This window comes from Bubalus kerabau, chromosome 1 (assembly GCF_029407905.1).
Source record: "Bubalus kerabau isolate K-KA32 ecotype Philippines breed swamp buffalo chromosome 1, PCC_UOA_SB_1v2, whole genome shotgun sequence".
Taxonomy (NCBI): Eukaryota; Metazoa; Chordata; class Mammalia; order Artiodactyla; family Bovidae; genus Bubalus; species Bubalus kerabau.
This window is the reverse complement of record NC_073624.1, coordinates 196,482,018-197,058,733: the sequence shown is the minus strand read 5'-3', so window position 1 is coordinate 197,058,733 and position 576,716 is coordinate 196,482,018. Positions and strand designations below refer to the sequence as shown.

Genomic DNA, 576,716 nt, shown 5'->3' with positions numbered 1-576,716 from the left:
TAGCCTTACCCTATTTTTATTTACTGACCTGATTTCATTGGACAATGGGTTTCTACTCCACAAACAATGGATCAACATATTCGGTTCCCATCAAATTTTAAGACAGCCCAGCTGTTTACTGGATTTGTTAGCAAGATCAAGGTTATCTGTACAATAACAAAAGTTGGACCAGGTGATTTATCAGACCCTTTCTAACACTAATGCTTTGTGGTCATATATGTTTAGCCTCTGAATGGCTTTGTTAGTTTTACTTTGTTTTATGAACACAGATGTACATACCCTTGACCTCATTCATCTATTTCAAAATTGAAAAAGAGAGAGAGGGTACTTAAACCCAAACCATCTCCACTTTTGGCTAAACAACTGCTGAGAAGTCATTTTCTTATGTGAAGCAACAAAATCTCTCCTCTACTTTTGTTCGAAGTAATTTACATATAGTGAAATGCTCAGATTTTAAGAATAAAGTACTAAGAGTTTCAATATACTCATCTCATGCAACCAAACCTCAATTAAGTTGTAAATAATTTCCATCACCCCAGAAAGTTCTCATGTGCTTAAATCTTAAATCTCCTAATTTCCAGTCAATCCCTGCCCTACCTCCTTGCATCACAGGTAACCGCTTTTCTGAGTTTTATTCCTATAGATTAGCTTTCCTGTGAATACACTTGCTTTTAAATTGCCAACCATCATAATATAATACAGTAAATCATAAAAACAAATAGTACTGCTTTTGGAATTGAAGTGTTAAGTCTAATTTATATTGGGTTCATCTGATAGTAAAAACACTTGGCTTAATCTGATAATATAAAATGCAATTTAGTAGTCAAATAATACCATTCTGGTTGCAGCTACTGAAACACTGATTTTAAAATTACCTCTGAGAAAAGGAAAAAAAAAAAAAAGGAGAGAGAGTCTAGTCTGGGGTTTCCAAGGCAGAAACTTCTAGGTTTCTGTAGATTTAGTTTCAAAAGTCATGTGGCATCCCATCACTTTGACCACATGCAGTAGTAATTAAGTCATTTCACCTACCCAGATTCAAGAGCAGGGGAAGAATTAGACTCTACTTCTCAGTGGGAAGAGTAGGGAAGAATTGGCAGCTTCCCTTGAGGCTCAGCTGGTGAAGAACCTGCCAGCAATGTGGGAGACCTGGGTTTGATCCCTGGATTGGGAAGATCCCCTGGACAAGAGAAAGGCTACCCACTCCAGTATTCTGGCCTGGAGAATTCCATGGACTGTATAGTCCATGAGGTCGTAAAGAGTCAAAGGAAAATTTTTCAAAGGAAAGAGTTCCTTCCTTTACTAGCTGACTAAGATAGTCACGACTGAGTGACTTTCACTTTCACTTTAATGCACCTGAGCACCTAAGAAGTGATGCTTTTGAACTGTGGTGTTGAAGACTCTTGAGAGTCCCTTGGACTGCAAGGGGATCCAACCAGTCCATCCTGAAGGAGATCCGTCCTTGGTGTTCATTGGAAGGACTGACGTTGAAGCTGAAACTCCAATACTTTGGCCACCTGATGCAAAGAGCTGACTCATTTGAAAAGACCCTGATGCTGGGAAAAATTGAGGGCAGGAGGAGAAGGGGACGACAGAGGATGAGAGGGTAGGATGACATCACCGACTCAATGGACATGGGTTTGGGTGGACTCCGGGAGTTGGTGGTGAATAGGGAAGCCTGGCTTGCTGAGGTTCATGGGGTCGCAAAGAGTCAGACACGACTGAGCAACTGAACTGAACAGAACTGGATGAGGTTTATATTTTCAGATCTGTAGCCTGAAACTCTTTTATATGTTTCACAAACTTTAACACATGATTTACTACTTAGCAGTTAAGTCATCTGTAAGTCAAAATATCAGATATCTCATAATTTTTACATGTGTCACCCTACCTCTTTGAAACTTTGACTTTTAATCTGTAAAGCCTTCTTATCATTCCTTCAGATTGGATTATATGGATCAATGTGATAACATAAAAGAAAGTGTAACTGAAAAACAATACAAGGTCTTCTCTTAGTTATCATTAAAATGATAATGACTCCATTTCTTCTGCAAACAAGGAAACAAAACAAATGTCTTCTTGAAGGCAGTCAAATTTCCCAAGACAGCTCTATGTACTTCCCCTATCCCCTTTGTCATGAAGTCCAGGGTCACAGAGAGTCCTTCTCTGACTTCTGACTCAGTGTTGAGCCTGCTCTATTTTTTAATAGCACAAGCAGTAATCTCCACCTGAAATCACATTACATATTCTTTCATCTACCTGTTTGTTTTTTCGTCTTTTTTAGAATATGAGTTCCTGTGAGCAGACTTAGTTTTCCCTTGCTCTTAAGTAACACTACAAATGTCAGATATTTAAGGAACATTGCTGAATAAATGGATGACTAAGTGGGTAAATGACCTGTGTTACTAATGCTGACCAACCTGGCACCGCACTTTTGAATTTTCTTTCCCTTTACACCTCTAACAAATTTCACCTGTATTGACTCCTATAATATTTTACAGGGGTCATCTGGGAACTAATCACTCGCTAGAGCAACTCCTTTTCTAAGTCTCCTCTCTCTAAATATGGTCTCTTATAGCTGTGATATGGAGAAGGCAATGGCACCCCACTCCAGTACTCTTGCCTGGAAAATCTCATGGACGGAGGAGCCTGGTAGGCTGCAGTCCATGGGGTCGCTAAGAGTGGGACACGACTGAGCGACTTCACTTTCACATTTCACTTTCATGCATTGGAGAAGGAAATGGCAACCCACTCCAGTGTTCTTACCTGGAGAATCCCAGGGATGGGGGAGCCTGGTGGGCTGCTGTCTATGGATGGGGTCGCACAGAGTCGGACACAACTGAAGTGACTTAGCATAGCATAGCATAGCTGTGATAAAATCATAGCAATTCTTTCGGACACATTTCTCAGTAATATGTCTTATTCTTCCAATTCTTACTACCATTGTCTCAGGCTAAGGATTTATCATGATTTTTTACCTAAATTATTACAAAAATATTCAAACTAGTTTCCTTCTTCATTATTTTCCACAAGCATTAGCATACTAATACTTTGGCTTAGTATTGCTATTCCGCTCTTCAGGAAATCACGGGTGGACTACAGGATGCCTACAAGGTGGATTGCAGGCTCCTGGGTGCTGCAGTCCAGTTGCGTCCCTGTCGTTTCCTCCACCTTTTCCAGTGTGCGGGTGTCCAACACTCCAACAATGCAAGCCTTCTAAACTAGTGTGTTTCAGCCTTTAGTGGGCATACAGATACACCACCCCCCACCCCCTCCACGATGGGGGATTATTTATATTGTTAAAGACAGATATATTTATTAAAATATAAATATTATCTATATTGTTAAAATACAGATTCTGATTCTGAAGTTCAGAGATGGAGCTTGAGAATCTGCATTTTTAGCAAGCTCTCAAATGGTCAAACCTCTCTTGGTGTAGCAAGGCTCCATTATTAAGTGCATATGCCATATGTACTTAATATGGCATATGGTACTTCCATATGTCTGTACCATACCTTTTTTAGTGTATTTTTGGAAATATATATATATATATATATATATATATATATATATATATATACCACATCTTCTTTATCCATTCATCTGTTGATGGACATTTATGTTAGTTTTATGTCTTGGCTATTGTAAATAGTGCTGCTATGAACATTGAGGTGCATGTATCTTTTTGAATTAGAGTTTTTTTCACCTTTTCCAGATACATGCCCAGGAGAAGGATTGCTGGATCATATGGTAGTACTACTTTCAGTTTTTAAGGAGCATCCATACTATTCTTTGGGCTAGTGGTAAAGAACGTGTTTGCCAATGCAGAGACATAAGAGACATGGGTTCAACTCTTGGGTCAGGGAGATCCCCTGGAGGAGGGCATGGAAACCCACTCCAGTCTCCAGTATTCTTGCCTGGAGAACCCCCATGGACAGAGGAGCCTGGTGGGCTACAGTCCATGAGGTTGCAAAGAGCTGGACATGACTGAAGAGACTGAACGTGCACACACATGCTGTTCTTCACAGTGGCTGCACCAGCTTACACGCCCGTCAGTCGTGTATGTGCCCTATCCTTGCCTTCTGTCCAGGACATTCTTTCCTTACCTGTCTAGTGAATTTCTATACTGTGAAGACCTAGATCAAATGCTATTTCCTAAAACCTCTTTGTATCTGCCTCAGGAAGAATTAATTGAATCTTCATGTTTTCTTACAGCACTTTACTGATACTTATTCAGCAGTATTAAGTGCTTTTCTTTCTAAACTGTAAGCTCCTTGCAGGGAGTGACAGTGCCATTGCAATTTAGGTGGGAGTAAAAACTCATACGCAGAGTAGTTATTAAGTGATGTATAAAGTCTATATTATAATATATAAAGTACAGAATATTCACAAAATCTTATAGGAATACAGACGTATATTGAAATAGTTGCTGTATCAATTATGTGCTGGTTTATGATATAATGCCTAGAGTAACAGGTGCAAAATACACATTTGTTGAAGTGATTTTAAAGAATGATTTTAATATCAAAAATTCACTACAGAAAATGCTGCTTTGGTCATCAGACATTTACTTTCAGTGGGGGAATTTGTTAGACCATAAATAACATTCCTGCAAAATGTATAATATTTACTATCTAATTTAATGATCCAAAAATCTGTACTGATTCAGAAGTAGAAATGTTAAAGTAATTACACTGAGAAGTCAATTTAATGAATGCCCAATATGTGAAAGCATTATTTCTGTAATCTTTTTTATTGCCCAATTTATCATTTTTATTGTTCATTTACTTATGTTATATAGTTCTAGAATGAATTATAATATCTATCCCCCACACCTTTTTTCAAGTACGATCTCTTACAAAGCCACCAAAAGCTTTTATTTGAATAGAGTTTTTATACTTGTTAAAAATGAATCTGATTCTTACGTGCTTTGGATAATTTCCCTTGAGTCTTCCCTTAATTATATCATACATGTGTTTAAACAAGCATTTGCTTTCTCACAGCCTACATTCTCTCTACTTGCTCTTCCAGGGTGGCCACAAGACTCAGATGGTGCTGTTTACAATCCCTTAATGGCTGTGGTCTTCTAAGCACAGAATTCTGAGTTAGGAAGGCAAGGTCTCTTGATGGTATAAATGGTATCACACAAATAAAAGAGGGAATATATTACATGGAGAGGCATAGGTCATTATATGACTTTGGTCACCTGTACACCCACCGTAGATGCAAAACAAGAAGGGACATGTATTATTTGTCACCCATCACAAATAAGGTGTTTTTTTTTTCCTGTCAGAGTATACAGAGAAAAATCCTGGTAAGAACAGATCACTAGTTTACAAAATCTTGTTTCAGCTTCAGACTCTGTTAAGAATTCCTTGAATGAGTTTGGCCTAATTTTAGTACATTGCATGTATAAAAATCTGTAATTAAAACTTTGCAAATGCTTTCAAAGCATTTTTAGATTATCTAACAAATCATACATGTTAACAAAATAATACCCTAACTCCAAGTTGACTGTGTCAGAGAACTTTAAGAATCAAGCAAAAGTAAATTTATGAAAAATATTAACAAGTTTTCAACTTTGAGTATGAACCAAACACTTTGAAAAGAAACATACTAGTAATCCAAACTCTGCTCAAGGTGTTCTTAAACTTATAAGAATGATTGATATTTAAGAAAAAGGGGAGGCTTTTAAGCAGTAAGCTGTATAAAAGGGTAGGACATTAAAAGATGAGTCAATTTTTGGATTCCTTGAGTTTGTTTTAGAGCTTAGTTTATCTTAATATAAATTTTATTTCTTCAGAATATTACTGTAACAAAAATAATACATGACACACTATTTTAGAATTTGGATGTGTATGTAGGGGAGACAGCAAAGTAGTTTATCATGTTTTTAATGTGGGGAGAAAAATGTTATGAAGGCTTTAGTGTCCAAATCAATTTTAATGGAAAAGAACTGGTAAGTAGGTCTTGGCTGGTTACTACCTGCTTGCTGATGTAAACTGCTAACATACCAGTTTGGTTGGAATAGCTCTGGACACATCAAAAAAATCTCTACTTGATAAACTTGATAGCTTACTTATGACTTGATGGTAACTGCAAATTGTACATTAGACAGGCTTTTGTTTCCAAAAGCAAAATGGAGATTTTCTTTTGTGAATTTGAACACTGCAGACTAGAGTCATTTCAATCCAGTCTGTGAGTAGGTAGCTCAGCTTAACTGAAATAAGATGCTATAGCAGTGCTATAGTTGGGTCCTATCTGTGGTGTGTGGGTAACTAGCTAACATGGTATTTTTCAAAGCAGCGGGATACTCCATTCCTGAACGACCATTCTAAAACTGCCCACAGTTGTTTTTTGCAAGGAATTAAGAAAGAGAGTTGTAGGCTAATTCCTAGATGTTCCACATTCTCTAGAAATTAGCTAGAGAATTAGTACCTGGAGACTAAAGCACTGTGCCCTAAGTGGTGTGCACATGTGCTAAGTCGCCTCAGTCATGTCCAACTCTTTGCGACCCCATGGACTTCAGCTCACCAGGCTCCTCTGTCCATGGGATTCTCCAGGCAAGAATACTGGAGTGGGTTGCCATGTCCTCCTCCAGGGGATCTTCCCAACCCAGGGATAGAACCCACATCTCTTAGATCTCCTGCATTAGCAGACAGGCTCTTTACCCCTATCACCACCTGGAATGCCCTGTCCTAAGTGATGGTAGATCATAAGTATTGTCTTCGTAACCTATGGAAAAGTGGCAGTAAAAGTTACTAGTATTATACATGGAAATCATTGGAGATTTTGTTTCTCAATTTTAGATCCTTATTTGGATAATACACAGAGGGTAAGTTACCCTCAAGCACAGAAGAATGTGTGTGATCTCCACCCCAGGCAAAGATAGTAGACAGAATTGTTTTATGGCCTGCAACAAAAATGATGCAGTTTCATCAGAGATTGTGTATGGTGACTAATGCATCAGTAGTATCAAAAGAACTGACAAAGAGAAAAATGCTCTGCCTGGGCATTATGTTTGTTTATTTATTTATTTACTAAAATAGCTACAATGTAGGAGTAAAAAAAAAGAGCCATTTTCATTTGCTAAGATGAAAGTTTGAGAGAAAATACTGCTGCTATTTAAGAAACTAAGAGAATAGCATCAAGCAGAAGTTATCAGATGGGCTGCTTCTAAGGCAACAAGGGGGTTGTCCCAAGCCTGAGTGGAGGAGGAGAAAGGGTCACACCGCAGAGAGCAGCCGTGGGGTATAACGGCACAGGACAAGAATGTTCCCTATTACCTCTAGTTACTGAGAGGTAACAAGACACTCAAGAGATTGGGACATCATGAAACACAGAACATGTATGGACTGCATGGTTAGTGATTGTTGCTCTCAAATGTCTTCTCAAAGTATTGCATTCAGTTCAGTTCTGTTACTCAGTCATGTCCGACTGTTTGTGACCCCGTGGACTGCAGCATGCCAGGCTTCCCTGTCCATCACCAACTCTTGGAGCTTGTTCAAACTCATGTCCGTCGAGTCAGTGATGCCAAAGTCAGTATAAATTGTGCTCTTTTAAATAGGAAGCTATGACTAACCCACTAGAAATTGCTTCCCAGTTTCCAGGTCAGGCTTCATGTGAAGTAAAAAAATCAAAGCCTTTTAGAGAAGTAACCTAGTCCTTTGGGCCAAGGTCATCTTAACACTAGAATTAAATTATGCTAATATTAATTGAAATTCAAGGTGATTGCCCTGTATAATCCACTCATCATATCTCTACTTCTCTTTGTCTGTAGAAGCAGTCAGACAGTAAATTTTGTTACAGAACAAACTCAAAAATATGATTCACTATATAGTAATTCAACTAGATTACAGAAGAGATCTCTAATCACTTAGCTCCTGAACTTGTCTCATTATGAATAAAAATGTTGCAGTCAAGTTCCCTTGGGATGGAATTTTGCTGGCTTCATTCCCCTTCCTTTCCCTTTCCTTCTCGTCCCTTCCCTTTTCTCTCTCTCTCTCTTTGTCCTTCTCCCTTTCTCTCTTTTTCTTTTATTCTAATGTCAAGTATCTAGGTAATCGCCAGGGGTACTCCAGACTTTGGTTCTTTTTAAAAATGATTTTTGCTAGTACAGGATATGTGGCCACGTTCCTCACTTGAATACCTCTATCGCTAGCTTGTATTGAAAAGCTAGTTTCACGGCTGCTGCTTTGCACCCACTGGGAGCCTGGTGCCACTGATGCAGGGACCCCGGAACGTGGATTATCGTGAAAACGAACACCAGTAGCCAGTATAATGACTGCACACAAATGAGAAGAGATTCTAGGTTAGACTCCTATTTTTGACGGGGCTGTACTAGAAGGGAGCACAAGGGGATTTCTTTTTATGCCTGTCCTCTTCACAATATGTAATAACTGGTTAAAGCTTTTAACTTTAAAATAATTGCTTAAAGTTATTGAATTAAAAGAACAACATGACACAAAAAACCCCAGCAGCCCATCAGCAGTAGAAATGTTCCTTGTTAGTCACAGGATGCTAAACTTCATCCATTTCAAGAGCATATAACCCTTTAGGGCTTTTTTTTTTTTTTTTTTTGCTTGAGAGAGAGGAGTCAGAGGCAATCTCAGTCCAAAAAACAACCTCAAAACATTGATCCTGCCAGTTTGAATTTTACTAAGGATTTAAAGTCACTACCACCTTCCACAGGATTCATTCATGCTCAGTCGAGACAAATAATGGCTTAGCAGGAAGTGGTTTACAATCCTGGTGGACTCCTGTGGAGCTAATAAGTTCAGAAATACCACTTGGATGGAAATGTATGATAATCATATGATTATCTTTTTTTTATCCATTCCATAGTCTCCCATATAAAAATAAAAATGCACAGGGCTTAGACATCCCTTTATTGTATCAGATTAAATAGGATTTAATGCCTGGTTGTATGTCTTCCAGCTCAGACCCATTTGTACGAGGCTGTGGAGTGACGAGCTGGTTCAGATGAATGAATAGCTTTCTCATTACTTCACCCCATTCTGCTGTCTCTTTTCCTGTCCTTTGTATTATAATGGAGGACAGCTGTGGCAGTGAAGTGAATATTAACTAACCCCAGTGCCTCAGCAGATTGTGACTTTAATCCCTGCAAATACCACTAAAATCAAAATTTAATTACACTCAGAGTAGCTCTGTTAATGCCTGAAAAATATTTAACAATTAGTGGTTGGCTTAATTAAGCAAACTGCCTTTCACAAAGCAACCTGTAAAGTCTTCCCAAACCCTTCCCCCATCCTTTTTTTTTTTAATCCTTTAGACTAATTAGTCTGATGTAAGCTCACAGCACTTCATTTACTGTTACTGAGTCTGCTGCTTAGCTGATCTAGGTTCTGAGCTTAACAGCCTGTAATAGAAGGGGAAGTTGTAAAAAGAAAGAAATTAGGTTCACTACATGCAGCAAATTAATAAAAATAATCCTTTTAATAAAGTGCTAATCAGTTAGTCATTTTCTCATTTATACACACAAACACATATATATCTATTATATACATACATATATGTATATATTCCCATGTCTATATAGATAAAGATACATCAGATATATAACAGATAGATATATAACAAAATGGCTACATCTCAGTTAAAGTATTAGGGGAGATTCAGAAAAAAAACCAATAACAAATAAATTAATGTGCAATAACTGCCATCAAAAGAATTATTCTCTGTCCTTATAAACTGGAAACTATTTACATTTTAATTTGGAAGGGAGGGATGATGTACACTTTTGTTTGTAAACCAAACAAATAAAATAAAAGCAAATGAAGAATGATGGAAAACCTGTTAAAATGTAAATCCTATTTCCTGATTGATACTGATACCTGATACCATCTGACCTACTCAGTTCCGTGTTCATTTCTTCATCCAAGCGTCAAACGTTCAGTATGACTTGCTGGGGTGATAAAAATACATGTTGTTATAAATCTTTGTGTCTACACCTATGGAATGTTTTTAAATGCCACAAACGGGTAACTTACGCAATCTGTTTGTTCAACCTCTTTTTCTGCTTGAATTCTTAGGAAATCTCTTGTCACGAAATAATTGGGAGAGTAAATACAGTAGCACTTTAAAAGAAGGTCATTTATTTAGCAAACTAAGGGGAAAAAAAGAAAGCAGCAATCAGAAAGTAACAACAACTACAAAACTGCCTTGGAGAACCATAAGAAGTCTTAGATCTACCAAGGAGCTTAGAAGTCCAACATCTCATTTTACAGAATAGAACAATGAAATTCAGAGTTTAAGTGACCATTCAGGGCCACATGAGGAACGGTTAGAACATTATTTCAGAGCCCTCTAGGCTCCCCCTCTAGACCTATTCCCTTTCATCTGATACTGGACAGAATTATGCAAAGCCACATTTTATGATTTCCCAAATCGTAGAGGATTAGAAGCCACAAATTAGAGGCTGAAAAAGGGTTTCTAGAGGCTTAGTGCTCAGATGTTGTGAAATACTAGAACACATGATAAAACTTCGAACTTGCTAAGTAAAAATCTGGAAAAGATAGTCTCTTGGTAACACTCAAATCCAGGTTACAAATACAAATTACAAAGCTGTTTATTTGAGAATGCAGATCTGCACTGCTTTAGCTCATCTCATTCATCTGTGTATTTATGCGTGTGTGCATGCATGAGTCTCTCCTCTGGGGCTTTGAAGACAATTCTGAAAAAGACTGATTCTAATTTATTTTGAAGAATATCAAAGGAAAATATTTTTCTCTACTCCTAATATGTACTCAGAGAGTTTTAGCATAAATGATGTTAATGTTTCAATCTAGGGAAAAAAAACTACCTGTAATCTCATTTTTATGGAATATTTTCACATATATGTAGTTCTTCCTCTATCCATTTCTGTTCTTTTTTATTTAGGACTAGTTATTGTTTTAGCTATTGCCTAATTCAATAAATAAGGGGAAATGAAGAGAGCAAATAGTGTTGCGTGTATGTCTGAAATGATGTGTTACATACACCCACACCCAACTCTGCCAGCAGTCTCCAACCCCATAAAATTTTGTACATTTCCACATAATTGGCAGGCTATGTTTCAAGTCTCATGGTTGGCTGAGAATGGAGATGAAATCACAGTTCATAATACAGAAGGAGTACATATGGGTTGTGATTGAGATACTTGTATTTTGACTGAAGAATTGAGCAGCATCTGGCAGGTGTATAAATCCTTCATGGCAGCAATTCAACTTTTTAATAGGAGAGGAAATGGCATATTATATTTCAAAATTGGTATCTTTGAAAAACATGTATTAACATGATGATATGAACCAATGTAAAATCTTCTTATGGGTTTTCCAGGAATAATTGTGTTTTAATGGTATATGCAACTTGTGTTGCAAATTCTTTTGTCTATTAGTCACATACACATATCTTTATTTCTTCCTGAATGTATGCTGTGTAACTATTAACCAAATGTTCATTCACCATCAAATTCTGTTTCTTCAGTGTGTTTTCTCATTCAAAAGCACATAATGATTCTCCTTAATGATACAAATAATCCACTTCTAATGGACTATTATACCTCTTTTCCATTCTTGAGCAGCATTATTGCTTTTAGGTTTTTAGTTAAATGCTATACAGTTTCAACATAGTATAATATACTTAATTGATCTTTAAGTTTCTCTGTGAAAGAGCAGCAAGTATTAAATGCCAAACAGAAAAATTGCCAAAGTCAATTCACCTCAATTCAACTGTCAAAACTTTTCATGTGAAAAAGAATAGAAATGTTTTTTTTCTTTCAAATAAGCATATTTGTGGGTACAGTATTCTCTTTTGACTCTGAAAATCATTTGAAAATAAAAAGCTTGCCCGTGCTTGTTTTCCATTTGCAAAATGTCAGCTGTATCTATGAAATGGTCACTGAGTTTCATCATCTTGCCTAATAGGCAAAGAACTGCTCTCTTGGAAGTTATATTAAATTGTGTTTTCCAAAGGACCGCTTCATGTTTTTCAGTGAGAATTTATCTAATAATGGGCTGGTGACATAAACATATTAACAGCACCACTTCCTTGCATTCTACCTTGCCTACAAACACACACACACACACACACACAGAACCTCTTCTCCCAACCCTTCACTAATAATGCCCTAAGAAAAAGAGAAGAAATAAAGTCTTAACTAAGTTCAGTATTTCTTGTGATTTAAATTTCAAGATAATTTATGTTTGACTATATGGATGTATTTCTTATTTGATCATAGAACAGTGAAAAGATTTGGGGCTCATTAAGGCCCATAGCCTAGAGTAAATAAAACCTCAAATTCTGAATCTTAGAAAAATATATAGAATAATAACTTTGGAAGAACACAAAGAGCTTAACTCCTCTACTTCAGACAGATGAATTTCACTACTCAGAATTTTCAACCTTTAAACATCTCTAGAACTAGAGATTCTACAACTAACTAGCAGTTTATCATCCTGGTACTCAAATAGTGATTCCTTATGTCCATTTGAAACCACTTCCATTTCCTTCTATCAGATTTTCTGTGGTGGTCAAGAACAGCTGTTTAGGACACTCCCCACATAATAGTAATGGAGTTACTCTCTTGTGTAGACTGAATTTTTAGGTTTTCAGTTCAGTTCAGTTCAGTTGCTCAGTCGTGTCTGACTCTTTGCGACCCCATGAATCGCAGCACGCCAGGCCTCCCTGTCCATCACCAACTCCCGGAGTTCACTCAGACTCACGTCCATCGAGTCAGTGATGCCATCCAGCCATCTCATCCTCTGTCGTCCCCTTCTCCTCCTGCCCCCAATCCCTCCCAGCATCAGAGTCTTTTCCAATGAGTCAACTCTTCGCATGAGGTGGCCAAAATACTGGAGTTTCAGCTTTAGCATAATTCCTTCCAAAGAAATCCCAGGGCTGATCTCCTTCAGAATGGACTGGTTGGATCTCCTTGCAGTCCAAGGGACTCTCAAGAGTCTTCTCCAATGCCACAGTTCAAAAGCATCAATTCTTTGGTGCTCAGCCTTCTTCACAGTCCAACTCTCACATCCATACATGACCACAGGAAAAACCATAGCCTTGACTAGACGGACCTTTGTTGGCAAAGTAATGTCTCTGCTTTTCAATATGCTATCTAGGTTGGTCATAACTTTCCTTCCAAGGAGTAAGCGTCTTTTAATTTCATGGCTGCAGTCACCATCTGCAGTGATTTTGGAGCCCCCTAAAAAAAGTCTGACATTGTTTCCACTGTTTCCCCGTCTATTTCCCATGAAGATTTTAGGTTTTGCTTGAACCTTAATTACAGAATTTCAGTTATTTCCAAATCTCAGATGTGCTGACTATTCTATTCTTAAGGGGTCACCCTTCCCTATAATGACCAAACAGTACCTTGAGCTCCCATTCTGTGAAACACAGGAAGTCAGACATTGAGTTTCTGGATCTCTCTGAGGGATGGTTCTGTGAACTCAGTCTAGGTGATCACTCGTCATTTTTAAAAGCTTCCCAGCTTTAGGTCATTATCCCTCTGAGCATATAGTAAGCCAATACTTCCATGCTGCTAGTATCCAATAGCTCTTCACCTTCAAATAGAATTCAGGTGGTATTTCCAAATTTCCGACAGACAACAATTTCAGGATTCTGAAATGAGAAACCAGAATTCCTAGAAATTCTTAGGTAGCCCTAAGGAATCATAGGTTTTCCTCTATTTCCACATTTTTTGTGTGTGATAATAATAAACTGCAAACCACTTAAATAGCAAAATTGCTTTTTAAAACATTTTGGTAGTTCTTTAAAAAGTTAAACATAGTGCTACCAGATTCCAAGGTGGCTCAGTGGTAAAGAATCCGCCTGCAATGCAAGAGACACAGGATATGAGGGTTTGATCCCTGTGTTGGGAAGGTCTCCTGAAGGAGGGCATGGCAACCCACTCCAGTATTCTTGCCTGGAGAATCACATGGACAGAGGAGCCTAGTAGGCTACAGTCCATGGGGTCACAAAGAGTCGGACATGACTGAAGCGATTGAGCACACACTGTAAGATCCAGTAATTCTACTAGGTATATAGCCAAGAGAATTGAAAACTTATGTTCACCCAAAACCTTACACATGAAATGTTCATGGCAATAGTACTCATAAAAGCCAAAATGCAGAAATAACATTCATATCCATGAAGTAATGAATGAATAAACAATATATGATATCATCACATAAAGGCATATTATTATTTATAAAAACAAAGTATCAATACATGCTATAATATAGACAAATCTTCCAAACTTTATGCTAAGTAAAAGAAGGCTTAATAGAAGGCCATATATTATTGATTCTATTTTTATTAAATATCCAGACTAGGCAACTCCACAGAAATATAAAGTAGATCAGTGGTTGCCAGTGGTTGAGAGAGAGGAGTAATTGGAAATAGAAGGTTATTTGAAGAAGGCTGGAAGACAATGGACCCATATCCATCTTCCACTTGGTTCTGTACATCTACAGGAGTAGAAGACAGTGAAAGCATCAACTTCCAATTTCTCTTGGTGATTCCAGCACTATCTGGCATGATTTCAGTGGTGTGAGTACCCACTATGTCAGGCTTCTCAGTGACTGAAATACCAGCTGTGCTTTCTCTCAGTCACTCTACTCCCTGCCTTCCAAACATCTGCTGTGCCCTCACATGCTGTCTCCATAAGACTGAGCATCCCCCATGAGGCATTCTCCATCAGAGGTCCACATCTGAGCTATGGGCACGTCCCTCAGTGGTCTGAGCAGTAGCCATTAATGCCACTCTTAGATTCAAGCCCCTGTCCATAGGACTTCTACTTCACCCTTCTGCTTTCTGGCATCATCACTTCTATTAAGGTCTCTCAGACCAAAAGATACTGCTTTCTACTTTGATGATTTCTTCATATCAGTTTTCTTTTTTGCTCCTTCAGACTTTCAACACCTAAGTAACTAATTCTCTCTATGAAACATCCTCTGTTTGTAATACCTAGTGCGGTGTCTGTCTTTCTACTTTGTGTCTGACCCATATTGCCACAATGTCTATTGCAAATGTTGGCAGTAAATCTGATACTTTACACTGAACTGTAAATTTTCTGTTTTACTTTTCCTTCTGTTCAGTATTTTGAGAAACAGAACACTTTTAGCTCATTATTGGTAATGTAATGAAAAATTTAAAAATCATAAAACCCTTTTCTTTCCCTTTGACCCTAAATTTTATTTATTCCAGATAGCATTATTTTAGCACTATAATCAGGCCAAAAAATAAAGCAAAAACATTTGTTATTAAAAGTATTTTCCTAATTATCAAGTTAATTTTTTAGTCTTGTCTCAGAGTAAGATAATTTAGTAAATAGCTATTTCTTTCTTAAATCATGGTTTAAAAAGCTCTACTATCTAGACCAATTACACACTCACTTATACATATGTATGAGGCAGGCACTTTAAAAGTAAGAAAGCAAGATATCTATATGACTTAATGTGGTCTAAATACCATTAAGAAAAATTGCTTTTAAGTTTAACTGAGAACAGATGGAAGATTCACATGACATTTTTGAACATAATTCTAGTAAAAGCAGAAATAGAAAATAGGCAAAAATACAGACCCAAATGTTATTGAAAAACCATGTATACTTCACAAATCCTAGTAGTTCTACAGGTAAATAAATAATTATAGGATACATAGTACCGTATAATCTATGTATTCCCTCTGTATCCTAACATAGTCGTGTCCAGCTCTTTGTGATTCCTGGACTGCAGACCATCAGGTTCCTTTATCTATGGAATTCTCCATAAGAATTCTTCATAAAGAATGCTGGAGTGGGTTGCCATTCCCTTCTCCAGGGGCTCTTCCGAACCCAGGGATCAAACCCAGGTCTCCTGCATTGCAGGCACATTCTTTACTGTCTGAGTCACCAGGGAATGTATACATATAAATACATACATATATATATATGTATATATATGGCCTCAGATGTGTTAGCAGGTTTTGATGACTTGTGAAATGCATTAAGAAGTAATTAGGAAGGCATCCAAAGCTAGTCAGCACATTAATATGTCTAGAAAGTTCATATTGGATATATTTGCTAGGTACTCTAATTTTCTGGAAATGGATCAGCTCTTCTAACAGTTGCAATTTAGCTTAATGTGTAAAATAATCATAGAGTGTCATGAATCCCTGCAAAGAAACACCTGACTTACTTTTTTACTTCTTCTTTTTAGACTGTTCTGAGTATAATCATTCCATGGCATTTAGTATTTTTCATATATTGATATATTCATAAATAGGTAGTTAACCCTCCCTTTAATTGATTTTTTAAATTTGAGCCCAAAAGAGTCCAAAACGTTGCATTAATGACCAAATCTTTTCTGTGACACTGAATGGAATAAAAGCTTGTGACTTAAACCAAGTGAGTTGATATTTTTTCTATGTTGAATGAAAAAATATTTTCTCTAGGAAAAGGTAGCTCTTATAATAATAGAACTGTAGACTCTCCATTACACATAATTTATACTTGCTCATAGTATAAAACATGACCTCAAATGATTTATGATATTATCATGAAATAGAAGGAACAAGACATGGGAGACCTTTCGGACATAATCAGTATTTCAAAACTCCTGGAAGGGAAACAGAGCAAATCGCAGTTACGGCTATAGCACTAAACTCAGGACAACATTTTAAATTGATTTGACATTCAGTTTTTTGAATTCCTGATTAAAATCTGAACAACGTGAAGTTTCAAAACATGTGACATAGATGCTGTCAAAAATTCCAATGCAAATCTCTGTATTTGGTGGGAATGTTAAAGTCAAAATTGCTTATCAATATTAAAGTGATCGAGCACATTCATATTAAGTGGCATATTCTTAAAAGCAAAGTCAGGTTAATTAGAATAGTTATAATTCAGTTAAAATGCACATTTTCTTGAAGTTTCTTGAAATTGCTGTACTTTACAATGGTAGAGAAGTATCACAGTCTGAGGAACCCAGTGTCTACCAACTGTTTACAATACTGAGGAGTGAATACATGTTGCAGTAAGATGTGGTGATTACATGGCTAATTGTATCAATGTAGTCTGCAGACAGTAATTTAGAAGAGGAAAATACCTTTAGGATTTAATATATTGAGTTTGTCTCTCTATTGATCAAATTAATGGGATGATTTCCAAATCTCCACTTTACTGAGTATTTTATTGATATAACCTTTGACCAAGAAGCATATAGATTTCAGAATGTCTTTTCTTATAGACAGAAAATCAATTTGGTTATTTTAATAAATATAATTGCGCAAAATGGTTGGCTGAGCAGTTAAAGAACATCTGCTGTCATAACTTGGTGGCTATGGGGCAGGAAAGTGATGCAGAACATGGAGGAGAAAAGAAGAAACAAACTTTCAACACTGGTGGTGCTATAAAGAAAAAGTATTAAAGTGAAAAAAAAAAACAGGTAATAATTTTGAGTTTCTGCAGGAGTGTTCTGTCATAAGAACAAAATAGATTTTAGACATTTCTTATAATTTTTTATACAATTCAATAGCAGATAATATAAAACATGAATTTTATACTCTTAATTAAAAAAACATTTTTTTGAAAGGGCAATGAATAAAATGTCATTTAAAGATTATTTCTGGTTGATGCTAAACTTCTTAAAGATGGCATAAGTTAATCATTAACATCCCGACTTCCTAGGTTGAAATCTCAGCTTTAGCTCTTACTAGTCATTTAGCCTCTTTGTGCCTCAGTTTCCTCTTTTGGGAATTAGGGAAATAATACTTCTCTATATGGTTTTGTGATGATTTTATAAAACATACAGAGGAATAAATTAATACACAGAAATAAATATTTAGGGAATTAAATACTTAATAAATTTTAGTGATTATTCTGTTTTCATTTTTAAATATATGCTTCATCCTAATAAATCATTTCCTAGAAAATAATTTTAAAGTGCAAATGTTTATTTGCTGGTTTTGATCATTTTAGTGTTAGTTTCTTTTCATTGATCAGAAGACTATAATAAAAACTACCCCAGTTAACGGTTTGATTGCATGGGAGATAAAAATGCATACATATCTACACATACAACCAGAAGAGCACATGCAAAAGAAATATTTTTAAAACACTTAAATTTAACTTACATTATCAGATCCCTTGAAATTACAGTGCACACAGATAACAACCGCTAAGTATGAACCTAGCCAAAGGTCCAATTTAAATTCAAATCATTAAAGACTATCCAAAAAAAGTTAATGAATTTTCTGACTGCTTCTGCTTTTTCATCAAATGGGATTCAACTATATTCAACTACAGTAAAAAAAAAAAAAAAAAACAACTTTAAAAGTAAAATCTGGAAATATTTGCTTTTGAGCATAATCTGAGCATTCCCAAAATCCATAATTTAAACATTCATATAAATGCAAACATCTATTTGAAAGCTTGGTTAAGAGTAATTAGAGGAGTACTAAGCCTATGATTTAAAATTGCATGTTTCCTCAAAAATACTAAGCATATGTACTGTAATATTTGTTCTCAACACTGATAGTTCATATCGTCATGTAATTCTTTTAAAATGATCATGTGCAGAAATAATACACACTGTTTGCTAGTTAGTAATTTATTTTGCATAATTAAGTTATCATGACTTTATTCTTTCAACAAGTGATGAAAGCATAATCCACTCAATAACAGATGACCAAACTGTATCAAATTGTGTCTCCAAATAGGGACAGAAGCATTGCTATGTGTATGTTTTTATTAGAGGAGAAGTGAATCCAAACTACAATGTCTTGAGTTCATTTATAACCCATATGCTTGAGTGAATGTATGGTAAAAATATGCAATTTCATTACACATTAGAGGCACTACAAATTTCAGCTTTGCTTCAAAAAACACTCAGATTGCTAATGTGACATATACTGCTAAAAGGCTAATATCATTGCTATGTAGAGTAATGGGCAAGTGAAAACATCTGTGTATTCCCGGCCTTTAGAACATAGCCTTTTCATCCAATGGCATATCTGTATGGAGGATAAAGAATGTAATAACAAGGAGTGCTTCTATACAGTGTATGGTATCCAGTGAGGAATGATAGCAAAGGAAAAAAAACACACAAGGCTACTGAAATTAAATAAGCTATAACTTAACCATTACTGGCAATGTAAACTCACTCTTAAAGATCATTGAGAAGTATTCTTGCTCCCGTTTTAGGATAAATTAAGACTAGAGATGAACATCTCTAGATGAGTCATTAGAAAATAAGAATGCATGCTAGATGAGGAGAATAGTCTCAAATATCTGCAAAATAAAACTGAAGCAAAGTCCACTAAATACTTACATTTATAAATCTGAACACCAGAGGTTATATCAAAATATGTGGAAATGAAAATGTATTTTAGTTGTGTGCGAGTAATTATTAGGGGGTTAATTAATTCTCAATAACTACTTTATGTTTTTAAGATGTGTATTGAGTGGTTCTGGTACTTAAAAGCTATTTCAAAGAATGAAAGTTTCAATTTTATAGTGTTTCTAGAGGAAGCTACTATGACTGAAGGATAAACTATATGTTGAAAAACAGAGGTTTAAGCTCTAGCTCAATTACTTGGCTTTGGAAACTAAAAAAGGTAAAAATTTTATTTGTTTCTGTTGAACGCAGATACATATTACCTCTAGAGCCACTCAGACAGTGCTGTATGTAAATTATTTTGAACTTATTTTTTTCTATATGGCAAGTATTGTTTTATATTTTTCTGTATCTATTCTTTAAAACAGACTGTGGTGGGCATATTTTAAGATGGCCTAATCATCCTCACTTCCTGGTATTCATGTCTTTGTGTAACACCCTCTCCTTCGTTAAGGGCAGGACATGCAACTTGCTTCTAACCAATAGAATACAACAAAGGTGATAGAATCAGTGATTACATGTACTCAATTGCATAAGACTATAGCATCTGTCTTGCTAGACTTTCTCTGTCACCTGCTTTGAAGAAGCAGGCTATCATGAATCCTATAGCTGCAAGGGAACTATAGGTGCTTAGAAGTAGATTTTTCCCTACTTGAGCCTCTGATGAGTACCCAGTCCAGTCTGACACTGAACACAGACTTTTGAGGCCCTGAGCAGAGAACCCAGATAGATTGTGGCCAGAGCACTGACCTATGGAAACTGCAAGATAACAAGTATGTATTGTTTTAAGCTGCTTAAGCTTGTACTCAGGAGAAGGCAATGGCACCCCACTCCAGTACTCTTGCCTGGAAAATCCCATGGACGGAGGAGCCTGGTAGGCTGCAGTCCATGGGGTTGCTAAGAGTTGGATACGACTGAGCGACTTCACTTTCACTTTTCACTTTCCTGCATTGGAGAAGGAAATGGCAACCCACTCCAGTGTTCTTGCCTGGAGAATCCCAGGGATGGGGGAGCCTGGTGGGCTGCCATCTCTTGGGTCACACAGAGTCGAACACGACTGAAGCGACTTAGCAGCAGCAAGCCTGTACTCATTTGTTACGCAGCAACAGAAAGCTAATCTACGGATGTTATATATTGGGTTGGCCAAAAAGTTTGTTAAACCCAAACAAACTTTTTGGCCAACCCAATACATTTTTACATTGAACTATAACACATTTATGTATTTATTTATTTTAGATTATGTAACATAAACTTACATAGTTCACAATGTACTGTTGCGTAATGTTGAATTTTGCTAGCCATCCCATTGTAGGAATGGCCTTCAGGAACACCCTGGATGCCTACTATGCTAACTCACTTGGCTGTGTGACTATAAATGAAAGGATTAGAAACCTTATCACAATGTCTGGTGCCATGAATGGAGGAGAAATTGGGTTTGAATGTATGCATTTCCATGTGAACTGTGGAAAGTTCATCCAAGTCTTCTAGCTTGTATTTGCAATAAACCTGATAGATTTGACAACAATGCCAAAAATCACCGATGAGTTATTATGCTGAAAGTAAATTATCTAAGCTAAAAATAATTTTAAAAGATTTTTGATCAACCATTCCAGAGAAAAGCTAAATTATCTTTCTATTCTCAAAACAGAGAATAATATATCAAGATCATTATTATATAAAGAGATAATAAAAGAGTATGCAGCCAAATTTGTAAGCAAATAAATGGAGAGAGAAGTTGTGTTTTGTATATTGGTGGAATTTTTTAGATTTTTTAATATTTTCATTTTTGTGATTTATTTTTAATTTCAAATAAATATGTATTTCCATATCTAATATTATAACTCTGAATTTTTATTTTTAAATAAGGGGTCCAAAATTTCACAAACCTTCAAGTTTCACAAAACTAAAATTCACCTGTACATCCAAAACAACAGAGAGACACTATTTTTAAATGCTGCTAGCAGCTATGGCAAGATGAAGGTAGATTAGGGTCCATTAGAATTGGCAACATAAAATCATTGCTGATTTTAACAAGAATTATTTCAGATGAGTGGTATGGCCAGAAAACAGAGGAGGGGATTAGAGAATGAATGAAAAGTGCTGTAGCATGGTGACAGTGGTTATCAACAAATCCTGGGAAATTTAGCAGTGAGGCTTGGCAAATAGATTAGGTGGCAGATGGAGGGAAATGTGAGGCCATGAGAGTTGTCTTTTTTGATAGAAGCAACTATGTATGCTGATCGGAGCACTCCAACAGGATGAGAGATACTCAGAATCTAAGCTGTACAGGAGTAAGTGCATGCGGCAGCCATTCTCCAAGATCGCTCTCAGTGAGCACACCTCTCATTATTCATACACTTGGGTAGACCCTTCCCAAATGTATGAGGGTTGGGCTATGTGATGGAGAAGGAAAAACCTCAGTTTTCCTTGTCTTTCTTCTTTACTCTCCCACTACTGGCATACTCTCATAACACTTCTGACACCAGATATGTGGGTTTGTCTTCCCACACCAAGTAATTCTCTGAGATACTAGATAGTTTTCCTTCAATTTAACTAAATTCTGATACTATCTACCTGGAGATAGAGTCAGATCCCACAGGTTAAGGTCCTAGTCCCACAATACTGTCCATATCCCTTCACCATTTCAGATGCCAATCACAAGTCCAGATTTCACCTACTTTTCTGACTGATAAGCATATAAATTGGAAGTTACCATGACTCCCTCTCAGGTTCGACTGATTTGCCACAGTGGCTTACAAAACTCAGGAAAATAGTTTATATACTATTTACCAGTTTATTATAAAGGGATATGATAAAAGATACAGATGAACACCTAGATTGAAGATATGTGCAGAGTGAAATGTGGAAAGAAGCTTGGAGTGTCCATGCTTACTCCAGGAGTGACATTCTCTCCGCACCTCCATGTGATCACTGACACAGAAGCTCTCCAAACCCCATACTTCGTGAATTTTTACAAAGGCTCATCACGTCAACATGATCAATCACTGACTTCATTTCTAATCCCTCTTCCCTCTCTGGAGAATGGGAGTTTGGGTTGAATTCCATACTTATAATCATAACTTAGTCTTTCTGGTGACCAGCCTCCATGTGGGAGCCTACCAAGAGGAACCACATTTAGAACAAAAGATACTGCTATCACCCAGGAAATTCTAAGGGATTCAGGAATTCTGTGTCAGGAGTCAGGATCAAATGCCAAACATTAGAACAGAAGGTGCTCCTAGTGTTTTATCACTTATGAAATTACAAGGATTTTAAGAGCTCTGTGCCAAGAACCAGGGCAGAGACCAAATATATATTTGCTATTATGTTGAAATGACCAAGAGCATACATATGGAGTAGTCTCTTTCCAAAATTATTTTATAATAGGCTATAAGTACTCTTGCCTGGAAAATCCCATGGACGGAGGAGCCTGGTAGGCTGCAGTCCATGGGGTCGCAAAGAGTCGGAGACGACTGAGCGACTTCACTTTCACTTTTTACTTTCATGCATTGGAGAAGGAAATGGCAACCCACTCCAGTGTTCTTGCCTGGAGAATCCCAGGGACAGGGGAGCCTGGTGGGCTGCCGTCTATGGGGTCGCACAGAGTCGGACATGACTGAAGCGACTTAGCAGCAGCAGGAGCATGGTTTCTGCTTAGTCTTTCTGTCTCTCACGGTCTCTCTGTGTCTTATCATTTGCTCTGGAGGAACAAGCTGCTGTATTTTGAACAGCCCCAGGGAGAGACCCAAGTGGTGGGGAACTGAAACCTCCCGTTGATACTCAGTGAGAAACTGACCAATGGCCATGCAAATGAGATTCAGAGTAGATTCCCCAGCCCTAATGAAAAAGTTTGATGGCTGTGTTCCCAGACAGCTTGACTGAAAGCATGTAAGAGACCTTGGCCCAGGTTTACCTAGCTAAGCCACTCTTGGATTCCTGATCCTCAGAAACTGTGAGATGATACATGTTCATTGATTTTAGCTGCTATGTTTCAGAAGTTTGTTATGCAACAATAGAAACTAATACACCACAGGAGCAAAGTCCTTGAGAAGACAAAGTTACAAAATTATACACAGCAAAAGTAGATACATTGGCTATTACTAGAGACTGGAATGTGTCAATCCTTTTTTTCACAAGAGATAAAATAGAGCATATACACAAGATTTTGTAGGTACACTTATTGGATCATTTAGGAAATTTAAATTTTATTGATTGTTTTCTCTAAGCATGAGATAAATTTTAAGTAACAACAGATAATTAATGGAGGTGAAAGGGATGGAAATTTTAAAATTGTAGAGAAAAACTATAAAATAGTCATCTAGGAAAGTGGCAAAGAAACTTAGCAGCAAAATAGAATAGAAATGGGGCTACTGTTGAACTTTGTTGATGATTCCTGTCTTGTATTTAAAGTGACATCAAACAACAAACTGTGATTTTTCTCCAGCAATATTTAGTGGCTTGGGTTCAGCCATAAAGGAAACAGATACCTGGGTTTAACTAAAGCCCACATTTGCTAAGTGAATGCAATGGAAAAAGAGAGGCCAGGGATGTGAGGGTATTTACAAGGGAAGGGTTTCTGTCCTGGTGCCAGGAGTCCCTTTGTCCAGGGAAATGAAAGGACAAGAGGATTGCCAGCAGTGAACAAGTGGTAGAGTACAAGTTAGTGAACTGGAGCTCTCGTAAGAATGGTTGCACAAAATAGTACCTAGGTAAAAGAGCAAAGGGCTTCCCACATCAGTGGTAAAGAACCCACCTGCCAAAGTAGGAGACCCGGGTTCAATCCCTGGTTGAGAAGATCCCCTGGAGAAGGGAATGGCAACCCACTCCAGTAGTATTGCCTGGGAAATCCCATGGACAGAGGAGTCTGGTGGGCTACAGTCCATGGGGTCACAAAAGCGTCAGACATGACTGAGTGACTAAACAACAACAAAAGGGCAAAATGAGTTAAGCTAATGAAGAGAAGGTCCATGTGAATACAGAGATGTAGGATGTGGTAACGAAATGTGTAGCTGAGATGGGCTGGGGTGGGAAACTACTGAGGTTTGCAAGGGAAGGATGACTAGCAGAGTTAAGTACATAAGTTGAAGAGGAAAAAAAACAGTTCCTGAGCTGCAAGTACTTGCCCAGAATGTAGACTGATGGACTTTATTCAACCGCAAGAGTAAACGAGCCAAGGATATTGCAGTTCCTCGAGGAAGTAGAGTTAAAGATCTCAATGGAGGGAAAACTGTACATAAAATGATTCTTGTATCTTGGTAGTGGAAACCAAACCTTACTTTAATGACCTTATCCTGAGGAAACTCATGAGCAAATGAGTAAAGGGTCACTGGAGGCCAAATCACATACTGCTTCTCAAGATTTGCTTTGGGCAGGGGCTTACAACGTAGTTGGATACAAAGAGCGAAGTCAGGAAGGAAGAAGGTAAAATAAATTGTCACATTGTGGTATAGAAAAGACATTCTTGTTTCTGTATGAGTTAACTTTAATTCATAATTCATTCTAACTAAAATAGTCTGTTTGTGGCCTATCAAATGTACATTGTATATCTGCTTTAATTATTAAAGAAAATGGCACACTAACCAGAAAAATGTCCATGTTAAAAATAAAAATTAAATGCTCCTCTTCCCGAGATGCCAATGATGGTACTCCTTTGATTATGAGACTCCCTTTCCAGGAACCAAGGCCATATTGTACAGGCTGTTTGTATACAGTCTATTTTTTTGAAACCTTGAAGAAATGTAGCCTTATTTATTGTTCTTTGTTCTGACAAGATATAAAACTGTGCTGAAAACCATGCTTCCCCGGAGCAGTTTCTCAGAGGAAACTGGGAAGCTGGCTTCTGGGCCATAAGCCTCAGTTTGGCTCAAATAAAACTATTTTCTTAGTATTCATTGTTAACTGATTATTTTTATTGACAGAAGGAATCTAAATGACACAACCAAGGATTATCTCAAGCCTGTGACTGTGAGAATTTTAGGTGTTGTTGACTAAACTTTTCCATTGATTTTGAGCAAGTCATGTGGTTCCCCTCAGCAGTGGCTCTGATCTAGGATAAGTTTGTTGGAGTTGGACCAATCTAGTAACAAACTAATTATATTAATCTCCTGGCCTCTGACTTCTATCATTTCCCAAAAAGTTTGGGCTGTCTCCCCTAGAAAGGGCAGTGGAAATGGTGATCAACAACATGAAGTAGTACTTGGTTAGATTCATAGTTGGAACTTTATGTCACATGATCAGATTAATGTGATAATCAGATCAGAGCAACGATTCTCATTCTCATTGGGGACTTATTGGTGAGTATGGAGAAAAATGTGTAAAATTTCAAAAAACATATTGAGTCTCATAATAGTCCACTCTCCATACTCACAGATTCATTTTATATAAGGGGCTTGAGCATTTGTGGAATTTGGCAACCATGTTGGATTCTGAAACCAATCCCCTACAGATACCAAGGGAGACTAGGTAATTTCATATTGAGAACATAAAAAATATATTCACCTACTATTGTACAATCTTTAGGTCATGTAAAAAAGTATAAAAATCATAAAACAAACAGCCAAGTATACATTACTCATTTAAGAATTAGGGACTTTAGAGGAAATGCTTTCAGTTTTTCACTATTGAGAATCTTTGCTGTGGATTCATCAAACATGGCCTTCATTATGTTGAAGTAGGTTCCTTTCTCTGGAGGAGGGCATGGTAACCCACTCAAGCATTCTTGCCTGGAGAATCCCCATGGGTAGAGCAGCCTGGCAGGCTATGGTTCATGGGGTTGCAAAGAATCAGACATGACTGAGCGACTAAGCACAGCACAAAAGAGATTCCTTTCTATGCCCATTTTTGAAGAGTTTTTATCATAAATGGGTGCTAAATTTTGTTGAAAGCTTTTTCTGCATCGATTGAAATGATCATAGGGTTTTTACCTTTCATTAATATTACACTGATTGATTTGCATATATTGAAGAATTCCTGCATCCCTGGGATAAACCCTATTTGATCATGGTGTATGATCTCTTTACTCTGTTGTTGAATTGTGTTTGCTAGAATTTTGTTTAGGATTTTTGCATCTATGTTCATCAGTGATATTGGCCTGTGATTCATGTTGATGTATGGCAGAAACCAATGCAATATTGTAAAGCAATTATCTTTTAATTAAAAATAAATAAGTTAAAAATAAGAGTTAGGGACAACAAATATAATTGAAACTCTAAGCCATATGAACCCAATCACTTTTTTCCTAGAATTAGCGCTTGCCCTAATCTTGTCTGTCATCCCCAAGCCCTTTCAAGTTTTGAAAGAGTAATAAACAAAATAGTCTTTGTTTCATGTTTCAAAACTATCGAAATGATTTCACATACTATGTAGCCTACTGCAAATTTTTACTGTCTTAATTATTAGGTTTTTAGATGTTTTCATATTGTTACACATAGCTATGATTCATTTTGACTGATGAATATTATTTCCAGTATTTGCAAAAAGCACAGTTCATGTATCTGTTCTGCTGATGAGCATTTAAATTATTTAGTTTCTGCATATCACTAGTGATACTACAGTGAACATTTTTAGAATTTATCTAGGTGCACACGTATGATGGTGAAATTGTCACATCCTCAGGTAGGCATATTTTCAAATTTCTTATATTTTTATAAATTGCTCTCTAAAATGGTTGTACAAGTTTCCTTCCCCTCCATGAAGCAACTTATGACAGTGTGTTGATTGACATCCTCTCCAGTACTTTCAAAATGTTAGTCTGATACTTCTGAAATGAGATCTTGTTCTTTTAATTTGGAATTACTACACAAACATAATTTTAATAGTAATAAAAAAACAAACTCCAGAGAGTAAAACTCAACAACCATTTTTGCCTAGTAGGATAACTCAATAGGCTGTCTCTGAGATCCTCAAGTGATGGGTGAAGAAGGCATGGTCCCCTAGAGAAATGTGTGAAATTGTCTGAGGTGGGGCTCTGGTGTTTTATTTATCTTGGCTTGGGAAAATGGTGGGGAAAAGTTCAGCAGAGAGAGCAAAGCCCAGTGAAATTGTATTGGGTCTATTACTATAGGATAAAAGAAAGACAAAGTTGTATACAAAAGAGCAGAGTGATTCAGAACTAAAAGGGGAAAATGAGAATTAAAAGAGCTTCAGTAAATTAAGGAGATTACTGCTGTTTCCTTAGAATTTGCCTGTTTGAATCCTGTTCTCTTAAGTTTACCATTTATGTCACCAGGGCCTCCAGTTATGACCTACTTAGAGCAAATGACTTCTTGATAATAATCACAGAATCATGGAGTTGGTAGGAATCTTAGGCATTATTTTACACAGAAAACTGAAGTATAAAGATAAGTTACACACTCACATGAACAGGTTTTAATGAAACAACTGAAGAGAGAGACAATTATGGTCTTCGACTAATGGGTCCAAGTTTTCTGGAGTACTAACCTGATCCCTAAGATAGAAGAAAGATCCCCATTTTGTGCTTAAATTTGTGATACAGTGTTTGAGAGCACAGATTTGGAAACAGAGAGGCCTGGCCATGATCCCAAGCTCAGCAAATGTTAAAGGTATGATCTTGATCAATCCATTTGACTTCTTCAGCTTCAGTTTCCTTATTTGTAAAATAAGGGAGGTTTTCATTTCTACACACACATTGTTCTTATGTTATGAGAATGAACTGATAAAGCCATTTTAGTCTCTGACAAACATTAAGCAATGATAAGTGGTTGATGTTACATTTTTAGCACCTCAATGTTTGAGATACAAAGTAGTCATTTTGGTGTTCTGACTTGAGCTGCCGGTGGAACAAAGAGGAGAGTTTGGTTAGTTAAACAAGTCAGCAGTAGCTGGTCTAGGTCTCTATCACAACACATCACGCATGCTTTTGACTGTTTAACCTGAATTTGGAGAATTTTTTTGAACTTCAACGATTTAAAATTTTCCTTATTTACTCAGGTATGTGTCTCTATTCCAATGAATCTGTATTTATATACTTTGGAGACTTCACAAAACATGGAAACTGAGTTGTCTCCCTACTTTTCAAATCTTTTATTTCTCTAAAGTGTGTGCAGCTAAAATTCTTTCATTATTTTTGAAGGAGAATCAGTGGCCATTTGAAAAAGAATTATAAGTTTTTACTTGGGTATGGCATCCCTTTTACCTATTTCCCTCGTCACATGAATTTACCATTATTTTCCTCTTGCTTTTATATCTGTTGCCAGCTTCTGCTTCAAGATGGCTGAGTACTTATACGCACATAAGTTTACTTTTACACTCTTCTAAAATTATATTGGAAAAAAACCCCTCAAAAACAAAAAATAGAGTAAATCTAAAGCAGTGCAGGGAAAAATAACCATCAGTAGACAATAATATTGTGAAAGTTGTAAAAGTTCTGAAGATGATAGATAAGACTTTTTTAAACTTAACCCAATAGAACCAAAGAACTGGTCACATAATATAATATAGAATCACTGAAATGGTATGCTTCCCCAGAATGGCTCTGAGTCAGAATCATGACTAGGGTGATGTGAATGAGACAAATGAGGAAATTGCCTTTGGAAAAGTTGCAGAATTTGAGGGGTGCCCAAAACTCAGTAATTAGAAGGAATAATATTTTTAAAAATAAAAACTAATGCCAAAATTCCATTGTTAAAAAAATATCAGTATGACTCATTTTTCCTTTAGCCTCACACTCCAGTGTAGCATGGAACTGTGAATGATCCTGTCTTCATTTAAAGTTTGATATTTTATCCATCCTAGATTTTTGTTTTATTTTTGATCCTTTTAAAAGAGTACACTAAAATATTATTTATCTTGATTACTGTTTTAACATCTACTTAAACTTGTATATCTACAGTAAATCCTCAATCACCTTGTATGCACCCTTAGTCTCAGCTGTACCCTGAGTATTCTTCAGATCAGAAGCAGCAGGAGAGGGCTCTGAGAAAAACTCTGAATATTACTTAAAGGATTGTGAATCACTGGGCTTGACCCAATACATAATGCACTGACTCTGGTGTTTTTCCTCAGGATAAATGGAGAGATAAGTTCTTGAATAAGTATGGCAACTTTTCCTCGGGGAACTTACACGGTTGGCTGTGAGGTTACAGTAAGAAACAGAGCAGGAGTCTAAATAACTTTCACAATAGATAAGAATTACCTGTATACAAAATATAAGCTCCCCATGTATCTTTAAAATAAAACCAAATCAACAATGTGTTCACTGGTCCCACACACTCAGTCCTTTCTTATTTATTTGCTATAGCTGAAAATGACCTGTAGACTGAACACGTATTCCTTTTCTGAAAAACAGTGATATTTACTGGAACTGAGGAAGATCTCTGTAGTCTTTAGTATAGATCAATCACAGGAAGAAGAAAAAAGCCAACACAGTATAAAGATATACCTGAAACATGTAAAGGATAAATTCTCACCTGAGAAAGTAAAGTTGACAACAGAAATAGAAGGGAATTTGAATTGTTTCTATTCCCAGAGAGATTTGACAGGATATTAAATTCATAGTATAACAGGCTACTTTGCCAAAAGGGTAGTGAGAGTGTGGGAAATTTTACTGCAAATTCCTTTTAATTTCAATATAAAATCAGAAGAGTAGTCAAATAGGAAAGTCAGAATCTGAACATGTTTCACTGATTCAAGGATAGTTTTGCTCCTTACAGAATCCCCAGCACCTGGATGAGTTCAGTACGTGCTGATCTCGTCTTATCGGAACAACAGGCAAGAGTTACAGTAGTAAACTGTGACATCATTTTCAATTGTTTTCTACCCTCTCTCTTGGCATGTGACCTGAAGCACTATTTTACCGGAGAAGCATACATCCCAATTCCCTTGATATCAGGGACATGTGACATGTATTGGCCAATGGGAAGTGAGCAGATGTGAAACATACTATGTCTAAGTTTTGAAAGCTTTGAGTGCCTTAGTTCTTTGTATGTATTTATTTATTCTGTTCACCAAAAGAATGGCAGGTCCTAAAAAGGGATTGCTCCTTCAGTCCAGATTCTGAAATGAACAAGATAAATGCAGTAAAGCACATTCAGTCTGCAACCTTCAGAGATAACATGAAACATAAGAAGAGAGAACTGAGCTTTTTGTGGTGAAACACTGAGGTTTGGAGGTTATTTGTCATCAAAACAAGGCTGATTATTACAGTTAACTGATTCACTTTGATGTTGTTTACGCAAATTTATCTCAAAATCCTTGTGTTACTAATACATGGAACTTACTAGTGAAATATTAATAGAGTTAGAATTACCTATTTGAAAAAAAAATTAGGACCAAAAAAATGTGACCAACCAAAAATGTAATCAGGAAAGGTAAATGTTAACCAGCAAAATAATAAGAAGCAAAATAGAATAAGAGAAAAATATAACAGAAGATAGTAGAAATAAATACAAATATTTTAATGATAACAATTTTAATATAGCATATTAAAATTCCTTATTAAAAGACAACTAATTTCAGATTGAGTATTTGCTATTGAGAAATAAAACTTAAAATCTACTAATGTAAGCACTGGACTATTTCATCTGAGATTAAAACTCTTAGTAATCCAAAGTTAAATTTTAGCGAGTACTGAAAATATTTATGAAACATCTAAATGTTTTAAAAAAGTACTCAATATTAGTCATTTCTATTACTCTCACCTATCTTCTTAACAAGAAAAAAATATATGTCCAAATACATATATATACATATATGCACGTATATATATATATATGTCCTAGAAAACCTCTGAAGATAAAAAGTTTTCCCCTTAATTGTTCTTTTATATTGTTTACCTAAATATGGCTGGCTAAGTTGCATAATACTCTCAGAGATACAAAGACATGAAGAGGGAACAAATATTCCATCCTGGTTAAGAAGAAAACTATACTCCTTAATCACCAGTTATCCAGGCAAGAAACAAACAAACATCCACATAGACATAAGAAAGGATTCTCACTCTTGTGGCAAAACAGAACAAACAAAACTGAAAAAACTGTACACAAAATTTGGTTCAAGTTTTGGTTCAAATTTTCTAAACTCTACTCAGAGTGAACACGTAGCATCTCAACATAGTTATTAGCAACATTACCTTTCACCTTCAAAATTTCCCTAGTTTGGTTGATAAATTCATGGTATCCATGTATCAACCTTAATGCGATTTATTACAGTATGTATAATAAATGGAAATAGAACTACAGATATTGCAGTTAGGGAGTTTTACTCTTCTTCATAATAGTGTGCTACAGAATCCTGGGGGATTCAGAGAGGAAAATGGTAGGTACACAAAATGAGTCATTAATTGCCCTGTAATCTAGATCCATTATAGTCATTAACTTTCTGTTTTAGTTTAGTCATCTGTAAACTAGAGATAACATATAATTTTAGTAACTTCATAACCATTCCTCTAAGACTTGGATAATATGACATGGGACCATTTTGCACATCATAATGCTTTAAGCATTTAAAATATATTTTTATTGATAATCTAAACTATTTATTTAGAGTACTTAGCACTGTCTCTTTTTCTCTTTGGCAGCTGTGTGTGTAGATTCAAGATCATAAAGTCTTGAAATAATGACATAATAAACTTTTTGAGTATACATTATCTTTAAATCTAAGTTTTGCGTTTAGTTAATTTTAACAGTAGGAAAACTCATATGGCATTATTTCATTCCTATTACTTACATAGATTTCCTTCTTAAGGTACAACCTGGAGAAAAGTAAAAAAGACCACTTTACTCTCTTGAAGTCAATTTCTCCTAACATGGAAATAGGCCCAAATTTCTCAAAGTTTAGCTGCAAGCAGAAGACATTCACAGAGGTTTCTCTAATTTTCCTGGAAATGAATGGTGTGTGTTACTTGGTGTGTTCTTATTATGATGAAAGAAACCTTCTTCATTAGTGACTTTTAAATTAATGACTTAAAGAAAGATGTAATAAGTAGCAATGAGAATCAGGTTTTAGTTTTTATCTCCCTTCTATGACTAATCTCAAAAGTCTTAAATTAATTGTCAAAATTCTTACAGCCTAGCTTTCCACCTACCAAAATAGCATGAGCCTCTATATTTAATGGATAGCTTGTTTCAACAAAACTTTTAAATTATTTCTTAAACTCAGAACACTCACATTTGACGTGAGAGTTGATTTCACTTGGTTCTGCTGGCAGGGCCATCTCTTTTCCTCTTGAAGAGTACAATTTCTCTAGCTTTGTCTCATCCTGCATAATTCTAGGAGAAATTTCACAGGGAATAAATATTACAGAGATGAAGCATGTTTGCTTTGTTCTCAACCCTGCATAAATCACTGGCTTTAGTAGTTCCAAAACACTATTTGTATTATGTAAATAAAGATGCTACTTTTGCAACATTGTTTTGGAGATTTCTGTATAACAGTGCACTTTAAAAAACGTAGTAATTGCTATCATTGTGTACAATGACCGAGTAAGCTACTGGCATTGATAACACTCTCCAGAAAGCCTGAATTAAACATCTTTATTGTTGAGGAATACACAGAAAGAGAAAAATCCTTCTATGTGGCATGAGGGCAAAGGAGGAAATATTCCCAGAGCCACAGGGAAGTATTGCTATCAAAAATAGTCATTTTTACCATTTAAGATCAGAGAAAAGACAACAAACCTGCCACAACCAACAAGGCGATCTTTCCAAAGTAGCTAGTCTCTCTAAGAATAATGATAATGAGCAAACTCAGAAAATCTCAGATCCTTCCTTGGTAGCTCTCTGGTTGAGAAATAGATCTACAAACTCTTTCTGGTACACTTAAGAACTACTTTGAAATATGGCAGTCTCAACAGGGAAGGATGTTATTCCATCATTATTGCTGCAGTGCAACTGATGAGAGGAAAGTAAAGGCTGTTCCTGAAAGAGTTAATTCTGTGCCTCTCCTTACACCTAATTAACAACAGGAAGGCCTTAGGCAAGAGAGAAAATAGGACTTTAGGGATTATGTAATCTCATCTGATTCCAAGTAAACCCAAGGAATACCTGTCAACCAGACAGACAGCAGTAACAGCTAGGACTTGCAATCTGATTTTTAAAACCTTCAGTGGGGAAATAGATGTGAATGCAGAAAAGGAATTTGCTTCAGTTAAGCTTCAGATTTCCAGAGGGTCATTAAATTAAATTCATAATCACTGAGAACTCTAATCGGTATTTGTTTTTGCATTTAGTAAAATCTCACTAATTTGGACTAAGGAGAAAGAATAAAACTTTTGAATTAAAGAATATCTTTAAAGAAATGATGAGGTCCTGAAACTAGGTAAACAGAATATGGCCTCAGGGGATTTAATAATGATGTAAAGTTAGAATATCAAGGTAAAGTTAATTTATTACTTGTTTATAAGGGCAAGAGGTGATAGCTATCTACAGGAAGGGTTGTCATGCAGCAAAAAAGGCCAACTTGTTTTACACTGCTCCAGAAGGCAGAGTTAAAATTCATGGGTTGAAGTTTCAACGAGCTGATTTTGGCTTTCTACTGAATATGAATTTACTGTTTCCCATGAGGAAATGAACCTCCTGTCATGTAAAGTAGTCCAGCTACCCAATGACCATCTGTAAGGGAGACTGTGAAAAGAATTCTTGTATTTGAGTTAGATCAGTGCTTTAAACTTTTTTTTTTGCAACAGAAATTTTGAAAAATTGAAATCGTACTCAGAATTTTAGAATATAAAACAGATGAAAGAGTTGAAATGATTCCTGGATGAGTTAGAATTTTGAATACTTGAGAATATATCATGGTTCATGTAATTGTGCCAGCTCTTTACTGGAGCCCTTATGCCTCACAAAGAACGGAGAGAAAGCTCTCTCCAGATCACTGGTTTTCTGATAAAGAATAAGAGTTTCCAGGTACTGGGGATGATCATTTAATTGAAAAGAAACAAACAGAAAGGCCAATGTTCCCTGAAAATGTATTCCTTATAACTTACTTATTCTAAGTAAAAAAGCAGTTACCTTGAACTTATAGGTGAACTAAATGAGAATTTCTGAAATGATGACCATGTCACAATCTAGTTTCAGAAATGTGGAAATTTTCTAAGCAGAGGTTTAATAATTGTGGTAGCCAGCCTCCAAGGTGGCTCTCAAAGGTTTTCATCTCCGGCTGTTCACGCCCTAGTGAGGTCCCTTCCCAGAGTGAATCAAGGCTTGTCAGTAGAATACTGCAGATGAGATCATGTGTTTTCTGAGGCTAGGTTATAAAACAAATCATAGATTCTAACCTGGCCCCTTGGGTCATTTGCTCTGGGGGAAACCAGCACTGTGTTGTGAGTTCACTTGAGCTGCTATGTGGAGAATCACAGTGACGGGAGCTGAGGCCTCCCACCAACAGCCATGGGTCTGAGAGAACCTGCAAGCAGATCACATAGCCTTCTTTAACTTTCAGAAGGCTGCAGGCTAGCTGACATCTGACTGGGATCTGTGAGAGATCCTGAAATAGAACAGCTCGGCAAAGCAGCTCTACAACTTCTGACCCAAAGAAACTGTGAGATAATAAGTGATTACTGTTGTTTTTAAGACACTGTTTTGTGGTAATTTGTTATGCAGTCAAAAAATAGTAATAATTAAGCATCCACTTCCTGGAGATTTTTTTTCTAGAGTCATTCCCTTTTCATTATGACTGAGGAGATAGCCTCAAAAATCTATAAGCATCATGAAAACATGGGGCCACTTTTTTTTTTTTTTTTTTTTTGAGCACCAGTATCCTCAGTAACTAGTTCAGTTCCTGGAGAAGGTTTCCATAGAGTCCATACAATTTTACTGAATAGATGAACAAATCAACAAGACTGAAAATCTTTGGAAGTTAAAATTAACAAGGTCAAATTGAGTTATTCAATAGCTGGTTTATGATTTGTTTTATTATAAATCTCAAATTTTCATTTAAAAAATTAAATACTTTTTTGAAGGAGAAGGTAAAGAATTTTCTTAAATTAGTAATTAAATTTCTATGAAATATAAATAACATGTGGACTATAGTCAGGAAAGGCATTCTAATGTGGTATGATTAAGCTCAAAGCAACTGAACAGTATATGCCCTTCCCTTTGCCTGAAATGAATCTTGCTTCCTTTCTCCAGATTTCATTCCCTCGTGCTGCAGCCTCAGCGAGCTGTAGCTCAACCTGCAGAGAAGACTCCCCTGATTCCTTTTGTCTGGACTTGGTGTCATAGAGCATTTGCAGAATGGCACATTCAGTTTTCCAAAACAGCTTTCCTGTTTTTACAAAAAATAGTACATGCGTATTTAAGAAGAGTAAAATAATATAGGATAATGGCTACTAAACTGTTCTCACCCCCAGGCTATTTAAATGAGCGATCTTTAAATTTTAAGTCGTCATAACCAACAAGTCTAAAAGCATAAGATGCAGCTACAAACTCTTGTATAAGTTTATGCAGAAAAGCACACTCTACATAATAGCAAAAAGACATTTTTAAGACTAGAACTCTCCTAACTGCCAAGATTCATTTTCTTTCCCTGTGGCTTATAATCTTCCTTCCTTCCCCTGTCATACTGATTTAACTCCAACAGGTGGATTATTTTAATTGTGTTTTTGAGAAGTCTTCATTTTTGCAATATGAATGACATTTTATTCTCTGAAACTGTGTCTGTGTGTGTGTTAGTCGCTCAGTTGTGCCTGACTCTTTGGGACCCCATGGACTACAGCCCACCAGGCTCCTGTGTCCATGAGATTTTCCAGGCAAGGATACTGGAGTGGATTGCCAAAACTGTGTCTAGGCTCAAGTAAATTCACTAATAGGACATTCTGTATGTAGGAATGAACATTTCCTACACATGTAGCTTATATACACTGATGATTACTTGACTTGTATTTACCACCTTATGGGAACACCAAATGCTCAGGATGCCAAAATTATTTAGGTCAACAGACATTTGCTGCACAGTGACTAAATGTGAGGCCTTAGATTAGAAAGACAAGGAGGGTAAATGCCCTACCTTCAAAGTAATTAGAGGTTAAATAATTAAAAGGAAATATATCAATCAAGGCTGTGTGAACTTTTTCTTAAAAACTTTTTAAGTAGCTGGACATTCTCTAAGATACAGGTCATGGCAAGGGAATTCTGCCTGCTCAGGAATATGGTACAGAATGATTTCCAACTGGATTATATTGGTTACTGGACAATACCAGGAAAGTCTCAACTCAGGGATAATTGACTGTGTATTAGAATATTTGAATTTTTTTAACTCATTCAGCATGATAATGGAATAACTTACTTGAACTCTTTCAGATATTTAGGTGACAATTTATTGCAACAAATATGAACATTTAGTTGATAGAAAAGAATTTGCAGACCAAGTCTGTCTTTGTCTAAATAGCTAAGACCTCAATAGAAACACCTTTCCCTCTTCAATATGTTAAGAAGGCCACAGTAAGCTGCTCTATGAACATACCATTTCCAAGCTGAGTTTATCAATACTCTACAGATTTGGCCTGAAATAAATGGTCCCTTCTTTTAAAAAGGGTATTCCTAGATACTGGCTTATAAAGTGGACAGTTGAAAAGTAAAATTATGACAGCCTGTCATCTGCCTAGACAGGGTCAAAAGTGGGCAAAGAATAGAGTAGAGTGTAATGAAATACCTATTTTTTCTAGGGAGCACTGAATAAAAGGCATGGCAGATAGGAAAGCTAATAAAAAGAGGCATTGCTATTACTTGAATTTGGTCTGACATCTAAATTTTAAAATGAACCAAGTATCAGGATTCAGGACTAACTAAAAATTATACACTTTAAAAATTTCAAAGTATTTTTCTAACTAAAACATGTGTCATTCAAAAATCACCCCATTTCCTCTGTGGATATGCACATAGAACACAGTGATGGTAAGAGAAATGCTACAGGAGCATGCCTATTTCTTATTTAGAAAACTGTGTTTAGCACAGCAAAGAAAAGAGTAAATCCTGTATTTGCCATTATAATAAAGCTGATAATAATAGTTCTTAAATGGGCTTTTTGTACTCAAGTCTTATGTTTCCAATTTGCCATGAATGATAACTTGAATCAATATCTAGAGAAGAATAAGTTCAGATGGTGGAGACTCTTATCTTTATTTTCACAGGTATATATTGATGTGCACATTACTTTCATTCTTTCATCTAAATTGAATATGTAAAATTGAATATCTGAATAAATAGGATGTCAGGAAGAAAAAGGTAGCTTGAATTCTAATCAAAATAGAAGAAATTTTATTAATGAAATTGGAAAGAATATAAGCACAAACTATTTTAGACCTAAAATACATGGCTCATGTGGTTTACTCACAGATAGTATAGGCAATTATGGCTTTGAAGAATGCATACAAAAGAAAATGTACTTATTTTACGTAAGCTCTACGGAGTTTGAAATAACAAGGAAACCACAGATTTCCTTTTTATTGTTCAAAATGGAAATAGAGCCTCATATTTTTATCTAATAAATACCATATATTTTGACTATTGAGTCTCCCTCATATTTAAAATTATGGATGCAGTAAAGCAGTTAGAATCATGTGTCCCAGACATCTTAGAATTTGAGTTTTGGAAGAACAGTAATGATCATGTTATGCTTCCCTTGTGGCTCAGCTGGTAAAGAATCTGCCTGCAGAGGGAGACCTGAGTTTGATTCCTGGGTTGGGAAGATCCCGTGGAGAAGGGAAAGGCTACCCGCTCCAGTATTCTGGCCTGGAGAATAATTCCATGGACTGTCTAGTCTATGGGGCTGCAAAGAGTCGGACACAACTGAATAACTTTCACTCCCACTTACGTTGCCCTACCATGCCATAGAGAAGGCTCACAGAGGTTACAATGAGTATCCAAAGTCACTGAGCTAGTTAGGGACAAATCCAGGGAGAGAACCTGGCACGTGTTCCATTATCCTGGCTTGATCTAAGATCGGTACTACCTAAGGCAATGCCTATAGTTTTGTAGTTCTATCAACATGTTAGGAAAGCATTGTCCTAAACTGCCCACCCTGGCCATGCATAATAACTGCTTGCTGAGTTATCTTACAATGGGAGGTCCCGATAAGGAACATGAAATAACAAGCTACTGCCAGTCAGAAGAATTTGGGAGGGGACAAAAGGAAGGAGGAGATGCCAGCCCATAACCTCCCAGAAACCTTTGAGCTGGTCCTGACTGAGACATGAACATACCACCAGGAAGGACCCTGAGTCAGATCAAATTTGGGCACAAGCAAGATGACTGGTTCAGAGACAACCCAGAATATAATCCCATTACCATAAAAGCTAAGGCTGTGAGCCTTGCTGCAGAGAAGTTCTCCTGCATCACCATATTCCACTGCTCTCTGCCCAGACTTCCCTTTCCAATAAAGTCTTTTGCTTTGTCAGCATGTGTGTCTCCACAGACTATTCATTTCTGAGTGTTAGACAAGAGCCCACTCTTGGGCCCTGGAAGAGGTTCCCCTTCCTGCAACAAATGGAGCTAAACTTACAATGATTGTTCTGGTTCACAATAAGGAGACCATCTGAGGTCATCATATTTTTGTCTATAGTGCTTTGCAGATCAGCACATTACTGGAATGCCATTAAACTGCAAAGGGTGGGGGGAACTTTAAAAACGAATCATTGACTGTTTAGGGAAAAAAAAAGAAGACAAAGCTCTCTGAGCCAGCTGGAACTTTCATTAGGCCCTGGGCAGATGCTTCAAAGTCAAGGCATGCATCCAACGAAAGCACCACATCATTTTCTCTTCAAATTGTCCTTTCTTTGAGGGATAGAGAATGCAAATCACCTAACCAAAATGCAGAGTTGCGAGGCAATGCAGGAATTGAAAAGAGAGAGTTGGGATTAGATACTGCACCAAGTAATCTACTTCCCCATAACGGATGCACCATCTTTCAAGCTATTTGTGTTGCCTGAGCAAGGCACTGAATTTTTGTCAATCTGCTTTAATTAATCTTGCCATAGTCCTATCATGAGGTGGGTGAACTTCTAAACATTAAACAGTAGAATTACTCACCAGGCGGCTTTTCCCAAACACCCCCAGCCCCAATTAAAGAGCTATATTTTGTTTGGGTTTCCTCAAATGGCACTCTTGTTAACACTCATCAAACACAGGAAAAATAAAACAGCAATTTAACTGCACTTGCAGTGTGAAAGGCTTGTGCAAATAATCAGCACATTTCTAACTGGTTAGTAATAGGCAGAGTGCAAAAAACAAATGACCAGATTTATACCACTGTGCAGATCTGAAAGCAACATTATAGCCGAAATATATTCATTTACAATTTAAAGCAAGCCTTTCAGTGAATAATTGTTTACATAATAGTGAAGAGCGCTTGTGCTGCACAACTGGTATCCATTTACAATGTGTTAACCAAATAATGCATGTTTACAAAAGATTTTGGGTTTGTTTTTGGAGAAAAGAGTCATGGTACCCATGCCAACAAAAGCAGAGCAGTATATACAGTTAGTAAATCTTTTCTTAGCTGCAAAATGAGTGTCAAGTTGCTTGAGCTCATAAACTACGTCAGCATAAGTCACTCATTAAAATTGATGTGTGAAGGTAGTATTCTCAAACAGCAGGTTGCTCTGTTTCTTATTTTTTTAATCAGCCAAATAATGAGCTGCGGTAGAGTTGCTTAACCAGGCCAAAGGAAGAAGAAAGCGGAATCATCTTCAAACGGCCATCCCTGGATTTAATAGCCTACAACAAAACCCTAAGCAGGTCAGCTTCATGGTTCAGCAGTTCCTAAAAGCCTTGTCTTCTTCTCCCAAGCTTATCAGTGACGGCTGGTGTATAAGAGCTCCCAATGAGAACTGATTTACAGCACTGAAGGGCTTTGTGGTAACAAAGGCAGGCCAGGGTCCCCGAGAGCTTTCTGTACTTTTCAGATCCCAGAAGATGATGTGGTTCTGTGATAGTAATCTCTTACACTTTACCATTGACATAAACAGGTCACAGTGCCTACAAAAGCTTAAGCAGGAGTCAGGAGCAATCTCTCTCTCTCTCTTTTTTTCTGGGTCAGAGTCAGATTTTATCGAGTCAAGCTATCTAACTGAACACAAACCACGCCATACGACCCAAATGTTGTGCATTAAAAATGAAGCAGAATGGGGCCAGGTTTGTCTCAGGCTAGTGCTGCTACAGGGATAAGTTTCAGACATCACCTGAATACAAAATTATTTTTTTGCTGCATTGACAAAAGTCTCACTTTTCAAGGAGGAAAGAAAAACGTTGAGAATAAAAAATAACAACAACGCACATACAATTCTAGTTTCAAGCTAGATGTATCTGTTGTGAAGCCACATGTTGGCTAAATAGGAAAAGTCAGGTGAGCTAAAGTCTCATGGCAGTCTGGTTTAAACCATGGCTACACAAACCAGAGCCCTGTCCAGATCTCAGGAAAGTGAATTATATATAATAACACTTACAGTTTCCTAGTACTATTAGATTTGCCTTCTTACATAAATGCTTAAGTTATGATAAAAAACAGGGCCACGTCAGTTCCTTTCAGTCTCAGCACATTTGCTATTAGCATAAGAAATGCTGCTTATAGCAGAGCTAGTCGGGCTTGAAATTTCTGAATTAATGGATTTGATTTCCTCTTGAGACAAACCATCAGCCTTGCAGTAATGGAAATAGATATAGTTGGTAAAACAAATAAAAAACTGGCATGCAGATAAAATGGGTTTCAGTTTAAAATAGTAATGTTGTAATTGAAGTGAACAATTACAGGGTTGCTTCTAGGCACAAAAGAAATACCATGAAAATGAAGTAATGTTTTTAAGTGTAGTCATTTCAGGAAAATGCAGATGTCATTGTCTGCCAAGGGGAAAACTATACTTATTCTTCTATACAAAGATCATTTAATAACATTTGGCTAATTTTAATAATAATTGCTAATATTAACCCTATATTTCACCGGGAGTTTGAAGACAAAGGCTCCCCGCCCCTGCCCCATTCTTTCCCTTCAGTTGGTACAGCGCCAACAAGATCAAGTTCCTGTAAAAAGCTATTGGCAATGAACTATCAGAAACCCCCACCCGGAAAGCAGCCTTCTCCTGTCTGACGTCTTATTTCTCTTTCTTTGTCAAGCATCTCGTATCTGAAATGGAGCCCGTTCGCTGGCAACTGAGGTGCAGGAGGAGCTTAGAATAAAGGAGGGATGGAGAGTGGGAAAACCCAGGGCAGGGAAATAGAAGTAGGCCCTGGAATGTGTACATCTGATCCCCTTTACTCTTTTTTTTTTTTTCCATCTGTTTCAACTTGTCTGTGAACCATATGAAATTTAGAACAGAAATTTCCATTTTTAGAACTGGAAATCTTTTCATGTTCATACACACACAAACTGAGGCAGCCAAGGCCACAGGATGTCACAGGAAACATAAGTGTCTCATTGAATGTGAAAAGGCAGTGACACAAAGAGGCTTGAACAAAACGCTCAGCTGGGTCCCAGCCCACTGCTTGGCCCTCCTTCCCGCTCCTCGGTTTTACAGCGTCGCAGGAAGAGACACGCGCTCTGTTTCCTCCTCAGGTTTTAGCAATTAAAACAATATTGAAGCTCTGTGAAATTCTATTTGGAAATACACTGTGCTTTGTTCCCTGGGATGCTGACTGCCGCACGCAGCCCGTTTGGCTCATTTGGCATTTCTTTCTCTGAGGGAAACACTTTTCCTGGGTTGGTTGATTTTTTTTTTCCCCATATCACAACACTGAAGAAGCCACAGAGGAGTGAGAAAATGAAAGTCTCTTCTAACAAAGGACTTAGCTGTGACTTCTTAGGAGAAAAGGTTAAATCGACTGGCTGTGTGTCTTAGAGTGAAGTAGGGAGAAGGGCTGCTTCCCTTTTTACTCAGACAGTTAGAATAATTCATTTCCTAACGCAGCCTACCTGTGACAGTCACAGGTGACCTCCCAGCCTGCTAAGCTCGGCTGATTTCTCCTTCCCATTGTCCAAGCACAACTCCTGCCAGAAGACAAATGTACTGCAAGCCGGAGACATATCTGCAGAGCAGGGGGAAAGCAGCCTGTCTACAGATGTCATTTTAAAGCCTCACAAGGAGATTTTACTGCTTTCTTCACACTCTCACACTTATATAAATACACCCACATAGTACAAGCAAGTTCCTGAGACTCCTGAGCATTTCTCTTCCATTAGGAGACATTTTAAAACAAATTAGCACCCTCCCCCAAAGCCTATTGGCCTAAATGTGTTTATTACTTTGTATGTGGTTTTAGAAGTTCTTCCTATAGGCTTCCAGTAAGACTGTTCCTGGCAAATGATGTTCACCCTTCCTCTGCTGAGGAATACACATATCCAACAAAGACTTAGATCTCTTTTTTTTCCCTCCTCTTGACACAGCGGCTGGTGACACATAAATGTACTTTTTTTCTTTTGACAGAGTAATAAAAATCTCATTATCTCTGAATAGGCAGCAATTTCGTTATCTAATCTTTTTACCAAAAGGTTAGTTAATTAATCAGAAACAAATCCTGATTATTATTTCAATAGAATTAGAAAGACAAATCACCAGAGTACAACTAACTAGGGCAGGCCTGCGGTTTCACCTGCCTCATTGCCATGCGGGCCCCGCGATTGTCAGGGTTCCTCCAGGAAGACAGCCTTCGGAACAGCAGCCAGCAGATGGCTGCTCAGAGGCCAGCCTGCCTCGGCTCTCATGCCTGTGATCCCATTACCTCACCGAATCCGTTACCAGGGTAACTGTTAAATTGCTGTGAAAGGCATGGTAATAAAGTAACCTGTCACATTGGCAATAAAAGGAGCAGAATTTTCCTGTTCACTGAACTTTGCAGCTCATCAATACTCACTTGATGGAGAAATTCCCCACTACTCCTGGGTCAGCCACAGGAATCCTTCCATAAGGCTTCTGAAATGCAAACTAAAGTTCATGTAAACACAGGGAAGATATAATTAAAAGCTGTATTCTTAGCTGCCCAGAGCTAATGCTTCCCTCTATTCTGTGGAAGGTTATGGGAGCTTGAAGAACATCAGCTTGCTCCCTTTGTTGTTGTTGTTGTTTAATTTAAAGCATGCCAGATAAAAATAACCTTTGCTGGTGAAAGACAGCTGTGATTAATTCAAGACTGGGAAAACAAAGACCATGCGGAAAAAAAAAAAATCCCTTGTTCCTAAAATGTCTTGCTTTTGCAGATCCTATCTTACCGGCTGTTTTCATTAAAGGGTCATGGTATGTTAAAAATGACTTGAACTTAAGCATTTAAAAGAAAGAATGGAACTCCTTGGTTTTCACAAGCATGAGGAGCTGGAAACAACAACCCATCTCCGACCTCCCCAACACCAGAGAGAGTTAAGGTCCATCAACTATAACTGCAAAGAGATAAATGAAGGCTGAACACACGCACAGGACTGTGTGTCTCCCTTTCCTTCTGGAAATGTCCTTCAAGGGTTTCTATGTCAAGGATTCTAACAGTGATGCCATTGGGTATAAAACTTGCTATAATTAATTGAGGTTCTTTGAGGTAAGAAAAGAGAATAGCAAACACCCTCTCAGCTTTAAAGAATAAGAAATAAGCAGAAAACCCCATTTACTTCAATTACATTCTGCAGCCAGCCCAATGAACATACATGGAAAGTGGGGTATATCTATCTAGCCTCATTATTAGCCATTTGCAGACTTCACGCTTTTGGCTCCATTTGGTGCTGTCATTAATTAGGCAATGTTAACCTTAGAAGACTTTGGAGCTTGCCTATTGAAATAACACTGGGCACGCTTCCTTTCTCCCTCCTTTCCTTTGACTTGCAAGTGCTCACAGCCTGTTATTAAAAAACTGACACTATGTCTTTGACCAGCCAGCAGCAGACATGAACCATACTTCTAGTGGTAATGGCAACCCACGAAAAGGAATGCCTCCAAGCAGGTGTTGTCTTCATCACAGGGTGCTCAGCAGAGCCCTGCTGGCTGGCCACACCACCCAGGGCCTTCCACTGGTGTCGTAGAAATGACGGGCGGTTTTCAGAATGAGGGGGCAATACGTTACGTGTGGAAGAGTGGATTAGTTCCCAGCTAGAATCACTTTCATGCATTGGAGAAGGAAATGGCAACCCACTCCAGTGTTCTTGCCTGGAGAATCCCAGGGACAGTGGAGCCTGGTGGGCTGCCGTCTATGGGGTCGCACAGAGTCGGACACGACTAAAGCGACTTAGCAGCAGAATCAGGGAAATGAAGGCTATGGCTTCATGATATCCAAAATTGTTTTAAAACAGAAATGTTTTCTGTCCTGTTGAAAGTAATTCTCAAATATGGAGTCACAACACACACACACAGGCACACACATACACACCATAATATACAATGTGTTTTTTACTGCCCATAATGTTTAGGAGAGAAAGAAACAGAATTACAGAAGTAACTACTCATAATCAGCTCTAAACTCACCAATGGTACACTATCATCCCTGTGAACGTTTTCCATGGATATCAGGTTAGGAAAAAGTCTTTCTTTTTTAAATTAATTAATTTATTTTAATTGGAGGCTAATTATTTTACAATAGTGTAGTGGGTTTTGCTATACATTGCCATGAATCAGCCACAGGTGTACATGTGTTCCCCATCCTGAACCCCCCTCCCACATCCCTCCCCCTCCCATCCCTCAGGGTCATCCCAGTGCACCAGCCCTGAGCACCCTGTCTCATACATCGAACATGGACTGGTGATCTATTTCATAGATGGTAATATACATGTTTCAATGCTATTTTCTCAAATCATCCCACCCTTACCTTCTCCCACAGAGTCCAAAAGTCTGTTCTTTACATCTGTGTCTCTTTTGCTGTCTCGCATATAGGGTCATCATTAGCATCTTTCTAAATTCCATATATATGCATTAATATACTGTATTGGTGTTTTTCTTTCTGACTTACCTCACTCTGTATAATGCACTCCAGTTTCGTCCACCTCATTAGAACTGATTCTGATTCAAATGCATTCTTTTTAATAGTTGAGTAATATTCCATTGTGTATATGTACCACAGCTCTCTTATCCATGTATCTGCCGATGGGCATCTAGGTTGCTTCCATGTCCTAGCTATTGTAAATAGTGTTGCAATGAACATTGGGGTACACACGTCTCTTTCAATTCTGGTTTCTCGGTGTGTATGCCCAGCAGTGGGATTGCTGGGTCGTATGGCAGTTCTAGTTCCAGTTTTTTAAGGAATCTCCACACTGTTCTCCATACTGGCTATACTAGTTTGCATTCCCACCAATAGTGTAAAAGGGTTCCCCTTTCTCCGCACCCTCTCCAGCATTTATTGTTTATAGGAGAAAGTCTTTTTCTACACCAGGGATTTATCTAGCTAAATTTGGAAAAATAGAACCAATGTAATAATCACCAAAATCGAACTAGACCTTTAGAAAAAGTGAAAGTGTGTTAGTTGCTCAGTCATGTCTGACTCTTTGCAACCCCATGGACAATAGCCTGCCAAACTGCTCTGTCCATGGAGTTCTTCAGGTAAGAACACTGGAGTGGGTTGCCATTCCCTACTCTTCTGGACACAGGGATTGAACCTGGGTCTCCAGCACTATGGGCAGATTCTTTACCATCTGAGCCACCTGGGAAGCCCAGACCTTTAGGTCTGGTGCCTTAATACCAATGGAGCTAGTGGATTGGATGTGAGAAAATGGGAGATTGGTGGCCTCATGGTCAACTGGATAATCCATTCTCTCTCTAAAAAGCACAGTAAAAAAGAACTCTGTCATTCAACTGCCAGCTTTTGTTTCCATGTAGCTGAAGGAAGTCTACCCTTGTCAGATCTCTTGCCTTTTAAGAGAGCCCACAAACAAGGACTTTTATTAGAAAACTTCAATTTTTAATGTCCATTTGTATGTCTCCTAGGGCTGCCAAACAAAGTGCCTCTGATTTTGTCTGGTGTTCCAAATAAGAGAAATTTATTTTCTCACTATTCTAAAGTTAGAAGTTGGAGATCAAAGTGCTGGTAGGGCTGGTTTCTTCTGAGGTCTCTCGCTCCTTATCTAGTAGATGTCCATCTTCTCCCAATGTCCTCACATGGTCCTCCTTTTGCGTCTGTGCTCTAACCTTTTCTTCTCGAAGGATTTCAGTCATATCGGATTAAAGTCTACCCTAACAACCTCATTCTAGCTCCAAATACAGGCACATTCTGAGGTTCTGAGGGTTAGGACTTCAACACACAAATTTTGTGGGGGTCACAATTCTGTACCACAATGCCAATGTAGGCCTAACCCAGCTTCATTACAAAATAAATCCTCACAATGATAGTAATTACCAGTGCTTGCAATGTGAAAGGCACAGTTGTGGGCCATTTTATCTCATAAACGTATTGAATTCTCACTGCATCCCTATGAGGCAGGTAATATGATCTCTCTTTTCATAGAAGAGACCTGAAGGCAGAGAGAGATTAACTCACTCAGGCAGTAATCTGATGGAGAGGGGATTGGGATCCAAGCAGTATCAGAGAACTCCAGACTGTAGTTTCTGTTTAGAGAGTTCAGAACTTTCATGGTGAGAAAACAACCCTTACTATGACCTCAGATTTAAAGAATAAAAGGCACACTTATCTGATGAGAGAGTCTGGTAATCTCCAGAAATGCAAATCACCCTCATAAAATTAGGCTTATACAGATTTCCTATGGATACACATCTATGCTCACACCAGTAGGTTTTGTCAGGCCTTTATGCTGAACCAATCTGAAATAATGAAATACTCTTTATCATCTAGAGAAATCCAGGGATTGAAGAAAAGCAAAATTGATTAATTTTATGCTCTGGAGCAAAAGATATCAGCAAGACTCTCAGAATATGGGATAATCATCAAGACAAAGTTGGAAAACTTCTGGAACTCTATGATTTGCCCTTGTTTTGGCCATTGTGGCTGCGTGCCCTGTCACCCACTATTAGTATAAAAAATGAAACCAAAAAGAGAAAGATTTAGGTCGATTTGTTTTCCAGATCGCTACAGAAAGGATATCTTGGAGTGATTAAATTCTATTTAAAAGCTAGTCTTCGGAGTCCAGGATCCTAACACACAGTGTTAACATTAAAAAGTAAACACCTGCTCAGATTTTACATAAAAATCAGAATTCTGTGAGAAAGAGTTTGAGATGTCATAACTGGTAGCTGAGAGTAAACCAGGCTGAGACACTGTAAGGCATCTCCCTATTCATCATAGCTTTGTGGAAGGGTACAGCAAGAGAAAAAATTGGGTTTTCACAGTTTGTCTTCCTAGTCCAACGGAATGAAGCAATTTCACCACAGGGCCCATTATGCCTAGTTAATTGATTTTCCTAATCGGGCATTTTGGAAAAACAATTGAGCTGTGTGAACTTTTGGATGTTTTTCTCACTGGAGACTTGAGAGGCACAGACCCACTGTTCTTTGTAGCTTTATACGATGTTAATGAAGCACAGATTAAGGCAATGTTTTTCATACTTTTGATTTATATATAATTTTCTTCCCCTTCTTGTGTGCCTGCAGTAAGACATTGCGGGGAACTGCAGTTTGGGTTGGGACTTCTGAAACTCAGCAATTTGAGGCTATAATGTCTAAAAACCATTATCACAGGTTCAAACAGGACTGCCATAATTGTGATGTAGACCAACCTAGAGTAAGCTCTTTTTCTTAACTTAATAAAAGATTTGCCAAACAGTTATTTGATTATGCTAATTAACTTGGCTGTAATCATGTCTCAGACTGAAGAGGATCAAGCATTAGGAAGGCAGAAGGAATTCAGTGAGACAATTTTGATTTGATGTGTTGACTTAAAATACAGTATTTCTGAATAGGTTTTTCTTTGGATTCAAATCCTCTTTTAAACAAGGTATGCTAAAAAAGACTCATTTACCAGCACTTAATCAGGTGCTCTCCCAGTCTATTAATTATTTTCTCCTAGCTACTATTATTGCAATTTGGTCACAATATGACATGTCAACTCTAGGACTTCATAACAATGTTATGCTAAAATACCTTAGCTGTCTGCTTATAAGTTGGGTAACAGAATACTTATGCATGCAGGTGAATGGATGAAAAACACATTTATGTATGTATATGTGTGTAGTGGAAAGACTGAAGAATGAACTACTTATTATACTATAATAATATTATTTGATTGTTTCTGGATAGCAGGGTTATAGGTAATCATTCTCTTATTCAGTGATCATTTCTTATTTTCAGCAAATACAGAGATAGATATGGGTATAGACGATTCCCACAGCTATTTCCCCAGCCTCAACATTTAAACAATCAGTTGTTTCCATCTCTCATCTAAATATTCTGTCCTGGAGGTTCAGCGAAACTCAAATGATTCAACACTGAACTCATTATGCTGCTAAGTCACTTCAGTCGTGTCTGACTCTGGGTGACCCCGGACATGGCAGCCCACCAGACTCCCCTGTCCCTGGGATTCTCCAGGCAAGAACACTGGAGTGGGTTGCCATTTCCTTCTCCAATGCATGAAATGAAAAGTGAAAGTGAAGTCGCTCAGTCGTGTCCGACCCTCAGCGACCCCATGGACTGCAACCCACCAGGCTCCTCCGTCCATGGGATTTTCCAGGCAAAAGTACTGGAGTGGCTCCCCAAATTTCTATTTCCCATATTTTTGTTCATACAATCATTTTCTGTTTGACTACTCAAATCTAGAGTCTGGCAAGTCTAAAGTCATTCTTGGTTTCTGGTCTCTTGCTTCTCACAAGTGATCAGTCCAGTCTGCTGGATAGCGTCCCCTCAGGGTCCACAATCACAGTCCTCCCCTCTTTTATTGGCAGGACCAATATCCCATTCTCTGTTATTTCTTATGCAGACTCCCACATAAGAAATCAGTCAGTCAACAGGTTTTATATTTTTAAAATATATATTTCCTCTCAAATTAAGATATTTGTAAAGAATTTTATTAAAAGTTCTGTCACAACCTCAAATGGGAGTTCAGTTCAGTTCAGTTCAGTCGCTCAGTCATGTCCGACTCTTTGCAGCCCCATGAATCGCAGCACACCAGGACTCCCTGTCCATCACCAACTCCAGGAGTTCACTCAGACTCACGTCCATCGAGTCAGTCATGCCATCCAGCCATCTCATCCTCTGTCATCCCCTTCTCCTTCTGCCCCCAATCCCTCCCAGCATCAGAGTCTTTTCTAATGAGTCAACTCTTCGCATGAGGTGGCCAAAGTACTGGAGTTTCAGCTTTAGCATCATTCCCTCCAAAGAAATCCCAGGGCTGATCTCCTTCAGAATGGACTGGTTGGATCTCCTTGCAGTCCAAGGGACTCTCAAGAGTCTTCTCCAACACCACAGTTCAAAAGCATCAATTCTTCAGTGCTCAGCTTTCTTCACAGTCCGACCCTCACATCCATACATGACCACAGGAAAAACCATAGCCTTGACTAGACGGACCTTTGTTGGCAAAGTAATGTCTCTGCTTTTCAATATGCTATCTAGGTTGGTCATAACTTTCCTTCCAAGGAGTAAGTGTCTTTTAATTTCATGGCTGCAATCACCATCTGCAGTGATTTTGGAGACCCCAAAAATAAAGTCTGTCACTGCTTCTATTGTTTCCCCATCTATTTGTCATGAAGTGATGGGACTAGATGCCATGATCTTCGTTTTCTGAATGTTGAGCTTTAAGCCAACTTTTTCACTCTCCACTTTCACTTTCATCAAGAGGCTTTATAGTTCCTCTTCACTTTCTGCCATAAGGGTGGTGTCATCTCTATATCTGAGGTTATTGATATTTCTCCCGGCAATCTTGATTCTAGCTTGTGCTTCTTCCAGCCCAGCGTTTCTCATGATGTACTCTGCATAGAAGTTAAATAAGCAGGGTGACAATATACAGCCTTGACGTACTCCTTTTCCTATTTGGAACCAGTCTGTTGTTCCATGTCCAGTTCTAACTGTTGCTTCCTGACCTGCATATAGGTTTCTCAAGAGGCAGGTCAGGTGGTCTGGTATTCCCATCTTTTCTTAGATATACTAAATAATGATGAATAATGTTCCTGATCTGTAAATTGTTTTGAGAGTGTAGGTATTTTGAGGTGTAATCTTCATACAGGATGATTAAGTTCATATAAAATTTAATTCCAGATAGTGCTAGCTTGCCATATGTGGTATTCTAAAGATGTTCTTCTCTAGAGTTTACAGTATTTACTAGAATTTTTTATTAAGATAGGTGAACAAAATATTTTTAAAATAAATTTTGTGAAAATTCATCCATACAGCTCAACCAAGTAACCATTGTAGTTGAAATCATTTTAATTTTCAGTGGGTTTGGTCAAGGAAGACACATTTATTGAGAATCAAGCATAGATGTAAAATGCACTATAACAGGATAAACACTGTGCCCATGAATTGTTAGAGCCACTTCGGTAGCAGAGTATCTGATCAGTATAAGTTTTATTTAAAAAGAACTAAATGGTTCAAGTCGTAAATAGTCTTCCCCCCCTCCCACCTTTAAGTAGTTAATGACAGGCATTTTTATAAATTATTTTATATTGCCCATACTTAAAACTTTTCTAATTAATAAATATTAATCACTGAATTATTAAAAAATGTATGCCTGTATAATAATCAAATATGAGCTATACAGGTCACTTCCTGTGTCTCTGGGAGCTATTAAGCAGGCAAGGAGAAATGTATCTTCCCTACAGGATACACTTCCAACTTTCCCAAGAAAAACATCAAAGGAACATATATCTATTTTCCTGCCTCAGAATCTGCTGACATCATCTGAATGAAATGAAGCCATAAAAAGATCTTCTTCCATGCTGATTAAGACTTAGCTAAAAGGGGACTCTGTAATTACTGAAATTATTACCTTAAATTATCCACACTTTGTATTTAAATTTAAACATAAATGTTATTTACAAAACCACTGAAATATTATTCAAATGCAACTTATTGTTTTCTTTTTCTCAAACATAAAAACAAAAATCTTTAGAATTCTTTGAAATTCAATCTGGTAATGATTATTGGATTAAAACCACACTTGGAATAATTTTTCATTTCGAAATGTTTCCTATTTCTGTTTGACAATCCAGAATGGAGGGGAGGGGAGCGGTGGGGAGTGGGAAAGGTGGGTAAACCAAAACTCCCAAAACATGCTTGGGGCTTTTGAGAAAATTGCCTTGTTATTCTTATTTGCTTGAAAGAAAAAGGTAGGAAATCCTAAATGTTAATTTGCTTTTTGGGCTGTCAGTGAATTCTGCCCAGACTAACTTCCATTTACTTATACTTTTAATTTCACCTCTCAGGGATGCTGATAACAAAAGTTTTTATTTTCAGAAGGAACCTAACTTTAAAACGAATGGAGATCCTGGCTATGTCCAAATGATTCTTTCTCCATGTTAACTTTGGAAAATTATTGGGTGTGAGCTATATTATTTACTATCTTATTTACATGTAATAAAGGAACCAGAAGTCCACAGATGTCTAGGCTTGGAAGTGTCTCTACTTAGATGGAGGATTTCATGTATCCTGTGATTTAAGGTAACTGGTATGGATTGTATATGCTAGCAAAGCAAAGGAAACATTATTTTCTACTTTTGCTACTTATAGAGAGTACTGGAAATAATTAGCAGCAAGATCATAGATGAAAAAAAATTAATAAAGCCTTTAATAGTTTTAAACAAAGTGGTACTAGTTTTGTGTGTATATAAGAATTTACAATTTTAAATAATGTGCATGGAAAAGTACCCAAATTTTATATTCACTACTGTGTTAATTTATCTTTGTGTTTTGCATGCTAGAAATTAAAGTACATATAATGCTTCAGGCTCAAATGAATTTGATTATTAGAGATTCTTAAGATTGTTCATAATATCCAATATTAAATACAAAAAAAAATAAACCTTAGGGTTTCATTGGTTCTGGTGTTTTGTGATATGAACTCAAGTTCCCTAAAGAAATGAGATGTGTCAAGCAGTACTTTAAACACAGCCTTTTAAAAACACAGGGAATGATTATTTCAGCAAGTTTTCGTTTTCAGCAGTAACATATGCAGTGGCAGCTGTGTACTGGAGCTTGGAGACCAGGGATCCTTTGGAACCCAATAAGGAAACTGTGACTTGCATGTAAAGCGCAAAAGAATCGCTTTTCCCTAGTTCTAAATTATGCTGAGACTTCAGGGGGATAAAAGAGACAAAGAAACATATTGCAGTTTCTATCTGATGATCTACAGAAAACCAAGCAAATTAAGATGAAATTAATTATATGGAAAATATCCACCCCCAACCCTGTGATCCTTCAAGTAATATTGAAAAATCTTTCTTTCCTGCAGCAGGCAGTGTAGTGACTAGCTACATTTCTTTGCTCATTAAATAATAACTTTTTTTATTGTGTCTTTTCAACATCATCAAAACATTCAAGGCCAAGGGAAAGACAAAGGAGAAAATTTACTCCTCAGGTGTTGACTCTATTTCAAAGTCACTCAAGCACTGCTCCCTTGCTCTGTGACAGCCTTAGAACACTATTTAATTACAAGCTGTAGCCATGGGGGATCATGTTTTAATCTGTGTATAAACAAAGGGATAAAATAAAAACAGCACATTTGCAGATTCTAAAGATGCTGCTTTTATAATCTGATACCAGGAATTATTACCATCATATTATTTGCTTTCCATAATGGAAAAGAATGGGGCACATCTGCACATAAAGCCAGGCCACCCCATTACAAATGACACACAATTAACATGAAAATCACACCCTCAAGTAGCAAAAGCAAGAAATCTCAGAATGCCATCAGTTCAGTCATTCAGTCGTGTCCGACTCTGTGACCCCCATGGACTGCAGCATGCCAGGCTTCCCCGTCCATCACCACTTCCTGGAGCTTGCTCAAACTCATGTCCATTGAGTCAGTGATGCCATCCAACCATCTCATACTCTGTGCCCCCTTCTCCTCCTGCCTTCAATCTTTCCCAGCACCAGAATGCCATAAGATGAAGTATTTAATGTTAGCTTTCATATATTAAAAGAGGCACATCGGCACATTATTCTTTCCAAAGAACCAGATTCATTTTGTTGTCTTCAAATAGGAAAAGAATCACAAGGTGAGCTCTACTTTGTACCCACAGTCTAGTCCCATTCTAGGTGGGCTTCTGGAATCTAAAGGAGAGGCCATAATTCTGCCTTGTTTGGTTTTCTGAAGGGGAAAATTGCTTTGGAGAAGAAAGGTTGCCACAGTCACCGTGCTAGTATCTAGATGCACACAAGAGCCCATAAAATTCCCCCACAATCTAATGACTTGTGGTAACCAACCTGCCAGCCACCTGAAGCATTTAGCACACCTCAATAAAAACTGTATTACTTTAACATCAGATGTGATTAAAGCTTTATGCTCACATTTAATTAAGGCTATCTGCATTTTTTCTGTTGATGCTTTTCTTTTGAGCATTAGTTTTGCATGTTTAAAAAAGACAAGCTAATTTTAAACAGTCAGGAAGATACTAGATTCTAGAAATTGTATAAAATAGCTTATAAACAATGATATTTTCCAAATCTGTGGGGCAAAGAAAAATCTTCTACTAACCTCTGTCTACCTGCAACATACCAAGTGAAGGAAAATGTTACCGTCAGATTATCAGCCTGCAGTACTGGTATACTGTTCATAGGGTTCTCAAGGCAAGAATACTCTGGGAGATAGTGAAGGACAGGGAAGTTGGTGTGCTGCAGTCCATTGGGTCACAGAGAGTCGGACACAACTTAGTGACTGAACAACGAGGTGCTAGTATACCGGTGTTAGATGATAGAGGACTGAGGAATCTGATTTTCACATGACCTTTTCTCCCTCCAAAAGGAGTGATATATTAATACAAATTTTCATGAAAAAAGTCCATATAGCAAGACAGATGCATAACTGAATGATCTTCTTATTGTTCCCTGCTGCTGCTAAGTCGCTTCAGTCGTGTCCGACTCTGTGTGACCCCATAGACGGCAGCCCATGAGGCTCCCCCATCCCTGGGGATTCTCCAGGCAAGAACACTGGAGTGGGTTGCCATTTCCTTCTCCAATGTAGGAAAGTGAAAAGTGAAAGTGAAGTCGCTCAGTCGTATCCAACTTAGCGACCCCATGGACTGCAGCCTACCAGGTTCCTCTGTCCATGGGATTCTCCAGGCAAGAGTACTGGAGTGGGGTGCCATTGCCTTCTCCTAGAACAGTTCAAAACCAGTAATTCCTATTACTGGGGGAAAAAAAAAACACAAAAAACAAAACACATTCCTTTAGAATAGGACCACTGGTACTATGAACAGAGAAGTGAGAATTTATTCATGTTTGACAAATATCCAATCAATGCTTAGATCAATAACAGCCATATTGGAAGGTGTCAGCAATACTTGGCATAATCTCCCAAACTTTAGTACCCATTTTTTTTTTTTGACCACAAGAACATAAGTACGCTGATTTTGGGTCTCACCTAGGGTCAGTCAGACCTAATAGTTGGGCAATATTTGTTGAAGTCTAACAGGCAATAGAATGAGAGCAATGTAAGTAAAAAATTCACATGGGAAATTATCTCATCCTCACTGAGGTTTGCATTTGGTTCCTTCACAACTGCAGGGCAATGGAACACCTGGGGAGATGATCTGGTAATATATTCTGACATTTTATAGCTGAATACTAAGGGAATGTACTTCAAACTGTGTGTAAAAGAGCGAAAAAAGTTCAATTCTATTCACTGTAAAGAACTGGAAAACATTTCATCTCACTGTCTATTTCATGTGTATGTATACGTGATATGCTAGTATCTATACTTAGACTTCCCAGGTGGTGCAGTGGTAAAGAATCCCAGTGCAAGAGACTCTGGTCCAATCCCTGGGTCAGGAAGATCTCCTGGAGTAGGAAATGGCAACCCGCTCTAGTATTTCTGCCTGGAAACTTCCATGGACATGGAGAAGCTTGGTGGGTTACAGCCCATGGAATTGCAAAGAGTCAGACATGACTGAACAACTGAACGTACACACACTTGATATGAATGACATAAATTAGTATAGGCATAAATGAATACTAATGCCTATACTGGATAGAGAAAATGAATGATTTGACTTGCTTTATTGATTGGTTTACAAATTATGTTTACTGTCACATAGAAATTCTGACGACCATGAACATGGCTAGTTGATTTGCTACATTAATCTGATAGCCTCAGAGCTTAATTTCTCTGAGTTCTATCCAAAGTGATAGGATGCCTGGATTCTCCACCACTATGGTAGTCCTGAAATACTGCCACTTCAGCAAAACTATTAATATCTACTTCCCTAAAACACAATTATTGCAATAACTCCCCACCAGGAAATTTAATTAATATTCCCAGGTAGAGAACATAACTTTAAGTATAACTGAAACCCTTCAACATGGCATAAAAATCTCAAAAATCACTGCTTCAAGAAAATATGTAATTCAAAAGTACCTGTTCAGGATGTTGCTATAAATAAATATTCCTTGTCTGTCTTATCATCAGATGGAGTTAGGACAGAGGCATGACACTGGGGAGGTACGGTATAAAAATGACTCTAGCCTATGAAAGGCAACTTTTATTAAAAGTTGGAGAGAACCTCTGAAAATCTTTACTTATAAGCAATCTGAAAGCTTTGCCTTTCCCATTGAATACTTCTGTCATATACACACCATACAATGGATACAGTGATCAAAAACGGAAGCGTGTGAGCTTTACTCAGGAAGCATAGAAAATGCAATCCAACTTCTTCTAGCTGATGTTTTATTGATAAAAATCAGAAAGTAAACCTTCCATGAACTTGTAATTAGTTTACCATGCAAAGTGTTGACAAAAGCTTTAGTTCAACACCCTGGATTTTCCCCATGCCTGGCTGAATGAGAACAGTTCTTAGTGGCAATCATGCTGGGTCATGAAACTAATTGTGCTTTGTGAGGGTGAAAATTCTCAATTTCTGAGCAGGGGACACTGCCACATGACGGATGAATGTTAGAAATGTGGTGTGCTGTGCTCTTTCATCTCTGTCACTGGATATTTATTCTGACTAGGCCTCTAAATTATTCATTTTCTTTAAGCAATCAATATTAATAATCTGATTTGCTCCCTGGCATTTTTTAGTCACACTTCTGTTTAACTGACTGTAAATAAAGGTCACTCAGAGGCTTCCTGCTGCTGTTCGGAAGGTCCTTGCCTAATTAATTCCCAACACTTTTTTTCCCTATGACTGTGATTAGCAGTTGCAATCAAGTTCGGCAATTAGCTGCCTCCTTGCGCTGTGACTTGCTCAGTGCAAGCCCCCAGGATGAGGCTCCTTTAGGTCATTCAGTCATCATTCTAAAAAGAGACCTGAGGAGGGAGGATTTATTTTTCAATTCAAGGTTTACAAATTTGCAGATAATTATAGAGGAGATTATTAAGCCCATCTGCCAGTTGCTTCAGTAATCTCCTTGTTTAGGGTTCTCAAATCCTGAGCATCTAGGGAAGAAGTATAGCTTGCTAGTACTCTGCAATCAGAAGGGTTGGGGTGGCAATCTAGGGTTCACCATGAATAGGTTCTTTGACCTATGGCCAATTATTCACTATTTCTTTTAATGAAGAGTGGCACTTTCTCAGAGTTTATAGTGAAGATTTAATGACGGTAAGTTCATAAATGGATTCTACAGACGTTTAAGAAATGGAAAAGTTCTAGGTGTAGGCTGTTTTGAATTAAAACAGATCAGGTGGACAAAGAAGATGAATCTGTAAGTAAACCCTTAAGGTGTGAGTATTGCTGTGAGGAGAAAGAAGAGGGTGTTATGAGAGGGGATTGCACTTTAGACTGGGTGGTCCAGGAGAGCCTTACTGACAAAGGAGATTCAGTTTTATGTGTTCCAGGAGCAGCAAAGGAGTCTGTATGTCTGTTGTATAGCTTGATAGGCAGAGGGCACAGTAAGAAATGAACTTGAGGGGGTACTTTCTGCCAGTTTACTCATTTGGGGAACAGGACATCAGAATGATAAGGGACTGGGTTCAAATCCCAATGTCACCACTTATGAAATGCATGACACTGAACAAAACCATTTAACCTCTTCATACCTCTTTTTCTGCCTCATTGGATTGTTGAGGACATTAAATAAGATAATTATACGTAAAGCTTTCAATCAAGACTTAAAACAGTAAGCACCTGCTGATATTAAGTATTATCCCTGGATGTGGATAAAGAATCTGGATTTTATTAATTATGGTTAGACGGGTCAGGAGCATTTTAAAACACTTTTAAAAGTCAGGGAGATTATAGTGTGAATGATAGTATTGGAAGGGAAAAAGGTAAAAACGTGGATTATGACTGAAAGACTATTTTAGAAATTCAAACTCTTGATCTAAGTCAACAAAAGTGGATATGAAAATTGCCATAAAGAGATAAATCAGACAGTGTCCAATATACAGTAAAAGTTCAATAAATGTTAATTATCATGACTCTGATTATTTACTCATCTACTAATCGCCTTTTGATGAACTTGTACCAGTGATGATGGATACTTGCTTAACACAGAAGTATCATTATTCACCTAAAGTATGTTTTCAGTGATCCTCATAGTGCCAAGTATAGAAGAGAAAATGGGTTACATAATCATTCACCTTCTAAAAATATGAAGATGTTGGAAGGCAGCCGAAGAGGAATATTCCTGTGTTACTCCAGGTTGTAGATGGCAATGAGGCAGATTCAAACAGGCAGTGCTGGAAGTACGTACAAACTAGGGAGGAGTCAGGACCTGACTTGTTAAATGTGGGATCTGAAGCAGTGAAGGACAGTCATTTGGGTCAGTAGTGAGGCAAGAATAAGTAAGGCCCAGGAATCAGGAGGACAGCAAGATGAGGAACAATGGGGTCAAAGCAGTGAAGAGATAAGATCCATTCATTCATTCAATAATTGCTTATTGAATGCTTACTATATGTCTGTTACCCTTACAGGAGCTGGGGCTTCAGACATGAGAGGCAAAAATCTGTAGCATCATAGAGATTATATTTTAGAATGGGAAAGCAGACAAGTGATAAGACAGTAAACTATCATGTTAGAAAATAGTAAGGTAAATACAGAAAAAATAAAGCAGGAATGGACTACTGTTTGATGACTTTTACATTGCCTGGTGAGATAGAAAGCACTAGAAGGTCCCAAACAGAGGAGTGACATGATTCATCTTTTAAAAAGATTCCTTTTGTTAAGAATAGGTCACATGAGGCAAAGGAGGTTAGTTAAGAGGCTACTGCAAAAGTTGAAATGATGGTGGCTAGAACATGAATGGTGCAGAGCAGGGGCTGAAAAGAGTTGGAGTCTGGATGTGGCTTGCAAGTAGTGCTAGTTGAATTTACTTCTGAATTGAAGGTGGGATGTGAGAGAAAGAGACAAGAACCTAGTGGTGGACCCAGGCTTGCACCAGGTTAGGAGAGCTGACTGTGCCCTGGCTTCTTACCTTGGACCACAGTAAGGTCACACCAATGGCTTCTAGTCATGGTGAGAATATTTGCACAGTGGAAATCAGCAAACTCAACAAGTAATTTTCTTTTTTTTCCTGGATAGTTGACTGTGGAGCATTTACTGGCACCTCATCAGATAATTCAAAAGTTACCCTAAGACTTTTGGCCTTCAATGGGAAGGAGGAATTGCTGCCAATCAAGATGGAAAATGCTTTGCATGTACCATGTTTATGAGATGGACACGTGGGGTCAAATTTTGGATGTTTAAGGAGTGCAGGTTTGAATTTGGGGTGGCAGCAGCATATATGTGTGGGACTTAAAGTCAGGGGATTGGATGAAATTAAGAACTGGTTTCTGGAGTACTTAGACATTAAGAGAGAGCAGATGAGGAGGGACCAGCAAAGGAGAATGAGGAGTATTAATATGTGTCTAGGAGTGATACACGGAGAAGACAATGGCACCCCACTCCAGTACTCTTGCCTGGAAAATCCATGGACAGAGGAGCCTGGTAGGCTGCTATCCATGGGGTCGCTAAGAGTCAGACACAACTGAGCGACTTCACTTTCACTTTTCACTTTCATGCGTTGGAGAAGGAAATGGCAACCCACTCCAGTGTTCTTGCCTGGAGAATCCCAGGGACGGGGGAGCCTGATGGGCTGCAGTCTATGGGGTGGCACAGAGTCGGACACGACTGAAGCGACTTAGCAGCAGCGGCAGCAAGAGCAGGTTTCAAAGGTGTGCCATATCACCAAAATGAATCTGATCATTCACAAGAAAATCATAGGCTGTCATCCTCTTTCAGACCCCCCAGCTGGGCCTGAGCAGGAAAGTGTTTTTTGGGGGACTTAAGGGTGGCATTTGAAGGTCTTGGTCTGTAGAGTGTATGGAGGGCAATCATATCCCGAAGGAGATATACACATCTACAGATTGGCCCCAACAGTAACTGGAGCAGCTGAAAGGAGGGAAGAATTCCTGGAAAGAATTTATTTGTTTAGAAGGATTGGCATATTATCAGAAGCATTTTGAAGACAAAGAAAATTCCTTTTGGTGAAGTGTCCTCTCCAATGTGTTTAAATGGGAAACTATACTTTTCTAAGACAATCATAACATTGAGGAGTGAAGGAGGAGCCAGTTTTTACTACTGGCACGGGAGATCCCTCTTTTCCTGACAGCTCTGAGTCAAAGCAAGGGTGCCACTGTACCAGCAGATAGGTCTCTTTTTGCCTTTCTGTTCTGTTCCGCTTGTTCATTTAATCTCACAGGGGATCTGACAGCTTCCTCCAGCTCCTAAAGCAATTCTTTAGCACTCATTGAAAAGCACAGTAAGAGAGAAGAAAGATGCTAATGGCGGCTTACCTGCAGAAACCTGCTATGAGCTATGTGGGCAACATTCACCTGCTTTCCAAGTGTCTACGGCATAGAATGAGGACTAGAAGTAACAATTCCAACACTCTGTCTTTATGACAGCTCAGCTAATGAATGCAAATGTTCAGCATAACCCATTTACTGGACAGTGGATGATTCATATCATGGGGATGTGTTACAGAAAATGTCAAGTGCTTTTAACTTATGGACTGCATATACACTTCATGTAGCTCTATTCTTTTCTTCCTGACATACAGAACAGGTGATAGGTATCTCCTCTAGTATATCCTTTGTGGATGGAAAAGACATTTTGACAATCTACATGATTCTGCCTTCAGATAAGCATATTTTTTTGTGCTCACTAGATAATCAAAAGATTCTTTTCACCCAACTGGACATTTTCTCCAGTGACAATCCAAGGCAGAAGACCTGTTAGAGAAGGTATTTACACAGAGGATTCTGTAACTTAAATAACTTGTTACCATCTCCTCATGAACACCACCCACAGAACTGATCTCCAGAAACCCCCAGCCTTCTGTCCTAACGTCTCAGGCACTGACTGCTAAAGGCTGACCATTTCTGCCTTCTCTGGAGGGCAGGTGTCTGTAAGGACTCAATCTTTCCTACCTACTCACTTGGCCTTCCTGATGAAACCCAAAGCTGTCCTGATGACCACAGAAAAAGAAGAGGCTAATTTAGATTCTGGATTCTAGGACTAATAGAAGTTCTTTTTCCAAAAGAATATTTTTTGAAGAAGAAAATGCTCTACATTTGCACTAACTTGTATGATAGCTTCCAAGCATAAGTGGCTATCGAGCAAGTGAAGTGTGGGTAGTCTGACAGCATTTAAATTTTTAACTTTATTTTGTTAGAGTTAATTTAAATGCTTAATAACCACATTCCCAGGAGCTATCCTACTGGGCACCCGAATAGATGCAAAGTCTTCTAAGCCTCTGTTCCAAGGCTTGAAAAGCTTATTTCAGTCCTTAATGGAAACTCTCAACACTGAGGTTTCCCATAAGAATACACCTAGACAGAATCTGCCTTAAAAGATAAATCTGTAGTCTTAGCAGCTAGGCTCTAAGGAATTTGTGTTCATTCCATCTCCAAGATACCAGACCATTCATGCTTCTGAGCTGCTGTCCTAATATTAGGTGTTTAGGACTTGAGAGTATATGACTCCAAGAATCCCTATCCTTATTTTATGTTACCTCCTGGATAAATGGGCTTCCCTGATAGCTCACCTGGTAAAGAATCAGCCTGCAATGCAGGAGACCCCAATTCAATTTCTGGATCAGGAAAATCCCCTGGAGAAGGGATAGGCTACCCACTCCAGTATTCTTGGGCTTCCCTGGTGGCTCAGATGGTAAAGAATGAGACTACAATGTGGGAGACCTGGGTTCAATCCCTGGGTTGGGAAGATCCCTTGGAGGAGGGCATGGCAACCCACTCCAGTATTCTTGCTGGAGAATCCCCATGGACAGAGAAGCCTAGCAGTCTACAGTCCACAGGGTCACAAAGAGTCAGACATGACTGAGCAACTAAACACACACACACACCTGGATAAATAATGCACTCTGGAGTTGTGCATTACTGGTGTTACACAAAATATTTGATGAAATTTTCTGTATTGGAGAGAAAGAACTCTCCTTCTTTTGGGGGCTTCTGTAGTCATAAGTCAGGGAGGGGAAACTGTGAAAGGGAGAGTGAAGGTGGGGGATCCTACCTGAACTGTGCCCCCAGGGCATTTTAGACACATCACTTCCTAGTCACCTTAGCGTATGTGCATCCTGACTGCCTCGTCCCATGTGTCTCTCAAGATAAAAAAGAGCTAGGAGCCAGATATGACTTGCTGTGTGGCTGAATGCCAGTCACTCAGATCTCTTAAGTCAGCACCTTTCCCTCAGTGAGATAGACTTGGTTGGTTCATGGGCTCATGAAAAAGGAACATCCCCTGAGTTTTAGAGTCCTGGATTTTCCATGTATGAGGTAACTCAGCGTACCTGGAGTTAAGTTGAGAGAACCAAATAAAATAATGGATGTACAATATTATTAAGTATGTTATAAAGAGCAAAAAACCATCTTTCAGATGTATAGGCTATGTGTACTCTCTTTAGGAGCTAAAGTTTGCTTTTTCAGGTCAGCAATATGAGATCTAGGACAGGATGAATAAAGCAGGCTGGAGCCAGGCTGAACGGTACCACTCCTGCTCTCTGCACCCCTTTTGGCCTAGAGTTGAGTCAGTAGTGGTTTATCATGTGGCTTTAGTGTCTACTTTCACTTCAGCTTTCATGGGGGACCCTTCACCCCTTTTGGAGAAGGAAATAGAAGCCCACTCCAGTATTCTTCTCAACATTCAAAAAACTAAGATCATGGCATCTAGTCCCATCATTTCATGGCAAATAGAAGGGGAAAAAATGGAATCGGTGACAGATTTTATTTTCCTGCACTCCAAAATCACAGTGACTATAGCCATGAAATTAAAAGGTGCTTTCTCCTTGGGGGAAAAGCTAGAACAAACTTAGACAGTGTATTAAAAAGCAGGGCCATCACTTTGCTGACAAAGGTCCGTCTAGTCAAAGCTATGGTTTTTCCAGTAGTCATGTATAGATATGAATTAGAACATAAAAAAGGCTAAGCGTTGAAGAACTGATGTTTTTAAATTGTGGTGTTGAAGATTTTTGAGAGTCTTGGACTCTTGGACTGCAAGGAGATCAAACCAGTCAATTAACCCTGAATATTCATTGGAAAGACTGATGTTGAAGCTGAAGCTCCAATACTTTGGCCACCTGATGCTGGGAAAGATTGAAGGCAAAAGGAGAAGGGGGCAGCAGAGGATGAGATGGTTAGGTAGCATCACTAACACAATCACTATCAAATTTGTGGACATGAATTGGAGCAAACTCGGGGAGACAGTGGAGAACAGAGGAGCAGAGGAGCCTGGCCTGCTATGGTTCATGGGGTTGCACAGAGTTTGATATGACTCAGCGAATGAACAACAACAACATCAATATTCCCATCCCCAAGGTACCCACCCACTGGTGATAAGTCATCATCCCAAACCCCTTCCTCCTCCAATACATATATACCCAACCAATGCCTGCTCTATTCTATATCCACAGGCCCTGACTACAATTATAAGTGCAAAAAAAAAAAAAAAAAAATCACTGTTTTCAAGAGAAAGTTTCTGTCCATGATCTCCTTCAGAGCTGGGCTGTCATAGAATGAGAGATCTGGCCTCAGCCAGGAATCAATTATCATGATCCAAGGTTTGAATCCAGTTCCCATTTGGTGGCTGGAGAATGACATACATACTACCTGAAGATATACTCCAAGTCTGTAAAGAGTATGTTCTTCTTCCCTTCTTATCTTTGCCAAAGCCTTTCCTCTGTTCCTTGTTTGTTTAGGCCTATCCCACTTCAGGAAGGAAGAGCAGAAAAGAGGAATTGCCTTACCACTACTCCCACCGTGGGTCCATAGTGTCCAGTAGATAGCCATGGTTACTATACGTACATATTCACACTCACACAGAGCTGTATGCATCCTTTCTAGTGTTGAGTCAGAAGAGTGTTGAGATAGTCTACGATAAGAGCCACTGAGCATGCATCGCTTTCATTTAGGTGGGAGATAAACAGGCACACAGGAGCCTATCTGGAAATTCTGGGCTTCTTACTGCGGTAGAGTATGTACATGGGTGAAAGGCAGGGAAGTGGTGTACAGCCATATAAAATTTCATTAAGTCTAAGCTAAGAGGCGGGGAACAGGGCCCATCCCCCAGCTTCATTAGGACAGAGCGGGGCAGCTATTTCCTCCCATGAAGATTCAGGGTTATGGGTTCTTCCCACCTTTCTGAAGTCATGCTGAGTCACTCCCAAACTTCCAGTTTCCACTTTTATGATATGCAAAGCTATTTAGTCTCCTACCTCCTAGAATGTAATTAGGGAATTTCTGGCCCTATTATGTCCAAGTAACTCTACTACCATGCAAAGCTGTTCAAGGAGCAGATCTTGAACCTGCCAGGTCTTGAGATTGCGTCTTTTTTGTTTTCTCACTTTGATAAACCCCTAAAATTCTTTTTATACTAAACTTTCAAAGTAAAATTTTTTGAGGGGGATGACAGTATTCTAAAAACTTAATATTTAAGATATATGATATAATCAATCAGGTGCAAACAGTTCTATGAAGTACATTACTATGAAGTGAAATTTACAAAATTGTAATACAGTAAGTAGATTAAACTTTCATATTAATATTGAAATAAATGAATTGTACATTGTAGGTATCACTGTAACTTGTGCTGCTTGCATAAAATATTTAAATAGGGAACACATTACAATGTTACATCTGAGCATTAAAAAAAAGTCATTCAAATTGAATTGACCCAGTTACACTGACTAGATCTGATTAAATCTGATACACTTATTTATAAAGTAAGTCTGACGTGGATATGAAAAGGCAACAATAGTATCTCACAGAAATTAAATGTTAAAGTGACATGTCTTAGAAATAATAAAGTAGCATTTTATGAAAAATATATTTTATACTGCTTCAGTTTTAAAATTTAAATTAGGTAGAATTTATAATTTCTCAGTCACACTACCACATTTTAAGTGCTCAATAGCCACATGTGAACAGCACAGGTGTAGAAGAAAGCATGGAGAAGAGTCTTGTGAGAGTTTGGCTGTTACTCCGAACTTGATCCAGAATGGCTACTCTGATCTATGTTGATAAGCAAAATGGAGAACCAGGCATCCATGTGGCTCCTAAGGACGGGCTGAAGCTGGAGTCTGTGCTTTCAGTCAAAGCTTTGGATGGGAGATCTTAGGTTTCAACACCATGTGTTGGCAAAATGTTTGATGCTCCACCAGCTTTACCAAAAACTGCGAGAAAGGCTTTGGGAACTGTCAACAGAGCTACAGAAAAATCAGTTAAGACGAATGGACCGCTCAAACAGAAACAGACAACTTCCTCTACCAAAAAGATTACTGAGAAGACTGTTAAAGCAAAAAGTTCGGTTCCTGCCTCAGATGACACCTATCCAGAAATAGAAAAATTCTTTCCCTTCAATCCATTAGATTTTGAGAGTTTTGACCTGCCTGAGGAGCACCAGATCACCCACCTCCCCTTGAATGGAGTTCCTCTCATGATCTTTGATGAGGAGAGGAAGCTTGAGCAGCTGTTACACATGGGCCCCCCTTCGCCTCTGAAAATGCCTCCTCTGCTGTGGGAGTCTAATCTGTTTCAGTCTCCCTCAAGCATTCTGTCGACTCTGGATGTTGAATTGCCACCTGTTTGCTGTGACTTAGATGTTTAAATTTCTTAGCACTTTATAGTTTGGGTATGTATTAATGGTTTGTATTAATAAAGCAATTATTTGTTTAACAGGAAAAAAAAGAAAGAAAGCATGAAGACTAGATTGCCTCATCTATGCCTCCTCTCAGTTGTGTTATGGTGGTAGTCATGGTGGGCAGATGGGAAAGGTAAGATCCCAGAGCTGCTTCTCAAGCTCTAACTCATGATTTCTGATAAATAAGAGACAGGAATCATAGTTTTTTGCCATAAAAGGAATGACTGAGTTAAGATCTTGTTGACTGGATTTCTTTATTCTAAGCACTTTCCAATGCCTAATGTGTTTCTAGACTATTCTTAATGAGAGAAGTGCTGCTGCTGCTGCTGCTAAGTCACTTCAGTCATGTCTGACTCTGTGTGAGCCCATAGACGGCAGTCCACCAGGTTCCCCCGTCCCTGGGATTCTCCAGGCAAGAACACTGGAGTGGGTTGCCATTTCCTTCTCCAATGCATGAAAGTGAAAAGTGAAAGTGAAGTTGCTCAGTCGTGTCCAACCCTCAGTGACCCCATAGACTGCAGCCCACCAGGCTCCTCCATCCATGGGATTTTCCAGGCAGGAGTGCTGGAGTGGGGTGCCATTGCCTTCTCCGGAGACAAGTGCTGTTGTTATGTTATCTTCACGTGATTAGGCAACAGAAACTGGCTTATCAACAACCAGTCACTGCATGGATTTAGCAGGTTACTTACCCTCTCTCAGCATCAGTTTGCTTTTGTGTAAAATTATTAAACACTTGTCTTACTCACTATGCAGGACTGTGTATGTATGAGGTGATAATGCTCTGTAAACATTCAAGTGCTCTAAGTATTACGCTAATTCTGGCAGTAACACTGTACCAAGATAGGTTTTACTCTCATGGTTACTTTTCTCACAAGACATGAAGTCCCTTTCTAACTCATCTTTAAAAAAAAAAAAATTAATTAATTGCACATTTTAACTAACCAGAAAAGTGGGAAAACATTAATATGAGAAACTTGAGATAAAACAAATTTTAATATCATGTCAAATTTCCTATAGGTCTCCTTTCATCTTTCTTTTTAAAGAAAATAATATGCTGTTCATAGAATAAAAGTCTTACCGTGTATTCCGTTCTCCTTCCTCACCCTGAGCGGTAACAATTATTATGAAGTTAGTGACTATTCTGCCAATGAAGAGTGTCAGGCTTTCATGAGGCAACACAGCATGGCCTTGAAGAGCACAGATTCTGGAGTCAGTTCAACACACTTTTCTGTGTTACTTAGGGCAAGTTATTAAACTTCTTGGTTTCCTCATCTGAAAAAATGGATAAGATGATAGAGTCTAATGCATATGGATACTATGAGGATAAAACACATATAAGTGTTTTTAAAGGCCTCTTTGTGACCCCGTGGACTGTAGTCCACCAGGCTCCTCTGTCCATGGGATTTTCCAGGCAAGAATACTGAAGTGGGTTGCCATTTCCTTCTCCAGGGGATCTTCCCGACCCAGGGATTGAACCCAGGTCTCCCGCATTGCAGGCAGACGCTTTAACCTCTGATCCACCAGGGAAGCCCTTATATAAAATCTAGCTATCATTAATATTAGTACATATGTCTGTATATATGTTATATAAAAGGGAACAATACTTATTTCTCAGTCAACATTATGTCTCTGCCATGCACCCATGTAGATCTATTTAAAGAGAAGGATTAAAATTGCCTTTTTTTTTTTAACATTCCTCTGAATGTTTGTATCATAGTTTATTCATTCTCCATTGAGAGAAATTTCTACTGTTTCTACTTTTTTGTTATTACATCCAGATAATTTTTACACACATTTCCTGGTATAAATGTACACATTTATCCATCTTGTACCATAGGGATTCATGCCATCCCAGACATAAAGAGCAAGCCATGGTTAAAGCAAAATAACTTTCTGTATATTTAGATCTTCGGCCCATAACTAGATGATGAGCTCCTTGAGGCAAAAGTGACGGGTAAACAGTAGATCCTTAGTAAGCTAGCAAGACCCTGGTAGAGTGAGTTCAGGCATGTAGCCATGACAACTGTTCTAGAAGCAAAGCACACAACCCTGAAAGGCCATCAGAGAAAGTTAGCAAGGGAGGAGTTTTAAAAATAGAGTCTAGTAGTGAAACTCATACTGATATGCTGTTTATCTTGGCCTTTTAAAATGCAGATTTGATTCTCCATCTCATAAAGAAAGGGATATTACTCAAGCTTTCAGGATGACTTGCAGCTGGCAAGCCTCAGCACTCTAAAGAAAGAGGGGACGGGGGTTGGGGTCTGGGGCAGAAAAAGGAGACTCTCTGTCAAGCCCCAGTGATATCCAGTCTTTCCACATACCCACCGCTTGGACTGATTCCATCTGCCTAAAATGCTCTTTCTCCTTCCTCCCCAGAAAACCTCTAAATATTTTACCATGTTCTCTCAAACAAGAAGCCTTGATTCAGGTGTCTTCATGCCACACTGCACTTTTCGTACTATTAGTTAAATGTGGAAATAATTCCTCATCTAGAGCTGATAGAAGAGCTCCTATTAAGCCAACTTTCCTATCAAGAATCCCTATCAAGAAGAGTCATAAAAACCAACCAAAAAAAAAAAAGGCTTTCAGGGTAAATACCCCAAAGAGAAGGAAACTCCTTAGGTCAACATGACATTTTGCAATGCTTTTCCCTTTAGAGCATTTGCAAATTTATAGGTAATAAAATTTTGCAGAAAAGTAAGGAGATTATAAATACAAAATTTAGGCTATTGGTTACCCTAGAGGGGAAGGCAGGTTATGTTGAGCTAGAGTGCAAAAGGATTTTTTAAGAAGCAGACAGTATTCTATTTCTTAAACTGGATTGTGCTTCCATAGCTAATAAATTTATTACTTTTCTTCAAATTTCTATATATATAAATATAAGTATGGCACACAAACATACACATATGATATATCACATTCTCTTGAATGTGCATTTACCATAAAGAAAAAAAGAAACTCCAATCAAACAGCTCTTATCTACAGAGAGTATATTTCAGCCCCAAGCGTGATTTTGTACTTCAGCAATTTCCTCTGAGAGCTGCTAGAAAGCCTGCTCCTCTCATCCATCTCTAGTAACTTCTGCTATTCCCAGGTGGTAATAACGATCTCCAGGGCTGGGAGCTTCATGTTTCTCACTGTAGAGTTCTCATCCTTAAAAACCTATTATTCAGAAGCAAGAGTATTAAAGCTGAGTGCATGTCCTCACTCCAGGAGAAGTTAAAAAAGACAATGAGGACAGCAATGATTAGGTAAGGGGACAGAAGAAAGTGTGAGAAATCAGTCTGTTTATAGCCTCACCGGTATATACAAATTCTTACACATGTGTACCTTTGTACATGGACACATATAAGAATGTATACACACGTACTGGACTGTAGGTATGACAATCAGGAAGAAGAAAAAAGAATAGAGTAAAATGAGATTAGGACGAGTGTGGAGATGGGAACTGAGTTCATGAAAAGACAGTCTGTGGGTTACAGATAGCAACATGAAGTGTATGGGTGAACAAGAACAGGAGGGGAATAAAAAGTAAAAGAAGAAAGAAATCATGTAATCAGCGAAAGTAATGCCACTTTAGCGAGGAAAAACCATACAGAATGCATTTTGATTGGAAATGAGGATAGGGTGGCTGTGATCTACACTACAAGGTTCAGGTTGCTTTCAGATTTCTAAGTAGAGATTTTCTTTCATGTTTTGCCTTACAAAATCTGTGAAGAATGGCCTTGGGAGAAAAGTCTTATCACAAGGCAACTGACTTTTAACTGGGCACACACGTTTGCAGTCTCCATGCTTCCTTATACTTAGAAATGTCTCTTAATAGCAGGCTTTCCTGGTGGCTGAGATGGTAAAGACTCTCCAGCAATGCAGGGTCCCTGGGTCGGGAAGAGCCCCTGGAGAAGGAAATGGCAACCCACTCCAGTAATCTTGCCTGGAGAATTCCATGGATAGAGGAGCCTCGCAGGCTACAGTCCATGGGGTTGCAAAAAGTCAGGCATGACTGAGCAACTATCAGATGCTTCCTTAAATGCAATATGGCTTAATATGCAATGCCTTTCACTAAAAAGATAAGAAATTTCAAGTGCAAACACATGGCAGAGTCATGGAAATCAACTCGAACAATTGTCAAAAAAGAATAGTTGATCTTAAACAAATGCGTAGAAAGAAACATTATATCTAATATTCCAAATATTTATCAGCAGTCTCTAGGTAATTTGATTGACAATATAGATATTATTCTTGGAGGAAATATTATCATGGATTAAAAAATATAATAAAAACTACACATACTCTTTTTTTTCTCTTAACATAATGGGAGGAGGGAGTCGAAGTGTAAATAATATTGAGGATAATATAAAATACAACATTAAAATAGTATGAGAGGTAGACAGGAAAGCAATGAGATTTTCTGATCATAGTAAAAATATAAGCACCTATAAAGCATATTAAGTATCTACATACACAATAAATAAATGCACATGTGCATACAGAGGAGTTTAACATCTAATTTCTAAATAAAGAGAGGTCCACATCAGAAAATCATTCTCATTATATTTGCCCCATCAGACCTTTCTGGTATTTTCTATCTGCAGAATTTATTATTACACATTATCATATATACTTTCTCCTTGTTTTCTTATATACCTTAGACAAGGTCAAATAACTAGTACTGCCTACTAATTGAGTAGTTCCAGATTTTGTTGGTGATTTCAAGAGATATTATAATTTTTTAGCAATTGAAAACATAATTTACATTTGCTTTCAGTTTTAACAGTGTTTAAAATACTTGCATGTAATTCCTTAGACAGGAAAACAATCATGTCATTAAATTGTAAAGACAAAGAGAGCCTGTGGCATTCACGAAACCATTGTCCCATCCTAATCAAGCAGCAATTCCAACAGCTAGTTCCAAACTATATCCTGCATCCATGTGATCCATCTACTTCTCTTCACATAGACTGCCACTGGGCTAATTCAGGACAGATTTTCTCTAGCCAGATGTGATGCAAAAGCCACTAAAGAGTCTTCCTGTTTTTTTTGTTTTTTCCTGCCGCCTTTCAAAATTCAAATTTGAATACTTTATGTATCTTATAAATTATTTATATTTTCTATAAAATATTTAAAAAACTATAGCATCAAATAAATCTTTTTTTTTTTAATTTTATTTTATTTTTAAACTTAACATAACTGTATTAGATTTGCCAAATATCAAAATGAATCCGCCACAGGTATACATGTGTTCCCCATCCTGAACCCCCCTCCCTCCTCCCTCCCCATTCCATCCCTCTGGGTCGTCCCAGTGCACCAGCCCCAAGCATCCAGCATCGTGCGTCGAACCTGGACTGGCAACTCATTTCATACATGATATTTTACATGTTTCAATGCCATTCTCCCAAATCTTCCCACCCTCTCCCTCTCCCACAGAGTCCATAAGACTGTTCTATACATCAGTGTCTCTTTTGCTGTCTCGTACACAGGGTTATTGTTACCATCTTTCTAAATTCCATATATATGCGTTAGTATACTGTATTGGTGTTTTTCTTTCTGGCTTACTTCACTCTGTATAATAGGCTCCAGTTTCATCCACCTCATTAGAACTGATTCAAATGTATTCTTTTTAATGGCTGAATAATACTCCATTGTGTATATGTACCACGGCTTTCTTATCCATTCATCTGCTGATGGACATCTAGGTTGCTTCCATGTCCTGGCTATTATAAACAGTGCTGCGATGAACATTGGGGTACTTGTGTCTCTTTCCCTTCTGGTTTTCTCAGTGTGTATGCCCAGCAGTGGGATTGCTGGATCATAAGGCAGGTCTATTTCCAGTTTTTTAAGGAATCTCCACACTGTTCTCCATAGTGGCTGTACTAGTTTGCATTCCCACCAACAGTGTAAGAGGGTTCCCTTTTCTCCACACCCTCTCCAGCATTTATTACTTGTAGACTTCTGGATTGCAGCCATTCTGACTGGTGTGAAATGGTACCTCATAGTGGTTTTGATTTGCATTTCTCTGATAATGAGTGATGTTGAGCATCTTTTCATGTGTTTGTTAGCCATCTGTATGTCTTCTTTGGAGAAATGTCTATTTAGTTCTTTGGCCCATTTTTTGATTGGGTCATTTATTTTTCTGGAGTTGAGCTGTAGGAGTTGCTTGTATATTCTCGAGATTAGTTGTTTGTCAGTTGCTTCATTTGCTATTATCTTCTCCCATTCTGAAGGCTGTCTTTTCACCTTGCTAATAGTTTCCTTTGATGTGCAGAAGCTTTTAAGGTTAATTAGGCCCCATTTGTTTATTTTTGCTTTTATTTCCAATATTCTAGGAGGTGGGTCATAGAGGATCCTGCTGTGATGTATGTCAGAGAGTGTTTTGCCTATGTTCTCCTCTAGGAGTTTTATAGTTTCTGGTCTTACGTTTAGATCTTTAATCCATTTTGAGTTTATTTTTGTGTATGGTGTTAGAAAGTGTTCTAGTTTCATTCTTTTACAAGTGGTTGACCAGAGTTCCCAGCACCACTTGTTAAAGAGATTGTCTTTAATCCATTGTATATTCTTGCCTCCTTTGTCGAAGATAAGGTGTCCATATGTGCGTGGATTTATTTCTGGGCTTTCTATTTTGTTCCATTGATCTATATTTCTGTCTTTGTGCCAGTACCATACTGTGTTGATAACTGTGGCTTTGTAGTAGAGCCTGAAGTCAGGTAGGTTGATTCCTCCAGTTCCATTCTTCTTTCTCAAGATCACTTTGGCTATTCGAGGTTTTTTGTTTTTCCATACAAATTGTGAAATTATTTGTTCTAGCTCTGTGAAGAATGCTGTTGGTAGCTTGATAGGGATTGCATTGAATCTATAGATTGCTTTGGGTAGTATACTCATTTTCACTACATTGATTCTTCCAATCCATGAACATGGTATATTTCTCCATCTGTTAGTGTCCTCTTTGATTTCTTTCACCAGTGTTTTATAGTTTTCTATATATAGGTCTTTAGATTCTTTAGGTAGATATATTCCTAAGTATTTTATTCTTTCCGTTGCAATGGTGAATGGAATTGTTTCCTTAATTTCTCTTTCTGTTTTCTCATTATTAGTGTATAGGAATGCAAGGGATTTCTCTGTGTTGATTTTATATCCTGCAACTTTACTATAGTCATTGATTAGTTCTAGTAATTTTCTGGTGGAGTCTTTAGGGTTTTCTATGTAGAGGATCATGTCATCTGCAAACAGTGAGAGCTTTACTTCTTCTTTTCCAATTTGGATTCCTTTTATTTCTTTTTCTGTTCTGATTGCTGTGGCCAAAACTTCCAAAACTATGTTGAATAGTAATGGTGAAAGTGGGCACCCTTGTCTTGTTCCTGACTTTAGAGGGAATGCTTTCAATTTTTCACCATTGAGGATAATGTTTGCTGTGGGTTTGTCATATATAGCTTTGATTATGTTGAGGTATGTTCCTTCTATTCCTGCTTTCTGGAGAGTTTTTATCATAAATGGATGTTGAATTTTGTCAAAGGCTTTCTCTGCATCTATTGAGATAATCATATGGTTTTTATTTTTCAATTTGTTAATGTGGTGTATTACATTGATTGATTTGCGGATATTGAAGAATCCTTGCATCCCTGGGATAAAGCCCACTTGGTCATGGTGTATGATCTTTTTAATGTGTTGTTGGATTCTGATTGCTAGAATTTTGTTAAGGATTTTTGCATCTATGTTCATCAGTGATATTGGCCTGTAGTTTTCTTTTTTTGTGGCATCTTTGTCAGGTTTTGGTATTAGGGTGATGGTGGCCTCATAGAATGAGTTGGGAAGTTTACCATCCTCTGCAATTTTCTGGAAGAGTTTGAGCAGGATAGGTGTTAGCTCTTCTCTAAATTTTTGGTAGAATTCAGCTGTGAAGCCGTCTGGACCTGGGCTTTTGTTTGCTGGAAGATTTTTGATTACAGTTTCAATTTCCGTGCTTGTGATGGGTCTGTTAAGATTTTCTATTTCTTCCTGATCGAGTTTTGGAAAGTTGTACTTTTCTAAGAATTTGTCCATTTCTTCCTCGTTGTCCATTTTATTGGCATATAATTGTTGATAGTAGTCTCTTATGATCCTTTGTATTTCTGTGTTGTCTGTTGTGATCTCTCCATTTTCATTTCTAATTTTATTGATTTGATTTTTCTCCCTTTGTTTCTTGATGAGTCTGGCTAATGGTTTGTCAATTTTATTTATCCTTTCAAAGAACCAGCTTTTGGTTTTGTTGATTTTTGCTATGGGCTCTTTTGTTTCTTTTGCATTTATTTCTGCTCTAATTTTTAAGATTTCTTTCCTTCTACTAACCCTGGGGTTCTTCATTTCTTCCTTTTCTAGTTGCTTTAGGTGTAGAGTTAGGTTATTTATTTGACTTTTTTCTTGTTTCTTGAGGTGTGCCTGTATTGCTATGAACTTTCCCCTTAGGACTGCTTTTACCGTGTCCCACAGGTTTTGGGTTGTTGTGTTTTCCTTTTCATTCGTTTCTATGCAAATTTTGATTTCTTTTTTGATTTCTTCTGTGATTTGTTGGTTATTCAGCAGCGTGTTGTTCAGCCTCCATATGTTGGATTCTTTAATAGTTTTTCTACTGTAATTGAGATCTAATCTTACTGCATTGTGGTCAGAAAAGATGCTTGGAATGATTTCTATTTTTTTGAATTTACCAAGGCTAGCTTTATGGCCCAGGATGTGATCTATCCTGGAGAAGGTTCCATGTGCGCTTGAGAAGAAGGTGAAATTCATTGTTTTGGGATGAAATGTCCTATAGATATCAATTAGGTCTAACTGGTCTATTGTATCGTTTAAAGTTTGTGTTTCCTTGTTAATTTTCTGTTTAGTTGATCTATCCATAGGTGTGAGTGGGGTATTAAAGTCTCCCACTATTATTGTGTTATTGTTAATTTCTTCTTTCATACTTGTTAGCATTTGTCTTACATACTGCGGTGCTCCCGTTGGGTGCATATATATTTATAATTGTTATATCTTCTTCTTGGATTGATCCTTTGATCATTATGTAGTGACCATCTTTGTCTCTTTTCACAGTCTTTGTTTTAAAGTCTATTTTATCTGATATGAGTATTGCTACTCCTGCTTTCTTTTGGTCCCTATTCGCATGGAAAATCTTTTTCCAGCCCTTCACTTTCAGTCTGTATGTGTCCCCTGTTTTGAGGTGAGTCTCTTGTAGACAACATATGCAGGGGTCTTGTTTTTGTATCCATTCAGCCAGTCTTTGTCTTTTGGTTGGGGCATTCAACCCATTTACGTTTAAGGTAATTACTGATAAGTATGACCCCATTGCCATTTACTTTATTGTTTTGGGTTCGAATTTATACACAATTTTTGTGTTTCCTGTCTAGAGAATATCCTTTAGTATTTGTTGGAGAGCTGGTTTGGTGGTGCAGAATTCTCTCAGCTTTTGCTTGTCTGAAAAGCTTTTGATTTCTCCTTCATACTGGAATGAGATCCTTGCTGGGTACAATAATCTGGGCTGTAGGTTATTTTCTTTCATCATTTTAAGTATGTCTTGCCATTCCCTCCTGGCTTGAAGAGTTTCTATTGAAAGATCAGCTGTTATCCTTATGGGAATTCCCTTGTGTGTTATTTGTTGTTTTTCCCTTGCTGCTTTTAATATCTGTTCTTTGTGTTTGATCTTTGTTAATTTGATTACTATGTGTCTTGGGGTGTTTCGCCTTGGGTTTATCCTGTTTGGGACTCTCTGGGTTTCTTGGACTTGGGTGATTATTTCCTTCCCCATTTTAGGGAAGTTTTCAACTATTATCTCCTCAAGTATTTTCTCATGGTCTTTCTTTTTGTCTTCTTCTTCTGGGATCCCTATGATTCGAATGTTGTAGCGTTTAATATTGTCCTGGAGGTCTCTGAGATTGTCCTCATTTCTTTTAATTCGTTTTTCTTTTATCCTCTCTGATTCATTTATTTCTACCATTCTATCTTCTAATTCACTAATCCTATCTTCTGCATCTGTTATTCTACTATTTGTTGCCTCCAGAGTGTTTTTAATTTCACTTATTGCATTATTCATTATATATTGACTCTTTTTTATTTCTTCTAAGTCCTTGTTAAACCTTTCTTGCATCTTCTCAATCCTTGCCTCCAGGCTATTTATCTGTGATTCCATTTTAATTTCAAGATTTTGGATCAATTTCACTATCATTATTCGGAATTCTTTATCAGGTAGATTCCCTATCTCTTCCTCTTTTGTTTGGTTTGGTGGGCATTTATCCTGTTCCTTTATCTGCTGGCTATTCCTCTGTCTCTTCATCTTGTTTAAATTGGTGAGTTTGGGGTGTCCTTTCTGTATTCTGGCAGTCTGTGGAGTTCTCTTTATTGTGGCGTTTCCTCTCTGTGTGTGGGTTTGTACAGGTGGCTTGTCAAGGTTTCCTGGTTAGGGAAGCTTGTGTCGATGTTCTGGTGGATGGAGCTGTATTTCTTCTCTCTGGAGTTTAATGAAATGTCCAGTAATGAGTTATGAGATGTCTATGGTTTTGGGGTGACTTTGGGCAGCCTGTATCTTGAAGCTCAGGGCTGTGTTCCTTTGTTGCTGGAGAATTTGCTTGTTATGTCTTTCCCTGGAACTTGTTGGCCCTTGTGTGGTGCTTGGTTTCAGTGTCGGTATGGAGGCGTTTGATGAGCTCCTGTCAATTAATGTTCCTTGGAGTCAGGAGTTCCCTGGAGTCAGGGTTTGGACTTAAGCCTCCTACTTCCAGTTATCGGTCTTAATTTTACAGTAGTTTCAAAACTTCTCCTTCTATACAGCACCACTGATAAAACATCTACGTTAAAGATGAAAAGTTTCTCTACTGTGAGGGTCACTCAGAGAGGTTCACAGCGTTACATGGAGAAGAGAAGAGGGAGGAGGGAGTTAGAGGTGACCCAAATGAGATGAGGTGGAATCAACAGTGGAGAGAGTGGGCTAGCCAGTAGTCACTTCCTTATGTGCACTCCACAACTGGACCGCTCAGAGATGTTCACGGAGTTATACAGGGAAGAGAAGAAGGAGGCAGGAGACAGAGGTGGCCAGAAGGATAAAAGGGGGAAATGAAAAGGAGGGAGACAGATCCAGCCAGTAATCAGTTCCTTAAGTGTTCTCCACCGTCTGGAACCCACAGAAATTCACAGAGTTGGGCAGAGTAGAGAGGGGTTAGGGAGGAGATACAGGTGACCTGGTGGAGAAAATGGAGAGTCCAAAGGGAGAGAGAGCAGTCAAGCCAGTAATCTCGTACACTAGTGAAAAATGGGTCCTGAAGATTGGGTTCTTAAAGGTATAAAATTGGTAACAAATACATAAAAACAAAAATTAGAAATCTAGAGTAGAGTTTGGAATTTCAAAAATGCGATGTTAATGAAAAGAAGAAGGAAAAGAAAGAGAGAAAAAACGAACAAAGAAAAACAAACAAGGTCGTGAAAGTAATAAAGAAACTACAGGTACAAAATTGATAACTAATACCAAAAAGCAAAAATTAAAAATCTAGAGTAGAGTTTGGAATTTCAAAATTACAACGTTAAAAAAAAAAAAAAAAAGAAGAAGAAGAAGAAAAATAAAGAGAGAAAACAAACAAACCAACAAAAACAATGTCGCAAAAATTATAAAGAAAATACAGGTACAAAATTGATATCAAATACCAAAAAGCATAAATTAAAAATCTTGAGTAGAGTTTGGAATTGCAGATATACGATGTTATATAAAAGAAGAAGAGAAAGAAACAGAGGAAAAAAAAAGTCACAGAAATTATGAAAAAAACTATAGGTACAAAATTGATAACATATATCAAAAGGCTAAAATTAAAAATCTAGAGTAGAGTTTGGAATTTCAAAAATACAATGTTAAAGAAAAGAAGAAAAAGAAAAAAGAAAAAAAAAAAAACACGGTCAAAAAATTATAAAATATATATATGAAGTTTGCTGAAGAATAAAAAAAAATAGGGTCTTTTTTTTTTTTTGGCAAAGTAATAGTTATAAAAGTGAAAATTAAAGGACAATAGAGGACTTAAAAAAATTTTCTTTTTAATTAAAAAAAAAAAAGAAAGAAAGAAAGATTGATCGTAAAAATAGTAAAAATATATCTAGGTCTTTCTCTGGTTTTGTTGTGAGTATTGTGGGTTCAGTTCATTTTTGGCAGTTCCTTGGTCCGACTTATATTTCTCAAGATCTATAGGCTCCTTCCTATGTAATCCGTAGTAACCACAGGGTTTTAATCTATGGCCTGTAGCTTCCAAGGCGTTTCCCTCTGTTATAGCTTCTTCTGTTTGCTGGTCTCTTCAGTGTCTGGTTCCCGCCCTGACACAAAGGGGATGGTTGAGGACACTATTTTTTTTTTTTTTAATTTAGGCTCACTTGTTCAGCCGCGCTGTGGGGAGGGAGGGATGCTGCAAACAGATAACACTGGCGTGCGCTCGCAGTGCCTCAGCCACACTGGGTCTGCCCCCGCTTACGGCACGTGTAGCCTCCCTGCCCACACTGCTCGGGCTCTAGGTTGTTCCGCCCGGAACAATCAGAGGCCGGCCCTGGGCTGAGCTCCCAGGTCCAAGCCGCTCAGGTTCAGGCACTCGGGTAGTCCTCAGAGGCGCAGACTCGTTGGGCCTGCGTTTTGTGTTCTTCCCAGATCCGAGCAGCTCAGGTGATGAGGTGTTTGGCAGGCGCCAATGCTGCGACTTATCGCCTCCCCGCCACTCGGTTATCTGGGTGTAAAACCGGCACACCTTCTCAGGCAGATGTTGACCGTCCAGACCCCCAAGAAGTTTTAGTTAGCAAAGAAGCCTGCTTACAGTTTTATAGATAGTGTCTCTCTGGGGCTGCGATGTCCCCCTTCCGGCTCTGGCTGCCTGTCACCGGAGGGGGAAGGTCTGCAGCCAGCTATCTCTGTTCAGTCCTTTGTTCTGTGCGCGGGCCTGGCGGTGTCTTAGGTTAGGGCTGGCTTTTCGCGTGGTAGATATCCCACAGTCTGGTTTGCTAGCCCAAATTATTTCGCTCAGATAGCGCTCAGGACATTCGGCCCGATTCTTACTCTAAGCGACGCAGCCCGCGCCGCGCTTCCCTGCCCAGCCCCCGCTTGCTAATGCCCTGTGCAGGCGTCTGCGCTGCTTCTCCGCTGGGGGAGTTACCGTAGGGCTCACAATCCGCGATTTTTAATTGTTTATTTTTTTTTTTCCCCTCCCTTTTATGTTGCCCTCTGTGCTTCCAAAGCTCGGCACAGATTCGGCAGTGAGAGGGTTTCCTGGTGTTTGGAAACTTCTCTCTTTTTAAGACTCCCTTCCCGGGACGGAACTCCGTCCCTCCCTCTTTTGTCTCTTTTTTTGTCTTTTATATTTTTTCCTACCTCCTTTCGAAGAGTTGGGCTGCTTTTCTGGGTGCCTGATGTCCTCTGCCGGCATTCAGAAGTTGTTTTGTGGAATTTACTCGACGTTTAAATGCTCTTTTGATGAATTTGTGGGGGAGAAAGTGTTCTCCCCGTCCTACTCCTCCGCCATCTTGGCTCCTCCTCCCAAATAAATCTTAAAATATAAATCAGATCTTAACATTCATCTGTTCCATAAAACTTCCAGTGGTTATTCCCTGCATTTAGAATATTGTCCAAATACCCTTCTACGGTTCATGAGACCTTTTACGATCCAATGTGTGTGTGTGCTTGCTGCTACGGCGGCTGCTGCTGCTGCTAAGTCGCGTTAGTCATGTCCGACTCCGTGCAACCCTATAGACGGCAGCCCACCAGGCTCCCCCGTCCCTGGGCTTCTCCAGGCAAGAACACTGGAGTGGGTTGCCATTTCCTTCTCCAATGCGTGAAAGTGAAAAGTGAAAGTGAAGTCGCTCAGTTGTGTCGGGCTCCTAGCAATCCCATGGACTGCAGCCCACCAGGCTCCTCCATCCATGGGATTCTCCAGGCAAGAGTATTGGAGTGGGGTGCCATTGGGTGTGCTTAGTCGTGTCTAACTCTTTGCGACCACATGGACTATATATAGCCTACCAGATTCCTCTGTCCATGCAGATTCTCCAGGCAAGGATACTGGAGTGGGTTGCCATGCCCTCCTCCAGGGGATCTTTCCAACCAAGGGATAGAACCCTGGTTTCCCGCATTGCAGGTGGATTTTCTACAGTCTGAGACACCTGGGAAGCTCCTGTGTGTTTCTGCAAGCTTATTTCATCCTACCCCTCTGTGCCTGAACCGCTCTGACAATACTAGCTTCTTTTCCGTTCTATCAAATCCTTTCCCACCTGAAGACATTTTCAATGTGTCTGAAGACAATTATCATCTACTTTTCCATGCCTACTGCGTTCTTTCCTAAAGGTATGGACTTGAACTTTATCACCTTCATGCTGTCTTCCCTGACCCCAGGGCAGTTTCTTTCATTCAACCCTGTCCTGTCATTGGGGGAAGCATGCAGACTGAAACCATCCACCCTGACCAGGCACCATAGTAACCATTTGCATGAGGTTTTAGGACAAGAGGTCCTGGTAAGGAACACGGAATTAATAATAAGCCACTATCAACTGGGAGAGTTCAGGAAAGGTCAAAAAGTGACCCCACTTGTCCAACCACCTCCCAGAATCCTTCTTGCTGGCATCCATCTTGGCTGAACAAAGCATGCACCACCAGGAAGGACTCTGAGTCAGAATGCTTGGCTAAAGACAACCCAAACTAATCCCAATCACCACAAAACCCGGGCCTGTGAGCCACGCGGCAGAGCAGTCCTCCTGGGTTCCCTTACCCTACTGCTCTTTGCCCAGGTGCCCCTTCCCAATAAAATCTCTTGTGTTGCCAGCACATGTGTCTCCTCAGAGAATTCATTTCTGAGTGTTAGACAAAAGCCCACCTTCAGGCCCTGGAAGGGGTCCCCCTTCCAGCAACACTATCACATTAATCCTTCTATTACCACTCACACTTCACAATTGGTAACAATCTAAATATATCCATTTTGCCTTTAGTTTGCTATTGCCATGAACAGTGAAATGAAAATTCTATAAAGGAGGCCTTTTATATATTTTGTTCATCATTGTATCACAGGTACCTAGCTCAATATCTGCCATAAACGTGCATTTAACAAATATTTGCTAAATGAATGAACAATTAAATTTGGTTTATTTCTCTTTCTCCTCAGTATGTCAATGCTACACTTAAAACTCTAATGATGTTCAACTGAAGTTTCCTTATCATAGTCTGCAGTTCCATGTATCAGCTACTTCCAAACCTCCCTCTAAATTCATCTATCATCTATGCTTTACTCACAATATTTCAACTGCACTGGCCCTGGTCTTCCTGGAACCATACTAGTAATCTATTGCCAAATAACAAATCAACCCCCAAGAGTGACTTAACAGTAAGCATTTGTTATATCACTGTCTGCTGGTCAGAAACTTGAGGTGACTTCCCTAGGTGATTATGGTCTGAGAACTCGAATGACGGTGTGGCTCCCTGGGGTTGTACTGACTTTACTTCTAAGGCTTGACTGGGCCTGGAAGACCCTCTAGTTGAGCTACTGGCAGCAAACCTCTCAGTTTCTCATTGATTATTACTTTTTAAAATACATTTTATTTATTTATTTTGGGCTGTGCTGGGTCTTTGTTGCTGTGTGGGCTTTTCTCTACATTCAGAAAGTGGAGGCTACTCTTTAGTTGTGGTGTGCAGGCTTGTTTTTCTTTGGTGGCTTCTCTTCTTGGGGAGCACAGGCTCTAGGTCACATAGGCTTCAGGAGTTGTGGCACATGAGCTCAGTAGTTGCAGCTCTCTGGCTTTAGAGCACAGGGTCAATAGTTGTGGTACACAGGCTTAGTTGTTCTGTGGCATGTGGGATCCTCCTGGGTCAGGGATCAACCCCAGGTTTCTTGCACTGGCAGGAAGATTCTTCACCACTGAACCACCAGAAAAGCCCCTCTTGTTGATTATTAGTAGAAGAACACCTCAAGAACAGGGATTTTTGAGGAATTCTCATGTGATGGCAGAGCAAGTGAGGAAAGAGAACCAGATAAACACTACATGGCTTTTACAAACTAGCCTCAGTAAATTATACTCTATCATTTCGAAAATATCCTCGTAATTGGTCAGTGAGTGGTCATGGGGTTATATAGATCATCTGTTTTCAATGAAGGATTCTGTTTCCAAAATGGAGCCACATAAAATGACATTCTTTCAGCTGAGCAGCTTTTGAAAGGCCTCACCTATTTCTACATGAATGAAGGATACATGCTGGAGAATGAAGGCACAGGAGGCATGCTACAAACTAACACAGACTGCACAGGCATAATGACGTGGGCATGGCAAAGAGCCAACACTTTTCAAAAAATCTGAGAAGTCCACCTTGTAGAGTCTTGTTTCTCAAGATGAATGTTAAGCCACCCAGGGATCAAACCCAGGTCTCCCACATTGCAAGCGGTTTCCTTACCATCTGAGCCACCAGGGAAGCCCCAATAGGAAATGCAAAGAAAATCAAAATACTACAAATTAGCACACTGCATAGCTGTGTGCTAATATCAAGGACCTACCAAAGAAGATCAACAGAACCGGATAATACAAGTGTGAGAGAGTTAAAAACCATCTACCTGTTTTGTAACCTGTATTTTTGTCAGATAATTTTATCAACCCAGAGACCAATTTTTTTTTTGTTTTAGTCAGGATGTTTTGAATGTGTCACAGAAATATAACAAAAAACTAGAGAAAGTACATCATACTTTTTTTTTTTTGACTCTTGTAGTTTGGAAAGACCCCATGGAAGCTCCCCACTTTAAAAAAATAAATAAATCATAAAACCTGTCAGGAAATAGAGATTTGGAGATTTCAACTTGAGACTTCAAGTCATACGTTGGTTATATCTATCTGTGTTTCTTCTCCATTTGATTCTGTTTCTTTTTGAGTACTATTGCTCTAACTTTCCCCTTCTTCAAATCCCATTACTTCTTAGAGAATTTTTTCTCAGATTCCCTGTGACTTAGATAATAGGCCAGATGATACTCCCACACACATTTCCTTCCCCGCCTCCCTCCAGTATCAGTTATAACACTCAACCAACTATATTTCATCTTGAAAATTTGAAACTGACACACAAAAGTTCTGTTAATGTCTGTTGAGTATTGAACTTGCAAGTCACAAGGCTCCAGAGAAGCCATTTTCAGCCTAAACTGAGAAAAAGCAAAAAAAAAAAGAGTCAGCATACACTAGAAGAGATAATTAAAGAGAAGAATTCTGCTTCTTCTAGTTATGGTGAATTAGCTTGAAGCACACCAATCTTTATAATAAAAACAACTGCAAAAACTGAGCAGAATATGAGAGCAATCTCTTTGAAATGCTATTGAGCTATTAAAACTGCCAGTGTCTAATGGGTCAACATCTCTGGGAGAAGAGGAACTCATTGAACTAAACACGACATTTCATACTGCTTTTTGCCTCAAACCATTTGCTGATTCATAAGCAGCGTTGCCTGATACACTAATAAATCAAGCAGAAAGAGTTGAATAAGGGGTATGGAAGCTGAATAAGCCTTCAGGAGTCACGTGGACCTGGAGAGAAAAATTTTGATATTCAGGGATAGCAAAGTAGCTCAAGTTTGAGGGAATAATGTTTTGAAGAGAAGGGAAGCACAGAGAAGGAATCCTGGCAGTATGCGCTCCCTTCCCCGGAAGCATTTGTCATTCATAAACCAAACAGACTGAGAGTCTGGGGAACCAAGCAGGAAACAGTTGCTAAAAGGCTGAAATCCTAAGTCTAGTTACTGTGCTGGAAGATAAAATTTGCAGCTAGGAGCCTACCAAAGTCAAAAGACCATAGTAAACAGCCCAACCTTCTGTTGAGACAAATGAACAAGATAGATCAAGCCTTAAAAAGGCTAAAATTCAGTCCCAAATAAATTCAGAGTGAGGTTGGATAAGGTTGGCCTCATCTTGCTCTAACATCCTGCAAGAAACTGAACAAAATTCAGTCTTGGAAGAAGGCCACATTTTCAAAGCTTCTCAACGTTTTTTTAAAAAAATCACTCTTCAGTCAAAATATATAAGGCATACCAACTGATGGGACTATGAGGAAATGCAGACAACAGAAAGAATCACGATGATATAGACAATGGAGATACCTAACATAGATTTTAATACAACTGTGACTAATATGCTTGAAAAATAGACAAGAGAGAGACTTTCTGCTAAGAAAAGGTATCTAGATAAAAGAAATTAAATGAAAATTCTAGATTTAAAAAAATTTAATTAATATACTCAATTTTATCCTGGATACATGCTACTATAATCTAATTTTATATTATCTTAACATCCTACAGTGGTTTTAGTTTACATTTACTTTATTGGACGAGTGTGGAGCAATTGGAGCATCCATACATTGTAGGTATGTCCACTTTGGAAATTAGTCTAGTAGTATCTAGTAAACTTGAACATCAGATCAGATCAGTCACTCAGTTGTGTCTGACTCTTTGTGACCCCATGAATCGCAGCACGCCAGGCCTCCCTGCCCATCACCAACTCCCGGAGTTCACTCAGACTCATGTCCATCGAGTCAGTGATGCCATCCAGCCATCTCATCCTCTGTCATCCCCTTCTCCTCCTGCCCCCAATCCCTCCCAGCATCAGAGTCTTTTCCAATGAGTCAACTCTTTGCATGAGGTGGCCAAAGAACTGGAGTTTCAGCTTTAGCATCATTCCTTCCAAAGAAATCCCAGGGCTGATCTTCAGAATGGACTGAAGGAGATTGCAGTCCAAGGGACTCTCAAGAGTCTTCTCCAACACCACAGTTCAAAAGCATCAATTCTTCGGCACTCAGCCTTCTTCACAGTCCAACTCTCACATCCATACATGACCACAGGAAAAACCATAGCCTTGACTAGATGGACCTTTGTTGGCAAAGTAATGTCTCTGCTTTTGAATATGCTATCTAGGTTGGTCATAACTTTCCTTCCAAGGAGTAAGCATCTTTTAATTTCATGGCTGCAGTCACCATCTGTAGTGATTTTGGAGCCCAGAAAAATACAGTCTGACACTGTTTCCACTGTTTCCCCATCTATTTGCCATGAAGTGATGGGACCAGATGCCATGATCTTCGTTTTCTGAATGTTGAGCTTTAAGCCAACTTTTTCACTCTCCACTTTCACTTTCATCAAGAGGCTTTTGAGTTCCTCTTCACTTTCTGCCATAAGGGTGGTGTCATCATGCTAATAATCTAAGATCAAGGATTTCTACTGCCAGGTGTACATCTAACTGAAAAGCACAAATATGTACACCAGAGACAAGTTAAAGTATGTGTATAGAAGTACTTTCTTTTTGTTTTTTAATTAAAATATAGTTGATATATATTAGTTTCAGGTGTACAACATAATGATTTGCTATTTACATACCCTATGAATTGATCACCATGATAAGTCTAGTAACCATCTGTCACTGTACAGAGTTAAGAAAACATCAATGATTAGGTCAGCGTATGTGGTGGACACCATTTTTGCTAGATTTTAAAAAAACAGTTTCAAAACTTTCAGTTCAGTTCAGTCGCTCAGTCATGTCCGACTCTTTGAGACCCCATGAATTGCAGCACACCAGGCCTCCCTGTCCATCACCAGCTCCCAGAGTTCACCCAAACTCATGTCCATTGAGTCGGTGATGCCATCCAGCCATCTCATCCTCTGTTGTCCTCTTCTCCTCCTGCCCCCAATCCCTCCCAGCATTAGAGTCTTTTCCAATGAGTCAACTCTTTGCATGAGGTGGCCATAGTATTGGAGTTTCAGCTTCAGCATCAGTCCTTCCAATTAACACCCAGGACTGATTTCTTTTAGGATGGACTGGTTGGATCTCCTTGCAGTCCAAGGGACTCTCAAGAGTCTTCTCCAACAACACAGTTCAAAAGCATCAATTCTTCAAAACTTTAAGTGGAGTCAATTCCCAGAAAATATTGAATTCTTCACAGCTGCAATATTTTGTCAATATTTTAATTGACATTATTTTATTATTGGACTTTCCTGGTGGCTCAGACCATAAAGAATCTGCCTGGCAGTGCAAGAACCATAGGAGATCCAGGGTTCGATCCCTGGATCAGGAAGATCCCCTGGAAAAGGGAATGGCAACCCACTCCAGTAGTCTGGCCTGGAGAATCCCATGGCTAGAGGAGCCTGGCTGGCTACAGTCCATGGGATTGCAAAGAATTGGACACAACTGAGTGATTAACACATACACATTTTATCATTGCTACTGAGAGTATGACATTTTGGGGGAGTATCATTGACACATACAACCTTTACTATGTCCCCTCTCAATAGGGTATTCTAAGAGAAGACAACAGAGAATTGAATTTAAGATGAGTGTGGTAATCAGTTTTAATGATGTCAGAAAGGTCCAGGAGAATTACAGTTTAAAAAATGGATCTGTCAATAAAGAAAGATCTACTCATGATCTTCAATAAAATAAGCAATGTGACTAATTTGCCATTGAGTTAGACAAAGACTGTCCAATATTGAAATATCTAATTTCCTAATAATAATGCTAAAGCTGAAACTCCAGTACTTTGGCCACCTCATGAGAAGAGTTGACTCATTGGAAAAGACTCTGATGCTGGGAGGGATTGGGGGCAAGAGGAAAAGGGGACGACAGAGAATGAGATGGCTGGATGGCATCACTGACTTGATGGACGTGAGTCTGAGTGAACTCCGGGAGTTGGTGATGGACAGGGAGGCCTGGCGTGCTGCAATTCATGGGGTCGCAAAGAGTCGGACATGACTGAGTGACTGATCTGATCTGATCTGATCTGAGTGAGTGAACTGAACTGAACTGAATAATAATTTAGATAGGTAGAAATGATTAACTATTGGATTTAGTGTCATTAAACTGTTACAATCTTTTCAGTCATGGGACAAATATTTATTGAGCACTTGTCATGTGCCTATAATGTCTCAGCCTATATTTTAAGCAGGCCATTTGTTATTTTGATATTGAGTTGTACGACTTTGTATATTTTGATTAGTAACTCCTTATCAGACATATCATTTACACATATCTTCTATTCTGTAGGTTGCCTTTTTGTTTTGTTGATGGTATCCTTTGTTGTGCAGAAGTTTTTTTCATTTTGATGCAGTCACATTTATTTACTTTTTATTTTGTTGCCTAGAACCACTTTTAAAAATAGCCAAAAATGAAAAACAAATCACATTTCCAATCACTTATTCATTAAAATAGAATGAATAAATTGTGACATACTTCACAAAAGAATTCTACATAGCAATGAAAATGAATGAAACTACAAATGAATCATTATGGATGACTCCTAGAAAAATTACAGTGGGTGACAGAGGCCAGGCATAAAAGACTACATACTATATGAAAATGAAGGTGAAAGTGTTAGTCACTCAGTAGTATCTGACTCTTTGCAACTCCATGGACTATAGCCTGCTAGGCTTCTCTGTCCGTAGAATTCTCCAGGCAAGCATACTGGAGTGAGTTGCCATTCCCTGCTGCAGGGTATCTTCCAGACCCAGGAGTTAAAACTGGGTCTCCCGCATTGCAGGCAGATTCTTTACTGTGTGAACCACCTGGGAAGCCGACATATTATATAGTTCTAGTTATATGAAGTTAAAGAACAAGTAGAACTAATTTATGATAGTAAGAATTCATCTTTTGGCAGGAGAGAGTTAATGAGTAGGAGAGGCAAAAGAGGTCTTTTGGCTATGGATACTGTTCTAGTTATCAGTCTGGGTGATGATTTCATTGATAAGTTCATTTTGTGAAAATTTATTCTGCTGTTCACTTATGATCTTTATATATCAATAAAGCAATTTATTTAGAGAAGGAGAAGAAGTGAAGAGAGAGGTAAAACTAGAAACTCGTGCAAGTCCAAAATGAGATCTAGAGGGAATCTGCTTCTGCAGGCTCTCCTGTTCTTGCTTTGGCTTCTCTGAAACCTACCTGCTTTCCCTAGATTTGCTATTGTGAGATACCTTTCCAATTATTTCCCTTCCATCCTCCCCACTGCTTTTTCTGGAAAGCTACCTAAACAAATGTTCAAAAAAGTAAAAAAAAAGATTTCCTGAGAATAACCTGAACCCACATACTACTGAAACAGAACTATATATTTTTAATTCTACCTGTTTACAAACAAGATGCTACAAGACATATAATCCTTGAATAACACAATATATAAGAAACTTTAATGAAAAATAGCATCAAAATGGAATTTTTATCGGTACTTTTAAGAGCAATTTAATTGCTTTTTTAGTTAAAGAAAATTTAACTAAAATTTACTTTATTATCTGAGATTTTCTCATTTAAAGAATGTTAAACTACTTCAAAATAAGCAAATGTTCCATTGTCCAGCATCTATAAAGGATCTCTGGAAATTCAACTCCAAAATAAAACAACACTGCTGATTAGAAAACAGACAGATGAGGTAGAGATGAAAGTGTCTAGATTTATGTTTATGATGCAAGACAATTAGCAATGATATTTGAATTGTTTATAAATCAAATGACCAACTACATACAATGGTATTTGGCCCATATATCAGTTTGAAATAATTCAATTCCAAAGAAATTTTCAAAAGGATCAGGTTTAACTTGTATGGCTTCAATATAGATGACTATGTTGAAAACCCCAGTTGTTTTGTCTGCACTAGATATGCCAACAAACTAACTCCAACAAGAAACAAAGGTGTGTAAAAACTCTGTTACCTTGAAATTCTTAAACATCAGGTCTTTCACTTTATAAAAGGATTAGACTGCTGAGTTGTAAAAGGCTTATTTCAGATTGTTATTAATTTAACATTTCAAAACATCTATTCATAAGATTCTATTTAATTGAATATTAATGTGTAAATGTTTAAGGCACCTCGACATAAAATATCTCTATCAGTCTTCAAAAGTTGCTACAAAAAGGAGTTATGGATATTATGCTTAATTTTTCAGACAAAAGTTTTAGAACTTTCTCTAAAAACATGGTGTTTCTAGTGAGCAGAACCAGGACTGGAACATAGATTTTTTTTTTTTTTTAACTTTCTAATAAAGTGTTTTTGTCTGTACAGGGTATTGATAGATATTAACTAGATATTGTACAATTGATTTAGATACAATCTTTTTATAAGAGTGGACTTTCCTCTATAGAACCCACATATGCTATTACTATTTATAAAACAAAACAAGGTATATATTAATACAAATTCATGCAAATTATTCATATGAACCCCCTTATCATTAGAATTTATAAACTCATGCCAATAAGTAATTTATGTCATATACATTTCCACCTAGAAATAGGACAACTTAATATTTTTATACATCAATAGCAAACAGATATTTCATTTGTTTTATTTGGTCCCAATTGAAATTTCTTTGTGTGTGCAGAAGGAAAGGACTCCAGGATTTCCCTACACTGAGGGTCATAAAGTGAGAAATATTAGAAAGTGAGATGTTCATTTTCTTCTTTTTTTGCAGACTACTAGATTTCTGCCCTAAGCTTCTATTTTCAACTGTCAGTTTTCATTGACTTTACTGGATCCCTGAGTTTCACCTTTCCCTGCATCTCACTGATCTCTTTCTTCATCCTCTGGTGTATATTGCACCAGACACATAAGGACAGGGGACAGGGGGAAAGATACTAAACAACAACAACCCCAATCATAAATTAAAACTCTCTCTTTAATGTTAGGAGCCCAATTTTGAAACATATGTCTTGCTAAGCCTTTTTACTAGTTGGATTTCCCAGCGCTTCTAAGAAGTTTTGCCTATCATTAACAGTTTGACACTCTCATGGCTAACCTTGACCTACTCTGTACTTCAGTTATTTACATCAGTCTCATCTCATTCACTTGATGGTCCAGCGTCTGATGGCATGGTTTATTTTTGTTCATTGTAATATCCAGCAAAATAGCGAACTGAGAAGCTTCAATAAAAGCCCCATCTCTAAGCTATTGCTCCAGGCCTGATGAGCCAGTGTTTGCCATCATTGCTCTCTTTCTCCCAACTTCTTTTCAGGCCTCTGGTTCAGTATTTCTCATTGGCCAGTTAGAGTGGCTTGAACTTTTACCATGTAATCCTTTTCAATCAAAGATTTTTATTCTGGGTATTGGGGTTGAGGGTGGATGCTGGCAAGATAGAAGTCATGCATCCAGAAATTTTTAAAGGCTTCGTGTTAACAGGAAATTGTAACTATGCCATATCCAAGTGGATTTTTAGCCTCCTAAAATGTGTTTCTCCTTTTCCTAATCACAAAGCCAATGTAAACTATTTAATTCAGAAATTACAGGATGAAGAACTGAAAACAGCATAGCCTTAGGCAAGAAGTGAGCATCCTCACACGGTATTCTCATTAGTGAGGATAAATGTGCCATCTCTGGGCAACCTATTATGTATCCTATATTTGTGTATTAATTAACAAGAAAGCTTGGTGGTAGCATGAATCTATATGACAGAAAGCCATACAATTCTTTAACTTCAAAAAATAGTGTTAAAAAAGCAGTTTTAGGGTCTAATTAAAAAGGCCTGTATTTTAATACTACATCGTATTGCACATATGTTCACAGCTCTCAGTCTCCCATGCTGCCTCTGAAACACACTTTGTTTCATTCTGGGAACATTACTGCTGTTAAAACACTGGGTTTTGGACGGGAATTGGAGAGCAGAGGGAGGAAGGGAGGTTTTTTACGAAGAGGAGGGATTTCCATTGTTTCCAGGAAACTGCTAAAATATGTGTATGTATATGTGTTTTTTCTGAGCATTTCTCACACATTTTCAAGACTCTAATTCCCACCTCCGATTTTTTTTCTCCATTTTCTGCCTAGCCTGTTCATTGCTAACGTAAACAGATGGGATTTCCTGAATGCGAGGGACCGTGATTAGAAAGTGACTCTATAGGAAAAATGGAGGACATCTTTGCAAATGGAAAATAAAAGTATTCCTAAAGGCATTTCAGAGAGCAAAGGCAGAACTTTTCACTACAATTATTTTTTCAAATGATGGAAATTGATTCAAATGTAAAACTTGGCAATGTTTTGTTGTTACGAAGATGCATAAAAAATTGATGGACTTATATGCTTAACGGAGGCTTGGAAATTATTTTCCTTGAGACAATTAGAAGTGGGCTGAAAGATGATGTGTTAGAAATAGAATATACTGGAGTTAAATTGAGACAGATGGGAAGACACTCAAAATATTGGCTATTGCCCACGGATTCTTTATGCTTTCAGCTCTTCATCATGAATTTCTAAGTTTTTTACTTTTATGTGGTGGATAGTTGGGGTTTGAGATATGCATGATCTAAGAGATAAAGGACATAGGGAGTTCTCTTCCCACAATTTTTATATGAGATACACAATTTCACAATAAGATAATGTGTGATGTATTATTCCCTTATCCTTCTCAGACCCATTATTTAGTTTCATCAGCACAGGCAATTTTGATTGTGTCAAGATATGAAGCATAAATATTTAGGTTTAAATATTTCAATAAATGAATGGAAATCAGGAAGAAGGCATATTTCTCAAGTGGATAAGATCCTTTCTTTTAAAAAATGTTGAACTACTCAGAGCTACAGCCCAATCCATACAACTTAAGCATTTTCAAATTTGTGACATCTTTTGCATCAAATCATTCTGTTTTAATGTGAAGCTTATATAGGTAATTGAAAATTTATTAGTGGGAGAATTGAGGGAGAGAGTTCAATGGTGGCCAAGAAAGATCCTGATGTCATCTCCTCTCATGGACACAACAAATCTATTCTACAACTATATATAGACTAATTCGCTCTGAAAGTTGGATGAACGGACACTCCACAACAAACAGCAAAAGGACAGTATCAAGACAAGTAGCAGAAACAAGGATATAGTCACACCAAGAAGAAAATCACACCTCAGTCACAGTAATCCGTGGCCAGGAAGGATTACGAAGGTATGATTATTTTCCCTGAGGAGTAAGGGATATGAGTTTCATATAGAGTACTCCAACATTTAGATCCTGCACAGGAAAAACAAGTCCCGAAAACACCTGGCTTTAGAAAACCATAAGTTTTGTGTTCAGGAAAAATATAGAATTATAGGGAATGAAAAATCCCCTCCTAAAGGGCTCTTGCACAGACTCACTTGACCCAAAAGCCAGCAATAAAACACCAGATTGAAAAGCACAGGGATCTTGGTGAAGGGGATCCACTTACCGATCTTGAAGTGTCTGCTGGAGAGGCAGGAAGCCGTTGGGATGATCTCTGAGGACTGAGATGCTGGCAGGCATCCTCCTCATGGGTTCATACTGCTTTGCTAATACCGGCAGTGGTGGGTGCCATTTTGGAAATCACAGTCGAATCTGTGAGTACCAGTCGTTGTGCCTCACCAAGAGCACTACCCACTATTGCACCTCAGCCGGGCCTCGTAGCCAGCTGAACCATAACTCTGCCCACCGGTGTCTGGCAGCATCATGGCCTGGCCACAGTAGACACATGCAGCTCACATAAGGCAAGACTGTGCTTCTGGGCCCCATAGCGCATCTCCTACACACAGTCACTTCATGAAGACCGAGATACAGAGCTGATTTACCTAATATGTAGAAACAAGTACAGAGACGGAGGCAAAATGAGGAGCAGGGAAACGTTTCAAGCAAAAGAAAAACAAAACAAAACTGCAGAAAAAGAATTAAACAAAACAGAAATAAGCAATCTACCTGATGAAGAGTTCAAAGTAAAGGTTATAAAGATGCTCACTGAACTCTGGAAAAATAGATGAACACAGTACGAACTTCAACAAAGAGATAAAAAAATATAAGAAAATATCAAGCAGATATAACTAACTGAAAAATATACTAGGGAGGTTCAGTAGTAGATTGAATGAGGTAAAGAGTGAATCAGTGAGCTGAAAGACAAAGCAACAGAACCCACACAAACAGAGCTGCAAAATGAAAAATGAATTAAAAAAAGTGAAGATAACTTAAGAGACCTTTAGGACAATATCAAGCAGAATAACATTAGCATTATAGGCATCCCAGAAGGAAAAGAAAGAAAAGGGGCTATAGAAAGTATTTGAAGAAATAGTGCTGAAAGCCTCTCAAATTTGGGAAAGAAAACAGAAGCCCAGAATTCCAATTTTACTATTAAAGAAATCAAAAGCTCAAAATTGGTAGAAGGAAAGAAAATAAATGAAGTAAGGGACAAAAATAAAACAATAGAGATCAGTAAAACTAAGGGCCATTAGCTAGACTAACCAAGAAAAAAAAATAGGGCTCAAATATGTAAAATCAGAAATGAAAGAAGATATGTTACAACTAATTCCACAGAAATACAAAGGACCAAAAGAGACTACTATGAACAATTATACACCTACAAATTGGACAATCTAGAACAAGTGCATAAATCCCTAGAAGCATACATCTTCTAAGACTGAATCATGAAGAAATAGAAAATCTAAATAGATCAATTACTAATAAGGTGATTGAAATAGTAAATAATAAACTTCCAACAAACAAAAGCCCCTGACATTTAAAACCATTTAAAGAAAATTTAATACCTATTCTTTTTAAACTCTTCCAAAAAATTAAAGAGAAGGATAACTTCCAAAGGTATTTTATAAAGCCAGCCTTACCCTGACAACAAAATGAGACAAAAGACACCAAAAATAAGAAAATTACAGGTCAATACCTTGATGAACATAGACAAAAATCCTCAATAAAATATTAGCAATTCAAATCCAAACTACTTAAAAGTTTACACACCAATATCAAGTGGGATTTATTCCGGGGATGCAAGAATGATTCAACCTCTGCAAACCATTCAGTTTTATATCACATTAACAAAATGAAGGATAAAAATTAGTTGATAATCTCAATAGATGCAAAAAAAATCACTTGCCAAAATTCAACATCCATCTGTGATAAAAACTCTCAACAAAGTGGATATGGAGGGAACATAGCTCAACATAATGAGAGCCATATATGATAAAGCCATCGCTAACATCATACTCAAGATGAACAGCTGAAAATGTTTCTTCTAATATCTGAAAAACTACAAGGATGTCTGTTCTTGCCATGGTTATTAAACATATTAATAGTAATGGAAATCCTAGCCATAGCAATTAGGTAAGGAAAAGGTATAAAAGGCACCCATGTTGGAAAGTAAGAAGTAAAACTGTCAGTATAGAAACATATAGAAAGCATATAGAAACTCTTAAACGATTTCACAAAAAAAGCTCTTAGAAATAATAAATAAATTCAGTAAAGTCACAGGATACAAAATCAATATATAGATATTTGTGGATGAATGGAAGAAGATTCATATATACAATGAAATACTATACATACTTGGTGTGTGTGTGTGTGTATACATATATATGTACAACATATATATATATATACAATAAAATAATAATCAGACTTAGAAAAACAATGAAATCCTGCCATTTTTTGACAACATGGATGGATTTATTGTGTTAAGTGAAATGTCAGTTGGAGAAAGACAAAAACCATATGGTTTCATTCGTATGGAATCTGGAAACAACAACAACAAACAAAATAAACAAAACAAGCATGAAGATATAGAAAACCAATTAGTGGTTAACAGAGCAGGGGGCAGCTTCAGGGTGGGTGAAGTGAGAGAAAGGGGCTAAATGCAACCATGGATAACTGCTGGTGATCACTCTGCAGTGTATACAGATGTTGAATTATAATGCTGTACACCTGTGACATATGTAAAATAATAATATAAAAGACTCATCAATAAAGAAATATTAGTTTGTATCCAAGGAATGGTCTACTCCTCCTATACTGATCCTATCTACCCTAAAGTAGAAGCGAAGCTGACGTTAACAGTCATCTTTGAGGTCCAAAATTTGTGAGAATCAGCTTAACTTCCAGTCTATACTTGCCTCAAGATTTTAGCCAATAAGAAAGGCCTTTCTAATTATGTGGTGCAATTTTTGAAGACCATTCTTCATGACATTTAATCTATATTCCTGGTCTCTCCAGTACAATATTTCTCTCAGACCATGCCTTGTGAATCATCAAAAATAATTTAGGTGTTGGAATATTAAGTTCAAAAATAAACATGAGTCTGAACGGAAAGAGTGTTTTTCCTTCTTGAAATTATACCTATTAGTGATCCTTAACCATACTCAACTACATTTCATGTACCTATCCTTCACCTCTCTTCTGCCTCGGGTCTTTTAATTTGATTTTTGTTGTACATGATGCTGGAAAGATAAAGCTCTCTGGTGATAGCAATAATCAAGATAAAAGAGAGAGCAAACCTGAAGCTAGAGTGGGTCCTTATTGTTCCCACACCTGTGCAAAGAAAAGAAATGCAGTTCAGAGTACTCTATTAATCCTTCATATTTTCCTTTCTTTAAAACACACCCTCATTAACTTTCCAGAATGTCTTTGTAAGAAAAACACCTATGTCTCTGCGGGTACTGTTTTTAGATAAGCTGTTTTAAATCATAGCTATTAAAAAGAATTTTCTCTCCCAAGAAATGCTTTGCTGGAATTGAGTAGTCACATTTGGTCTACTTAAATCAAGCCTTCCTATGATTCACACAATCGCAAATCTCAAAAAAAAGTAAAATTACTTGTGACCATATGCTATAAAATGCTATGCTATAAAATGAAACTTAGCTAATAAAATGACCCTCTTCATTTCAAAGGCAGGCCTTGTAATCATGGAAAAATAACACTTAGTAAGAACTAGACCATTCGGGTATGACCTAAATCAAATCCCTTACATTTATACAATGGAACTGACAAACAGATTCAAGGCATTAGATCTGATAGACAGAGAGCCTGAAGAACTAGGGGTGGAGGTTCGTGACCTTGTACAGGAGGCAGTGATCAAGACCATCCACAAGAAAAAGAAATGCAAAAAGGCAAAATGGTTGTCTGAGGAGGCCTTACAAATAGCAGTGAAAAGAAGAGAAGCTAAAGGCAAAGAAGAAAGGGAAAATTATACCCATTTGAATGCAGAGTTCCAAAGAATAGCAAGCAGAGGTAAGAAAGCCTTCATCAGTGATCAGTGCAAATAAATAGAGGAAAACATAGAATGGGAAAGACTAGAGATCTCTTCAAGAAAATTAGAGATGCCAAGGGAAATTTCATGCAAAGATGGGCACAATAAAGGACAGAAACAGTATGGACCTAACAGAAGCAGAAGATATTAAGAAAAGATGGAAAGAATACACAGAAGAACTATACAAAAAGATCTTTATGACCCAGATAATCATGATGGTGTGATCACTCACCTAGGGCCACACATCCTGGAATGTGAAGTCAAGTGGGCCTTAGGAAGCATCATGATGAACAAAGCTAGTGGAGGTGATGGAATTCCAGTTGAGCTATTTCAAATCCTAAAAGATGATGCTGTGAAAGTGCTGCACTCAATATGCCAGAAAATTTGGAAAGCACAGCAGTAGCCACAGGATGGGAAAAGGTCAGTTTTCATTCCAATCCCAAAGAGAGGCAATACCAAAGAATGTTCAAACTACTGCACAATTGCACTCATCTTACACGCTAGCAAAGTAATGCTGAAAATTCTCCAAGCCAGGCTTCAACAGTATGTGAACCATGAACTTCCAGATGTTCAAGCTGGATTTAGAAAAGGCAAAGAAACCAGAGGTCAAATTGCAAACATCTGTTGGATCATTGAAAAAGCAAGAGAGTTCCAGAGAAACATCTGCTTTATTGACTGTGCCAAAACCTTTGACTGTGTGGATCACAACAAACTGTGGAAAAGTCTTAAAGAGATGGTAATACTAGACCATCTGACCTGCCTCCTGAGAAACCTGTATGCAGGTCAAGAAGCTACAGTTAGAACTGAACATGGAACAACAGACTGGTTGTTGAAGCATAGGCTGGAAGCAAGATTGCCGGGAGAAATATCGATAACTTCAGATGTGCAGACGACACCACCCTTATGGTAGAAAGTGAAGAACTAAAGAGCCTCTTGATGAAAGTGAAAGAGGAGAGTGAAAAAGTTGGCTTAAACTCAACATTCAGAAAACTAAGATCATGGCATCTGGTCCCATCACTTCATGGCAAATAGATGGGGAAACAATGGAAACAGTGAGAGGCTATTTTCTTGGTTTCCAACATCACTGCAGATGGTGACTGCAGCCATGAAATTAAAAGACACCTGCTCCTTGGAAGAAAAGCTATGACCAACCTAGACAGCATATTAAAAAGCAGAGACATTACTTTGCCAACAATGGTCTGTCTAGTCAAAGCTTTGGTTTTTCCAGTAGTCATGTATGGATTGTGAGAGTTTGACTATAAAGAATGCTGAGTGCTGAAAAATTGATTCTTTTGAACTGTGGTGTTGGAGAAGACTCTTGAGAGTCCCTTGGACTGCAAGATCAAACCAGTCCATCTTAAAGGAAATCACTCCTGAATATTCATTGGAAGGACTGATGCTGAAGCTGAAACTCCAATACTCTGGCCACCTGATGCGAAGAACTGACTCATTGGAAAAGACCTTGATGCTGTTAAAGGTTGAAGGCGAGAGGAGAAGGGGACAATAGAGGATAAGATGATTGGATGTTATCACTGACTCAATGGTCATGAGTTTGAGTAAATTCTGGGGGTTGGTGAGGGACAGGGAGACCTGGCGTGCTGCAGTCCTTGGGGTCCCAAAGAGTCAGACACAACTGAGCGACTGAACTAAACTGAACTGAAAGAAGTAAAACACTGCCAAATTGAAAAGCATGAAAATAATCATGTCATTTTACCATTTATCTTTACTAAAGACTCAAGCAACAGGCAGGTCTGATGTGCTTTTGTATCTATTACCACTGAACTATGGGAAAGAACTAAACTTAGTCACATGGTCTGTCCTTTTTTTTTTTTTTTTTTGGTAAGCTGTTTTATTTCCATCATAATCACTGATAGTGACCCTCTCTCCCATCTGCTGATTTTTTTTTTTTTCTTTGCTGAAACAGTGCTTAGGTTTCAAAAATAGTGCTCTCAAAATCATTAACCTAGAAAGAACCTGGCCTTCATCCACTTCATTTATGGGATGTTAAAGCAGTCTCAAGTGTTTGCTAAAATAAACTAACGGACTATAGATGAAAGGAATACACCATCTGGCCAAGCCAGTGAGGCTTTGAATATATAGTTTAGGTAATCACTTTAGGTGAATCTACTACAACACATGAAATGACAAAGTTTGGATTTTTTTCTTTACCCTCTGAATCTTATAGTCTAAAAAATGAAATGCTAAACTGAAAGAGGAATCCAGGGCTAATGTAAATAAATGGAGATGTGAGTAATGTGAGCAGTGATAAGACATTAGCAATTTATGATTTCTAGACATTGCTTCGCCAACAAAGGTTCGTCTAGTCAAGGCTATGGTTTTTCCAGTGGTCATGTATGGATGTGAGAGTTGGACTGTGAAGAAGGCTGAGTGCCGAAGAATTGATGCTTTTGAACTGTGGTGTTGGAGAAGACTCTTGAGAGTCCCTTGGACTGTAAGGAGATCCAACCAGTCCATTGTGAAGGAGATCAGCCCTGGGATTTCTTTGGAAGGAATGATGCTAAAGCTGAAACTCCAGTACTTTGGCTACCTCATGTGAAGAGTTGACTCATTGGAAAAGACTCTGATGCTGGGAGGAATTGGGGGCAGGAGGAGAAGGGGATGACAAAGGATGAGATGGCTGGATGGCATCACTGACTCCATGGATGTGAGTCTGAGTGAACTCCGGGAGTTGGTGAAGGACAGGGAGGCCTGGTGTGCTGCGATTCATGGGGTCGCAGAGAGTCGGACACAACTGAGCAACTGATCTGATCTGATCGATCTACTGCTCAGCGACTTCCCTGGTGGCTCAGGCGGTAAAGCATCTTGCTTACAATGTGGGAGACCTGGGTTTGATCCCTGGGTCGGGAAGATCCTCTGGAGAAGGAAATGGTAACCCACTCCAGTACTCTTGCCTGGAAAATTCCATGGATGGAGGAGCGTGGTAGACTACAGTCCATGGCATCGCAAAGAGTCGGACATGACTGAGCCACTTCACTTCACTTCACTTCACTTCACTGCTCAGGGAAGATGGAAATTCTCATGGACATGACAGACTTGTCAAAAGAATTTTGTGTAAATACCTTTTCATATGTTGAATCACTTAGTACACTAAGGATTCCAGAATATAAAAGGAGCCTGTGTGTAAATCTATCTATTCCTTTATAATTTGCATTTTGTAAGCATGGATGCCTTAGTCTCTCAGATTTCTTCACGAAGAAACTAGCCCTGACTGAGATCTAGATTTTATCAATTAAGAAATAACTTATTGAGGCAAAACAGATATAAATGACCACTTTATTTCTGCTTTCAGAATCAAGATATATCTCTATTCACACTGTCTACATTTTCTCATCTCCTGGGTACTTACCTACCTGCTCTGACTGCATTCTAATCCTATCATTCCACTTCAAGAATTGCTTCCTTTTTCCCAAATATAAATTCTCACATTTTCACATTGTATTGTTTAACTTCTTGGGACAATCCAATGCAACTGTCTTCTCCTTCTTATAATATTTTCTTATACTTGCTTTCAGGTTTCCTCTCTAGTAGCCTTGTCTGGTCTTTCCCCTCTTTTCTATACCTAAATATCTATTTTCATAGGAGTTAGGTTTTCTATACCTAAATATCTATCTTCATAGGATTCAGGTTTGGGGCCCTCCCCATGCTCTTTTCTGAAACCCTCACTATACTAGACTGAAGCAGTTAAGCAAAAAGCCCAGTAATTCTGAATTTAAAAGAAAGATATCAATATGAACGTGTGATATCTCATGTGTGTGTGTGTGTGTGTGTGTGTGTGTGTGTGTGTTAGTCACTTAGTTGTGTCCTATTCTTTGCAACCCTATGGAATATAGCTGGCCAGGCTCCTCTGTCCATGGAATTTCCCAGGCAAGAATACTAGAGTGGGTTGCCATTCCCTTCTCCAGGGGATCTTCCTAACCTAGGGATCCAACCCAGGTCTTCTGCACTGCAGGCAATTTCTTTTTCATCTGAGCCACCAGGGAAGCCCTGATATGTCTCCTAGCTGTATCCAAAATAAGCAAGCCAATAACAAGCACCCAGACTATGTTCCCGAAATACCATTTTCAACTAAAAGGAACTTCAGTTCCTGAGAGAATTGGTTGATTCCAAGTATAAGGTAGGAAATGTGTCCAAATTATTCAGAAACAAGACGGAAGAGGCTTTTTACAACATTAAATGAAATAATGGATCTGGCAATGATCATCAGTGGCTGCTAACACCAAACGAAGCAGGCAATCAGATATTATGTGCTTCATGATGAAAGCACATACCACCATCTATGATATATTCTTGACCAAAAAACAATCAAATCTGTGTCACGTAAAAAACTATAGATCTAATTTCTAATTTATAAGACATAAGGGGAAAAGAGAAAATAATGGGAGAAATGACAATGGGGAAAAATAATGGAGATGCAATCCAGAATATACAGATTTTAAGAATCTCTGGAAGACTATAACTTCAGTTCAATAAATAAATTGCAAGTGAAAAAGGAGATAAAATAAAAACAAACATAAAAGAAAAGTCAGTGAATTATCACGTATAAACCTTATTCAGATCTTTAACAATCAGTAGTAAATAATTTATGGATGGTCAAAGAAATTGGAACACTGATTGAATATATGAAAATATAAAGAAATTACTGTTATTTTAGTTGTAAAAATGATATTGTGATTATATTTCTATAAAGAGCCCTCAGCTTTACAAATCCATACTGAATAATTCATGATGGAAATTACATTCCACTTGGGATTTTCTTCAAAATAATCCAGTAGCGTTAGTAGTAGTAGTAGAAGGAGGGGAACAGTAAATAGCTGGATGTAGTTGAAACAAGATTTGTTATGAGTTGGTTTTTGAAGTTGGGTGAAAGGCACGTGGGTATTCAGTATTCCAGTTTACTTCTAGAATACATTTTAATTCGCAATACAAAAGTTTAAAAAAATCCACATGCAGACGTTGACTGAATCTAGATTAGTCCTGCCTCTCCTTTGTATATGGAGTTACATACCACTATATATCTAAGTGTGTGTGTGTATGTATATATATATATATGTGTGTATATATATATAAGCTAACTGGCTCAGATCATCAGCTTCTCAAGCAAAATTCAGGCTTAAACTAAAGAAAGCAGGGAAAACCACTAGGCCAGGCAGGTATGACTTAAATCAAATCCCCTATGAATATGCAGTGGAGGTAATGAATAGATTCAAGGGATTAGCACTTATAAACAGTGTACCTGAAGAACTATAGATGGAGGACCATAATGTTTTACAGGAGGCAGGGCACAAAATCATCCTAAAGAAAAAAAAAAAGCAAGAAGGCAAAGTCGTTATTTGAGGAGGCTAAAGAAAGAAGGGAAGCAAAAAAATAAGGGAGACAAGGGAAAATTATATCTAACTAAATGCAGATTTCCAAAGAACAACACAGAGAGACAATAAGGTCTTCTTCAATGAACGGTGTATAAAACTAGAAGAAAACAACAGAAGGGGAAAGACTAGCGATCTCTTCAGAAAAATTGGAGATATCAAGGGAAAATTTTGCCCAAAGATGGGCACAATAAAGGACATAAACAGTAGAGGCCTAGTAGTTGCTGAAGAGATCAAAAAGAGGTGGAAAGAACACGTGGAAGAACTGTACAAAAAAGATCCAAATGAACTGGATTACTATGATGGTGTGGTCAGCCAACCAGAGCCAGACATTCTGGAGTGTGAAGTGGGATGGGCCTTAGGAAACACTGCTGTAAATAAAGCTAGTGAATGTGATGGAATTCCAGGAGAGCTATTCAAAACCATCAAGGATGATTCAATCAAGGTGTTGCATTCAATATGTCAGCAAATCTGGAAGACCAGCATTGGTCACAGGACTGGAAAGGTCAATCCTCATCCCAATTCCCAAGAAGAGTAGTACTAAAGAATGTGCTAACCATCAGACAATTACACTCTTCACCCATGCTAGTAAGGTCATGATTAAATTCTTGCATGCTAGGTTTCAGGATTTTGTGAATCAAGAACTTCCAGATGTCCAAGTTGGGTTTAGAAAAAGAAGGGGAACCAGAGATCAAATTGCCAACATTCGCTGGATCATAGAGAAAGCTGAGGAATTCCAGAAAAACAATGACCTCTATTTCATTGACTATGCCAAAGCCTTTGACTGTGTGGATCATAATAAAGTGTGGAAAGCTCTTAAAGACATGGGAATACCAGACCATCTTAACTGTCTCTTGAGAAACTTGTATGTGGATCAAAAAGCAATAGTTAGAATCCTGTATGGAACAACTGGTCGGTTCAAGATTGAAAAAGAAGTATGACAGGGCTGTCTGCTGTCACCCTGTTTATTTAATTTATATTCTGAGCACATCACGAGAAATGCTGGGCTGGATGAATTACAACCTAGAATCAACATAGGTGGGAGAAACATCAAAACCTGAGATATGCAGATGATACTACTCTAATGGCAGAAACTGAAGAGGAACTAAAGAGCCCCTTGTTAAGGGGAAGGGGAGAGTGAAAGAGCTGGATTAAACTAAATATTAAAAAAAAAAAAATTAAGATCATGACATCCGGCCCCAATGCTTCATGGCAAATAGAAGGGGCAAAGGTGGAAGCAGTGACAGATTTCCTCTTCTTGGGCTCTAAAATCACTGCAGATGGTGACTGCAACCATAATCAGATGGTGTTTCTTCTTGGCAGGAAAGCTATGACAAACCTAGACAGTGTAAGAAAAGCAGAGACATAACTCTGCTGACAAAGATCGTATAGTCAAGGTCTTCCTAGTGATCAAGTATGGTTGTGAGAGCTGGACCATAAAGGACATGGAGCATGGAATAATTGATACCTTCGAACTGCGGTGCTGGAGAAGACTCCTGAGAGTCCCTTGGACAGCAAGGAGATCAAACCAGTAAATCTTAAGGGAAATCAACCCTGAATACTCGTGGGAGGGACTGATAGATGCTGAAACAAACTCCAGTATTTTTTGGAGTCATCTGATGCAATCAGCTGACTCACTGGAAAAGTCACTGATGCTGGAAAAATTGAGGGCAGAAGATGAGGGCATCAGAGGATGAGATGGCTGGATGGCATTAACAATGAAATGGACATGAACTTGGGCAAACTTCAGGAGATGGTAAGTGACAGAGAGGCCTGGTGTGCTGCAGTCCATCGGGTTGCAGAGAGTCAGACACAACTGGGTGACTGAAGAGCAATATATATATATATATTTTGTATACATTAGGTCTGAGACCTAATGTATACAAAATGCAATTCAAATGCCACAATTCCACTAAAATAATAATAACAAGAGCAATAAAACTTTTCTAATGGTCTTTCCACCTCAGTAATTGTTGCAGCAAACACTCAATTCTTCAACCTAGAAATCTTCAGTCCAGTTCAGTTGCTCAGTCGTGTCTGACTCTTTGCAACCCCATGGACTGCAGCATGCCAGGCTTCCCTGCCCACACCAACTCCCGGAGTTTACTCAAACTCACGTCCATTGATTCAGTGATGCCATCCAACCATCTCATCCTCTGTCATCCCTTTCTCTTCCTGCCTTCAATCTTTCCCAACATGAGGGTCTTTTCCAATGAGTCAGTTCCTTGCATCAGGTGGCCAAAGTATTGGAGTTTCAGCTTCAGCATCTGCCCTTCCAGTGAATATTCAGGACTAATTTCCTTTAGGACGGACTGGTTGGATCTCCTTGCTGTCCAAGGGACTTTCAAGAGTCTTGTCCAACATCACAGTTCAAAAGCATCAATTCTTCAGCACTCAGCTTTCTTTATAGTCCAATTCTCACATCCATACGTGACTACTGGAAAAACTATAGCTTTGAATAGATGGACCTTTGTTGGCAAAGTAATGTCTCTGCTTTTTTACATGCTGTCTAAGTTGGTCATAGCTTTTCATCCAAGGAGCAAGCATCTTTTAATTTCATGGCTTCAGTCACCATCTGCAGTGATTTTGGAGATCAAGAAACTAAAGTCTCTCACTGTTTTCATTGTTTCTCCATCTATTTGCCATGAAGTGATGAGACCAGATTCTATGACCTCATTTTCTGAAAGTTAAGTTTAAAGTCAACTTTGTCACTCTCCTCTTTCACTTTCATCTAGAGGCTCTTTAGTTCTTCTTGCCTTTCTGCCATAAGGGTGGTGTCATCTGCATATCTGAGGTTATTGATATTTTTCCTGGCAATCTTGATTCCAGCCTGTGCTTCATCCAGCTCGGCATTCTCATGATATACTCTGCATATAAGTTAAATAAACAGGGTGACAATATACAGCCTTGATGTACTCCTGTCCTGATTTGGAACCAGTCTGTTGTTCCATGCCCAGTTCTAACTGTTGCTTCCTGACCTGCATACAGATTTCTCAGGAGGCAGGTCAGATGGTCTAGTATTCCCACCTCTTTAAGAATTTTCCACAGTTTGTTGTGATCCACACAGTCAAAGGCTTTGGCACAGTCAATAAAGAAGAAGTAGATGTTTTTCTGGAAGTCTTTTGCTTTTTTGATGATCCAATGGATGTTTGCAATTTGATTTCTGGTTTCTTTGCATTTTCTAAATCCAGCTTGAACATCTGGAAGTTCACAGTTCACATACTGTTGAAGCCTGGCTTGGAGAATTTTCAGCATTACTTTGCTAGAGTGTGAGAAGAGTGCAATTGTGCGGTAGTTTGAGCATTCTTTGGCATTGCCTTTCTCTGGGATTGGAATGAAAACTGACCTTTTCCAGTCCCGTGGCCACTGCTGAGTTTTCCAAATTTCTGTCATATTGAGTGCAGCACTTTCACAGCATCATCTTTTAGGATTTGAAATAGCTCAACTGGAATTCCATCACCTCCACTAGCTTTTTTCGTCATGATGCTTCCTAAGGCCCACTTGACTTCACATTCCAGGATGTCTGGCTCTACGTGGGTGATCACACCATCATGGTTATTTGGGTCATGAAGATCTTTTTTTGTATAGTTCTGTGTATTCTTTCAATCTCTTCTTAATATCTTCTGCTTCTGTTAGGTCCATACTGTTTCTGTCCTTTATTATGCCCATCTTTGCATGAAATGTTCCCTTGGCATCTCTAATTTTCTTGAAGAGATCTCTAGTCTTTCCCATTCTATGTTTTCCTCTATTTATTTGCACTGATCACTGAGGAAGGCTTTCTTACCTCTGCTTGCTATTCTTTGGAACTCTGCATTCAGATGCTTATATCTTTCCTTTTCTCCTTTACTTTTCACTTCTCTTCTTTTCACTGCTATTTGTAAGGCCTCCTCAGACAACTGTTTTGCCTTTTTGCATTTCTTTTTCTTGGGGATGGTCTTCATCACTGCCTCCTATACAATGTCATGAACTTCCGTCCATGGTTCTTCATGTGCTCTGTCTATCAGATCTAGTCCCTTGAATCTATTTGTCACTTCCACTCTATTGGAGTTTCTAGTTTCAACTAGAAACTTTATGAAATTTTATCTATGCTTTGAGATAAGATTTATACATATTCACTATAAGAAGAGGCATAGTTTTGAGAATATAAATACAGCAGATAGCAGTACAGTTCGTAATAAAATTGTTAACCTAATGATGCTTACTTCCATTCCTCTTGTGTTATAAAGCTATAAGCAGAGTTTCTCAGAGGCATTTGAAGTTCCCTTTATAGGCCATGAGAATCAGGGATGCATATGAGAAGCAAAAATTGGTGAATGGAGGGGTAGAACCAGAGAACCTTGTAGAAGCTCTATCTCAGACATTAGTATTGGGAGAGGATAGAAAAACAAGGCACAACAGTAATTAATTTGTAGAGTTTAAGTTCCAAGTACATTGCTTACAGTTACGACACACTGGTCTGGAATGTGCACAGAACACATTGCGGACTCTAACCAGGTTCTCTGGAGTGAAATGCAGGAGGCAAATTTTTTAAAAAACGCTCAGCTGATTCTAAAGTGAGTGCAGCTAAGATACACTATTCCAGGGTCTTCTCGGATACAGCAGGGAACAAGCAAGAGGACTATAAATTAAAAACACACAGAAACATTTGAACATACAGTTATATTTGGGGAATACATTCATATAGCCAGATGCACAATTGCATTAGCTTATTCTTTGGTCATAATGCACCAGAAGTCCTCAAGATTTCTGAAAGAGTTGATTCTATGTCCCTCAACATACCCTTGTAAGCAAATGGGAGACAAGTAGGACAACTTGTACTAAACACTTTTAAACATGCATGGTTAGTGTATGTTTCCAAATTAACATCCAACCATGTAGATACATAAATCCAACATGTCTCTCTAAGCAATAGGGAAAACTCCTTGCTTTGAAGCTTCTGTCCTCCCCTTTGCTATGGCTCCTGGAATTCATGGACTCAGCTACACAGCTGATAGGGGGATAGGAAAGGGAGGTTGAGGTTTGGATTCCACTGTGTAGTAACAGAAGAAAGAATAATCACCCTGTGGTTTAGCCTCAATGCTGTGTGATTTCAGGACAATAAGAACCTCAGATCTTAACAAGAATTATTCCCTTTAGCATCTCTATGTGTCCTTGATTCAATCTGTGCCAGATCTCAAGAGTAAAAGAGTGTGAAGGGTAAAAGTAGCTCACTACCCTTAGATGTGTAATAAAGAGTGTATTCAGTTTCTGCCTTTTTCACTAGTTTGTGAGCTCATGAAAGGAAAGACTATTATTTGTTTTACTACTGGACCCTTAGGTTGTGAAAAACATTGGCAGATACTAGATCCTCAACAAATAATTGCTGAATGAATAGATGAAGAAATGATACCGAATGGTTGGGTTTCATTTAAAGATGTACATATTAGAAAGTACCAGCAAACCATGTGATAATTCAAACCAAATATATGTTGTTTGATCTGTACATTGACACAAAAACTGCACTTTCAACTTTTTTAACCTATACTATCAATTTGATGATCTTTTAATACAAATCCAATTTTTCTACATTTTCAGCACACATTTAAAATATTTGGTTAATTTTTGCTTCTGGTACATCAGAGTATGACTCTTATAAATAAATATATGTTATAGCAAAATAAACAGCAATAGAATATACATCAAAATTCTAAAAATAAGATAATTTTAAAATTTTCATATTTAAATCACTCTTCCCAAAAAGGAGTTCTTAATAACAAGGGGAAAAATAAACTATTATTTTAAAAGGTGTTGTTGGTACTATAGCTAATAAGCTAATATAGCTAATAAGCTACCATGTTATAAGAAATAGGATGCCAAAATCAGTCATTTTAAATAAGCTAATAACATATCTAAATGACATCAGGCAGTTAAAATATCAGATAAAAGGATATTCTGAAAATAACTATGTTGAAAATGAAGTCTGCTCTGCAAACCATTTGACAATAATGGATTGTGTGCCTGATGGAAATGCAGTTAAAAATAACAAAAGGAAAAGGAAAAAATAATTCATTTGCTAAGATATAAGCAGATTTTTTCCCTACAGACATTCCTGGATGCAAATAATTATGTGACTTCTCTCATATTAAGTAGACTAAAGACCATTGGCTTCTAAGAAGACATGAAAATAAGAGGTTAGAAAATTACAAAATCTCTACTGCTGGAAACATTTTCACAAGTTAAAAAAATTTATTTAAAAACCCACATATTCTTAGGAAAGGTAGGTAGAATGACCAAAAAGGAAACAAACAAACAGACTTTCTCTCAGTATTTCCTGGATAGCAAAAATACCTCTTGAAATATTCATGAAACACATTTTACCCCATCAACCATCAATTGGAAGAAATTATAATAAAAGTTTTAGCACAGGAATTCTTTCAGAACAAATCTGTACAGAATGAGGATTGGCAACTTGCAGCATAATATTGCAAAATTAATACCCACTGATTTTCTTGGTCTGGCTACAGTCCCCATGTTCCTCACTTAAACAGACCACAAACTACCTACCATATTGTCAACTGGTACACTCACTGAGTTGGAGTAATTCCTTATATCCAAACTTCTGGGAATCATGGATCATTATTTTCTTAACATCCCTGTGCCTGATCCACAAAGAAAAACAAAGCCCTTGATACACCTCCCTGGAAAAATGACCATCCCTTGACAATGATACTTTTCTTTTACAGACCCAGCCAAAATTACTTTACATGAATGAATATAATAATTGATGCTATGTCTGTCTCTCCCTCTAGACTGTAAACTGCATGAAGGTAAGTGTTGTGTTCAATATTGCATACTACTACATACAAGTGTCTTGTGCAGTGCTTAACTTAAAGTAGTCACTCCATTAGTGATGGTTGAATAAGCAAAAGAATGAAAAAGGGGAACACTGTGGTCCCACAAGGAATGGTGCCAGGGTACATTACATGTAGGATATTTGTAACTGCCATGAAAGAAGGGATGTCCAGAGAAACTCACATTTTTGACAGAACGATCTGGGTAGTGAGTTGTTTTATCATACAAAACAAATTATGAGAAAATAGTGTAACTTTATGAGAGGGGTCTAAATAAATGGCATTATGGCTTTGAAGTGGGTAAGGGAGAGGAAAGGCATCTATAGGGAAACAATAATAGGCTGCTGCTGCTGCTGCTAAGTCACTTCAGTTGTGTCCAACTCTGTGCGACCCCAGAGACGGCAGCCCACCAGGCTCCCCCGTCCCTGGGATTCTCCAGGTAAGAACACTGGAGTGGGTTGCCATTTCCTTCTCCAATGCATGAAAGTGAAAAGTGAAAGTGAAGTCACTCAGTTGTGTCTAACTCCTCGTGACCCCATGGACTGCGGCCTACCAGGCTCCTCCGTCCATGGGATTTTCCAGGCAAGAGTACTGGAGTGGGGTGCCATTGTACACATTCTCAATTAAACCAGCAAATGAACTATTTATTAAGGACTGTTGCATAAAGACATCAGAGCAATACGACATGGGCAGTAATCAGGTCAAAGGATGTTGGGCTAATTCATAAATTTTACTTCATTAAGAGCTTCTCTTAAAGAAGAGATACTATTAACAAAGTGAAAAGCCAATACAAGAAACAGGAAAATGTATTTTCAGTACATGTAATTGATAAAAGACTCATATTCAGAACATATAACTCTGACTAATCAATATAAAAATGGCAGAAAATGAAATTAAAAAGTGGACAGGAGACCCAAACAGACAGTTCACACATACACAAATAGATCTCCCCGTGGTCAATAAACATTAGCCATCTGGGGAATACATCCATTAGGGTGGATACAATTTAAAAGACTGACATTGCCAAGTATTGACAAGAATGTAGAGCAATTTGCACTGTCATGTTTTTTAGAATCTTATCTGAACTTATGCATAACCCATGCCTCTGCGCACACGCTAAGTCTATTCCGCCATGTCTGACTCTTTACAACGCAATGGACTGCAGCCCACCAGGCTCCTCTGTCTAAGGGATTCTCCAGGCAAGAACACTGGAGTGGTTTGCCATGCCCTTCTCCAAACCTATGACTCTACTCCAAGGTATTTATCCAACAACAAAAACTACATATATACAGTGGGAAAATGTACAATAAGCTTCAGAGTAGCATTATTTGTATTATCTCCCAACTGATAACAACCCAAATGCCCATCAACAGAATGGATACAAAATTATGGTATAGATATACAATGGAATACTATGCAAACATAAAAAGGAAGTTGCTTCTGCTGTATTTAATAATATGGAGAAATTCCACAAATAGAGTATTAAAGCTAAACACACAGAGCACATACTAAATGATTCCATTTATACAAAGCTAAAAAACAGTTGAAACTAATCTCTGTGCTAGAAATCAGGATGGTTGTTAGCTGTATGGGCATGGTGCTCAAAGAGCTGGGTAATACAGAGTTTCTGGTATAATACTGGTGCTATTTTGTTTTTTTTTCTTGATCTGAGTGGTGGTTACACAAGAATGTCTACTTTACAAAAATCTCTTGAGCTGTAAACTCATAATTCTGCAACTTTCTTTGAGTTTATTATAGTTTACTTATTATAGTTCATTAAAAAGTTGGCTCAAATGGTAAAGAATCTGCCTGCAATGCAGATTCAATCCAAGTTCAGTCTCTGATTTGAGAAGATCCCTGGAGAAGGGAATGACTACCCACTCCAGTATTCTTTCCTTAGACTATTCCATGGACAGAGGAGCCTGATGGGCTATAGTCCATAGTGTCAAAAAGAGTCAGGTACAACTGAGTGACTAACGCTTTCACTTCAAAAAGTTTATATAAACAAAATCCTAGACTCTACAAGGATGCCATAAAATAGTATTTCGTTTCTTTAGGAAAGTGCCACAGATACCCTTCACGAAAAATATATGAACAAAAAAGTTAGGAAGATCATTTTACTAAATCTCTCATTTCACAGCTTTTTCATAATGAGTTGATTATCTATTCCTCATAGCAACTGTTTACATTGCTTAGAAATATTATTCTCTGGAATATCTTGAGAAAATATTTTAAGCTGAAAGTGTTTTCTGCAGAAGCAGGGAAGTCATTCTGACCTTCTTCCCACTCACCCCTCTTTCCTGAAGCAGGTTATAAAGTCTTCATGTGAGAGGTACCCTCCTCATACCCAGAGGGAAGGAACATAATTATAATCAAAGACAAAGGGACACTAAGAAGGATCCTAAAAGGCAAGCCTTGCTAAATGTTCCCTGCTGCTGCTAAGTAGCTTCAGTCGTGTCTGACTCTGTGCGACCCCATAGACAGCAGCCCACCAGGCTCCCCCGTCCCTGGGATTCTCCAGGCAAGACCACTGGAGTGGGTTGCCATTTCCTTCTGCAATGCATGAAAGTGAAAAGTGAAAGTGAAGATGCTCAGTCGTGTCCGACTCCTAGCGACCCCAAGGACTGCAGCCTACCAGGCTCCTCCATCCATGGGATTTTCCCTGCTGCTGCTGCTGCTAAGTCGCTTCAGTCGTGTCCGACTCTGTGTGACCCCATAGATGGCAGCCCACCAGGCTCCCCCGTCCCTGGGATTCTCCAGGCAAGAACACTGGAGTGGGTTGCCATTTCCTTCTCCAATGCATGAAAGTGAAAAGTGAAAGTGAAGTCGCTCAGTTGTGTCCGACTCCTAGTGACCCCATGGACTGCAGCCCACCAGGCTCCCCCGTCCATGGGATTTTCCCTAGCTCACTACAATCACTTCATATTCCTTAACCTGTTCTATTCATTCATTGACTATCCACCCTTCCTCAAGCTAGCCTTAAAAAACACAGGCCTGTTTCTTTGGGTCTTCATTTCCTTCTGAAAGCTCCAGTGTCATACAAAACTTGCATTAAATAAACTTGTGTACTTTTCTCCAGTTAATCTGTCTTTGTCAGTTTACTTTTTAGACACAGCCAGGTCCCTTTGAGGACTGAGGAAAACTTTGTCCTCCCCTACAGAGCCTAAAGTAGTTATTGATATCCATTTTCTTGTCCTAACAAAAGTTTACAACAGAAATGCAAAAGGTCAGAGAAGAACAAGAGATTATATTGTTGTTCTATATTATAATAAAAGAAAACCTATGTCTTTAGCACCTTAGGGGTACATTTCTCTATGATTAGGGTATTCATTATTTTATACTTAGACCTCTCAGCAACAAAGGATTTGGCTTTTGGTATACAAATGCACATTTTTTACCCACCAGAAGTCTAGGCTCAAAAGCAAGAGAAGTTTGCATTAAATTGTTGAATAGGTGAAGAGTATGTATGAGTATCCTGTTTAAGATTATGATGCCCACGTGGCCTCTTTCAGACCAAAAGCAGCACCAATGACAGGGTCTTTGTTACCATGCTGAAATGGGTTTATTATAAGGAAACACTCTGAAGTATGGAGGCACAGAAAATGGATTTGCCTGGTGCACACAGATTTTGGGGGAATCCCAGAACACGAGCCCAGGTACTCCAGCTCCAGAGTACCAACAACAGACATTTCCAGGAGCCAGCTTCCCTGGCCTCTGCCTCTTGGAGTTTTTGACCTCCTCCTAAGTGTGGCTACAACTTTTGCTCTCCACTTCATGTGTTTACCCTCTAGTTGCTTCTATTTGTGCTTACTGCTTTCTCTCTGGCCTCATTTTCTATGCTGCTCTATTACCAGCCTTTCTTTTTCTGTGTTTCACATTCCAACACTCCACAAGAGATTGGATTGGGCCAGTTCTTTCCTCTCCAGGAAAGGATTTATCTATTAACCAAGTTTTACAGCCAGGTCACCTCTCAGAAGTCAATCCAGCTTGAATATGAGAGGGGGACAGTTGCCCAAGGGCAAGGCGTAATGACAGCCGCTCAAGGAAGCAGTCATGCCTTCGGAAGGGGCAGGGACATGCTCAAGGAAGCAGGCATGCCTTCGGAAGGGGCAGGGACATGCTCAAGGAAGCAGTCATGCCTTCGGAAGGGGCAGGGACATGGCAAACAGTCAGAGCCGTGAGGCCAGGGAAGTATCACTTTGCCAACTGCACAGAAGAAGCTTAATGTCTGTTACCATAGCTGCGGGTCTGGAGAATCCTCAGTAGGATCAAGAAGAGGTGGACTGCAGATGAACACGGCAAATAAGCCCCTGTGACCCCTTCGGTGTGACTGTTTCAGTGACACTGGGGAAAATGGGGCTGCTTGTCAAAAAACAAAACTTGTACTTGTCTGGATTAAAGGTTAAGTATATTAAATGTATTATATAAATCTGTAACATTTATGCTAGGAGATAAGATAGTGACGTATCAAAAAAAAAATCACAAAAGATGATAAAATGAGTAGAGACAAAGACTATGAGTGGAAGTTACACTTGCTCATGATAGGTTCAGGCAAATATCAAGGCCTCCCTCTGCAGTGAATAGTAGAAAAATGTGGATTTCCTGGAGGTAGCAAAATTTGCACAGATAAGTAAATTTAAAAAGAGCATTACAATGAATTTTTAAATTAGCCAAAGGAATTAGGTTAAGAGCTTAGGATCATCCTGACCTGTTCATGAAGTTTTATTTACAAAAAGAGAAGTAACCACATACTGGTTGTAGTAGACAGGGAAGTAGATGAATAAAAATGATAAAAAAAAAACAAAACCCAACTTTCTTATTTTCCACCCATTGCCCAAACACAGGATAAACTCAATGTCCTAGCATTCTTCATGATGGAGATGGCTGGCATCTGGTGGATGACAGTCATTATTCTCTAATTTGTCTAGTGCTAGGCCCATATTGCTAATTGCTTGCAGACAAAGACACTGAATTAGGCCTCAAATGCAAGTCTGAGAAAACAAGATGGGTACTTTGTGTTTCTATAACTTGACTAAGCCCAGGGTTATTACAGCGTCCAGTCTCTGCATCAGAAGAGATTTGCACCAGTCCCTTCCCCTGGGGTTTTATATTCCAAGAAACAAACATTCTAATATCATTAGTTCCACACTTTTATCTTGCTTAAAGAAAATTGTACTTTAATACTTGGGTGCCAAAAATATATATGATCAGATGCTGTGATCCAGTAAAAAAAAAAAAAAAATGATCAAATTCTTTATTCAAAAGAACATAGGGATACTCAAATCCATTCAATATTTTAACACACACATATTTAGCATGACTATAATTTTGCCTTTCCTCAAGAGAAATAATCACAACTATTCAATAGAAAATTTCTAGTACAAAGAACTAGATACAATTTTGAGCCATGAATCCACAAAGTCATGGTATATTGGAAAGACTTATATTAGGTCTCGTAGGAAGATTCAAATCCAGTTTTGCCAGTCACTAGTTCAATGCATTTAGACAAGTTATGTAAATGTTCTTTGCCTCCATTTCCTCATTTGTCAAACGGAGATAATAATAAAACTGATTCACAGGTTTATAGCAAGGATTAAATTAATTCAAGTAGAGCACTTACAGTACTGCCTATCATCTCGTAAGCACTCAATAGATGCTAGTTGTTATTAGTTGGAGCCCAACCAAAATTCTGAAAGAGATGGGCATACCAGACCACTGGACCTGCCTCTCGAGAAACCTATATGCAGGTCAGGAAGCAACAGTTAGAACTGGACATGGAACAACAGACTGGTTCCAAATAGGAAAAGGAGCTTGTCAAGGCTGTATAGTGTCACCCTGCTTATTTAACTTATATGCAGAGTACATCATGAGAAACGCTGGACTGGAAGAAGCACAAGCTGGAATAAAGATTGCTGGGAGAAATATCAATAACCTCAGATATGCAGATGACACCACCCTTATGGAAGAAAGTGAAGAGGAACTAAAAAGCCTCTTGATGAAAGTGAAAGTGGAGAGTGAAAAAGTTGGCTTAAAGCTCAACATTCAGAAAACGAAGATCATGGCATCTGGTCCCATCACTTCATGGGAAATAGATGGGGAGACAGTGGAAACAGGGTCAGACTTTATTTTTTTGGGCTCCAAAATCACTGCAGATGGTGACTGCAGCCATGAAATTAAAAGATGCTTACTCCTTGGAAGGAAAGTTATGACCAACCTAGATAGCATATTGAAAAGCAGAGACATTTCTTTGCTAACAAAGGTCCGTCTAGTCAAGGCTATGGTTTTTCCAGTGGTCATGATTGGATGCAAAAGTTGGACTGTGAAGAAAGCTGAGTGCTGAAGAATTGATGCTTTTCAACTGTAGTGTTGGAGAAGACTCTTGAGAGTCCCTTGGACTGCAAGAAGATCCAACCAGTCCATCTTAAAGGAGATCAGTCCTTAGTGTTCATTGGAAGGACTGATGCTGAAGCTGAAACTCTAATACTTTGGCCACCTCATGCGAAGAGTTGACTCATTGGAAAAGACTGATGCTGGGAGGGATTGGGGGCAGGAGGAGAAGGGGACAACAGAGGATGAGATGGCTGGATGGCATAACCCACTCAATGGACATGAGTTTGAGTGAACTCTGGGAGTTGGTGATGGACAGGGAGGCCTGGCATGCTGCGATTCATGGGGTTGCAAAAAGTTGGACACGACTGAGTGACTGAACTGAACTGAACTGAACATACATTTAATGTAAATTTTCAGAATATATGCATACCTATTATCTAGCTTCCATAATTATAATCAATAAAGCAGTTTCTTTATTCATGGGGTCACAAAGGGTCGGACATGACTGAGCGACTAAACTGAACTGAACCTTAAAAGTAGTTAAGAATTTTATTTGAGAACAAATATGACAGTCTTTGAATCATCTGAGTTATTCTCAGAGAAAAAATAATTGACTGGACCCAAGACCTGATATGGTACAGTATGCCTCATGTGTTATTAAGTTTCTAGATGGGAACCTTTACATAATTGGAGTTGTTTGGGCTCCTTGTCAAACAAAAACTTGTTATTGTCAACCTACCTCAACAGCAGATATTAATACAAAGGACCCGCTACAGAGAGCTAGGAATTTCAGAGGGAAAAAAAGATATCATAGCTTATAACCCTCAGTTCAGTCACTCAGTTGTGGCCGACTCTTTGCGAACCCAAAGATGGCAGCCCACCAGGCTCCCCTGTCCCTGGGATTCTCCAGGCAAGAACACTGGAGTGGGTTGTCATTTCCTTCTCCAATGCATGAAAGTGAAAGTGAAGTTGCTCAGTTGTGTCCGACTCTTAGCAACCCCATGGACTGCAGCCTACCAGACTCCTCCATCCATGGGATTTTCCAGGCAAGAGTACTGGAGTGGGGTAGAAAGTGCATTAGGAGTCTGCAAAGCCATCTCACAATAGTTTTTCAAAATATATTCTGAGGAAACTGTCTCTTCTACCCACCTTCCAACCTCCACTTTGACCTTTACCCCTGATAAAGATTTCAAAGTTTACTGCTTGGGAAAAAATTGTATCAGTAAGTGTAGAAAACAGTTTGCAATGCTCAGAAGCATATTAAAAGAAGTGCAGAAGAAAATAAACTATTTTGACGTGTTTACGTTATCTGATTATCTTCTGGCTCCCAGCTTCCTTCCCTGCCTTTCCCTGCTGCTAAGTCGCTTCAGTTGTGTCCGACTCTGTGCGACCCCATAGACGGCAGCCCACAAGGCTCCCTGTCCAGGTAAGGATGCTCCAGGCAAGAACACTGGAGTGGGTTGCCATTTCCTTCTCCAATGCATGAAAGTGGAAACTGAAAGTGAAGTCACTCAGTCATGTCCGACTTTTTGCAACCCCATGGACTGCAGCCTTCCAGGCTTCTCCATCCATGGGGTTTTCCAGGCAAGAGTACTGGAGTGGGTTGCCATCGCCTTTCCCTAGGATCTGTATTACTGGGAACTGCATTTACAAGGCATCCTTCCAAGGGGAGGACTGCTGGAAACTGAAGGATAGGAAGAGGGGAGAATTAAGTATTTTCTCACTTCCCTCCAGTGGTATCTCCTCCAAGTGCTGTATCTTCACAGTGATTCCAGGTCCATTGGAAAACCCCTCCTTTTCATGGTCTCAGCTCCCACAGACAGCCTTAGAATGGGTCTAGTTCCAGCTAGATGGCCCCAGTCTGGAAATACCACTTTCTACTGGTGTTCATCTCTAGGATGTTCCACATCTCTTGTGTATCTCTGAAGCTCCTCTACAAACTGTCCCCATGTCGAAGCCCCTCTATTTTTCTATTAGAACTCTGATAATGACAAGCATATTTCCTAATGTATACAACAGTAAAATATATATATATCATGAAAATTGTTTGTGTCCTTACTGGGGACACTTTGAGCTACTGAGAAGGGTCCAATTCAGAAGATACTTAGAAAATACTCAGACAACAAAGCATATTCGGATAGGTCAGACACTTTGAAAAATATATATATATATACATTTAGATTTTTTTTCTGGCTATTTTCCTTGATGAAATTAAGCAGCTGCTCAATAAATCCCATCCCCTTTTGTCCTATGTAGTCAGAGCCTTCATCTCATTTCAAATAATAGCTTTTCCCAAAGGAAGTGTCTCCTTTCAGGATATCATAATAAGATAATGGACTGAGTGATCAATGTTGTGTGCGGTGGAACATTAAAAATGTGCCATAAAATATGGAAAACAATTTAGCCACTCTCTAATGCAAGCAATTCTTGTAAAAACTATACATGAAAAACATGTACCCAACTATTTTTTTCATGCCTTATGACAAGATTAGATGCAATAAAAATCTTGTCTTAGTGAACCAGCATGTTAGAAGATGCTGTCAGCAATAACTTTGCAAAGACATGTCCATTACCAAAGAGGGGCATTATCCTAAATTTACTCTCATTGAAGATTGATGTCTGCTGTAAGCTACCATCTGTCTCTAGATTCTGTGGTATTACAATACTGTCACTCTGCACAGCGGAAGTGGTTTGTGGCTTCTTGTTTTATTTCCACGTCTTTATCTTTTCAATTTTGAATTACGGGCAGGCGATTTTTGGAACAAACAACCAAATATGACTGACCATGTGAAGTGTATGGATCAAGTCCAAACAAAATTATTGTTTTCCTAAGTAAGATGACGAATGCATCAAATAAATTGTTTGAAGGTCATTACCCCACAGGGATTTACCCTAGTGTATTATCAGCTATTCTGTGATAAGAAAGTTATTTCAGCATATCTGGTCAGTTTTAAAAATTCTCAGTGCTAATGCTCTATTGAGCAGAACAGTAGTTTCCAACTTTTTTGATTCTTCTTATCAGGAATAAAGGTTTTGATACTCAGGTACAAAAATTTATATATATATAAATTCTAGTTGCTGTCTAGTGGACAGCAACTAGAATTGTTAGATGTAGCCAATAAATAAAAATATAAATCAACTAAAACTTTGGATGCCAATTTAGTTTGTATTTCAGAAAAATAAGTAATTTTCAGTATAAATATGTCCCATCAACATGTAACTGGGTGTTCAGTATTTTACATAATTTATTATACATATAATTTATATATATATATTTTATGCAAATATACAGTTTTTATGCTATTATATTAATATATATTATATAATATATAGAACAAGATAAAAATAAAATTATGGGATAAAAATAAGTGTAGGTAGAGGCTTGATTATTTTGACTTGTTCCATGAATCATCTCAATCAGACTGCTTAGGTGAGAACTTAGAGCAGTCAGGACATGTTGCGAATTCAATTTTGACACTGAGGTTCCATTTAACTCTTGTATATTGGAGGTAGGGGGCTTCCCTTGTAGCTCGGCTGGTAAAGAATCCGCCTGCAACATGGAAGACCTGGGTTCGATCCCTGGGTTGGGAAGATCCCCTGGAGAAGGGAAAGGCTACCCACTCCATTATTCTGGCCTGGAGAATCCCATGGACTGTATAGTTCATGGGTTCGCAAAGGGTCGGACACGACTGAGCGACTTTCACGTTCACATTCATTGGAGGTAGGCTTGCCTCCAGTAAATTACATAAAGTACTGAACACCCAGTTACATGTTGATGGGACATATTTATACTAAAAATTACTTATTTATCTGAAATACAAACCTAACTTGGCATCCAGAGTTTTAGTTGATTTATATTTTTATTTATTGGCTACATCTAACAATTCTAGTTGCTGTCCAACTGCCTGAAGCTTCCCCTAACACTTCATTCTGCCTACACCTCTCCCCAGTTTCCTCAGTGAGTTATAATTATTGTCTATTAACACACAATTGACAGGTTTAAAGCCATATATTCTGCTCTGATTTCTTTAAATGATATTATCTGCAATGGGTTCTATGTTTATCTGAATAGAACAGAATACACATTCTATGTGTATCTGTCTAAACAGGACATCAAAAAGCCAGTTTTTGTATGTCATTTAATTGCTTGTGTGCATGTCTTGTTGATTGAACTGGTTTGTTCATCATTTATTCAATGCCTAATATATTTTAGACATGGGGCCCAGTACCTGTGGTATTAAGAATCATAAGACATGATTCCGTTTCCTTCAGAGTAAAAGTGAATATCCTAAAAATGATCTATGTAGCCTACATATCTGGCCCAGCAGTAGTCATAAAAATGTCCCTTTCCAGCCTAAGGATATAACTCTGCTGTGTGCTTAGTTGCTCAGTCATATCCCCATGGACTGTAGGCCACCAGGCTCCTCTGTCCAGGGGGATTCTCCAGGCAAGAATACTGGAGTGGGTTGCCATGCCCTCCTCCAGGGGATCTTCCCAACACAGGGATTGAACCCAGGTCTCCCACATGGCAGGTGGGTTCTTTACCAGCTAAGCCACCAGGGAAGCCCAAGAATAGTGGAGTGGGTACCCTATCTCTTCTCCAGGGGATCTTCCCAACCTAGGAATTGAACCGGGGTCAACTGCATTGCAGGCAGATTCTTTACTAGCTGAGCTACCAGGGAAGCCCATCATCCCCTAAATATGGCTCATTTCCTCATTTCTTCCAGATCTTTTTCTTAAATGTGTGCGTGTGTGTGACTTTATGTGACCACTTTCCTAAATTTATATTCCTTGCCATACTTATTATCCTCCTTTATTACTTGCTTTTCCTCTTAGACATTTACCATTAACAAATTCTATGGGTCACTTGTTTACAGTACTGTCTTTCTATCCTGTGGGAATACAGAGTCCATGAGGGCAGGCGTTTTGTTTGTTTTATTCACAACTGAAGAATAACACCTGGAATGGTTCACTTAGAGCAGGGCCTGCAATAGGGCAAATGACCAATAATTTTTGAATAAATGAACCTATGTCCTCAAAGAGTTAAAGGTCAGTGAGATAGCTTAGTCTACCATCTTGGGGATGGGAGGGCAAAAATATAAGTCAATGGTGAAACTTGTGCTGAGTCCCAATAATTCCATGGGCTCAGGCATCCCTGTGCAGGCAGAGCAGGGTACAAACAGATAACCAGGGAGCTAAAGGCAGAGGCGGGCCACCACGAAGAGTGGAAGAGAAAGAAAGGAGGCAGGGGGCAAAGACAAAGGGGAGAGTTTTCTGAAAAAGAAGATGAAAACGTTTCTAAGAACAAATTGCCAAATGAGTAAATTGATAAATTTAGTCTGGTTAGTCTAGGTTTCATGGCTTCTGAAATATTAACAGATAGTCTTAATGATGCTACACATCGAAACTTCTTTGGTTTGTGCCATATTTTCTGTTTATTGCTTTCTGTATGTTATTTCTTTTATTTCTCCCCAAATCATGTACAGCAGGTAATTTATAGGTAACAAAATTGAGACTTTGAGAATCTCACTAGAAAAATTTTCAAATACTGTAAATGTTAATAGGTGACAGAAGTGGGACTCAGATCCAGAGAACTTTCAGAGTATTTTCTTTACCCTAAGCCTTTTTTCTCAGAGAAGGCAATGGTACCCCACTCCAGTACTCTTGCCTGGAAAATCCCATGGACGGAGGAGCCTGGTAGGCTGCAGTCCATGGGGTTGCTAAGAGTCGGACATGACTGAGCGACTTCACTTTCACTTTTTACTTTCATGCATCGGAGAAGGAAATGGCAACCCACTCCAGTGTTCTTGCCTGGAGAATCCCAGGGACGGGGGAGCCTGATGGGCTGCCGTCTATGGGGTCGCACAGAGTCGGACACAACTGAAGTGACTTAGTAGCAGCAGCAGCAGCAAGCCTTTTTTCTAGATTCCAATGCACCTTACATGTACCTTTTTCATAGAACTGAGCACAGAGTGTAACTTCTTCTTGCTTGTCCTCTATTATCCAATGATGAAGACACAGACATCTGTATTTGTATATCTGATTATATACAGTGGCCCTTAGGAAGGCCTCAGACCATTGTAATATCTAATGGCTAAGAATTTTTTTATCTCCAGAAACCTCTTTGGGGGTGATATAGCCCTTGTTTGAGAATGCATGGTCTAGTGGAATATAGGCTTTTTGTAGTTGACTTTCCATGAAGTGAAGTGGAAGTCACTCAGTCGTGTCTGACTCTGTATAGTCCATGGAATTCTCCAGGCCAGAATACTGGAGTGGGTAGCTGTTCCCATCTCCAGGGGATCTTCCCAACCCAGGGATTGAACCCAGTTCTCCCGCATTGCAGGCAGATTCTTTACCAGCTGAGCCACCGGGGAAGCCTTAAAGACATCTTATGAATAAAAAGTTGTCTTAGCAACCACTTGTTGGTAAAGCAGGCTGGACTGAAGTCAGAAGACAGCTCTTGGTCTGGCTCTGCCTCTAACAAGCTGTGCCATCTTGCATAACTTAAATGTTCTGGTCTTTTGTTACCTTAATTCTGAAACAAGGGACTATGCGGAATTAACTTCAAAATCTTTTCCAGTTGAGAAACGTCATGATCTTACATAATGAAACCTGATTGTTGGCTACTTTTCATTTGCTTTGGTAAACTACATAGTTCATGGAGTTAAGACATTTATTAGTGGCTTCATTTGCTGGTAATAAATACGTGGTACTTTTCCTTTTCTTGTGATCTGCATTCATACTTCAGGACTTCAGGATGTTTTTGGTGAATATTGTAAACTCTTATCTCGTTAAGGGCCTCTGTGACTTCATTGATGCAGGCCAGAATGACTTGGCAACATCAGAGAGATGAATTTCCTTCACAGTTCTGGGTCAGAGGTACAGATGTTCATGGGATCTTAGCTGTGTCACTACAGCTAATGAATTTGTGCTGTGTTCCACGGCATTAAGTTAGACCTGACCTTCAAATCACATTTAAGAGAGAGCAATCATAGGTCACAAATCACAAAGGTTTAAGTAATGGTCTCTTCTATCACAAGAAACTGATTTAAGCAGATTTGATTTTATAAATAATGCTCAGAATTTAGGGAACTTTAGAATAGTAATGCCTGTTATAGAGCTCAATTAAAATATATGAATGTTTGGATTATTTCAGAGAATTTTAATGTACATGAATACAAATGAACTTTATTTGTATATGTTGAGAGAATTGAATCATCAGAGAATGAATCATTTTGGAAGTGCCTGGGGACTTTTTTATTTAAGAGAACTCTATTAGACATTCTGCATAATGAAGAATTATTTTTATATTATGAGTAATTCTCTTTACTGCACTTGTTTCAGAAATTTGGTCTCTTGGGCATTTGTTTTTGGAGAATGGGGTTTATTCTCATATTTTCCCAGGTCTTTTCTAACTCTTCTGCTCTCTTTTTCATTTTCTGTTTTATCAGGGAGGGCCAGGAGCTTTTTACAACATTCTTTGGATTGAGTGTATATTTTTTAGGTTATTCAGAGTAACAGATTCCAAAACAAACAAACTTTTATTTTAAAAATGCTGACTACTAAATATTTTCATAGAAAATGTTGATGCTTTCATGGTAACAGTCTCTGTCTTTTTACTTTGTCTTATCAAAGATTCCCATTTCTCAAGGGAGAAAAGGAAGGAAAATAAGTGTGCAAACGGCATCAGATAATCCATTCTGCCACACACATATTGAGTGATGTTCACACTGTCTGTAGTAACTGGGATTTTCCTTTTAAATTTCAGTAGATTATTAATATGTTCTACTCATCACAAAAAACTAACAGATTACAACATCTTCAATAGTATATGACTTCACTCTCATTTTGCAGGATTGAATTTCAGAAGGAGAGTTATGTGATATTTAAATATGAAATGCAAAAATCTTCTTAGAAGATTATTTGTAAATATAAAGAGATTAGACCAGAGGTATGAATTCATCCATTAGACACCATCAACTTGTTTGTTTCAATCTGATAAACTAGTTCCTATCAAAATGTAACCACTGCCTACTTTTGGAACTCTGTCAACTACTAGGTTTATTTCAAATCCATAAAGTCGGATACTGAATAGCAACTTTGCAGCCTATAAAAATTAATGTAAAACATAGACTGTTTATACAAATCTAATAAAACAGCTTGACAGAAAAAGAAAGGCCCAAGATTGTGCGGTTGTTTGGGAAGTAGCAGGGCTAAGAGGGGCTTTATTTAGTTTTATGTGGTGCAAGGTAAACCTGAGCAAATTCATAAAAAGAGTAATAAAGTAGAAGGAAGGTATTTAGGGATTCAAGGGAGACAACAACTAATCACTGGATCAAGTTCCTTTACTAATTGAGGTACAGATGAGAGGGCCCTGGAGGAGGGTTAGTTTTAGAAGGAATTCTGAAATGGGGAGGACATTGAGTGGTGAAGAAAGGGATTTGGAGATAGAAAGGCAGTCTGGTTCCAGCACAGTTCTTCCCAGGAATGGGCTGAGGGCTGCGTTTAAAGGCTCATATTTCTCATGATGCCCTGAATGGAGAAGTAGGATCTATTGGTAGAAGCTACAGGACACATATTTCACTGTACTCCAAGGAAGCTCTTTCTAGCAATGTGATCTGTCCATAATTATAAAGAGTGACCCTTGGAAGTACTGGGTTCCAGTCTTTGCTCTGTGTGCCAGAGAAACCTATTTGGCAGATTGCTACAGAGAAGATACAAACATGAAATGAATATTCTGAAGGAATAACTGATAGCTCTTTCAGAGGAATCCAGTCATTACCCTGTTCAACTCCTTTGTTTCTTCTCTTCTACTCTAAAAGTCCATTGCTAATCCCGTAAAAATCTACTTCTCTGATCAATTCAGTAACAGGAAACTTTCTGTCTCCTTAGATGAAGAAGTAGAAAGGAAAGGGACAGTGGATCTAGGTAGCTTTTATTATGACCATATTTATCAGACATCACCAAGTATCCATCTTAGCAAATTTCCTTTATATCCAGTCACTATCACAGTTATTTAAAGGAAGATATTTCCTGCAATAAGAATGGACTCTGATAATTTGTCCATTTATTCAGCTTTAAGACTGTATACTCTTTAAGTTTAAACATTTACTTATGGATTTCCTTCTATAGGTTAATAGAGTCTCATTCATAAAAATAAAATTGCTTGAAATACACTTTTAAACTAGTTTGGAGAATCTGCCAAACCAATCTGTTCATTTCGATCACTGCTGTTTCTTTGGTGTTATATTATTTTTAAGTGAAAGTAAAACAAATAGTCAGCCTTTTATTCTGAATAATTCAAATTAATTTTTGAGTTTCTCATTAGGGATGCTTCATTAAGTTCACACCAACCTCATGGACCAAAACTTTAAACATCTGGCATTCTACTAGTATGCTTTCTCTCCTACTGAGTATGACCATCACAATTGAGAAACATCATTAGATCAATATCTTTGACAGTGAAGAAATGTACACTTACCACTGCTGAGAATGCTCTTTCCAGCATCTCTTCATGCTGTACTTTCAAGACCAACTCTTTGCAGTCTACTAGGAAATGTGGCTCCAGAAATCTTGGTGCTTACCTTGCAGGTATGAGAGCTTACAGGTACAGGATCGGGGAGACCAGTGTACAAGTAACTCAAATTGATGATTTAATATATGTGTGATAATTTTGCCCAGTGTAGACATTTTTGACTTTAGAATGAATTATTTTCAAAATTCTCTCACATTTTTTTTTTTTCTGGAAAGGACAGGCAGCATTGCAGAGCCTAATATTCCTGGATGTAGGCAACCAGGTCATCTGAATTGGCCAACCATGAGAGCACTCCAATATGCTGTGTATAATAATCTTTATACTTTTGTCCTAATTTACAGATTATCACCCTATGATTAACTTAAAATACATCACACATAATTTTGAGGTGATAAAATGTTTCAAACTTGGATTTTGGTGAGGTCTGTACCATTTTGTAGAATTTTATTAAAAATCATGGAATTGTACCATTTAATTACATTGAATCATTGAATTCACCACTTAAATGGTGAATTTCATGGTATGTAAAGTATATCTCTGCAAAGATTTTTTTAAAAAAAGAAATTTGGAATTATTTCCTATTCCTACTTAGGTTTGACATGGATGAGATCTTTCCCAGCAGATATTATGCTGGGCTAATATCCATGCCTGTTCATGTTTGAAATATAGGTGGATGATCAGTAAGTGCCTCTTAGGACTGAGTTTCCTTTTGTATATGATATCTCATCCAATTTTAAGAATTATACTAAACAGCTCCCAGAGAACAAGTATAAGTTCATGAGTTAATATGAAGCAACTCAGGTACCATGGAGAATAGTGTAAAAGTTTTCAAATCAACTCTAAATAGTTATGAGCAATCGTTTTATACTTAAACTGATAACCCCACAAAAGGAAATGAAAAAAACAAATCATGGTTTTAAAAGAAGGACTAAATATCATGCTATAATTAAGAGGTATAATCATCTATATAAGGGTGAGCCCAGTTTAATGGGACAGACTACACTGAGTTGGTAGATCCAGCTGGAGCACATCTGGACAGTATGTGATCATCAGTGGAGTCCACACCAGGCAACAGACAGTTAGTATCAGATACGTTCCAAATTTGGGCTCAAAGCTGTATGTTGGATATTTTGGAGAGGAATCAGAAGACAAATAAGATCGTCTACAGAGACAGAGATGTGGGTTCAAGAATGAAAAATAGGAAGCCATTCTAAGTAGATTAAACTTCACTTACAGGCTGGCTACAAAGAACAATGGCAGTATTCAACCTCTAACACTGAGGCAAAAGATAAAGAGAGCTTAGCCACAAGCTGGACTGAAGTTGAATTGCTTGAGAAATTTACCTAGACTTCCCTAAATTCTCTGAATTTCTGAATTAAAAGCAAACTTTCTATGACTTAGTGTTCACATTTATATCTAAAATCCAAATTTTATTTACTTATCTATTTTTAACTTTTTATTTTATATTCGACTATAACTGATTAACAACATTGTGTTCATTTCAAGTGTATAGCAAAGTGCTTCAATTATACATACTATCTATTCTTTTTCAAATTCTTTTCCCATTTAGGTAGTTTTATAACATTGAGCAGAGTTTCCTGTGCTATATGCTGCTGCTGCTGCTGCTGCTGCTAAGTCACTTCAGTCGTGCCGACTCTGTGCGACCCCATAGACGGCAGCCCACCAGGCTCCCCTGTCCCTGGGATTCTCCAGGCAAGAACACTGGAGTGGGTTGCCATTTCCTTCTCCAATGCATGAAAGTGAAAAGTGAAAGTCAAGTCGCTCAGTCATGTCTGACTCTTCGCGACCCCATGGACTGCAGCCTACCAGGCTCTTCTGCCCATGGGATTTTCCAGGCAAGGGTACTGGAGTGGGGTGCCATTGCCTTCTCCTGTGCTATATAGTAGGTCCTAATTAGTTATCCATTTTAAATAAAGCAGCATGTGTAATTAGCCTCCAATTAAAATAAATAAATTTAAAAAATAAAAAAAATAAAACATCCCATGAGAAAAAATAAATAAATATAGCAGCATGTAAAAATTTTAAAATTTAGAAAGCCATAATAACACAGAACAAATAATTGATCAATTTATAGACTAAATTAAAGGGAAAAAACTTGTAGATCCCTCAATCTCTCCTTTTACAAATGTAGGTGGGATAATAATAATGAATTTCAACCATACACTACTTTTCAAGCAGCCCTGATCATACACACAAATGCACAAACCTCCTGCTTTCAAATAGTTACATTTTTAACAAGATGAATTCAACAGTTCACCATCCTACCAAAATAAGAAAAATACAGAGAAATATAAAAATCAGCAGACTTAAAACGCTACATATTTATAGGCTGTGAGTTCCTAAACCAGAATGAAAAATAACATAGAATGAGTGTCCAAAAACAATTCTGCAAGTCAATACGATAAATCAGGCCCAGAAGTCACAAACACAATAAATCAATTGAAACTGCCAAACCACTCTTCTCAACCTACTGGATTTAATTAAAACCACCACTCAGTTCATGAGAGGCCTTCTTATAGAGCAGATAATATCATTCAGTCTCAACCATCCACCCAAACCTGCTGTGGGAGACACAGCATGTTAAATTTTAATCAAGGGGCCTGTTAAGAGCGGCAGGGTTTAGTCCACATCTACAGCAAGGCACTGTCATCTGTTCCATGTCCTCTTCTCATCCTCCCAAAGCACTCATTGAGAATGCCTTCCGTCAGCCCTCAACACCATTAGAAGAGTAAGTGCCAGATAAATGCAGGAGAAATGTTGCCTTGCTGGCCCTTGCTTTTGTGTTGAAAATACAGCACAGCCATTGAAATGACTAGGATATTTAATCAAACGTGTAAAACAAGAGGTGCCATGGGTGCTCTATGGTTTTAGGTTCTTTAGTGAATCTACTAAGACTTCTCAACCCTAGCTCAGACTCTATAAAGATCTGTTACCAAACAACATATAATGCCACATGGTAGAATGATAAAAAGAATGAAGCCAAAAAAAAAAAAGCACTCACAAGCAATGATGAATTCCCAAGGCTGGCAAAGGGCACAGGTTTGGCCTTTGCCACAGCTTCCAGGCATTTTCTAGGACTGGAGGTTGGGAATCTCACTGGCCCTTAAAAAGAAAAGATCCCTTGGGTTTAGTGCAGAAAAGACATAGAGATACCCACCCATGAGGTTGTTTTAACTTGAAGGATCACATTATTCATCATGAACAGTCTCTAAACTCAGTCAGCAGAAGCCTTTCTGGCACTTTTCTTGTGTATACTTGGCTCCATTTTATGAAGACAGAACAGACTATGTTTGGCATTTTTGCCTTGAGTTATTGACATGTTTTAAATTATGCTGTTTTATGTCCATTCTTAATAGAACAGAAATCTGCTACAAACGATCTTTATTAACAGACTGCCTCAGGTGCTGAGACTCTCGATTTAACAACGTCTCCAAACAGACAGACAGGGAGCTTGTTAATAGGCTTTTCCAACCCTTTGGCTTCTGTGAGACATAAGTGGATTATGGAGGTTTGTTTGTCAGGCTATCCTTTTTACATCACTGTCTGAATAATTGCCACAAAGGCCTATTGCTTTGGCCTAATTAACAAAATGTACAAAATCCCGAACATAGAACTTTTATTGACTAACCATCTCCATGGGAAGCAGATGAACCCCCATGACTCCTGGCCCCAGACAGATGCTCTTAGTGATGTTACACACTGAACTACATCTTGTTACTATACCAAGAACTTGTCTTAGGATTTTTGAGCCACTCAGAAAGTGTCACAAAAAACACATTTATTGGTTTTAGTTTAAAACCCAGTATCCTTGGGATGAGACCAATTCTTATGCAAATTTCACCCTATGTTTACTGTAAAACTTTATACTATCAGTTCTGCTTTGTTTTTTAGTCACAGAAACTGATCCTTGAGGAGGTGGTTTCATAGTATAAAAGACTTGATGGAAAAGTTAGAAATATGGAGAAAAAGTAAGGGTTAGTAAGCTTCCCTGATGGCTCAGAGGGCAAAGTGTCTGCCTACCATGCGGGAGACACAGGTTCGATCCCTGGGTCGGGAAGATCCCCTGGAGAAGGAAATGGCACCCCACTCCAGTACTCTTGCCTGGAAAATCCCATGGACAGAGGAGCCTGGTAGGCTACAGTCCATGGGGTCACAAAGAGTCGGACATGACTGAGCGACTTCACTTTTTCACTTTACTGGTCAAACACTTCTCATTAACTAGAAAACTACTTGAACAAAGACTTCAGGGCTTGTGTGTCAGAGGACTGTTCCAGGCTCTGAGACTAAACTAGTGAGAAGACAGCCAGCATCCCTGCTCTTTGGAGCTTTTACTATCAAGGACAGCAGATTTTTGAAAAGCCCAGGTGATGAGGCCTATAACTATTTCTGCATTTGATATGCTTACAGGAGTCCCCCTTATCCACAGTTTGACTTTCAGCGGTTTTGATTTCAGTTACCCACCATGATCCAGAAAAATGTTAAATGAAAATTCCAGAAATAAACAATTCTTAAGTTTTGGACCTGGACTTGAACTTTGGACTTGGGCTGCAAAGAGATCAAACTAGTCAATCCTAAAGGAAATCAACCCTGAAGGAAGGACTGATGACGAAGCTGAAGCTCCAATACTTTGGCTACCTGATGCAAAGAAACAATTCATTGGAAAAGACATGGATACTGGGAAAGATTGAAGGCAAAAGGAGAAGGAGGCAGCAGCAGATTAGATGGTTAGATAGCATCACTGACACAATGAACATGAATTTAAGCAAACTCTGGGAGATAGTGGAGGACAGAGGAGCCTGATGTGTTATGGTCCATGGAGTTGCAAGGAGTTGGATATGACTTAGTGACTAAACAATAAAAACATTTTAAATCTTGGGAGGTTCTGAGTAGCATGCTGAAACCTCACATGGTTCCCCTCCATCATGCTCAGGACATGAATCATCCCCTTGTCCAGTGTACCCTTTCTGTAGCAGGCTTGTGTTATCAGATCAACAAGTATTATCATAGAGCTTCTGTTCAAATAATCCTTATTTTACTTACCAAAGGGCACAAAGCCCAACAGTAGTGATTCTGGCAATTCCGATCTGCTAAAGAGAAGCCAGGCAGTGCCTCCTTTAAATGAAAAGGTGAAAGATACTTTCTTAATAAGGAAGAGAAAAGCTGTATGCTGAGGCTGTTAAGATCTATGTAAGAATAAATCTTTTTGCCTATGAAATGGTGAACAAGGAAAAAGAAATCTGTGCTAATTTTGCTGTCACACCTCAAACTACGGAAAGTTATGGCAACAGTGCATGATAAGTGCTTAGTTAAAATAAAAGAGGCATTGAATTCGTACAATAAGCTATTTGAGAGCGAGACCACATTCATATAACTTTTATTACAATACAATGCTGCTGCTGCTGCTAAGTCGCTTCAGTCGTGTCCGACTCTGTGTGACCCCATAGACTGCAGCCCACTAGGCTCCTCTGTCCCTGGGATTCCCAGGCAAGAACACTGGGGTGGGTTGCCATTTCCTTCTCCAATGCATGAAAGAGAAAAGTGAAGTCGCTCAGTCGTGTCTGACTCTTAGCGACCCCATGGACTGCAGCCCACCAGGCTCCTCCGCCCATGGATTTTCCAGGCAAGAGCACTGGAGTGGGGTGCCATTGCTATATCTGTCTTATTATTACTTATTGTTGTTAATCTCTAACTCTGCCTAATTTATAAATTAAACTTAATCATAGGTATGTATGTATAGAAAAAAAAAACAATATATATAGAGCTCTGTACAATCCAAGTTTTCAGGCATTCATGTTGGGGGTGGGGTTGGGGGGCTGTCTTTGAACATATTCCCTGCAGAAAAGTGAAGATTACTGTAACTTTCCTTAGGAACTCAGTAAAAAGCCCATAGGATGAAAAATTCTGTTTGATGACTTAGGAAGTTAGATTGGTCCTGAGACAATAAGCTGTGTACATCATTTTATGTAATATTCAGAAGGTACATATTGAAAAAGTTACTACAGACATTTTTTTTTTGAATTTGAGAAGACCTACAATCTGCTACAATTAAAATGATAATCCAACAAAAAATGAAAAGCAAGACAAATAATTTCTTAATGTACTTACACACAGAGATAGGTTAGAAAGTTTTGACTATTTTTGGCAAAACTAATACAATTATGTAAAGTTTAAAAATAAAATTAAAAAAAAAGAAAAAAAGAAAAAGAAAGTTTTGACTAAATTTACGTTTTTGCTTTTTAAATCAGTCAAGTAACTTGATAATGACTGCAGAGAAAGCAAAAGATTCAATTCAAACAACTGAATGAGCTTCAGTTGGGAACTCAGCTATAGCAACATTCATAGCACTGAATTAATTCAGAAAGCTTAAAAGCTCTAGGAATAGACTGCAATTTTTCTTTTTTTTTTCTCCAGTGCAAAAGGGGGCAACAGCAATTTTTTTTTAATCTCAGAAAGATATCTTGTCTAATCTTGGGAATTTATGCTGAATTGTGGAGAAAATTTCCCCCTGAAGCAGTCTGTGCATATAAGCACACACACATTGGCATCTGTCAACATGGAACTGAATTCACCAAAAATGTGAAGAGCACCTGTCGTGTTCTCACATTAAGATGAGTGTCATAGCGGCTGTCCTAAAGCTTAAAAAGCAACATGGGGGAGTAAAGGAAGGGCAAAAGTTAGATAGGCTGAGGTCAGAAGCTGAGCAGAATAGGATACTGGAATATTCTTCAGGTGAAGACAGATTACGGCAGGAAAAGGCAATGTCTCCCATGCTAGTAGGCCTTCCAAAAGCCCTGGGGAATGGAAATAAAAGCAGAGACTTTCTTTTTTCAGATCAGCAGCAATAATAACAGCAGTAATTAACAGAAACTATCATTTGTTGAGAGTTTACCTTGTACCCCATTTACTTGATGGTTTACATTTATGAATTTCATTACTGTTGCTGCTGCTGCTGCTAAGTCACTTCAGTCGTGTCCGACTCTGTGCAACCCCATAGACGGCAGCCCACCAGGCTCCCCCGTCCCTGGGATTCTCCAGGCAAGAACACTGGAGTGGGTCGCCATTTCCTTCTCCAATGCATCAAAGTGAAAAGTGAAAGTGAAGTCGCTCAGTCGTGTCCGATCCTCAGCGACCCCATGGACTGCAGCCTTCCAGGCTCCTCCATCCATGGGATTTTCCAGGCAAGAGTACTGGAGTGGGGTGCCATCGCCTTCTCCGTCATTACTGTTAACACTCTGCAAAAGTAGGTTTTACTATTGTCTCTATTTTACATGTGAAGACACAGAGAGTAGCACTTTGCTCAAGATCACAAATCCAATGAGAGGTAGAATCAGTATTTAAACCTACTCCAAAGCCCATGCCCTTATCCACTGCATGAAATTTGCCGAGCCTGGACTGATGCACAGGCCTTTTTGGTGGTTGTGAAGGAGGGGAGGTAGTGATTCATCACTCTTTGCCCAGAGAGTTGTTTGCCCTAGATTTTGCAAGAGATCATGTTTAAGGTAAACCGGTTATCACCTGCCAAGACAGCAATGATTTACAATTATTTATTAAGAAAATGTTCTGTGTGCAAGTGGTCTCTCTCTGAAAAAATGCCAACAAAGAGGCCTTGTCAGTTTTTTGGCAGAAATACATCTAAACACATAAAAACAAGTTTAAACACTATTATTTATGCATAATTCTTTCTTGGCATCATCTCTCACTTGCCACAATTTGCAGCCAGAAAACACTTATTTCTACTTTTCTTACTCTAGAAATAATCCAGCCTTAAGTGGATCTAATTCCTTCCCAGAAGACAAACAGCCCTGTCAGGACTTGGTGGTGTGTGCTGTGTTTGAGGCATCAAGGTTTCCATTCACTGCACAGCTGCATGGACTCCGGAAGCTGGTGCTAAGCCAGAGTTCTGTACCCACTGAGATCTGCAGTCTGGAATGATAAACACACAGCTGCCCGTGGTGAGGGCCACAGACATAATAGATGGCCATGTCTCCACTGGAGTCAGGCAAAGCCAACACAAATCATTAATCCAGCTGCTGATATGTTAAATATAACAAAACACGTACAAAATGGTGACCTGTCTCCATAGAAGACAGCGATGGGGTGGTATGAGGCGGAAGCAATTTAAAGCAACAGGACAGAGTCAGGGGCTGTGCGTCCTTTGTAAAGTTCTGCAGGAGAGCTGATTTACTGCCACAAGGCCTCTTGCTGCAAATAGTTCATAAAGCCTACGACCTGAGGACTTGCCCACGGGACCACAATAACATTTATCTAGCATAAATTAATGTGTTTCAACCACTAATTCAATTTGGCCAGCCTCATTCTTCTGGTTTTGGCAAAGCCTCGCTTTGCTGTAAAGTCACTTGGTGACTCAAACGAATGGCTGGGTTTGTTAAGGAGTCACACACCGCTAGGCACAAAGAGTGCTCTTAGTTGAGTAGTCATAAAAATATACCTCCAGAGCACATTTGGAGCTGTGCTAATTGAAACTTCCTCTTTAGAGGAACCTGATCAAAACCAGCTGTAGGAGTCAAGCAGGAGCAGATTTCAACATCACATTAAAAGCTCAGCAGATTCAGAAAGAGCAGCAATGTTTGAAAGAAGAGGGCATTGAGGCCCCAACATGTGGTCTAATTGGCTCCCAACACTCTGCTGAGAGCTGGTGACCTAAACCTGGAGAGCAGCAGGAAAAAACTTCTCTGCAAGCTTGATTTGAAAAAAAAAAAAAAACCGGAGTGCAGTTCCCCTCATAAAATTCCAAATCTGCCAAGCTTCTCAAGGAACACATGGGGAAAAACCACAAAGGCCTAGTGAATTTAGGAAAATGAAGTGAGATGAAGTGGGATATTGTTCTTAAAAGGTAGAAACAAGAGCTTCAGTAATTCTGTTGGTAGGATAGCCTCTTAAGAACATACCATTCGTATTAAAAAAGAGAAACACAACATCCAGCGCACAGAGGATAAAACAAGCAAAATGCTAATAAAAAGCAAAAACATGGAAGAAACATGACAACACAGACTGTACTTAAAGATGAAAATGTGAACTATCTCCTCTCTGGCTGCATGTGGAATTCCAAGACATAAGGAACGCATTCTGTCAGCGTGTGTAGTAGCAACCTGCATCCACAGGTTTGCTGAAAATGTGGAATAATCATGCATTTTCTGTGTTTGCTTTACTGGAGTGGGGTTTGCCACTTGTAAAGGAAGCAGTCACTGATACATAAATATAAATAGCATGTTCTACCCATCAAATATGTGAATTTTATTTAATTTAGATGAGTGGGGTGCCTGGAAATGTTAAAAGGAAGTTATGTTTTATAGCACCTTTAAGTAGCATATAAATTAGGAAGGATGGCTACTTCTTTTAATTTATTTACTCATCAATTTAATGGAGTGTCTAGTTTGGGAGCTATGTCACAGTGATTCGTAAAGATACAGGTTGGGGAGGTTTATTTATGTAGATGTGGAAAGGATCATTATGTTTTATGCCACAAAAGGATGAGAGCAACTATATATATGAATTATAATGAGTATTCTGGTGGATATAATTGCTAAGTCACTTCAGTCGTGTCCGACTCTGTGTGACCCCATAGACGGCAACCCACCAGGCTCCCCCATCCCTGGGATTCTCCAGGCAAGAACGCTGGAGTGGGTCGCCATTTCCTTCTCCAATGCATGAAAGTGAAAAGTAAAAGCAAAGTCGCTCAGTCGTGTCCGACCCTCAGCGACCCCATGGACTGCAGCCTTCCAGGCTCCTCCATCCATGGGATTCTCCAGGCAAGAGTACTGGAGTGGGGTGCCATTAGCGCCACAAATAATAACTATGAAAGTTGAAAATTTGCTTCATTTTCACCCTCTTTTTGGAATGCATTAAGTGGTTAACCTTTTCTTGTGTTTTTTCTTTTTGTCACAAATAAAACACATTAAATTGATCTGCTGGGTTTAAAAACAAAACAACTTCACCAGAGTAAGTTTCATAGTCATATAATCCTATATTCCCTTTTTATGCTTAAAATTTTGCATCCAGAGTTTAACTGTCACTGACACAAAATGTGGCCTCTGGTATATGTGATACAGCTTTTAAATTTGTGCAGATTTGAGTAGCAAGTATTTCTAATGCTTCTTTGTTATCCTTATGGCTTGCCAGATAGTGAATCATCCTCAATGCATAATGTAATTCACAGTTGCAATGCTATGCCTTTGATTTTATTTATCTTGTTTGTCCAAGTTCTACAGACATTAGGCTTAAATTTAGTGTTCTTAAACATGAAAGAGGCTGAAGAATTTGGAATTTTTTCGAAAGATAATTCAAAACTAAGGGTGAAAAAAAAATTGTAAAATAATCCAAACACGATATCTTGATTTAAAATGTTTTGTGGAAAGCAGTCATCTGACCCAGCTTCTCCCAATTTTCCCACTAAAATGTCTTCTTTAAAATTCAGAGCAGATGAATACACACAGGTTGTCACCAAACCTGGATCTGAAGTTAAAAATATCAGAATCTACAAGTTTCCAATTATCTAAGATTTAAAAGGATAAGGAATAAAATCACTTTCAGGTTCTGTACAATTAGAAACAATAGAAATCAGTCCACTAAAAGTGAGTAAAGTCCCCACATTTCTTTCCTACTGCTTTACCCCTGACTCAGAAAATTGTCTGTACTGAAAACAAGGCCTGATAGCTGTTCTAGGGACCCAGGAAGCTACATTCTGGAGTAGCACAATGCTGTCTCCACCTTCCTTCCACACTAGCTGTACTTTCTGAGTTTGAACACTAAGAGATGGTCCACTGAAACTTGCAGAAATCTAGGCAGAGTCAGTGGGTTGCTTTGGAAGGTGGTGGTGTATGTTCAGGAATTAAAACACAAATGCAGGTGAGGAATTCACCTTGGGTCAGCGGAACTGTAGCAGCCAAAATCCTGCTAACTCTGAGAATTAGACTAGGAGTTGAGCACGATCTTCTCTCTAAGAGGAAGAATAGGTCAGAAGCCATGAGAGTATTCAAAGGTTGAGACCAGATAAATATCTCTTTATTATAGGATATATTTTAAAGATTCATCATGAAACATATGAAAAAAATACTGCATAAAAAGAAAAAACATTTATCATCCTACAGATTAAAATGAAGAGCAGATCTCTGAGTTGATGAGCTACAAAGAATTAACTTAGAATATTATTTGGTGACCTCACATGTCAGAGGTGGTTGGTTGGTCTCTCATTCTTCCCGGGCTGTCATTTACAGCTGCATTTCAAACTCCCTTAGAGATGTTGGTCAAGACTAAAGTTTCTACAGGGGAAGGTAAGCATGGATGTCAATAGATCAAAAAGAAATAAAACAAAACAAAAACAAAAAGCCCTTACTCTAAACATCCACATTTTCCCTATCAATTAGAAATAGGAATAAGACAGCCTTGGAAGATGAATGTTGAAAATGGCAGAGCTCCCCTGCACTGTGATGAGATAGGTAGATTAAATCAACACACACACAAGAATGACTAGACAATCTGGATAATTACTTTATTTATTATTTACTTTATTATTTATTATATTTATAATTTCCTATAATTTATTATATTATAATTTACTTTATTATTATTAAAACAGCCTAAAGATAAAGATAACTATCAAAGAGCAAATAATTATGGGAATAAGATCAATAAAAAGATAAAACATTTAGAGAAATGAACCCCAGCATTTGGGGACAGTTTCTCCTAAGGATAGCTGCCAGTTCTGGAGAAGGCAAGTGAGAGGCTAAGAAATCAGAATTTGTGACCACATTGCAAAGCTATAGGGACCACTAAGGATTAGTAGACCTATGTACGAATGCTAGGATCCTCAAGGCTGCTTACCTACTCCATGAGTAAGGTTGATTTGGTTATAGAACAGTTGTTGCAAAGACTGATACCAGTCTCTTTAGTTCAATTTAAGATATTGAAATGATCCCAGATTCTCATTTGTCTACTAAAAACAAATGTAAAAATTGTATCATATTCATCCTTAATTGACTTTTTCCAAGTTTACTGAGGTAAATTTATATTTAGTTAAATTCTCTCTTTTTAGTATACGGTTTTATGAATTTTGACAAACACTCATGTAACTGCCTCCATGATAAAGACATAAAAAACTGGTTTCTGTCATTCCCAAAAGTTCCCTCATATGTCTTTGTGATCGATTCATTTCCCTGCTTTTTGCCATGGCAATCACTGATTTGATCTTTGCCATTGTGGTTTTAGTCTTTTCCACAGTATCCTATGAATGGAATGATGCAGAATGTTGCCTCTGAATCTGGATATTTTCACTTAGCATAATGCATCTGAAATTCATCTCTGTGTTTAAATAAATCCATCATTTTTTCCCACTTTATTAGTAACTAGCATTCCACTGTTTGAGTGTACCATAATTTATCAGTCATAAGTTCATGGGCATTGAAGTAGTTTCTAGTTTTGAATATTTGGAATAAAGTACTTTGCCTCTTGAATGTTTGTGCATACACACACACACACACACACACACATGTATTTATTTCTCCTGGATAAGGTCCTGGGAGGGGGAATTCATATGGTAAGAATATAGCTAACTTTTAAAGAAACTGTTCATTAAACTTCCAAAATGATTGTACCATTTTTCATTCCCCACTACAATTCATAAGAGTTTCAGAGAGTTCCAGTTGCTTCACATACTTGACAGCATTTGATGTGGTCACGTTGTTATTTTTTCTTTAATTAAAAAAAAAAGTTTACCATTATAAATGCATATTTGTATTTTTTAATAGTTTTAAATTTTATTTTATTTTTAAAATTTACAATATTGTATTAGTTTTGCCAAATATCGAAATGAATCTGCCACAGGTATACATGTGTTCCCCATCCTGAACCCTCCTCTCTCCTCCCTCCCCATACCATCCCTCTGGGTCGTCCCAGTGCACCAGCCCCAAGCATCCAGTATCGTGCATCGAACCTGGACTGGCAACTCGTTTCATACATGATATTTTACATGTTTCAATGCCATTCTCCTAAATCTTCCCACCCTCTCCCTCTCCCACAGAGTCCATAAGACTGATCTATACATCAGCGTCTCTTTTGCTGTCTCGTACACAGGGTTATTGTTAGCATCTTTCTAAATTCCATATATATGCATTAGTATACTGTATTGGTGTTTTTCTTTCTGGCTTACTTCACTCTGTATAATAGGCTCCAGTTTCATCCACCTCATTAGAACTATAATTTTCAATTTCCTCATGACTAATGATGTGAGGAGCTGACTCATTTGAAAAGACAGTGATGCTGGGAAAGATTGAGGGCAGGAGGAGAAGGGGACGACACAGGATGAGATGGTTGGATGGCATCACCAACTTGATGGACATGAGTTTGGGTAGACTCTGGGAGTTGATGATGGACAGGAAAGGCCTGGTGTGCTGCGGTTCATGGGATTGCAGAGTCAGACATGACTGAGCAACTGAACTGAACTGAACTGAATGATGTTGAATTTCTTTTCATATGCTTATTCCTATCAGTTTATCTTCTTTGGTGTTCAAATCTTCTTTTCCATATTTTAATGGGTATTTTTGTTTTTCTATTCAGTTGTGAGAATTCTTTATATTTTCTGCTTATGAGTCCTTTATCTATATCTGTTTTTGCAATTACTTTAATCTTATCCTCTCATTTGTCTTTTCAGTGTCTTCCAAAGAGTAGACATTTTTAATTTTGATAAGGTAATATTGAAGTTCTATTTATCACTTTCTTCTTTTACAGTTTGTGTTTTGCCATAAGAAGTTTTCACCTAACTTAAGGTCACTAAGATTCCTCCTATGCTTTTTTAAGAACTGTTATAATATTAAGTTTTATATTAAGGTTTTTGATTCTACAATTCAAGTTAACTTTGCTTAAGGCATAAAGATGGGTTGACATTTATCTATTTGCATATGGCTCCATCCTTCCAACAATAATTATTGAAAATACTAATTTTTCCATTAAATTGCCTTGGAAATTTTGTTGATAATCAATTGAACATATATATATATATATGTGTGTGTGTGTATACACATGGGTGTATTTCAGGACTGTTTTTCAGAATCTTTTCCTATATAGGTTATTACAAGATGTAGAGTATCTGTGTTATACAGTAGGTTCTTATTGCTTATCTATTTTATATATGGCATTGTGTATATGTTAATGTGAAACTCCTAATATATCCACCACCATCACCACTATCCCCTTTGGTAACCATAAGTTTGTTTTCTATGTCTGTCAGTCTGTTTCTGCTTAGTGAATAAGTTCACTTGTATCATTTTTTTAAAAAAAGTTTCATATATAACATTTTGTTGGTATTTAAATTTGGATTACATTAAATCTAACGAACATTTTTGAAAATTAACTTATTAATATTAGCTCCTCCAAACTATGATCTTTATTTTATAGTTCTCAAATATAAATCTTGCACATATTTTGTTAAATTTATCAAAAACTATTTCATATTTTGGTGTTATTGGAAAATGCATTGTGTTATTTAAACTTGGTTTCTAATTTTTCATTGCTAGTATATTGGAAGCAATTGATTTTCATGTATTGATATTGTCCCCAATGGTCTTGCTAAATTTACCCATTAGTTCTAATGGCTGTGTAACAGATTCTTTTTCATTTTTAATGCATATCATCATTTTATTTGCCAATAGAGACTGTTTTACTACTTCCTTTCTAATTTAGAAGTCTTTTATTTCTTTTTCTTACTTATTGTACTGGCTGGGACCTCCAGTGAACTGAAATGGTAAGAGCAGTCATTCTGGCCATGCTACCCATCTTAAGAGAAAAGCATTCATTTTCTCACCATTAAGAATGATGTTAGTTGCAAGTGGTTTTGTTTAGTTTTGTTTTAAATCAATGTCCTTTATCTGGCTGAGGAAATTTCTTTAAAAATTTATGACATTCAGTAAAAAGTAAGTAGACCCATAAAGGAATAATTCAATTTGAATGAAAACTAAGAAAATGAGAAACAATGGGGAAAACATCAAAAGGATTTGATTATAGCATTAGCAGAGGCATCATTTTAAAAATCTATACATTATGCATTTAATGTAAATGAAAGGATTCAGAACTTTAGAGAGATCTCAAGGTGGTGGATCTGAGTTAATTCTTTCTATAAGCTCTTTACCCAGTAGGACTTTTGTGCTATCCTATTAATGTCTCTCTAATGCAAGCAAAGCTAGCCTGATTTATATTGGGGTAAGACAGTCAGACTGTTCCAAGGTAACATGGGTAAGAGGCAAGAGTGGAACTTAAAATATTTAATCTCTAACATACATATCTCCTTCTACTTCTGGTACTTCTATCCAGGCTGCTCTAATTTACCCTGTATATATATATATATATATATGCACACACACATATATGATTATTTATATATATAAATATATGAGTGTGTGTATTAGTTGCTCAGCTGTATCTGACTCATTACAATCTCATGGACTGAAGCCTGCCTGGCTCCTCTGTCTGTGGGGTTCTCCAGGCAAGAATACTGGAGTGGGTTGCCATTTCCTACTCCCAAAACATAAGATTATTTATATATAAATATATGATTATTTATATATATATAATCAGTTCACAAATAGACTTCAGTCTCTTAAGGGAAAGTCTCAAGATTTTCAGATTTGATGTATCATTTAGTTTCTACTTTATTTCCAACCAGAACTAGTTTTAGTGGAAATAAACAGAGACTGTTATTAATTCATATCTCATTAATACACATACTTTGTACATATATGGACAGGAATATTTGTTGTGTGCTATCTCTCAAACACAATGAGAGATAATGGGTAGTTTATTTTCACTATGATTCCTCCTCCCTGCATCAATATCTTTCATAATTGCAAATTACTTGCTGAAAATTACCTTTCCATTTTATGAAATTCAGATTGAATATACATGATTATAAGAACTCTGCTATTTAAATGTTTGTTTATTTTTTAATTTATTTTACATCCTTGATAATGAGAAAAAGTCTAGTATTTACTTGTGAGGAAGAGATGCTATATTTATAAAATTCCAGGAAACTGATATTGTACAAGGTGTAGTAGTATAACAACAACAATAAAAAGAATATAAGACAGAAAGAAATAATGAGAGAAATAGCATACATATAACCAAATAAAAATTCATTAAATAAGCTAATCAATAACCTAACAACCAGACAAGTAGTAATCATTGAAATAGCAGTTACATCAAGTGTAATATCAGATAGGGCATGTGTGATGTTCTATGTGGATATAGATGTTCCATCACTAGTATTAGACAAAATGGAATCTGGGGTCTCTGGCAGTCAAGGAGCTATACGTCCCAGATTTCTCTTCGAGAGGACTGGTTGCCAGGGCAAGCCGAGAGATAATTGAACTAACAGCCTGCAGCTGCCTCACGTTGTCAGATGCCTCCTGGATTCATGTTAATGCCATGTATCCCCTGAACTGTTCCCAGTCAATGCCTTAGCCCAGGAGAGGTACTAGAGGAGGGCTATTTCTGCCCAGTATGGGACTTCTCTAAAGGATACTCTGAAGAGCATCACATTGTTATCTCATCAGTGGCATCATGTTCATCAATAGGATGATTCCAATCTATCTGGCTAGTGGACTGGAGGCCAACTGAAGACACAGCAGCCATAGTCCTACCACTATGGCTCTGAATTTCTCAGATGTCTTTACAATTCTATTGTTACTTCATACTTTGAGACCCTGTGGCTTTATTACTGATTATCTAAGTAATCTTCTAAGTGGATTATTTCTTTGCCTAGATGACAGTGCTTCCCTTTCTCATTTTTAATGCCTTGACTCCATGTTAGTACAGGTTGTCTAAGAAGCATATACCTAAAGAAATTAAACACGGAAGAAAGTTATTGAGGGAATTCTTGTGAAGGAATAAAGGAGGGGAAAATGAATAAGTAGGGAAATGGTTTCAGCATGTGATGTTGGTCTGTCTCCCCTGAAAGGGGAGAATGAAAAAGAAGAATTGGGTAGAAAGAGATTTAGACAGCAGTAAAGTTCTGAGAAAGTCTTAGCCAAACCAAATAGGAGTTCTTGAGCAATGGTTGACAGCATAGTCCCCTAATGGGCAGAAATGACTTATCTCTAGCACTCTCATCATGTCCCATCACTGGCTAGTATTAGTTTGATATAAATGCTTCCTTGACATGACTAAAAAGCCTCTTGATGAAAGTGAAAGAGAAGAATGAAAAAGTTGGCTTAAAGCTCAACATTCAGAAAACTAAGATCATGGCATCTGGTCCCATCACTTCATGGGAAATGGTTGGGGAAACAGTGGAAACAGTGTCAGACTTTATTTTTTGGGGCTCCAAAATCACTGAAGATGGTGATTGCAGCCATGAAATTAAGAGATGCTTACTCCTTGGAAGAAAAGTTATGACCAACCTAGACAGCATATTCAAAAGCATAGACATCACTTTTCCAACAAAGGTCTGTCTAGTCAAGGCTATGGTTTTTCCAGTGGTCATGTATGGATCTGAGTGTTGGACTGTGAATAAAGCTGAGTGCCGAAGAATTGATGCTTTTGAACTGTGGTGTTGGAGAAGACTCTTGAGAGTCCCTTGGACTGCAAGGAGATCCATCTAGTTCATCCTAAAGGATATTAGTCCTGGGTGTTCTTTGGAAGGACTGATGCTAAAGCTGAAACTTCAATACTTTGGCCACCTCATGTGAAGAGTTGACTCATTGGAAAAAACTCTGATGCTGGGAGGGATTGGGTGCAGGAGGAGAGGGGGACGACAGAGGATGAGATGGCTGGATGGCATCACTGATTCAATCGACGTGACTTTGGGTGAACTCCAGGAGTTGGTGATGGACAGGGAGGCCTGGCGTGCTGCGATTCATGGGGTCCCAAAGAGTCAGACACGACTGAGCGACTGAACTGAACTGAACTGAACTGACATGAACACTGTTGCTGTTGCTGCTGCTGCTGCTAAGTCGCTTCAGTCGTGTCTGACTCTGTGCAGCCCCATAGACAGCAGCCCACCAGGCTCCCCCATCCCTGGGACTCTCCAGGCAAGAGCACTGGAATGGGATGCCATTGCCTTCTCCACATGAACACTGTAGGGGATCCAAAAATGTGGCATCTTAAGGCTGTCAGTCAGCTACATTTTCCCTGGAAGGCTCTTTTGAAGGAAGGCATGAGCAGTATACTTCCTTGTGTGTCACAGTCCACCCCTGGACCATGTAGACTTACTTCATGGACTGTATCAGCTCCATGGTTACCAGGAGCCTCCTCTCCTGAGAAGAAAACTCTCAAGGGAGAGTTAGTGAGACAATCTACAAACTTAAGCCCAGAGGATTAGCACAATACTGTTAACAAAACTGTAGAGGCAGATAATTCTTATTATAAACAACTTATTTCAGTGACTAAAATAAAAGTAATAAGAATACTACCAGTACAATAAGAAATAGGTATTACTGAAAACTTTAACATAATAGGCACTTAAACAAGAGAGAACTTAATCACACACACACACACACACACACACACACACATTTTTCATAGCTGAGGTGCCAGGACAACTTCATAGCATCTTCAGGAATCCAGGTTCTAATCTTTCTCAACCATTATTTTCAATATGTGGGCTTTGATTTTCAAAGTCATATTATGATTCAGTATGACTGAAAGAGCTCTAACAATCCTGTCCAATGTGCCAGATAGAAGAAGGAAAGCAGAAGAATAAGAGCACATATCTTCCCTTTTAAGAAACCTTCCTGAAAAATCTCATGTAACAATTCTGTTTATACCTCTCCGTGTAGATGCAGAGCCGTCATTTTGATATTTGGCAAAACTAACACAATTATGTAAAGTTTAAAAATAAAATAAAATTAAAAAAAAAAAACACTTCAATATTGTATGTGCATAATTCCAGGAGAAACATTTCACATAGAAATATGACATTCATACCAGAATTTATTACATGGTCATGATCTATATAAAGTGAACAAGATTATCACCAGATTATTTATCAGAAAAGAAAGGGAAAATAGAGATTGAGAAAGATAATTAAGGAGGTAAGTAGATGTCTCTGCTGTACTAATCAAATGATTTCCTGAAACTAATGGAACTTTGATATGAGATCAAAACTGGACAGGAGAATACTGAAAAGAAAATTAAAGACATTATGCTGACAAAATGCAGGTAAACAAAATATTAAAAAACAATAAAGAACAATAAATAATACAGCTTGACCAAGATTTGTCCCAGGAATTAAAGTACTATGAATGAAATTCACATTGTCACTAAATGAGATGAACCAAGTGATAATTTCAATTTTTGGTAAATATCAAAACAGATTAATATTTTTAAAATATTTGCAAACAATAAGTTAGGTATTGCTAAACAACTAAAGAGCCTCTTGATGAAAGTGAAAGAGGAGAGTGAAAAAGTTGGCTTAAAACTCAACATTCAGAAAACTAAGATCATGGCATCTGGTCCCATCACTTCATGGCAAATAGATGGGGAAACAGTGGAAACAGTGAAAGACTTTATTTTCTTGATCTCCAAAATCACTGCAGATGGTGACTGCAGCCATGAAATTAAAAGATGCTAGCTCCTTGGAAGAAAAGCCATGATCAATTTAGCATATTCAAAAGCAGAGACATTACTTTGCCAACAAAGCTCCATCTATGCAAAGCTATGGTTTTTCCAGTAGTCATGTATGGATGTGAGAGTTGGACTATAAAGAGAGCTGAGCACCGAAGAATTGATGCTTTTGAACTGTGGTGTTGGAGGAGACTCTTGAGAGTCCCTTGGACTGCAAGGAAAGCAAACCAGTCCATCCTAAAGGAAATCAGTCCTGAATCTTCATTGCAAGGACTGATGCTGAAGCGGAAACTCCAGTACTTTGGCCACCTGATGAAAAGAGCTGACTCATTTGAAAAGACCTTGATGCTGGGAAAGATTGAAGGTGCGAGGAGAAGGTGACGACAGAGGATCAGATGGTTGGATGGCATCACCAACTCAATGGACATGAGTTTGAGTAAACTCTGGGAGTTGGTGATGGACAGGAAGGCCTGGCATGCTGCAGTCCATGGAGTTGCAAAGAGACAGACACAACTGAGTGACTGAACTGAACTGAAAGAGTATGTAGGGCTTCCCTGATAGCTCAGTTGGTAAAGAATCCTCCTGCAATGCAGGAGACCCTGGTTCGATTCCTGGGTTGGGAAGATCCTCTGGAGAAGGGATAGGCTACCCACTCCAGTATTCTTGGGCTTCCCTTGTGGGTCAGCTGGTAAAGAATCTGCCTGCAATGCAGGAGACCTGGATTTGATCACTGGGTTGGGAAGATCCCCTGGAGAAGGAAAAGGCTACCCACTCCAGTATTGTGGCCTGGAGAATTCAATGGACTGTATAGTCCATGGGGTCACAACGAGAAGAGCGGCTCTCACTTTCTCTTTCAAAGAGTATCTATAAAGAACCTACAACACAGATTGCACTTAATGGTTAAACTTGAAAATCATTCTCATTAAAAGACATTTTGTTGTTGTTTAGTCAGTAAGTCATGTCCAACTCTTTTGAGACCCCATGGACTACGTCCTCACAGGCTCCTCTGTCCATGGAATTCTCCAGGCAAGAATATTGGAGTGGGTTGCCATTTACTTCTCCAGGGAATCTTCCCAATCCAGTCTCTCACTCAGGAGATTCTTTACCACTGAGCCACCAGAAAAGCCCAAGAAACATTTTAAGACATAGATAAATCTAATTAAAGATACATAATACGTGAAGAAATTATAATATATTACTAAAAGATATAATTTTTGAAAGCCTGAATTAATGAGATATAATATGCTCATGATAGAAAGCCTTAATATTTAAAGATGAATTATTTTTCCCACATTCATCTATAAGTTTAACTGATTTTCAAAGAAAATGAACTTATTTCTCTTTTTCACTAACATGGCAAGCTAATTCAGATGGAAGAGTTAAGTCCAAGGAAAGTAAAGTAATTTTGAAAAACAATAAGGAACAATTTTCCTAGGAGATATCAACACTTTGCACAAAGTTATAGCAGTTAGGTGGTAGCATAGCCACATAGACAAATGTGTCAAAATAGAGGACCCAGAAAGAGAACCATACTTAACTGGAAAGTTGTTATTTGAGAGAAGTAGAGAAATGATTATCCATTTACCAAATGGTGAATAGCCAATTGGCTCCTCATCTTGAAAAACTAAATAAACTACCTTGTATAATAACAAAAATAAATTTTAGATAAAGACCTAAATTTCAAAGGCAAAACTTTACATTCTTTATAAAGATATGCAAGGGACTATCTTTATGACCTTTGGGTAGGGAAGGCTTATATGTTTCAAACACCACTCTGCTGCTGCTGTTGCTGTTGCTAAGTCACTTCAGTCGTGTCCGACTCTGTGCGACCCCATAGAAGGCAGCCCACCAGGCTCCCCCGTCCCTGGGATTCTCCAGGCAAGAATACTGGAGTGGGTTGCCATTTCCTTCTCCAATGCATGAAAGTGAAGAGTGAAAGTGAAGTCGCTCAGTCGTGTCTGACTCTTAGCAACCCCATGGACTGCAGTCTACCAGGCTCCTCCATCCATGGGATTTTCCAGGCAAGAGTACTGGAGTGGGGTGCCGTTGCCTTCTCCACAACACTCTAACAAAGGAAAATTCTGAAATTTGATTCTATTAAACTGTTTTTCAGAGTGCTGCCAGAAACAAAAGTAAAGTTGCCTCCTGGGAGAAGATATTTATAAAAATATAGAAATAATAAAAAGATAGTATCCAGAATACATAAAAAAATGAGTAAATATGAGAAATAACAGAGTAGGTAACTTAAAGTGTGCATATACACCTTTGTATATACTTCAACCTCAGAATATGACTTTATTTAGAGATAGGGTCTTTAAAGAGATAATTAAGTTACAATAAAATCATTTGGCTGAACTCTAATCAAGTATGACTAGTGTCCTTTTAAGAAGTGAAAATTTGGACACAGGCATTTACAGAGGGAAGACCATATGAAGACACAGAGAAATGACTATCTACAAGCCGAGGAGAGAGGCCTCAGAAGAAACCAGCCCTGGCAACACCTTGATCTTGGATATCCAGAATTGTGAGAAGATAAATTTCTGTTGTTGAAGTCACAGAGTCTGTTGTACTTTGATATGGAAGTCCTAGAAAAGGAATAGATTGTGATATAAAGAAGCTCCCTTCCATTTCCAAAAGCCCTTGGGAGTGGCATCATGCCCACTTGAGAACCTCTGCTATGAAGGATTCCTTTCCCAGCACATGTGCATAGGAAGCATGGACAAGATTGCAGCTATTAACAGGAGCCAATTCAACTACATGTATATCACAATGGAGAAGTCAGCCAGATATACTGTTGAGTGAAGAAAACTAAGTTGCAGCAGCATAATATATGTTGTGCTGTGCTTAGTCACTCAGTTGTGTGTGACTCTTTATGACCCCATGGACTGTAGCCTATCAGGCTTCTCTGTCCATAGGGATTCTCCAGGTAAAAATACTGGAGTGGGTTGCCATGCCCTCCCCCAGGGGATCATCATTTATAAAAGGTTCAAACATGAAAAAAACACTGGATATGTTGTAAATTGACAAACAGCTGGCAAAAGTATAAAAATCAAGATAGACATTGTCCTTACCAACTTCAGAATTTTGGCTTCATCTTGGGAGGGAGAGCAAAGAATGAGGGAGGGTATGAGGAAGGCTAGAAAGGCAACCAAACCTGCCTCTGCAAAGTTCCTTGATCTGTAGGAAAGTGTACAGCAAATATGGCAACACTATGATATTTGTTAAATTTGAGTGGTAGGTAAAAGTCTGTTAATTTATTCTCTTTAATTTTCCAAATGTGTTAATTTTTTTTAAAAGAAAAGAAGGTAGTTCTATATTTTATTATTATATTATAAAACAAACCACATACAGAAACAGAGTTTCCTTCTCAACAAGGAATTCACTTTAAAATTATAGGTAATAGCTGGTAAATTTTAGGAAACATTTGGAGGATACGGTTTGGTGCATCTCCCTCATTTACTCTTTCCCCTTTGTATGGACTCCAGCTAATCCAGCAATTCATGCGCTTGCATTCTCTGCAGCTGTGTGCTAATTCTAGACTAAACCCCTCAAATTAGCAATGGATAATAATACACTAATTAAAACTGGAACACAAAGCAGTTTTTCCAGAAGCAATGTGAAAAACCTCACTGATTATTATCTGTGTATACTACAACAATTTTAGACGTTCATTACAGAAGCTTAAAAGAAAATACACTAAGATAGACATGCTCAAGTTGCTTCTTGAGTAGTATTGATTTTACTTCTCAGCTTTGGCATATACACAGATGTCCCTATTTCTGGATCTCCCTCCTCTCTCCCCCTAAAGGCGCCAGAACAAATATATCAAAGCAACAACAATGACAACAACACAGTCAAAGAGCTGATACATTTAGAAAGAACTTTGTTATGTTTGCAATACAAAATTACCTCCCCTACTTGTTTACTCTTTCTTTGTAAACCTATTTGGCATTTGTTGATCCCAGGTAGGTGAAATAACATGAGCTTTCTTTTAAAACTTAAGTAATTCTAAGTTGCATTATTCATAAATTACCTAACAATAAAGATAATTGAGAGGACATTGTACGTAGTCTTAACTAGATGTAGAATGCTGAAGTGAAGTAAAAGCATTAGTCACTCAGTCATGTCTGACTCTTTGCAACCCCTGTAGCCTGCCAGCTTCCTCTGTCCATGGAATTTTCCATGCAAGAATACTGGAGTGGGCAGCCATTCCCTTCTCCAGGGGATCTTTCCAACCCAGGGATCAAAGCCAGGTCTCCTGCATTGCAGGCAGACTCTATTACCGGAGCCATCAGGGAGTACTTAAATATTTAGAACTATTTAGGGCTTCTATCTTTACTAAGCCAATATAAAATGATACATGGTTTAGCAATATAAATATTATAATTAGCTATTTAATCATTATAACACAACAGACTTAAAATAATTAGAATGAACAGAGTTTATGCTAGAGATTATGTTACATGGAAGTGTTTTCAGAGTCACTGAACTGTACATCAAGAAACCTATTGGTGTATTACCTATTGGTGTATTCCCTGAGTCTGCATTTAAATCAATCAGTAAGACTCTTCATTCTCTGAGCTTGAAAATCTCTGTAAGATAGCAATATTAATATGCCATTTCCACTATTTTTATTTTTGGTTTGAAAGCACTTTTGGAAACTCTGACGTTATTGTAAAATGATATACAGAAAGTGTTTATTGAGGAAAGAAAGGAAAGGAGAATGAAGGGTGGAGTGCAGTGGGGAGGGGAGGGAGGAAAGAGTAGGCAGAAAAAGGAGGTATTGAAGGAGGCCAGGTCAAAACACTGCAGTTGGTACCACAGAGTTCGTAAGGAAAAAAGAGGTGAACAGAGGGATACAAGCCGGGATATTGGAGGTAGAATCAATGGATGTGGTTTACCGATGCCTACATGTGGGTGTTGGAAGGGCACAAAGAACAGAGAGGAATCTAAGATTAGTCTGAGATTTTTGCCTTGAGTAAGCAAGTGGATAGTGATGTGATATACTGAATGAGAGGGATGAGGCAGGAGAATTTCTAGTAGGCTGTAAAGAGCTCTGTTCTGAGACGTCTTTTAAGCATTCAGAGAGCAATGTCAACTAAGCAGTAGGATATATGAACTCGGAGTTATAGGGACATGTAAGACTGGAACTCTAGCTTTGGGAGTCTTTGGTTTAAGGTGGTATTTAAGACATACTACTCATCAGGTGACCCAAAAGAGCTGGTGGATAATGAAAAGCTCTTCTTCTACTGCCTATATGAGAACTGCTAAATCAGAAAGGAATGAGAAAGTATGGTTTATATAGTGCAGTCCGCCCACTGAGCCATAGAGTCAGAATCTAAACAATGTGCTAATATACTGTTGGCAATTAGAAAAATGAACAAAAATGATATTGGTAAAAGTCACACTGCACTTGCAAACATGTGGATTATTTTCAGGTACCTCTTGATACTGATTTTTAACATCATACCACAGTGATATGAGAACAGACTCTGTATGGTTTCAATACCAGAAATTTCAAGACCAGATATTTTTGCATCTTTTTTTAATATCTGTAGATATGTTTCAGTATCTCTTAAGTTTATAGTCTATGGGAACCTGAATACAATTTGTATCCTACTGTTGTCTGAAAATTGTATAAATCTTAATTATGTTGAATTGGTTCATAGTATTTTTTAGGTCTATGATATCCTTCTCAGTTCAGTTCCGTTCAGTTCAGTCACTCAGTCGTGTCCAACTCTTTGCAACCCTACGTACTATAGCACACCAGGCTTCCCTGTCCATCACCAACCCCCAGAGTTTACTCAAACTCATATCCATTGAGTCGGTGATGCCATCCAACCATCTCATCCTCTGTCGTCCCCTTCTCCACCCACCTTCAATCTTTCCCAGCATCCGGGTCTCTTCAAATGAGTCAGTTCTTCACATCAAGTGATCAAAATATTGGAGTTTCTGCTTCAGCATCAGTCCTACCAATGAATATTCAGGACTGATTTCCTCTAGGATGGACTGGTTGGATCTCCTTGCAGTCCAAGGGACTCTCAAGAGTCTTCTCCAACACCACAGTTCAAAAGCATCAACTCTTCTGTGCTCAACTTTCTTTATAGTCCAACTCTCACATCCATACATGACTACTGGAAAAACCATAGCTTTGAATAGACAGACCTTTGTTGGTAAAGTAATGTTTCTGCTTTTTAATATGCTGTCTAGGTTGGTCATAACTTTCCTTCCAAGGAGTAAGCATCTTTTAATTTCATGGCTGCAATCACCATCTACAGTGATTTTAGAGCCCAAGAAAATAAAGTCTGACACTGTTTCCACATCTATTTCCCATGAAGTGATGGGACCAGATGCCATGATCTTAGTTATCTGAATGTTGAGCTTTAAGCCAACTTTTCACTCTTCTCTGTCACTTTCATCAAGAGGCTTTTTAGTTCCTCTTTGCTTTCTGCCATAAGTGTGGTGTCATCTGCATATCTGAGGTTATTGATATTTCTCCTGAAAATCTTGATTCCAGCTTGTGCTTCATCCAGCCCAGCATTTCTCATGATGTACTCTGCATATAAGTTAAATAAGCAGGGTGACAATATACAGCCTTGACATACTCCTTTCTCTATTTGGAACCAGTCTGTTGTTCCATGTCCAGTTCTAACTGTTGCTTCCTGACCCGCATACAGATTTCTCAGGAGGCAGGTCAGGTGGTCTGGTATTCCCATCTCTTTAAGAATTTTCCACAGTTTGTTGTGATCCACACAGTCAAAGGCTTTGGCATAGTCAATAAAGCAGAAATAGATGTTTTTCTGGAACTCTCTTGCTTTCTTGATGATCCAACGAATATTGGATATCCTTCTACTTGTCTGTATATTCATTCTATCATTTTTGAGAGTTGGATATTGAAACTCCAAGTAAAAATCTTAATTTATCTTCTTAAAAAATTGTAATATATAGTGGAACTATATGTAATCTTGTTTTGTATTTTCCAAGCCTCCTATAAATGTTTTATCATATTTTCATAATATAAAAATTATAAAGAGAAAAATTATATTTATATCTTCTCAATATAGATGGCAGCCTTTTCTCAGTGGATTTTTAATATCAGTGAATTACATAAAACCAGAGAGTATGTTCTTTATTTTCAATCAGTGTTGCTAGTAATTTAGACAGAACTTGTGCAATTCCTTTTTTAGCTTACAGGAGACTTTGATGCTTTTGAAGTCACACAGTTATTATTCCTCTCTTTTCAAGTGTGCAATAGTTACCACCAAGCATTAGTGACCCACTAGACCTAACCCATGTATCTTTTTATCATGTTAGCACTAGCGGCAAATATGAGCAAGAATCATAAGGAAGATAGACTTTGGGGACTGTTTAGATTAATATGCTGAACTGTCTAAAGAAATAGACTCCATGAGTAATTTTCAGTTCCTAAGCTATGCAACAATTATAGTTATTCCACTCAAATGTCTGCAGCAATGAGATCAGTGACAAAAATAGCGCCTGAAAAACAAGAGAAGAAATGGCAAACATGTTATTTATTTGCTTAAATGGCTTATAATGGGACTGGCAGTGTTAGTCTCATTAACAGAGAGACCTTTCATTCCACAAGCCAGCTGGAATAATAAAGGCAGCTATGTGACATTTAAAATGCAATTGCTTTGCAAACTGTAGATTCTGTTTGTGATGCTTAGTGATCACAGAGGAAAGTGATCTGAGAAAAGTGCAAACCATCTTGCTCATCATCTGCATTCCCAACAAAGACAGCATTGGGGTTAAATGCTATAACATGGCAACAAGGATACGCTGAAAAATGATTCATGTCGAAGTGCTTGAACATTTATTTGAAGCGTTTATTCAATTGTTCTTTTGCTATGTGACAGTCCAAGAGTTGGTAGAAATACATCTGTTGTGTTTTTCCTTGAATAGGCAAAAAGAAATTATAATTAGGGAGATACTGCTTTATGCTTATAAATACACAGCATCATTTGAAACAAGTTGTTCCAAACAAGTGAGAAGCATGCAGATTTCCCTCTTTCAATGAATGGAAAATGCAGACTAGCTTTGGTGCCTTTGTTTTAATGACAAAATCATGATCTTCAATGGAAACATGCCTTTAGAGTTTAGGCATCATATGACAAAGTGAGCTTCAAGATAAATGTAAAAATATGAATTAAAAAAATTTTTGTACTAGGATTTGTTTAAACCTTGCTGCTGCTGCAGCTGCTGCTGCTGCTAAGTCACGTCAGTGATGTCCGACTCTGTGCAACCCCATAGACGGCAGCCCACCAGGCTCCTCTGTCCCTGGGATTCTCCAGGCAAGAATACTGGAGTGGGTTGCCATTTCCTTCTCCAATGCATGAAAGTGAAAAGTGAAAGTGAAGTCGCTCAGTCGTGTCCAACTCTCAGCGACCCCATGGACTGCAGCCAAGAGTACTGGAGTGGGTTGCCATTGCCTTCTCCGTGTTCAAACCTTAAACAGGCAAATATCACTCAGTGATTTTTCATCTCTTCTTAAGTATTCCAACATGGATTCCAAAATGAATTTGGATCGAGGGGAGGATTTTTTGATCCCTCCATTTCCTTGGCCAGATGAAAAAGGAAACCCAGAAGCAAATAATGGGCTATATAATATATCACTTGGGTGTCCAAGCTTCTTTATACCTCATAGGTTTGGGCTGGAATTTTAATGGGTTCCAATTTTACTTGACCTAATTCATCTATTTCTGTTAGATGTGCTTATCCTTTACACACTATAGAAACACTAAAAGTATAGAATGAACTGTAAATCATCAGATTATAAAATTTTACCCTGACATTTTTAGGAACTACATTCATTTCACTTTCTACCTATGTAATGAGGTCTTGCTACTTTCTTTTTTATTTTAGAGGTGAAGAGCTATGCAATTTTGACTCATTTGCATAGTACCTAAGTGAGAATATAAGTCTAGTTTTCTACTTTAAAATATTCAAGTCTAATATCTTTAGGATTGTGGGCACTATGTAGTTTCTCATTCCCTGTCTCTCTCATTCCCCCCACCCTCCCCACACACACACCTATTATAGTCTGCACTGCTAAAACACAGAATTAGACAAATATCTCAAAGACAGGATAAAAACAGAAAAGGAAGTAATATTATTAAGAAATGTCAGAAAGACTATCTAAAGAATAAATGGAATATCTAAATAATATATCTCTTATCTTTTCCCATGTCAACAGGAAGTGTAACTCTCAGAGATCTTTAGGAAGCCTAGTATATCTCATTACCTTTTCATAGACCAGTTTCACTAGCCCCCCAAATCCCACATACATAACATTTAGATTAAAAAGCTGGAGATGTATAGTGCCAGAGAGAAACAGAAAGAAAAGAGAAACACTTTTGGATGGCATGATGAAAGAAGTCTTTATGAACAAGTGACAGACTGAGCCTGATTTTAGCAGACTAAGCTAAGCTGGAAGGTCTTCTAGGCCCAGAGACTATATGAGAGCATAGTGGACTGAGTCTTGTTTAGAATGATGGTAGACACAAGAAAAGGCTTCCCCTGTGGCTCAGCAGGAAAGAATCCACTTCCAATACAGGAGCGACAGGAGATGTGGATTCAGTCCCTGGGTCAGGAAGATCCCCTGGAGGAGGGCATGGCAACACACTCCAGTGTTCTTGCCTGGGGAATCCCATGAATAGAGGAGCCTGGTGGGCTATAGTCCATAGGGTCTCAGAGTCAGACTAGACTGAAGCGACTTAGCACACAGGCACACAGACATGAGAGATGTCTGAAAAGGAGTTTGATGGTAGTCAGATTGTGAGAGGGGGGTAATTCTTTCTGGAGTATTGGCTAGACAGTGCAGATTTGGCAGATGATGGCATTTAAGTCTCTATTGAGGTCAATTTGACTAGTGAATTTAAACACAAAGAGTCATGAGAACTGTGAGGAGCATTCTGAATACAGAGGAGACAGTTAAACCATGTGCTGTTCCTGATGATTATAAAGAACAAGCTGAGGAAAAGTTAAGATACTATTATTTTTCTATTCAGGTTTAAACTGTAAGACTATGGATGAGACAACCTCTTGAGAATCTTTCCATCTCAGTGATCTGTGAATAGCTACCTTTTTGATCTGGTGCTTTTTGACTGTATGAACTGTTTCTGATAGAGCAGAGATTAAAAGCCCTATGAACATTTCTCTATTAAAAATTTGAATATATATAAAAAAAGGATGTAACTCTTCATCTCCTGGGATTCAAGATCTGTACTTTAGTGGCCATGAAATGTTACAGTCTGTTGTGTTTTAGCTTTAGGAATAGACTTTTTAATGCACTGAATTCTTCTACTGCCCAAAAACAAAATTTAGTGAAACACACAAAGCTCTAATTCTGAGACCAAGATAGAGCAGAAATACAAACGATAATAAAACTTGGTAGGAAAACAAACATAGCTAGTTACATAAGTGAAGGCAGAGTAATAGATAATCAAATGCAAAGTTTAGTAACAAATTTAGCTGACAGTACCAAAAATTGAGAGTTGATTAAAGTAAACAATTACAAATACACTGATCTTATTTTTGCAAATAAGACATGAAAGTTACTAAGTTACAAATTCATTTCTTGGATATTAGCATACATATATTCTAGATACAAAAAACACACAATTTATGTCCTGGTAAAAGAGCTAATAATGTTATTAAAATAACACCTATCACTGTAACTCAAACTAAATGGCCAAGAGACTTTAGCTCTTGTGTTGTCTACTGCGGAGAAATTGATTAGGTAGTTGCTGAATAGATCTAATTCAATTGCTGATTGAAATAATACAAGCGTTTCCTGAACTGGTCATTCTAGTCATCTTTTAACCAAATTGGTTGAGATGTGCATTAATTACAGAGTACTTTTCACTCTAACCCTCCACCCTGGCCACACACACATAATGGAATAGCTGATCTTATTGACACCATTCTGACACCTAGAAAACACGCTCACCTTGAAGGAAACTATGGCATACTATCTGGAAATACGGAGGACCTTCGAAGTTATGCACAGCAAACAGACCTGAGGTGAGTGAGTGAATGTGAAGCATTTAGCTCATCAGCTGCCACCAACTAAGGGCCATCACTATTAGCTATTATTATTAATATTTTCTTTTAAGAAAAAGAAAGTTATATAACTAGACAAACCTTTTGATTTAAAACCAGAACATTTGATTTTCAGGGTCTTTCTGGTTAGAGTCGACTCGTTGGAAAAGACCCTGATGCTAGGAAAGATTGAAGCCCAAAGGAGAAGCAGGCGGCAGAGGCTGAGGTGGTTAGATAGCATCACTGACTCCATGGACATGAATCTGAACAAACTTCAGGAAATAGTGAAGGACAGGGAAGCCTGGTGTGCTTTAGTCCATGGGGTGGCAAAGAGTTGGACACCACTTAACGATTGAACAACTGGTTAGAGGCTATAAAACTACTTTAGGAATACTGATTGGCTTATTTACATCTACTTTCCTTCCAACTCCTTTGTGGGATACAAATATGAAAAACCAATATGGGTCAAGATCAAACAGTTTTGCTAACATGTCCAATCAGTGCAACAATACATACCCAGCAAACACTTCTCCCTTTGTGGTCACTTGGAGAGCTTCCCCTTGCGTACATGCAGTAAGGCAGTAGAGTCCAAAAGGCTGAGGTATGGGCTCTGGAAGTACACTGGATTTGAACCCTGGCTTATTTGTTTATCAGAAAATCACCTAATTCTTCTGAGCTTCTATTTCTGTTTATTTCTTTTAATTAATTAATTAAAAAAAATGTTGCCCACACTGAGCTGTTTGCAGGACCTTAGTTCCCCAACCCGGTATTGAACTTGCACCCTCATTAATGAAAGTACAGAGTCCTAACCACTGGATTGCCAGGGAATTCCCAATTGTTGCTTTGTTTTTTTTTTTGAATAGAGACAGCAAGAGTACCTTGCAGGGTGATAGTTGTGAGGGTTAAATAAAATAAGGCAATTAAAACAATCACAGGGCTGCTTTGTACATCAATATCACTCATAAAATGTTAACTTATTTTTATCATTATTATCTTTTCTCTTTAAAAAATGTTTGTTTGGAATGTGATGAGGTCATGAATCCATGATATTCATGAAGGTTCTCTTACTCTATCAATTAGATTGTTATCCAGGGAAAGGAGTGCTGGGAAAGAAGTAAAAGCTGAGCAATTTCTGTTCTTATAATTTATTATCATTGTTGATGCCAAAGGAATATTAAAAATTAGAGCATGAAATGAAAGTATTTTGATAAGTCTTTATGTGAAGTATTTGTTAAAATCTCATGAAGGACAGAAAAAAGCAAAAACGTGAAATAAACTACATCAAATACTTATAATTTCCATGACTAAATTTTTTTTTAATTGGCTTTTATTTGTAATTTGAGTTGTAGAAACAAAAACGTGTACTTTGCAACAGATTTTTCTAATTTTCCTTTGACCAGTGTGGTTCCTAGGGCAGTTGCTTTGCTATATAGATGTCTATGAACACCCTGATGCTGGGTGGGATTGGGGGAAGGAGGAGAAGGGGATGACAGAGGATGAGATGGCTGGATGGCATCACCTACTCAATGGACATGAGTTTGGGTAAACTCTGGGAGTTGGTATTGGACCATGAAGCCTGGTGCACTGCGATTCATGGGGTCGCAAAAAGTCAGACACAACAGCGACTGAACTGAACTGACGAATACTCTTTTGTAAAGGGATGTGTTTATTTCAAGTAGAATTTCAATATCATTGCTCTTCTCCTTTAAATTACTTTGATGAACATATTTAAAAAAGAAATCTATAATTTTTCCCTAAAGGGGGCAGAAAAAAAATCTATGTTGCTGACTTGCTTTAAAATTTCTCAAATTATTTTCTAATTTGACAACTAAATCAAACAACCAGTGCTCTTACCTTCTCTGATCTAAACAATTTTACAGAGACTACCTTGCAAATGTCCCAAGAGAAGAACTTGCTCACAGTGAAAAATGTACTCAGAGGGAAATTCACTTAATGATAATGATTATTCTTCTATGTAATGGACATTTCATTGTCAGTAAAGTGTAATATTATTCTGTTGAAAGCTTTACATATACAGCCAGCTCCAAAGACATCTTGGCTTAACTTGCATATCTCACTTTCCAGTTTTATCATTTGTCTTTTTGCATATTCAATGAAATTTTTTCATGCTTGGTATGTAGAATGCTTTATGCTGGTGTCATTTGCTTCTATTGGGCAAAAAAATCTTTCATAGTTTGTATGGGCATGGATTCATGAATATATTTTATATGATATCCTGGCAGAGAAGATGGCATCCATCCTACCATGCATAAGTGTATAGCTAGAGATTATTTTTATCCTTTCAATAAAGTGAAAGCTTGCTATATTTCCACATTTTGCAATAGCAAGCATTTAACTTGGTCAGGATTTGCAGTAACCAGAGGTCAAAGACAAGAAACTGATCATGTATTTGGATGGCTGACTAAAAGGTCTCCTTAACACTAATGCTAATAGCTGAGCTATTTCAAATCTTGAAAGATGAGGTTGTCAAAGTGCTGTACTCAATATGCCAACAAATTTGGAAAACTCAGCCAGTGGCCACAGGACTGGAAAAGATCAATTTTCATTCCAATCCCCAAGAAAGGCAATGCCAAAGAATATTCAAACTACAGCAGAATTGCACTCATCTCACATGCTAGCAAAGTAATGCTCAAATTTCTCCAAGCCAGTCTTCAACTGTACATGAACCGAGAACTTCCAAATGTACAAACTGGATTTAGAAAAGGCAGAGGAACGAGAGATCAAATCGCAAACATCCGTCGGATCATAGAAAAAGCAAGAGAATTCAAGAAAAATTTCTACTTCTGTTTCATTGACTATGCTAAGGACTTTGACTGTGTGGATCACAACAAACCGTGGGAAATTCTTAAAGACATGGGAATACCAGACCACCTGACCTGCCTCCTGAGAAATCTGTGAGGTTAAGAAGCAACAGTTAGAACCAGACATGGAACAATGGACTGGCTAAAAATTGGAAAAGGAGTCTGTCAAGGCTGTATATTGTCACCCTGCTTATTTAATTTACATCCAGAGTACATCATGCAAAATGCCAGGCTGGATGAAGCACAGGCTGGAATCAAGAATGGTGGGAGAAATATCAATAACCTCAATATGCAGATGATGCCACCATTATGGAAGAAAGCGAAGAGGAACTAAAGAGCCTCTTGATGAAAATGAAACAGGAGAGTGAAGAAAACTGGCTTAAAGCTCATCATTAAAAAACTAAAATCATGGTATCTTGTCCCATCACTTCATGGCAAATAGATGGGGAAACAATGGAAACAGTGACAGACTTTATTTTCTTGGGCTCCACAATCACTGCGGATGATGACTGTTGCCATGAAATTAAAAGACAATTGCTCCTTGGAATAAAAGCTAAGACAAACCTAGACAGCATATTAAACAGCAGAGACACTACTTTGCCAACAGTCAGTCTCGTCAAAGCTGTGGTTTTTCCAGTGGTCAGGTATGGATGTGAGAGTTGGACTATAAAGAAAGCTGAGCACTGAAGAATTGATGCTTTTGAACTGTGATGTTGGAGAAGACTCTTGAGAGTCCCTTGGACTGCAAGGAGATCCAACCAGTCCATCCTAAAGGAAATCAGTCCTGAATATTCATTGGAAGGACTGATTCTGAAGCTGATGCTGCAATACTTTGGCCACCTGATGTGAAGAACTGACTCATTTGAAAAGATTCTGATGCTGGGAAAGATTGAAGGTGAGAGGAGAAGGGGATGACAGAGGATGAGATGCTTGGATGGCATCAGCAACTCAACGGACATGAGTTCAAGCAAGCTCGAACTCTGGGAGTTGGTGATGGACAGGGAAGCCTGGCGTGCTGCAGTCCATGGGGTTGCAAAGAGCCTGACAAGACTGAGCGACTGAACTGCACTGAACACTAACACAGAATCTCTGCTCAGGTTTCAAAGGGTCTGCTGTGCCACCAACGTATGGCTTGTGGCTTTAGCGTTAAACCCTGTTTTCTCTTCAAAATGCAAATAATTATGGAGCTTAAAATGATGTCACTTCTACTTTCAGATAATGTTTTTCCAAAGTAGGGATTTACCACTTTATTAGAGTCAAGGACACTAAAATGGAGCAAGATGCCAAAAAAAGATGAAGATAAGTATGGAACCCCTGAATGCCAAAAACAAACTTTTCACGTAACTTTTCAGAAGAGGTACACTTAAAATCAGATTAATAAAGAATATTGTATCCCTGTGTATAAAGACCAAGGAAATATATACAATCTACTTATATAAATATGCCACACAAATCACTATTTTTATTTCCAATCACATCTAACCTCATGGGAATACTTACATACAAATCATATATATGTGGTATGTCTTAAAGTACATGTTTTGTTCTTAGGTAAACCTACATCTCATTTTCATGTAATTGTATTTCAAATCTCTTTAACATTTAGTGTACCTCTCATGCTCCCTCGGTTGGGAAGATCCCCTAGAGAAGGGAATGGCTACCCACTCCAAGATTCTTGCCTGGAGAATTCCATGCACAGAAGAGTCTGGCAGGCTACAGTCCATGGGATCACAAAGAGTTAGACATGACTGAGTGACTAACACTTTCACTTTCACCTCTTATGACAAGTAGGTATAATAGGTGTTCACTTCAGTTCAGTCGCTCAGTCGTGTCTGACTCTTTGCAACCCCATGATCACAGCACGCCAGGGCTCCCTGTCCATTACCAACTCCCGGAGTTCACCCAAACTCATGTCCATCGAGTCGGTGATGCCATCCAGCCATCTCATCCTCTGTCGTCCCCTCTCCTCCTGCCCCCAATCCCTCCCAGCATCAGGGTCTTTTCCAATGAGTCAGCTCTTCGCCTGAGAGAGAGGTGTAAGGGCCACCATAGTCATAATACTGATTAGACTTTTTTACCCAGAAAAAGTTCTGTCATGCCCTTTCACTATCAGTTCCACCCACTGGCCACAACTGATCTGTTTTCTGCCACCAATTTTGCCTCTGATAGAAATTCACAAGAAAAAAATGCAGCATGCTGGCTTTCTCTCTGGGTGTTTCGCTTGGCATAATGCATGCGATTACCACCCATATCGTTGTGTGAATAATTCATTCCTTTGTATTGTTTGTCGTTGTTCCATGGCACAGATGTACCACAGCTCCATACGTCTGTACAGCAGTTGATGGACAGTATGTTTTCAATTGTTGCAGTCTTTTTTTCAGTTTGGGATTATTATAAATAAAGCTGCATTTGAGAAGACTTTGTGTATAAATTCTTCGTGTTGGTAAATACAAATGAGTAACATTGCTGAGTTACATTTTATAGGTATATTTACTCCTATAAGACGATATCACATTGTTTCTTGGAGAGGCTGTAAAATTTGGCATTCTAACCAGCTATGTGTGGAATTCTATTAGTGCCACATCTTTGCTAATACTTAAATTTTTATTATTCTAGTGAGCATATGATGGTTTCTCAAGGTGGCTTAAATTCTTTTCCCCAATGACTGAGTTTTATCATCTTCTCACATTTATTTGCCATTTGTATATTTCTTTGGCCATAGCCATTTTGTTGTTGTCATTTGGGTTGTATATTCGTTTCTGAGGACTGCCATAGCAAAGTGCCGTTCACTGGGGAGCTGAAAATAACAGACGTCTATTGTTTCACAATTTGGAGGATAGAAGTCCAAAATCAAGTAGCTGACAAAGCCACAGTCCCTCTGAAACATATAAGGGAGAATCCTTTCTTTCCTCTGACTAGCTGGTGGCTTGCTGGTAATCCCTGTCATTGCTCAGTTTGCAGCTGTAACACTTCAGTCTCTGCCTCTATCATCACGCGGCACTGTCCCTTCAACATCTATCTCCTCCTCCTCTTTTAATAAGGACAGCATGCATATTGCATTAAAGTTCCACCTTACTCTGGTATATGACCTCATCTCAACTGTAATAATCCTATTTCCCTTAATGACTGCTGAATTTCATATATGTTTCCTTGTTTATAAAATGAGGATATCAAAATTCACTGTAGATGTTAAAATAAGATAATATATGTAAAAGAGACTAATATTTTTGTGAGGTAAATAGACACAAATTCTACCAAGTGCCATATAGTATAAGGCATAGTCATATTTGTTAGAAAAATGTATACACAGAGATGGCAAAGCACACATTTTTTCCCTAAGCCCTTATCCTAAATAAAGTATTATTTCAGTGAGCATATAAGGGCTGGCCTCACCATATAAAAGGCTCAAAGAGAGACACCCTGCCCTGATATATGATGTAATATAGAAGGATGAGTGAGAAGTACAGAGCAAGGGATACCTAGATAACTAACAAGGTTACCCCTTTTGAGAAGGACACATGTCTTTAGTTCAATGGTCATTATCATTCTCTCACCAAGAGGCTAAGCCAGGCCCTCCTGAGCTACCAAAGAAGATATTAAAAAATAAACGCTTACTCTGAGGTTACTTTCCCTAATATTTATAGCATGCACTCCACACATATTAGTCCGTTTTCCTCTCCACACCACTCCAACTCTCAGAAGACCAGAATCTCAAAATTTATCATACTCTTTCTTCATTTTTCCAGGATGATTGCAGGAACACATAGTCAAGCAGCAGTGAATATATACATAATTGCCTTCATATTACTATGGCTATGACCATATTAAAGCTGAGTAAATAAGGTATCTAGAAAACAAAGTTATTTGTTTTATTGGCACATTTTATGCAACAGCAAATGGATATGTCAATTTATAGCAATTACTAAAAGTGACCTTGTCTCTACTCTTTGTTTTTTTGGTAATGTTACATATAGAGCTTATTATCACATGTTCACAGTAAAAAGAGTGCAGTAATGAAGGCCAAGATTTTATGGAGTTATTAACTTGAGTTTAAGTTAATTAGCCTTTTGGTGTTTATTTATTATTTGACAGATTTCCTTTATCCTCAGTCCCCTAACTTTACCTCTTACAGTTTCTTTTTCCATGAAACACTGCTTTCAAATGAAAACATCTAATCAGAGAAGTAATAAGCAGAGTGGGAAATGGAAATCTTTTTCAGTGTCTTCAGATGCCAATGCTGTTTGCAGCTGTTGAGAGTGAAAGTTCATATAGACTGTGATTGTTAACTCTATCTGCTAACTTGACTGGGCTAAGTGATACCCGGATAACTGGTAGAGCATTTTTTCTAAGTGTCTCTGTAAGGGTCATCTCAGAAGATATTAGCATTTAAATCAGTAGACTGAATAAAGAAGATCTCCCTCACCAATCAATCCATTGAAGGCCCCAATAAAACAAAGGCTGAGGAAAGGCAAATTCGTCCACTGTTTAAGCTAGGACATAAATCTTCTCCTGCCCTTGGACATCAAATTTCCTGGTTCTTGGGCCTTCAAACTCAGATTGTCCCCTATACCATTGGTCCCCTCAATTCTTAGGGACTTAGACTTGGGCTGGGACTTGGACCCTTGGTTTTCATGGTTCTTAGGGCTTTGGACTAGGACTGAATCATATCACCAGCTTTCCTGGATTACCGGATTTTCTGCTCCTCCAGCTTGTGGAGGGCAATCACAGAACTTCTCAGTTTTCATAATTGTGTGATTCAGTTCCTTACAGTAGATCTCCTCATATATGTGAAGCTTACAAAAACCTTTCATCATATACTAAATTTTCATAAACAAATGTATTTCTAGACTTTGTCTATTAATGAGCCAATTCCAAACTGTTTTAACTATAATGGCTTTATGTTTACTATCGGGGGTAAGTTTTTCTTTCCTCCAACATGGGCATCGCTCTCTATATTATTAGAGTTTGACTAGATATTCTTCTTTTAAAACTATTTATTTAGTTGAAGCATGTAGGATCTTTGATCTTCACTGAGGCATGCAAACCCTTAGTTGAGGCATATGGAATCTAGTTCCTTGCTGCTAAGTCACTTCAGTCGTGTCTGACTCTGTGCGACCCCATAGACGGCAGCCCACCAGGCTCCCCCGTCCCTGGGATTCTCAAGGCAGGAACACTGGAGTGGGTTACCATTTCCTTCTCCACTAGTTCCCTGACCAGGTATCAAACCTAGGTCCCCTGTATTGGGAGCATGGAGTCTTAGCCACTAGACCACCAGGGAAGAACTTTACTGGATACTCTTGATTGACTTTTTCAATATGAATATTTAAAACAATTTGTTCAGTACCAGAGGGAAAAGATTTGTTGATCTTTTTATAAGCTGATGTTAAATTTATAAATTAACATATAGAACATCAATGTCATTATGAGGTGATCCTTCTAAACAACATTTCATTTTACATATTTAATCATATAAAAATATCTCTTAGAAAAATAACAATAACCAAATTTCTGGAATCTCTTCACATGCCAGAATAAAGGTTCTTGCCTGTGCATAGGACTTTATATATATATATATATATATATATATATATATATATATATAGCTCATGTGATCATAATCATTATGGTATAGCCATGCCTTCCAACAATATGTCATACTTCTCTGACAGCTTAGTATAAAACAATTTTCTGTATTTGGAGAATCATTTTCTATAGACTGTCTTGAACCATCCTTGTGAAACCAAATTTCATCATCTTAATGCAATTAAATAATAATTGAGAGCACAATTTGAATTTCAAAAGTCTTTTATGGTGAATATAATTAATGGCATTTAAAGGTCCTTAGACTTATATTTCGGAGAAGGCAATGGCAAGCCACTCCGGTACTCTTGCCTAGAAAATCCCATGGATGGAGAAGCCTGGTAGGCTGCGGTCCATGGAGTGGCTACGAGTCGGACACGACTGAACGACTTCACTTTCACTTTTCACTTTCACACAATGGAGAAGGCAATGGCAACCCACTCCAGTGTTCTTGCCTGGAGAATCCCAGGGATGGCAGAGCCTGGTGGGCTGCCGTCTATGGGGTCCCACAGAGTCGGACACAACTGAAGCAACTTAGCAGCAGCAGCAGCAGACTTATATTTTGCTTTTATTATTGCAGTACTCCCGCAGAGCAATAGTAAGCCCAAAGTCTTTGAAATATGATGGAGAATTCCACTGACCTCAAAGTGCCTTAACATTTGTAATTTTATATCAAAGGCAATTGCTTTAATGCTCTTTGCTAGTACTTTTGCTATCATTTACATGCTGTGTAGATATGTTTGTTCTCTGATATCAGACAAGTCACAATGCCTTGGGAAAAAGAAGACAGTAAGGCTAAGGATTAAAATGCAGGCCTACCAGAGACTAATGATAGAAGGAGGCAGAGCTACGTGTTCTGGGTACTAGGATCATGCTGAAGAACTATTCAGTGGTGGCAGAGGAAGTAGAAGAGAAAAGTTCTGTACAAAAAAGGCAGAACATGTTTTCCTCCTCTGTCATACCACCACCAATTGTAGGCCTCCTGAAATAGCTCTGTTAGTCCAGCTCTAGTTTTGCCAGTAGTCCTTATCAGTCATCAGGAGGAATCTAGGAATAGCTCAGTATAAAATTGGAAGTGGCTCACTGCAGAAAACTTCAGGAAAACCCTCCGTGACATTGTTTTCATATTGTGGTTTTAAGTAACACGTTTGTTGTTGCTGTTTAATCACTAAGTTGTATCTGTTCTTTAAAGACCCCATGGATGGTAGCCTGCCAGGATCCTCTGTCCATGGGATTTCCCAGGCAAGAATACTGGGGTGGCTTGCCATTTCTTTCTCCAGTGAATCTTCTTGACCCAGGGATCAAACCCAAGTCTACTGCATTGGCAGGCAGATTCTTTACCACTGACCCAATAGGGAAGCACATCAAGTAACATACAGCAGAACATATTCTCCAAAAGCACGTAGCAGAACATATTCCTAAGGGAAGTGTCATAAAGGAAGTTGTTTAGAGTTGCCAAATGTATTTGAGAAACATAACATGTTGTGAAATCATAGAATTATATCTATATTGGGCTCTGTTCACCACTTCTGACCCAGAGCTCTTAAAACCCTCACAAATAGGATGCTAGGAGAATCTTCTGTTATAACATTTAGTCTTTGGCCTTGGTTACTGACATGGAAACTCAAAAACCTCTGTAATTTCCTGAGTGATAGGAGCATCTAACTTTGAGCTCCTAAATCCCTTGGATTTTCCTAGGTGATGGAAACATCTCGTGTTCTGATGAGCCGACTCTTGGTGGATATGGACTGCTCACCAGAAAGACCAATACCTGATTAGAAGCTTGAAACTTTCAGTCCCATCCCCTATTTTCCCTAGAGGAGCTGGAAATGGAGATAAAAATTGATCATGCCTATATAATGTAACTGCCATAAAATCCCAAATTAAAGAGTTAGGTGAGTTTAACATATTGATGTGTCCAGGAGGGTGGCCCACCCAAACTCCATGAGGGTAGAAGCTGCTGTACTTGGGACCCTTCTAGACTGCACTCTCTGTATCTTGATCCATCTGTTCATCTCTATTCTTTATTATATAATACATTGGTAAATATAAGTGTCTCTCTGTGTTGAGTGAGCTTTTCTAGCAAGTGGTTAAATCTAAGGAGTAAGGTCATTAGAACCTCCAATTTGTGGCCAAAATGGACAGAAGTTGTAGATAACCTGAGGACCTCTTACTTGCAATTGTTATTTAAAGTGGGGAGTAGTCTTGTAAGGGAGAAGGCAAAGGCACCCCACTCCAGTACTCTTGCCTGGAAAATCCCATGGACGGAGGAGCCTGGTAGGCTGCAGTCCATGGGGTCGCTAAGAGTCAGACACGACTGAGCGACTTCACTTTCACTTTTATGTATTGGAGAAGGAAATGGCAACCCACTCCAGTGTTCTTGCTTGGAGAATCCCAGGGACGGGGGAGCCTGGTGGGCTGCCGTCTCTGGGGTCGCACAGAGTCGAACACGACTGAAGCGACTTAGCAGCAGCAGCAGTCTTGTAAGAGTAAGACCGTAACCTGTGTGATCTGCACAAACTCCAATTAGTATCAGAACTGAATTGAATTACAGGACACCGAGTTGATGTTGCAGAGAGCAGCTTGGTATGGAGGAAAACCCACACATCAAATATGTGAATAAAGGAGAAATGGAGAATTTTTCTGATGCACATGTCATGCCCCCACTGTGGATTCACAGTGTACATTTCTTCATAAAGACCCATCTATGCAGTGTTGCCAACTAAAGCTACTAATCAGTTTTCCATTTATTTAATTACACAACTTGGTTTTTTCCCCTTTGCTACACTTTCAACCTTCCATGGAGCTAATATTATGCAGAACATATTATGTAAAATGCTGGTCTGAAGAGTTTCTTAATTTATAACTTACTAAAGTTTGTAGCTGCATCAGTTCCCTTTGGAGGTGCGGTGGTATAAATTAAGTCTATAAACCTTTGAAGTTGGTTTTTGAGTGCCTCAAGGAGTGTTTCTGCAAGTATCAGCTTAATGAACAAACAGCAACATTTATTTTTCATTACTATAAAGTCCATAAAGTAGATCTTAGCTGCACATATGGTTAATTACCAGTATCATAAAGCTTTATTGAAAAGCATAATATTTACATCAAAGTTAGCATTTGAGTTATGGTGGATTTGGCTACTGTGAAGGCTAAATTTAATGATAATAATGAACACATAGAAGAAATTATTACAAATACTTGTAGTCAAATTATATCAGAAAATCCTTTCAACAACTCAATTAATGAAACAGGATAGCAGTAGCAATGGCACCCCACTCCAGTACTCTTGCCTGGAAAATCCCATGGACGGAGGAGTCTGGTGGGCTGCAGTCCATGGGGTCGCTAGAGTCGGACACGACTGAGCGACTTCACTTTCACTTTTCACTCTCATGCATTGGAGAAGGAAATGGCAACCCACTCCAGTGTTCTTGCCTGGAGAATCCCAGGGACAGGGGAGCCTGGTGGGCTGCCGTCTGTGGGGTCGCACACAGTCGGACACGACTGAAGCGACTTAGCAGCAGCAGCAGCAGTATTATTCTTCCTGTTTAAAAACTGATCCTGCATTTTTTGACCCTAAAGGACCCCATGCGTGTTTTATGTATGTGATACAATACTTATGTATTTGAAGGACCAGAGACATCAGTGTTTTTACCGAGCGTGCTCCCAACTTTTCATGAATTACAGGTAATCAAGTACCCTGATGTCATTTTCTAAGATACAAAGTTGAAATTATGTTGCTGTCATTATTTGTTCCTTTGGGAGTACATTCAATCCCATTCAAATATACCATTGCTTTTTGCTGCGTTTTTGTACACTATTAATAATTGTTTAATACACATCATTTTTTGTTCTGTCTCTCAAAAAAATTGTTAATATCTTTGGAATAAAGTCAGTTTGTGCAGGTTTTTTTGCTTTAATGTTTTCCCCCGGAAGATGATGTAGCGCTAGGTACAAAAAAGGTATCATGAAAAGCTACGAAAGCTATGACTTTTTGAGGGTCCTTGGACTTCACAGATCTGCAGAATTATATAAGAAAGAGTTGGGTGATTGAATGAACATTATTCTTTATCCAGTTGTTTCATTTTTTAAATAAACTTTATACTGAAGTATAAAGAGGTAAATACTTAGATATAAGTGTAAACCTCAGCTAATTTTTATAACATGGACATATCAGATAACCAATACCCCAAACGACAGCACAAATCCCTACACGCTGCTAGCACTTTCACCACCAAGCAAACACTTATCCTCACTTCCAGTGCATTAGATACACATTAAGGCATCATCTGGTATAATCTCATTTGTGTTTGTCTTCTTTCACTCAACATTCAGATCAGATCAGATCTGTCGCTCAGTCGTGTCCGACTCTTTGCGACCCCATGAATCGCAGCACGCCAGGCCTCCCTGTCCATCACCAACTCCCAGAGTTCACTCAGACTCACGTCCATCGAGTCCGTGATGCCATCCAGCCATCTCATCCTCTGTCGTCCCCTTCTCCTCCTGCCCCCAATCCCTCCCAGCATCAGAGTCTTTTCCAAGGAGTCAACTCTTCGCATGAGGTGGCCAAAGTACTGGAGTTTCAGCTTTCGCATCATTCCTTCCAAAGAAATCCCAGGGCTGATCTCCTTCAGAATGGACTGGTTGGATCTCCTTGCAGTCCAAGGGACTCCCAAGCGTCTTCTGCAACACCACAGTTCAAAAGCATCAATTCTTCGGCGCTCAGCCTTCTTCACAGTCCAACTCTCACATCCATACATGACCACAGGAAAAACCATAGCCTTGACTAGACGGACCTTTGTTGGCAAAGTAATGTCTCTGCTTTTGAATATGCTATCTAGGTTGGTCATAACTTTCCTTCCAAGGAGTAAGTGTCTTTTAATTTCATGGCTGCAGTCACCATCTGCAGTGCTTTTGGAGCCCAGAAAAATAAAGTCTGACACTGTTTCCACTGTTTCCACATCTATTTCCCATGAAGTGATGGGACCGGATGCCATGATCTTTGTTTTCTGAATGTTGAGCTTTAAGACAACTTTTTCACTCTCCACTTTCAGTTTCATCAAGAGGCTTTTTAGTTCTTCTTCACTTTCTGCCATAAGGGTGGTATCATCTGCATATCTGAGGTTATTGATATTTCTCCCAGCAATCTTGATTCCAGCTTGTGCTTCTTCCAGCCCAGTGTTTCTCATGATGTACTCTGCATATAATTTTAACAAGCAGGGTGACAATATACAGCCTTGACGTACTCCTTTTCTTATTTGGAACAAGTCTGTTGTTCCATGTCCAGTTCTGTTGCCTCCTGACCTGCATATAGGTTTCTCAAGAGGCACATCAGGTGGTCTGGTATTCCCATCTCTCTCAGAATTTCCCACAGTTTATTGTGATCCACACAGTCAAAGGCTTTGGCATAGTCAATAAAGCAGCAGTGGATGTTTTTTGTGGAACTCTCTTGCTTTTTCAATGATCCAGCAGATGTTGGCAACTTGATCTCTGGTTCCTCTGCCTTTTCTAAAACCAACTTGAACATCTGGAAGTTCACCGTTCACGTATTGCTGAAGCCTGGCTTGGAGAATTTTGAGCATTACTTTACTAGCGTGTGAGATGAGTGCAGTTGTGTGGTAGTTTGAGCGTTCTGTGGCATTGCCTTTCTTTGGGATTGGAATGAAAACTGATCTTTTCCGGTCCTGTGGCCACCGCTGAGTTTCCCCAATTTGCTGGCATATTGAGTGCGGCACTTTCACAGCATCAGCTTCCAGGATTTGGAATAGCTCACCTGGAATTCCATCACCTCCACTAGCTTTGTTCGTAGTGATGCTTTTGAAGTCAATACCCTCCTCACCAAGCAAAGACAACGTGATTTCTGCTAGTACTGTCAGTTGGTGTTGAACGTCATATGGCTTCAGTCATACAATATGTACTGTCTTCTTTATTAAAAATCATGTTTTTGTCAGCCTATATTTCTATTTGTATCATTAATTCCTTTATTTTTATTGCGGAGTATTATTCCATTAGATAGATAGATACCACACTTTGTTTATCATTCATCTTGTGATGAGTGTCTAAGCCGTTTTCAGTTTTAGTGTGCCAGGAATAAAGCCGCCATGAATATTCATATCCAAGACACCATTGGTCACCTTCACTAAGAGTATCATATGACAAGTGTACCTTTAATTTTGTAAGAAGACGCTGCTAGTGTCTTTTCCAACATGATTATACCATTTTAGACGCCTGCCAGCAATATATGCGTCTCAAGAATCTCACGTCCTTCCCTACACTTGATATCGTCAGTCCTTTAGAGTTAGTCTTTCCGGCCATTGAGCAAGTTGGTATTTCATTGTGGTTTTAATTTGCATTTCCCCATAATTAATAATGGTGATCATTTTTTAAAAATCTATTTATTAGTGATTTGTACACCTTCTTTTCTGAGGTATCCCTTCAAGTCTTTCATCTACTTCTTATTGGATCATTTGCCTTTATGTTGCTGGGCTGTGAGAGATCTTAAAATACTCTCTAAATAGAAGCCCCTCCCCTGAGGAGGGCCATGGAAATCCACTCCAGTACTCTTGCCTGGAGAATCCCATGGACAGAGGAGCCTGGTGGGCTACAGTCCATGGGGTTGCGCAGTCGGACACGACTGAAGTGACTCAGCACAGCACAGCACAGAAGCCTCTATCTGACACAGGCACACAGAGAGTAAATATATCCTCTCAATTTGTGGACTGCTTTCTCATTTTCTTTAATAATGTTTAAATAAACAGAAAACTTTAATTTTGAAGAAGTGCAATTTACATTTTCTTTTATACTTGATGCTTTGTTTTTCTTATCTAAAAAAAATCTTTGCTAACTTCAATGCATGAAGATAGTCTGTGTTTTCTTCTAGAAGTTTTACATTTTTACTTTTTATTTTTAGGTTAATGATCCATTTCAAATTAATATTTGCATATGGTGTGAGATAAGTATGGAAGTTCTATTTTTTTTTACATTGATATCCAGTTTTTCCTACATCAATTATGGAAAAGAATACGTTTTCCTCATTAACTTGGTATTTTTTAAAAATGTAATTGATCATATATTTGTGGATTTATTTCCGGACTGCATCCTATTCCACTGATACTATTATCTATCCTTATTAACTTACTTGCTCCTTTGTTAAAAAATAACTGATCATATAGTTGTGGGTTTATTTTTGGACTCTATCCTATTCCACTGATACTGTAAATCTATCTATCCACTAACACCACTTGTCTAGATTAGATTAGCTTTGTTTAAGTCTTCAAAGTAGGTAGTGTAATACCTTTACCTTTGTTTCCATCTTTCACAAAACTTTCGCTATTCTATGTCCTTTGCTTTTCCAAGTAAATTTTATAGTTTGCCAAACTCTACAAAAATGTCTGCTCTCATTTTGATTGAGACTGGGTTGAATCTACAGATTAATTGTTGGCGAATGAACAACTTAAAACTTAATTGATCCTTGAACAAACTATATCTACATTTAAGTATTATGAAATTCTCTTGGATACATTTTTAGTTTTCATTATAAAAGCTCTGAAAATTTTTGTTAAACTTATTTCAAAATATTTTAGATTTTTTTGTCATTAGAAACAATCTTGCTTTTTAAATTTTAATTTTATAACTTCATCATAATTATTTGGAGAAGGCAATGGCAACCCACTCCAGTGTTGTTGCCTGGAGAATCCCAGGGACGGGGAAGCCTGGTGGGCTGCCATCTATGGGGTTGCACAGAGTCGGACATGACTGGAGTGACTTAGTAGCAGCAGCAGCATAATTATTTGTTTATATAAATATAATTAATTTATTGTACGCTGGTATTTGTTCTGTGATTTTTCTTAAATTTCCTTTTTAATTCTAGTAGGAATTTTTTTATTAGTTCCCTAGGATTTTATTCAATTACAATCATATCATTTGGGAGTAGATAAAGCTTCATTTCTTCTTTACAATTATTGTTATTTTTTTTTTTACCATTTTTTATTCTTTTATGGCACTGGTTAGGCCCTCTAGTACAATTTTGAATAGAAGTGGCAATAATGAACATCCTTTCCTTTTTCTCAAATATAAGAAAATATCAAAACAAACAACTCAATCATAAAAATGGGCAGAAGATCTAAATAGACATTTCTTCAAATAGACAGATGATAATGGACACAAGAAAAGATGCTCATCATTGCTATTTATTAAAAAAATCCAAATCCAAACCACAATGAGGTATAATCTCACACCTGTAAGAATGGTTATCATTAAAGTCTATAAATAATAAATGCTGGTGAGGGTGTGGAGAAAAAGGAACCCTCCTATACTGGGTTGAAACGTAAATTAGTGCAGCCACTATGGAAAACTGTATGGAGGTTCCTTAAAAAACTAAAAATAGAGATACCATATGATCCAGCAATCTCAATTTTGGATTTATATCTAGAAAAAATGAAACTCTACTTCAAAAGATATATGCACCTCAATGTTCATAAGTGAGTGAGTGAAAGTTTCTCACTCATATCCAACTATTTGCAACCCCATAGATGGCAGCCCACCAGGCTCCTCTGTCCATGGAATTCTCCAGGCCAGATACTGGAGTGGTTTGCCATTACCTTCTGCAGGGGATCTTCCAACCCAGAGTTCAGGCCTGGATCTCCTGCACTGCAGGCTGATTGTTTACCATCTGAGCCACCAAGGAAGCCGTATCAATGTTTACAGCAGCACGGTTTACAATAGAAGACATGGAAACAATCCAGGCGCCCAGCAACAGCTGATCAGCTTAAGAAGATATGATGCATATATACAATGGAATATCACTCAGCCATAAAAAGAATGAAATATTGGCCTTTGTAGCAGCATGGATGCTCAGTGAAATAAGTCAAAGACAAATATCATATGATATCACTTATGTGTGGAATCTAAAAAAGTATACAAATGAATCTATATATAAAAGAGAAACAAACTCACAGACAGAAAAAACTTATGGTTTCTAAAGGGAAGGTGAGAGAGGGACAAATTAGGATTATGGTATTAAAAGACATAAACTGCTACATATGAAACAAATAAGCAACAAGAATTAACTGTATGCAACAGGGAATTGTATCCAATATTTTGCAATAACCTGTAATGGAATATATTCTGCAAAATATATAGAAAATCACTAAGCTGTACACCTGAAACTAATATAATATTGTGAGATAAAATATACTTCAGTTTTTAAAAAGTATCATGTGATAGACTGAAGTATTAATATATCTCTTAAATAAAACAGTAGAAAACAAACATGAAAATGACTATGGAGAAAAATACAGCTATAGCAAAGGGTGCTGAACTATATATAACTTATTTTCATAAAAACAGAACAAGTACCACAAAATTCAAGTACACAATTAACCTTCCCTGAAATACATAAGGCTTGAATCTACCTATTGAATCTCAAATGTGTTTCAGGAAAAATGGATACAGAGGGATTGATATAAGTACACACATGCATTCTGGCAAATTCCTCAGTCTTTAAGGATAAAGAAAGAATCATATGGGGATTCATGAATGAATGAAAGAGTAAGTCACATTCAAAGTGGAACATCAGGTGGTCTTTCGCGGTCTTCAATTAATACTCAGTTCTAGAAAAAGTGTAGAAATGCTTATACATTTCTAAGAAAAAGTGCTACCCCAAATTTATACATGGTAAATATATTTTATATTTAAAGTAAAAGACAGGATGTCTCATTTTTACATAATGATATTTAGCCAAACAAGAGATAACTAAAATTAAAAAGCTTAAAAAATAGAAACTGTAGAAATGCATGCCTAATGAAAGTTAAATCCATTTATGCCAACATTGAAGATTAAAGAACTAAAGTAATTCCAGTTACATAATCTAATGTGAATGCTATACTTCTTGGAAATGTTAAAATGATAGTATAATTAAAAATGAAAGCTAAAAGATCAAATGTGGGAGGAAGTATGAGTGATATTTTCTCATATTTCTTAGAAGGGAGTAAAATATTTTTCAAGCTTGAAATGTATAGTTAAAAATAGCTCAAAATATTACCTCCCATGTATAATTTCTCAGTAACTCCTGAATGTGCTCCATGAAAAGAGGGAAGTAAATGAAAAAAGATCAGGAAGTGAGATAGTAACAGATAACCGTCATTGTGACATCCCATCTTTCAAAATCACCAATATATGATAAATTCCCATTCTGTGAGTCCCGTCGTCCCTGAGTTCAAACTATTGTTCAATTGTGCTCATTTCACATGCTAGCCATGTAAGGCTCGAAATCCTTTAAGCTAGGCTTCAATAGTACGTGAACCAAAAACTTCCAGATGTACAAGCTGGATTTAGAAAAGGCAGAGGAACCAGAGATCAAATTGCCAACATCCATTGGATCATAGAAAAAGCAAGAGAGTTCCAGAAAAACATCTACTTCTGCTTCATTGACTATGCCAAAGCCTTTGACTGTATGGATCACCACAAACTCTGGAAAATTCTTAAAGAGTTGCGAATACCAGACCACCTGACCTGCCTCCTGAGAAGTCTGTATGCAGGTCAAGAAACAACAGTTAAACCAGACATGGAACCATGGACTGGTTCCAAATTGAGAAAGTAGTATGTCAAGGCTGTATACATCATGCAAAGCGCCAGGCTACGTATCAATAACTTCATATATGCAGATGATATTACCCTAATGACAGAAAGCAAAGAGGAACTAAAGAGCCTCTTGATAAAGGTGAAAGAGGAGAGTGAAAAAGATGGCTTAAAACTCAACATTCAAAAAACAAAGATCATGGCATCCGGCCCCATCAGGTCATGGCAAATAGATGGGGAAAAATGAAAACAGTGGCAGATATTATTTTCTTGGGCTCCAAAATCATTGCAGGTGGTGACTGTAGCCATGAAATTAAAAGACATTTGCTCCTTAGAAGAAAAGCTATGACAAACCTAAATAGCATATTAAAAATCAGAAACATTACATTGCTGACAAAGGTCCATCCAATCAAAGCTATAGTTTTGCTAGTAGTCATGTATGAATGTGAGAGTTGGGCCATAAAGAAAGCTGAGCACTGAAGAATTGATGCTTTCAAATTGTGGTGTTGTAGAAGACTCTTGAGAGTCCCTTGGACAGCATAGAGATAAAAACCAGTCAATCCTAAAGGAAATCAACCCTGAATATTTATTAGAAGGACTGATGCTGAAGCTGAAGATCCAATACTTTGGCCTCCTGATGCAAAAAGCCAACTCATTGGAAAAGACCCTGATGTTGGGAAAGATGGAAGGCAGGAGGAGAAGGGAGTGACAGAGGGCGAGATGGTCGGATGGCATCACTGACTCAATGGACATGAGTTTGAGCAAACTCCAGGAGATGGCAAGGACAGGGAAGCCTGTTGTGTAAGAGCTGGACACAACTTAGCGATTGCACAACAACCACAGTTGTCTGGTACAGAATTGTCTGGTTCTGGTACAATCCAGAACCCTTGCTCCTCTAGCTGCCGTGGAGCTACAGTACAGGCACACAGCCCAGGATTTGCAAGACAGAAGCTTTCTTAGGAGGCTTCAATTCCAAAATATGGACGCAAGAAATGGAACAAACTCAACTGTGTTTAGTTTTGTTATTTCTGTTTGCTTGCTTTCTGGGATAGATGGCCAACTATGTTCATACTTTGGTAATACATGTCATATAGCAATTTTAGTATCTCAGATGTGAATAATGGAAGTGGGCTTAGTGTACTCTTAGATACATTTGATTTTTGATACTATTTTTCATTTTCTTCATTGTATATTAGTCACGAACCTGGTCCCTTAGTTCTCTCCCAACTATTCTGTAAGCTGCATAATACCTTTTAATAAACTGGAAATTTTGCTAAAGATAGAAGAGACTAAATTCTGTTAATCACATTTTATAAACTCTCTTTAACAGGTATGTCTTGCATACATGGATGTGTGCTACGCGTGCATGTACGTGCATGCATACACACACACACACACACACGCACACACGAGCTTCAGTAATTGTGTTATGTGTCTTCAGTTTCTTTTTCTTCAATTAAAGTCACATATAATTAAGCTTGATTTTAAGTTTAAAATAGTCTGCATGCTACCATTTTAATGTCTAAACTATTCCTATCTTTTAGAAGTCTTGTGTGTGGATAAAGAAAGACAAGGTTGATGGCCACTAAAACTAATTGTTGAGTGATGAATGGTAAGAATTGTAATAAATTTTTGTTTTCTTTTCTGGAAATTTTTACTTTGCTTTAATTTTTTTCTTTTTAAATATACAAGTAGGAATTTTTATGGGGCAGTAAAATGGTTATACTAAAAATTGGTATAAATAAACAATTTCCCTCTAAATATTTATTATACATTTAAGAAATACTTTTCTCTGCATAGACAATTTATCAATGTGAGTGCACATTTCTATGTGTATCAATGTGTTTGTATGCATTTTTTTAAAGATTACTGGAAACAAGTTCACTATTTAACAAAATGTTTTTCTATTTTTTATTTTGTATTCATACTGCATTTATGTATCTGAATAGAAATTGAGAAATAATATAGAGGTCAGAATTTCATATAACTATTTCTCATCACAACAAAACTTAACACCTGTGTAAACATAAGTATTTTTATATGATATATATGACATCTTAAAAAGAAAATAAGACAATTTTACATTCATTGTTCTAACGTGTGAAAGCTTTCCTCTTCACAGAGAAGTCAGAAATAAGAGAGAAAACACATACATTTATTTTCTTTTCAGATCCAAAGTCATGTGTATCTACAGAAGCTTATCTCCTATACTAATATGCATTACTAAGTACTCCACACCCAAGAACAACCTGAGAGACTGCACTCTACATAATTATGCAAATGGATTTTTTAAGAAAAAGGAAAAAAGCAGAAATGACAATATGCTAATATGGCAGCAGCATTGAATATGATGAGGATTATTAAAAAAAAAAAAATGAAGTGTTTGTTCATGCCCAGAGCCTTTTTCTACTTAATATTTTTTTCATGGCACCTCCAAAGGAAGTATTCAAGAAAAAAGCCCTCAAATCATAATTACCATAATTAGACATTCTCATCTTAAAATCCTTTACACGCCACTAGAATAAATATTATATGTAGTACATAGTATCATAATTAAAGTAAATGTTCAAAGAAATGATGCTTTGATTGCTGTTTGCCACATAGTCTATCTAATGAGCCAGAACTACACAGTGTATATGTTGTGCTATGTGTCTATTTGTTATTATTATTAGCATGGTGGCTTTGACTAATCTTAATTAAAAATCTGCATAAAATATTTCTATCCCATTGTATAGAATACACTAGAAATAAATAATGAAAATTAATATTGGAAGCGGTGAGTAATTTAGACTATTGCCAAATAAATGCTTTAAAAGGAAGCTTTCAAATGGAGATAAGCCTTGTAAAAGAACATCAGAGATTAGTAAGAGCTGCAAGCTCTTTTCTAGGTCATGTGAATGTATTGTTTAATTATGGATCAAGTTTAGTCTTTAGTTCCTTGACCACTGTGGATTATTCTTTCCATTTTCTTCTATGATATCATGCTAAGCTGGATGATATATACATAAAACATACATAAAACTTGAATATTATAATTATTCACCTCCCTATATTCTCTAGAAAACATCAAAACTGAGTAAGAGATTTGTGGGAATGGGAGGGGGTGTGGAGTGCAGAAAGGCCTTTAGAAGTCTTTGATCATAAGTAAAAAGAGAAATTCAATTCTTACTATTCTAAAACAAAATATATAAAACTCATTCTGAGCAAAATATTTAAGAACCAAAGATAATATACTTTTGTGGGCTTAAGTCCATGAGAAAAAAGTGACCAAAATACAAAAATCAAATTGCCTTTTTGTTGCTAATACTTATAGTCCAAAGAGTAGTTGAATATGATATCTGCATAAAAGAAGTGAGGTGAAAGTTGCTCAGTTGTGTTCAACTCTTTGTGACCCCATGCAACATAGTCCATGGAATTCTCCAGGCCAGAATACTGGAGTGGGTAGCCTTTCCCTTCTTCAGAGGATCTTCCAAACCCAGGGATTGAACCCAGGTCTCTGACATTGCAGGCAGATTCTTTACCAGCTGAGCCACAGCGGAAGCTCCTATAAAGGAAACTCAGGAACAAAGCATCTGCTGTCTCTGAAAAGCAGAGCAGAAATAAAGAAGAGAAAGAAGAAACAATTTCTGTACTTTGCCTTTTTCAGAATGTCATAACCAAAATAATGACTGGCTTCTTATTGGACCAAGCAAAAATATGTTATTTCTGAAGTCCACAACCTGTTTGTAACTAATAATAAAGTAACTGACCTTTTCCTTTTTTTCAGAAGGAGGAAATCTTGTGTGACTGAAGGATATTTAAAATGAGAGTGAAGTTTAAAAATAAAATAAAATTAAAAAAAATAAAATAAAATGAGAGTGAGAAAGTGTGGGTGTGAGTGCTAGCTCCTTGTTTGCTAACAAGTTAAATGTTTTGTGGTCAAATTCCATACCTACAAAATGAAGTGGCTAATTAAAGTACCAGAAAGACCAAAATATGATGATTCCAAGATTGTACTTGTTTGCAATTCCTTTCTCGCTCCCCTTTAACCTCTCTCCAATCAGGCTTTTGCCGTTCTTATTTCATTCCACATTGCTAACTACAATGATCCCTTCTCAATCCTCTTACTGTGTGATGTATCTATGTTCTCTTTCCACCAGTAAATTCTATTTTCATTTCAGCAGTCTAGATAATCTTTCTCCTTCTTCTTCCATTTCTTCTTGTCCTTCTTCAACACTTCCCGTTCAACTAATTTTTCTAAACTTTTTTTCAAGGAACACTATATGGATAAGGCCTTTTCCAGTGAATGAGTTCTGAGTCAGGTCAAATAAAGACAAATCCTTTAAAATGAGCTTTTATAGAGAGCTGTCATATAAATCAATGAGTCACAATTCTTCAGTGATATGGACTTTAGGGCAGATTCAGAGAGATTTTGTCTGTAAAGTGGCTGCTAGACCATGTTTTTCACAGCTGGTTTTCACAGCTATTATGACCATAAGGCTAATTATTTTCAAGGATTCCACTAAGCTGGGAAGAAAAGCACAACTATAACACAAGTCTATATAGCATTATCAGCTACTCATACCGAGATTCAACCATTTTTATTGAATAAGTGTTCCTTGACTGTTGTTCCTTAACTTGGATTAATTTGAAGAGTTCAGAAAAATGTTGATTTTGACCATTTTGCACTGTTAATGGTGCTTATATGGATCAAAGGGTTTTCAGAGTTTCTTACTCTGCCATTTGGAAGTGCTTTCCTATGACTAAGTGAAAGACTTCTTCCCCAAAACATAATTTTAGCTCATTTTTTCAAGATTGCTGAAATGGTGCAGAAAACCTCAAGTAGAAAAAAAGAACTAGACCTAGATGCATCACATTCAAGCATTTGAAAAATCAAAGAAAAAGAGAAAGTCCTAAAGAAAGTCAGTGAGAAAAAAGAAACCCGTACCTACATACGTACAACGTTTTTCATCAAAAACTATACAAGCTAGGAGCCAACAGGGTGACATCTTTAGAGAAAAAACAAACAAACAAAAATCATCCCAATATCCTATTCACAATGAATATATCTATCAAAAACAAAGAAGAAATAAAAACTTTTTATGACAAATAACAGCTGAGTATTCTATTACCTATGAAATGTGTTTCTGGTTGTTTTTCATGAGGTCTTTTTTTTTTTTTTTTTAATTAAACTCTTCATTTTGAGATAGATTCACTTGCAGTTGTAAGAAGTAATACAGAGATAGCTATCCTGTGTGCCCTTTAACAAGCTTCTCCTAATGGTAACATCTTGCAAAACTATACTATAAGCAAGATATAAGCATTGATATAGTCAACCTAAGACACAACATGACATAAGACAACTCCATCGTCGAAGCATTCCTTATAATTCCATTTCATAGTCACACCCCTCTCCTCTCACCACCCCTAACCCCTGACAATAATTACCCTATTCCCCGTTTCTATAATTGTACCTGTTTAACACTTTTCAAGATCGGCTTTTGTAACAGCATAATTATCTAAAAAATCATTCAAATTGTTCCATGCATGAAAAGTCTATATGTTTTAATTATTAGGTAATAGTCCATGCTATAGACATATCACTGATAATTTAACCAGTCATCTATTAAAAGATGCCTTTGTTTCCAGTTGGGGCTATTTTGAAAGAAACTGTAATGGATATTTATTTCCAGATTTCTGTTTTAGCCTAGATTTTATTTCTCTGTGATAAATGCCCAAGAGATCAATCATTGCATCATATGTGAGTTGCCTGTATAGTATTACAGGAAAGTGTCAAACTTTTCCAGAATAGATTACCATTTTACATTCCCAGCAACGTTGTATGACTGACACAGTTTCACCAACATTTAGAGTTGTCATAAGATTTTATTTTCGCTAGCATCCTGTTTAATCAAGGGGAGGAATGAGCCTAACTGGGCTGCTGGGCTACAAGGTAAAGGTTGAAATACATATGAGTCATCTTGTTCTGTTGGATGGCACAGGGGAGATGGTGAAACATCCTGCCATTATGTTTTTTACCCAGTTCTAGGGTTCCTAACAGAGAAGGCAATGGCACCCCACTCCAGTGCTCTTGCCTGGAAAATTCCATGGATAGAGGAGCCTGCTGGGCTGCAGTCCATGGGGTCGCTAGAGTCGGACACGACTGAGTGACTTCACTTTCACTTTTCACTCTCATGCATTGGAGAAGGAAATGGCAACCCACTCCAGTCTTCTTGCCTGGAGAATCCCAGGGACGGGGGAGCCTGGTGGGCTGCCGTCTATGGGGTCGCACAGAGTTGGACACGACTGAAGCGACTTAGCAGCAGCAGCAGCAGCAGTGGCTAGCTGCATTCCTTGACTTTTGGTCCTTTCCTCCACATTCAAAGCTAGCAGCATTGTATCTTCAAACTCTCTCTGCTTCCTTCATGACATAGCCTTCCCTTTCTACCTCTGATCCTCCTGGCTAATCCCCACCCCTTTAAATTTTTTTTTTTCCTCTATCACAAATTTTTAAAATTTATTTTTAATCAGAGGATGCTTGTTTTAAGGTGTTGTGTTGGTTTCTGCTGTACAACAATGTGAATCAGCCATATACTTATACTATACTATATATATATCTATCTCCTCCCTCTTGAGCCTCCATCCCACTCCCCCATATCACCCCTCTAGGTTGTTACAGAGTGCTGGGTTGAGCTCCTTGAGTTATACAGCAACCAGCAACTTCCCACTAGCTATCTGTTTTACATATGATAATGTATATATTTCAATGCTACTCTCTCAATTCATCCTACCCTCTCATCCACCCACTGTGTCCACAACTCTGTTCTCTATTTTGGTGTCTCTATTCCGGCCTTGCAAATAGGTTCATCAGTACCATTTTTCTAGATTCCATATATATGCATTAATATATGACATTATTCTCTTTCTGACTTCACTCTGTATATCAGGCTCTAGTTTTACCCACCTCAGTTCAACTTAATCAAATTTATTCCTTTTTATGACTAAGTAATATTACATTGTATACATGTACCACAACTTCTTTATCCATTCATCTGTCAGTGGACATCTACATTGCTTCCATGCCCTGGCTATTATAAATAATGCCACAGTGAACATTGGGATACATGGATATTTTTGAATTATGAAGTACAGTGGATTTACACTTCAGACAGACAGCCAAATGATTATGTGTTTCAGATTCTGGTCCATTATAGGTTATTAAAAGATATTGAATATAGTTTACTGTGCTATACAGTAGGTCCTTGTTATCTACTTTATATATGGTGGTGTGTATCTGTTAATACCAAGCCCCTAATATGTCTCTCTTCACCTGTCCTCTTTGTTAACCATAAGTTTGTTTTCTTTGTCCATGAGTCTATTTGGTTTATAAATAAGTTTATCTATATATTTTTTTAGATTCCACATATAAATGATATCACATGATAGCTGTCTTTCTGACTTACTTCATGTAATATAATAATCTCTAGACCCATTCATGTTGCAGCAAATGGCATCGTTTCATTCTTTCTTATGGCTAATATTCCATTGTATATATAGCACATTTTCTTTATCCAGTCATCTGTGGATGGTCATCTAGGTTGTCTCCATGTCTTGGCCATTGTAAATATTGCTGCTGTGAACATTGGGCTGTATATATTTTTTCCAAGTATACTTTTTATCCAGATATATGCCCAGGAGTGGGATTGCTGGATCATATGATAGCTCTATTTTTAGTGTTTTAAGGAACCTTCGTACTGTTCTCCAATTACATGGATGTTACAATTTAACATTCCCACCAACAGTGTAGGAGCGTTCCCTTTTCTTCACATCCTCTCCAGCATTTATTATTTATAGACTTCTTGATGATAGCCATTTTGACTAGTGTGAGGTGATACCTCACTGTATCTTTGACTTACATTTCTCTAATAATTAATGATGTTGAGCATTTTTACATGTGCTTTTGGCCATCTGTATGTCATTTTTGGAGAAATGTCTATTTAGGTCTTCTGCCCATTTAAAAAAAAAAATGTTTTAATGGAGCTGTATTAGCTGTTCCTAAGAAATCTGCATGCAGGTCAAGGAGCAAGAGTTAGACCCAGACATGGAACAACAGACTGGTTCCAAATTGGGAAAGGAGTATGTAAAGGCTGTATATTGTCACCTTGCTTATTTAACTTATATGCGGAGTACATCATGCAAAATGCCAGGCTGGATGAAGCACAAGCTGGAATCAAGATTGCCAGGAGAAATATCAATAACTTCAGATATGCAGATGACACCACCCTTATGGCAGAAAATGAAGAAGAACTAAAGAGCCTCTTGATGAAAGTGAAAAAGCTGGCTTAAAACTCAAAATTCAAAAAATTAAGATCATGGCATCTGGTCCCATAACTTCATGGCAAATAGATGGGGAAACAAAGACTTTATTTTCTTGATCTCCAAAATCACTGCAGATGGTGACTGCAGCCATGAAATTAAAAGACGCTTGCTCATTGGAAGAAAAGCTATGACCAACCTAGACAGCATATTAAAAAGCAGAAACATTACTTTACCAACTAAGGTCCATATAATCAAAGCTATGGTTTTTCTAGTAGCCATGTATGGATGTGAGAGTTGGACCATAAAGAAACCTGAGTGCCAAAGAATTGATGCTTTTGAACTGTGGTGTTGAAGACTCTTGAGAGTCCCTTGGACTGCAAGGAGATAAAGCCAGTCCATCTTAAAGGAAATCAGTCCTGAGTATTCATTGGAAGGACTGATGCTGAAGCTGAAGTTCCAATTCTTTGGCCACCTGATGAGAAGAGTCAACTCATTAGAAAAGACCCTGATTTTGGGAAGGATTGAAGGTGGGAGGAGAAGGGGACGACAGAGGATGAGATGGCTGGATGGCATCACTGACTCAATGGACATAAGTTTGAGCAAGCTCCAGGAGATGGGGATGGACAGGGAAGCCCGGTGTGCTGCAGTCCATGGGGTCGCAAAGAGTCGGACACAACTGAGCAATTGAACTGAACTGAAGTTGTTGGTGCATTTTGGAAATTAATCTAGATTAAAAAAAAGGCTTTGATAAAATTCAACATTTATTTATGTTAAAAAGTCTTCAGAAAGCAGGCAGAGAGGGAACAACCCTAACATAATAAAGGCCATATATGATGATTCCACAGTTAACATCATACTCCATGGTGAAACCTGAAAACTTTTCCTCTAAGTTCAAAAAGGCAAGGATTCTCACTCACATTACTCGTATTCAATATAGTTTTGAAAGTCCTAGCCACAGCAATCAGAGAAAAAACAGATGTAAAAAGGATACAAATTGGAAATGAAGAATTAAAACTGTTGCTGTTTGCAAATGACATGATTCTATACATGAAAACCTTAAAAACTCTACTAGAAAACAGTTAGAGCTCATCAATGAATTTGGTAAGTTTGCAGGATACAAAATTAGTATACAGAAATCTGTTGCCTTTCTGTACATTAATAACAAACTGTTAGAAAGATAAAGAAGCAATCACATTTACCCTTGCATCAAAAACAGTAAAATACCTAGGAATAAACCTATCAGAGGTAAAAGAACTATACTTGGAAAGTATAAGATGCTGATGAAAGAAACTGAAGACAACACAAATATATGGAAAGATATGCCATATTCTTGGATTGGAAGAATCAATATTATTAAAATGACCTTACTACCCAAGGCAATCTACAGATTCAATGTAATCCTTATCTAATTATCAACAGCATTTTTCACAGAACTAGAATAAAAAGACGCTTAAATTTATATGGGAATACAAAAACCCCGAATAGCCCCAGCAATCTTGGAACAGAACAGAGATGGAGGAATCAGGCTCCCCGACTTCAGACTATACAACAAACCTGCTTCGCTCTTGTAAGAACCCTTGTAGTCACACTGAGCCCTGTAAAATAATCCTGGATAATCTCATCTCCAGATTCTTAATTTAATCACATCTGCAAAGCCCCTTTTGTTATACCACATGAGGTAACATATTTGCATACCCTGGGTATTAGAATGTAGACATCTTTGGGGGGACATTATTCAACCTACCACACACCTCCAGAAATCTCCTCTAGTTGAGTCTTGTGTTATTTCTAGGGTACGTAGTTGCACTTAGTGGAGAAGAGAACAAAGAGATGTCTTACAGACTGCATGTTTATCTCTATCCCAAAGGCATATATTGAAATCCAATTTCCGATGATACTATTAGGAGCCAAGGACTTTGGGAGATGATTAGATTGTAAGGGCTTTGCCCCCATGAATGGGATTAGTACCCATATAAAAGACACCACAAAGAGGCTCCCTAACCTTTTCAGCTTGTGTGGACACAATGAGAAATGGTAATCTGCAACCTGGAAGAGGGTCCTCACGAGACCTCATACTTCTAATGTCGGGAACTGTGAGAAATAGATTCCAGTCTGTGGTACTTTGTTATAGCAGCCTGAACTAAGACATGAGTATATATCATTTTTCTTGGACAAGAGTAAACTATTATTTTTGTCTCTAGCATTGTGTCAAATTTAAATTTTATATGTACTTGTTCTGTTTGTATGTGTTTAATTTAAATCACTGATCAAAATATTGAATAAGGCCAAACACAGAGTCAAATAGCACAGCTATTCCATTTTTATTTTATTGCAGTATGTTTGAGTAGTATGAATCCATTTGTTCGTATCATCACCAAGTTAATCTTTCATTGTTTCTCTACATGTAAAAGTAAAATTTTGTAGGATGTCTTACTGAAATCACAATGATGATAGCATTTTCTTCATAAATAGATCAGGGATCCCATACAAAATACATTCTACTACTTGTGAATACACTTTTCTTTTTTAGTAGAAACTAAACATCACTGCAGATGGTGACTGCAGCCATGAAATTGAAAGACACTTACTCCTTGGAAGAAAAGTTATGACCAGCCTAGATAGCATGTTGAAAAGCAGAGACATTACTTTGCAAACAAAGGTCCGTCTAGTCAAGGCTATGGTTTTTCCAGTGGTCATGCATGGATGTGAGAGTCGGACTGTGAAGAAAGCTGAGCGCCGAAGAATTGATGCTTTTGAACTGTGGTGTTGGAGAAGACTCTTGAGAGTCCCTTGGACTGCAAGGAGATCCAACAAGTCCATTCTGAAGGAGATCAGTCCTGGGTGTTCATTGGAAGGACTGATGTTGAAGCTGAAACTCCAATACTTTGGCCACTTGATGCAAAGAGCTGACTTATTAGAAAAGACCCTGATGCTGGGAAAGATTGAAGGCAGGAGGAGAAGAGGATGACAGAGGATGAGATGGTTGAATGGCATCACCGTTCAATGGACATTGAGCAACCTCTGGGAGATGGTGATGGACAGGGAAGCCTGGAGTGCTGCAGTCCATGGGTCACAAAGAGACAGATACGACTGAGCCACTGAACAACAAGTCCCAGGTGTGGTCATGGCCAACATTTACTTCCATTAACCACTTCTTATCATGAAAAATTTCTTGCTTTTTTGATCAATATTAGATTATCAGAGCAGCATCTTAATTTCTTCATTTGTCTTTAGAAAAGTAAAAAGAATATCTTAGACCCTATTTTTTCAGCACAATTAGATCCCCAGATGGCTTAAACTTATCATGACTTTATCTTAATAGTGTTTGTATTTTTTCTGTTGCTTATAGTAAAAATCATGTTTAATAAGTTGAGTTATTTTCTCAAGATGCCTTTTCTAAACACAGACATCGAAACTATTCATCCAATAGTTCCATTTCCTGAATATGATAAATTTTTCACAAATACAAAGAACTATGACTTTTTTTGGCTCTACTTAGAGCAAACCAGCTGTCTGCTGAGCTATCAGCAGGGTTTATTTTTCTTGGCTTAAATACAAACCTCTAGTTATTAATATGGGTGTGAGTTTTTCTTGCTGACAATTTAAGATAAAGCAAATTAGAAGTGACATAAAGGAGCATGTGTGTGTTAATGTGCATCACCAAGGTTCTTTCCTGACATCCTGAAAGGTCTTGTCTAGATGGCCCACTCCAGAGACCATGGCAAGTAACCCCATGCTATTAAAGGATGGGCATTCTCACTGCTTTGTAAAAGTGACAGATGCAGCATGTGATTGTAAATTAGCAATATGAAGTTAGTCCCGAGAGATCTCCACGCAGACTCCTCCAACCTCCCACCCTCAGCAATTATTTGGCGGCTTCTTAAGCTTTTAACATTTCCTCTGACTTACTGTACCGAGTCCTTTGGGCTTTGGTATAACTCTTTCTTCCCTCTTTCTCCTCAATTTACAGTCATTCAAACCAAGAAAATAGTTTAAATATTGAAAATGATCTTATCATTACAAGTATTCTTTTATCTTCACCTTTTGCAGCCCTAAGGAAAATTTTTGGACCCTGTCCATGTCATAGTGCTTCACAAACTTTAGTGTGTATAAAGTCACCCAGGGTACTTGTTAAAAATGCAGATTTCTAAGCCTCCTGTCCAGAGAATGTGATCCAGCACGCCTGGCAGGCAGCCTGTGACTGTCTGTACATTTCGTGGACTCCCCATGTGATCTTTACGCAGGTGGTCTGTAGACTGCCTTTGAGAAGCATCCTATTCAATCCTTAATCTCTTTTCAAGTTTAAATTATGTGTTTCTTTCTATTTTTAGCTAGGCTACATTCCTCAGGCAACAATTTTAATAGTGAATGTTGTCATCCTCACTTTCTGTGGTTTGACCATGTTTAAATGAGCGCTCCTGAGAACTGAAGCATTCCACAGAGTAATGGGGAGGAAACAAAAATACATGAGGCACAGATACTGATCACAAGCTCTGCCACTTCATGCTCTCCCACTTTATGTCTATGGTGGAGCATGTTTAGAATACATCTCAGCCCACCCTTGATAATAGCAACACTTCACTCTTGAGAGATTCCTCATTTAAATATTTTATATCAAATTAGATAGTACCTTTACATGCTCACATTTTTTAAAAAGAGCATGTTCATATAAAATATTTAAATACTATTAAATTTATAAGGTAACAAATGCCATAGCACCTTAATCAAAAGCAAAATACCACATGATGAAATGTCATGACTTCAAAATGCGTAGGGACAAACTTTGGCCCAGACTAAATGTCAACAGTAAAATACTTGGTAATGAAATGAGCAAGACCAAAGGTCAGGCTTCCATAAAAATCCCATTCTAGCTCAAGCTTCATTTTAAATCATTTCAGATTATGTATGGTAAGTTGTCTATATTTTCAAGTAAGACATCCTTCCATGAACTTCAGACTGGGTAACTGCTTATGAGAGTGAAAGATCCAGACTGGGAAGCAACATTTTGCAGTGCTTTTCCTCCTCTTCTTCTTTTCAATCTGCAAAAGCCTGCTTTGTGACTAGATCTCTTTATAGAACAAGAGCCTATAGTATCTTATAGGAAAAATGAGTGACTTATGGCTTCACATGTCCTGGTTTGTCCCAGAAAATTGCAACTTACAACCTATTACAGATAAATCATAACTGTTCATTATTTTCAGTTCCCTCTTTACTCTCAAGAGGGCTTCCCAGGTGGTAGAGGTGGTAAAGAACCCTCCTACCCATGTAGGAGACCTGGATTTGATCCAGTATTCTTGCCAGGAGAATCCCCACAGACAGAGGAACATGTTGGGCTACAGTCAATGGGATCACAAAGAATCAGACACAACTGAAGCACCTTAGCTACTCTAAAAAATGCTCAAAGTTAGAGTATAATTCATGTGGCCATCCTATTTATGTATGGATGTGAGAGTTGGACTGTGAAGAAGGCTGAGCACTGAAGAATTGATGCTTTTGAACTGTGGTGTTGGAGAAGAGTCCCTTGGACTGCAAGGAGATCCAACCAGTCCATTCTGAAGGAGATCAGCCCTGGGATTTCTTTGGAAGGAATGATGCTAAAGCTGAAACTCCAGTACTTTGGCCACCTCATGCGAAGAGTTGACTCATTGGAAAAGACTCTGATGCTGGGAGGGATTGGGGGCAAGAGGAGAAGGGGACAACAGAGGATGAGATGGCTGGATGGCATCACTGACTCCATGGACGTGAGTCTGAGTGAACTCCTGGAGTTGGTGATGGACAGGGAGGCCTGGCGTGCTGCGATTCATGGGGTCGCAAAGAGTCAGACAGGACTGAGCGACTGATCTGATCTGATCTGATCCTATTTATGGACAATCTAAAGGAGTTCGTCAAGGCTGTATATTGTCACCCTGTTTATTTAACTTATATGCAGAGTACATCATGATAAACGCTGGACTGGAAGAAACACAAGCTGGAATCAAGATTGCTGGGAGAAATATCAATAATCTCAGGTATGCAGATGACACCACCCTTATGGCAGAAAGTGAAGAGGAACTAAAAAGCCTCTTGATGAAAGTGAAAGTGGAGAGTGAAAAAGTTGGCTTAAAGCCCAACATTCAGAAAACGAAGATCATGGCATCTGGTCCCATCACTTCATGGGAAATAGATGGGGAAACAGTGGAAACAGTGTCAGACTTTATTTTCTGGGCTCCAAAAGCACTGCAGATGGTGACTGCAGCCATGAAATTAAAAGACGCTTACTCCTTGGAAGGAAATTATGACCAACCTAGATAGCATATTCAAAAGCAGAGACATTACTTTGCCAACAAAGGTCCGTCTAGTCAAGGCTATGGTTTTTCCTGTGGTCATGTATGGATGTGAGAGTTGGACTGTGAAGAAGGCTGAGCGCCGAAGAATTGATGCTTTTGAACTGTGGTGTTGGAGAAGACGCTTGGGAGTCCCTTGGACTGCAAGGAGATCCGACCAGTCCATTCTGAAGGAGATCAGCCCTGGGATTTCTTTGGAAGGAATGATGCTAAAGCTGAAACTCCAGTACTTTGGCCACCTCATGCGAAGAGTTGACTCATTGGAAAAGACTCTGATGCTGGGAGGGATTGGGGGCAAGAGGAGAAGGGGACAACAGAGGATGAGATGGCTGGATGGCATCACTGACTCGATGGACGTGAGTCTGGGTGAACTCCGGGAGTTGGTGATGGACAGGGAGGCCTCGCGTGCTGCGATTCAAGGAGTCGGACACGACTGAGCTACTGATCTGATCTGATCTGATCTGATAGAAGTCTTAAGATAAATGATCAAGTTATATGATAGCTTTCTTTGGCTTAGAATCATCTAGTGTAGTGTTTCTCCCACTTGAACACACATCTGAATCACTTGGAGCACTTATTAACACAAAGTCTGCTGGGCTCTATCCCCTAGCCATTTTGGTCTGGAGTAGGCCTGAGAACTCATATTTCTAACAGTTTCCCAGATAAGACTTGTGCTGCTGGTCTGGTGATTTTACTTTGAGAACCAATGACCTGCTCACTTCCTATTTTATTCAGAATAAAAGCCAAAATCCTTAGAATGGCATAAAACTTAAACGATCTGACTGGCAGCTACATTTCTGAACCCAACCTTCCAACCTGCTTTTTCCTCTCCAGCCATACTGATCTCCTTGCTATAGCAGAAATAAGCAAGTGGTCTTCTGCCTTGGTGCTGTCCCTTTTATCTGCAGAGATCTTGTCCAGGTATTTTGGTGGTTTACTTCCTCGATTCCTTCAAGTCTTTACTTATGCTCTCAATAAGTCCTCTCTTGGCCATTCTTATCAAAATTACAACTCACATCCCAACTCGCTTATCCCAGCTCTCTCGTACCCCTAGGTTTTCTTTTTTTGAGAGAAAAGAACGATTTATACTATTTTTACTCCACTCACTACACCTCCCACCCCAACGTAAGCTTTGCAAAGGGAGGATCTTTTCTGCTTTATTGACTGATATATCCCAAAGGCCTTGATGAGAATCTAGCATACAGTAGGCATTTTACATATGTTTATTGAATGAAGAAATGCATCATCATTTTTAATTCTGCTTTATAAATGAGTAAGGCAAGTGAAGGCTAGAGGATTACCATAGAATCCTAAGACACTATAACACACATGTAAATAGATGCATATTTTTAAGATCAGAATGTAATGCCCAGACTTTGACTCACAACTTTATCATGTACAGTCTATAATTACTCATGTTGCACCTACGAAAGTTCTGTGCTTTTCATTTAGCACTAAAATGTCACACATCCTTAATTTTATTTTAACACACCTGCTGGTCATTCATTCCCAAACTATCTCCGTTGCTCTTCTACCCTTACCACTAGTTTCAAAAGTCCAATTTTAACTATTTCTATGGAAACTATTAGAGACATAACACCTATAATGTACAAGAAAAGAAAAATTAGTACATTATGCACTATTTCATAGCTCTGAAAAACCAATCCTACAAATAACACTCTTTCTGAAGGTTAGATAGATCATTGTCTCATTAGAGGAAGTGATTCACATATTGGTAATGAGTTATACTCAGTTCTTTTGTAAGATTCTTTTAATCACCATATTTCAAAAACCCATCTTTTGATATGATTTTTAAAAGCATTTTCTTTTTATCTCAAAGTCTTTGCTGTGGTGGACACTCTCACAATCCCACTCTCACTCCCAACAACCCTGAGCAAAAAGGGAATTTTCAATTTCTGATTCTCCTGTTGTGTACATACATGAATAGCAGAATTAATGGCATGATTTTTGAAGTAAGTTTAGTTAATTCAGCAGCCTTTTAAAAATATATAATTTTTCTATCACACCCATCAAAAATATGTCACTGGAGTGCCTCTTCATGATTCAGAGGAAAGAAAATATTCCTGGGAGAACCTACATCCAATCAGAGAGAAAATAAGCTTAGCAATTATAGGCATATAGACTTAGAGGAAAGAGACTTTTTTTTTCTCTAATAGTTCAGCTGCTGTCATCAATTATTCAAAGCCCAATTTAGATGTTGTTGTTCTTTAAACTCTAGTTAACCGATTTGGGATTAATGTGTTAGCATTGGCCATGAGCTCCCTAACCCTGCATTCACTATAAACTGCTCTCTGCTCTACGGAACTCAGTTCCCCTGGCTCTTAATTAACTACTCTGACCACCCTGTAAGGCTAAGCGGACTGATTAGCCCCACAAGTGAAGCAGCAAACCTGATAGCTCTTTGTTATTTGACACAAAGGTTTAGGGGGTCTCAGTGGATACTTTTCTCCCAAATCCCTTTTGCAACAGTTAGAATGCTTTCTAAATGACTATTTCTCCTAGAAACATATTAATACAAATACGTCAAAGCAGTCAAAATTATTGACTCCTAAGGTAATTATTCAATGGAAAGAAAATACATAAAAGGAAAAATTTTAATTTGATCTTTTTTGAGGAGATCCATGAAATTCAGCAGCCCATAGTATCTATACTATTTTGTGGGATATTATGACTTCAGACCTGAAAAGACCTATCTGTAATATTTGAGATGCATTGTGTCTGTCTCAATGGAAAAGACTCTAATGCTGGGAGGGATCGGGGGCAGGAGGAGAAGGGGACAACAGAGGATGAGATGGCTGGATGCATCACCGACTCGATGGACATGAGTTTGAGTGAACTCCGGGAGTTGGTGATGGACAGGGAGACCTGGCGTGTTGCGATTCATGGGGTCGCAAGGAGTCAGAAACGACTGAGTGACTGAACTAACTGACTGACTGACTGACTGCAAACTTTCTTATTGTTTTAGAGCCTGTTGTTTGTACTCAGCTTGGAAGCTGGCTATTATCGTAGCCTTTCCATATAGGTGCTTTGCTACATCCCAAGCAGTAAACAAATTATTTAACTATAGTAATGGTTTTAACTCATCCATCCATTATTGTAAAGGATTATTTTAACACATTCCAGTGGCCAGCCCAGTGCCTAAAACAACATAATGCACAATAAACTTTCAGTGAATAGAGAATTCTTCATGTCTTTTTTCTTTCTCTGAAACTCCTTGTGACAATACAGCAAACTGAGTATGACTTTGGGGAGTAAACTAGAGAAAATAATTAGGTTACTTCGATATCAGTTATAGTGTAAGTCTATGTAATGCTAGCATGTCATGGTATGAAATTATTTATTTCAGTGATCCTTCTGATCAAAAAATCCTTTCAAAGAAATCATGAATAAAACAAACCACAGGGAATTAAGTCAAGTCCCTCCTGTCCAGATGTTTTCTGTCATATGTTCAGAGAAATGCTCCCTATTTTCTAAAGCAATTTGGGACTTACAGCCCTTCATAGAAAAGGCCTGCCCTTCTCTGGGTTTTCGGTTGCCAAGTGCTTTGGTTCGCTGGCCAGTTTCATGATAACTTTATTCCTTGAGACTTTCCTAGTTGAATACTACTTCTTGACTACCTTGGAAGTTGGGGGTGGGGGGCGGGGAGTTGGTACTGATAAAGAGATATTCACTATGCAGGAGATATGGGTGATTTGCTCAAAATTAAAGTATCTTTGAAAGCTTTAGGAGACAAAGAATGGTGCAACTCTTTTTCTCTTTTTTTCCTTCTCTCACCAACCAAGATGATATATTATCCTGGAAACAAAGAATCACTTTGTGCTTGTTTTTTTTTTTTTATCATATCTCCATTTTTGAGATTCATAAAGAACTGTAAAGTAGATTTGTTCAAATGATTGGTTGTCATTACTGCATCTCCAACTCAGGACTCTGAAAGTTTTCTTCAAAACATGACTATAATAAACTTCAGTTTTACTTAGTATTCATCTTTCTCAAGCCCACACCATAAGAACATCTGATAACATGTTAAGAAACCACATGTTTTCTGTAAATGAACTTTCCAAAGAGGCACCTGAAGGTAAAAAAGTTCTTCTGCCCTCATTGCCTCAAATACTTTTACTCTTTCCCTCCTTAAATCAATAAATGGCATTAAGGCCAAGGGTTATTATTTTGTAATGATACTTTGTCTAAGACAAAAGAGTTTGGTAAAATGAATTAAAACCCAGTATATGTAAGTATTAATAAACTGTACAGAATCCCTGGATGGATATCTTATTTTAGTTGGTGAGTTAGAACTCAGAAGCCAAATGACTCCTCCGTACAGCTAAAGAACTAAGCAGGGGTAGATAGTAATCTTAGCACAATTATGGACAGAGAATCAAAATCGATAGGAAACTGAAACATATACTAATATAGTATCTACTACATCCTTCATGATAAATGGGGATCAATTAGATTAACTTCAAATTCCTTTCATGAAGCATTACATGAGTCAAAGTTCCCGTAATATATGCACCAGTTAACTCTTGTTATTATTTCCTCAAATAATTAACATTAATTGACCACTTACTCTATAGTGGATCAGTTATATTCTCAGCTCTGTGTATGAACTAATTAATGTTTATAACACTCAATGCTACATATGTATACTCATTTTAAAGATAAGGAAACTAAGTCACAGAGAATGTAAATAACTTGCCAAGGCCACAGAACTGATAAATGGCTGAGCCAAGACTCCAACTCAGACAAGTCAGATCCAGAGTACGTGACCCTAATCACTACACTTCCTTTAACTTACATCATTAATGAATGTATTAGTTTCTCACTGCTATTGTAAACTACCCACAAATTAGGAGGCTCAAACAACACAGGGTTATAATCTTTTAGTGCTAGAGGTCAGAAGTCTAAAAAGGCTTTCAGGGGCTGAAATCAAAGTGTTGGCAAGGCTCTATTTCTTCTAGAGTTTCTGGGAGAGAAGTTGTTCCCTGGACTTTTCAAGCTTCTGATGGTCATCTGCATTCTTTGGCTCATGGCTCCTTCCTCCATCTTCAAAGCCAACAGGGTTGTATCTTTAAAAGTCTCTTTCTCTTTGTTTCAGTTTATTGCATCACCTTCTGTTCATAATTTTGATTCTCTGTCTCACAAGAGGGAGGACTCTTTTAACTACATGGGACTCACCCACAGATTCCAGGATAACGTCCCCATTACAAAATATTTAATTTAACTCCACTTGAAAATACCCTTGTACTATGTTAGGTAAAACACTTACAGGTCTTGGAGATTAGGACAGGAACATCTCTGAGTGAGTGGGCAGATAGCATTACTCACCCTGCCAGAGTCAGTCACAATTAACTTGAAAGAGAAGTACCTGAATTAAAACTAGGAATTAGAAGTGATTACTGTGACTTTTCATTTTACTCTCTCACACTTTTTCACATATGAATTACACATTGTTTCTCAAATGAGATAACTCAATCCTCTGTTTTATAGGAAGAAATTGCTCTGAGGTCTTCTTAGCTTGTATATACTTCATGATTATGGCTGTAATTTTCAATAGACTATCTTTACTTGCTTCTAGTTACACGGAGACCCTAAACCAAAGGCTATACAGCCAAAAGGCCTGACTTTTTGGAACACTTTCAATATGAAAACCAGACCTGACTGCCTTGATATGTATACAGGGTGGCAGTAAACCTGCAAACGCAGTTGGAGATGGCAGGTGGATGGCGTTGAAGATGGCTCAAGACGGAAGTGTCCTGTTTATTTCCTTACCATTTTCTTCTATCAGATGTAGAGGATTTGAAATATAAGTGTAAAAGATGGGGTAGTATGCCAAGTACTTAACAAACCTTCACTGGAATAAAAAACTAAATTCAAGTTTAATCCCAACAATTATGTGTTATTAGAAATTTCTTCATATATAAATGTAATAATTACTTCCTTTTTGTTTCTCTCTGCAGGGAATGGAACTGTGACAGGTATTCAGATTGGGGGAGGGGATGGGAGTGATGAAGAGTCACATTGAGATATTATCAGAAACATTTCTTGTCTATAGCTTCTGTTTAGAGTTCTGACAGTATTCTGAGCATGAAGAACAAGAGAATTATGGCCAGCTCAATAGTACCAGACATGCTTCTTGACAAACATTTAAAAACATGTACTGTACTCTAAAAGACTAACTTTATTTTTACATATTTAATGTATGAACTGATCTCTTTGTTGTACTTCAGGGGCATACATATGCTTTTCTCACACACTTAGCATTTCAAAACAGTATTTTTTAAAAATTTTTGGGGGAGACCAATCAGTTTAAGTAATAGCCAATTTGAAATTCCTCCTGATATTTTAATATGCCTCTTTAGAAAACTGTACACAATTGCAATCAGAGCAAACAAAGACAATTTGCTTTTACAATGAAATAGTTTAATGGTTTCCTTAAAGGTATAACTTGATTAATTTCTTTTATGAGGCTAAGCAGGATGGTCCAAGAAGAAAGATGTCATGTAGCTACAGAGTATTAGTATTCATTACAATAAAGGCCAGGATAATAACAACCCAATAAGAGAATATGAATAGACTTCAGTGCAATGACACAATGGAATTTACAGAAGGCAGCAAGTAGCTTTAAAGGAAACAAGATAGGCACCTCTCATGATAAAAAAAAGAATAAATGTTTATCCCAGTGAAAATGAAATTAAAAAGTTTTTATGTGGATATTTGGAAAATAGAAACCCAATATCCTTGGGTCTCTATTCTAGCTTTACATTGGCATTGTCAGAAGCAGCTCAGACCTATGGAGAAACACCCATACCTTTTCCCAATAGACGCAGGAAGAAGTTCATCCTATTGGCTTGTGTTTAATGTTGTGCATCTAATTTCCTTGTCAACATTATGATTCATGACAGCAAACAGAGAGAGTGTCAAGCCTGCATTTTGGTGAGTTGGGAATAGATTAGAGTATTTAGACAGCTTTCATGTCCACTCTCAGCCAGTCTTGCTGGACATAAAGAAAACTTCAGAAAATTCTCCAGATCTACTACAGACTCAGAGTGAGATCCAGGGAGATGATTCATCACACATTGAAGGTACATGTCATGAATATATCATCGAAGCCTACACTAGCAACCTGAGGGGAAAATCACGTTCTTGTGTGAATAAAAATATGCACACTGATCCTAAATAAAATTAGCAATGTTTGTTGAGGAAATTTTCTGTTTCTATCCTAACGGGCTAGTGAAAAACTACCCAAGGGAGAGAGCACATATGTACCATGTGTATTATGTTTGCCATTCGATTTAGGTGGGAATTTTTCTCTATGCAACAACAAACATCTTCAGTGGTGGTTTGAATTCCACTCTTAGTGACTGTATTTCATGACTTTACACTCGGTTTGCTCCCTCTTTGGTTATTTAACACCTATAGGGAAGCTATTATGTACAAAGTACTGTTCTATGTTATAGAGTTTAAATGAAAAAAGCTCAGTCAAAAAATATTTAGACATCCTCCCTCAAAAATGTTATCATAGAGTTGTATACAGGGGGCTTAGGAAAAAAGGAGAGTACGTCTAAGGAGGTCTGATGGTAAGAGTCAGGCACTGTTTCTTGAGGACATAACATATGAGTTTGATTTCGTGGGATTATTATGTGCTTGACACTTGGAGAAAATGGGGAAGGAAGAAGTATTGTGGTTAGAAGAAATAACGTGCACAAAATCATGGATCAAAAAGTAATGAATATGTGATAATAGAAGAAAAGCTTCTCTATCAAAGTATTGGAATATAGGGCTTATCACTGCGGCCAGGGAGGTAAGGGTAGATAAAACTAATAGGGTTGGTGACACTTGCTAAAAATATGCTGCATAGAAATTTCAAACTTTACTATATACTTTATTTTCTATTGCATTCAAGTTGATTCGTGAATTAGAAATACAGTGCTGATGAAAAGTGACTTGAGGAGGTGGTAACAGGCAGGAAGAATCAACTGGGTGAGAGGAGTAAGGGCAATATGGGAGCGAAATGCAGAGTAAGAAATGAAATTGGGAAATATATTAGAGATGAAATGGAAAGAATTTATAAACATATGCAAACACATACAATAAAAGAGCTTATGTTTATCTTCCACTACTGTGTAAATATCAATGTTTCTAGGAAGGAAGGTGGTGGAGTAGTGGAGAGCAGCAGACTGAGAAGGTGTGTTCAGGAGGAGATGTGCAGGATCAAGTTGAGCCTGGATTGAACACATACTCTGAACTGAGTGTAAGGATTGGGAGTTAGCATGATGGTGGTGATTTTTCAAACACAGGCTCAGTGGTAAAGAATCTGCCTGCCAATACAAGAGTTCTATCCCTGATCCAGGAAGATCCCATATGCCATGGAACAACTAGGCCTGTGCACACGACTTTTGAGCCTGTGTTATAGAGCCCTAGAATGGCAACTTTCAAGCCCACATGCTGCAACTGCTAAAGCCTACGTACCCTAAAGTCCATGCTCTGCAACCCGAGAAGCCACTGCAATGAGAAGTCCATGGAGAACAGCCCCCACTCTCCACAACTAGAGAAAAGCCCATGCAGCAATGAAGACCCAGCACAGCCAAAAATAAATATAAAAAATGAATAAAATAAAAATTAGAAAAAAAAAACAGACCACCTAGAAACTCATGCTGGCAGAAGAGAGAGTGTGACACAAAAACGAAGGCAACGCTAATAAGACATGCATTCATTTTGTTCCACTTATTAAGTTGCACCTCCAGTGAATGTATCTGGAAAGAGGGAGGGCACAGATTTGACCCATAGACAACGAGGAGTCCTCAAACTCTCTTAGGTTCCTCCAAGTGTCTTTCACATTACGCAAGTCATAACACATGGACCCAGGCTTTACCAAGTCATCTCCCAATACAACAAGATCATAATATATGAAGAAAAGATTGTGAGCCTCTTCTAGGTCAAGGGAAAAGCAGTCTAGAGCCTAAATCTTTCATGATGTGTGTTCCCATGGCTGCACCTCCTTTCCTAACTTTGCTTGTCATCTGTTCCAAAAGATCCTCCCCTCCATCTGCTGTATGAATTGACAGTCATGTTTCATGATACATACCTACTTTCCAAAGGGTTTGATAATCTCCCAGTTTTCCTCACTCTCTAGCAAAACACATCTGCACATTTATGTTATAATCAATGGGGCTTTTATAAAGAATCCAGGATGACCATAAGGATTTAAGATCTAGCCTCTTTAAGTTCTCCCTGTGAATTAAGTATGCAAATATATGTGTTTTATCTTTTAAGTGTCCAGTGGATAACCACTGGAGTATATTTCATTCTCTAGTATGCACACAATACCTGTGAGAAACTGATCTTGATTAAATACACCTGGGGTCCACTGGGGGTGATTCAGGCTAGGCTATCTGATGTTGGATCTGGGGGTTCAGTTAAGCTCCCAAAAGTTCTAATATGACCCTCCCTCATCCACAGACAAGATCATTAACAACTGTGTTCCACTCAATATGGAGCTAGAGGCTTAACCTGTGTCTACCCTGGTAAATGTTTCTGGTCTTGTTACAAATCCCAGTAGAACTGACTACCTTCTGTTTCTTTAGAACAGATTTGCCCATGTGGAGTCTGCGCCAGATCCATTTCTTTCATCTAACCTCATGCTGACAGCTGTTGATCCAGTGAAAGCCCGATTATAATGCAGGTGAGGAATGACGGAAACATGTAAAAGTGGACAAAGAGGTTGGCACTGATGGGAAAAGGAGTGAAGGATTGACTGAGGGGAAGGATTTTGGGGATGAGAAAGATTTGAGAACATTCGTTCTCAAATGTTTGAGAATATTCTGAGAGAAAAGCATAAGTGGGGAGGAAGAGATTAAAGATGCTTAAGAGATGGTGTAACGGATGGTTCAGGAGCTCAGAGAGGGTAGGAGAATTTGAAATAAAGGATTCAAGAAGTGGAAGCATCTGAAAGTGCTGGCTCATCTTTTTCGAGAATGGAAGAAATGGATGAGAACAATGAGGACATTTTCATGTGTGTCTATCATCGGTCCCAGGCTGAGAGAAAAGCCATTTAAGGACACAAGCTTATTTTATCCCGGCCAGGGTCTGTTAGTCTGTCCCCTTGCTTACCTAAGAGCAAACCGTAGTTTTGGGGAAACAGAAAATAAGGGGAAGTGCTTGCCCATAAGAAGCCAGTGCTTCGGTGGGGAAGACAGAAGAGTACACAATTATTATAAATGAATACACATAATGTTGTCCGTTGTTACAGCAATTTTGTAATAATTTTCTAAATACAGTCATCTTTCTTTTGTACTAAAATAGGAAGGGACTGAGGAGTCAGTTACTAATGTGATAGCTTTTTACAAGAAAGAAGAAATGTTTAATGTAAGGAGATGGAAACTAATCTACAATCATCATAGAACACAAAACTTAATTTTTCAGTATTATAGAGTTTAAATATATATATATATATTTTAAACTTCTGCTCTTATTTTGATTATTGCATATCAATTTTGTGGCTTTGAGAGTTGTAGAAACCCCCCAAAAAACACAACAATGCTAGAATGATTTTGGATTACACTAACCAACTTCAGAAAGTCTAATTAAAATTGATAGTAGAATTAAATATAGTGTAAATGTGGCCATTATACAAAAATCACAGGCACAAATCCATGAAACACCAACAGCAATCAGAGGATAGAAAAAGAGGAAAGGACTGTGGTTGACACTAAAACTCAATAGGTGAGTTTAATTACAAGAGAGAATATATGTGGCCTATTTGTTCTCTGTCTCTTTCTATCACTTATACACACACACACACACACAGCAGGAGGATCTGATACAATTCTTCCCACAGAAGGAAACTAGGGGTTGTTTCCCAGTTCAGGCTGGAGAATCTGGGTTTCATTCCCCCACCCCAACAGGACTCTGACTCCAAATTATCAAGCTGAGAAGTTGCCAAAGTAAAAATTATCTTTTAAAACTTTTAAAGCTCTATAAAGAAGTGTCTTATAACTACTTAATGATATGTTACTCAAATTGGCAAACCAAAACAGTAACAATGTCATGAGGTATACCGTAGCAAAGTAACAAATATTGGCCAAGAATGACATTGACATTTATGAGCATGAAATGCTAGATTGTAGAACTTACTTGGTAGGCAACCACACAATAGTTTTAAGACAAAATAAAGTATATATGTGCTTCCTATTCTGGGAAATGTATATATTTCTCATTTGTTTTTCAGATGAAAACAATCTCTATTCCTTCCTAAAAAATTATGACTTTGTTCAGAAGAGCAAATTGCCCAGCCCTGGTGATTCATAATCTATTCATGGCAATTAGGGGTGACCCTGTGACCTGTTTAGCCAGTAAGATTCTGAGTAGAACTTTGCTGAGAAAGATAGCACCATAGAAAGTTTTCTTTGTAAAGGAGAATAGAGGAGGAAGGTTTTATTCTTCATTGCTTCTTTCTGTTACCCACGCAGATGTAATGGCTGGATCTGTAGCAGATATCTCGTGACCATGAGATAACCATGGAGATGAAAACCAACATTCTGAGATGTCCAAGCAGAAAGGAAGAAAGATCCTAATTGAAAATAAACCAACACTACCAACAGTGAATATCTTGTGGATATCTTGTCATGCAAGAAAAAAAAATATATCCCAATGTTTCAGTTATTTTTTTGTTAACATATTGTTGATTTCAATCAACTATATCTCTAACTGATACCATTGGTTTCCCTGGTTGATAAGACTTTTCTCACTTTCTGGCCACATTCTTTTCTTGCTTTTCTCTGGCACTTAGTTTGGCAGAGAAGTCCAGTCTAAAGTCCTCAAAATATTCTGTCTCTAATATTTTTTTATCCATTTCCCTACCAATTGTTATTATATTCTATTGTCTAGTACTTGCCTAGTAACCATTCTCTTCCCCCTTACCCTCTCTCTGTCTACTTCACAAGTTGAAGTGTAAACTAGTTCGTGTTACCCTATAACTCCCACACAGATCTCATCACGTAAAAGGTACATCTTATCCACATCTACCACCACAGTCCCACCTCAGAGCCCTGTTCAGATCCTAGGTCATGACTAATTCCATTTCTATTTGTCATTCATCAATATTTACTGAGCCCGTGTTATATGTACATGTTGTGAGCATAGCAGAAAAGATATTTATTAAGTGTTCAGACTCCAAAAACTGAATACCTGGATTCAAATCTTGTGATTTTGGACAGTTTATTAAATTCTCAGTGCATCAATTTTCTCATCTATAAAATGGAGTTAATACTATCACATACACTTATGATTTTATGAGTATTAAATGAGTTCATACATGTAAAATACTTAGCACTTGTGTTCAGTTCCTCTTAAGAACTCAGCACACAATAGTTACGAACCATAGCACTTACAAAGTTGTTTAACTTACCCTTATACAATCAGAAACTTAAAATCACTATGGGAGAGGTGGGGTGGCTAGGAAATCTCAATATAAATTACAATTTAAAATGAAATATTTGTGCCAATAAAGGAAAGTTAAGACAAAGAAAAAACTATTTCTAGGTCAGGTGATTAAGACTTCAGGAATGGGAGATTTTGAGCTTAGTCTTGAACAAATGTATGCAGGACTCCTCTGTTCCCTACTCAGGCAGCTTTCTTCAAGTCTTCTTTGGTCATAAATCCCCAGAACTGACTTCCTTTACTTGATAATTGAATGAATTCTAAATAGTTTGGGAATGGAGAGATGATGTGAGCCAACAAAGCTAACAGTGAAGATTGTACGCAAAGCACTGGGGAGGAGTTATGTTCTCTACTCCAGCTGATTCTATGGGCCCCTGCTGTAACCAGCTCTCTGCAGCCCTTCAGGAGAAGGCTCTTTTAATTCTTCTCTCAGTCACTTCCTTGTAGACCAGGCTAACCTCTTTGATGGTAGAGATGGGATAGTTTTGGTGTGAGTCCTACCAAGGGGGTGGGCAGGGAAGAGTGTTCCCGGTGCTGCTTGAGCACCAGGTGACCAGGAGCTGGGCAAAGCCTGAGTCTGTCTGGGGAGGGTTCACACTACAGGGAGGGGCCTTGATGCTCCTGCTTATTCAGGAGGGCTGGATCCACAGCTCCATTAATCTAACATGGTACTCTGGCTCAGGGTCCATGTTATAGCAAATCTCTCTCTGATGGTGTTCCGAGAGAAGGAAATCCCTCTGTACTGTTTTAATGTCTTGCTCCAGGGTTAAAGTTCTGGCATTGTAATATATGGCCTCAAGCCGGGGAGCACAGCAGATCATGACTTGCTCCATGGTCCATTAGAGTTTCCCTCTGTCTTCTAGTCATTAATTCCCCCATTATGGCTTGTTGTTGTTGCTTTTCAGATACTAAGTCATGTCCGCCTCTTTGTGGACATTATGGCTAATTCCCTCATTTTGGAAATTTACATTAAATAACTATTTAATATGTAATACATTTTAATTTTGTATTTTATATATTAAATAATATATTTGATATTGAATAACAGAAGCAGAAGATATTAAGAAGAGGTGGCAAGAATACACAAAAGAACTGTACAAAAAAGATCTTCACAACCAAGATAATCACGATGGTGTGATCATTCACCTAGAGCCAGACATCCTGGAATGTGAAGTCAAGTGGGCCTTAGAAAGCATCACTACAAACAAACCTAGTTGAGGTGATGGAATTCCAGTTGAGCTATTTCAAATCCTAAAAGATGATGCTGTGAAAGTGCTGCACTCAATATGCCAGCAAATTTGGAAAACTCAGCAGTGGCCACAGGACTGGAAATGGTCAGTTTTCATTCCAATCCCAAAGAAAGGCAAGGCCAAAGAATGCTCAAACTACCACACAATTGCACTCATCTCACATGCTAGTAAAGTAATGCTCAAAATTCTCCAAGCCAGGCTTCAGCAGTATGTGAACCATGAACTTCCAGATGTTCATGCTGGTTTTAGAAAAGGCAGAGGAACCAGAGATCAAATTGCCAACATCTGCAGGATCATGGAAAAAGCAAGAGAGTTCCAGAAAAATATCTACTGCTGCTTTATTGACTATGCCAAAGCCTTTAACTGTGTGGATCACAATAAACTGTGGAAAATTCTGAAAGAGATGGGAATACCAGACTCTCTGACCTGCCTCTTGAGAAACCTATATGCAGGTCAGGAAGCAACAGTTAGAACTGGACATGGAACAATAGACTGGTTCCAAATAGGAAAAGGAGTACATCAAGGTTGTATATTGTCACCCTGCTTATTTAACTTATATGCAGAGTACATCATGAGAAACACTGGGCTGGAAGAAGCACAAGCTGGAATCAAGATTTCCAGGAGAAATATCAATAAACTCAGATATGCAGATGACACCACCCTTATGGCAGAAAGTGAAGAGGAGCTGAAGAGACTCTTTATGAAAGGGAAAGAGGAGAGTGAAAAGGTTGGCTTAAAGCTCAACATTCAGAAAACTAAGATCATGGCATCTGGTCCAATCACTTCATGGAAAATAGATAGGGAAACAGTGGAAACAGTGTCAGACTTTATTTTTTTGGGCTCCAAAATCACTGCAGATGGTGACTGCAGCCATGAAATTAAAAGACGCTTACTCCTTGGAAGGAAAGTTATGACCAACCTAGATAACATATTCTAAAGCAGAGACATTACTTTGCCAACAAAGGTCCATCTAGTCAAGGCTATGGTTTTTCCTGTGGTCATGTATGGATGTGAGAATTGGACTGTGAAGAAAGCTGAGCACCAAAGAATTGATGCTTTTGAACTGTGGTGTTGGAGAAGACTCTTGAGAGTCCCGTGGACTGCATGGAGATCCAACCAGTCCATTCTAAAGAAGATCGGTCCTTGGTGCTCATTGGAAGGACTGATGCTGAATCTGAAACTCCAATACTTTGGCCACCTCATGTGAAGAGTTGACTCATTAGAAAAGACTCCGATGCTGGGAGGGATTGGGGGCAGGAGGAGAAGGGGACGACAGAGGATGAGATGGCTGGATGGCATCACCTACTCGATGGACACAAGTTTGAGTGAACTCCAGGAGTTGGTGATGGACAACAATGCCAAGGAGGCCTGGCATGCTGCAATTCATGGGGTTGCAAAGAGTTGGACATGACTGAGTAACTGAACTGAACTCAACATATATTTAATGTAAATTTTCAGAATATATGCATACCTATTATCTAGCTTCTATAATTATAATCAGTAAAGCAGTTTCTTAAAATGTCACTCAAAATGCATACATCTTGTTAGGCTACTGACCCAGGGCAACTTTCTATGTAAATTCATGTAACTATCTAAATATATATATATAATAAATACTTATGAATATTATAAATGTTCAAATATTTATATAAATACTTGCTCTATATTTACATAAATAAGTACCCTAGTGGCCTTTCACAGAACAAGGAATGTTTGTCTTAAGGTATTCTCTGCCTTTGTATCACCCAGAATCAGATAGCAACCTCTCTAGTTAAAGGAAACACAAACACACACTAGTATCATCTCTGGCAATACATCTGGTTATTTTTCCATTCTTGTTTGATCACATAGCTTTAGCAATCTGTCCATATCCATGGATTTATCTCATACTTAAAACTCCTAACCTTCTCCATCACGCTGCTCTCCTCCCATCTCTACCCATGCTGCTTGTAGGACCTGGAACTGAGAAATTGTGCTTCAGCCCATATCAGAGCCCTAGGACTGTACTAACTACGAAGGCTATTCTTTGCAACAACGCTCACCCTCCCTCTGCTCTTTCCTCTGCCCTCTGTCACTTTTGTGTTAGTTCAGTCCATATCTTTCATCCTCACAAGACTGAATGTTGGGTCATGATCTGCGCATCAACAAATCACCTGGAATAAAATGCATAGATAGAGCAGCTAGCTGTGTCTCAAAAAGCTTGGTTCAAACATTCACAATCTCTGCTGCCCACGCTCCTACAGCATACTCTCATAGACAGGCCACCCTTGCAGGCCATATCGTAATTGCTTCCAGTTGCTTAGCGTATCAACTAGACACTGTTCAACTTGGTTATGGAGAACTTCTGCCCAAACTCCTGCCTGTCTCGTAGTTGGCAATGCTCTCACAGAGAATCTGTGATCAAATAACACTAGGCCTCTCCCTCTCCTCATCTAGAGCACATCCCTTCTTCTGGGCCTCAGCACATCAGATTCCCTGTCTCCTTTTGTCAACCCACCGTCTTTCAGCTCCTCCAAATATCCCTGCATAAAGAAGAAACCACTTCCCCAAACTCTTATTCTCTGTTCTGGAAGGCTTTGGGCCTCACACATTTCCTTTATTAATAACTTCCATCTCTCTTTAGCAAAGACTGCACCCAGGAGGGACTCACCTTCCTTTCCTGGGCTGTCCGTTCTCCTAACTAGACACAGACCCTTGAATTATGCTTTTGCATTGTGCCAGCTGAGCCTAGCGCACAATTTGCCATCAGGAACACAATAAATGTCACTGATCAATATGCAGCGATTAAGATTTTGCTTTGTTTTTATGACAGCAACTTCTTCCACAGAAAGAAGATGGACTTCTTGACCTCCAAACTGTTGTTATTGTTGTTTTTAAACATGCAGCACAATAACATATCCCTAGGCATGTTTTCCCTGCATGTTTCACACCACTTAGACTAATGAAAGAAATTCATCATTTAATGTGATTGTTTCAATTGCGATGAACTAGAAAGTGCTACAGGGAAAAAAAAAATAATCTATGGCTACAGACTGCTTCTTGAAATAAAAATATCTGCCCTTTCTTTACGATGGAAAAAGAAAAGAAAAGTACTTTGTGCTGGCAAGGGGCAAGTTCAGGCATATAATGGATCCTTTTGTCAGCTGTCATTTGTTTCTACCAAGTGCTACATACCCTTTACTGGAGATGAATACCGCTCATGTCTACAGACAGACCCAGGGTGGCTTGGGGTGGATTGTAGGCATTTCAAAGTCATTCTCCTACATCTCTGCCTGTGTTTTTCAAGTGCCTATTTTCAATTTGCAGTTGTGCTGGGAAAACGTTTTGATTCTTGATTTAAAATGTGCACTCCCAGAAGGTTCCAAGAGGTTTTCAGGCAGAGAGATAAAGCCTGTCTCTTTATGCTCCTATGCAGCATGTGCTCTGTGGCAATAATACATACCCCACACTGTGCTCAAATCCCTGGTTATGAAAGTCAGTCCAATTCCTATTTGGTGGATCTTTTGACATGCAAGTGCTGTTCCCTGAGGAAGCAAGCCTCTTGCAGCGCTGGCTCTCTCATCCTTTCTTTGTTTCCCATACTCCACACGCTTCTCAGGAAAATTGTAGCGTGAAAGACACAGGAGAAACTCAAACTGTAATAAAAAAGTCAGCTGTAAACAGCATACCTGACACAACTGACTACAGTTAAAAAGCCTTGTTTTATGAAGATAATAAGGTTCGGGTTCAGTGCTCTGACTAGGGCTGAAACAAACATTCGGGCACCAACCAGATGAGTCGCAAATCAGTACCTAGGCCAACTAAGGACCCACAAACACTCTTTCCCAGGTGATATAATCTGCAACTAAATCACGTCCAAGAAAGCTGAGTGAAAGTTTAAATACATTATGAGTTAAGACTTTTAAGCCAAGAACATACAATCAGACTCTGTCTGTAGCCAGAGGGGTTTGATCTCACCTCAGAAACAGCCTTCCATGTAACAAAATACTAAAGAGGCTTCCAAAAATTTTACCACTGGAGCCAAACTGTATCTTTCATCACATTAACAAAGTGCTACAAACTCCTTGAAGAGGAGATTCTATATTTATTCAAAATGTTGTCATCTAGATGCTGGTATTTACTAGATTTTATTTCACAACATTTTTTTTTCCCAAGCAAACTAGCTGAATTGAATTTCAAAACCGAGCTTTCTTTTTGGTGGTAGTTGTGGGGAATGGGGAGGTTGAAGAGCATCAAATCAAAATCTAATGAAGTTTCTAATGATCAAATAAATAATCACTTGACATTTATTGCTATGCTTGGCAATCTGCAGAAATGGAATAGAGCAGAGATGCCGAAAGCCCCATTTCCCATAGATTTACATTATGCTACCACACAGAATTAAGCTGACATAAGCTCTTTAAGACCCACTAAAGCAGCAGATTTTACACAACTTGTTTAGATTTTTTTCCCTTCTCCATGATCCCATATTCCCTGAGTAACTCTTTCTATCTATTTTTGATTCCTTATTCTTTTGAGAGGCCTACTGGAGCCTTCTCTTCATGTCATTTCAGGCTATAACCCTGCAGTTTGAGTTTATCTTAGCTGTAAAATGCAACAGTAATTTATATGCTCCCTTACTCCAGCCTCCTCCGAGGCACTGGCTGCCAGCTGTCTACCCAGCAGTTTAAAGAAAGAGCTGTAATGAGCGAGAGTGCAGCAGGAGAGGGGGCGGCAACACATCAGAGTGCTTTATTTCTGCTTCCTTAGTGAGCACTAAAGCCACATAAATGGCATTTTCTGGTGCTGACTGACAGCGCCATAACCTCCTTCCTCCCCTCCCGCCCCCTCTCCCGCTCCCGCCTCACACCAGCCTTATGGGGACAGGTTTTCTTGTTTCTTCCTTTCATTTCTGAGGCAAGGAGAACAGAGTGAAAAGATGAGAGGAACCTGGGGCAGCTGTGATGTGGTGTGGGATGTGAGTTTCCAGTGCACACCTTGCCCCTCTGTATCAAGAATATGTTCTTGAAGCTGCTGCAAGACAAAGATTCCAGTAGCTTAATGCACTCCACACTGTTAGATTTTAGCTGGACTATTGTGGGTATATTTTTTGATGTGATTCAATTGAGGTTTCTTTTCTTTTTAAAAATATTTCAGCAGTAGGCTTATTTGCCACATTTTTTTTTAAATAGGGCACAGTCACTTTTGTCTCAAATCTAAAATCTATCCCCTTGGCACATTATTTCTTCAATTTGGGGGGATAAAATATGTCTCCTTTCATGCACAGTGGTATATACAACAAGTTCAGAGAGTACGATTCAGCACAAAGCAGTCACAAAGCATTTTCTCCTTACACTGCTAAAAATCATATGGTTCTTTTTTGCCAGTTCATTGAAAAAAATTCCCATTGGACAAAAGGGAATTATATGTATATATGTCACTGTGCAGGATATAAAGACATGCCCTGTTAAGGGATCTGATTTCTTTCCCATGATATTTCTGAATGTGTTGACTATTAACATCTCCAAAGAAGACCTTATCAGTTGAGGATTCATCTCTCCCACATCTCCCTTTAGCTTTGTGTAATCTCAGTTTCTTTCCCAAACTGATATATCTCGGCAGACTTTGGCAGAGCAAAAGCAATGAGCTGTGTTGAACAAGGCTGAGCTCCAGATCAGTGGAATGCTGTCTGAAGGAAGGTGGAGTGGTAGTTAACTCTTGCAGGTACTGGTCCTTGATTCAGACACAACAGAAAGGTCTTTTTGTATTATCTGTCTTACCTTAGTCGACTCCATTGGCCACAACTGTACTTTCAACTGAGAAATGATCCCCCATTATGACAAAGACTTGACGTATCTTTTGTGTGTGTGTGGTGCCCACTAATTTTTCTTCTAAAGCTGAAAAATATATGAAAGATTATCATATTTAGGGAATGTAAATTTACCTGAAGTTTCACAGTACATAGGGGAATAAAAACTTCTCTCTGATTAACATGATAGCTTTGTGATGTTTCATTATAAGTATAATTTGGGGGGAATTAACAGAGGGAAAACAGGAAAAAACTAATAGACGTACTTTTTCTATTAATCCTTCTCTGCTTTCAGTAAAAGATAAGTTAGTCTCTCCAACCTTTCTTCTAATTCCCTTCCAAATGGTACTAGATTTATGAAGAAGAAAAGGAGATCAGAAAGGCTTGTGCATTTCTGGTGTTTTAAAAATAAAACACATGGTTGTTTTACTTTTGAGGAGTCACAGTACAAATGTACTTCAGTGGTTCTAACGTCTTTGGAGGGTAAGGAAGCAAAACTTGCCACCACAAAATGTCTCTTTGGCATGTGGATTATTTTAAGCTGAAAAAAATCAAGACCCAAAAGACTCAAAAAAACTTCAACCTTTCTTTAACTACCTGAAGAATTTAGATAGAGGGCCTGTCTCCAGAATGGACCTATCACCAGAGGTATCTGCAAAGAACAGGAGCTAGATGTAGAGGGGGAAACTACACAGTGCCTGGAGATAAGAGTTCAATGTGCATCCTACTGTTTCTGCATGACCCAGCAAACATTTATTTACCGAACATTTGATTTTCCGTCTCCATGTCAGCTACCTTCCCCCCAGCCCCATAAGTTCCAACCCATTATCCCCAACATCCTTTTTTGCTTTTAGCTGAAGACAGTGTTTAAAGATGTCTTTGGCCATTTTGGTGAGTTACTCAGTTTTTCCAGGTCTCTTCCATGTATATGTGTATTCAACTTTAATTTGATTTGCTCCTGTTAATCTGTCTAATGTCAATTTAATTCTTAAATTAGTCAGAAGAACCTAGAAGGGTAGAAAAAAAATGTATTCCTTCCCAACAGAAGAATGAAGGTCCCAGAAGTTCTCTAAGAAATAAAGAAACACTTTGGAAAATCCAAAGACATAAACCTTATCGTACTTAATAAAAGCCTGAAACAGGAGCAGGTTTCCAGACCCAAAGCAATATGAAATACAGTTGACCCTTGAATAATGTGAGTTTGAACTATGTGGGTCCACTTGTAGGCAGATATTTTTCAATAGTAAATATTACAGTACACGTGGTCCATGGCTGAATGAATCCAAGGATGTGAAGGAGGTGCAGATACAGAGGACTAACTATGAACTATACATCACAGATGAACTCCTGAGTTATTCAAGGGTCAACCATACAGTGACTAGAAAAAGCGTATGGCAAAGAACAAGCAGACTTGCCAGATCTACCAGCTTTTGGAAAATTCTGAGCATAAGCCATAAATCATGGAGCAATCACTCTTCCTATTGTTTTTGGTGTTGGTGGAGGTTTGGGAAAGGATAACAGTGGATAACAGTGTTAACAGTGGATAACAGAGGATAACAGTGATAAGTAATCATTTTTCTTTTAAATGAAGGAAGCAGATGGATCAATGAAATCTACGTATATGATGATATATTGCAAGGAGCATTTTAAAAATACGATGTCTTAAAACATGGAATTGATTGTTGATCCTTTTAAGTCAGCATTTGCTTTTCAATGATATTCAAACAGAGCTGATTTACTTTAAAGAAATTATCTTTATGCTGAATTGATTGTGCCTTTCAGTATGTAAAAAAGTTTAATTCACTTTTATATTATAGACTTTGATACACTATAAAATCTCCCAATTAAACAAAACCAAAACAAATAGAAAATAGTCAACCACCTCCAAAGGCGGAGATTAGCACAATCACTGCTTTCTAGCAGGAAGAACTTGTGATAACAGCAGAAGTTTAAAAAAACAAAAACAAAAACAGGATAAATGATGCAGGGTCAAAGAGTATAAATGATTTTAAAAGATGTCAGGTATAGATTCCACTGCAGAGTAGCTAGCAGAATATAAGACTTTAACATCTCTGAGGCATGTTCCCCCTGGGTCCTGAGCAGGATCCCTAGAGAAACTGAATAAATGAATCAAAGTAAGTGGCATCAACCCTAGAAAATAATACATAAAGAATAATGGCATAGAGTCTGAGCAATCATAAAGATGACTCGCTTATGTTTCTTTTTTTATTTTTTTTAAGTTAACATCCTTTGCACTAACTGTGAATCAAGGCTTCTTAGGTTTATAAAGCAATATGTAACAGTATGAGCAAATACTTTGTCCGTTCCCAATCAGAAATCCCCCTATAGATTAACAAGTCACTTTTAGCACATTCTCACTATATTTAGTAGTGAATTACCATTGCAATTTCTGGCATAGTAAATGCTAGCATCTAGACCCCAAGTTTCACATCACAGGGGTTGTTATCACCCTTTCCTAAATTACTAAGTACTAATTTGACCTGATGATGTGACATTCATTACAAGCTCCTTAAAAAAAAAAAATCTACATTTTTAAGTTTTCTTAACCTAAATACATATGCTCAGAATATTTACACATACACACACACACACACACACACACACAGAGTCTAAATTTGACTGCAAGTATTCTTCTTTAAGATGAAAATTTCATTTTGCACCTGAGTTTCATTTTGTGCCTAACTGAACAGCCACATGGAGCAAATGTTTTTCCTCCACACAGAAATGTAGCAGGTAATAAAGCTGTCTTTGTAGTAAACTGAAAACTCACTATGTAAAAAAGCACTAATTTGGCAACTATGTTAAATACACATTTATATAAAATAGTTCCGGCCCTAGCAGAGTTTATAACTAGTGAGAAGGGGAAAAAGAAATCTTACAAATTTTGGAAAATTGCCAGCAACAGTCAGCAGTAAGTGCCATGTGAGTGGTATAAAGAATAAGAGCTCTCAAATTTCAGAGGAGGGAAGCATTGTTTGGTATTTGGGGGTGGCCCTGGAAGCATAGTTAACTGAAAGTTATGGGTTTAGACTTGGGAAAAAAGAGGTCTAGATATATAAGAATAATGAGAAAGAAATGCTAAGCAGGAGACAGGGGTACGAGAATAGAGAATGCTATATAAAAAAGCAGGAACATGAAAATGGGGGAAAAAATACTTGAAGTGAAGGAGTGAAAAACTGTTTATAAAGACACTACAGGTACCAAGTACTGTCTTAGTTAATGAATATATAAAAGTGATACCATCTTTGACATCTAAAGATGCTTAATAACTAACCACCATCCAAAGACCAACCCTACTGGGCAACATGATGTAGTGGTCCTAGGTCCACTCTGGTTCTGTATAAAATAGAACTGTGGTTTTAACCCTGTGTGTCTCACAAAACAATAAATACACATCCACATACATTCAATTCAGCTCAGTTCAGTTGCTCAGTCGTGCCCAACTCTTTGCATACATTAAATGGATCAAAAAAATTCAACATAAATTTATTGAAGGTTTACTTCAATGTCCCAGGCACGATGCTACTTTACAGAATTGAGAACATGCACAGTGATTAGAACAAAGAGGTAGACTGGAATAGTGGCTAAGAGGATAAGCTTTAAAAACTTTTAACCTGGGTTCCAGCTCTTTGAGTTAGTTTGCAACCCATGGACAATTTAACCTCCCTCAACCTCAGTTTCCTCATCATTAACATAAATAATAACCCTGCTTCCTGGAGTACTTGTGAGAAGTCTACCATAAAGTTCATGAAAAGCATATGTAAGTGCTCAAAAAATGTTACCTGTTTTTAAGAACGGACCATGCATGCAATCAGCTACAGGGAGGAGGAACAGTCTTCATGAGGCTGCTAATTAGATTGAATTAGCAATAGCTCATTTTTGTTCTAGGGGCTTCCCAGGTGGCTTAGTGGTAAAGAATCTGCCTGCCAACACAGGAGGCCCAGGAGATACAGGTTCAATTCCTGGGTCAGGAAAAACCCCTGGAGAAGGAAATGGCAACCTGCTCCAGTTTCTTGCCTGGGAAATCCCATGAACAGAGGAGCCTTGCAGGCTACAGTCCATGGGGTTGCAAAGAGTCAGTTGCAACTAGGCACATATGCATTTTTTGTTTTAACCAAGCCATAAGATTTGCTAACATTCTATCTGAAGTACCTTCTTCAAAGATAGCCCTCTTTGCCCTGTGTGTTGAATCATTATTCAATGAAAAAGTAAAAGTGTTAGTCACTCAGCCGACTTCTTGTAACGCCATGGACTATAGCCCGTCAGGACTCCTCTATCCATGGAATTCTTCAGGCAAGAATACTGGAGTAGGTAGCCATCCCCTTCTCCAGGGAATCCTCCTGACTCAGGGATCAGGTGAACATATTCAACTAAAGCATCATCGGTGGATTTTGTAAAGGTAATAAAATGCCACAGCAATCTTGCTGTTAAGTCATAGTCTCCTTAAAAAAAAAAAAAAAAAAAAAGAATGCCCATGAACCTAAACTCACTCTTTGCAACCCATACCATCCTTTCTTCTCTCCCTTATGGGTTAGGCAGGCTGACTGCCAACTTGCTTTCCTCTTTGAAGTGAGTAGAGTTTGGGGAAGTAGAGAAAGTAACAAGAATAACTCACATGCTGTGAGAGTATATTGTGTGCCAGGCCCTATCCTGAGTACTTAGATGAATGAATACATAATGGACATATTATTTCAGTAGAATATTTATTTGGACAGACTGTAATTCTAATAAGTTGCTATATGTCACTCAAAAAAACCCCACATTAACCCCAACTAATAATGACATAGAAAAAAATGTGGCTATGGGCAGAAAGGGCAGGGCAAGAAAATGAAAAGTAGAATCTACCTGTTTTATTGGACTTCCCATGTGGCGCTAGTGGTAAAGAACCTGCCTGCCAATGCAGGAGACATAAGAGACACAGGCTCGATCCCTGAGTTAGGAGGATTCCCCTGGAGGAGGACTTGGCAACCTAATCCAGTATTCTTGCCTGGAGAATCCCAGGGACAGAGGAGTCTGGCGGGCTACAGTTCATAGGGTTGCAAAGAGTCAAACATGACTGAAGCAACCTAGCACACACGTACCTGTTTTATGAAGTGGGGAAAAATAAGATTGTCGTACACATCCTTATTTTGAGACAAACAAACTGTATAACAATCTCAGCCAGGAGTTTACACACAACAAATGGCACAAACATATAAACGGATAGACATTCCCATGGTCCTAGCTTTAACACGTGGGCATTCTCTACATTGTCAGATATAATGAACTATAAGTTAAACAACAGAGAGGAGGGACATTTTGAAGCAACTGTGACATCTTTGAGGTTTATGTGTTTGATGTGCTATGTAACGTTTATCTTCCTTAACAAATAACCAGAAATAAAAGTAAACTTCTTCCAGTAAACTGCATGACTGCTGTTCAAAACTGAATGCTTTAAAATTGAGGGATATTTTGCAAAACGAAAATAAACACATAATGAAAATATTCCATTGCATTGGTAACTATCTGGTTTTGAGGAAGTTTTCTGGATGACCCTCATAATATTGCTTAGAAATACTGTAGCATGTTGAACATTTGGAATTACTCTCTTTTTAAAAAAAATTATAAATTTAGACTCAGAATCCATACTGATTATACAAATATTGTCCAAAAATGCACGGTACAATTTTATACTTCTTGAACCAGGATTCATGAAACTATCTGAAATATTTCTGGACTTCAAAAAAGAAAACAATCATATACGAAAATAAGAGTAAATAAATAGGATATATATAAAGATATATTATAAACTTGTAAAAGTAGTTCTTTTTAACAGTATGGAAAGTTTTAAAAGAAGGGCCAATCTGTCTGGCAAAATAAGATTTGGTCCACACCAACACCCTAAATTACAAAAGCCTGTTTTTCAAGAATTTTGAGACTCAGAGGGTAATTCTAATTCAATGCTTACCTCACTGTAGAATGGCTTTTGGAAAATACACTCATTGAATGATTTAAGTCTCACAGGCTTCAACACATTCTGTGTTTAACCAGTTACTTCTGGCCACAAAGAAATGTGGTCTCCATCCTCAGCTGGGAATTTTCATTCTTGGCCACAATTTAGAATTCAGGGGCCAAACCAGAGGTAAATCAATAAAAATCTGTGCACTAGAATTTCCTTATTAAAGGAAAAAGAAAATGGAGACAAGTGAAGTTTGGGATTTTTATTTCTTTTCTCCTTACAATTATCTTTTGGTTTTTTTCTAAACTGTCCCTTGCTTCTCTTCTTTTCCCTTTTCCCCCAAGTTTCCATGTTCAACACCATGCCTAAAGTCTCTCCAATTTCATTAATTTCTGTTTCATCATATTCTTCAAATTTCCCTTTGAATCCTCTCCCTTTCCATATTCCCAGATTCATTTGGGGGCCTAACGGATATATGTAAGTATGTGTATATTTACACATATATGCACAGATTTGTAATTAAGATAACTTCAAATGGCAAAAGTTGTGGGTAACCAGGGATAGGGAGGTCATGGTTATAGAGTCTATGAGACATAGTCTATTGATGAAAGACCCAGAGGATTTGATTGGCCTTAAGTAATCTGGGGGCTTCCCAGGGACAGAGGAGCCTGGAGGGCTACGGTCCACAGAATCATAGAGAGTCAGACATGACTGAAGCGATTTAGCATGCATGCACACACACACACACACACACACACACACACACACACAAGTAATCGGGGGCTAATCTCAAAGTCAGAATCTGACCCCAGACTTGACTCCAAGGACCTGTCTGCTAAGTGATGCTACAGTCTTTTCAAAAATATCCCAAGAAGCATTAGCAGAAAGTTCAAGATTAGTTTTCAATGCTATACTTCTTCCAACACCAACTCACATGTAGTGTGAATGTCTAAAGATAAATGAGTTAATGAAGTTTGATGCTCAAAAGAAAAACAAAGAAAGGAAATGAGTATTTCAGAAAGGAGTCGGATATGTTACCCAGACTCTTAGCCTTAGGTTGAAGAAGTGAAGTCAGGCAACACAGAGGAATCACTTAGTTTAGAATTCCTCTGAATTCCTTTAGTCCCTAAGGCCAGTTAAGGGGAAATGATCTGACGGTTCTGCATCTGCTAGTGTTCGAAGGCAAATGGGAAGCATTGCACCAGGTCCCCTTCAAGAAATATATAGTGCACACGGCTATTGTGAAAGTAAACACTGCAAATCACAACCAACCCAGTCTGACTAATAAATGTGGAAACACCTCCAACATATGGGGAACTGATGCTTGAACAGACACAGAAGGAGTTGCCAAAAATGTGCAAAAGAGAAAAAACAGAAATAATTTATTGCAGAGATGTGTGTGTGCTAGTTCCCATGTTAGCCTCAACATTTAGTCTGTTATAGAGGGTTGTATTCACAATGAAATGCTCTTGAGAACTTGCCTACCCTTCTTCCCGCTTCAGTTCTCTAAACAGTCTTCCCAGGAAGTCTATGTGATGACATAATAGAAGTCTGATTAGCTAGGGAAACTTTACAGGCATTTAAACCAACATTACTGGCATGTAGCATTGAAAGACTCCCATATGGACTTCTAATGGACTGTGATTAAGTAAAAATAAAATTTGTGTTTATCAAAGGGTGCTATTCATAACAAAAAGAGGTAAAGTAAGGCCAAGCTACTTGCACTTACCCTGCTAGATTAAATCATAAATTACTGCAAAATGGATATTTACCCCTTTCCAGCATGGCCATTTTAATAATGCTTGCTCTTGACCTTTGTGAACTAGAAAGACAGGCCCCTAAGAGAGGAACATAAGTGTGTAGGCAGCAGTGGTATTTATTTTGGTCCAGCAGTATTTCTATGATCCAAAGCCTGAATGGGAATATTCTTTCTGAGCCAAATGTGTTTTAAACCAGAAATTTCTCAGACTCGACTCAAGCCTAACTTCAAACTTGAGTTTGCAAGAGGAGTTAGAAAGAACCAGAAAGCGGGAGAGGAGAGAGAGTGAGTGTGAGAGAGACCTCCTTTAAGAAAAACAGATTTAATCTAATAAGAATGAAGACATAAATTTCACTTTTTGCATTTCCCACATGCTTGGCAAAAATAGCAGCTTTACTTACAATTTACTTTGGTCTCCTCTCATTCACATACTCTTCCCAAACCACCAAGTATCCATCATACTCATACTGCCCTCCTAATGTCCAAAGACAAAAAAAGCCTGATTTTCACTCTAATAGTCTATTGGTATCATCAATATCTTCTCTGTGTTTAATCCTGAAAAGCTTTTTTATTGTGTGGGGAAAAAAAAAATTATTTCACCTTCAACTCTGAAATTAGGAACCTCTGAGAAATGACTTGCTGCTACTGCTGCTAAGTTGCTTCAGTCGTGTCCGACTCTGTGCGACCCCAGAGATGACAGCCCACCAGGCTCCCCCGTCCCTGGGATTCTCCAAGCAAGAACACTGGAGTGGGTTGCCATTTCCTTCTTCAATAAAAGAAATGACTTACTTCACACAATTCTGTTACGGGATGGTATTTTAGATTGTTAAATGAATAATGACAAAATCACTTTTTTATCTGAAAGAATGCTTATACTCTAATGTAAATTCAAAACAATAATAATATTTGAATATTAACCATTGCAAAATAGAGTTTTAAAAATGGATAAAGTGGCATCAACCTTAGAGTGCAAAACTTTTACAGCATTCTGGAATGTTATTTTTCTTAAACAATTTGAAAAGCCAAGCCAAGTAACTGATAATAAAGGGATTTGTCACGTTCATGTTCATGTCACATTCAAGAGCCTGTGAAATTATTTTGCATGGGAGTCTAAAATGCTAGATCAGTTCTTGGCATAACTCAGAAACAAGCACTTACTTATTCACACTCCTTGCTCTCTTCCAGATATAAAAAGAGCAGCTTTGGAAATGCTTCTGCAAGCAAAGTATCTTTGAGAGAAAAAATTCCTCAATTTAATTCTAGTTATAGGACTTAGATCAACTTGGAGATGTCTGCATCTATTAATAACATTATATTCTTATATCTGAAATAGAAGTTTCATTTTGGGAAAAACATCTCAAAGAGAAGTTTTGTATTGCTTTTAAGAGAAAACATAACTGAACAACACTCTTCACAGTTCAGATTCTGCAATGTGTGAGCAATGAAAAGAACCTCTGTAGTCAAGAAGTACCTAGGTGATGTGACCAAATCTTTCTTCCCTGTGACTTTAAGTTCCCCTTGGGGCTTTCCACCTTATTCACCCCTAAGAAGTCTGTTCTCTAAGGTTCAACCATTTGTTTTACTGTTCTGAACACAGTTGAGGAATTTTAGAAATTTCCAGTACAATATATTGAATATTGTGTTTAAAACAGTTAACTTAACAATTAATAATTAATCATAGCTAATTAGTAGCTATTGAGTAATAGGAAGATTGATAGGGCTTTGGTCACAGTGGCCAAGGAAGCTGGGAGAGACAGTTGAACTTCAGACTTTGGCAGATGGTACTTATAGGGCAGGAAGGATATCACACACAGGAAGGGTAGTCAGATGGTTCTGGGCAACTATACAGTCCATGCTTTGGCTTTGTCAGCATTCCCTTTTCTAGTCTTAACCATCCCAATAGCAACAACATGCTGCTGCTTAACACAAATATGTTCTTCCTTTTCCCACAAAGGAACAATTGAAATTCTTATCAGTTGATGTACCCAGCATTCTTCCTCTAGTTCTAACACTATATAATGATGGACTATAAGCTGGGAGGTAAATTGTGATATTGAGTGAGTGAGTGAGTGAAAGTCACTCAGCCGTGTGCGACTCTTTGCGACCACATGGACTATACAGTCCATGAAATTCTCCAGGCCAGAATACTGGAGTAGGTAGCCTTTTCCTTCTCCAGGGGATCTTCCCAACCCAGGGATCGAACTCAGATCTCCCACATTGCAGGAGGATTCTTTTCCAGCTGAGCCACAAGGGAAGCCCTTGTGATAATAATCATCTCTAATATACCCTATATAAGACAGCAAGGAAACAAGAGAAGATGGGGAGAAAACCACATCAGTAAAGAAAACAGTGTTTGTTTCTAAAAATGTTATGAGCTTGTAGCTGGAACTCATAAGTTCCTTCTTCCACTATCCATTCCATGCTCCATTTACCTTCCTTCAGTAGCACCTCAGCTGATCAGCTTCCTTGCCTGGTGGTGTCAAAACTTCACTCAAAAGGAGTATGCCTGAGTAGACATTATATAATCTTATAAAGAGGCAGTCCCTGTCCCAAGAGGACATTCCTCTCTGTTACCATTGCTTAACTGCAATTTTATTTCCCTTGATAACTAGTAAGCATAAGAACCCTCTTTTTTGTTGATTTATTCAGGGCATGAGGTACCTAAAATGGCCAAGAGCAGTTTCAACTTCTAATTCAATGGAACCATTGCTGTGTCCCTTGGTAAAAGCATTCATGCAATGAATCCTAATACCTCTAAATTTGTAGAGTTTAGGGAAAAGGTCAATATGGGAGTAAAAATTGGGAGAATAGATCATGAACTGCAAAAGTAAATAAGCCACTCTCGCTTCTGTCTACTTATTGCCCAGACCCATGTTTTGCAGCCATGGGAGAATGATCACAAAATATTAGGCATTGGCTTATTCTATATCAGATTCTATGAGACATAATCCAGTCTCACAAGGTCCTCCAGAAATTGCAGAAATTAAGACTTCAACTGACCTATCATCTTTTCATAACGCCAGATACTTCACATATGATGATGAACGAGGCATTTAGTAAATTCACAGGTGGGGTTCTTGGCAGAAAATCAAGGAAAGGGAATCTAAATCCAAATAGTTATCTATTATAAAATAAGAATGAATATATTTGAACTATCTTTATAGAGCTGGTTGATTCATAAGGTATGGTAATGTTCCATATTTGTCACTGTTGCTAGGTTAGCCTTAGTGACTATAAATATCTATTGGTATTTAAATTTTAAGTCCATTGGTTTTAGAAGAACAGAAGTAGCCCTCATAGTAAACAAAAGAGTCCAAAATGCAGTACTTGGGTGGAATCTCAAAAACAACAGAATGATTGTGGTACATTTCTGCTCTTGGCCATTATAGGAACCTCATGCCCTGAATAAATCAACCAAAAGAGGGCCCTTATGTTTACTAGTTTCAAGAGAACTAAGATTGCTGTTAAAAAATATCATTCTATATCACAGTAAAACCATTCAATATCATGGTAATCCAAGTCTATGCCCCAACCACTAATGCTGAAGAAGCTGTTCTATGAATACTTGGAGTACAAAATGAAGCAGGACAAAAGCTAACAGAGTTTTGTCAAGAGAACGTCCTGGTCATAGCAAACGCCCTCCTACAAAAACACAAGAGATGACTGCACATGGATATCACCAGATGGGTAATACTGAAATCAGATTGATTATATTCTTTGCAGCCAAGGATGGAGAGCTCTATATAGTCAGCAAAATCAAGAACAGAGGCTGGCTGTGGCTCAATCAAGAACTCCTTATTGAAAAATTCAGACTTAAATTGAAAAATGTAGGGGAAGCCACTAGGCCATTCAAGTATGACCTAAATCAAATCCCTTATGACTAAACAGTGGAAGTGACAAATAGATTCAAGGGATCAGATCTGATAGACAGAGTACCTGAAAACATTGGACAGATGTAACTTTGTACAGGAGGTGGTGATCAAAACCAACCCCAAGAAGAAGAAATGCAAGACAGCAAAAAGGTTGATTGAGGAGGCCTTACAAATAGCTGAAAAAAGAAGAGAAATGAAAGGCAAAGGAGAAAAGAAAAGATATATCCATCTGACATGCAGAGCTCCAGAAAATAGCAAGGAGAGGAAAGAAAGGCTTTTTAAGTGAACAATGCAAAGAAATAGAGGAAAACAATAGAATGAGAGAGACCAGAGATCTCTTCAAGAAAATTAGAGATACCAAGGGAACATTTATGCAAAGATTGGCAGAATAAAGGATAGAAATGGTATGGACCTAACAGAAGCGGAAAATATTACAAGAGGTGGCAAGAATACAGAGAAGAACTGTAGAAAAAAGATCTTCATGACCCAGATAACCATGATGGTGTGATCACTCACCTAGAGACAGATATCCTGGAATGTGAAGTCAAGTGGGCCTTAGGAAGCATCACTACAAACAAAGTTAGTGGAGGTGATAGAATTCCAGTTGAGCTATTTCAAATTCTAAAAGATGATGCTGTGAAAGTGCAACACTCCATATGCCAGCAAATTTGGAAAACTCAGCAGTGGCCACAGGACTGGAAAAGGTCAGTTTTCATTCCATCCCAAAGAAAGGTAATGCCAAAGAATGTTCAAACACAATTACACTAATTTCACATGCTAACAAAATAATCCTTAAAGCTAGGCTTCAACTGTATGTGAACTGAGAACTTCCAGATGTACAAGGTGGATTTAGAAAATGCAGAGGAACCAGAGATCAAATTGCCAACATCTGTGGTATCATAGAAAAAGCAAGAGAATTCCAGAAAGACATCTGTTTCTGCTTCATTGACTACTCCAAAGCTTTTGACTATGTGGATCACAACAAACTGTGGAAAATTCTTAAAGAAATGGGAATACCAAGCCACCTGACCTGCCTCTTGAGAAATCTGTATGCAGGACAGGAAGCAACAGTTAGAACCAGACATGGAACAATGAACTGGTTCCAAATTGGGAAAGGGGTACATCAAGGCTGTATTTTGTCACCTTGCTTATTTAATTTATATGCAGAGAACATCGTGTGAAATGCCTTGCTGGATGAAGCACAAGCTGGAATCAGGATTGCTGGGAGAAATAACAATAACCTCAGATACGCAGATGATACCACTTTACTGGCAGAAAGCAAAGAGGAATTAAAGAGCCTCTTGATGAAAGTGAAAGAGGAGAGTGATAAAGTCGGCTTAAAACTCAACAATCAAAAAACTAAGAGCATTGCATCCAGTCCCATCACTTCATGCCAAGTAGATGGGGAAACAATGGAAGCAGTGACAGACGTTGTTTTCTTGGGCTCCAAAATCATTTTGGATGGTGACTGCAGCCACGATATTAAGCAACGCTTGCTCCTTGGAAGAAAAGCGCTGACAAACCTAGACAACATATTAAAAAGCAGAGGTATTACTTTGCCTACAAAGGTCTATATAGTCAAAGCTATGGTTTTTCCAGTAATCATGTATGCATAACCTTTGCTGAGCACCAAAGAATTGATGCCTTGGAAATGTGGTGCTGTAGAAGACTCATTAGAGTCCCTTGGACTGCAGGGAGATGCAATCAGACAACCCTAAAAGAAATCAACTGAATTTTCATTGGTAGCACTGATGCTAAAGCTGAAGCTCCAATACTATGGCCACCTGACATGAAGAGCCGATTCACTGGAAAATACCCTGATTCTGGGAAAGATTGAAGACAGGAGGAGAAGATGATGACAGAGGATGAGATGGTTGGATGGCATCATTGACTCAATGGATATGAGTTGAGCAAACTCCAGGAGATAGTGAAAGACAGGGAAACCTGGTGCGCTATGGTCCATGGGGTCGCAAAGAGTCAGACATGCCTGAATGATGAACAATGACGATTTAAATTTTATTCCTCATGCAATGACCACACTATTCATGACCTCTTTGAAAGTGCACTGAAGTGATTTCCTTGCCAGGGAAGGTGGCTGTCTGACACCATATGTAGGTCATATATCTAACTGAGTGTTGAAAGTCTGATCCACACCAGAGATTCACGATCACTCTCATGGAAAACATACATTTTCAAACTCTTAGAAGCTCATCTAAGCCACTCTTACTGAATGTTCTCTGTTACAAATCATCAGTACCTCTCTCACCCAAAATTTTATTCCTTGCTCAGTTACATGATTAACTGCTGCTTCTATATCAGTGGAGATTGACAGCTTTAGACATCTGTTTACCAAAGTGTACAGTGAGATATACCACTTAGAATTATGACCACAGGGAGCAGACGCTCTCCAGTGTTTTTCAGGCCTTCATAGCTACAAAGGTCACAATAACCTACCTCTGGTTGATAGCATATATTACAACATATTCTGTTATCCAGGTTTAAGTGACATCCCCAACATTCTCTTCAGGTCACTGAAACTGCCTTGAAGCCATAGGTGTGGACTGAAGCAGGACTGGTAATATGAGAGAGCTGGGGCTAGTGGGAGTGCTCACATTACCTATTTCTGCTGTCTATATCTATCTATCATCTATCTATCTACATATCATCTATAATTAATAATATAGTGATGCCAGGCTCCTGACTTTGTAACTTCTTGGGAAGTTCAAAATGGACATCTCAGGTTCCATGGTCAGCTGTTGCCCAATGATTAGGCATTAGATCTATATGTGTGTCCAGGGTAAAAGCAAAAGCCTTTCTCAAATGAAAAGTACTATTAGGTGAATACGCGTGGCTTTGCTCCAAAATCCTAAGGTCTTCCTCACAATTCTACTGATGTGTCTTTCCATCAGTTTAGACAGTTTCCTAACTGGCTCCCAACACTCCTGCACCACTGAGTACCCTGATTCAGAGAAGATGGTACCCTTGTGGCTGCCTTGCTGCCCCAACCAGCTGGAAGTATTTTCAAACTCTGATCATCTATCAAGTTTCAGTTGTTCCCAAACATCAAAGAGGTCTACCAGGCATTCTTTCGTGTGTTTGTTTTAGTGGTAGGAGACGTAATATATAGCAACTAACATTTAGTTTGAAAAGGCTATGTTGACATAAATAAGAGTCTGGAAACATCACTGATACCTTAGAACTCCATATTTTTAATAGAGTTCATTTTCTGGTCTCTGGCAGTCATGTTATCTTTTATGGTTTCTAGAATACTACTGTCTAAGTCTTCTAAGCATACCAGTATATTGCTGCATTGATGCAAGTTGATGAGGGTAAATGGTTGTCTGTCTGTCAGGTAAAATCAAATGGCTTCTGATGGGTTTGCTTATTGATATAATAAAGCTAAAAAAAAGCACTTGTCAGCTCAATAGCTGCATAACAGTTACCAGGACCTGAGCTGATTTGCATGTTTATGCAATAACAGCTGCTATAGAAGATATCACCTAATTAAACCTGTAATAATCACTGTCCTTGTTCCAGACCCACAAGTCTTCTTCTGAACCTTCTGCATAGGTTCACCACATGAGTTAAATGTGTTGTTATGAAAATCTTTATTCACGCATCTTCCATGCAAACCAATTCCACACACTCAAGCTAGGCCACTGATTCCATAATATATTTTATGTGTACTTTCCAAAAACTGCAGACATAGGGATCATCTTCTTTTCCTCACCTGACCCCCTTAGCAAAACTTTGCACATACTTTTTCCAAATTTTTACTGATACACAGAAAAGAAACCTCATAATTGTTTCGACGTGCAAGCTGTCTTCTCCCAAGCTTGACACTGTAATTGGTATTAAAATTACAATCTCTTTCGAGCCTTCTGTGTGATCTGACTTTTGATATAGGTTTGGAGGCAATAAGGACTGGTGGAAGCGTGACCTGAGAAGCATTGTTGTCCTCTTCAAAGATGATGACCAAGGGTAAGGTCAGCTTAAGGGCTCCAGGCACACAAAAAAGACAGCCTAAACAATGTGGGGGAAGGGTGGAGCATAGAGGTTGTGGCTGCTTCTATCAGGGATCATCAGTGGGATATAGGGGCCGTGGGATATGTTGAGATATCCAATAGCTCCTCATGTGCTTTCATTTCATTATTACGGTTATATTTTAGTTCATTCATCAACCAAAAGTAACATTTTAGAGAGAAGGGAAGAGCCAGCCAATTGATCAATTATATGTTTATCTTTGTGGGGAGGAATAACAAAGAGTAATCAAATGCTGTTTATTGGTAACAGAAAATTCAGTTCTACTGAATGGAAAAGACTCCTCTACACATCAGACAAGTTTTCTAAAAACATGTATATAGTAGACAAAGCCCTTCTTTACTGTTCTGTTTGTACTTATGTAGCAAGTTTAAGCATATATAATACATTCACAACAGGGAGGCTAAATGGTCCTGCTGATTTTTCACCCCTCATATGGCAAATTAATTTGAAAATTCTAACTGGGAAGAAAGTATTTCATACAGGAGAAGAATGGAGAGTATAAATTCATTGGAAAATAAGGCTTAAAAATAAAATTCCAAATTAAATAACCATTTTATAATGACACCAGGTGACTCTGGGGCATGCTTTACTGGGTTATTAATACATGTCTCCAGCAGCTGAAGGCACCCAAGGCGTGCATTAATAGACACTAAAACACACCCTGTCATGCTTTAATGCTAAATTAATTAAGCAATAGCATGACCTGTGTGAAGGTCTTTCTTGGTCCAGTAATTACTGAATGGAAGACATAAAGGTATTTTCAGACACTGCTTGACCAAACAATCATGAGTTTATATAAACAAACAAAAAATGTGTATGAACTACAGTTTGATTTTCCTTTGTCCCAAAGTTAATTTCACAGTTAAGTTTAGGACAAAGAAAACTAATTTTTTAGCACTTTTAGGCCAAAGCTTTATCATTGTTTAAAATATATCCCCCTTTTAGCTTACAAATATAAACACAAATCTGATGACTTTGATTTCACACATTTTTCATTTGAATATAATTAGGCTGATCAGTGGGTCATAAAAGTTGACACTTGCTATAGGAAGCAAGTTTACACTCAACTGAGTTTCTCAATATCCTTACAATTTCTCTCTATTAACTCTTGTGTTTATATACTTCTTTTAATGCTGAATTTTTCTAAATTTAACCTCAGAGTGTAGAAAAGCTCTTAAAACACTGTCAATGTTAATTGCTTTGTAACTGTAGACACCACTCTTCATATGTGAATAAGATAGGAAAATTATACATTTAGCATATGGTATAGATCATATGATTCAGCTTTTCCCAATTGTGAACCAGAATTTTTGTCTATTTTGTACACTGATGTATCTCAAGTGCATAGAAAAATATTTGGTACAGAGATCTCAGTAAATATTTGTTGTGTGAATGGATAAATGAAAGAATGCTTCTGTGCACTCTGTACTATGTTAAGAAAACCAAAGCCAAAATGTGTGGTTCTTGCTCTCAAGTTCACAACCTCCCAATGAAAGAAATAAAGAGCTTTGTAGCTAGCTATGATACAATTTTTTATTTATTTTTATGCTTTTACTTTAAAATTAATTTTGAAGACTCTTGGGTAGGATTCATTCTGGCCACTTTGAAAGTGTGTTTTCCCTAAGCTGGATGGGAAATGCCATTTCAGACAAAGAAAAAAAAATCACAAAGGAACAAATGAACAAAGGACATTTGAACAGCGGTGTTAGGGTGCCAGAGAAGACAGGAGACGAACACAGACCAGAAGCTTGGACACTGATAGTAGAGGGCCTTGAACACCCGTCAAGAGTTTTTTAAAAAAGAAGAGAGCAGTTAACTTGCATTCAATGTTGTCTAGGAACACATTTTAAAAGATGTAAGGAGCATCTACGTTACCTATTAGGAGTGTCTTGATGATCTTTGTAAAAATATGACTAATAAAATGGTAGCCAAAGAAGCCAGATCAGAGAGAATCAAAGAGTAAATGTAATGGAAAAAGTAAGGTTTAAGAAGGAAAAGCATGGAGGACCACTCCCTCATAATGAAAATCATAAATCTATACCAGTCAACTCAATGGGATATGGAAAATTGAGATGGAAATGAATGAAGAGCCAAGAAACTGACATACATGTATCACGTATCAAAAAGTTATATATGAAGGGAGTGGCATCACAAATCACTTTGGACATTTAAGTCCAAAGAATGGACAATTAAGTCAGTGATGCTGGAATAATATAAAGCCATAACCATATCTCACTCTACAAAACACATATACAGAAATCTCAGAGGGGTTAAAAGCTTAACACTAACAAAAACTTTTAGAGAAAAATATATTTATTATATCATAAAGAAAAATATTACTTAAACAAGATGCACAAAGCACAAATTCATAGAAAAGACTGTCATTTGACATTAAAAATTAAAATTAAAAAGTTATTCATGACAAAAGACACTATGTAAATCAAGTTTAAAGAGAAGTCATAGACTGGAAAAAGTTATTTTCAACCTAATTGACTCAGAGCTAGCATACAGAATATATATATAAATCCTATAAATCACTGTAAAGAATCCAATAGAAAAGCAGGAATTTTATGAAAAGGTAATTATAAAAGAAACCTGCATATGCCAATAATCACATGAAAAGTTTCTCATCCTTACTGATTCTCAGCACAAATTAAAACAAGGAAATACAATTTCATATTGATCCAATTGGCAAAACTGAATGTGTCTGGTTGCTAACTAGAAAGTACAGCTATATCTGAGAGAAATTTAACAAAAATCTAATGAAGTAAAGATGTACAAACTATAATACTCAGCAATTCCACTTGTATATATATTCAATATGGAAAATCCAACAAAAGTACACAATGAATCAAAAGCAAGAAGGATCATTTTAGCACATGTTCTCAGTAAAAACTGGAAAGACACAGTTGTTACTGAGAGGAGTAAGTGAATAAACTACTGCTGATTCATTAAGGGAAATGCGTTAAAGTAATGAAAACATTGCAGATGGTGACTCCAGCCATGAAATTAAAAGACCCTTACTCCTTGGAAAGAAAGTTATGACCAACCTAGATAGCATATTCAAAAGCAGAGACATTACTTTGCCAACAAAGGTCCGTCTAGTCAAGGGTATGGTTTTCCAGTGGTCATGTATGGATGTGAGAGTTGGACTGTGAAGAAGGCTGAGCGCCAAAGAATTGATGCTTTTGAACTGTGGTGTTGGAGAAGACACTTGAGAGTCCCTTGGACTGCAAGGAGATCCAACCAGTCCATTCTGAAGGAGATCAGCCCTGGGATTTCTTTGGAAGGAATGATGCTAAAGCTGAAACTCCAGGACTTTGGCCATCTCATGCGAAGAGTTGACTCATTGGAAAAGACTCTGATGTTGGGAGGGATTGGGGGCAGGAGGAGAAGGGGACGACAGAGGATGAGATGGCTGGATGGCATCACTGACTCGATGGACATGAGTCTGGGTGAACTCCAGGAGTTGGTGATGGACAGGGAGGCCTGGCGTGCTGAGATTCATGGGGTCGCAAAGAGTCAGACACGACTGAGCAACTGAACTGAACTGAATGAAAACATATCAAATGTAGATAAACCCAAAACACAACACTGAGAAAACAGAGTAATTCATCAGAAACTAGGTACAGTATGATAGTATTTAAGAAAAATTATAACTGTTAATAAATATTAACATTTTTATGGCTACATATATGGAGTATAGAATCCTACTTGAGTATGCTCAGTGGCTTCAGTTGTGTCCAACTCATTGTGACCCCATGGACTATAGTCCACCAGGCTCCTCTGTCCCTGGGATTTTCCCAGCAAGAATACTGGACTCCGGTTGCCATTTTTTCCTCCAGGAGATCTTCCCCATCTAGTTATCAAATCAGTATATCCTGTGTCTCCTGCACTGCAGGAGGATTTTTTACCTCCGAGTCTCTGGGGAAGCCCCCTGTTTGAGTATAAATCTCTAACTTTAGGACAGTGGTTATCCCTAGGGAAAGAGGGCATAGAAATGGGAATGTAAAAATACATATAAGACTACCAGTTCAGGAAGCAAAAGAATGTCAAAATACTATTATTTCCTAAACCTGTGGGAAGAATACATGAGAATTTGTCGAAACATTTTTAGGCTAAATAATTCAGAAATAAAAATTAAAAATTCAATATACATGATTACAGTTTAATAAGTGCTATATCAGATGTCTACAAAACATTCATAAGTAAACATTTTATGATGCATTTTATATTATAGATATTTTAAAACCAACAAGAGAAAGGGCCACTCTCTCGGATCACTGAGTAGATAGGAGTCTTGTATAGTTGTGTGAATACCCAAGGGAACTGGCAAGATAAGCACACTTGATCAATAGATATTTGTGGGCAAGAGTCTGGATCTCATTAATTAGTTCATTTAACAACCACTTGTTGAGTGTGCACCATGCTCTAGGCAACAGTCTAGTTCTAAAGATCTAAACAGACAAAAATATTTACTTTCATGGAACTTACCTATTAACAGGTAGAGATAGAATATAGACATAATAAATAAGTAAAATAGAAGATCATATGCATATGCAGAAGAAAGAAGAGTTGGTCAAGGTTACCAATGCTGAGGAGTAGTGGTGGAAGAAGCTTGAGGTATTACAGAGGGAGTGGTCAGGGTAGTCGCATTGTGAAGACTCTTGAGCAAAAATCTAAAGAGCCAAGGGAGAAAGTAGCCTGAGGAAACAGTCAGTGCAAAGGTCCTATAGCAGGAAGATACCTAGTTTATTCAAGGAACAGTAAGGAGGCCAATGCAACTGAAGAAAAGCAGAACCAAGGACAAAAACTAGGAGATAAGATCAGAGAGGAAACAGACTGAGATCATGTAGGGCTTCATAGGCTGTTGTAGGAATTTGGGGTTTAGTTTGGATGGTTCAGAGCAGAAGAATAATTGACTTTCTCTTTAAAGGACATACTGCCCACTGTGTTGAGAAAAGACAGTGTGGAGAGCAGGATGGAAGCAGGGAAATCCGGTAGGAGGCAGATATTATAAGACAGGCAAGAGGTGATGATGGTTCAGATCAATAGAAAGACAGATTTGGAGTATATTTTAAAGTCAGAAGCAATGGGATTTGCTAAGGAAACACATGCAGGGTTGAGGGGAAGCAAGATAGGAGTTAAGGCTGACTGAAGATTTTTCACCTGAGCAACCAAAAGGAAAAAGTGGCAATTTACTGAGTTGAACTGGAGCAGGTAGAGCATATTTGTGAAGAAAGAAAATATTTTCAGTGTGCATAACAAAAACGTTCAAAATGATACCAGGAGAAAGTTGCTAGTGGAAGAGAAGGAAATGCAAGAGCATGGGTTGCCTAGAATCCAAAACAAAGTCTGTCAAGGAGGACAAGTTGATAACTGTCAAATGCAAGAGCATTTCTGTTCAATAGATGTGGAGAAATGCCTGACCAGACTGGCTTTAAAAGATAAGTGGAAAAGAGAATTAGAAAGACTCAGCATAGTTAATTATTTCAATGAGTTTTTAAAATTAATTTTTATAAAGAGAAGCAGAGAAATGGAGTGATAGGTGAAGTTGGGGGTCCCACCCTTAAGTGAAATCTACTTGTCAAGTGGGGTCAAGAAAAAAAGATTTTAAAGACAAGGTAAATAATGGTTTGTTTTTAAGTGGACAAGAATGTTGAGTGTAGAGAGACAGAGAGAGGAAAAAGAGAAAGAGGTAAATGTGAATCCAAGAGGAGCCCTGGTATTCAATGAGAGCAAAGTTGTTCAATCTACTGTAGTATGAGGAAAGGCAGACTATGTAGATGCAGATTATGCAGGAAAGTGGTAGATGTGAGGATGGACTTTATGGCTTCCTTGGAGGCTCAGTTGGTAAAGAATTCGCCTACAATGCAGGAGACCTGGATTCGATCCCTGGGTTGGGAAGATCCCCTGGAAGAGGGCATGGCAATCAACTCCAGGATTCTTGCCTGGAGAATTCTATGGACAGAGGAACCAGGAGGACTACAGTCCATGGGGTTGCAAAGAGTTGGACACAACTGAGAGACTAACACTTTCTTTCAACAGATTCCTTCTTAATGAAATACAAAATGAGACCCTCAACTGTGAGTAAGAATAGAGGAGAAAGTGTGAGAGATTTGAGGTGAGAGGAAATTATAAGAATTATTAGAAGAAAGTAGGTAAGTGAATGGACTATGGAAATTATTATTATTTTTTAGACATTATTAAGGATTAACTTTTGAGTTAGTAATCATGAATTTAAAGTGAAACCAGGCAACAAGGTTCTCCAGTCATGCCTAGGTATACAAGGGTAGTTTATTTATTTAGGGCTGATGTTTGCTAAGAGATTATGATGAAACAAAGTACAGAAAATGGAATTGTGATGTTTGGAAGGAAGTACTTAAAATGATTAAATTCAGGTTGGCTATGTAAAAAAGAGAGAAAATGAGACAGGCATGGGGTACAGAAAAGATGATAGCATCATGGTTTGTTGGGATTGGTGAGGTAGAAGGATTGTTAGAGTCAGGGTACCAGAGAAAGAGAGCGAATGAGAGAAAGATGGATGATGTTCATGAGGGAGTAGGTATTTGAAATTGAGACTGTGAAGAGGTATCAATAACAATAACATGGCTGAGATATTGACTTGAGAATCACAAGCATGCTGGTTGAAAATGAAACTATTACAATAAGGTTTCCAATAATAGCACAGAGAAAGAGAATGGTAGAAAGGTGTTTGTTTCTTTTGACATTTCCCTCTGGGGAAATGGAAGTGCCTCTATCTATCCCAATACTGTTTTTAATATCTCACAATTCACATTTTCTCCTCTTTTGGATGGAGGTAGCAAAACAGATGTAATGAAAAGGATGTTTTGATACCCAAAAGAATAACAGTTAAAGGATGAAAGAGAAGTAAAAAGACTAGCACTGCCTTGTTTGTATTTCTGCCTGCCCCTTCACTTTAAATCCTACAATTTTAGAAGACTGCTTTCAGAATCATTATCTAGCTTTACACTTAGAAAGAGTCAGTACAATTGGATTTGATATATAAAATTTCCCTTTACAGGTGTCTTTTTAACCACACTTATCAAAATGGCATTTAAAATACTTTGGAATTTTTAATATTGAGAAGAGATGACTGCTGTATACTTTGAGCAATATTTGCTTCAGGAACTTCAGACAAGCTTGTTTGAAACTATACAGAAATAACATTTCATTCTAGCTGATTAATCCAAAGCCAGAACTGTGTTTGAGTGTCTCCTGCAAAGGTATGTGTCAGCAGTGGCCTGCCGCAGAGGCAGGGGCTCTGGGTGCAGCAGACTTGGGTATGGCATAAGCCCTCTTGGAGGAGGTTGCCATTAACCCCACCATAGAGCTGCCAGAGCTTACACAGGACTTGACAAACAGACTCTTGGAGGGCACAAACAGAACCTTGTGTGCACCGGGATCCAGGAGAAAGAAGTGACCACAGAAGAAACTGACCCAGACTTGCCCATTAATGTCCAAGAGTCTCCAGTGGAGGCATGGGTTGATGGTGGCCTGCTGCAGGGTCGGGGGTATTGAGTTTAGCAGTGCCTGCATGGGACCTTTTGAAGGAGGTGCCATTATATTCTGGAGAAGGAAATGGCAACCCACTCCAGTATTGAGGCCTGGAAAATCTCATGGACCGAGGAGCCTAGTAGGCTACAGTCCATGGGGTTGCCATTATATTCATTACCTCCACCATAGTTGGGCCTCAGGTCAAACAACAGGGAGGGAACACAGCCCTGCCCATCAACAGAAAATTGTATTAAAGATTTATTGAGCAGGGCCCCACCTATCAGAACAAGACCCAGTTTCCCCCTCAGTCAGTTTCTCCCATCAGGAAGCTTCCTTATGCTTATCCATCAGAGTGCAGACAGAATGAAAACTACAATCACAGAAAGTTAACCAAACTGATCACATGGACCACAGTCTTGTCTAACTCAATGAAACTATGAGCCATGCCATGTAGGGCCACCCAAGATGGACGGGTCATGGTGGAGAGTTCTGACAAGATGTGGTCCACTGGAGAAGGAAATGGCAAACCACTTCAGTATTCTTGCTTTGAGAAACCCATGAACAGCACAAAAAGGCAAAAAGATAGGACACTGAAAGATGAACTCTCCAGGTCGGCAGGTGCCTAATACGCTACAGGAGATAGGTGGAGAAATAACTCCAGAAAGAATGAAGAGATGAAGCCAAAGCAAAAACAACACCTAGTTGCAGATGTGACTGGTGATGTAAGTAAAGCCCAAAGCTGTAAAGAGCAATATTGCATAGGAATCTGGAATGTTATGGCCATGAATCAAGGCAAATTGGAAGTGGTCAAACAGGAGATGGCAAGAGTGAACATCAACATTTCAGGAATCAGTAAACTAAAATGGACGGGAATGGGTGAATTTAACTCAGATACACATTATATCTACTACTGTGGGCAAGAATTCCTTAGAAGAAATGAAGTAGCCATCATAGTCAACAAAGAGTCCAAAAGGCAGTACTTGGACACAATCTCAAAAATGACAGAATGATCTCTGTTTGTTTCCAAGGCAAACTATTCAATATTACAGTAATCCAAGTCTATGCCCTGACCAGTAGTGCTGAAGAAGCTGAAGTTGAATGGTTCTATGAAGACCAACAAAACCTTCTAGAACCAAAACCCAAAAAAGTTGTCCTTTTCATTATACAGGACTGGAATGCAAAAGTAGGAAGTCAAGAGATACCTGGAGTAACAGGCAAATTTGGTCTTGGAGTACAAAATGAAGCAGGTCAAAAGCTAACAGAAATTTGCCAAGAGAATGCACTGGTCATAGCAAACACCCTCTTCCAACAACACAAGAGAAAACTCACATGGTCATCTCCAGATGGTCAATACCAAAATCAGATTGATAATATTCTTTGCAGTCAAAGATGGAGAAGCTCTATACAGTCAGCAAAAACAAGTTGGCTTAAAATTCAACATTCAGAAAACTAAGATTATGGCATCCAGTCCCATCACTTCATGGCAAACAGATGGGGAAACAATGGAAACAATGAGAGACTTTATTTTCTTGGGCTCCAAAATCACTGCAGATGGTGACTACAGCCATGAAATTAAAAGACACTTTTCCTTGGAAGAAAAGCTATGACCAACCTAGACAGCATATTAAAAGCAGAGACATTACTTTGCCCACAAAGGTCCATCTAGTCAAAGCTATGGTTTTTCAGTAGTCATGTATGTATGTGAGTTGGACTATAAAGAAAGTTGAGCGCCAAAGAATTGATGCTTTTGGACTGTGGCATTGGAGAAGACTCTTGAGAGACTCTTGGACTGCAAGGAGATCAAACCAGTCCATCCTAAAGGAAATCAGTCCTGAATATTCATTGGAAAGACTGATGCTGAAGCGGAAACTCCAATACTTTGGCCACCTGATGCAAAGAACTGACTCATTTGAAAAGACCCTTCTGCTGGGAAAGATTGAAGGCAGGAGCAGTAGGGGATGACAGAGGGTGACATGGTTAGATGGTATCACTGACTCAACGGACATGAGTTAGAGTAAGCTCTGGGAGCTGATAATGGACTGGGAAGCCTGGTGTGCTACAGTCCATGGGGTTGCAAAGAGTCAGACAATGACTGAGCCACTGAAATGAACTGAATCCTATTTTATACAGATATTGAGTAGCCTAAAGCTTATAAAAAGGAAGATTGTAGTCTTATCTGATATGACCACTACATTGGTGAACAAGCTTTGCCCTTCCAAATAAACTTTAGTTATAACTCTTTCTGTAAGCACAGAAATGTCAAGGGCTAGGGTTTTGTTCACCTGTCTAGCATGATCATTGAAGAGACACTTGGATATGTTTTGTTCAGAGTCAATAGGACTTCCGTCAGTGAAAGATTTCAGCAGTGTCTACAAACTGAACATTTGTTCTGATGTAGCATGCTGTGACCCACAACCGTGACAACCAGCTGAGTCTGCTCAAACTTCATCAAGCAGCCCCATTTTGTAACGGAATCTTGGTCATAGAATGCCTACATAGCAATGGGCTTCACGAGGTCATTTTAAACGAGAAATTGGTTTGTGTGAACAGTCCTCTAAAGTTGTAAGGAATTTTAAGTATAACTAAACCAAGAGATATTACTGAGGTTTTACACAGATTGACTGCAGATGAAGCATGATAAAGTAACCTTACCTTATAGTTAAATCAAATATTAAATTTAATACATAAATTATTAAGTAGAAAAGGGAATCACTAGTGACCCAAAGAATAAAGATTAAGAATACACAAAACGCTGGTACTCACATAGACTTTATTTTTTTATTATTATTTTTTTTATCTTCAACATTTTATTTTTTTTAATTTAATTTTATTTTTAAACTTTACATAATTGTATTACATAGACTTTATTGGTTGGAAAATTTCACAAAGTAGATGAGATTTGTCACCCAAGGAAACTTCCAAGGCTGTCACCAGTGAAGCCAATATTTGGAAATATGTTGGAAGGGAAGATTGTTTTCATATTAGAAAACATGATTATGGTATCACTAAATGTTAAACATATAGTCATTTTATTTACAGCTTATAAAAAGTATACAGTAATTATGCTAATACAACATAAAAAGGTTCTCATGTCTAATGGGTAAACTTTTAAAAGCACTAAACAGTACAAATTAATCAATATTCAAAGGAAAGAGGCTTCCCCAATGCTACAGCAGGTAAAGAATCTGCCTGGAATGCAGGAGACACAGGAGACCCAGGTTCAATCGCTGGGTCAGGAAGATCCCCTGGAGAAGGAAATGGCAACCCTCCAGTATTCTTGCCTGAAAAATCCCATGGACAGAGGAACCTGGTGGGCTACAGTCCAATGGATCACAAAGAGTCGGACACGACTGAGCAACGAAGCACGCACAGAGTGCTCTGATTCTAAATTACCAGCCTTGATTTTTGTGAAAACTATTCTAGAATTAGAGATACAATTTCTCATTGAAGTAGCAACACCCAGCCAGCCTAGATATAAATGGCTTGTTGAGATCTGATCAAAGCCAATTTGTTCACATTTTGGCAGACACTAAATTCTTCAGAGCAAGAGATAAGTAAATGTTATAAGGCCTCCTCTCCTAGAAACAACTTGATGCCAAGGGGAAGAATACAAGGAAAGGAAGTCTGAGGGCAAATTTGGCATTCATGTAAAAATTCCTTAGTAAAAAGACAATGACATTTTTTAAGACTCTCTGATAGTAACTCTTAAGAAAGATTCACTGGAGGCAGATTTATCATGTTTACCATAGATGTATTAGATCAGTGTCCTCTGCAGGATATCCAGATGGTTCTGATCTGTTTGGATTGTGTCATAGGAGAGAGCAGGCAAGTTAACATGGCACTGGAGCAAATCATGGCCTCTTCCATGTGAACACAAATTGTTGTACTTTCTAATTGGAACAGATAAAAGTATTGACCAAATTATTAGCCTCAGACTTTAGGCCGAAGACTCAATGTGGAGGTTGATCCAACTGTGACATGTGTCACCCCAATCCGACTGAACATTCAAGGACCAGAGAATTGACCCCTGGATAGGTTACCACATCCAGTGGACCCACTGTAAGAAAGATGTTGGTCAAAACTCCTTTAATTACTTGTTCCTTCAATGGGCTCCACTCTAAGAGGGGAGCCATGACACTTTGCTTCTGAGGGTATTAATGTCAACTTGGACTCTAAACCCAACCACTCTTAGACAGGCTGGGGTATTTCCCTTTCTTCAATGTACAGCTACTCAAGTAAATTAATGTAGATCTTTATAAAGAGATCACCACAATGTGTACTTGCTTTAATGTTGCAGCATCCTGTCTCAGGTTTCCTGTCTAAAAACCAGCTTGATTCAGAACCTGGGTACAGGATCATGATTCTTTATTAGGGCAAAAGCACTCAGCCTCTGCACAGTGCATCTTTGCTGTCTTCTGATGGCTCAGGGTGAGTAGTACCCATGTTGATGACAGAAATATTTTACATCTAGGAATACTTTATTACATCTCCATATTCTCTATAAGTCTCATCCTTTTGTCTGTCACTCCAATCCTGCAACTCATTATGATAACTGTATCCGTGTGGCTTCCTGCATGTAAGAATGGCCATTTGGCCATTATTGTTTCAGGGTCCTATCTGTTCTGTAAGGCATTTTCTTACTATCAGTCCTGACTAACAGAAGAGAGCCACAATCTAGCTTTCTACTGATATCTGTGCTCCTCTCACAAGTGCATTTCTTACGGCCTTTCCATGAGACACAATGACCCAGTGGGGGGTCTTCTAGCTTTATATATCACATATATTCTAATATGCCCATCTTCTTGAGTGTCTCCATTTCTTTCTCCACCATCTATCAAGACAATTCTGACATTTCAGTGTTACTGTGTGAGCCATCATTTCTCTGTGCTTTTAAGAACCATCCTACTCACCAATTCACCCATTTCCTTGGATCATTCCCAGGATATTCAATCTTGTGTATCTCAGCAAAGTGCACCAATTTAAACTCTTCTCTGTACAGTCTTATCGCCCGCTCTCCTTAACCAAGGACTCTCAGATTTTGGTCCTTTCCAATACAAGCTGGCTACTTCTTACAGCCTCTTTGAGGAATTGTCCCTTTCTTTCCTTACCAGACTCACTTGACCATAGCTGGATTATGCAATGACTCAACCCAAGTTGCAAGGCTATTAGCCAAGAGGCAGTAGAGGGACAGATTCCGAGGCTGGTATTGTCCTCAAGTAAGGGGGAGAGTGCTAGGAGTTGCTCTCGCGCAAAGAGAACTCCCTTGCCCAAAGAGAACTCCCTTGCCCAGAGGAATGCACTCTTGCTGCATTTGATGGCTGGTTAAGTAAGGTACATGTGTAAAGTGTCAGTACAGTGCCTGAGCTCTCTGTGGATCATCTAAACTCTCAGCTGAAATTGTATTGCAGCTTAAGTTCTCCCTCTAATCTTACTTCCTTTGTGTTCTCAAAGATACTGTTCTCTAGGGTATTCTCCAATATCCTTCCTGCATGCACTTTTTTTCTCAGGGGGTCTATTTTCCAGGGAAATGTGAGTTAAGAAAATATATACATTTTATTTGTGCTTTCATGTCCCATTATGTACCCCTTCATATAATCTACCCAAATTATAGGCAAAATGCTGAAATTCATTTGCAAGTAGTAATATCAAAGACCAAATAGAATAACAAATTAATGCATATGTAAAATACTAAAAATGTGAAGAAGAGCTATATACTGCTTCTAAGGAGAATAACTAGCAGGATGTATTTGTTTGCAAATGATGGAGTGATTTGTAGGCAGATAGTGAAGCAACTAAAAAAGAGAGAGGAGGAAATTTGACATCATAAAGGTATATGTGAAAGAATAATATTTAAGGCGGTGCAAATGCAACTGGAAGCCTGATTATGGGCATAGCACCCTATTAGAGGTCACTCAGGTACAACATGTGAAGAGACTGCCGGTCAGGAAAGCTTACGGGTGCTGCCCTGCAGTATATCCAGCCCATGTCAGAACTGATAGAACACATGGTGCTTTATACTCTTAGCTAAGCTACATCACACCTCATTAATGGTATATCTATTCCCTTTTTTCCCTCAGCAAAACATTAAAAACTTGAGATGAAAGCATGTCATTCTAAAACATATTTGGCTCAAAGAAAAAGATGCTTCCCAGAGCTACGAAAGAAATTTCTGTAATGAAACTTTAATTAAACTTTGCTTTAATTTGGATCACAATGCAGAAAATAAGGGGCTTTTCATCTTGCCCCAAGTGGAAAGTGTCAGTGTGTGTCGTGAATAAAACGCTGGCATGGAAATCTCTTACAATCTTTTAGTGTTGTGAGCCTTGTTGATAACTAACTATGACAACAAACCAATTGTTTGCAATTTCATCTACAAATAGATATATCTTTAGGATGAATGAACTACCAGAAATATATTTTTGCCTGCCCTCTAACATGCTAATAAGAACAATGGTAATTAGAAGGAACAAAGGCTGGGAAATATAATTTGGAGGAGATCGCAGTTCCATCCCTTAGAGTTAATGAAACAATAGTTGACATCATTTAGTCCCACTCAAAAGGAGCAGTCAAATGGCAACAGACAATTAGCAAGCAACAAGGCTATTCAGAACAATTCTTAGGTGCTCAACATTTAAAATTATCTATAAAGAACACATATTTGAAAAATGTCAACTTTAGAAAAGACTCAAGCTCAGCAGTTGAATGGATCATGTTTAGAATCTGGTCTGGTTCATAGAGAATGTTCTTGCTCTCAATAGTAGTGTCTGCTACTTTTTTACTGAGAAGTACTCCATATGTCTCCGATTCGCCCTGGACCACAGACACTTGCCAAGAATAGGGAGGAAATGCATCCTCATTTGTGCAAAGTAGGAGTAGAAAGTTTATCTTTTTTTTTTTAAGGAACTGAAATGCCTCCTGTATACTGAACATCATGTCAGACATGGGTTACAGAGTGGAACAAATGAGATGCAGACTGGCCTTGAGAATTGAGAGATGTTTTTAATGGGTGTCTTTTCCCCCAAACACATCTTTCTTAATCATTTTGCTCCAGTAAGACAAAGATTGGGAAAGGACTGCTTTCAAAACTAGAGAACGGTCTGCAAATGACCAAAGTCACCCCTGTTTTTGGAAATAAAAGTTTTACTGAAACAGATTCATGCTCAATTTTTTATGTATTTTCTATGGTTGTTTTTATGCTTTTATGCTACAAAGACAGTTGAATTGATGTGACAGAGACAGTATGTTTTACAAAGCCTAAAGTATTTACTGTCTGGCCTTTTACAAAACAAGCTTGCAAACCGTTGATCTAGGGAAAGAAAAGTACATTTGAAATCAGATTCTTTCTTTTAGGTGGCCAGTACCAACAGCAAAGCAAGGTAATAGGCAGACCAGTAACTAAAAGACCTAGGCACATGTTGCTTATAATATAGTTTAAATTTATGAATGCTTCTGCTATGGAGTAATTCCCATAAACACATGTCCCATTCTTTTTGGTTTGGTTGTTACATATATATGCTGAATAAATAATTATAACTTGCCACGAGATTAGCAAACAATCACTATACTGTCACCATGCTATTCATTTTCCATATATTCTATTAACTCTAATGGTAGCCACAGTTAGTATTCTCCTATGCACTAAGTAATGTGTTGAGTATCAATGGAGAAAAAGAACTTTCTAATATAAGAGCACAAGGTCAGGCAAGGTTAGAGTGCTTTCACTCAGAATTCAGGAGCTGTTCTTTATACTCCAGCCTGAGTTTCCAGAATACCCTAACAACGGTCTTCGCTTAGAATGCTTTCTACTCTTTCACAATCTTAAAGGTAGGAGCAGTAGATTCCTGGCCTACATACCTATAGTTTCTGGGTATGGCAAAGAGAGGGCATTGAAACATCAGAGGTGTAGTCAGGAATGAACGTCTCACGCCTTGTGGGTGATGCCTCTCAAGATGCCTAGAGCTCATAAAGGAGTGAGAGGGGATCCCTAAAACAAAGGGTTCTCACAATGGCAAGTTAATTTATGTTTATATTCCTTTTTAATAGGATATTATTTTGAGATATTTATAAGAAAAATGCAGAATGTGTGGACCTGAGACTTGAGAAGTGGGAATTATAGCATGAAAATGAGGACCAAAAAAGTAGAATTACATCTCAATGATGTCCAGGGCTTCAGAGAGTGACCTGGAGCAGACTCTCACCTGGAGGCAGTGATACACATGAGCACTGTCTACTCTCCCCTATGAACCTAGTGATGATCACAGACAGAAGGAAGGGAGGGGGAAGAATGACAATGTTGCTGAATGTAAGCCCTGAAAAGCTTTTTAAAATTCTGAATTAACAACATTTAAATGCGGGCTTAACTGAGCTCGAATGAGTTTAAGCTTACTCTGACAATTAGCTGAAATGACCTCAGAGCTAAATTCAAGACATTTCAAAAGGTGCAATGTTGCACTTATATTTGTGACTAGAAATTCAGGCCAGCCCGTAGACAATATTTCTAAAATTCTCCCTTCACTTTTTTGCCTCTTATCATACTCTGTGAGTTTCTCTAACACATGTCGGATTTAGAGCAGGTTAAATTTGAGAACAGATCTCAAGGTAACTTGGCTGTGGGGGGGAAATGTTGGCTGCGATGGGGAAGTGCTGGCTAAAGAATATTAATCACAGTCTCCATTGTAGCCTCCTCAACTATTAACAGCTAAAGTTCTGGGCTGCTGTACTCAAGGGCTCTTCATTGTGTACATACAGTAAACATCCTCAAAGGTGCCAAGCCTTATCTTTTTTTAAGCTTTCAGGACCCCAAAGTCCATGATGAGAAATAGAACCCAGAGTAACTTTTTAAAGGTATGTAATCTGGAAAAGACCCTGATGCTGGGAAAGATTGAAGGCAAACGAAGAGAGTGACAGAGGATGAAATGGTTAGATGGCATCACCGACTCAATGGACATGAATCTGAACAAACTCTGGGAGATAGTGAAGGACAGGGAAGCCTGACGTGCTTCAGTCCATGGGATCGCAAAGAGTTGGACACGAATTAGTGACTGAATAGCAAGTTAATCTGGTTGGCCTGCCGTTATCTGTGGGCTATGAATCTGAGGATTCAACAGACTGGACCACAGATCTGATTTCCATTGGTTGAATGGTGAACCCAGGGATGTGGAGGGCCAGGCTTACTACACCATTTTATGGCCTTGAATAATCCTGGATTTTGATATCTGCAGGAGGTCCTGTAACTAATATCCCACGGATACTAAGGAAGAATATTACTTTAGATAAGGGAAATACAATGTCTTTTCTCCCATCCAACAGTTCTGTGCTTACTACTATAATAACACAGAGTAAACTTCATTCTAATTGTCTCTGCCTGTCCCTTGCCTCTAGTGGAATGTGAACTCCTTAAAGACAGAAATGGAGCAATTTCTTTCATTTCTGTAGCTCAGTACTAAACCTGCCCCCCACAAATAAATGATTCTTCATTACCCTTCACAAATCCCCCAGAGTCAGTCAGTTTCTCTCTCTGTAAATCTCTCTTTCTCTCTCTTGTTCATTCTGTGTAATTTTTCCAGGGGACTGGGTATTTCCAAAATGGAACCTGCTACTTTAAGCAGCATAATAATAGAAAAATATCATTTTCCAATGGGGAAAAATGAAATTCATACCTCTACTTCCTTGTGTGAGAAAGGTAGGATGGTTTAGCTAAGAAAGGTCATAGTTCTCAGAGTAAATGAGCAGGTTTTCCTCACAGGGTTGGAGTTAACATGCCAAAGAATTGGAAAGCAAGAACTCCCAATGGCAGATGTTCAACATACAGATCCTCTCAGCCTTTGGATGCCTGGGTAGGGCCTGAGGCACCTGGAACACTTGGACTGGTCTCCTTTAGCTAACAGTGTCCTTTTCTGTTCATTGTGTTATATTCTATGTGAGTTACAACATAAGAAAGGACAGGAAGCACTGAAAAGTGAGGAAGTTTCCACAGCTTTGAAGCTGCTACATGAGTATTGATAGGCATCTGTGGCATTTGAGAAATATGCCTCCTAGTTCATGCAAAAGGTTATAGACTCCAGCCTAGGTGGAGGCAATGACCCCAGAGAACACACTTCTCTTTGCTGCTTCTTCTCAGCACAGACTTCCTCTGTGGGTATTTGGCTCCAATGAAGAGAGTTCTTACTACAGTGCGTCCTGACCCAGTCACAGCATGTTGTGAACTTGCATCTCATCGTTCTTAATATAACCTAGTGGGCTTTATAACCCAAGGGTTCTGATTTAAAAAAAAAAATGTTTCTTGTACAGGAAAGAGTCAACAGGCTTGGTTGATCAAACTTTGTACATTCTCCAAATTAACCTGTTTTCAGGTCAGCCCTTGGCCAGCTTCTGGGATATGAGCTCTGAGCCTTGGAATATTCTGCTTTATGATAGTCATTTTGTATGCCTGAGACTTAGGCCACAATTTACCAGTTTGATACTTTATGCTAATAGTGGGGTTTTGTGTGAATGCCTGCCTTTGCTGTGTGACACTGGAGTCTGAATAGCTGAGCAAAGTCAAGTCTGTGTGACTGACCTCCAGTAAAAATCCTGAACACCAAGGTAAGCATTTCAGGACAGCATCCTTAGCAGCATTTTGTTTTGTTACATTTTAACACAGAATGAACATCTAACTTGACATGATTTGAATTTTCTCTAAGTATCTCCTTTATTACTGTCAGTTTGGGAGTTATAAATCTAATTTCCTAGATTTTAATTTTTATCCCTAAATTTTATGTTGAAAATCTTCACTCCAACATCCTTTAATCAGACTGAGAGGTCTCCTTTTTCTTTGGTTCTGCCCAGTCCCTCTTCATCAGCCTTCCTTTCCCTCAAGCCTTTCACCTGCCAAGGTATTGTATGCAAGCCTGTGAGTCTTTCCTGATTAACTGGACTCTGACCTGTTAATATGCTCAGCCAGACCTGAAGCAAGTTCCATTGTCAAACCAGTACATCAAATGTGTTCTTTTCTTTTAATTTCTACCCACCCACGCCCACCCCATCCCCTGATATAATGTACTTATTATCAACCTTTGGCATGGTATTTGTTCTCAAGATAATCTGTTTTTCTAACATTAGGAAATAAACAAAAACTAACCACAACATTCTAAGACATCAAGTATATTTCAGAACAAATTTTCTGTATTTTTCCCCAAGACTATGGCTATTTTATACTTAAAAGAAAATTCATTTTTTCCAATATTGCAGTATATTTGTGAACAAAAACAGTAATACATTCTAGACATTTTTGTTAAGAAAACCCCCAAATCCTCCTTAGTAACTATATTAGCTTTTCTATTGTTGCTATAGCTAGTTACCACATATTTAGCAGCTTAAAACAACACATGCTTATTGTCTCACATTTCTGTAAGTCAAAAAGTATCTCTGTTCTAGGTCTTATAACGTCAAGCAGTTCACTGGAAGGATCGAGTCAAACTGTTAGCAGAATATTCCCTGTGCTTTGATTGTAAGACTGCTGCTGCTGCTGCTGCTGCTGCTGCTAAGTCGCTTCAGTCGTGTCCAACTCTGTGCAACCCCATAGATGGCAGCCCATCAGGCTCCCCCGTCCCTGGGATTCTCCAGGCAAGAACACTGGAGTGGGTTGCCATTTCCTCCTCCAATGCATGAAAGTGAAAAGTGAAAGTGAAGTCGCTCAGTCGTGTAGGACTCTTAGCAACCCCATGGACTGCAGCTCCTCCGTCCATGGGATTTTCCAGGCAAGAGTACTGGAGTGGGTTGTCATTGCCTTCTCTGGATTGTAAGACTGAGGTCCTTAATTTTTTTGTTAGCTTTCAGCTAGGAGCTATCTGTAAGTCCCCAAAGCCTCTCTGATTCTTGCATGTGGGCCTACTTCAGAAATTCAATTCTTCTCACTTTGGGATCTCTCCAACTTTGCTCTGTTTCATGAATCTTCTAATTCTAGCCAGAGAAGGTTCTTGGCTTTTAAGGGCTCAAGTGATTAGATCAGGTCTACATTTAAATTCAGAATACATTTTTATTTTAAGATCTGTTCTCTTAATTACGTCTGCAAAGTCTCTTTTGCTATATAAAGTAATGTGTTCACAGAGAATTAAGGACATGGGCATCTTGCCATTATTCTGCCTACCATGGTAATTGTAACGCAAACAATGAGACTGAAAAAATCTAGTGAGTAGACTGAGCTTTAGAGATATTGAATATCTCTAAAGGAGATATCCAAAGGAGATACTTTAGAGAGAGCTGAATCTATGGATTAAAAAACATCCACTGGACTCTGTGACTCTCTATCTTGGTAACATTTTTTTCTGATTTAGCTGCATTCTTAGCATCCCCTACCCAATATAATGGAGACGAAGGCCATCACAAGACCTCAGTCTATACAGGTTCAGTTAAGAGGTACAAGTGTTGAATGTTTGTGAGATGAACATGGCGGTCATATTTTTAGGTCTATTCCCAGCAGGATGTGATTGCTTATCACAGGAGCTGAAACACCCATCTCATCACCACAAGCCTAGAAACAACAGACTTGGATATGTGATATTAGAGCTATATTTCTTTAAGAGGACATGAACTGGAAGAGTATAGAAAGTGGTACATTTGTTGTTAGAAATAGAACACAGGTATGATATAGAAAGTGATCTATCTTGTCATTTTCCATCATCACAATGTAGGAAGTAAAAGCTTAGGACAATCAACTAATCTCAGTTCTTACAGTGACACCAATTGATGAAGTAAAAATGTATTTCCTTCAGGTTCAAAATTGGGCTGATGTAATCTTTGTCTTGACACCATTATATTTTGAAACCTTAAATATCTTTAAAGAAAGATATGTGAGTTAGAAGATAGTTTGTCTACACATCACAGAAAACACAGCAAGCAAAGTAAAGAGTACGTATATGTATTATCCAGCTGGTAAAATAATCAACCTTCAATGCAGAAGACCCTGGTTCGATTCCTGGATCGGGAAGATCCCCTGGAGAAGGGATAGGCTACCCACTCCAGTATTCTTGGGCTTGCCTGTTGGCTCAGATGGTAAAGAATCTGCCTGCAATGCAGGAGACCTGGGTTGGGAAGATCCCCTGGAGGAGGTCATGGCAATCCAATCTAGTATTCTTGTCTGGAGAATCCCCATGGAGAGAGGAGCCTGGCAGGCTATAGTCCATGGGGGTGACAATGAGCTAGACACAACTGAATGACTAAGCACAACACACACGTATGTATTATCTCACTTAACAAAATGCCATGGGAAGAGGGTAATTTCAGGACTGGGAAAGCAAACATATCTTCAAAGACAAATTCTTTCTGTTTTATTTACTTCCCCAGAGTTTTGACTTGTTGTTTTAAGTTTTATCTGTTCCAGATCCTCATATGGCTATCTCAGCTCCAGGAATCACATCCAGAAACAACGTTACAATGAAGAAAAGGAAATATTCCTTTATTTGTCTTTTTGACAAGTGAGGAATCTTTCTGGAATTGCCTAAACATCTCATTGGCCAGAATCTGTCACATGATCACAACCTGATCAATTAATTATCATGGGACATTAAGGCACTAAGTGGCTTCAAGATTCTCCCTTAGCGATTCTCTTCTAGAAGTACTTGAACACTCTTTAATGAGGAAAAAAAGGCAGGGTATTGACAATGAGGAATAAGATGGAAATGACTACTGGTTAGATGAGAACTTGTGTCTTTCACAGAGTGTGAGGAATATTTTTGCTTTCAAAAACTTCATGGATCATAAAGTATTGAAAAAACACTGGGTTAGAGACTCAGAGCAGACAATATTTACCTGTCAGTAGTCATGGAGAAGGCAATGGCACCCCACTCCAGTACTCTTGCCTGGAGAATCCCATGGATGGAGGAGCCTAGTAGGCTGCAGTCCATGGGGTCGCTGGGAGTTGGACACGACTGAGCAACTTCACTTTCACTTTTCAGCTTCATGCATTGGAGAAGGAAATGGCAACTCACTCCAATGTTCTTGCCTGGAGAATCCCAGGGACGGGGGAGCCTGGTAGGCTGCCGTCTATGGGGTCGCACAGAGTTGGACACGACTGAAACGACTTAGCAGCAGCAGCAGCAGCAGTCATGTAACCTTTTTGTATTTAGAAGAATTAATGTCTTTCTTTATAATCAAATGACAAAGTCTTAGTTTTTTGAACAAAGACAAAGAAGGCCTTGGAGCAAAAAGTGACCATCCTAAGAAAATGCAATGAGATAAAAGGTATGGACACATAAGATCCAAATAGCAAAGATATTATTGCCATATATGTCCTCCTAAGGGTTTATCATCAGGGCTAGAGGGAGAATAAACTGCATATTAGTATTAGGGTGCATGTGTGGGGGTCTTTATGAAAGGAAAAGTACTAAAATTTACATATTATTCTCATGGCAGAGTCTGGTTCAGTCATGGTCTACATATTTTTAGAGTCCACATAACCTTGTTGGTTAAAGAATCCTTTTAAGTAAGGATTTTTGTATGTATAACCACTTTCATTGTTGGTAAAAACTTAGAAAATATGAGGTGAAAAACTCAAAAAGCACTGAGATGCTATCTGTTTCATTTACTATTCAAATCCAGAATTAATACAATATAGACAGGTAGATTGGAGAAGGAAATGGCAACCCACTCCAGTATTCTTGCCTGGAGAATCCCAGGGACAGAGGAGCTTGGTGGGCAGACACCTGTGGAGTTGCACAGAGTTAGACATGACTGAAGTGACTTAGCAGCAGAAGCAGCAGATACATAGATAGATGATAGATATATAGGCAGAAAGATATTCTGCTGCTTAGGACAAAAATCAGGAAGCACACCAATTCATAGCTGACTTAACAAGTATATTTGTGATAGAAAATATTTTAATTTGTCCTTACAACAAACTGGTGAGGTAAACATTTTCTTTTTTTTTTTTTTACTTGCTTTTATGTTTTTTTTTATTTTATTTTTAAACTTTACATAATTGTATTAGTTTTGCCAAATATCAAAATGAATCCGCCACAGGTAAACATTTTCAAGACTAAGATCTATTTTGCATAACTGATAAATGAGTTATCTGGTTTCAGATAGTTTTAGAATAAAGTTAAAGCACTATTTTCATTACAATGGCACAATTCTTCGATTTATATCCTTCCATAAATCCCTGACTCAAGTTTTGTTAAACTAAAAGTTATTTGACATAGAATAAAAAACAATACTTTCAGTGTTCTACTTTCCTCAGTCGTTGTCTACTATTATTTTCCATATTATGCCTGGATTTTATTAAATAATAGTTGAGATTACAAAACCCATAAAGCATACGTAAGTTCCAACCAATGTAATAAAATCAATGAAATTCCAAGCATGTCTGTGGCCGCATCCAGAATTCATCTCGGATCCCAAGTGATACAGTACAAATGAAATGGAACACTTCCTCCCATTCTACAAATTCCCTCTGAAGCCTTTACAGCAGGATGAGTTATGGACCAGCCGAAAGAGTCAGAAGCTCGGTGCTTTGTACTGCGCTTGTTTTGTTCCATGTGACATGTTGGGTCTGGGAGAGTCTGGACTAAATCACGGTTTGCTCTAGGTTTGAAATAGCAAGCGTTTACATGGATCTGTTCTTCCTTAGGGAGTGGGGGTGGGCAGACTGAATCCTTTCAGAAGCAGTATCATCAGGACCCAGGCTGAGGCCACACTGTGCCTGTTGACACGCTGGGCACACTGCCTGCATCTATTTCATAAATTTTCTCTTGGCCCCCTTTTCTCACAAGCTGAATGCTCAAAAGTGACAGGTGCATGGGTAGACCAGGCTGGCTCCGTGTCTGACTGTTTGAATGGCTGAGACTTTCCATCTGACAGGATTTACCTAGTCGTGATGGATGGCAGCTAAAGCACAGGAAAGAGAAAGGGAAGGGAGAAAGGAAACTAACTGCATTATACCATGGGGGTCTGTAAAATGCCCACCTACAAAATGATATGAGGAGCTCAATATCTGACAAGAGTTGAGGGAATTAAGAGTAATTTGATTACAGGTGCTCAACTGGCATTCATTTTCCTCTTATTATCTGAGAATCCTCCCTCGAGAGAGAGCACTAACCTTCAAAAGGAGCAGATGAATGGCTCTATTAAAAGCACTGTAGTTTGTTCATGGCTCTGTAGCATCTGACCATTTTATGAACCCAGTGGAATTGTAAATAGGATACAGAAGAGAGGAAATGTCTTCCTCAAACAGTGTACAGATGACTCTATCTGTCTTTAGTGATTTGTAATCCTGAAAGAGAGTTTGCACATGGACAGAATAACGTGAAATAGTGATATCTGCTCCCACTCCTCAGAGCCCCCAACCCTGAGTATATCTCTTAAAGGTCAAGTATTTCAATACCGTATTACATAAAATTGTGATAGTTTCTTATAAAAAAACAAATGAACAAAATGCCTGTTAGATGGGCTTGATTTTAAATAATTTTTGTTAATACTTTATATATTTGGTTCATTTTAATCTCAGTTAAAAATAAATCTCTAGGTATATTTTGCTATCTACTTTCAAATACACTTTTTGCAATAGTGACAACTATGAATGGAAAATATCTTACCTAAATGATTCATAAATAAACTTCACTGGTTTATCTATAGTGAAACCATATGACAATACTAACTTTCCCTCCTCTAGTAAAAAGCAGGACTAATAAAACTTATTTAAAACTGTGTCTCCACTATTGGTATTACTCTTAGTTTATGTTACCTTAATTTAGAAAAAAAAGTAAAAATTCCATTGGTGTTACAACTTGTTTAACAGCTCCCTTCTGATGTGTCACTGAAGAAGGTAAACTAATATGCATATGTTATCAATAAGAATAAGAACTCAGATACTAATCTACATCATATGGAAGAGTGCTCCAGGATTCAAGAAAGTCAGAACTAAAAATTTATGTGAGATATAAATAACTATGTAAGCTCATTTATTCTCTTAAACAAACCCAGAATTGGGATGAAATCTAATATCTTAAAATCCTGGTAATAGAAGTACAGAATCAAAGTTTCCATCTTTAATCAAAGTACATTAAGTGTATATAAACTATAATTATTATTTAAATACATTAACCATAAAACCTACTATAAATGTGTACATTTATACACACTGAAATTAATGTATCCAAAGGTGGTAACTGTATCAAAAAGATTCAGCTTAAGATTATTCAATACTTTTACTACCCAAAGACTAGTTCTGAAACTTTCTGGATGTCTTCAAAATTTGTAATATTTTATTCAAAACATTACAGATATAGTCAAAAGCTAAAAATTAATATTTTGCCCAAAGAATGAGATGGGTAGCACAGAAAGATGATTTGAGTTTCATTTTGAAACAATGATACTACCTTTTATTAAGCATAATCTGTGTTAACATGAGTCCAAAAATATTTTAATTATTTAAGAACATCACATACTGTGTACTAACCTTATAAATAGTCATTACTTATGGTACTTGTATGATACACATACACTAATTTTCAAGAGATCACACATAGGTAATTATTTAATTCAATTGGTTATATCATCTAAAGAGTGTAAATATTAGATTATTTTTCCAAGCTACTTAAAAAGTTACTGCCTACTGTAAAAATTTAGTTTAAACCAGATGGTAGTATTGGTGGTGTATTTTTTTTTACTACAGCTTACTTCTAATAAATGTTTAATATTTAGTGATTATCTACTGTAAGAGCTTTCCTCTTATTATCATATTTATTTCCCACAATGTACTATCATTGTCTTCACTTTACAAATGAGAAAACTGAGGCATAAAAAGATTAAGAAACTTGCCCCAGGGTTTAGGAGCCTCTTTAACACCCATAAAGGCCTTTATCTTCACTGTACAACTGATGCTACTTCATTTCTCATGGGAAACAAATGAAATTAATACAGTATGATTAGTCTTTTGTTCAAAGGTCACACTAAAATCTCTATCTTTCTTAGAAGGGAGAGGTTTCATTTTCAGTATTGTGAGTAGAATGTCTAAAGTCTGTGAGTTTTCTGTAGAGGGAAAAATCTCTTTTCAGAAAAGGTAAAAAAAAAAATGTGGTTTTAAGATTATTACTGTAAATTATAGAGACTTGTCCATTAAACTTGCCTCAAATGAGAAAAATGGAATGATTTGTTGTCATCGCTGCCATTTATTTATACCCCAAGAGAGGTTACAAAAGCAAATGACACCTTCTTCTTCAAAAGCATGTAACCTGTTATAGTCACAATTCTTCACATCTCCAATATCTAAAAGATCGTGGCACATATAAAAGTTAGATGACTTCTCATAAGTTCAGGGCTGAAACTAGAGTAAAAATATCAGATGTTTCATTATTTTTTTTTTTTTTTAGTTTTGGTGTTCTGAATTGTCCACTTTGTTGCTCACGTAAAGAACATAAAGTTCAACTTTGCCCTATAAATGAAATCATTCCCACCTTTGTCCAGGACCTAAAAATTCAAAGTCATCAACAAGTTGAATGGGATAGCTGGATGTGAATTTTCTGACTCCAGAAACATACTTTCCATTCCTGTGTTACACTGACTGACTCTTCTATGGCAGTATAATCAGGTAGTCATCATTGGTTCAATTTCAGGGTAATAAATGACATCTAGAAATAGCAAATAACTTGCCATTTTTATCCACTAATTAAGTGATGATACATGGATTCCAGCCTTGTTCTTCAGGACTTTTACTACTATGCCACTGTTTCTGATTAGCAATCTCATTATTAGGGAATTAATTCCCCTGGAGACAGGAATGGCAACACACTCCTAGTTCTTGCCTGGAAAATTTGATGGACAAAGTTGCCTGGAGAGTTACAGTCATGGGGCCAAAAGAGTCGGACACAACTGAGCAACTAACACTATTAGGGAATTAACGTTCATTTAGTGTCTATTATAAGCCAAGCTTGTGTTATATATTTTATTCAAAATACTGTATCTGTAAAATAACAGAACAAAACAAAACTCCTTGGGGAAGTTATTTTCAAGGAGGAAGAAAATTTTCTCTACTATTCTATTTTCTTTTGACTGGACTAAGAATTAAATTGTCATGAGACAGATTGACAGTGGTAAATCAAACAAAAGCTTAATAACATATATACATTGGAGATTACAGGAAAGCTGTGTAACTCCTCAAAACAGCTAAAACACTCACCTTATGCACCATCTCCATCTAAAGACAAAAGGACACTGGGGTATGGATTTGAGACTTCAAAAATGAGTAAGGCAATTCACAGATGTTTGGTAACAAATGTGTGCTAGGCTATGCAAAGACAATGAGACACAGAGAGGAATTTTAACAAACTTTGGTAAGTTCCTCCCTGTCTTCAGACCTAGTTTATACCTCATAGCATAATTATCTATCATGATAGCTCCCTTGCTGGAACAGGTTCTCTATCTGCATTCTTTTAGGCAGTTAGTTCAGTTCAGTCGCTCAGTTGTGTCCAACTCTTTGTGACCCCATGGACTGCAGCACGCCAGGCCTCCCTGTCCATCACCAACTCCCAGAGTTTACTCAAACTCATATCCATTGAGTCGGTGATGCCATCCGACCATCTCATCCTCTATCAGTTAAGAGGAAGGTAAAACTGAGTCCTTTGGGCCTTGACCTCAGTGTGAAACGATACACATGTCAAGAGGCATTTTGAGCTGTGCTACATTATTATAAACCTCATTTTATTTTTTTTCTATTTTATTTTATTTTTAAACTTTACAATATTGTATTAGTTTTGCCAAATATCGAAATGAATCCTCCACAGGAATACCTGTGTTCCACATCCTGAACCCTCCTCCCTCCTCCCTCCCCATACCCTCCCTCTGGGTCATCCCAGTGCACCAGCCCCAAGCATCCAGTATCGTGCATCGAACCTGGAATGGCGACTCGTTTCATATATGATATTATACATGTTTCAATGCCATTCTCCCAAATCTCCCCATCCTCTCCCTCTCCCACAGAGTCCATAAGACTGATCTATACATCAGTGTCTCTTTTGCTGTCTCGTACACAGGGTTATTGTTACCATCTTTCTAAATTCCATATATATGCGTTAGTATACTGTATTGGTGTTTTTCTTTCTGGCTTACTTCACTCTGTATAATAGGTTCCAGTTTCATCCACCTCATTAGAAGTGATTCAAATGTATTCTTTTTAATGGCTGAGTAATACTCCATTGTGTATATGTACCACAGCTTTCTTATCCATTCATCTGCTGATGGGCATCTAGGTTGCTTCCATGTCCTGGCTATTATAAACAGTGCTGCGATGAACATTGGGGTACACATGTCTCTTTCCCTTCTGGTTTCCTCAGTGTGTATGCCCAGCAGTGGGATTGCTGGATCATAAGGCAGTTCTATTTCCAGTTTTTTAAGGAATCTCCACACTGTTCTCCATAGTGGCTGTACTAGTTTGCATTCCCACCAACAGTGGAAGAGGGTTCCCTTTTCTCCACACCCTGTCCAGCATTTATTGCTTGTAGACTTCTGGATTGCAGCCATTCTGACTGGTGTGAAATGGTACCTCATAGTGGTTTTGATTTGCATTTCTCTAATAATGAGTGATGTTGAGCATCTTTTCATGTGTTTGTTAGCCATCTGTATGTCTTTGGAGAAATGTCTATTTAGTTCTTTGGCCCATTTTTTGATTGGGTCATTTATTTTTCTGGAGTTGAGCTGTAGGAGTTGCTTGTATATTCTCGAGATTAGTTGTTTGTCAGTTGCTTCATTTGCTATTATTTTCTCCCATTCTGAAGGCTGCCTTTTCACCTTGCTAATAATTTCCTTTGATGTGCAGAAGCTTTTAAGTTTAATTAGGTCCCATTTGTTTATTTTTGCTTTTATTTCCAATATTCTGGGAGGTGGGTCATAGAGGATCCTGCTGTGATGTATGTCAGAGAGTGTTTTGCGTACGTTCTCCTCTAGGAGTTTTATAGTTTCTGGTCTTACATTTAGATCTTTAATCCATTTTGAGTTTGTTTTTGTGTATGGTGTTAGAAAGTGTTCTAGTTTCATTCTTTTACAAGTGGTTGACCAGTTTTCCCAGCACCACTTGTTAAAGAGATTGTCTTTAATCCATTGTATGTTCTTGCCTCCTTTGTCAAAGATAAGGTGTCCATATGTGCATGGATTTATCTCTGGGCTTTCTGTTTTGTTCCATTGATCAATATTTCTGTCTTTGTGCCAGTACCATACTGTCTTCATAACTGTGGCTTTGTAATAGAGCCTGAAGTCAGGTAGGTTGATTCCTCCAGTTCCTTTCTTCTTTCTCAAGATAGCTTTGGCTATTCGAGGTTTTTTGTATTTCCATACAAATTGTGAAATTATTTGTTCTAGCTCTGTGAAGAATGCTGTTGGTAGCTTGATAGGGATTGCATTGAATCTATAAATTGCTTTGGATAGTATACTCATTTTCACTATATTGATTCTTCCAATCCATGAACATGGTATATTTCTCCATCTATTAGTGTCCTCTTTGATTTCTTTCACCAGTGTTTTATAGTTTTCTATATATAGGTCTTTAGTTTCTTTAGGTAGATATATTCCTAAGTATTTTATTCTTTCTGTTGCAATGGTGAATGGAATTGTTTCTTTAATTTCTCTTTCTGTTTTCTCATTATTAGTGTATAGGAATGCAAGGGATTTCTGTGTGTTGATTTTATATCCTGCAACTTTACTATAGTCATTGATTAGTTCTAGTAATTTTCTGGTGGAGTCTTTAGGGTTTTCTATGTAGAGGATCATGTCATCTGCAAATAGTGAGAGTTTTACTTCTTCTTTTCCAATTTGGATTCCTTTTATTTCTTTTTCTGCTCTGATTGCTGTGGCCAAAACTTCCAAAACTATGTTGAATAGTAATGGTGAAAGTGGGCACCCTTGTCTTGTTCCTGACTTTAGAGGAAATGCTTTTATTTTTCACCATTGAGGATAATGTTTGCAGTGGGTTTGTCATATATAGCTTTTATTATGTTGAGGTATGTTCCTTCTATTCCTGCTTTCTGGAGAGTTTTTATCATAAATGGATGTTGAATTTTGTCAAAGGCTTTCTCTGCATCTATTGAGATAATCATATGGTTTTTATTTTTCAGTTTGTTAATGTGGTGTATTACATTGATTGATTTGCGGATATTGGAGAATCCTTGCATCCCTGGGATAAAGCCCTCTTGGTCATGGTGTATGATCTTTTTAATGTGTTGTTGGATTCTGATTGCTAGAATTTTGTTAAGGGTTTTTGCATCTATGTTCATCAGTGATATTGGCCTGTAGTTTTCTTTTTTTGTGGGATCTTTGTCAGGTTTTGGTATTAGGGTGATGGTGGCCTCATAGAATGAGTTTGGAAGTTTACCTTCCTCTGCAATTTTCTGGAAGCGTTTGAGTAGGATAGGTGTTAGCTCTTCTCTAAATTTTTGGTAGAATTCAGCTGTGAAGCCGTCTGGACCTGGGCTTTTGTTTGCTGGAAGATTTTTGATTAGAGTTTCAATTTCCGTGCTTGTGATGGGTCTGTTAAGATTTTCTATTTCTTCCTGGTCGAGTTTTGGAAAGTTGTACTTTTCTAAGAATTTGTCCATTTCTTCCATGTTGTCCATTTTATTGGCATATAATTGTTGATAGTAGTCTCTTATGATCCTTTGTATTTCTGTGTTGTCTGTTGTGATCTCTCCATTTTCATTTCTAATTTTATTGATTTGATTTTTCTCCCTTTGTTTCTTGATGAGTCTGGCTAATGGTTTGTCAATTTTATTTATCCTTTCAAAGAACCAGCTTTTGGCTTTGTTGATTTTTGCTATGGTCTCTTTTGTTTCTTTTGCATTTATTTCTGCCCTAATTTTTAAGATTTCTTTCCTTCTACTAACCCTGGGGTTCTTCATTTCTTCCTTTTCTAGTTGCTTTAGGTGTAGGGTTAGGTTATTTATTTGACTTTTTTCTTGTTTCTTGAAGTATGCCTGTATTGCTATGAACTTTCCCCTTAGGACTGCTTTTAAAGTGTCTCATAGGTATAAACCTCATTTTAAATGAAAGGAAACTGAGGATCAAAGGTAAGTTAAGAAATCTTTCAAGGTCATTGAGCCTAAATAATGAAGTCATAGTACAAAAACAACTCAGAGGACAAAACATGCTAACTACCCCAAATTTCTGCTTTGCCTTACAACTTACTACAACTCCTAGTGCAATACTTTCAAAATGAAAATAAAAATTAAATAAAATTAAGCAAAATTTATACAAAATTAAAAGCTAAAATAGAAGTCACAAAACAATAAAACACTCATGAGTAAGGAAGTATAAATAAGAAAATAAAAATCTATAGAATTTTTAAGAAAGTCCCAATAAAAAAACTTCAGGGAAATATAACAAGATATCAAACTATAGATAACATTATGATTACTCTGGTATGTCCCTTGGAAAATCTCAGTCAAAACATAAGAAACTTAAGCTTGGGACTTAGTTTTATCTATGCTTTAGTCACTTGCTCTGGAAGGTAAATGAATATGTAGAGAATTAGTCCAGGCCATTTCACACACAAATACAGAGTAGATATGCACACAAATTCCTGCATACATTTGGTTATATTCTGCATAATATTTACTAGAAACACCTACATGTAATGGATCAGTGAATAATTTACTTAAAGAATGGCTACTATGGCAGAGACATTTTTGATTCAACAACTACCATTTGTTTCTTAAGATTTCCTAAAACTCAAGCAGTTGTAAGGGCTTACATGACTGGATTCAGACAATGAACTACAAGCAGAATTAATGAGTGTCATTTCTAAGTCAAAGCATGGAAGAGCAGGTACAATAGCTCCATGCACCCTCTTCTTTTTGCTATAGGCAGTGGAAAGGTTCCAGATGGCAGAGCCTCAGTCAGTCTGAGTTCCTTAGTAACTATGTGCAGCAGAGTCTCCTCCATCAAACAGCATTAGAAATATAGCATAAATGATAAATAAAGATTTTAGTGTTAGACCATTGACTTTCTGGGGTCAATATGTTACTTCAGCATACTTGGCTTGTTTTGACTAGTGCAAATACCTTCCTATTTATAGACCTAGAGATTTAAGAGCTGCCAACAAACACAAAACTTCTTACTTATGCTGATGCCAAATAAATTCCAAAAATGTCCATGTTGTAGTGAAAATGTAAAATGAGTTCTATGCCAAAATTAAACCTTGTCTTTTCAGCACATTTTGAATTGCCAAATGATCTCATAGGTACTTCCTCTTTGAGATCATAAAAATAGAGATTATTAGTTCAGTATGAGGTATATTGAATGAGACACAGGACTATTAAGGAATCCATTTATTTAAAAAGTATTGATTGAATACCTACGATATGGCAAGCACTCATTTCAGTGTTGTACATCATACTCAACTGAGAAAAGTTGAAAGCTTTTTCTCTAAAGTCAGGAACAAGACAAATGATGTCCAATCTCAACATTTCTACTTAACACAGTGTTAACAGTTCTAGCCACAACAATTAGATAAGAAAAAGAAACAAAAGGCAGACAAACTGAAAGAGAAGTACAACTGTCACTATTTACAAATGACATGATATTCTACATACAAAACTCGAAAGTCTCCACTCCAAAACTATTAGAACCAGTAAATGAATTCAACAGAGTTGCAGGATACACGGTTAATATACAGAAACCTGTTGCTTTTTCATGTACTAGGAATGGAATACCAGAAAGAGAAAGTAGAAAACAATCCCACTTTAAATCACATGAAAAAGAATAAAAGACAAAATAATAAACCTAACTAAGAGAGTGAAAACTCCCAATGAAAACTATAAAACATTAATGAAGGAAACTGGAGATGGTACAAAGAAATGGAAAGATATCTCCAGAAGAACAATTAGAAAAGGACTGTTTGTATGACTAAGGAATATCATTTGTGCTTTCCTGTATATTTTCTTAAGTGGCTGCTCCATTTGACATACCTACCAGCAATGAATGAGGGTTTCAACTTCTCCATATCCTTACCAGTATTTATTTCTTGTCATTTTTATTTGAGCCATTCTGGTGAGTAAGAAATGGTGCATCATTGTGGGTTAGATTTTCATTTCCCTGATGAGTAATGATTCTGATCCTCTTTTCAGGTACTTATTGACTATTTGTATATTTATTTAGTAAAATGTCTATTCAAATATTTTACCCACATTAAGAGGGATTGGGGGCAAGAGGAGAAGGGGACGACAGAGGATGAGATGGATGGATGGCATCACTGACTCGATGGATGTGAGTCTGAGTGAACTCCGGGAGTTGGTGATGGACAGGGAGGCCTGGCGTGCTGTGATTCATGGGGTCGCAAAGAGTCAGACACGACTGAGCAACTGAACTGAACTGAACTGAAATGAGATTATTTGTTTTCCAAATAAGTTACAAGAGCTCTTTATTCTCATATAAGTATTTATCAGATATACTATTTGCAAATATTTTTTCCTAATCCATGGCATGTCTTCACTCTCCTTATAGATCTTTGAAAGGCAATTAAGCATACCAACATATGTGTAGTGGTAGCTTCAAAGGAGACAAGAAAGAAAAAGAGACAGAAAAAATATTTGAAAAAATAATAATAAAAATTTCCCACATAACATTAAAAATATTAAGTAACACATTAAAACAGCTAATGAATTTCAGGTAAAATAAAAACAGAGAGATCACACATAGGTAAATCAAAGTTAAAATGTTGAAAGCCAAAGATAAAAAGAAAAACTTGGAGGTAACAAGAGAAAAACAAATTGACTCATATAAAGGAAGACAGTAGGCTTAAACAGTGCATTCTCATTAGAAGCAATGGATGGTAGGAAGTAGGATGACATATACAAAGTGTGAATAATAATTTTTTAAAACCTATCAACCAAAAGTTCTATATGCAGCAAAATCACACTTCAAAAATAAAGTTGATATAAAGAAATTCCCACATAAACAAAGATGAGATAATGTGTTGCTTACAGATCTGCATTACTGAAAGTACTAAAGCAAGTCCATCAGGCTGAAGGAAAATGACAGCATGTGGTTATCTGAATCCACATAAAAAAATACAGAAAAACATAAAATATAATTATGTAGGTAAATAAATGTAGAATACTACATAACTTCTTTATCTTCTTCCCTTAGCTATTTAAAATATCTGTATTAAAAATTATAAATCTGTATTTTATAAATAATAAATCAGAACAAGAATAGATATAGCTATATTGGGCTAAAGTTTCTAATTTTATTAGAGTATGCTAATTTTAATCTGAGGAAATCACATACTGTAATTCCTAGGAAAATCAATAAGAAGATAACTCAAACACAGTATAAAAAGAAGGGACTAAAGAGTACATTACTTAACACAAAAAAAGCAGTAAAGGAGATACAGAGAAACTAAATGGACAAGAGCACATTTAAAATAAATACTAATTAAAAAGCTATGATATATATATATATACACACACACACACACATACACACACACACACACACACAATGGACTATTACTCAGCCATTGAAAAAAATGAAATAATGCCATTTACAGTAACATGGATATACCTAGATATTGTCATACTGAGTGAAGTAAGTCTGCTTATAGGCAGGATCTAAAAAGAAATTATACAAATGTACATATTTACAAAACAGACACACAGTCTTAGAGAACAAACTTCTGGTTACCAGGAGAGAAAGGTGGGGAGAAGAGATAATTAGGGAGTTTAAGATTGAAATGTGTACACTAATATATTTAAAATGGATAGCCAGCAAGTTCCTACGGTATAGCATGGAGAACTCTAGCTCAATATTACAAAATAACCTAAATGGGAAAATAATTTGAAAAAGAATAGTTACTTGTGTATATATATCTGAATTAATTTATGTAAACATGGAACTATCACAACATAGTTAATCAACTATACTCCAGTATTAAATAAAAAGTTAAGAAATAAAGTAAAAAAAAAAAAAAAATAAATACCAAAGCCACACACATAAACCCAAACATGTCATTAACTGCATTAGATATAAACATATTAAACACTCCAACCAAAAAGTCAGGATTGACACACTGAATAAAAATTAAGATACAACTGTCCTGCACATACAAGAGACACAATTTAGATTCAAATACACAAACAAGATGAAAGGGAAATAATGGGAAGATGTATAGTGTACAAACAGTAACCATATTAAACAGATAGGCAAAATGGTTACATTAATTTCAGAAAAGGTAGAATACAAAAATATTACTACAGACAATGAGGGTGACTTTAGAGTGACAAAATGATTAAGTAATCAGGAAGTTACAATTATAAATATATACAGCTAAACCAATGACCAGAATACACATATACAAATTGATTGAATTTATGAGATAGCCAATTGAAAACAATAAGTTGGAGAATTCAATGTTTCATCTCAATAATTGATAGAACTGAAGAAAATCAGCAAGAATACATAAGACTTGAATTATACTACCAACCAATTCATCCTGACATTTACAGAACAGTACAGAAATAACAGCAGAATAAATATTATTTTTGTGTGTACATTACACAGCCTCAATGAATTAAAATAACTGAAATATTAAGTGTATTCTTCAGCTCCAATGGAACTTTTAAAAGTATAAAATTATCACTAATCATCAGGGGAATTCAAATCAAATCACAATGAAATATCACCTTCCACCTATAAGAATTGCTGTTATCAAAAAGGCAACAAGTAACATGTTGATAAGGATATGGAGCAAAGGGAATCCTTGTGCTCTGCTGATGGGCATGTAAACTGGTGCAGCCACTATAGAAAATAGTGTAGAGTTTCTTCAAAAAATTAAAAACAGAACTCCCATATGACACAGTAATTCCATTCCTGGATATTTTCCAAAGAAAATGAAAACATTAATTTAAAAAGATATATGCTCTCCTATCTTCACTGCAGCATTTTTTATAATAGCCAAGATATGGTGGTAACCTAAGTGCCCACCAATAGATGAATGGAAAAAGAAGATATGAGTTATATATCAGGGAAATTAAAGGATATAACTTTGTTACAAAGTAAATGAGTCACAAGGATGCAATATGCAGCCTGGAGGAATAAAGCCAGCAATAATATAATATCTTTGTATGGTGACCAATGGTAAATAGCCCTAGTTGTGGTGAATATTTTATGATGTATGCTGCTGCTGCTACTGCTAAGTTGTTTCAGTCGTGTCCGACTCTGTGCGACCCCATAGACAGCAGCCCACCAGGCTCCCCCATCCCTGGGATTCTCCAGGCAAGAACACTGGAGTAGGTTGCCATTTCCTTCTCCAATCCATGAAAGTGAAAAGTGAAAGTGAAGTCGCTCAGTCGTGTCCGACCCTCAGCGACCCCATGGACTGCAGCCTACCAGGCTCCTCCGTCCATGGGATTTTCCAGCAAGAGTACTGGAGTGGGGTGTATAGATATATCCAATCACTGTGACCAGGAACTAACATAGTGTTATATGTGAATTGTACTTCAACAAACAAACATATAGAAAAAGAAATCAGATTTGAGTTTATCACAGGTAGGAGGTAGAGGAGGAAGAACTGGATGAAGATGGTCAAAAGGTAAAAGCTTCTAGTTACAAGAAAAAGAAGTATTAGAGATGTAATGTACAACATGATAAATAAAATTAACACTATTTTATGTATACCCTTACCATAGAAGTTGTTAAGAGAGTAAATCCTAAGAATTCTCATCACAAGGAAAAATTATTTTTCTTTTTGCATCTATATGACATAATAGATGCTCACTAAACTTATTGTGGTAATCATTTTATGATCTACATAGGTCAAATCATTATGCTTTTCTCCTTATACTTATTCAGTGCCATATTAATGATACAAATGTGAATTGTGTTTCAATAAAACTGGAAGAAAAAGACAAAAACAAAACTAAATAAATTAGAGATTATACAAAGCATTTTCACAGACCATAATAGATTAAATTAGTAATAACAGAAAGACATTTGGATAATCCTTAATATTTGAAGATTAATCAATATACTTTTAAATGATCCATGATGTATCAAACATAAAGTCTCAAGGAAAAGAAAAAAAAAATCTTAAATGGAATGAAAATGAAAATATCTCATTAAAATGTGTAAGACACAGCTAAAGCACTGATCACAGGACAATTAACAGCACTGAATGCCTATATTTGAAAAAAAAAAAATCTCAATAAACTTGCACCTTAAGAATATAAGAACTGAATAGCAAACTAAACCAAAAGGTAGCAGAAGGAAACATTTGGAGAATCCTCTGAGGTGAGCCTGGAAAATTAGCTTAAACTTAGATTCTAACCATAAAAAACGTAGGCTTTATTAAAAAGCATAAAGTTCTAAATACTATTCTTTTTTATTTATTTTCTTTAAGTGTGTAGTTGACTCTAAAGTATTTTTATCTAGGCTGTCATTTTCATCAGTTGTTTTCTACTAGAAATAACTGCTTAAAAGAGAGATGCTTGGGCTGATGAGATTTGATGAATTGGTAATGGTACAGGAAGTAGGGCCATGATTTTGGATTCATGAAGATGGAAATACATCTCTGGTACCCTACTTGGCTATTCAATGAAAAAATTTTACATTAATTTAATAATGCTAATACTGCTTGTTTTCTCCAGCTTTCAGAATATATAGCCCAAACTCATAATATACATTTCAGTCCAGTTCAGTCGCTTAGTCGTGTCTGACTCTTTGTGACTCCATGAATCGCAGCACGCCAGGCCTCCCTGTCCATCACCAACTCCCAGAGTTCACTCAGACTCACATCCATCAAGTCAGTGATGCCATCCAGCCATCTCATCCTCTGTCGTCCCCTTCTCCTCCTGCCCCCAAACCCTCCCAGCATCAGAGTCTTTTCCAATGAGCCAACTCTTTGCATGAAGTGGCCAAAGTACTGGAGTTTCAACTTCAGCATCATTCCTTCCAAAGAAATCCCAGGGCTCATCTCCTTCAGAATGGACTGGTTGGATCTCCTTGCAGTCCAAGGGACTCTCAAGAGTCTTCTCCAACACCACAGTTCAAAACCATCAGTTCTTCGGTGCTCAGCTTTCTTCACAGTCCAACTCTCACATCCATACATGACCACTGGAAAAACCATAGCCTTGACTAGATGGACCTTTGTTGGCAAAGTAATGTCTCTGTTTTTCAATATGCTGTCTAGGTTGGTCATAACTTTTCTTCCAAAGAGTAAGCATCTTTTAATTTTATAGCTGCAGTCACCATCTGCAGTGATTTTGGAGCCCCCCAAAAATAAAGTCTGACACTGTTTCCACTGTTTCCCCATCTATTTCCCATAAAGTGATGGGACCAGATGCCATGATCTTCGTTTTCTGAATGTTGAGCTTTAAGCCAACTTTTTCACTCTTCTCTTTCATTTTCATCAAAAGGCTTTTTAGTTCCTCTTCACTTTCTGCCATAAGGGTGGTGTCTGATATCAATTTTGGTAATATAGAAAATAGAGGATACTAAGTGGGAAGAGGAGGTAGAAGGGAGGGTAATAAACTCATGGTACAGTAAGGAGAGTAGGAAATAATACAAGAATTTGTAGATTTCTTAGAGTACATTATACATAAAGGCATAAATGGGATCATGAAAAACGTATTTATGAAAATACAGAGGGCTTAGATATAGAGTACTTTACCGGGATGAAATTCTACCATTCCATTCTGGAATGTAATCTTTTAAACATTCTACATTTTATTTCAAATTATAGAGATGACCTGAAACATTACAAACAGAAGTGATTAAGATTATTTATGGGAAATAGAGCAGGGAAGTGGCAGGACAGGGATTGCTATTTTTCATTCATGGTCCTTTCATATCATTTGGTTTCTGTCATGTGCACCATATTTATTTTGATTAAGTAACAAATAAAACAACAAATATAAAACCCACCAGTTCTGACTTTCACTTCATGGTTAAGGGATGTTTCACATCCCAAAAGAGAATAAATCAAACCCTATGCAATAGATATGAGTGTATTCTACTATTTCATGGCCTATACTTGTACCCATGGTCCCTTAAGTGCAGTGAGGCTAATTCTATGATATTATAGTTGAAGAAATTGTGGCCCAGATAAGGTAATGCTTCTAGCCAGGGAAACAGTGAGGAGTATAGCACCAGTATCCTAAGCTCCCAACTTGACCCCATGCTATATATGAAGACACATAAATCTCACAGATTCTCACAGCACATATTAAGGAAGAAAACCATACTACTGGAATTGTGTTGATCTAGGTTCCCCAGATGCAGAGCTCAGGATAGTTAGTTTATCCTTGAAGCAAGGGTAAGGTGGGGGGAGGGTAGAGAAAAGAGGAGAAGTTACCATTAGCATGCACCACCGAGATTAACCGTGTGGGCAATGAAGGCTCAGTTCTAGCAGCTCTTCCCTGAAAGCAAACCACATACTTTTCAGAATTGTCAGTCCAAAGTGTAGGGACTCGAGGCTTTGTCTTCAGCTGACCTTTCCCTTGGTAGAGGGCTGTCATGGAGGAACTAACTCCCTGCACCTCAGGGCTATGCTAGGACACTTGGACAACTACAGAGAAGCTCATAGTCAGAAATCAGAGGACAGAGGATAAATACTTGGTGGGACTCTGTCAGAGCACCGACGAATTCAGCAGAGATCTGCCTAAAACCAGAGGTTCAAGAGGGGTTATGATGTGATATGGAGCAACAGAGGCATCTGCTAGAGGATCTTAGTAAAGAAAGGAACCTGACTTTGCCATGTTTCAAAATGATTTATAGCCTATTCTGCCTCATCTCTATTCCAGTATATATTTCACAAAATAAATAGACATTTAAAATGCTTTTATATATAAGTATTCTATTACATAAAAGGGGGGCATCAATCTTATGTTTGTTTACTAGTGATCTGAAATATTCTTTAGATATTACAATTTGAATATATATTGTGAATTGAGTTTTGCTTGCATGCCATTATAAACATATGGCCATCTTCAAGACAAGCACAAAAATTTCATATGCCCATATTTCTTTTTTGACATTCTGCTCCTCCCACAGGCTATGTTAGTCTAGTAACAAATCAACAGTTCTTTACTAAGTTTTATTCACATTGATTATATTGCTACCCACCTAGTGACCTTTGACACATGATTTTCATATATTTCATATTCATTGCATAGAAGGTAATACACACAACATGACATTTTATGAGATAGTTTAGTACACTTATATAAATGGATGCTTATATGGAAGTTAAGCCTATCTGTAGATACACCACAAAGATACGACAAATATAGTACCACACAAAGTTTAGGAGTGAATATGCTTTTCTTTATTACACGTGAATTCCTAATAAAGAAAATATTATTTTAACAAATATTTCTGTATTTAAAAAGTTAGTTTTGTCCCTGTAGCAGGAGTCAGAGGGAAACTACAATTGCTATGCTGTAGAAATGTAATTAAAAAAATAAAACCTGCTCTCCTATATACCTGAAGCCATCAGTCATCACAGGTATTGCCATGTTTTCTTTTTTCCTTTCTCACTAGTGCTGACAGATTGGCCAGATTTATCCAACTCAGCTTACTTTCCTGTGATCAATGGCAAAGCCATTGTTAAGTGAGTTGAACCCTAAGCTCCTTTCCAGGTCTAAAATTCTACTCTTCTTCTAGTTTAGATTTATGAGGTGTTGGCTACAGCTGGAGGCATAATCTATCCTCACCGAATAGAGAAATATCAGTAGCCTAGACTGTCACTGTATTTACCACATCACTAGTATCATATCACCAACAAAATAGATATCAAAATAAAAGTTTTTAGTGACTTTCCTGATTAAAACGATGTACTATGTACAAAAGAAGAAAATTCAGCGTTTATCGATAGATCATTTGTTCTGCCACAAATCCATCAAGATTCTTTATCCAGCATTGTTTGAGCAAATATAAATTTCAAGTAAAGCAATATCTAATGTTCACGTATTCTACTTAACTGTAAAATTCCTCTGTATTGGACTATATAGTTATAGCTACTTTTCTTAGTTCTGTTTTAAAATTATCATGTATATTTTACATTACGTTATTAAATGCAGTCTAACTATAAGCTGTCACAGGTCAATTGTGGACTTATTTGAAAATAAATAAGTGAGAAAAAGAAATCTAGCGGGAAGAAAGAGGAAGGGAGAGAGGAAGAAAGGAAGAAAGGCACTTCACCAAAATTGCACCAAAATTACTGCAAATTGTCTAAGAGTTTAGGAAATATTATAACTTTCCATTAATGTGAGAAAAGATAGAGACAGGGAAGAAACAGACAAAAAACCAGAAAGATGGATGTTGAAGAAAGATTTTAGAACTACGAAAAGGGAGTCTTTCTGCCCTTGTAGACTGGAATGGTGGGTCTTTCCTAGAGGAAAATGTGTACAATGAACAAATTCCACTTTAACAAAACATCATGTCTCTGTGAAGGCCATTATTATGAGATTGACATATTTTACCAAAACTAACCTAAAGACATGATGCTCCTTTTTAAACTCAGTCCCCTTTAAAAGGGGGACAAAAAAAGGCTAGAAGAAACAGACCAGGGATGACTTTCACCTCATGGGAAATGGCCACATAGGGCACTGATTTCCTACACAATTCAGAAAGGTTTCATGTAATCCTGAGGTTTCAGATGGTCTTTTGTCATTTCAGGGAACATACTTCCCCACACTCTGTTTAGACATTACTTGCTTGGATGCTTCCAACCAGAGCTCCTTGAAGTGCTGTGAGGGAGCACTGGCCCACCTATCTCTGCATCGTATTTGGGAGTGCATGGCTGCCTTACAGGTGTCTACACAGCTGCATATTCTTTTAAAACTACTCTTCTATCTGCTGCCAAAGCTGTACATTTAATGAGAGCACCTGCTGCCCCCTTGCTTAGTTAATTCACAGTGATCTGCGTGAACTAAAGAAAATTTCAGAAAAGCCTCTGTTCTCCAGTAATAAATTACCCACCTCTACTTTGGCCTGAAGGGTCTTTGATTCATGTCATATTACACTTACACTAAGCACTGATGACAGTGGACACGTTTAGTTTCTCTAAGCAGTGTTGGAGCTGGGGAAAGGAAATGGCTACTAAGATTAAATGAAATGAGAAGATCAATTGTCTGCTTGAATATTGACAGCTGGAGAACCAGTCATCCTTGACCTCACATTGGAGGCATTTATTCACTGAAGAGTAAAAGCACTAGCTAACAAATTTTTTGCAATGGTGATTGGCAAAGTGCAAAAGAAACAATTTAACATCATTTATTTTTTTAAAAATAATTTAAGGCTATACTATGGAGCAAAGATAGTCTTTTTTGCAAATGGTGCTGAAACAACTAGATATTCAGATGCAAAAAAAAAAAGTGAATCTAGACACAGCCCTTATACTGTTACAAAAATGAACTGAAAATGGATCATAGACCTAAACGCAAAACATAAAACTATAAAACTCCTAGAGAATAATAATAGAAGAAATCCTAGATGACCTTGGGTTTGGTAATGACTTTCTAGACACAACACCAAAGGCATAATCCATGAAAAAAATTATTGATGAACCGAGATGGCAAAGAAAACAGGACAAAATCTTAAGGATCAAGCAATTGATTTGATGAAACAAGAACAAAAATGGCTTAAAAATAATAGTAGCTTAATATGAAAGTGAAAGTGAAAGTCACTCAGTCGTGTCCATCTCTTTGTGACCTCATAGACTATACAGTCCATGGAATTCTCCAGGGCAGAATACTGGAGTGGGAGCCGTTCCCTTCTCCAGGGGATCTTCCCAACCAAGGGATCGAACCCAGGTCTCCCACATGGCAGGTGGATTCTTTACCAGCTGAGCCACCAGGGAAACCTTTAATATACACTGAAATAATTAGGAAGAATGAAATTTTCATAGAAAAGTGACCCTGGATACTATGAATTTGATGAGCTCTAGGTGCCAATGAAGTAACCATGTGAGTATTGCTTAAAATGAAAGTGAAAGTGAAGTCGCTCAGTAGTGTCCAACTCTTTGCGACCCCATGGACTGTAGCCTACCAGGATTCTCGGTCCGTGGGATTTTACAGGCAAGGGTACTGCAGTGGGTTGTCATTTCCTTCTCCAGGGGAACTTCCCGACCCAGGAATCAAACCCAGGTCTCCCGTATTGCAGGCAGACGTTTTACCGTCTGAGCCACCAGGGAAGCCCGAGTATTGCTTAAGCGTAGTTAAATATGCAGGAGTGAATTGGAGATAGTTGGGGTTTTGTATATAATTTTCCCTAGAGATCTGTACAGAGATGACAGCTGAAGCTGTTTGCTGGGATGAGACAGTAAACAGAATGTAAGAAGACGAACTTGGGGGATGATAACTTTAGGATACAAACAAGAACAGAAAGAGCAGACTGAGATTTGTGAGAAATTATTAAGGTGGGAAGATATCCAAGACAGCAATTTTCAAGGAAATTTTTCAAAAGAAGTTAAAAGAATCATCAACCATAATGTGAAGTCAAAAGAACGTGAATTAAGGAAAAAAAAAAATCCTTGATTTGGAGCTCTAGAGGCTTATTTGTGCATATGAGAGAAATTTCAGGTAGAGTATTTGAAGTAAAATTGCAGGTTTAGAAAATGAGACAACCTCTACTTGTAGAACTTTGGCTGAATAGTCTAGAAAGCAAAAAACAAAGATGCAAAAAAAATAAGACTTTTAGCTTAGCCTGCATATGTAACCAGGCAAAGAAAAAAAAATGTTAAGTAAAGGGAAAGAGAGGGTAAATGAGAGCCAAGATTCCAAAAGAAGATAATAGAAGCAGAAGAAGGAATTTCAGACTGGAAACATAGCATTATTCTATGATAGGAGAGAATAAGAATGAGTAAAGATAAAAGACAATTAATGTGACAAGAGAGAAAGGGGATAGAATTCTCTGCTGTGGTCTATCTATTCCTAAGGCAAAAAAGTTAAGAGTGAAGATGGCATAAAAAGAGCAGCAGAGTAGTTTTCACAGCTGTGAGGATAGGAACCTGCAGACAGATCTGAGTGTTACCTAACCTGAGGTTAGATAGCATAAAAACAACTGGAATTCCATTTGGAGTGAAGATTTTTAAGATATATACTGCATAACATATATTCTACTTGTTTGAAGCTTGCCAAGTATGATGTTAACTCTTGCTTTGTTAATAAATATATTTGAATATTCTTTACCAAAGAAAACTAAATAACAAAGTGCTCATTTTATTAAAATCATTTTAAAACTTCCAGGATTTTTAAAACCCAACCTCATTTAAAATAAACATTTTCCTATTTTCTGAATATTGTTTTTCCCTCATGCACATGAAATAATCTTGAATATAGAAAAGAAATAACTACAGTGAAGAAGCTGAATTTACAGTGATAAGGTTGTTTTTCTGCTTTTAGAACATCTTAAGTTCATGGATTATTTCAAATCTTCATTGTGCAAGACTCAGAATTTTATTTCCAGTAAAATTTATATTTTATAAGGAATCAAAAAATATGTAGTAAGCCTTTGGAACAAAATGCTCATGAGAGATAGTTAACCTGTCGAACCTGTGAATAAATATTTCTTTGGTAGCACATGGTGGTATTCACACAACAATTGGGTTCCAAAATATGTTTCTTCAATGTTACATAAAAACATGCAGTTTGTGTAATGAACAACAATAGTGCCAGTAATCAAAGAAAATCAGGATTGTCAACAAGGAGAAATAATGTCTCCTAGCAACCAAGTTTCAATTACTCTTTGTTTGCTAACAAGCACTGAGATATTTTGTGCTGGTAGCTTTATTTCAGAGAGTAATGTATTATCAAAGACCATAAGAGAGAGCTCCTGTTTTAACCGGCCCTGGTTTCCAATCAAACATCTTGCAATTAATTTTATTAGTGTTTTAGAACTAATTTACTTTGAATAAGCCATAACTATGATTTGTTATTTTCATGTTCTAAAAGAACTTGTAAGATAGGATAATTATTTGTTTAAATAATGGAATCATTGGCATACAGATGATACTCCAAAGAAGTAAAAATTTATTATCATTAATAATAAGATTAAACAAAACCGTATCCCAGAATAGATCCCAAGAGGACCCTTTAGCTATTTTAGTTGAACTAGAAATAATACTAATTAAGATATAGTACTGACATAGCAATAGTCACAAAGGCCATTTGCTAGTGCCTAATAAAAACTGACTATTGCCAACATGGATACAGTATGAAAGAACACCCTGAGCTGAAATCAGCCTACATTTTGAACATTACATATCAAACTTTAGATTCCAGACACCTGTACAAATCCCTTTACGCCATTCAAATTTTGGAAAATGACTAGAGAAACTGAGCTGTTTCAGCTGTACCTCCTCTGCAATTGGTGGGTTAGGTTTTTACCTCTTCTTTACCTAGAGGCACTTTAGGAGACCTGAGCACCCCAGGAGCGCGCTGTGTGAGTAGAACTATGGCTGCATTGCTGCTGCTACAACAATTATTTCTCTCATTGGATTTTTGTAATCTGTCTCATCTGAACCTATTGAAGAGAAAAGACTCATGGAAAATAGCTGCACAAACACACATACACAAAATACTAGAGGCGAAGATGATAATTAGCAAAAGTCCATATCAAAGTGGTCAAAGCCAGAGTTGCGCAGCCACCGGAAGTAACGTTTTCAGACTGGTCATTTGGAGATACGTTTCTGTTACTTGACATCTCACTCTTTGTTTAGTGACACTGGAAGGACATTCTATGTTTCAGATTTGATTCTGTAGCAGCTGAGAGCTATTCAAATTAGTGTTTGTAAATATTTTAGTTAATTTGTCTATTATTTATACTATTGCCTAGTTAATAGGGAAAAATGAGTGCTCTGACATAAATTTACCTCAATAAATAAAAGTATTGATGTAAATGAACAAAATCATCAAACTGAAATACAATAATTTCTCATTAAATGTTTCTTATATTTCTTATCATAATTACAGTATAAGAAATATTAAAGACTTTTTCTTTGTTTCCTTCCCTGATTGCTTTCTTCAGCTACAATGGCAAATCCTCTACCTTTTTTGGACTTCTGAATATAAATGTGTTTATTCATGTCTTAACAACATCTATGTTCTAAAATCTATGTCTTATTACTTCCTAAGCAGGAACAATAAATCTTATGACACTTTTTTAGCCTACTTCTAGCCCTAAACTGCATAGTTGACCTTGGCAAGATAGAACTATTGCATATAAAGAGTCATATAAGCATATATACGAGGTTAACTATAGAAAATGATTAGATTTTCTATGTACCAGAAAGTCCAAGGATTGTGCTATTTAAAATTATTATTATGGAGCAAAATGAGCAGTGGTATATAGGATACATGATTTCAAAATAAACACATTTCCTGGCCAACAAATTATTTTTCTATGTGCAAGAAAGAAGATTTAACCAATCTAAGAGGAAGGATTTCAATAAAATGCCATTTTCAGAAGAAAGCTATAATTTTACCATGTTTGCCCACATGCTGTTTTTACAGGAGATACTAAAAAATGATCAAGCACAGTTTGCTTTTAAGTAGAGTTAGAGCAAGAGTCTGAGTGTGCAAATGCATCATCTTTCAGAGGTACTTTCATAGCCATCATTTTTACGGTTTTAATATGAACCTTTGCAAAAATACTTGCCAGCTGACTGTGACGAATATAAAATGATTTGTCTCCCTACCCTTGAGACAGTAAACAAATGTAAAAAGAATTTTTTAAAATACACAAAACAAAAAAACATGAGTCATGAGCCGAGGCTTACTTTAAACCCAGTAGAACTAGGTCTTAGGTAAATTGTGTAATTTCTTTGGGTCTTAATTGTCACATATGTAAAACTTTGGTGTGTGTGTGTGTGTGTGTGCACGCACGCATGCATTTGCATTTATATAGAATGAGATTAATTTTCAAAAAATGCCTTTTAATTTAGCACAGACATGGAAATGTTCTCTAGGGGTAAGATGAGGAGGGAAGGAAAACTGTGACAGTGAATTCTGCGTTTCTTACTTGCAGAAGCAGGGTGTGAATCAACATGTCTGTGAGGAAGACAGAAATACTTCCTTGACAATCTCTTTCCACGGGGAATTCTGATGAGTCTGGAAGCCACTGATTGGCCTGAAAATTCTTTTACTCTCAGTGTAAACTAACAGGTTCCTAGTTGTACACATTTATACATAAATATGTGCCTAGGCCAGAGTGCCAAATGAGTTTTTACTGGGGCACAAGTCACACAATGGAGACTTGAGCACACCAGGCTTCTTTGCAGACTGCCACAGCTTTGTTTTTGAACCATTACCAGTGCCTTTCAGTGGTGCTGTCAACAGAGCTCAGACAGGGTCTTGAACTCCAGAGAATGAATGAGATATGCCAAATGAAGCATAATTACCTTATTGACGTCATTCAGCTTTCAACTCACATTTAACGGGGGAGCTTCAAATGTTTCAAACAGTGGGCCGTTTGTAGCACATTATGCAAATGATAAGACTAATCTTTTGCATTATACATAAGAGCTGCTTATTGTGCATTAACTAATTTATCTGACTATGCAGGGGCTATGAATGCTGATTTTTATTAAGCTTTTCATTAAGTGAAAACTTAGGCATAGCAAGTGCATATATATTAGCATGTGCCCATCTTGCGTGGATAAACACATACTTGCCTCTAGTTACCAAGTGACATTCTTTTGGTGGTAGAAATCATCAAGTATGTTTTTTTTTCCAGTCATATCAGTAAGATGGGAAAATGAGAATTAAATAAGCAGAGGAAAAGACTCCTGTATTGTTAATACTCATCACACATATTTTATCACGGTCACAAAATTTCTCTTTAAAATCACAGAATGTGTAGTCTAAAGTCAATAATTTGAGTCTTACGTTAAGTACCCTTTAATATAGTGGTGACTATTTTTGTGATAATCATAAAAAGCAGATGAAGAACCACTGATCACAAAGTCTAATTAAAGCACTTTAGTTTTAAGATAAGATTAATTCATTTGAGGAGAATAAAGGGAGAAAAGAGCAAAATAATATTTTTATTAAATACTCTCTAATTAACTTGGTTCAAATCTAGGCATACTCTCGTCTAGACAGACATATGAATAATGCTTCATATAACGCTCACATAATTAGCACATTTCATTAAGGTACACATTTGAAGCCAATACAGACTCTCAACATAGTTCTATTCTTCTCAGTGAGCTGTTTTCAGTTTGACCACCAAATTTCACAAGAGAAGATATAGCAAAACAACCACATATTTTATCTGCTTTATTATACTGATACAGATTTATTTTAATCAGTGGATATATATTAAGAATTCTCTATGTGCAAAATTATTATGAATACTTTGAATGCATTAGTGTAAAAGCATATTTTAACTATGCAGTTAACAGCCCACTAATAGGAGGTGAGTCAGTAATTACTTTTATAACAGATTTTTGAGGTGAAAGGGCTAGCAGAAGTAATGCAACTATCTTCAAATACACATTGAAGTTTACAGTATCTTCAAATAAACTGAAGATACTAAATAGCAAGTGATTAGTAAAACTGACTGAAGAGGGGCAGAGAAACCTAGTATACCCTCTTAACTTCAGATTTGAGTTCCCAGTTTTAGCTCATTAAAATTAATGACCAATCAATGATTATCATGCATGAGAACAATTCGTTCTTTTAACAGTCAGGTAAACTAAAACACACATTACTATATCCACAACACAAACCTAGCCTTGGGATTTGGCCATGAGCCCAACTTAACTGCAAAATGTTTATTAAATTATTAAAATTTATGGGTTGATAGCACTCTCGAGCAATTTATTATAGCTGTAAACCATTTTTAAGTTTTGAAAACACAATAAAGTTGATTTAATAATCCCCCTAATCTTATACATAACTTCCTCCAGAATTGTCTTCAATTACGCCTCATAAATAACCGTTTATTGTGTATTAGAGAAACACTAAAAAACAAATACTTCATGAGAATTTCATCAGATTCATTTATTCTGAAACATTTGCCAGGAAGCATAACAAATTCACATGTGACCCCTGCACTCAGAAGAGCTGAAGTTCAAATCAAAGCCACAATGGAGAGTTCCTTTGCCAAGGATAATAACTAAAATCTTCCCTTAACTTGAGCCAGGAACTCAGCTTTAATGAATGCAAGGGCGAAGGGGTCGGGGAAGGGGGAGAGAAAAAATTCTAGTGAAATTCTCTCCACTTTAAAAACAGCTTGAATTGCAAAGCACAGATAGTCACATCACCTCTTTGTAGGACTTTGTTAAGGAACAAGCAGCTAAAAAGAGGGAACACAAAGACAGTATTTGTAAGCACACACGGTGTTTTCCTCAGGTTCAGTAAGTCATCCGATTAGGCAAATTCACTTATATTTAATGACATTTACATGAACATTCCATACTTAAAAAAATAAAATTGACAGTTGTATAGGAAGAATAATCACTATTGGCAGAATAATTTAGAATCTGCTTCATATTTCTTAGTGACTCAGTTGGGGCAGAATTATTTAAGAGACCTAGTGGGTTTCACAGCTTATAGGACTTTGTTTTCCAAACTGAAACAGATTGTTTTTTAAGTATTCTTTTAGTACAACAAAAAGAAAATGCATATATAGTAGATAGCTTCCCTAGCTAGAAGGAAGAGGAGGGGCATAACTGTGTCCTGAGGAAAGGCTGTATGCCAGTGGTAGGAAATGCCACATCTTCATTCCTCAAACATTTCAGTTTTGTGCCCTAATACTCATTTTAGGAGGCTGGAGGCTGAAACCTCTATTCAAGCAAATCTACCATTAACTCCATTTATGCTAAATGTACAGCTGGTGATTTCCTGGTCTTCCAGAACCAGATACTGGTATGAAGTTGGCTCTGAGAGAACCTCTCAGAAGCAGAGAATTTCTTCTAAAATGGTATCTCTTTTTACTTGAGATAAACGCAGGATGTATCGTTTTCAAAATGAGCATGATCGCACCATAAAACTTGAGAGTAATCAAGAAAAAGCAATGACAGCTTCATTGCTTAGTCACACCATGATTAAGGCCATAGTGGCCCATTAGTGTCAGTTTAAAGTAGAACTCCAGGATGAGATGGCTGGATGGCATCACTGACTCGATGGACATGAGTCTGAGTGAACTCCGGGAGTTGGTGATGGACGGGGAGGCCTGGCATGCTGCGATTCATGGGGTCGCAAAGAGTTGGACAGGACTGAGCGACTGATCTGATCCAATCTGAAAGTAGAACTCCATAGAAGGCAAAGTTGGGCTTTCATTTCCCTCTCTCCCTCTTATTCATTCTTCCCTTGGTGCCTGGTGCCCTAAATACTTGAATCGACTATGATAAATGTTATTAGAGGATCCTGTCTATTTTCTTTCTCATGCTTGTGCCTGGGTGTCATCCCTATACCAAATGACTCTGCCCTCTCATCTTGGCCATAGTAACATCTGGTAGACACACCCAGTCTAGGTTGGGCCAATCAAATTCCTCTCCCTGAAATACTGTGCCAATTAAGTATATAAGGATAGTCCACAGGGGAGGGAACATGGAAGGGAGTTATAGAGAGAAGAAGAGGTAGAAAAATATGATGCCATAGAGAGAGAGTTAAAGAAAATAGTTGCTGCATTAAAAAGAATAAAATACCTAGGAATAAACCTACCTAAGGAGACAAAAGTTCTGCATTCCAAAAACTATAAGATGCAGATGAAAGAAAATGAAGACAACACAAATAGATGGAAAGATATACTGTCTTCTTGGATTGGAAGAATCAATATTATTAAAATGATCGTATATCCAAGGCAGTCTACAGATTCAATGCACTCTTGATCAAAATACTAATGGCATTTTTTCACAGAACCAGAACAATAATTTTAGAATTTGTATGGAAACACAAAAAACTCTGAATAGCCAAAACAATCTTGAGAAAGAAGAATAGAGCTGAAGGAATCATGTTCCCTGACTTCAGACTATACTATAATGCTACAGTCATCAAAATATTATGGCAATGGCACTACAACAGACATAGATAATGGCAGAAAATAGAGAGCCCCAAAGTAAAGCACTTTGGCCAATTAATCAAGCACCATGCAATTAATTTTCAACAAAGGAGACAAGAATACACAACGGAGAAAAGACACTCTCTTCACTAAGTGCTGCTGGGAAAACTGGACAGCCACATGTAAAAAATGAAATTAAAACATTCTTTAAAACCATATATGAAAATAAACTGAAAATGGATTAAAGGCCTAATTATAAGACTAGACACTATAAAACTCCTAGAGGAAAATAGAACATTCTGACAAAAATTAGACCAAACATTTTTAGCAGTATCTCCTAAAGTAAAGAAAATTAAAACAAAATGAATAAATGGGACTTAATTAAACTTATATTTTAAAAAATTACACAGCAAAGGAAATGATTGACAAAATGAGGTGACAACCTATTGAAAGGGAGGAAATATTTGCAAATAGTACAACTGGTAAGAAATTAATATCCAACATATACAAACAGTTTATATAATTCAACATCAAAATATCAAACAACCAATTCCAAAAATGGGCAGAAGACCTGAATGGACATTTTTCCAAAGAGGAAATGTAAATGGCCAATAGGTACATAAAGAGATAGTCAAGACTGCTAATAATTAGGGAAATGCAAATCCAAACCACAATGAGGTACCACCTCACATCAGTCAGAATGGCTGTCATCAAAACGAAGACAAACAGTAATAGCAAATATTGGTAATGATTCAGAGAAGGGAACTTTGTGCATGATGGGAATGTAAACTAGCACAGTCCACTGAAAAACAGTATGGAGGCTACTCAAAACTAAAAACTACAATTGCCATAAGATCTGGCAATTCCATAAAAACAGCAATTCGAAAAGATACATTCAATTCTAGTGTTCAGAGTAGCATCACCTACTATTGCTGAGATATGGAAGCAACTTAAGTGTCCATCAACAGATGAATGGATAAAGAAGATGTGGGAAATATACATATACATACATACACACACACACACACACACGTGTGTGTGTCTATATGGACTACTACTCTGCCAATTGTACGAACACGAATGGACACGGAGGGCACTACGCTAAATGAAATAAGTCAGATGGGAAAGACAAATATTGTGTGGTATCACTTATATGTGGAATCTAAAAAATACAACTATTGAATAAAGCAAAAAAAAGAAGCAGTCTTGCAGATGCTGGTGGTGGAATTGGGGGTGGGGGGTGGGGGGGTAGAACACAGTAATGGAAGAATGAGAAGTATTAACTATCATGTATAACATAGCCTTAAGGATGTATTGTATAACATGAGACATGCAGCCAATATTTTGTAATAACTGTAAGTGGAAAGTAACCTTTAAAAATTATAAAATAAAATGAGTTGCCCTCTTTTTCTCCTATGCCTTATCAGTTTCTATGGGGTCTACATATATTTCTAATTCTTGGATCCTTTATATTCTTCTGCTCTATAAACTGAATTTTAATTTGAGCCAGTGTACCTAGGCTCTGTTCCTTAAAAACCAATGACACTGTGTCCATGAATGGGGAGATGGAGTGTAGTCTGTCCTCATTTTACTGGTAACAGAGCAAACTCTATGCACAACCAACATGAGGAGGAAACAGGTAATACTACTTTGCCAGGTACCAGAGACTTTCTGGACTCTTGATGGCTATGTTCTCTCCAAATTAACCCCTACTTGACAGCCATAAATAACAGTTTTACAGCTTCCACCTCCAAGTTCTTCTTTTATGTGGAGCTAGGTCAGAAGTTTTATGTGGTCTACCTGGAAGTATTATACCATCTGTACTTTATCCAAGAGATCAAATCTGTGGATTGTCCCCAAAACTTCTGCAGTAAGTTGTGGCACATATACCAGAAGTTTCAGAAGTGACCATAAAGTATTTTCAAATGAAAAGACCTACCATAAATGAGACAGTAATAATCACCAGTTTGAATTTGGATCACTTCATCTATGGCTAAAAGATTTTGTATATACTCCAGCTATGGAGGAATGACAAAAGCCAAATTTATCTTTTCATATAAACAACTAAAATAACAGACCAAATATACAAACTAGTAAATTTTGTATAATGAATCCTAGGACACACAAAATAGAGATCTTTGAGAAAAAGAAAACAAATGGTGATCCCTGCAATTGCTTCAGCTTAAAGTGCCTCAAGTGACTAAAGAAAGTGTCTCAGTCCTGGTGAAGGAAGCTATAATCCAAACAGAGCCCCATGATCTTCATGAGTAGAAAAACAGAGTTGAATATCTCAGGAGTCCACATGGGCTAGAATTTGCAAAACAGAACAACAGAATTTGTGAGGGGATATCTCATTTTTTTCTTTTAAAAGAAAAAAAAGCTACAAAAATTTGTAGAAGTTTTATCTTGAGTCCTTAATTGAGGTCTGATAACTTCATTAATATAAAGAAATTACCAAAGGCCAGGGAAAGAATCACTGGAAAAAAAGAGATAGAAAAGCCTTACAGATCAAACAAGGCCAGTAATAGTGCATGATCCTACAGTAGAAGTCCTTAGTAATACTGGGGACTTTAGGGAAAGAACCCTGTAGATTATAGTCTCAGTGCTAGGGAAAATTAGTCCTTGCATAAAAGCCACCTAACAAAGCTTAAAAGCAACCCTAAAAAGAACAAAACCATTTCCCAGTACCTTAACTGCATCCCAGAATAAAGTTCAGGAACATTTAAAGAAATTTAAAAGGAGTCAACACCTGATACAGTAAAATTTTTAGAACTTGCCATCAAATAAAAATTACTGAGCATGCAAAACAAGAAAGAAAAGAAAGATAAAAATAAATCAATACACACAAAAATGACATAATACAACCATCAGACAAGGATATTAAAACAGTTATTACAAATATGTCAAAAATAAAGTCAGAAAGAAAATACATGTTAAGGACATAATAATAAACAATCATATTTTTAAAAAGCTATACATTTTAAAATCCAACTTCCAGAGATAAGTAATATGTCATATACAATTAACAGATGATTAGACTCTACAGAGAACTTGATTAATGAACTTAAAGACACAGAGAAACTAATAAAATACAACACAAAGAGGAAGAAAAGAATGGAAAAAATGATTATAATATCAGTGAGCTCTGAGACAAGTTCCAGCAGCCTATTACTGATGCAATTTAAATTATTTGGAGTAGTGCCTAAAATTTTCTTAATTTGATTAAAACTATAAACCATCCAATTCAGGTAACTCATTGAAGAATACAGGCAAGATATATGAAGACAACTATATCAAAGCTGAGAATAATCAAAATGTTTAAATCAATAAAGGCAAAATCTTTTTTTTATTTTATTTAACTTTACAATATTGTATTGGTTTTGCCATATATCAAAATGAATCTGCCACAGGTATACAAAAGCAGCCAAAGAACACAATGCTTACAGAGAAACAAAAGTAAGAATGATAGAAGACTCATCACTGAGAAGAAAACAAATCAGAAAATTCTGGAGAACCATTCAGAATAAAGACGTCCTTAAATAAAGATGGAAAGAAAAAATGGGTAGCAAAGATTCTAAATCTAGTGATAATGCCTTTTAAAAACAAAGGTGAAATAAAAACTTTGTCAGACATAAAAATGGTGGCAAAACTGATCACACACAGATGTACATTACAATAAATATTGACGAAAATCCATTAGGCAGGAGGAACAACAAGCAGTTGGAAAGCAGAATTTATATAAAGATGGAGACGACCAGAAACAGTAATGAGTGGGTATAAAATATTTTTCTTGGTTTCAAAATATCCTTTAAAGATAGTTGTTTAAAACAAAATTATGAAAATGTAAGTTTTTCATGTATATAGAAGCGAAATGAATGACAGCAAGAACATAAAGACAAAAAGAAGGGAAGGGAATATATACTGCTTTAATATTTTATACAGAAAATTCGGCTACATTTTATGTCAGCATTTCTAGAGCAATGCAAATTATATCTTAAAACTATGGCTGAATTTTGCACAATTTTCAGGAGACTGGCAACAAATTTCTAAATGTCCGATGATTTTTCAAAAAACACTATCAGATGGAAATATAACAATTTACCTTGCTTAATCTTGATATTAAAACTTGAGAAAGCATATATAACAAAACTATGAACTAATCTTATTTATAAATAAAAATATATAAATACTAATAGACTTAAGCAGTGCTTTATCAAGTATTTTACCAATTTTATCAGATACTTATCAAATAGTGTTTATTGATAAATGCTTGTCACTTCTCTTTCCATATGTATATATAAAATATAAAAGCATTCTTTTGTGACCTATGCATTTTTTCTACTACTAAAATGTAATAACATCGAGTAGGAATAAATATTCTATTTACAAAGAAATCTACTTAAGTGCTGTTTAAACAGACTCATAAACTTATGGCTGCAGAAATAGAGAGTTGGGGATGGACATGTACACACTGCTATACTTAAAATGGACATGACTGAGTGACTGATCTGATCTGATATGTACGGCTGAGTCCCTTCCCTGATCACCTGAAACTATCACAACATTGTTAGTTCAGTTCAGTCGCTCAGTTGTGTCCAACTCCTTGCGACCCCATGAACCGCAGCATGCCAATGCCTTCAATCTTTCCCAACATCAGGGTCTTTTCAAATGAATCAGCTCTTCTCATCAGGCAGCCAAAGTACTGGAGTTTCAGCTTCAACATCAGTCCTTCCAGTGAACACCCAGGACTGATCTCCTTTAGGATGGACTGGTTGGATCTCCTTGCTGTCCAAGGGACTCTCAAGACTCTTCTCCAACACCACAGTTCAAAAGCATCAATTCTTCAGTGCTCAGCTTTCTTTATAGTCCAATTCTCACATCCATACATGACCACTGGAAAAACCATAACCTTGACTAGATGGACCTTTGTTGATAAAGTAATGTCTCTGCCTTCTAATATGCTGTCTAGGTTGATCATAACTTCCAAGGAGTAAACGTCTTTTAATTTCATGGCTGCAGTCACCATCTGCAGTGATTTTGGAGCCCCCAAAAATAAAGTCAGCCACTGTTTACTGTTTCCCCATCTATTTGCCATGAAGTGATGGGACCAGATGCTATGATCTTAGTTTTCTGAATGTTGAGCTTTAACCCAACTTTTTCACTCTCCTCTTTCACTTTCATCAGGAAAATGCAAATCTCTTTGTATCTGTGAGCTCAAACAGTATTTCTCTTTCTCTATTCAACTTATTTCATTTAGCATAATGCTCTAAAGGTCTATATTGTCACAAATGACAAGATTTTACTTTTATAGCTAAATAATATTTGCTTGTATAATATCTATCTATCTACATCTATATCTATCTATCTATCTATCTATATATCCCACATCTTCTTTATCTTCTGTTTATCATTCAATAGATACTTAGGTTATTTCCATAAGTTGAATATTAAAACAATGTTGCAGTGATTATAGGGTGGTGTCAATAAATCTTTTTCAGTAAATGTTTTAATTTTCTACAGATAAATACCCAGAAGTGGAATGACTGAATCATATGATAGTTCTATTTTCTAATTTTTTGAAGACCCTCCACACTGTCTTCCTAATGGCTGCACCAGTTTACAATCTGCTCTTCAGTGCACAAGCGTTCCCTTTTCTCCACATCCTTGCAACATGTGTTGTTGTTGTTGTTGTTCAGTCGCTAAGTCGTGGCCAACTCTTTGTGACCCCATTGGCTTCCTGTGGCACACCAGGCTTCCCTGTCCTTCACTATCTCTCAGAGTTTGCTCAAATTCATGTCCATTGAGTCACATGCTATTTAATCATATTATCCTCTGCTGCCCTCTTCTTTTCCCTTGAAGCTTACCCAGCATCAGGTCTTTTCTAATGAGTCAGCTCATCCCATCAGGTGGCCAAGGTGATTCAGTTTTAGCACCAGTCCTTCCAATGAATATTCAGGGTTGATTTCCTTTAGAAATGACTGGTTTTATCTCCTTGCTGTCCAAGGGGCTCACAAGAGTTTTCTCCAGCACTGCAATTCAAAAGCATCAGTTCTTCAGCATTCAACCTTCTTTTTGGTTCACCTCTCACATGACTACGGGAAAAACCATAGCTTTGACTATATGGATATTTGTTGGCAATGAGATTTCTTTGTTTTTTTAATACACTGTCTAGGTTTGTCATGGCTTTCCTTCCAAGGAGCAAGTGTCTTTTAATTTCATGGCTGCAGTCATGGTCAGCAGTGATCTTGGAGCCCAAGAAAATAAAATCTGTCATTGCTTCTACTTTTTCCCTTTCTATTTGTAACAAAATGATGGGACCAGATGCCACAATCTTAGTTTTAAATGTTTAGTTTCAAGCCAGCTTTTTCACTCTCCTCTTTTACTCTCATCAATAGGCTCTTTAGTTCCTCTTCAGTTTCTGCCATTAGAGTGGTATTATCCACATATCTGTGGTTGTTGATATTTCTCCTAGCAATCATGATTTCAACTTGTGATTCATCCAGCCCAGCATTTCACATGATATACTCTGCATTTAAGTTAAATAAACAGGGTTACAATACACAGCCTTGTTTCTTTCTTTCCCAATTCTGAACTATTTATTTGTTTGTAAGGTCTAACCAATGCTTCTTGACTTGCATACAAGTTTCTCAGAAGGCAGATGAGGTGGTCTGGTATTCCCATCTCTTTTCAAAATCTTTCAGTTTGTTGTGTTCCATACAGTCAAAGTCTTTCACATAGTGAATGAAGCAGAAGTAGATGTTTTTCTGGAATTCCCTTGCTTTCTCTATGATCCCATGGATGTTGGCAATTTGATCTCTGATTCCTCTACCTTTTCTAAATCCAGCTTGTACATCTGGAAGTTCTCAGTTTATGTACTTCTGAAGTCTAGCTTGAAGGATTTTGAGCATAACCTTACTAGCATGAAAAATGAGCACAACTGTTGGGTATTTTGAACATTCTTTGGCACTGCCATTCTTTAGGACTGAAATGAAAACTGACCTTTTCCAGTCCTATGACCACTACTGAGTTTTCCAAATTTGATGACATATTGAGTGCAGCACTTTCACAGCATCATCTTTTAGGATTTGAAATAGCTCAGCTGTAATTCAATCACCTTCACTAGCCTTGTTCATAGTAATGCTTCCTAAAGCCTGCTTAACTTCACACTCCAGGATGTCTGGCTCTAGATGAGTGACCATTCCATCATGGCTATCTGGGTCATTAAGACCTTTTTTATATAGTTCCTCTGTGTATTCTTGCCACCTCTTCTTAATCTTTTCTGCCTTTGTTAGGTCCCTATTGTTTCTGTCCTTTTTCATGCCCATCCTTGCTGAAATCTTCCCTTGATATCTCCAATTTTCTTAAAGAGATTTCTAGTCTTTCCCATTCTATTGCTTTCCTCTATTTATTTGCATTGCTCATTGAAGAAGGCCTTCTTATCACTCCTTGCTATTCTCTGGAACTCTCCATTCAGTTGGGTATATCTTTTCCTTTCTCCCTTGCTTTTCACTTCTCTTTTTTCCTCATCTATTTGTAAAGCCACCTCAGACAACCACTTAGCCTTCTTGCATTTCTTCTTGCAGTTAACAGAATTAAAATGGAAATAAGTACATATCTATCAATAATTACTCCAAATTTCAAGGGACAAAATGCTCCAATACAAAGTCATAAAGTGTCAGATTGGATTTATTTTTTTTTTTCAGATTGGATTTAAAAACAAACAAACAAAAAAATTATAGAGAGAAACTACAATATGCTGCCTACAAGAAATTCACTTCTGGGTGAAATATAGATAAACACTGAAAGTAGGGAGATGGAAGAAATATTTGGGGTAGTTTTGGTCACTGCATCTTGTACAATGTTATGAACCTCTGTCCATAATTCTTCAGATACTCTGTCTACCAGATCTAATCCCTCGATCAGCAATATGTGTTACCTGTATATATTTTTTACAATAGCCATTATGACAGATGTGAGGTGATACATCATTGTGGTCTTAATTAAATTTAATTAAAAGGAATTAATTTAATTCAACCTAATTTAATAGAAATAACAGCAAACTATAAATCAACTGAAAAACAGGACTAAAATGGCAATAAGTATATGCCTATCAATAATTACTCTAAATGTCAAGGGACAAAACGCTCCAATTAAAAGACATAGAGTGTCAGATTTGATTAAAAAAAAAAAAAAATGACCTACAATATGTTGCCTACAAGAAACTCACTTCAAACCTGGACTGGCAACTAGTTTCATACATGATATTTTTTTTTCTTTTTTTTTTTGAATTTTATTTTATTTTTAAACTTTACATAATTGTATTAGTTTTGCCAAATATCAAAATGATTCCGCCACAGGAATACATGTGTTCCCCATCCTGAACCCTCCTCCCTCCTCCCTCCGATTCCATCCCTCTGGGTCGTCCCAGTGCACCAGCCCCCAGCATCCAGTATCGTGCATCGAACCTGGACTGGCAACTCGTTTCATACATGATATTTTACAAGTTTCAATGCCATTCTCCCAAATCTTCCCACCCTCTCCCTCTCCCACAGAGTCCATAAGACTGTTCTATACATCAGTGTCTCTTTTGCTGTCTCGTACACAGGGTTATTGTTACCATCTTTCTAAATTCCATATATATGTGTTAGTATACTGTATTGGTGTTTTTCTTTCTGGCTTACTTCACTCTGTATAATAGGCTCCAGTTTCATCCACCTCATTAGAACTGATTCAAATGTATTCTTTTTATGGCCGAGTAATACTCCATTGTGTATATGTACCACAGCTTTCTTATCCGTTCATCTGCTGATGGACATCTAGGTTGCTTCCATGTCCTGGCTATTATAAACAGTGCTGCGATGAACATTGGGGTACACGTGTCTCTTTCCCTTCTGGTTTCCTCAGTGTGTATGCCCAGCAGTTACACTTCATGTATCTTACCAATTTTACTTTAGTTTTTAATATAGTGGTTCAGTTCAGTTTAGTCGCTTAGTCGTGTCCGACTCTTTGCAACCCCATGAATCGCAGCACACCAGGCCTCCCTGTCCATCACCAACTCCAGGTGTTCACCCAGACTCACGTCCATCGAGTCAGTGATGCCATCCAGCCATCTCATCCTCTGTCGTCCCCTTCTCCTCCTGCCCCCAAACCCTCCCAACATCAGAGTCTGTTCCAATGAGTCAACTCTTCGCATGAGGTGGCCAAAGTACTGGAGTTTCAGCTTCAGCATCATTCCTTCCAAAGAAATCCCAGGGCTGATCTCCTTCAGAATGGACTGGTTGGATCTCCTTGCAGTCCAAGGGACTCTCAAGAGTCTTCTCCAACACCACAGTTCAAAAGCATCAATTCTTCATCACTCAGCCTTCTTCACAGTCCAACTCTCACATCCATACATGACCACAGGAAAAACCACAGCCTTGACTAGATGAACTTTTGTTGGCAAAGTAATGCCTCTGCTTTTGAATATGCTGTCTAGGTTGGTCATAACTTTCCTTCCAAGTAGTAAGCGTCTTTTAATTTCTTGGCTGCAGTCACCATCTGCAGTGATTTTGGAGCCCAGAAAAATAAAGTCTGACACTGTTTCCACTGTTTCCCCATCTATTTGCCATGAAGTGGTGGGACCAGATGCCATGATCTTCGTTTTCTGAATGTTGAGCTTTAAGCCAACTTTTCACTCTCCACTTTCACTTTCATCAAGAGGTTTTTGAGTTCCTCTTCACTTTCTGCCATAAGGGTGGTGTCATCTGCATATCTGAGGTTATTGATATTTCTCCTGGCAATCTTGATTCCAGCTTGTGCTTCATTCAGCCCAGCGTTTCTCATAATGTACTCTGCATATAAGTTAAATAAACAGGGTGACAATATACAGCCTTGATGAACTCCTTTTCCTATTTGGAACCAGTCTCTTGTTCCATGTCCAGTTCTAACTGTTGCTTCCTGACCTGCATACAGATTTCTCAAGAGGCAGATCAGGTGGTCTGCTATTCCCATCTCTTTCAGAATTTTCCACAGTTTATTGTGCTCCACACAGTCAAACGCTTTGGCATAGTCAATAAAGCAGAAATAGATATTTTTCTGGAACTCTCTTGCTTTTTCCATGATCCAGCGGATGTTGGCAATTTGATCTCTGGTTCCTCTGCCTTTTCTAAAACCAGCTTGAACATCTGGAAGTTCACAGTTCACATATTGCTGAAGCCTGGCTTGGAGAATTTTGAGCATTACTTTACTAGCATGTGAGATGAGTGCAATTGTGCGGTAGTTTGAGCATTCTTTGGCATTGCCTTTCTTTGGGATTGGAATGAAAACTGACGTTTTCCAGTCCTGTGGCCACTGCTGAGTTTTCCAAATTTGCTGGCATATTGAGCGAAGTACTTTCACAGCATCATCTTTCAGGATTTGAAATAGCTCAACTGGAATTCCATCACCTCCACTAGCTTTGTTCGTAGTGATGCTTTCTAAGGCCCACTTGACTTCACATTCCAGGATGTCTGGCTCTAGGTCAGTGATCACACCATCGTGATTATCTGGGTCATGAAGATCTTTTTTGTACAGTTCTTCTGTGTATTCTTGTCATCTCTTCTTAATATCTTCTGCTTCTGTTAGGTCCATACCATTTCTGTCCTTTGTCGAGCCCATCTTTGCATGAAATGTTCCCTTGGTATCTCTACTTTTCTTGAAGAGATCTCTAGTCTTTCCCATTCTGTTGTTTTCCTCTATTTCTTTGCATTGATCACTGAAGAAGGCTTTCTTATCTCTCCTTGCTGTTCTTTGGAACTCTGCATTCAGATGCTTATATCTTTCCTTTTCTTCCTTCGCTTTTCACTTCTCTTCTTTTCACAGCTATTTGCAAGGCCTCCCCAGACAGCCTTTTTGCTTTTTTGCATTTCTTTTCCATGGGGATGGTCTTGATACCTGTCTCCTGTACAGTATCACGAACCTCATTCCATAGTTCATCAGGCACTCTATCTATCAGATCTAGGCCCTTAAATCTATTTCTCACTTCCACTGTATAATCATAAGGTATTTGATTTAGGTCATACCTGAATGGTCTAGTGGTTTTCCCTACTTTCTTCAATTTAAGTCTGAATTTGGCAATAAGGAGTTCATGATCTGAGCCACAGTCAGCTCCTGGTCTTGTTTTTGCTGACTGTATAGAGCTTCTCCATCTTTGGCTGCAAAGAATATAATCAATCTGATTTTGGTGTTGGCCATCTGGTGATGTCCATGTATAGAGTCTTCTCTTGTGTGTTAGTGATTGCTTTTGAAATAGAGTAAATATTTTATTTAAACAGTGCTTTAAAAAAAAAAACTTTTTATTTTGTATTGGTTAACAATGTTGTGGTAGTTCCCGGTAAACAAAAAAGGGACTCAGCCATACGTATACATGTATCCATTCTCCTCCAAACTTCCCTCACACTTATAGTCATTGGTCTGTTCAAGCTATATGTTCCTTTTTAACAGTCATCACAGGTTGTATGTTTCTAGAAACATCCATTTTTTCTAGGCTCTCCAATACGTTGACCTATAATTGTTAATAGTACTCTTTTAATTTTTTACATTTCTATGGTATCAGTTGTTATTTCCTCTTTTTCATTTCTTGTTTTGTTTTTATGGGTCCTCTCTCTTTTCTTCTAAATGAGATTAGGTAGTGATTTGTTAATTATGTTTCAAAAACTCACTCTTGCTTTTACTGACTTTTCCTATTGTTCTTTTGATCTCTATTTTATTTATTTCCTCTCTGGCCTATATTATTTTCTTCCTTCTGCTGACTTTGGATTTTATTTGTTGTTCTGATTCTTTTATATGGTAGGCTAGATTGTTTATTTGAGATTTTTCTTATTTATTGAGGAAGGCCTGTATTGATATAAAATTCCCTCTTAGAATAGCTTTTGCTGCATCTCAGAGTTTATATAGTTGTGTTTCATTGTCATTTGTCTTCAGGTATTTTCTGATCTCTTCCTTGATTTCATCATTGCTCCAATTTTTAAGTAGCATTTTGTATAGCCCATGTATTCATTTTTTTTCCCTACTTTAATTTTGTTGTTGCTTCCTAATTTCATACCAGAAAAGATGCTTGAAATGCTTTCTATCATCTTAAATCTGCTGAGGCCTGTTTTGTAACCTAGTATGTAGTCTGCTCTAGAGAATGTTCCCTTTGTGTTTGAAAAGAATGTGTATTCTGTTATTTTCATGTAGTTCCCTATAGATATCACATAAGTTCAGTTGGCTTATTGTGGTATTTAGGACATTTTGCCTACATGTGAGTCAGTTCAGTCACTCAGTCATGTCCGACTCTTTGCAACCCCATGGACTGCAGCATGCCAGGCCTCCCTGTCTGTCAACAACTCCCAGAGTTTATCCAAACTCATGTCCATTGAGTCAGTGATGCCACCCAACTATCTCATCCTCTGTCATCCCCTTCTCCTCCTGCCCTCAATCTTTTGCAGTATCAGGGTCTTTTCAAATGAGTCAGTTCTTTGCATCAGGTGGCCAAAATACTAGAGTTTCAGCTTCAACATCAGTCCTTCCAGTGAACACCCAGGACTGATCTCCTTTAGTATGGACTGGTTGGATCTCCTTGCAGTCCAAGGGACTCTCAAGAGTCTTCTCCAACACCACAGTTCAAAAGCATCAATTCTTCGGCGCTCAGCTTTCTTCACAGTTCAACTCTCACATCCATACATGACTACTGGAAAAACCATAGCCTTGACTAGATGGACCTTTGTTGGCAAAGTAATGTCTCTGCTTTTTAATATGGAGAAGGGACTGGCTAACCACGTCAGTATTCTTGCCTTGAGAACCCCATGAACAGTATGAAAAGACATGTGAGTAGGAAGACAGTACTGGGAAGCTGGCATTATCATTCCTAACAGCAACCCTTATTTAGTGACTGCATGGGTTGGTGCATAAATATCTCATCTCCCTCATGCCTAGCGTAGGATTAACTGAGCCTCAACTGGGCACAGTGATAGCATGCCTAGTAACTCTCTGCTTGGCTCCCTTCTCTCAATTTTCTACTCTTCTACTGCTGGAGTCTAATATCTCCTCCTGCATAAATTGCTTTCCCTCAACTCCTTGGCTCAAGGTTAGTTTCTGCAAATATCTTCCAAGCTAAGAATTCAGCCATAACATGTTTGTAGATTGAAATTGTACATTGTGAGAGTATGGACACCACAAAAATGGCAACCACTACAGATCATATCTTTTGCGCCTCTGAAAGCCAGTTGCTAATCATTTACAGGTACATCACTACTTATTCTATTTCGTCCTTTCCGGATGATGACACTTAGACTAGAGCAGGTAGCCACGAGTGGTAAAATGCTGAGGGGAAATGCAAATGACAGGAAATTTCTGTTAGACCCTGTAATTAAAGAATGTTGTCCCTGGAAGATAAGGGAGAAGACTTAGTAGACATCTGATTTGTACTCATTATTTGAGAAAATGTTTATTTTGGACTGGAATCTAAAGTCCAAATGCACACTGTTGTTGGATTATTGTTTCTCATCTTTCCCATGTGTAAAATGAGATTAATAATGGTACCTACCTTTTAGGATAGTTGTGGAGATAATCTCTTGTAAAAAGAACAATACAGTGTCTGACACTTAGTAGGCACCTAATAAATGTTTGCTATTTGCACATTTTGTTGCCAAGATTTAAGTAGGTAATCATAATATTTAGTATGGAACTCCTTGGCAAATTCATTACAGAATTCATCTAATAAGATTCATTATATTAGTTTTCCCCGTGAAATTTCTTTGCATGTCTCCTATGTGTAGGCAATATATTCAGGCATAAGAGACTTGCATAACTAGGGGATTATTTGTACTTTAAGGCTTACTGAAAGGGACGGCTGTCCTATGAGGTGTATTTCCTCAAACACTGTAAAATTGCAAAGAAAGCAGCTCTTCCTCTAGCAGGGCTGCCTTTTATCTTTAGCTGCTTACAAGCTCTTGGAACTCTTTGGGGATAATTGCAATGTAATGTGTTACAGCTGCTTACTAGGTAATTTACTCAGCTGCCACCACCTGTGGAGATTAGAAAGGATTTCCCCTCCTAACACTGGGCCCCTGGAATTTACAATCTTTTCCTTTTCTCTTCTCTGGTGGTATCACTCTTTCCCCTCATGGTTCACTAGGAAGTCAGCCATGTTAAAGTACACAAGTAGTGTGCCTGAAGGAGGAAATAAAAGCAAACAAACAAACTCTATGTGGGGTAGGTAGCCTTTAGGGCATAGTCTCTATGTGACCAGCAGGGCTAAACCTGAAGACGTATTAGGTTCCTCCAAGCCCACTTAAGTTTAGAATAGTGTTCTTACTTTTTTATGTTCTGTAGACACTTCGTACTCCAAGGCCAAAATTTGCCTGTTACTCCAGGTATCTCTTGACTTCCTACTTTTGCATTCTAGTCCCTTAGATAAAAAGGACATCTTTTTTGAGTATTAGTTCTAGAAGGTCTTGTAGGTCTTCATAGACCTTCAAGACCTACAGCTTCTTCAGTATTACTGGTCGGGGCATAGACTTGGATTACCGTGATATTGAATAGTTTGCCTTGGAAACAGAGATCATTCTGTCATCCTCGAGATGGAAACTCAGTACCGCATTTCCAACTCTTTTGTTGACTATGAAGGGTACTCCATTTCTTCTAAGGGATTCTTGCCCACAGTAGCAGATATAACGGTCATCTGAGTTAAATTCACCCATTCCAGTCCATTTTAGTTCACTGATTCCTAAAACTCTTGCCATCTGCTGTCTGACCACTTCCAATTTACCTTTTTTCATGGACCTAACATTCCACTTCCTATGCAATATTGCTCTTTACAGCATCGGACTTTACTTCCATCACCAGTCACATCCACAACTGGGTGTTGTTTTTGCTTTGGCTTCATCTCTTCATTCTTTCTGTAGTTATTTCTCCAAGATCTCCAGTAAGAGAGTTCATCTCTCAGGTTCCTATCTTTTTGCCTTTCCATACTGTTCATGGGGTTCTCAAGGCAAGAATACTGAAGTGGTTTACCATTCCCTTCTCATTTTGTCAGAACTCTCCATCAAAGGCTAACAGAGTTTTGACAAGACAACACTGGTCATAGCAAACACCCTCTTCCAACAAAACAAGAAAAGACTCTACACATGGACATCACCAAATGGTCAATACCAAAATCAGATTGATTATATTCTTTTCAGCCAAAGATAGAAAAGCACTATAAAATCAGAAAAAACAAGACTGGGAGCTGACTGTGGCTCAGATCATGAATTCCTTATTGCCAAATTCAGACTTAAATTTAAGAAAGTAGGGAAAACTACCAGATCATTCAGGTATGACCTAAATCAAGTCCCTTATGATTACACAGTGGAAGTGACAAATAGATTCAAGGGATTAGATCTGATGGGTAGAGTGCTTGAAAAACTATGGACAGAGGTTCGTGACATTGTACAGGAGGCATGATCAAGAGCGTCCCTACAAAAAATGCAAAAAGGCAAAATGGTTGTCTAGGAGGCCTTACAAATAGCTGAGAAAATAAGAGAAGCTAAAGGCAAAGGAGAAAATGAAAGATATATCCATTTGAATGCAGAGTTCCAAAGAATAGCAAGGAGAGATAAGAAAGCCTTCCTCAGTGATCAATGCAAAGAAATAAATTAAAACAATAGAATGAGAAAGACTAGAGATTGCTTCAAGAAAATTAGAGATACCAAGGGAAATTTTCATGCAAAGATGGGCACAATAAAGGACACAAATGGTATGGACCTAACAGAAGCAGAAGATACTAAAAAGAGGTGGCAAGAATACACAGAAAAATTATACAAAAAAGATTATCATGATCCATGTAATCACAATGGTGTGATCACTCACCTAGAACCAGACATTCTGGAATGCGAAGTCAAGTGGGCCTCATGAAACATCACTATGAACAAAGTTAGTGGAGGTGCTGGAATTCCAGTTGAGCTATTTCAAACCCTAAAAGATGATGTTGTGAAAGTGCAACACTCAGTATGCCAGCAAATTTGGAAAACACAGCAGTGGCCACAGGACTAGAAAAGGTCAGTTTTCATTCCAATCACAAAGAAAGGCAATGTCAAAGAAAGCTCAAACTACCACACAGTTGCACTCATCTCACACGCAAGCAAAGTAATGCTCAAAATTCTCCAAGCCAGGCTTCAACGGTACATGAACCGTGAACTTCCAGACGTTCAAGCTGGATTTAGAAAAGCAAAGGAACCAGAGATCAAATTGCCAACATCTATTGGATCATGGAAAAAGCAAGAGAGTTGCAGAAAAAACATCTACTTCTGCTTTATTGACTAGGCCAAAGCCTTTGACTGTGTGGATCACAACAAACTGTGGAAAATATTTAAAGAGAAGGGAATACCAGACCACCTGACCTGCCTCCTGAGAAATCTGTATGCAGGTCAAGAAGAAATAGTTAGAATTGGACATGGAACAACAGATTGGTTCCAAATCAGGAAAGGGGTACTTCAAGGCTGTATATTGTCACCAAGCTTATTTAACTTCTATGCAGAGTACATCATGTGAAATGCTGAGCTGGCTGAAGCCCAAGGTGGAATCAAGATTGCCAGGAGAAATAGCAATAACCTCAGATGTGCAGATGACACCACCCTTATGGCAGAAAGTGAAGAACTAAAGAGCCTCTTGATGAAAGTGAAAGAGGAAACTGAAAAAGTTGGCTAAAAACTCAACATTCAGAAAACTAAAATCATGGCAACTGGTCCCATCACTTCATGGCAAATAAATGGGGAAACAATGGAAACAGTGAGAGCCTTTATTTTCTTGGTCTCCAAAATCACTGCATATGGTGACTGCAGCCATGAAATTAAAAGACGCTTACTCCTTGGAAGGAAAGCTCTAGTCAACCTAGACAGCATAGTAAAAAGCAGAGATATTACTTGGCCAACAAAGGTCTGTCTAGTTAAAGCCATGGTTTTTCCAGTAGTCACGTATGGTTATGAAAATTGGACTCTAAAGAAAGCTGAGCATTGAAGAATTGATGCTTCTGAACTGTGGTGTTGGAGAAAACTTGTGAGAGTCCCTTGGACTGTAGGGAGTCCCTTGGACTGACAGTCCATCCTAAAGGAAATCAGTCCTAAATATATATTGGAAGACTGATGCTGAAGCTGAAACTCCAATACTTTTGCCACCTGATGTGACGAACCGGCTCATTTGAAAAGACCCTGATTCTGGGAAAGATTGAAGGTAAAAGGAGAAGGGACGATAGAGGATGAAATGGTTGGATGGCATCACTGACTCAATGGACATGAGTTTGAGTAGAACCCGGGAGTTGGTGATGGACAGGGAAGCCTGGCATGCTGCAGTCCATGGGGTCGCAAAGAGTAGTACACTGAGCAACTGAACTGAATAGACCCTTTGGAAGTGTTATGGGTTGAATTATGTCCACCCTAAAATATATGTTGTAGACTTAACCTCTAGTATGCCAGAATGTGACCTTATTTGGAGATAGGATCTTTACTGAGGCAATCAAGTAAAGGTGAGGTCATTAGGGCAAGCCTTAATCCAATAGTGACTGTAGTCCTTATGAAAAATGGGGAAATATGGAAAGAGACATATACATAAGGAGGAGGACATGTGAGGAGGAAGACATGTGAGGATGAAGGCAGATAGGAATGATTTATCTAGAAGCCAAGGAATGTCAAATATTTCCAGAAAACCACTAGAGACTAAGAAAGAGTCATGGAAGAGATTCTTCCTTATAGTCCTCAGAAGAAGCCAACAGTGAAAACACTTTGATGTCAGATTTCCAGCCTCCAGAACTGTGAAACAATAAACTTCTATTGTTTATGCTACTCAGCTTATAATACTTTGTTATGTCAGCTCTGGAAAACTGATACAAGAAATCTGTGAAGGCACTAGACTTCTCAAAATATTTTTAAATGCATAAAATAACATAAAAAATAAGATGAAACAGATATATTAAAATATTGTAATCAAATTTTGCACAAAAGCATCTTTGTGATATAGTCTTATGTATTTCTATATTAATTTCTATATGTGATCCAGTAATGGATCAAATAAAACCACTGCAGTTTTGAAGTATGGATTAATATTAAAGATATTTTAAGGTCTGCAACAAATTTAATGGGGTTTAAAAATATCTGTGATTTCAACTGTTTATAGATGCTGCTCTCATTACTATTGCTTCTTGCCTATATTCATGAAGGAAACAGTAAATTCCAGTCAGAAAATTAGTAAAAGTTAGGTCAAATTCACTGACCACCTGAATTCCTTCTACAAACACCTTGAAGGACTGCAGACTCTGGACCAAGAACTGTGGCTTCAGAGAGTTCATTTCAAGGAAGCTTCCCTTACTATAACATCTGGTCACTTTGCTTAATCTTAGCTGTTCATTTATAACTTGATGTCTAGTTTCCAGACTGTACATTCCCTGGGGATTAAAATGATAAGTAATCCTTCTTTATTATTCAATATTACACAGAGGTTATTCTCTTAGATCTGGCACTGATCTTAAAGTTGTTATTGAAGATTCCCAGAATTTAATGTTGCCTTTGATGTGGCTATAAAACTTCCTATTGAAATCCCCTAAACGGTGCCTCTGCTTCTTCTCTTTGTTTCCAAATCTGGATTGGTTGAAGTTCAATTCCTATTAATACATCTTAAACTCAGAAAACTCCATTTTCACTCATCGTATCTCACCTGTAAAGACCTGTTCTTTTCTATGTCTTCACATTTCTATATCCTCCCAGACACTCAGACACCCAGACATTCCCCTGCTCTCACCAGTATGCAATGACCCTCCTGAGACTTGGACAATCTCCAATTCCAGCAAGGACTATGTCTGCAGTCTCCAGCTGAAGCAGATCTTGGCTTCATAGTCAAGGTCTATGGAAAAACCTTGACAGGGTTCTTGACACCCGTCTATCCATTCATATGACTCTTATTCTTTTACCCTTCACTTCCTAGACATGTCCTATTTTCATATTTCCCATCTGGCCTTTTTCCAAGATTTTTCCTCTTCCCTCTCACAATATTCCCTAAAATCTGCATGTTGGCTTCCCTGGCTTAACCCACTGACTTGCCTTGAATTGTCACTGTTGAGTCCTCTGACTTTTGACTGCCTCTCTGATACACCAGTCCAATACTAGATGATATCTTATTTATGATAATTTCTTTGGCCTCTCATCTCAAACCTTGCTCAGTTACCAATTTCAAGACACTTTCATGTGTTTCTGTCCACAATTTCAGATGGTATTTACTCCTTCCAGTTGTGCCTCAGGTTTTTTGATCCCAGATACTGCCTAAGGGACATATGTACATGTGTGCATGCTAAGTTGCTTCCATCATGTCCAACTCTTTGCAACCCTATGGACAGTAGCCTGCTGTGCTGCTCTGTCCATGGGATTATCCAGCAAGAATACTGGAGTGGGCTGCAATGCCCTCCTCCAAGAGATCTTCTTGACCCAGGGATCAAGCCCACATCTCCTACTTCTCCTGCATTGGCAAGCAGCACTTCCCTGGTGGCTCAGATGGTAAAGAATCTGGCTGCAATGTGGGAGACCCAGGTTTGGTCCATAATTTGGGAAGATTCCCTGGAGAAGGGAATGGCTACCCACTCCAGTATTCTTGCATGGAGAACTCCATAGACAGAGGAGCCTGGCAGGCCACAGTCCACGGAGTGACAAAGAGTTGGACACGACTGAGTGACTAACACTTTTTGTTTACCACTAGCACAACAAAAGCATAATGAAACCCTCTCATTTCTCCCTCTATCCACTCTAGCGTAACTAATGAATGTGTTAAATTTTTGAGAAACATATATGTACATACGAATTTAAAGAGAATCAAGTTGATTTCAGTATTTATAATCAAGGTCCGTTTAGTCAAGGCTTTGGTTTTACCAGTGGTTATGTATGGATGCGAGAGATGGACTGTGAAGAAAGCTGAGTGCTGAAGAATTAATGCTTTTGAACTGTGGTGTTGGAGAAGACTCTTGACGGTCCCTTGGACTACAAGGAGATCCAACCAGTCCATTCTAAAGGAGATCAGCCCTGGGTATTCTTTGGAAGCAATGATGCTAAAGCTGAAAATCCAGTACTTTGGCCACCTCATGCAAAGAGTTGACTCATTGGAAAAGACCCTGATGCTGGGAGGGATTGGGGGCAGGAGGAGAAGGGGACAACAGAGGATGAAATGGCTGGATGGCATCACCAACTTGACGGATGTGAGTGTGAGTGAACTCCGGGAGATGGTGATGGACAGGGAGGCCTGGTGTGTTGCGATTCATGGGGTCGCAAAGAGTCAGACACGACTGAGTGAATGAACTGAACTGAACTGAGATACGCAATTCATTTTAGTTTATGCTTTTCCTGTGTTATGCGAAATCCTTGAAGGATTTTTAGTCATCTCTAAAGAATATGTATTAGGGTTCCCAGGTAGCTCGGTGATAATGAATCTGCCTGCCAATGAAGGAGATGCAGGAGATGAGGGCTTGATCCCTGAGTCAGGAAGATCCCCTGAAGAAGGAAATGGCAACACACTCCAGTATTATTGCCTGGAAAATCCCATTGACAGAGGAGACTGGCAGACTACAGTCCACAGAGTCACAAGAGCTGGACATGACTTAGTGACTGAGCATGCATGCAAAATAATATGTTTTACCTTTTTGTTTTTGAACTGTTCACATTTGTTCCAGTGAAATTCCTATTCATGGTAATCATAGTAACATTATTTTAATCTGTTATTTGTGACTCAGTCATGGCTCTTAGGTGTGCCCAACACACCAGATACATGCCTGCACTGAAAACTTTTATCTTAATTCTATGAGGTTCCATGTAGGTGTCCCTACATTTCTTCTGCTGAATTTGGATTATATTGGATTAGAATCCATTCCTTTGGCAACATTTTGTTTCTGTGGGCTTTCATCAACCCACTTATAAAAGGCCCAACAGCATGTCTGTATTCAAAGCCTGAACCAGCTTGATGTATTAATGCTTGCAGAGAAAAACTATAATCATGGTGACTATTCTCAATTTGTTCTGTGAAACTGCCCAGCAATTCAATTTTGTTTCTATTATTTCTGTTAGATCTTTCCCTCCTCTGTAGTAGCTTTAAAAAATATTCCAATCTCTAAAATCTTATATATTCTAACTTCACATGCCCTGAGCATATTGTATAAATACTTATTTCCAGTAGAAAACAGATAGCAGTTGATGACATGATATCAAACCTATAAATTTATTTGTATTTGCATAAAGACTGTCCTGTTTAACTTTTGTTAACAATGTAAGGAATGACTGACCCATGAAAAGACAATGCATGTATCAGTATTCTGACTTTTCTATTTCAACTCCTCAGGGTCCTTGCTTCAGCAGTATCCTTGCTTGTAGCACACAATGTCAGTGTCCTATGGCTATACCAATTCCTTTCTGTTCCCATATAAATCAATCAAATCTCATGGGAAGCCCCAGGGATTCTGCCTGATGGCATTTTCTGGCTGCAAGAGCTTGCTTAACCTGCATGTGAGTAGGAAGACAGTACTGGGAAGTTGGCATTTTCATTCCTAACAGCAACCCTTATTTAGTGACTGCATGGGTTGGTGCATAAATATCTCATCTTCCTCATGCCTAGGGTAGGATTAACTGAGCCTCAATTGGGCACAGTGATAGCATGCCTAGTAACTCTCTGATTGGCTCCATCTCCCAATTTTCTATCCTTTTACTGCTGGAGTCTAATATCTCCTCCTGCATAAATCACTTTCCCTCAATTCCTTGGATCAAGGTCAGTGTCTGTGGAACAGTGCTCAGTCATTCAATTATGCCCAACACTTTGCAGCCCCCATGAACTGTAGCCCACTAGTCTCCTCTGTCCATGGAATTTTCCAGGCAAGAATACTGGAACAGATTGCCATATCTTACTTCAGGCATCTTCCCAACCAGGGGTTGAACTCACATTTCTTACGTCTTCTGCATCAGCAGGCAGATTCTTTATCACTAGTGCTACCTGCAAAGCCCCAGTTTGTAGTAGTAGTAGCTTTAGTCACTCAGTCATGTCTGACTCTTTGTGATCCCGTGAACTGTAGCCCACAAGGGTCCTCTGTCCATGGGGATTCTCCAGTCAAGAGTACTGCAGTGGGTTGCCATTCCCTTCTCCAGAGGATTTTTCCCAACCCAGGGATCGAGTCTGGGTCTCCTGCATTGCAATCAGATTCTTTACCGTCTGAGCTACAGGGAAGTTCCTTCAAGTTTCTAGGGGATGTTAACTTAATGATGGACTAAGCCCAGTTGCAAGGCAGGGCAATGCTAACGTTAAGTAGAATGACAGGACATCCTGCCATCTGCTAGCCATCAAAACCCCTGTGGTAGTGTGGAATAGGGTATAAAGAGGGGTTACACTGACTTATTCAGTAGCTCTACAGCCTGATCTCTGGTGATATGGAGTTGGTTGGCTTTTATTAATTGAGACAGATACTCTAATGGAAGAACAGAATAGACACAGATCAGACAACTATGGACTTGGGTTACAGTATAAAAGCTAAAAGTTGTCAGTGACAGTATTTAAGGAGACTTATTTACTACAACAGGAGAGCAGATTCTGCTGAAAATCAGAAATCAGATTTGATTTTGAGAGTTGTGGAACTAAAAAGGGTGCTTATATCACAGCTTCTGCATAAAGATAGGGCCCTAATATGAAAGGATTGAGATTCTGAGACTAGAGTTGGAGATGTATAAGTCGATGCATTTAAGAACATGGAATCTTTCAATTCCCCCAAACCCTCTGTGCTGGTAAAGGGGGCCCCTTCTCTCTTGATAATGGAGAAACATGTGCCCCATTGCTTGGAAATTTTCCAGAACTCTCACCTGAATTAAATTCTTTATAAAACAATGCTTGCCTCCTCAGGATGTATACATATATTAACATTACATGTCTAATGTTAAAAAAAAAGAGATGGCATAAACCAACTGAAGGTATTTATCCATATTTCACTGTAATGATTATGCTTATTAATACCATAATAATATTTTGGTAGAGCCAAAATGGCAATTAGAAGGTCTTATTAACCTGTAAGGAACCTATGGGAATGGCTAATAGACAATTGTGGTTCCAGGATAAAGAGAAACAGGGATCTAACAAGAGTGCTGCTTTACTTATATGTTATAAAAACAACAAGAAAGGGCAAGCTGAAGGCTCATGTCGGTAATTACAATGTGCCGGGGTCCAGCCCCAGCAGGATCCAGGGGTACCCTCAGGATGAAGGCATAGGCGAAAGGATAGCAAAACAAAGAGAACAGAAGCTTGATCTTCCTTGATTAACATAGAAAGCCAATAAAGCTCCTGTGTTCCAAGGAGTCATCCTGAAAGAAGAAGAGAGAGAGAAAAGGAAAAAAAGAATGACACCAGGAGACCAAGCTTTGGTGAGCGAGGCCCATAACTTTATTTTCAAAAGGAACTTTCATACCTTGACTTGTACATAGAGGGAAATGAAAGATGCAAAGTCATACAGAGTCAGCCCAAACATTACATCTGTTTTGTCTTTATCAAAACCAGGATTTTTTCTGCATACCTTTCCCATAAACAATGTTGTGTACAATATCTTCTGGCCTTGAAGGCCTGTGGACATTTTATGACCCTTTTTTGATAAAGGCTGATCAGCCAGAAAACTTGTTTTCCCTTAAAGTGTTTCTTCTTTATTTCTCCCAGCCTCAGAAAGTACTAAACAGAGTTACATTCTTACAGAGCAAAGGTGCAGTGAGTTACAACAAAGAAAGAACCAATTAGCTCAAAGGTCTGATGTAGTTAATTCCAAGGCTACTACTTGTTTTTCTTACATTCCAACTATGTTAACCAATGTACTCCCAGGTGCACAATGGATAAGGGATATGGGAACTTGGCAGCAAGCATTGGCCCAATAATGAAGCCCTTTACCAGTGCTATCTATTCTAATAATTTTTCATCTCTTAAAGGGCTCTATGCTCATTAGGACTTTTAGAATGTTTTGGCTTCCCATGCCTTTCAAGGCTGGGGAGTTGTGAACAATCATGTGTGTTAATTGCAAGAGTATGGATAAACCTGTCAGGCAAGCTAGAATGCCAACAGAGGGGTTAAAATAGAAATATTGCTTTCATGCCCAGGAGACTTATTAATTAAAGCTCTAAGTTGACTTCTTCCAGAGAAAGGTGGTTGGGGATAGCCCCCCGTTAATGTCAGAAGAGTTGGTGAAAGACACAAAATAGTAAGACAGACAGATTCTGGTTTTGGGGTAGATGCTCGAGCAGATCCAGGGGGTCCCTTGAGGCCTGATCTGCCTTTGCCTGTCAGGTTCTCTCCGCATGACCTTTGTCATGGGTGGGATCTCCCGTGGTGGCTCCTGGCAACAATGGATAAATCACATTAAGTTCTCAAACCCAAATCCCATCAATTGAACATGAAACCAGGTACTTCAAAGGAAAAAAAAAAAAAAAAAGATCCACTAGCAATAATAGCAAGCATATTTAGTTCTGATACTCATCCTTTCAAATAGGGCTTGTGACCATTTACCAGACCAAGTGTACCTTGAGTAAAATGGGAATACCAAGATTTTTTGAGAGCTATTATACACAGAGTCTGAACTAACACTGATATTAGGAGACTCCAAATCTCATTATGGCCTTCTATTATTATAAAATGGGGTTCTAGTGCAACTCCATCTCAAGTAAGTACAGAGGGTCTATAGGTCTACCCTGAGTACAAAACTGATAGGTATATCTGGAAGCTGGAAGAGTCTTCACATTGACTTCTTAAACTTTGAGTTAAGAGATATTATGAAACTGTTCCTGCTTCTATAGGGCCAAGACAGTAAATTAGAAAAGTGATATTGCATTTGAAGTTGATGGGAGAAATTATCGCCACCCTCCAAGATTTAAAGTTTGACTTACTGATGGAGGAAGAAGAAGAAATTTATCACTGGTTATACATTGGTCCTGCTTATGAATCTTCCTGCAATGTGCTAGAGCTCTGTTTGATCCCTGGATTGGGAAGATCCCATGGAGCAGGGAAAGGCTAGCCACTCCAGTATTCTGGCTTGGAAAAGTCAATGGACTGTAGAGTCCATGGGGTTGCAAAGAGTTGGACACGACTAAGCGACTTTCACTTTCACGCATTGGTCAGCCAATATGTTTATGCAACCTAAAAATGGACAGTTGCCACACTCTAACCCCATTCAAGGCAGTCCCCTAAAAAGAAGAAAGTAAATCTTCCCAGTCAACAGAACTTTAGCAATATACCTGGTTCACTGACTTGGTATGAAGGGAGAAATATCTGAGGTAAAGATATACATAGACACAAAGGCAGTGGCAGATGGTTTGGTTAGGAGGCCTGAAATGAACAAGATTCAAAAGTTAAAGACAAGGATACAGGAAAGAAGAATATGGGTGGATCTATGTGAGTGGAATCTAAGTTTGCAGGTATTTGTGTGAAGTTTGCAGATATTTGTTTTACATCAATTTCCACCAGAAAACATCTATCAAAAGTCACTTCTGTAAAACAGATAACTCATCCAGTGGATATTAGCCAGCCTTGACCTTGGTCACCTCAGTCTTAGTACAAGAGGCTCTTGAAGAGAATAATTATATTGGCAGGAAAGGAGGCTCCGCACATTCTCTCAACCACAGGCACCTTTCATCTGTGCTGATGTGTGTGATTGAGCCACTGCTGAAAAGAAGAGAAGCGAAAAGCAAAGGAGAAAAGGAAAGATATAAACATCTGAATGCAGAGTTCCAAAGAACAGCAAGAAGAGATAAGAAAGCCTTCTTCAGCGATCAATGCAAAGAAATAGAGGAAAACAACAGAATGGGAAAGACTAGAAATCTCTTCAAGAAAATTAGAGATACCAAAGGAACATTTCATGCAAAGATGAGCTCCATAAAGGACAGAAATGGTATGGACCTAACAGAAGCAGAAGATATCAAGAAGAGATGGCAAGAATACACAGAAGAACTGTACAAAAAAGATCTTCACAACCCAGATAATCACGATGGTGTGATCACTGACCTAGAGCCAGACATCCTGGAATGTGAAGTCGAGTGGGCCTTAGAAAGCATCACTACGAACAAAGCTAGTGGAGGTGATAGAATTCCAGTTGAGCTATTTCAAATCCTGAAAGATGATGCTGTGAAAGTGCTGCACTCAATATGCCAGCAAATTTGGAAAACTCAGCAGTGGCCACAGGACTGGAAAAGGTCAGTTTTCATTCCAATCCCAAAGAAAGGCAATGCCAAAGAATGCTCAAACTACCACACAATTGCACTCAGCTCACATGCTAGTAAAGTAATGCTCAAAATTCTCCAAGCCAGGCTTCAGCAATATGTGAACCGTGAACTTCCTGATGTTCAAGCTGGTTCTAGAAAAGGCAGAGGAACCAGAGATCAAATTGCCAACATCCGCTGGATCATGGAAAAAGCAAGAGAGTTCCAGAAAAACATCTATTTCTGCTTTATTGACTATGCCAAAGCGTTTGACTGTGTGGCTCACAATAAACTGTGGAAAATTCTGAAAGAGGTGGGAATATCAGAACACCTGATCTGCCTCTTGAGAAATTTGTATGCAGGTCAGGAAGCAACAGTTAGAACTGGCCATGGAACAACAGACTGGTTCCAAATAGGAAAAGGAGTTCATCAAGGCTGTGTATTGTCACCCTGCTTATTTAACTTATATGCAGAGTACATCATGAGAAACGCTGGACTGGAAGAAACACAAGCTGGAATCAAGATTGCCAGGAGAAATATCAATAACCTCAGATATGCAGATGACACCACCCTTATGGCAGAAGGTGAAGAGGAACTCAAAAGCCTCTTGATGAAAGTGCAAGTGGAGAGTGAAAAAGTTGGCTTAAAGCTCAACATTCAGAAAACGAAGATCATGGCATCCGGTCCCACCACTTCATGGGAAATAGATGGGGAAACAGTGGAAATAGTGTCAGACTTTATTTTTCTGGGCTTCAAAATCACTACAGATGGTGACTGCAGCCAAGAAATTAAAAGACACTTACTCCTTGGAAGGAAAGTTATGACCAACCTAGATAGCATATTTAAAAGCATAGACATTACTTTGCCAACAAAGGTCTGTCTAGTCAAGGTTATGGTTTTTCCTGTGGTCATGTATGGATGTGAGATTGGACTGTGAAGAAGGCCGAGCGACGAAGAATTGATGCTTTTGAACTGTGGTGTTGGAGAAGACTCTTGAGAGTCCCTTGGACTGCAAGGAGATCCGACCAGCCCATTTTGAAGGAGATCAGCCCTGGGATTTCTTTGGAAGGAATGATGCTAAAGCTGAAACTCCAGTACTTTGGCCACCTCATGCAGAGTTGACTCACTGGAAAAGACTCTGATACTGGGAGGGATTGGGGGCAGGAGGAGAAGGGGATCACAGAGGATGAGATGGTTGGATGGCATCACTGACTCGATGGACTTGAGTCTGAGTGAACTCCAGGAGTTGGTGATGGACAGGGAGGCCTGGTGTGCTGCGATTCATGGGGTCGCAAAGAGTCGGACACGACTGAGCGACTGATCTGATCTGATCTGATCTGAATGTCTCATGTGCTGGCAGTAAAGACCAACACTGAGTCCTTGGTATGGTTTCATCCCTTGAGAACAACATCTAGACACCTGAAGGCAAATGGTTTGGAACAAAACCATTCCACCTGAGACAGGCAAAGGATAAATACATATCCCTGGTATGAATTTTCCTTCTCAACTGACAGAGCTATCCATGACCTCACAGAGTGTATGATTTAGCAACATTCAATCCCATCTTAATATCACCTTGTTCCATCTAGACTATAACCACAGATGAGAAAAGGGTCACATCTGTCATGGACATCACTGTGCTCCCTAACCCTTGCAGAACTCTAGGCAGTATATAGATAATCAATTGATTGAGATGTATTTTTATTTTTTTAAAAAAGGAAGGCATTTTGAAAACAAATCTCTCCTCAAGGATATTTAAAAGTATATTTCACACCTTTCTCAATGAACTAACTATACATCACCTCCAGAGACAAACCCACTAAATTTTTCAGAGATTATTTTCCAAGAATGAATAAAATATTAGTGAATTTCTCTTAAGTTCTCAGATACATGAATTAGAGGAATAGGATTTTTTCACAAAGAGGTGAGTAAAGAATATAATAGAATTTATTTTTTAAGAGAGAAAAACATGAATTTAATTTCACATTCCTGATTATGTTCTCAGCTGGATAATTCATAAAAGTGTGAATTGATGCCACATTTGAGCAAGAAATCAAGCTTAACTATATCATAATGAGTTATATTGTGAAGTCTTAATAGTTTTTAATTTTTAAAAAAAGTCATCAGGTAGACCTCGGACAAACATAGCTCAAATAAACTGTAGTATATTTAAGCAAAATAATGTGTAACCTCAAATAATTTTGCCTCACATGAAAATTTAAGGAGGTCATGGGACACTGGATATGACGAACTACCTTTGATCAGAAGAAAGTTTTGTTATGGCGATTTATAAAGAATACTTGCTGATGACTCTAAAAGACACCTATAAAAATCTGGTCATATAAATTTATTAGAGCAATAAAATCTCCATTATTCTGAATTCTATAATATAATTATTTAGCTTTAGTTGTACGGGTATAACAAGCATTTTTCTTGTAAGTTTGCCAGTCTTCAAGTGCAAAGTTGCTGTGCCTACGCAAATCATTATGTCTGCATATCATGACCAAATGGCTAGAAATGGAAACATATGTGGACAAAGGGGTCGTTCAATTACTGACTTGCCAAGGGATCCAAAAGTCATTTAGTAAATTGATTATTTGCAATTTTGTATGGATGTTTCTAAAAGCACAGTTGTACAAATAAAGGCAAGTATGTAAACAATAATGCAATATGCTATAGATATTTCTAGTGAAAGCAGTATAAATAGACAGTGTTAGAAAATGCCAGCCAGTAAATGCTCTAAATCTAAATTTAGTTTAACTTTTTTTTTTTTTTTCTAAATCTACTTACTCACTTCTGAGAGTCTTCCTTTTCTTTTCTAGGCTGAATCCTGGAGTCCAACAGTTCTATCACCTCAGCTCCCTGCCCCTTGGCTATGCTGACACAATAAAATCTCCACCTGGATAAACTTTTTTGGCTACATTCTCTGCTCTGATAAAAAAGGTTTCTAAAAAAAGAAGATCATATGATCAGGTAGGTTAATGTGAGCACAATTTCATGACCTTTGATATCAAACGGGGCATTAACATTGCCAATTTCCTCCATAGTTTCCATATTCAACTCTCCTCCACTCATCACAGGGGCTCCATCCTCCTCAAATCCCTATAGCATCTCTTCCAGCCTCACTCTAAGTAGGAAACTTTGCCTCTTCTCAAAGAAATTAGAAAATATGGTGGGGGACGAGGGGAGTATGGGAATGGACAAGATAGTCCCTTAGCTTTCTTTGCCCAATTTATAAAATCATGTCTTCATTCAAAATATCTTTTATTCCTATTCACACATCCCTTGGGGGAAATCCTCACCAACAATGGGCTGGTAGTAGGAATAGGAATTAGAGATATTTGGCAAAATATTAACAATTAAAATCTTCCTTCTTTGGGCCTATCATTGTATTTTTTAAAAATACACTCCATGAAAAAGAGGGATGATAATATAGCTATTGTGTTTTTAAATAGCAAAACATTGTAAGCTTTCCATCTTTTAATTATTAAGGAATTGGTCAAATAGACCGTTGTTGTTATTTAGTCACTAAGTTGTGTCCAACTCTTTTGTGACCCCATGGATATAGCCTTCCAGGCTCCTCTATCCATGAGATTTTCCAGGCAAGAATACTGGAGTGGGTCACCATTCACTTCTTCAGATCTTCCTGAACCAGGGATCCAACCTGTATCTCCAGCATTAGCAGGTGGATTCTTTACCACTGAGCCACTTGGGAAGCCCTTAAATAGACTGCTGTAGACTAAATAAATGTTTGTTTTTCCACCTTAAAATTCACTTGGAAACTAATTCCCAGTATGATAGTATTAAAAGTTGAGCCGTTTGGGAGGTAATTTGATCCTAAAGGTAGAGAGTCCTCATGAAGATTACTGCCCTTATAAAAGAGACCTCAGAGAGCTCCCTGACCCTTCTGCCATGTGAGAAGACAGCCATCTATCAACAGGAAGTAGGCACAGAAGAATGCTCTTGTCTTGTTATTGGACTTCCAGCATCCAGAATTGCGAGAAATATATTTCTGCCCTTTAAGCCTGGTTTGTCTATGGTATTTTTGTTATAGCAGTCCCAATGAACTAAGGCAATATCCTACAATGGAATATTATGACTGCTGAGGAGACTAAAAATACTAGGAAGACTTTTAAAAACTGAAGTTGCTTTCTAGTACTAATATAGAGAGATGTCTATATATATCCATAATATATTATGTAAAAGTGAAAAAATATATTCTTTACACTGAGATTTATATTATAATTCTATTTTACATAATATATATGCTTATCAGCTCATTTTTTAAAGCTTGAAAGAATAAATGGTTTTTAAAAACAGTTATCCTGTGCTAAATTTGAATTTACAGGGTCACTTTTAGATTCTAATTTGCATATCCTTGTATTCAAATTTTCTAAAGGAGGCAGATTACATTTACAATCAGAAAGAAAAAATTATTTAAAACTATTTTATAAAAGTCTAAGGACAAAATTCTAATGCAAAGCTATGATGGGCTCTCTCAGCAACATTACTTTATAAATTATCACCTTTCTTTGTAAAGTCTCCATTGGATGTTTCCTCTTTGCAGTTAGCGCCTGTACCTGATCTAGTCTATCTCATGTTATCCTTCTACCATATGCTACATCTAACAAATGTCCTTCATTTCGCTTCATCATCATGCTTGACATCTTGAATTAATTGTTTCTATGTCCTCACTGCTCTTTTATTGGATTCTTTTATTTATCAATTTGCAGTGATCTGCTTCAGTATCTTGTATACCACAGTCTTCATTCTCACGAAAGTTTGCAAAGACCTCTTTGTGGATAAATCCAATAGGCAGTTTTCTGTTCTCTTCTTTGAACTTCCTGAGGTGTTTGTCACTGGTAACTACTTCTTCCTTGAATCTCTTCTATTGAATCCCATGGTACCACATTTCTTTGGTTTTCCTCAACCAATATACCTGTTTCTTATCATTAGTTTTCAGGGGTTCTTTTCATCTGCCTGCCTCTAAATGAATTTTATCTTCAACTGAACTACTTTTATTTTTGAAGAGATACAAATAGAGGCAGAATATGTTCTAGAATTAAGAAAAGCTTGAGTTTGAATCTTGGCTCTGTCACAGGCTTATCAGGGGACCTGTGAAAATTAGCTTTCTCCGTCTGGCACGTGTTTTCCCTGTAATAAAAAAGGAATTAGTTTTCTTATATGGTTGTTTTTTTGCATTAAATACTTACAACTATGAATGCCATATAATAAATATTTAACAGCTGGTGCTGTTACTACTCTGATTTTGCAATCTCTCCCGGGAAACCTCTACTCTACAACTATTACATATAAACTAATGACAACCTACTCTTTCATTTCTAGCCCAAACTCTCTCCTAAACTTCTAAACTGACTATTAGATAATTCTATCTCATGGTAATCAAAATTAACATCCAAATCTAATCTCAGTTAGCTCTCTGACAGTCCTTAGAAAAATTTGTCCTTCTGAATGGATGGGGTGACAGTCATTCAATTCTCCTAAATAAAAACCAGGAAGACATCTTTAGTGTTCCCTTTTTCATTTTTTTTACATAGTCACTAAATATTGTTGATTCTTACTCTACAATATTTGTAGAATTTATCCACTTTTACCTTTTCACCATCTCAGTTTATGACATCAACTCCTATGCTGGTTATAGCTAGTGGCTCTTGATCTCCCATACCTTTAGGTTTATATTTTAATTCTGCTTACTCTTTCCATCATCTATTTATACACTGTAATTATTAACTATTCTTAAGTTCTTGAAATATTTCCATGACTTTCCTATATTTTGGCCTTATTTGTTACCACCACTCTCATTATGGTCTCTTCTTTACCACCTCCCAACCCATCCTTTATGCATTGCTGCTGCTGCTGCTGCTGCTAAGTTGCTTCAGTCGTGTCCAACTCTGTGTGACCCCAGAGATGGCAGCCCACCAGGCTCCCCCGTCCCTGGGATTCTCCAGGCAAGAACACTGGAGTGGGTTGCCATTTCCTTCTCCAATGCATGAAAGTGAAAAGTGAAAGTGAAGTCGCTCAGTCGTGTCCGACTCTTTGCGACCCCATGGACTGCAGCCTACCAGGCTCCTCCGTCCATGGGATTTTCCAGGCAAGAGTACGGGAGTGGGTTGCCACTGCCTTCTCCCCCTTTATGCATTACAAAACACTATTAAATTCCTCTAATGAGCTTTATATCTTCAACCTGTAACATACTACCTTTTCTCTTCAATCTACTCTCCTTTTCTCTTGATTGAAATGCATTCGCTCTTTAGATACTACTTCCTGTGGTAATTTTCTTTCCAAACTCTTGCCTAGCTTCCCCCTACACTTCATTTCCTCTCATAGAAACATATATACCTGTATGAAAATACTTGTTTCAGGAAGTTAAAATTTCCATCTTCATATGTCTTTTTCTTTGAACCAATATTTCTCAATTCATATCTGTTTCTTCTCTGAGGCAATTTTCTCAAACAAATGTGAAATGGAATCACCTGGGATGCTTATCAGAGCTTCCCTTGTGGCTCATCTGGTAAAGAATCTGCTTGCAATGTGAGAGACCTGGGTTCAATCCCTGGGTTGGGAAGACCCCCTGGAGAAGGGACAGGCTGTCCACTTCAGTATTCTGGCTTATCAATTATCTATATTCCTGAGTCCCACCTCTAGTTAAATATTACAAAAGGATCACTTGTTGCAAATATTACATGTTGAAAAGGATCACATGTTGCAAAGGCATCAAATAATGTAAAAGAATAACTTCTTTTCCCTGAAAAAACTCAATTAAAGGGTAGTACAATAATACAAGATGTCATTGTTACAATAGTAGCCCACAAGTCCAGAAAAACAATAGAAATAAGGAAGATGAACCTATTTCAATCAATTTTTGGAAAGTGGGAAGCAGATGATAAGATGATAACTATCTTGGTGCAGTGGAAGAACTTAACATTTTAGTGCCAGGAAAAGGGAAACACTGACCATAAATGAGCCAGTTTGCCCCAAGAATGGTCTGAGAAGTTTAGCACCTTAAACATCAGGCTGAAGCTGAAAACAGAAAAATATCTGGAAACCTACATTCCAAACAGGTGAAAAAAAAAAACAAAAACCCAGGCCCTCAATCCATTTGCACACAAATAAGTGACTAAACTTTTTTCTCCAGACTCTACATGATTCCGTTTAGACTGGGCAACCTGCAAATAGTAGGTTCAAAATTCAAGAATAGTATGCACCTTACAAAGAGGTTTTGGCATGTGGCTGAAAACAGGGATTAAGTAAATGTCTGTATTATTTTATTGAAAGGATTCTGAGAAAATGGTGAAGTAGGAAAGTCCAGGAATCTTTCTCCTCACCTAGACAACATGTGTACTGTCAGAACCTATCTGATGTAACTACCTTAGAGGTCAGTAGTCTTTTGAAGACTTGAAACTTCTAGGGGAAAGCTTACAGAATAAATTGCAGTTCAGTTCAGTTCAGTCACTTAGTCGTGTCCAGCTCTTCACGGCCCCATGGACTGTAGCACGCCAGGCTTCCCTGTCCATCACTAACTCCCGGAGCCTACTCAAACTCATGTTCATTGGAGTCGGTGATCCCATCCAACCATCTCATTCTCTGTTGTCCCCTTCTCCTCCTGCCTTCAATCTTTCCCAGCATCAGGGTCTTCTCAAATGAGTTCTTCACATCAGGTGGGCAAAGTACTGGAGTTTCAGCTTCAGCATCTGTCCTTCCAATGAATATTTAGGACTGATTTCCTTTAGGATGGACTGGTTGGATCTCCTTGCAGTCCAAGGGATTCTCAAGAGTCTTCTCTCCAACACCACAGTTCAAAACCATCAATTCTTCGGTGCTCAGCTTTCTTTATAGTCCAACTCTCACATCCATACATGACTGCTGGAAAAACCATAGCTTTGACTAGACAGACTTATGTTGGCAGTTAGTGTAAGGCAATTACAGTATTAGCTCAGCAGTGGCTACCCACCTGCCACCCTAACCCTGTATCAGCAAACTTGTACATTTTCCTGCAGCAGCTTCCACACACCTATGGGACACAAGGTGGGTAAAAAGGACCTTGTTCTTCAAGTATCTAGGATCTACATTCTGATCACTGAGTTCTGCTTCTGACCATGGAAGTGCAGACATAGAAATAGGCAACTATGGTGATACCACTACTTCCTTTATTGTAAGTCCCTTCTTGGGCTGAAGCAACTACTAGGGTATCTAGAGGGACATTACCTTAATCCACACACCCCCTTTTTACCCTTATTCCTCCCTTTGTGAGCCAGACATTACAGAGTTGAATATTCAAAAGTAACTACATATATGGAGGAAAAGAAGGTAACTGTGCATAGCCAGAGAAAAGCACAGACTCAAAAAAGATCTGAAAGACCTCAAGTTTAAACCTCTGTATGATCCTCAGAATGGTAATTGCCTAAAACAACCAAATCAAAAACAAAAACAACAACCTCTATTCACTTCAGCACTCAAGACACACACAGACTAAAAGTGAGAGGATGGAAACATATACTATATGTAACTGAAAATGATAAGAAAGTGGCAGTATTTTTCTAGAAGTACTAAAAAAATAGACTTTAAAACAAATTCTGAAACAAAAGACAAAAAAGGGCATCATATAATGATAAAAGGATTAATATAAAAAGAGGATATAACACTTGTTAATATACACATTTAACACTGTAGCTCCCAAATATATAAATAAAATATTAACAGACATAAAGGGAGAAATTGACAATAATGCATTGTTTTTGTAATGTTGGGGACTTTAATACCCTAATCATCCAGACCAAAAAAAAAAAATCAATAAGGAAATAGTATACTTAACAGACACAATATAGCGGTTGGATTTAATAGCTACTTACAGGATAGTACATCCAAAAATAGAAGAATAATCATTATTTTCAAATCCACATGGAACCGTATCTAGGAGAGATCACATGCTAGGCCACAAAACAAGTCTCAACAACTTTAAGAGGATAAAACATATCAAGAATTTCTTCTGACCACATTGTATGAAACTGGAAATCAATTACAGAAAGAAAAATGGAAAACACAGAAACATATGAAGACTAAATAGCATACAACTAAAAAAATAGGTCAATGAAGAAATCAAAGAGAAAATAAAAAAATACCATAAGACTGTAACTCAGATGGTAAAGAATCTACCTGCAATGCAGGAGACCTGCATTTGATCCCTGGGTTGGGAAGATTGCCTGGAGTAGGGCATGGTAACCCACTCTAGTATTCTTGCCTGGAGAATCCCCAAGAAGAGAAGAGACTTGCAGGCTACAGTCCATGGGGTCTCAAAGAGTCAGACATGACTAAGCGACTCTCACACACACCATAAGACAAAGGAAAATGGAAACACAATTTTCCATCATCTACAGGACTCACAAAAATGCTAACAGGGAAATTTATAGCAATATAGGCCTATCTCAAGGAAAATGAATAATCTCAAATAAGCAATCTAATCTACCATCTTTAAGAATTAGAGAAAGAACAAAGAAAACCCAAAGGTAGGAGAAAGAAGGAAGTGATTTAAAAAGAGGAAATAAAAGAAAAAGAAAGGCAAAAAAAAAAAAAAGAGAAAAGAGCAATGAAAGCAAGAGTTGGTTTTGTGAAAAGATAAACTAAATTGATAAACCTTTAAGAAGGATCATCAAGAAACTAAAGAGAAGATCCAAACAAACAATACAAGAAATAAAAGAAGTAAAATAACAACCAATATCAGAGAGATTAAAAAATCATATGAGAATACTTGTGATCCCCATGGACTGAAGCACACCAGGCTTCCCTGTCCATCACCAACTCCCGGAACTTGCTCAAACTCATGGCCATTGAGTCAATGATGCCATCCAAGCATCTCATCCTCAGTCATCCCCTTCTCCTTCTGCCTTCAATCTTTCCCAGCATCAGGTTCTTTTCCAATGAGTCAGTTCTTCACATGAACAAAATAGAAATATTAATAACAAGAGAGACAAAACGAAACCATGAGGAAATTCTAGAACTAAAAAGTACAAAATGTTAAATGAAAATTTCACTAGAGGGATTCAAATGCAGATTTGAGCAAGCAGTAGAATCTGTAAATCTGAAAACAGAACAATTGAAATCATTGAATTTGAAGAACAGAAAAAAAAAAATTAAAGAAAAGTGAACAGAGCCTAAGGGACCTGTTGCTATTGCTATTGCTAAGTCACTTCAGTCATGTTCGACTCTATGTGACCCCATAGACGGCAGCCCACCAGGCTTCCCCATCCCTGGGATTCTCCAGGCAAGAACACTGGAGTGGGTTGCCATTTCCTTCTCCAATGCATGAAAGTGAAAAGTGAAAGTGAAGTCGTTCAGTCATGTCTGACCCTCAGCGACCCCATGGACGGCAGCCTTCTAGGCTTCTCCATCCATGGTATTTTCCAGGCAAGAGTACTGGAGTGGGGTGCCATTGCCTTCTCTGAAGGGACCTGTAGGACACTACTAAATGGACTGTAGGAGTTCCAGAAGGAAAAGAGAGTCACAAAGTGGTAGAGAGATTATTTGAAGAAATAATAGCCAAAAACTTGCCATGCTTGATAAAGATGTGTATATATATATCTTTGCTGAATCTGAAAATCTCAAAAAAACTTTAATTTTTTAAATATAAATTTATTTATTTTAATTGGAGGTTAATTACTTTACAATATTGTATTGGTTTTGCCATACATCAACATGAATCTACCACAGGTATATATGTGTTCCCCATTCTGAAGCCCCCTCCCTCCACCGTCCCTGTACCACCCCTCTGGGTAAAAAGGAGGTTCAAAAGGGAGGGGATATATGTATACCTATGGCTGATTCATGATGAGGTTTGACAGAAAACAACAAAACTCTGTAAAGCAATTATCCGTCCATAAAAAATAAATGTAAAAAAAGCTATAATTGATATTCTTAGAGGGTTTGAATGAGAACTGCATTTATAAAATAGCAGCCAAAAAATACACAAAGAAATGTGAATCAGATTTTCAACAGCATCACAAAAGATAAAAGATAGTCAAACTATGCTTTCAAAATTATAAGAGAAAATCTACAATTCATTCTAAAGTTCAACATCCAAACTTTCAATCAAGCATGCAGATAGACTAAAGATGCATATCTCCTTTAAACATACAAGGAGTTCTTTCTCAGAAAGTTACCAAAAACTTCACTCTAGTAAAATAAGACTATAAACCAAGAAAGAAAAACTTCCTGCTATAACAAGAAATTGATTGGCTCAGCTTGTGTCAGGAATATACTTGTACTTCAACTGCTAGTGAAGCAGGAGGCAGAATCATGGTACAATTTAGCACAGACTACTTCCTGTGGATTTTTTTATTGAGAGTAAAAGAGGGGAAAAAAGCATACTTTGTGGTTTAAGCAGGTCCAGCCACATTATTTTTGAACAAAGAATTTGAATCTCACAGTGGTGATTAACTTATTCAAGGTCATATAATTTGATAGTAGTGGAGTCAGGACTGGGATTCAGTTTTTAGTTCCTAATTCAGTCCTCTTTCAACTTTGCTAACATCAGAACATGGAATTTCATCCCTGTTGGACATTTACAGCTACCGATTAACTCTAGCCTAGCCTAATAGCAAGTACTAGTTGAGACACTAAAGAATTAAAAAACATAATACAAATTCAGGTATAACTAATATTGATTTTTCATATACATATATATATATATATATATAGTATAGTGATAGTGAAGTCACTCAGTCGTGTCCGACTCTTTGCAACCCCATGGACAGTAGCCAACCAATCTCCTCCATCCATGGCATTTTCCAGGCAAGAATACTGGAGTGGGTTGCCATTTCCTTCTCCAGGGGATCTTCCCGACCCAGGGATCGAACCCAGGTCTCCTACATTGTAGGCAGACGCTTTACTGTCTGAGCCACCAGGGAAGGCTATATATATATCAGCTCAGTTCAGTCATTCAGTCGTGTCCAACTCTTTGTGACCCCATGAATCGCAGCACGTCAGGCCTCCCTGTCCATCACCAAATCCCGGAGTTCACTCAGACTCACATCCATCGAGTCAGTGATGCCATCCAGCCATCTCATCCTCTGTCGTCCCCTTCTCCTCTTGCCCTCAATCCCTCTCAGCATCAGAGTCTTTGCCAATGAGTCAACTCTTCACATGAGGTGGCCAAAGTACTGGAGTTTCAGCTTTAGCATCATTCCTTCCAAAGAAATCCCAGGGCTGATCTCCTTCAGAATGGACTGGTTGCATCTCCTTGCAGTCCAAGGGACTGTCAAGAGTCTTCTCCAACACCACAGTTCAAAAGCATCAATTCTTTGGCACTCAGCCTTCTTCACAGTCCAACTCTCACATCCATACATGACCACAGGAAAAACCATAGCCTTGACTAGACGAACCTTTGTTGGCGAAGTAATGTCTCTGCTTTTGAATACACTATCTAGGTTGGATACTATTTAGGAGCTTACTGTATCCTGGGTGGATATATTGAGACAGCCAAAAAGTTTGTTTTGGTTTTTCCATAAGATCTTACAGAAAAACATGAATGAACATTTTGGCCAACCCTATGCTTCCCTGGTGGCTTAGTGGTTTGTCCAAATATAATCTACAAAATTTCCCTCCACCAAAGCCCCAATGTACACCTATCCCTATCTTGACAGCTTTGCCCAAGAGCATTTCCTTGCCTAGGATGCCCTCACTCTCCTTTATCGCTCTACTAAAACTTATATTAAACTTACTGTATGCAGGTCAGGAAGCAGCAGTTAGAACTGGACATGGAACAGACTGGTTGCAAATAGGGAAAGGAGTATGGCAAGGCTGTATATTGTCACCCTGCTTATTTAACTTATATGCAGAGTACATCATGAGAAATACTGGGCTGGAGGAAGCACAAGCTGGAATCAAGATTGCCAGGAGAAATATCAATAACCTCAGATATGCAGATGACACCACCCTATGGCAGAAAGTGAAGAAGCACTAAAGACCTCTTGATGAAAGTGAAAGAGGAGAGTAAAAACATTGCCTTAAAACTCAACATTCAGAAAACTAAGATCATGGCATCCAGTCCCATCACTTCGTGGCAAATAGATGGGGAAACAGTGGAAACAGTGTCAGACTTTATTTTGGAGGGCTCCAAAATCACTGCAGATGGTGACTGCAGCCATGAAATTAAAAGATGCTTGCTCCTTGACAGAAAAGTTATGACCAACCTAGACAGCATATAAAAAGCAAAGACATTACTTTGCCAGCAAAAGTCCATCTACTCAATTCTATGGTTTTTCCAGTAGTCATGTATGGATGTGAGAGTTGGACTATAAAGAAAGCTGAGCACCGAAGAATTGATGCTTTTGAACTGTGGTGTTGGAGAAGACTCTTGAGAGTCCCATGGACTGCAAGGAGATCCAACCAATCCAACCTAAAGGAGATCAGTCCTGGGTGTTCATTGGAAGGACTGATGCTGAAGCTGAAACTCCAATACTTTGGCCACCTGATGTGAAGAGTTGACTCATCGGAAAAGACCCTGATGCTGGGAGGGATTGTGGGCAGGAGGAGAAGGGGATGACAGAGGATGAGATGGCTGGATGGCATCACTGACTCAATAGACATGAGTTTGAGTAGGCTCCGGGACTTGTTGATGGACAGGGAGGCCTGGTGTGCTGCACGGGTTGCAAAGAATCAGACACGACTGAGCAACTGAACTGAACTGAACTGAAACGTATCCATACTTCAAAACACAAAAGTTTTACTTCTCCTTGAAGCTTACAGAAATTATTCTAGTTCCTGATAATTTTCCTTTTACATTCTTCTAACAGTAAAGTAAGCACTATAAATATTAAACGTAATTACATTATTCTTTGAGTTTACCTAATTTGACCTTATGTACTATACTATTTGCTGTTGGTATTTAGTTGATAACTCATGTCCGACTCTTTTGTAGCCCCATGGACTGTAACCTGCTTAAATGTTTGTCTTAAAGGGAACAGAACTTAATGTTATAAAATAGGTGACACTCATTTTTTAATTCTACAGTGAGTGTCACCTATTCCATAACATTAAATTTAGCTGAATCATACTCTATTCCCATTATGGTGATACATATTTTTGCCAGCTTCATGGCAAAAGTTTTTCTAAAGTTTCATACATAATAAAAGCTCAAAGTTTTCTGAAAGCTCCAAGATGCTATTATAAACATACGGCAGCAGAAATGACTAGAGCTGCAAAGCATGTTACCCTTTTCAAACTATTTATGGGTTAAAAATAGCAGAAACTGATTTCAGACAAAGCAATAATCTTTACCATGAACATAAGGAGAAGTAAGCGCATCCTTATATGCCAGCTTGGTAAATTATTGCTATAAAGACAGACCTTCAGTCTTGGACAAGGGGGAACAAAATCAATATTAATCCAGTCATACTTGTAATGGAAGGATGTGGTCATATGAAGTATTACTGGCTAGTGTAGGAACATAGTCTGAATTTGAAGACAGATGCTGTATGCTTGCTATGGAAACAATAGACCGTGACATTGTATTTGATATGGAAAAATCAATCACAGCATTAATAGCTAGAAACTGCTCCACTCTGAAGCAAGAATACAAAGTACCTCAAGTCGTTGTTAAATAGAAGTTTCATGATTGTTTAATCACTTGAGAGGCCAAAGCAATTAAAATATCATCTGTCAATACTTTTTCTAGTATTTGTTTTCGGAAGTAACAAATGTTTTCTCAACAACTATTGTTTTGGCCTAAATGAGGACAATACAGAAAAAATAAAAAAGAAACATCAGTACCAGGTTCACATTTTCCAGAAGGAAGTGGTTTCAGATTTTATTTGGAGATGGAAAAGGCCAAAGTCCCTCCAGGGACTTTTTCTGGAATCCATCAGGTAAAACAGGGTTTACAAAGATCTGGCAGTGTGGATCGGAATCATCAAGTAACAACCAGAGGGTACAACCTTCAGGCCTCAGGGATCTGGTGTGAATTCATCTCTGGCTGTGACCACACACATGTGGTGAAGTGGTATTCCACTGGCAGGATTCAGACGTTTAATTCCCAATGGCGCATGGAGAAGTTATTGTGTAGTTTCAGTGTGCTTGGAAATAGCTGGCTAATGCAGGCAAAGTGGGAGCTTACTCCAGAAAGACAGGCTGAGGTACTGAATACCTTCCCAAGGGGTCTGAACTTAAAATCTAAGGAAACAAAGTACATCTTTCTAAGATTTTAAAGAAATGAAATAATACAATCAAATGTGTATTTTAGAAAAATAGCTATGGTGGCAATATGGATGAGAGATTAAAGAGGGAAGATTCTGGGAACAAGAACCGTGTAGGATACTAAAAGCAATTTGCAAAGAACTTAAACAAAGGCAGTTACTAATAACAGGAGAAGGCAAAGATGGGGATGTGGAAGAGTAGACTAGAAAGAATTCATGCAGATATGAGAGGAAATAATAGAAAATAATACTGAGGGTTTTTTGCTTTGTAAGCCTAGTTAGGTATTAAAGTCTTTAATAGATTTAGGAAGAAACAAGATGAGAATCATTGCAAACTGCAAACAAACCCCATATTTTAGGGCTTCAAAGTTACCTCTAACTTTTTTTTTATAATTTTCATTGATGAACAGTGAGGGAAGAAAATAAGTTTCATTTGAATTTTGCTTTAAATCCCTGCTTATCCGTTATCAGCCTTATACTTGGAAATATTACTTGGAAATATTACTTAACATGACTGGGAGCTTCAGCAGTTTTCAAAAATGAAATGATTTCCACCATCATTTGTGTGAAAACCAAATGACATGGACATATGACTGCATTGTATATTAGTAGAAGTTAAATAAACAGCATCAATACTATCAGTATTTTTGAAACTTTTAATTAAAAAGTGAACAATATATTGACTATAACTTTTAAAAAATATGTAATTTTAATACCCTCTAAATATAAATAGTTTATTTTAAAGAAAATTATTTTGGCCACCTAATTAAGAAAAAGTATAGTTTTTCCTGAATGAATTCTATAAATATGCATAGAACATAAAAATGCACACAAAATAGTAATTTCACAACACTATTTTCTGCAGAATATAGTTTAAAGATGGAACCATTTTCCTGTTTGTGAAATTCTGTATTTCAATATATAACATGAATCTGGTTGTTTCATCTTCTTGAATACTTTTCCTATTGCCCAGATGATCATGAAATCTTATATAAGAAACTAGATCTTAAATTTCAAGAATGTTCATGTATCTCAGGATAGTTTCTCATATTTCTCTTTCATCCTGTGTCCATGCCTTATTGTCTATAGCAAGTCAATTAAAAAGAAAAAAGCATTTTCTGTTTATTCCTCTACCTCCTTTACCTTTACATCTTTGATCAGCAACTTCTTAGACCAGGAATAAGTAGTCTTTTCCAAAAATTTTTATTGTTAAAGGAAGAGTTGTCAGTTCCCACATATAAGGTGGTATAAGACAAATATTAAACAACTATTCTTCATTCATTCACCTCTCTCATTCTCTCTGTCTCTCTCGACCTTCTTTCTCAATTCTGATTTTTCTCTTGACATTGCTGAGCAGTATATTGTGTGCCACAAAGTACTTCCAGCTCTGTAGAAAATATGAATTGTCTAGATCTACAACTGCTGATGTTCCCCAAACCAAGATATATAGGTCTTAAACCTTATATTTGACATCAGGTGAAGTTTCTTAGTCGTGTCCGATTCTGCGACCCCATGGACTGTAGCCCACCAGGCTACTCAGCCCGTGGGATTTTCCAGGCAAGAATACTGGAGTGGGATGCCGTTTCCTTCTCCTTTAACATCAGAGTTTATTCTAAATTCAGCACTATTTGTCAATCTCTTTCATGTAATGTCTCCTCTTCAACATTTTTACAAATCCAAGATGTTGTTAAACCATTTCCTACCATAGAAAATGGGGATTTCCATATTTTAACATTTTAACTTAATACATCTTATAGAGCTTGCAAAATTAATTTGGCACTCTTCAACCTTCTATGGGCTTCCCTGATAGCTCAGATTTAAAGAATCTGCCCGTAATGTGGGAGATCAGGGTTCAATCCCTGGGTCAGGAAGATCCCTTGGAGAAGGGAATGGCAACCCACTCCAGTCTTCTTGCCTGGAGAATCCCATGGACAGAGGAGCCCGGCAGGCTATAGTCCATGGGGTCGCAAAGGGTCAGATGTGATGGAGCGACTAACACTTTGAGTTTCAATCCTTCTAAATCTATCTAGAGCTATACTAGTTCACATCAAAGACTAATTATAGGGCATTGACCATGTATAATACCAAGTCTTATGCATAATACTATGTAGACAGTCAAATATAATTATTGAGAGAAGAGTGAAATAGTTTACGTAGTTGCATAATCTTAAGTAACTTACTCTTCTTGCCTAATTTTCTTGCCTATACAGAATTTACAATTACTTTTATCTCAATGGTAATTGTGAGATTAAATGAGATAACACATATCAAGTGCCAGATACAGCATGTGTCAAACAAAATAGTAACTACTATTGCCGAGAATGACTGAAGCAACATAGCACTCAAAATAATACTGTACGATAGAAAGATAATGTGAGATGCACATGTAATTTTAAATTTTCTAGTAGTTATAATTTCAAAGTTTAACAAAAGGTAAATTAACTTTAATAATATATTTAACACAATATATCAAAGAAATTCTTGCAACTTCACTTTCACTTTTCACTTTCATGCATTGGAGGAGGAAATGGCAACCCACTCCAGTGTTCTTGCCTGGAGAATCCCAGGGACGGCGGGGCCTGGTGGGCTGCCATCTATGGGGTCACACAGAGTCGGACACCACTGAAGCAACTTAGCAGCAGTAGAGCAGCATATCAACATATAATCAAAATAAAATGTTATTAATGAGATATTTCACATTCTTGTTTTTTATAATACATCTATAGAATCCACAGTGCACTTCATATTTACAGAACATCTCAATTTAGACTAGCCATACTTCAAGTGCTAAATTGCTAAGTATAGCTAATGGTTGCTAATGGCTACACAGATCTAGATGCTTATTAACTTCAGATGTGAGTGATATGTAACTCTGGGTGAGTCATTTCTTTACAAGTGGGTTCAAAAGTCCTTAAAAAAAAAAGGAAAAAGAAAAGAGTTCTATGGAATATATCATGACCAGGTTCCTGATGACCTTACTATTTTCTTTTAAAGTGTTCTTAATAAATACTATGTTTCAAGTAAATAAATAATAAGAAAAATACAATTTGAATTTAGAAAAAATAATTATGACCATTTTAAAAGTATGGGAAGTCAGCCCTTGTTTTAGGAAACACATATTTGTTTTTTAGTTTTTTGGTTATAAAATTTTATTTTTTTAATATAAATTTATTCATTTTAATTGGAAGCTAATTACTTTACAATATTGTATTGGTTTTGCCATACATCAACATGAATCCGCCATAGGTGTACACGTGTTCCCCATCCTGAACCCCCCTCCCACCTCCCTCCCCGTACCATCCCTTTGGTTTATCCCAGTGCACCAGCCCCAAGCATCCTGTATCCTGCATCGAACCTGGACTGGTGATTCGGGAAACACACATTTTGAAACTGTTAAACTTACACAGAATCCTAGAGTAAGCTTGGTTCTCACAGAAGCAAAAAGATGCACACAGCGTTTAAAATGTTATTAAAATACTTTGAAGAATGTTTCTATTCCCACTGGGCTAACAACACAAAAGCCCTCCTAGGGCCCACCCCAGGTTTGCCAGCTCAATGAACCCTCTTAGGCAGTTTAAAAAAAAAGAAAATCCCTTCACCTTCTCCTCTTTTCTACATGAGCTGATTTCACAGGCTCTTTACATGCCTTATTTACTATTCATTTTCATCTTTGGAAGAGAAATTTGAAATATTTATTCACAGGACATTGTCCTTTTAAAATGCTTCCAAAGCCAAGGATTTTGTAAATGGAGGGAGGGAAAAAAAAAAAATGTCTGCAACAGTCAGTGTAATTATCATCCCTGAAATTGCATTTTAAAATATTTTAATAATTAAAGAAGTTTTCAGAAAATACAGGCAAGAGAACTAAGAGAATAGAGGAGCTCAATAATCCAGGGTAAGTAAGCCTGCTGTGCTGTGTGTGTGTACACATACTTAATTCTTACATAAAGCCCAACAACATTAATCATGTCTGTAAAATGATAACCAAAATGACAGCCTTCACCCTGCAATCAGCTATACGGGGAAGCAGCTTCTAGCCATAGCCTGCTACTCTGAGCAAACAAGTGATGGACAGCAGTCCTTTTGTCAGATTCTGACAAGTGAATCAATAAAAAGACACAGCAAAAGTTCAATCAGAACAGACACCACTAATACGGCTGGCCTTTGGGGACCCACAGAAGCGTGGAACTGCTTTTCCATGTTAATTTCTCTTCACTACCCCTTGGGGTTATCACCTTCTCTGGCCCCTGTTAATTAAAAACTGCCTCCTTCTAAAATTCCTTGGCAGGCATTTCCCTTGTGTCAGCCTATCTTGCTGACTGTTAAAAGAAACGGAGGAGGGAGTGTTCCAAAGCTGAGAATTTCATGATGCCAAAACTCTGCTCCTGTCCTCCCAAAAGACTGTGTAAATAATCTTTTTTTTCCATAGAATCCCTTATATTATAATTATGAACTAACAGAAACACACATGAATAAAGATAACACATGAATAAAGTCAAACAAAGAATAAAATTAGTTAAGTGGCTAGGCAGGTGAATCAATAGGTAGGCAGAGAATCTTCGTATACTATTTTTGGAGTTAGCCTTATTTTGGAATTTCTTAATCTAAGGAATCTTAATAGTATTCACATATCTATTTGTTGATTTAGCCTGCCACTTAGTCATTGCATTCTTTTTCTTCCCATATCAGACATAAGTTTATTTCTACGTACTTGGTAATCCTACATGAATATCAAATAAATGACGTTAGGGACCAGGTTGCTTCATGTTTGTGCTGAAGTCTATAAGGTTATCTATTTCACTATGCCTTCTCCAACATCATATATTATTATTTATTTTAATATTCTACAGGTGTGGCTTATAGGACTTTACTTAGGATCAGTGCTTTTAATCCAGTCATGTTATTTCTACCAGATATAAGAGTCCATTTTGCTATCATTACCTAGGATAAACTACAGCCTCCATCCTGAACAACACTAGAATATAGCAAGCCATCACTTCTCTATGTTGTTCTAGTCTCCTCTGCAATCAACCACCATTCTAGAGTTATTTTGGATTTTTATTCTAAATTATTATTGTTTCCCATTACTTATCAATATTTTTAAAATATATTTATATGTTTTCTGTGTTTTTACTTTAACACTATTCTTTGATTTCTCGTCCCTGAGTTTTCATTGTTATTATTAAAATTCTATTGCAGTATTTATCAAAAAGAGATTGTGACTGGTAAACTTACTGAATCTCTGGATAACCAAAAGGACTTCATTGTCATCTCACAAGTGTTTATTAGACAATATCTAAAGTATGGATTAAGAATATCTTTTGTGAGGTGATGATAACAAGATGATAGACTAGGAAGTTCCAGGTTCTCACTCCACCATGCAAACAGGTAAACAACCCACTGACTAAATTTACCTTCTGGAAACTCTAGAAACATGTTAAAGATTTGTAGCAACCAAGAAAACCAGCCAATCAAGAAAAATCCACACCAAAATGATAGAAAATTTCATGGTGCTTTTGCTTGTCCTTACTTCACTCCCTCCCCATAGTGGTGTGATGTGATCAGGAGAAAACTGCTCAATTCCAAGTTCCTACTCATGGAATAGAAGGATAAATGTGGAATATGGTTGTAACATTCTGGCCTTTCTTTGGGCTATCTGAGGGACTGATTTTTTATTGTTTGATCCAGAGCTCAGATAGAAATGGCAGCACAAGCTTCATCTCAGGATGGAAGCCATGGAAAGCTAGGGAAGTTACCATGACACATGAAAACTGCAAGGCTGCTGTTAGAGACCTGGGTTGGGCCTGGTTGTACCTAGTACTTAAAAGACATTTAAATAATTATTCGGGCAATTGTTCTGGAGGCACCTTTTGATCCTTCTTATTTCCTTTTAACTCTGCTGAATCAAAGAAGACTCAGTGGTCATCTCAGACTCCCCTGTTCCAGAGGCCATTTGTACTCTTGTAAAGACTCCCATAGAGTTGCTGGATGCTATACAAGTCTGAGTCTTCATAGGGTTACAGTCAAGAAGCAGATCTTGAGTCCTTTCTGCCACAGAGTCCCAACATTATGGATTTAACCCCATTTCCTCAAATCACTCCCTTCCCAACCACCTGCTAGGATATCCACTCCAAGAAAAAGTAGCGTTGGGACCTCTTACAGGCTCTCTGCTTTGTCTGATCCGGACGCTTTGCTCTCTTACTTTTCCTCTTCACATACCATCTAATTCTTACTTTAAGAAGGAAATATAAGTGCTCATTTTAAGAGGGAAAAGTAATAAAGTGTTATGTCATCCATTGCTTTTTTACTACTACATATATGTTTAATTTTCATTAAATGCTATGTTCTTAGTACAGCAGACTTTTTGGATTCTGATATCAAAGATGATTTTGATGTCTTACTTTTGGAATGTAGAATGCTTCTCTAAAATTTCTAAATCTTATGACTGAAAAGTATGGATTGCAAGACTATTTTTGTTTCTCTACCCTGATACACTAACAAGAGGAGCAAAAAAAGACTCTCCTGAAATTTAAAGTTGAGCTAGAGCAATGACTGATTTGTTTTCAACCACACCAGTCTTTTTTCTGAGGACATTGTGCAGAGAAAGCTGTTACTGATCCATGACTATTGAGAGGGAAGACATGGGAGAAAACACATAATAAAAATAATGGTCAGTTTTGTACATAGCAGAACAACTCCTTCATTGTGATCTATTGAAAGTCAGACCTCCACACAAGGGTTTGTAAAATAAAATTAGAAAAAAAAATAATGATCAACTACATGAGGGCATTTCCCCTCAATGTACAGATAGATGATAAACAGATCAATCAATCAAGTATCCGATAGACAGATGAGATAGCTCCAACACTTTGGCCACCTGATGTGAAGAGCCAACTCATTGGAAAAGACCCTGATGCTGGGAAAGATTGAAGGCAGGAGGAGAAGGGGACGACAGAGGATGAGATGGTTGGATGGCATCACCGACTCGATGGACTTGAGTTTGAACAAACTCCAAGAGATGGTGAAGGACAGAGAAACCTGGCAGACTGCACTCCATGGGGTCTCAAAGAGTCAGACATGACTGAGTGGCTAAACAATTGATAATAGCCAAAATTGGATGTCTAATATTAACACATGTAAACCTTTACCATCAGATTTCTGTATGCTTATATAAACTATCTTCCCACTCTTAATGAATTGTGCAGCCTTTTCTTTGTGCAGCCTTTTCTTCAGTCCTAGATCTGATATTTAGATAGTGTTTTACTGAATAGCATTGTGAACTTGGCAGGTCTTAGTGGCCAAACATGATGGTGGTAGGGGACAGGTATAATAAACTGGAATGAAATACAGAGTCTTCCCCAAGAAAATATGGTGCCTCAAGAAGCACAGGAATTAGGAGAGGCAAACCCTTTAAGGCAGAGTCCAGACTGACTAAATTCAAAGTTCAAATCCAAAGGGCAGCAGAAATGCCAGAAATAGGAGTTAGAGCTGAGCTAGGATATGGGCAGAAACTAGATTGAAAGCTACCATCATTACTTCCAAAAGATGATCTCTGGGTAAGGTAACTGTAAGTTCTGATTTATATTTCTTGACTGTTATTTTAATATGATTATTAATGGTACCCTTTTGCTCTCAAAGTGCTCTGGTTTAGGGAAATCTTGGCAGCTTGGCCTTTCTCAGTGGTGCTAGTGGTAAAGAACCCATCTGACAATGCAGGAGATTTAAGAGATGCAACCTCAATCCCTGGGTCAGGAAGATCTCCTGGAGAAGGACAAGGCAATCCATTCCAGTATTCTTGCCAGAGAATTCCACAGACAGAGGGGCCTGGTGGGCTACAGTCCATAGGGTCTCAGAGTTGGACAAGACTGAAATGACTCAGCACACACCTGGTTTAGAAAAAAACTGTATGTTACCTTACCCCTTGCTGACCGGAAGTCATGTTGGAACATCTACAAAAATTCTAATTGATTGAGATTATAGGTTGAGAAGGCAAGCTCGTTAACATGACGTAAGGTGCATGACCATGTTAGACTCCCAGGTAATATTAAAATTAACTACTGGAATAGATGTGAAAGCAGGCAAACAAAAACACAAATAACACAATTATTTGCATTTATACTAGAGAAGTTACTTTGGTCCCTACTCAGCTACTTGTTAGCACCTCTCTCATTTACCAAGTTATCTGTGGGCATACCTGTCTGTACTACTACATGATTCTTGAGGTCCGTTATGCAACCTTGTTCACCTTTGTCTCTCTCAATACTCAGCATTAAAATTTGTATTCGGAAACAGTTACAAAAGTTTATCACAATCATTGGCAAAAATCTGTAAGTGATCCAGGTTTTTAGTCAAAGTAGCTAGTAAGTATCTTAATCCTTTGTATTCATACATAACTGTGATAGAAAAATTATAAATAGCTTAGAGGCACTGTTAAGAAGATGGTATTATTGATTTTTTTTATAGATGAGGAAACTGAGGCATAAAGAAGTTACATGATTTTTCTCATGACAACCCAGCTATATACTGATAGATCTCAGATCTGATCCCCAAATAATCTGTTGTAAAGTTAAATTGTCATCTAATGCACTGCCAATATATATTGGGATATTCACACATACAATGTTTATTTCTGCTTTGGGAAATCTGAGGATTAATTTCATACTCTCTCAATCCACCAGCTTTAGTGTCCATACTCTTTCTACTCATGAAATTTCTGTTAGGCTGTCTTCCTCAAGGCACTGTGTCTTCAAAGAGCATTTTACAATTAAATAACTGTAAGTCATACATTCATGATTGTGTAAAATGTCACAAATTAAAAAAAGACAATTTGTTGATTTTACTATTTCATCCCAACATATGAGTCCTATAGGACTCTCTCCAAATATTTCTATGAATATAAACCTCTTGAGTAGAAACACACAAAGCACTGAGTTCTTACAAACTCTTTGTTATCTGTGTGTTATTAAATCCTTACATACTGGATGATATTCTTAGTGAACCAATCATTTAAGAACAATAACAACAAAAACCATAGTTTAGCTTATCAATAAAATAACACCTTGAATATTTACTTTAATAAAGAATCATACTAGATATTTGATTCTAAAACATACATGTATGTAAAATAAAAGTAATGAACTTGGGCTTAAAGGAGTAGCTATAACCATTACTGAATATAAGTTTTATTTAATCAGCATAGTTTTATCCTCACTAATTTTTGGTTATGAAATTAATGAGTGAATGAATAAAAATAAACAAATCATAAATAAATTCTCACTTGACTGGAGGCTATAAAAATTTGAAACATAAGTTACTGTAGTACCTTCTCTTTGAAAATTATATCACACAACAAATGACCTTATTACAGTACAAAATTCTAGAGGCCTTGTGTTGTGTGTGTAGACTTATGTGTGTCTCTGGATGTCTAGCATGGGGCACTAGCTTGTTGATTAACAGTATCTCTTTTTAAAACATATATTCAATTAGATTTAAATAACATTGGATCAGACCACCAATTCAGTGTATTTTAACAAGCACCTAGTCAGTTTAGCAAAATTAAGCTATCAGTTAAATGTCAGTCAATTTAGACAGTACTTCTGGTAAATTTCTCCCAATCCTATACTATTTCTGGATTCCTGGTAGACATATATGAAATACAGTCTAATTACTAACTTAGTAGGAAAGTTTCTCAGGAAATCTACCTTTGTAGAAACTCATTTTTCAAGTACATATTGGATACAATTTTATTTAACCCTTCTAGATCAGTTGGCATTAAACATTTAGTATATCAATACTATTTAAAAAGTTAGAAAAAAATTTAAATTGGGAAAAAATAATACCACAAATTTCCCTTTGTTCTGAATATGAATATCTAGTCTTTTAAATGTCTAATGAAAATATGAAAATCAAAGATTAAAAGGAAACACTTTCAGAGACAACATATCACAGAGACCAAGTCAAACCTTTGATGTACTTCAATTCACCACAAGAACAGTGAATCATTTTTGACACAAACAAATGTACAGAAGACCATTTTTAATCAGAAAACCTTTACCTGTAGAAAGATAAAGCATACTGTTTAACTTTCATGTATTTAGAATTATTAGAATGCCAAAAAGAATTGTGTTGTCTTTGCTAAAGTTTCATATATTTTTAGGCAGAATGCAAAAACAAAATTCATTTGTCCTCGTAAGACAACTAGGTTCTTTGTCTAATTTCCATTTGTTTCTTTGGCAGCTAAAACACCTTGAAATTACCTTCTCCAGCATGGAAGAATGATTTTTTTTTCCCTACCTCTAGCTGTCATAGTGATTAGAATTTTAATTAGCAAAGTAGAGTGCAGAGAGGAAAATGACTGAAAAAAAAAGCACACAAAAGATTCTCAATTGGAAGAGAAACAAAGGGACAAATGAAGCTGGCTCACAGCTTGAATGCTTCACCTGTGATATCCCCCCATTCCTGGATGCTCTGACTTAGCACACGGCTGTCTACCCACATACCAGCATGGGGTGGCCAGGGCACTACTCAAAGTTATTCCTAGTTGTCACTCAAAGTAAAGCAAAACTCTTAAAGCACTGGAGTGGCTCTGTTTCAATGCCAATGTCAGCCTCTTTAATTTACTCTGAGAAACCTACTGCCGATTATAAGTCCAACCACAAAAGGCAGAATCCATTAAATATTCAAAAACTAAACACTCTCAGGCTGGCGATAACACTCTCGCGCTTCAGAGGCATTCATTCCTTTGTATGCAGGGTGAGGCACAGCAGGCATCTTTCATCAAGAAGTCACTCAAGAAACATAGAAATTATACTGGTTGTTCATTATGCCATTAATTAGCAAAGGGTCAGAATATTTCTGAAAAATCTAAGACAATCTCAGTTCAGTCACTCAGTCATATCCGATTATTTGCGACCCCATGGACTACAGCATGCCAGGCTTCCCTGTCCATCACCAACTCCCAGAGCTTGCTCAAACTCATGTCATCTAGTCGGTAATGCCATCCAACCATTTCATCCTCTGTCATCCCTTTCTCCTCCTGCCTTCAATCTTTCAACAGGGTCTTTTCCAATGAGTCAGTTCTTTGCATCAGGTGGCCAAAGCATTGGAGTTTCAGCTTCAGCATCAGTCCTTCCAATGAATATTCAGGACTGATTTCCTTTAGGATGGACTGGTTGGATCTTGCAGTCCAAGGGACTATCAAGAGGCTTCTCTAGCACCACAGTTCAAAAGCATCAATTCTTTGGTGCTCAGCTTTCTTTATGGTCCAACTCTCACAACCATGCATGACTACTGGAAAAACCATAGTTTTGACTAGACAGACCTTTATCGGCAAAGTAATGTCTCTGCTTTTGAATATGCTGTCTAGGTTGGTCATAGCTTTTCTTTCAAGGAGCAAGCGTCTTTTAATTTCATGGCTGCAGTCACCATATACAGTGATTTTGGAGCCCAGGAAAATAAAATCTGTCACTGTTTCCCTTATTCTCCCATCTGTTTGCCATGAAGTGATGGAACCGGATGCCATGATCTTGGTTTTTTGAATGATGAGTTTTAAGTCAGTGTTTTCACTCTTCTCTATCACTTTCATCAAGTGGTTTAAACTAACATCATAAAGATTACATCTACCATCTATATTACTGCAGTAATATTGTATGCATGTGTATATATAAATATGTATGGGTGATGTATAAATGTAATGGAAGCAGCTATGGAAAGCCTTTGAGTATCAGGGTCCTGTGGCTTTAGAGGGCTTCTCTGGTGACTCAGATATTTAAGAATATGCCTGCAATGCAGGAGACCCAGATTCGATTCTTGGATTGGGAAGAGTCACTTGATCTTTGATGGACTCTCTTAGTGCTTGCTACTTGAACTTGGGAAGCTTTTTAAGCTGTCAACTTCAGTCTGTCATTTATTTGAAGTAGGGAGCATAATATATACGCCATGCAGATAATGTGAAGAATGAGTGAGACAATGGACATATAGTTATAATAATAGTAATAAATGTACACAAATAGCTGATAATTATTTGCAATATTATAAGTAATGTCATAACCTCTTTGCACAAACATGAGATAAATTTAAATTGAATTATAAAAGAAAGATTTTGATGGGCAAAAATGAGGCTGGTAATTTCAGAAATAAGCAAAACCACAAATGAGCAAGGCATAACTTGAGGGAGATGAGTAATGAGAAATTTAAGAATCATAATAATCAACAGCTGAAAGAGCAATGTGATACAGTCGGCTAGGATAAGAATGTCCTATATTCTGAATTTTATACCAGGGTTCTTGGGACTCCACCCCGTGGGCAGTAGAATGATTTGAGGGAAGGCATGCCGTGAATAGTCCATGGTCTCAGTGATAGTATCTGATATCAATACTATTGGATATGGACTGATATCAATACAGTCCATTTGTGTTATGGACTGAAGGCAGGAAAAACCAGTTAATCATCAAAATGAGACAAAATGGATCTCTGATGTTAGTGACTGGCATAAAAGGAAGGAAAAAGATAGGAGTGCTATAACCAAAAAAATAAATAAAACAGAATTTAACATCATAATGTAGGGTGACAGAACAAAGGAGATGGGAAGTCAATGATAACTATAACATTTCAACTCCAGGATTATTGAAAAAGTAAGGCTATTTGTAGACACAAGGGTTATTGTGGTTTTCAAAACAGAAACAGAAAAATTTAAGGAAAGGACCAAAAGTTTTTGAGTTTACATTTGCAGAATAGAAAAATACCAAAAGCACTTAATGAATATTGTTCAAACAAGCTGCTGACAGAGAGAATATAAGTTCCCCTTAGAAATTTAATTATTTCATTTGTGCCATTTAAAACCTATTTTATTGAATTCATTTTAATTGATTATTAAGGAGCACTTAAGGCACTGGGGAAATTTGGCTTAATTTTCTAGTTGTATAATGTGTAATAGTTCATTATTGTTAAGATAACACCAATATATTTAAGTAGGTTTTATATTGACAGCAGGATTAATTTGAAATTGATGTATTTAGGATGTTATAAAATACCATATATTTATTCTCTATCACAAAATATTGAATTAAATATAGATGTGTTGCAAGCAAAGACCAATTCACAACTGCCTATCCAAAGTATGTTATTTTCTAACTAAGAGTGATTTAAATTCCATTTCATATACAATTTCTGTTTCAGTCAAAATCCAGGCTTAAGAGTTAAAATCAGAAGGCTTCCAACAAATGGATCATTGTCCAAGCTCTGGTAAATGCGCTCCTGGTGTAACAAATTGGTTTGCTGACCTTTTGTCTACTAACATAACACATGACATATTTGTAATTTATGGAAATCAATCCATAAAGAATTTTTAGTTTCATGTAATTATAGACCAGTGCAAGATCTAAATAAAGGTGAAGAAAAGGTCTTTAGAAAAGTAATGGTACACTGTTGATAAAAACTAAAAAGCAAAGTTCAAAGCACTGATCCATGCAATGCATCTTTAAATACTGGTAAAAGGCCAATAATTATAGCTAAAAGTTAGTTACCAGCTGTGTTTTACTGCATACATTTTAAGGCACCATTGAAACTGCAACCCTATACTCAAGAATGTAGGGGAAAAAATCACACAAGACCAAATCTATCACCTAGTTACAAATTTTAATAGTGCTTGGCAATTTCCATCTGCTTTGCTGAAAGGCTGTCTTTATCAGGTAGTCATCAACTCATTTATACTGCCTCTTCTGAGATACACTATCCGTCAGCCCAGCCTCCACCTGGTCGAATAGCGCCAGCCCTGCTCTCAGCAGACCTCAGTTCAAAGCCTGGCTCTGTCACATAATAAAAGCGCCACAGTTTGTAAGTTACTCAAGTTCTCTTGTGTACATTAAGATTTTGAAGTGTTTTGAGAATTAAATGAAGCAAGTTTAAAGTGCTTTGACTGGTACCTGATATAAACTAAGTTCTCAGTAAATGTTTCATGTTTCATTATCATTTTCACCATCACCACCATCACCATCATTTATTTTAGAGAGAGAAGACATGTCAGTGTGTATTCCTTTTCTTTCTGTTCTCCCATTGTTTCCCACGCAGTTCACTTCCCCACACTACTGGTTCTATTACCCAAACTGCTAGGCAGTCTCTGGAAAGCCCGATTTTGTGTCGATAGTGTGGCAGAAAGAGGCATGTTACACTTCTTCTAGTTCATAAGAAATGCCAGCTCCTTTTCTACTCATGGACCATCATATACATTGCTCCTTATGTCTAGAAAATTTATCTTTGCTTGGCTAAACTTTATTCATATCCATGTATGAGCCATTAGTTCAGTTCATTTCAATTCAGTCGCTCAGTTGTGTCTGACTCTGCGATGCCAGGGACTGCAGCATGCCATGCCTCCCTGTCCATCACCAACTCCCGGACCTTGCTCAGACTCATGTCCTTCCAATCGGTGATGCTGTCCAAACATTTCATCCTGTCATCCCTTTCTCCTCCTGCCTTCAATCTTTCCCAACATCAGGGTCTTTTCCAATGAGTCAGTACTTCACATCAGGTTGCCAAAGTATTGGAGCCTCAGCTGCAGCATCAATCCTTCCATTGAATATTCAGGACCAACCTCCATTAGGTGTGACTGGTTTGATCTCCTTGCAATCCAAGGGACTCTCAAGAGTCTTTTCCAACACAGAGTTTTAAAAGCATCAAATCTTCAGCACTCAGCTTTCTTTATGGTCCAACTCTCACAATCATACAGAAACTAGGAAAACCATAGTTTTGACTAGATGGAGCTTTGTCAGCAAAGTAATGTCTCTGCTTTTTAACATACTATCTAAGATGATCATAGCTTTTCTTCCAAGGAGCAAGTGCCTCTTAATTTCATGGCTTCAGTCACCATCTGCACTGATTTTGGAGCCCCCCAAAAATAAAGTCTGTCACTGTTTCCCTTATTTCCCCCATCTATTTGCCATGAAGTGATGGGACCGGAAGCGATTATCTTGATTTTTTGAATGTTGAGTTTTAAGCCAATTTTTCACTCTCCTCTTTCACTTTCATCAAGAGGCTCTTTAGTTGTTCTTCGTTTTCTGTCACAAGGGTGGTGTCATCTGCATATCAGAGGTTATTGATATATCTCCTGGCAATCTGGATTCCAGTTTGTGTTTCATCCAGCTCAGCATTTCACATGATGTACTCCGCATATAAGTTAAATAAGCAGGGTGACAATATACAGCCTCGACATACTCTTTTCCCAATTTGGAACAGGTCTGTTGTTCCATGTCCAGTTCTAACTGTTGCTTCTTGACCTGCATACAGATTTCTCAGGAGGCAGGTAAGATGGTCTCGTATTCCCATTTCTTGAAGAATTTTCTAGTTTGTTGTGATCCACACAATCAAAGACTTTAGCATAGTCAATGAAGTAGAAGTACATGTTTTTCTGGAACTCTCTTGCTTTTTTGATGATCCAACGGATGTTGGCAATTTGATCTCTGGTTCCTCTGCCTTTTCTAAATCCAGCTTGAGCATACAGAAGTTCTCAGTTCATGTACTATTGAAGCCTCACTTGGAGAATTTTGAGCATTACTTTGCTAGCGTGTGAGATGAGTGTAATTCTGTGGTAGTTTGAGCATTCTTTGGCCTTGCCTTTCTTTGGGATTGGAATGAAAGCTGACCTTTTCCAGTCCTGTGTCCACTGCTGAGATTTCCAAATTTGCTGGCATACTGAGGGCAGCACTTTAACAGAATCATCTTTTAGGATTTGAAATAGCTTAACTAGAATTCCAACACCTCCACTATTTCTGTTCATAGTGATTCTTCCTAAGGCCCACTTGACTTCACATTCCAAGATGTCTGGCTCTAGGTGAGTGATCACACCATTATGGTTATTTGGATCATTAAGATCTTTTTTTGTATAGTTCTTCTGTATATTCTTGCCACCTCTTCTTAATATCTTCTGCTTCTGTTAGGTCCATACCATTTCTGTCCTTTATTGTGACCATCTTTGCGTGAAAAGTTCCCTTGGTATTCTAATTTTCTTGAAGCGATCTCTAGTCTTTCCCATTCTATTATTTTCCTCTATTTATTTGCACTGGACACTGAGGAAGGCTTTCTTATCTCTCCTTGCTATTGTTTGCAACTCTGCATTCAAATCAGTATATCTTTCTTTTTTGTCTTTGCCTTTAGCTTCTCTTCTTTTCTCACCTATTTGTAAGGCATCCTCAGACAACTATTTCACTTTTTTGCATTTCTTTTTCTTGGGGATGACTTGATCACTGCCTCCTGTATGATGTTGCGAACTTCTGACTATAATTCTTCAGACACTCTATCAAATCTAATCTCTAGAATCTATTTGTCACTTCCACTGTATAATCAGAAAGGATTTGATTTAGGTCATACCTGAATGATCTAGTGGTTTTCTCTACTTACCTCAAGTTAAGTCTGAATTTGGCAATAAGGGGTCCATGAGCTGACCAGTCTTGTTTTTGCTGACTGGATAGAGCTTCTCCATCTTTGGCTGCAAAGAATATAATCAATCTGATTTCGGTATTGACCATCTGGTGATGTCCATGTGTGGAGTCTTCTCTTGTGTTGTTGGAAGAGGGTGTTTGCTATGACCAGTGTGTTGTCTTGGCAAAACTCTGTTAGCCTTTTCCCTGCTTCATTTTGTACCCCAAGGCCAAACTTGCCTGTTACCCCAGGTATCTCTTGACTTCCTACTTTTGCATTCCAGTCCCCTATAATGAAAAGGACATCTTTTTTGATTGTTAGTTATCAACAGTCTTGTATGTCTTCATTGAAATGTTCAACTTCAGCTTCTTCAGCATTACTGGTTAGGGCATAGACTTGGATTACTATGATATTGAATGGTTTGTCTTGGAAACATAGATCATTCTATCATTTTTGAGATTGCATCCCAAGTACTGCATTTCAGACTCTTTTGTTGACTATGATGGTCACTCCATTTCTTCTAAGGGATTCTTGCCCACAGTTGTAGATATAATGATCATCTGAATTAAATTCACCCATTCCAGCCCATTTTAGTTCACTGATTCCTAAAACGTTGATGTTCACTCTTGCCATCTCCTGTTAGACCACTTCTAATTTACCTTGATTCATGGACCTAATATTCCAGGTTCCTATGCAATATTGTTCTTTACAGCATCAGATTTTACCTCCATCACCAGTCACATCCACAACTGGGCATTGTTTTTGCTTTGGCTCTGTCTCTTCATTTTTTTCTGGAGTTATTTCTCCACTCTTCTCCAGTAGCATATTGGGTACCTACTGACCTGGAGAGCTTATTTTTCTGTGTCATATCTTTTTGCTTTTTCATATTGCTATATCCCTAGCATGCAGCGTAACACCTAGCAGACAGTAGGTGTTTTTAGAGTGACTATTTTGCAGCATTGTTGTGAGTATTAAATGTTAAAATTCTTGCCACAGTTCAACATACATTAGGTACCCAGCCCTTCTCTCCTAATACCAGAACTTAGTATGTACTTAGGCACAAGGTATCCTCATTTTCTCAGTCATTCTCAGGAATCCTTCCTGTTACCAATTTGGCATCTATTTGTGAAATGCATTCCAACACATAATTCCTTTTATTCACTAACCATAACTTTAGCCTTTTTTGTCCTACTCTATAATAAAGTATGTGAAAATAGAAATAAATAAGAGCAATTCTGTAATTAGGGATACTCTAATTTGTACAAAGTATTATATCTTAGCACGTTGTGGATTGAATGTCTGCGTACTTTCCCCTCAAGTTTAAAATACTGAAGCCCTAATCCCCAGTGTGATAGTATTTGGAGGTAAGACCTTTGGGAGATAGTAAGGTTTAGATGAGGCCCTGAGGATGGACCTCATGGAAAGAGGACAAGAGACCAGAGTTCTCTCTCTTCCCACCACATGAGACACAGTGAGAAGGCAGCCGTCTGCAACCCAGGAAGAGAGTTCTCACCAGGAAGTGCATATGCCAGTGCCTCGATTTAGACATCCATCCTCCAGAACTGTGAGAAATAAACGTCTTCTTGTTTAAGCCTTCCAGTCTAAAGTATTTTGTTATAGTAGTCTGAGCTAATACAGTATGTATTAGATAGCCTGTATACCTGTGGTGGATTCATTTTGATATTTGGCAAAACTAATACAATTTTGTAAAGTTTAAAAATAAAATAAAATTAAAAACAAACAAACAAACAAACAAAATTCTCACTCTGACTACGTGAAATCAAATTACCTCCATTCCAGGTAATCTTTATTGAGACCTGAATTGATGAAACAGGCACCATCTACATTTCTGATCATTGTTAACCAAAAGAGCTCTGAAGAGTCCCATGTTGGCACTAAATGATCTAGCCCAAAAGTGACACTGTCACTTCCATTTACAAACTATTGAACAGAATAGTCACATGACCCCATTCATTCAATCACATGGGAGTCCAAATTTCAATATTTTAAGTACTATAGTAAATATAAATATTCTCTAAAAAAATGATATATCAATATTGCTATGATCCTGAAAATGCTCTAAACTTTTCCCTTTCTCCCTATACACCTAAATCAAAACTAACTGTGAATATCAAAATTTTCTGAGCAAAATCTCAAATAAAATCAAGCAGGTAGAATAAAGGAAGGAAGGAGGGAGGGAGAGAAGGAAAGGAGGAGGGAGAATAAAGAATAAAAGAAAGAAGGAGAGAGATGGAAGGAAGCATAGAGAAAATGAGAGAAATAAAACTGAATGGAAGGAAGGAAGGTATGAAGACAAGAAGGGAATAAAAGAGAAAGAAATACTAAGCCAGCAACATAGCCTCATGAAATAACCAATGTTCCTACCTAGATTTTAGGATGACTGGTTCCCAAGAAAATTATCAGAGACATACAAAAATTAATGATGCTGTGATATTTAGGATTGCTTCTAAGGAAATTAGAACTCCATGTTCTTTCTAAGATTAGCTCTTGGTGATGATACACTCAAACTGGATAGTTTCAGATAGTTTAATAAAGGAACTATTAACAAAGATGTAGGCCGGTTTGGAAGGAAATAAATAGTAGTGCAGATCCTGGGGCCTGCAATAGTAAAATCACTGAGCTCCCCTAGGCATGAACAGACAAGAAGAGGGAACAGCTAACCACGAGATACCACCTCACACCTGTCAGCATGACTATCATCAAAAAGTCTGCAAATAACAAATGTTTGCAAGGATATGGAAAAAAGAGAACCCTCATACAATGCAGATAGGAATGTGAAGTGGTACACCCACTGTAGAAAAGAGTAATTGAAGTTCTTAAAAAAACTAAAAATAGAACTAACCATATGATCCAGCAATTCCACTCATGGGTATACACCCAGAAAAAAAATGAAAACAATAATTTGAAAGGATACATGCACCCCAATTTTCATAGCAGCAGTATTTATAATAGCTAAGACATGGAAGCAACCCAAGTTCCCATAAACAGGCAACTAGATTATATGCCTAAGAATATATGCCCACAACAGAATATTACTCAGCCAGAAAAAGGATGAAATAATGACATTTGCAGCAACATGGATGGACCTAGAGAATGTGACATTTAGTCAAATAAATTAGACAAAGAAAGACAAATACTGTATGATGTCACTCATATGTGAAATCTAAAAAATAATACAAGTGAATGTATATACAAAACAGAAACAGCCCCACAGATATGGAAAACAAACTTGTGGTTATCAAAGGGGAAAGGGAAGGAGGGAGTAATAAATTAAAGGTATGAGATTTACAGTTTCAAATTACAATATGTAAAATAGATATACAACAAGGATATATTGTATAGCATAAGAAATTATGCCCTTTATCTGGTAATCACCTAAATGCAGTCTAATCTGCAAAAATACTGAATCACTATGCAATATACCTGAAACTAACACTGCATTCTTAAATCAACTATCAGATCAGATCAGATCACATCAGTGGCTCAGTCGTGTCCGACTCTTTGCGACCCCATGAATCGCAGCACGCCAGGCCTCCCTGTCCATCACCAACTCCCGGAGTTCACTCAGACTCACGTCCATCAAGTCAGTGATGCCATCCAGCCATCTCATCCTCTGTCGTCCCCTTCTCCTCTTGCCCCCAATCCCTCTCAGCATCAGAGTCTTTTCCAATGAGTCAACTCTTCGCATGAGGTGGCCAAAGTACTGGAGTTTCAGCTTTAGCATCATTCCTTCCAAAGAAATCCCAGGGCTGATCTCCTTCAGAATGGACTGGTTGGATCTCCTTGCAGTCCAAGGGACTCTCAAGAGTGTCCTTCTCCAACACCACAGTTCAAAAGCATCAATTCTTCAGTGCTCAGCTTTCTTCACAGTCCAACTCTCACATCCATACATGACCACAGGAAAAACCATAGCCTTGACTAGACGGACCTTTGTTGGCAAAGTAATGTCTCTGCTTTTGAATATGCTATCTAGGTTGGTCATAACTTTCCTCCCAAGGAGTAAGCGTCTTTTAATTTCATGGCTGCAGTCACCATCTGTAGTGATTTTGGAGCCCAGAAAAATAAAGTCTGACACTGTTTCCACTGTTTCCCCATCTACTTCCCATGAAGTGGTGGGACCGGATGCCATGATCTTCGTTTTCTGAATGTTGAGCTTTAAGCCAACTTTTTCACTCTCCACTTTCACTTTCATCAAGAGGCTTTTGAGTTCCTCTTCACTTTCTGCCATAAGGGTGGTGTCATCTGCATATCTGAGGTTATTGATATTTCTCCCAGCAATCTTGATTCCAGCTTGTGTTTCTTCCAGTCCAGCGTTTCTCATGATGTACTCTGCATATAAGTTAAATAAACAGGGTGACAATATACAGCCTTGACGAACTCCTTTTCCTATTTGGAACCAGTCTGTTGTTCCATGGCCAGTTCTAACTGTTGCTTCCTGACCTGCATACAGATTTCTCAAGAGGCAGATCAGGTGGTCTGGTATTCCCATCTCTTTCAGAATTTCCCACAGTTTATTGTGATCCACAGTCAAAGGCTTTGGCATAGTCAATAAAGCAGAAATAGATGTTTTTCTGGAACTCTCTTGCTTTTTCCATGATCCAGCGGATGTTGGCAATTTGATCTCTGGTTCCTCTGCCTTTTCTAAAACCAGCTTGAACATCAGGAAGTTCATGGTTCACATATTGCTGAAGCCTGGCTTGGAGAATTTTGAGCATTACTTTACTAGCATGTGAGCTGAGTGCAATTGTGCGGTAGTTTGAGCATTCTTTGGCATTGCCTTTCTTTGGGATTGGAATGAAAACTGACCTTTTCCAGTCCTGTGGCCACTGCTGAGTTTTCCAAATTTGCTGGCATATTGAGTGCAGCACTTTCACAGCATCATCTTTCAGGATTTGGAATAGCTCAACTGGAATTCCATCACCTCCACTAACTTTGAGAAGGGGACATATAAACAGACCTGGAATGAAATGCATAGAGGGATTCCCCTTTATGAAAGCCATGACCTTTAATTAAGGAATGCTGCAACTTCCAGTGATGCAACAAGAAGGAATCAGGATGAATCTTTATCCTCATCCCTCAAACCAATCGCCAGCAGATAATCCTACTGTCTAATTTATAGCCAGAATACAAGGGAGTCTGCTGAGACAGTCCATGTAGCTCAACTTGATAGAAAAAAAATATATGGGGTGGGAAAATGACAAGAAGGGCACCCAAGTGATATGCTCAGCTTGTAAATCGTAGTTGTACCTCAATTATCAAAGAATAGAGTACTCCCTTCACCTGCTGTGTGAAAACTTGATGCTACATCGGTCTCCAAAACATTTCTTTTAGAACAACATGCTTCCTTTCAGGAATCAACCTTGATTTTATAGCATTGCCTCTTGAGATAAACCTCAGTTTTCTAGGTTCATTTGACATGATGATGTTGCGATCTTTAGTGATAGGCAGTGATGTTTTGCCAATAATACTACTAAAGAAAGGCAGACGTTCCATTGATTCCTTCTCTTTGCCAATAACAGAGGAAAAGAAGTTTGTCAACACTCAACAGAAAAGCTGGATCTGTGCAGATTTGGCCTGCTGATTGGGTCTAGTAGGCTTAAAGGCATAAGCCAAGCTAGGGAGCCTCATCAGTAAAAAACTAACTCAATACAAATAGGGTTAACAGTGGTTGGAAGGGATTTAGTGCCAGGATATTACTTCAGAAATGGGTAAATTTCAAAGAATCTCTGCACAGATTTATATACCTTAGCCTCTTTCTCAATAAAAAGTAGTTGTCAACGCTGGGGGCAGTTAGCTGAAGTCCTTTGAGTGAAAGAGAAGTCCTTCAAATTGTTGGGAAGAAAAGACAGAACATTTTAAGACTAAGTGGTATTAACCTTGCTTTCTTGTGTCCCCAGTTGCCTTCCATGTTGCTAGTTCGAAACCACATTTGTTAATCACGAAATAGATGCATACAGATCTGACACATGCTCAGAGCATACCAATTAGGAAGAATGGTGCTGATAAGCCACCCATGTGGAAATATACAAAGATGCCATCACTTAGCTTTTCTAAGAAGACAGAAAATGTCTAGCATTTTAGGATAGCTGAGAAAGAAATGTGGAGAAAAAAAATTTACACACGTATGTCAATATATGACACCAATTTGAGCCCTAGGTACATATTAGAATCACCAGAAAAGGTTTTAAAATGCCCATATTGTGGCTTATCCTCCATAGATTTTGAAATAAATGGTCAAATGTAGGATCAGGCACCGATATTTTAAAAATATTTCCAGGTGATGATAAAGACATTCAAGTTTGCAAACTTTTACATTCAGGCATGGGATTCTGTCAAGTTTATTAGAACTTTCTTTAGGTTTATGTTAGGAAGGCAAAGAAAATGGCATGACTATTCAGTAAGCAAGAGTTCATGTCAAGACTTCAAAAAATATTTTAAGGAGGGGGATGCTAAGGAATTTTCATAGTGATTTGTAGAAGCAATAAGATAATGTTTAAGAGTATGAACTTTGGAATTAGAAAAACTTGACTTTGAATTTTATCTCTGTGATGTACTAGCTCTGTAATTTGAGAAAATGTCCACATCTGTAAAAATTGGTATAATAATATCTACCTTGTGGAATATCTGTGAGGTTGTGTGTGTTAAATGAGATCAATCATGTAAACCACTATCATATAGCTTTTGTTCAGTAATTGACATATTCTTCTCATATTCAACCATACTTCAAGCCCAGTTCCTTTACAGAGATACCTGTGCAATCCTGATAGCTACCTAAAAGCAAAAACAAACAAACAAAAAAAATCCTAAAATAAGCAGTTTATCAATAGAACTAAGATGTATAATTTGTGGTATGAACAGAAAATTACAGCTGAAATCAAGCTATCATTTTCATGATGCACTCATTTATTCAAAAGCAAGTTTAGTCATCAGCTTACATATTCCTAAAATATACCACTTTGGTCTAGACTGAATTGTATATGGAGAAAAGATATTAAAAGATTTCATTTCAATCCTGAAGTGCTAAAATAAGCCCATTGTAAAAGAAATTCAAGAGAAATATAAACCACATAATGTATCAAAAGATCATCCCTGATGAGATTTTCACTTGAGAAGTAGTTCAAAAAACACTAAAGGATAACTTTTTCCAAAGAAAAACAATCATGTTATAACCCTCCTCCCACAAACTAAATCCAAGGAAGCTGGGCCAAAATTTATTAAAACGGAGCCACAAGGAGATGGTTGCATAGAACTTAAGCTCTGCACATTGAACAAAGCATTTTTGTTATGTCAATAAAAGATCTCCTTGGTCATCGACTTTCAAAATTACAACCAGAGTGGGAGGCACCTTACCCATTTCTCCAGCCTCTAAAAATATTTCCTTTCAGAACAGTCTGTCTGTAAGACAGATCTGTTTGCTCCAGCCCCCCCCTGCTCTATGCCTCACGTGGGAGTACTTGCAAATGGAGCGCCTGGAGGGATCAACACAGTTTTCTAAAGCAAACATAACACAAGTGCTATTCATGGGTTACACACTCCACAGCTGTAAAACGAAATGTGTAGGAGCAGCCCCTAATGGCATTCAAATCATGTACTAACAGTTCTCAAGTGTCAGGTGTTTTTCATTTTCTACTAGGGGAAGAGATATTCACGTGCTGATTTCCTACACTGAACAGCTTTGTAACCCCTGCAGAGTGAAGGCGCACTGTGTTTCTGAGTCTCTATTATGTCAGATGAATGCCACAGTTAGAGGCCAGAAAGGACATGTGATCCCAGTTTAGATTCTTTTTTCTTCCAGCCATCGCTCAGCATTTCAGCCGCATGAATTTTGTGTGTATGCATGGAAGAAAACTCATAGAGCATGTATCAATGTTAAATTTCACATGAAAGACTTAGGCCACATATTTTTCTATCTGGGTATAATTTAATACTTCTGTACACACTTTGATCTCATTGAAGGTTTGAATTTTCAAAATGGCCTCGTGCGGTGCCCCAGTTGGCTGCCTGTCAAACCCAAGCATCAGGCTCACTCTAAATAGTATGGGTTCTCATTGGAACAATGAGGTTCACATTATACATGCTGAGGGAATTAAGATACATTTTATTTATTTAAATCTTTTTTTTTTTAAACTTTAAATGTGACTTGGTCATAGACTATAACAGAGAATATTACAACCTATTTTCAGAACACTAAAAGGCACACTTATTATAAATGTATCAATAACTTCAACTTAGAGTGAAAGAGTATGTGTGAAACTAGTGTTGGATATTCACCATTATAATCTAAATATTTGGGATTCTGTGAAATCTAAAACATATTTTACCAAACACGTTTCCCATCACACTTGAAGTTGTGTATTTCAAAGCTATTCAGTCCATTTATTCCAAATTCATTTATATTAACCTTATTAGGGCAGTGCTTTGTACACTAAAAATCTTGACATGCCAGAAGACTTATGGTCTTTTTAAAGCCATTTATCTTAATTTTAAAAGGCGACTGGAACTCTAGGCTAATTTGGCAAAACTAATACAGTTATGTAAAGTTTAAAAATAAAATAAAATTTAAAAAAAAAAAAAAAAAAGTTTCCTTCCATGTTGAATTTTAAACATCTCCTTTAAGAAAAAATGGAGAAAGTCATTTGTTGTCTGAACGTAACATGTGGGTATTTATGTGCCACTTTGTATTCGATTAAACACATATAAAAGAAAGAAAGCATTTCACAGGATTTTGGAAAATGGTTGAGTCAAGCACATGAGAAGTAGTTACATAGAGGTGCTGTGTCCATGATTTTAGTTAAAAATTATGTATTTAGATGGCAATAAGAACATGCTTTCCAGGGTAAATTAAGCCCTTGTGTGGTGATTTTTTTTTTTTCTTTTCTTTTCTGTAACCAATGTCATTGTCTTCCTGTCCTTGTTCTCTAAGCTCAAGCAAGCTGGGTCCTTGAGGAATAGCCTGGAGATACATGTACCAAAAAACCAACAACTCTGCAAATGATAGAACATAAGACTAGCTGCAAAGAGACTGTAAAAGCTAAACTGGAGAAAAAAATAATATGCAATCTTGTTTAGCTGTCTTCATATATCTAAGATCTATATTCTCGGTTGTGAAGAGAGAAATAGTGAATTTGGTGGGGACTGACATAGAATACATCTGACATTTTAATAATAACATGGACCTCAGTTCAGAGACGTACTGAGGGGTCTTCTTCAGTGCTCTGTGCCCTCTCTAGGCCCGCTCACTACCGGACCTCAAGAACGTAGAGGATACATGATAGAGTCGACTCTCCCAGTCCTGCCGCCTTTGGCTAGTGAACGAGCTTCTTAGAACCGTTTCTTCACATTTAAGGACAATTAAGATACTTACCTATATTTGCCACAAGGTTGTAAAAATTGGCATGGTGTATGCAACGTACTTTTACCACAAAATAGTTGAAGAAGTAAATGAATGTTATTTTAAGAATTAAGTAAGTCTGCCTTCTGAAAGCTATACCATATACTATCACAGAATAGATTAGAGGGGAGATAATGAGTCACCCTAAAGATACACCAAAGTAACTTTAATAATGACAGTGACTTATTGAATAAAACAATGTATTAATCATAAGGAAGATTGGTCAGAAGTGTACAGTGATCAAAAGGAATGCATTTTATTCAGCAGAACTTTCTCATGAGGGAAGCCGGCTAGGAAAGCAGTAAGACTGCCACGCACCCGCTTCTCTTGGAGCAAAGGGAGGAGAGGAGGTGTCAGGGCAGCTGTTGGATCTTCAGGTCTTCAAAGAGTTCCAGTCAAGATTTGCTTGTATTATGTGTACTACGATGCACATTTCCATGTATTCATAAATTACCTTTTTAAAACATTCTGTAATCACTTCCATCACTATCATGAATAATTTCCAACACTATCACAACCATCACCAAAATTCTCAAAGTGCTTACCGAAGAGAACTACTGCTTCAGAAGTCTTACTCGGACTGTGATGTAATTATAGAACTGGATAACATATTAAAGATAATATAACTGGGTTCCAATAATGAGGGACTGCTTTGGGGAATAAGAAGTTAAAATTAAGGGAGCTAAAAGTCCTTGATTTCCCTATTTCACTTAACCTGAATAGTATATTTAAACATATATTGGAATTTGTGTAGGACTGTATTTGATACATTGGCTTCCTGTTTAAAAAAAAAAAAAAGTTTTAAAACCATCAACCTAGTCCTGCTTTTCATGTTACAGATGCATAAACTGATGCAAAAGGTGAGTTGGTATCTCCAAATTGCCACAGTAAGTGGCGACATGATACAATCCAGTTCTCATACGCTGGATTCAGTTGTCCTTTATCTTTACCACAGCATTTCTTCAACTCTTCTTTCCATACAAGAGCAAGTATCCACATTTTTCTTGGTAGCATTGAAGTTATTCTTCCAGGGACACAAGCTTAGAGCCTAAACTTCAATTCACTAATCAAAGTTCTTAACATTTCTTACCAGTTTATTTTTAAGACATGGATTAAACAAAGAGTAGCTAAAGACTCTGTACGGCAGATCTCTGTGAACTATCATTACTTCTCTAGCCTCTTTCCATCCCTCAGACCCAGATAAGAAAATAGCAAGAGTATTCAAGAGGCAAAATTATATTTTCTGATTCTCTGGGACTTACTTGATGCTTATCAAGGAAGGAATCTTTTGCTGAAGGTGGGTAGGGAGGGCATGTCCAAGAAACTTCGGACTCATAGTTCAAAGATGACCACACAAAGCACGTATTTAGTTAATTAGGAGGTTTATGGAAGGAGTAAGATCAAAAGATCATCAAAATTTTATCCTATTGGAACCAGATGTCAGACTTTCTACCCAGGTTGGAGGTCTTATTCCATACATATCTACCAAGCCCTCTCCTACCTGTCTTCTCCTTTCTTTGATTTCCATGTCTTAACAGATAATTCTTATGTGCACTACAGATTTTCTTTGGGTACCATCTCAGTCTCCAATTTTGTTTCAAACTCCCACACATTTAACTAGTGACATAGCTCTCTAGCTTAAATATTTCAGACCTAAGTATGTTTTCTTTTCTTATGTACATATATTCTGATCACTAGAGAGAACGTCCTACTTTATCTCCTCTGCTCATATAATTACCCATGTTAATAACAAATATCTCCACAGTGTCCCTAAAAGAGTGATGAAGCCCTTCATAACGTTATGCATGCTTGCAGGTAGGGGGTGAAGGGGAACTCTGACAGGAAAGCGTCTCTTCCCAAATGCCTCACCATGTTTCGCATTTCATTCTTTAATCATACCCAGCGAGCCACTCTGCATCTCCATGACAGAGGCTCTCTCAAAGCCTTCTTTTCTTTCCATACCATGACAACCCCTCTCAACCAGAATTTATTGCAGCACAACACAGCTCTGCGACAGCTCCCTGCTTCCTGTGCTCCACTGTGCTCTTCTAACAGTCATTTCCTAAATGCCACCGTCATTTTTAGGTAGCTAAATCTGACCAATCTTCCAGGCCACACACAGGAATTACCTCCTTCCCAAACGCTTCATTCTCCCTACAAGTAACTGCTTGTTCTCTTGGATGCTCTCAGAAACTCTTTTCTTAATTTCTGGAACTTATGGGAGTTGAATGGAGCTATCTTCCTGGAAAAAGCCTCCCTGATAGGCATTGCCCAGATCTAGGACTTAGTCTTTATTATGGGTTGAGCTGTGCCCACCCCCACTCATATTTTGAAGTTCTAACTTCCAGCTGCTCAGAACTGACCTTATTTGAAAATTGGTCTTTGCAGACGAAGTTTAGTTAAGTTGAGGTCATTAGGGTGCATCCAACTTCATTCTGACTGGCGTCTTCATAAAAAGGAGGAATCTGGACACAGAGACAGAGATGATATGAAAAAAATACAAGAAGGCAGTTATCTACAGGCCAAGGAGAGAGGCCTGGGACAGATTCTTCTTATACACCCCTTGGAAGGAACCAACCTGGCCAACATTTTGTTTTAAAAGTTTAGCATCTAAAACCGTAAGACAATAAACTCCTACTTTTAAAATTATCCAGTCTGTAGTATTTTGTTGTGACAACCCTAGCAAACTAATACAGCTCTTCTCCTTTTAGGCTCAGAAACCGCATCTTTCAGAATCTTTATGTATTCACACTCAGAGATGCTGACCCACATTTTAAAGAAGCAGTACAAGAGACTGATGTATAAAGCCAAAATGATAAATCACGAATTACACTAATAACTAAACCTGCTGATGGTATCACACACTTTTGTTCTCTGGCCAGCACATTCTCTTTGAGGATTCACACCATTTGGAAAGCCTAATCACAATCACTGAATTGTACAGTGAGCATGAACACATAGCAAATGAAATAAGAAACAGGATTCACACTCACTGCATGTACTCAAATGATACGTTTGCTGGTGGGACAAATCAAGTGAAGTATTTGGAGTACATTATCTTTGCCTTTACCCAAGCTGTCAATATAGGAAGCACTGTTTGGCTTTACACCTTGCATTTATTTTTCCTTTTCTCTTTCCTAATTTTATCCGGGGGTCTGGGCCCTGCCCCACAGCAGGATGGTAGTCCTGCCATCTCCCTCTTCAGTGATAGATTCAATAATCCAGTCTGAAGTCAATCCACACATGGGCCTTCCTAGGTTCCCTAAGAAGCTGATATTTCAAGTTCAGATTCCTGTTTCTTACTATTAAAATCATCCTAATTGCTAAAGAACATCATTTTTCTATGCTTCCTAGAATACTTTTAATTCATACTTTATTTCTTTGGTTTGCTAACATCACCAGCCTTTATTAGGTTAGGAGACCCTTTATTTTATGGTGACTTTGCTCATCTTTTATCTTCTGTGTTCTGTGGGGATTTAGAGTTGCAATTCCACTAGGAAAATTGATATATGGGAGAAATAGTGCTGGGAATTCAAGGCAAGCAAGTCATTGCACACATGGATTAAGTATTCTAAGTAGAAGACGTGTGAAAATACATAAACTCATAAAACCAGATCCTAGATTGTAATCTATGGTATGGAGAAAATAAGCAGGGTGCTGGTATAAAGAACAGGATAGATACTTTCTAGGGAGAGTGGTCACAAAAGCCTCCTGGATTAACTTTAAGCTAAAACCTTAAATTTATAGGAATCACTTCAGTGTGGCCCCAAGGTGCCACTCTCAGAACTTTCACATTTTCCTGTGCATTATTTATATAATTTGCAGAATATTTGTCATTATTTTAGACTATTATTTAGATACATATCTGGATTATGAACTCACCTATTCATTTCAATATTGGACTTCCCTGATAGCTCACCTGGTAAAGGATCTGCCTGCAATGCAGGAGACACCAGTTCGATTCCTGGGTTGGGAAGATCCACTGGAGCAGGGATAGGCTCCCCACTCCAGTATTCTTCATCTTCCCTGGTGGCTCAGCTGGTAAAGAATCTGCCTGCAATGCAGGAGACCTGGGTTCGATCCCTGGGTTGGGAAGATCCCCTGGAGAAGGGAATAGCTACCCACTCCAGTATTCTGGCCTTGAGAATTCCATGGACTGTATAGTCCATGGGGTCGCAAAGAGTCAGACATGACTGAGCAACTTTCACTTCACTTCATTCATTTCAATGTTTGAGGAATTCCTTTTCTTATGAAATTGGCAGTGGCTACTACCCATATTGAATGCAGAATTTTAGAAATCCACCTTCTCAACCTCCTGTGCAGTTGTGGCAAGTGCCCCAGGATCCAGGCATGAGAGGCACACACTTAGACCTGGGAGCGAGGGCAACTTCTCTCAGGTAGTGGAACCTGCTGCAATGTCACAGTGAAGGGTTCTTGAGCCCTATAACGAGGTATTAAGTGAAGCATCCAGTCCTGTTTCAAAGAAGTGGTTTATACAGCAAGGATTTCTGTGGTGTCCAGGGCACTATATCCAGCTATTTAACATTCATTCTAGTTCTTCAGTCCCATCAAGATTTCTTTGAATTCCACAATATCCTTTTAGAGGACTTCTTTTCTATTTAAAAGTTGGATTCTATTGCTTGCTGTTAAGAGCCCTGACTGATACTTATGTCTTATGTCACATAGCTTAGGATAATCACATCAATTTCATCAGAGCACTGCTTGAATTGGATTTTTTTAATATTGTTTATCAAGTCATCATATTGTCTAATATACTCAAGTTGTTCAATGTGTATGGAATAAAAACATTCTTTGAATTTTATTTTCCCTTTTAACAAGAGGAATAAAATATAAAATATACTGACTGCATATTCTTTATCTTATAAATATAGGTTTAATTACCTCAAGTGTACCTCACAGAGTTAAGCAGAATTATCTTCAAATAAGCCTTCTTTTTTTCTTTCCTAAAATCACACTTGGCAATGCATATTGGTCTCCTTAAGAAAACTATTGATATGTGAGTGTCTGAGTGAGAAATCTCTCTTGCATTCTTTAGTTCCCAGTATGGAAAATTTTGAGCCACTATTTTATATTATCCGATGATAGATATGTACCATTCCTTCTTTCTTTAGCTTAGGTGGAAGAAAGCTGCAAATGGTTCCAAGAGAATAGTAACCCATGGTATAGAAAGCTCATAAAATAGCATTTTTGACTTAAGAGTTCAGAATCTAACTTTTAATTAAGAATCATTAATGATTTAAGCTATATAACACTAACATGGCTTCTTCAAAGAGATAGGCTCTCTAGGTAACAAGTGCCCATTTGAGAGGACAACACATGCAAGCACTTGATATACATATATTTTCTCAGTTCTCACTACAGTCATCTATTTATATTTGACTACTGAGAAAATGGGCTTCCCAGGTGGTGCTAGTGGTAAAGAACCTGCCTGCCAATGCAGGAGACATAAGAGACGTGGGTTCAACCCCTGGGTCAGGAAGATCCCCTGGAGGAGGAAATGGCAATCCACTCCAGTATTCTTGCCTGGAAAATCCCATGGACAGAGGAACTTGGAGGCTGTAGTCCATAGGATCACAAAGAGCTGGACATGACTAAAGCAGCTTAGCATGCATGCACTGAATAAACAGTTTCAGAAAAGCTGGGGATCTTGCCTAAAGTTACAGAAGGTTGTTGCTCAAGGATTTGCAAATGAATCCATCTTAATCCATTCTCCTCTACCACATAGTCTCCTTAGGTCATTAGTAGGTAAAACTGGCCTTTCTTTCCTTAAAGTCCTTTCCTTCATAGATATGAAAATAAAGCTAAGAAGACCAGAACCCTACCTCTCTCTTAGAATGATGCAATATATATGGAAGAGAAAATAATGAATAGTTTACTTGAACATGATTACTGTTTTTATCATTTTAGTGATCAAATTAATTACATATATTCACAGCTGCTATTCCTATTTAGTTGTTTTTAGCACCTAGCACAGTCTTCCATCATAAGTTCCTGATAAGAAAGTAATTGAGTACTATAATCCACTAAAGTACAAACAATATTACTTTACAATCCTTAGACTAAACAATTGTAAAAAATAAATATTATAATTATGCACAAGTAAAATTAATTAATAGGCAAATGTGGCAGAAGGGGCCCAGATACTTGAAGTCAATTGAGAAGTAAACAAAAGCAAGTTACATATTATATTTAATGATATTGGGTAACATTAACAGAAATTAAAATTTTAATATAGGAAGTAAAAATTTACACTAATTTAGAGACCAAATCTCAGGACTAATTGATTATATCAGAATGTAATTTATCCATGTCTAAAAGGATTTGGAAAACCTGGAGAGTCCAGAGAAGGAAACCAGAACAATTAAATACTGAAAATATTCAGAGGAGATGAAGTTGGCTCTACAGGGAAAGTCAGCTATGCAATGGCTTAGTGAGTAACTTCAATCAGAGAATCTTTATTAAGTGGCAGGTGCCAGTCTCTTCAGAGCACCTGACTTGAACAGCAGGAATTGAGACCTTGGCTAATGACAAAGGAAACCCCTCTTCACAGAGGTTTCCCTCGTGACTTTTGCCAGACAGTCCCCCCAAAGTCATCATTAGATCACTTTGCTTATTATTAAATTTCATATAACTAGAATCACGCACATCAAACCTATCATGAAATGTGATTTTCTCTTCTGGAGTATCCTATTCTACAACACAGAGTTCCAAACAGAGCATTTATAGTACAAGGAAGACCTGATTACAGCTGGAATTCCAGTCAAAAGCCTGAAAATCAGGGTACCATGCAGACCCCAAGAGCTCATTGTGTCATGGTCTGCAGGATGATGACCACTCTTGGTTCTAAAGAACTGACAGCAAAATCAGAACATGGGCTTCACAGCCTTGCCGCAGGGTTCAAGTTCTACCTCTTTTTCTCTGTAGCTGTGTGACACTGGGCAAATATCTTTTCTCTTTGCCCCTCTAATTCCTTTCTTTACCCTTCTCCCTATTCTCTTCTTCCTGAGAAACTGACCTTTTTGCAAGATGTGTGCTCAGACTTGGCATTGGGTTCAGCCAGTGGAGGACCTCAGGAAGACTGCAGGTTGTAGGAAGACAGTAGAGTCAGGGTATTTATTCTCCTTCTGCATCCCCTCCCTAAAGTAGGCACTGTCTTAGCTGACTATCTCTACTGAAATCATGAAGTCATTTTCAAGACACCTTCTCTGCCTTTTCCTTTGTTTTGTAATAGCTTTTCCTCAGTTATTTCAGTCCCAGGCTACTGCCTTTTCCTTGGTAATGCCCCAACACTCCTTTCTCATCTTTGTAACTATTTTGTATTTAAAATAAAAAGAAAAAAGAATGATGAAATAACAACAAGAATAATTTATTATTAAATTATTCCAATTTGAGTGTGTTATCTTTGTCTAATTCCATCACATGAAAAGTTTTCATTTCCTATTTTGCTCTATGAACATGAAATGTACACAGGGTGCTTAAATCAGTATTGGTGGGAAGTAAGTATTCAATGAGCATTAGTCCTTCAGGTGGAGGAAGACTGGAGAATGTGCTGTTGGCTTCAACTTGGTTCCCATTTCAAAGCAATGGGTCTTACCCATCTGATGCCACCCCTCAGGGAGGGCTATACCTCTATTGCTGGTTTGGAAATAGTTTCTTTTGATAGGGTAAGAGAGAGAGAGAGATTCCTCTCCCCAATACCATGCTCAGTTATAGCTACCTAAGGCCAATGTAGACCCTATCTTCACTCTTAAGTACAATGAGTTCTTCCAAAGACACTCACTGTGCTGGCATAACTGAGTCCAAGAAGCCCTCCAGCATCAGCTACATGACGTGTCTTTAAACCCCTGCGTCAAGTCCAGCTAGTCATACTGACTCCAGACTGTTAGCAAACTGTTCATTTACCATGGCTGGCATAACAAAGTGCCACAGACCGGAGGACTTAAACTGGGAAATTGGTGCCTTATATTTATACAATAAACGGACCACTCAAATTACTTTTATTAGTACTGAGAGGTCTTCTAAGGCTGTCTGTGGTTGTATGTAAAAATGGAATAGACAAACTAGCAAGTCATATATATATATATTTCCTTCAACAGTTAGAACTGTACATGAAACAATGGACTGGTTCCAAATTGGGAAAAGAGTATGTCAAGGCTGTATATTGTCACTCTGCTTATTTAACTTATATGTAGAGTACATCATGGGAAATGCCAGGCTGGATGAAGTACAAGCTGGAATCAAGATTGCCAGGAGAAATATAAATAACCTCAGATATGCAGATGACACCACTCTTATGGGACAAAGCAAAGAAGAATTATAGGTGAAGAGAAGAGTGAAAAAGTTGGCTTAAAACTCAACATTCTAAAAAGTAAGATCATCGCATCTGGTCCCATCACTTAATGGCAAATAAATGGGGAAACAATGAAAACAGTGATAGACTTGATTTTCTTGGGTTCCAAAATCACTGCAGATGGTGACTGCAGCCATGAAATTAAAAGACACTTACTTCTTAGAAGAAAAGCTATGACCAAGCTAGACAGTGTATTAAAAGCAGAGACATTACTTTGCCAACAAAGGTCCATATAGTCAAAGCTATGCTTTTTTTAGTTGTCATGTATGGATGTGAGAGATGGACCATAAAGAAGGCTGAGTGCCAAAGAATTGATGCTTTTGACTGTGGTGTTGGAGAAGACTCTTGAGAGTCCCTTGGACTGCAAAGAAATTAAACTAGTCAATCCTAAAGGAAATCAATCCTGAATCTTCATTGGAAGGACTGACGCTAAAGCTGAAGCTCCAACACTTTGGCCACCTGATGCAAAAATTGATTCATTGGCAAAGATCCTGATGGTGGAAAAGATTGAGGTAGGAGGAAAAGGGGACAACAGAGATGAGATGGTTGGATGACATCACCCACTCAATGGACATGAGTTTGAGCAAGCTCCAGGAGATGGTGAAGGGACAAGGAAGCCTGGCATGCTGCAGTCCAAGGGGTCTCAAGAGTCGGGCATGACTGAGCAACTGAACAACAACAATATCCTTCAACAATCACCTCACTTCACTACAAAGATCAATTAAATACTGAAGCTAGCTACAAACTGTGGAACCACCACCCCCCATCAACTATTTCCAAATGTAATAAAAATTCACTCCTCTTTGACTGTTAACTACTGATATGTCTAGAAGCAGGAATCTGAACCAGGTGACCTCTTGAGAAGACTTTGTCATCAATTGTGTCAAGATTAAATGGCTAGCAGCCTGGAGGAATTTAAAATAAGTCAACTCTAATCCTTAGGATGACATAGAGCCAGGTAAGACTTTATTAATCAGCATGTGGCAAAAATGCTTATGCCTGCTAATGAGATGACAGTAGCTATGTTGAGCAACCTGTCAGGGTGAAAGCATCCCTGCCTGGCTCCTATGCCCTTGGGCACTTTTCCAGTTACCAGGTAAATAGCAGCGGCTGAGCAGGACAGGCTTTAGAGATGGAATTCATGAGCATAAAATCTCTCTTAGACTATTACTTCTACTCATTGAAACATTAATCCTGACAAACATACTAAAGGGGGAAATTCTAGTCTAATAGTGAAATAACATTAAAAAATAAGGAATAGATTTTGTTGCCACATAAGGATTCCCTTACAATAGTCAAGAGAAAAAAAATAATGCTCTGTGAAAGCTTGGGCTGAGAGCTTAAAAATATTGCATATTAAATCTTGCTAAACATTAGGAATAATGTAATGGAAACAGAAGGCTATATTTTATATCTGCAATTTCCTTTCATAGGATACTGTCATCATTTTAGGGAGAAAGGGCAGAATAATCCTATAATGAAACTTACTTATTACATCATTTTATTTTCATAACAACCTTGTTCTCATTGCATTTTATACAAATGAGCACTAAATAAAATGCTAGTTAAAATGTGTGTTTGCTTTAATATATAAACAGATGAAACACTCAATTCAATGAAGTAGGATGGAGCATTAACCTTTAGGGAGCAAGGGTTGCTGACTAAGGATTGATGGAGTGATTCTGTGTTTTATCAAATCACTTAAATCAAAATGGAGTGTAAGTTAATTGGCTATTTCAAAGCACTGTAAAGACAGTTTCATGGTTTAAAAAGCATCCGTTTCCATTACCATCAATGCAATAAGTGTAAAACCATTTTATGCTATTTCTACATGCTTTTATTGTATAGAAAGGAAAATGCATTATATTATGTTAAGGTACATGGATTTTTTTCAACATTTCTTCTTTGTGAAAACTTATGGTAAATATCCCCCCCTAAAATAGCTCTAATGAATCAGATAAAATAATGCTGCTCTACTTTAATAATAGGGAAAATTTATATGAAAAATACAAAATGTCAAAATTGCACTTGTGCATATACAACAAAAACATAAAGAAAAATCATTTAACATATGTAAGAGAGAAGGCAAAGTGATTTCTTTTATTACCATCATTTTTAGAATTCATCAAATAAGTAATATCAATGAGAAAAAAAAAAGGTACAGCACTAAAGGGCTTACAGTGAGAGTTAATTCTCTTTCCCACACTTTCCCAGATACTCGGCTTTTTTCACTACAGTCAACTATCTCATGAGCTGTTTTATGTTTATAAATATATATATGTACATACATAAACATGGGCATGTGTATTTTTCCAAGTTAAAAAATAATAAGCAGCTTTTTATACTTTTATCTTTTTACTAAAAAATATATCTAGGGGATTATGCTTCTAGCATGAACATATATGCATGCAGACACACACAGACACACATCATTTTCAATATTAATCTCTGCATAATATCCCCTCTGGGAGTGCACCACTATTTAGTCGTCTTTTGCTGACAGGCATTTAAATTGTTTTCGGTGTGTTCTTCTTATAAACAGTTACTGCAATAAGTCCAAGTAACTATGTCAAATCCACATGTAGAAATAAGTTCAGTCCTGGATGTAGAATTGCAGAATCAAAAGCTTATGGGCATTAGTTATTTTTACAAAAATTAAAAGTTTCCACACTGCTGAGGGAATTTCGGGGCACATATGAACCATTTACTACCTAGTTAGGTTGCACCAGTTTATACTCCTTCCAACAGTGAATGAGAAGACCCGTCTGTACTCTGTTCTCCAAAGCTGTGCAGCTACTGTGCATTTATTCAGGGATACAGAGCACCTGCTCTGCCAGGTGCTGGAGCTATTTTAAAAAAATGATAGGGATAATGTCCCTGATACTCTGGAGTTTATGCATTCCTCATATTATGTGAAAAAAGCCAACAATTTCATTGATAAAATATTTTAGGTAGTAAAAAGTAAAACAAAATTAAAATAGACAAAAGAGGATAGAGTGTGGGTTGGGAGAACTTAGTTTCTCCTCTCTCTTAGCAGGGTGGTTAAGGAAGACATTTGGAGAAGGTGACAATGGAGTAAAGTCTAAATGAGATGAGGAGACAGAAAGATTCAGAAAGGGCCAGCTGAAAGAGGGAAAACATGTAGAAAGGTCTGGAAGTTCCTTACTGGATGTGTTCAATGGGGAGCAGGAAAACTAGCCAGTCTAGAGTAGAGGAGGGGAGCAGAGGGCAGAAATTTCACAGCTACTTAGGACTTCAAATTCAGTTAAAAAGCAGCGGTCTTAAACTATATTTCCATTCCATTTATATAAATCTAATTCTTTAGACAAGCATCCTGATTTTGTTTTTACTGTGATATCATTGTTATCATTTTTGATAGATGGTCTTGCCAGGGGTGAGAAGGAATACATAGTCATTTTTATCTGAGCATAAAGAGACAATTTAAAATCATTGCTCCTATTATAATTAATGAGAATTAAAAATCTAAATAGCCCTGACTAAAGTACAGACAGTATCCCTGTATTTCTGAATTCAATATGACATATAAATGTACATATATATACATGTACTGACACCATATAATTGTGATAAACAACCTCATTATAATACAAGGGAAACTAACTGGGGTGCTGCCTTTATTTTTTAGCAACTCTCTCTCCAATTCCAAGTGAAAAAAAGGTCTTGCTTCAACTAAATTATTAATGTTGCAATAATCTGTCATTAGAATCAATACCTGCTTTATTATTCATAGTGCATAGAGAGCTAAAATGGACCTTTTCTGAAATAAATTTAGTGCCTTGTCACAATACAATATGATTTTACAATACTGCTAATGTGCACAAAGCATTCAAATATAGAATATTGACATGTCAGAGATTTATGACAAATGTGAGGAGAAGATGCATCCAGGTTAAGCTTTCATGTCACTTGACTGAGATTAAAAAAAAAAATCAATACTATTCATAATGTATCTTTCACCCACAGTCTTAAATGAAAAACCTTATAAGCATAGAGGGATTTTGTTTATTTCTCATCTTGGCTATACAAATACTCTAGAATTGAGGTTAATAGAGAAAATAAATGAAAACTAATTAGTAGGAAAGTGAGCTAATTACATTTTGAGAATATACAATGACGTAGGACCAGGGAGCTAGATACATACTCATATGCTTTCCCTATTTTTATCTTTACCTTTATCTGAAGGTATGTTTAATGTTTGTGAAATGGAAGATGTGCAATGCTGTGGGCAACAGTCACACTCCTCTACTCAACTTTGACTTTTATGGATTTTACAACATGCAAAATATCCAGCAAATGCATTTTTATTTTACTTACTATTTCCTATTTCTTTCAACACAACATGGTTTTTAGGTATATACTGAGCACAGTGTTCAGTTCCTGTAATTCTTTTCATCCCTAAAGATTAGTGTAGCCCAAATGTTGGTATTCTATTACCCTTGTCAGTGAGTAGTTGAGAATAGGCAAGTCACTTAGTCCTGGTTAACCATATATAAGGAGAAACCTCTTAGGGGATTTTGCAAAAAGAATCTTTCTTTTTAAAAAGAAGACTCAGAAGAAAGAATGTTATTCTTTATTCTCTGAATTTTATCTAGAGATTCAGGAACTTCTAGAGTTATCTTGAAACCCTGTGGGAATTTAGCCCAGCTGACTTGGAAAGGACACAGTGCTGAGAGATGAAATAACTCCATTATTCTGTGAAATTGTCTTTAGATAAGTCTGGAGACTACCTTACCTTTGGGTTTAAGACAAATATCCAATTTTAAGTCATTTTGAGATGCAATTTTATATTGCAGCCAAAAAGTATCTTAACTGATGCTATCCATCAGTCATGATTAGAAACTAATTGAAGATTAATTATTTTTCATAGTTTCATTTATTCTTTGATGCAAAGAGACTGTAGTCTGCAACTGTATTATCATGGAATTAAAATGGCTAATGACTCTAATCATAAATAACTCAGCCCATTTTAGCTCAGAGAAATGACAGTAGTCCTGTTTTATAAACTTGATCTATAGTTAAATATTTTTATGAAGAGTCTTTATCTCTGAAAGGTTTTTAAGCATTATGATAATTTCATAAAACTCTTTCATTAATAGGTTGATCCTAAGCAATAGTTATCCATACATACATTCAATAAACATTTACTCAGTGAATAATGAGAGAGGTAGACACATAAAATTGTGACAAACGCAGTAATAGAAATTATGCCCAAGATACTCTGATACCTTGAAAGATAGGCACTACCTAATCTAGCACAGATGAAGAAGAAACATCAAGAAAGAAAGATAGAAACATCAAGAAAGATCAGGCAGATAAAATTCTGCCTGAGCTGAATGTTGAACAATGATTAGAGCTTGCCAGATGAAAGAAGGATATGATATGAGGATATAAGAAAAAGAAAACCAAATAGATCAATAAAGATAGAAAGGTATACATGTGAGAATTATGAGTCCAGGGAGTGGGACAAGAAGTGAAAATAGACAAGGCTGAAGATAACAGTAGTATATAGTGGTTAAAAGCAAAGATTTTAGAATCACAGTGTTTTGAATGTCAATCCCTCCTCATTCAAGCAATAATTGCCAAGTTTCAAACATATATCCATTTCTGTGACAGACAGTAAAAATCTTTGTCATCATGAAGCATACATTCTAGAGAATGAGTAACAAAAAAAAAAAAAAAGGAGATAAGCAGAAATGTGGGTGGGGCGGGGGAAGAACTGTCAATATAACGGGTGTTATGAAGGAAACAAAGGGCTGAGGTAGAAATTAACAACAAATATCTATTTAACGAGGATGGTCATGGTGGATCTCCCCGAGAAGATGCCAGGCTGAACTTAAAAGGTGAAACGGACTCAGCTTTATCAGGAATAAAAGCGTGTTTCCAGTCATCTCAGAAGAACTGCCATGTCTATGACCCAGTCACAAACGTTTCTCTCTACAGTAAAGCAAAACCATTTTCCAAAAGGAATAGTAATCATGTCCTTGCTTTTCTTTAAAATTGTATCATCCAAGTGTATATCCCAAATTGCTGTTGTTTGTTGTTGTTTAGTCACTAAGTCATGTCCAGCTCTTTTGCAACCCCATGAACTGAGGCCCACAAGGCTCCTCTGTCCATGGGATTTCCCAGGCAAGAATACTAGAGTGGGTTGCCATATCCTTCTCCAGGGACTCTTTCTGACCCAAGGGTCAAAACTGTGTCTCTTGCATTGCCAGGCAGATTCTTTACCACTGAGCAACCTAAACACTAAAGTTTAATTCTTCCCATTTCTCCTTTTTAGTTTACATAAGTTTTTTAATGTATAGTTTTATCCTCAATCTGTTGCTTTTTTCTTACATGTATCTATCGAAGAAACTTGGTTATTTAATCTGTAAAGCTACCCACCATATGATAAGAAATAACTTTTATCAGTCTACTTTTGGATAGCTCTTTTGTACATATTACTTTGGGCTTCCCTTATGGCTCAGCTGGTAAAGAATCCACCTGCAATGTGGGAAACCTGGGTTCGATCCCTGGGTTGGGAAGATCCCCTGGAGAAGGGAAAGGCTACCCACTCCAGTATGCTGGCCTGCAGAATTCCATGAACTGTATAGTCCATGTGGAGAAGGCAATGGCACCCCACTCCAGTACTCTTGCCTGGAAAATCCCATGGATGGGGGAGTCTGGTAGGCTGCAGCCCATGGGGTCGCTAAGAGTCGGACACGATTGAGCGACTTCACTTTCACTTTTCACTTTCATGCATTGGAGAAGGAAATGGCACCCCACTCCAGTACTCTTGCCTGGAGAATCCCAGGGACGGGGGAACCTGGTGGGCTGCCATCTATGGGGTCGCACAGAGCCGGACATGACTGAAGCGACTTAGCAGCAGCAGCAGTATAGTCCATGGGGTCGCAAAGAGTCAGACACGACTGAGCAACTTTCACTTTCACATATTACTTATCTGCCCTTCTGTCCTTTTGGAAAGTTTAAAAATAATATCCCTCACAGGGCCCACTCCTAATTTCCACAAAGAAAGATATCCTGTCAGCACACTCCCATTTTAGGGTTGGATGCCTTATCTGTCTGGTGTATTGGGGAATAAACTTGGGGAGAATGGGCTCGACTTCCTTTCTTCCTTGTGAGAGTTGTCAGAGCTAGCGCAAGCTTCTGCATTTTCCGGGCCGCTACTGATAGGCAGCGGTTGGGCAGTGCTGGTGGTGGAAACGCCTGTCCCGATTCAGAACTGTTATGACCGCTTGTGTTAGAGGGCCCACCTCTGAAGAGCAGTGCTGATAACCACACGTGGCTAACTTAGAGCCTTGTCCTCCACTGGGCCTCACCAGTGATACAAGCAATATTTTGGTCCTGTGGCATGTCTTTGCTTTATTTCTTCAAATGTTCCAAACCCTGAGAAGAAGATTAGTATCCTAAAATCGAAACAAACATCTGTTCATTGTATTTCTAGGATCACTGTAGAAACATGTAATGATGATTTTGGACTGTATTTTGCTTAAGTAATAAGCACATTTCTAACAAACTTAATTAAATTTAGGCTTTGTGATCTGACTTATTTAATATTTAAAGTGAATTAAGGTTGCACACTATTTTAAAGTAATTCTTTGGTAAAATTAATTGCATAATTTGCTAAAATTAATTGGGCCTTAGTTTCCTTTCATCAGATTTATTTTCTGAAATACTAACAAGATTTTGTGAATGCAAGTTAGATATTGAGAATAAACTTCTAAATGACCACAATGAATTCAGGAAAGTAGCAATGCATGTGTGATTTGGGGAGAAATTCCACAGAATGTTGACAATGAAAACTTGACATGTAGGAGGCACTGTATGGATAAAACACACTATTTATAATCTAAAAATGTATATAATGTATAATATCTCCACCCCCTACACTTCTAGGTGGATGAAGAACTCCACTGTGAGGTGGCTATTCCATTCCAGTATTGATGTGTGGCAAATGTAAACATTTGATCATTTTTCTAATATCTTTCCACAGGATGGTAATAATATGAGGCTTTATCCAAAATGTCTGTTATATTCACATATGTTGAACTTTAGCCAAATAAGTCTCTGTAATCCATAAAATGAATTGGGAATAAATTTATCTTCATAGAAGACTTTTTTTTTTCATTTTATTTTAACTTTACAATATTGTATTGGTTTTGCCATATATCAAAATGAATCCGCCACAGGTATACATGTGTTCCCCATTCTGAACCCTCCTCCCTCCTCCCTCCCCATACCATCCCTCTGGGTCATCCCAGTGCACCAGCCCCAAGCATCCAGTATCGTGCATTGAACCTGGACTGGCGACTCATTTCATATAAGATACATAGAAGACTTTTAAAAAATATTTTCTTTTGGAGTTTTAGATATTTACTTTAGAGTTTTATTCTCACAGATAGAGGTTTATTTTACTTTTATTAATGTAAAAAGTTTACTTTATGTTAAAGTAAAAAGTTAAAAGTTCTTTTAACTAAAGACTATAATCTATTATTTCATTACTTACTATACATAGCTTTTATAAAAACTGTCATTCATAAATTTATAGGTAAGAAGAAATTACGTTACTTTTAACTGCATTTATTGAAAATCTATGCTTCATAGTTGCAATATAATCCCCTTGCTGGTAATTATAATTTAGAAAGTTCAAGTCTAACTCTGTATATCATTGTTTCTGCCAAAAGAACTTTGGTAAATCTCTGCTCTTCTGACCTGAATATCTATAGTGAATCCTTACAAGTCTTTAGCAGCATCACAGGTTAAACTCATATCTCATCTTCATTTATAAATCTACTTCTCTGCATCTTTGTTTTCATGTATAAGTATTTTATTTAACAAAACCATGCTACTTTAATGAAAAAAGTCTTTTGGTCAGCATCATGTTCACTTCAGTAGTTAGAAAGGTAATCATATAAGCAGTGTATATTTATCTGGAAGAGATAAAAAGACTATTAATTTGATCAATATGGATATTATTAAATAGAATGTGAATTAAGCAGACACAACTATATAAGTGATTTTTCAGTGAAAAGAGTATTAGAAAGATGATTTAAAAGAGTCTTATTCGTTGCAATTCTATTTTTAGACATGTCAATTGCATAACAGATATATTATCACCATGTCAACCAGCTTTCATACTGCCCTTTGACCAGATAAAACAAATGGTTTGCATGGCAACCGGGTTGCCAAGTGTAAATGATATGGATTCATAGACTATTGGACATTTTTAAGCCAATTTGAATTAACTACATTTTTACCTCAGTGTGAAAATAGGAACTGACATATTCTTTTGAAATGTCATCTGCAAAACTACAAGGATAAAAAGTAAAATATATAAATATATATTTAGAGAAGACAAAGTGGATTTAAAAATAAATAACTATGGATATTATTCTGTATACATTACTGATGCCATCAACATGATCTTGTCTTTCAACCTTTTTTTTCTACAAGTAGAAAATTTTGCAATAGACAAATCCATAATTACAGTTGGAGATTTAAATACTCATCTTTCCAACCCTGGTTTAGGAAGATCCCCTGGAGGACGGCATGACAACCCACTCCAGTATTCTTACCTGAAGAAGCCCATGGACAGAGGAGCCTAGTGGGCTACAGTCCATAGGATCGCAAAGTGTCAGACACAATTGGAGCTACATACCACACACACACACACACACACACTCATACAATCTATGTTCTCTGAATATATTGAATTAAATTAAAAATCAATAACATAAATATATCTGGAAAAGCCCCCCAAATTTGGAAATCATCCTTATCATTACCATTTTTCATCTGTGTCAAAGAAGGAATCAATAGGAAAATAAATATTTTGAACTGAATAAATATAAGGAAATAAACATAAAATATCAAAATCTGTAGAATGGTGCTGAAGCAACACTTAGGGGTAAATGTACAGCCCTAATTGCCTATGTTAGGATGAAAAGGAAGATTTCATATGAATGACCTCAACTTCAACATCAAGAAGCTTAAAAGAAAAAGAAAAAGAAAATGAGCCTTAAAATAAGTAGAAGAAATAAAATAAAGATCAGATCAATGATATAGAAAACAAAAGACAATTAGAAAAATATCAATAAAACCTAAATTTGATTCATTGAGAAAACAAACTGATAAACCTCTTACCAGGAAAAAAAGGAGAGAAGACATTACCAATACCAGAAATAAGAGAAGTAACATGACTTGTGACTATGTAAAAAATTTTTGATCTTTAAAAATTTTTTTTCCTGACATTTGTCTGCACTGTCCCGTCAATATCAGTAGTCTGTCTCCTTTCGGCAACTCTCAACTAGCCTTCACTTCTGCATTTTTTTCTTCCACTTAAAAAATCTGGTTTCTATAAACTTTGATTGCATTTCTTTTCATTATCTTCCCATTTTCTTTCTTAAATATTGTTTTTGTGCTTTGAAGTCTTGTTGTGTATAGAAAGTTGCTTTCTCTTCTGTCTCTGCACTCCTCCAAAAACAATTTACTTCTGCAAATATGGCTACAACCGTGTCTCTCCCTTTAGTGCCTCTTTCTCTGTTTCTAAGGATTTTGTGACAAATCTGGTTGGTAAAAACTTCAATCCCCTTTGGTTTAAATAAGAGAAGAGTGATTTTGCCCCAGAGTGCCACTTAATATAGGCTTTGTCTAAAGTCTACAGTAAAGAGTAGATATCCTACCTTAGTATGCCCACTAACCTGTATTTAATCTTCACTGTATTTGATGACTCTTTCTCATGTGTTGTGGTTTAGCATTGCTCAGACAATCTTAACTTCACCGAAAATGAAGTTCAGGTTTCTGTTTTCGGCACTCCCTGTTGCTACTGGGTAACTTTCAAGAAAAGAAATCATTTTAAAATTGAATATGTCTTCTACTTTATGTTTTCTAACAAGAAATTTATGAAGAACACTAATGTTTTAAAAATAATATGATTTACTTTGGAAGTATTAATTTAGTTTTAATCATTAAGAATTTAGAAATGAAAAACCTTTAAATTTAATTGTTATTTCAAAGGATATTTGGTGATATATTGATTAAATATCACATTAGTAAATACAACTAATATAAATAGTCCTGAGAACTGATTTTATCTTCATATCATTTATCACAGTATGTGGTATTAAATTGGTGTATTTATCATTTTATCAGAAAATGAACATATAGAAACTATAGCTGTCTTAAATCTAAACATAACCCAAACAGAAGCAAAAACAAAGAGCACTTATTAGAGACATCAAATTGCACTTCAGAAAGGGATTCAGAATTTTATAACAAAGTATTTACATTCTAGAAAACTGAGAATATTTTTAACTAAAATCTTTACCAAGTATTTTAAGTTTGTTTTGCCTTTTCCTGTTTGGAAATATTGAGGAGTTAATCCCATGGGTTTTCTGGCTTGATGAGAGAAAGCTGAGAATGAACACCAGCTTTTAGAATTATATCTTTCCTACTTTAATCTCAGCTAGAATTGTCAAACCAAGCACCTTCTCCTTTGAACTCCAGGAAATCCATTATCATATTCTTTTAATCATTTCAATATACTGGTAGTATTTTCTGTTTCAGTTATAACTCAAAGAACGCTTTTAACTTCAAATAGTTTCCAAGATATTTTTGAACTAAATAAATATTTTTTAATAAAATGTTCCAAATTTAATAGTGAAAAATAAATTTTATAAATACAAATTACTTGGGAATATTAGATCATGTCAATTATTAGCTAATGTAATAAAACCCTAGAAGCTCGGATGGTAAAAAATCTGCCTGCAATGCGGGAGTCCTGGGTTCAATCCCTGGGCTGGGAAGATCCCCTGGAGAAGGCAACGACTATCGACTCCAGTATTCTGGCCTGGAGAATTCCATGGACAGAGTAGCCTGGCCATGGGGTCATAAAGAATCGGACATGAATGAGCAACTTTCTTTTTCACTTTCAACACTTACTAGAGTGTTTGATTACATTATGCTTGTTCTTTCTGAATAATCAATAATTTTTAAAGTATTTTAGTTGAAAATAAATAATGCAAGCACAAGGTACAAAATCCAAAAGACACGAAAGGGAATCAGTTCAACTGAACTTCTCAGTCATTCCATATCCCTATTTAAAGACAATCCACTACTTCCAATGTCTCCTAGAGTGCCCAGAGCTGATCTATGTATATATAACCACACACACACACATACACACACATTCTTTAAAACATAAATGGTAGAAATCAGTATGTTTTTCTGTACTTTACATTTCTATTCAACACTGTTTTGAGAATTACTCCTGAACAAATGGAAGTACATTATTTTGCTGAACAGCTGCAAAGTACTGTATATATTGCATGAAAGTGCCATGACTCATATAATTAGCTCTCCACTGTTGTTCATTTAGATTATTTCTAATTCTTTGCTAGTTCTATCATTGTTGGCACAGATATTCTTTTACATTTCACATATATATTAGTAAATTTGTAAGATAAACTCCTACAAGTGAAACTGCTGGGTAAGAGTACATTAATTACAAATTTAGATAGGTATTGTGAAATGCTTTTCATAGAACTAAAAGATGTGTCAAATTTGACCCACACACAATATTAGCATAAAAGAGTGCTTATTTCCCCAAACTTTAACACATATATTTTCAAATACCCTTTTGTTAATCTAAAAGGTAAAAAAAATATTTATATATATTTTAGTTTTAAACTTCATTTTTTTTAATATAGAAAAAAATACTGCTTTCAGTGGCCACTTCTTTTAAACATCACTTGTATGAGCCAGGCTCGTATCAGCCTCAAAGAGATCCTGCCAACAATTTATAAGTCCTTTCTTATTTTTCATCACCCTCATAGAATCTTTTACAGAATACACATACTTTAAAATGTACCTACGTATATATATATCTTTTATCATTATTTTACAAAAATTATATCATCCTATTTGTTTCTATCAATGTTTTGCTTTTCATGCATAATTATAACTCTAAGATAATTGGCCTAGTTTTAATTTATACTTTTCATTTGCTACATAAGATCTAAATTATTCACTCCCTCCTCTACTGTTGAACATTTGTTCACTATTTTCTCATCTTTTTCAACTTTGTATGTGTATAAACATTGTTCCAAATTTTCAATATCATGGACATGTCTATTTATTACCAGAAAGGCTTCCATTATTTCTTTGAATAGACCTGAAAATAGTCTAGACTTTCAATCTATATTGATATATTTCACACAAAGTTAGACTTCTACTTTAATTTCTTCACTGATTTAACAAATATTTTGAACCTTTAATCTGTGCTCAGAATTATGCTAGAACTTGTGGATGATAAGATAAAAAGTTACATGGTCACTGATCTTGAAAAAGCTCAAATCAAGTAGAATTTCTGAATTAACTGAACCGCATCCCAAAGATCCAATTTGGAAGCATATGACAATCTAAAGGCAGTTAAAATGTTTTACAATGACAGTTTTCTTAGCACTGATAATAATATCGCTTTGGTTACATTTCACATTAGAAAGTGGGGAGAAAATATTGGCTAAAAAACCTAATTCTTTAAAATCAAAAAACTTTATTTCCCACATTTCTAGAAAACAGATGCAATGAACATTCATTATCATTCTTCTTTTAAAATAAAGATAATTTAAAATGTTAATGTGTTCATTGAAGTTCTGAGGTGATAGGAGTTTTTAACTACTGGATTCAGTGTGCAGCCATAGCTGGCCCTTCTCTCACTTCTTTTAAGGGCTGGTTGAGTGAATGGGAAGACAGGAGACAAAGAGGCAGCACCTGTCTGCCTGACAGATGGGCAGTGTCACTTCTTTCTTTTATCCTTTCCAGGAAATAGACACTGGTGATGAATGTAACAGTCCAGCTCTTCATATACTGAATAATCATTGATCTAGATCTGCTCAGATAGTTTCTGTTAGTGTTTGTTGTATCAGTGCAATGATTAGTAGTGTTCAATTTTATTCTCAGAAACATTCCTATTTGGACAACAAATTACACAGTCACCTCATTATTATGTGGGTATATTAAGTTAAGTAATGAGAAGGCAATGGCACCCCACTCCAGTACTCTTGCCTGGAAAAATCTCATGGACGGAGGGGCCTGGTGGGCTGCAGTCCATGGGGTTGCTAGGAGTCAGACACGACTGAGTGACTTCACTTTCACTTTTCACTTTCATGCATTGGAGAAGGAAATGGCAACCCACTCCAGTGTTCTTGCCTGGAGAATCCTAGGGATGGGGGAGTCTGGTGGGCTGCCATCTATGAAGTTGCACAGAGTCGGACACGACTGAAGCGACTTAGCAGCAGTAGGAGTAGCAGCAATGAGGTTATATGTAGACTTTTGTCATTCATTCAACATGCTACCAAAAGACTTTGAATAACTTTTCAAAGAAACAATATCTAAAAAGATCAAAAAGAGAAAATCTAAAAGTTAAATGTCTTCTAACCGTTGGCAGTCATTTAATAAGGAAGCATACAAAAACCAGGAAAAACCCAGGAATCGAAATGGGATCTCCTGTATTGCAGGCGATTTTTTACCGGCCAAGCTACCAGGGAATCCCCAGTCTAATAACATGTCAGTCCAATTCACTCACCTTAAAAAGGAATTCTGGATTCCATGCAATCCACAGTGACAACCCACATGAGAAGTGGTTAATGAGGGAAGGTAGAAGTTGCGAAAGTAAGTAAAAGTAAAGTCAAATGATCTACTCACTAAACCACTGACTTTTAGTCATAATAAAAACTATTTTAAAAACATTCATATTTGATCACTCTCAGAGGAAAAGAAAATGATTCTTGTTGACAAATGTTATTACATGGAACCAACACTTCCTTTTAAATCAAAAGACTAGATATCAAGATTGACAACCAGTTCCATGTACTACAAAATAAAGGCCAAATCATTTACTCATGACTTCATTATTTTACTAAACTTTAGAATCTAGTATAAACCTTCTCCAGTCATTATTTCTTACAGGCAACCCTCAAATGCCACTATATTTATCAGCTTTCAAGAGGCTATGCTGCATAAGGAATCACTGCAAAATCTCACTAAATTAAAACAACAAATGTTTATTTCTTCCTTGAGTTCCATATAAACTGCAGCTCAACTGTGGTTTTGCTCTAGGCCTGGAATCAGATATGTAATTTACCTATTGTTTCAAAGAAGAGCCAGAAGTTGAACTAAGTAGTCACTTTTAAAAATTTAAACTTTTAAAATTTAGAATTTGCTCAGATCAGATCAGATCAGATCAGTCGCTCAGTCATGTCCGACTCTTTGTGACCCCATGAATCACAGCACGCCAGGCCTCCCTGTCCATCACCAACTCCCGGAGTTCACTCAGACTCATGTCCATCGAGTCAGTGATGCCATCCAGCCATCTCATCCTCTGTCGTCCCCTTCTCCTCCTGCCCCCAATCCCTCCCAGCATCAGGGTCTTTTCCAATGAGTCAACTCTTCACATGAGGAGGCCAAAGTACTGGAGTTCCAGCTTTAGCATCATTCCTTCCAAAGAAATCCCAGGGCTGATCTCCTTCAGAATGGACTGGTTGGATCTCCTTGCAGTCCAAGGGACTCTCAAGAGTCTTCTCCAACACCACAGTTCAAAAGCATCAATTCTTTGGTGCTCAGCCTTCTTCATAGTCCAACTCTCACATCCATACATGACCACAGGAAAAACCATAGCCTTGACTAGACGAACCTTTGTTGGCAAAGTAATGTCTCTGCTTTTGAATACGCTATCTAGGTGGGACTAATATCATATATGTCATATTCCACTGGCCAAAATAAATCCATACCCAAGCTTAACAGGGCTTCCCTAGTAGCTCAGTGGTAAATCTGCCTACCAAGCAGGAGATGCAGGTTAGATCCTTGGGTTGGAGTGATCCCCTGGAGAAGGAAATGGCAATCTATGAACAGAGAAATTTAACAGGTTACAGTCCATGGGGTCACAAGAGAGTCAGACATGACTCAGTAACTAAACAAGCCTTACATCAACAAAGCAGAGACATATAACCCTACCACAAGATGAAGGAAAAGGAATACTTCCCAACAATCATAAAACATATCACAGCCATGCTCAGTGTTTCAGTATTTCTTTATGTCTTTCCAGTTTTTTTGAATAGTCTTGCTAACCCATTTATTGTCAAATTCTCCCCCATTCCAAGGATCAACTCAAATCAAGCAAATCCACAAGTCTTTTTCTAATGGTTGCGATTCACTTTTTTACTTTGTCCACTCTTTTGTGCATTTATATTTATCACTTATTTTGACATAAAAATATGGTTTGCATCATTATATATTTGTTTCATACCCTTATGCCTTGTTTTAAGGACAAGGACCATACTCCCCTCTTTTTATTAATGTATACACTTTTCACATATAAAATACAATAGAACTATATGTTGACTCAATCATTCACTATTACTTTGCTCCTTTCCATTTCAGAACTGGTTCTGAAGGGTACAAGACCAGTGATCAAAGCTACATTTACACTATTTCAATAATTTCATCATTTATTTATTCAATAAATATTTATTTAAACATGTATCTGTAGCCTGTATAACCTCACATATGAAGGTGCTAAAGATGATTCAACAATACTCTTGAAAGCTCTTGAGGAATTTCATGGCACCACTAAAAGATAAAATATTTTCTATCATAACTGAGGTATCAAAAAAACTAATCTAGAAATAATTATGGACAATATAGAGAAATGTATATATGTTCACACATACACATCTTGTATGGTATGCTTTGATTATGGTTGTCTATTAGAATAAATCTCTCCTATGGAATATTTAGGATCCTTCAAACTTACATTAGAACATTTTGAAATCAACAAGTGTATGTTTCTCATCAACAAATAACAGTGTACTGTGTCTAAGTTATTTTTATATCTGTAAGTCCATAAGAAATTTGCATTACTTTGTGAGTATGAACAACCATGAGAAAAATGGAGAAAAAATAGTGAATCAACTAATCAACACTGCTACCACTATAAAAAATATATTTCTTTCTCATCCTTATCCTTGCATTTCCTCTGTCCTGACTTTCTGATAATAGAGGTAAAGTTTGGAAGTAGTTTAATAATGTGCGTGTGTGTGTGTGTGTGTGAGTGTGTGTGTGTGCCTGTGTGTGTGTGATCCTATTTGCAGGCTGTTATCAGAGACTCTTGGACAAACTATTTGGAAGGAAGTCTGAGATTTAGGCACCATGTTATAACAATACATTGTTCTCAGAGAAACAGAAGTTTCTATTAAGTGATGACCAATATTCTATTGCAAGTTGTGCCAGGAATTTTGTACTCTGTCAATAAAGGTTACTATAATATTACATTTGTGAACTGTTTACTTTAAAATTCTTTCCTTTTAGGACTCATGATTACTTGTTTTTCACATTTTGTAAAGATCAACTCTAAGTTAGTAGAAGAATTGTGATTTAATCTCACCACGATCTCACAATATCTGCCTTGAACAGAGAAGTCCAAAGGCAAATAACTTTTTTAAAAGGTTTTCAAGATTTAACTACTACTCATATCTTTATCCACAATAAGTTACTACACCCAAAGCAACAATTTAGAAAAGTACCATGGTCAAATAACATGACAAAGATTTATAACAGGTTTATGAAATCATAGGTATACAGAAAGATTCAGCAACCTTTAGTGAGTAAAATTTTTTCCCAGCTGATTGAAGTTATCATTGTAGGCTTATTGGTAAGAATATCTGGATTACATGCACAAAAATAAAAATAAGATTTAAATAAAGCTGTAAGTCATTTTAAAAAAACTAGGATTAGCCCAATTTCACTAGCATTATTGTAGGGAGCAAGACAGTGTGTATCCTGCTATGAATACAACTAAGAAGAACTCTATTCCTTTGCTGCTATCTTCTTTCTTCTAACAGTTTCTTCATTATTCAGCCCATATTAAAGATCTTGAATAAGACTGTTGATACTTAATTCCCATGAGAAATTATCAGTGTTTCTGATTTTCAAAATTCTATGGTTAGTCCTAAAATCAGGAATAATGTTCACTAGTATCATGTTCAGATGTGTGTATCTTTAATGTTGCTGGAATTAACACAAAGATGTTTCATGCTACTAAAGCCCAAGAAACAAATAACAAGGAATTGCTAAGATTTATTACTTCAGTCAGTTCAGTTCACTCATTTAGTCATGTCTGACTCTTTGCCACCTCATGGACTGCAGCATGCCAGACTTCCCTGTCCATCACCAACTCCTGGAGTTTACTCAAACTCATGTTTGTTGAGTTGGTGATGCCATCCAACCATCTCATCCTCTGCAGTCCCCTTCTCCTCCCACCTTCAATCTTTCCCAGCATCTGGGTCTTTTCTAATGAGTCAGCTCTTTGCATCATGTGGCCAAAGTATTGGAGTTTCAGCTTCAACATCAGTCCTTCCAATGAATATTCAGGACTGATTTCCTTTAGGGTGGACTGGTTGGATCTTCTTGCAGCCCAAGGGGCTCTCAAGAGTCTTCTCCAACACCACAGTTCAAAAGCATCAATTCTTAAGTGCTCAGCTTTCTTTATAGTCCAATTCTCACAACCATACATGACTACTGGAAAAACAATAGCCTTGACTAGACAGACCTTTGTTGGCAAAGTAATGTCTCTGCTTTTTAATATACTGTCTAGGTTGGTCATAACTTTTCTTCCAAGGAGTAAGTGTCTTTTCATTTCATAGCTGCAGTCACCATCTGTGGAGATTTTGGAGCCCCCAAAAATAAAGTCTGCCACTGTTTCCACTGTTTCCCCATCTATTTACCATGAAGTGATGGGGCTGGATGCCAAGATCTTAGTTTTCTGAATGTTGAGCTTTAAGCCAACTTTTTCACTCTCCTCTATCACTTTCATCAAGAGGCTCTTTAGTTATTCTTCACTTTTTGCCATAAGGGTGGTGTCATCGGCATATCTGAGGTTATTTATATTTGGTAGCTGCTATATATTTAGAATAATAGCTATCTACTGCACAGCTGATGGTACTCTCGGCAAGAGTTGGCCATGACTTAGTAGCTAAATCACCACCACCACCACCATGAAGTACTACTTACCTGATGCTAAAGCTGAAACTCCAGTACTTTGGCCACCATGCGAAGAGTTGACTCATTGGAAAAGACTGATGCTGGGAGGGATTGGGGGCAGGAGGAGAAGGGGACAACAGAGGATGAGATGGCTGGATGGCATCACTGACTTGATGGACATGAGTCTGAGTGAACTCTGGGAGTTGGTGATGGACAGGGAGGGCTGGCGTGCTGCAATTCATGGGGTCGCAAAGAGTTGGACATGACTGAGCGACTGAACTGAAATGACTGAACTGAAACAAGATTCTACTTACAATTTGATTAAAATGTGTTTTCTCCATCTATATAACCTCTATCCCTCTGCCTTTGAAAAGATTTTGAACCTTGAGTTTATTTAATAGATTCCTATTTGAACTTGATTTCTTAGTATTTTCTAAGTGCTCCATCTTGGCTTTCCTTATATGAATACAGATTGACCACACTGTTTCTCAGAACAGATACTCCCTTTATGTGAACATTTAGCATCTGTCTAGTGATGAGAGTACAGTATGTGTTGGCCACAAAAGCTTCAAACTGGTGAAAAATGGCTGTCTATTCAAAACAGACATTTTGCTACTTTTCCCAAAGCACATATCTAAACAGTTCTATAGATAGTAACATTCTATCTCTGTATAAGTTGAGCTTGTAGAATTTGGGGCATCATCTTAGCTATTTTATATTCTATTAGAATATAATTGTGTAACTCCATCAGAACTAGTCAATATAGGGTCAGTTGCTATTTGAGTACATAGATTATTCTCATTATTCAGCACAGCTATTAATTACCATGAAGCACCATGATAACTGAATTGTCCCTTATGCCGTACTTAAGAGAGTATGAGCATTTGGAGTCAGCAGAGAACAAGAAAAGAAGAAAAGCATCAGTTGGGGCAAACGTGTGAGTGCATACACATGCTTGTATGCATATTATGCTTATGAATGACAGGTGTGCAGGAATTAATTTCTCACATAAAAGAGATTAATCTCAAGTAATAAAATGTAAAGTATTCAAAAAGGAAAATGATTGCTAGTTTCCAGCTCTCCAGTTTTACTTTAATTATTTCACCCTGTATCAGCATCCTGAAAATGTTAGCAAGGTTAAAATTACTATGCTAACAGAAACTTACAGCTTCCATTTGATACTTTTCTTTTTTTTCCTGAAACTTTCAGCTGAATAATACATATAACCTTTCATTTTTTTATGAAAAGCAACACTGGAAAATTGCTAGACTGCTTCGAAAATTCTGGCAAAGTAATGTTAGTTTAAGACAATGCTAGCTTGACATAAACTAGTCGCAGTTAGACCGATTTAAAAGACTAATGAAAATGCAAGGAAATAAAAAAAAAAGTCATTGTTCCACAGTAAGATCTTGTCCTGGGCTTGGGCTGTAGATAGTAGATCTGAAATTGCCACTGACTGATGCCATTAAAAAGGGAAAGAAGAATCCATTCAAATGGACCCATACTAATGTATCATCCAACTTGTCATCCTATGAAACACCAGCACATATAGTTGTAAAAGACTGAATGCAATTTCCCTAGTCATAATTCGAAATGTCAATCTGCAAAGACTGCAAAACAAACATAGCTTACAGCATGTTTTTCAATGTATTTTCATCATTTCCCTTTGAGTTTATCCCATCATTTAATAATAAATGGCTTTATTTTTTCATTATATGAGTGCCTGTGCCTGTATAATACCCAATAAGCAGAAAACATTGAAAAATATCATTGGTGTTTTGATATATACAAAGAAAAGAGATCTATGAGATTTTTCCTTCATGTGTATTTTAAGCTGACTGATTTTACATTAAAATATAAGCATATCACAGTTTAATTAGCTTAAATTCAATAATGCTTCCCAGGTGGTTCAGTGGTAAAGAATCCTCATGCCAATGCAGGAGACACGGGTTTGATCCCTGGGTTTGGAAGATACCCTGGACGAAGAAATGGCAACCAACTCCAATATGCTTTCCTGGAGAATCCCATGAACAGAAGAGCCTGGTGGGCTACAGTCCATAGGATTGCAGGACAGGACTGTGCGACTGAGTACGCATGCATGCAAAGTCAATGATCGTTTTCAGTTAAGCAGGACATTTCATATAACACTAATTCCTTTGAAAACGTAGTGAATTATTATTTATTTATTTACCCAAATAAAATTGACATAGTCCTTTGGAATATAGTCATGTTGAAAGTGCAAAAAATTAATATAAAACTGTAAATATGGAACACTTAAATGTGAATTTGCAATAAATGAATCTAAATCACTGTTGTTTAGTGGTCACTTAAATGCTCACGCAAAAATTATTTTTTGCCATCTTCCAAAGTGTCTACCTCTCTTTCTCACTCTGTTTTTGTTTTTGTCTCTTTCTTATTCCCTCTGTCGAGTGTGTGTGTGCATCACACATGTGTTTGCACATTCTTTTTCCAAAACCCTTCCTGATCTACATGTGTTTAATTCTGGATTTTAAAAGAACCAAATGCAAAATACAGCCATCAATACTGATTCACCAGTTGTAAGAAATGTACCACACTAACTCAAGTTGTTAGTAACAGGGAAAATTATACTGGAAAGTTATCAATTATTCATTGAATTTCTTTAATAGATATGGACCTATTCAGATTATTTGTTTATACTTCTGTGAGTTTTAGTAGCTTGCATCTTTAAAGAAATTGGTCCATTTCACTAAAGTTATCAAGTTTATGGGCACAGAGTTGTTAAATGTCTATTTTTTATGTCCACAGAATCAGTAGTGATAGTTCCTATTTCTAATATTAATAATCTGCCTCATTTTCTTGGGTTGCCTCACTAGAGGTTTATCAGTTTTATTGTTCTTTTCAAATAATTAACTTTTTCTTCATTGTTTCTTGTGTTCAGCTTCACTGACTTTATTTTCTTCAGTTTACTTTGCATTTCATTTACTTCTTTTTCTCATTTACTAAGGAGGAAACTTAGAAGACAGATTTTAGATCTTTTTTCTTTTCCAATATACACATTCAGTGGTATAAAATTCTCTCTCAGCACTGCTTTCAATGCATCCCACAAATTTTGTTAAGTTGTATTTTTGTTTTAATTTATTGAAAACATGTTTATTTTTTTCTTCAAACTTGTTCTTAGACCCAGATCCATGTGCTTTTAGAAGTGTGTTATTTAATCTCCAAATAATTTGAAACTTTCCAGCTACCTCTCTGTTAACAACTTCTCTGTTATGCAATTTCTAAGAACATAACATACTCTGCATGATTTCTATTTTTTTAAGTTCGTTGAGGTATATTTTGTGGACGAGAATGTGGTATGTCTTGGTGAATGCTCCATATGAACTTGAGTAGAATGTGCATTTTGCTCTTGTAAATTGAATTATTCTATAAATGTCAGCTAGATCCAGTTCATTGATGATTCTGGGAATTAGTCTCTTTGGGGCATGGTACCTAATAAGAACTCAATAAATGCTTTTCAAATGTATGAATAAATGACTAAATTAGCAAATGAAGAATATTCCATGTCCTACGCCATGATGTAGTTAATCCCTTCTTTATTAAGGAACATTGAAATAAGTTAAGATTTTGCACTATTACCATCTATTTATTAATGTACATGTATGAATGGATTTTAATATCTATAATTCTGCAATTTTACTGTGTATAAAAGGAGAAGTTGAGACACAACAACATTAAGTAATGAAATTATATTCCAAAAAGTTCACTATCATATTTTCCTCACTGTGAAGTACTGGCATCTTTCCCTTCCCACCACATCTTAATCATCTGCATCTTGTTCATTACTGACTGCTGCATTTGCATCTGTTGTTTTGGAACAGTATGCAATATTAATGCAAACTGATTTTTAACATGATACCACAAAGTTCACATACAGAAATGTGGTTCATGCAGTAAAATTAGAAAACAGCTAAAATCACAAAATGATGGCAATGGAGATGTGGCATAGTGAGGACTTCCCTGTGGCTCAAATGGTAAAGTATCTGCCTGTAATACAGGAGACCAGGGTTTGATCCCGGGGTTGAGAAGATCCTCTGGAGAAGGGAGGATCCACTCCAGTAATCTTGCCTGGAGAATCCCATGGACAGAGAAGCCTGGAGGGCTACAGTCCTTGGGGTTGCCAAGAGTCGGACACGACTGAGTGGCTAACACACACACATGGCATAGTTAAACTAGTTAACATAAGCAGAAGAGGAAACTGACACCTAGGGTTACATGAGAGATGTTTCAAAACAATTATTTCATATTAAAGTAAATAGAAAAGCTTATGGAATAATTGAGGTTTTGTTGCAAAAGTCATAAAAGAGGATTAAATATAAGGCTATTATAAAGTGTTATTAGATAAGCTACACTAAAAAGTTTAAAAAGTTGATTTGTATATTTTTTTAAAAACTTAACCTTTGCTTTGTCTAGAACATGCAAATATATCATATTTGTCAGTCCTAAGTCTTTTAATTGTACTGATAGTGATTTTATTTTCTGTGCTGTGTAAGATTTCAATTTCTCCAGTGTCAAATCTGTAGGTCTTTCATTATAGCTATTAGACATAGAATATAGATTTCATCATATGTACACACACATACATGCATACACACTTCAGGCCAAGATTACAAAACAGCAAGATTATTACACTTCTCCCCCATATTTCCTTATATAATACTTATAAATGTATTTGCTTAATTCCTAAAACAATGTGAAGTTTGTGTCCGTGTGTATACATGTGTGTACATGGGATAAAATCTATATCTAATCTACTTTCCTCCCACTTCATTTACAGTTGTCCAGTATCATCTGTTTAAGCACTATATCATTTTTCATTGATTGTAGATGCCCTCTTGTTGCAGATATAATTGCCACTTATACATTGCCCTATTTTCTTGGGCTTTTCTTCTGTTCCAATGACCAACTTTGTCACCAATATTACATTCTTTTAAGCTTTAGAGTTCTGTAGTTTGTTTTATGCAGGCATACATTGGAGATATTGCAGGTTTGGTTCCAGAACACCACAATAAAGCAAATAATGAATGAAGTGAATGACACAAAAAGTTATGTTTACACTACACTTTAGTCTATTAACTGTGCAATAGCTTTATGTCTAAAAGTTGCTTAACTTAATTAAAAATACTTTATTGTTAATAATGCTAATCACAATCTGAGCCTTCAATTAGTTGTAATCTTTTTGCAGCAGTAACATCACTGATCACATATGACTGTAACAATATTATAGTAGAGAAAAGTTAGAAATATTTAGAATTGCCAAATTGTGACAAAGAAATATAAAGTGAGGAAGTATTGTTGGAAAAATGATGTAATAGGCTTGCTTATGCAGGGTTGCCACAGACTTTCAATTTGTGGGGGAAAAAAAGCAGTGCCTGAGAAATACAAGGAAGAGATGCACCATAAAATGAGATATGCCTGGGTTTGGCAAGACCCGTCAATTTTTTTGTTTATCAAAATTTAGTTATTCTTTATTGGCTTTTTTTTCAGATGCCAACTTTCATAACTTTTCATTAGTATTGCCATTGACTATCCATAAAATGTATGGATTAAATTATACATGACTGGCATCTTTGCAATATATTTTTCCTAACTAAAAATATGGACAACAGACTGGTTCCAAATTGGGAAAGGAGTATGTCAAGGCTGTATATTGTCACCCTGCTTATTTAACTTATATGCAGAATACATCATGCAAAACCCCAGGCTGGATGAAGCACAAGCTGGAATCCAGATTGCCAGGAGAAATATCGATAACCTCAGATAAGCAGATGACACCACCCTTATGGCAGAAAATGAAGAGGAACTAAAGGCCTCTTGATGAAAGTGAAAGAGGAAAGTGAAAAAGTTGGCTTAAAACTCAACATTCAGAAAACAAAGATCATGGCATCTGGTCCCATCACTTTATGGCAAATAGGGAAAGAAGGAAACAGCGGGAGACTATTTTTTTGGGCTCCAAAATCACTGCAGATGGTGATTGCAGCCATTAAATTAAAAGACACTTGCTCCTTGGAAGAAAATCTGTGACAAACCTAGAGAGCATATTAAAAAGCAGAGACTTTACTTTGCTGACAAATGTCCATCTAGTCAGAGCTATGGTTTACTCCATAGTCACATATGGATGTGAGAGTTGGACCATAAAGAAAGCTGAGCACCGAAGAATTGATGCTTTTGAACTGTGGTGTTGGAGAAGACTCTTGAGAGTCCCTTGGACTGCAAGAAGATCCAACCAGTCAATCCTATAGGAAATGAGTCCTGAATATTCATTGAAAGGACTACTGCTGAAGCTGAAACTCCAAAACTTTGGCCACCTGTTGCAAAGAACTGACTCACTGGAAAAGACCCTGATGCTGGGAAAGATTGAAGGCAGGAGGAGGAGGGGATGACAGAGGATGAGATGGTTGGATGGCATAACCAACTTGATGGACATGAGTTTGAGCAAGCTTCAGAAGTTGGTAATGGACAGGAAAACCTGACGTGCTGCAGTCCATAGGGTCACAAGAGTCAAACACAACTGAGAGACTGAACTGAACTGAAAATATAGTGTGCATTTTTATTTATTTAGGTCTTCTTTTATATTTGTCTTTTTTCTAACACTCAATGGAATTCCTTTCAATATTTTACCATTATATATGATGTTTTCTGTAGACTTCTATAGTATCAACTTCATTAAGTTAACTTAAATGTGCCTATTGAATATTTTTAGTTACTGGGAGCCAAGGAAATAATCCAGATATCGCGTGGGGGTTTTATTGTTTGTTTGTTTGAAATAAAAGAAAGGACCTGAAATTATCTCATTTATTTATTGACTTCCTCACCCACTCACTGCATTAGACAATAAGCTTCATGAGAACAGAGATCATGTCTTTCTTAACTTTTACAATCCAGCACCAAGGACAGAGTGTCTCATTAAATGGAGAATGGAAGAAATCAGATTTAGAAATTTACCCAATGACTTTAAAGCAGTCTTAAGCATATGGTTCTCTATTTTGCAGGAAAGTCTTAAAATTTGGAGATAGAGCCACTGAATTAAATCCTGATTCTGATTCTTAATATCAGTATGATTTGAAGCAATTTAACTCCTCTGAGTTGCCTAAATGGAAACTGAAATGGATAAAACATAGAACCATTGTGAGAAGTAAATGTAATGGTTCCATAAAGTTCCTAACAAAGTATAAGATACATAATTAATAAAATTAAATACTACTGTCATTTTCCTCTTTTCCTCATAAGCTAGGAATACCATTTAAATAACTGTTGGGCAGTTACATATGATATTGTTTATGTTCAAATGAATTTTTCATGTTTCACAATGTTTTATATAGAGTGAACATAACTTACGATTTTTACCAGTCTGAGTTCATATACCTCTGCTGCTGCTGCTGCTGCTAAGTTGCGTCAGTCATGTCCGACTCTGTGCAACTCCATAGATGGCAGCCCACCAGGCTCCACCGTCCCTGGGATTCTCCAGGCAAGAACACTGGAGTGGGTTGCCACTTCCTTCTCCAATGCATGAAAGTGAAAAGTAAAAGGGAAGTTGCTCAGTCATGTCTGACTCTTCACGACCCCATGGACTACAGCCTACCAGGCTCCTCCATCCATGGGATTTTCCAGGCAACAATACTGGAGTGGGGTGCCATCGCCTTCTCCTCGTATACCTCTAGAACCACAGAAATCTTCCCTTCAATAAGTGTTTTCACAAGCAACCATGGCCTGAAATCTACCATAATCCTTCTGGTGATAAAAAATATTCAATCCAACTAAATATTTGCATATTTAATAGCTGCTATAAGTGTACTTCACAAACAACCATAATATGAAACCCCTCACAATCCTTCCACTGATATAAACTATTCAATCCAATCCTATGATGTTTATTTAACATCTACTATACTATGCATTATAGAAAATATTAGTAAGAAAGGACCATTATCTTCAAAGGAATCCCATATTATGAGTGAAGCAAATGAGAAATAGACCTGAAACAAACATATAAGTAGGTGTATATAATTTTCAGACATTGCAGTATTGCTTTTGTACCCATTGAATTATGAATATGGGCTTGTTCAGTGGCTCAGCAAAATTTGCCTGCAATTTAAGAGCTGCAGGAGACTTGGGTTTGAAACCTGGGTCAGGAGGATTCTCTGGAGGAGGTCATGGCAACTCTAGTATTCTTGCCTGAAGAATCTCTATGGAACAGAGGAGAGTGATGGGCTGCAGTCCATAGGGTCCACAAAGAGTCAGACAGGACTGAAGTGACAGTATGCACACACACACATATGCAATCATGAATATACGTCCATCAGTTCAGTTCAATTCAGTTCAGTCGCTCAGTCGTGTCCGACTCTTTGTGACCCCATGAATCGCAGCACGCCAGGCCTCCCTGTCCATCACCAATTCCCGGAGTTCACTCAGACTCACGTCTATCGAGTCAGTGATGCCATCCAGCCATCTCATCCTCTGTTGCCCCCTTCTCCTCCTGCCCCCAATCCTTCCCAGCAATGTTACAAAAATAGAATCAGTTTTTATAATCAGTTTTTTAATTTTCTGTAAATAAACTGAATAAAATTATAGATTTTAAAATGTTGAGGGACTCAAATTCTCAGGTGAGAAATTGGAGGAACAGAGAAGTCCAAAGTTACCTAGACATTTGGGAATTAAAGCCTGATTTCCTACATGCTAACTAATTATCCCTTTCACATACAGCATGTGATATATATTGACAATTTACATTAACTCACATAGTTATATTGTGATTTAACATTCTGAGATGGCAATTTCTTTGGGATTCTTTATCTTTGTGTCAAAACTATTTGCTGACTATAAAGCTTTCTCTGAATTTTGCATAAATAATTCATGTATTCATACATTTGAAAAACTATCTGATAAAACAACTTTAAATCGCCTAGCTAATTCCCAGAAGCCAGTTATTCCCTAAAACATATTCACTTTGAGTAATTCCGTTTTGTTCATCAGTCATGTGAAATTCTCCTATACTTTTCATAATTTAAGAAATTGTTAACTTACTTTTTTGTTAATGCTTAAAGTCTATTTTCGGAGAAGGCAATGGCACCCCATTTCAGTACTCTCGCCTGGAAAATCCCATGGACGGAGGAGCCTGGTAGGCTGCAGTCCATGAGGTCGCTATGAGTCGGACACGACTGAGTGACTTCACTTTCACTTTTCACTTTCATGCATTGGAGAAGGAAATGGCAACCCACTCCAGTGTTCTTGCCTGGAGAATCCCAGGGACAGAGGAGCCTGGTAGGAGGCCGTCTATGGGGTCGCACAGAGTCGGACACGATTGAAGCGACTTAGCAGCAGCAGCAAAGTCTATTTTAATAATACAAAATAATTTTAAAGTTTTCATTCATTGACAGTTTGAAAAAATCCAGTGGTTCTTCAGAACTATTGCTACAAATTCAGATAAAAAATGAATTAGTAGACTGATGTCAGCATTAGGTTGGTGTAAGATGCTCCCTTTCTCCCCCACAGTGGACCCAGGCACAATGAGTAAGAGGAAGCTTGATGCACACAAAAGGAATAGGATCGCGGGATAAAGTGGGAAGAACCTCAGACAGCAGTGCAGCTCTGTGAAACTTTCCAAGCAAAAGCTGCAGAGCATAGGGTGTTGGGCAGAAAAGGGGTGCAACAGTACCCACACTGTACTTGTCACTGGCTGGGAACATCCCAGGAAGACTGCTCTAAAGCAGTGGTGGATCCAGAAGCGACAGCTGGAACAGTCAGTCAGTCTGGTCCTCAAAGTGGTTTCTCTTAGAGATCTCAGGAACGTATTTCCATGGCTGCCGCAGCATATAGACACAGTGGCATATGATAAACTCATAAAAAATAATCTCAGTCAAGTTTTCCTCCTCAGCATTACTTCATCATGCTGAGTTACGTTCTGAAGAGAAACAGCATTCATAAAAATAGGTCTTACAGAAACCCAGGGGAAAAAGTATGCTTTATGCTTACACTTTATCATCACCTCTCAGGGGACAAGGGGAATCATGTGGCTCATTCATGGGACTCTTCCTCTTTTACCACCTTCTCCAATTCCTTTCCTTGCCCTGCAAAATGGGTACATTTCCAAAGGGTCAGATTCCAAACTCCTGCTTTTGTCTCTTCATCTCTATCCTCAATGAATTCTCAAGACATCCACATTGGTGTCCTTGTAGCCACTTTCCAGAGATACTTTTTCTATAGCTCCTGACTTAAGTCACAGCCTCAGCTACCTTCAAGAAATGCTGAATTTGCTATTTCAACACAACTTTAATTTACCCTATCAAAAACAAACAAGCATGAACAAATTCATTGTTTCGTTACCAGTTATTTTTTCCTAAGGAAATCATTCTTGAAAGATTTGAGTCATCCTCTCCCTGCACTAAGGATTATCAGGGTTTTTCAATTTCCTTTTTTTATGGAAAAGTCTTTTAAAACCTCCCTTCAATTCCACCCACATTCCACAGACTATGTCCTCATCATCCTAACACTAACATGCTTATGATAGTGTCAGCTGTTTACCTCACTCCCTGAAATAAGAACAGAAACTCTGGAGCATCAGCTGGGGTCACTGTCTCAGAGTGTAAAAGACAAATGTGAAGCCAGAGACGAAGCACGTCAGGGGGCCAGGAGTTACTCACCCATCAGGTAGCTTCCATGTGTGTACTAATATTCTTTTAATGGTAATAAAAATCATGAACAATAAAGAAAAACAGTGTAACCCTTTGTGAAAAATATGCAGCATTTTTTTTAACCCATGACAACTTTTACACCAAGAAGCATTTTTGTGTGATTTTTTTTTCTACTATGGTTTTGAAAAACAACAAGGGATTTTAAATTATCTTGCATGTAATCACCTCCACAGATAAGAGGGTTCAGCTGGAAAGTCTAAATTTCCCATCTATGAAAACTGGCTTAATCCTTCCACCAAGCAAAAATTCAAAATATGAATCCCAATATGCCACAGGTAACTGTTAAAAATATTACAACATGTCTTCAAGATTACACATAGGTGAGAACACCGGAACCACAGGTATTGTTTATGGATTAGGTAAAACAAAGTTCTTCTTTGACAGCAACCCAAAAGGGCTAGATCAATCTTAGAGCTGCAGCCACAAGTTATAAGCTCCGGAGTCAAAGCCAAGAAAAACAAAGAGGTCACCTCCCAGTCAGTTTCTGTTCCTCTTCTCTGAGACTGCCCTTGTTTCTCCCTTAAAAGACAATAAAAACAGGGCACAGTGCACACACCTATCCACACAGTACAAGGAATGAACCCAGAATGCCTCCAAGAGGCAAATTCATAAGCTAACAGAGCAGAGTGTAAACTTCACTTGGAATGTGCCTGTTATCCTCCCAGCCTGAGAAGAATGTCAACTTGCTTAGTTTTTTGTTGTATAAGACATACCTTCAAGCCAAATACAAAGGACTTTACCATCACTTGGTCTTTATATCATGTAAATGGGTGCCTCCAAAGAGAATGCCTGCATTCTTCCTCAGCCTGGTACTGACGACTTTCCCTTCCCAATTCCTTTTGCAGTTGTGAATCAAAAATGATGTGCATTTTTTTTTTTAATATTTAGACATTAGGTGTTATAGAAATGCAAATAGTGAAATGCAGATAAAAAATATATACTCCCTTACACTTTCATGTCTCATTGTTTCAAACTGTCCAATTCTAGTTCCCAAAAGAACCAGAATAGGACTTTAAAAAAAAAAATTAAAAGCACATTGACAATTAAGCATAAGAATGATTTGCTGCAAGCTTTTTGTTCTGTTATGACCCTTTGCATACCACTGTGACTAGAATCAGAACACATGTTCATCATTGCAATATACACCTCTTTCTCAGAACTTCTAAACATCTTAACCCACAGTTATCACTCCATTAAGTGGTAATATCAAATATTCTTTTTTGCTTACCAAATAAGGTATATGTTTTCTACTTTGAATTGCAGTGCTTTAAAATAGCTACCTCAGAGATTTTGGGTTTTGTTTTCATTTGGGTTTTATATTTTGTGCCCAACTCTCTCAAAATAAGATTTTTTTAGAGAGATTTTTATTCAAGTGACCCCTGTTTAGTAACTGGTTCCAGTTAAAGTAAGTGCATTTTTTGTCTTAGTAAACCCATGAGAGGGAAAATGAACAAAACTCACTTTTCTAATGAAAAGCAAGTAGAAATGCTTAATGAACAATACAGTGAAATATTCTTAGTTTAAATGGAAATGGGGGGAAAATGGAAATGGGGTGTTTTTATTTCCAGAAAATAGATGATAGGATTTCTTTCTTTTATTGTATAAGAAGATAATTTTGACTAAGACCTGACTTTTATAATATTTTAAGATGATTTTCTTGAGTCTGAAAGAATGGCAGAAATTGAAAAGAAATTTAAAAGTATACACAAAATTATTTGTTCTAAACTTTAAAACAATCAGTTCAGTTTAGTCACTCAGTCGTGTCTGACTCTAACAATAAATAGTCTCATTTTATTACCATTAAAATGAAATGAACACTTAAAAGAGGTTGAAAAATATTCAACCAAATTAAATGGGCTGCTATACTATGAGCTGGTGTTAATTTTACCTCATTTGTATTAATGTAAAATAAATCATCAAAGCAGAAGTGAAAATGCAACAGCATTTGTTAGTAATTTCCACTTAATGCTCTGGCAGTGTTATAAATATATCATTAATTATACTGTGCCAGACACAATGTTAAATTACTTTTTGAAAATATTCCTCTTAATATAGCTGTTAATTTTGGACACTATCAAAAGAATGCTTTATCTTGAAAAGCCATCAAAATATTGATCTGAAACTCCAAGTCTAATTGGCTATTTCATAACTGTAGTGTCCAGGGAAAAAAATGGTTGGCAATATTTGTCATTTCTGGACAATTATTCTCATAAGAATAAAGAAGATAAAGGTGCATATCAATTATCTGTTGGATATCCTGAGTATTGAGTGATTACCTGTTTTACAATTTATTGTCTCCTCAGTAATAATGTTAATTCTTATGCCATACATATGTGATCATAATTGATAAGGGATTTATGATGGCAATCATAAATCAATTTTTATACTGACTCTTCTCCTAAGATATATAATGAAGTAGAAAACATAATTTGTTATATATCTTCAGTATAAAAATATAGAAATATTGCCAAGTTTTGTTACTGATTTTGGTATATTAAAATATGTCAGAATTTGGTGAAAAGACTATCTTTCTTTTTTTTATTCTGTATAGAACAGAAGTTTTGTTTAAATAAATTCATTGAACGAAAGTTTAAATAAATTTTATTAAGTGACTTCTTAATTATTAACCTTTTGAAGTAATTACTAAAGCTTTTGCATACATACTACAACTTTCTTCTTACAAAGAAATAGAGATGGGATCTGAACATAGTACTACTTAAGATGACAAACCAAGACCAAAAATACATATAAGGCAAATTTACTGATTAATCCAATTGAGATCAGTTGATAAAGGGACAGGTAGGACAAGGTATAAAAATCAATAAATGGGTTAGTGAAGCTAGGTGACCAATTCTTAGCCTTGAACTGAGAAGAGATGTTATCTTTAGCCAATAAGAAACCTATGAAGAAGATTATGTTTTTCTTTCATTATGTGTATACCGGGATTTAGTGTCTTTGGGGCACATCACTGCCACTGTTTTCCTCAAAGCATGAACACAAGTGTGTTATCTCACAAGTAACTTGCTTTTCTGAGGAGAGTAGGACACAAAATCACACAGCCTTTCCCTACAGCCTGTGAATTTTTGGTTGGGAAGTAATTTCCTGCTCCTGATTCTCCACTTGCATAACAAAAACATGGCAGTATTTTCTGGGCTTGTCCTTTTAATAAGTGCAGGGATGATCCCCTGGAAATGAACAGAGATCATTCTGTCGTTTTTGAGATTGCATGCAAGTACTGCATTTCACACTCTTTTGTTGACCATGATGGCCACTCCGTTTCTTCTAAGGGATTCCTGCCCATAGTAGTAGATATAATGGTCATCTGAGTTAAATTCACCCATTCCAGTCCATTTGAGTTCGCTGATTCCTAGAATGTCGACGTTCACTCTTGCCATCTCCTGTTTGACCACTTCCAATCTGCCTTGATTCATGGACCTAACATTCCAGGTTCCTATGCAATATTGCTCTGTAATTTACAGCATCGGACCTTGCTTCTATCACCAGTCACACCAACAGATGGGTATTGTTTTTGCTTTGGCTCCATCCCTTCATTCTTTCTGGAGTTATTTCTCCACTGATCTCCAGTAGCATATTGGGCACCTACTGACCTGGGGAGTTCCTCTTTCAGTATCCTTTCATTTTGCCTTTTTATACTGTTCATGGGGTTCTCAAGGCAAGAATACTGAAGTGGTTTGCCATTCCCTTCTCCAGTGGACCACATTCTGTCAGCCATCTCCACCATGACCCGCCCATCTTGGGTGGCCCCACAGGGCATGGCTTAGTTTCATTGAGTTAGACAAGGCTGTGGTCCTAGTGTGATTAGATTGACTAGTTTTCTGTGATTATGGTTTCAGTGTGTCTGCCCTCTGACGCCCTCTTACAACACCTACTGTCTTACTTGGGTTTCTCTTACCTAAAGGAAAGATATAAGCATTTGAATGCAGAGTTCCAAAGAATAGCAAGACGAGATAAGAAAGCCTTCCTCAGCAATCAATGCAAAGAAATAGAAGAAAACAATAGAATGGGATCTCTTCAAGAGATCTTTTCAAGAAAATTAGAGATACCAAGGGAACATTTCATGAAAGATGGGCTCGATAAAGGACAGAAATGGTATGGACCTGACAGAAGCAGAAGATATTAAGAAGAGGTGGCAAGAATACACAGAAAAACTGTACAAAAAAGATCTTCACGACCCAGATAATCATGAACACTGACCTAGAGCCAGACATCCTGGAATGTGAAGTCAAGTGGGCCTTAGAAAGTGTCACTACGAACAAAGCTAGTGGAGGTGATGGAATTCCAGTGGGGTTATTTCAAATCCTGGAAGATGATGCTGTGCAAATGCTGCACTCAATATGCCAGCAAATTTGGAAAACTCAGCAGTGGCCACAGGATTGGAAAAGGCCAGTTTTCATTCCAATCCCAAAGAAAGGCAATGCCAAAGAATGCTCAAACTACCACACAATTGCACTCATCTCACATGCTAGTAAAGTAATGCTTAAAATTCTCCAAGCCAGGCTTCAGCAATACATGAACCGTGAACTTCCAGACATTCAAGCTGGTTTTAGAAAAGGCAAAGGGGTCTGTAGAGAGGCAGTTCTAAGATGGCGGAGGAATAGGACGGGGAGATCACTTTCTCCCTGACAAATTCATCAAAAGAACATTTAAACGCTGAGTAAAATCCACAAAACAACTTCTGAAAGCCGGCAGAGGACATCGGGCACCCAGAAAAGCAGCCCATTGTCTTCAAAAGGAAAAATATAAAAGACAAAAAAAGAGACAAAAGAGGTAGGGACAGAGCTCCGTCCTGGGAAGGGAGTCTTAAAAACAGAGAAGTTTCCAAACACCAGGGAACACTCTCACTGTCAAGTCTGTGCCAAGCCTTGGAAGCACAGAGGGCAACATAACAGGGAGGAAAAATAAATAAATAATTAAAACCCACAGATTACAAGCCCAACGGTAACTCCCCCAGCAGAGAAGCAACACAGACACCACTAGCAAGCGGGGGCGGGGCAGGGAGGCGCGGGCTGCATTGCTTAGAGTAAGTATCGGGCCTGAATGCCCCCGAGGGTAATCAGAGCGAACTAATTTGGGCTAGCAAACCAGACTGTGGGATAGCTACCACGCGAAAAGCCCTAAGACACCACCAGGCCCGCACACAGAACAAAGGGCAGAACAGAACTGACCGGCTGCAGACCATCCCCCTCCGGTGACAGGCAGCCAGAGCTGGAAGGGGGCAATCACAGCCCCAGAGAGACATTATCTACCAAACTGCAAACAGGCTTCTTTGCTTACTAAGACTTCTTGGGGTTCTGGACAGTCATCCGCCTGAGAAGGTGCTCCAGTTGTACACCCAGAAAACCGAGTGGCAGGGACAGGAGAGGCGATAAGTCACAGTGACCGCGCTCGCCAAACACCTCATCACCCGAGCTGCTCGGAGCTGGAAAGGACACAAAAAGCACGCCCAATGGAGTCTGCGCCTCTGAGGACTACCCGAGTGCCTGAACCTGAGTGGCTTAGACCTCGGAGGTGCATGCAGCCCAGGGCCAGCATCGGATGGTTCCTGGCGGAGCAACCTAGAGCCTGAGCTGTGTGGACAGGGAGGGTGTATGCGCCATGAGTGGGGGCAGTCCCAGTGTGGCTGAGACACTACGAGCACACGCCAGTGTTATTTCTTTGCAGTGTCCCTCCCTCCCCACAGCGCGACTGAACAAGTGAGCCTAAAAAAGTGCACACCACCACCCCCCCTTGTGTCAGGGCGGAAATCAGACACTGAAGAGACAAGCAAAGAGAAGAAGCTAAAACAGAGGGAACCGCCTTGGAAGTGACAGGCAATAGATTAAAACCCTGTAGTTAGTACCGACTACATAGGAAGGGGCCTATAGATCTTGAGAAATATAAGCCAGACCAAGAAACTATCTGAAAATGAAATGACCCCACACTGCCCACAACAACACCAGAGAAAGTCCTAGATATAGTTTTACTATTTTTATGATCATTCTTTTCTTTTCTTTCTTTTTTTTTCTTCTTTTTTTCTTTTTCTTTTCTTTTTAACTTTAAAAAAAATTTTTAAGTCCTCTATTACGCCTTTAATTTTCACTTTTATAACCTATTACTTTTCAAAAAAAAGACTATTTTTAAAGAAAACTTCATATATATATTTTTAATAACTTTTGTGACTTTTTTCTTCTTCTTCTTCTTTTCTTTAATTTTTTTTTTTTTTTTTAATCCAAACTCTACTCTAGAATTTTAATCTTTGCTTTTTGGTTTTTGTTATCAATTTTGTACCTTTAAGAACCCAATGTTCAGTACCTATTTTTACTTTGGAGTGAGATTACTGGCTTGACTGCTCTCTCCCCCTTTGGACTCTCCTTTCTCTCCACTAGGTCGCCTCTGTCTCATCCCTCCCCCTTCTCTTCTCTACCCAACTCTGTGAATCTCTGTGTATTCCAGATGGTGGAGGACACCCAGGGAACTGATTACTGGCTGGATCTGTGTCTTTCCTTTTCATTTCCCCCTTTTATCCTCCTGGCCACCTCTGTCTCCTTCCTCCCTCTTCTCTTCTCTGTATAACTCCATGTACATCTCTGAGCGGTCCAGACTGTGGAGCGCACACAAGGAAGTGATTACTGGCTAGCTTGCTCTCTCCTCTTTTGATTCCACCTCATCTCATTTGGGTCACCTCTAACTCCCTCCTCCCTCTTCTCTTCTCCATGTAACTCTGTGAACCTCTCTGGGTGTCCCTCACTGTGGAGAAACTTTTCATCTTTAACCTAGATGTTTTATCAATGGTGCTGTATAGAAGGAGAAGTCTTGAGACTACTATAAAAATAAGACTGAAAACCAGAAGCAGGAGGCTTAAGTCCAAATCCTGAGAACATCATAGAACACCTGACTCCAGGGAACATTAAGCGATAGGAGCTCATCAAACGCCTCCATACCTACACTGAAACCAAGCACCACCCAAGGGCCAACAAGTTCCAGAGCAAGACATACCACGCAAATTCTCCAGCAACACAGGAACACAGCCCTGAGCTTCAATATACAGGCTGCCCAAAGTTACTACAAATCCATTGACATCTCATAACTCGTTACTAGACACTTCATTGCACTCCAGAGAGAAAAAAATCCAGCTCCACCCACCAGAACACCGACACAAGCTTCCCTAACCAAGAAACCTTGACAAGCCACTGAAACAACCCCACCCACAGCGAGGAAACTCCATAATAAAGAGAACTCCACAAATTGCCAAAATACAGAAAGGCCACCCCAAACTCAGCAAGATAAACAAGATGAAGACACAGAGGAATACCCAGCAGGTAAAGGAACAGGATAAATGCCCACCAAACCAAACAAAAGAGGAAGAGATAGGGAATCTACTTGATAAAGAATTCCGAATAATGATAGTGAAAATGATTCAAAATCTTGAAATCAAAATGGAATCACAGATAATAGCCTGGAGGCAAGGATTGAGAAGATGCAAGAAAGGTTTAACAAGGACCTAGAAGAAATAAAAAAGAGTCAATATATTATGAATAATGCAATAAATGAGATAAAAAAACTCTCTGGAGGCAAGAAATAGTAGAATAACAGAGGCAGAAGATAGGATTAGTGAAATAGAAAATAAAATGGTAAAAATAAATGAATCAGAGAGGAAAAAAGAAAAACGAATTAAAAGAATTGAGGACAATCTCAGAGACCGCCAGGACAATATTAAACTCCACAATGTTCGAATCATAGGAGTTCCAGAAGAAGAAGACAAAAAGAAAGACCATGAGAAAATACTTGAGATAATAGTTGAAAACTTCCCTAAAATGGGGAAGGAAATAATCACCCAAGTCCAAGAAACCCAGCGAGTCCCAAACAGGATAAACCCAAGGCGAAACATGCCAAGACACATATTAATTAAATTAACAAAGATCAAACACAAAGAACAAATGTTAAAAGCAGCAAGGGAAAAACAACAAATAACACACAAGGGGATTCCCATAAGCATAACAGCTGATCTTTCAATAGAAACGCTTCAGGCCAGGAGGGAATGGCAAGACATACTTAAAGTGATGAAAGAAAATAACCTACAGCCCAGATTACTGTACCCAGCAAGGATCTCATTCAGATATGAAGGAGAAATCAAAAGCTTTACAGACAAGCAAAAGCTGAGAGAATTCAGCACCACCAAACCAGCTCTCCAACAAATACTAAAGGATATTCTCTAGACAGGAGACACAAAAATGGTGTATAAACTCAAACCCAAAACAATAAAGTAAATGGCAACGGGATCATACTTATCAATAATTACCTTAAAAGTAAATGGGTTGAATGCCCAAACCAAAATACAAAGACTGGCTGAATGGATACAAAAACAAGACCCCTACATATGTTGTCTACAAGAGACCCACCTCAAAACAGGGGACACATACAGACTGAAAGTAAAGGGCTGGAAAAAGATTTTCCATGCAAATAGGGACCAAAAGAAAGCAGGAGTAGCAATACTCATATCAGACTTTAAAACAAAGGCTGTAAAAAGAGACAAAGAAGGACACTACATAATAATCAAAGGATCAATCTAAGAAGATATAACAATTATAAATATATATGCACCCAACATAGGAGCACCACAATATGTAAGACAAATGCTAACAAGTATGAAAGGGGAAATTAACAATAACACAATAATAGTGGGAGACTTTAATACCCCACTCACACCTATGGATAGATCAACTAAACAGAAAATTAACAAAGAAACACAAACTTCAAATGATACAATAGACCAGTTAGACCTAATTGATATCTATAGGACATTTCACCCCAAAACAATGAATTTCACCTTTTTCTCAAGCGTACATGGAATCTTCTCCAGGACAGATCATATCCTGGGCCATAAATCTAGCCTTGGTAAATTCAAAAAAATTGAAATCATTCCAAGCATCTTTTCTGACCACAATGCAGTAAGATTAGATCTCAATTACAGGAGAAAAAATATTAAAAATTCCAACATATGGAGGCTGAACAACACACTGCTGAATAACCAACAAATCACAGAAGAAATCAAAAAAGAAATCAAAATATGCATAGAAATGAATAAAAATGAAAAAAAACAACCCCAAACCTATGGGACACTGTAAAAGCAGTGCTAAGGGGAAAGTTCATAGCAATACAGGCATATCTCAAGAAACAAGAAAAAAGTCAAATAAATAACCTAAATCTACACCTAAAGCAACTAGAAAAGGAAGAAATTAAGAACCCCAGGGTTAGTAGAAGGAAATAAATCTTAAAAATTATGGCAGAAATAAATGCAAAAGAAACAAAGGAGACCATAGCAAAAATCAACAAAGCCAAAAGCTGGTTCTTTGAAAGGATAAATAAAATTGACAAACCATTAGCTAGACTCATCAAGAAACAAAGGGAGAAAAATCAAATCAATAAAATTAGAAATGAAAATGGAGAGATCACAACAGACAACACAGAAATACAGAGGATCATAAGAGACTACTATCAGCAATTAAATGCCAATAAAATGGACAACGTGGAAGAAATGGAAAAATTCTTAGAAAAGTACAACTTTCCAAAACTGAACCAGAAAGAAGTAGAAAATCTTAACAGACCCATCACAAGCACGGAAATTGAAACTGTAATCAGAAATCTTCCAGCAAACAAAAGCCCAGGTCCAGACGGCTTCACAGCTGAATTCTACCAAAACTTTAGAGAAGAGCTGACACCTATCCTACTCAAACTCTTCCAGAAAATTGCAGAGGAAGGTAAACTTCCAAACTCATTCTATGAGGCCACCATCACCCTAATATCCCTGACAAAGATGCCACCAAAAAAGAAAACCACAAGCCAATATCACTGATGAACATAGATGCAAAAAACCTTAATAAAATTCTAGCAATCAGAATTCAACAACACATTAAAAAGATCATACAGCAGACCAAGTGGGCTTCATCCTAGGGATGCAAGGATTCTTCAATATCTGCAAATCAATCAATGTAATACACCACAGTAACAAATTGAAAAATAAAAGCCATAGGATTATCTCAATAGATGCAGAGAAAGCCTTTGATAAAATTCAACATCCATTTATGATAAAAACTCTCCAGAAAGCAGGAATAGAAGGAACATACCTCAACATTATGTAAAGTTTAAAAATAAAATAAAATTTAAAAAAATATATTAAAAACAAAAAATAAAAAAATAAAAGTTTATATGACAAACCCACAGCAAACATTATCCTCAAAGGTGAAAAATTGAAAGCATTTCCCCTAGGGTCAGGAACAAGACAAGGGTGCCACTCTCACCACTACTATTCAACATAGTTTTGGATGTTTTGGCTACAGCAATCAGAGCAGAAAAAGAAAGAAAAGGAATCCAAATTGGAAAAGAAGAAGTAAAACTCTCACTGTTTGCAGATGACATGATCCTCTACCTAGAAAACCCTAAAGACTAGACCAGAAAATTACTAGAGCTAATCAATGACTATAGTAAAGTTGCAGGATATAAAATCAACACACAGAAATCCCTTGCATTCCTATACACTAATAATGAGAAAATAGAAAGAGAAATTAAGGAAACAATTCCATTCACCATTGCAACGGAAAGAATAAAATACTTAGGAATATATCTACCTAAAGAAACTAAAGACCTATATATACAAAACTATAAAACACTGATGAAAGAAATCAAAAAGACACTAATAGATGGAAAAATATACCATGTTCGTGGATCGGAAGAATCAATATAGTGAAAATGAGTATACCACCCAAAGCAATCTAGAGATTCAATGCAATCCCTATCAAGCTACCAACAGTATTCTTCACAGAGCTAGAACAAATAATTTCACAATTTGTATGTAAATACAAAAAACCTTGAATAGCCAAAGCAATATGAGAAAGAAGAATGGAACTGGAGGAATCAACCTGCTTGACTTCAGGCTCTACTACAAAGCCACAGTCATCGAAACAGTATGGTACTGGCACAAAGACAGAAATATAGATCAATGGAACAAAATAGAAAGCTCAGAGATAAACCCACGCACCTATGGACACCTTATCTTTGACAAAGGAGGCAAGAATATACAACGGAGAAAAGACAATCTCTTTAACAAGTGGTGCTGAGAAAACTGGTCAACCACTTGTAAAAGAATAAAACTAGAACACTTTCTAACACCATACACAAAAATTAACTCAAAATGGATTAAAGACCTAAACATAAGACCAGAAACTATAAAACTCTTAGAGGACAACATAGGCAAAACACTCTTCAACATATATCACAGCAGGATCCTCTATGACCCACCTCCCAGAATATTGGAAATAAAAGCAAAAATAAACAAATGGGACCTAATTAAAATTAAAAGCTTCTGCACAACAAAGGAAACTATAAGCAAGGTGAAAACACAGCCTTCAGAATGGGAGAAAATAATAGCAAATGAAGCAACTGACAAACAACTAATCTCAAAAATATACAAGCAACTCCTGCAGCTCAATTCCAGAAAAATAAATGACCCAATCAAAAAATGGGCCAAAGAACTAAATAGACATTTCTCCAGAAAAGACATACAGATGGCTAACAAACACATGAAAAGATGCTCAACATCACTCATTATCAGAGAAATGCAAATCAAAACCACAATGAGGTACCATTTCACGCCAGTCAGAATGGCTGCAATCCAAAAGTCTACAAGCAATAAATGCTGGAGAGGGTGTAGAGAAAAGCAAACCCTCTTACACTGTTGGTGGCAATTCAAACTAATACAGCCACTATGGAGAACAGTGTGGACATTCCTTAAAAAACTGGAAATAGAACTGTCATATGACCCAGCAATCCCACTGCTGGGCATACACATGGAGGAAACCAGAATTGAAAGAGACACGTGTACCCCAAAGTTCATTGCAGCACTGTTTATGATAGCCAGGACATGGAAGCAACCTAGATGTCCCTCAGCAGATGAATGGATAAGAAAGCTGTGGTACATATACACAATGGAATATTACTCAGCCATTAAAAAGAATACATTTGAATCAGCTCTAATGAGGTGGATGAAACTGGAGCCTATTATACAGAGTAAAGTAAGCCAGAAAGACAAACACCAATACAGTATACTAACGCATATATATGGAATTTACAAAGATGGTAACAACAACTCTGTATGCAAGACAGCAAAAGAGACACTGATGTATAGAACAGTCTTATGGACTCTGTGAGAGAGGGAGAGGGTGGGAAGATTTGGGAGAATGGCATTGAAACATGTATAACATCATATAAGAAATGAATCGCCAGTCCAGGTTCGATGCAGGATACAGGAAGCTTGGGGCTGGTGCACTGGGATGACCCCAGAGGGATGGTATGGGGAGAGAGGTGGGAGGGGGGTTCAGGATGGGGAACACGTGTACACCCGTGATGGATGCATGTTGATGCATGGCAAAATCAATACAATATTGTAAAGTAAAATAATAATAATAATAAAATAAATTGAAAATAAAAAAATAAAATACGAAAAAAAAAATAGAAAAGGCAAAGGAACCAGAGATCAAATTGCCAACATTTGCTAGATCATCAAAAAAGCAAGAGAGTTCCAGAAAAACATCTATTTCTGCTTTATTGACTATGCCAAAGCCTTTGACTGTGTGGATCACAATAAACTGTGGAAAATTCTGAAAAAGGTGGGAATACTAGACCACCTGACCTGCCTCCTGAGAAACCTATATGCAGGTCAGAAAGCAACAGTTAGAACTGGACATAGAACAGACTGGTTCCAAATAGGAAAAGGAGTACATCAAGGCTGTATATTGTCACCCTGCTTATTTAACTATATGCAGAGTACATGAGAAACACTGGGCTGGAAGAAGCACAAGCTGGAATCAAGATTGCTGGGAGAAATATCAATAACCTCAGATATGCAGATGATACCACCCTTATCTCAGAAAGTGAAGAGGAGCTAAAAAGCCTCTTGATAAAAGTGAAAGTGGAGAATGAAAAAGTTGGCTTAAAGCTCAACATTCAGAAAACGAAGATCATGGCATCTGGTCCCGTCACTTCATGGGAAATAGGTGGGGAAACAGTAGAAACAGTGTCAGACTTTATTTTTTGGGGCTCCAAAATCACTGCAGATGGTGATTGCAGCCATGAAATTAAAAGATGCTTACTCCTTGGAAGAAAAGTCATGACCAACCTAGATAGCATATTGAAAAGTAGAGATATTACTTTGCCAACAAAGGTCCGTCTAGTCAAGGCTATGGTTTTTCCAGTGGTCATGTATGGATGTGATAGTTGGACTGTGAAGAAAGCTAAATGCCGAAGAATTGATGCTTTTGAACTGTGGTGTTGGAGAAGATTCTTGAGAGTCCCTTGGACTGCAAGGAGATCCAACCAGGCCATTTTGAAGGAGATCAGCCCTGGGTGTTCTTTGGAAGGAATGATACTAAATCTGAAACTCCAGTACTTTGGCCACCTCATGCAAAGAGTTGACTCATTGGAAAAGACTCTGATGCTGGGAGGGATTGGGGGCAGGAGGAGAAGGGGACGACAGAGGATGAGATGGCTGGATGGCATCACTGACTCGATGGACGTGAGTCTGAGTGAACTCCAGGAGTTGGTGATGGACAGGGAGGCCTGGCGTGCTGCGATTCATGGGGTTGCAAAGAGTCAGACACGACTGAGCAACTGAACTGAACTGAACTGATCCCTTAGATGAGGTTTAATTGAGCAAAAAGAGTTTCCGAACAAACAGTTGCAGGGTCTAGTTTGTTGTCTGAGGAAATATAAATTTCAAATAGCTTGGCCACTTACAAAAAATTACATGTGATTAAACCAAATATATTTCTTTTTCACACAAAGAAGTCTGATGTTTCTGATTTCAGACTTCCATGAGGGCTCTGTGACATCATCATGCATCAAGAGGCCTTTCCGTTTACTGCCATGCCTCTAATGGCATGTCACCCTTATTTATATAATCCGAAATGGCTGCCTGAACTCCAGCTGCTCCATCTACACTTCAGGCAGCAGGATAGGAGAAATATGTACATCTTCTCTTTAAGGAAACATCTTAGCAGTCCCACAGATGCCTCTCATTGTTTCTCATTGTATAGAGTTATCACATGATCATATCTAAGTGCAAGTTGGGCTAGGAAATGTACTTTTAAAATGGTGTGTCAATTTACCTAACTAAACATTGGGATTCTAGTGGGGGAGAATGTATATTGAAAGGCAACAAACTCATTCTACCATAACATCAACTTTTCTTCTTCTTAGAAAAAAATTCCCAATAAAATGCAAAAGGAAAAACATGTCAAGACTGTGAAATTTAACACTGCTTCTCAGACCATGCATTGGAACATAAAGTTTGCCATGTGAATGTATTCATATGAACATAGTTGTAAGGCAAGTCTCAACTAATGTATTTCTTCCTAGTCATGACTTGCTGTGAATGTAGCAGGAATGTAAACTGCAAGCTCCTTACGGGCAGGCACTACAACTTAACATTAATTCTCAATGCTTGTCCATTATAAATACAATGAATAAATATTGATAATTGAATAAATGACTTAAATGATTAGGATGACTTGAGATCCAAATAATGGAAAGTAAAAAAAAAATCAAAACTACTAACACCCAAACTTTAAACTGAGTGAGATTTAACATGACAGTTAGTAACTGAGGATGTTACGTGAGTCATCCAAATTCTCTAGTGCTCAATGTCCTTCTTTCTGAAATAAAGTCAATAAACCAGTCTATGGTAACACTGAGTTTTAACCTGATGGTACTCAATTGGTCCAAACTTAGTGAAATGTTCCATCATCTCCCTAGCTGTCCTAGTCAAGAATCTAATTGCCAAGATTGACTGATTTTTCTTTGTTTGGCTCTCCCTTCCATATGTAAGTAATTATCAAATCCTCTTAAGTTTTACATTCTGTCTCCCACTCTGTCCAAATAGTTCCATCCATATTCCTACTATGCCGGTCTTGCTGCTGCTAAGTCGCTTCAGTCATGTCCAACTCTGTGAGACCTCAGAGATGGCAGCCCACCAGGCTCCCCCATCCCTGGGATTCTCCAGGCAAGAACACTGGAGTGGGTTGCCATTTCCTTCTCCAGTGCATGAAAGTGAAAAGTGAAAGTGAAGTCGCTCAGGTTGTGTACTTGAAAGTTACACAGTTGTGTCCAGCTCCTAGCGACCCCATGGACTGCAGTCTACCAGGCTCCTCCGTCCATGGGATTTTCCAGGCAAGAGTACTGGAGTGGGGTGCCATTGCCTTCTCTGATGCCGGTCTTAGACACCATCATATCATCATATCTTACATGGATTACAGCAAAAACTTGGTATAACTGCTCTCATTTCCTGCTCTCATTTACTTCTCCAAAGCACATTTGAGTAATCTTTCTGAAATGCAACCCTAGTAAAGACAATCTTCTAATTAAAACTGCTCAGTGATTTTATATTTTCCTTAGAATTGAGTAAATACTTTAGGACAGCCATGAATCCCTTCATTATGTGACCATGAAGAGCTTAGGCTTTTGCTCCCACTCTTCCCTGCCTCACACCATTTATCCAGCCATAGTTAACTCCTTTCACCATTTGAATGTGTAATACTTTCTCTTATAGACTCTGCACATGCCATTTTGTTTATTTGAAATACTGTCTCCTCTCTTTCTACCTCTCTTGATTTTTCTACCTAGCTATTTTTCTTCATTCACTTATCCACTAACCATTCCCTCTAAGGGACTTCCCTTATAGCTCAGTTAGTAAAGAATCCGCCCGCAATGCAGGAGACCCCAGTTTGATTCCTGGGTCAGGAAGATCTGCTGGAGAAGAGATAGGCTACCCACTCCAGTATTCTTGGGCTTCCCGTGTGACTCAGCTGGTAAAGAATGCACCTGCAATGCAGGAGACCTGGGTTTGATCCCTGAGGTGGGAAGATCCCTGGAGAAAGGAAAAACCCACTCCAGTATTCTGGCCTGGAGAATTCCATGGACTGTGTAGTCCATAGGGTCACAAAGAGTCAGACACCAATGAATGACTTTCACTTCACTTCATTTCCTCTAAGAAAATTTTCCTAACCCTTACACTCCACTTCCAGACTCAAGGAGGTAACCCTGCTATGTATTCCTATAGTACCCTGTGCTTCCTTATTGTCATATTTATTAGTCTATTTTTAACTAGTCCCTATTGACTGTTAATTCCATAAATGCAATAACAATATCTGTTCTCTACATTTATTATAATATCTGCTTAGTGATAAATAGTAACAGTTACTACATATGAATGGTATAAATTCCAATTAATCCAAATCAACTCATATAATATATACACTAAAATATATGGCAAGAGCAAAATAATTGTAAATATATATAATTATATTAATAAGTCTACATTAAGCTTTACTCATTATGGTTCATTTATATTTGGCTATGGTATGAACTCTTTAGATTTCTGTGTTTTAAGCTTCAGAGTCCATCTCTGTTTCTACTTCTTAAACCATCGATCTATGGTATATTCTGGCTTCTGAGAGCCTGTAGAATAGAACCAAAATGTTGATTTTTAGTCTTATATTTATAAAATAGGGGCTGTTCTTGGGAAAACTCTATTGATGTAGCTCACAGTTGTTGCTGAACCTTCTAACCATTTGTCTCCAGGGAGTAAACTGACTTTCTCGATAGGTGGAGTTCTAAGAATTGTGTGACTTACTTCTGCAATGCTCTTTAGTTTTTCTCATTTGCTCTTCCTTTCATGGGAAATAAAGGAGAAGATATGCCAGAGGGTGATCAATGAAGTTTTTATCAAGTCTAACAATAATATCTATCCAATAAAAAATGATTCTTGTGGCAACTGTACTTAATATCATTTCACTCCACCTTAGTTTCCTCTTCAAACACTCTATTATTTACATAGGAATAACCTACCTGGGATGAGCCTTATAGCAGTTTTTATTTGTAACTTTGTCTTCTATAACACACGTCTCAAGAAATTATTTCTCCTTTAGTATTTTAAAGTTATTTTAAACAAACTTCAGTATTAGCTTTGAAATATAATCATATCCTATTTTTCATACAAGAATAAAACAACTTTATTAGACAAGGTTACTTTTCCATGAAAAGAGTTCTAGAAAATTGAAGATAATAATTCTGAGAAATAGAGTACAGGTTTTTAAAATTTATAACTTTGACTGAAAACATAACAGAAAATTCAAATTTATAGTCATATAGAGATAGCAAGGTGGAATCATTTACACACATGAAAAATATTAAAACACTGTCATACCCAAACAGACATTCATTTTTAATCTGAATAGTGTCTGAAAAGGATGGAAGCCAGAAAGAGGAACTTCTATAATTCTTTCAGTACTTTTATCTCTCTTCTTCTATTATAAAAAGTATATGTATCTTGGGAATTTCTTTTTGCTCTTAGTTTTCCTTTAATTTTGTTCTCTTTCTTATTTTCAAGAGCTTAAATATAATGTAATATGATTACTTTGAATTAAGATGTTAAAATATAAATATCCTAAATAAATAGTTACATCCATGGATGATAGCTTAATCATATCAATAAAGGTATATAATGATATACCCTGTCTCACACACACACACACACACACAGGCATAAACACATAAATACACATTTAGGCACACATACACTACATTCCCATAGTAGAATAAAGGGCTTTATATAAACAGAAAATACTATCTTCATATAAGACCATATATACACATAATAGATTCTATTAGAAAACTATTACGTTCTAATGTGTTTAAAAGTGGTTACCTTAACAAGTGGTGCTGGGAAATCTGGTCAACCACTTGTAAAAGAATGAAACTAGAACACTTTCTAACACCATACACAAAAACAATCTCAAAATGGATTAAAGATCTCAACGTAAGACCAGAAACTATAAAACTCCTAGAGGAGAACATAGGCAAAACACTCTCTGACATACATCACAGCAGGATCCTCTATGACCCACCTCCCAGAATATTGGAAATAAAGGCAAAAATAAACAAATGGGACCTAATTAACCTTAAAAGCTTCTGCACATCAAAGGAAACTATTAGCAAGGTGAAAAGACAGCCTTCAGAATGGGAGAAGATAATAGCAAATGAAGCAACTGACAAACAACTAATCTCGAGAATATACAAGCAACTCCTACAGCTCAACTCCAGAAAAATAAATGACCCAATCAAAAAATGGGCCAAAGAACTAAATAGACATTTCTCCAAAGAAGACATACAGATGGCTAACAAACACATGAAAAGATGCTCAACATCACTCATTATCAGAGAAATGCAAATCAAAACCACTATGAGGTACCATTTCACACCAGTCAGAATGGCTGCGATCCAAAAGTCTACAAGTAATAAGTGCTGGAGAGGGTGTGGAGAAAAGGGAACCCTCTTACACTGTTGGTGGGAATGCAAACTAGTACAGCCACTATGGAGAACAGTGTGGAGATTCCTTAAAAAACTGGAAATAGAACTGCCTTATGATCCAGCAATCCCACTGCTGGGCATACACACTGAGGAAACCAGAAGGGAAAGAGACACGTGTACCCCAATGTTCATCGCAGCACTGTTTATAATAGCCAGGACATGGAAGCAACTTAGATGTCCATCAGCAGATGAATGGATAAGAAAGCTGTGGTACATATACACAATGGAGTATTACTCAGCCACTAAAAAGAATACATTTGAATCAGTTCTAATGAGGTGGATGAAACTGGAGCCTATTATACAGAGTGAAGTAAGCCAGAAAGAAAAACACCAATACAGTATACTAATGCATATATATGGAATTTAGAAAGATGGTAACAATAACCCTGTGTACGAGACAGCAAAAGAGACACTGATGTATAGAACAGTCTTATGGACTCTGTGAGAGAGGGAGAGGGTGGGAAGATTTGGGAGAATGGCATTGAAACATGTGTAATATCATATATGAAACGAGTCACCAGTCCAGGTTTGATGCACGATACTGGATGCTTGGGGCTGGTGCACTGGGACGACCCAGAGGGATGGAATGGGGAGGCAGGAGGGAGGAGGGTTCAGGATGGGGAACATATGTATACCTGTGGCAGATTAATTTTGATATTTGGCAAAACTAATACAATTATGTAAAGTTTAAAAATAAAATAAAATTTAAAAAAAAAAAAAAATAAAAGTGGTTACCAGAAATGGTTACTGAGGAAAAGAATAAACAGCTGATAGAGAACTCATAGCCAGAACAATCACTGGATTTTTCTCCCTTAACCTGTCCTACTTGAGCTGTGCTGTGAACTACAACGTTAATTACCAAAAGGCTAACTATGACTTAGGAAACCTTTAAAGGTTGAGCGTTTCACCAAGGAGTTATTGATATAGAATATACAAGAAGAGTAAAACCAAGAAGAAAACAATGTCACATATAACCAATATACTTTTCCACCAAAAGCAACAGAGGGTAGATCCTGCCCTCAAAAGAATAGGACACAAACTTTAGGACTCAAACACACAAACTTTCCCACATGATCCCAAAAAATGAATCATCAAAATTTTAGAGAAAATATTTTTTAAAACACATGAAATGAAGGCACTAACTAAGGAAGGAATTCCCAGGTGAAGACACAAGTAAGAGAGAATATGAAATCTATATATGAGATTCAAGAAAGCAAAAGTGTTAGTCACTCAGTTGTGTCCAACTCTTTGCAACCCCATGGACTGTAGCCTATCAGGCTCCTCTGTCCATGGAATTCTCCAGGCAGCAATACTGGAGAAGGGTTGCCATTCCCTTCTCCAGGGGATCTTCCTGACCCAGGGATTGAACCTAGGTCCACTGCATTGCAGACAGATTCTTTACCATCTGAGCCACTAGGGAAGCTGTGAGATTCAAGAAGGCCCATCATAAATTTGGAATATTAAAATTTTTAATGGCAGTATTTTTAAAAAATAATAATTAATAGTGTACTAAAAATAGCTGAGGGGGAAAAATATACCTGGAATTACTACTAAGAGGAATAGAATACCTCAGAACACAGAGAAAAGGCAAAGGAATAAACAGTTAAGAGGGGGAAAATGTCAATAGATTTGGAGAGTAGACCCATCTAACCCTAATAAGTTGTGAATTCAGAATCTTCTTAATAGAGATTCTAGAAAAGGAAACAAATTAAAGTGAAAGAAATAATAAAATAGTAAAGAAGTTCATGATTAAACAAATAAATTGACAAACTGATCTTAAAATTCATTTGGAAATACAGGGGACTCAGAATAATTTTGAAAAAGAAAATTTGTAAGTTCACACTTCCTGATTTCAAAATGTAACTGCAAAACTACAGTAATCAAGACAGTGTGGTAGTGGCATATAAACAGACATATAGATCATAAATCAATTGAAAACAATTAAATTGCAGAAATAAACTTTAATATGTATGATCATTGATTTTCAAGTAGGATGCCAAAACAATTCGAAGGCAGAAAGAATAGTCTTTTAAGTAAGACTAGATACCTACATGCAAAAGAATGAATACCTACTCCTCACACAACATATAAAAATTAATTCAGTGTGGATCACAAACCTAAAAGTAAGAGTTAAAGCTACATATTAGCTCAAGATTTGGCAAATCTAATACAGTTATGTAAAGTTTAAAAATAAAATAAAATTAAAAAAAAAAAAAAAAAAAAAAAAAAAATAAAAGATACTTACATCCAACAAAAAAAAAAAAAAAAAAAAAAAAAAGAAAACAACAGTAAAAATCCAACAAACAAAACCAAACCAAACAAACAACCACAAATATTCAAAGGGTTTGAACAGATAGACCTTTCTACAAATAAGATAAACAAATGGCCAATAGGCACAGGAAAATCAAAACTAAAATGAGATATCACTTTACACATACCAAAATGGCCAAAATAATTTTTATAAACTAACACGTATTGTTTAGAATGTGGAGACCAGAAACCTCATAAGCTACTGATAAGATTGTAAAATGATAAAGCCACTGTGGAAAACATTTTGATGTGCCCTCAAAAAATTAAATATTCAATTACCTCATGACTCAGTAATGCCCACTGCTATATATATACACCAAAAGAACTGAAAACAGATGATTAAACAAAATCTTTTACATAAATGTTCACAGCAGCACTAGTCACAATAGCCCGAAGTAGAAACAAACCAAATGTGTATAATGAATGAACTGATAAACAAAGTGTGGTAATATCTAGGCATAAGGGTTCAATATATGGACTGATACAGGAAAAAGACCTGACCACAAACTGGTAGTAGCACATACAAGCTTTATTGGGTGATACTTTGACAGGTTTGCATGTGGGGGAAGTACCTCACAGCAGAAGTTTGCCAAGAGGCTATAGTATAAGGATAGCTATTGGTAAGAGGACGAAAGCACAGGAACTCCAAAGGAGAGCGAGAGTACAGAGATGCCCTACATAAGTAGGTGATGTCACTCAGAAGCACATTAAGAAGTCTCTAGGTCAAGGAACTATGAAGTGGGCAGCAGCTTGGGGCCTTACAACTATAACGTGCTATCTTAGCAATCAGTAACTGTTTTCAGTGAGGTCTTACGTAGTATGCAAAACAAGCAGGCTCTACATGGGTGAAAACCTGCTTCTTTGGGCTATTTTTTAAATGATTAGATGTGCAAAATTTTGAGTTTGGTTCTGGCAGGCTTCTGAGCTATCAGATCTCAGCTTACAATAAAGAAATAAGCAATCTAGAGTCCATTTCTTAGAGGATATGTTTGGATTATTTATATAACACCATACAATGGAATATTATTCACTCATAAAGGAATGAAGCAATGATGCATGCTACAACATAGCTGAACCTTGCAAACTATTCTATGAGAAAGAAATTAGACACAAATGCTTCATACTATATTATTCCAATAATATAAATTATCCAGATTGACAAACCATAGAGATAGAAAGCAGACTTGTGGTTAGTGGAGGGAGAAGGAAATAGGGAGTTATTGTTTAATGTGTATGAGGTTCTCATTTGTGATGATAAAAAAAAGTTCTTTAACAAGACAGTAGTGATAGAATGGGGCTGGGCTTAGGCTGCTGGCACTGAGCCTGAGTTTCTGCTGAGTCAGAGATCTCCACTGTGCTCTTGTGCACTGGCTTTTGGAACTCCAGTAAAGGCCCTTTCATTTCAGGTGAAATTCCTCTTGGTAAATTGGACCTAGGCTGGTCTTTGGAGAGAGATCAAGCCCTGAGCCTTTGGAGGGGGAGCACTGACTTCAAGACCCTAGACTACCAGAAAACTAACCCTGGGGAGTATCAAATAGTGAGAACTCACATAAAGGAAATCACTTGAATGCAAGACCTGGCATCATCCAACCACCAGTAGCATCCTGTGCAGGATGCCTCATCTAAACAAACAAACAAAACAAAAATACAAACTAAGTCATCAGCAAATAGAATTATCACCTCACTCAGCCCTGCCTATCAGAGGAAAAACAAACAAACAAACAAAACCTCAGCACAAATCTCACCCTGTATGAAGCTTACACAAACCACTGGACCAACCTTAAGGAGGGCAGAAACCAAAACAAAGAAAGAATTCAACTTTGAAACTTGGGAAAAGGAGACCTCAAACACAACAAGTTAAAAAAAAAAAATGAAAAGGCAGAAAAATACTACACAGATGAAGGAACAAACTAGAAACACAGAAGTCCAAATAAATGAAGAGGAAACAGGCAAACTACCTGAAAATGAATTCAGAATAATGATTTTAAAGATGATCAAAAACCTTGAAAACAAAATGGAGAAAATGCAAGAATCAATTAACAAAGACCTAGAGAATTAAAGAATAAACATACAGAGACAAACAGCACAATTACTGAAATTAAAAATACTCTACAAGTAATCAATAGCAGAATATCTGAAGCAAAAGAATGAATCAGTGAGCAGTAAGATAAAATGGTGGAAATAACTTCTGAAGAGCAGAATAAAGTAAAAAGAATGAAAAGAACTAAAGATAGTCTCAGAGACCTCTGGGACAATATCAAACACACCAACATTCAAATTATAGGGGTCCAAGAAGAAGGAGAGAAAAGAAAAGGGTATGGGAAAATTTTTGAAGAGATTATAGTTGAAAATTTTCCCAGTATGGAAAAGGAAATAGTCAATCAAGTCCAAGAGGCACAAAGAGTCCCATACAGGATAAACCCAAGGAGAAACACACCAAGACATACTAATCAAACAAAGACTAAACACAAAGAAAGAATACTAAAAGCAGCAAGAGAGAAGCAACAAGTAACATACAAGGGAAACCCCATACACTTAACAGCTGATCTTTCAGCAGAAACTCTGCAGGCCAGAAAGGAATGGCAGGATATATTTAAAGTATTGAAAGAGAAAAATCTACAACCAAGATGACAGTACCAGGCAAGGATCTCATTCAAAATTGATGGAAAAATAAAAAGCTTTTCAGACAAGCAAAAGTTAAGAGAATTCAGTACCACCAAACCAATTTTACAACAAATGTTAAAGGGACTTAAATAGTCCCTTTAAGAAAAGAAAAGAAAAAAGATCTACAAGATCAACCCCAAACAATTAAGAAAATGGCAATAGGAACATATATATCAATAATTACTTCAAATGTAAATGGATTAAATGTGCCAACCAAAAGACACAGACTAGCTGAATGGATACAAAAACAAGACCCATATATATGCTGTCTACAAGAGACCCACTTCAGACCTAAAGCCACATATAGACTGAAAGTGAGAGGATGGAAAAATATATTCCGTGCAAATGGGAAGCAAAAGAAATCTGAACAAGCAATCCTCATATCAGACAAAATAGACCTTAAAATAAAGAAGATTATAAGAAATAAGGAAGGATACTACATAATGATCAAGGGATCGATCCAAAAGGCAGACTTAACAATTGAAAATATCCATGCACCCAACATAAGAGCACCTCAATACATAAATCAAACTATAACAGACATAAAAGGAGAAATTGACAGTAACACAATAAAAGTAGGAGATTTCAACACCCCACTCACATTAATGGATAGATCATCAAAACAGAAAATTAAAAAGGAAACAGAAGTCTTAAATGATACATTAGATGAAATGGATCTCATTGATATCTTCAGGACATTCCATCCAAATGCAGAATACATCTTCTTCTCAAGTGCACATGGAACATTCTCCAGGATAGACCACAACTTGGGTCACAAATCGAACCTCAGTAAATTTAAGAAAATTGAAATCATATCAAGCATATTCTCTGACCACAATGCTATGAGACTAGATATCAACTGCAAGAAAAACACAGTAAGAAACACAAACACATGGAGATTAAACAACACCTTTCCAAATAACCAACAGGTTACTGAAGAAATCAAAAGAGAAATCAAAAAATTTCTAGAAACAAATGACAATGAAAACACAACTCAAAACCTATGGGATTCAGCAAAAGCAGTTCTAAGAGGGACGTTTATAGCAATACAATCCTACCTACCTACAAGAAACAAGAAAAACATCAAGTAGACAACCTAACTTTACACCTAAAACAACTGGAAAAAGAAAAACAAAACAAACAAACAACAACAACAAAAAAAAACAAAGTTAGTAAAAGGAAAGAAATCACAAAGATCTGAGCAGAAATAAATGAAAAAGAAATGAAAGAAATAATAGAAAAGATTAATAAAACTAAAAGCTGGTTCATTGAGAAGATAAACAAATTTGACAAGCATTTAGCCATACTCATCAAGATAAAAAGAAAGAAGAATCAAATCAACAAAATTAGAAATGAAAAAGGAGAGGTTACAACAGACAATGCAGAAACACAAAGGATTACAAGAGACTATTATGAACAACTATATGGCAATAAAATGGATAACCTGGAAGAAATGGACAGATTCTTAGAAAAGTTCAGTCTTCCAAGACTGAAGCAGGAAGAAATAGAAATTATGAACAACCCAATTACAAGCACAGAAATTGAAGCTGTGATCAAAAATCTCCCAAAAAACAAAAGCCCAGGACTGGATGGCTTAACAGGAGAATTCTATCAAACATTTAGAGAAGAGCTAATGCCTAGCCTTCTAAAACTCTTCCAAAAAATTGAAGAGGAAGGAACACTTCCAAACTCATTCTACAAGGCCACCACTATCCTGATACCAAAACCGGACAAAGACAACACAAAAAAAGAAAACTACGAGCCAATATTACTGGTGAACACAGATGCAAAATTCCTCAACAAAATTTTAGCAAACAGAATTTAGCAACACATCAGAAAGGCTGTACACCATGATTAAGTTGGGTTTATTCCAGGGATGCAAGGATTCTTCATAATATGCAAATCAATCAATGTGATATACTATGTTAACAAATTGAAAGATAAAAGCCATATTATAATCTCAATAGAAGCAGAAAAAGCCTTTGACAAAATTCAGCACCCATTTATGATTAAAACTTCAAGAAATGGGCATAGAGGGAACCTACCTCAACATAGTAAAGGCCATATATAAGCCTACAACAAACATTATTCTCAATGGTGAAAACTGAAAGCATTCCCCCTAAGATCAGGAACAAGACAAGGGTGTCCACTTTCACCACTATTATTCAACATAGTCTGGAAGTCCTAGCTACAGCAATCAGAGAAGAAAAAGAAATAAAAGGAATCCAGATCAGAAAAGAAGTAAAGGTCCCACTGTTTGCGGATGACATAGAAAGCCCTAGATAGTATCAGAAAATTACTAGAGCTAATCAGTGAATTTAGCAAAGTTGTAGGATACAAAATCAATACACAGAAATCACTTGCATTTCTATATACTAATAATGAAAAATCAGAAAGAGAAATTAAGGAATCAATCCTATTCACCATTGCAACAAAAAGAATTAAATATCTAGAAATAAACTTATCTAAGGAGATGAACTGTACACAGAAAATTATAAGACACTAATGAAAGAAATCAAAGATGACATAAATACATGGAGAGATATTCCATGTTACTGAGTAAGAAGACTCAATACTGTGAAAATGACTATACTATCAAATGCAATCTACAAATTCAATGTGACCCCTATCAAATTACCAATGGCATTTTTCACAGAAGTAGAACAAAAAATTTCACAATTCATTTGGAAACACAAAAGACCCTGAATAGCCAAAGCAGTCTTGAGAAAGAAGAATGGAGCTGGAGGAATCAACCTTCCTGACTTCAGATTATACTACAAAGCTATGGTCATCAAGACAGTATGGTACTGAACAAAGACAGAAATATAGATCAACGGAACAAGATAGAAAGCCCAGAAATAAACTCATGCACCTATGGGTACCTTATTTTTGACAAAGGAGGCAAAAATATACAATGCGGTAAAGAGCCTCTTCAATAAATGGTGGTGGGAATACTGGACAGCTACATGTAAAGAATGAAATTAGAGGGAGGAGCCAAGATGGCGGAGGAGTAGGACGGGGAGAACACTTTCTCCCCCACAAATTCATCAAAAGAGCATTTAAACGTCGAGTAAATTCCACAAAACAACTTCTGAATGCCGGCAGAGGACATCAGGCACCCAGAAAAGCAGCCCAACTCTTCGAAAGGAGATAACCGAGTGGCGGGGAGGCGATAAGTCGCAGCATTGGCGCCTGCCAAGCACCTCATCGCCTGAGCTGCTCGACCTGGGAAGAACACAAAACGCAGGCCCAACCGAGTCTGCGCCTCTGAGGACTACCCAAGTGCCTGAACCTGAGCGGCTTGGACCTGGGAGCTCAGTCCAGGGCCGGCCTCTGATTGTTCCCGGCGGAACAACCTAGAGCCCAAGCAGTGTGGGCAGGGAGGTTACACGCGCCGTGAGCGGGGGCAGACCCAGTGTGGCCGAGGCACTTCGAGCGCACGCCAGTGTTATCTGTTTGCAGCATCCCTCCCTCCCTCCCCACAGCGCGGCTGAACAAGTGAGCCTAAATTAAAAAAAAAAAAAAATAGGGTCCTCCACCGTCCCCTTTGTGTCAGGGCGGGAACCAGACACTGAAGAGACCAGCAAACAGAAGAAGCTCTAACAGAGGGAAACGCCTTGGAAGCTACAGGTCATAGATTAAAACCCTGTGGTTACTACGGATTACATAGGAAGGGGCCTATAGATCTTGAGAAATATAAGTCGGACTAAGGAACTGCCAAAAATGAACTGAACCCACAATACTCACAACAAAACCAGAGAAAGACCTAGATATATTTTTACTATTTTTATGATCAATCTTTCTTTCTTTCTTTTTTTTTTAATTAAAAAAAAAATTTTTTTAAGTCCTCTATTGTCCTTTAATTTTCACTTTTATAACTATTACTTTGCAAAAAAAAAAAAAAAAGACCTTTTTTTTTTTTTTTTTCTTCTTCAGCAAACTTCATATATATATTTTATAATTTTTTGACCGTGGTTTTTTTTTTTTTTTTTTTTTTTTCTTCTTCTTCTTTTCTTTAACATTGCATTTTTGAAATTCCAAACTCTACTCTAGATTTTTAATTTTAGCCTTTTGATATATGTTATCAATTTTGTACCTATAGTTTTTTTCATAATTGCTGTGACTTTTTTTTTTCCTCTGTTTCTTTCTCTTCTTCTTTTATATAACATCGTATATCTGCAATTCCAAACTCTACTCAAGATTTTTAATTTATGCTTTTTGGTATTTGATATCAATTTTGTACCTGTATTTTCTTTATAATTTTTGCGACATTGTTTTTGTTGGTTTGTTTGTTTTCTCTCTTTATTTTTCTTCTTCTTCTTTTTTTTTTTTTTTTTTAACGTTGTATTTTTGAAATTCCAAACTCTACTCTGGATTTTTAATTTTTGCTGTTTGGTATTAGTTATCAATTTTGTACCTGTAGTTTCTTTATTACTTTCACGACCTTGTTTGTTTTTCTTTGTTCGTTTTTTCTCTCTTTCTTTTCCTTCTCCTTTTCATTAACATCGCATTTTTGAAATTCCAAACTCTACTCTAATTTCTAATTTTTGTTTTTATGTATTTGTTACCAATTTTGTACCTTTAAGAACCCAATCTTCAGGACCCATTTTTCACTAGTGTACGAGATTACTGGCTTGACTGCTCTCTCTCCCTTTGGACTCTCCATTTTCTCCACCAGGTCACCTGTATCTCCTCCCTAACCCCTCTCTACTCTACCCAACTCTGTGAATTTCTGTGTGTTCCAGACGGTGGAGAACACTTAAGGAACTGATTACTGGCTGGATCTGTCTCCCGCCTTTTCATTTCCCCCTTTTATCCTTCTGGCCACCTCTGTCTCCTGCCTCCTTCTTCTCTTCCCTGTATAACTCCGTGAACATCTCTGAGTGGTCCAGTTGTGGAGTGCACATAAGGAAGTGACTACTGGCTAGCCCACTCTCTCCACTATTGATTCCACCTCATCTCATTTGGGTCACCTCTAACTCCCTCCTCCCTCTTCTCTTCTCCATGTAACGCTGTGAACCTCTCTGAGTGACCCTCACAGTAGAGAAACTTTTCATCTTTAACGTAGATGTTTTATCAGTGGTGCTGTATAGAAGGAGAAGTTTTGAAACTACTGTAAAATTAAGACCGATAACTGGAAGTAGGAGGCTTAAGTCCAATCCCTGACTCCAGGGAACTCCTGACTCCAAGGAACATTAATTGACAGGAGCTCATCAAACGCCTCCATACCGACACTGAAACCAAGCACCACACAAGGGCCAACAAGTTCCAGGGAAAGACATAACAAGCAAATTCTCCAGCAACAAAGGAACACAGCCCTGAGCTTCAAGATACAGGCTGCCCAAAGTCACCCCAAAACCATAGACATCTCATAACTCATTACTGGACATTTCATTACACTCCAGAGAGAAGAAATACAGCTCCATCCACCAGAACATCGACACAAGCTTCCCTAACCAGGAAACCTTGACAAGCCACCTGTACAAACCCACACACAGCGAGGAAACGCCACAATAAAGAGAACTCCACAAACTGCCAGAATACAGAAAGGACACCGCAAACTCAGCAATTTAAACAAGATGAAGAGACAGAGGAATAGCCAGCAGATAAAGGAACAGGATAAATGCCCACCAAACCAAACCAAAGAGGAAGAGATAGGGAATCTACCTGATAAAGAATTCCGAATAATGATAGTGAAATTGATCCAAAATCTTGAAATTAAAATGGAATCACAGATAAATAGCCTGGAGGCAAGGATTGAGAAGATGCAAGAAAGGTTTAACAAGGACTTAGAAGAAATAAAAAAGAGTCAATATATAATGAATAATGCAATAAGTGAAATTAAAAACACTCTGGAGGCAACAAATAGTAGAATAACAGAGGCAGAAGATAGGATTAGTGAATTAGAAGATAGAATGGTAGAAATAAATGAATCAGAGAGGACAAAAGAAAAACGAATTAAAAGAAACGAGGACAATCTCAGAGACCTCCAGGACAATATTAAACGCTACAACATTCGAATCATAGGGGTCCCAGAAGAAGAAGACAAAAAGAAAGACCATGAGAAAATACTTGAGGAGATAATAGTTGAAAACTTCCCTAAAATGGGGAAGGAAATAATCACCCAAGTCCAAGAAACCCAGAGAGTCCCAAATAGGATAAACCCAAGGCGAAACACCCCAAGACACATAGTAATCAAATTAACAAAGATCAAACACAAAGAACAAATATTAAAAGCAGCAAGGGAAAAACAACAAATAACACACAAGGGAATTCCCATAAGGATAACAGCTGATCTTTCAATAGAAACTCTTCAAGCCAGGAGGGAATGGCAAGACATACTTAAAATGATGAAAGAAAATAATCTACAGCCCAGATTATTGTACCCAGCAAGGATCTCATTCAAGTATGAAGGAGAAATCAAAAGCTTTTCAGACAAGCAAAAGCTGAGAGAATTCTGCACCACCAAACCAGCTCTCCAACAAATACTAAAGGATATTCTCTAGACAGGAAACACAAAAATTGTGTATAAATTCGAACCCAAAACAATAAAGTAAATGGCAACGGGGTCATACTTATCAGTAATTACCTTAAACGTAAATGGGTTGAATGCCCCAACCAAAAGACAAAGACTGGCTGAATGGATACAAAAACAAGACCCCTGCATATGTTGTCTACAAGAGACCCACCTCAAAACAGGGGACACATACAGACTGAAAGTGAAGGGCTGGAAAAAGATTTTCCATGCGAATAGGGACCAAAAGAAAGCAGGAGTAGCAATACTCATATCAGATAAAATAGACTTTAAAACAAAGACTGTGAAAAGAGACAAAGATGGTCACTACATAATGATCAAAGGATCAATCCAAGAAGAAGATATAACAATTATAAATATATATGCACCCAACACGGGAGCACCGCAGTATGTAAGACAAATGCTAACAAGTATGAAAGAAGAAATTAACAATAACACAATAATAGTGGGAGACTTTAATACCCCACTCACACCTATGGATAGATCAACTAAACAGAAAATTAACAAGGAAACACAAACTTTAAACGATACAATAGACCAGTTAGACCTAATTGATATCTATAGGACATTTCATCCTAAAACAATGAATTTCACCTTCTTCTCAAGCGCACATGGAACCTTCTCCAGGATAGATCACATCCTGGGCCATAAAGCTAGCCTTGGTAAATTCAAAAAAATAGAAATCATTCCAAGCATCTTTTCTGACCACAATGCAGTAAGATTAGATCTCAATTACAGGAGAAAAACTATTAAAAAATCCAACATAGGGAGGCTGAACAACACGCTGCTGAATAACCAACAAATCACAGAAGAAATCAAAAAAGAAATCAAAATTTGCATAGAAACGAATGAAAATGAAAACACAACAACCCAAAACCTGTGGGACACGGTAAAAGCAGTCCTAAGGGGAAAGTTCATAGCAATACAGGCACACCTCAAGAAACAAGAAAAAAGTCAAATAAATAACCTAACTCTACACCTAAAGCAACTAGAAAAGGAAGAAATGAAGAACCCCAGGGTTAGTAGAAGGAAAGAAATCTTAAAAATTAGAGCAGAAATAAATGCAAAAGAAACAAAAGAGACCATAGCAAAAATCAACAAAACCAAAAGCTGGTTCTTTGAAAGGATAAATAAAATTGACAAACCATTAGCCAGACTCATCAAGAAACAAAGGGAGAAAAATCAAATCAATAAAATTAGAAATGAAAATGGAGAGATCACAACAGACAACACAGAAATACAAAGGATCATAAGAGACTACTATCAACAATTATATGCCAATAAAATGGACAACGTGGAAGAAATGGACAAATTCTTAGAAAAGTACAACTTTCCAAAACTCGATCAGGAAGAAATAGAAAATCTTAACAGACCCATCACAAGCACAGAAATTGAAACTGTAATCAAAAATCTTCCAGCAAACAAAAGCCCAGGTCCAGATGGCTTCACAGCTGAATTCTACCAAAAATTTAGAGAAGAGCTAACACCTATCCTGCTCAAACTCTTCCAGAAAATTGCAGAGGATGGTAAACTTCCAAACTCATTCTATGAGGCCACCATCACCCTAATACCAAAACCTGACAAAGATCCCACAAAAAAAGAAAACTACAGGCCAATATCACTGATGAACATAGATGCAAAAATCCTTAACAAAATTCTAGCAATCAGAATCCAACAACACATTAAAAAGATCATACACCATGACCAAGTGGGCTTTATCCCAGGGATGCAAGGATTCTTCAATATCCGCAAATCAATCAATGTAATACACCACATTAACAAATTGAAAAATAAAAACCATATGATTATCTCAATAGATGCAGAGAAAGCCTTTGACAAAATTCAACATCCATTTATGATCAAAACTCTCCAGAAAGCAGGAATAGAAGGAACCTACCTCAACATAATCAAAGCTATATATGACAAACCCACAGCAAACATTATCCTCAATGGTGAAAAATTGAAAGCATTTCCTCTAAAGTCAGGAACAAGACAAGGGTGCCCACTTTCACCATTACTATTCAACATAGTTTTGGAAGTTTTGGCCACAGCAATCAGAGCAGAAAAAGAAATAAAAGGAATCCAAATTGGAAAAGAAGAAGTAAAGCTCTCACTGTTTGCAGATGACATGATCCTCTACATAGAAAACCCTAAAGACTCCACCAGAAAATTACTAGAACTAATCAATGACTATAGTAAAGTTGCAGGATATAAAATCAACACACAGAAATCCCTTGCATTCCTATACACTAATAATGAGAAAACAGAAAGAGAAATTAAGGAAACAATTCCATTCACCATTGCAACGGAAAGAATAAAATACTTAGGAATATATCTACCTAAAGAATCTAAAGACCTATATATAGAAAACTATAAAACACTGGTGAAAGAAATCAAAGAGGACACTAACAGATGGAGAAATATACCATGTTCATGGATTGGAAGAATCAATGTAGTGAAAATGAGTATACTACCCAAAGCAATCTATAGATTCAATGCAATCCCTATCAAGCTACCAACAGCATTCTTCACAGAGCTAGAACAAATAATTTCACAATTTGTATGGAAAAACAAAAAACCTCGAATAGCCAAAGCGATCTTGAGAAAGAAGAATGGAACTGGAGGAATCAACCTACCTGACTTCAGGCTCTACTACAAAGCCACAGTTATCAAGACAGTATGGTACTGGCACAAAGACAGAAATATAGATCAATGGAACAAAATAGAAAGCCCAGAGATAAATCCACGCACATATGGACACCTTATCTTCGACAAAGGAGGCAAGAATATACAATGGATTAAAGACAATCTCTTTAACAAGTGGTGCTGGGAACTCTGGTCAACCACTTGTAAAAGAATGAAACTAGAACACTTTCTAACACCATACACAAAAATAAACTCAAAATGGATTAAAGATCTAAACGTAAGACCAGAAACTATAAAACTCCTAGAGGAGAACATAGGCAAAACACTCTCTGACATACATCACAGCAGGATCCTCTATGACCCACCTCCCAGAATATTGGAAATAAAAGCAAAAATAAACAAATGGGACCTAATTAACCTTAAAAGCTTCTGCACATCAAAGGAAACTATTAGCAAGGTGAAAAGACAGCCTTCAGAATGGGAGAAGATAATAGCAAATGAAGCAACTGACAAACAACTAATCTCGAGAATATACAAGCAACTCCTACAGCTCAACTCCAGAAAAATAAATGACCCAATCAAAAAATGGGCCAAAGAACTAAATAGACATTTCTCCAAAGAAGACATACAGATGGCTAACAAACACATGAAAAGATGCTCAACATCACTCATTATCAGAGAAATGCAAACCAAAACCACTATGAGGTACCATTTCACACCAGTCAGAATGGCTGCAATCCAAAAGTCTACAAGTAATAAATGCTGGAGAGGGTGTGGAGAAAAGGGAACCCTCTTACACTGTTGGTGGGAAGGCAAACTAGTGCAGCCACTATGGAGAACAGTGTGGAGATTCCTTAAAAAACTGGAAATAGACATGCCTTATGATCCAGCAATCCCACTGCTGGGCATACACACTGAGAAAACCAGAAGGGAAAGAGACACGAGTACCCCAATGTTCATCGCAGCACTGTTTATAATAGCCAGGACATGGAAGCAACCTAGATGTCCATCAGCAGATGAATGGATAAGAAAGCTGTGGTACATATACACAATGGAGTATTATTCAGCCATTAAAAAGAATACATTTGAATCAGTTCTAATGAGGTGGATGAAACTGGAGCCTATTATACAGAGTGAAGTAAGCCAGAAAGAAAAACACCAATACAGTATACTAACGCATATATATGGAATTTAGAAAGATGGTAACAATAACCCTGTGTACGAGACAGCAAAAGAGACACTGATGTATAGAACAGTCTTATGGACTCTGTGGGAGAGGGAGAGGGTGGGAAGATTTGGGAGAATGGCATTGAAACATGTAAATATCATGTATGAAATGAGTTGCCAGTCCAGGTTCGATGCACGATACTGGATGCTTGGGGCTGGTGCACTGGGACGACCCAGAGGGATGGAATGGGGAGGGAGGAGGGAGGAGGGTTCAGGATGGGGAACACATGTAAACCTGTGGCGGATTCATTTTGATATTTGGCAAATCTAATACAGTTATGTAAAGTTTAAAAATAAAATAAAATTAAAAAAAAAAAAAAAAAAAAAAAAAAAGAATGAAATTAGAACACTTCCTAACACCATACACAAAGATAAACTCAAAGTGGATTAAAGACCTAAATGTAAGACCAGAAACTATAAAACTATTAGAGGAAAATACAGGCAGAATATTCAGTGCCATAAGTCAAAGCAAGATCCTTCATGACCCATCTCCTAGAGTAATGGAAATAAAAGTAAACAAGTGGGACCTGATTAAACTTAAAAGCTTTTGCACAGCAGAGGAAACTATAAGCAAGGTGAAAAAACAACCCTCAGAATGGGAGAAAATAATAGCAAATGAAAACTGACAAAGGATTAATTTCCAAAATATACAAGCAGCTCATACAACTCAATGCCAGAAAAACAAACAACCCAATCAAAAAGTGGGAAAAAGACTTAAACAGATATTTCTCCAAAGAAGACATACAGATGGCTAACAAACACAGGAAAAGTTGCTCAACATCACTCATTATTCGGGAAATTCAAAACTACAGTGAGATATCACCTCACACCAGTCAGAATGGCCATCATCAAAATGTCTACTAACAATAAAAGTCGGAGAGGGTGTGGAGGAAAGGGAATGCTCTTGCACTGTTGGTGAGAATATAAATTGATATAGCCACTATGGAAGATGGTATGGTGATTCCTTAAAAAACTAGGAATAACCCTGTAAACAAGACAGCAAAAGAGACACTAATGTATAGAACAGTCTTTTGGACTCTGTGGGAGAGGGAGAGGGTGGGATGATTTGGGAGAATGGCACTGAAACATGTATAATATCATATATGAAACGAGTCGCCAGTCCAGGTTCGATGCACAATACTGGATGCTTGGGGCTGGTGCAGTGGGACGACCCAGAGGGATGGTATGGGGAGGGAGGAGGGTTCAGGATGGGGAACACATGTGTACCTGTGGCGGATTCATTTCGATATTTGGCAAAACCAATACAATATTGTAAAGTTTAAAAATAAAATAAAATTAAAAAAAAAAAAACTAGGAATAAAACCACCATATGACCCAGCGATCCCACTCCTAGGCATATACCCAAAGAAACCAAAATTGAAAAAGCCTCATGTACCCCAATGTTCACTGCAGCAATATTTATAATAGCTAGAATGTGGAAGCAACCTAGATGCCGATCAACAGATGAATGGATAAAGAAGTGTGGTACATATACACAGTGGAATATTAGTCAGCTGTAAAAAGGATTGCATTCGAGTCAGTTCTGATGAGGGGGATGAACCTAGAACCTCTTATACAGAGTGAAGTAAGTCAGGAAGAGAAAGATAAATATCATATCTAACCCATATATATGGAATCTAGAAAAAAAATGGTACTGAAGAATTTATTTTCAGGGCAGCAATGGAGAAACAGACTAGAGAATAGACTTATGGACATGAGGAGAGGGGAGGAGAGGGGGAGATGTATGGAAAGAGTAACATGGAAACTTACATTACCATATGTAAATAGATAGCCAACAGGCATTTGCTGTATGGCTCAGGAAACTCAAACAGGAGCTCTGTATCAATCTAGAGCTGTGGGATGGGGCAGGAGATGGGAGGGAGTTTCAAGAGGGAGGGGATATGTATCCCCTATGGCTGATTCATATTGAGGTTTGACAGAAAACAACAAAATTCTGTAAAGCAATTATCCTTCAATTAAAAAAAAAAAAAGCTAACAAAAAAGCTAGTAGTGTTAGTTGTACAACATTGTAAAGGTAATTAATGCCATTAAATTGCACACTTTTATGTCTCCTACATTGGCAGGGAGATTCTTCACCACTGTGCCACCTGGGAAACCCATTCTACTTTTACCAACAGCTGTAAAAACATGATTTTCTTGCTTCCCTTGTAGGTAGAATTCACCATGTGAGGCATTTTTGGCCAGTGAGGTAAGACAATGTGGAGTTCACCTTCCCCCTTGAATAGATCAAAAATATATCTACATGTGGAACAATTCTCGCTGAAAACAAACTAGAAACTGGCAAAAAGAACTGTACATCCAAGGGATGGTAAGAAAGATACAAATTTAATCAGGTAGGAAGGGAAGAAAAACAATGAAGTTGGGACCTATGCCCTCAGAAAAGATATTCAGAGGAAATGAGAGATAATGTGGTAAAGAGATAAAGAGACAGCAGACCTAGGGTCAAACCACAGATTGGATACCCCAGTCCTAGGGTCCTTCATGAGGGAGAGAGGCCCCTTGGCTGATTAGAGAACTGCTTAGACAAAGAGAAAGCCAGTGGGAAGCCTGGACTCTGCTCTCCTGAGGAGCATGTATGCAGAAGTACTTGTTTGCAAAACAGAGAGAGGCCTGCTATAGACGGCACAGATTTCTCACAACTGCCTCACTGCATGCCCCAGTCCAAGTTGAGCAAATGATCCAGTATTGCTCATTCATATCACAACATGGCCCTAGATCTGAAGCTGCCAATAAGGGAAAAGACGACCATGGAACACAGAGATGACCCAGTCCCTGGGCAGAGCCTGGTGGGGCTGGTGGTGTCCGTTGCTATTTTTTAATCAGGGGATGGGTTTTCCGGAGTCCCTAGTGGTAAAGAATCTGCTTGTCATGCAGGAGATGTGTGTTTGATCCCTGGGTCAGGAAGATCCCCCAGAGAAGCAAATGGCAACCCACTCCAGTATTCTTGCTTGAGAAATTCTACGCACCAAGGAGCCTGGTCGGCTCCAGTCCATGAGGTTGCATAGGAATCAGACATAACTTAGCAGCTAAACAACAGCTCAGGGAATGCCTCAGAAGTAGCCTAGATCTTTGACCAAAGTTGGTTCATGCCAAAAGTCCATAGAGGCTCCACAACCCTGAGGTGTGGCTCAACAATAGTGCACAGTGGGAGACTGAGGCTGGGTCAGTGATCAGCTGTGAGGAACAAAAGGGACTTGCACCTGAGGCTGCATCTCAGCAGAGTGAGGAAATCAAGTGCAGGCATTGCACATCAGCCCACAAGAGACAGCTTTGACCTCTATCAGCAACTGAGGGCCCACAGGGACCCCTTGCTTCAGCACTGCCCCACTATTAGTGGGAATATAAGCTATGGAAAACAATACAGAGTTTCTTGAAAACTCTAAAAATAAAACTACCCTATGATCTAGCAATTCCCCTCCTGGGTATATATCCAAAGAGAATGAAAACACTAATTTGAATATATATTTGCGCCCCAATGTTCATAGCAACCTTATTTACAGTTCAGTTCAGTTGCTCAGTCGTGTCTGACTCTTTGCGACCCCATAAACCGCAGCATGCCAGGCCTCCCTGTCCATCACCAACTCCCGGAGTTTACCCAAACTCATGTCCATTGAGTCGGTGATGCCATCTAACCATCTCATCCTCTATCATCCCCTTCTCCTCCTGCCTTCAATCTTTCCCAACATCAGGGTCTTTTCAAATGAGTCAAGACATGAAATCAACCCAAATAATATCCCATCGTGCGTGTGTGTGTATATACACATATACAATAGAATATTACTCGGACATAAAAAAGAATGAAACTCTACAATTTGCAGCAATGTAGATAGACCTAGAATATATAATGCTTTGTGAAATATTAATAATTCATACAGCAAAAGGCAAATACTATATAATATCACTTCCATATGGAATTAAAGTATAAGACAAACAAATACATATAGCGAAAAAGAAACAATCTCACAGATACAGAAAACAAATTAATGATTACCAGTGGAGAAAGGGAAGTGGGGAGAGTGGCACATTAGGGTTACGGGATTAAGAAATATAAGCTACTATATATGAAATAGACAAGCAATAAGGATATATTGTATAGCACAAGGAATTATTGCTGTTACCTTTTAATGAAGTACAATCTTTAAAAATACTGAATCACTATGGTCTACACCTGAAACAAATATAATGTTGTAAATTAACTATATTTAAAAAGAAGTGAAAATTAATGAATAAAATTTAAATACACAGAAAGAAAGAAAAAATTCGTAAGTTTCTTGAGTGTCTGGCTGTGGGTACCAAATTCTCTGACCCAGCCTGTAGCGTAGGCCTGGTCTGTCATTTGTTTCTTTTGGATCTTTTTTCCAGAGCTACTCACCCCACATAAGGTCAGAGTCACAATTAAATTCTAGCCTAGTTTCTAACAAGCCATAAGGCTCTGGGAAAATACCCTCTCTGACCTTCAATTTCTTTATCCTTAAGACAGAAAAAAAAAAAAAAAAGTGAGACTTTACAGTGCTGTTCATAGGGATTAAAGAAGGTGATGAGAACATAAGGGCAATATCTACCTGTAAATTGCAAAGAAGGTCTAAGTTAGTCTTCCAGGGGAGATTCTCCCAACCCTTTAGGAGTTAAGTCACCAGAATGTTTATTCAAGACCCCTTAAGATTAGCATCTGTAGAAGGAAGCAAGATACACAGAGGAAGAAAGAAGCTTAATTGTGAATGGATGCAGACTCAAGATGGGCTTCCCTCGTGGCTCAGATGGTAAAGAATCGGCCTGCAATGCAGGAGACCTGGGTTCGATCCCTGGGTTGGGAATTTCCTCTGGAGAAGGAAATAGCAACCCACTCCAGTATTCTTGCCTGGAGAATCCCATGGACAGAGGAGCCCAGTGGGCTACAGTCCACAGTGTCACAGAGTCGGACACAGCTGAAGCGACTTAGCAAGTAGGCAGACCCAGGACAGCCTCAGTCTGCCATGTAGTCAGCTCTGAAACTAGAATGGACCTTCAGGATTGTCCCAAGTGGGATTAATATAGCCAGGCCTTTTTTCCTCTCTGTTATGAACCCACCATTTGTATCCTCCCCAAATTCATTCTTGAAGCCCTAACCTCCATGGTGATGGCATTTGGAGGTGAGACTTTGAGAAGTTATTAGATTGAGATGTGATTATGAGGGTGCGGCCCCAAGATGGGATTACTGTGTATTTATAAGAAGAAGAAAAGACCAGAGATCTCTCTCTTCCCACCATGTGAGGTACAACAAGAAGACATCCGTCTCCAAGTCAAGAAAAGCTCTTATCAAGAACTTGGCAGTGCTAGCAGCTGATCTTGGACTTCCAGCTTCCAGAAGTTTGAGAAAATACATGCCTGTTGCTTAAGCCCACATGCACACAACAAAAGAATTAATATAAGAAAGAACATGGAATACAAATTGTGACTGCAACTGAAAAATTAAGAAAATGTGAATGAAGAAAGTTAGAATTAACCAAAGAAATATGGATTGAATGATTGGTAGAACATCTTTGGCAAAATTTAAATAGCATAGAATTATTTTACCTTCTAGGGCCTCCCTGGTGGCTCAGATGTTAAAGAATCTACCTGCAATGCAGGAAACCTGAGTTCGATCCCTGGGTCAGGAAGATCCCCTGGAGAAGGGAATGGCTACTGTGAAAAGAAAGTATCCCTTGCCCTATCAATACATAAGAAATGTCACAGCCATCAGCGATTTATGGCCTCCAAATGTCAAGGAAGGCTCCCGAAACTTTTAATCCATCGGATGCTGCCAACCCCCACAGTGATTGCTGAGGATCTGGGGGAATGCATGAAGCAAGGCGAACAAGGAAACAAGATTGGCCCCAGATAGCTGAGGTGCATATGAAAGGAATGAATTCAGTGAGCCTAGAGGCTTGTATTTTGCCATACATAGAATGCTATACTCCTTAACTTTCCATCCATAGAATGCTATATTCCTAAAGAATGCATCTTTCCATACACAGAATGCTGATCTTTGATGTTCAGACTGCCTGCTCCCATTATTGCCAACTTGTAAGTAGCCTGGGAGGCCTGCCTTGCTGCAGTCCATGAGGTGGTGAAGAGTCAGACATGACTGGGTGACTGAAAGATAACAATAAATATAGCCTGACTTTCCCTCCTGCCTGCTTGGAGCAGTCTTCTCAGAGCTACTGAGATACTGCCTCCCAGGCTCAGAGTCCTAAATATTCCCACCAAATAAAATAACTCTCTGCTTTCAGATTATGACTATTTTTTAGTTGACACTACTCACTCCAGTATTCTTGCCTGGAGAATTCCATAGCCAGAGGAGCCTGGTGGGCTACAGTCCATGGGATCATAAAGAGTTGGACACAACTGAGCAACTAACACACACACAATTTTACCTTCTACATGGCTTAAAGCACAGTTATTAAAATTTACATACAATATAAATTTACTGTATTGGTTTTCATCTTTTAAAAATAAAAATTGAAAATGTGGTATTATTTCAAAACAGAACTTAATGTTATAAGGCTTGATGATTTTTAAAATAGCAATAAAATTTTCAAAAAGTGAATGTAGAAAGACAGAGAAGAGGCTTAAAAATAGATAAATATTCTAATTCTCTCATTTTTCACAGCAGAGAAGTCCATAAATACTTTTGATAAGTCAAGCATTAGGCTATAACTGAATAAAATATAAATCACTAGAGGAAAGTAAAGTTAAATAAATAAATCAAACATTAGAGAATGAAGAAATTTAGTAAGTTATGTGAGTTAAATTCCTTATGCTTTCCAAAAGAGAAGCAATATTTATTTTCCAAAACAGATAATTTAGAAATAGAGTAAATATATGAATAATATAAAGGGAGCAAATTGAGTAAACATATAAATCATATGTAACTATATATAATATGCATAAATTAAAAAAATATAAATACATTGTATAAAGCAAATAATGGTAGGCAGAGAACCAAAAAGAGAAGCTGTTGTGCTGTTTACCTAAAGGGAATAGAGAGTACTCATAAAGGTGATTTCTACTTCGCATTTTGCTTTCTTATAAAACAATTTTTTATCATGTACATCATTTTATGGAATTAAAACCAATTAATGAAGTACATAATTTGGATAAGGAAAAACTCCAGCTCTGCTTTACCTGAACCATAATGGGACAGACTCATGATATCACCATTTATTTTGCCATAAATAGGCAGTACAGTAAATATAAGTGTATGGAAAATATTGCTAGGCAGTCAAAGTTTTCAGTATGCCCAAAGTTCATTCCTTAGAAACACTGTTTCCGAACCTGAAATATATTATGCAAATGACTCTAAATTTTTCCTGTGTTCATCATATTTCAACTTATTTTTTAAAATCTATATGATAATTTACAGGGACATGGTTAAAAATATTTAATGTTAAATATCCTCACATTGATGCATTTTAAACCATGCAATTTGTTTGAAGCAGGCCTTTGCAGCTCATATATCTTTCCTTTTCTGCATGCTACTAAGGTTTATTCTTGATTCTTTTATGCATTTGGCTCTACAAGCAAACTGAAACACAAAACAGAAGTGAAGCCTCAGAAGCCCCACCCCCAAGTGCAATACTTGAAGAAAAAAATGACAAAGAAAAGCACCCAGACTTACAAAGAACAAGAAGCAGAGCAAAACAAACTCAAAGAACAACAAGCAAACAAAAGACCTTATTGGATTTAGATGGTGTTATCTTCACGGATGACAAAAGGAAAACCGAGAGTAGGCCAAACTAGACATAAAACTTAAGACAAGTTCTGATAGTGAGTGATGAAATAATGAACTAAAAATAATGCATATGATTTATAAGGTCAACAGAGACAATCATAAAAGAAAAAAAATCAGCAATAAATATTAAAATATAATTAATTGAAGACTAAAACCAAGAAATAGAAGTTAATGCTCTTAGGAAGGGGAAAAGAACTGTGGATATGGGGATGAGGAATCAAGAGTTATGGAAAGATTTTTGTCCTGATGCTAAGTCCAGGGGATTACTATCAGTTGAAGAATTATAGGGAACAGTAAACAAAAATTCAACATTGTTTATCAAATCTACATACATTAATAGCTTTAATTCCATATGTGCAAATGTAATCTTTATTATGAAAAGAAAATTTTATAATATTCCCTGGATATTTAGTATAAATTATTACCGTCTTTAATATATAAGACTATAGGACACTAAAGATTTGAGGGCAAGATTTAAACAGTATTACTGAAACACCTAGAAAATATCCTATTTTTAAATATTCCTGTTGTTACTGTGTCACTGTTTTCTTGAATTTATGGTCCAAGAGTAAAATTGAGCTCTATAATAATTAATTCTGACAGTTTTATACTGAAACAGAGAGATCATAATGATGAACACTAATATAAATGTTGACATTTAACAAAATGCTATAAAAGAAAATTTTATTATACTACAGTGGCTACTTACCAATTGATTTCTTAATAAACTAAAAGAATAAATGGACCTAACAAAAGTTCCTAAATTACTCTTGAAGAACAGCTTCCATAGATATATTTTCCCTTTAAAGATGGTGAAATTTCTCAACTACTATTCTTTGCTTCCCATGGATCATGAAAAATCATGAATTCAAGTTTCTCGAACCCTTAATCCTTGGGTCAAAAGAAAGTGAACAGACTCGAGGTCATTATTACTTGTGCATTGTTAAGTTTAAAATATATTCAGTATACTAATGCATATATATGGAATTTAGAAAGATGATAACAATAACCCTGTGTATGAGACAGCAAGAGAGACACTGATGTATAGAACAGTCTTATGGACTCTGTGGGAGAGGGAGAGGGTGGGAAGATTTGGGAGAATGGCATTGAAACATGTAAAATATCATGTATGAAATGAGTTGCCAGTCCAGGTTCAATGCATGATACTGGATGCTTGGGGCTAGTGCACTGGGACAACCTAGAGGGATGGTATGGGGAGGGAGGAGGGAGGAGGGTTCAGGATGGGGAGCACATGTACACCTGTGGCGGATTCATTTTGATATTTGGCAAAACTAATACAATTTTGTAAAGTTTAAAAATAAAATAAAATTAAAAAAAATAAAATAAAATATATTCAGAATATGAACAGTGTTTACCTCAGATAAAAGAGAATATAATGTATCTATTGAGTCCATAAATTTAAAAATGCTTCAAAGTCATTTAAAATGCAACGTTGGATTTAAATATATTATTTTTCATACTTAGAATAAAAATCTAATCAAAAAACATTTACATTTATGTTTATAAATTTAATAATGCCAAAATGACTCCTTACTTTCATAGAGAACCTATGAAATTCCCTCGGCATGTAGTCCTGTTTATTAACTGTAAACATTAATTCTATAGTAAATAATCCATTTTTGCAGTTATTTTTAAAAGGCATCCTGATAAAACCTAAAAGAATTATGTTTCCTGTATCTTTCACTGGAATAAAATATGCAATTAAAATTACCACTAAACAGTAATAACAGCTTTATAAAGATGACTTGATAAGAAAGTCAGGTCAAGAACACTAGCTAGAAGAACATTCCATTTGCTTTTGCCAGCTTCCTTTTCAGACATTCCTTGCTACAAAAAGACAATGGATGAAAGAAAAGAAGGGGAACAAAGATTCTTTGTAAATATTGGTGCTTTACTCTGTGAAGTAGATGACTACTCACCCTGAGTACTCTGTAATTTTCTCGTTCAACACTCTGCCTCTTATAGCCTTGTCAGGTGGTAAAATTAAAAGATTCTCCAGGCTTGCTCTGAACATAAGTTTCTATGCTCTTCTGTACACACTGAATGCTGTGCCAGTATTACTTTGCGATCTATTCACTCTAGTTTATCATTTTCCCTCTTTCCTTAAAATCCTACATTATAGGCTGGGGGAAAATATCTGTGCTATCATTTTCATACTTTCCAAAATAGTAAAAGCCATAGGTTGTCATCATCCTAAAATTAATATTTTCTTAATGTACCACATGCAAGACACCTTTGGCATTTTAAAATATGCTTTTAAGGAAATCAACATGATTAACATGGTGTTGTGTTCAGGGAGGGGAAGTGTTGTAGCATTGTTATCCCAGTTCATTTTTTAAACAATTGAGCGACCTTTCATATAGTTTTGTTTCTGTAGGTGACGATTAAACAAATTTAGTTCTCCCATATTGTTCTTGGTACTGATGCTGGTTTCAACTGTTGTGAAATCAGTGTTGATTGTGAGTAAGTTATTCATAATACAGCTTCTCATGAAGTGTGGACGTGACATGAATAACAAATATCCTAGCTCTTTAATAAGGTTATCTCAGACTCATCATAAAACCCTACATTGTCTCTATAATCCTGCAGAGGTTTACCGAAGTCAAATTAAGACACATAAAAACACATTCTTCAAGTGTGATTCACAATCCTCAGGAAACGACTATAATTGATTTACAACAAACCAGCTGTACTGAGAACTCAGCAGCCCCAGGTGATTCTGACAGTTGTGCTTGAGTAAATCTGTGTGCAAAACACACTATTCTGGAATTGTTTACCGCCAGATTGTTAAATCCAAAGATGAAACACGTGGTTAATGGGGAACGTTTAGCAAAAAGGACTGGAGAATGATGTTGCTTAGGTAAACATTCATTTAAACACATTAGTAAAAATGTCAGGCACATTAAAAACTTATATAAAGAATTTATAAAGCTACTGTGTATTTCTAAAATGAATCTCTTCCCTCTCCTTTGGAAGATCCTGATTTGTTTAAGCTTTCTTGTTTTTATAAAATCCTGGCATACACAGTGTAGTGTATCTGAAAATGATAAAGTGTGCCTCTTTGGTACACCCTTGTCAATTACATGTGCCTTGTTTCATTAGCTACAGCTAATTATTAGCCATAGTGTTCGAGGCTATGAATTTAAATTGAGGAATATGAGTGGTCATTTTTTATGATTTCCTTCTAGTCATTTCAGATTCATCAGACTATTTTTATCACATGTGAAAATACTAAAATTATAATAACCCAAATCTTTCACCACCTTGTTCAGCAGTTGAAAAAGAATGCATATTAAGAATGACAGAGATAGATGGGATTAACTCCATTTTTTTGCTTGACAGCTTTTGCCCACAACATATGTTCAGTGCTATCAGGGTTATTAGAGAGAACACAAACTAATCAGGTGGACAGATTCACAAACAGTGCCCAGAACACATGGTGGCCTCCCAGTGTGAACAAGGAACATCCGAATCAATTGCAAACATGGTCAAATAATGTGAGGATTTGTCATTTTGATTGTGATTCTTAAAATCACGATTAGAATAACTGTGTTGTCTATGAAGCTTCTGAATTGGGAGTTAAGGTACTGGGACATGACCTTACTTACTGCTATGTTATTAAAAGGGAGAAAAATAACAGGCTCTGTAGGTTCTGATATTGATTTAACCACCTAATGTGCTTTACCTTGAAAAATAATTTGTGGTTCAGTTTTATTCTTGAAGCTAAATTTCTTAAAGAGAATTATTACCAGACAGCCATTTTGTTCAAAAGTTTAAAATTTGCAAAGAATGGAAAAATTATAGCATGTTGAATTGAATGAAGGAATTTAAGGATTATAAGGAGAATGTTGCTGGAAAAAAAAAACAACCCTCAGAATTGTGATATTTCCAAGTAAACAGACCCATCAAGAAACTAGAGCTAATTATAAGGGCAACAGTCACATAGAAAACCATCTGGGCTCAGCATTTATTCCACTAACTTTCCTCAGTTTTTTTTAAAAAAAGGAGAGATTTCTCTATTAAAGTGTGGATTATTGGGTTTGTGACTTTCTCTCACATTATTTTTTCCTCCACTAAATCAGTTTATCATACTCAAGGTTAGAGATAAAGATTCAGTTCAGTTCAGTCGCTCCATCGTCTCTGACTCTTTGCGACCCCATGGACTGCAGCACAACAGGCTTCCCTGTCCATCACCAAATCTCGGAACTTGTTCAAACTCATAACCATCAGGTCAGTGATGCCACCCAAAAGCATCTCATCCTCTAAGTCCTGTTCTCCTCCCACCTTTAATCTTTCCCAGCATCTGGGTCTTTTCAAATGAGTCAGTTCTTGGCATCAGGTAGCCAAAGTATTGGAGTTTCAGCTTCAACATCAGTCCTTCCAGTGAACACCCAGGACTGATCTCCTTTAGAATGGACTGGTTGGATCTCCTTGCAGTCCAAGGGACTCTCAAGAAACTTCTCCAACATCACAGTTCAAAACATCAATTCTTCAGCACTCAGCTTTCTTTATAGTCCAACTCTCACATCCATACATGACTACTAGAAAAACCATAGCTTTGACTAGAAGAACCTTTGTGAACAAAGTAATGTCTCTACTTTTGAATATGCTGTCTAGGTTGGTCATGACTTTCCTTCCAAGGAGTAAGTGTCTTTTAATTTCATGGCTGCAGTCACCATCTGCAGTGATTTTGGAGCCCCCCAAAATAAAGTCTCTCACTGTTTCCACTGTTTCCCCATCTATATGCCATGAAGTGATGGGACTGGATGCCATGATCTTAGATTTCTGAATGTTGAGTTTTAAACCAACTTTTTCATTCTCCTCTTTCACTTTCATCAAGAGGCTTTTTAGTTCTTCTTCACTTTCTGCCATAAGGGTGGTGTCATCTGCATATCTGAGGTTACTGATATTTCTCCCGGCAATCTTGATTCCAGCTTGTGCTTCTTCCAGCCCAGGGTTTCTCATGATGTACTCTGCATATAAGTTAAATAAGCAGCCTTGATATTTGGAACCAGTCCATTATTCCATGTCCAGTCTAACTGTTGTTTCTTGACCTGCATACAGATTTCTCAGGGGGCAGGTCAGGTGGTCTGGAATTCCCATCTCTTTAAGAATTTTCCACATTTTGTTGTGATCCACACAGTCAAAGGCTTTGGCGTAGTCGATAAAGCAAAAGTTTATGTTTTTCTGGAAATCACTTGCTTTTTCTATGATCCAATGGATGTTGACAATTTGATCTCTGGTTCCTATGCCTTTTCTAAATCCAGCTTGAATATCTAGAAGTTCATGGTTCACATACTGTTGAAGTCTGTCTTGGAGAATTTTGAGCATTACCTTGCTAGCGTGTGAGATGAGTGAAATTCTGTGGTAGTTTGAGCTTTCTTTGGCATTGCCTTTCTTTGGGATTGGAATGAAAACTGACCTTTTCCAGTCCTGTGGCCACTGCTGAGTTTTCCAAATTTGCTGGCATATTGAGTGCAGCACTTTCACAGCATCATCTTTTAGGATTTGAAAGAGCTCAACTGGAATTTCATCACCTCCATTATCTTTGTTTGTAGTGATGCTTCCTAATGCCCACATGACTTCACAATCCAGGATGTCTGGCTCTTGGTGGGTGATCACACCATCATGGTTATATGCGTCATGAAGATCTTTTTTGTATAGTTCTGTGTATTCTTGCTACCTCTTCTTAATATCTTCTGCTTCTGTTAAGCCCATAACATTCCTGTCCCTTATTGCACCCACCTTTACATGAAATGTTTCCTTGGTATCTCTAATCTTCTTGAAGAGATTTCTAGTCTTTCCCATTCCATTATTTTCCTCTATTTCTTTGCTGATCACTGAGGAAGGCTTTCTTATCTCTCTCTGCTATTTTTTTGGAACTCTGCATTCAAATGGGTGTATCTTTCCTTTTCTCCTTTGCCTTTACCTTCTCTTCTTTTCTCAGCTATTGTAAGGCCTCCTCAGACAATCATTTTGCCTTTGTGCATTTCTTTTTTCTTGGGGATGGTCTTGATCCCTGCCTCCTGTACAGTGTCATGAGCCTCTGTCCATAGTTCTTCAGGCACTCTGTCTATGAGATCTAATCCCTTGAATTTATTTGTCACTTCCACTGTATATTCATAAGGGATTTGATTTAGGTCATACCTGAATGGTCTAGTGGTTTTCCCTACTTCTTCAATTTAAGTCTGAATTTGGCAATAAGGAATTCATGATCTGAGCCACAGTCAGTTCCCAGTCTTGTTTTTGCTGACTGTATAGAGCTTCTACATCTTTGGTTGCAAAGAATATAATCAATCTGATTTCAGTATGACTACCTGAGTTAAAGATTACTGAAGAATAAAAAAATTCATAAAAATTAGAATTATATGAATTTTAAGTTAAAATAGATCCTATCTTGTTATCTAATCAGCTCAGATGAAGTTTAAAGTCCTTAGCAGTCCTTTGTCTGTAAAATAAAATTCCATTCAGAAGTGTAGTCTTTGGAGACAGATGACAGATGCTATTCAGAAGGTTGATTGTAACACTTCAGACATGTGTGAATCTGGACAAGTCATTTAACTAAAACATCCTTAATTTCATCATCAGGAAAACATAGACATAATACCAAATTACTATCATCATTAAGAGGATTAAAATGGAAACCATTTATTTTTAAATTATTTAATAGAGTGACTGACACATAGAAGTGCTTCACAATGGTATCTATTAAATTTATTGTCCTGGTTATTTCTATTTTGAATTTTCAGGCCAGCCTCTAGACTCCAATCTTGGGGAAAACTATTCCCATTCAGATCAGATCAGATCAGTCGCTCAGTCGTGTCCGACTCTTTGCGACCCCATGAATCACAGCACGCCAGGCCTCCCTGTCCATCACCAACTCTCGGAGTTCACTCAGACTCACGTCCATTGAGTCAGTGATGCCATCCAGCCATCTCATCCTCTGTCGTCCCCTTCTCCTCCTGCCCCCAATCCCTCATAGCATCAGAGTCTTTTCCAATCAGTCAACTCCTTGCATGAGGTGGCCAAAGTACTGGAGTTTCAGCTTTAGCATCATTCCTTCCAAAGAGATCCCAGGGCTGATCTCCTTCAGAATGGACTGGTTGGATCTCCTTGCAGTCCAAGGGACTCTCAAGAGTCTTCTCCAACACCACAGTTCAAAAGCATCAATTCTTTGGTGCTCAGCCTTCTTCACAGTCCAACTCTCACATCCGTACATGACCACAGGAAAACCATAGCCTTGACTAGATGGACCTTTGTTGGCAAAGTAATGTCTCTGCTTTTGAATATGCTATCTAGGTTGATCATAACTTTCCTCCCAAGGAGTAAGTGTCTTTTAATTTCTTGGCTGCAATCACCATCTGTAGTGATTTTGGAGCCCAGAAAAATAAAGTCTGACACTCTTTCCCCATCTATTTCCCATGAAGTGATGGGACCAGATGCCATGATCTTAGTTTTCTGAATGTTGAGCTTTAAGCCAACTTTTCACTCTCCTCTTTCACTTTCATCAAGAGGCTTTTTATTTCCTCTTCACTTTCTGCCATAAGGGTGGTGTCATCTGCATATCTGAGGTTATTGATATTTCTCCCGGCAATCTTGATTCCAGCTTGTGTTTCTTCCAGTCCAGCGTTTCTCATGATGTACTCTGCATAGAAGTTAAATAAACAGGGTGACAATATACAGCCTTGACAAACTCCTTTTCCTATTTGGAACCAGTCTGTTGTTCCATGTCCAGTTCTAACTGTTGTTTCCTGACCTGCATACAAATTTCTCAAGAGGCAGGTCAGGTGGTCTGGTATTCCCATCTCTTTCAGAATTTTCCACAGTTTATTGTGATCCACACAGTCAAAGGTTTTGGCATAGTCAATAAAGCAGAAATAGATGCTTTTCTGGAACTCTCTTGCTTTTTCCATGATCCAGCAGATGTTGGCAATTTGATCTCTGGTTCCTCTGCCTTTTCTAAAACCAGCTTGAACATCAGGAAGTTCATGGTTCACATATTGCTGAAGCCTGATTGGAGAATTTTGAGCATTACTTTACTAGCATGTGAGATGAGTGCAATTAGTTCTATTTCTAAGAAATAGGTTAAGTTCCTCTCTTTTTAATCTTCTCATTCAGAAATAGTGACTTTTTCTGCCCTTGGCAGTGCTTCTCTTTAACCACAACTTGAAACTGTATTTTATCAATCACCTGAATAGAGATCTACTTCAGCCTTCTACTATTATAGCACCATACTTGGGAATATTATGTTAATATGTGTGCATTCAAATTCATTCTTGCCCACCTCAGAGGTCTCACCCTCTTGCTGGTCCATAGTTACTTTCACAGACTCTCCGATAAATCCCATTTTATCCCCTTTATATAGTTATCACATGCCTTCCTTTAGCTTTTCCCCTTCATTTTTTCTTTCTCTAGATTGCCTTTTATCTCCATCAATCTATACACATGTTTCTATGTTTGTTATCTTTAGAAAATAAAAATTATCCTTTAATTCCAAGGCTTCCTCTTGTCTCCTCCATTCATCTCCAAGAGTCTTGAATATAATCACCCTGCTGTTTCTGTTTTCTCACTTTTATTCTTTTACTAACTAAAAATCATTATAGACCCCACCTCTCTATCAAAATTGTCCTTTCCCACTCAGCAATGATCTGGCACTTGTAAAGACCAATAAGCACTTTCCAGATTCATTTGTAGCATTTGAAATGTTAATCATTTCCTCGTGGAATTCTCCTCTGTGAGTGTCCAACAGCTTCACCACTTGTCTTCCTTGTACCTCTACTTATTGAAATTTGTGAGATCCTTTTCATCTATGTGTTTCTCAGTTCAGTTCAGTCACTCAGTCATGTCCGAATCTTTGTGATCCCATGGACTGCAACATGCCAGGCTTTCCTGTTCATCTCAACTCCCGGAGGTTGCTCAAACTCATATCCATCAAGTTGGTGATACCATTCAACCATCTCATCCTTGGTCAGCCCCTTCTCCTCCTGCCTTCAGTCTTTCCAATAATCAGGGTTTTTTCCAGTGAGTCAGTTTTTCGCATCAGGTGCCCAAAATATTGGAGCTTCAGCTTCAGCATCATTCTCTGCAATGAATGTTCAGGACTGATTTCCTTTAGGATTGACTGGTTTGATCCCCTTGCAATCCATGAAACTCTCAAGAGTCTTCCCCAACACCACAGTTCAAAAGCATCAATTCTTCAGGGCTCAGCTTTCTTTATGGTCCAACTCTCATATCCATACATGACTACTGGAAAAGCCATAGCTTTGACAAGATGGCCCTTTGTCAACAAAGTAATGTCTCTGCTTTATAATATGCTGTCTAGGTTGGTCATCACTTTTCTTCCAAGGAGCAAGCAACTTTTAATTTCGTGGCTGCAGTCACCATCTGCAGTGATTTTGGAGCCCAAGGAAATAAAGTCTGTCACTGTTTCCATTGTTTCCCCATCAATTTGCCATGAAGTGATGAGACTGGATGCCATGATCCTTGCTTCTTGAATGCTGAGTTTTAAGCCAGCTGTTTCTACCTGTTTCTGCATAGTAATTATTCCACCTTCAGTTCTCTTTCATTCAGTGAAAGCACACTGATTTGTCTGACACACTCATGATAATCCTCTACATCTCCAACTCAGCATTTTATTTAAGCTGTCAGAACATATAACCACTTCCTAAAAAAACTACTTGGACAACATTTCCAACATAACTGGGCCAGAACGAAATTATATGGCCCTCCCCTGTAACTCACAAATCTTAATTCTCTATCTTGGAGACTTGCACTGCCATATTGCCAGTTTCCCAACAGGTCTCAAGGTCATTTAGATTTTTCACTTTCCCCTGCATTCACTCCACCTCAACATTTTGTCAATTCTACCTTTCATATACTTAACAATGCATTTTCCTTCTCTGTGACTCCTGCCTTTACCCTATATTAAACCCTCATCTTTACTTTCCTTCTTTTCTCCTTCCTTTCTTCTCTCCCCAGTATACTTCTACACAGCCACAAAAGTGATTTTTCTAAAGCATAAGTCAGATCACATTATTCTCTTCAATCATTCTAGGTCCTTCTACTACCTTCAGGATAAACTTTCTGCTATAACTCTTATTGCTCCAAATTTTATTTATTTGTACCTCATTCACTGAATTATGAAATTCTTTAAGAAAATATGAGATGTACTTTGCTACACAAGTACCCTCACCTGATGTATATTCAGCACTCTGAATAAAAAGTCATTAAAATGATTTTCTAGACAATTAGCATAAAGAAGGCAGAGCACCGAAGAATATATGCTTTTTAACTGTGGTGTGGAGAAGACTCTTGAGAGTCCCCTGGACTGCAAGGAGATCAAACCTGTCAATTCTAAAGGAAATCAATCCTGAATATTCACTGGAAGGACTGATGCTGAAGCTGAAGCTCTGATATTTTGGCCACCTGATACAAAGAGCTGGCTCATTGGAAAAGACCCAGATGCTGGGAAAGATTGAAGGTAGGAGGAGAAGGGGATGACAGAGGATGAGGTGGTTGGATGGCATCACAGACTCAATGGACATGAGTTTGATCAAGCTCTAGGAGTTGGTGAAGGACAGAGAAGTCTGGTATGCTGCACTCCATTGGGTCACAAAGAGTCAGACACAACTGAGTGACTGTAAACAACAAAACAATTAACAATGATCCTTGATCTCTACTCTCATTCCCTCTCAGTAGCTTCATTAAATCATTTTGTTGAGATGTGTATACAGGAGTGTTCTCTGCTTTTCATTTTTCTATTTTGTTTCCTATCCTTGTTTTTCATACTTTTCCAATAGGTAATTTGCCTAAGTATATGCATTATGGAAACTTCTACCTCTCCTTTCTGTGAGTTCTGATTTTGGCATTCTTTACTGAATCCTAGGGTTACTAATTACAGGCTCTTAGCTATTCAAAACATCAGTATATCAGTAGCATAACCTGGTTGTCTTGGAGATTGAATTTATCTCAAATGCAGCCCATTATATCTCTCTCAAGAAGTTACTAAATTAAATGCCCTATAAGATGTTATACTGAATTGATATATTGTCAGGAAAGTATAGCATTGATTTCTCTTAAAGCATGAGCTGTAACGAAGACCTAAGATTCATGTTTCTTTCCCTTTGAGAGGCTATATCTAAATCTATGGTAATTATTGATATTTAGAAGAAGATTGTTTGTTGCTGGCCAGAACTATTTTAAAAATACTCCTCATACTCACAAACAAGGTTAATTCTAAATGAAAACATACCACATAATATGGAATTAACAGTTACAAATAATATAGACATTTCATAGAATGCGGTATTATAAAAGCATTATCCTGTGTATAGAAACTATATTTTGTGTTTTTTGTTTATAAAAAGAGCATTGCTTTAGGGCAATGATAATAAATAGTATTTACAAATGTCATATACTAGATGGCTAATACAATTTCAAAGTTTTGATTATAATTTATCTTGAAAAACTTTTCCCCTTGGAAGCAAAATGAATTAGAGGGTCTATAAGTTGATCAGGTTTAAAATGTACCAGAAGAATTTCCAAATATTGTTGCAAACATATCAGTGTTTGGCCAAACTGAATTTTAAGCTAAACTGACACTCCTTATAATATTGAATTCAGTACCACTGAGATTCAACTGAGATTGTAATCAAGAACAACTTTCCAAAGTGACCTCAGCAACATGGCTGAAAAACAAATCTCTCATTTGCATTCACCCCTCAACAATAATATTTTGGCATCCATCCACAGATAAAACTGCATTTGTGAGAACTACCGTACACTGAACCATATGCTAAAGCACCGGGACATATCTTGCTAACTCGTGTGTAAGATAATAGGCATTCAGACCTTGGTCCCGGTGACAGACACTGCAGTGGCCTATGAAGCAGCTCCAGCTCCTTTTGGCAATGATCTGGGAGCTCCTAGAGAACACTGTGTTAGACAATAAGCCAAAGATAAGAGAGGCTTTAGGGAAGTCCACGTTCTAACGTAGAAGTTTCAGCACAAAATTAGAGGAAAAGAATGTGTTTGGATGTATTGGAGAGGTCATCCCCCTTCAAGACAGCATGGTTCAGTTCCAAAAGAGATTTTCTCAGCCTGCAATTTCTCCCACAGGATAAAGTGCAAAGGCATGAGTGAGTGCCTAGCTTCTCTAGCTATGCAGGACATTGCCAAAGAGACCTATTTCTCGCTCACCCATCCAGAGTACTGAGTCATGAGCTGCATGACTGGGGAGCAGGAAAAACCCTGGGAAAGCTACAGATAAGACTCCTGAAGCACATTGAAGGAATGCAGATCCTACTAACTGTACTGAGGACTCCTTCAAGAGGCAACCGACAAGTCACTGGGGACCTGGTGTGTGCAGATCCCCTAAGTTGGCCCACAGCATCCAAGCATTCTGTGTGCCTCAGTCATAAACACCTCGACGCTGTGACTGGCTCACTGTGTGCACTCCTGATGGTAGCAAAAGCAATCTTTAGCAGGTAGATGGATATGGGACACATGCAGAAAGCCGGACCAAATTTGTGAGCTAGAGAGAACACAAATTTGAGCTTTAGTGCCACCGTTGGGAAAGCAAAAAGGCGGCTCTCAGCACCCAGCCTGGTGTGTTGCAGAGTTGAGAGAAGGCATACAATCTTACGAATTCTACCACAAAAGGGAGTAGGAAGTGTGCAACATACATAAAAGATCTGAGAAAGCTTCAGTATGCCTAGCAGGACTCATGAAATGCAGCTTCTCCCAAAGTCAACTAGTACATACTGGTGGAGGTGACTGCTACTACTTATGAATAAGTTTAACCAAGAGGTGGACCATATGGATTTCCCAGGTGGCTCCGTGGTAAAGAATCCACCTGCCAATGCAAGAGAGGCAGGAGATGAAGTTTTGATCCCTGGGTCAGGAAGATCCCCTGAAGGAGGAAATGGTAACCCACTCTAGTATTCTTGTCAGGAAAATCCCATAGACAGAGGAACCTGGTGGGCTGCAGTCTGTGGGGTCACAAAGAATTGGACATAACTGAGCAACTAAGCAACACACATGTCAGATGTGTACACTGAAAACTGAAGACTTGGACAAAATAAATGGAAGAAGACACAAATAAAAGGAGAAATATTCTGTGTTCATGGATTGGAAGAATTAATATTGTTAAAATGCCCATACTGTTCAAAGCCATCTACAGAATCTATGTAATCCCTATCAAAATTCCAATGTCGTTTTTCACAGAAATAGAAAATACTATCTTAAAATTTATATGGAACCACAAAAGAGCCCAGTCAAAGCAATTCTGAGAAAGGAGAACAAAGCCAGAGGTATCACATTTCCTTATTTCAAAACATACTACAAAGGTGTGTGTGTGTGTGTGTGTGTGTGTGTGTGTGTGTGTGTGTGTATACATAGAAAGAAAGTCACTCAGTCATGTTCGACTCTTTGTGAACCCACTGACTGTAGCCTGCCAGGCTCCTCAGTCCATGGAATTTCCAGCAAGGATACTGGAGTGGGTTGCCATTTCCTTCTCTTGGGGATCTTCCTACATATATGTGTGTGTGCTAAGTCACTTCAGTCATGTCTGACTCTTTGTGACCCTATGGACCACAGTCCACCAGCTCCCGTGTGTGTTTGTCTGTGTATGCTCAGTTGTGTCCAGCTTTTTACAACCCCAAGAGAACTATAGCCCACCAGGCTCCATAGTCCGTGGGATTCTCCAGGCAAGAATATTGGAGTGGGCTGTCATTTCCTTCCCCAGGGAACCTTCTAGATCCAGAGATCTAATCTGTGTCTCTTGCATCTCCTGCATTGGCAGGTACATTCTTTACCAATACGCCACCTTGGAAATCCCTATCTATGTATCTATTTTTATGCCAGTATTAACAAACACAGAATAGTACTGGCATAAAAATAGATATATAGATATTAATAACAAAATCAAGACCCCAGAAATAAACTATCATGTGTGTAGTCAACAAATATTTGATAAGGGAGTCTAGAATACACTGTGGGGAAAGGATAGTCTTTCATGGATAATGCTGGGAAAACTGAATAATTACAGGCCAAAGAATGAAATGGGATACTTGTCTTACACCATTCACAAAAATTTACTTGAAATGGATTAAAAACTTAAACATAAGACCTGAAACCATACACTTTCCTAGAAGAAAATGTAGAATAAATCTCCTGGACATTGATCTTGGCAATTTTTTTTTTAATATATAACACCAAAAGCACAACAATAAAAGCAAAAATAACTAAGTGGGCTTACATTAAATGAAAAAGCTTATAAACAGCAAAAGAAACATCAATACAATGAAAAGGCAACCTACAAAACGGGAGAAAATTTTACATATTACATACCTAATAAGAGGTTTATATTTGAAAGGTACATATGAGAATTCACACAAACCCACAGAGCAAACTCCAGGACAGAGTGAAAGACAGGTGTCTGGCATGCTGCTGTCCATGAGATCACAAAGAGTCAGACACAACTTAGTGACTGGACAACAACAAGACAGCAACTAAACCAAATAATTCAACTGAAAAATGGGCAGAGAAACTGAATACGATTTTTCTCCAAGGAAGACATAGAAATGGCTGACAGATTCAAAAAGTGATGTTTAGTATCACTAACCACTAGAGAAATGCAAATCAAAAAACCACAGTGAGATTTCACCTCACCTCTGCTGGAAAGGCTATGATGAAAAAGACAGGAAATAATAAGTGCTGGTGAGGATGTAGAAAAAAGGGAACCACTGTTAGTGGTTTTCAAAGCCACCATTGAAAACACAATGGTGGGTCTTCAAAAAAATTAAAAATAGACCCGCACATGATCCAGAAGTCCATTTCTTGGCATATACCCAAAGGAAATGAAATCAGAATCTCAAAGAGATATCTTCACTACCATGTTGACTGAAGTATTATTCAGTATAGCCATGATATGGACACAGCCTTAGTGTCCATCTACAGACAAACAGACAAAGAAGAATGGTACACAGATCTGCACCTATACACACATACATACATACATACCCACAGTGGGTATGTATTCAGTCACTAGAAAGAATAAAATCATGTCATTTGCAACAACATGGATGGACCTCAAAGGTATTATACTAAATGAAAGAAGTCAGTCTTAGAAAGGAAAACAGTCTATTAATGTCACTTTTGTGGAATCTAAAAAAGCTCAATTCATAGCGTGAAAAAGCTAGTTTAACACTCAACATTCAAAAAACTAAGATCACGGCATCCGGTGCCATCACTTCATAGCCAATAGATGGGAAAACAGTGGAAACAGTGACAGACTTTATTTTCTTGGGCTCCAAAATCACTGCAGATGGTGATTGCAGCCATGAAATTAAAAGACGCTTGCTCCTTGGAAGAAAAGCGATGACAAACCTAGACAGAATATTAAAAAGCAAAGACATTCCTTTGCCAACAAAGGTCCATCTTGTCAAAGCTATGGCTTTTCCAGTAGTCATGTATGGATGTGAGAGTTGGACCATAAAGAAAGCTGAGCACCGAAGAATTGATGCTTTTGAACTGTGGTGTTGGAGAAGACTCTTGAGAGTCCCTTGGACAGCAAGGAGATCCAACCAGTCTGTTCTAAAGGAAATCAGTCCTGAATATTCATTGGAAGGATGGATGCTGAAGTTGAAACTCCAATTGTTTGGCTACCTGATGCGAAGAACTGAATCATTGGAAAAGACGCTGATGCTGGGAAAGATTGAAGGCAGGAGGAGAAGGGGACAACAGAGGATGAGATGGTTGGATGGCATCACCGACTTGATGGATATGAGTTTGAGCAAGTTGTGGGAGCTGGTGAAGGACAAGGAGGGCTGGCATACTGCAGTCCATGGGATTGAAAAGAGTCAGACACAACTGAGCAACTGAACTGAACTGAACCTCAGCCGGTGTGGAATCTGCCTGCTGTGCAGAAGATGTGCATCCCTCCATCAGGAAGACCCCTTGAAGAAGGAAATGGAAACCCATTCCAGTATTCTTACCTGGAGAATGCCATTGACAGAGCTACCTGGTGGGCTGCAGTCCATGGGATCACAAGAGTCGGACATGACTGAGTGACTAAACCAGCACCATAGAAACAGAATAGGAAGGAAATGCAGAGGTGCTGGTCAAAGGATACATACTTCCAGTTATAAGATTAATAAGCTCTAAGGACTGAACTTATCAGAACATAGTGACTACAGCTAACTATACCACATTGAACACTTGAAAGTTGCTGCAAGTATATCTTCACACTTCAAATAACAAATGGTAATCACATGAGGTCATGGAGGAGTTAACTAACCTTAGCATAGTAATCATTTCACAACATATAAGCATATCAAATAATCACATTGCACACCTTGAACTTACACAATGTTATGCATCAATTATATCCCAAAAAAAGCTGTTAAAAGAGAATAATGAAATTTTCCCTTCAGATACTAAAATAATATGCATTTTGTTCAAATAAATATGTTCTAAAAGCCAAGTACACATTTTGTTCTTTATGTGAGGCCATGTCAATACCTGGGGGTTTATAGTTAATCAGCGCAAATTGTCACCATTTTGAAAATTATGTCTAGCTGTGTACATTCTTTACATATTTAGATGACTTTTATTTATTTATTTATTTTTTAAATGGCATATTTGACTTTAAAGTTCTAGTCCTTTTGTACAAGCATAGCAAAAAAAAGTCTTTCATTTTTCCAAATAATAAGAGGTCATTCTTGATACTATTACATTAATTAGAGGTGTTCATGTGTGTGTACATGTGTGGAAATATATAGATAAGTGCAAAACATGGAGGACTGCAATAAAAATGAATATACAATTGATAGAAAGGTAAATAATGCATGCATATTTGTTACCTGTCTACCCAATATTCTCCCCAAAGTTTGATGTTTGTTTTTATCCTTCATCCACCAAAATTGCCCAATTTCACTAAACCATTTAGACTTTTTCATAACTAAGAGAAATATACTACATGGGAATCATAGGTTAAAATTCATAATATTTTAAAAGTTACAGTAATTTAAAACTGCTTTTAGAAATATTATCTCCAGTGTAGCTCTAAACAGCCCTTCATAGTACTTCACAAATATATCATCTGTGTTTTATATTTGGAGAAAATGCTGAATTTTTTTTTATCAAAGTCATATGGCTAGAGAGTGTTCCACAGCATAAATCTTACAAAACAACTTAATATTTTTCCATTTTCACAAATAGAAATTAAAAGATCATAATTCTACAAATTCAAAAACTAAATAGTTTATATAACCATAAAAAACTTGATACCACTATAGCTTCATATCTCCTTTTTCCTAGAAGAGCTTGCCAGAGCAGTATATCCGAATAATTATTTTCAAAATATATCTTAATATCTATATTAAAAAGTGGATAAAGAATATATATAAGCAATTTAATAAAAAAGGAATACAAACAACTCATTAACAGTAGAAAAATGTTTAACTTCACATAATAAAAAAATAAATGAAAATTTAAATAAAAGAGGCAATGTGTTAATAACATTTTAGAAAAACATGCAGTCCTATATAGGACTGATGGAATTTCAAATTAATACGAAGCTTTGTACAGGACAATTTGACAATAAAGAAAATAAAACACACATATTCCTTTTGATTCAAAAATCCAATGTTTCAGAATTTATCCTAAGAAAACATGTTTATATGCAAAGATTTAGTTTCAAATATGTCCTTGGATTTTAACAACTCAAGAATTCAATAAAAGAAGACTGGTCAATTAGTTATTTAATACTATAGCATCACAGACATTAAAATATTAAAATATGTAGGAGAATAAATAATGCTATTGGGAATATTTATGGTACATAACATAGTTAATAAAGAAGTAGATTGAAATTGTATGTATAATATGATCTGGTTTGGAGGCAATATACTTTTGTAACTAAAACCCCAGTTTAGAGTCGGATAAATGAACTCCAGTTTGGGCTATACCATTTACTAATTGTGTAACCTTTAGAATGTTACCTTAACCTTTCTGAAACTCAGTTCACTCATTTATAAAATGGGCTTAAAGAAACCTCTATATTTTCAGGCTTTTGTAAGATTTCAATGAGATAATTCAAGTAAGACTTTTAGCACAATGCATTAATAAATTATTCGACAAATGTTAATTATCATAATTCTTATTATATAATATGTATATTTCATGTCATATTTTATATTATATATATTATAATAAATATATGTTTCTAACCAAACACTCATCAAAATTTTGCAAGTGATGGTTTCTGAGTGGTGGGATTATAGATAGTTATTTTGCTTATTCCTGAATTTTCCTTCAGTGGATTAACATAACTTTCATAAGAAAAATATAAAATAACATAAGTCAGGTTAGGCTAGGGATGGTAGCAGTAATATTCAAACCCTGAAATCTCAATGGCTTGCTTCTCACGTCTGCAGGTAGCTCTTCAGGAATGCACATGCCAAGCAGTAATGAGAATGTGTTTACATCATGAACTTGCATGTGCCTTCTAGATCTCCATCTAAAGGAAGTAAGCTGAAGGGCTGTCTATGTCTTTTATTGCCTCAGCCTAGAGGTGATACATGTCCCTTCTACTCTTAATTCATTGGCCAAATGAATCACTTGGTCTTTCCCCATCTGCAAGAGGGCTGGAAAGTGTGGGGGAGAATCTGGATATGAGACAAGGATTACATGTCTCTCCCACAGAAAGTGATAACTAAATGAAAACTAAATAAATAAATTTTACTAAATTCAGAAGTACTTTTCAAAGTTCACTTGGCAATTTTCATCTCTCTAATATTTCCAGTAGAGTACTAATTACATTTCTTTAACTTCTTCCCTAGACAGGCCTTCCCTAATAACTATGACTGGAGAACAGAGTTAAACTGGCCCCAAAGAAAGGCTTCCAGTCAATAAATATCTCTGGACTCAGTGTCCTTATTTGTAAAATAAGTTAGCTAAATTTTTTGTAAATGTCCTATACAGATAAAAACATGTCACCTTCTTAAATCAACACCCCTGTCAGCTGACAGCTTTGCTTTTACTCTAACTTCTATTTATTAAAACAATTACATCTTTTCATTGGTAACATTAGTGCCATAAACCTAAATTAAATGTCATGTGATATTTATTTTTGCAGTTTTCTCATGGAATTCTATAAGACAGATAAATATAATCTCAGAATGAATTACAATTCCATATCAGTTTAGCTCTTTTCAGCAAATCAAGCCTCTTGGGAGTATGTGAAACAGATTGAAATGTATACTTTTTGAGTAACTGATGCTTATAACTACCCTCTGAGGTAAGTATGATAGTAGGAAACCTAAAGGTAAACTTCACAGTTAGGAAATCATCAAAGTAGGTTTTGAACTAACTCAGGTACTCAGCCCAGGCTTATGACAGTTTTGTACTCAATCTTCCCACAGTAAAGTTGCAGATGCTGGGAAAGATTGAAGGCAGGAGGAGAAGGCGATGACGGGGGATGCGATGGTTGGGTGGCATCACCGACTCAATGGACATGAGTTTGAGTAAACTCCAGGAGTTGGCGATGGACAGGGAGGCCTGGCGTGCTGCAGTCCATGGGGTCTTAAAGAGTCGGACATGACTGAGCAACTGAACTGAACTGAAACTTATACCTTTAATCTCTTAGGGTTCTTTTTGTCTGGCTCTGAAAAGTAAATTGACCTAAGACAGATTGAAAGAAGAAAAGCCTGCAAATCTATTTAATACAAGCTTTACTTGACATAATAGTCTTCATAAGGAATGAAAACCCAAATAAATGACAAAAGATACTTGCTTTTATATTAGGCTAAACAAAGAAAGACAATTTGGAAAAAGTGACAAAACTATGTGGGAAAGCTAAATAAAGATAAGAATTATTTTAATAAAATCTGCATAGAATTCAGTCATCTCATCTTCTTATCCTTGATAAGACTGTGACATGCATTCTGGTAGAAAGAGGACATCTTTTATACAAGGAATTTCATCTCATGCTTTTAAGAAAAGAAAAAGAGCATTTTTCTTTCATTTGCTGTTTTTCAAGTGCCTTTAACTCAAAATAGTCAATATGTCACAATGGCATATTGTGGTGTGGCACGCTCTGAATTCTTTCAGGGTCAAGTTAGAAGAGAAATACTGCTGTTTCATTTTAATTAAAACACAGAGACTTGGGAACTCCCCTCAACCATTCTGGGAAAAACTAGGTCATGTTACTGTAGAGTCCTACTCAGAAGAACCTAAGAAAACTTCAGTGTGGGGGTAGCTGCAAAAGGCAATGGTAAGGCCTGCACCTCCAGGTTATTTTAATTTTTAGCAAATGAGTTCATTATTAAAAATACAGTATTATATGTATTTTCTCAAAGGACAAGGACCATATCTATATCACTAACTGATCTTATAAGCTACTAGTGCTTAGCATCTTAAGACCCATTGAAAGGAATGAACTCTATAGGGTTTATTCCAATTTTTCCCAGCAGAACTCAGTGAAATTTCTAGTAAACAACTCAATTTTTACATAACAAATCCTAAATATAGCTTCCTAATGTGAAATTTATGAATTTTGTCACTAGAGGCAAAGGGAAAAAAATCAAAACTATGGGGCATCATCCAAAGTTGTGCTGTTCATAGGAATATAAAAAAGCAAAGCCATACACTAATTAAATGAAAAATATTCTCCTCTGAGAGAAAGCAGATTGGAATATTGGCAAAACTCCTATGTTATGTGATTGTGGGATGTCACATAATATCACTGTTTTTAAGTGTTGAAAATTATACTACTAGATATCTCACTTTACATTTGAATAGAACCAATAATGTTAATATTATTTAATAGCTCTTGGTATAAGTGTGGTAGATATGGAGAAGTAGTACTTGACTAACACTTTTAGATACTTCGAAAGCCCATACTGCAGAAGACTTTTCTTTTTGTTGTTCTTTTCTTGTTGTTGTTTAGCTAACAACTGTATTATAAATCATGACACAGACTATGAAATGTGCACTGAAATCAATACTGATAAGTCAGTTATGTGCCAACAAAGCCAGGTGTTATCCAATGAATAATAAAGGACTGTGTCAGAACGTTAATCCTTACATTACTGTTTTAGTGAACAATATATGCTTTCTGATATTACTTTAGTATTGAACAAATGATAAAATAAAGAAGATGATAAAACCAAAGCCATTTAATATAAACTTTTTAGGAACTGGGCAAACGAACAAATAACAATAAAGATGGTAAATCAAACCTGAGACATGAAACATCCAAGCAGAATGGTACACTCAAGAGTTTGTGAAAGGAGTAGCAAATGATGAAAACATTTCATCATGATGGTGATCATTCTGGTAAGAACCATTTTCATATTTCAGTTGGCTTGCTCAAGTGATATAGCTCAGTAATACAGCAATACCTTAAACAATTTCAAGTTACAATTTAAGGGCTAAAATAGCAAAAGTTTTCATATAATATGTAATATAATAAGGTGTCTAAAGAAAATTGATCTGTGAGGCAAATGCTTCAATCATCTAGGTTTGACTCCCAACATTAGTGATTTTCTATACTTATTAGTAGGGGCTTCACCTCTGACTCAGTGGTAAAGAATCCACCTGCAATGCAGGAGCTGCAGGAGAGACAGGTTCAGTACTTGGGTTGAGAAGATCCCCTGGAGGAGGGCATGACAGCCCATTCCAGTATTCTTGCCTGGAGAATTTCATGGACAAAGGAGCCTGGAGGGCTACAGTCCATGGGGTCACAAAGAGTCAGACACAACTGAAGTGGCTGGGCATACTTATTAGTGAAAGAAATCAACAACAGTTTGGGGCAATGTATAAACTATATTCAACATATAAAGGAATATGCTTCTAAGTTGTCTATAACTGAGAAATAAATTGAGGATCCATTTGCTTCTCAAATTAATAACATTTGGAAGGTTAAATACCTTACACATTTTTAATGTGGTGTGTGTGTTGACATTAACTGTATCTTCAGTAAGAAATCTCTCCATAATATCAAGTTAGTGTTTAATCTGAAAATATGCAGGACCACCTTACAGAGTCGTGATGCACTTGCTGACATTCTCAAAGGCCTATAAAGATGAATTATAATTCACTAACATTGGAGAAGGAAATGGCAACCCACTCCAGTGTTCTTGCCTGGAGAATCCCAGGGATGTGGGAGCCTGGTGGGCTGCCGTCTATGGGGTCGCACAGAGTCGGACATGACTGAAGCGACTTAGCAGCAGCAGCAACATAAAAGAAATAACTTAAGAAAAAAACAACATCTGAATTTGAGACTGATTCAAGGTATATATCACTGAGCAGAAATAGATATAGCTGTGAAATGTTGCAGACAATTTCATCCTTAATACTTTATTACTTTTAAATATTTAATTTTATTACATAAACATTTTTCTCTGAACTTTATATAGAGCTGATTGTCTCTATATACACTAAAAGCCCAGATTTTGAGGAAAACAGAAATATAAATAGTTTGGCTAAAGCACTACCATATTTCTTTGGCTCAAAAAAAAAAAAAAAAAGTTATTTTTAGCAGAATGTAGTTAAATGCCCTTTCTAACCCATTACCCTGGTGACTAACTTTTCACATTTAATGTGTTTACTCAATTCCCTAGCTAGAGATTACAAATTCTTTTAGACTTTTCTTGAAATTTCCATTCACTTCCTGACAAGCTGAAGACACTAATCAGAATCTGATTAATGTTTCCTCATGGGGAAAAGTTAAGGAGAGCATGCCGACCCAAGCTGGAAAGAATCATTCCTTTCCAGAAGACACTCAAATTTGAAGACACTAAAAATAGTGTCTTCACTAAAAAATAGAAGACACTAAAAAGCAGAATCTTTTTAGTCTATGAAGTAATTCCTCCTTAATAATTAGTTCAAAGTATGTTCAATTTATTCTTTTAAAGGTGTGTTGACAATGTGAATTATTTTAATGATGAGGAGGAATACTTTCACAAAACAAACCATTTTTAATTTAATAAACAACTACCCACAGGAAATAGGTTTTATCAAATCAAATAATCCTCACATCACCTAACAACTCAAACAGAAAGCTGGACATCTTATTATTAACTATCTTAATATATCAAAGGACACTTCAGGCTCCTGCTGGAATAATGTTTTGTGGTTACAGCTTCCATTTTTCTCCTGGTGTGATAGCGAGTTCAACTGTTTACATAAGCCAATGCAAGGGGAAGTGCTTATCTCACCACATCACATTTTATTCTAAGGTCTCACCAAATAGACCCACAGATGTTTTACAATGTAAAGAAATTTTCAACTGAAGCATCCTGTGATGACTCTGATTAGGGAGATATACACACACACACACACACAAATATCAAATAACCAACTAAAATAGATCAACAGAACTTCCATGTTTTGAAAGACTAAGTTCCCATTAGAACTGGACAAAGAGCTGGATTTCTGAGGGTCAAATATATTCAACTTCCTTCTTTACCTTCTTCTATTACCTTAAAAAAAGATAAGAAAGAAAAACAGAGAGAAAGCCAAACTAAAATTTATTTTCCTTATTTGGCTTTCTTGCAACTGTCAAAACAAATTGAAAGCTTTTCTATTCAAAAGGAGATTGCTTTTGCTCCTAACACTGAGGGATTCCTTGCTCTTTTTTTCCCCCATGTTTTTACAGGGCATGGACTGTGGGTCACCTCCCTGGTTCTGCTTGCTGTGCACAGGCAAAATATTGACCTACACAAATCCAAGGTTAGGCCAGCAGGCCAGTCAGAAACCAAACTCCTATTCCGGCTACACAATGGGATTCCCTATTGCTTTATTCAGTCTAAACCCATCTTATTCGGCCCTCTTAGGGCTATATTCTCTCAGATCAACATAATTTATTTCCAGGACTTTTAATTTTCTTATATCTTATCCTCTTCTCAAGGCTTCCACACACTGTGAACTTCATTCACTGCTTATTCTTTTCTAAACCCACCCTCGGAAGAAAGAAACAATACAGTCCCCCCCAAGTTCCACGGGTGAAAGATTAGACAGAAAAGGCCACTGAGAAAGATGCAGCCTAGCCCTTCAGGCCACTGCAGTGCTCACAGGACAAAGGGAATGCAAGTCTCATGCTTCTAGCAGGCATTGCTTTCTTCTGGCACTTTGGCCGAAAAAAAAAAAATTAAGAAATAGACTATAAAGAACCTTTGTGGAGGGGAGGAAGTGAGGCAAGTCTTTTACATTTGTGTTATCTACAGACTTCATTGCAATTGATTCAGCTTTGTTCCTGAAAAAGCTTTCCGTATAGCAAACATGAAGCTTTGGTGTTTTCTTTGTTCAAGGTTAACTTTTTACAAGTCTGGTTTCCTCCCACTCACCCTGCTCTGCCACCAAGCTTTGGCATATAAAGCATTCCAAAGCAAAATAAAATGAAATGAAATAAAGCTTCTGCTGTCTGCTCTCAAGCTTGTCCCACTGGCATTTTAAAGCAATATTCAACTCTTCTATAGATGCAATTTTCTATCAGTTATTCTGCCCCAGGGTAGAACACCAAGTGCAACGTGAGGAAGGGGAGAGAAGTCTGCCTGGAATCACCTCTGTGCTAATATCTGTCAAGGTTCACTTACCAGAATCTCTTCCTCCTTATGCTGCAAGGACTTTTTTTTTTTTTACCTTTCTGCAAACCTGACATGAAGCCAAAAACTCCCAGTGAGGAAATATTTTCACTTAACTGTGCAAAGGTCAGACAAAAATGTGGTAAGGGCATTTTATTTTTCAACGCATATTAATCTCAGTTTCACTTGCCCATAGAGCAGAGCCGTTTGAAAAGCAGTGGAAGCCAATGCAGCATCTTAACGCAGATTCCTGGCAGGTATGGTTACCATGGGGCCGCAATGACCTGAGTGGTCAATGGCAGAATTACACAGCTCAGAGAATTTAGCCAGCACCTGTGTTGCCACTGTCTTCCTGTGGTGTCTTCTCAGTCTTTTAGTGGAAGTAATCCTTAAGTGGCTAAGTGAGGAGCTGTATCTAACCTTAGCCCAATATAAGTATTCCAATAACCACTTTACAATTTGCATCTGTGAAATGTAGAGAAAATTAATAAACACAAGAATGATGGGTGAAATGTCCAGGGAAGAAGTTGCATTTTTTTTTCTCAGTTAGTTTAAAAGCAAACAAAAATAAACCCTATTTTAAAGCCATTTATCTTCTTTTCTGGGATAACATATTCTTACTTTCCAAAAATCTATTTGGCGGTTGACTCATTGGAAAAGACTCTGATGCTGGGAGGGGTTGGGGGCAGGAGAAGAAGGGGACGACAGAGGATGAGATGGCTGGATGGCATCACCGACTCCATGGATGTGAGTCTGAGTGAACTCCGGGAGTTGGTGATGGACAGGGAGGCCTGGCGTGCTGCGATTCATGGGGTCGCAAAGAGTCAGACAGACTGAGCGACTGAACTGAACTGAACTGAAATTAGATCTATTGAGTTAGACAAGGCTGTGGTCCTAGTGTGATTAGATTGACTAGTTTTCTGTGATTATGGTTTGTGTGTCTGCCCTCTGATGCCCTCTTGCAACACCTAGTCTTACTTGGGTTTTTCTTACCTTGGACGTGGGGTATCTCTTCACGGCTGCTCCAGCAAAGCGCAGCCGCTGCTCCTTACCTTGGACGAGGGGTATCTCCTCACCGCTGCCCCTCCTGACCTTGAACGTGGAATAGCTCCTCTAGGCCCTCTTGCGCCCGCGCAGCCACCGCTCCTTGGACCTGAGGTTGCTCCTCCCAGCCGCCGCCCCTGGCCTCCTGCGTGAGGTAGCTCCTCTCGGCTCCTCCTGCGCCTTCGCAGCCTGGCACTCTCGGCCGCTGCCCCTGACCTCAGACGTGGGGTACTCTTCTTGGCCGCCGCCCCTCGGGCATGGGGTCCTCCCAGCTTCTGCTCCTGACCTCGGACGTGGGGTAGCTCCTCTCAGCCGTGCTATGTGTGCCAGTCGCAGCCGCCCACGCTATGTGTTAATTTTTGTTATGACTTCAAAACTTATCAGTAAAGTGCTCTATAGGGGAAATTATAAGTGGGTCCAAAATGAGCTAAGGCTTTTTGCTGCCTATAAAGTCTGCAGGGCGCTGGATCCCAGGAAGGTGTCCACAAGCCTTGGAGAGGAAACTCACAGGAGGGACCTCTGCCAGGCCCTTCCACCCCCCTATACCTGTTCATCTTGTTCTTGTCATTCAGGCCATTCTTCCCCAGCAACAGAATCTGCTGCACTTTGGCTACATTCCCTATAATGGCAGCGCTGTGGATCTTTCCGAGGTCCTTGTCTCAGATGTGATACCCAGGCTGGAAGTTGATTCTATGACCACTGTCTCTCCCCGGACTGATGGAGGAGCCTAAGGGCGACTCACCCTTCTTACTCCCAAAGCCAAAAATCTTCTTCATCACAGAGCCCACGGGCTTCAAACACACCTCACCTCTCCCTCAGCTCTTCACTGTCCCCGAAACCCAATACTAATGCTACAGATAAGCCTAAGCAGTTCCCCCACAATATCCCAGTTGGGAAGCTCCACTGTTTTCCAATCTAATCACAAGTCAATCTAATCACACTAGGACCACAGCCTTGTCTAACTCAATGAAACTAAGCCATGCCTGTGGGGCCACCCAAGATGGGCGGGTCATGGTGGAGAGGGCTGACAGAATGTGGTCCACTGGAGAAGGGAATGGCAAACCACTTCAGTATTCTTGCCTTGAGAACCCCATGAACGGTATGAAAAGGCAAAATGATAGGATACTGAAAGAGGAACTACCCAGGTCGGTAGGTGCCCAATATGCTACTGGAGATCAGTGGAGAAATAATTCCAGAAAGAATGAAGGGATGGAGCCAAAGTAAAAACAATATCCAGTTGTGGATGTGACTGGTCATAGAAGCAAGGTCTGGTGCTGTAAAGAACAATATTGCATAGGAACCTGGAACGTCAGGTCCATGAATCAAGGCAAATTGGAAGTGGTCAAACAAGAGATGGCAAGAGTGAACGTCGACATTCTAGGAATCAGTGGACTAAAATGGACTGGAATGGACTGGGAATGGGTGAATTTAACTCATATGACCATTATATCTACTACTGCAGGCAGGAATCCCTTAGAAGAAATGGAGCAGCCACCATGGTCAACAAAAGAGTCCGAAATGCAGTATTTGGATGCAATCTCTAAAACGACAGAATAATCTCTGTTCATTTCCAAGGCAAACCATTCAATATCACAGTAATCCAAGTCTATGCCCCAACCAGTAACGTTGAAGCAGCTGAGGTTGAAAGGTTCTATGAAGACCTACAAGACCTTTTAGAACTAACACCCAAAAAAGATGTCCTTTTCATTATAGGGGACTGGAATGCAAAAGTAGGAAGTCAAGAAACACCTGGAATAACAGGCAAACTTGGCCTTGGAATATGGAATGAAGCAGGGCAAAGGCTAATAGAGTTTTGCCAAGAAAATGCACTGGTCATAGCAAACACCCTCTTCCAAAAACACAAGAGAAGACTCTACACATGGACATCACCAGATGGTCAACACCAAAATCAGATTGATAATATTCTTTGCAGCCAAAGATGGAGAAGCTCTATATAGTCAACAAAAACAAGACCAGGAGCTGACTGTGGCTCTGATCATGAACTCCTTACTGCCAAATTCAGACTTAAATTGAAGAAAGTAGGGAAAACCACTAGACCATTCAGGTATGACCTAAATCAAATTCCTTATGATTATACAGTGGAAGAGAGAAATAGATTTAAGGGACTAGATCTGATAGATAGAGTGTCTGATGAACTATGGATGGAAGTTCATGACATTGTACAGGGGACAGGGATCAAGGCCATCCCCATGGAAAAGAAATGCAAAAAAGCAAAATGGCTGTCTGGGGAGGCCTTACAAAAAGCTGTAAAGAGAAGAGAAGCGAAAAGCAAAGGAGAAAAGGAAAGATATAAACATCTGAATGCAGAGTTCCAAAGAATAGCAAGGAGAGATAAGAAAGCCTTCCTCAGCGATCAATGCAAAGAAATGGAGGAAAACAACAGAATGGGAAAGACTAGAGATCTCTTCAAGAAAATTAGAGACACCAAGGGAACATTTCATGCAAAGATGGGCTCAATAAAGGACAGAAATTGTATGGACAGAAGCAGAAGATATTAAGAAGAGGTGGCAAGAATACACAGAAGAACTGTACAAAAAAGATCTTCAAGACCCAGATAATCATGATGGTGTGATCACTCACCTAGAGTCAGACATCCTGGAATGTGAAGTCAAGTGGGCCTTAGGAAACATCACTACGAACAAAGCTAGTAGAGGTGATGGAATTCCAGTTGAGCTATTCCAAATCCTGAAAGATGATTCTGTGAAAGTGCTACACTCAATATGCCACAAATTTGGAAAACTCAGCAGTGGCCACAGGACTGGAAAAGGTCAGTTTTCATTCCAATCCCAAAGAAAGGCAATGCCAAAGAATGCTCAAACTACCGCACAATTGCACTCATCTCACACGCTAGTAAAGTAATGCTCAAAATTCTCCAAGCCAGGCTTGAGCAATACGTGAACCGTGAACTTCCAGATGTTCAAGCTGGTTTTAGAAAAGGCAGAGGAACCAGAGATCAAATTGCCAACATCCGCTGGATCATGGAAAAAGCAAGAAAGTTCCAGAAAAACATCTATTTCTGCTTTATTGACTCTGCCAAAGCCTTTTACTGTGTGGATCACAATAAACTGTGGGAAATTCTGAAAGAGATGGGAATACCAGACCACCTGACCTGCCTCAGGAAGCAATAGTTAGAACTGGACATGGAAAAACAGACTGGTTCCAAATAGGAAAAGGAGTACGTCAAGGCTGTATATTGTCACCCTACTTATTTAATTTAACAGAGTACATCATGAGAAATGCTGGGCTGGAGAAAGCACAAGCTGGAATCAAGATTGCCGGGAGAAATAGCAATAACCTCAGATATGCAGATGACACCTCCCTTATGGCAGAAAGTGAAGAGGAAATAAAAAGCCTCTTGATGAAAGTGAAAGAGGAGAGGGAAAAAGTTGGCTTAAAGCTCAACATTCAGAAAACGAAGATCATGGCATCTGGCCCCATCAGTTCATGGGAAATAGATGAGGAAACAGTGGAAACAGTGTCAGACTTTATTTTGGGGGGCTCCAAAATCACTGCAGATGGTGACTGCAGCCATGAAATTAAAAGATGCTTACTCCTTGGAAGAAAAGTTATGACCAACCTAGATAGCATATTCAAAAGCAGAGACATTACTTTGCCAACAAAGGTCTGTCTAGTCAAGGTTATGGTTTTTCCAGTGGTCATGTATGGATGTGAGAGTTGGACTGGGAAGAAAGCTGAGCGCCGAAGAATTGATGCTTTTGAACTGTGGTGTTGGAGAAGACTCTTGAGAGTCCCTTGTTCTGCAAGGAGATCCAACCAGTCCGTTCTAAAGGAGATCAGTCCTTGGTGTCCTTTGGAAGGAATGATGCTAAAGCTGAAACCTCAGTACTTTGGCCACCTCATGCAAAGAGTTGACTCATTAGAAAAGACTCTGATGCTGGGAGGGATTGGGGGCAGGAGGAGAAGGGGACAACAGAGGATGAGATGGCTGGATGGCATCACCTCTTCAATGGACGTGAGTCTGAGTGAACTCCAGGAGTTGGTGATGGACAGGGAGGCCTGGCGTGCTGCGATTCATGGGGTCACAAAGAGTCGGACATGACTGAGTGACTGAACTGAACTGAAATTAGGTCTATTTCTGTGTCCTCCTTAAGTTTAACCTTCATCATATGTAGTATCCTTTTATTTAAAAGCTGTTACCTCCTTTATTATGAGCAGTAGGGAATTTGATTATTCATGCTAGTGATTAAATTGCCAAATCAGATCCAACCCAAAGAACAGTCTCCAACCACCACTGGTTGAGAATGATTCCTGGGCAGAACTCCAATAATAAAGGACTTCAGCATATAAAAAGGTTATGAAGGTGTATAACAACAGAAGATCCATTTCAGTACCTGTACAAAAGTTTGTTTCCCTCCCATCATCCTCCAGCTACTTAAGGCAAGCTCCTCCCCCCTCCCCCACTTGGTGCCAGGGTACAGAAAAGAAACAGACCTGTGTTAAGATGCAAGTATTTATATTTATGTGGCCACTGAAATCCCTTTAGCACTTTGAGGTTATGCTATTTTTACACAATATATGGAGCTGCTTTTTGAACTCTTAGATAAAACTTTTACATTAACAGCTACTGTTTACAGTCTAGCCCTAAGGCAAAGAAGGATGGAAAAACCAGGATTTTTTTTTTTTTATTTAAATCTTGCTGTTAAATCACGGGAGCTAGCTGAGCTCTTGGAGGAAAAACTCAGGAAGTAGCAGATCAAGAAAAGTAATCATTTTAAACTGATATCCCTTTATAAACTTAACTAAACCTGCTTTTATCAGACATTAAAAGTGGAATACAGTAGTAAGTTGTTTTCATTCCACTATTTGAAATATATAGAAGTCCTTTAAATGGCAGTTGAGTCAAACATACTTAACGTAAGTTGTCTGGGTGTCTATTTTTTTTTTTTTTAAGAGTTTGAAAAAGGGTAAAGCAATGTCTATTATATATAACTTCTATTTTATCTTAAGAAACACTTAAAATTCATGGCTCAATTTGTCCCTAGAGCAAAAACATGAAACACTGTTTATTACCTGCGGATTTTAAGTTCTGATTTTGTCTCTTCTAGAAGAAAATTAGTAATTCATTATTATTATTATCAGCAGCAGCAGCTATAGCAATGTGCACTGAGAAATTACAGGTTCTAAATTCTATTCTTGTCTTGTAAGTGCTAATATAAAAAGGAGGGGGAAAAAAACCGTAAGAGAAACTAATATACCCTGGTTAAAATGGAATGTTCAAGTGTGACATATGACATAGAAGGGCTTCTTCCCATGTTTACCAGCCATTAGAATTGGAGAAGACTTAGTAAAAGAGCTAGATTTGAAGTATACCATAATTTCTTTTCTAAATGACTCCCTTTCTTTATCATTATATTTAATTTATAAAAGGAGATGACTTTTACTAGCTTAGATTAACTGCATCTTTAAAAATATTTGTTTACTGATTTATGCCTTTCAAAATTGAATTGTGAGAATTAATTTCATGACTTTTAGATATCAGGGGTTTGCTCATGTCTATGTAGGACATAAACATATTAAACAAACTTCATTCATTGAAACAATTAGCTTTTTAATAACCTTGAATTATTGCTATTTTTTTAATATAATATCAGGTTATTTAGCTGTAATTTTTAATGATGAATGAATGTGTCCAATGACTAAAATAATGAAGATATTTTGAACTGTGGATCTGGAAAATTTTTATATCCATTATCTGTTAAAAGAAGAGAGAGAAGAAGCAATTTTACTGTATGTAATTTTTGATGTAGCACAAAGATTTTCCCCAGTATTTTGTAGCAGACCTAAGTTGCTTGACCTGCCTGTGTCTGTCTCACTTGGCCTGTCAAATCCATCAAATACTGATTGGAATAGATTACTGAGTTGATGGATCACCAGGATTAGGCCCATCTTTCTGCAAAAGACTCTGTAATCATGATGAGAGGTTATTGTTGCCTGGGAGCTCAAAAGAGACAAACTGCATTGCACACAAGGATCAACTGGAGCTGTTTGTAAGGCAACAGACATTGAAAAACAGAATGAGTCACAGCGTGTGCCACAAAGCCAGCCCAGTGAGCATCAGAAAGGTATGTCCAGCTCTCACAGAAAGTATGCTGCAATGTTTTAACTAAAATAATGTTTATATGAAATGTTTCCGAATAAACTGTATCTTTTCCTGAAACAATACTTAATTGAAATTCAATGTTTTATTTTTGGCTTTTATACAGAGAATGCAATGGTTTAAAGTCAGTGTCTTAATTTGATTTGAAATGTAAATTATATTATCTACCCATTAAAAAGCATATATAAATACGGATAAGTATGCAATAATTATTTAACATTGTGAACTTAGGCTTGGAAAAACTAATATTGTTGGGATTTTACCAGGTTAAGAGCCAATGACGGAAACTTGTCATAAAACCAGCCTTGTTGAATGTTTTAACATAGGATGTATGATTCAGCTCTTTTTAAGGATGTATTACTTGAATAAATTATACCAGCACTAAAATGCATGACCTGGAAACTTTAAAATACATTTTGCCTCAACTGTTATTAACGTGACATTTTTCTTTCTCTCTGACCTCTAGAAAATTGACTTTTCATTATGTACTACATATCTGTTTTCTTTTAGTTCATGAATGAAACAGGACCATTTTTTAAAAATAAATTCAGTTATACAGCAAGGCCTGTGTGCCCTCACTGAAAGAACATGTAAAATTTGACAAGTCCATATAGAGATGTGACCTCTGAGATGTACAGAACATTACTGGTAAGTAACATCTTCATGTACAATGTACTCTGATGATAGAAAAGCCAAAATGATATTTTCCATACCATGGCATACATTAATAGAAAGGGATTCTGCTAGGTACAGGATTATAGAACTGTATTTCCTCTCAACACAAAACCCTAATCTTCCCAGTCATTAAAGAATATCAACTTTCCTTGTACAGTAGATATTAGGCATTATAAAAGTTAAATATACTTTTCATATTCATCTGTGGACTGCAACTTCTAAATTTTAACATTCTGATATTAAAGATATTATGAAATATAATGAACATAACCTAGTTTGGAGTTTGTTAGGTATACTTTAGGACCTTTACATATATGTTTTCAAAGTTACTCTTCCTGAAGTCTTGTGAAGTAGATATGACTACCTTTATTTCAAAAATCTGGAAACCAAGGCTCAGAACATTTGTCCACAATCAGAGAACTGGTAAAAAGGAGTTAAAATTCAGTTTAATTGAATTTAACTGTATGGAAAGAGCCAAATTAGAAAGTTAGAATGATTTTCCTCCATGCTCTCAGAGCCACTATTTTTATATGAGAATGAATGTGCCTGTTCAATAGGTATTATTGTAAGAAGCAAGTTAAATTACACTTATTTACTACTGTGGTCTTGCCTTATTTTGTACATATGATCCTATATTGTGACTAGTTGCATATCAATTTCCCCCTTAAAATCTATGATGAAATTGTTATGCTCTTCAAAATGACTTGGATTGCATCTTGTTCATTTTTGTATCACCAGCACTGAACAAAATGCCTGATTTGCAGAAAATAATACCTGTATGAATAGATGAATTACTGCATCAAAACATAACTCTTTCATCTTAGAAGACTGAAAAGGGGGACTTAGAAAAGAATCCAATCCAAAATTCATTCTAGAACTGGTAATGAAAATTAATCACAGAATAGTGACCACAAAGCTTCCTAGCTTGCCAGGTTTATACATCTCTATTCTATTCTTGCCAGGTTTATGTCATCTGTATTCTGATTACATATTCTCATACACAAAGCACTGTTCATATCACTGAATTTTGTTTTCTGAGATTATATCTGACATATATAACAAATAACAATCACTTTAAGGTCTTTCATAGATTCAATGCATACTACTCCACATGCATTCTTACTGAACATTTCCCCAGGTAACATGTGCTAGGAAGACATATATGAATAAAATATCATTCTTACTAATCATAATCTTACAGTTTTACCATTGGAATAGCCTGGAAACCATAATTCAATGGTTTTAGTGCTACAGAAGTAAGTTCAAGGAGCTAAGGAAGAGTGGAGGAGGGAATAATCAGAGAAGATATATGAAATGGGTCTTGTGGGGAAAATGTGACTTTACCAAAAGAAATGGGCTAAGTAGTACATTCTAGGAAAAGGATTAATGACATTTAGGGTTATCCTCATATGAGTAGCCATAAGAGGCTAACTGAATATGTGAATATATCCCAATACAAATGGCAAACATTATCTGGAATGTTTTGAATTAGCCCAGGCTGTCTTGCTGGGGCTTCTCTGCCCTTGGAATGGGGTATCTCCACGTCCAAGTCAGGTATGACCTAAATCAAATCTCTTACAATTATACAGTGGAAGTGACAAATAGATTCAAGGGATTAGATCTGATAGAGTGTATGAAGAACTATAGATGAGGTTCATGGCATTGTAGAGGAGGCAGTGATCAAGAGCATCCCTAGGAAAAAGAAATGCAAAAAGACAAAATGGTTCTCTGAGGAGGGCTTACAAATAGCTATGAAAAGAAGAGAAGCAAAAGGCAAAGGAGAAAAGAAAAGATACACCCATCAGAATGCAGAGTTCCAAAGAATATCAAGGAGACATAAACAAGCCTTCCTCAGCAATCGATGCAAAGAAACAGAGGAAAACAACAGAATGGGAAAGACTAGAGATTTCTTCAAGAAAATCAGAGATACCAAGGGAACATTTCATGCAAAGATGAGCACAATAAAGGACAGATGGTATGGACTTAACAGAAGCAGAAGATATTAAGAAGAGGTGGTAAGAATACAAAGAAGAATTATACAAAAAATTTCTTCATGACCCAGATAATCACAATGGTGTGATCACTCACCTAGAGCCAGACACCCTGGCATGCAAAGTCAAATGGGCCTTAAGAAGCATCACTACGAACAAAGCTAGAGGAGGAGATGGAATTCCAGTTGAACTATTTCAAATCCTGAAATATGATGCTGTGAAAGTATTGCACTCAATATGACAGAAAAACTGGAAAACACAGCAGTGGCCACAGGACTGGAAAAGTTCACTTTTCATTCCAATCCCAAAGAAAGGCAATGCCAAAGAATGCTCAAACTACCACAAAATTGTATTCATCTCACATGCTAGCAAGGTAATGCTCAAAATTCTCTAAGACAGGCTTCAACAGTGCATGAACCGTGAACTTCCAGATGTTCAAGCTGGTTTTAAAAAATGGCAAAGGAACCAAAGATCAAATTGCCAGCATCTGTTGGATCATAGAAAAAAGCAAGAGAGTTCCAGAAAAACATCTATTTCTGCTTTATTGACAATGCCAAAGCCTTTGACTGTGTCGATCACAACAAATTGTTGGAAATTCTTGAAGAGATTGGAATACCAGACCACCTGATCTGCCTCCTGAGTAATCTGTAAGCAGGTAAAGAAGCAACAGTTAGAACTGGACATGGAACAACAGACTAGTTCCAAATGGGGAAAAGAGTCTTATTTAACTCATTGTCATATTGTCACCCTGCTTATTTAACTTATATGCAGAGTTCATCATGAGAAATGCTGGGCTGCATGAAGCACAAGCTGGAATCAAGATTGCCAGGAGAAATATCAATAACCTCAGATATGCAGATGACATCACCCTTAGGGCAGAAAGTGAAAAACTAAAGAGCCTTCTGATGAAAGTGAAAGTGGAGAGTGAAAAAGTTGGTTTAAGACTCAACATTCAGAAAACTAAGATCATGGCATCTGGTCCCATCACTTCATGGCAAATAGATGGGGAAACAATGGAAACAGTGAGAGACTTTAATTTGGGGGGCTCCAAAATCACTACAGATGGTGAGTTCAGCCATGAAATTAAAAGATGCTAACTCCTTGGAAGAAAAGCTATGACCAACCTAGTTCAGTTCAGTTCAGTTCAGTCGCTCAGTCGTGTCCGACTCTTTGCGACCCCATGAATAGCAGCACGCCAGGCCTCCCTGTCCATCACCAATTCCCGGAGTTCTCTCAGACTCATATCCATCGAGTCAGTGATGCCATCCAGCCATCTCATCCTCTGTCATCCCCTTCTCCTCCTGACCCCAATCCCTCCCAGCATCAGAGTCTTTTCCAATGAGTCAGCTCTTCACATGAGGTGGCCAAAGTACTGGAGTTTCAGCTTTAGCAGCAGTCCTTCCAAAGAAATCCCAGGGCTGATCTCCTTCAGAATGGACTGGTTGGATCTCCTTGCAGTCCAAGGAGCACTAATATGCTATCTAGACAGCATATTAAAAAGTGGAGACATTACTTTACCAACAAAGATGCATCTAGTCAACGCTATGGTTGTTCCATTAGTCATGTATGGATGTGAGAGTTGGACTATAAAGAAAGCTGAGCACCGAAGAATTGATGCTTTTGAACTGTGGTGTTGGAGAAGACTCTTGAGAGTCCCTTGGACTGCAAGGATATCCAACCCGCCCATCCTAAAGGAAATCAGTCCTGAATATTCATTGGAAGGAGTGATGCTGAAGCTGAAACTCCAATACTTTGGTCACCTGATGCAAAGAACTGACTTATTTGAAAAGTTCCTGATGCTGGGAAAGATTAAAGGCAGGAGGAGAAGGGGACAACAAAGGATGAGGTGGTTGGATAACATCACCAACTCAATGGACATGAGTTTGAGTAAACAGGAGTTGGTGATGGACAGGGAGGCCTGGCATGCTACAGTCCACACGGTTGCAAAGAGTCGGACCCGACAGCAACTGTACTGACCTGAACTGAGCCCAGGCTGTACTATTTGATGCCTGTCTGCTGTTCTGCTTCTTGACTTCCTTTCCTCTGGCTTTCAGTACTTCAATTTCTCTTGGACTAGCTTCTGACTCTCTTAGCCAAATTTCATTATTGACACCTCTGTGACCCTACTATTGCAAAACCACTTTGATCAGATAAAAATCCATCTATGACCGCATAAACTGGAAACTGGTATAGCACTGTGCTGGATAATGTCTTTGCTCACCTCCATGTAACAGGCACTAGATCTCAGTTGGCCTTGTACAAGTCACTTCCCTTTCTGTACCTTGGTTTCATTACTTGAAAATCATTTGAGACAACTCTTTTCTTAGATGTCACCTTTTAAAGAGACTTATCCTGAACACTGCATTCAATAAGGCAAAGTGCCCTTTCTCCTCATTATTCACACACACAACCCCAATTCTCCTAACCCTAAACTCTTGGCATACTTTGACTAATGACAGTATCTTTGTTTACTTGGGGGCTCTGGGCCATGCAGAAAAGTCTAACAATGTGATTTATGGTGGGGACTTTGAGTCATACAGTATCATCTCAACACCACAGAAGCTGGAGATTAAGGTGCACTATGTGGGCAGTAGAACATTTCTATGTGACTGGTTCCAAATAGGAAAAGGAGCACGTCAAGGCTGTAAGTTGTCACCCTGCTTATTTAACTTATATGCAGAGTACATCATGAGAAATGCTGGGCTGGAAGAAACACAAGCTGGAATCAAGATTCCAGGAGAAATATCAATAACCTCAGGTATGCAGATGACACCACCCTTATGGCAGAAAGTGAAGAGGAACAAAAAAAGCCTCTTGATAAAAGTGAAAGTGGAGAGTGAAAAAGTTGGCTTAAAGCTCAACATTCAGAAAACGAAGATCATGGCATCCAGTCCCATCACTTCATGGGAAATAGATGGGGAAACAGTGGAAACAGTGGCTGACTTTATTTTTCTGGGCTCCAAAATCACTGCAGATGGTGACTGCAGCCATGAAATTAAAAGACGTTTACTCCTTGGAAGGAAAGTTATGACCAACCTAGATAGCATATTCAAAAGCAGAGACATTACTTTGCCAACAAAGGTCCATCTAGTCAAGGCTATGGTTTTTCCAGTGGTCATGTATGGATGTGAGAGTTGGACTATGAAGAAGGCTGAGCGCTGAAGAATTGATGCTTTTGAACTGTGGTGTTGGAGAAGACTCTTGAGAGTCCCTTGGACTGCAAGGAGATCCAACCAGTCCATTCTGAAGGAGATCAGCCCTGGGATTTCTTTGGAAGGACTGCTGCTAAAGCTGAAACTCCAGTACTTTGGCCACCTCATGTGAAGAGTTGACTCATTGGAAAAGACTCTGATGCTGGGAGGCATTGGGGGCAGGAGGAGAAGGGGACGACAGAGGATGAGATGGCTGGATGGCATCACTAACTCGATGGACGTGAGTCTGAGTGAACTCCGGGAGTTGGTGATGGACAGGGAAGCCTGGCGTGCTGCGATTCATGGGGTCACAAAGAGTCGGACACGTGTGAGCGACTGAACTGAACTGAACTGAACACCAATAAAGATTCTGAACATTGTCTCAAATGAGATTTGCTACTTGGAAACACTCTGTGCTTATTACGACATGTTACTTCCATGAGGAGTTAATCATATCCCTGACTCCAGTGGGAGTGGACAATTGAAAAATCCACATTTATTAATAGGACACTTCTGGACTCTGCCCGATCATTCCCTTTCCTTTGCTGATTTTAATCTGGATCCTTTCACTGTAGTGAAACATATCTGTGAGTATAACAGCACTGAGTTCTGTCAGTCTTTCTACTGAATTGTCAAATCGAAGGGTATCTTGGGCCCCTTAAATTGCAATTGGCGTCAGAGGTGAGAGTGGTCTTATAGACTGTTCTCTAATTCATCTGTTATGTTCATATTTTATCCCAGGTGCCCTTCACTAGAATGTAAACTCTATGAGGTCAAAGATCTTTGTATATTTTGTTCATTATCTATCCCAAACAATTAGAATTGTGCTCACTGAGAGTAGCCGCTCTAAAAATATTTGTTGAATAATTGAGCTGAAAGTATTCTACTAGCTGACTTATGCCCTGTCTTTTTATTTCTCTCATTAAATGACACAGAATTTATGATTTAGTCACATTACATTATCTAATTTCCTATTTGAATTTTATAATTCAGGAGTACAAAACCAATAAGAGCTTTCTTTTAATATTTGTAGAGAATGGAGGGGAAAGTTTTAAAGGAGGCTTCTGACTTTTGCAGTATTTATGGAAGCTGTGCAAAAGCAGCAGGCTTAAGTTAATGCTCACTACTCCTCTAATTGCCTTTGTCTGACTTGCTAATATCTGAATCTTTCTTCACATTATAATGAATGGACATGAATAAACACGTAGTTGCCAAAAGGTAAAAGGATCTGTAAGAGAGACTTAGAGAAAGGTAAGCAGGCATAGGCACAGCCATGTCTTTCTGGCACATAAACAAATGTTAACATCTCAAAGGTCACTGAGAATTTTGCCCAAGGAAGATGGATGCTTTGGATGTCTAGATAGTTTAAAATTGTAGTTCTTTGTACAGGGATCTAGCTAAGCAGCTGTATAGAATTTCGAAAGAGGAAATGTGAATTTAAAGCCCAAATCAAAGATGAAACTATTTACTTGTCTTGGTCTATCGATTTCATATGTTCATGGCAAGGGGATTTTTTTTCAAGCTGTTAATCTTATTCATATTACATCAATAGTGTAAAGGCTGAGAGAGCACTAGAGATGTTTAGAGGCCAATTCTCTACTACATCTTAATTACTTGGCCTAATAAAATGTCACAACATGTGTGCTTATATATGATACCTGACCTCACCACTGCTGAGTCAATTAATCTGTTTTCAGGTACATTTAAAACAATTTTCAAACGTTTATGATCTCAGTAATAATGCTAATCAGTTATTTAAATAACACCTGGAGACAGAAGCAGTCTAATTTGACTATTATTACTATCTACATATGACTATGACCAAGAACAAAAACATTGAATCTTTCTTTGGCTTGACACATACGTATTCAATCCCTGCATTTCATTTCTTTGATAATACTGATTTACACCTCATTACTGAGGCTAAAATAGTAAATTCAAAAACATTTTTGTATATCAACCTCATATTTCAACATTTTGATAAAATCCTTTTGCTTTTATCTTCTAATATTATTTCTAATTATGTGTTCCCCACTCAGTTCATTATTTTATGGAAATCTTTATTTCACATCTCCCTGGATTATTGCCATGGAATCAGATTATTGTGAAGCAGATGTTTGGAGCCTGGTTCTTTGGAGGCAGGCATTTTGGCAGCTGGGAAGTTTTAACATTATCACTCAGGGAAGTTTGAACATGAAACATTCTGAGTCTTCTCAATAAGCACAATTGACCAATGAGTGAAAATCAAGCCCCAACCGGAGACGTACTGGCAAGAAAAATAGAGAGTATACAGCATTCTGGTAGAAACGTGGCATATCCAACCATAGTAAACCACTGAAATAACTGGTTGTATTGATCCTCCTGAGCGTAATTGGAAGGCGACAAGGCAGGGAGTTAGCAATGAACCAGAAAATGAAGAAAGGACACACTGACACAGTTGACAGAAAAATCAGGCACTTCTTCCACATCCTAAGATCTGCAACCCATTTTACCTGCCAGTAAACCCAATGAGGCTTTGGAAATAGGCTGGGAGCATAGACTCCTAGAAAATTCTCTCTTGAGGAGGTTTTAACAGTGCTGGTCAAAAAACAAACAAAAAAAAAAGATTTTCACTCCACAGAATTCTGGTTGGAAGTAAGATAGAATGCAAAATGCATACAGAATGCTCATCAGTTCATATTACCTATGGTGTGTCAGAAGATGGGAACTTGCTTAAAAACTCAGGGCTAGTGAGTATGGTTGGAGAAGGCAGTGGCACCCCACTCCAATACTCTTCCCTGGAAAATCCCATGGACGGAGGAGCCTGGTAGGCTGCAGTCCATGGGGTCGCTACGAGTCGGACATGACTGAGCGACTTCCCTTTCACTTTTCACTTTCATGCATTGGAGAAGGAAATGGCAACCCACTCCAGTGTTCTTGCCTGGAGAATCCCAGGGACAGGGGAGCCTGGTGGGCTTCCGTCTGTGGGGTCGCAGAGTAGGACACGACTGAAGCAACTTAGCAGCAGCAGCAGCAGAGAGTATGGTGGGATAAAAATCCCAACTATGTTTTAATGCTGTCCTCTGCTTTTCTTGTCAAGAAGGAAGAACTGAACAAGAGAAAAAGGTTAAGACTGAACAGACATTAGAGCACTTCATAAAAGAGAAGAGCCTTCAAGAAAAAAGTTTTGGTATCAATGATTGTGATTTGAAAATATAAGGATATGAGGGCCATTTTCCTTTCCCAAAGAGAGAAGTACCATTTTCTAGGGAGCTATGAGTCGGTATGTACAACAGTCCACAAAACAGAAGCAGCCCAGGAAAGCTTGTTCATGCCAAGACAGAGCAGTGGCACCTTGAAAACAGTCACTGAAAGTGTGTATGGGAGTTGGAGGAGAAAGTCTGCAAGATCAAAGTCATGTTATGCACCGCTAAAACCTATTCTCAACAGAAAATTACCTAGCAGTCTATGCTCCAAGCCTATCTCCAAAGCCTCACTGGGTTTATTGGCAGGTAAAATGGGTCAGGTTGTTTTAGGTTTATCTTCCTAGGTTGACCCTGTGGCCATTTCTACTCTTAGAGACTTTCTGCTTCCTCAGTCACTACCCAGAGTACAAAGTACTCTCTGCACTTGAATAATCAGATCTGTCTAGAATTTCTTTTTATTCCAATACCAAGGCAGAGCCTGAGTAGATGTCTAAACACAGGCTTCCTTCTCAAGAACTCTTTCCACCATTCATTGCTGATCCCACCTCCAACTTGCCAGTCTGTCATAGTTCTGGGGAATCTGTCTTAGTTACAGAAAAAGGAAACTGTCCTTTGAGTTGCCACATGTTTGCATAGCTTTCAGTTCCCTTGGGTTGTATAATTTTGAAATCTAAACCATCACTCTGTTTTTCATTGTAACAATCTTTTCCTAAGAGATATGTATAGCAAGTTCTGACTCCTGACCAAATGCGAAATAAATCAGGTTTAGAGGAAATATAAAAGGAAAAGCCACTAGCCATTATTTCAGAAGTATTATCTCAAAATAATGCAAGGATCTTCCTGTTAAACAGAAATTGAAGGCCTCTCCAGTTGTCACAATGCAATAAAACCGAAGAGAACCCTGATGCCACTGAGAACGAAGAATACATTCAGATTAGAGAGAATGAGAGCTACATCATTTCATCACACACCAAATTTTGTTATCATTCAATAAATACTTAGTGAGCACCTGAGTGCCTATTCTGTATCAGGTTATAGTCTCTGGGGACACAGCAATGTATAAAAAAGGCAAAATAATCCCTGAATTAAGTGGAGCTTATATTCTTATGATAGGAGACAAATATTAAGGAATATAAGTAAGTGAAATGTAGTATAACAATGTTAAATATTATGAGTAAAACAAGCAAGGATGAGAAATAAAAGTAAGAAGTCTTAGAGTTTTAGATAGATAGGCAAGTAGAACAAGGTCTCACTTGAAATGAAGATATTTAAATGAAGACATAAAAAATGAGGGAGAAAGTCATGTGGATTATAGCAGTGATGAAAACTAAAGATCACTGCTACTCAATTACATATTGCGCTAAAATTCTTACATGTTTTATCTAACTTCTCTTGATAACATCTTTATGACCCAACTACTGTGATTAACTTCATTCACAGATGAGAAGATAATTAGATAAATTTCTAATTTCACATAGCTAGTTCATGACAGAGTACAAATTTGAACACAGTACTATCTGATATAAAGTCCCTGAATGTGACTATGTTACTCTGCATGTAGCTTTTATGCCTCAGAGTCTAGAAAGATGTTCAGTCAATTTCTAAAGAGACCCCTATTTTATTCACTAACTTAATTGAATTCAGATAATTGTGTTTAATATGTTTTTATTGCTCTGTTCATTCACTTTTCAGTTTGCACAAAGTTCATCAAAGATCAGCATCCTTGAAGTGTTTTAATTTTGGCCACCTTCTAGTCCTCCTATTCTTAACTTACCCTGGCCAGGGCCTTGGTTTAATCTACTACTCATCATTGTTTTGAGGGCTAGAGAGTTTCATGAAGCCCTTGTAATGAAAGACAAGCAAATAGGTTTCCCAATGTTCTCATGATGTTTCTTAGAATGAAGTACTGTTATTTTGCTTATATTGATCCTTGTTTCAGCATAATTGCTGTGTGTGATTAGATTGAAAAACTCCCTCCCTATGAGGAATGAGTGAAGGAAAGAACAAAAATAAGAAAACAAAGAATCATTCTAAATTCAGAGGCAACTATCATTTTTAGAGAAAATTGGAAGGTAGTGACACTGTCTATAAAAATCAACTATAAAAAATAACAGTTCAATCCAATATAGGCTCACAATAAGAAAAAGAGATAGTGGAACCCATTCTAGAATTCTGTTTCAACAAAGCTAACTCCTGTCTGAGACCATTGCCCATTTTATTTTCATGTGTGTTATCTTGGATTCTCATGATTCAATGAATATGATACACCCAATACATTAAATAGCCTGAACTCAGCAGGACACAAATTTGGAATTGCTATAATTTAATTCAATCACTGCTTTCTCATGTCCTATGCCTTTACAAACAAACATCTGAGAGATAGATCAACAATTGTATCTCTTAGAAAGATATCCAACCAAGAAATGACTCACCAGTTTTTACTGCTCATAGTCATTTCCAATATTTGAATGGTTCTCTTGAAATTTTCTTTCTTGATTTAGGAGTTCTGCTCAGGTCCAGTGAACAAATGGAGATTTTTTAGTACATACTGTCCTCAGACAAAACCACAACTCTGAGATACTAGCAGAAAGCCCATTCAAAACTCTGTAACAAAAATATTAAAATTATTTTGGTTTCAGGTAATGGTAGAGTAGTTTATATCAGAAAAGTCTCTTACAAATAAAATTTTAAAATTCTAGACAAAATATTATAGAACCACTGTTCAAAAGTTCTGGAGACTAGGTAGTATCTGACAGAGTTAGGACACTTGTGAAAAAGTAACTATAGAGGACGAGAGCCACATTATCTGTTTTATGATGATTTTTTTTCTTTTACCCATTAGGAGAGTCTCTAGATCTCCTGAGCTAGATGACAGAGCTTCATAGAACATGTAGATTTATTGGGATGAGTGGTCATAGGTTGGAGTTGAAGGCTTCTGGAACAGTATGAAATTAAAGAGGAAATCCTGTAAAGAAGGAACCTACACTCTGTACATTCAATGCTAAAGAACTTAGCTAACTCTTGAAATTGATAGGCCTAGAGAGAAATCTAAAAGGTACAGGGTAAACAAGAACTGCAAAGTTAAAGGAGCTGATTAATGATTTCAGAAGCTGATTGTCACTTGGAACACAGAATTAGGAACCCAATCAACCAGAGTGATAGAGACTTGATAAATACTTTGAGTTATACAGAGAAATAATATTAAGACCACAACTTAGGAGTAAAGATCACACCCTAGAACCAAGAAATATATGCTTACGCCAAGGGAAAAATTAAAATAAATGCATATGACAAAGCCTAAAACCAAACCTTTCTTTGATCATATGATCTCCCAGTAATTTAACTTCAGACCAATATAAAATGCGAAGTTCTACAGAGAAAGAGAAAAGTAACAGGACTGTATTATACAACACATTATCTACAATGTCTATTAATCAACTATTACTCTACATGCAAAAAAAAACAAGATATTCAAATATGTATATAACCTCAGATATGCAGATGACACCACACTTATAGCAGAAAGTGAAGAACTAAATAACCTCTTGATGAAAGTAAAAGAGGAGAGTGAAAAGTTGGCTTAAAACTCAATATTCAGAAAACTAAGATCATGGCATCTGGTCCCATCACTTCATGGCAAATAGATGGGGAAACAGTGGAAACAGTGACAGACTTCATTTTCTTAGGCTCCAAAATCACTGCAGATGGTGACTGAAGCCATAAAATTAAAAGATGCTTGCTCCTTGGAAGAAAAGCTATGACCAACCTAGACAGCATATTAAAAAGCAGAGACATTACTTTGCCAACAAAGGTCCTTCTAGTCAAAGCTATGGTTTTTCCAGTAGTCATATATGGATGTGAAAGTTGGACTATAAAGAAAGCTGAGAACTGAAGAATTGATGCTTTTGAACTGTGGTGTTGGAGAAGACTCTTGAGAGTCCCTTGGACTGCAAGGAGATCCAATCAGTCCATCTTTAAAGAAAAAAATCACTCCTGAATATTCATTGGAAGGACTGATGCTAAAGCTGAAACTCCAATACTTTGGCCACCTGATGTGAAGAGCTGACTCAGTTGAAAAGACCCTGATGTTGGGAAAGATTGAAGGCAGGAGGATGAGATTGAGTTGAATGGCATCACCAACTCAATGGACATGAGTTTGAGTAAACTCCAGAAGTTGGTGATGGACAGGGAAGCCTGGCATGCTGCAGTCCATGGGGTCCCAATGAGTTGGACACGACTGAGCAACTAAACTGAACGGAAAGAAAAAGAAAAATTTGCCAATACTAAAAAGAAGAAATATCTAGTACAAAAAGATATAAAGATAAACCATAATTTGAAATTAATAGTCAAGAATATTAAAAAATTATGATACATATACTAAAGGCGTCTTGAAAATATTTAGATACAATGAGTAAAAAGATAAGAAAATTTTGGACATCTATTTAAAATGTAAGGAAAAGAAAACGTGATGGAAATCCTTGAACTGAAAAATACAGCTTTTGAAATAAATTTGTTAGATGTGATTAACAGTAGTTTGGCTACAAGTGGGAAAAGAATCAATGAACCTAAAGATAGGATACTAGAAGTTATTCAAATTGAATCAGAGAGAAGAAAAAAGGACTGAAAAGAAATAAATTGGCCCCAATGACTTGGGGATGGTATTAAGTGATCTACCATATGTGTAACTAAAGTCTTTGAAATAGTAAAAGGAGAATGAAACAGAAAAAACATGTGAAGAAACATTGGCCATGATTTTTCCATTTATAATCAAAAAGTAGTCCACATACTTGGAGGAGCTCAGCAAAATCAAAAAATATAAACATAAATCTCTTGAGAGTCCTTTGGACTGCAAAGAGATTCAATTAGTCCATCCTAAAGGAGATCAGTCCTGGGTGTTCGTTGGAAGTACTGATGCTGAAGCTGAAACTCCAATATTTTGGCCACCTCATGAGAAGAGCTGACTCATTGGAAAAGACTCCTATGCTGGAAGGGATTGGGGGCAGGAGAAGGGGACAACAGAGGATGAGATGTCTGGATGGCATCACCAACTCGATGGACATGAGTTTGAGTGAACTCCGGGAGTTGGTGATGGACAGGGAGGCCTGGCGTGCTGTGATTCATGGGGTCGCAAAAAGCCGGACATGACTGAGCAACTGAACTGAACTGAAAGAAATCCATAACTAAGCTCTTTAAAGTCAAACTGCTGAAATTGAAGGAAAACAAAAACATAAAAGCCTTGGAAAAGTGATACATTATATTCCAGAGATATAGTAAGAATGATAACAGATATTATCAGAAACAATGGAAACCTGTGAACAATAGAATCACATCTTTTCAATGATGAAAGAAAAATAAAACTGTCAACAAGAATTCAATATCCAGTGAAAACTTCTTTAACAAAATGAAAGCAAAACCTCTTTCTCAGATAACAGAAAGCTAAGATAATTCACCTGCAGACTCAGAGATACTATGAAAATGTGTCATGTGGAAGGAAAATAATATCAGATGAGAAATCATTTCAACAAGAAAGAATAAAAAGCACCAGAAAATAATAAATATATAAATAAACTTTAAAGACTTTTTCTTCCTTTCCTTATTTTTTTAAAGATTATTGAGTGTTTAAACAATAGCAGAACCATAGAGTCCATAGAATATATATAAATAAAACACATAACAACAATATCTCAAGGGAAAACTGGGAGTAAATGAAACTATTCTAATATTTTTACATCATAAGTGAAGAGGTAAAATATTAATTCAAAGACTAAAAAATTCAAGATAAATTATAACCAATACAGTAATCATAAAAGAGAATATGATGAGCTATAGTTTAAAAGGCCTTTAAAGAAGGAAAAATAAAATACCAAAATGTGTTTGTATACAAATATATGTGTGTATTTATATATAAGATGTCAGGAGAAAAGAAAGAAGAGCAAGGGAAGAAGGCAAAAACTGAAAACAGATATTAAACTTATGGATAATGCCAATTATATAAATTTGTATTTATTTATATGAATGGATGGAGAAGGCAATGGCACCCCACTCCAGTACTCTTGCCTGGAAAATCCTATGGATGGAAGAGCCTGGTAGGCCTCAGTCCATGGGGTCACGAAGAGTCAGGCACGACTGAGTGACTTCACTTTCACTTTTCACTTTCATGCACTGGAGAAGGAAATGGCAACCCACTCCAGTGTTCTTGCCTGGAGAATCCCAGGGACGGGGAAGCCTGGTGGGCTGCCGTCTATGGGGTCACACAGAGTCGGACACGACTGAAGTGACTTAGCAGCATATAATGGAATAAACACTCTAATTAAAAGGCAAAATTTATTTAAAAATTAATCACTACCCAACTAACTGTTGTTTTCAAAAGATGACTTTTAATAAAATCAAACAGATTGAAAGTAAAGTGTGGAAAAAATATCATGTAAACAGTAAACATTAAGTAAACTCACATTTTTTTATTAATCTCACAAAAGTACACTTCAACAAAAAGCATATTACCACAGACAGAAAGGTTTATCTTATAGTATAAATTTGTCAATTCATCAAGAAAATAATAACAATACTAAATGGAAATAGAGAAACACACGATCATTGTAGATTTTAACATCCTCTGTCCGATGACTGATAGAACAAGTAGAAAAAGATTAAGCTTAAATATTAAAGATTTGAACAAGACTGTCTTTAAACTCAAACTAAATTACATTTAAAGAACATTCACACAATTTCATAATTCACATTTTTTACAAGTACACAATAACATCCATCAGAAGAGACTATGCACTGGGCTGTGAAGCAAATTTCAAAGAATTTCAATCACACAGAGGATGTTCTCTTTCCATAATGGAATTTAATTATAAATCAACAGTAAGATAAGTAGCTGCTGCTGCTGCTGCTGCTAAATCGCTTCAGTTGTGTCCAACTCTGTGCGACCCCATAGACGGCAGCCCATCAGGGTCCACCATCCCTGAGATTCTCCAGGCAAGAACACTGGAGTGGGTTGCCATTTCCTTCTCCAATGCATGAAAGTGAAAAGTGAAAGTGAAGTCACTCAGTCGTGTCCAACTCTTAGCAACCCCACGGACTGCAGCCTACCAGGCTCCTCTGTCCATGGGATTTTCCAGGCAAGAGTACTGGAGTGGGGTGACATTGAGTAGACTAATCCCCAAATATTTGGAAACCCATCAGCAAAGTAACAAGTTAAAAGCAAGTTATATAATATTGCTAATTGAATGCTAATGAAACATAGTTTTTGCACATTTCAGGGGATGTTGTGAAAACAGTTATGAGAAGGAAATTTAAATTTTTAAATGCTTATATTGGAAAAAGACTAAAGCTACCTTCACAAGAAGCTAGCAAAAGAAGAATAAGTAAAAAGAAAGTAAATAAGCAATATAATAAACTAAACAATTTTTAAAAATTCAGAATCAATAGAATACAAAACAAAAAAGAAGAAAATCAACAAAGCCAAAATTTGTTTGTCATCTGAAAAAAATAACAAGCTTATTGGTGAATCTCTAGGTAGAAATGATGTATGATTTCACACACACATCCATATATATATGTTTGTAAGGTGAAAAAAATCTATAATGATGAAAAAGACCAAACTGGGGTCACTCAGCATACTGATTTTGAGATTAATCTATGTTATTAGATGCAGCAGTAGTTCATTTCCTTTTATCATTGAGTCGCATTCCATTGTATGAATATACCATATTTTGGTTAACCAGTCACCCATTGATGGATTTTTGAATGGTTTCAAGTTTGAAGCTTCCATTAGTACAAGTGTTATAAACATCTGTGTACAAATATTTGTGTGGAATTTAATAAATACTAGGAGTTAAAAGACTGGGTCCCCATACTAGGTGTATGTTAACTTATTAGAACCTGCAAAACAGTTTTATAAAGTGACTGTAGCATGTTTACTTCTATTATTGATGTATAAGAGTTCTAGCTGCACCACGTTTTCACCAATATTTGCTTGATATGGTCAGCTTTTAAAATTTAAGCCATTCGAGTAAGTGTATACTGACATCTAATTGTGTTTTCAATTTGTTTTCCCTGGTGACTGATTTGAACATCTTTTCTACGGTGATTGGCCATTTGCATTACTACTTTTGTGAAGGATCGCCTCAAATTTTGCCATTTTTTTATTTTTTATGAGTCATACAAGTTTTGTTTATGTTTTGGATGATTTTCTTACAAAATATAATTTCATGGCTGCAATCACCATCTGCAGTGATTTTGGAGCCCCCAAAAATAAAGTCAGCCACTGTTTCCCCATCTATTTCCCATGAAGTGATGGGACCAGATGCCATGATCTTCGTTTTCTGAATGTTGAGCTTTAAGCCAACTTTTTCACTCTCCTCTTTCACTTTCATCAAGAGGCTTTTTAGTTCTTCTTCACTTTCTGCCATAAGGGTCGTATCATCTGCATATCTGAGGTCATTGATATTTCTCCCGGCAATCTTGATTCCAGCTTGTGGTTTATCCAGCCCAGCGTTTCTCATGATGTACTCTGCATAGAAGTTAAATAAGCAGGGTGACAATATACAGCCTTGACGCACTCCTTTTCCTATTTGGAACCAGTCTGTTGTTCCATGTCCAGTTCTAACTGTTGCTTCCTTACTTGCATACAGATTTCTCAAGAGGCAGGTCAGGTGGTCTGGTATTCCCATCTCTTTCAGAATTTTCCACAGTTTGTGTGATCCACACAGTCAAAGGCTTTGGCATAGTCAATAAAACAGAAATAGATGTTTTTCTGGAACTCTCTTGCTTTTTCAATGATCCAATAGATGTTGGCAATTTGATCACTGGTTCTTCTGCCTTTTCTAAAACCAGCTTGAACATCTGGAAGTGCATGGTTCAAGTATTGCTGAAGCCTAGCTTGAAAAATTTTAATTACTTTACAAGCATGTGAGATGAGTGCAATTGTGTGGTAGTTTGAACATTCTTTGGCATTGCCTTTCTTTGGGATTGGAAAGAAAACTGACCTTTTCCAGTCCTGTGGCCACTGCTGAGTTTTCCAAATTTGCTGGCATATTGAGTGCAGCACAAAAGCTTTTATTTGAAAGTGATTTGATGGCTAAGAAAAAAACCTAAGGTATCTAGAAAGCAACTGTATGAACTAATCACAAAAATTAGTAATTTCACTGGAGATAAAGGGATATAAAATTCATTTTTAACATGTTTACATGCTATAAGCATTTTAAATACTATAAGTGAATGATAAAAAATGAAAAAATTTTAAATTCTTTTCATGATAATAGTGAATTTATAAACTCTTCAGGAATCAATTTAACAAAAGTTTTATAAGAGCTTTTACTTTGAAAAGTACAGAAAATTAGTAAGGATTAAAGAAGAGGTAAAAAATGGAGAAATTTACTCCAATGAGTCGGAAGAGTCAGCATCATCAAAATGTTGGTTCTTCCCAAACTGATCTATAGATTTAATTCAAATCCAAGCCAAATTCTAGCAGGATATTTGCATAAGAGCCAGCATACTGATTATTGCTGTATCATTTTTGCTAATAAGAACTTTTTTTTTATTATTTAAAAGTTCTAAGTTTTAAACACATACTGGGACTCAACCATCAGAACTCAATATAAGCATCTGTCTTATCCAAAAAGTTTTCCAAAATGACAGGCTGGGACTTGGGACCCTTATACTGGAGTGCCTGTACTTGGACAAACGTCTCTTGGAGCAACAGAATGCAAAGAAACTGTAAGGGACTAAAAATAACTGCATGCAAGCACTGTTGATACAAATCATGAATCAGATAACAAGGCTAACTTCTGAGGTGCCAGGAACAAATGTAGGGTACAGCAGTTGAATCCTGTACACAGCATTACCAAGAGGGTGGACAGACCACCTAAACTACCCCTCTGACCAACACACTAATCTGTCGCTACCCTCATCCTCTTTAAGAAGCCAGCCTGCACTCCTCCAGAAGCAGGGAGCAAACAACAGAACCTGTTACTTGTTTTTGTTCCCTCTAATTACAGTTTCTCTAGTAGCTCAATCAATAAAGAATCTGCCTAAAACACAGGAGACTTGGGTTCAATTCCTAGTTTGGGAATAAAAGGGATTCGCAACCAACTCCAGGATTCTTGCCTTGAGAATTCCATGGCAAAAGAGCCTGAATTCCTTGTCTGGACTCTCATCATTTCTATTTAATAAAGAGCCTAAGACACTGAGTCACTAACAAAACCACCACCTTCATTGTGAAGTTTCTCAATTTTACCATTTCACAGTTTACTTTTCCAACCAACAGGTCATGGAGCAGGTAAATAGATGACCAGCCTTTGCTATTCTGTCCCCAGTGGTGTTTGGGATCAGCTATTGACTACTTCTTCAAGTCATTTTTCTGCCTTTTTCAGGTCACTATTTCCATTATCTTATTCTGGATTTCGCAAATCTCTCGGAGCTGAGCACAACTAGTTCCTGAATTGAACTCTTGAAGTTTTTGATTAAAAGCCCACATAGAAGAGACAAACTTAGTAACTATAAGTTGTTTTGATGACAGATGCTTCAAGTATGGTCTTCGGGTGTTTTCCAATGTGCAATACTTCTTTCAAAAACAAAATTCATTTCATGGGAATTACACAGGCAGTGTTTTTCTGAGAACGTTTTTATTAATAATTTTCAATTTTCTAAATGCTATTCCATTGTTCTGTAGATCAGCAAGGCTCACTTCAAAAAAGCAATTCTAGAGGACATCAGATACAGTTTTGCTTCTTGAGACTGGCCTAGTGTTATTCCAATATTTTTTAATGTATAACACAGCTGGCACGTCTCATCATACCAATCTTTCTGAGAAAATAAGTTCACCACTTCAGTCTTGGCTTTTTTTTCTGTTGTCTTCCCTTAAGATGCTTTTTCTTCCCCAACTGCTATGGTGCCTCTCAGAGACTCAAAGGGCAGCAAGTGTATTTTAAAATTATTCCAGATACCTTTACCTACCACAAACACTGTATCTAAAGAAATAAAATGTGCTTGAAAAAAAAAAGTTTAAAATCTTCTCCTGAAGTTGTGGCACTTCAGTTTAAACAGGATTTTTTTTTCCCCCTTTCTTAATCTCCCTTTAAACTGTTATCCTTTTCAAATTTGATTCATGTAGCTGCTGGATAAAGAAGTTCTTTTAAATAATTGCCAAGAGAACAAAATAGGAATCAAAGTGTCAAATTCCCTAACATTATTTTGTAGGTAGCCTTAAATACTTCTTTAATGCCTACGAGAAATCAAATATTGGTAATCTGTCGCTGTCCATTTCTCTCTTCCCAGATAGCTAATGACATGCATTATACTTCCCTGACTGTGTGTACCTTTCATTTCATGCAAAGCCTTTAATCCTTCTCTTTTTAGATAAAATGCCATAACTATAGTGTAGTAGGTTAAGATTGATTGACAAGTGCATATAATTATGGCTTCAGTCGTGGAGAGTGTTTTACAGTTGAAAAAAATGCACAACCTTGAAAATAAAGAAATGCCCTTTCTCTGGGATAAAAGGATCATATCAAATTGGTTCATTTCTTTGCTAGAATGAAATAAAAGATTTCCTATAACAAAGACCACCACCCAAAAGGCTGCTGGAGGATGTCTTTCCTGACTAGCTAATGCTGTGCCAATAAGGAAATCAAGAGAGATAAAAGTGGAATTTGAGGAGTTTGTCCATTTTACTTCATTTTCCATACATAGTTCACACATAGTTTGGAACAAAAAGAGACAACAGCAGAAAAAAACATTAACATTCAAAAATTTAATTTATAAAATGTATAAAAGGATAAAGTTTGTGTATTAAACCTAAGGGTCACACTAGTTAAACAAGCTTCCCTTACTTTCCTCCTGGCCTTAGACCAACAAAACTGAGAATAAATCATGTTATATTCCCTTAGTTTTAGTATTCCATTTCAATCTACTAAATACAAAAATATTTATAGATTTAGCATTTTGAGTTAAAATAGGACTGAAGAGTCCAACTGAAAACCTTAGATCTGAGCACTCAGTGGAAAGAGAGAAACTCCACCCCCTCAGTTGTGGGTATGGTCATTGTGTGTAGATTTGCAGGTATGTGTGGTATTTGTCCACCCACTTAGATCAGTCGCTCAGTCATGTCCAACTCTTTGCGACCCCATGAATCACAGCACGCCAGGCCTCCCTGTCCATCACCAACTCCCAGAGTTCACTCAGACTCATGTCCATCGAGTCAGTGATGCCATCCAGCCATCTCATCCTCTGTTGTCCCCTTCTCCTCTTGCCCCCAATCCCTCCCAGTATCAGAGTCTTTTCCAATGATTCAACTCTTTGCATCAGGTGGCCAAAGTACTGGAGTTTCAGCTTTAGCATCATTCCTTCCAAAGAAATCCCAGGGCTGATCTCCTTCAGAATGGACTGGTTGGATCTCCTTGCAGTCCAAGGGACTCTGAAGAGTCTTCTCCAACACCACAGTTCAAATCTTTGGCGCTCAGCCTTCTTCACAGTCCAACTCTCACATCCATACATGACCACAGGAAAAACCATAGCCTTGACTAGACAAACCTTTGTTGGCAAAATAATGTCTCTGCTTTTCAATATGCTATCTAGGTTGGTCATAACTTTCCTTCCAAGGAGTAACCATCTTTTAATTTCATGGCTGCAGTCACCATCTGTAGTGATTTTGGAGCCCAGAAAAATAAAGTCAGCCACTGTTTCCACTGTTTCCCCATCTATTTCCCATGAAGTGATGAGACCAGATGCCATGATCTTCGTTTTCTGAATGTTGAGCTTTAAGCCAACTTTTTCACTCTCCACTTTCACTTTCATCAAGAGGCTTTTTAGTTCCTCTTCACTTTCTGCCATAAGGGTGGTGTCATCTGCATATCTGAGGTTATTGAGATTTCTCTTGGCAATCTTGATTCCAGCTTGTGTTTCTTCCAGTCCAGCATTTCTCATGATGTACTCTGCATATAAGTTGAATAAGCAGGGTGACAATATACAGCCTTGACGTACTCCTTTTCCTATTTGGAACCAGTCTGTTGTTCCATGTCCAGTTCTAACTGTTGCTTCCTGATCTGCATACAAATTTCTCAAGAGGCAGATCAGGTGGTCTGGTATTCCCATCTCTTTCAGAATTTTCCACAGTTTATTGTGATCCACACAGTCAAAGGCTTTGGCATAGTCAATAAAGCAGAAATAGATGCTTTTCTGGAAGCATTATTTGAGCACCCACTAGAAGACAAGCAATCACAAGACTGCCCTTCAACTCTAAACTCGGCTAATAGAACCTCACTGTGTCTTCTTTTGGCTGGCTAAGCATCTCTGTTTCCCTGAAAATATAATTTCAGATGATTCCTCATTTTGAAGCCCTGGATGTTATCTGTGAAGACAAGCATGTATAAGGCCCATGATCACCTTTATCCTAGATATCATTCTTTTATTCATAATGGCTCAAAACCCATGAAAATATAATTTAGCCACATCCTGCCCTAAGAATTCTTTGAAGAACTGAGGTGTCTTCCATCTAATGAGGAAGAGGACATGTAGTCGGGGAAAAGGAATCAGAGAAATATTTTGCAACCTCTAATACTTGAAGAATAATCTTATCAAATACTTAGCTGTCACTTCAGAAATCAGAAAACAACATCCAGAAGCAACTGGTGATTAATTAGAGAAGGTTAATTTGAGAGGAGGAGGAGACTGGCCCAAAGTCCAAGATATGTGTCCAACAGGGTCAAATCAAGACTTGGTAAAATCTCTCAAGAAGAAGTAGAGGGCAACTGAAAAGTAAAAGGGCAGTCAGAGGAACATCCAGAGTAACAGGGAGGAACTTTTGTACCAGGGACTTCCCAGGTCATGGGAAAGAGAGAAAAGAAGTGTTGTAAGACAAGAAACAAGAAATGCCAAATCTAGTTGTAAGAAATATTTTAGCCATAATAGCAGTATTGATAAGCTTATCTGCATGGGCTTATTGATATTTCTCCTGGCAATCTTGATTCCAGCTTGTGCTTTATCCAGTCCAGCATTTCTCATGAGGTACTCTGCATATAACTTAAATAAGCAGGGTGACAATATACAGCCTTGATGTACTCCTTTCCCAATTTGAAACCAGTCTGTTGTTCCATGTCCAGTTCTAACTGTTGGTTCTTGACCCGCATACAGGTTTCTCAGGAGGCAGATAAAGTGGTCTGGTATTCCCACCCCTTAAAGAATTTTCCACAGTTTGTTGTGATCCACATGGTCAAAGGCTTTGGCTTAGTCAACAAAGTAGGAGTAGATGTTTTCCTGGAACTCTCTTGCTTTTTTGATGATCCAATGGATGCTGGCAATTTGGTCTCTGGTTCCTCTACCTTTTCTAAATCCAGCTTGAGCATCTGAAAGTTCTCAGTTCACATACTGTTGAAGTCTGTCTTGGAGAATTTTGAGCATTACTTTGGTAGCATGTGCGATGAGTGCAATTGTGTGGTAGTTTGAGCACTGCCTTTCTTTGGGATTGGAATGAAAACTGACCTTTTCCAGTCCGGTAGCACTGATAAACACTGATACATGCTGGTTTAGTGCTTTCTAAATCTCACAGATTTAAGGCTTTCATGAGTGACTTCAAGGATTCTTTGGAGATCCCACTCCCTATAGCTAGGAACTGTTCACTTAGAGTTCCTTTGACAAGCTGGATACATCTCTGTTCTTAAAGTGACATCTTCCTTCTGAAATCTCTAAGATTTCAGCTAACATCAGCTTCTCTCTGTCCAGGCTGTTTATTCTAGAATTTGGTGACATTTCAGTCTGTTCTCTGTCCTAAGGGATTTGTCTTCAGTTCTGAAAATTTCCTCAAATATCCAACTGAAAGATTTCTGAGTTACAATGGTGTAGTTGCTTAGTAAATCACTGTCCATAATACCAGTTAATCATAAACTACCTGAAAACATCATTATGCTAAATGAGATAATTATTTAATCACTGTAAATGGTCTTAGAGCACCCTTAAATTAACTGGGTTTATATGCAACCTTTGACCCTGTCATACAACACTGTCAGTTATTTTGCCTATTTTTATAATCAATAGAATTTACTATGAACGAATTCACCACAAGATAACCAAAACCATTTTTTAGAATGATCAGAATAAATTGTTTGAGCACTGTCTATATTTTGTTATTAACAAAGCATACTTACATTTGCATGTATACAAACATATACATATATTTTCACAAAATTGTATTTATAACTATGTATATACATATATATTATTTTATATAATTATAGATTTTAGCATTGACTGTCAAGGCCATGGTTTTTCCTGTGGTCATGTATGGATGTGAGAGTTGGACTATAAAGAAAGCTGAGCACCGAAGAATTGATGCTTTTGAACTGCGGTGTTGGAGAAGACTCTTGAGAGTCCCCTGGACTGCAAGGAGATCCAACCAGTCCATCCTAAAGGAGATCAGTCCTGGGTGTTCATTGGAAGGACTGATATTGAAGCTGAAACTCCAATACTTTGGCCACTTGATGCAAAGAGCTGACTCATTTGAGAAGACCCTGATGCTGGGAAAGATTGAGGGAAGGAGGAGAAGGGGATGACAGAGGATGAGATGGTTGGATAGGCTCGATGGACATGAGTTTGGGTAGGCTCCGAGAGTTGTTGATGGACAGGGAGGCCTGGTGTGCTGCCGTTCATGGGGTCAACAAAGTGTCGGACACGACTGAGTGACTGAACTGAATTGAACTGATATAATTATAGATTTTAGAATTGAAACTCTAAAAGTTTTAGCTATTTTCATGAAGTTTTCTTAGAAAAAGTTACCTCTATATTGAACTTGTATCAAAATCTCAAATAAGTATTTCAGTAAGACATATGAAGACAGTGATTTCATATTTCAAGTGGTTCATCCAATAATATATATCCACTGAAGTTTAGCAATATTATAAGAAGAGTCTCATCTTTCATAACATTCCTAAACCTCAATAAAGTATTTTAAATAAATTTACTTTAATTAATATAAGTAACTCTTTATTAAATTTAATTTAAATGCTTATTTAAGACTTAATTTAAAGTGCTGCTCTCTAAATTGTGTAGCCTGACCATACAAATGGTCTTAATGCCAGAAATGATTGTACTTTAAAATCCTCAGGGAAAAAAACAGATAAAAAGAAAAATGGATCAGCACATACTTAGTAACTAAACCATTATTTACTTACTAGGTTTAGTACACAAGAGGGATATTGTCAGAGCACGCACTGCTGTGATAAAATTAAATCATGTCAGCATTTTTCACACCCAACAAAAGAAATATGTAATAAATAGAGAATTGTGCTTCCTTTTAAAGGAGAAAAAATCACCTTCTCAGCTCAATAGCCTACTGTAATCTGGTGATTAAATTCCAAGGATGAGTGATCTTGAGCTGCCATAAAAATACAAAGTGTATCCATATATTGGATTTTATTAATCTCCTGATTTTGACTGCCTTGGTTTCATTCTTGGAATAAACTAGAAAAGTCCATTTATGCTTACATTCTAAAGCATAATTACTATGATTAAAAAGTTGTGGTAACTTATGATCTGTAAAACTAGTAAATTATATCCAGCCTGTAAGTAGAACTAATTATAAAGCTGTTGCTTGATTAAGGTGTTTATACTAAAGAGTATTATAGGGATTAGTCCAAAGCCTTACATCCTGCAGCACAGAATTAATATGCAGGATTTAAACACTCAAATTAATTCAGGTGCAGCAAACAATTATATGAAATAGGAACACTCGACTGAGCTAATGACCACACCAGTCCACCAAGCTAATTTATAATCATGTAATATTGACCTCTCTGCGTGTTCACACAAGGACTGTTCTCATGCTAATTTCTGCCTGCAAACCACTGTCATAGCCTTGTGTCTAATCATCACAGTGATTAGTCCCAGGCTGGAAGCACTAGTACCTAATATTATTGTAAATTTTGTCATAATGAAACAACTCATATTGCAAGAAGTTAACTGGAAATGATAAACTATGTCATCGTCACCAACAAGAAGCAGCATTTAGTAAGAATTTACTATGAGCGTTTCTAGTCTCCAGAGAACAGTCTAGCTGTGCTCCACATCTGACCTCTGTGAGTTTATCAGCTAATTGGAATAAATACATTGAAGGAGAGAGAGAGTCCAGGTCAAAATGATAGCTAGTCCGGCTTACGGTTTAAGACTCCTATATATAAGCGAGTCAAACCACATCTTAGTCCAGGATTTATTCTAAAATAAATAAATGCAGTCTAGATCCCCTGGGGCTTATTCATTCAAAATGTTCAGCAAACAATTAAGTTCTGCCTTGTGCATTTTAGACAGTTTTTAAAAAATAAAAATTGCTAATGCAGTCCTTGCTCTGAGGAGTTAAGGAACATGCACTTTAACAGGAAATTGATTGTATACTGATTTGAGAATATTAACATAAGAGAGGCACAAAGAAATACGTGAGCTCACACAGAGGAAAGCTGTCTTACACAAAGCATTAGGCCAAGAGCCCAAAGATAGGAGTCACATAAAGTCTAGCTTGTCTTACTAGCAGTGTGAGTTTAGACAGCTGCTTTTCTGTACCTGTGCCTCACTGAAATAAACGTTTTCTTTTAAACAGATCTAAAAGAGATGTTGATTTGGGATGAAAGCGAATATCTTGTATGCATATTAAGACTCGTTCTTGCTGTCACTGGGTATCCCACCAAAGACAGGACTGGCAAAGTGATCAGTAAAGACAGACTACTTGTTTTATTTCCTAACATTTCTCTCTTACATATTTAAGTATTTATTTATTTATCTACTCATTTGTTTATTCATTTATGGCTGCTTGGGCCAGAAACTTTGAGAGATGGTAATGCAGCAAGAATGAAATATTTATCTTCTCCCAATGGAGAGTTTTAATTGCTAGACCTTCATTCTTTTCAAGGAAGAGTAAACACTGTTGCAAAAACTCAGAGGCTGTTTCTGATGAGTCATTAAAGTTCTGTGTAATGGGTCATATGAAAGTAACAAAATTCGAAGTTTGAGGAGGTTGCCCTCCAGGGAGAGTTGAAGTATATCTGAAAATATTTTGAGGGGAAGCAGCAGAAATGAAAGATTCTCAGTCCAGGGTTCGAATGCCTGGCCCTGGATATGGTGGCTTTTAAATGCTGAGGCCCCCAGTAAACCCAGGAACACCGTGGGACCTAAAATCTGACTTTACTTGGCTGAGAGACAACTCCTTTCAGAGCAGCGATGCCAGAGGCGCACTGACCGTAACACACACGGGGGCTCATCTTTAAGAACTCTTAGTAAGTACCTCCTAGCGGTAAAATACCGGATGTTTCCACCGTCCTCCTCCCCGCAGTTTCCGTTGTGTTGGATGCCTTTGCAGTGACTGAAATCATATTTTCAGGAGGTAATACTAAAAAACAACAGTTGTTCCCTGAAGAGGAGAGAATTGTAAAATTAATAAGTTGGTTTCTTCCATGTATCAGAATCAGTCATAGATATACATATGTCCCCTCCCTCCCCACTCCCACCCCATCCCAACCCTCTAGGTTGTCACAGAGCACTGGTTTGAGCTCCGTGAGTCATACAGAAAATTTCCACTGGCGATCTGTTTTTACGTATGATGATGTACATGTTGACGTATGGCAGAAATCAATACAATATTGTAAAATGATTATTCTACAATTAAAAAATAAATAATTTTTTAAATCTTAAAAAAAGAAAAAGCTAATAAGTGGAACAGACACTATTAACAGCTTTCACCAAAATGTGCACTGAAGAATTCTAGGGCCCTTAAATATTCTTTGAAAACAAATTATTAAATCGAATAATTCTGGGAAAACTGTATAAGTGAGCTACCTCCTCAAAGAATAACATAGCACATTAACCTATTAAATGTTTCAAGGAGTTTTGACCTAAGAATTCCATTTAGCTTTGTTAACATAAACTTTTCAAATTTACTTACTCACAAAATTCTGTTTTGAAAAATTTTGAAATATTAACTAACTTTTTTAAGGATACTAGTAGTTTTTAAACTACTTTTTAGGAAACACTGGTGTACGTGAATGGCTCTACAACTATTGCAAAGAGGAAATTGTAATAAAAAAAAATAAAGAGATGTTTAACAAATCACCTACGTTAAAGTGACTTGAAAACAAGTGATAGCTTTATAAATATTAGGTATTATATAAAGAAATGTTGTAAATAATTTGGGGAATAATTTGGAAATGCAAATTTTTCTCCTAATGGAATTTCTTTTTACACTAATAAACATAGATGGGTGATCCTAGATGGACTACAGGATTCCATACCATATCAAATTATATGGCATTTTTTAAGATACAAGTATTAACAACTGATTTAACTTATTTCTCCCTGTAAAATGGATTCTCTGAGCATTTGTGTCTCAATTGATTGCTGTTTTAAGATGAATGCTCCTAGTTTGCCAGGATATTGTCTGTACACAACTGTTTGATTTGGGCATACTTAGCAAAAGATCCGGAGAAGGCAATGGCACCCCACTCCAGTACTCTTGCCTGGAAAAATCCCATGGATAGAGGAGTCTGGTAGGCTGCAGTCCATGGGGTCACCAAGAGTCAGACACAACTGAGCGACTTCCTTTTCACTTTTCACTTTTCACTTTCATGCATTGGAGAAGGAAATGGCAACCCACTCCAATGTTCTCGCCTGGAGAATCCCAGGGACGGGGGAGCCTGGTGGGCTGCCGTCTCTAGGGTCGCACAGAGTCGGACACGACTGAAGTGACTTAGCAGCAGCAGCAAAAGATCAAATCTGTAGGTGAGATAAGCAAAGTTGGCTATATATCAAGTAGATACAATCTGTGTGAAAGGTAATAAACTTAAAGGTGGAAGAGTAGGATAAAACATTTGAATGAAGATAAAATAAGTGGCAAACTTCAGCAACATTCTTATGGAACTAGTCAAACTGTTTAGAAATATAAACAGTGACTAGGGCATCTAGATATGAGGGGAGCAGGGATTGGTACAAATTCAAAAATATTTCCAGATAAACAATTTAGCAATTACAGGGAACTTCATATATTTTTCAAAGCTGCACTCAAGAGAGAACTCAGTATGAAAAAAATACCAATTTCTTTTGCTTAGGCCTCTTATCATTCTCCTTTTGTTTGCTTATATCAGATACTTCCCTAGCCAAAGATGATAAATTATGGAATCATCCTGATTGGCATGCTAAGGTACATATCCGGTGGGGTTGTTGACTTTCATAAAAGTCTGGAAAAGTCAGTCAATTTACATTTGAATTGACTTTCATAATCTTTGTCCAAGAGATTTAGAATTTATTGTGAAGGATTCACAAATTTATGGAAACTTGATATGTACAGAAGTTTGAAATTTACAATTAGGGGCCTGCAGACCAACATTCATCACATGTTATATCCTTAGAAAGTGGATTAATTCAGATCCTGTGTGTTTTCTCCTTTTTGTGTGTTTTCTTAACAATTTTTGGATTATGCTGGTCATTCCTTTTGATAACTTTATTTTATACTTGTAAACTAGTGTATTACTGGAATGTCTATAATGTCCATTACATACTTAATTTTTGAATATGCCAAAGATATTCAAAATGAAATGTATAGATCGAAAAAATAATTGTTGATAAAAATGAACAAAAATTAAAATATGGTAGGAAAGGTTGAAGATGGTGACATAGGAAGATCCCAAACTTACCTCCACCAATAGACACAAGAAATCTACAACTACATATGAAATAATTCCTTTTGAAAGGAACCCGAAAAGTGGATAATCAAAATCTTCACAACAAAAGGGGAAAAGACAACGTCAAGATAGGTAAGAAAAATATAGATGATCCCTCTAAGGAAAAACCACAGGCTGACCACAAGAATCCATTATCAGGAAGGATCACAAAGGTAGTTATTTTCCCTGAATCACTTGAGCTCAGCATTTGAGCTCCATATCAGGCACCTCAGCCTTTAGGTCCTCACACCATGTATAAAAGTAAACTCAAAATGGATTAAAGACCTAAATGTAAGATCTGAAATCATAAAACTCATAAAAAACACCACAGGCAGAACAGTCCTTGATATAAATCATAGAAATACCTTTTCTTGGAACAGTGTCCTAAAGCAAAAGAAATGAAAGCAAAAATAAACAAACGGGACTTAATTAAACTTAAATGTTTTTGCAGAATGAAGGAATCCATGGACAAGACCAAAAGACAGCCTACTGTATAGGAGAATACATTTGCAAATGATATAATCTGTAAGGAGTTAATATACAAAATAGATAAACAGCTCATACAATTCAATGTCAAAAAAAAAAAAAAAAACCCACAAAGAATTCAATTAAAAACTCAGTTGAGGACCTGGAGAGACATTTTTTCCAAAAAGATACACAGATGACCAACAGATACATGAAAAGATGCTCAACATCACTAATCGGAGAAATGCAAATCAAAATCGCAAGGAGCTATAACCTCATACTTGTCAAATGGCTAATATCAAAAAGTCTACAAATAGTAAATGTTAGCAAGGATGTGCTGGAAAGGAAACCCCAGTACACTGATGGTGGGATTGCAAATTTATGCAGCCACTTTGGAAAACAGTATGCAGGGGCCTCAAAAAATTCAAAATACAACTACCACATGATCCAGCGATTCCACTCCCAGGCACATATCTGAAAAGGAAAACAGCAATTTGAAGAGACACATGCACTCCAATGCTCAGAGTAGCATTTACAATAAATCAAGACATGTAAGCAGCAACTAAGGGCTCATCAACAGATGAATGGATAAGGGTGTGTATGTATGTATGGAATATTGCTTAGCTATAAAAAAGAATGAAATTCTTTTTGAAAAAATGCAGACAGACATAGAGAGTATTACACTTAGTGAAACAAATCAGACAAAGACAAACACTTTATCACTTATATGTGGAATATAAAATATAAAACAAACTAATGTATAACAAAACAGAAAGAGTCACAGATATAGAGAACAAACGTGGTGACCAGTGGGGAGAGGGAAGAGGGGATGGTTGAGATAGGGGTAACGGACTGAGAGACACAAACTGGTATGTATAAAATAAATAAGCAACAGTGATATATTATACAGCATAAGGAAATATAGCTTGTATTTCTTGTAATATTAACTTTTAATAATTTTAAATGGAATATAACCTATAAATATATTGAATCACTATGCTGTACACCTGAAACATAATATTGTAAATCAACTATATGGACACCTTATCTTTGACAAAGGAGGCAAGAATATACAATGGAGAAAAGACAATCTTTTTAACAAGGTGTGCTGGGAAAACTGGTCAACCACTTGTAAAAGAATGAAACTAGAGCACTTTCTAACACCATACACAAAAATTAACTCAAAATGGATTAAAGATCTAAGCGTAAGACCAGAAACTATAAAACTGCTAGAGGAGAACATAGGCAAAACACTCTCTGACATACATCACAGCAGGATCCTCTATGACCCACCTCCCAGAATATTGGAAATAAAAGCAAAAATAAACAAATGGGACCTCATTAACCTTAAAAGCTTCTGCACAACAAAGGAAACTATAAGCAAGGTGAAAAGACAGCCTTCAGAATGGGAGAAAATAATAGCAAATGAAACAACTGCCAAACAACTAATCTCAAAAATATACAAGCAACTCCTGCAGCTCAATTCCAGAAAAATAAATGACCCAATCAAAAAATGGGCCAAAGAACTAAACAGACATTTCTCCAGAGAAGACATACAGATGGCTAACAAACACATGAAAAGATGCTCAACATCACTCATTATCAGAGAAATGCAAATCAAAACCACAATGAGGTACCATTTCACGCCAGTCAGAATGGCTGCTATCCAAAAGTCTACAAGCAATAAATGCTGGAGAGGGTGTAGAGAAAAGCGAACCCTCTTACACTGTTGGTGGGAATGCAAACTAGTACAGCCACTATGGAGAACAGTGTGGAAGGTCCTTAAAAAACTGGAAATAGAACTGCCTTATGACCCAGCAATCCCACTGCTGGGCATACACACTGAGGAAACCAGAATTGAAAGAGACATGTGTACCCCAATGTTCATCGCAGCATTGTTTACAATAGCCAGGACATGGAAGCAACCTAGATGTCCCTCAGCAGATGAATGGATAAGAAAGCTGTGGTACATATACACAATGGAGTATTACTCAGCCATTAAAAAGAATACATTTGAATCAGTTCTAATGAGGTGGATGAAACTGGAGCCTATTATACAGAGTGAAGTAAGCCAGAAAGAAAAAAACCAATACAGTATACTAACGCATATATATGGAATTTAAAAAGATGGTAATGATAACCCTGTATGCAAGACAGCAAAAGAGACACAGATGTATAGAACAGTCTTTTGGACTTGTGGGAGAAGGCAAGGGTGGGATGATTTGAGAGAATATTATTGAAACATGTATATTATCATATGTGAAACAGATTGCCAGTCCAGGTTCGATGCAGGATACAAGATGCTTGGGGCTGCTCTGGGATGACCTAGAGGGATGGTATGAGGAGGAAGGCGGGAGCTGGGTTCAGGATGGGGAACACGTGTACACCCGTGGTGGATTCATGTTGATGTATGGCAAAACCAATACAATATTGTAAAGTAATTAGCCTCCAATTAAAATAAATAAATTTATATAAAAAAAAAGAAAGAAAGGAGCAAAGCTTCAGCAGCTTGGCTCTACTGAGCTAACTTTGCACTGTACAACAGCCAATAAACCTCTTTGCTTCAATTAAAAAATAATTAAAAATAAAAAAGTGTTATAAATAATCAATAGAACTTCATAATAAGCTTCTACTAAAAAAAAAAAAAATACACAGCTCTCCTATACTCAATGACAATTACTGTTATTGTTAGTGAACTATCAAAGGAAAGAAGCAAGGAAGGAAGGGAGGAAAGGAGGAAGGGAGAGAAAAATGGAGGAAGGATGGGAGGAAGGAAGGGAGGGAGGGAATCAGAAAGGAAGAAGGGGAGAGAAAAGTATTGGGACCACTTCCAGAAAAAATGTTATTGGAAAAGATTCCAGAAGAAATATTGGAAAATTGGGGTACCCACCCATTTAGACCAGTCAATTCTAATAAGTAGTAGAATAGTAAGTGCCAAAATTGGGGTATTTCTCCATGTGCTGGGATATCAGTTTTACTCAGACTACCCTTCAGACAAGTCCAGAAAAATGCAAATTGTTTATAATCTCTTAAATAACATGATTACCCATTATGAATCCCCATACTCTAGGATGAATCCCCATACTCTAGATAGAAGAAAAGCTGTTATTGAAATCCATGATTTAAAAATTATGCTTAAAAAAACCCTTACCCAATATGATAATTTAGTCATTACCAATAATATTCAGTTGGTTTATGTTTTTAAAAACATCAGTATTTAAGTCACATGTTTTTATGTAGAGACTGGATGAGGCCTAGTGTAACTAAGGCAGTGTCAGGAGGAGATCCTTGTACACAAATTGCACCCCTGTACTATCATGGGTTCCTACACTCTGTGGCAATGAGCCTTGTCCACTTAGTTGCTGCTTGACCTGCTGACATTTAAACCTAACTTCCCTTCCCCCTTCTCTCTTCCCTACTCTCCCTCCTTTCATCTTCTTCTTCGTCTTCCTCTATCTCTCTCTCCCTCTCTGGCCAGCTCTCTGGTACTGGCATCATTCTGGCTCTCACAAGTGCCATGTCTTCTGGGGAACTCCAGGTCTGGAAGTGGATCCACTCCCAGCTATTGTGGGAGTGTATCCCCAGGCCTTGAGCTCCTGTCCCCAAGCAGTCCACAATGCAGCTTACTTCCAGCTGCACTACATGCATGCACTCTCAGTCCCTATCTTGTCCAACTCTTTGCAACCCCATGGACTGTAGCCCACCAGTCTCCTCTGTCCATGGGATTTTCCAGACAAGAATACTGGAGTGGGTTGCCATTTCCTACTTCAGGGGATCTTCCAGATCCAAGGCCTGAACCCATTTCTCTTGTGTCTCTTGCCTTGGCAGGAGGATTCCAGCTGCAGTAAAATCCTTTAAGGGTTTAACAGAAGTTCTGAGTCCTTCCCATGATGCACAGGATCTAAGAGCTACACAGAACACTAAACTCTAGTCTTCCATCTACCATGCTACCATTATATGCCACTGAGTACACGTGACAGGAGGTAGAAAAGGAAACAGTGGCAGATTTGGTTGTTTTTTTTTTTTGGGGGGGGGGGTGGTTCCAAAATCACTGATGACAGTGACTGCAGCTATGCAATTAAAAGACGCTTGATCCTTCGAAGAAAAGATATGGCAAAGCTAGATAGCATATTAAAAAGCAGAGATGTTATTTTACTGACAAAGGTCCATCTAGTCAAAGCTATGGTTTTTCCAGTAGTTCTGTTTGGATGTGAGAGTTGGACCATATAGAAGGCTGAGCGTCAAAAAATTGATGCTTTTGAACTGTGGTGCTGAAGAAGACTCTTGCGAGTCCCTTGGACACCAAGAAGATCAAACCAGTTAATCCTAAAGGAAATCAACCCTAAATATTCATTGCAAGGACTAATCCTGAAGCTCCAATACTTTGGCCTCCTAATGTGAAGAACTGACTCATTGGAAAAGACCCTGATTCTGGGAAACACTGAGTGCAGGAGGAGAAGTGGATGACAGAGCATGAGATGGTCAGATGATCACCAACTCAGCGGACATGAGTTTGATCAAACTCTGAAAGGTAGTGAAGGACAGGGAAGCCTGGCATGCTGCAGTCCATCTGGTTGCAGAGTCAGACATGACCTAGCGACTAAACAACAACCCTTGACAGTGTCACTTCCCAGACAGGCACAGGGGAGAAGCAGCCTGAGAGCTCCTTCCATGTTTTTAACCATGAAATAGACAAACCCTCTTTCTCTAGGCATTCCCTCTAACACTCTCATCTCCAATTAGGCAGGTGGTATACATATAGTCTTCATCTTCTGCTTCCATCTATCTCCCAATATTACCCAAGTATCTCAGGACCAAAACATGAGGTATCCACGTTTTTTCCTACCTTACATATAACTTACAGTTCTCCTGGCATGGTAACTGACATGATAATGGAGGAAATATAGGGATTTAGGGGAAAAAAAAAAACATTCTGAAAAGTTTGGTTTCCCAGACTATACTGACTATACCGGACCATACCATACAACACTGTCCTATAAATCCTATTTTGAATGTCTGAAGCAAAATATTATCTTTCTTTCTCTCTACACTTCACCTGTAACAAACCTAATCTACCACTTTCACCTGCCTTCAAGTGATCAACAACTCTGGCTCAGGGAGAATGTCCTGTGCACAAAAACAGGATGCAAACCAAACTGTGTTAATAATCTCAGACTTCTCTCCCTTTTAAGGCTTGCATTCCTCTGATAGAGCAAAGAGAAAGAAATAGTGTAAACAAATTCCTGTGGAGCTCTCCCCATCTGTTCTTTTTCTGATGGCTTCTTACTCTTTTCCCCTTTTCCAGTGTAACTGGAAACAGTTACACTGCTGTGAGGTGATAACTCAATATTAACCTTAAAGCAATGGTGACAGAGGTGATCCTGGTAGAAACATCTTTGCTCAGAAGCTTGACCGTATTTCACTTTGTGTGCTCTTAGATTTTTGTTCTGAGCTGACCTTCAAGTACCAGTCTGCAAACAGAAAAATAAAGGCAAGAGAACTATATGCTGAAACTACCAAAGGCAACTGATTGCAGAGATGCACAAAAAAATGCCATCTAGTAGGAGACAATGACCTTAAGAATACATTAATGAACAAATAACCTCCAATAACTCTGGCCAAAAGGTTATTTATAGTCATCTTTGACTATATACATATACTTCTCTGGCTATCTGTGCTTCTCGGGTTTTCTTACTTTACTATTATTATCCAGAAAGTGGGAGTGTGGATGGATGAGACAGAGCAAAAGATAATCAGATAATCCCAGAATGATCATTCTTGGGATTTTCTCTCTTGTGAACCTCTTTCTTGAATTCATTCTTTATCTAGGAAAAGATCTTCTCTGGGCAATTTCTTTCTTTCTTTTCTTTTTTTTACTTTGCAGCCACACCACACAGCATGTGGGATCTTAGTTCTCCTGCCAGAGAGTGAACTTGGGACCCCTACAGTGAAAGCACAGAGTCTCAACCATTGGACCACTAGGGAAGTCCTGGCAGTTTCTGCATATAAATGTTCAAAACTCGGTTAGGTGTTATATGCGGAACAGAGATGAACAAATCAGACTATCTTGCTTTAAGGATCCTGCAACCTATTGGGTTGGACCATCAGGCACATAAATATCTAAAAACAAAGCAGGGACATGGAAGAAGTACACAAAAACATGAGAGCAGAGAGGAAGGTGAGATTAAATTTTAACTACAGAAGCTAGACTAGATTTCATAGATAAAATCACCTCCAGCTAAGCTTTGAGCAGGTGGAGGACTTCAATAAACAGAAAGAAGAATATATTAGATTAAAAAAAAATGTGAGCAAATCTATAGTTGCATATCTTGTGGTAGGAGTATTTAAATGAAATTAGGAGTAACTCAGTGTAGTATGCTGTGGAAGGCACAGGAGGAAATGGGGAACAGGAAGTTTAAAACCAGGAAAATAGTTTGAGTTAAATCAAGAGGTACTTAAGCATTTAATAAAACAATTTGAACTTATTGTGCAAAGCACTGGGAGGGTAGCAGATTATTGAGCAAGAGATCGCTTGATCTCAAAGCAAGGATATGAATATAGGTCGATGCAACTTTTTTTTTTTAATGAGGAAAATATAAATAGTATGGCTAAGACAAAAAAATATGTTCTCCTTCTGCTTACATGAGTTTTTATTCTTTCTCCTGAGTTGGACACAATGTCTCTAAAGAATAAGTAACCAGTTTTCAGAGGGTATCATTGATGCTTTTTACGGAGTAGTCTTTAAAATGAGAACTCTTGATTTCTAATCTAGCATTGAAAGGTTACCTAGCAAAAAAGCACATACAAAACAGTTTTCTGGCAAAAGATTTTCCTATGCTAAATAACTTGTTTGTAATTTTGGAAGAAGACTCAAGGATCTAACTCATCAAGTACAATTTCCATGAACTTATCATTCTTATGGAATTTCATCCCTGGAAGTTGGAAGTTAGGAATGGAAGGTGAGAGAAAAATAATCGAATTGAAAATTGGCCAAGTGCTAGTCCCCGCAGGCCCTGACTGTTGCCTTAAAATAAAATGATTCCTCTATCACCTCTTCTACCTGACAAACCGGCAAGAACTTATTCATGATTCTTTCCTATTAAAGAACAGAGCAGGCACCCCTGGGGCACACGGGCTAGCAACGGTGGGAGCAGCTCAGGATCGGATCTGGAGACAACAAGGACTCTTAGGTGTGCAATCTCCCACTTGAAAGTCTTGAAAATAGGATTGGAGAAGGAAATGGCAACCCACTCCAGTGTTCTTGCCTGGAGAATCCCAGGGATGGGGGAGCCTGGTGGGCTGCCGTCTATGGGGTTGCACAGAGTCAGACATGACTGAAGCGACTTAGCAGCAGCAGCAGCAGAGAATAGGATGAATTCATGGCGGGAACTCACCTGCATCTTTCATATGCTGAATTTCTTAAGCTGGAGCAGATATTTCTTAAAGTTTGTGTGTACTAATAGCTGTTCATTTCCCTGAGATGGGCTAATTTGCTTCTTATTTGAGACATAATTCTTTCTTAGAGCTACACTGATTGCTAATGATGTAATAGGAAAGAGACTCACAAACAATATGCATTTATACATGGTAAGTATTAACTTGGGAAAGATTCTTTACTGATTTCTGCAAAACCTTATTGAGCTCCCTCTGTTTGGATAGTTGATCACATTTCTATAGAAGTTTTAATTTTATCATGGGTTTTATCTCCTTTGCTTTACCTCCCCAACAATATAACTTGAGAAGGGAAGGTGCTATAGCCTCCAATTCACTCCGCTTGGTATGCTGGAGCCAAGTGCTTAACTTCTCTGAAATCACACAATAATAGAGCCATACAAAAGACTTAAAAGTCTTTTAACTCTAATCTGTCTTTGCTCATTGGATGATATGTGAGTAGCTGCATTAGATTCCTTCAGATGTTATCATGTGAATAGTTTTCAAAGTATATACACCTACCCTTTTCTGTCTGCTTTTTCTCTTTCCTGGTGTGTTGGTCTGAGCTTGAAATGCAGCCTTTCCATTCAGGACTAAAATAAGTGTACTTCCTTTAAGTCTCTGACTTTGAGTATTAAGCTATACCCTCCTACTCCTGTATTTATCAGATAGGTAAGATAGAAAGCCATTTGAATGATGTGTTTTCTGGAGAATTATTTCTTTGCAGTGATTTTCAACATCATTTTCCCTAAGGGACTGATAAAGATCACAAATAAACCTGACTGTGCTTTGTATTAGGCATTAGTTATTGTTTTAGGTGTTTTCCCTGGCTCCTGCAGACGCTAACCAAACGTCTCTCAAAGGAAAAAGTATGCTCCTCATTTGTCACTTGAGAGTGTTATGAAAGGCTCACCCTTCCAGCAGATGGGATGGTCCTTCCTCAATGATTCCATTCTTCTAAAATGTCTATATTTGTCTACTATTACTGTATTTATTGAGATAATTAACATGTTCTATAGCAAATGTGCATAATTTACTACTTCCAGGATTAAGTTAGACAATAATATTTACTTTGGGTTGGACTAACACCTGAATCTTGGAAAGTTTTAAATTTATTCAGATAATTTGGGGCTAGAAAATTGGGATAAATCTATTTAATCCCAACCTTTTATTTTATCCCAACCCATCTTGTGCAGCTTGGTTTAAAATGAAGTTAGTGAATATTAAAAAACAAAAGAGTAAACTTGTTATGACTTACAAGGGCAATAAGAGTGCTTGTTGGAATGTGTGGCTTATGAACTAGGCACAGTACAAAGTAACATAGCTATTTATATATAAAATACAGTACAATAAACTTGAATATATAACAATCTTGAAATCTATGACCATAGATTACCAGTTTAAATAAGATGAGGAAAATAAAAAGAAAAGGAAAGCAACCTAATCACATATTCTCTCTGTTCTGTTTCCATGTCTTTTCTTTGGCTTTTCTTGTCTCCTCAATTAATTCTCCATCTGCACTGGGTATTAAAGAAATATTGTATTGATACAGTGTTAAACAGCTGTTAGGTCCTATATTTTTATGTTTCTTATGCTGGATTTGATGTCTGTAAGTCTAATTATTTCTAAAGTAGAAACACTTATTGGTACAATGACATTTTAACTACCGTAATGATTCACCCCTTAGCCAGCAGCTTGGACTACACTCACTATTGGGAGCTATTTAACCTGCTAAATAACCTTGTATAAATCCAGACTTGCTGTCCCAGGTAACCTTCCAAGAATGATTTCTCTAGTCAGAAACTATACTAAAACTCAGAGAGGGAAATGCTATTTCTTTAAAATCACTTATCACACAATGAAATTATTTTTTAATTAATGCACATCTCTTCCTACTAGAATGTAAGCTCTATGAGAGCATCAAAAACTCTGCCTGCCACAGGAGATGTTTATCAATATCTGTTGAATGAGAGGATGAATGAATGAGCAAGAAACAGAACAAAGTTAGCAATATGTCTGGATACTTTCAGTCAACACAGAAGAATGAATGGAAAAGAGAAACATAACTGTTTAGATGAATTACTCATTACTATTTATCAATTCCCTTTGATAATATTTTATTTCAATTTTATCATTTTTGTTCAATAATTTACACCATTTTTTATTTCTAGTTGTTCTAGAATTTTTACTGTATGTTTCTGTTATTTTTTAATAGTGCTACTTCATTTAACCTTTAAATATTCTAAATAAAAATACTTTAAAGCTTTGTGTGACTCTTTTTCATCAGTAACTTTACCTGAAGTTAACTTATGCCCTAATTGTCATTTATTTTTCTTTCTTAGCATTACATGATTTAATGGATTTTGGAATTTTATAGTTTCATTCTGAGAGGAAATTTTTATTTTTATCTTTTTCTGGGTTTTATTGTTGTGTCTTGGATGATGGTTTTTTCTAATCTTTTTAAACTTGATAAGGCTTATTTTCCGGCATAGCATATAGTCTAGAGAATGGCTAGGGTGCACTTGATATGACATGTATTCTGCTGTTATTGGAATGGATCAGTCTATAGATGTCAAATAAGTCAAGTTGGTGATAATGTATTCAAGCCTTCTATATTTTTGCTGATTGTCTGCCTAATTATTCTTTTCATGACTGAGAATAGCTATTGAAATCTCTAATATTGTTGAATAGTCTATTTCTCCTTTGAGCTATTTCACTTTTTGCTTCATGTATTACGGGGCTCTGGTTCTATGTGTGTACAATTTGTAATTGCTATATCTTCCTGATATGTTGATCCTCTTATTATTAAGAAATGACTTTATTTCAAGTAATATTTCTTATCTCAAAACCTACTTTTTATAATATTAATATATCCAGTATAGCTATTGTATAGTATAGTAAGGACCTGACCAACCTTACAGAATATATTTTTAAGGAAACATTTTAACAGAGCTTAAGCAAAATATTTTGCTCTACTCTTGTTCTGGTGTTCTTTATATGAAGGTACCTTCAAACACTTGATCACTAAATTGATTTGGGAATCTAAAAGAAAGAATTGTATACTCCATATTTATCATACTTTGATGCACAGATGTATAGTAATATGTGTAAATAATTTTCCTTTTCATATGAAATATTTCTGAAGATCATTTGAAATATTCCCCTCTGTTGAAACACTACTCTCTGAAATCAATTACAGTATTCATTAAAATAGTCTAATATATACTCCTAAAATGGTTAGAAATAAAATTAAATGCACTTTTACATTCAAATTCATAAACATTTACTCAACTATATAGGAACATTACACAGAAAGCACATAACTTTAAATACTTTTTTTGGCATAGTCTATAAACTCAGCACAATGACTATTTTGGTAAAAAAATTTAAATACATAGAGACCAGCAGATTTTGTTTCCAGATAATCAACCAATTGGTCAGGTCCTTGAAGAAAAACTATAATAAACTGCATAGCAAATATCAAATAAACTATTTAATGTCACTTTCATTACTACTTTCAAGATAGATCTGTGCTAAACTACAATCAATATTAAAAGAGAATGTATTCTGTTTTTAACAATATTTGGAATGGGGGATATTACTTGCCAAAATAACATTTCATTGGCTTTGGATAAAATGACAGACACTGAGAATATTGCTCTTCTTTAAAAATATAACAAATATTTACTAAGTGGCTACTATGTTCAAGACCCTGTACATAGCACTGGATATATCTATATGCATGCTTTCAAAGTGCTTCCCCCTTTGTTTCTTCTTCTTTCTTCCTTTTCATTTTCTTTGAAAAGCTCCTATTGCAACTCCTTGCTCCAAAACTCCATGTAATATATAGTCCTCAGATAGAGAATGTATCAGATAGTAAACTGATAAGAACAGATGCTACACTTGATCTTAGCCAAAAAGGCTGAGAAGAGCTTTCTATCTAGTTAGGCTATCTGCAGGTAAAACATGGTGTGATAAGTGCTGTGACAAGAACATGCCCAAGGAGGAACAGTCAGCACTGGGAGTTTGAGAAGGCCTCCTGGATTACAAGTAATATAAGTAATGAATGGTAAATAGGAGTTATTCAGCTAAAGAGGCAGAGACAGAAAAGACACCAGGCTGAAGTAGTATGCATAAAAACTTTTAGGAGAAGATATTCTATTAAGAAAAAAAAAAGTTTATTTTATTGTAGAGTGGCAAAATTGGAAGTACAGAGAGAGATAATAAATATCCTACCACAAACTAGGTGAGAAGGAAGACAGCCTCTTCTTAAGTAGCATGAAATGGACAAGAAGAGAAATGGATGAATTAAACAAGTTTGGGGGGGTGGGGAATTGACATGATGCATTTATTTCTTGAATGTGCTGGCCAAAAGAGAAAGAAATGAGGAGGAGGATTCCCAAAGAAGTGGCTTGAGTAAATAGATGAATGGCTTGCCATTTATTGGAATTAAAAAGTCAAAAAGAATCATGTGTAGTTAGTGGGGAAGCAGGCAGCAGGGATTTTCAGAGTGAGTCCTTGTAGGCAAAGTGATAAATTTGACTTTTAACATGTTAGTTTAAGGGGAAATACATGATAGATATCCAGATGTCAGATAAACTTGTTCTGAAACAGGAGAGAAATCTCTGGAAATATAATTTTTTAAATTATCAGATTACAGCCTTAGCTATGGAGTTATCTATCTATAGACAGCAGAAATGATAGCCAAGGATAGATCTTGAAAACTTAATTGGCAGTCTTAGGAAGAAGGGCCAGTGATGAGATTGAACAGAAAAATGAATCTAAAATGTAGAAAGACAGGAAGGACTAATATTCCAGAAGCAAAAAATGAGTTGGCTACCAACTATGGGCAAATAAGGTATCTGCTCTTTGTCGTCAGATGCATTTGGTGACTTTAATAAAAACAGAATTCATGGAGGGGTTCTGACTACTACAATACTTCAGGGAATGGAGAATTCAGAAAGTGATATAGAACTAATAAAGGAATTACCTCTTCCTGATTGAAATAAATAAAATACAGAAAAAAATACTTATATACTAAAATATGCCATGCAAATATATAACTATAGAAGTTCAAAACATTGCACCCCAAAATATACCACTTTGGCATAGTGATTATTTTGAGCTGTAGGTACTTGAAAAGCAACAAATGCAGGGAGAGGCTTTCTCTGAACTCTTATCTGCCTAAAGACAGATCCTCCAAAAGGAACTCAGTTGTCATAAATCCCCTGCCTGGAAGTTTCATCAAACAGGAAAGATTGATGCTTATCACAGGAGGGGAGGGGAGAAGTTGACATGACTCCCGAACAAAATTTCCCACAAACTATCATACTTCCCATTTGTTCTTCTAAAGGCTCATCCATCTTTCCTAAAAGCATTTACTTTTCCTTAAGAAACCTACACTCCTTCTCCCATTTCCCTATTAAAATGGTATTTAAGCCTGAATTCCTGTCCATTTTAGTTCATTAATTCCTACAATGTCGATGTTCACTCTTGACATCTGTTTGACCACTTCCAATTTGCCTTGATTCATGGACCTAACATTCCAGGTTCCTATGCAACACTGTTCTTTACAGCATCGGACTTTACTTCCATCACCTGTCACATCCACAACTGGGCATTGTTTTTACTTTGGCTCTGTCTCTTCATTCCTTTTGGAGTTATTTTTCCAGTCTTCTCCAGTAGCATATTGGGCACCTAATGAATGACCTGAGGAGATCATCTTTTAGTGTCATATCTTTTTGCCTTTTCATACTGTTTATGGGGTTCTCAAGGCAAGAATACTGAAGTGGTTTTCCATTCCCTTCTCCAGTGGACCATGTTTTATCAGAACTCTCCACCATGACCCATACATCTTGGGTGGACCTACATGGCATGGTTCATAGTTTCATTGAGTTAGACAAGGCTGTGGTCCATGTGATCAGTTTGACTACTTTTCTGTGATTGTGGTTTTCATTCTGTTTGCCCTCTGAGGGATAAGAGGCTTATGGAAGCTTCCTCATGGGAGAGACTGACTGTAGGGGGAACTGGGTCTTGTTCTGATGGGCGGGGCCGTGCTCAGTAATCTTTAATCCAATTTTCTGTTGATGGGCGGGGCTGTATTCCCTCCCTGTTGTTTGACCAGAGACCAAACTATGGTGGAGGTAATAAAGATAATGGGAACCTCCTTCAAAATGTCCCATGCATGCACTGCCCCACTAAGTGCCCCTGACCCTGCAGCCGGAAACTGCCAACCCACGCCTTCGCCAGAGAATCTTGGTCACTCACAGGAAGGTCTGGGTCAGTCTCTTGTGGGGTCACTGCTCCTGAACACGAATGGGCAAATTTAACACAGATGACCATTATATCTACTACTATAGGCAAGAATCCCTTAGAAGAAATGGAGTAACCCTCATAGTCAGCAAAAGAGTCCAAAAAACAGTACTTGGGTGCAATCTCAAAAACTACAGAATGAAGTAAAGCTCTCACTGTTTGCAGATGACATGATCCTCTACATAGAAAACCCTAAAGACTCCACCAGAAAATTACTAGAACTAATCAATGACTATAGTAAAGTTGCAGGATATAAAATCAACACACAGAAATCTCTTGCATTCCTATACACTAATAATGAGAAAACAGAAAGAGAAATTAAGGAAACAATTCCATTCACCATTGCAACGGAAAGAATAAAATACTTAGGAATATATCTACCTAAAGAATCTAAAGACCTATATATAGAAAACTATAAAACACTGGTAAAAGAAATCAAAGAGGACACTAACAGATGGAGAAATATACCATGTTCATGGATTGGAAGAATCAATATAGTGAAAATGAGTATACTACCCAAAGCAATCTATAGATTCAATGCAATCCCTATCAAGCTACCAACAGCATTCTTCACAGAGCTAGAACAAATAATTTCACAATTTGTATGGAAAAACAAAAAACCTCGAATAGCCAAAGCGATCTTGAGAAAGAAGAATGGAACTGGAGGAATCAACCTACCTGACTTCAGGCTCTACTACAAAGCCACAGTTATCAAGACAGTATGGTACTGGCACAAAGACAGAAATATAGATCAATGGAACAAAATAGAAAGCCCAGAGATAAATCCACGCACATATGGACACCTTATCTTTGACAAAGGAGGCAAGAATATAAATGGATTAAAGACAATCTCTTTAACAAGTGGTGCTGGGAACTCTGGTCAACCACTTGTAAAAGAATGAAACTAGAACACTTTCTAACACCATACACAAAAATAAACTCAAAATGGATTAAAGATCTAAACGTAAGACCAGAAACTATAAAACTCCTAGAGGAGAACATAGGCAAAACACTCTCTGACATACATCACAGCAGGATCCTCTATGACCCACCTCCCAGAACATTGGAAATAAAAGCAAAAATAAACAAATGGGACCTAATTAACCTTAAAAGCTTCTGCACATCAAAGGAAACTATTAACAAGGTGAAAAGACAGCCTTCAGAATGGGAGAAGATAATAGCAAATGAAGCAACTGACAAACAACTAATCTCGAGAATATACAAGCAACTCCTCCAGCTCAACTCCAGAAAAATAAATGACCCAATCAAAAAATGGGCCAAAGAACTAAACAGACATTTCTCCAAAGAAGACATACAGATGGCTAACAAACACAAGAAAAGATGCTCAACATCACTCATTATCAGAGAAATGCAAATCAAAACCACTATGAGGTACCATTTCACACCAGTCAGAATGGCTGCGATCCAAAAGTCTACAAGTAATAAATGCTGGAGAGGGTGTGGAGAAAAGGGAACCCTCTTACACTGTTGGTGGGAATGCAAACTAGTACAGCCACTATGGAGAACAGTGTGGAGATTCCTTAAAAAACTGGAAATAGAACTGCCTTATGATCCAGCAATCCCACTGCTGGGCATACACACTGAGGAAACCAGAAGGGAAAGAGACACGTGTACCCCAATGTTCATCACAGCACTGTTTATAATAGCCAGGACATGGAAGCAACCTAGATGTCCATCAGCAGATGAATGGATAAGAAAGCTGTGGTACATATACACAATGGAGTATTATTCAGCCATGAAAAAGAATACATTTGAATCAGTTCTAATGAGGTGGATGAAACTGGAGCCTATTATATAGAGTGAAGTAAGCCAGAAAGAAAAACACCAATACAATATACTAACACATATATATGGAATTTAGAAAGATGGTAACAATAACCCTGTGTACGAGACAGCAAAAGAGACACTGATGTATAGAACAGTCTTATGGACTCTGTGAGAGAGGGAGAGGGTGGGAAGATTTGGGAGAATGGCATTGAAACATGTAAAATATCATGTATGAAACGAGTTGCCAGTCCAGGTTCGATGCACGATACTGGATGCTTGGGGCTGGTGCACTGGGACGACCCAGAGGGATGGAATGGGGAGGGAGGAGGGTTCAGGATGGGGAACACATGTATACCTGTGGCGGATTCATTTTGATATTTGGCAAAACTAATACAGTTATGTAAAATTTAAAAATAAAATTAAAACAACAACAACAACAACAAAAAAAACTACAGAATGATCTCTACTCATTTCCAAGGCAAACATTCAGTATCACAATAATCCAGGCCTACACCCCAACCAGTAATGCTGAAGAAGCTGAAGTTGAACAGTTGTATGAAGACCTACAGATCTTCTAGAACTAACACCCAAAAAAGATGTCCTTTTCATCACAGGAGACTGGAATGCAAAAGTAGGAAGCCAAGAGATACCTGGAGTAACAGGCAAATTTGGCTTTGGAGTACAAAATGAAGCAGGACAAAGGCTTACAGTTTTCCAAGAGAACACCCTGGTAATAGCAAACACTTTCTTACAACAACACAAGAGAGGACTCTACATATGGACATCACCAGACATTCAATACCAAAATCAGATTGATTATATTCTTTGCAGCCAAAGATAGAGAATCTCTATACAGTCAGCAAAAACAAGACTGGGAGCTGCCTGTGGCTCAGATCATGAACCCCTTATTGCCAAAGTCGGACTTAAACTGAAGAAAGTAATGAAAACCATTAGAGCATTCAGGTATGACAAAAATCAAATCCCTTAAGATTATACAGTGGAAGTGACAAATAGATTCAAGGGATTATATCTGATGGATAGAGTGCCTGAAGAATGATGGACGGAGGTTCATGACATTGTACAGGAGGCAGTGATCAAGACCATCACTTAGAAATGCAAAAAGGCAAAATGGTTGTCTGCGGAGGCCTTACAAATAGTGGAGAAAAGAAGAGAAGCTAAAGGCAAAAGAGAAAGGAAAATTATACCCATTTGAATGTAGAGTTCCTAAGAATAGCAAGGAGTGACAAGAAAGCCTTCCTTAGTGATCAATACAAAGAAATTGAGGAAAACAATAGAATGGGAAAGACTAGAGATCTCAAGAAAATTAGAGATACCAAGGGAATATTTCATGCAAAGATGGGCTCAATAAAGGACAGAAATGGTAGCGACCTAACAGAAGCAGAAGATATTAAGAAGAGGTGGCAAGAATACACAGAAGAACTATACAAAAAAGATTTTCATGACCCAGATAACCATGATGGTGTGATCACTCACCTAGAGCCAGACATCCTGGAATGTGAAGTCAAGTGGGCCTTAGAAAGCATCACTACGAACAAAGCTAGTGGAGGTGATGGATTTCCAGTTGAGCCATTTCAAATCCTGAAAGATGATGCTGTGCAACTGCTGCACTCCATATGCCATCAAATTTGGAAAACTCAGCAGTGGCCACAGGCCTGGAAAAGGTTAGTTTTCATTCTAATCCCAAAGAAAGACAATGTCAAAGAATGTTCATGCTGCTGTTGTTATTAAGCCACTTCAGTAGTGTCCGACTCTGTGTGACCCCATAGACGGCAGCCCACCAGGCTCCTCCGTCCCTGGGATTCTCCAGGCAAGAACACTGGAATGGGTTGCAATTTCCTTCTCCAATGCATGCATGCATGCTAAGCCGCTTCAGTTGTGTCCGACTCCATGTAACCCTATGGATAGCAGCCCACCAGGCTCTTCTGTCCACAGGATTCTCTAGGCAAGAATACTGGAGTGAGTTGCCATTTCCTTCTACTGCACAACTGCACTCATCTCACATGCTAGCAAAGTAATGCTCAAAATTCTCCAAGTCAGGCTTCAACAACACATGAGAACTTTCAGATGTTCAAGCTGGATTTAGAAAAGGCAGAGGAACCAGAGATCAAATTGCCAACGTCTGTTGGATCGTTAAAAAAGCAAGAGAGTTCCAGAAAAACATCGACTTCTGCTTTATTGACTATGCCAAAGCCTTTGATTTGTGGATCACGACAAACTGTGGAAAATTCTTAAAGAGATGGGAATACCAGACTACCTGATCTGCCTCCTGAGAAACCTGTATGCAGGTCAAGAAGTAACGGTTAGAACTGGACATGGAACAACAGACTGGTTCCAAATCAAGAAAGGAGTATGTCAAGGATGTATATCGTCACCCTGCTTATTTAACTTCTATGCAGAGTACATCATACGAAATGTTGGGCTGGATGATGCACAAGATGGCATCAAGATTGCTGGGAGAAATATCAATACCCTCAGATATGCAGATGACGCCACCCTTACGGCAGAAAGTGAAGAAGAACCAAAGATCCTCTTGATGAAAGTGGAAGAGGAGAATGAAAAAGTTGGCTTAAAACTCAACATTCAGAAAACCAAGATCATGCATGGCATCCTATCCATCACTTCATGGCAAATAGATGGGGAAACAATGGAAATAGTGACAGACTTATTTTCTTATGCTCCAAAATCACTGCAGATGGTGACTGCAGCCATGAAATTAAAAGACGCTTGCTCCTTGGAAGAAAAGTTATGACCAACCTAGACAGTATATTAAAAAGCAGAACCATTACTCTGCCAACAAAGGCCTATCTAGTCAAAGCTATGGTTTTTCCAGTAGTCATGTATGGATGTGAGAGTTCAGTCGTTGCTTTTCAACTGTGGTGTTGAACAACTGTTCAGTCGTTGCTTTTCAAGTTGATGCTTTTCAACTGTGGTGTTAGAGAAGACACTTGAGAGTTCCCTGGACTTCAAGGAGATCACACTAGTCAATTCTAAAGGAAATCAGTCCTGAATATTCATTGGAAGGACTGATTCTAAAGCTGATGCTGCAATACTTTGGCCACCTGATGTGAAGAACTGACTCATTTGAAAAGATTCTGATGCTGGGAAAGATTGAAGGTGAGAGGAGAAGGGGATGACAGAGGATGAGATGCTTGGATGGCATCACCAACTCAACGGACATGAGTTCAAGCAAGCTCGAACTCTGGGAGTTGGTGATGGACAGGGAAGCCTGGCGTGCTGCAGTCCATGGGGTTGCAAAGAGCCCGACAAGACTGAGCGACTGAACTGCGCTGAACACTAACACAGAATCTCTGCTCAGGTTTCAAAGGGTCTGCTGTGCCACCAACGTATGGCTTGTGGCTTTAGCGTTAAGAATGGGCAGAAGATCTGAATAGACATTTTTTCCAAAGAAGATATGCAGATGACCAACAAGCACATAAAAATATGCTCAATATTCCCTATCATCATGCATTAGTCACTCAGTCGTGTCCGACTCTTTGCAACTCCATGGACTGTAGCCTGTCCATGGAATTTTCCAGGCAAGAATACTGGGATGGGTTGCCATTTCCTACTCCTCATCATCAGGAAAATGCAAATCAAAACAACAATGAAGTATAACCTCATATCTGTCAAATTGACTATTACCAAAAAACAACAAATAACACGTTTTGGCAAAGGAAAAGGAAAACCCTCATGCGCTGTTGGTGGGAATATAAAATGGTGCAACCACTATGGAAAAGACTATGGGGATTCCTCAAAAAATTAAAAATAGAACTACATATGATCTATTCATTCTACTCCTGGTCATTTAACTGAAGAAAACTAATTAAGACAGACATGCACCCCAGTTCATTGCAGCATTATTTACAATAGCCAAGACGTGGAAGCAACCTAAGTGCCCATCCATAGATTAAAGAAGATGTGATATACATATATATGCAATAGAATAATACTCACCTGTAAAAAAGAGTGAAACCTTGCCAATTGCAACAACATGGACAGATCTGGAGAGTATTATGCTAAGTGAAATAATTCAGGCAGAGGAAGACGAATTCTGCACAATTTCACTTATAGTTAAAGTATTAGCCACTCAGTTATGTCCAATTCTTTGCAACCCCATGGTCTGTTCATGGAATTCTCCAGGCAAGAATACAGGAGTGGGATTCCATTCCCTTCTCCAGGGAGTCTTCCCGACCCAGGGATCAAACTTGTGTCCCCTGCATTACAGGCAGGTTCTTCACCATTTGAGCTATCCTAAGTGGAATCTAAAAGAAACGAAACAAATAAACAAACATAACACAACAAAAAACAATGCTATAGAGAAAAGCACAGGTGGTTGCTAGAGGGGAGAGGAGTGAGGGACAAAAAAATGAGTGAGTTAGAGTAAGAACTTCCAGATGTCCAAGTTGGATTTAGAAAAGGCAGAGAAACCAGAAATCAAGTGGACAACATCCACTGGATCATAGAGAAAGCAAGAGAGTTCCAGAAAAAAAATCTACTCCTACTTTATCAACTATGCCAAAGCCTTTGACTGTGTGGATCATAACAAAGTGTGGAAAATTCTTCAAGAGACGGGAGTACCGGACCACCTTATCTGCCTCCTGAGAAATCTGTATGTAGGTCAAGAAGCAACCGTTAGAACTGGACATGGAACAACGGACTGGTTCCAAATCAGGAAAGGAGTATGTCAAGGATGTATATTGTCACCCTGCTTATTAACTTCTGTGCAGAGTACATCATGTGAAATGCTGGGCTGGATGAAGCACAAGGTGGAATCAAGATTGCCAAGAGAAATATCAATAACCTCAGATATGCAGATTAGACCACCCATATGGCAAAAAGTGAAGAACTAAAGATCCTCTTAAAGAAAGTGAAAGAGGAGAGTGAAAAAGTTGGCTTAAAACTCAACATTGAAAAAACTAAGATCATGGCATCTGGTCCCATCACTTCATGGCAAATAGATGGGGAAACAATGGAAACAGTGTCAGACTTTATTTTCTTAGGCTCCAAAATCACTGCAGATGGTGACTGCAGCCATGAAATTAAAAGACGCTTGCTCCTTGGAAGAAAAGTTATGACCAACCTAGACAGCATATTAAAAAGCAGAGACATTACTCTGCCAAAAAAGGTCCATCTAGTCAAAGCTATGTTTCTTCAGTAGTCATGTATGGATGTGAGAGGTGGACCATAAGGAAGACTGAGCACCAAAGAATTGATGCTTTTGAACTGTGGTGTTGGAGAAGACTCTTGAGAGTCCCCTGGACTGCGAGGAGATCCAACCAGTCAGTCCTAAAGGAAATCAGTCCTGAATATTTGTCGGAAAGACCGATGCTAAAGCTAAAACTCTAATACTTTGGCCACCTGATGCGAAGAACTCACTGTTTGGAAAAGACCCTGATCCTGGGAAAGATTGAAGACAGGGGGAGAAGGGGACAACAGAGGATGAGATGGTCGGACAGCATCACTGACTTGATGAACATAAGTTTGAGCAAGTTGTGCGAGTTGGTGATGGCCAGGGAAGCCTGGCATGCTGCAATCCATGGGGTCGCAAAGAGTCATACATGAGTAAGTGACTGAACTGAACTGAACTGAACTAGATTAATAGGTATAAACTTCTGGTTGTAAAATAGTCATGGGTATGAAATGTATGACGTGGGAAATATAATCAACAATTAGTTAATATCTTTGTATGGTGGCATATTATAACTAAACTTATTATGGTGATCATGTTTAAACACATAGAAATATTGATTCACTATGCTGTGTAACAGGAACAACCTTTGGAACCAGTATTAAAGGTTACTTAATACTTTAACAACAAACAGACCAACAAACTCATAGAATAAGAGGTAAGATTTGTGGTTGTCAGAGTGGGGGTTGAGGGTAGGAGAAATTAGATGAAGGCAGTCAAAAGTCAAAATTCTAGTTAAAAGATAAATACATGACTTGATAATTAATACTGCTGTATGAAAATTAACACTGCTGTCTGAAAGTTGTTGAGAGTAGATTCTAAGAGTTCTCATCACTAGGAAAAAATTATCTATTTCTCTATTTTGTATCTATATCACATGACAAAAGCTCACTAAGCATGAGATAATAATTTTACAAATTTGTAAGTCAAATTATTATGCTGTATACCATAAATTTATACAGTGGTATATTTCAATTATATCCTAATAAGCCTGGGGAAAATGAATAAAATGAAATAAGTGCCTATACCACAGAGCGGGAACAAGTTGTTTTCAGAATTCAAGGCCCTCTCTATTATGACCTCACTGATTTTTTCAACTTCATTTTCCTCTCCCACTTCTCACTGCCATACTGAGGCCACATGCATCTATCCCTCACCCACACATACATTCAACGTGATACTGAATATCTGAAATGTGCCAGACACTGCAGGTTGACAGGTTATCAGAATATGTAAAACATAGTCAGTCATGAGGCAAACAATAGACCAGACTTAATATTCAAGTATAATAACTTGTCCAAGATCTTCTTGAATCCCAAATTGACAAATACCACCATATAGAATCGAAAACGTAAAATTAAATGAAGATGGATGATAGGGGCGTTTCAGCTAATATCACTCCCTACATCAACTTTGTAAGCAACATAATATAGACTCTTTCCTCAGCAAAAGTTAAAATCCACATAAAAGTGGATCTTTGGTGAGTTGTCTGAAAACGGTAGCAACTGAAAACAATAGAACAATGAATTTCAAGGGCTTAACAAATAGTAGCTCTCATCTGAAACGTTTTTCTCCTTATAACCCCTACCCAAGTAGTAATCTTCTTTCAATGCACAATATTTATTCACATTGTTCATTTACTCATACTACCCATTCAGTCATATTATTTCATAGAAGTACATGTTAATCTCTTCTCTTATTATTTAGCCTTTCACTTTATGTGTGTTTTAGTGCTTGTCTGTATGTGTGTGCACACATGCTGTACATTTTCAATATACTGATAGGATTGTGTGTTATACTTGTACTTCAAAAAGTATCCAGAGAAGCATTTTATGCAGAATAAAAATGAATAGCTATTAACAGAAGGATTAAATTCATGTTAATAACAACAAATTATTGAAAAGGACCAAATAAATTATCTCTTAATTACTTCTTTGAAATCGTAATGCAAGTTACTAACTGAAGCTTTTAAAATCACTGACCAGTGACTTGATGCCATATAGACACAATCACAAAAGACTTACAGATAGCATACCTTTTCATGGAACTAAGTCTCATAAAAAACGAAATCAATAAACAGAACCTAGTAGATGTCTCTGCCAATCATGTAAGATATGCTTATCATTTGACAGGTCATTGCACCTATGAAAAGAATTGAGAAATTATAAGTCTAAAAAGTTATAATTCTCTAGACGGAGGTATAATTTGTGTTACCAGAGATGAGATCCACCTTACTTTATGAGGCTGATATTTGAACGATGGATAGTAATATTTTATTCCATAAGACCGATGCTAATATCATCCTTCATTCTTAGCCAATCTTTTTATGAAAGCAAGAGCCAGAAGCCTCAGGGCATCATATTGTACCTAATTACAATAAAGGAATCCCTGCATCAAATTTAAGCATTAAATACCCACATTTATTTTATGTGTTGTTTGTATTGCTAAGATTAAAAAAGTCATGACTAAATAATCTTTACCCTTTAGGGTCTGTGGATTTAAACCAGGCAGTATTTGAGCTGTCAAATAGAAGAAACAAAACTATAAACAGTACGAAAGACTTAGAAAATGCTCCTTCCTTAAGCACAGAACTGGAGGTGCATTTTAGAGAGATGATTATTGTTTGTTAAGGAGGCAAGAAGTTCAAAGAGAGCACCTGATTCCCAAATCACCCTGAAAGAACAATAAAATAGTGTTTTAAGCAGTTTTAATGGTAATTCAATCATTGAAATTAACAAGTGAAAATTTATTATAATAACATGCAACTTGGTTACAGCAGATGTCCAGAATGGCCAAGGCTTATAATCTGCTAAAAAAAATTACTTGAATTCAACTATCATTTACTATACACCTAGAATTTCACTGAATTTACAAGGAGTGTAAAGAGGTAAAAGGTATTATTCTTGACCTGAAGTAGCTTGGGGTCTAGTTAATGACATATGAATAATCCTCAAGAAATATGCATAATGCTACTTAAAGGAAATTAAATGTGATATATAGTATTGTAGTCAGTCTATAGGAAATTTAAATAAGAGAAAGTCAGTGTAGAGTGAAATGAGCCACGGCAAGTTTCAGGGAATCAGATGCATTTTCAATTGGGTTTTGAGCAATGTGTTAATCATATGCCCTCCCCACAACAGTATGTGGTTTTACTTGGATTTGGTAGATATCCCAAGTTAAGGAGAAGAGCAGGAATAAAGACAGGAAATGAGGCAAATATAAATAGAAAACAGAAATACGGCAAAAACTCAGATATACTGGGCCCACTGTAAGAAGATCTGAAAGGACAGCGGGAAAAACCTGCTTCTATCCCTGAAGGACAAGGACACCTGGTAGGACTTGGGCACCAGAACGAAGTGAAGAAACGGAATTCCCCGAAGAATAATCCAACAAGAATATACAGCGTAAGATGTAATCCACAGAAAGTTTTGGCAGGAAAGAGACCATATAATTAACCTTGGTATTTGGAGATAAGAAAGAGAGTTCTGACAAATGAAAAGGAGAGGAAATGCCACATTGCGGGGAATTTTCCTATATGACCATCTCCCCACCTTGCAGATCATTCAATTTCTACAACGATCAGGAAATAGTGCCTTGAAGATCTTGTAACTAAAGTGTAATGTTAACAAGGCATTTGGAAAAAGGTTCCCTGCACAGGCTAGGTTAGGCAGCTGAGCTTTCTGGGCCTCCAGGTATCATGACGCAGACACTCTTCTTCCCCACAGTAAAAGGAGATTAAGATCACCCATTATGCCAGTTCCCAGAGGAGAGTTTGACAGCAGCAAGAAACAGGGCATAGTGGACTGTAAATATTCTGTTACCAGGGTAAAGAGCTATGAGCTGAAAATGAAAGCAGTGGACCTTCTGTGTGCTGTTTAGTCAACCAAGGAAGGTGTGAATAAAACTCTTATTTATATTTTCTTTCCACTGTTGGCCTGGCTTAACCAAATTGATAGGCTTTTAAAAAATGTAGACTACTATCACTTTTGCCATCATTTCTCCTTTATTATTATTATTAACACAATTAGTTTTATTATTGGAATTGGATGAGAATAACAAAAATAACGTGTTAAAAGCCCCCCAGTCATATTTGACTACAGTTATAAAGTTGGTTCCTACTCAGTAAGTTAGGAAATTAAAAACACTAAATCTAGGATTTTCTCCACTGGGACCTAATCCAGTCCAATTTAGAAGTTGAGGATTTATAAAGGCTTTTCTGAAAGAAATGGGAAAATGTCAGCTACAATTTCTTGCTAGACTTGAAGTGAATCTATTAACCTTGCCCAGAGAATATAATGTTACAGTTATCTCATTTACAATGTTATTGTATATGATTTATGGCCAGAGTATCAAGCCTCAAACTAGGTTTTGTAGTTTTAAGTTAAATTTACATGTCTGTAATACAAATGATTTTTTTCTTGTTCAGATAAAAAGATATTAAAAAGTGATTTATAATATTTCAGTTGGATGGAAAATACACAGTATGACTTAGGCTACTGAGGGAAAAAATATTAGTTAGGCAGCTATTATGAATATGTACATTCACACTGCTCAGTGCCTCCCATCTTTTAATGTATGCTTGGGTATCAGCCACTAGATATCTTTAGAATTACATTATATTTAGACTATGAGACACAAATCTATATGAAAATCAGATTTAAAAGAAAGGAACACCCAAGAGGATGAGGAAAAATGCATCTTCTCTGTAGTTCACCTAAGATCATAAATGCTGAAACGAACTTAATAAATATCACCTTTTCTGCAGGTGTCTTCTACCAAACAGCACAGAACAGTCTTAAAATATATTCCACAAAAGCGTCTCTAACAGTATTACCATTATTGAAACCTAAGAGAATTTGCTTAACCATAAACTCTAAGTTTGAGATGTGATTAGGAAGTATTGTGTTTTATTGAAAATGGTTGATATAATGCTACCTGAAAGATATGCCTCACCACTGTAAAGTCAGGACCAACTATAAGCTAGACTTAACATTTACCACCAAACGAACAGGCTTCCCAGGTGCTAGTGGTAAAGAACCCTCCTGCCAAAGTAGGAAACGTAAGAGTCTCGGGTGGGGAAGATCCCCTGGAGGAGGCCATAGCACACATACACCAAACAAACAGCACATGTGTGTGCATACTCAGTTGTTCTCGTCATGTCCAGCTCTTTGTGACCATATGGACTATAACTCGCCAGGCTCCTCTGTCCATGGGCTTCTCCAGGCAAGAATATTGGAGCGGGTTGTCATGCTCTCCTCCAAGGGATCTTCCCTACTCAGGGATCAAACCCATGTCTCCTGTGCCTCCTGCATTTCAGGTGGATTCTTTACCCACTGAGCCACCTGGGAAGCCTAAATAGAACACAATGTCCTATACATTTAAATTAAAATAAAAAATTTTGTTGGCATCCTCCATATAAGCTATATACATATATATGCAAAAACTTCAAAATCACATAATTTCAAATAAATTTCATAATTTAAAGGTACAATTAAAAATAAAACCCTGCTGCTCAAGCTGTATTCATTGACAATGCATATATATTTACTGTCTATATATAGAAACTTATATATGTATATATATATACACACACATACCAAGTGAAATTAATTTTATTCAAGATTCCTATATAATTACTTAATTTTGTGTGCTTTAACTCTACTTGTTCATATTTGGGAAAGCTTTTTAAATCTCCCACTCGTGTGCTTTTTTTTTTTTTTAATATGTATTTATTTGACTGTGCCAGGTCTTAGTTTCAACATGCAAACTCTGTTGTGGCATGTGGGATCTCATTCCCTGTCCAGGGATCGAACCCAGGCCCCCAGAATTGGGAGCTGGAGTCTTTAGCCACTGGACCACTAGGAAAATCCCTATAGTTGTATCTTTAACAAGTTCTTCCTGTCAGTTGAAATTAAATTAAGCTTCTAATAAGAAATAACTAAAATAACAGTCCTGAACAAAATAGGGATTTATTTTTTCTCACAAACCTGCATTTATCAATGGTAAACATGTTACCTTCATTCTTTCTAGCATACAGTCTTTAGCAGCCGGCTTTCATCCTGAGTCAAAACATAGACACGGAAACAGTCGTCTTCTCAGGTCAGGGCGCTTCAGAGTCACTTGTCTCACAAGACAGGTGCTAGATTTCTAGCCATCTCACACACATTTAAGTCAGAAGAAGGATTAAGAAGATGAGTTAACAAGGTGCAAACAAAGTAGGCCCACTTCAGAGAATTTTTCCTGAAACTCCACCTCACCATTTCTGCTCACATCTTACCAGTGCCTTCAAGGCAAAGTGGAAAAATGTTACTTACTAGAAGCAATGCTACTAGCAATACTTTGGCTGGGTGGGTTGACGTTTTATGTGTTGAATTGCTTTGTTAGCTGTTACACATGGATTTATGAATACCAGAGCATGCTGCTGCTGCTGCTAAGTCACGTCAGTCATGTCCGACTCCGTGTGACCCCATAGACGGCAGCCCGCAAGGCTGCCCCGTCCCTGGGATTCTCCAGGCAAGAACACTGGAGTGGGTTGCCATTTCCTTCTCCAATGCATGAAAGTGAAAAGTGAAAGTGAAGTCGCTCAGTCATGTCTGACCCTCAGCGACCCCAGGACTGCAGTCTACCAGGCTCTTCCGTCTATGGGATTTTCCAGGCAGGAATACTGGAGTGGGGTGCCATTGCCTTCTCCATATCAGAGCATATCTTTATCTTATTTAATGCTTTCAATTTTAAATACTTAATCATATATTAATATTAAACATTCTCCACTTTTTGTGTTTGTTATCTTCCAGGTTGACTTTTATCCAATTTCTAGTATTTTGCTCAAGATACTGATAGAATGGTGCTGGTGTTGTTTATGCATAGGGCACAATGGGATGATTGGAGTATCGTTGTTGTATGTATAAATGTACAGCATTTTTCCTAATTTTCCTCCTTATTCCTGTACCTGACTCTTACTTCCTGCCATTCTACCATCTGAGCCCGAAGCCTCTTCTTTTCAAATTCTCCAAAGAATAAGGAGGATTCAAATTCTCCTTATCTACCAGCAATCTTTATTTTCCCTCTTTGAATTAATGCAACAAGGAGCTAATAGTGACCTTCTCTAAACTCAAAGTTAAAATTATCAAAAATTATTCGCAATTAACTTTGCTTTTGTTCAACAGAATCTCTCTATTGCTTTAAAGTAACACATAATATTACTTTATTAAAAGTATGCATGTTTTGCGACTATCATTAACTTTATGGAAAAGATTTAATTGGGCTACAACAGTGCATTATATCATACATAAAAAGTCAAGATTTGATTACCTGTATATTTTCTTTCCAAAAATAATGTTCACCATAACTGAAAATTCAGATTACTCTAGTGAAAATTGAGTTTTCCCAGATTGCTTTCAACTCTGCAAACGTGTTATTTTACAGCTCTGAGTGATCCCACAAGGGAAATAGTTCCTTGACTTGAAATGGAAATATAAGATTTAAATTGCTCTTTAGTTCTTAGGAACAAAAAGGTGTTTCTATGCCAGTGCTCATAGCTAGAAGAGTTGCCCACTTCCAATTTCATGGTCAGACAAAGGAGTGAGCAGAGATCAATGTAATTTAAGCCTTGAGTTCATTAGCTGCCTCTGACTCACCACAATCAATTTTAGTGACTAGGACTTATCCTACCTTGACTAGACAAGTATCCATTTAATCAAAATGTTATCATGCTTCCAAAGAGAAAAGAAACAACAAACAAAGTTGGGATTGTGTATTTACATTTTTATTATTTTATGAAGAACAGTAACTTACAACCTATAGCAATAGGATACTACTACTACTAAGTCACTTGAGTCGTGTCCGACTCTGTGCGACCCCATAGACGGCAGCCCACCAGGCTCCCCCATCCCTGGGATTCTCCAGGCAAGAACACTGGAGTGGGTTGCCATTTCCTTCTCCAATGCATGGAAGTGAAAAGTGAAAGGGAAGTCACTCAGTTGTGCCCGACTCTTCGCAACCCCATGGACTGCAGCCTACCAGGCTCCTCCATCCATGGGATTTTTCAGGCAAGGGTACTGGAGTGGGGTGCCATTGCCTACTTCTTTCTAAATGATTCAAGATGGGGCTATATACTACCAGGAAACATTTTTGAATATTAATACATATGGCCACCAATGATCTTATTATATTTAAATAATAAGTCAACACATAATTAACTCTAAAAGATAAATCTGTATATTGGATCTAAAAGTTCTCTATTCTTTGTGTGCCCTCTAATTGGGCAAGGAGTTTAAAGCTTCTTAGGAGAGTTTAGTAGAAAATATTTTATTTCAGCTTGCCTAAATAGATCAAAAAATTTGACTTGGTTCTCATGTTTACTCTAAGGTGATTTATAAGAGAAATGAAAATAGGAAAATGGACCAAGTGAACCAAGTTCTTTAAAAATCCATTACTTTTAAAATATTTGTTTTATCCCAATTATTGATACTAATATTACTGAGGAACTTAGAAATAATATTTAGAAGAATCTATTTCAAAACTCACTAGATCAGAAAAGACAGCATAAAATAAAATGGTAAAACATTTTTCTTATACTTTTTATACTTATATTTAAGCATAAAACTGTTTGAAGATTTCATTTGCTACCAAATACAAAATTATTTTTATTATAAACTTGAAACTTAATTATGAGGATGATTAAAACATAAAGACAAAGTAATCTCATTAAAGCAAAAACTATTAATTGATATTGGAAGAAGCTAGAGGACAACTTGACACAATAATTTGCTTGCTTTGGATAATTCATTTCTTTCATCATGTACTTTTAAGTCAGAAATGCGAATTGACTTCAACTAAGCTGAGAAAATTAGAGATACCAAGGGAACATTTCATGCAAAGATGCCCTTGATAAAGGACAGAAATGGTATGGACCTAACAGAAGCAAAAGATATTAAGAAGAGGTGGCAAGAATACACAGAACTGTACAAAAAAGATCTTCACGACCAAGAAAATCATGATGGTGTGATCACTCACCTAGAGCAGACATCCTGGAATGTGAAGTCAAGTGGGCCTTAGGAAGCATCACTACAGAAAAAGCTAGTGGGGGTGATGGGATTCCAGTTAAGCTATTTCAAATCCTGAAAGATGATGCTGCAAAAGTGCTGCAGTCAATATGCCAGCAAATTTGGAAAACTCAGCAGGGGCCACAGGACTGGAAAAGGTCGGTTTTCATTCCAATCCCAAAGAAAGGCAATGCCAAAGAATGCTCAAACTACCACAAAATTGCACTCATCTCACACGCTAGTAAAGTAATGCTCAAAATTCACCAAGCCAGGCTTCAGCAATACGTGAACCGTGAACTTCCAGATGTTCAAGCTGGTTTTAGAAAAGGCAGAGGAACCAGAGATCAAACTGCCAACATCTGCTGCATCATTGAAAAAGCAAGAGAGTTCCAGAAAAACATCTATTTCTGCTTTATGACTATGCCAAAGCCTTTGACTGTGTGGATCACAACAAACTGTGGAAAATTCTGAAAGAGATGGGAATACCAGACCACCTGACCTGCCTCTTGAGAAACCTATATGCAGGTCAGGAAGCAACAGTTAGAACTGGACATGGAACAACAGACTGGTTCCAAATAGGAAAAGGAGTATATCAAGGGTATATATTGTCACCCTGTTTATTTAACTTATATGCAGAGTACATCATGAGAAACGCTGGACTGGAGGAAGCACAAGCTGGAATCCAGATTGCCGGGAGAAACTTCAATAACCTCAGATATGTAGATGGCACCACCGTTATGGCAGAAAGTGAAGAAGAACTCAGAAGCCTCTTGATGAAAGTGAAAGAGGAGAGTGAAAAAAGTTGGCTTAAAGCTCAACAGTCAGAAAACGAAGATCATGGCATCTGGTCCCATCACTTCATGGGAAACAGATGGGGAAACAGTGGAAACAGTGTCAGACTTTATTTTTCTGGGCTCCAAAATCACTGCAGATGACGACTGCAGCCATGAAATTAAAAGACGCTTACTCCTTGGAAGGAGGCTTATGACCAACCTAGATATCATATTGAAAAGCAGAGACATTACTTTGCCAACAAAGGTCCGTCTAGTCAAGGCTACGGTTTTTCCAGTGGTCATGTATGGATGTGATAGTTGGACTGTGATGAAAGCTGACCGCCAAAGAATTGATGCTTTTGAACTGTGGTGTTGGAGAAGACTCTTGAGAGTCCCTTGGACTGCAAGGAGATCCAGCCAGTCCATTCTAAAGGAGATCAGCCCTTGGTGTTCTTTGGAAGGAATGATGCTAAAGCTGAAACTCCAGTACTTTGGCCACCTCATGCAAGGAGTTGACTGATTGGAAAAGACTGTGATGCTGGGAGGGATTGGGGGCAGGAGAAGAAGGGGATGACAGAGGATAAGATGGCTGGATGGCATCACCGACTCAATGGACGTGAGTCTGAGTGAACTCTGGGAGTTGGTGATGGACAGGGAGGCCTGGCGTGCTGCGATTCATGGGGTCGCAAAGAGTCGGACACGACTGAGCAACCGAACTGAACTGAACTGAAGCTGAGAAATTCCAGCAATATTGAACTATTTTCAATGATGAGAACATTTTGTTAAATAAACCAATCTGTGTTTTTTTTTAGAAAAAAATAATGTTTAGAAGAAAAAAATTAGAGAAGCATAGGGTAAAGGGCAAAATATATGTGGATCCACACTCTTCCAAACACTTTGCACTTGTTATTTTAGTTAATACTGATAATATTTCTATGAAGTTCATAATAGAGGTTTCTTTTGATAAATGAGAATAATGAGAATCAGGAAAATTTTATAAAAACACAGCTAGTAATTTAGTTTGAACCAAAAATAAGAAGGTTTGTCTGATTCCAAAACCCCACTAATTTTTACTAGGTATGTAAATATATTAATAGATGCTGAATGCAAGGAGAAAAGAAAAAATTTAGGTTATGTAATTTAAATCCCCTTTTGGTACATCTTGAGTTTTGACTATCCCTGAAGCAATATCTCTACTGGATTTGTTCTAGAAAATTTCTGGAGGAAAAGAAACATGATAATTACATGAGGAACTCTGTGGCATATCCTCATCAACTACCTACATTACCATCAACTTAGTTTTAAATCATATGATTCCTTGGTTTTTAATAAAAACAGATTTTTAAAAATAAACCTTAAGTGCTCATAATGAGAAGGAGCAAAGCCAAGCATTATCCTTCACAGCTCAAGTTCCACTTTCTACAAGTCACTACTTTTACAATTTTCAGATTTTTAGCTGCTACTGGGTACATTTAGGACTCTAAAAAGTATTATTACAACATTATTATCTAACTATATATATGAGCAACTATATAGTAAATCTCTATTTAGAAAGATGAGTATTAGGTTATTAAATTCTATGTTTATTCTTCCAATTTTTGTGTTATTATTTTGTCCTTCCAGTGATTATTTTGGAAATATAATTATGTTACTTCAGTTTAAATTACATCACCTTTTAATCCTAAAAAGTTCTTTTAATCCTCATGCTATTATCTAAAGCTACAAACATTATCTTGCCTTCCACCTCTCCTTTTCTCTTTTTCATTGCATATTCTTTCAACTGTTACTTTTATTAGTACATTGCAAACTTTTATAACATATTTATAACCATAAATAATAATTCCATTATTAAAAGTTATATTTGATTCTGAAAGCTGAAAACACTCACTGAGGGATATATATATCCCTAGGGATATATAGCATATCATACACAAAAAATTAGATAACAACCTAGCAATTAATTTATCTATGAATTGAATATCCTAACAATTATGAAATTCAAATAAAAATGTTCCTAATACAAGATAAAATGCACTTGATGTTTCATATATGTCATAAATTTCTCAAAATAAAACCATAATCTGAGGTGTTTCATATAAAAACAAGATTATATGAGTTTCTCTTCATGGATTTTAATTAATACTTTTCATTTTTCTTGTTGATGTAAACAAGAAAAATCTTTTGTTTTTAAATTTATCTTTAACATATTTCAGCATCTTAATTTTATGGAATCCATTCCATTCAAACAGAATGCAATATAGTTTAAACCAATTGATTTCTTTTTCTGTTTGTTTATTAAAGCATAATTGATTTACAATATTGCATTACTGTGTTTCAGGTTTACAGCATAGTGATTTAGTATTTTTGCAGATTATATTCCATCATAGGTTATTATAAGATAATGAATACAATTCCTAGTGTTATACAAGTCCTTGTATATAATCCTTATATCTATTCTCTATATAATTGTTAGTGTCTGTTAACCCCATATCCTTAACTTGTCCCTCACCCCTTCCTTCTACACTTCTGTGTAAAGGTTTGTTTTCTATGTCTGTGAATCTGTTTCTGTTTTGTATATACATTCACTTGTATTACTTTTTAGATTCTACATACAAGTAATGTGCAGTATTTTTCCTTCTCTATTTGACTTATTTCACTAAGCATAATATTCTCTAGGTCCATCCACATTGCTGTAAATGGCAGTTACTTTATTCTTTTTTATGAGGAAGATTGAAGGCTGAAGAAGAAGGCAACAGAGGATGTGATTGTTGGATGGTATTACCAATTCAATGGACATGTGCTGTGTGCTCAGTTGCTCTGTCATGCCAACTCTTTATGACCCCATGGACTGTAGCCCGCCAGGCTCCTCCATCCATGGGGATTCTCTAGTCAAGAATACTGGAATGAGCTGCATGCCCTCCACCAGGGTATCTTCCCAACCCAGGGATAGAATCCAGGTCTCTCACATTGCAGGCAGATTCTTTACCAGCTGAGCTACCAGGGAAGCCCTCAATGGGCATGAACTTGGGAAAACTCTGGGAGATGGAGAGGGACAGAGAGCCCTGGCATGCTATAGTTCATGGGGTTGCAAAGAGTTGGACACAACTTGGCAACTGAACAAAAACAATATTCCATTATATATATGTACCACATCTTCTTAATCCGCTTGTCTGCTGATGGGCATTTGAGTCACTTCCATGTCTTGACTATTGGAAATAGTGCTGCTATGAATATTACAGTCCATGTGTCTTTTCAAATTAATGATTTTTATTTTCCCGGATATATACCCAGGAGGGGAACTGCTGAGTAAAGAACCCGCCTGCCAGTGCAGGAGACCTAAGAGACGCAGGTTCAATCCCTGGGTCGGGAAGATCCCCTGGAGAAGGGCATGGCAACCCACTCCAGTATTCTTGCCTGGAGAATCCCATGGACAGAGGAACCTGGCAGGCTCTAGTTCACAGGGTCACAGTCAGAAAGGACTGAAGCAACCTAGCACAGCACATGGTAGCTGTATTTTTAGTTTTTTATGGAATCTCCATACTATTCATAAAACATTCTATAGTGGCTATACCAATTTATAATACATCCCCAAGAACAGTGCAGGAGGATTCCCTTTTCTCCATGTCCTCTCCAACATTTGTTATTTGTAGAATTTTTTTTAATTGAAGAATTGATTTAAAATGTTGTGCTCGTTTCAGGTATACAGCAAAATGATTCAGTTATTTGTAGAATTTTGATGATAGCTGTTCTGACAGGTGTGAGGTGATAACTCATTGTGGTTTTGAATTACATCTCTCTAATAATTAGCAATGTTAAGCATATTTTCATGTGCCTCTTAGCCCTCTGTATGCCTTATTTAGAAAAAAAATTTTCCAAGTCTTATACCCATTTTTTGATTGAGTTGTTTGGTTTATTTGATAGTGAGTTGTATGTATGAGCTGTTTGTATATTTTGGATATTAACTCATCAGTTTCATCATTTGCAAATTTATTTTCCTATTCCATAGGCTGTCTTTTGGTTTTGTTGTTATTTCCCTTGGTTATGTGAAAGCTTTTGTGTTTTTAAATCCCACTTGCTCATTTTTGCTTTTACTTCTTCTGTCTTGGGAGTCTGATTAAGGAAAATAATGTGTTTGCCTTTGACATACTCTTCTAGGAATTTTATGATTTCATGTCTTATGTTTACTCTTTAAACCATTTTGAGTCTATTTTTGTAGATGATGTGAGGGAATGTTTTAATTTTATTGGAATGCTGGCTGTCCATCAGCATGCTGGTTAGAGATACGTGGGCTTATATCTAAGTTCTCCATTCTGTTCCATCGATGCTGATGTCTGTTTTTGTGTCAGTACTACACTGATTTCATTACTGCAGTGTCATTATATAGTCTGCAGTCTGGAAGGGTTATACCTCCAGCTTTGCCCTTTTTTTCTCAAGATTCTGTTGGCAATTCAGGATCTTTCGTGGTTCCATATATATTTCAGGCTTATTTGTTGTCGTTGTGAAAAACGTCATGAGTATTTTGATAGGAATTACACTGCTGCTGCTGTTGCTGCTGCTAAGTCGCTTCAGTCGTGTCCGACTCTGTGCGACCCCATAGACGGCAGCCCGCCAGGCTCCCCCGTCCCTGGGATTCTCCAGGCAAGGACACTGGAGTGGGTTGCCATTTCCTTCTCCAGTGCATGAAAGTGAAAAGTGAAAGTGAGGTCGCTCAGCCGTGTCCGACTCTTAGCGAGCCCGTGGACTGCAGCCTACCAGGCTCCTCCGTCCATGGGATTTTCCAGGCAAGAGTACTGGAGTGGGGTGCCATTGCCTTCTCCGAGGAATTACACTAGATCTATAGATTTCTTTTGGTAGTATGTTCATTTTAACAATATTAATTTTTCCATCCAAGATTATGTCTGTTGGTAAATACTTGCTTTATATATTCAGGTGCTCCTGCATTGGGTGTATATATTCTGCACAGGGTTTGAATTGGGACTTCCTTTCTGCTCCATGGATTTTGCTGCCCTGCTACAGATGGGGTCAGTTACTCAACTATTGAAGTGAAAGTCTAGGTTTGAGCTTGAGCAGGCTCTGTTCCCTTTTAAGTGTGTTTTCCCTTCTCCCTACATTGCGGATTTTGCCCCAAAGGAGGGAAGGGCTGAAGTAAGTCAGCTAGTGTGCTTACATGGGTCTGATGCATTGACTGTGTAGGCTGCTGAACCTCCACTCAGTTCACATTCCTTTCCCTGTTGTGGTCATCCCAGATCTAGTGCAAGGTTGTGGCACAGAAATGGGTGAGGTTGGAGCATTCACTAGGCTGAGACAGGTTTTTTGGAGTGTTGTGGTTGCAGGAACTGAAGCAGCTGTGCTGATGTCAGAGGTCTGGACTCCTTCTGGCCTTCAGCTTGACAAGCACCAACACTGGCTAATACTGTTTCATCTGGAACACACCCCAGGCCCCTGAACTTCTATCTCTAGATCACATCTTCTACCAGGACCTGTCTGCCTCAGATCCAGTGTCAAGTTATGGCATGGAGTGAGTGTGGCTAGAGTGTGTATGTACTAGACTGGGAGTGGGGATCTCAGCATGGTGGTCATAGTGGTTCAAATGGCAGCACTGCCATCAGAGGTCTGTACTGCTTCTGTGGAACTGCCTGAGCGAATGCCAACAATTCCACTGAGGTGCCAGTCAGATCATACCCCAGGCCTCCAGGCCACTCCTGTGTCTCTATATCAAGTATTCTCCCAAGACCAGGTTGACCTACTTCCCGTATCAAACCATGGTGTGGAGTGAGTTGGGCCAAGATGTTTGCACAGCTCAGACTGGAATGCACAGAAAGGCAAGAGACACAGTGCAGGACTCTGCCCTGTGTGTTGGCAAGCCAGTAACCACACATTCTTCATGAGTGCAGGCTAGCCTTCTCCAGCCCTTCCATCTGTCCTAGCAGTTCTCTTAACAGCCAAGTTGGTCTTGTTTCCTCTGCATAAGACCCCAGGCCAGCAATACCAAGTCTGTGCCTCAACCTCCTCACTCTCTAGGGGGAGGGCTTGCCCATGTACACTTTCTTTTCCTCCTAGATCACTCCCAGGGGCACAGGTCCTGACCCATTGTGGGGTTTTTTCCCCCAATCTACCCAGTTACATGGGAATTTTTCATGCAGCATTTGCTGTATAGGAGTAGTTCCCCCAGTTTCTAGTTATATTTCCATGAAAACTGTTTGATATGTAGATGTATTTTTATGTGTTTGGGGTGGGGGACAGTGAGCTTCACATCCTTTTACTTCACCATTTTGATTCCACTTTGATTTCTTCTTTAGATTGACTGTCCCTTTGTAGCTATTTACTTTCATAATATGAAAATATTATGTTTCTACAGAACCTCTATATCTTTATACCTCCCAATCTATTTCCTAATTTATGTTGCTTGTATCATTACTTTAATAGATCCAAGTTTTAATATACTTGCTTTCATTCAGTAATCATGAAAGAATAATATATAACATTTATAGATTTATACTTTAGAATCTATAATTAACAAAAATATTTGATTTTCAATAGTTACTTTCCCTGAGGTTGGAGAAACTATTCATAAGAACAAGGTGTAAAATCTCAAGTATTATTTCAAGTATGTCTGAATAAGTTTCTATCAAATTTATTCTCAGAGAGATAACCTTTAAATTCTAGAAAACATCAATAAACAACCACTTGAAGGCATTAGAGACTGAAAAAAGGCAGAAATATCTACAAAGAAGTGAAAACAAAAAGTAAAGCATGGTTTGAGCTTCCTGTTTTTAAGACTTTTACACTGATAGCATTCTATCTTTTGTGGTAGATAAAATGCCAGTAGAATACATGCAGTCTTCCAGAGAATATAATGTGAGGCAACTACAGTCTCTGGAATGTGAAGAGAAAGGATCTCACAGGAAAAGGGAGCCAGAGAGACAGAGCCTGAATTTATTTTGTATCAACTCTGCCCAAATCTCTGCCTGATTTATGATCTACACAGGTATGTGGCCAACATGAAATTATGTAGCTAAAGATAAAAGAACTCAACTTAAAATTTAGCCATGGCCCGAGAGAAACAATTTACAGCTTTTGTTTGACCAAGAAAATTGTCTACTAAAACTAACTAAAACCAGGGGTTTCAAAAGAACGTAGTATCTCCACAACATAAAAGTTTAAATGGCCAGGATAAAATTCTACCCAAAAAGGACAACATAGGACCAATTTTTAATTAAAGGACAATTAAACCCCATCCAAAGATGACTGAAATATTGGAAGACGTAAATAAGGAATGAAACCATCTATTTATAAGCCTGCTCAATAATTGTAAAAGGAAATGTTTGCAGTTAATGAAAAGGCAAGAATTCATAGCAGGGAAATAGAAACTATAGTAACATCTACATGGAATTCATGCAACTGAAAAATATAATAACACAGTAATGAGTCACTCAAATATAAATTAGGAGAAATTATCTAGTCTGAAAAACACAGAGAAGGAAAAGGTGTTAAAAATGAGAAGAACCTCAAAAAAATCAGAAGTTGATCATAAATGTAACTGGAATCACAGGAGAAGACAAAAGAGAAAACAAATTAAAAAACAGCTGGCTAATTTTTCCCCAATTTGGAAAAATATACATATATAAATGCAAGATGCTCACAAACGCCAAGCAAAATATAATAAATACAAAGAAAACCATGTCTAGGTTCATCATGGTCAAACTGCTAAGTCAAAGATAAAGGCGAAATTTGGTAAACAATCAAAGGAAAACAGCATATTACCTACAGGAAACAATGATTCAAAAACCACTAACCTCTTCAAGGAAAAAAAATAAGGCCAGATGACAGTGGGAAAATACCTACAAAATACCAAAAAACAGAACTATTAACCCAGATTTCTATTTCAAGTGAAATAATTCTTCAAGAATGAAGAACAATTAAAGACATTTCTGAATAAAAAAACTGAGTTTGTCAGAAGACTTATACTATATGAAACTCTAAAGGAAGTTATTCAAGTACAAGTAAAACTGTACCAGAAGGAAATGCAGATCATAAGGAAGGGATAACCAGCATCAGAAGCAATAAATATTCAAATAAATGGAAAACATTCTTTCTCCTCTTAATTAAAAAAAGTACATGAATGATTAAAGCAAAAAGTATAACATTATCTTCTGGGGTTTATATATATGTAAATGTATATAATATTGGTAGAATAAAGATAGGGCATAAAGAGAATTATATGAATCCAAGTTTCTATATTGTATATGAAATGGTAGAACAGTAACTTTAAGTAGAGGGAAAAGGTAAAGATTTAAATGTAATTGCTACAGTAACCACTTAAATACTGATGCAAATAGGTAAAGGTAAAAATCCAACAGGTAAAATAAAATATATATCACAGAAATATTCAAATAATCCAAATACAAGCAAAAAGGAAGAACAGTGGAATGACAACAACACAACAAACCAAAATAAAACTATAAAAAAGAGGTTAAAAAAATAAAAAATAAACTAGAATAGAGACTCATTCAGTCATAATATTAGTAATTTTGTAAAATGTCAATATAATAAATGTATCAGTATTTAAACACTTAAAGAACAAAATTTGTCAGAATAAATAAGAGAACAAAACCAAATTATATTCCTTTGAATAAGTTTGACCTTTAAATAGAAAGACAGAAAAAATAAATAGACAGGTTGAAAGTAAATAGATGAAAATAATATTTTATATAAAGAGTCAGCATAAGAAGCTTGGGGTAGTTATTTTAGTATCAGCTAAAAATAGACCTCAAGAAAAAAATGTATTACTAGAGATAATAAGGGACGTTTAAAAATAATAAAATAATGGTACAGCAGGAATAACATAATAATCATAAATGTAAGTACATCTTAGAACTTTAGAGCTGAAGAGAAAGAATTAAAAGGAGAAAGAGATAAAATTACAATGACATTTTAATGCCTCTTTTATCAGATCAAAAGATCAGTAAGTACATAGATTATCTTAAAAAATACTATCAACTACTTGACCTAATTAGGATTTAGAGAACACTATTCCCATTTATTTCAGAATACATTTTCATTTTTAGTACACGTGGTAAATTCACTAGAAAAGATCATATTCTAGATTCTAAAGCAAGTTTAAATTGTTGTATAATTTAACACATCATAAATAAATTATTATTGAATACACTGAAAAGAAGAAAGGGAAAGAGGGAGGGAGGGAGACAGCAAGGAGGGAGGCATGAAGGGAGAAAAGGCAAAAGGAAGGTAATTATGCACAGATCACGTCTAGATAGCTTTTTTTTTTCGTGTGTATTAGCCTTCTCCAACCTATCCACCCATGTTTTTATTTTAAAATAATTGTTGAAAACTGCAGGCTTCTTTGTCTTTCCCTTTTTGCTTGCCTTTTCTAGAAATAAAGATACAGTTTATAAATCCTGAAAATACAACACAAGCCTCTAGGTGGGCTAAAATGTGTGTTTACTATAATACCTAAAGACAATCTTCTTCTATGGAGAACAAGATAAACAAATGTCATGGATGACATGTATAAGATCTGCTAACTATAATCATAGAGTGCTAACCTGTAAGATACATTAGATGTAGAATAAATACAACCCATGTATGCTGAACACAGAAAAAATGATGGAACAAATGAGAGCTAACTTATAGATATGAAGGGATGGAAAGACCATTTAAACCTTAAATATTCATAAATCATGGATCATATTATTCCCAGTTGCCAGCAATATGATCCCTACTGTGACTCTTACCCACTGATGACATCCATTTCGGTCCCTTGTGACCTTTGCCAGAGACATACAGATACAATCCATAGCTGCAGCAAGTCATCAGTGATCTACAGCTATTGGCTAGGCATGCTTGCCCCTGTGTCTCTCTAATCAAACAAACAAGTGATGGGTCAGAGGACCTTATATCTGCTGAGTGCCCTTCCTAAACCTCGATCTGGTCCTTGTAACTCCACTGTCAGCAGAGCAGGCTGATGAGACAGAGGGAGGGAGAGAGATGGGCGTGTGAGCACTGTGTAACACAGACTTCAGGTTCAGCGCTCCTTCCACTCCAGATGCATCTTACTATTGAAAGTGTGTGAACCTACACTAATACTTTGCCTTTTCTACGTGTGACATTTTGGAAATTGATTAAATTGACTATATGATTTGAGCACGTTAATTTGCTCCTTCTCCTGTTCTGCAACCTCTGGTTTTAAATTTTTGAGATCTCAGAATTTCCTAGAGGTTGAATGATTTGTATGTCTAACAGCAGATGAAACACACATACACGCACCCCAGTAACACCACCACTGAAAATAAATACTGGACAAAGCATTGAATTCAGAAGCAGAAAACCCTCAAGAATATGGTTCACAGAGATTTCAAGTAATTGATTTATCTTTCTGATTATCTCTTTCTTCCATGTATAAAAGTGAAGATTAAACACTTTAAACTTCTCATAATTATTTACAGGACCAAAGTATCAGGACATTTCATATTTTTGAACATAAGTAGACACGTTTTTCTCTAATATAAGGTATATGAGTATACCTCCTAACTGTTGAGATGTAGCTTGTCTTTTGGTTAGAATATCTTTAATTTATTCAGCATAACTTAATAAATCAACCATTTCTTCTCCAATTGTGCACTGGAACCATGTTGGAAGATTTTTATGAAAAATTATGTTTTCCAGAAAAATTATATTTCTGGGAATTTTCTTTCTTCCTATTATTCAAGATTCCATTCAAAACCAACCCCGAAACTGCACAGACACTGAATGTACAGTCTATCAGTGCCAATGCTCAGATTCTAGAGTAAAGATGACATTCATCGTAAGAAAGTCGTATCAACCATCAGGTAGTCCTCGGAGCAGTTCCTAGCCTGCCTGGTGGACCACTGGGCTCACCATGTCCTCCCTTTCTGGTACCATTAATGCACATACCTACTAGGGTTTGGAGAGGGTTAATTAAATTGGAAAGAGGTGAGATTCCATATATTTACATCATGAATCTCCAAATTAGTATAGAATTTGATATAATATGGGGTGGGTTTTTTTTTTTTTTGCATTATTAGTAGAATAATACATAAGCCTAAAATGGAGATAACCAAGATTGATGGATTTTAAGTAACAAATCTATCAAACCTGACTGAGGAATAGACACAGCTAAATATTAGCATTGAGAGAATAGTAAACAAAACACCAAAGTTTTTAAGAGTCAGAAATTTGAGTGCTCCCAGTTTCCTTGAGTCTTACTTGCCTAACCTATCAGTGAAGCGCTAGTTTCTGAAGACCTTTCTGGCTAGGAGTGCCTAATATAATCCTCCATGATAATTCACTCCAACCATAAACCATGTTGCTGCTTTCCCCTTTCCCTCTTTCTCTGGCTTCCCTCAGATCTCCATCTTCCACCCCTTAAATCCAATGCTGACATCACTATAGGAGTCTTGATTGAAACCATCTGGAGCTTTCACAAAAATCTCTGGGTTCTGAAAAGAAGAAAACAGCTATAAAGCAAGAATGGCCTGAGCCAAAATGATGCCTATCAGTGAACTCCCAGAGAGGACTGACTGATGCCTCTGTCTGAATAGTCTCTTCATTCTGCTTCCTGCAATCTCATCTTTTAAAGATTCTCCAATTCACTGTTGGCCATGTCAACTCCATTGCTAGTCACTAACTTGGGATCCTGCTGCTGCTGGTACTAAGCCACTTCAGTCGTGTCCAACTCTGTGCGACCCCATAGACGGCAACCCACCAGGCTCCCCCGTCCCTGGGATTCTCCAGGCAAGAACATTGGAGTGGATTGCCATTTCCTTCTCCAATGCATGAAAGTGAAAAGTGAAAATGAAGTCACTCGGTCGTGTCTGACTCTTAGCGACCCCATGGACCGCAGCCTACCAGGCTCCTCCGTCCATGGGATTTTCCAGGCAAGAGTACTGGAGTGGGGTGCCATTGCTTTCTCTGAACTTGGGACCCTAAAGTAGCCTAAATAGGGCTTTGCTATTGGAATTCCAGACTCAGTGTTGAAAGGTTAGGTGAATGTGGGACAGAACATGTCTACCTGCCCTACATTGTTTCTTGATTCTTTCTAACTTTGGCCACCTCATGCGAAGAGTTGACTCATTGTAAAAGACCCTGATGCTGGGAGGGATTGGAGGCAGGAGGAGAAGGGGATGACAGAGGATGAGATGGCTGTATGGCATCATCGACTCAATGGACAAAAGTTTGGGTAAGCTCCGGGAGTTGGTGATGGACAGGGAGGCCTGGCATGCTGCGATTCATGGGGTCACAAAGAGTCGGACACGACTGAGTGACTAAATTGAACTGAACACTACATGTGTGAGACTTTGCTGAAAAGATACAATTAAAACAAAATATCATTGTAGCCAATTAAAAATTTATCTCCATAGGAAAGAGTCAAGATGGTGAAATAGGAGGATATGGAATTCATCTCTCCTCACAAGTACATCAAGAATACATCTACAAATGGAATAATTCTCACAGAGCAAATGCTGAACATTAGCAGAAGACTGCAGAGCCCCAAAAGGAAAAGGAAAATCTCCTGGTATCCAGGTAGGGAAAAGAAAAGAGGAATCAAAAACGGAGCAGTACCCCTGGCAGGATGCTGAAGGTGAGGAAAGGTTCCCACACTTAGCAAAACCCCCTTATGGTGGGGAAATCAGCTGGGACAGAAAGGGACCTTCCCAGGGATTGAAGAGCAACGCAATCAATCCCCGGATGGTCCAAGGAAGGCAGGGCTAAGAACTGCATGTATGGGCTGTGTTACGGTCCTGTACACCCCAGCCTGAGTTGTGTCTCCTGTTGCTGAGGGTGGTTGGGTGCTGGAAAGTGGGGGCTAAATCTTTCACATGGGGTGCCTTAAGGGTGCACAAAGTCCTACTAGTTTCCTTATGCTTGTTCTTATTCCCATCTCAACGACTCCTCCTTCAAATATCAATTGCACAAGCCACAATTACAGCTAGGGACAAATGTCCATTCATAACTCCCTATCCATGGAATTCCCTTCCTGTCCCCTGCAACAACCCACCCCCAACCCAGTAATCTACAACACACAGTGATCCCAAATAGTTCATATCCAAATCAGAGGAAATCAGTCTACAATAACATGAAATAAAGGGAATGAAGGACCTAATTAGGAGTGCGTGTGCATGCGTGCTCAGTCATTTCGGTCCTTCTCAATTCTGTGCGACCCCATGGACTCCATGGGATTCTCCAGGCAAGAATACTGGAGTGGGTTGCCATGCCCTTCTCCAGGGGATCTTCCCAACCCAGGGATCGAACCAGTGTCTCCTGCATTGCAGGCAAACTCTTTACCGCTGAGCCACAAAAGCTTTTTAATGTAAAAAAGTTAGGAGTAGGACTGTCCTAATGAGAATCAATCAAATGACTCCATAAGCCAATCACTCTTCCTCTCCTAATTTCTCAGGCAGACTGTCCTGCTATAGGCCCTGAATCCCAACTAGCTAGATGCACACAAATTTCATCTGTTTAAATGGTGGTGTCTACACTGTATTCTGTTTATTCCTCCTTCATAAGAGTTTTACTCTCCCTCTCTTTCCCAGGTTTTACTTTTGGACACACTTGAGTTACTTTGAACTGTGGTGTTGGAGAAGACTCTTGAGAGTCCCTTGGACTGCAAGGAGATCCAACCAGTCCATTCTGAAGGAGATCAGCCCTGGGATTTCTTTGAAAGGAATGATGCTAAAGCTGAAACTCCAGTACTTTGGCCACCTCATGCAAAGGGTTGACTCATTGGAAAAGACTCTGATGCTGGGAGGCATTGGGGGCAGGAGGAGAAGGGGACAACAGAGGATGAGATGGCTGGATGGCATCACTGACTTGATGGACGGGAGTATGAGTTAACTCCGGGAGTTGGTGATGGACAGGGAGGCCTAGCTTGCTGCAATTCATGGGGTCGCAAAGAGTCAGACATGACTGAGCGACTGAACTGAACTGAACTGAACTGAGTTACTTTAGCCATCCCACCTGAGGGGCATTATATAGTGTATGCCTTTAACTACATAATTATTGAATTAGCTTAGCTACTGCCTTCTGTTCAACACTGGTTTATAAAGCATCAAGTATAAATCATACTTCCATCTGATTTTTCTATGTATGTATTTTAAAACAATCTTCATGACATGCTTTCCCAGAGATCCTAGAAGTTTCTAAACTTTCTGAAAGCAAATTAAGAAAAAGAAAAAAATCAAGATTGAAAAAGACAATGCTAATGCTTCAGAACTCAGACTTTGGAAGATGTTAAAGTCAAAAGCTTATAATGAAAAGCAAACTGGCTGTAAATTAAAGGCTACTTCTTCCCTTACCTGCCAGGTGACACTAAAAATCATAAAGGAAATCTAGATTACATTAGCCATCTCAGTGACCAGAGAGGATACAACTATTCTACCTCCAAAGAAAACTGATTTTTTTCTGAAATGAAAACAGAAATACACAGACTTTCTATGATATTTATCCAGATTTTCTATGATAGTGATCCAGTTAATTCAGGAAAGGAATAATAACCTATTGCTCACCATTTAACACTGTTAACACCATGATCTCTTTCACAACATATGAGAACATGCTTGTTCTTTCAGATTTCATGAACATGGACATAAATATTTGGTTTTAGTTTTCAAACTTCTCTCTCTCTCTCCTTCTCTCTCTCCCTGTCTCCCTCTTAAGCACATTTCCTAACTGATTCTTTTGGGGTTTATCTTTACTGAAACAATCATATGGCCAAAGGGAAAGTTCTTGATGTTAAATTTTTAGTTATTGCCATATCCAGAAATCTGCCATCTCCATGGCTAAAATGAACTAATAATGAATTGAAGTTATCTAATTTTAACTAGATATTTGGACATTGTGTAGATATACTTCTCTTTAAAGAAGCAAGGTAAGAATAATGTTTACATAATTCATGAAATTTAACATAAATATCACTATCTTTGGGGAAATATGTGTCTGTCATAGCATAAAGTTTTTCTATAAATTAGGTGACATAAAATACATTGATTATTTTTGCATAAAAGTAAATAGTTCATCAATAAATATATAAAATTTATACTACATCTAATTGTGACAAATAGCATATATTCTATTCACACATTGAGACACTAGTTTTTTAAATAGGTCCAAATAATAGTAACCCATTGAACCCACTGAAATGTGTTACTATAAATTTTGAAATTGTCACATTATTCTAAAGTTTTCTGATCTGACTTTAGGAACACATGTTAAGGAAATCAATTAAAATACACATAAATTTTGCTTTAAAATTAAAAAAAAAAAGAAAACAGCTTATTACTGGCAAGTTGATGAAAAGTTTATTTCCATTTAGCTTGGGTCAGAGTGATTCTCAAACTGAGTTTTGCATTTCTGTATACTGAATAATATGGCACCCCACTCCAGTACTCTTGCCTGGAAAATCCCATGGCAGGAGGAGCCTGGTAGGCTGCAGTTGATGGGGTCACTAAGAGTCGGGCACGACTGAGGGACCTCACTTTCACTTTTCACTTTCCTGCATTGGAGAAGGAAATGGCAACCCACTCCAGTGTTCTTGCCTGGAGAATCCCAGGGACAGAGGAGCCTAGTGGGCTGCCATCTATGGGGTTGCACAGAGTCAGACACGACTGAAGCGACTTAGCGGCAGCAGTAGCAGCATACTGAATAATGGTGACCAAGCCAAAACCCAGAAATTACACTGAATAAGCCAATCACCTATGTTTCAACTTTTGGCCACTTTTATTTTTCTAGGATTAAATATATAGATACAATCAGAGTTGCTATATATATATATATATATATATATATATAGAGAGAGAGAGAGAGAGAGAGAGAGAGAGAGAGAGGATATTCAAATAAATACACAAATAATAACAACAACATATTCAACTTTCTTTCTCAATGAAAAGACTAAGACTGCTTAATTTTGCATAGTGAAAAATGGTGTTAATGTATACTATCAGTTCAGTTTAGTCGCTCAGTCGTGTCTGACTCTTTGTGACCACATGAACTGCAGCACACCAGGCTTCCCTGTCCATCACCAACTCCCAGAGTCCACCCAAACTATGTATATACATATACAAATGTATACTAGTAATTTATCATTACACATACTAGTCAGGTATGCTATGAAGACTTTAAGAAAAAAGTCATTAAATTAATGACTGAATAAAAATATTACATGACCAGAGGAATTCTTTAATCTGATGAACTGATTACAACTTCTAAAATAAGAAAAATTTTCTAACAAAAAGTATTTGTTTATTATAGGTGAAACAGTTGGTAATTCAAGATTATTTTAGCTGTCAAGATATTTGTGGAGATTTGATCAAGAAATTTAATTTCATATTTCAATTTGTATTAATCTATACCTATATCTCAATTCAGTTCCCTCGCTCAGTCATGTCTGACTCTTTGTGACCCCGTGGACTGCAGCCAGCCAGGCCTCCCTGCCCATCATCAACTCCCAGAGATTACTCAAACTCATGTCCATTGAGTCAGTGATGCCTTCCAACCATCTCATCCTTTGTCATTCCATTCTCCTCCTACCTTCAATCTTTCCCAGCATCAGGGTCTTTTCTAATGAGTCAGTTCTTTGCATCAGGTGGCCAAAGTACTGGAGTTTCAACTTCAGCTTCAGTCCTTCCAATGAATATTCAGGCTGATTTCCTTTAGGATGGACTAGTTTGATCTCCTTGCAGTCCAGTTCAGTTCAGTCACTCAGTCGTGTCCGACTTTTTGCGACCCCATGAATCGCAGCACGCCAGGCCTCCCTGTCCATCACCAACTCCCAGAGTTCACTCAGACTCACGTCCATCAAGTCAGTGATGCCATCCAGCCATCTCATCCTCTGTCGTCCCCTTCTCCTCCTGCCCCCAATCCCTCCCAGCATCAGAGTCTTTTCCAATGAGTCAACTCTTCACATGAGGTGCCCAAAGTACTGGAGTTTCAGCTTTAGCATCATTCCTTCCAAAGAAATCCTAGGGTTAATCTCTTTCAGAATGGACTGGTTGGATCTCCTTGCAGTCCAAGGAACTCTCAAGAGTCTTCTCCAACACCACAGTTCAAAACCATCAATTCTTTGGTGCTCAGCCTTCTTCACAGTCCAACTCTCACATCCATACATGACCACAGGAAAAACTATAGCCTTGACTAGACGAACCTTTGTTGGCAAAGTAAGGTCTCTGCCTATGAATATGCTATCTAGGTTGGTCATAACTTTCCTTCCAAGGAGTAAGCGTCTTTTAATTTCATGGCTGCAGTCACCATCTGTAGTGATTTTGGAGCCCAGAAAAATAAAGTCTGACACTGTTTCCACTGTTTCCCCATCTATTTCCCATGAAGTGATGGGACCGGATGCCATGATCTTCGTTTTCTGAATGTTGAGCTTTAAGCCAACTTTTTCACTCTCCACTTTCACTTTCATCAAGAGGCTTTTGAGTTCCTCTTCACTTTCTGCCATAAGGGTGGTGTCATCTGCATATCTGAGGTTATTGATATTTCTCCCAGCAATCTTGATTCCAGCTTGTGTTTCTTCCAGTCCAGCATTTCTCATGATGTACTCTGCATATAAGTTAAATAAGCAGGGTGACAATATACAGCCTTGACGTACTCCTTTTCCTATTTGGTAACGGTCTGTTGTTCCATGTCCAGTTTTAACTGTTGCTTCCTGACCTGCAAACAGGTTTCTCAAGAGGCAGGTCAGGTATTCCCATCTCTTTCAGAATTTTCACAGTTTATTGTGATCCACACAGTCAAAGGCTTTGGCATAGTCAATAAAGCAGAAATAGATGTTTTTCTGGAACTCTCTTGCTTTTTCCATGATCCAGTGGATGTTGGCAATTTGATCTCTGGTTCCTCTGCCTTTTCTAAAACCAGCTTGAACATCTGTAAGTTCACAGTTCACGTATTGCTGAAGCCTGGCTTGGAGAATTTTGAGCATTATTTACTAGCCTGTGAGATGAGTGCAATTGTGCGGTAGTTTGAGCACTCTTTGGCATTGCCTTTCTTTGGATCTCCTCGCAGTCCAAGGGACTCTCAAATGTCTTCTTCAGCACCACAATAAAAAGCATCAATTCTTCAGCACTCAGCTTTATTTATAGTCCAATTCTCACATCCATACATGATTACTGAAAAAACCATAGCTTTGACTAGACAGACTTTGTCGGCAAAGCAATGTCTCAGCTTTTTAATATCCTCTCTAGGTTGGTCATAGATTTTCTTCCAAGAGGAAACATCTTTTAATTTCATGGCTGCAGTCACCATCTGCAGCAATTTGGGAGCCTCCCAAAATAAAGTCTGGCACTGTTTCCATTGTTTCCCCATCTATTTGCCATGAAGTGATGGGACTGGATGCCATGATCTTCGTTTTCTGAATGTTGAGTTTTAAGCCAACTTTTTCACTCTTTTCTTTCACTCTCATCAAGAGGCTCTTTCAGTTCTTCTTTGCTTTCTGCCAAAGGGGTGGTGTCATCTGCATATCTTCGGTTATTGATATTTCTCCCAACAATCTTGATTCCAGCTTGTGCTTCTTCCAGCTGGCATTTCACATGATGATGTACTCTGCATAGAAGTTAAATAAGCAGGGTGACAATATATAGCCTTGACGTACTCCCTTCCTGATTTGGAACCAGTCTGTTTTTCTATGTCCAGTTTGAAATGTTGCTTCCTGACTTGCATACTGATTTCTCAGGAAGCAGGTCAGGTGGTCTGGTATTCCCATCTCTTTCAGAATTTTCCACAGTTTGTTGTGATACACACAGTCAAAGGCTTTGGCACAGTCAATAAAGCAAAAGTAGATATTTTTCTGGTATTCTCTTGCTTTTTCAATGATCCAGCAGATATTGGCAATTTGATCTCTGGTTCCTCTGCCTTTTCTAAAACCAGCTTGAACATCTGGAATTTCACGGTTCACATACTGTTGAAGCCTGTCTTGGAGAATTTTGAGCATTACTTTACTAGCCTGTGAGATGAGTGCAATTGTGCGGTAGTTTGAGCATTCTTTGGCATTGCCTTTCTTTGGGATTGGAAAGAAAACTTACCTTTTCCGTTCCTGTGGCCACTGATGACTTTTCCAAATCTGCTGGCATATGGAGTGCAGCACTTGCACAGCATCATCATTTAGGATTTGAAACAGCTCAGCTGGTATTCCATCACCTTCACTAGCTTTGTTCGTAGTGATGCTTCCTAAGGCCCACTTGACTTTGTGTTCCGATACACCATTGTGGTTATCTGGGTCATTAAGATCTTTTTTGTATAATTCTTCTGTGTATTCTTGCCACCATGTCTTAGTATCTTCTGCTTCTGTTAGGTTCATACCATTTCTGTCTTTTATTGAGTCCATCCTTGCATGAAATGTTCCCTTGGTATCTCTAATTTTCTTGAAGAGATCTCTGATCTTTCCCATTCTACTGTTTTCCTCTACTTCTTTGCATTGATCACCGAGGAAGCCTTTCTTATCACTCCTTGCTACTCTTTGGAACTCTGCATTCAAATGGGTATCTTTCCTTTTATCCTTTGCCCTATATCTGAAGTCTATATCCCTATATCTAAACTCTTAGAAAAGAAGTAAATCAAGTTATCTAAAAATATATACTTTATTTTACTATATATATATATATCCTAAAAGTTTGATGTCTAATCTCATATTCTCCCTTTCTCTCTATATATATATATAATATATATATCAAGCAAACAATATCTTAAAAAGTGATTTCACTTTATATTTAGGCTTCTGAAGGAATTATTGAGAATATTAAGTATTCTCTATCTATCTAAAAACTATTTGTTAGTACACAGAGCACTAATAGTCTCTGAAAAACAACAAAAAGATTTAGAAATAATATTGTGATTAAAAGGTATATGGTATTTTCAGTAACTAATTTATATGCAAATTAAAAAACAAATTATTTTGCAACCCATTATATAATTTCCAAATGAAACCTAATGGATTTAAGGAAAGGGTAGACCACTTAGTGCTTTGAAGAATATCATGTATGCTATGATTTGGTGAGTTTTTTTGTTTCTCTTTCTTGCCTGGTTTTCGTGTATTTAACTCCTGTAATTGAGAGCAATTTAGTATAGGACTGTGCCAGACAGTTTTGCAACAATAAATGACTATTTTATTCCTTTATTGAACACTTTTAATATTGGATTACTTGTTTTATTATTTTACTTATTTCCCTATGTGTGTGCATGTGTGTTCTGTGTGCTTTTACTGATACTCATAAGATCAGAGAAATCTCATAGCAGATCAGAGAAATCTCATAGCAAAATCATTTGTGTTGAACTTTGAAATATGTATAAATTTGTGGTATTTCAGATATGCTAATTTTGATTTACAATCACTGCAAAATGTTCAGGATAACATTTATGCTCCACTGTCACATTTCTAAAGAGTTTGGCAAACATTTTATTTTAAAATTGGATATTGATTGTCTTATGAACTTCCATGTATACATCATGACTAAAAGAGATATCTAAATTCTAAATCCACAGAATGAACTAGTCCTGATATACAGAAGGAATTATTCAAATCTAGAGCAGTAAAAATATTCACTGCTTAACAGTTTGAAAAAAACACTAAAACTTTACCAGTTGTGGACATCTGTACAATGTCAACACAAGTTCTAAGTTGCACCAGTCATGTCCAACTCTGTGCAACCCTATGGGCTGCAGCCCACCAGGCTCGTCTGTCCACAGGATTCTCCAGGCAAGAATATTGGAGTGGTTTGCCATTTCTTTCCCCAAACAACACAAATTATTGCTATGTTAAATTTTATGGTTAAAAAAAAGTGTATAATATAATGAAAATAAAAACAGGTGCTAGTCAGATTTAAGTTTATTTTACTTTGGTTTCTCTAAACTCAGGAAAATTAATTTAAGTATATAGGCAAATATCTACAAATTTAATTTTTGAAGAAAGAAAACTGCAATTATATTAAAAATATTTAACTTTATTTTATTTCGTAACAATAAGAAAAAATAGAACTTCGCTGTTTTCTTTTGAACTAGTAGGGAATTCAAATTGTATTCAGTTATTTGCAGCTATAATAGCTTTTCTTTTGCTTACCTAGAATTTCATTTGCTTTTTTATTCTAGTTACCTAAGATGGAAATTTAGATTATTGATTCTAGGTCTTCCTTCTTTTCTAATTTATGAATTCAGTGCAATTACCCTCTACACACTACTTTCACTGTACCTTACAGATTCTGAAGTGAAAGTGAAAAAATATTTTCACTTTCAAAATATTTTTAAATTTCTCTTTAAAGTTCTTTGATTCATTTGTTATTTAGAAATGTACTCTTTAACCTCCATGTATTTGGGGATTTTCTAGTTTAACTCCATTGTGATCTGAGATCAAACACAGTATTGTTTCTATTCTTTTGAAAACTACAAGGTATGTATTATGGTCCAGAATGTTGTCTATCTTGGTGAATGTTCCATTTCAGCTTGAGAAGAATATGTGTTCTCAGTTGTTGGATGAAGTAATTCTACAGATGTCAATGATATGCACTTGATTGCTGGGCTGAGTTCAGCCATGTTCTTTGATTTTTGCCAGCTAGATCTGTCCATTTTTGATTAGAGAGCGGTGTTGAAGTCTCCATCTATCATAGTGTAGACATCTGTTTCTCCTTGCCACTACATCATTTTTTACATCATGTAGTATGGCACTATATCATTAGGCATATAAGTTTCTTGGACAATGTACATCTTTATTTATTCCTGATAACTTTCCTTATTTTGAAGTTGTCTTAATTTTATTATATTTATAAAATTTAATTCTATATTAAATTAAGGTAGCTACTTCTGCTTTCTTGGATTAGTATTACCTTGACATATTTTTCTCCATCTACTTAATTTTAATCTATATTTGTCTTTAAAATAGATTTTTGTAAACAATATATAATTGGGTCCTGTGTCACATACACTCTGACAATCTTTGTATTTTAATTAGTGCATTCAGACCATTGATGATCTGATTATTAACATAGGTTAATATCTATCATATTCACTTTTGTTTTCTATTTTTTGTCCTTGTTCTTTGTTCTTGCTTTTGCTTTTCACTCCTTTTTGCCTTTTGTGGATTTAACTGATCAATTTTATATGATTCCATTTTCTCCTCTTTTTTAGCATATCAGTTATACATTTTTTTCACTTTTTTTCAGTGGTTGCCTTGAAGAAGAGAGTGGCAGAGGGTGAGATGGTTAGATAGAATCACTGACTCAATGGACATGTATTTGAGCAAACTCCAGGAAATAGCGGAGGACAGAGAAGCCTGGCATGCGACAGTTCATCAGATCACAAAGAGCTGGACATGACTTAGTGACGGAACAACACAACCACGTTCACACTAAGCATGAAGTGGGTGGGTGCTCAGTCACTAAGTCGTATCCAAGTCTTTTGTGACCCTGTGAACTGTATCCAGCCAGGCTCCTCTGTTCATGAAATTTCCCAGGCAAGAATATTGGAATGGGTTGCCATTTCCTTCTCCAGGGGACCTTCCTGAACCAGGGATCAAACCCAGGCCTCCTGCATTGCAGATGATCACCTGCATTGGCGGGTGGGTTCTTTACCACTGAGCCACCAGGGAAGCCCAACCATGAAGTGGTATAGTGTTATTAGAAAGTGGATGTAGATTAGTTGTAAATGTATATTGAAAACTCCAGGGCAACTGCTCTTTGTTATCGGTGTTATTGTTGTTATAAGGTGTGACTACCTTATGATAAAATATTTTAGTTCCTTCCATCTTTTTATCATTGCTGTCATTCCTTCTACTTACATACAAGCATATATAAGCATATATATAAATACATATTCATATGATATATATAGACATACATAAACAAATATATTGTTGGTATCATTATTTTGAACAAACTGTTATCTGTTAGATCAGTTAAAGAATAAGAAAATTAAAAGTTTTTATTTTACCTTCATTTATTCTTAATTCAATGCTGTTCCTTTGTTTATGTAAACCTGAGTTTCTAACCTGTATTATTTTCTTTCTAACTTCTTTTCACATTTCTTGCAAAGCAGGTCTACAAACAACAAATTACCCCAATTTTTGCTTGCTTGACAGTCTATTTCTCCTTCACTTTTGAAAGATAATTTTGCAAGTACAGAACTCTAGGTTGGTGGGATTTTCTACCAACACTTTAAATATTCATTACCTTGTCTTCTTGCTGCATGGTTTCTGAGAAGTTGGCCATACTTCTTATCTTTGTTCCTCTACAGGAAAGGTGTTTTCATCCTCTGGTTTCTTTCCAGGTTTTTTTCTTTATCCCTGATTTTCTGTAGTGTGAAAATTACAGGCTTTCCTGTATTTCTGGATTTTTTGTTAGTTTGTTTTGGTACTTATCCTACTTATTCTCTAAGTTTCCTCGATCTGTATTTCAGCGTTTGACATTAATTTGATAAAATTTTAAGTCAATATTGTTTTAAATATTTCTTCTGTTTCTTACTCCCTTTCTTTTCCTTCTGGTTTATCTATTACCTGTGTTTTATATTTTGTAATTGTCCCACAGTTTTTATATATTCTGCTCCAGTTTTTAGTATTTTTCTCTTTGTGTTTCAGTTTTTGAAGATTCTATTGATACAGCCTCTTGCTCACAGATTCTTTCCTCGGCCATGTCCAATCTACCAATAAGCCCATCAAAGGTAATCCTCAGTTCTGTTACAATTCATTAGATCTCTAACATTTACTTTTTGTTCTTAGGATTTTCATTTTTCTGTTTACATTGCCCATCTGTGTTTTCATGTGTCTACTTTATCACTAGAACTCTTAATATATTAATTATAGTTGTTTTAAATTCCCAGTATGATCATTCTAACATCCCTGCCAATTCTGGTTCGGATGTTTGCTGTCTCTTAAAATTGTGTTTTTTATTTTTTGGTGTACCTTGTAATTTTTTGATAATCAAATATAATGTCTTGAGTAAAAGAAAATGCTGTAAATAGGGTTTTAATATGTGTTGGTGGGTTTCCCAGGTGGTTCAGTGATAAAGAATTCACCTGATAATGCAGGGACTGCAGGCGATACAGGTCCAATCCCTGGCTTGAGAAGATCCCCTGAAGGAGAAATGGCAACCTACTCTAGTACTCTTGCTGGAATAATCCCATGGACAGAGGAGACTGGCAGAGTCTCAGAGGTTGCAAAGAGTCAGACATAGCTGAGCATGCATGCCAGCAATGTAGTGGTGAGCTGTGGGGGTAGAGGAAATACTCTATAGGAATAATTAAAAAAATGAATACTCTATTTGATTAGGTCTCAGTTTTTTACTGAGCCTATACTTCTGGACTATGAACTTCACTAGTTTAAGTGCTTTTTCCTCCTCCTTTAAGTGGGACTGGGTGGTTAGAGTGGGCTGGAGTTGGGTATTTCCCTTTCTCAAGGTCAGTTGGAATATGATAATACCCCAATAGGTTAGACTCTTATTAACTAGTTTCTCCTGAAAGTAAGCCTTGTTAAGAACAGAGTTCTGGAGGATTTCAAAATGGCTCCATTTCCCCTCCCCTTGCCAGAAGAAAAAAAAAAAGATTTTTCTCTGATATTTACTCTAAGAAACTGATTGAGCTTATGGAGGTAAATCTTAAAATATGGTGAGGGCCATGCTATGATCGGGTCCCTCCAGAGTTTTTAACTCTCAGAGTTGTCTGCATTGAGCCTCCAGCAATTCGTTTTTTAAATTATTCCTACTTGACATGATTTAGCAGCAGCAGCATTTTTTTAAACTGTAATGTCTTCTCCAGGTGGAAAAATCAGTTGTTTTTTTGTAACTCTTAAATGATAGTATATGAATTCTCATTGCTGCTGCTAAGTTGCTTCAGTCATGTCTGACTCTGTGCGACCCCATAGACGGCAGCCCACCAGGCTCCCCGTCCCTGGGATTCTCCAGGCAAGAACACTGGAGTGGGTTGCCATTTCCTTCTCCAATGCATGAAAGTGAAAAGTGAAAGTGAAGTCGCTCAGTCGTATCCGACTCCTAGCGACCCGATGGACTGCTGCCTACCAGGTCCCTCCGTCCATGGGATTTTCCAGGCAAGAGTACTGGAGTGGGTTGCCATTCTCATTATGACATACTAAAAAGCAACCTAGATGTCCATCGGCAGATGAATAGATAAGAAAGCTGTGGTACATATACACAACAGAATATTACTCAGCTATTAAAAAAAAATACATTTGAATCAGTTCTAATGAGGAGGATGAAACTGGAACCTATTTACAGAGTGAAGTAAGTCAGAAAGAAAAACACCAATACAGCATATTAACGCATATATATGGAATTTAGAAAGATGGTAATGATGACCCTATATGTGAGACAGCAAAAGAGACACAGATATAAAGAACTGACTTTTGGACTCTGTGGGAGAAGGCGAGGGTGGGATGATTTGAGAGAATAGCACTGAAACATGTATATTACCATATGTGAAAGAGATCACCAGTCCAAGTTCAATACATGAAACAGGACACTCAGAGCTGATGCACTGGGACAACCCAGAGGGATGGGACAGGGAGGGAGGTGGGAAGGGGTTTGGGATGGGGGACACATCACCTGTGGCTGATTCATATCAATGTATGGCAAAAACCACCACAATATTGTATAGTAATTAGCCTCCAATTAAAATAAATTTTTTAAAAAAGAAAGAAATCAGGCTTTGCTCAGATTTGAATTGTTTTGCAAATTATAATTTTGTTATTTCTATAATTGTATTTACAAAACTAAGCTTTATATTTCTAGTAATTCCTACATGTGCTATATTGGCATGAAATAAAGTACAAGCCCTTTACTTCTTATCCTCTTTTCTAATAGTCTTGCTCATGTTATGCAAATCCTATTTGTCAAAAAGGATGTTCATGCATTTAACAGCAGCATTTCAAAGTATAAGAAGCAAAATCTAACAGAACTAAAAGCTACACCCTTAACCATATTTGGAGGCTTCAATACTCTCAGTAGTAAATATAACTAGTAAACAATAAATTAATAAACACATAGATGAACTGAGAAAATACTACCGACTGTATCTAACTGCCATTTATAGAATAATACATAAACATAATTGTTTTCCAAGTGCACATTGAAATTTCATTAAGATAAATCATGAAAAATACCTCATTGCCCTAAAACAAACTTTACCAATTTAAAAGAATTGCAATCATGCAAAGTATGTTCTCTGACTCTAGTGGAGTCAAGCTAGAAATCAATAACCAAAAAACAAGAGGAAATACCCAAACAATTCATTGTTGAAGAATAATTCTCAAGATAAATTATAAAATACTTTGAACTGTGGGAAAATGAAAATACAACATATCAAAGTTTGTGAGACACAGTAAAAGCAGTGCTTGTAGGAAGTTTATATTTAACACTATTATTAGAATAGAAGAAAAGTCTCATCCCATAATCTAAACTCCTGATTTAAGAAACTAGAGCAACAAGATCAAAATAAATTCAAATCAAGCTGAAGAGAGAAATCATAAAAATAAGAGCAGAAATCAATAAATTTGGAAACATTAAAAACAATAGTGAAAATCAGTGAAACCAAAAGCTGGTTCTTTAAAAAGATCAATAAAATTGATAAACCTCTAGGAAGACAGACAAAGAAGAGGAGAAAGAAAGCAAAGATTAATAATATCAGGAATAAAATAGAGAATATCATTGAAAATCTCACAGACTTTAAGAATACTATGAACAACTATCCCTAGGCACATAAATCTGACAAATTGTATAGTGGTCCAATTCTTCAAAAACCACAAACTATTAGAATTCACCCATGATAAACAAGGGGCTTCCCCAGTGGCTCAGATGGTAAAGAATCTGCCTGCAGTGTGGGAGACCTGGGTTCGATCCCTGGGTCAGGAAGATCCTCGGGAGAAGAGAATGGTGACCCTCTCCAGTAGTCTTTCCTGGAAAACTCCTTTGGACAGAGGACCCTGGAGGGCTACAGTCCATGGAGTTGCAAAGAGTCAGACACAGCTGAGGGACTAACACACACAAGTACATCCATGATAAACAAAGGGCTTCCTCAAATGGTAAAGAATCTGCCTGCAAGGCAGGAGACCTGGGTTCAATCCCAGGGTCTGGAAGATCCCCTGGAGAAGGGTATGGCAATCCATGCCAGTACTCTTGCCTAGAGAATTCCATGGACAGAAGAGCCTGGCAGGCTCCAGTCCAGAGGGTCACAAAGAGTGGAACATGACTGAATGACTAACACTTTCACTTTCATGATAAACAAGATAACCTAAGTAGTTCTATAAGTATTAAAGAAATTGAATTCATAGTTTAAAATCTTCCAAAACAGAAATTTTCAGGCTCATATTGTTTAACTGGCAAATTCTACAAAATATTTAAAAAGAAAGAACATCAATTCTCCTACATGCTCCTTCAGAAAATAACAAACATTTATCTATACCTTTCCAAGATTCATTTGGAAGGGATGTCTATATGATCACATCAAACACTGAATGTCAGAACCCTGAAAATTACATGAAAAGTATACACACTCAGGTATAAATGCTGACAGGCACAGATGACTAAGAATTACAATGTATCTGAGCTTTATTATTTCATCCATATGAACATGAGCTTGAAATGTCTACAACTCACAGTTAAAATATAGCTATATTCCAATTAACCCAATGTATAAAATGATTGATAAATTTTTTCAGTATATCACCCTATATAAACTTTGTATGTGCATTTTTTATGCATCTAGGAGATGGTGAGGACAGAAATATAATTAATGAGACAGAGAGAAATAGAAAAGACAAATTTTATGTTTGATCCTCAACCATTCCACTCATTGACACGTATCCAGGGTGAACACTAGATAAGAAATATGACTGTTGATTCCTCAGTTGGCCTGAGTTCTTGAGTGTCTCCCATAAACTGAATAACTCTCCTTTTAGTGCATATGTGTAATGAACATAACATATACTGGAAATATTCCTATATGTATTAAATATGTATGTGTATTAAAATACACATACACACATATAGTAAATCACATTAAGATCTACCAAGCCAATGGCTAAACTAAATTAAAGTGAACAAATACTAATATATATCAGAAAAACATCAGGTATACTGAATTTTGCAGCTTATCTAAAAGAAGTTTCAGAAATAATTTTTATTACAAATCATTTTTATCTTATGTGTCAATTGGAACAAGAAATGTAACTCTATCCTACCTGATTTTTAGAGATTACATTAACCTAGAAACACAGTGCACATCTTAGCATTTATTTACATTATCAGAGATTATAAGAAGTGAACAAAATGGCACCATAATATGTAATGACTCTGAGAAACAGGAGGAAAAAATGCTGATAGTACACTAAAGGAATGACCAAATGCACTAGACCACATTACATGACAATGAATATGAGCTGAGAAAGGAGACGTAAAGTCAAAGTGTGAAAGTCGCTCAGTTGTGTCCAACTCTTTGCGACCCCATGGACTATATAGTCCATGGAATTCTCCAGGCCAGAATACTGGAGTGGGTAGCCTTTCCCTTCCCCGGGAGATCTTCCCAACCCAGGAACTGAACCCAGGAGAAAGGAGAAAGGCATTGGCAATCAAAGAGCACAACAGAGTAGGACAAACATTGTAAGCTGTGGTTAACATAGAAGAACACAAGTGCAATAAAAGGCAGACCACTGGATGAGCAACCACACTAAATGAAAACATTAAATACTCTATGGCTGAAAATTTCAATCTACCTGCTGCTTGAGACAGCTTGTCCATTACACAAACCACCTTAACTAAATATGAGAGTATGTGATATTTCCCATCTTTGGAGGCTCTGATTAAATCATTGCTTAAGGTGTATACTACAACACATTTCTAAGAGTTTAAAAGTTATACTGATTACTGATCAATTAATCCTGTAAACATTTTAATACATAGTTTTTTTATTAACAGGTGCTTGGTGACAAATAGTTGAAATGATTATTTTAGGAATTGCTGCAGAACGGAAAATCACAAAAAGACCCAAGACTTGTCTTGCCTATTCACACTCAGTTATTTCCCTTGAAAATCCAGCCCAACAAGTAAATTATTTCTTGCCCTTTGAAAACTCTTTTTCATTTCCCTAAGACTTTAAATTAAACAACATACTGAATTCAAAAGTATATTCTTCCTCCTGTAAGTATTCATGTGCCCTATATATACAGATTTCAATCAAAAGTATCCTCCAGTTGATGACATGATACCATTATCAAGGCAGATATAATTTTAGATTTTTTGGTATGCATTTCTTTTATCCTCAGTCCCATCCCTATATCCACTGTGTATTAAAGTGTAGCTTTCTAAACTTCCTTCCATTATTTTATTCTTATATATCCATCAAAGCATATTAAATGATTCCGGAGTAAAGAATCCATATCCAAATGAAAAGACCTATTTTATTACAAGTTATTATTTCCAAATGACATCTTAGTTCATTAAGAGGTTTAAAAAAGTACTAGTTTGAGTAGTATGATGCTGTGCTCAGTTGTGTCTGACTCTTTTGTGACTCCATGGACTGTAGCCCACCAGGCTGCTCTGTCCACAGAATATGCCAGGCAACAATACTGGAGCCAGTCACCATTTCCTATTCCAGGGTATCTTCCCCGGACCCAGGGATCCAACCTGCATCTCTTTGTGCCTCCTGCATTGGCAGGCAGATTCTTTACACTAGTTCCACCTGAGTAATATTATTCATACTCTTGGTTTGTGGGCTTTTTTTCTTTGTTAGTCAGTAAATCTGTCTACTGTGTTTTCAGTTTCTTTAATTTATAGCAATGATTTAACACAGGATCTTACTAGATAACTCCAAAGCAATAAACAACTATTTTCTACTTTTCTTAAGTATTTATATATACAAGAACATATATATACATATATATATAATTATTTGTGTATGCTTGTAATATAAATGCATCTATCCATTTCCCTGGAATTCCTAATTTCATTCAATGTTTTGAAAAATCCACCCATGCTAATAACTGTAGCTCTGTTTAACTTAATTCTATGTATGCTATGTACAGTATTTTATCATGTGACTGTATGAATTTTATCTGTCCACTCAATTACTGATTGTCTGTTAAGATAAAACATTGGACTCTTTAACTGCAATACTTGAACATACATATACATGTCACCTTTATAATTCTAAATTTGTCTTAGAAGTCAAACACTGGGCTTATCTCTTATAGTATCTTCCTTTTCCAACATCTTTAATTTTTCATTTCTTTGTAGCTCTCTGCTACTGTCAAGGAAATATTGCTTAAGATTTTATCCAATATTTTCAATTATTCTCAACGAAATCATGACTGGTAAATTACTTTGCCCACAGTTACCTTGAAGCCTCATTTACTCCTCACATTCTAATTCTTCCTTATATCTCATATTTTATTGTTTAATTAATTGTCTGGCTCCCTCTAAATTTTTCTAGGTGAATGGTAATATTAGACATAATAAGGGAAGAAACATGATTCACAAAGAACTTGTTTATTCATCCTGACCTAGATATGAAAGATACAGCAGAGCTTCAGTATTCAAGAAATTCTGGAGTGGTCAGGCCTGCCACAGACCATTTTTACCTAAAATCCAGACTACAACCATGATGAAGTCATTTCTTATCATTTCTTTCTTTCACAAATCCAACCTCAGACTTCTTACAAAGTGAAACTATCTATAATCACGGAGAAGGCAATGGTACCCCACTCCAGTACTTTGCCTGGAAAATCCCATGGATGGAGGAGCCTGGTAGGTTGCAGTCCATGGGGTCACTAAGAGTCGGACTCGACTAAGCAACTTCACTTTCACTTTTCGCTTTCATGCATTGGAGAAGGAAATGGCAACCCACTACAGTGTTCTTGCTGGAGAATCCCAGAGACGGGGGAGCCTGGTGGCTGCCGTCTGTGGGGTCACACAGAGTCGGACACGACTGAAGTGACTTAGCATAGCACAGCATCTATAATCACAGTTGCTCAACTTCTAATGAAAATCACTACTGACCATTTGCTTGAGTTATTCTGATTCTCTACAATATCTTGTGGACCTGCGCATATCCTCCTGGATTTACTGTAATGTTATTACTTTCAACTGACACATTTCTTTTTTTAATACAATAGATTTCTCTTTTGATCCTACCACCCAATATTTCACTATTTTCCCATAACCCTCTTTGTTTCCTTCAGAACAATTATCAGAGCTTCTATGGTATTTTGTTCTATGTTTTTCCCCTTTCTCACCTACTGGAATGTGAACTTCATGAAGGCAGGAATCATGTCTGTCTAGAAATACCATTGTATCTCTAGCATTTGAAAAACCATCTGATGTGAAAAGGACTCTAAGTAAATACTTTTTGAGTTATTTCATGTGTTTTCATTTGTCAGTGCTGTGATTCCAAAGTATATTTTAAAAGTTAATGGAAAAAAACTGAAGCTGAAAGGCTCTTTTAAGCATTTGTTACATACCAAACACTTGACTCAAAGTGTTTTATTATTATAAAACCACATAATGTAGGTTCCATGATCCCTACTTTATAGATGAAGAAATTAAGACACAAGGAAATTAAGTAAGTTCCACAAATTTAGCTGCTGATGGCAGAGATGAATTTTAATCCTACTTCATTTGATTCTGACCTTAGGTCAACCTACTATACCACACTCCCTAAGGGGAGCACTTTTGAGTCATACATAGCTTTAGATAATTTTCTTAAACCCTGCAATTGAATTCTTTGAACTCCAGTATGCTTCTCTGCATCATTGCTCCATGTGTCAGAAGCAACATTCAGAAAACAAACAATTCTTGTTGAAAGCAGGGCAGTCACATTATTTGTGTTTAAATTTCCTTGTCATGAAACTGTCTGGAATTATGATTATATATCATTACCCATAAAGACATCTCATCTGCATAAAACTTATACCTAAATTATTGGGGTACATTCAATGTGCAGATGTTACTTCCAATATATATAAAACTGATTATTTTCTGGGTTACTGGGTCATTGGAACTGAATGGACTAACTTTTTTTTTTTTTTAATATTTGGGAACAGAATATATCAAAAGTAACCATGGCATATAATAATAGATGAGACCCAAGCTTTTGTAGGGGCAACATATTTAAAGCTCAGAGGTGGAACCTAAGGTCCAAGGACATTAAATAATTGGCACAAGGATAAGCAGCTTGCTCATGGCATAGCTAGAAACATTCTAATCACTTTATAACATGGATATTACTGATGAGTTACTGTCTTTACTAGTGGCACAGCTAGCAGGATGCTAATCACTTTATAACATACACACCACTTAGTTCCTGCTTCCCAAGTGAATGGTCATAAGTGATAAACTATAATGTTTTACCCTAAGAGTTTTATAATTTCTTTCTTCCTGACTATGCCTAATTCTCCTTCTCCTTAGTTTTAATACCCAAATTCTCATTAAGTGCTTGGTTATATAACCCTTATCTTTTCATTACAACATTCATTAGTTATACTTGTTGGACAATGAATTATTATTCTCAAAGGGGCAAATACTTTTTTCATTTCAATAGCTATGAAATGGAATACCTGAATAAACTTACTGGGCTTTAATGATAAAATTTTGGTTATGGAATTTATGCAGTATAGAAACCTTAAAAATATTTGGCAATCACAAATTTACCCTAGCATTTATGCACAAATTCAACAAAACATTTATTGAGAAACTACATGCCGCAGTAATTTACTCACAACAATGAGTTCACTCATAGATTAGGGGAGTAAACATGTACAAAGATATAATATTAAATTATGTAATAATATATATGGTAAGAACTTCCTGGAGAAGTATAATCCAAATGACATACAGAATTTTTTTTTCAGTTTTATGAGATATAATTGACAAATAGAAACTGCATGTATTTAAGGTGTATAACTTGATGTTTTTGACGTAGGTATACATTGTGAAATTATCACCATAATCTAATTAATATATTCATCACATCACAGAGTTACCATTTGTGTGTGGTGGGTGAGGGAACAAATACTTAGGCTCTACCTTCTCAGAAAATTTCAAGTATAAAATACAGTATTGTTACCTATACTCACATGCTACTTTAGATCTCCAGAATTTACTCATCTTACAGAATTGAAACTTTATAGCCTTTGGTCAACATCTCATTTTCCTTTCTCCTCAACCCTTGACAACCTACTCTGCGTTTCTATGAAAGCACTTCTATGATTCCATGTATAAGTGAGGTGACAGGGATCAAAACCATTCCCATAGAAAAGAAATGCAAAAAAGCAAAATGGCTCTCTGGGGAGGCCTTACAAATAGCTGTGAAAAGAAGAGAAGCAAAAAGCAAAGGAGAAAAGGAAAGATATAAATATCTGAATGCAGAGTTCCAAAGAATAGCAAGAAGAGTTAAGAAAGCCTTCTTCAGCGATCAATGCAAAGAAATAGAGGAAAACAACAGAATGGGAAAGACTAGGGATCTCTTCAAGAATATCAGAGATACCAAAGGAACATTTCATGCAAAGATGAGTTCGATAAAGGACAGAAATGGTATGGACCTAACAGAAGCAGAAGATATTAAGAAGAGATGGCAAGAATACACAGAAGAACTGTACAAAAAAGATCTTAATGACCCAGGTAACCATGATGGGGTGTACATCAAGGCTGTATATTGTCACCCTGCTTATTTAACTTCTATGCAGAGTACATTATGAGAAACGCTGGACTGGAAGAAGCACAAGCTGGAATCAAGATTGCTGGGAGAAATGTCAATAACCTCAGATATGCAGATGGCACCACCCTTATGGCAGAAAGTGAGGAGAAACTAAAGAGCCTCTTGATGAAAGTGAAAGTGGAGAGTGAAAAAGTTGGCTTAAAGCTCAACATTCAGAAAACGAAGATCATGGCATCCGGTCCCACCACTTCATGGGAAATAGATGGGGAAACAGTGGAAACAGTGTCAGACTTTATTTTTCTGGGCTCCAAAATCACTACAAATGGTGACTGCAGCCATGAAATTAAAAGACACTTACTCCTTGGAAGGAAAGTTATGACCAACCTAGATAGCATATTCAAAAGCAGAGACATTACTTTGCCAACAAAGGTCCATCTAGTCAAGGCTATGGTTTTTCCTGTGTTCATGTATGGATGTGAGAGTTGGACTGTGAAGAAGGCTAAGCACCAAAGAATTGATGCTTTTGAACTGTGGTGTTGGAGAAGACTCTTGAGAGTCCCTTGGACTGCAAGGAGATCCAACCAGTCCATTCTAAAGGAGATCAGCCCTGGGATTTCTTTGGAAGGAATGATGCTAAAGCTGAAACTCCAGTACTTAGGCCACCTCATGCGAAGAGTTGACTCATTGGAAAAGACTCTGATGCTGGGAGGGATTGGGGGCAGGAGGAGAAGGGGACGACAGAGGCTGAGATGGCTGGATGGCATCACTGACTCGATGGACGTGAGTCTGAGTGAACTCCGGGAGTTGGTGATGGACAGGGAGGTCTGGCGTGCTGCGATTCATGGGGTCGCAAAGAGTCGGACATGACTGAGTGACTGATCTGATCTGATCTGATTACTTAACATTCAGTGTCTTGCTTATTTCACCAGCATAATGTCTTCCAAGTTCATGCACATTATCACAAACATCAGAATTTTGTTCTGGTGAATAATATTCCATTGTGTATTTGTGTGTATGTATATGTGTAGTATCACATTTTCTTGATCCATTCATCCATCAAAGGTTTTTTCACATCTTTGCTATTGTAAATAATGTTGCCTTGAATATGGGAGTCCAGAAATCTTTTTGAGAGCTTGTTTTCATTTCCTCTGGAAATATATCCAGAAGTGGAATTGCTGAATCATATGGTAGTTCCATTTTTAACTTTTTGAGGAATCTCTATACTGTTTTCTGTAATGGTTATACCAGTTTACAATCCCATCATTAGTGTATCAGGATTCCTTTTCCTACAAATCCTCATCCGTACTTGTTATCTTTGGTCTTTTTGATAATAGTTACTCTAATAGATTCAAGATTATGTCTTATTATAGTTTTGATTTTCACACCCATGATAATTAGTGATGTTATTATTTCATATATCTGTTGATTTTTGTATGTCTTCTTCTGAGACATGTGTATGCAGATCTTTTGTCTATTTTGTAATTGAGGTTTTTGTTTTTTGGTTTTCTATTGAGTTGCTTAAGTTCCTTATAAATGTTGGATTATAATCCTCTATAAGATTCATCATTTGAAAATATTTTCTCCCATTCCACAGGTTGCCTTTTCACTCTGTTGTTTCTTCTACTTTTGTTTGCTTCAGAGGCTTTTAGTTTAATGTGATATCCTATGTGTTTTTACTTTTGCTTCCTGTGCTTTTGTGATCATATTAAAAAAAGATTACTGTCCAGACTAATGTCAAAAAGCTTTTTCCCTATGTTTTCTCCTAGGAGTTTTACAGTTTCAGTCTCATGTTTAAGTCTTTTGCCCATTGAGTTGATTTTTAATACAGTATGATATAGGATCCAAAGTCATTCTTCTGCATGTGGATACCCAGTTTTTCCAGCACCAAATTTTGAACCTATTGTGGCATTGTTGTCAAAGGTCAGCTGATCATAAACATGTGGGTTTATTTCTGGGCTCTCTATTCTGTTTCATTGATTTGTATGTCTGTTTTTATGTCAGTGGCAGGCATACTGTCCTCATTACTCTAGCTTTGCAGTATAGTTTGAAATCAGGAAGTGGGATGCCTCCAGTTTTGTTCTTCTTGCCCAAGATTGCCTTGACTATGTGGGACATTTTGCAGCTCCATTTGAATTTTAGGATGGCTTTCTTATTTTTGTAAAGAATGCCTTTGGTATTTTAACAGAGTTTACCATGAATCTGGAGATCATATTGGGTAGTATAAATGTTAACAATCATAATTCTTCTAATCCATAAACACAGGATGTCTTTTCATTTATCTGTGTCCTTTTTAATTTCCTTCATCATAGTTTTCTAATTTTTAGCATGCAAATCTTTCACCAATTTGATTAAGTTTATTTCTTTTTTTCAGATATTTACATCTACTTTCATCATTAAATCTAGCATCTATTTTCTCAAATAGGTATTTTTGGTTTGATCACGGCCCAATAGCATGAGTTACAGTTTACTTTCTTCTGTATCTGTACTCTAGAAGCTTTTTTCAGTAATATCAGCAATCATATCTCTTGAATGTTTGGCAGCAGGCCCCCAGAAAACTTGCTTTTGTATTTTTTATAAGATTTTGCCCTTCACATTAAATTTCTTGAATAGTTATAGGTTTATCCTTACTATTTCTTGAGTCAATATTGATGTAGTTATTTTTATAGTGTTTTATTAAATATGTATTTTGTTTCAAATATTTTGGAATAGAATTACTAGTAGAATTCTCTACATTTTTATTATTCATTCAAATCTATAGTTTTTTTTTATTCCATCTATTTATTCATTTTTTTCCCTTAAGGTGATCAACACTGTCAGAGATTCATAAATTTTATGGGTTTTTCAAGAAGTCACATACAGTCTTTTGATCTTCTTTATTATAACTTTGTTTTCAATTTTATTGACATTTGATTTTTGTCCATTATGTCTCTTCTATAATATTTTCCTTAAATACATTATTTTTATTTCCTGACCTTTAATGTACAAACCTTATTTTTATCCTTTCTTCTTTTCCAGTATAAACACTTGAGAATATAAATTGTTCTCAAATACCACTTACATCCTGTAAGTTTTATATATTTAATTGTCATTCAGGTTTTTGCATTTTTTTACTTCCATTATGATTCTCTATTTGACTTATGGATTATTTATTCATTTGTTTTTAATTTAAAAACATATTTTTTTCTTTTTAGTAATTACTATCTTATGTCAGTCTTGCATGCACTATAATTCTTTTTTATTGTTCTACCACTTCTTGGCACAGAGCCCTTTTTCCCTAGTCTTTCCTCTTATTTTTTTATTGAAGTTTCAAGAATTTGCAGTGGGGACGGATTTCTTAAAAGGTTTTTAAAAGGTTAACCATTTCTACTAAAGAGTAGAAATGATCCTAAGGAAAGATTCCAAAGCGGAGCTTTACAAATAGAGAAATGTGTTTTCAATACTATTTTCTGAGAAAAGCAGAGATAGTATTTATGGATGAGCCCTCCCTTCCCCAACACACACACATACCTGGGAACAGAGAAACAGTTTTTCCATTAATGCCTGATGAGAGAATTCCATATTTCATGCATTTCTTATGGTTTACAATGAGGGTATACAGAACACACTCAGTTTTAATAATATTATATTTTACTTGACATACTGCTATGATGGCTGAGGATATGTGTGTTGTAAACTTGAGGAATGTCAGGCTAGTGATACAATAGTAGGTATCTTCCTAGATTTTGGAAATTTAGAAACTTTGGACTCAATGATGGATGAATCCAATTTTGGAGATCATGAAGTATCTACACTAGATCCAGTGGAGGGAGAAAAGCTCAGGAAATAGCTGCTAAAGAAGGAATTAAGTCCTGAATTAGGCACATGAGTGAGTGTTCCATATTTGGGACTACACAGAAAAGTTGGTAGGGAATACTTTCAGACATGAACTATATTAAACACTTAATTTCTACAAGATGAATGATACAATTTGTAGGTTTTAATATTTTATGGAAAATTATTAATAGAAAATATAGTCATTTAAATTTGGCACCCTCTTTGAATTGATGGCAATTAATGAGGAATGCAGAACTGTGAATTGCTCATTGTATAACCGGTTTGTTAAACAACCTGTTTGTATAACCTCTAGTACTTTGGCCTCCTGATGTGAAGAGCCAACTCATTGGAAAAGACCCTGATGCTGGAAAACATTGAAGACAAAAGAAGAAGAGGGCAACAGAGGGTAAGATGGTTAGATAGTCTATCTAACCATTGAGTCCATCACTGACTCAATGGACATGAACTTGAGCAAACAGTGGGGGATGGTGGAGGACAGGAAAGCCTGGCATACTGCAGTCCATGGGGTCACAAAGAGTTGGACACAAGTTAGCAACTGAACAACAACATAACCTGTTTGGATATGGCAGTTTAGACAAACCAGTTAGGTGTAAAGCAGAATGAAAAAGAAAGAAAATAATCAAAATGTAATGTAATTTTGCAGTTAACTTATTGGATGTCTTAATGTGAGCTGTTAGGGATTTTATCATACAACAGCAAATATTCTTTGCAAGCCAGAACTTCCTAACTCATCACTCATCCCAGTATTGTATAAGAACTATTTACCTTAAGAAACAATTACATAGGACAGTGAAGGACTTTCTGATACCCTACTGTGAAGAAGACGGACTGGGTGTACCTCTAGTTTCCAATGGGTTTGGCTTTTTGGACTAACTGCTTAAAATACACACACATAGAGCTCTGGGGAATACAAGTAGGGAAACACTCTTCCAACCACCTGTGATACTGTAATTTGTAACAATTAATGTGTATTGGATTAATTCCAGTACTTCATTCCAGCCCAAGCTCCTGGCACAAACCTCTAAAAACCCTTGGAATATCCTGCTGCTGCTGCTACTAAGTCGCTTCAGTCCTGTCCGACTCTGTGTGACCCCATAGATGGCAGCCCAATGACCAGAAATAAAGTATCATTTGCTGTGTTAACAAAGTGACTTTTGAAATGCATCTAAGGATGGGGGCGGATTCCCAGGAAAACCAAATCTGTGAGTTGAGGTTTAGAACTTTCAGTTCTGCCTCCTCTGACCTCCAAGGAGGAAAGGGGTCTAGAAGCTGAATCAGTAACTAATGGCCAATGAGTTACATCACTCATGCCTATGAAATGAAGCCTTCATAAAAACTCAAAAGGATGAGGTTTGGATAGCTTCCTGGTGAACATCTGGAAGAGTGTCACATAGACATCATGGAGCTCCTGGTCCTTTCCCTTTATGAGTCTCTTCTATCTGGCTATTCCTGAGTTATATCATGTTATAGTAAACCAGTTATCTGGTAAGTAAAATGCTTCTCTGATTTCTGTGAATCATTCCAGCAGAGAAACTGAACTCAAGGTAGGAGTTGTTGGAGCCTCCAATTGATAGATGGTTGGTCAGAGCACAGGTGCAACCTGAATCTGATATTGGCATCTAAAGGAGTAGGGAAGGGCACTCCTGTAGGACTGAACCCTTAACCTGTAACATTGGACACTATCTCCAGGTAGATAGTGTCTGACTATTGCTTGCTAGTGAGGGGCAAAAAAAAAAACAAAAAAAAAACACACACACACAAGTCAAAATTGGTATCAGAATTGTACACTACAACTTAGTTTTCATAAAGGAAATAATACCAGTCTAACCAAGTCAATTCCATACCACCAATAGAACTACACTTAAGGCTGGATAGGCTGAGAGTATAAGAATCAAGTGTAACTATTTGGCTTTCACTAGCACCTTCTGTTCACAACATTAAAAATGTATTGCAAGGAGTAGGTTCATATGATTGCAGCCCTTACAAATCATGTAAACCTAATCCTTGCAATAAATTTATATATATGTGTGTGTGTGTGTGTACATAATCATCCTCAATTATCCATAATCATCCTTTCAAGTCCTATAACCACGAAGTAGTAGGATTTTAGTATAAGGTAAGAGAGAGGCCCCACTTAGCATTTAAGCCAAAGTCATGATTGCAGCCCAATTTTCCAGAAAGCTCTGCACTGGGGTAACAGACTTTCATCTAATAATAAAGAAACATTACACTCCTTGTTTACAACTCTTCTTTATGTTTATATCTCTTTTAGGAAACTCTGTGATGAGGGTTAATTGGCCAAGGCAGAATCTTGGCATTTCTGAATATGTTATTTCAATACATAATGTCATCCATCAAAATCTCACTCGAATCTAAATGAACACACACACACACACACGCACATGTGCACACATACATTACTACACATCCCTTCAGTCCACTTCTAAGTTTACCTGCAGCAACATCAGACAGTTTCCAGCGCACAGGCAGCTTCCCCCTGATGTACCGTCTCTCTGAAATTCTCTACCTGGAAGCCTCATTTACTGCCATGGGAGCTTGCTCAATCCTGGGTCAAGCAGCCTGCAGTTCAGGGGTTTTAAAACCCTCAACAACACCTTTCAAGCAGGAAAGGATAAATATCAACAAATAAATATCCCAGATTTCAATATGAAAAAATTCTCTGGTTTTTCCACATGGTTCCTCAGAAAGTGTACAGTCAGGATCAGTTCTGTGACTTGAATTTATTATATGGATGAAATAAAGTCCCATCCTTTCAATAGTCCATAAGGATCTCCTTGTCTTGTTGTTATAAATTTTTCTCAAAAGAATGCATTTGTGAAGTATCTGTTAGAGGCTGGTGGAAGTCTTACACCCCATGGCAATAGAGAGTAGTAAGATTCAGGATGGATGGGGATTAAGAGATTAAAAAGAGATGCCAAGAATATACAGAAGAACTATACAAAAAAGATCTTCATGACCCAGATAACCATGATGGTGTGTCACTCCCCTAGAGCCAGACACCCTGGAGTGTGAAGTCAGGTGGGCCTTAGGAAGCATCACTATGAACAAATCTAGTGGAGGTGATGGAATTCCAGTTGAGCTATTTCAAATCCTAAAAGATGATGCTGTTAAAGTGCAGCACTCAATATGCCAGCAAATTTCAAAAACTCAGCAGTGACCACAGGACTGGAAAAGGTCAGTTTTCTTTCCAATTTCAAAGAAAGGCAATGCCAAGAATGTTCAGACTACCATACAATTGTGCTCATTTCATAACTGACATGGTAATGCTCAAAATCCTTCAAGCTATGTTTCAGCAATATGTGAACTGAGAACTTCCAGGTATACATGCTAGATTTAGAAAAGGCAGAGGAACCAGAGATCAAATTACCAACATCCATTGGATCACAGAAAAAGCAAGAAAATTCCAGGAAAAAAAAAATGTATTTCTGCTTCATTGACTATGATAAAGGCTTTGACTATGTGGATCACAACAAACTGTGAAAAATTCTTAAAGATATGGGAACACCTGACCACCTGCCTCCTGAGAAACCTGTATGCAGGACAAGAAGCAACATTTAGAACTGGACATGAAACAATGGACTGGTTCAAAATCGAAAAAGGAGTACCTCAAGGCTGTATATTGTCACTCTGCATATTTAACTTTTACTGCTAAGTCACTTCAGTCATATCCGACTCTGTGCGACCCCACAGACGGCAGCCCACCAGGCTCCCCTGTCCCTGGGATTCTCAAGGCAAGAACACTGGAGTGGGTTGCCATTTCCTTCTCCAATGCATGAAAGTGAAAAGTGAAAGTGAAGTCGCTCAGTCATGTCCGACTCTTAGCAACCCCATGGACTGTAGCCCACCAGGCTCCTCCATCCATGGGATTTCCCAGGCAAGAGTACTGGAGTGGGGTGCCATTGCCTTCTCCAATTTAACTTCTATGCAGAGTACAAATGCAGAATGTCAGGCTGGATCCACTCAAGCTGGAATAAAGATTGTCAGGAGAAATATCAACAATCTCATATATACAGATAATACCACCCTAATGGTAACCTACTCCAGTATTCTTACCTGAAGAATCCCTTGGACAGAGGAGCCTGGCAGGCTAAAGTCCATGGGGTTTCAAGAGTCGGACACAACTTAGCAACTAAACCACCAAGCCAATGATAGAAAGTGAAGAGGAACTAAAGAGCTTTCATGAATGTGAAAAGGAGAGTGAAAAAGCTGGCTTAAAACTCAACATCCAGAGAACTAAGATCATGTCATCCAGTCCCATCACTTCATGGCAAATAGATGGGGGAAAATTGGAGACAGTTGCAGATTTTATTTTCTTGGGCTTCAAAATCACTGCTGATAGTGACTGCAGCCACAAAATTAAAAGATGCTTGCTCCTTGGAAGAAAAGCTATGACAAACCTAGACAGCATATTAAAAAGCAGAGACATCACTTTGCTGACAAAGGTCCATAGAGTCAAAGCTATGGTTTTCCCGGCAGTCATGTACGATGTGAGAGTTGGACCATGAAGACTGAATGCCAAAGAATTGATGCTTTTGATCTGTGGTGCTGGAGAAGACTCCTCAGAGTCCCTTGGATGGCAAGGAGATCAACCTAGTCAATCCTAAAGGAAATCAACCCTGAATATTCACTGATATTCACTGAATCTTCTGAAAGGACTGACGCTGAAGCTCCAATACTTTGGCACCTGATGCGAAGAGTCAACTCATTGGAAAAGACTGGTGCTGGGAAAGACTGAGGGCAATAGGAGAAGGAGCGACAGAGGATGAGACAGTTGAATGGCATCACTGACTCAATGAATATGAGTTTGAGTAAACTCTGGAAGATAGTGAAGGATAGGGAAGCCTGGCGTGCTGCAGTTCCTGGGGTCATGAGGAATCAGACACAACTTAGCAACTGAACAAGATGATTCAGGATAGATGGAGATTATGCTTCCTTTGCTGAGCAGGGAAAGAGTGATTTTGGAAGAGAAGAATGGGGAAAATAAAAGAACACTCAATATTTCAGGATTCTCTTCAGAAGAAAATGTAAGAGAACCAAGGTTTCAACAGAATAAAAATAGCATTAACAGACATGTAATGGAAAGAACTACAAGAAATTAGTCTCCCAGTGTGCCAACCTAGGAGTTAGAAGACAATGTTCAAGTATTAGATTCATCAGTTATTGGATATTTGATGTTAATAAAATAATATTCCTGAGTCTCAGATGTTCATCTACAAAATGAGGACAATAATATTCAAATTATAAAACTGTGATGATGACTAAAAGAAATAATTTATGTAAAAATGTTCTAAACTTTAAAAATGTACACAAATGTTAGAAATTATAATGGATCCATCTTTAGACATGCAAGAAAATAATAATTTTTTTAAATGGACATAATGCAAAAAGGCTAAATAAAGCTCTAAATCCTCATATTTAATTAACCTGCCCATTCTAGGACAGACACGCTACAGCACTGTCACCAGCAGGTCAGCTCTATCAACCTGATTGTTTGATCATCAGTTTGTCTATTCAACTTAGAAATGCACTTTTATATTTATACGATACATATCAAAAGTTTGTGTTAGCTAAGAGGCCAAAGAAAACACTGAAAGATGAAAGCACAGAATGAACTGAGCATGAAACAGCAAACAATCTAGCTCAACAGAGAAACAATAATATTTGGCCTTTACCTGGAAAACATTTCATGTCCAGAGGGTCTTTTTCCTTAAATAAAATGCAACCATATTTTATGTTTTCTTTTATTGGACATTACACATGGGGAAAGAAGTGGGAGTGTTAGTCACTCAGTTGTGCCTGACTCTTTGCAACCCCATGGACTATAGCCTGCAGACTCCTCTGTCTATAGGATTCTCCAGGCAAGAAAACTGGAATGGGTAGCATTCCCTTCCCCAGTGGATCTTTCAGACCCAGGGATTGAACCCTGGTCTCCTGCATTGCAGGAGGATTCTTTACCATCTGAGCCACCAGGAAAGCCCTTGGACATTACATACTGGTAGACAAGTCAAAGGAGAGTTGGGGGTGGAAAGGAAACACCTAAAATTCAGCAAAACAATAAAAAACAATTGGATTAGGGGTCTAAGAATGTGCCGTGTTTGCCCAGAGAATCCACTTCATTTCCTTATTAAAGGTGATGAATACGCTAGCGGGCTATCTGGTCTAATTTTAAAGCTATCATATCAAATGATAACCATTAATAACTACCAATATTATACAACATTAAAATGAAGGTCAAATACTATAGTTTTACTGTTAAATAAGGTTCTGATCATAACTAGCTTTTAACAGAGCAAATTTTGCTTATCTTATAGAAAAGAAAAGTGGCTCAGTCAGTCCGAATCTTTGCGACCCCATGCACTATATAGCCTGCCAGGCTCCTCTGTCCATGGAATTCTCTAAGCCAGAATACTGGACTACGTAACCGGTCCCTTCTCCAGGGAATCTCTCAACCCAGGGATCAAACTCAGGTCTCCTACATTGCAGGCAGATTCTTTGCCATCTGAACCACCAGAGAAGCCCTATCTTACAGAAATTTACTCTAAAAAATGTGCTCCTAGACCACACAACCAGCGGTCGTTTCTTTTCCAGTGTTTAATAATAACTACTGCCCCTTCATCATCATGAAGCCAAGCAGGACCCTGTGGGGCGCCCAGGCATAAAAACTTTTCTATGTCCCCTGTTTCATGTCTGTAGGAAACAGACTTCTTTTAAGCCCCCTGACCTTCCCTGAGTGCCAATGGGCAGGTTCAAACAGTTACTCATAAAGGAAGGGAGAGGATGAGGAAACTTGCAAAGTACAAGAAACAATAGTGCAGCTTTGGGGCAGAGTCCTGGTTCCCCCTCAAGGGATATACATAACAACATCTTTGAACTGTTTTGCAGACACTGAAACCCCCATCAGGTGGAAGAAGTTAACTGTCTGCTCGCAAGTACATAAACTCCACACCTGTCAGAACCAGAAGGTTGATGATGCTGACTCCCAATTACCTCATCATCAATCAATCAGAAAAATGTCCACAAGCTGACCAAACCCTCTTGGAATATTACTATAAACCCCTCATTACCCTTTCCAGGTCAGGATACACAGTTCTGAGGGCGTTAGCCTGCTGTGCCCCGCTTTGCTTGGAAAAGCAATAAAACTAGTCTTTTCTGCTTCAGTTATATTGTCTCTGAAATTCAATTTGGTATTGGTATACAGAGGCTTAGTTTTGGCATCAACACTGGCTTTCTTTTCTAACATTCAACACATGAGGCTCAGTACATTACAGCCTATCATTATAATAAAGTCAACAATTGCCTTCTCCTTCATGGCCAAAATTCAGGTAGAAAATTTTCCAAAAGAGGTCAAAACATTTATTAATAATAAAAATGCTGGTACTATGCATGCACAATCAAAGAAGAAACATAGAGTTTTTCTATGAAAAAATTCCCATTCCAGAAGACTGCACCTGTGAGGACTGAGAAGATAATTTTTGGAGGTTATTAACAGTCCAATGTTCAGTGCTACCCTACACTCTCACCCTTTTCATCAGCCTTTGGCTGATTGTGGGAAACACTGCTGACCCTGCCCCCTAATCAACTGTTTGGTGTTTGTAATTCTCCCCTTAATGACAATAACGTGCTTGTGAATTTTGATTGTGAATGTTCCTGATTACAATGTAAAAAGAGGAGAGGGGCATGATTTTCTGTCACTGTTTGCCTTAACAGCTACTTGTAAACCACTGTACTGGTTTAGGGACTAGGGCTTCACTCAAGAAGACACAGTTGTGAGTTCTGGGTGATCAAAGAACTTTGGACTATTACAGATATGAGCACTACTGGAGGGGAAGATGCAAACTGGGAAAGGTCACTGAAAATATACCACCTTGTTGCTGTTCAGATTACCTTCCCCTCTAACTGTCCCACCACCACTATCTGATACAAGCAACTTTCTGAAGCTCAAATATGGTAAAAACAAAAACCAAACAGTTGAATATTGACTCTAAAAATGCTTTCAGCAATTATGAGCAAACATTTCTCCCTCAGTGAAGCTTTATAACACTTATTGTCTTCAGCAGTTTTAAGAATGAGCAGTGGGAGGTTGGGTGGGATGGAAGCCATTCAGGGGTCCATGTGTCTGGCTCAGGGGAAGCCAGGCTTTGCTGAAATAACCCTCCTCTTTTAAGATGAGCCAAGTTCACATAAAAGATAAATGGCAAGTCCAGGACCCAGGCTGCTGAAATCTGCAGCCAGAGGTCTCTTTCAGGCACCACACTACTCTTACAGGTTTGGGTTCTAATCCCAACTTTGTTCTCTGTGCAAATACCAACTAAGGTGGAAATGGAGAAAAGAGAACTCTGCCAAATGACTTCTATACAAATGAAAATTTGATGATTTAAAAATTGTTGACTTAAATTTTAAAAATGGAAAAATAAAAAATCAATATAACAGCTACAGGCATATTCCGTTCTCCACCCTGCTAGTTCATGACCTCTGGACTCTATCAGCTGATTTCTAATGCTCTCTGCTTCCTTTTCTGTTTGTGACCACTCAGCGGTCATTCCTACCTATTCAGTGGCCCAAGCGTCGGGAGCTGGGAGCCGCCTCGCAGTCCTCTTGGAGGCGGCCTGGGCTCCTCTTCAGCAGGAACTGATGAACATGCTCCAAGGGCACCTGTGCCCACCAGACCCGTCTGCCACCACGGTTGAGAAGCCGTAAATTTTAGAGCTGAAATTTACCCACCCTGAAATTCCTCCAGGGTCAACATCTTTTCAGGAGAGGCCTGCTCATCCTTTGCCATCTCTTCAGGGTCTCCTCAGGTGTGACCTCGTGCAGGTACTCACGGGAGTCGGAGCCATGTAGGTGCAGCGCTTTCCTGCCAGCCCCCTGCACATCAGACCCGCGGAGGGAGCTCCCTGCCCCTGCTCAGGCAGAGGACAGTCTGCTTTACCCAGAGCGAAAATAGGTAGGCACGTTAAGGTAAACTGTGAAAGGCTGGTGATTGGCCCTGGGGTCAGTAACAACCGGAAGTTTGTTGGGGCTGCTGGGTGGCTGCCTAGATTTGGTTAATGAAGATTCTGAGGGTGGAGCCGCCAGAATAGGAGGAGCTCCAGAAGCGGCAAAAACTTCTGCACAGCTTGCAGGCCACATTCCTGGAGGATATGACATGACACCCCCAGGTTTTTAACAGCAAAATGGCACAAACCTGTGGCAGAAGCTTCTCCCAGGTGCTCTGAGGCTTTGTGATGTAGAGGCCATCACCTTTGTTTTTCATAGATGAACTGTTCCATTTTGAAGTCAAGATTGGTGCCACCCAAGTGGATTCCTGCTGGAAGGACTGTGATGACGTCCTCCTCCTTTATCTACAGGACAAAAGGGCCTCTGGACGCTGTGAACGTTTCCCTGTAAATTATGACATTTGGACCCCTCTCTGGGAAGCACAGAAAGGCTTCCACGTTATAAATAAATTCTATCCTTTGTGTTCACAATGTGACCCATCAGGACATATGCACTTTGACATTTGTATTTATATTACAGAAATGTATATTTTGACCCACCTTACACTCATCTAAGTTCAATTTAGAATTAACCCTGGGAGGTTGCTCTTTGGAGGTCAGAGATTAAGGTTAGATTTCAACAACATACAGCTGCAGACAGACTCAAAAGGAAATCGTAACTGTGATGTTGCTGCTGCTAAGTTGCTTCAGTTGTGTCCGACTCTGTGTGACCCCATAGACAGCAGCCCACCAGGCTCCCCCGTCCCTAGGATTCTCCAGGCAAGAACACTGGAGTGGGTTGCCATTTCCTTCTCCAATGCATGAAAGAGAAAAGTGAAGTCGCTCAGTCGTCTCCGACTCTTAGCGACCCCATGGACTGCAGCCCACCAGGCTCCTCCATCCATGGGATTTTCCAGGCAAGAGTACTGGAGTGGGGCGCCATTGCCTTCTCTGAAATGTGATGCTAACATAGCTAAAATTATGAACATCAGAATCATCTGCGATTATTCACAAAAGAGTGTTGGGTTTTAAATCACCTATCAGACCTCTTTTTCCTAGGCAGAATACACCAGTTAGGTTTCCTCTTCTTATTTGCTACTGTTTTTCCACTTTTGTGTTGTTTGGCTTATTCTCCAGTGAGTTATTTCAAGTTAAAGTTGTCAAAATTTATACTTGACAAAATGCTAGACTATTTGTTGCTGGAGCTAAGAGTGACTACAAGGCACCTCTTCCTCCTAGAAGGAAATTATATGCTTGCTTAAATCAAATAATGACGGGGGGAAATGCAAATATTAGCAGTGCATATTTACCCTTTGCACTGGATTGGGATAGAATGCTTCCTATTAAGTGGACTTTGATGCATTGTTCCCTGTGGCAAAAGTGTCCCCACTCTCAGAAAATAGAAATTGGGGGAAACACACTCTGCGTAGAAATAAAAACAAGGCTCTAATATTAAAAGGAAAACACAATGATATAAAAGTCAGGCAACAGCTCAGCAAAGCCATTACCATGCTTATTGCCATTTGAAGGCACAATGATTGAAATTATTGTCTTAATGTAAGATTACTAAATAATGCATCCCATAAAGGAAAGACATTGTATTGGCCATAAAACGTGTGTAACTGCAACAGAATTCATACTTATTTAATGACACTTTAGAATCGGATGGTAATTAAAATGAAGTAGGAATTTTTAAAAGGCAAGAGAAATTCAAACACACCAGTATATAAATTGAAACATTCTCTTTGTTTTGCAAGCACATAAAGAAGTAAATTTCACACAGGTTTTTGGTTTTTTTTTTTTTTTTGCTTTTTTGGCCCAGTGGGAACTGCACAATTTTGACTCCTCAGTATTTCCACTTCTAATTGCTAGGATGGTTCATTATCAGTTGTCTAAAGTGCAATACATCAACCTTGCAGAGCTGAGTTACAAAAGACTTTCACACATCTGATGGGCTGCTGTGCTAAATACATCTTAATTTGTGCTGCATCTGCTGTTTTCTAATTTGTTTATCATGCTGTGAATGCTGCAGACTTTGTTAGAGCAGCTTCCTGATTTTTTTCCTTTAAAAATTCATCAATTCTTCATTTTAAAAAAATGGCTGTTTTCCATCATTGTTCATCTGTATCTTGGAATGCCATAAACTCAGTTCTGTTGTACACATACATGTACGAAAAAAAATCCTGTGCACTTGAATATGTATATGTATTACATTAGAACATTTGCATGTGCATAATCCAAATACTCAGTTTAATCACATAAAACAAAACAAACTTTTCAGCCATTACTGGATGCACAAAGCGACAAACGCTCCAATCTCAGAATTCTGGCATGAATAAAAGTGCTTCATGTTGCTGGGATCCGCTACGCAGAAGATGGGCATAAGGGTGGCGCTCTCAGTTCAGACCCAACTAAGCAGCAGTTCACATGGTAAAAAAGTAAATGCAATTCAGCGTGATCTGGAATAAACCAGTCTCACAATAGGGAAGTTTAAATTCAGGTTTGGAAAGAAAACAAGTCTCACCATCTCAGGCCCATGCCTCCCTCCATCTTTTCACAAATACCAGTGTCTAAGATGAGGGCGGAGCCTACTTCCTTGGGATGTGACCTGTGCAGTTACATAAGCCTTATACTTAGAGAGCTTAGTTGGGTTTAAGGCTCTGCAGTTACTGTTTAGAAATTTTTAATGATTTATAAACAAGGGGTCCTGTATCTTCATTTTGCACTGTACCGGCAAATCATATAACTGGTATTGGTGCAGGATGAATTTTAGGAATACTGATGGAACAGCTAATGGACCTACTCTGCAGTACATATTTTGAGCTTTTAGTCCTTTCATCTTTATGATCACAAAAATGTGCACCTTGAAATGAAAAAGAAAAGAAGGATAAAAGGAAAAAAGTGGGGAGAGAGGGAAGAAAGAAGTGAGGAAACAGCAAATAGTATTTATTTTTGTTTTCATATAGTTCTTTGGGGCATGAGGCATAGAAAGCAGCCATTTCTAGATATTATTATTTCTAAGCACCAAACTTCTCTGAGTGAAACTCATTAAAAGAAAATGCCTCCATCATTGATTTTGGAATCACCAACCAAAGTGGCACTCAAAGTCAGTCTACAATCTTAAAAAAAATTAAGCTAAATATATTTCAATGTTTTGGATAATTTGCCACCTCGCCTTTTCCTTATACCCACACACTAAACACACATGCCCAAACCAAATTATTTCAGGAAACCTAACTAAAAGGAGATCAGCCCTGGGATTTCTTTGGAAGGAATGATGCTAAAGCTGAAACTCCAGTACTTTGGCCACCTCATGCAAAGAGTTGACTCATTGGAAAAGACTCTGATGCTGGGAGGGATTGGGGGCAGGAGGAGAAGGGGACAACAGAGGATGAGATGGCTGGATGGCATCACTGACTCAATGAACGTGAGTCTGGGTGAACTCCAGGGTTGGTGATGGACAGGGAGGCCTGGCGTGCTGCGATTCATGGGGTCACAAAAAGTGGGACACGACTGAGTGACTGAACTGAAACTGAACTGAACTAAAAACCAGGGAATATAGAGGAGTTGGAAACCTCAGAAGAGTGCCCAGGCCCTTTTCCTCCTGTAGGCCGCTTACTGGGAATCAGGCTGTGAACTGGGCAGCAGTGAGAGGCTGGCACAGAGGCTGGAACCTTTTGTCTATGAACCTGACAATGGGGATGCAGGGAGGCAAATCTGTGCCCTGGATTCCACTGGCTGTACAGCCTTCTGAGAGAGAGATGTGGACCCCATTTACATAATGCCAATCAGTCTTTCGTGTCAAATTTTCCCAAGAACATGCAGAAACGATGACCAAGGCAGGCATTATGACTGGTGCAGTCACAGACAAATCAGGGCTTCCGTAAAGGAGTATGTTGAATCAATAACGCATACTGTTCAACCAGGGCTGAGAAAAACACCTCATAAAGTAACAGCATTTGTAAAGGTTAATCAATTCAGCTAATTGTAAATGCTCTCAATTGTCAGTCCCTAAGCAGTCCCTTCTCTTTGTAGCTAGTAATTCACTGTGGGATGCAGCAGCTCTAAAAACAGGAAGCAGAGAAAGAGAGGACAGCAGTCAAATTTCTCATTACTCTCCCCATGTTGTGCTCTGCCGGTGTCTATAAATGTCAATACATTTACCACAGGGAGATCGCCTTTTTTCCTATGAGCACTAGTTGCCTCCTTCATTATACACAAAACAAAGTAAAAAGCCTAATTATCTTGGTCTAGGCAGATGGAAAGGAAATCAGGATATTGATCTTTAGGGCAATATCTTAAGGCAATGCATATGATGAATAAGCTGTGCAGTTAAAGGGACAGTCTTTCATTGACAACGGTAAGTAGAAAAGCACATCTTATTCACTGCCCAGAACTGACTCAGAAAAAAGAAAGAAAATCCTTCTGTCCTTCCCTCCCCACTGCCTCCGGTTCCCAGTAAGAACAAACCATTGTGGAGAGTTTTTTTTAATGAGTGTCTATGGAGATTTGAGAAGCTGAAACCAATCATGTCAGGGAGAAAACAATGAGATAATTCTACAATGAACTATCAAGGCTCTGGCAGTGAAAGAAAACCAATGACTTTCTTGGAACCAGACAACTCCTTTCTGTGAAGCCGCAACATCAGAGTAGTCCATATTTCCAGGCCACTAATGAGTGTTCTACTGGGGACACAGAATGTAATTTGTGTTAGCAGTGCTAAAAAAGTTCTAGAAAATGGTGACACAAGACACATGATAAATTGTTCTAAAATAGTTCACCCTCTTTGTAAGATCTTACCTACATCCTTACTGACCTTTACTTTGTATACGTATATAGTATTACATTTCAGAAAGTGTTATTTCCCAGTAGTACAAAGATTAAACTTCTATCTTTAAAAAATATAGGAAAATAGTTATTTTTAAGAATATTTGCATAAGTCAAAAAACAAAGATGAGGAAAACTATTTCAAGTGTTTTGATGCACAGTAATATTTAAAGCGATGTGAGAAATAACATTCACCCATGTATTATACTTTAGAACTCAATGATATATATATATATATAATTTCCTGTCCTCAATCATGAACTGCTGAAATATGCAGTCAATTTACCTTTATTTCATCTCTAGCTTAGTAAACTATAAATACTTTTTGCTTAGAAGTAAAGCTGTAAGGGCTTCATTAAATTTAGAAATGTACAAAAAAAATCACAGTATATTGTAAGTGGCAAAGCTTCAACAATTTGACAAAACAACATCCTCATCTTTTACGTATTTCAATTTAGTGTTATTAATCATGGGCTCTGTAAAATTCTAGTTAAATACACACAAGGCCTTGTGTTCCTGTGAAACTGTTTTATATTTCAGGTATACTGAGTAGTGCAGTCAGACAAACCAAGTAACTCAGTCAAAACGTACCTCCATGTGGCCCTGAAGAATATAGCAAATAAGCTGGAGAAGATATGGAAAACAAGTTGTTGGCAGCTGGCACATATCATACTATTTTACCCCCCAAATATGTAGATCTGTGTAGGATGGTAGCCTCTTCAAAGTCAAATCACATGGTGCATTGTAATAATAATGATGTATGGTTATAGAAAACAAAATCTCCATGTTTATCTAGGGTGAACAGAAACATTGGTTTAAGAAAGAAATTCTGTTCTTAATGAAAGCAGTTTCTTTCATCCATGAGTAGAATTTAAAATGTGCCATGTTTACCTTTGAAAAATGATAAATTAAGGAATCAGGAATGTCCAGAAGCTACCTTACTGGCAAGTGGTAAAATACTTCTTCAACAACAAACTGTCTCCCACCACTCCCCTTTCCATTCTTCCCTTCCTTTCTTTTCTTTGTTTTATCTCTCTTCAGTTCCCCCTTTTTCTAAGATACCCTCCTTTCATCTAACAATACTATTTTCTCTTAATTTCAGGAGAAACTTCCTGATATTTTTGGAAAAACTGAGAATCAAAAATGAAGTCCTCTATATGCAATTTTTCACCTTAAAGGAATTGAAATATCTGTTAGATTTTCAAGAGCTATAGCCTCAAGCAAGCAATGAGAAAAATTAACTAAACAAACCCCCACCCAGGACCTGATTATCTCATTTCGTTTACTGATTGTTCCTGAGCATTTGACACCTTCATCCTCATATATATTCATTTGGAGCCTCACCCTTTATACATAACATAATTTTCTTTCCAGAGGATAAATTTTTATATCAGTTTAATAATTTCTTGAAGTTATACTGAAGTATTGCTCAACTCACTTCTAAATTAAAGCACTTATTAAAAAACTTTGAAGCACTCTCACAATTTTAAATCACTGTGCACGTAGCAATTTAAAATTATGGGAGTAGTTTTATAAGCACTTGAATTTGGAGGTGATCAGAGACCTGAAAATGTGCAATACAGAGTAATTTAAAATTATTACAGTACTTCACATTTTTTTATAAGCTCTTCAGCTGCAAAGTGATCGGGTTCTAACATCTGAGCTTATGCAGTGCAAAGTGAAGTACTCCTTAGCCTGAGAAGATTCACTCTATTAAATCAAACTACTTTAATAATTTTAAAATGATGTACAGTGAGCATGCTCAGACCTCCAAATTCACTTTTAAATTAAAAATATTTTTCACTTCTAACCTATAAAAGCCACTTACGTGATAGAGCAGCAATTTACCCTTTCAATTTTAGACATCACACTGCCCTCTCACTTTTAGAGTAGTTTTCTCCTGGTAAAAACAAACACCAGAATATTTAAAATACTGTCCTTTTCCATTAAAACAGTGAAAAGCATTATGCTCTGAAAGTTTAGCAATCTACCTGTATTTGAAAACATTTCCATTGTAAAGTCAACTTCAGCATAATTGTGTTTTGAGATATTACACCTAAATAATGACAAATGAATATCTTGAGAAGGTTTTTTAGCATAAACCCACTGACACAGATGAATGGTTCTTCACAATAGGACAATTGTCTTGCAACCTGATAAAAATTATGTAGACCCTACTATGTCTTCTGAAAAACGCTGCTAACCTGAAAAGCATGTGGTTCCAATATTATTCCCCCAGTCCACCCTTGAGTTCAAAGAAAGGACAACAGAGCAGAAGCCTGATACCTGTTACACTAAATCTACATTTGGCAAATACAGCTCACAGATCATTCAGATTGGTTTGTGTGATTGTTTTGTTCCTGGGAAATCGTACTTATACTTCCTACAGCAAAATCAGCATGTTGAATTCTGGTCTGGATTAATTAGTTCTATTAACAAGCAAGACTGCTAACCAGTTGAAAGGGATTCTAATCTCATAGTAAATAATTCAATTTCTGGTATGTTTAAATGTAGTCACTGAGAGACAAGAATCCGTTGATATTTGTATCAGGGATGAATGATTTAAATCTTATTTTGGTAGTTTTCTCACCCTATTTAGACATAACTGCAACAAATAAATAGGTAGACATCTATGAAAGCATTTTGAAAGCTAAAAATAATGTTTTCTCTTCATTATCAAGCAGCTGTGAAGTTTCCTTTTCCCTGTTCCCTGCCTTCTCCTGCCCTCCTCTTTCTTCCCTTCCTCTTTTTTCCCCTCTCTCCCTCTTCCCCTCTCTCTCTTTCTCACTCCCCACTGCCCAAAGATCCTATTCATCTGAATTCTAGTTGCAATCACACTGGATCTACTGAAAGGTAATCACTTAGTAATAACCTCCTTGTCCTTTGACAATAATTTGAATTTTAGCCTATGTGAGAACTGATCCTAACAGTTATGTTTTTAACTACAAGTGAACTGGAGTGGTTCCCAATAGCAATTTGCTACCAGTGGAAAGTATGTTTTAGCTGTTTGTTATCACTTATCAGAGAATAAGGATTACAAAACATACATGTACTGCTTTTTTGAAATGTCCTTCTGACTGTGACAAAAACTTCCAGAGTCACTTCATCTTACACCGTTGATACTGCCAAAAAACAAAAGATAAAAGTCTGGGTGGCAGGAGTGAGGGTGACTGTGGTCATAATGTCTTTAAAAGTCCTCTCTCAGAATAAGCTCTTACATTGAGAGATATATTAAGGTCACCCTTAAAGAAGTAGATTTATTTTTGAGGGATTTTGCAATAACTTTTTAAACTTCATTTTAGAAGCCTAGCTATGAACACTAAAAGACAAAATTAAAAAATATGACTTGATAGCCCTTTGTAGGGATTCTGGAGGATGGGTTATAATCCAATTATAAACTCGAGAAGTCAAGGCACACATATTGCCCAAAGTCTGACCCACAGAGAAATATATGGATGTAACCAACATCCAACACTTCAAGGAAAATGATAATCATGAACTCAGTGGATTTTTCATTTTAAAGTATCTGTGTATATACTGAAATCAGAGATATTACCTTTATGAAATATTTTAGAATTTAGCCTATGAAATAGGTTCTGTTATAACTAGTGAACTGAAAACTTTCAGAAATTATACCATACCAGTGTCTATACCAAAGCATTTTGAAGTCTATAAGATTTGGATTTGTCTTTGTAGTAAGTTCAAACTACCTTGGTTTTCATGTTATTTCCAACCAAAATACTTCTGGAAGAAAACTAAAAGAAAGCTTCCCGGCAATAGAAATTCATGTGGTTTATAGGCAGTCAACAGAATCAATTACTTGGCATATAGTATCATTAAGAGTATATAACTACCCAAGAAATTCAGTGGTGATAATGCAAAATCCTCCATGAATACTTATCTGTAAACTAAAATTGTCCTGCCAGAGCTAAAAATTCTAAATAAATAATCATTAACCAGAAGTTAGAAAGGGATGATGAATCAGTGTGTGCCTGATTTGAGGGAGAAAATTGGGTATAAACCGTAGATGAAATCACAAGGGCATAACTCCCAGATAACTCACTTATCTGAGAATTCTTCAGTGTTAGAGAAAATAGTTAAAAGACATTCTAAGAGTCTGTTTCTATAATATGTAGGTTGACAGGAGGTCTCTAAATAAAATTTTGTTACAATGAATAGGTGACAAGTAAGTTAGGCAATTATGACACAACGGATTTGAAAATCAATGTGGCTATTTCAAACTAAGTGACGATTAGACAGAAAGCCAAAATGTACTTATAAGACTAATATCAAGGAAGGAATTTAGATGAAAATATAATATTCAAGCACTTGGACTATGCAAACATAATGAAATTCGACACACCTGGGACAGTTGTCAAGTGTTGTGCTCTGAATCTGTCACTGTATTTTACTGTAGTAATCACTGTTTTTAGGATCGTGATATAAAAGGTGAGAGAAGTAATACTGGATGGTGCCAATCTATGAGCCTCCTGTGTACAATATTGAATTTAGGGGAAAAAGCAGGGAGATAATACCTGAAACACATGCTGTAAAGACCAGTGTGAACTTTTCAGATAAAAATGTTTAATTCCTCTGATTATTCCTGCAGCAGTACCTATGCCCATTCACATGAGTGTGTTGAATGTTATTTTATCTGAGGGAATTGTTAAATAAACAAAAATGTCTTTAACACTCTGGCCATTGTAAGTGAATCTTTGCCTAATGATACAAAATGCCCTGTAATACCTAGCGCCTACTGCATGAGTTAAGCCATTTAAGCAAGAGAACATGTGTTGTCAGATTGTGTGAGTCTGACATTTTGTTGAACCAAACTAAGCCTTTTGAGAATTGAATTCCATTTGCTTCAGGGGTTAAAAAAAAAAAAGTGACTTTCTGGTTCAAAGGAAAAATGCTTAGAAGCCATATTTGAAAAGCTCATAAGAGGTCTTACACATCAAATGGCTCATAGAAAACAACATTTTGATGAGTTAAGTGTAAATTAATTAGAAACATACAGATTGCTTTTCCCTGGCTATTCACATGGGTTTCAAAGTTGAAGTATGAGTGTTAGACGAAATATGGTTAGAGTTTTCGTGACCCAAAAGCATAGGAAAGTAGTTCAAGATGTTTCCATCAAGCAAAAATACTTGTTTGCCTGCAGTGATCTTTCCAAACAAATATATTTCATGAGTTTCTCTTTAAAAAAAAAAAATTGGACTCATGCAGGAACTCCATTTTAAGTCCATCAGGTATATTTAAAAGAGGATTTTCCCCTGCAAAGAAGCTGATTAAGTGTTTATAAATGAATTTCAGCCTGTAGTCCCTTTGAAAAGGAAAACATACGTGAAATAAACAAGAGTTGGAGTAGGAGATCATTTGTGGATGGAATCTCTGAGGTTCTGAGACTTCAGAGCCAGGAATAGCATTTCTATGAAGCTCCCTAGATAACATCAGATAATAAGAATTTGGTTCAGCCATGAAATTAAAAGGCACTTACTCCTTGGAAGAAAAGTTATGACCAACCTAGATAGCATATTAAAAAGCAGAGACATTACTTTGCCAACAAAGTAATGTCTAGTCAAGGCTATGATTTTTCCAGTGGTCATGTGTGGATGTGAGAGTTGGGCTGTGAAGAAAGCTGAGTGCCAAAGAATTGATGCTTTTGAACTGTGTTGTTGGAGAAGACTCTTGAGAGTCCCTTGAACTGCAAGGAGATCCAAGCAGTCCATTCTAAAGGAGATCAGCCCTGGAATTTCTTTGGAAGGAATGATGCTAAGGCTGAAACTCCAGTACTTTGGCCACCTCATGCGAAGAGTTGACTCATTGGAAAAGACTCTGATGCTGGGAGGGATTGGGGGCAGGAGGAGAAGGGGACGACAGAGGATGAGATGGCTGGATGGCGTCCCTGACTCGATGGACATGAATCTGAGTGAACTCCGGGAGTTGGAGATGGACAGGGAGGCCTGGTGTGCTGCGATTCATGGGGTCGCAAAGAGTCAGACACAACTGAGCGACTGAACTGAACTGAATCTGGTTATATGTCCATTAAGTGCTTATATCCAATTAACAGGGAACTACAACTTGTCAAAGAGATTAAACAAATAAACAACTGTGGAAATGTATGCAGAAAGTAGTTCCCTAGCACTGGCAGTACTAATTTTCTCACTAGAGAAAGTACCTTAAAATGTTATCATTAGAAAATATTTATTATAAACCAGTTGGTTATATTGTATTGAAAATTAATGCTATCAGAATTTCCAGAACAAGCACCTTTAGACCTACCACTAAGAAAGAAAAGAATAGAAAAAGAAAGAAAGAGAAATAAGTTTCAGTTCAGTTCAGTTCAGTCGCTCAGTCGTGTCCGACTCTTTGCGACCCCATGAATCACAGCTCGCCAGGCCTCTCTTTCCATCACCAACTCCCAGAGTTCACTCAGACTCACGTACATCGAGTCGGTGATGCCATCCAGCCATCTCATCCTCTGTCGTTCCCTTCTCCTCCTGCCCCCAATCCCTCCCAGCATCAGAGTCTTTTCCAATGAGTCAACTCTTTGCATGAGGTGGCCAAAGTACTGGAGTTTCAGCTTTAGCATCATTCCTTCCAAAGAAATCCCAGGGCTGATCTCCTTCAGAAATAAGATTAAAAAGTATAAAATACTACATTTTTTATTTTTTGCTAAGTGGTTTATTTTTTTTCTTAATTATTTTTCTAATTGACTAAAATAAAATTCAGAAGTCCCTTTTAAAGTTGAGCATGCAGAGATAAGCATCAGTCTCATCCAGGGAGAGAAGTAACCTTCTCAACTACTCCAACTGCTAAATTTCCTGCCATAACATGAGGACAAAGTGTTAATATTTTCAATTCACTATAGTGAGGTTGTTGAGGTTTTTTTCTCTCCTAGGGTCCTTAGAAACTTAGAACTTTTGCCCAAAGATAACAAAGTTTTGAAAAATTATGAAGTTGTTTTTAATAAAAATTACACCATCACAGTTTTTCACATAATTGCTAAGACAGCTCAATAAGAGTCATCACTAAGAGACTGAATTATTTGGGATGTTAGTTCTCTGGAGCCACTTGCATGACAAGTCTCCAAAAGATTTTTTAAGTCTATTTTTGAGATTATTTTGAGTACACTTTCTTTCAGTTAACATGTTTTCCAGCTGCATTATAGGGGAGACTTGGCAGCTCAGATATATTAAGATGTAACATCAGTTCTGTACTGAGTCAGATCTCTTTTAAATGCTCTTTTAGAGCATTTAACTGCTATAAAGTTTCAATCCTGGTAGTGGGAGATTTGGAAGAGAAAACTCACACTGGATGCATGTAGCTTCTCCTGGGTTCTACAAGCTATGTATATTCACATGGATATATTCCATTATACAGTCTTGTCTCTGAAAATGAATTTAGTGTTATACAGCCAGATATTCTATAAGAAATATGTGTTGATGAAGATTGGCCCCTCTGTAGGACATATATAAGGAAACTTGCCACTTCTGACCCCAATTCAGTAAAGCTTCATTTTTCTTCTCATCTTAAATTGACCCTTTCTTTTGCTAAAATATTTATTTTGCATTAAATAAAATGTCAAAGTTATATTGACTCTCCAAACTTTAAGGCAAATATTTAGTGCCACCAGTTTCCAATTTCCCAATTAGCTGCCTTTTAAGCATTTAATATTAAGTAGATATTTATGATTCAGAACAAGCTCTTCTGTAGCAGGTCATAAAATGCATCGCCCATTTGCAGTGTAGTATTATACTAGCTAGTTCACCAGGCAGACCCATGTGGCTAGCATAGCTCCTGTCAGAAAATCCACCCTGTCCTCTGGCTAAGGCTACAAAGTCAGTCTCTGCTTGGTGGAGCCGGAACAAGTCGGGTAGGAAGAAGGCAAGGTGGATGCTTGTGGGCACCAGAAATATGATAATTCTCTATAGATATTAATACTTAACAGCTGGATTTCCTCTTAGTCCTTATTTCTCTTTTATTTCCAGTATTCTGGGAGGTGGGTCATAGAGGATCCTGCTGTGATTTATGTCGGAGAGTGTTTTGTCTATGTTCTCTAGGAGTTTTATAGTTTCTGGTCATATATTTAGATCTTTAATCCATTTTGAGTTTATTTTTGTGTGTGGTGTTAGAAAGTGTTCTAGCTTCATTCTTTTCCAAGTGGTTGACCAGTTTTCCCAGCACCACTTGTTAAAGAGATGGTCTTTAATCCATTGTATATTCTTGCCTGCTTTGTCAAAGATAAGGTGTCCATAGGTGCATGGATTTATCTCTGGGCTTTCTATTTTGTTCCATTGATCTGTATTTCTGTCTTTGTGCCAGTACCATACTGTCTTGATGACTGTGGCTTTGCAGTAGAGCCTGAAGTCAAGCAGGTTGATTCCTCCAGGTCCATTCTTCTTTCTCAAGATTGCTTTGGCTATTCGAGGCTTTTTGTATTTCCATACAAATTGTGAAATTATTTGTTCTAGCTCTGTGAAAAATACTGTTGGTACCCTGATAGGGATTGCATTGAATCTATAGATTGCTTTGGGGAGTGTACTCATTTTCACTATATTGATTCTTCCAATCCATGAACATGGTATATTTCTCCATCTATTAGTGTCCTCTTTGATTTCTTTCACCAGTGTTTTATAGTTTTTTATATATAGGTCTTTAGTTTCTTTAGGTAGATATATTCCTAAGTATTTTATTCTTTTCATTGCAATGGTGAATGGAATTGTTTCCTTAATTTCTCTATTTTTTAATTATTAGTGTATAGGAATGCAAAGGATTTCTGTGTGTTTATTTTATATCCTGCAACTTTACTATATTCATTGATTAGTTCTAGTAATTTTCTGGTGGAGTCTTTAGGGTTTTCTATGTAGACGATAATGTCATCTGCAAACAGTGAGAGTTTTACTTCTTTTCCAATTTGGATTCCTTTTCTTTCTTTTTCTGCTCTGATTGCTGTAGTCAAAACTATGTTGAATAGTAGAGGTGAGAGTGGGCACCCTGGTCTTGTTCCTGACTTTAGGGGAAATGCTTTCAATTTTTCACCATTGAGGATAATGTTTGCTGTGGGTTTGTCATATATAGCTTTTATTATGTTGAGGTATGTTCCTTCTATTCCTGCTTTCTGGAGAATTTTTATCATAAATGGATGTTGAATTTTGTCAAAGGCTTTCTCTGCATCTATTGAGATAATCATATGGCTTTTATTTTTCAATTTGTTAATGTGGTGTATTACATTGATTGATTTGCAGATATTGAAGAATCCTTGCATCCCTGGGATAAAGCCCACTTGGTCATGGTGTATGATCTTTTTAATGTGTTGTTGGATTCTGATTGCTAGAATTTTGTTAAAGATTTTTGCATCTATGTTCATCAGTGATATTGGCCTTTAGTTTTCTTTTTTTGTGGCATCTTTGTCAGGTTTTGGTATTAGGGTGATGGTGGCCTCATAGAATGAGTTTGGAAGTTTACCATCCTCTGCAATTTTCTGTAAGAGTTTGAGTAGGATAGGTGTTAACTCTTCTCTAAAGTTTTGGTAGAATTCAGCTGTGAAGCCATCTGGACCTGGGCTTTTGTTTGCTGGAAGATTTCTGATTACAGTTTTGATTTCTGTGCTTGTGATGGGTCTGTTAAGATTTTCTATTTCTTCCTGGTTTTGTTTTGGAAAGTTGTACTTTTCTAAGAATTTGTCCATTTCTTCCACATTGCCCATTTTATTGGCATTTAATTGCTGATAGTAGTCTCTTATGGAGAAGGCAATGGCACCCTACTCCAGTACTCTTGCCTGGAGAATCCCAGAGACAGGGGAGCCTGGTGAGCTGCTGTCCATGGGGTCGCACAAAGTCGGACATGACTAAAGCAACTTAGCAGCAGCAGTAGCAGCAGTCTCTTATGATCCTTTTTATTTCTGTGTTGTCTGTTGTGATCTCTCCATTTTCATTTCTAATTTTATTGATTTGATTTTTCTCCCTTTGTTTCTTGATGAGTCTAGCTAATGGTTTGTCAATTTTATTTATCCTTTTAAAGAACCAGCTTTTGGTTTTGTTGATTTTCGCTATGGTCTCTTTTGTTTCTTTTGCATTTATTTCTGCCCTAATTTTTTAAGATTTCTTTCCTTCTACTAACCCTGGGGTTCTTCATTTCTTCCTTTTCTAGTTGCTTTAGGTGTAGAGTTATGTTATTTATTTGGCTTTTTTCTTGTTTCTTGAGGTATGCCTGTTTCTCAAATGATGTCCTGCCATATAGACCTATCCTAGGATTTGTTTAAGCATGTTCTTTCATAAAAGGTTTCTGTGGCTAATGAAGTTGAAGAAGTGTTCAACTAAACACAGTGAAGCAGTGTTCAATCCTCTGGAATTTTTTGGATTTTTAATGTAGGACATCCTCTGTAAATCTCTAACTGGGGACAACAGTGTATAGGGTTCCTTTGGCTTATGAGGTTTCAGAAGCTCTGATCAGGGCTCTACAGGGGCCTAGGTCTCTTTGAAACAGCATTCAGGAGATGTTCTGATTATCCTTTGCTTAAGCATCCTCAATTGGAAATGGGGGCACAAGGAGCTAGCTCCCTCCACAGAGACATGGGAAGTGTCTCGAACTGAGGTGGGGGGGGGGGGAGGGGTGTGGTCTCTGCTATCTTTTTGTATATGTAAACTATTCATAAGTTAGGAACTGACAAGATCCTCCTTTTCTGGACAAAATAATTTATAAAAATATGTCAGTGCCTCCTAACGTGAGGACCTACAAGGTGGTGCCAAAAAAATTATAAGGGGAAAAAAACTGTTGAACAATATGGCCAATACAGTTCTGTTTGCTTTAAAAAAGTATTAGATTCATCACAGAGAGTACCATCAGCTGTGCAGTAGATAGATATTAATATTATTCTAAATATATCAGTTCAGTTCAGTCACTCAGTCATATCTGACTATTTGCGACCCCATGAATTGCAGCATGCCAGGCCTCCCTGTCCATCACCAACTCCTGGAGTTCACTCAAACTCACGTCATTGAGTCAGTGATGCCATCCAGCCATCTCATCCTCTGTCGTCCCTTTCTCCTCCTGCCCCCAATCCTTCCCAGCATCAGAGTCTTTTCCAATGAATCAACTCTTCACATGAGGTGGCCAAAGTACTGGAGTTTCAGCTTTAGCATCATTCCTTCCAAAGAACACCAAGGACTGATCTCTTTTAGAATGGACTGGTTGGATCTCCTTGCAGTCCAAGGGACTCTCAAGAGTCTTCTCCAACACCACAGGTCAAAAGCATCAATTCTTCAGTGCTCAGCTTTCTTCACAGTCCAACTCTCACATCCATACATGACCACTGGAAAAACCACAGCCTTGACGAGATGAACCTTTGTTGGCATGGTAATGTCTCTGCTTTTTAATATGCTATCTAGGTTGGTCATAACTTTCCTTCCAAGGAGTAAGCGTCTTTTAATTTCATGGCTGCAATCATCATCTGCAGTGATTTTGGAGCCCAAAAAAATAAAGTCTGACACTGTTTCCACTGTTTCCCCATCTATTTCCCATGAAGTGATAGGACCAGATGCCATGATCTTCGTTTTCTGAATGTTGAGCTTTAAGCCAACCTTTCCACTCTCCTCTTTCACTTTCATCAAGAGGCTTTTTAGTTCCTCTTCACTTTCTGCCATAAGGGTGGTGTCATCTGCATATCTGAGATTATTGATATTTCTCCCAGCAATCTTGATTCCAGCTTGTGTTTCTTCCAGCCCAGCTTTTCTCATCATGTACTCTGCATATAAGTTAAATAAGCAAGGTGACAATATACAGCCTTGACGTATGCCTTTTTCTATTTGGAACCAGCCTGCTGTTCCATGTCCAGTTCTAACTGTTGCTTCCTGACCTGTATACAGGTTTCTCAAGAGGCAGGTCAGGTGGTCTGGTATTACCATCTCTTTCAGAATTTTCCACAGTTTATTGTGATCCACACAGTCAAAGGCTTTGGCATAGTCAATAAAGCAGAAATACATGTTTTTCTGGAACTCTCTTGCTTTTTCGATGATCCAGCGGATGTTGGCAATTTGATCTCTGGTTCCTCTGCCTTTTCTAAAACCAGAGTGAACATCTGGAAGCAGCTATCAAATATCAATAACCTCAGATATGCAGATGACATCACCCTTATGGCAGAAAGTGAAGAAGAACTAAAGAGCTTCTTGATGAAAGTGAAAGAGGAGAGTGAAAAAGTTGGCTTAAAGCTCAACATTCAGAAAAATAAGATCATGGCATCCGGTCCCATCATTTCATGGAAAATAGATGTGGAAACAGTGGAAACAGTGGCTGACTTTATTTTGGGGGGCTCCAAAATCACTGCAGATGGTGATTGCAGCCATGAAATTAAAAGACGCTTACTCCTTGGAAGGAAAGTTATTACCAACCTAGAAAGTGAAGTCGCTCAGTCGTGTCCGACTCTTTGCAATCCTATGGACTGTAGCCTACCAGGCTCCTCCGTCCACGGATTCTCCAGGCAAGAATACTGGAGTGGGTTGCCATTTCCTTCTCCAGGGGATCTTCCCAACCCAGGGATTGAA

The 576,716-nt window shown here is 37.7% G+C and overlaps 2 long non-coding RNA genes and 2 pseudogenes across 11 annotated transcripts; 2 read left to right on the top strand and 2 right to left on the bottom strand.

Annotated features, from left to right (window-relative positions):
* The first annotated feature begins 64,739 nt into the window (after positions 1-64,739).
* LOC129642111 (securin-like) lies at positions 64,740-65,502 on the top strand (annotated as a pseudogene).
* A 141,695-nt stretch (positions 65,503-207,197) lies between these two features.
* Positions 207,198-559,232, bottom strand: LOC129629089 (uncharacterized). 10 transcript variants are annotated; one of them, XR_008703072.1, is made up of 6 exons: positions 559,094-559,232; positions 480,574-480,879; positions 479,396-479,521; positions 463,560-463,731; positions 342,934-343,035; positions 340,725-341,348 (listed from the first exon to the last, which is right to left on the bottom strand). It is a non-coding gene; the product is annotated as an uncharacterized LOC129629089 (long non-coding RNA). The 10 variants fall into 10 exon arrangements; XR_008703069.1 differs by lacking the exon at positions 559,094-559,232 and adding an exon at positions 558,919-559,054 and having other exon boundaries at positions 340,725-341,024; XR_008703074.1 differs by lacking the exons at positions 340,725-341,348; positions 342,934-343,035; positions 559,094-559,232 and adding exons at positions 207,198-207,314; positions 558,919-559,054.
* On the bottom strand, positions 493,521-493,653 carry LOC129642419 (uncharacterized; annotated as a pseudogene).
* On the top strand, positions 558,228-559,830 carry LOC129629081 (uncharacterized). Its single transcript, XR_008703064.1, has 2 exons — positions 558,228-559,316; positions 559,628-559,830. It is a non-coding gene; the product is annotated as an uncharacterized LOC129629081 (long non-coding RNA).
* The last annotated feature ends 16,886 nt before the right edge of the window (positions 559,831-576,716 follow it).